Here is a 521,596-nt window from a genome sequence, read left to right on the forward strand (position 1 = left end):
AATCAATGGGCAAAGCCTAAACCCAGGGTTTAGCAAGAAGGCCCAGTAGGGGCACAGCTGATGGGAAGGGGATTCCTGGGATTCCAGGTCCAGAATGGGGTCAAAAGGGATCCACGTCTCTTTTGAAGATGCAGAACAAACACATCGGCCACTGGGCAGCAGTGGGTAGACAGAGAACCAGGGCATCCCCAGGGGATCCCAGAGCTGGGACTGACCTTCAGCAAGTAGAGGCCACCCAGGCCCAGGGTGAGGGCCCAGGCACCCCTCCCAGGAAACTGGACACAAGCCCTGTGTTCTCTGAGCCTGAGGGGTCCAGGTCTCTCTGCAGACATTGTGTCAGCTGGGCACACAGGAGATGTAGTGGGGAAGGGCCCTCGTCTCCTTGCAGCCAGCCAGGGCCCCTGGTGGCTGTGGCCAGTTGTCCCTGAGCCACGCAGCAGCTGGAAGCCCATGGAAACCCTTGGAAATGAGGACTTCCGTGGCTGTGACACCTAGAGATCCTCGTGTCTCCAGGGTCCCTATGTGTAGACGCCCACCCTCCAGCGGGTCCCAGCAACTCCTGGACTGGCCCCTCTGAGCCCCAGGATCCAGGGAGAAGAGCCAGCAGCCACCGAGGTCCCTCTGACCACATGCTCTGTCTGCACCTGCTCCCCTGCTGAAGGCAACACCCCAGGATCACAGCTCTCTCCCCCACAGCTGTTCCACAAACGGCTCGGTCCGGCCAGCCTGAGGGCAAGGGACCCCAGGACAAAGGGAGCCTCCCCCAGAGCTGGCCTCGTGATCAGCACCGACCACTACTTGAAGACTCAGAGAGCTGGAGAGCAGGCACTGAAACAAGCCTGTGTGAGTGTTCACGGCGGCCCATTGGAGCAGCCCAGGAGCGGAACAACCCAGACCTCCATGGGTGGACAAGCGAATGAAGAGAGTGTGGCGTACTCACACGACAGCATGTTCCCCAGCCATAAGGAGGGAGGAAATCCTAACACCTGCTGCAACACGGATGAGGCTTGCAAACGCTCTGCTCCATAAAATAAGCCGGTGAGAAAACATCCACATTCATTTATAGGAAAGACCCAGCAAAGGAAAACCCACAGTCAGGAAGCAGATGAGCAGTTACCAGGGTCTGGATGCGGGGAGACGCATGGGTGCAGGGTTTCCTTTGTGGGTGAGAAACATCCCCTGGAACTCGGGGCTATAAGACATTGGGAAGGTACTAAAGGCACTGAATGACACGCTTCCTAATGGACACTTCTACCTCATGCAGATTTCACCTCAATAACCAGGTGTGTGCCGAGGGGTGACAGGTGCTGACAGGAGAGAATACCAGGCCTGCCCAGGCACACTGCAAAGTCACCACCGCCTGCCCAGAGCCACTGTGCGAGGGTGGCCTGGCAGCCAAGTGTGCTCGGGGGCTGCAGTCAGCCCTGTCAAAGCCCAAGCCCAGGGCTGCAGGCCAGGTGGGGGGCACCTGGGGGGACCCAGGAGCTGCACACAGTTCCAGGGACTCTTGTCCTACATGGGAGCAATGAGGAGAACTGGGCAGCTGCTCGTGGTGCCCCCTTCCTGGAGCCTGTGAGGACACCCAGCCGTTGCCCGCCAGCCCTGGACTCTGCTAATGTAAGCAACCTGTGACTCGGCAAAGGGGGTCTTCCAAAACGTCCTGGGTAAGAGCACACGCCCCCAGCATCTCAGGGCCAGGATGCAAGATCCTGCCTGGGGGACCCCATCCCGGCCCTCCTCCCTGCCCATCTCCTCCCAAGCCCAGAAGACTTCCACCCCAAGACAACAGAGGATCTGGGGCTCCTAGAAGGCCGTTCATCTCCCTCCCTGGGCTGCAACCCAACAGCACTTCCAAGAGACGCTGGGGAGTGAGGGGCCAGCACGCCCTCCCACGTCTGAAGATGTGCTAATTGGGGCTGAATCAAGTTCCTAGAAATAATTACAGCCTGGGCCGGATGGGAGACTTAACGAGATGGCAGCGTCTTAAAATGGAAGACGTTGGAGGCAGCAGGGGGAATTGCCAGGCTGCCCGGAGACAGGCGTCCAAGGGAGAGGAATTACCCCGGGGTGCAGCAGCGCACAGGCCAGGCACTGGAGGCCTGGTGCCAGCAGCACCCACACAGGACAACCCAGGGCCGGGGAGGCTGACACTCGTCCTGCTCTTTGCCTGGCCTCCCTGTGCATTGCAGCAGACCCAGCCGAGAACCCACACTCCCGGTCCCCAGCCCAGGGGAGCAGGTGGATGCCCAGGGCTGGATGTGGCCCCAAAGGATCCACGCACATCTCAACCCCAAGCCTGTGACTGCTACCTTTTTTGGAAAAAAGGGCTTTTGCAGATGTTGTTTGAAGTCAAGGGTCTCAAGGTGAGATCATCCTGGATTATCCAGGTGATCCAGTAACAAGCATCCTTATAAAAATATAGAGAGGAGAGACACAGAGCTGAGGAGAGAGCAGGGAGCAGGGGAGGAGGAGGAGGAAGGCAACCGGAAGAGAAGAATTCCCACAAATGTATGGTTTGATTGAACCTGATCCCAAAGAAAGCTGAGCTATGCTTCTTTATCCCTTGAACACATCCTCTCACCAACAGATTCCAAGTTCCTGTGTCATAGTCACTGGGGAATTCACTCTTTGGGTCTCAGCTGAAATCCAGAAATCTCACCCCTTCCTCCACCCAGGAGTCACTCCTGTGCATCTTCATGGGTTGGATTCTCGCTGACCTCAGGACCAGGCAGATGCCCCAGACCTCACCCAGCCAGAGCCAGCCCCACCAGAAGGACACTCCACTTCACCCCCAACCCCCGTCAATTCACACGTGCATTCTCTCTCTCTCTCTCTCTCTCTCACACACACACACACGCACACACACACACACACACACGTACACTCGTCCCATCTGTCTGCCAAGACCCAGGAGTGATAAGGAATAATTAGGGCAATGACCTAAGAGACACTCTTCCCAAACCGCCTTAACGATCCACCCTCTCACCTGCTGCAGACATGCCGCCTACGTCTCCGCCCCTCCCCAGTAAGCCTCTGCCATCAGCGCTGTGCTTTTAGACATCTGCAGCACCATGTGATACTCCTGGAAATGTCAAGCCCATCAGCTCAGACAGAGCAATTTAGGAAAAGCTGAGAGTCTCATTCAGAAGCCTCTGTTCCCTGCTGGAGCCTCCAGTGAGCAGAGAAAGAAAATGACAGCCATCCATCCTTGGACAGAGGTCAGCCCTTATCAAGACATGTAGTGCTGAGCCTCCCCACCCCTCCAAGCACTTTATCAGAGCAAGAGTGACACTAAGGGACAGGCAGGAACCAGGAACCTCCAGAGCGTCTCCAGAGCCTCTCCAGAGCCTCTCCAGAGCCTGGGAGCATAATGTGGTTACTATAGAACCATGGAAAGAAGTTCCCAGAAAAGAAGCCATTCATTCAAATCACCCACCCATCCATCTACCTACCCATCCTTCCCGTCCATCCATCCATCCATCCATCCATCTATCCATCTAACCATCCATCCTTCCCATCCGTCCATCCATCCATCCATCTACTTACCCACCCTTCCTTTTCACCCATCCATCCACCATATGTCTACCTACCCATCCTTCCCATCCATCTACCCATCCATCCATCCATCCGTCCATCCATCTATCCATCTACCCACCATCCTTCCCATCCATTTGTCCACCCACTCACCATCCCGTCTATCCAGCCAGCCACCCACACACCCATCCTTCCTTCTCATCCATCCAGTCTTTATTTTCTCAGAAACGATTCTGTCCCTAAGGGCTTTGGACAGTCGGAAGCTCCCGTCGCACCCTGGCCCTGTCGAGAGAATCACCTAAACATGAGTGTAGCAATCTGTGTGGGCACTTTGGAACTCAAGCTACAAATCAGTGATTCCAGGAACCTGGGCGTGGTGGCACTCACCCCTGTAGTCCCAGTTACTCGAGAGGCTGAAGCAGAAGGAAAGCAAGTTCCAGGCTAACCAGGGACTCAGTGAGACTGTCTCAAGGTTAAAGAGCCTTGCCTGGCACGCAGGAGGCCCTGGGTTCCACCCCCAGGGGAAAAAGTGATTCCGGGGAGCTCTTTTTAAACAGTGGAGAAATGTTAAGGCTGGGCCCCGTGCTGTGTTTTCTTTTGTTTTCAGGAAAGAGGGAGATTTTTTACAAATCCCAACAAAGTGGCTGTGGGGAGTGTGCCCGCCTGGCTTCTCTTCAGCCCAGCTCTTACAAGAGGGTGGTATTTGGAGGAGCCAGATCTCCTGGGACAAATCATTACAAAATGCCAAGGTCTGCTCCCAATCCTTCTCCTGTGTCCAGGAGTGGACGTGCTGACCTCGCCTTCACTGGGGTCCCTTCCTGTCCCTCTATGCATGACCCCCGCCAAGGTCTGGGCTGCAGACCGTTCTGTGTCATTCCTTCAGATGGGACCCTCTGACCAGCGACCTCACAGGTCCCACCTGACAGCGACTCAGCAGTTGCTGAGTGGTGTTGAGGACACCAGGTCATGGGACACGGTGGTCATCCAAGCCCATTAGAGAGAGGGAGCAGGTGTTGTTCTGCACGGATTCTTTTCCCTCTCTCTATATATATTTAACTTTGAAGCCAGGTGACCAAACTTTTATACAGCTTTAATGAACACACGACAGGGGTGTCCCAAGTGGCCTCTTCACATTGGACAGGCTGAGACTCTGGGGGAGGACATCAACGAGGAGACCTTCCAAGATCCACCAGAAAAAGCGCGGCCCTGTCGAGGGGCCCAACCCTCCCAGCAGCCGCATTTTCCCCGAGCCCCACCCTCTCTGGAACACAGCAAATCACTGGCCTCCATGTCTCGATTCCTTCCCCTCTCTTTCTGCCACTCGGCTGGACTTCGAGAGCCTTCCAGAATTGATGGATGCTAGGCGGCTTGGCTTCATTATCGATTCCCGTTTCTGTGTAAAACCAGAAGTTTATGTCCACACTCAGAACAGCAGTGCTGCTGAGCTGTCTAAATATTATACCTCGCTGCACGGCAGGGCGAGGAGCGTGGCCTCCAGACACTCACCGTAACGTCATTCCCAGACAGGCCAGGATTGGACTCTCCTGTCCTCGTGGACGCTGTGGTCTCCAGCTACACAAATACGGCAAGATCATCTCCTCCATTCAAGAGCAAAGACACATGGAACCCTCCCTTGACCAGAGCCACGTCCACCACGTCACTCCAAGAAGCGTGGGGGACAGCAGAGTGTCCTCCTACCAGATGAAGCCCACGCGGGACGCTCCCCGCCTACCTTGAAATCCTGTTCTCTCTCTCTTGGAACGAACAAGGCTTTAACGAGTGACATCAAGCATGTCCAGTCCCGCACAGAGCGCTGGGCTCGCCGTCCATCAAGTCTGCTGAAGGGAGAAAACTGTCTGTCCATTTTCTTCCAGAAATAAAATTTAGAAAATAAAGAGGGGGAGTAAGTTGAGCCTGAATGAGATATTTGTTCATGCTCAAGGCTTTGGAACGGGAAGTCCTGTTTTTCAAGGACCAGATGTGTCTATTTTAGACTTTGCAGGCCCTACAGATCCTGTCAAAACTGCTCCCCTCTGCGGCAGGAGCCTCGGCTGGTGTGGAAATGACCGCTCTCTGTGTTGCAATAAAACTTTATTCACAAAAGCAGGCAGATGCCGGCCTCTGAGTACCAGCCCCTGCCTTGAAACAGTAGCGGAAGTGCCAAGACATGGGTAGGGTGCTGTCAGAGAGATGGGTGCTCCAGGGTGACTTCAGAAAGGCCCCACGGGGAACTTCCCTTCCACTAAGACGTCAGTCAGCTTTGTCTCTGCACAGACTCAGAAGGGCCCCTCGACAAGGACTTCTCCCTGCCCCCTGCAGTTTGACCCCCTCAAGCTTTTGGCTTTCAACCTCAGAGACTAGAATCAGGAACTGGACAAGGGCAGCCTCTGAGATCCAGTAAGCATCCCTCTAAAGGCCATGCGCAGAGATCCCCCGGGGAAGAGAGCGAGTCTGACTCTGTTCAGAGACAGGCCCCTGCAGGAGCAGCCAGGGCCGGTGCACGTCACCCGTGTCCCGCTCCCCTGGGAAGCAGCACAGGGCTAGACACAGGGAGACAGGCTCTCTGGAGGAGAACAAGAAGGAGCTGCAGACTGGCTGCCAAGCTCCTTGAGAAGGGCTCCACTTGATTGTAGATCTGAGTCCTTCTCCCGTAATTAAACACTTTTGCAGCTAATTGGCTTCGGCAATTTAAAAAAGACTAGATTCAGTTTCCACTCCCTTAAAATGCAATCTAGACAATTTATGAAAAGAAACTAAATATACTGCAGCGATGAACACACGTTCTCTGGCTGTGGCCCTCCTTAAAAGCACTTAGAGAGGTAAAAATATTCCTAAATCAAAAGGAATGCCATACTTAATAAGATGAAAGCCGGCATGATTGATTCAGCGGCGCCTCCAGTTAGCACCTGGGACAAATGAAGACGCAGCTCGACTGGTCGGGCCTCTTCCCGGTGAGTCCAACAAAATAAAGCAGAATCAAGCCCCTCAAGAGGACCTCAGGCCCACAACGGGGCCTCTGCTCTGGAGGAGGGACGAGGGACCTGGGCGAAACACAATCACGGGAAGAGGGAGAGGGAGAGTGGCCTCTGGTAGGAGCAAAGAGACCAGGACATGCAGATTCAGGTGCAGGGTCGAGGGAGAAACTTCCAGAAGAGGCATGAGGAATGTGAGAGAAGACCTAAGAAAACAGGAGAGGCAGAGCACGGGAGGGAGACAGTGTGAGTTCCTGGAAGGGAATCTTGGGACCCTGCTTCTCCTGTTTCTTGGCTTCTCAGCCCACAAGATGCATTTCCTCCACCAGACACCCGAACCTGGAGTCCTGGGGGCCTTGCTTCCAACACAGGAGCTTCTGGGGGACATTCCAGTTCCAAACCATAGGAGACATACCTCACAGACACGCATGCACACAGCCCGGCACAGACACACACAACAGGCAAACACACACTTTCAAAACCCACACATACACACCTTTACATGACAACACACGACACCCAGGGGACACTCAGCTGAAGACGTAAATTTGCCTCCAGGTGCAGGCCCAGCATCAAGGATGCATCCAGGAGATCGGGAAATGGCCAGGAAGTGACAGCTCCGTGCACATCCTGCTCAGACCTGTGCTCTGAGGCTGGGACTGCTTGTGCGTCCCCAGCGCTCAGCACACACCTGACACGGGGAGGTGCTCAATGTGTGTTGCACAACGGGCCAGCCGTCTGCAAGTCGGGGGCCTCAACTCAAGGAACCGGAAGCTCCTGGCTCCGTGCCCCTCCTGCCCCCACAAGGTCAGGGAACTTGGGGTGCCTCTCTGAGCGGAGCGCTCCTCACATACAACCTGGAGCAGGGTGAGCAGGCCCCTGGTTTCAGGTGTCACTCTGCAGAGCAGGCAAAGGAGGTGGCTCTGAGGTGGGCCCACCTGCCTCCAGTCTCATCTCCACCCCTCCAGCTGTAATTCAGGGAGCTGCTGCGGCTCTCGGCTCTGCCCTGGCCCCAGCAGCAAACTCCAACCCATCCACGGGGTGCCGTGTTCACGGTCATGCCCAGCACCCAGAGGGAACCCAGCACCCCTTCTCTGTCCCAGAGGCCTGCCCCGTCCACCTGCCACAATCCTCTGGTCTCACGCCAGCTGCTTGGGCCTCCTGCTGTTCCTCAAACCTGGCAGGAAGGTGCCCACGGGGTCATTGCCCCAGTGGCTCCCTCGGCATGGAATGCTGTTCCCCAAACGCCTGCAACGTGGTTCCCACATCACTTTCAGGTCCTGGCTCAGGTGCCATCTCCTCGTGGGCCCAGCACAGCCCCCCATGGTTTGCTGCCACCCCAGCACTGATGCCCCAGGCCCTGTGGCCATGCCCTCTCACTCTGTTGCGTAAGGTAGGTCAGCCAGTCCTTGGTCTCCTGCTCACAGATGCGTCCCGAGCACTCAGAACGGGCCTGGGGGAGGCCCGCGGCGAAGACTGCTGATGAGCGACTGAGCAGAGGTGGACGAGAGGCCCGCCCAGCGCTGGCCCTGCGCAGGCCCAGGAGATGAGGGACCAGACAGGAAGCCAGGGCTGGCCCGCGCTGCCCCAAAACACTGTCCCCAAGCCACCCCCAGGAGGTGGTTCTGCCCATTTTGCCGCCTGGACTGGGCCTGCTCAGCTGCCCAGGTCGCAGAACCAAGGGACAAAGCCAGGTCCGGCTCCGGGGGAGCTCCTTCCTGAAAGCCCTCAAGGAAGATCCAGGGCAGGAGCTGCGCGGCTGGTTCTCCGCAGGGTGAGCACCACCGTCCTCTCCAGGCGGCTGGCCAGGTGGCAAGCCGGGGACCAGAAGCGCAGTGAGGAGCCAGAGCTGTTGTGGGGGAGGGTTCAGCGCAGCAGCCCCGACACCGACACCGAGTGGGCGCTTCACCCCCGGTCCTCACGCTCCACTCAGCCTCCAGGTGTGACGTCCAACATCCATCAGCTCAAAGAACAGCACCCCAAACCACCCCAGATCCTGTATTTTGCTGTGAGCGTGGACTGATAGTTTTCCACACAGACAACCTGGGACCTGGAGGTGAGGGCGTCCTGGGCTCTGCAGGCAGTCGGGGCTGGTCACCTCTCCCGCTCAGGGAGCGCTGAGGCAGGGCGGGGCGCTTCCCTCCAAGAGAGGCATCTCCTCTGCTCCCGAAGCTCGAGGAAGATGCTACCAGGAAACTGGCTCAACGCTGAGGTCCTTCCTGGGACCTCGTGCCTCTTCATCTTACCAGATCCTCACTAACAGTTCTTGGCCCAAGGGACCCATGGATTCACCAGCTGGACACCTCCTCAGACAGCGTCTCCACTTAAACACCCTGGGGCCTGGATGCCTCGCCCAACCTCTCTGAGCCTCCAACTATTTCCTCAGCTTGTTCACAGGCTCTGGGGAGACTCACGTGGACACAGGGACCACCCCTCCGGCACCGCTAGGTTGCCCACGGGTGGACCAGCCCCGCACCCTGCCCGCAGCCTCTCCTTACAGAGCCCAGTTCCAGCCTCAGGCGGCTCTTCTGGAGTGGCCGGCACCGGGGTCCCCTGCTCCCCACACACGTGATGTAGTGGACGATGCACACTCTCCCACTCCTGCACGACACACTCACACACCCACGTGCACCTCCACCCACCCATATCTACACACCCACATGCTCACTGCCAGCTCACACACACTCTCACCGTCACACAGCGTCACACACGGTCACACACTGTCACACACCCACAGGCCTCCCAGGCAGCCCCTGTAACACACTCAGGCATATGCACCAGCCAGGTGGGGGATCCACCCCACACATGCCCACAAGGGGCTCTGCCTGAGTGTGCCATGTTGGCAAAGAATCCCCCCCACCTGGCACAACCTGGGCTTCTGGCCCAGCTGGCACGGGGGCACCGGGGCCAGCTAGATGCCCTGAGGATCACAGCTATGGCACGTCCAGTCCTGGGGAGGAAGGACGAACCCAGCTCCCTCCTGCCACCCAGAGCTGCTGCTCAGGCTCCAGACACACAGAGCAGGTGACAGGGCAGGGCGCCAGCCGGGCTGCCCTCCAGCAGGCTCGCGCACAGCAGTGCAGCAGGCCTGGGGCTAGGGCTCCACAACAGGGCCAGGCGTGTCAGAGCGGTGGCCACTTTCCAAACGCAAGACCGCCTTGCCCCCATGGACACCGTGGGACTCCCTACGTGGGACCCCTGGCAAGCAGCCAGAAGCGGGGTGTTGCTTACAGCGTCCCCCCTCTGCAATTGTCCAACACACTTCCACGGAGCTGCAGGGACCACAGGGCCCCTCCCATGCTCCATGAAGCAACTGAATTCGTGTGGCTCTGCTGAGTCCCAGGAATAAGGACATCGTCTGTGGTTTGAGTCTGGGGCGTGAATAAGTCAGGACAACCCAGAAGAGATGCTTGACCTGCACAGTTCTGAGCAGACCCCTCACCCCACGATGGGGCTGGACGGATGAACCCAGGCCTGACCAGGAGGGCGCCCACGGCAAACGCCCCCCAGAAACCAGCTTTAGATTGAGGCAGGGAGGGGGGCAGTGTGGACCCGATCAACCCCAGACTTGAAGCTTGGCCTCACTGACTCCAATGTGACAGGTTGGAAAGGAATCGAGGGAAGACGGTGGCTTTCAGAATGAGCTGAGGGCTGCCCTGGGCAAAGCCAAGCATGAGATTGGCCGAGAGGGGACCCCAACCCCAGAACGGCTGGCCCACGGGGGAGCTGTGTCCTGCCCCCACTGATGTAGTGGGCAATGCTTCCGACCCCCGAGGAGACACCAATCAAGGGCCTGGTTCGCCTGCATTGCCCTCCCACCCCAATCTTCACTAACCACGATGAGCAACGAGGGGTGTCTTCTGGTCAGTGGGATTATCTAGCTGCATGGACAAGTTAGGATAGTTAACTAACTTCTCAGACGATGAAGGTCCACACCTCAGTGGCTTCGCCTTGTGAACAGTTCACACCCCTCGCATTCCATCGCACAGAGAAAGGCAGGTGGCCCTTTTGGTCCTCCTCCAGCTTAGCTCAGGAGTCCGGGCTCCTTGTGCCATGGACTTCATGCCTGAACTTGGAGGTTGCCAGAGGAATGGGTGGCCCTGGGTGGCCCTGGGTGGCCGTCATGGCTGTGGCTGAGTTTGGAAGCAGTGCTTGGCGCCCGACATCCCGTTGGCCTAATCCAACCCCAGGGGCATCTGGGAATGCGACTCCTCCCAGCAGAGGACATGAAACCCACGGTCCTCTAACTGGGTCACCACAGAGGAGTCAGTAGAGAATCCCTTTCTGTTCAACCAACGTCTCCAAGTTTTATTTTCCTCCCTCCCTCCCCCCTTCCTCCCTTCCTTCCTCTGCATATGACCTTCCTTCGGCCTCAGTAGGTAAACTCTTCTGAATCCAGTCCAGTCTTTCTCCAGTGACTGTAGGTCACGGTTCAGAGCATCCAAGAAGATGAGTGAGACGGTGAGATCTGCTCTGTCGATATTAACATCAGCGTTTCCCACGGGGCTTGTTCTTAAAACTGGGATAGAAGCTTTGCTTATTTTCAAGAGGGAGAGGGCTGGTTCACCATGGGTTATTTTGTTCCAGTCAATTTCTTTGAGGAATTTCCTTAGAAACCAGCCTTACAGGCGCTCATTTTACTCAGAGAGCCAGCCAGGAGATAGACCGGTCGGGTCCAAGAGGCCCCCACGTGTGAGTCCTGGAGGAAGGAGCGTGGTCTAGCAGCAAGCACACTGGGGCCGGTGTCAGGACCCCGGTGCGGCTCGCTACAAGGTGATGTCTACCTCGTCTGGAGCCTGGAAATGGGACCAAGGTTACCACCGAGGGATGCACTCTACCAGCGACTACAGGACTCAAGAAGCCCGAGCATCCACAGATGCAGAAAGGAAACAGCCTTTGGAAACAAAGGCTGGTCTCAGGTAAGAGCCAGATTCGCTACAGTGAAAAACACTGCTTTATCTTTGTTAAGTTCCTTTTTACAGTCACCTGCTATTTCTGGAAAGGTTCTACTATTTCACTTACAGCAGTAACACACACACACACACACACACACACACACACACACGTGCAAGTGCCCCTTTGGAAATGAATTTACTTAGCTAGAACCTGGGTCTATTTAAAGAAGAGTAACAATAAGTGTTCAGGAATCAAGAGCTTAAGGCAGGGGCTGTGGTGGGAGCTCCGGGGTGGAGCGCGTGCCCGGCATGCTAGAGGACGTGCCCGGAGTCCACCTCCAGCTCCACCTCCAGGTCTGCGAAAAATAGGAACATAAATAAAATGCAAAATAGGATAAGACAGAAAGCTTAGGGAGGTAGGAAATGACGATTCGAACCAGGTTGCCCTCGGGGATGGGCATCTCCTCCGGGCTCACCCCTTCACCCTCTGGTTGAGGAGGGCAGAGTTGGTGAGAACCCGAACCTGGAGACCTCACCTTGACACCTTGGGGTAGAAATCCCTCTCGGAACGCAGCCCAACCTCCCCTGCCCCGACCCTGGCCTGCGTGGGCTGATGTGGCCTCGATCCCACACAAGTGCTAAGAGCTGGGACTCAGCTCTGGGGCTGGGGCTTCGGGGAGACCCCCTCGGGTCAGCCCAGCTAGCCAGAGACAGCAGGGTGTCAGTCACTGTGATGACGCGCCTCTGCTTCCCTCTGCCGGTCTTCCTGGGGGCTCTGCTGGGAGGAGCGGACCAGGCCAAAGCAGAGGAGATGTTCCGTGTCCCCCGACCAACACGTCTGAGAAGCGCCCCCACTTTCCACACTGTGTGACCCGCCCTGCGTTAAAGGATTTTGTGCACATTCAGGTAAACACGTCTAAGTCCTCCAGAACGTGTTCAGGGGGCCTTGGGGCTGCAGAGGCTCCACTTGGTTGGGAAATCAGGGAAGAAGAGAGTGGCACAGAACCCTCCGCCATCCGCTAGGACGTCTCTCAGCCACAGTGGGGCCAGCCCGGCTGCTCCCACTGCCCCGCTCCCTGACCACTCAGACCCAGGGCTTCAGCAGAACCAGAGCCTGCTGACTCTGCCAGGTGACCAGCTCCGGACACCCACGCTCCTCCCAGGAGCTTCTCCTTCTCTCCCAACTGCCTCATGGCACGACTCTCTTTAAAGGTAGCAAAATCCGCCGTCACCTCTGTCCTTATGAGAAGAAGGAACTTCATGTCTGTATCTTATTAATAACGTTGTGTCCCAGGTTTGGAGAGAGGAGCTGCAGAGGGCTCCTGCTTTGCAGCTGAGCCCACTTCCCCATGGCGTCCGCTGGAGAGGGTACCGACTTCCCCACGGGGCCAGTGGCCAAGGCCTCACACGTTCTGCAGGTGGCCAAGGCCTCACGCGTTCTGCAGGCAGCGAGGTGAGGGCTTTTCCCTTTAGCAACTGGTAAGGGGAATCCTGTTCTCCTGTGGAGAAGCTGGCCCCCAAGGTCACAGTATCGCCCTTTGGGCCATCAAGGGTTTCCCATCTCAGCAAGCTCCGGCCAGCCTGCCTCCCCCGACTGATAGGAGCTGCTTTTCACTTGATGCTAGTTAATTAACTCACTCACTAATGAATCCAATTGTCACATGATATGTTTGGATGCGAGGTGCCCCCAAAGCTGCTGTGCTAAGGCAGGAATGTTCAGAGGTGAGGGGACTGGGTCACGAGAGCCGTGACCTGACCGTCCGTCGTAGTCAGGAAGAGCTGCCTGGGTAGCAGCTGCAGGCAGGCGCGGTGTGGCAGGAGGAGGGCCCCTGGGGCGGCCCTGGAGGGGGCAGGCATCTTCCCTGCAGCCCTCCTCCCTCCCTACTCTGCTTCCCGGCCGCCATGAGCAGAGCAGCTTCCTTGACAGCACTGTGCCCCCGTGATGTGCTGCCTCACTTGGGCCCGAGCCGTGACGTCGCTCTGGTCCTCTGAAACCGTGAGCCCCAGATAAACTTTCCCTCCTCTAAATGGTTCTCGTCGGGTGTTTTGAGCACAGTGAGGCAAAGCTGGCTGACACGCTGTTCGTGAGATTTTTGGTTGAAGCGCCATGTTGATTATGTGCAGGACGAGCACCCGAAGGGTGACTGCAGCAACTAACAACAACAACCACCACCACGGTTAGGACACGCACGTTCTGAACAGGCAAGGACTGGAGGCCTCACGAGCATTGTGTGCTGCTTTCATCCTCCTGACAGCTCTGTCAAGGGTGGGACGTGATGAAGCCCGTTTTACAGATGAAAACCAAGGCCCCCAAATGAAGTCACTTGCCCACGGGGTGACAGACTGGAATTCAAATCAGGCAGCATGCCACCCTCTCCCTTCTTCTTCTTTTTTAGGGCCTCAGACATAGGCATAGGCAACATGATCCTCACAGCAGGCAGCTCTTCTCTGTGAGTGAGCGTTTAGCTCTGGGAAGTCACAGGAGGGGCACTCTCCAGGGAATCACTGGTTTGAGGACACAGGGAATCCCGGGCCCTCTGTTCCACCTGTCTAAGTGTCCTGTCCTGGATCATGGAAGCTAGAAAACTAAAAGCTAAATTTCCCAAAAGCTGTTGCAGCTGCGTTTCAAGGAATAATAGGACCCACCACCAGATGCCCTGGTGATGCCCAGCTGGACGGCAGGCCAGAGCACCTGGCTCTCCCTCCTGACCTTCACCAGGCAGCAGCCCCTCCCAATCCTGTGGAGTCACTTCAAAGTCTTTTCTGGAAACCCAGCCTTGAGTCTGTTTTCTCAGGCTTCCTGATGACCCCTGGGGCCACCCAGCACCCTACAATGAAGCCCTAACCCAGCGAGCCTGGGCTCGATTCTCTTCTACTGAAACCTGGAAGCAGGAGAGGCTTCAGCACTCTGGGGCAGTGAGACGGGGCTTGGTCTTCTGACCTGGTCCAGTGGGAGCAAAGGTCCCCTGCGTCCAAGGGCAGAGCCCAAGGGTTCACTCTTTACCAAGGAGCAAGGACCTGGGTTCCAGAGCAAGGCAGCCAGCCTGCCCGAGGCAGGTGGGACTGCTCGGCCTGAATGCTGATCCAAGTGGCTTAACTCCCTGGAATCTGCAGCATGGTCAGTAGCTCAAGGGACCTGGGACTGAAACAGGTAGACGGTCCTTGGTGGTCCTGTTTGATCTGTGTAACAAAATAGATAAGTAATAGATGGATGATGGTGGAGAGATGATAGATAGATTGATAGATAGATAGATAGATAGATATAGATAGATAGATAGATAGATGGATGATTGCTAGATAGACAGATAGATAGATAGATGATAGATAGATAGATGGATGATTGATAGATAGACAGATAGATAGGTGATAGATAGATAGATAGATAGATGATTGATAGATAGATAGATAGATAGATATAAATAGATAGATGATTGATAGATAGATAGATAGATAGATAGATAGATAGATAGATAGATAGATGATAGATAGATATAGATAGATAGAAGGATGATTGATAGATAGATAGATAGATAGATAGATAGATAGATAGATAGATAGATAGATGATTGATAGATGGACCAACTTTCTAGTCCTGGGGAGCAGAGGCCTGATTGGAGACACCACCTTGGCTGCTAGTCCACTACAATCCCTGCATAACAAACCACTCCAAAACTTAGTGGCTTCAAATCACAATCCTGTGTGGCTGTCAGACTTCTTCAGGGAAGCTGGTGGTTCTGCTCACCAGGCCAGCCTGGCCCGTCCTGGCTGGCCTCCCTGATGGTCCGGAGCCTCAGCTGGGCTGCTGGTCTCTGCTGCACCTGGTCTCATCCTGCGGCTTGCTGGCACCTGTTTGGAGGAGGCAGGGACTTGAGAGAAAGAGGGAAGGTAGGCAAGACGGCTTGAGGCTCAGGACCGGCACAATGTCACTTACAGTACAGTCTGTTGATCAAAGCAAATGACAAGGCCACCCCAGGTTCAAGGAGATGTAGACTCCTTCTGGGAAGTGGACACAGGGATGACAGCGGCTACTGTCGCATGACCCCCTGCAGCACTGCAGGTCCACGCTGCCAACTTCCTCCTCACCGTCCCCTAGGTCAGTGCACTGTCCCCGGGGGAGGAAATACCCAGACCTTTGTGGTATTCCAAAGCGGTGGCTCTACACTGAGGCTCATCCCTGAGACTGCAGGCCCCAGTCATGGCAAGGACACAGGGAGGTCAGGCGATGGGGGAGTCTGAGCCTGAGTCATCACCCCTGCGGCTCACGAACCTCACGTGGTTCTTCCCGCAGTTCCTCGCGTTCGGCTGCAAGACCCAAGCTCTGAGGCTGGCAGACTCCCCCACAGGCCCCAACCCAAGGACACCCCAGGGGCCAAGCAGGAGGAGGCTGCTGGCTTGTGGGGCTGCAGGAAAAGCAGCTTTGCCCCGGGCACCTATGACTCCTGGGATCTGGCGGGGCCCACAGTCCGTGGCCGCTGGGAGACGGAGAAGAGAGGCACTGCAGGGGACCACAGTGCCGTCCTGTCTCCTCAAGGGACACGGCTCAGCAGTTGCTCCCAGGCCCCACGGGGACCATGGGTCTAGGTAAGATCCTTCGGGGACCAGGTATAACCAGACGGGCCCAGTCTGCTGGGCCCAACCCAGGACCCTGCCAACAGCAGCCCCTGGAGACCAGGAGACTGCCCCAAGAGGGACTCACACTCCAGGGCACCCACTGCAACGCCCCTGCCAGCTCCCCTGCAGCCACCGGTGTCTCAGGGTGTCCCTCTGATCAGGTGGCTGAGGAAGGAGATGGAGCCTGGTTTCTGGGCTGTCTCCCCAGGGCAGGTCTGGGCCCACCCTGGCCACGGGCAGGAGACATTAACTGGGCTCACAAGCGCACACACCCTGGGAGAAGCAGGCTCTTCCCACCAGGCAGGGGGAAACCAGCCGTCTGCACAGGAACAGGGGTTTATTCCAAATACGGGTCTTGCCCGGTTACCACCAACCTGTGGAACTGCCAGCTGTCTCCATGGCATTGCCACAGTGCTGCTCCTGGCAAAGGGACTCATCACACAAAGAAGCCAGGTGACAGTGTGACATGTGGACTTCACACCCCTCACCCAGAGGCAGCCCGTCATCCAGAGCAGTGGAGCCTCAAAGCCGGCGGGGACTGGTTGGGTACCAAGGGAAGCCAGTGGCACACAAGGCTGAGGGCTGACCTGCTGGATGGGCCTCACACCCAGTCCTCCCGTAGGCAGGCACCCCAGCTCGTGCAAGGCTGCTGCACCCCAGGACACCTGAAAGCTTTTAAATTCTGGCTTTCCCTCCCATGACAGTAGGCTCTGCTGGCTGCGAGGTCTTTGTGCCCAAGAGAAAACACAACCATGGCACCATGTTGGCTGGGGTAGCTGATTCCGAATAAAAAGGGAAGTAGGGCTGAGGGAGTGCCCTGGGGCTCACAGGACTTGGGGCTGCTGCCTGTCATGCAGTGTCTTGTGATAGTGTTGATGAAAACCTACGCAACCCGAGTAAGGACCACACAGAGCTCAGACACACCAGCAGCAAAGGCCAAGTCAGTCCAGCAGGTCAAGAGCCCAGATTAGCACAGGGACCTTTTGGGACCCTGAATCTTCCTAAGAACCAGCAAGCCCACAGCAGCCTACAGGAGGATGGGACCCTGAATCTTCCTAAGAACCAGCAAACCCACAGCAGCCTACAGGAGGATGGGACCCTGAATCTTCCTAAGAACCAGCAAACCCACAGCAGCCTACAGGAGGATGGGACCCTGAATCTTCCTAAGAACCAGCAAACCCACAGCAGCCTACAGGAGGATGGGACCCTGAATCTTCCTAAGAACCAGCAAGCCCACAGCAGCCTACAGGAGGATGGGACCCTGAATCTTCCATAAGAACCAGCAAGCCCACAGCAGCCTACAGGAGGATGGGACCCTGAATCTTCCTAAGAACCAGCAAGCCCACAGCAGCCTACAGGAGGATGATGCTACATGGAACAGAGCCCAAAAGCCCAGCCAGGGCTCCAGACCATGAGACAGGCCAGACAGGATGGGCCACGCTGGCCCAGACAGCAGAGCCACCCGCTGGCCTAAAGGTACCTGGCGATCAGCAGTCTAAGTCCACAGCCCCAGGACAGGTATGCAAGGAGGGACGGTCGATGTACGTGGGTCTCCTCCTCCCTTCCTTTCCTGCTGCATTGTTAAACAGGGTGTGCAGTAGGAGGCTGGTTTTAGAATCTGGGCCACAGGGACAGACGGGGGTCTTCCCTTGCAGGGCAGGATGAGGATACCTGTGACTTCCTGTGGGCTGGTTGTACTGCACTAGGCAGGAGTAACTTGCTGCTAAAGCTGTTGTCTAGCTGTTGACATCCGGGGACAGGGTTTGTGGAGCAAAGGGCAGGCTGTGGGGTGCTGAGCACTGGGGCACCTGCACCTGACACCTGGGTCTTCTGCTCTTCTAGGGGGTGTACGGGCTGTCCCCAGGCGCCTGCATCCCAGGCCCCACAGTGCTCAGGGTCTAGCTCAGGGGACCGGAGGGAAGGCAGTGGGCACACACTGTGCTCAGAGCAGGGGCCTTTCTGGTTCTAGTTGCTGCCCCCTGAGAGGGGGCCCCTCTTTCAACAGAACACCCTCCTGGTCATTCCCAAGGCTCCCATCGGAGTCGCTTCCTCCGCCGTCAAATGGTCTTATAAGCCAGTTAATGCCATATGGTGCCTGAGCTCCTTCCTCAGCAACTCCCAAAGCCAACTCTGCCCTCTGTGAGTAGCCTGTCCCGTCTGTTGAGATCTTTCCACCTGAATTCACAGCTTGGAAATTTCTAGGTTGGGCTCAGTTTGGAGTGGTACTCAATGCAGAGGTCATGCCAGGGCAATAGAAAGGGACTTAGGTATCAGTTTGACTCCCAATTCCCTACTCAGGTTCCTTCTATTGGGTTCTCTAGAAATATCATCAGTTGTTTTGTTTTGTTTCTTTAGTGTGAGCTTTACAGAGGTCTCGGAGGGGCTAGCATGGTGGCACACACCTGCAATTCCAGTGACTCAGGAGGATTGTAAATTGGAGGCCAGCCTCAGCAATTTAGCAAGGCCCTGTCTCAAAATAAAAAGGACTAAGGACAAAGACGTCCATGGCTCAGCGGTAAAGCACCCCAGGTTCAATCCCTAGTACCAAAACCAAGAAATGAAAAACCCATGTGTTCTTTGGACATCAGACTCACAAGCCAGACCAGAGAGTCTCTTGGGAAGTAAATGGGGGTCTCCAGCAAGCGCCCACCTCCTGGCCCCTCTTGCAGGGCCACAGGCCTGCCCCCTGAACCAGGCTAGTCATCACCACGCTCCTCCAGTCCTGCCCAGAGAACAGCAGACTGGGCAGGAGCCAAGCCCCAGAGACGTGGGGAGGGACAGCAGCACTCCTGGTCCCTGACAGAAGCAGGTCTGACACCCCTGGAATGAAAGGGTGTTCCCTAGTGCCCGGAGCCCCTCCCTCCACCTGGCAGCTGGGGCTTCAGATGCAGGACTGGGATGCATCAGGGCTCTCCTTGGTGGCCTAGAAACCAGCTCCAGCCTGCTCAGGCCTCCTGGGGATTCTGGCTGATGTCACTGACCGTTCCTGGACAGGCCTAAAATGGCCAATCCTGCGCCCTGAAAGGATGGGACCACCAAGCCACATCCTTTGTGACTCAGTTTCCCCCTGTTGCTCAGCTCTGCCTGCCCCCCCCACTTCACCCTCCGGCAGGCTCACCCCCCGCTCCCCCATGCAGCAGTCCCAAGTTCTACCAGCTTTGAGGTGGGACCAGGAGACTTTCTCTGACCAAGCAAAGCTAGCAAGAGTCCAGGATGGGCGCTCCTTGGGCCAGCGTGGGCCATGCCTCCAGTCAGCGAGGAGAACCCAAAGGAGAACTGGTGGGCCAGTCCTGGGTACCATACCTACCCCTCCTGGAGCGAGTGGTGAGGCCAGAAGGGGCTGACCCACCCCTGATCCAGCTGAGATGGAGGAGGGGGCCCTCCCTGCTAATAGAAAACAGGAGCAGAGTGGCTCTGTCCAGAAGGCGGGTAGACCCAGGACAGGCAAGCCTGGGCTGGCCATCGTGCCCACGCTGCTGCAGAGGAGTGCCCAAAGCCAGATCGTGAAGCAGGGCAGAGCGGTGAGAGGAGAGGGGAGAGCCAGAGTCCTCAAGAGCAAGCCAGGCCAGGCCACAGAGTGCTCCTCAGAGCTCGGCCGCCACCTTCAGCAGTTGAGCTTTGGAGAAAACTGCTTCAAGACCAAGAAACTCCAGTGTTCAGTGGGCCCAACCATGCAGCACGGAGCCTGCTCACCTGTTAAAATGACCAACAAACGCTGCAGACGGGCACCAGGTCCACTCCTCCAGGAGGAGGAGAATCCCCGGTCCTTCCTCGCATCCTGTTTCCTTGGCTTCCTTTGCGCAGGGCTGAGCGCCGGGGCAGCCACGCTGTCCCCTCTGCCCCAGGGGAAGGCAGGGCCCCCCTCCCACCAAAGCACTCGGCCCTCCCACCAAAGCACTCGGCCCTTCCAGGACCTGGGGCTCCCAGGAGTGCAGGAGCCCCTGCCCGCGGCCCCCTGTGCAGCAGGCCCTGGAGGAGGGCGGCAGGGCTGGCCTTAGAGGTCAGTGGTTCTCACCGGGCTCCGGAACATGCGATGGAGCAACGGCGAGCAAGGCGGATCTAGAACCGCTCCCCCTGGACCCAGGCCTGTCCACACCAGCAGCCACGGTGGCTCCTGATTTCCCTGCTGGACAGATGAAGCCTGGGCTTCTGCCCAGGACCCCCCTTTCCCGGTGCTCACAGTCCTCATGACTCTGGTCAGCAGCTCCCTGCAGGACACTGGCTGAGCTGTGAGCAGCCCAAACGGACGTGCTCTGCAGGACCCTGGCACCCGGTGGCTCCCTGTTACCTCAAAGACCGGCTGGAACCAGGTGGCCAGGGTCCTTTTCCTCAGGAGATGTCAACCTTTGTCCCATCTCACAGCGGGCACTTGGCCATGACACAGCGGCTGCGGTGTCCAGAGCCCTGGGGGATAACTGGCCCAACACAGGGCAGCTGTCCGCCCCCATGAAGCCTCACGAAGCCTCACAAAGCCTCTTGCTACCGCCATGAACAGGGCTCGGTTTCCTCGATTCCAGGGAAGCAGCCTGGCAGGCACGCGGGCCACCGTGGACTCCACAGTGCTGGGAACGAGGTCTCAAAGTCCCTCCACCAGAGTCACCCAGGAGCATACCCAAAGGATGACCAAGGCTGGAAAGGAGGAGTGGCCCGGCTGGTCACCATGCAGACCCAGGTCCTGCATCTCCCCCAGTGTGGGGCCAGAGGCGTCCTCCTCATTCTGGAACCGCAAACACCAGCCCATCAGCTCCACACCCAGCTCCCAGCTGGGCTCCAGCGCCTTCACGTCCTGCAGTCAATTCCTCCCAACATGTCTTCAGGCAGAGCTGCAGCCCACTTTGGGGCTGGGGCATCTCCCCACAAGCCACCCTCAAAGCTCTCCTTTAGGTTGTACCAAAGCCCTCAGGCTCTGGAGACGATGGAGGTGTCCGGCGACTCCGCGAAGCCTCTTTCTGAGGGTCTGGTCCGCGCCCCCCACCTACCACTTAGAGAGAATCGCTAACCACCTCCCCCTGCCCGACCCACCCACTGAGGAGGAGGGGGGCTGCTGAGAGGAGGCACGATTGGCAGAGCCCACGGAGGATGCCCAGTGCCACGGGCACACCCACAGGCACATCCATGGCACACTCCAGGGCACACACATAAAGCCGTTTCTTAGAGGAAACAGAGCTTTGAGGACCAGGTGCACCCTGGCCAGGAACTTGGCCCCGGGGAGGCCGGGCTCCTCTCCCAGCCAGCACTCGACACCCCCCTTGTTTTCCCAGCGAGTGAGGCCTGCGGGGGGCCACAAGGCCCAGCCTGGCCCCACGCCTTTCCACCATGGCAGAAAAGGTAAAAACCACCAGAACATCCATTTGCTTTCTGAGCTGCAGAGGACAGCTCTGTCCCCCTGCACCCAGCACAGGTCCTGGGGGAAGCCACCACACAGCCCTCCGCCCTCCTCATCCTGCCACCGATATTTCAACCAGCAAGGCCAGGGCAGGGAGGACCCAAGGCCGGCTCAGCCTGGAGCCCTGCAAGGCTGGGAGCAGGAATATGGCTGGGCCCACAGCATCTCAGGCTCCATCCCCCAATTTCCTTCTAGAGCCTTCCAGGAACGTCCTGCCCAAGTGACAAGACAGAGACCTAGGGCAGGGGACCATTACCTGGGGAGAGCACCAGGGCCCATCACTAGTGAGGTCTCCACAGCCCCCCAAGAAACAGGGGGGGAGCTGTAGAGAGCGGCTTGTATCCTCCCACCCCCACCAGCGCTCCAGGCACAGCCTCACGCTCCCCGCTGACCTCGTCCTCCCCACGTCCGGGCCCTAAGTACTCCTTCTTTTACCATCTGGTGAGGCAGGGGTAGGTTAGGGCTAGAAGGGACTCTTTTAACATCTATCTCAGCAAATAAGACATTGGCAATTCCACACTGGTTCTCTGACTGCGGAAACCCACAGGTTACAGTTTCAGGGGTGAATCATCCCACCCAGGGGTGGCCCAGGAGGAGCTCCTACGTTGCCGGCCCACCCCTCTGCCTCATTAGCACACTTGATCACTGGTCAGTGTGGTGCACACCAGGACAGGACCAGGACAAGGCCAGTCCACGTGTACACAGGAAGCAGATGTCACTTCCATTTAAAATTTCCTTGTAATGAAAATAAGATTAGAATTCTCTTCCGAGGCAAGCAAGAATCAAAGTCACCATGATGTCCTATGAGGTTGGAGCCGTGTGCCCACGACCACTCTCCAGCCTGACATGGGGGAGATGGGGGCTGAGGGACCAAGAGGGGCACTGACAAGTGACGCCTATCCAGGGCTCTGAGCAATGGCTGAGACGCTCCAGGCTGTGTCCCTGCAAGAGGCATGAGAGCAGGCCACTCGGCCAGGCCCTCTGGGAGGGCGCTCGAGCCCCCCACCCTGAAGAGGCAAGGGGTGCACTTCCTACCTGTAGACTCATGGGCTCCTCCTGGACTCCAACTTTCCTCCTGGTGTGGAGGGAGTGAGTGGCCGGGAGGGGCTGAGCAGGCGCTGTCAGGGGCTCCACCGCGGGGGGCCAGCCTGAGCCTGTCTTCCCAGGCAGGCTGGACGCTCCCTGGACACTGCAGGTGGGGCATCTCCCTGCTCCAGCTTTGGCACCAGGGAGGTAGGAATGCTCCAGGACCCCAAGGTCACTGCCTTGAATCTCTTTCCCCAAATCCTCTCCAGGGGCAGGAGCCCAGCCAGGACACCGTCTGCCTTTCAGATCCTGCACTAGTCAGCTTCTCGTGGGTACAACAGAGTACCCGAGAAAGACGATTCGCAGGAGGAAGATGTATTATTTTGGCTCACTGGTTCAGAGGGTCAGTGCATGGTCAGCTGGCTCCATGCTGTGGCCAGAGGTAAAGCAGAACACCGTGGCAGAAGGGTGTGGTAGAGGAAAGCGTCCCGGCTCAGGGCAGTTTGGAAGAAGAGAGAGGAAGGGGTGGAGACGAGAGATCCTTCCAGATGACCCACTTCCTTCAACTCAGCCCAGCTCCTGCAGTGTCCACCACCTCCCAATAACACCATCAAATGTGTTAACCCACTGGTGGATTAATCCACTGATGAGGTCAGACCTTCCTGGTTCAATCACTTCCCCAGACTCCCCCTCTGTGTCAGCATGGCTGTGTCAGGCCAGGTTTCAGACACCGAGCCTTTGGGGACACTCCAGGCCTGACCCTAACAGACCCAGAGCTGCAAGGGCACCTGTCAGAGGGCATCGTACCAAAAAGCTTCCCCATGGCTGACCCAGGATGTGCTCTCCCAGACCTCAGCCTGCACCAAGTGTGGGGCTGTGGGTCTCCGGGCTTGGTAGGAGGGGTCTGGGCAGAGATGCCCAGGAGGGGAAGGGGTCTGCTGGCCATGCGGTGTCCTCGCCCCTGGACTGGTGAATTCAGCCTCACAGCCTCTACTGCTCCAGGCAAGGGGCAGCACAGCAGGGCCTCAGACGCAAGGGGACTCCATCCAGGCACACACAGGCTGGGGGAGGCCCGACAGGAGTAACAGGTGGCCCTGGAGACCCCTGAGGGAGGCTCTGAAAGGGGCAGGTGATGTGGGCCACCCTTCCCTGCATGCCCACTCGTCCATCCCCCTAGTCTCCGGAGCCCCCCAGGCTGGGGTTGGGTCTGTGCACCAGAGGGACGGGGGGGGGGCCTGGTCTTCTATTTACAGTGGCAGCCAGAATCAGGCCTCGGCAAAGGGTCCCCAAAGGCTGGACCCCAAAGTGTTTCTGCAGACCCCCGGGACACCCCAGTGATGAGACTGATGGCGTCGGGGAGCCGCGTGGCTCGGGAGCCGCGTGGCCTCCTGGGCAGAGGCCGGGCTAGCAGCAGCTCTAAATCCAGCCTCTGACCCTGTGGCTCTAACTGTCACGTGGACTGGTGGAGAAGAGCCCGTGACGGCGCACCTGCCACACACAGGCTCAGCACAGCCCAGGCCTTGGTGGCCTCTTAAGCGACACTTGCCTGGGCGCTGGGGGCACCGTCGAGCCTCCTCCAGCCACAGACTCCCGCTGCCCAGATTCAGCAGAGCCCAGTCCCCCAGGTGATGGCTCTCTACAGTCTTGATTGGAGGGGTCTTTACCAGCTGCCCCCTGCCTCCCTGGGCCTCAAATTCTCCAGGGCCACCCCTCCCTGGCCCAGGACACAGCCAGCTCCAGAGTGCTGGGCTCTGCTGGACAATGAGGGCCCCCATTCTGTCTTCTTCTCTGGCCTCCAGAGCCTCACAAGCCCCCAGGGCTAGGTTGAATGAATCTGCTCACCCAGCCTGGCTCCCTGGCCTGCCCCACTTCCCCGTCCTCACCACGGGAGACCAACTTGCTCTGTCCTTCAGGAGACCCTGCCTGAGACCAGCCTGCAGCCCTAGTGGGGTTCCACCGTCCCCTGTGCCCCTCTTGGGCATCCCAGGGACAGTGTCTGTTTAGTTGCATCTTTCACGTACTCATCAAGAGCAGCTTATTGCAGGGGTCCACCTTGACCCCTCTGACCCAAGCACAGAGCATCCTTGGGGACACTGGAAGCTTCCCTGGAGCAACACTGGCCAGACCATTGTGGCTGGCCCCATGATCCAAATCAAAGACTCCTGGCTTCCCCTCAGCAGCACCCAGGTGGCCCTCACGACTGACCCAAGTCCAAAGACCGCTCTGAAATGTTCTAGAAAGCCAGCCCTGACTGTGCTGGAGCTCGTCGAGCCGACAAGCTCTTGAGGTTCCTCAGTGGCTGTCCTGTAGGGCCGGGGCCTTCTCCCCGCACTTACTGTGCGCCATGCATTTGAGGGCTTCGGGCAAAGTAGAAATGCCGTGTCCTGGGTGGAGAGTGATGAAGGGTTCAATATGGCCGTGGCGGGTGTAAAGCTGAGGTTGGAGCCTCTCTGACACTGGCCTGTGACTTGCACAGGGCACATGCCCCTGAGGCCGGTGGCGCCCGGCCTTCACAGTGGGGACTTCCTTCCAAACAGAAGCGCTGGCCGGGACCACAGGCACTTGGAGGCCAGGGCTCCCGCCTCTCATGGACCGGGATTGAGGCTCCTGGGAGAGACGGGGCTGTTCCTGCCTCGGAAGCCAGGCACTGGGAGGTGAGGGTGCGGCCCCCCAGGACCTGGGCCAGGAAGCGCACACCCAGGCAAAGCCTGCCAGTGTCGAGCGCCTGCTTAGCTCCTCCTCTGCCTGGAAGAGAACAGGGGCCGGGGCCTTCTGGATCCAGCCCCCACTCACTGCAGAAAACCAGGTCACAATCCCACCAAGGACACCAGAAGCGCCCAGCAGGGCAGCCCCACCACGCAGCACCTGGCAGTGACGAATCCAAAGACCCGGTAGGACAAAGCTTTGCAGGCATCCTTCACCGTGGCACCGGACATGTGCCGCTTCCCAGCGGCTGTGCGTGGGAGATGTCCATCACCGACGAGGGAGGACTGGGATCTCTTCTGGCCCCTTCCCATCCCAAAGCGCCAGGCTCACTCTGACCGGGCCTTGGTGCCTGTTTCTCAAGAAACAGTTTGCTCTGCAGCCTCAAAAGGCGAGGCTGGTCACCTTCAGACGTTTCTGGACAATGGAGCCAAGGAGAGGCCCGGGATCACCCTAACCCTCAGGGTCGTCATACTAGGAGACAACCCGGCCAGCTGACTTTAGGAGCCTGTGAGGGGCCCTCTGTGTGCTGCGGCCGTCACAGCATTAATGCCAGAGGATTACTGTCCCTGTCCATCGACCGAGCAGAGGGCCACCTCACAGGAGCCCTGACCTACCAGAGGCATCGTCCCCTCAGGACAAGTGTCCGCCAGCCGAGGGTGAGGCAGGAGGGGCCTGGGCCTTCCCTCTCCGTGCCAGGGCAGGCCCCTTCCACCTGACTCCCAGGTCACCCGGGGCCCTCTTCACAAGCACACTGGTCCCAGGTGGCACCAGAGGGGCAGCCACCTGTGGTGGCTCGGGGCTGACACCCAGGACTGGTGGGGGTGTGCGGGTCCCATGGCAGGATGGAGATGGGGTGTGGCCCTGCACAGCCAAGAGCTTCACGGCAACTGCTGGACCCATGATGGAGCCAACCACTGGCCACCCAGCCTCCCAGATGCGCTGCACGTGCCTATTGCTGCCCACAGGGCTGCGTGCCTATGGCACTGGTCAGGTTTGGGGAGCCCAGCCTGCCCACAGCCATCATCTAAAAGCCTGAATTCAGTTCTCCCCCAAGGACCCAGCCTCAGCCAGCCCTCGCCCAAGCTCCTGCCCAACAGCCACCCAGCCTGAGGACCAGCTTCCCGGCAGGAGGCCAGGCCCCTGGGGCACGGCAGGGGCAGGCAGAGGGTCCAGGGTGGGTGGGCACAGCTCCGTCCTCCCTGCCCCGTGGCCCAGCCTCCCTTGGGGCCCTGAGCCAGGCCCGCAGGCCACCCTGCGGCTGGCAAGACGTCGTCTCCAGCAGCGTCTGCTTCCAGGAGCTCATTGATTCCCACCCTGTTTCCCGGCTTCCTGGCACAACAGGTCAGGGCTGGGGACGGGTGGGAATCCAGCCTGCTCTAACCCCCTCTTAGAAGCCCTCCGCACAGGACTGCGGTGGGGGTGTGCGGGTCCCATGGCTCAGGGAGGGCCGCAAGGGCCGGGGAGGTCTCTCCCTTCACTCTCCAAGGTGCAGGCGGGCTGTGGGCCAGCCCTCTCAGCTCAGGATCTGCCAATGTGGCCCAGCCTGCAGCAGGAAGGAGGGCAAGGAGGCCTCAGAGGGGAGGCTGGGGAGAGAAAGAGAATGTGGGCACCAGGGGAGAGGCCTGGAGGCAGGACGAGGGAGGCCAGGCCCACACAGCAGAAGCCCCGCTTGACAGTCCTAGCCCTTCTGCTGGTGGGAAGGGGACACTCCTCCCTCCTCACTGGGGCCGTTCCTTCCAGGTCCTCGGCACGCCGTGCAGGGCCCACTCACTGAGAAGGGCCAGGGTTTGGAGAGAGGTGACCTGAACTTCCTGCTGCACCCTGGGAGCAAGTGGCTCAGGCTCTGTGGGCCTCAGTTCCCCAGTCCATCGAGCAGGGCGCCAACAGGGCTGGTCAGCCCAGGCTCGGGGGAGGCCCACAGAGAGGGTGCAGAAGGAAGCAGGGCGGGCAGTTCCTGTGACTGCTGCAGGGAGCTTGGTTCTGCCTGCTCAGAAGGGGTGTGTGGAAAGGGGTCCCAGCCAGGCCGGGTCTGGTGGAAAGACACACAGGCTTCCCAGGGACAACCAAGGCTTCTCCAGAGAGTCCACCCCAGGCACACCATGGGGGCTGGCCCAAAGGGCTAAGCCCACAGCCTCAGCTGACCCCTTCAAGCGCTGCATCCTGAGCCTCTCCCTTACTCCAGCAAAGCAGGGGAGGCACCGCCCGTGTCTGCCCAGAGTCCTGAGCCCGGCTGCCACGTACAGCTGCCCTAGAGTGTGCAGCTGGGAAGAAGCCGGGCCAAGTAAACTCCGAGGAGCTCAGAGTCAGAAAGCTCCTGGAATGCATTCCCGGCTCCCCCCGGCTGTATGGTCCAGAGCCCTAACCCTGGCAGGACCCTGTCGGTTCCAGTCCCTGAAAGCAGCCCCGCACAGTGGCTGAGGAGCTAGCCCAAGCGACATCTGAACAGGACCTGGGATCACCCTGGCCCCAGCGGGAGTCCCTCTCCTCCTTGCTACAGCCCCAGGGTCCAGCCTCGAGAGAGCTGCCTGCGCCCTCCCCGACCCCCACGCAGCCGGGCCTCCCGCCTGGCCACCCTCAGCTCCTGAGTCGAGTCTAGGTCAGGCCAAGGTGGGGTTGAGTGCTGTGGCCCGAATACCTGTGTCCCCAGAACTCACAGGTGGACTCCTAACCACCCAGGCCATGGTAGGAGAGGGTGGGTTCCCTGGGGTTAGGTTGTGAGGAGGGTCGGTGACCTGCCTGCTTGTGGCTAGGTGAGGACACAGCAAGAAGCCACTAAGTGCGAGGAACAAGCCCTTGCCAGCCTCGGAGTCTGCTGGCACCTTGACCTTGGGCCTCTGGCCTCCAGAACTGTGAGTTCTAGAGACACACAGTCAACCAATGAGCCGTCTCCTGCATCCTGTCTTGGCAAACCAGCCACAGAAGATGGAGCCACAGAAGATGAGTGGGGTGGGGCTCCCTCCTGCACCACTACCCCCCAGCCCGCCCCAGGACACTAACGGAGACCTGCTGAGCCAGCACAGACCGCGGCTGCAGGGACACACCTGGCCCAGTGGCTGGTCAGAAAGGAGCTGGTATGTTGGGAGCCTTCACTGTAGCAAGAACCTGGCGGAGGTCAGCCTAAGTGTGCCCTCAGGGACCTGGACGTGGTGCCCATGAGCACAGTGACCCCCAGGCCACTTGGACATCAGCAGGCCTGGCCTGGGCTTCAGGATGACCCTCCTTCTGCCCCTGAGCTGTAAATGAAAAGGAACCAGAAGACCTGGGCGGAGGCGGACCAGAGAAAGGGGAGGGGAGAGCACGTCCAGGAACGGCCTCTGCTCCTTGCTCTCCCTGCCTCCTCCCTACTGTGCTTCGGGGGTCACCTGCTCCTGGGGACCCCAACCTGAAACAGATGGTCTCCTGACAGTGCAGCCCTCTCCTCCAGGATCCTTCTAAAAGGGACAGAGATGTGGCCACAGCAGTGAACCTGAGGTTTGTCATGCACACACTTGCCCAGAACAGCCCAGCCCCACAGAGCCCAAGGCCACAAAGACAGATGGACCCAGAACTTACTGGGGCAGCAAGACCAATCAGATCCCCACACACTGGGAACGCCCCTCATTTATCTCAGGATAAAATCAGTGCCAGGCACACCCCTGGCACCAGGGTCCAGGGGCAAAGCTGCATGTGCACACTAAGGCTCGCTGAGTGACAGCCGGAAACACGCAGGGGACCAGCGAGGTTGCTCTAGGGCCATCAGGTCACCATGATCAAGACTCTGCCCTCGTGTCAAGCTGAAACCCCACCCACCCACACATGTGGACAACAAGCCACCCTCGTGTTGCCCACTATTAAAAACGTCCATTAGGGGGGTTTTCTTCCTGCTCAGGAGGACGTGAGCCACCTAGGAAATTAAAGTCTAGAATAATTCGTGAAGAACAAAAGACAGAGTCAGAATTAGTTTTAAAGGATGGAGCATCTGATAGGTCAAGTCCACACAGAGCTCCCATGGTTTATTTAGGGGATTCATCAAAGGCAGGGATCAGGGGTCAGAGGTGGAGTCTTGCTCCGTGAGTCTTGCAGTCAGCAGGCTCATTGACATCTTGGCAGGTCACACCCGTCTCAGTGGCAGGTCACACCCGTCTCAGTACCCCTGTGTTCAATCCTCAGTACCAATAAATAAATAAATAAATAAATAGGGCTGGGGGTGTGGCTCGGTGGCCAAGTGCCCTTGGGTTCAATCCCTGGTACAAATAAGTAAATAAATAAAAGTGCAAAGACCTGGGGAGGGGGAAATGCACTTTAAAAGAACTTCATTTCTTCTTTTTAACAGAATCTGATCCATGGTCTGACTTATGCGGAATTAGTTGAGATGATAAGCTAAATGGATGATTTGCCAAAGTAAAACCGTCCCCAGATATGTGTTTAGAGTCATGGCCCAAACGAATCCTTCACCCAGGCTCAGAGCTAGGAGGATGTTTGGACAGGGTCCCCCCGGGGGCCGCACTGCCGCCCCCCACCAGCAGTGCGCAGAGGCAGCGACAGTGTGTGAGGCCTGGCTCTCTCTGGGATCGTCCACCCTGTCCACTTCCACGGCTGCTGTGGCCTCCTGGAGGCCAGTCCAGCAGAGCCTCCCTCATGGTGGTCTCTCTGGCCTCCTCCTTCCTTCTTCCCAACGACCACCTGGTGGTCCAAAGTGGCATGAGGACTGTTACCTGATGCCAGTTGAGGCCTCAGTGTCCAGCCCCTCAGAGGCCAGAAGTACCAGCACCCAGCAGCCAAGGCCAGAACCCAAGCTCCAAAGGGGAAGCCGGATGCACTGTTGTGCTGAGGTCAGAAAGAGCCAAAGATTTAAAACATTTCAATTGTTTCACTTAAAAATATTTAAGGCTGCCACAGGGTCAGAGTTCACCGCCTCTGCCCGCCGGGGGAACCTGGTGGCCCTTTCCCCGGCCACTTGGAATCAGAGCAACAGTTTCAAGTGCCTGGGTTTCTTTCTAAATACAGGCAAACAACATGGAACCTCCATCAGGCATGGGAAGCCAAAGCAGCTCCCTGGCTTCCGTTTGACTCCATTTAGTGGAACACGCTTTCGGCAGCGTGGGAGGAGGGAGGAGATAAGCTACTGCTACCAGAAACGTCCCCGAAACCTGACCCTGCTTTGAAAGAGGGCTGGGCAGGACGAGGCCAGCCTGCAGCTGGAGCCTCGTGGCCTGGCGAGGCCACCGGCTGGCTTTCTCCCGTACGTGAAGGGAGAAGTAAATGACAATGCCACTCGGAACATCCGCACACCCAGGCGCACAGTGGCCTTGACTGGGCTTGGTGCCTGCAGAGCCCTGTTCCCCGGATGCCCTAGCATGTGAGAGGGCAAAGGGACGCCCCACATCGCAGGCTACACACCAGAACTCTTCTGCATGCGGGTGGCAGCAGGAGGCCCCCCAGGAGAGGCAGGCCTCTCTGTGAGGTCTGGGCTCCAGGTTGACCAGGTGCTGGGGCTGGGGCCCAGCAGGGTCAAGCGGATGCCTGTGCACCTAACCACCAGCCCGGAAGCCCACCTACAGCCTGTCTCCTCTCTGCCTGCCCAAGTCCCTTTGCTCCTGGCTGCTCTCTGCCAGCGGGCCCCCTCTGCCCAAGTGTCCCCTGCTCAGAGAGGACTCGACCCCTTTTCTAAACCAATACCCCTTCCTCGCAGCTTCAATGTCCCACAGGGTACCACATGTCCACTGGCCACTGGGCCCCACCAAAGGCCACCTCTCAGGGCAGGGACAGTGTCTGTCTCAGGGAGGAGCCCTCTGCACACTAGGTGGATGGGATGAGGGTGTGAGCAGGTGCATGCTGGGGGGTCAGGCAGTGTGGCCAGGCCCCTTGCTCCTTGTGGGCCTCTGAGCTCAGGAGATGGTCACGCGTCCTCTAGCCCCAAAGGAGCTCACTGCTGTCAGGAGTCAGCCCCACCCACCCAGGAGGGGCACCTGCTGCCTGCTCCAGCTGGTCTTCCCGGGAGCTGCAGCGCCCTCCTCTGCACGGGAGGAAAACAGCACCACCAGGAAGCTGTGCACAGCAAGCCCAGGGAGGGGGCAGTGGCCGCGCAGGCACCCAGCACCCAGCTCTATTGGCACCCTATCTCGGGCAGAGCCCGGATCTCAGAGCTGAGCCGAGGGCCCAATGGCAGCCCATCTCAGTCCACGCTTTACAGACTGGACAAGGCCAGGAGCTCCCGAGACGCCACCATTTCCAAGGACAAGGAAAATCCGGTAGAGCCACCTCTAGCAAAGCAGCAGCCCTTGACTTTCCGCATGAAAATGCACCTGGGAAAAAGCGTCTGCAGGGCAGGTGGACCTCCAGCTCTGGAGCACCTAAGGGGCTGGCGGAGGACCCACTCCCTCTGCTCTGCCAGGAGGGGAGCAGCCGGGCTGCAGGACCACGGCTTCTTTAAAAGGTACAGGCTGCATGAGTCACCTTCCAAGGTGCTGTAGCCCCCGGGTTTTCCTGCCCAAGACGCAGGGCACTGTGGCGGGGCCTGCAGCCAGCGCAGGAAGCTGCTCGGCCATCAGATGAAATCAGCCCTCGGGGAGCAGAGGTGGCTCCCTCCGTCACCCAGCTCCCGGCCACCAGGGCCATCTCTATGAAGAACCACCCGCCTGGGCCTGAGGACCAGGAGCCTCACAGGACGGTGCCTTTGTCCACGCGTAAGGAGCCAGCCCGCCAGGGTCGCCCTCCACCCTCTCTGAGTCAGGAAGCAACTGGAGAAAGAGAACACCCAGGCACAGGGACAATGAGCGCTCGTCAGTCCTGGTCGCCTGCAGGAGTGTGGGCGTGAGAAATCAGCGTGCACCTTGCCTGAGACGGTGGTGCTGGGGTTTCTGTCATGCACAGCCCAGCCACACACAGCCACCCTCCCCACCCGACCGCCATCTCCCTGCTACAACAGCCTCTGCTGTGCCTGCGACTGGGCGGCTCCACGTGGCCCCCCACACCACTGCCCACCTTCTCCCAGAATTCCAACGTGACACTGCCCCTCACCTGCCCCTTGCTTTGAACCTCTGAGAAGCTTCCTGGTACTTCCTGATAAAGACAAAAGCCCCATCCTGGCCTGCAAGGATCTTGTTGTGCCCGGGTCAGCTTCTCAGGTGGGCCTGAGCCTCCCATAATGGCCCAGCGCGGTGACCTTGACACTATGCACCCCCCAGGGCCAAGGCTCTCCTCTGTTCTTTGTCTGGGAGGCCCTCCCGTGCCCTATGTGCCCACCTCATGCTCCAGGGCTGCGTATCCTCACAGGAGGCTGCAGCCGGCCCTGCCCCCAGGCCGTGCCTGCCCAGGGCCTCCAACAGCCTTCCCCATCTCCCCAAGCACTGAGGGCGAAGGCCATGGCAGCCCATGGTCCTGCAGTGGCTTCCGCTCCCTGTGGATGTGCTGAGAGCAGGAGCTCAACACCACGCCCCACCACAGGGCCTCCCGGCATCCGCATTGGCTTCTTGGGACTCCACGGGCCTCTTCCATGGAGACTGTGCAGCCTCAGCGTCCGCCCAAGCAGGACCTGGCAGTGGGCCCACCCAGAAGCAAACCACCCTCCAAAGGAGCCACGCCCACTGCTGCTTGTCAGGGCACTCGAGGGGCCAGAGGCCGACTCAGCCCCAGCAGAGTGCAGCACTGGGCACAAGGACCCTGTAGAGGGAGCAGGAAAAGGCCACAGCTCCCACCTTCAGGCCCCTGTAGAGCATGCAAGCCATTCCTGAAAGTCACTGACTCTAGGGACATTCGTCACTGCACGTCCCCACAGCACGTGTGTGCTCCATGAGGTCGCTGCAGGCACGCAGGCCACCTCCACTCTTGCACCCCTTGCACTCCCACCCCCAGCGCAGCGCTCTGGGGGCCCTCGCGGTCTCAGTGGTGTCCCTCAGCTCTGCCCTGGGGCCAGGCCCGAGGGGACTCTCAAGAGGGCACAGGGCTGGGCCCCCCTGGCAATCCAGGGCAGTCCAGGCTAACCTGCAGACGGGAAAACCCTCTGACAGCAGGTCCGCAGGGAAGAAGGAAAATAGGAACCACCAGAAGGGAACACAAGCCAGCGTTCAGATGGTCTGATCTTAAACACAAACACAACGTGATATCAGTATAAAACACTGTGTAGCAAATAAAGTTCATTTTGTTCATATAAAATCCAGTAAGAAAAACATAATTTTGCCATTTAGATGATTCATAAAATACATTTTGCTAAAAAAAAAAAAAAAAAATCGAAACTAAGTTACAAACAGTGACAACCTCCATGGGCTACAGAGGGACCAGTGGGCCTCATGCACACCTCAGATAGAATAAGGTGACTGGAGGCCACCAGATTCCTGTTCACGCTGAGAACTCACCCTGTGGCCTTGGTCAGTGTTGGCAGCCCTAGGCTGGACACAGGCATTTCAAAAATGACCAGGGTACACATGCTCCTCCCTAAGCCAGGCCCAGGCCACCAGGGCAAGGCCACATGCTGGGGAGAGGAGAGGCAGGGGAGGTCCGCAGGGCAGGCGTGTGTGGCAGATGCCGCCGGCCCCTCACTGGTAGATGACCTTCACACAGAAGGCCTCTTCGTTCTTGTCTTCGTGGTCATTGATGTAAATCAGGATCTCCTCCTGCCCCACTCTCCTGCCCGGCGCAAACCGCAGGCCGATGGTGTAGGTCTCGCCTCCTCCCACCTGGAAGAAGCATTGAGACCCCCGTGTCCACCCTGAGCTGCGCCCACCTTACCAGCAGCTTCTCAGGGCTAGGGATGGAACCCAGGCTCAGGGTGCCAGGCAGGCCTCCACACTGAGCTACACCAGCCTCACAGCAGCGTCCAGAGAGGTGACTCAGGGTGAGGTAGGCTCCCTACGGGCAGGCGGGACACATGGCTGACAAAGGACGTCCATGACCAGCCCGGACCCAGTGCCTGGAGGGACGGGCACCAGGCCTGCATGGGCAGCACTGCTGGGGCTGGAGCCGCTCCTCTCCTGAGCTCCCTCCCAACACTGCTGTGGAGACCCCAGCCACCAGCCTGCCCTCTCAGAAGCTGGCTGCCTGCGGACCCCTGAGGTACTACCACCGCAGGACGCGCCCTCAACCTTCCTGAAGGGGGACGGCCTCGGATCTGGGCACAACAGTGAGGAGCTGCAGAGGGGCAAAGCCACCAAGGCCCCTTGCAACAGTGCTCCCAGCCAGGGTCTCCAGCGAGAGGCGGTGGGCTCTCAGAGAGTCTCCTGCCTCCCGGCACCTCACCAGGGGGCTGGGGCACCTGCCATCATCCCCAGACTCACCCCTCCTGGACGCAGCACTGAGCACCCAGCGCCAGCCCTCCCACACACCTCCCAAGGCCCCCGTGCAGCCCTGCAGCACCTGAAAGGTGTCCTCCTTGAACTGCAGCAGGTCAGGGTGGTCGCTGTACAGGCGGTAGGTCCTCCGGGTGGGGTAGGGGTTGGTGTAGGTGATCCGCTTGTTGACGCCCTTCCCTTCACCCACCGCCATCGTGATCTCAAAGGCCTGGGGAGGGTGGGCCAGGTCCCAGTCACGGCCCAGGGCTCCTTCTCCAAGAACTTCCTGAGCCCAGCCCCAGACACCAGGACATCCACGTGGATGAGAGGGACAGACGGTGCAGGAGCAAGCACCCCCACCCCGCCCCACACAGCCCTGGATCGGGACAGCCCAGGGCACAGGGCAGGTGACACCCAGGTGACACCCTGTCACCTGAAGAGCACAGAGAAGTCCTGCAGTGCCTCCTCCCGCAGCCTCACACAGACCTTGGAGATGAGCGGCTGGTGGCAGGAGAGGCACAGGAGCCAGGAGGCCACCAGCTGGTGGTAGTCCACGTCCACCAGGTTGAGGTGGATGAAGCGGCTGCCGGCCCTCCTGGGCCTCACGGCCACATGCAGGTCTTGCACCCCATGAGGCGGCAGCACAAAGACACCTGCGGGGTCTGTCTTCAGGAGCAAGGGGAGAGTCAGATTGCAGCCTCTGGGTTCACAGACACAGAGTCTCCCAGGTACCCAATCCCACCAACCAGGGCAACTCAAAGTCACCAGGTTGTTCAGGTGACAGCTCAACAGGCTCAGGAGCCACCCGGGTCTAGAGCCTGGCCCCTGTTCCCGCACTTTGGGTCTGTGGTAGGCAAGGCCCACCCATGGTGACCCTTCCCTAAGCAACCTGGGTTCAGAACACAGGCCTGTGGGTGGGAATCTGCATGGCCCCATGCTGTGTCCCCGGGCATCTCCGATCCCAGAGTCCTTCCCAGACTCCAGATCCAGGCCTTCAGGTGCACCTGTCCCGTGGCCGCACCGGCATGCCTAGCAAAGCCAGCTTAGGGCTGGGAGGACCCTGCGGCACTTCGGCAGGGAGGAGGCTCACCTGCAGCTCCTGGGGGTGCGAGGCAAAAGCTCTCACTTTCCTCACTCTCTGTGTCCCCCGGAGGACAAGGGACAGGCGGCTCAGCTGGCCCGCAACACAGGAGACGTCGACGCGCTGCAGGGAGTGGAGGCAGACCTGCCACGTCTGCACAGGCACTGCCAGCCAGCGGTCCCTGCGAGGGACAGGGGCTGTCTGCAAGTGTCCTCAGAGAGACAGCAAAAGCCCCTGAGAGTGGGTGTGCTGGGGGGCAGGGGCGGGGGCAAGAGCCGAGGAGGCCAGGCTGGGCCAGCTGCCTCCGCCCTGGCCTCCACCTGCCCACCTACACGGAAGCCCTTGGCGGGGCTGAGACCCTGCCTGTCCCTGCACCTAGGACTGTGACATGGGATGAAGGAGAGCCTGAGCTGGCCCAAATGCCTCGGAACAGCTGTGAAGGGTGGTGGGCTATGCGTAGGGGACGAGGGGACGGAGGTCACAGGTCTGAACACAGGGCTGTGAAACTTCATGACTGCACGGCAAAGCAGGGCCAGTGACCCACCTCCAGGGTTGTTAGGAGGAGTCAGGGCTGAGGTGTTCTCATGGCAGGGGAGGCTGGTGCAGCCCCTCACCCTGGATACAGCTTACCCTTGCCCTGGCCTGCCTTGGAAGCCCTGCAGGAAATCTCCCAGCTCGAACCAGTTAGAGGGCTCCAAATGGCTGGGAGACAGGGCCCAGGAGGAGACAGCGAAGGGACTGCAGCTGTCTAACTGGGCAACTTGATCATGGTCTTGGGGTGGTGTCAGCTGAGCCCCTGGAGGTTCAGCCCATAAACTGGGGAGGAAACAGCTGCCAGGCTTCCTGGGCTGACCCTTCCCTAGGTGGGCACAGGGAGCCTCCGAGTCTCTCCAGTCACTTGTGCTGCTCCAGCAGAGGATGCCCTCTGCAGGGCCTACTGGCCCTAGAACTCAGCAGTCCTGCCTCTCAGGTGGGCACGGCCCCCCATCCACCAGCAGCCCCGACCTGCCCCTCCCAGCCCCGCCTGCCCTGTCCAGATCTGTTGTCTTGAGTACTCACGCATAAATGATGACAAAGAAGTCTTTCATCTCTGGGCTTGGACCACTGGCCACCTTCAGAAACACATCCCGGGGCTCCCCAGGGCCCTGCCAAGCAGACGTGGGGGACGTGGGGGCCAGCACCACCTGCCTCCCCCCTCCAACCTTAGTCTGGCCCCTAAAGTTGCCTGAGGCCTGTGCAGCTGGGGCAGGTGTGCACCCGGAGTAGGTGTGCAGCCGGGGCAGGTGTGTACCCAGGACAGGTGTGCACTGGGGGCAGGTGTGCAGCCGGGGCAGGTGGGAGCCCCTCCCCAGGTGCATCCTCCTAGCACTCGTCAGCATTCACCAGCCTGTTCAGTGAGGAGCAGTCGGCAGCTCCCTGGTTCTATGTTGATTTCAATAATTACATTGCACAGATTTTATCCAGGCTCCCAGCTAGTCATAGCACAGTTACTGCCGCCATCCCTTGACGACGGTAATTAATAAGTGCCTTAATTACCAGTCGTTTTATTCACTTTGCTTCGTGCCTTTTCTTAAAATTTAAATGCAGCTGATCAGAGGACTGATCTGCTAGCAGAGAAAATAAAGACCTGCTCGAGAAGCCCTCAAGGGTGTCCCCAGAGCCCTTCACTACCTTGAAAAGAAGCCACTCAGCTAAAACCCCAGCAGAAGCGACATGGGGCGAGGACAACGTCCCCATGACATACCACACTCTGGGCCTCACAGAGGACATTGGGGTCGCTGCATCGCACATGGATGGGGAGGTCCTCACCAGGCATTCCCACTGGGGCACCTGCAACAGGGAAGGGGACAATGTTGCTACTGGCCTAGCGCGGCCTGTGGGCCATGCAGGCTGCAGGTCGAGGGCACAGGAGCCGACAGCCTGACCTACAGCGTCCCCACAGGGGTGGGAGACGGACCCAGGAGGAAACAGCAGAGGGACCAGGGCCATTCAACTGGGTGAGGGCAGTACAGGGCAGCTCGATCATCACCTTGGGGTCCCTGGGATGACCTTCCAGCCCCTTCCATGGAAAGTCACCCAAAGGGAGTGACCTAGAGGTGAACAGGAGCCCCACCAAGCACAGAGGCCTCACCTGGCTGTGAAGGTACCTGCCAGAACGTTGGAGAGCCCCGGGGGGGAGCCATCTCCATGGCCCTCACTTCTTATGGGGACAGGCCCTGGCGCAGAGCTCTTAGGGCTGGAAGGGTGGCATCAGAGGAGGCAGAAGGGTGGTGGCAGGGTTTGCCACACAGCATGGGGGACTCCATGATGCCACTTGCCACCTGGGGCAGAGGCCTCTTCCAACCAGCTGAACCTGCCAGAGGCCACCCCAGGAACGGCAGGGACTTGCCGGGAAGCGTGTGCCAGGGAGGCAGGCGGATGGCCTTCTTCAGGAAGGTGAGTTCCGGGTGGTAGAAGCGGAAGATCTGGTCCACAACGTGGGGCTGGGGCTCCACGGTCAGCTGGAGCATAGCAAGGAGCTTCCCGCTGCTGGTCCGGAACAGCACCTGCAGGACAGCAGCAGCCAGGCCTCAGGACAGGAGCACAGACTGCGCAGCCTCACGTCCCTCCCAAGGCAGCACAGAGATCTCACTGCCCTCCTCCAGAGAGGCGAAAGACAGGCATGGTCAGAGATGCAGGGACAGCGTTCACAGTACAGGGCACTGGGGTCCGAGGTGGACAGTGAACGTGCCGCTGCCATCCTCTCAAGTAAGGCACGCCCCTTAAATGCTGTCCCCGCTGCAGTACCCCCTGAGTGTGTGGCAGTCACTCAGAAGGCCTCGCCATCACCCCCCACCAGGCCATGGTGTCAATGGGCAGCTGTGTTCAGGACTGAGCCCTCTGCTTGAGGGCTTTCCAGACAGAGTAGCAGGCTGTGCTGAAACCAAGATGGCTCAGAACGGGCCAGATGTGGTCATGCACACCTGTCATCCCAGCAGCTCTGGAGGCTGAGGCAGGAGGATCGTTAATTCAAAGCCAGCCTCAGCAAAAGTAAGGCACTAAGCGACTCAGTGAGACCCTGTCTCTAAATAAAACACAAAATACAGCTGGGGATGTGGTTCAGAGGTTGAGTGTCCCTGAATTCAACCCCTGGTACGAAAAAAAGAAGGCTCAAAACAGAAAGCCTCCTCTTCAAAAAGTTATTGCAAAAATTCAAGAGTGGCACTTATTTATCTGTATTTCATCCTCCACACAGGCAAGTGTGTGGACACAAAGGCATACATACACAAGCACACGCATGCACATGTGACCCCGGAGGCAGTGGCAAGCAGCACAGATTCAAGAGCTTTCTGTCTTGTTTGACAGTCTGTGAACTCCTTGGTTAATTTTTAGAACTAAAGAGGAAAGCTCTATTACGAAAACAAAGCAACAGAGCTTGCAGTACTCCAAGCTGGTGGCACCATCACAGAGGAGAATTCCTCCAGTAAGTCTAAAGTACAGGACAGGGACCCTAGGGCAAATGCACTGCTAGAAGCCCTAAGTTGCGGTACTCTTGTCCAGGACTCTGAAATACACAGATGGACACACACTTGCCAGCATGGCCGGTGGCTTCAGGGCCAAAGGGGTCTGACTAGGGTGGTCAAAGACTGGCTACATACAGGAAAACTAGCAAATAAGTAAATATGTCAAAGACAATGGGAGCCAGGTTCCTCACTATCAGACACTGGGGTTCAAACATGGAGAAAGACAACAGGAATAAACCCTGCAGTGCTGACCTGGTCTTGAAGCACAGTGTAAGTCTATGGTCTTCGACCCATACAGTTAGAACAAAGGTCTGTACACATGTGTGCACACACAGAGATATCTGCATGTCACATGCACAAGGACACAGGCATGTGTGGGTGTGCATGTCCATATAGGCATATGCCTCCTGGGCCCCTCTGCTGAGCAGTAGTGACACCCCAGCAGCAGTGAGCACTCCAAGGACCAACCTTGGTTTCTAACTACCGTCCTGCTCTGACTCTGAGATGGGCAGGGAGAGACGAGAGGAGCTTGCATTCCCTGCTATGCCAGGCAGAGAGAAGGGCTCAAAGGATGGCAGGGACGTGGAACAAGACAGGCGCCAGCTTGAAGGGGCTGCCACTTGTCAGACAGGGGCAATGCAAATGTCAGCAGCAAAATACACAATGGCCGTGACAAACCAATAAGACAGGAATGAATAGCCCATAAGATGCAAAACTGAGTGAGCAGGAGGGTGGGGTGAAGGCAAGGCTCTGTCTCAGAATGCAACCGCCAGAGCAGGAGGGTGGAACCGACAACCCCCTGATTCAGGCAAGATGTCAACTGCTACCTTGGGTGAACGTCTGTAAGAAACGGGATACTTCCATAGCCTCGGAATATCTTCTGACAAGAGACTTGAAAACTCATGACTTCCTAATTCTAAACACAAACTACTTCAGTAATTTTACAGGGACAAAGCATGGCCATGTCACCCGAAGTGAAAAAGTTAACACTGCCCCTGACAGGACGAGTCAACGCTGCCTCCTTCCACCGTGGTGTTCTGAGAACAAGCATATGCTGGGTGGTGGCACCCTGCCCCAGGTGCACAGGCGGACTCTAGTCACCAGCAGACTGCAGGCAAGCCCCACAGGACGCTCCGCAAGACGACCAGCCAAGAGCTCAGCATCACCAGGGCCACAGAGGAGAGCCCGGCAGCGGGGCAGCCAGGACCACCCGGCACCCGGGAGCCCGAGCAGGCAACCACGGAGCACCAGAGGGACACTGTGGAATGGGGATGGGGCCTGTGACAAGATCACGCCAATTCAGGATCCTCACAATTCTACGTTTTCAGGACAGACCAGCTCTAAGCTTCAGAGCACAATGGAGCATTTGGTCAATAATTTATTTTCAAAACTGTTCAAGAAGCCAGGCGTAATGGTGCACGCCTCTAATCCCAACAGCTCAGGAGGCTGAGGCAGGAGGATTCCAAGTTCAAAGTCAGCCTCACCTGCCGCAGTCTGGCTGGGCACAAATCACGAGCCACTGAAGCAGGAACAAACTTTATTTCTGAACTCCACCAGCACACTCCACACACGCTCCCGGGAACTCTCCCGAACGCCACACGGCTCCACCAGGCACCACCAACCGGAATCCCTCCTCCGGCACTTCCCCAACCAAAGCGAACTCTTCAGGAATCCCCACGAGAGCTCAACTGGAACTCAACGGGAACTCCGCGAGAACTCAAAAGCCATCATCTTCATGGCTCGCTGGCGTCACCTCTCAACCACTACTTCTGGCAAAAATGCCAAGCGTCATCCCAACTCGGCTGTGGCCCTCCACACTCACCAACTTGGTGAGGCTCTAAGCAACTTAGTGAGACCCTGTCTCAAAAATAAAAAGGACTAGGGATGTGGCTCAGTAGTAAAGCACCCCTGGGTTCAATCTCTGGTACCAAACAAACAAACAACAAAAAAGAAGCAGCTCTTCAAGAAAAAATATGCACACGTATGGGGAGAACGATAAGGAAATGTGGGCAGTGTTAGCAACCAGGAAATCCGGGCAAACACCGTGAAAACTCTGTGTATTTTTGCAACTTTTCTCTAAGTTTGAAATTATTTCAAAATAAATTTTTTAAGGCACAAGAGTTAATGTGAGAAGGACGGCAGTGGCCAAAGAGGGCAGTGTCAGCATCTAAGGAATAAAGTCTGAATAAAGACCCACCGTCCATGGCGAGCAGCTGCTGGTCACAGCTCATCGTTTTGATAACTGAAGGGAACGACCCTCACACGTGCCCCGACTTCACAGGACTCGTGTGCTTCAGGGGGGCCCAAGCGCTGCTGGGGGAGCTCCTGTTGACAGGAGACCACAGGAGAGTGGCGAACTGGGACGCCACCCATCTGTACCCAGGGAACAGCAGGCATGGTCGTGAGCCCTCAGGTGACAGTGGACAGGGAATTCACCACAGGTACGCCAGGGAATCAGCCCCCGAGCCCCCCAGGACCACCAGCCACAGGGGCCTCTGCAGGTGACACGTTCACCAACACCCAAGGCTCAGAGATGGGTAGTCGAAGGAAAGCAGGTCCCGACCCAAACTGTCCAGCTGTAAACACCATGAGCACCTGACATCAGACTCGGCTCGGGGTCCTTGTTAGTTCAGGGGCAGGGACCACGGCACATGGTCAGGATGAAAGTCCTTATCTATCAGAGGTCCACCCTGCAGCAATTATGGGTAAACTCATTAAAATTTCTGAGGCTTTTCTTAAAACTCCAAATTCATGCAAAAGGATCATCATTTTGCTAAAAATACTTGAAATATTATTTTAAGTTCCCTTATCTGATTCTTCCCAAATACAGTTGCCATTAACCCCTCCCCCTCCAAAGGAGGGTCTCAAAAATTCTAGGAAGGAGTCATTCTGTCTAATCCCTGGACACCAAACCCAACAGAACCCTCTGTGCTCTCCTTGAAGCCCACCTCGCCCTGGCCGTTACGCGCGGGCACAGTGAAACCCACCCTGCACACCACCAGCCTGCCGAGGGCTGACCCGCAGCCCTGACCCCCCAGACCCACAGCAGGGGAAGCAGCCCCAACAACCCCCTCCCCACAGTCGTGGCAGCGGGGTGGGGGCTGGGACTTCCCGCACGTGGGAGTCCCAGCCCCAACATCCTCTATAGCACCAACAAAGGGCAGACGCGTTCCATCAGCAAAGGCAAAAAAAATAAATAAAGCAGGCTTTCACCAGCTTTTGCCAGTGTCTGGACACAGCTGTGGCTGCCCTGCTGGATGTCCACCTCAACCCTTGCCCAGCCCAGCCCCGCCCCAAGTTGGCCCAGATCTCTTCCCTCCGGGAAGGTAGAGAAAGAGGGAGGGGTCAGGGCCAAACGGGGACCACAAAGACACAGCACACTTCACTCAGCCTCAGAGGACAGGAGGACGCACGGCACTGCAGGGCTGTGGGATGACTGAGACGTCGTCTTGGCCCCTACCTTGGCGTGCTTGGTGAAAGTGGCGCTGGACTTCCAAGGTGATCCGGCGTCTGTGCCCCTCTCGGAGCTCGGCTCAGCAGAGGCCTGTGAGGAACCCCGGACCAGGAGCAGGTCGCAGGCGCAGTCGGCAGCTCCTGAAGGCCACCCTGCGTGCCCCACGCCAGGCCTCCCGGCAGCTGCCAGCCAGCCTCCCCCAGGCACAGACTCCAGCATGTCTCCCCACTGTGCCTGGAGCAAAGGCCTGCTCAATCCCAGGCCCATGCACAGAGCCAGCTGGCCCAGCGCATCCTCAGAGGTCAGTCAGACACTGGGACACACACTCATGTCACCCAAGGCCTCCAGGTTGGTGTGTAAAGGCAAACCAGACAGAGCAGGGTGGGGCAGCCCACCCACTCTCGCCAGGTCTGCACACACGCCTGGCGGGAGGAGAGGAGGGCCTGGGCTGCCCGTGTGGCACAGGTACAGAGGAGGCGTGAGGGGCAAGGCGGGCAGACAAGGGTGGAGGGCAGAGCCCACCTGGCAGACACGGGCACACTGCAAGCACCAGACAGCACTCTCCCTTTCATGGCCGGGAAGGAACTTCCCTGTTGGCCTGGGCCACACCTGTATGGGGGCTGGCCGACCCAAAGAGAAGCTCTGGTACTTGAAGGGAACGTGGGTGGTCTCCCGGGGGCGCAGGTAGAGCTGGGGGGCCAGGCTGCCGCGCAAGTGGAACATGTCCTCCTCCAGGGGCGTGTGCAGGCCAGCGGCATCTTTGAAGTACCTCCACTCCTGGCTGTCCAGGATGACACTGGAGGGAGGCAGGGGATGGCCAGGGCTGTGGGCAAAAGCCGCCCTCCCCCAGAGCCGCCCCTGCGGGGGACAGGAATCAGCACAGCACAGAGCCAGCGAGGGGCCAGGCAGGAGTTGTCACCTTAGCTCAGGGTTGTCGATCTCGATGGTCACCGTGTGCTGGATGTTGTGGGGGTTCTTAAGCGCAAACTCGAAGAACTCAGCAGTGCCCAGGGTGGCGTAGAGCGTGTGCTGCGTGGTGACGGCCAGGCTCAGCACGCTGGCAATGCTCTCGGCCTTGGTGCGCTCCCGGTAGGCGTCAATGACCTGCAGGTCCCGCGAGTGCTGTGCCCGCACGCTCTGCTGGGCCTGTCAAACACAGGCCAGCTGGCTGGACAGGCCGGGTGTGTGCCCTCCGGGGCGGGGCCTATGTGCCGCCCCACTCCAGGGCATTAGACTTCTGGAAAAGAACAACTGACCCTGCCTTGGCCTGAGGCTCGGGGACCAGCCCACCCCCGGCCCAGAGAGCCTCACAGCATCAGAACAGGGAAGGGGCACGCCTTTCCCTCCATGGGGAGGCCCGCACGGCACCCCAGCTTCTCTGCCTCATGGCAGGGGCGCCCTGCCTGCTCCCGAGACCCCTACCAGGGGCAAGGCTGGCACCCAGGCTCAGCAGGGCAGCTGGACACTGTGGCTTCAAAGAGGAGAAAATGGCCTCAAACCTGAGCCTGGTGACAGAGCTGGCCCACAGGTCCCCACGTGGTGTTGAGAGCCCGGCCTGTGACCATGTCTGCAGGAGGCGTGTCCCCTGCACCCCATCCCAGTGTTCCCAGCAGCCTCACGCTGGGTCCAAGTCCATGAGGCTCAGCCCCGCCTGCTCACGCGCCCTGAGACGCAGAGCTACAGCCCGGCACGTTCCGTAGCTGGTTTACGTCTGGGCCTTACATTAAAAAGTGAGGCTGCTTCCAGGTCTAGACGGGGCCTTCCCCACACCAGGGTGTCCCAGGCGGCAGCTGCTCCAAGGTCCACTTGGCCAGGCACAGAGAACTCCTGCCAAGGCTGAAGGGCTGAGACGGCAGTGAGCAGGCTGCCTGTAGCTCCCACACACTTGACTGAAGCCAGCCAGGAAGTGACTCTGATACCAACTGGCCAGTGTCCAAAGCCCTGGCCTTTTCCTTGCCGGGATGGGAGCTGGAAGTAGAGGGTGTCCAACTCCCCCTGGAGGCCTCCTATGGGCATCTGGCCACGAGACCTGTCCAAGCAGTGAAGCCTCTGGATGGTGGTGCTGGGTCACAGAGCCAGACATGAGTTAGGATGAGGAGGGACCCGGAGTTGAACGGACACCTTTCTGACATGTGCCCAGTGGAGGGGCCTACACCTCCTCTGCCCACCAGTGAAGCAGTCTTTAAGAAGTGGCCCACTTGAAGACACGTGCAAGACTGCCTATTAGACCAGCTGTCCAGGGAGGGCATGGGGTGACCATACTTGGTAGAACGTGAACACAATGGACGCTGGGGGCTGCAGGGGGGCCTTCTGGCTCATTCCTGTCTCCTTCCATGCCACAAGGACCCTGTCAGCCTAACGCCCCACCCCTGTCCACCCACGGGAGACAGGGTGACTCCTGATTAGAAAGTCCCAGGACATCATCTGGCCAGACGGTGCTGCCCTGCCTCTGCTCCTCCCTCTGGTCCACCGGCCTGGAGACAGCACGGGTGCTCGCACTGCTCTTGGCCAGCACCCAATTAGGGGTTCACAGTCCTCCTGTGGAGAAGGCCGGGCAGTGCCCAGGTCAGGCGGGTCTGTCCTTAAATCCCAGGCTCCGTGTCAGGAAGCTGCCTGCTGCCAACACGAGCCAGCGCTCCAGATCAGTGTCACCAGCAGAGAGCCATCAGTAAGAGAGCAGTTAGCTGCTGCTCTCCCATCTCGTTCCTCCATCAATTCGAAGCCAAAGCAAAAAAAACAATGATGGTCCCCACTGGGTCCCTCGGTCCCCGGCTCTCATCGCTCCCAGTGTGGTCCTAGACACTGGCTCAGGCCCAGGCACATCACGTAGGCAGTGAGACAACGGGCCGTCTGCTCACTGTACCTCTGGGTACAAGCTTTCCCCTCCATGGCCCTCGGCCTGACATGACAGCATGGCTCTTGGGAGCACAACATCACTGTGCTGCTGAGGTGTCACGCCTGGGCTGTGGGGATGCCACCTAGGGAGGTGGAGGGTGAGGATGCTATACAGAGGGCAGTTGGGGGGACCTGACCCTGGTGACCAACACAGCTGGCCCTGCCTGGGGCTGTGCAGTTACTGCATCAAAGGACTCGTGTGGGGACAGCCACTGAGTAGAGCAGCAGGGCCAGAAACCAGGGTGAGGGCCTGGGACCTGTGCTACAGGCCACTGCATGCTGGATTCCTGTCACCTGCAACCCCACAGCATCCCTCACCCCTGCACAAGAGTGGCAGCCTCCCTCTCAACCCAGGGTCTCCCTGCAGGCCTCTGGCTGCACACATGTAGTGGCTACCTCTGATCTTGGCAGTCACTATGGGCACTGGACACACAGTAGGCTGTGACCCTCACAAGGAAGAGGAGGCACAGGGACAGAGTGTCCCCTGGCATTACAGGGTAGGGCATCGGGTTGCTGGAGCTTGCTCCCAGCCACAGGCCACAGGACCTTCTGTTGAGAAGCCCTGCGACACTTGGCCTCCTGCCTAGCTCTGCCTCCCTGGGGCTGTGCCACCTGCCACAAGATGACCGGGGTCCCCCGCTGCCTGCTGCACAGCCCTTGGGGCCAAGGCCATCCCAGGATGCAGCGAACTTGTCCCCCAGAGGACCAGGCGGGGCCCAGCAAGCCGGCCCAACAAGAACAGCCTGACTCCGCCGCAGCACCTCTGCTTCACAGGGCCCCGACTTGTGAAGGCTCTGGAAGTGACAGGAACCTCTGATATGTGATCCCTGAGTCACTTCACCAACCTCCTGCCGGCCGCCAGCTCAGGACCCCACGGGAAGCTGGGGGACAGCTGGTGGCTGGACTGCCTCCGCGCCGGCTGGCTCACTTCTCCTCACACCATGCGACGGCGAGCTGGCCAGGTTGCTAGGGACACCACCACACAGCCACCGCCACTGAGGACCGCTGTGTTCCACCCACCACTCCCTGAGGGAACCTCAGTGAGCCCACCGACCGCTGACGGAGCCTGCCTGGGGAGGACTTGTGGGCGTGGAGGCCAGGCAGAGGCCCCGGAGGACGAGCCCACCAAAGCCGGCTCACGTGCCCACCTCTCCCCCCGGCACGCTCCCATCTACACTGCCTCCTTCCCCCAGGCTGACAGGCTGGTTCTCTGCCTTCCCCAGGCTCCTGGCAGGGACCAAGGCTCCTCCCGCCCCCAGTGCACATGGCTCCCGCAGGGGCTAAGCAGGTGCATGCTGCCATGACCCGAGGTCCATGGGGGTGTTGGTGGCAGCATGGGTTCACATACCATGAGGTGTGGCCGTTCCTCCCCCATTTCTTCATTGCAAAACCTTACAGGTCTATTTAGACATTCAGCCAGAAAAGGAAATTCTTTTGGTCAAGTTGACTCAAGTGATAATCCCAGACATTTAAGCTCTTGGCCCTCAAATCTGGGGGACCTCAGAATCACCTACAGCTTTCTTAAAACCCCAGCTCCAAGGCATGGCCAAGCTAAATGGAAGCAACTTCCAAGAGTAAAGCCTAAGAATCAGCTTTACTTAAAAGAGTTCCAGAAAATTCCAACCTGAAAATTGCCCTTGTCTCTTATAACCAGGATTTGGAAGAAAGTTGACAGAGGACCAGAAGGAGGGAAGGACAGACATGGGTACACAGCCTGGACCCTCACCAGTATGTTTGTTCTGCGGCTGCCCGGCTCCCCTCCGGATTCCTGCAGGCGCACAGACCGCATCCTCTCCAGCTTGCGCCTGCGGACAGCATCAGCCTCATGGCCAGCACCCTGGAGCCCCTGGCCGCCCCTCACGTGGGTCAGCAGCATGGCGGCCAGGTCGCTGTCCACATCAGCCAGCTTCTGTGCTTGGACCACATTTTTTCCTGCTGAAGGGTCAGAAAAGGAGTCAGGGGGGGCTGTGTGCAGTCCATGCTCTCCAAGCAGACAGTGGTGGGCCACCCAGAACCACTTTATCCAGACAGGAAGCTCCAAGAGCGAATCTGATTCTTCTTTGTAGGTCCCGTCTATGAGTTCTAAGGTGCTGACAGATGGCAACTCCCAAGCCTGAGCCCCACAGCACCTCTTCTTTCACCAGCCTCTCAGATAAAAAGAATTTGGAGTCTGGTCCTTGGATACTCCATTAGGTGACTTTCTGGTGGGAGGCTCACGTGCTTGGATCTAAAGGGCACCAACACCAGCCAGGATGTGGCTGCAGCTCCGAGGCGGCCCCTCCAGGAAGCGTCCTGCAGGTGGGCACCATCCTGTGCTCTCAGGGCACCCTCACCCAAGCCCACGTGTGCCGTCACCAGTCAAGCTCAGCTCAGGAGCAGGGGGCTATGAGGGGCTGTGTCCCTTGGCTGGAAGCCTCCCAGTGTGTCAGAGGCAGATGGAGTTCAAGTCAAGCCTGGCTCCAAACGCCCCTGGACCACCTGAGCCCAAGAACAGCCTATGTCCTTGGAGGGTGGGCTACTCACACCCTGAGCACCAGGAAAGCCACCAGTAGGTGACAGAAGCAGAGTTGTGCTCACCCCACCCCACCCGCGACGGAGGTAGGGCTACAGGTGGTGGTGGGACTACCTTCAGGGACAAGGCCACATCAAGAACTGACACATGAGACTCCCTGACATCCAGCTGCCGGGCCAGGAAGGCCAGGTAAAGGGACACCCCAACCCAGGAGCCAGGTACTCCTGGCACACAGCCACCACCAGAAGTTTCCTTGAGCAAAGCAAGGCCTGCAGGGACCCTCCTGGCCAGGTCCACCTTCCATCAGACACAGAGGGCGTCCTCCCAAGCAGCTCTCCTCTCCCCTCACAAGTGCCACTGCCAGGTCCCTCACCATCATTCTATTTTAAAGACAAATAATTGCTTTTTAGATACCACAAGTTGGTTCCAATGTCTTACCATCCCTAAAGGACATTTCCACGTCTAAGGGCGCAGGCATATGGGAGGAAGCCCAGCCAAGAATCACGTCTGAGCTATCCAAAATTTAATATCCATATTAAAATGAGGAGCGGGCCCAAAACAGACTCATGGCTCCCCTGGGTCATGGGTCCCTCCGAGCTTCTGCTGAGCACACAGGCCTCTGTCCCTGGAAGAGCTCGGTTGTGCCTCAAGGTTCAGGGATTGGACAGCGGCGTCCTCAAGGTCTTGCAAGATGGAACCCAGAGCCCCACCCAGCTCCAACAAGCCATGGCTCTGCCTCCCTCCTGGAGCTCCAGTTCAAGGCCAATGAAGCCAGAGGACTACCCACACAGGACGGCTATCCACAACATGTGGGGAGAAGGCCACGTAAAAAGCATCACCCATTTTTACTTCAAGTGGCGTGTTTAGACCTAGGTCTGTGGGTTTCATTTCTAAGGGGACAGAAAACCCCAGCAGCTCACTGCCGTGGAAAGCACTTTTGCCAAACCCAGATCTTGCTCTCCAGACCCAGGTGTTTCTTTCCAAAGCTCTGTAAGTGGCTAGGAAACCAAAGGGGAGTTTCAAGTGTGCTTTGAAAATCAGCTGAGGTCCACCCTGTCCTTTCCCCTTCCCTGCGGTGAGTAGCTGGCCAGACCCGAACACTGCCACAGAACCACCATCTCCCCATGAAACCACACTGCTGGCCACAGGGCCCAGCCTGGGGGAGTGTGGTGGGGACAGTGGGTCCAAAGGAACCTCATCAAGGCCGGAAGCTGGTCACAGCAACCACTTGCCCCGGCCCCCGAGGGCCCCCAACACCACAAACACAACATGTACACCCTCTTGTCCTGCCCTGGCCCACAGCGCCGCTCACCACCACCCAGGGAGCCCCACAGCCTCGACTCACATCTTGGTCCTCCCCTTGGGAGGAGGCTGCCCCCAGAGAAGCGACTGGCTCCGTCACTGGAGATGACCCGAGACCTGGATGGTGGCAGCATGCTAGAACCCCTCACTGGCCGTTCACACGCGTGACCTGAATAAAAAGGATCCGGCATGAAACAGACACCAAGGGGGAGGCTGACGAACCAGCAGCCCTCGCCATGAGGGTTCCAGCCTTCAGCCAGCACCCCAGCACCCGCTCTGCTCGGAACGCACTCAGCAGGCAGGGCCCCTGGCTCTCTGTCTCTGAGGTGCACCCTCTCACCGTGAGGACTCACATTGTGTTTTTTTTTTTTTTTTGGACAAAGGGTCTCACTAGGTTTCCCAGGCTAGTCCCCAATTTTTGACCCTCCTGCCTCAGCCTCCTAAGTCACTGGGAGTACAGGTGTGCACCACCACACCTGCCAGTCAACACGGTTCTCATCCTTGGATTTCTGGAACATATCCTGCAACCTCAGCCTCTGGAAGTGGGCACTGCTGGAGGACAAGCCTTCATGCTACAAGTGCACCTGAAGGCCAGAGCCTTCCCAGCTGGGGCACTGGGACAATTCCAGATGGAGACCTGCAAGCACTGGCCACACCTCCCTGCAGCTGAACAGTGCAGTGCCCCAGGGCCTGGCAAGGACCCAGCCCCGAGGAAAGCAGGACCTCCCTGGGCCTCATGTCCACCCACCCTCTGGCTTCTCAACCGCCTGCATCTGATGGCCAGTGGGTCCCTGAACCACAGGTGAGGCCTCAGGTCCACCTGCATCCGACTGTGATGAGCTCTGGCCTGTTCCAAGCCTGGTGGCACGAGGCTCTTGGGAGACAGTGACCCAGGAAATTCTTTCAGGGTCGGGATCCAGTCCACATAGCTCACAGGTGGGCGACATCGTTCTTGGAGCATGGGCTCCAGGAGGGTGGGTGATGACAATCACCACAGCCATGAGACCAGCAGGACCACACGGACCCACAGAGGAGGCCCCAGCAGGCCACATCCCCGCCCCACCCAGGGCACTCGCACCCACAGCACTGACTGTTGGAAAGATGGGAAAATAGACCAGGTGAGCCGAGCCCACATCCGCATGCCTCCTCCAGAGGGGATGGGCACAGTGAGCCACCTTACACTGGTGAGACAGGGTGACGCCAGGGAACAAGGTGCCCACAGCAGGGGCCTCCACACACGCAGGCAGGGCTCATGCAGTGGCCTGTGGCTGAACACAGCACGCCACCACCAGCTGTCTGGCCCCACACCTCGGTCACTTGTCAAAGTCCACATCCTGGCTCTCCTTGAAGCATGCACTTGGCTGCCATACGTCCCCTGAGGACACAGACACTTGACCTACAGGGCCATCTGCCCTGACAGCTGCCTCCAGGAGGTTGCAGAAGTGAGAACCAATCTCCCAGCTGACCTGCTGGCCTATTTCACAACCAGATCACCAGGGGAAGAAAGCAACACAGTTCTGGCCATCCCTGGAGGACAGCGACCGAGGAATTTGTTTCAAGGTCAAGATCAGGCCACGGATCAGAACACAGTGTGGAAGAGACTGCTGAGGAGCCAGGGGGCCTGGGAGGAGAAGCACCAAGCCAGAGGACAGTCCTCTGCCCCCCACAAGAGCCAGGAGCCCTGAGTGGGGCTGGCGGATGGCTGCATCTCCACAGGCAACCCTGCGTCCTTGCTCGGCTTCCCGCTGGAACAAGCGCTGTGCAGCGCCCGCTTCTGCCTCCCGAAGGCTCCCACAGAGGTCTTCCTATGCAGTGGCAGCGCCTCTGTGCCACGCACAATAGCCAGTTTTATAAAGAAATAAAGGCCATACCACTTTATTCTTAAAAAAAAAAAAAAAAAAAAAAACACAAAGTTCACAAGCGCAGCTGCTGCAGGGGTGCGCAGTGCTGCGTGAGCGTGGTCCCCTGCGGCAGCTCCCCTCCAGTGCTCAGAGTCCCTCCTGCAGGCCGCAACTCTCCTTCCCCTGGGCTTATCTCTCTCTCGCAGGCAAAGTATGAAAATGACAATTTAAGATAACATATAATGGAGCCCATCTTTCTCCTCAAGATAAGATTAAGGCCTGGAGCCACTGCACACTTGTGGGCGGGTGAACTAAGTTAAGCGCAGCCAGGGGCTCAGCTCGGCGAGTGCTCAGACAGCGCCTGCCGCTCACAGTGGCTCATTCACTCCTCCAGAACCTAACTGAGCCTCGCTGGGTCCGCACTGTCTGCTTTCCAGACTGCCTCTCGTCTACACTTGTAAACAAGCAGCCAGAGCCTCCCAGAATTAATGGGCTGTGCGCTCCCCCCGCCCCCTGCTGCCACCGCAGCTCTGACACCCTGTGCTGTGCCTGCACGTGGTGGAGCAGCCCGTGGGTCACCAGGACACCAGGTCAGACCAGGTTTTGAGCAATGGAAAATTCCCTAATAAGATAATGGAGGCCTGTGTCCCAGCCTCATGGAGTGTTCCAGAACCTTCCAATAGCTTGTCTCACTGCACTTCCCATTTTGCCTAGAAAAGCCCGACTGTTTCAGAATATCCCCAAGGGAAGATCAGTGGGTGTGTCACAGGACCAGCAGGGTCCTTGTTGGCCCTCTGGGGTGGCCACAGGCAGGCACCTAGCCTCTGGAGATCTCCACCCACCAGCACTGAGCAGCCCCAACCCCATGGCTGCCCTCTGTTGGAAACGGGAAGCCCAGGTGGGACCATGCCGAGCCCCCGACCCCGGCCCAGACACAGAGGATGAGAACAGGGCTCTGCTCGGTCTCTGCCAGCAGCCGTGGGACTCCATCTGCTCAGTGCCCGAGAGAAACTCCCCTCTCACCCTCCCGGGCTGCTCGGAGGATGGGGAGCACCTCCTCTCCTCTGCGACGGGCAGTTATGTGGACTGCACGTCCAAACAGGAACACCCTCCCAGAATCCAGCCACTTGAGGACTGTCACGGAGTCGCTGGGATGACCCACGGAGAGCACCAAGAGACATCACGTGGGCCCGTCTGAGGTGGCAATGATCTCAGTCCTGGTCAGTAACTGAGAACGTCAAGAGGGGCTCGGGAGCTGAGGTGGACTCCTGAAGCCAAGCGGACCTGCCTCCTGCTGATTCCTACCAAGTACACAGTGCCCACGCTGCCGCTGGCCCTCACGCTCCGCAGAGACCAGCCGTCCCCGGAAGCAGCACAAACCCAGGCAGCACTGCCAGGACTCACCCACGTTGGCCAAGGTCAGGTGCAGCAGGCCCCTCACCACCGTGTGGACACCAATGGGCTTGACGCTGCCAAACCTGGTCGCCTCTCCACTCACCACAGACGCGTCCTGCTCATACTCGGTAGCCACGACCTCGAGCTCATGTGGCACCTGCACAGCCGGCCGCCCCTGGCGGAGGAGGTGCTGCGAAGGAGAGACAGGCGCTCAGGAGCTGGCTTCCACCACCCCTCCCCGGGATCCCTGCAGGTGCAACCACTCCAGAGCCCCGAGAAAGACCACTGAGCGTGGGGAAGGCCAGGAACCCGAGAGCCCTGACCACGTCCACGCTGCGGGGGAGACCTCCTTAAACCGCGAGTCCTCAACATCAGGGGCTTCTTCAGAGACTCTGGAAGTGGACCCAACCTGCCCCCTGAAAACACTGCCCCTGGGGATGCACAGTGGTCTGGCACCTGCCCTTCGCGGGGAGAAGGACCAGAGGTGGGCAGTAGAAAGAGATAAGGACCCTGCACTGAGCCGCACTCAGGAGTGACCTGGGCAGCAGTCTGAACTGATGAGCACAGGCACAGGGCAGCGGAGGCCAGCAGGGCAGGGGAGGCCAGCAGGGCAGGGGAGGCCAGCAGGGCAGCGGAGGCCAGCAGGGCAGGAGCGCACAACACAGCCTGCACGACTTCATTGTGGCTGGAGGTGCCCAGAGGGCCACAGCAGGGGCCACAGGGCACAAGGGCCAGCTGGAGCGCGGGGCTGAGGCACGTCGGGAAGTTAGGCAGAGAGAGCACAGGGATGCGCCAGAGCCAGGACGGTATGGGCAGGACCTTGCCGGCCAGGGTCTTCACATTCCACCCCCAGCCTCCGCCCGAGCCCAGGAGCTTGCTGGCGTGCAGGGGACTGTGCTGCCATCAAGGCTCCAGCTCGCTTGCACTTTCTCTACTGCGTGGCTCCCTGGACCAAAGCAGAGGTGTGGAATGTTTTCCAACTCTCACTGCAACCAAAGCACCTGCCTCTGGGAGTGGAGAGGCAGACCCGAGCCTGCCCTCGGCTCCATCATGCAGCACCTGCTGGCCTGGCGCTGCTGGTACCCACTGCCCGACTCACAGCACGCACGTCCCAGGCCAGGACCCTTGGAAGGTGAGGTCTGGGAAGACTCCTCTGGAGAAGGGGCAATGAATATCAGAAGTAACGTCAGCCTCACGAGGAGCCGTGAACAGACACAAAGCGGCACCCTGGCCCACCAAGCCACAGGGACTTAAAGAGGCCAACACCCTTAAAAAGGACACGTGTGCAGCAGCCCAGGCCCTCTCATCTGCAGGCCTTGCCAGCCTCTGGGCCGCACCCATCTGGCCCTGGGTACCTGCCACCCTCGCTCGGCAAGGAATTCTGCTGCCTAGAACCTGTCGTCTGGGGACAATGGAACAAGCACAGGTTTCGAGTCAAAATCCTGAGCTGGAATTGGGCTGAAAACCCACCCTGGCTGTCATCAAGCGTGACCCTGGGCTTCAGCCACACCAAAGGGAGCACGCAGCTGCTGGCAGCAGCTCTTCCGGTTGCCACAACAACATAAGAGTCACAGGAAATTCAGCTCCTTCAGTTACAGGGCAGTGTCCGGCACGCCCACCAGCAGGCAGAGGCGAGCCACAGCAGCCTTGGTGGGCAGAAAGCAGGACGACCAGGCGGGGCCGAGCGCGGCTCGGTGAGGGCACACATGCGCACACTCAGAAGAGAAAGGACAGCACAGCACTGACCACCCAGGACCACGCCACAGGAGGCCACCTCTCCCACCTTCACTTCCCACCTTTGCTCCTTCAGTTTTAAACCTAAAAGACTTTTTCACTCAAAGTTAAAAGGGTTTTATTTTTTTAGTTGTAGATGGACACCATACCTTCTATCTATCTATCTATCTATCTATCTATCTATCTATCTATTATGCGGTGCTGAGGATCAAACCCAGGGCCTCAGACGTGCTAGGCAAGCCCAGCCCCTGAAACTCAGTTTTCCTTGGTCCAACCCTGTCAATACACATCACGGCACGGCACTGGGCTAAGGGCTGCTCTTACGGGAGGGAATCAACGGCTTCTGTCTCCAGGTATGAAGGAGAACAAGGACACAGGGTTTGGCTGGGCCAGGCCCCAGGGGGGTGAGCCCCCCTGGGCAGTGTGCGTAGCCTGGCTGTGTACCCCACCCTGCTCTCGGGCAGTCAGGGCCAGGGTGGGAGGCACAAACAAGACTCCAAAGACCAGAAGGGTCGCAGCAACTGAGTCCTTACTGGCAGACCCTCCCCAGGCCCCGACACCCACAGCTCTACCATACCCCTAGGGAGCACATCCTCCTCACTAAAGACACTGAGGCGGGCTGAGTCACAGGGTGCACAGGGAGTCAGAATCAGAGGAGGGAGGGACAAGCTGAGCCCAGGAACAGCAGCCTGCTGTCAGGGACCCCTGGGGCTGCACATGGGAGGACAGAGAAAGCGAGCACATGGCGGAGGAGGGGCAGTGATGGCCAGGTCTGCGTCTCATGCTCAGCAGGCCACTAGAGGGCCATATCAATAGAGGGGCCCAGAGTGCAGGAGGGTGTGGTCACATGGGGTTGAGGCAGGAGAGACCCAGGAGCCATGGTTATGGTGTCTCCTCCCCCTACCCCCACAGGCCTTGAGAGTAAGGCCCAGGACATCCCGCAGAAGCACACAGCAGTTGTCATGGTGTCTGCCTCTGACCCACTGTGGTCCCCTGCACGCAGTAGGGAAGGTCTGAGGAGAAGCCGCAGAAAGCGCCAGGACAGGACAGAGCTGGGTGTCAGGATACGGACAGGCACGGTTGGGGGGTTTGATTCTAACTAGAATTCCTTCACTGATGACCATGCCATGTTTTCACACCTTGTCCCTTGTTCATTCCACCTTCAAGGCCACCCACCTGGCTCCTGCCCTCGGGAAACTTACATCATCACACCCAAGGAGCAGCAGACGACAGGACCTGGCAGGCCAGCTTGCAGGGGGCTCAGCACTGTTCTCAGTGAGCAAAAAGCAAACCACAGTCCAGTGCTGCATGGTGACCAGCACTCCAGTGGACTGCCCTGTGAGCCATGCCTGGCCTGAGCAAGGCCGTACCTTCATCTGGACGGCGGCAGATCCAATGAGGAGCAAGGAGTCCCCGTCCCAGACGTCCATCTGCAAGGTCTGCACGGCCAGGTAGTGGAGGAACCAGCGCTGCTCACCCGGCTTCAGGAAGCCAGGGCCCACCACGTACCTCAGCTGGAAGCCAGGAGACCCTGTGCGAGGAGGCCCCATGAGGGCCCAGAAGTAATTGGAGTCATTTATCATCTTTACTCTCTGAAGAGATCTCTGCTCTGGTCATGATTACTAATTTCTGCTTCCGTCATATTGATAGTTAAAAAACACATTAATCAAAAACATCATAAAAGGCCCCAATTAACAAAGCCAAGAGTCATGTTCAGAAGACTACACTTCTTTTCAATGTACACAGTAAACTCCCAAAATAAGATCTATGGCTTCCACCAAGTCCTTGTAAAACATCTATGATGGATGGGAACAAGCGCCCTGATGAGGCTCGCTGGGAAGCTCATTATTCTGGGCACGCAGAATTTAAGGAAAAACGCAGCCGACATCTGCTGTCAATATGGTGCACGCACGCACACACACATGCACATGCACACACACACATACACCTCTCAAGCGCAGCAGGTGCTTCAAGCTTGTTCAAGTGTGGGATCTCGGGACCTAGAACGGAGCTGCCCTAACACAGGCCGGGCAGCACCCCACGGGGTTTGCGGGCTCCTCTTGGAGGCAGTGCCTGGCTATGGGGCTGAGACATGAGCCGACTGCAGCCAGCCTTCGTCCTGAAGTGGCACGATCATTAATTCTAAATTGACACAAATGCCACTGAAACTTCCATTAGATGAGGTTCAGGGACAGCGATGCTGACAAGTTCAAATCAACACCCCTGGTCTACCCCCACGGATCAGCATTTGTGAAGCACCAAGGAGCAGAACCCTGGTCTCTAGGAAGAAGGGGCAGGAGTCTGTGAGGTCCTCCACTGGACTGAGGTTTATATATGGTTGGGCCACAGGTTCCCTCTGTGACTCCATCTCAGGCCACCTGTCCTCAAGACCAGGTGGCAGTGCAATTACTAGAGGGAGGGACACAGCCTAAGACCTTGAGCTTCAGCCCCAGGGTAGGTCCCAGGGAAACAGGGTGAGGAACAGCTGCTTAGGCCTGAAGGGGCATCTCACAGGGCCAAGGGCACGTAAGGACCCAGGACAAGAACAAGGAGGAGCTGGTCACCAAGGCCAGCGGCAGGCAGCATGCCCCAGCATGGCCTCTCAGAGGTGGCAAGACCCTCACCCCCAACTCAGCCTGGTCCTGCTCTGAGGACTCAGTGGCCTGCGATATCTGGCTGAGCTCAGGACACCCAGGTTCAGGTGGGATCCCCGTGTCGCACACCCCTAAGCACCAAAGCCCGGGCTCCTGGCACTAAGGGCACTTATCCCACTCACCACAGACCCAAGCTAAGGAAGGGGCAGTGTGGGCCCTCCCCACACTCAGGCCAGACCTGTGGGGTGACCTCCCCAGCAACACCCTGCGTGGGCACAGGCCCCAGCTGGACCCTCCCTTATCCCCAGCCAGCTCTTCCTGCCACCTGCTGGGGGCTCCACACCATAAGCCCGTCGTCACCAGCGCTTCCATACCACCATCACTTGGCTGCCTTAGCCAACAGTGGCCACGCCCCTTCCACACCAGGCCCTGCACCGAACATAGAACTCAAGGTCCCAGCCCATGTGGCGCTCAGGCTCTGGGGTTGGGGACTGGCCCTGAGCTGTGCGTGCTCCCGGGGGATGCACACAGGCGTGGCCGCCTTGCTCTGGCCATCACGGCCCCTCAGAACGGGCTTCCCAACTCTTCCCACCACGGGTGCAGGCGATGTGCTCCCTGCCCAGCTCCTCGGAAGCCACTCCTGAGGCTCTGGCTGCCCGAATTCCATCCAACAGCACTGCCGAAGGCCCCAGCAGAAAACCAACCAGTGTGTGTGTCAGCCCCACCCGTCAGCAGCTGTGATGGCGCCAACCAACAGCTGCACCGAGAACAGGCTCCAGGCGCAGGACATCTGCCTCCCTCACTCCCCAGGTGGGTCCCTGCCAGCTCCTTGACCCAGCCCGGGTGGCTGTTCTGCGCCCTGTTCCATCTCCACCTTCCCTTCAAGATCCCCAAGCACCTCCTTTGCACAGTACACGGAGTTCCCTCGGATCACGGGAACTTCCCAACACCACGCTCCACAATCACAACCTCTGAACAGCAGCCACGAGTATCCACGCAGCCAGCAAAGCAGAAATTCAGAGAGGCCACAGCGACGGAGACAGAGCCCTGCCCACTCGCAGGCAGACCTAGTGGAAAGTAAGTCAGGAAGGACACAGACGCAGCACAACAGATCCGTGGGACACCTGCAGACAGGCAGCAGCATGCACCCAACGCACAGCACTCCTTTTCAGGTGCACCTGAAACCTCAACAAAAAACAGCAACTTAAAGGCCCCAAAGAACACCTAGGTACACTCCGTAAAGCAGGAGCAGCCCAACGATACTCCCTGATCACAATGCAATAACTGGAGTTAGTAATAAAATGTCTGAAATTCATAACTTACTTGAAACTATGTCAAAGAGCACCCACAAGCAAGGAGGACCCTCCAGGACACAGCAACACTAAGAACACTCTCTGCAGAACCAGTAAACATGCAGCTGTCATCAGAGGAACAGTCCTGCCTGGCGACTGCACCCCACCGAGACCAAGGGTTAAGGTGAGTGAACCAACAACTCAGGAAAACTGGGGAGACAACCGTGAAGAGTACCAGAAAGGAGGAGGACAAAGGAAACAGTAGAGACCAACCAAACCCAATCAGTTAGAAAGGCGCACACCCACAGGAGGCAGACCTGGCAACTCTCTGGAGAGGTAGAAATGCAGGACGAAGGCGTCCTTGCTCTTGGGGAAGACACCTGCCATTGTTCATGGACTCCGCCAGAATCTGCCCATAAATCCAACAGTCTTCACACTGACACCAAGTGTCCACGGGAGACAGGCCACGCAAGAATGCCCAGGACACCCCGCAAGGAAGGGCAGCAGGGTGGGAGCTGAGCCCACTAGCACTGGGCAAGTGACGGAGAGGCACAGGCTAATGTGGGCTGAAGAAGGGCTTTCACAGTTTAACGGGTTGTTGAAAAATATACAGGGACAAAAACGTGACAGAGACCACATGTGAACTCTTTTGGAAAGTGGACTAGTCTGAAATGTCTGCTACCCACACCTTCACAGAAACAGTCTGCCAATCCCCTGGTCTAACGGAGCCAAGCAGAAAATCCAGAAATCCACCCAGGTACTCAGGGTGGTGCGTGGTAAGGGTGGCTCTTAGGACACTGGGGAAAATAGGGACATTTTAATAAATGGGTTGACCAGATAGTCATCTGGAAAATGAGAGCAGGATCCACAGCGGCCACCACAGGAGGACAAACTGCAGCAGATGAGAATCTAAGCTAGAAAGGGGCCGGCACGTGGTGGGAGGAAGCAGCCTCAGTCTCTCAGAGTGGGAGAGGAGAAGGCCCTCCCAGCAGACTCCAGAGTCCCCACAGAGGAAAGAGGAGAGGACACATGGACCCCCCAGCAGCAGGACTTCCACAGAGCAACACCCACCACCAGCAAAGGAAACGCAAATGACACAGCAGAGACCATTCCAACTGACACCAAAGACAAAGGCTGACCACGGCGACCGATGAAAAGCCCCTACACGGTGGCCCGACAGGAACCCGGGAAAGACAGGAGCAGAAGTCCGCAAAAAAGGACGAGCATAAGACACACTGAACTTCACTCATTAAAACTTCACCGAGGCTGGCAGTGGTGGCACAGCCCTGTCGTCCTGTGCCGTGGGAGGCTGAGGCAGGAGGACCACAAATTCAAGGACACCCTCAGCGACTAACGAGATGCTGTCTCAAAATAAAAAGGACTGGGGATGTATTTCAGTGGAAAAGCACCCGTGGTTCAATCCCCAGTACAAAAAATAATGATAAAATACAACAAACTTCATTGAGGCTGATGTTACTGTTTGCCTGTGAGGTATCCCCAAAACCTCCTGTGTTCAAGGGAGATAATCGGATTGTGAGAGCTGTCACCTAACCCATGGACTGATCCATTTGATGGATTCTTCATCTGGAAGCACTACTGCGTGGGTGTTGACCGTATGCAGGTGGCACGTGGCTGGGGGAAGTGGGTCACGAGGGATGTGCACTCGGGGGTTACCTCTTGTCCCTGTGGCTCCGTAAGTGCACACATCTTTGTGTGCGTGTGTCCGACTCCCCCCCCCCCTTTCCTGGTTTCCTCTGCCACACCCTTCTGTCATCATGGCCCAGAGCAACGGAGCAAGCCAGCTGTGGACAGACCTCCAAAACCACAAGCCAAAATGCACTGTCCTCCTCTAAGTGGTCATGTCAGCTTTTCATCACTGACCAAGATACCTGACACAGAAGCTGGTACTAAGAGTAGGGTCATGACTGTGACTAACCTGACCATGCGGCTCAGAAACCTCTGGAACTAGTTTGTAGGGGAATCTGAAAAGGCTTGGAGAAGCCAGCTGGTGAAGCCTTAGAATGTGTAAGCGGGAATCAACGGTGATTCTGGTTGGGTTTAGAAGACCACAGTGGCAACAGAAATGTGGACAGAAAAGACCATGCTCACGAGGTTTCAGAGAGAAATGAGGATTCTTTGGGAAACTGGACTAGAGGCCATTCATACTATATTCTGGCAAAAAAAAAAAAAAACTTATCTACATTTTCCCCATGTTCTGAGAGTTGGGGCTGAATTTAAAAGTGATGAATTAATTAACATGGCAGGTTGATTTCAAGTTCGCACAGCATTCAGGCAGTGACAACAGTGTTGCTGGCAACTTCCAGCCAGGTTTGCTTGTGAGAATCAGAAGCAAAAAGCAGAAAGGAGAGATTTTTAAAACTTGTCATTTGGCCAGAGAAGAAGCCCAGACAGCAGTGGGGCTGAGGAAGGTGTGACTGTCGAAGAGATCACCACCAATAAGGAGAAGCTAAGTACTTTGCAGAGTCCACAGGGAACATGCCTTCAGGATGGCAACTCAGCAATCAGCAAGACCACACCCACTGCAGGCTCAAGGGTGTAGAACTGGAAACTTCTTTAAGAGACCATGGGGGCAGCCTGCTCACACAGGGATGCTAGGAAATCGATTCTGTTTTACCAGGCTCAGCCATGATCCAGGGGGCCCAGCTACTGCTCAGGCTGGTGGAAGATCCTGGCAAGGTCCTGCAGGGGCCGGCTCTCCAGGAATGCAGGATTGAAGGGGTCCTGGAGGCTTCCACGGATATTTCAAAGGAAGGCCTGGGAGGCCAGGCAAAGAGCAGCAGGGTCAGAATCCCTGCAGGCAGTCCCTAGAGAGCCACGTATGGAGGTGTAAGAAGCCAAAGCTAGAGAGGAGACCCTCTAGGATTAAAGGCTGCCAAGGAAGTATGCTGGCTGCAAACAAAGTCAGCCTAACAGAGAGGTCACCTGGGCTGCACCTGGCAAGGCCACAGGGCAGCACTGCTCAAGCCCTTCCGAGGTCTCATCTCACCTGGTGCAAACTGGAGGGCTGGTCTGCTCAGCTGGCTGCCGTACTGTGGTCCATTCCTTCTTTCTACACCCTCTTCCTCCACTTTGGGATGGAAATGTTCACTCGGTGCCGTTTTATATTGGATTCATGCAACTTGCTTTTCGTCATTTCAGGGGCTAACAACCAAGAATCCGCCTTAAGTCTCAGAGGAGAATTTAGACTTAAACTTTTGGGCAATGGTGAAACTGTTAAAGGCTATGGGACGCTCAGAGATGGACTAAATGCATTTTGTATTTGAAATGGACATGAGCTTTTTGGGTGCCAGGGGCAGAATGTTACAGTTCGGATGTGAGGTATACCCCCAAATCTGTATTAATGCAGGAATTTCCAGAGGTAAAATGATAAGGTTGAGAGCTGTAACCTCATCTGTGGATTAACCCGTTTGATTAATTAGCAATTTTAAAGGACTACTGTTCTGGGTGGCAACTGCAGGCAGGTGGGGTGTGGCTGGAGGAGGTGGGTCACTGGGGGCGTGCCCTTGGGGATTCTCTTGTCCCCCTGGCTCCTCCTCCTCTCTGTTTCCTAGTTACCAGGAGTTAAACATCTTTCCTCCACTACGGTTCCACCTTAAGGTCCAGAGCGATGGAGTCAAGTACCATGGACAGAACCTCTGAAACCATGAGCCCAAATGAATCTCTCCTCTTACTTAAGTTGTTTTGGTAAGAAGTTTTGGTCACTGTGGTAAAAAGCTGCTAACACTGTAAGACCCCCAGCGTTGGACACCTCACCATGAGGGCAAGGTCATGGGGACAGGCCCAACAGGCCTGGCAAGTTCCAGAGAGGAAGCAGCTGACAGACACTGGCACAATGCCCGCCAACATCTCTGCGACGGCGGGGATGTGGGGGACTGCGTCTCAGGGGCTCATGTGCCTGGTCCCCAGTGTGCAGTGCTGAGGTGCCGGAGCCTTTGAAAGGTGGGGTGGCACCAGGTAATGGGGTCAGGGAGCAGCACTCTGAAAACGGACTGATTCCGATGAGTTCTCACAGCAGTGAGTTGTCATAAAGAAGCAGCCTGGAATCCCACTTCTAGAACCAGACGCACAGGCTACTCAATGGCTGCATTACTCGGGGTGGTGAAATACCAGGAAAAGCCCAAAGGCCCCCCAGTAGGAGACTGGTAGAACAAACCACAGAACATTCACCCCTAGCGTCCCACTCGGCCATAAAAAGGGATGCAGACCATGCCCACGTGGAGTGGAACGCAGGACAGTGTTCACTGAGAAGTGCAGGGTACAGAAGAGTGTGTGTGGTGTGCTTCCAACTGAAGAGAGAAAGGGGGGAATCACAAAGATATACACACACTTCCTTTTGAAGAATAAACAAACGAAAACACCAGAAGGATAAACAAGAAATTGAAATCCTCCAGGAGACAGGACAGAGAGGAGCAGGAGGGGACGGGATGGCTAGGAGTCTCCAGTGCACACTTGATGACAGTTGTGTATTTCAAGCTGTGTAAAGTTCTTAAAAATGGAATCAGAAAGGAAGAAAAGCAAATTTAAAACTGCAAATATAAAACAAATTGAAACAAATGAATCCTACCAAATATCAAACTGGCAATGTAACTCCACCAAGGAAAGAATTATTTCCAGGGCCCCGGGTCATGCATCACGTCTGCACCCAGTGGGACAGAGCCTCAGAGCAGAGCCACGAGGCCACTCAACTCTGTCGGGACAGGCTCTCCGTCAGCATCAACAATGCGGTTCTCAAAGCCTGTGATGTAGGCTGGAAGGCCAACAGGTGAGAAAAACTTACCAAGATCTTCGATTTTCTGTGTAACAGAAATATCAATAAAGTAAGGACCAGAAACCAACATGAACCATGCTTGAACAGGGGCTTCCCACCTCTTCCCAGTGAAAGGCTTCACAGTAATGAAACCCAGATCAAAGCAGCCAGGCCCTGGCTTCAGGGACAAGGCTCCCAGAACAGGGGCACAGCACCCCAGGACACTGGACAGCCCAGGAAGGGAGGCATGCCCCGAACCAATAGAGCAGGTGGAAGGGAGCTGCCCGGCCACCTGGAGGGCTCCCGCTGGCCAGTGTGGGGATGGGCACATTGGAACTGGCAGAAGTGGGCAGAACAGCAAGAGATGAAGTGACCCTCACGGACAGAAACCAGACGCCTGAGACCCCAATGCCCAGGGTAACCACCATTAACCACCACACCAACCTCCCACTCCAAAAGCGGACAATTAAAAGGGAAGTTCTGAACCTCTATTCAGAGTTCTGTGGAGGCTTTGGTGTGGTACATCCCTATTCCCAAGGAAAAGCATTTTATTTTTTTTTAATTTATTTTTTAGTTTGAGGACAACACAATATCTTTATTTTATATTTACGTGGTACTGAGAATCAAACCCAGTGCCTCACACATGACAAGCAAGCACTCTACCACTGAGCCCGAGCCCCAGCTCCAGCCCGGAAAAAGTACTTTTTGAATAGAAGAGTGCAGGTGATGAAGGATCCCAAGAGGACACCAGAAAAGCCCGACACAGGCAGCTCGGCCGAAGGCGGAGCCCAGGAGGGACGGCCACAGGACAGATGCTCACATGCAGCCACAGTGCCCTGAGAGTTCTTCCCCAAGAAACAGGGAGCCAGCCTGTCCACTGCAGACATGGGGTAACTTGGCCAGCTGAGACACCCGACACCTGTGCCTCCTGGCGGGGTGGGACCTGAAGCACAGAGCCATGACAACCGAGTGCTCACAACAAAATCCAGAATCGACCTGAGCCATTAGCCCTACTGCCCGCTGGCGAGACCTGCTGGGATGCACCAGCAGACTGCACAAAACGGCGGGGCGGCCGGACAGACCCACTCAGTCTCCCTGGAAGGCCTCCCGATGAGAAAGGCAGAGGCTACTTACTATTCCAGACGGAAGAGACTGAAAGCAGTACAAGTTCAAAACCCAGACTGATCAGAAGCCACCCAGGCTCACCGGGGCTGTCCTGGGAGGCCGCAGGGTGCCTGAAGTGGGACCACACAGCTGTGGGTATGTGAAAGGGCATCCTTGTTTTTAAGATGTGCACGCTGCAGATTGGGAGGTAAAGCTTACCTATCTGCAATTTGCTTTCAAATAGCTCCTTGGGGAGCTGGGGTGGGGCTCAGGGGCAGAGCGCTTGCCTAGCATGTGTGAGGCACTGGGTTTGACTCTCCTCACTGCGTATAAATAAATGAGTAAAATAAAGGTCCATCGAAATCTAAAAATAGGTGTTTTAATAAAAGGCTCTGTGGGGGAGATACACAGAGCTGACAGTACCCACAGGCCACGGGTGGCTCCTGGTGATGAGGACACAGGTGGGGCTCTGGAGAAGGCCCCGGAAGGGGGAGGCATGCTAAGGGGAGGGAGATGGAGGAGCAGGCTCCGAGCCCACCGGGCCAGCACTGGTCTGATGAGGAATGCTTCTCACTGGAGCCAGGGACCGGAAGATGGCTTTGGCAACCCAGGAGGCGAAGGCCTCATGAGGAACATGTTAGAAAAGCAGGAGTCCAGGCCAGAAGCGAAGGACACGTGGGAAGGACGGGGACCCATGTGAACAGACAGAAATAACCAGTGGAAGCTTCTGGAAGGAGTAGAGATGACAGCCAAGGGGATGCCAGAGGGACATCCCATTCTGAGGGAAAAGAGGTGACAAGAAAGAATGCTGCCCACACGCACACTCCCCTGACCACCACAGAAAGCACTGTCTGCGGGAGCCTGGCCACGGCAGAACACCGTGGAACCACCCACCGTGGAACCTCCCGCTGGGCCAAGGCGGCCAAGAACACAATGTCTCCAGGGCCACTTTCCACCCAGGGTTCCTGCCATTGAGGGGCATAGCCTGGGGAAGCCAAAACCCAGGCATTCTCCCCTCTACCCGCACTTGCTCAGATGCCAGAGTGTGGATTCTGGGAACAAACTTTCTTACAACAACTAACTGGGCCCGGGACTGGCCGGGGTCTACCCTGGTGGGTGTGCCCCATTAGCTTAGTGGGCTCTGCAAAGACTGTTCCCACACAGAAAATGAGCTCCACAGGAAGTCCTGGTCTGAATATAAAGGCGAAATATATAAATGAAACTTGTAAAAGACAACACAGGAGGGAATCCTCAACACTTGGCAGAGACAAACTCCTTGATGTCTAGTGAGGGAAATGTAGACTGAAGACTGACACACAGACTTAATCTGAATTGAAAATTAATGTTCAGCAAAAGACCATCAACAGAGCTGGAAGAGAAGCCAGGCCCAAGAGGGGTAAGACACCTGCGTGTCTGAAGAGGATCCCACCAAGGTGGACAGAGAAGGCCTACAAACAGAGCCCACACAGCTGGACGACAGAAGAGGGCAAGGACGGAGCATGTGCTCACGCGGGAGGAGACCCTCAGGCCCGTGAGCTTGGGGCACAGGGTCCCCAGCCGGGGGAGCACACCAGCAGGACTGTTAGAGAAACAGGCCAGCAGCCGCTCTGCAGCCGGAGAGGGTGGGCAGCGGCTCCAACCTCGATCCCCAGCTGGTGGATGTGCAGACTGAACAAGCCCTGCGAAGCGCCGGGCAAAGCTACCCAACCCGACCCACGCTAGCCCAGGACCAGCACTTGCTCTCCTGGGCACATCCCCAGCAGGAGCGCACACCCCACACACCAGAACAAAGTTCATGGCAGCGCCATCCAGAAGGGCCAGAAGCTGGAAACGACTCCAGCACCTATTTGCAAGGATGAACACCGTGGGTCCCTGTACAGCCACAAAAGTGGCACTGCCAGGGACAGCGCTGAGGGGTCTCTGGAGAGACAAGCTGCAATAAGCCCCCTGCCACATGCAAAAGGGATAATGCTTTGGACAGAAACAGAAGTAAGGAGAGCATTTCCTCAGGGAGGTTCAGGGTCAGGTGAGGGGATGGACAAGGGGCTTCTGCATAATGGCCAGACCCTGCACTGACATGATCGCTTTGTAAGGACCACACTTCTGTAGAGATAAACCCAGAAAGGATCACAGCCCAACCCAAGTGTAGAGCACAGAGCTGCAAAACTAGGAGACAAGGTGGGACCAAATCAGGTGACCTCGGTCAGGCTTGGAAGTGACATTTTACACAACACCAAGCACAATCCATGAAAGAAAGGACTGGTGGGCTGTACTACATCCAAATTAAAAACTTGTGCTCTGCAAAACACATCAGTAAGAGCTGAAAAGAGCCAGCCACAGACAGGGGAGAATATCTCCAGACACATATCAAACAGGAGACTGCATCCAAAGCAAAGATACACCTGTTCAGATGTCAGAACAGATGCCTCATGGAAGAAGATACAAAGGTGGCAAATAAGCTCATGGAAAGACGTTCAGCACCATGTCACTAGGGACCTGCAAATCAAACGAGAAACACCACACACCTGTGGGATGGCTCAGCCCCAAACACTGCCCAGACAGGATGTGGAACTGTCGCTGGTGGGAATGCAAAGTGGCAAGCTCTTCTTATCAGATGAACACACACTACCATACACAGCCCCACAGCACACACTTTGGCACTCACCCGGTGAGTTACAGATTTACTCCACTCACAATCCTAGTATAACAACTTGATTCACCATTGCCAAAACCTGGAAGCAACCAAGATGCCCTTCAGCAGGTGAGTGAATAAAAGAACTGGTGTATCCACACGATGGAGTACTTCCAACAAGGGGGATAAAAAGCCATCAACACACGGAGTGCAGAGGAACTGGGAGTGCCCACTGCCAAGTCAGAGGCCAGCCTGAAAAGGCTCCATCCAGGCTGAAGCCAGCTGCAGGAGATGCTGGAAAGGGCAGAACCTTAGAGATGGACAGAGACTAGTGGTCACCAGGGCAGAGTGGGAAGGGACAGAGAGCCACAAACAGGGGACATTAGGGCAGTGAATCATTCTGCACTCACCAAAATTCAGACCATATGATACACAGGGTGCCTTAACACTGACCATGAGCTTCAGAAAATAATAATTAATCCACCTGAGTTCCACAGGCGTGGCACACCAATGTTGAGACCTTAAAACAAGGAAGCAGGGGCTGGGGGTGAAGGGGCCTCTGCACCACCTACTCACCTCTATTAAACCCAAGACTGCTCTGGAAATAAAACCCTCCCATTCCCCCCCCCCCCCGCTTCTGGTACTGGAGATTGAACCAGAGGTACTTAACCACTCAGCAACATCCCCAGCCCTTTATTTTTTTATTTTGAGACAAGGTCTGAGTTGCCAAGGACAGCCTTGGACCTGTGATCCTCCTCACTCAGCCTCCCCGGCAGTGGGAATTACAGGCATGTGTCACCACGACCAGCTCGTCCCTTTGTTTTACCTTGTGGGACTGGAGCCCTGCAAGCTTCTCTGTGCCCATGTTGTATTTCAACAGCAGGAACTGGCTTGAGAGTGACCATGAAAGCCCCAACCCCAACCAGTCAGCTAGGGGTAGGGGCCGTCTGCACATAACTGCCCCAGACCTGTGCAGGCAGAAGCCACCTGTGGCTGAGATTCAATTATGGACTTAAACTTAAGAATTTTACACTTTTTTAAAATATTTTTTTGTTATACATGGGCACAATGTCTTTACTTTGTTTATTTTATTTTTCTGTGGTGCTGAGGATCGAACCCAGTGCCTCACAAATGCGAGGCAAGCGCTCTGCCACTGAGTCACAACCCCAGCCCTGTACTTTGAATTTTAGTTCATAATGACAAGAAAATTTGCTTTTGGACTTTAATTTCTTTAAACATAAACTTGCAAAGACATTTAACTTGGGGACTTTGATCGTTATCTAGGAAGTTCAGCCTGGAAATGCGTTCAAATCGGGAGCATCTCTACGTGGCTGGTCTTTTCATTGGGGGATCTCAATGCTGCCATTTACCCTCACTGCAGGGCCTCTGATACGCTGCAGGATTGAAAGGGGGGACGGATCTGGAGGGATGGACCAGGGACGAGGCTTCAGCAGCAGGCGGAGGAGCCCCGAAACCCACACACGGTTCTGAGCTGACACAAGCTGCGCCAAGTACCACAGGTCACTGAGATCGACCAGCAAAGGCGGACGACTGGGGGAAGTGGTCCCTGGAGGGTTGGAACCGCCCTGGGGGTGACTAGCCTCTCCCCCAGGATAACAGCCAACCAGAGACATGACTGTAAACTCATCGGTTAAGGACAGGGATCTGAGAACCAAATGTGGGAGAAGTGTTACCAGAGAGCCTCCCTCCCCTGACCCCATGCCTCCACGCAGGGCCTCCCGGGCCCCCTCTCAGCCCAGCCCAGGTTCAGGACAGGAAGAGCTCATCCACCTGGGAGGAGGGGGGTTCTCTGGTGAGGAACGGGGCCTGGGCTGCTCGGCCCCCCGCTGCCTCCTATCTTCAGGTCGGCAGCAGAGTGGAGTCGGAGGCACCGACAGGCAGGATGTGAACCCCCACCAGCATCAGAGTCGGCCCAGCTCAGGGACAGGCCCCAGCAGGGGCAGGGGGCTCTCGTGTTCCCACAGCTGCTTTATGAACGCCATATAAAGAACAGCGTGGCGTGATCTTCCCCGTCCCGCCCAGCTGAGGCTGACCTGGACAGGACCTGGACGGCACACCTGCTGCACCTGCCGCCCCCCGCCCCCCGCACCATGCCAACTGTCTGGCCGACTTCCTCCTGCTCGTTTTCTATTTACCTCATTTCCAAACTTATTTCCTTCTACTCGTATTGACTTTGTTTTCCTCCCCAAAACTCCCAGAGTTGAACATTAGTGCTGTCTCTTACTCTCCCCGGCACAGGCTTCCAAAATTGTGCCTTTCCAGCAAGGGCCACTTGCATCTCACAATATCAGCTTTTCATTTAGTCACTTCTATTCTGATTTCTTCGTTCACGTGTTTAAAAAGAAAAATTCTGAACTTTAGAGTTAGTAGTTCAGACTATTGCAGCGGGGGGCGGGGGGGGGGGGCCTGACCTTGGGGCACTTTGGTCAGAAGATGCTATAAAATGAGATTTGACAGTAATTCTCTTGGGGTAGGGTGATACCTGCTTGGTGGCCTAAACCATATATATCAGTGTTTGTAATTTTTAAGATTTGCTTCAGATAGTACCCACCCCCTGAACAGGATACGCACACTCTCTCAGATCATCTTCCAAACCACATTCTGGAGCACACCCATGACTGTGCTTCCGTTGATCCATCAGTTTACTGAGAGCTGGGCCAAATCACTACGATTGTGGGTTTGTCGGTCCCTCCACACACAGCCATCCATCTGCCTTTCCTGGAGCTGTGTGAGCAGCTCAGGGATCAAGCCGCTGTCCTACTACGCTGCCTGCCTGGTTACTGCCCAGCAGCCTCCTGGACCCTGGACCTGCATTCGCCCTTCATCTCCTGTTGACGCTCATGTCATTAAGCTACATTCTGTGGCGCCAGAATCTGAGCGAGACTTCCCACCTTCTACTGCCCACAGCAAGATGCAGTGGTGGTCAGAGCCCAGCTTGGTCCCTTAAGAGCCATGTCACCAACCAAAGATGGGACAGCCAACCATCAGTACACAACACGTCAGGCACGTTCCATCCCTGAGGTTTGAATCCACTCACCCAAAACGAAACAGAAGGGAAAAAGCCACTGGTGTCCCCCTTGGAGGACACAAGGGAACATGCCATCATTTCATCCTGCCTTTCCTGCGCGCACTACGCCTCAAGGTGACCAGCCGATGGGGGAAGCCTGAGTCACAGAAGCACTACAGTTGGGATCCGGAATGTCCTGTGTTGAAGGCTTGGTCCCCAGTGCAGCAACCTTCAGAGGTGGGGATCTGGAGAAGGGAGTGGTCACAATCTGACCACATCAGTGGACAGTGCCTTCCTGGTCATGACTGAACCCACTCCTGGAAGTCGCAGGCTGTGGGGCCCAGCTGGAGGAAGATTATGGTGGGCATGCTCTTAAAGGGCACCTCTCGTCCCCAGCCCCTTCCTGTTTCTCTCCCTGCTTCCTGGCTTCCAAGAGGCCAGCAGCTCTTCCCTGCCACACTCTTCTGCCATGAACTTTTGCCTCACCTCAGGCCCAAAGCAAGGGAGCAGCCAGCCATGCTCAGAAATCCCTGAAACCGTGAGCCAAAATAAACCTTCCCGCTTCTCAGCTGTTCTTCTCGGGTAGGTGTCACAGTGACGGAGGCTGACAGGAGGCACCCAGCCGGCACACAAAGGTGTTCCAAAGCAGGATGTGTCCTTGTGCACCCTCCAGCAATGACTGATAGCATGCAACAGTCATGATGGCTGCTGCTGTACCAGAGGAGGAAGCAGCCGGGTGTCACAGTGCTGCAGAGACAGAGTCCAAGTCAAAGAATCCTTGACCAAAACAAAACCATGCACCCGATCACACATGGATCCCTGACTCGGGAAAAGAGGGGACAGACAGACAGCCTTAACTTCAGAGCCTCAACCAAGTCCAGACTGGGGGATGGATGTTCTGCAGAACACCTCTTCCACAGAGAAAGGAAAGAGAGAGACAGGATGGTGGCAGCCACCGAAGACACAATCCCCAGGGCAGCACACAGGTGCACCCGTTGCAACACACAGACAGGAGTTTTGAACTAATTATTTTAAAAGTTATGAAATTATTGAGGAATTCTTAACATTAGCTAGATATTTCATGATATTAAGGAATTATTTTTAACTAAGACAGCATAAGTTTTCAAAAGACTCCATTATTTTGTGGAGGAACATAGGAAATATTTACAAATGACTTACAATGACTGGGTGGGGGAGGCCCAGGGTGGGTGCAGCTGATGGGTGTGGGTGCACTGGCTGTGCATGGGCTGTTTAATGATGACATGCACACAGGAAACTCGGTGCAGGCCTCAGCAGTCGCACTGCACAAGCACTTACCAGTGTCAAAGGAGCAGTCTTTACTAATGGGTACAAGGACGTGAGACAGGGAGCCGGAGCCCGTCTTCCCCATCCCAGCCAGCTCCACCAGCTGCAGCCGTGGCGTCGTGGCAGGTGGGAAGCGGTAGAACTGGAACGTGAAGTACACGGACTTTGGCCACGGAGCTCCTCGGTGATCCTGGGCCACTCTGCACCCAACAACAGCTCTGATTAATCAGGCAGCCACAGCAGAGCGCCTGGGTGGGATGTACGCTTGCCCAGGGACACAGTCACTAAAACAGCTTCACTGTGGCCTCAGGAGGGCCGCAGCCACGTCAGGCACAGTGAGTCTCCTGGCCTGAGGGTGCTGCCCCAGAGCTACTCTGACATCTGGGAATCAGGCAAACATCATGCATATTTTAATTAAGGAGAGAAGCCTGGGCAAAGCAGGCTCCCTGGCACTCAGAATGGTTCTGGGTGGGTCCTAGCCAAAGTAAAGTAGAATCAGATGGCAGTTCAAAGGTTCCCAGCACAAAAAGAGGAGACGGGAATGCTAATTACCTGATTTGATCATTACACATAGTATACATATATCCCACCATCACACTGCACTCCATAATACACACAATTAAGTGCTAATTATTTTTTTTTAACGAAGAACAAATTAATCAATTAATTTGAAAAACAGCGCTACTAGGCCCAACAAGATGTGAACACAGCATCTGCCAGGTCAGAGCCACGTCACAGCTACTCTTCAACACAAGGAAGCAGGGGCGTGGCAGACAGGAAACTCAGCCGCTACCTGCTGAAGGCAAGAAACTGCAGCACTATTTCATTGCTCTGTAGACAATCCGCTTCTTCCCTTTGAGGGTCGAAGTGCACGGGATCCGTGGGACTGACAGCTTCGGCAGGCCGCCTGCTGGCATCCAGAATCTCAGGAAAGCCGGAGGACTGCAGGAGAACCATGGTGGCTCTGGAGAGCTGGCTGCCAGAACTGAAACAGACACAGTCCTCAGCCAGCCCGCGGGACAGGGGCACAGGTGCTCTCCTCCTTCTCAGAGAGCTGCTAATCAAAGCAGGTGTGACAGGGGCCCTTGCCTGGCCCCACCCCTCCTGGTGCCCACCTTACCTCCTTTGCTGGGGTCCCACGACAATGGGGGCATGCAGAGGGGTGAAGGGCAGCTCCTGCAAAGGTTCAGCAACAGGGGCTTCCAGGACCAAGGGAGTCTGACTAAGGTCGGCTTCCAGATGAGAGATCCCGCCCTCCAAAGGAAACTCCTGCTAAACAAAATGGGATTCCAGGTGAGGCCACCAAGGATGCTCAGCTCTAAGGGGGCTGATGACCACTGCCTCTGTAGGGCTGTCAGCCTCCACCACCACAAGCACAGGAGGCTCAGTTATATTGTAACTGCAGGTGAACAATGAATGACTTTAGTATAAGTATGTTCCATCTAATACTTGGAATATGCTTATGCTAACACATTATTTGTTTTGCATCCAAAATCTTAACCGTGACTCCTTTATTTCTCATGATTATCTGTAAGTCAAGAGGGGCTGGGGTTGTGGCTCAAGTGGTAGAGCGCTCACCTAGCATGTGTGAGGCACTGGGTTTGATCCTCAGCGCCACATAAAAATAAAATAAAGATATTTAAAAAAAAAAAAAAAAGAAACAGCAAGAAAGGAACCACTAAGTTTATGAACAAGCCAATACCACTGGGAACATCTGATGCCTGAGATGGAATGTTAACGTCAAATCTCAGAGCTGGCCAGTGCGTCTGGATGCTGCTCTGGCCACGGCCAGTCCTGAATCTTCTAGTTATTCCCTCTGAGGCAGGTTATCTGGGTGGAGAGGACGGCGGGACTCCAAGCCCCCTCTCCACTGGATCACACTCTCAGCTTCTGCTGAGCATCAGCTCTCACATGATGTCTCAGGCAAAAATAAAAAGATCGCTTCACAAATAGGGGAGCTGCAGGCGTGTTTCAGAGCAGGGTGGCACGGACGCTCACATCAGGAGTGCCTGCTAATGCATGACCGGAAGGGACTGTTTTCCTCTGTGCTACCAGCGTGAGACCAGAGGTGCAGTCCGCAGGACCAGCTCTGCAGGGATCCCCACAGTCAGGGGCAGCAGAGGCTATTTCGGCTCCACCTGAACCCTCCCCTAGCAGCCAAGAAGGCCCAGCTCAGCCTCCTCCACCGCCCTCTGCCACCTTCCTTCTCCTTTCACCAGGCTCAGGGAAACCAAGCCTGAGTCAATCACCCACCGTGGCGAGAACCACATCTTTCCTCATTCTCCAGGACAGAATGTGCTTGTCCATGAGAAGCACAGAGGGACACAGTGGCCCACCCCACCCATCCCACAGCCCACGTCTCAGAGCCTACTAAGGTCCTTGTCACCTAACCAAGGACCAGCTCAGCTCAAAATCCCAAGGCTTGCCAGCAGTCGGGGGGATGTGAGGCAGGAAGCAGCATGGGGGGCACTTACTGCCTGGGGCTGGGAGCCCTCTGGTGACCGTGGAGTGGCTTTGGCTGAGCGGCACCGAGCCGGGGACTGCGGGGAAGTCACCAGCTGGGAAAGTGACAACTGGAAGGCAAGAGAACTCATATCAGCTAATGAAACCCCCTACACTCACACACAGGCATGCGCACACACACGACAGAAATCCAGGGGAACAGAGGACACTCATGGCCAGCTGCAGAGGGGAGCAACTCCACAGCCTCCTGGTCAGCAGCTGTGTGCAACCTAGCGCCTCTCCTAAACCCCCCTCAGCACACAGAGCCGGGACTGTGGTCTCCCAGACCACCACCTGAATAAGAACACATCAGTGAGGAAAAGCAAGCAGACGAGGGCAAGAGTAGACCCTTGGGCTTCACTTCCACCCCTGGACTGGATACTTCCAAGCTCCCGTCTGATCCAGTCACCTATGTCCCTGCCCTGTGAGCCTCCCACCAAGACAGTGACTGTATAGGCAGCCGCCACGGGCTCTGGAGACAGATTATCCCACCACCTCTTTATCATGTGACCTTGTGAAGGTCAGCCAGCCTCTTTGCCTCAGTCCCCTTACTTGTAAAAAAAGAAAAAAAGATGATCATGGCACCTGACCTGCAGGACTCCTGTGAGAATGAATGGGAATCCATGGCAAGGCCTGGCGTGGGGCCTGGCACATGGCAGGCCTCTAGAAAGGTCTATGTTTATATTTGGAAAATGAATGCCTGGAAAAAAGGCGGGGGGGGGGGGCTGCACTCTACTGGAGATGCTATTCCCAGCACACGCTGCTGTGGGATGCTCACTTTCAGCGGGGACAGCTGGCACCGAGGCCCAAAGGAGGTGCCAGCACAGAGAAGTCAGTGAGAGAAGAGCTGGAGAAGGGAGGGCGAGCAGGACGGCAGGGCATCCTGGCAGCATCTGCAGGGAGCCAGGAAGACCACTCGGTTCTGCTAAGCCCCCGAGACCAGGAGGCACTGTAAGCCCTCCCTGCCTGTGGCCCTGAACACTCAGGGCGACGTGGAAACCGCTGCAGGGAACATGCCAGATTAAGCCAGTGGGGGGGCCAGGAGGCAGTCCACAGCTGGGCATCTCCAGCACACAGATGCTCCCCTGGGGCCCAGCTCCCAAGCTGTGTGCCCCACACTAGAGCCACTTCCTGCAGACAGCCTGGGTCACTGAATCACTTGACTTTTCTAGAAGTCAACTTCCATGCAGCACTAGCAGACAAAGTCACCAGGAAGAACAAGCCAACTCTGACCTCAGTCAAAATCATGCCGCTAGAGCCACCCAGGGCCACGGGGAGCACCCTGCAGCTCAGTACACCACAGCCATATCAGCCACCGAGCATCAAGGCCAAGCCAGGAAGAGCCCTCCTCTGCACACAGGTGAGTCGGGCCCACATAGGTGCGTGCTGACACACCTGTGGCCCTGAGTGCACCAGCATGTGGCCTTGGCCCTCTCTCCTGGCCGAATAGGTCAGGGAGGGGTGAAGACCATACCTCAGTGTCTCCGAAAGAAACAAGAGGCCCTCAGTCCTAAGGGCATCTCCACCAGCAGACATGACTGCCAGGAGAGCACAGCATGTCCTGGAGAGAGACCTCTGATGGCAGAGGAAGCCACCACCCCAAGAGCCCCACGCTGAGTCAGCGTGTCAGGATCAGGCTACGTGACAAGTTGGGAAGGCACCAGACGCCCCCAGCCAGCGGGCCCCACCTCAGGGATGAGAAGGAGGCAAAGAGTGCTTTCAGGGGTCCACTGGGGCTTATTCTGGAATTCTGAAGTGGATCCCGTCAGGCCTGGACTTACCCCTGGTCCCACAGGCGAGTCCTGGGTGGCCGCAAGACCCTGGGGTGCTGGCACAGGCAGACCTGGGAAGAAGCACAGGAGCCGTCAGCCTCGGGGGTTCAGTGCAGCCGATCCTGACACCTCTCTCCACCCTGTGGACACTAGAGCCAGCAGCAGCTCCGGTGCCGTCCCGAGGCTCAGCGGTTTGCACAGAAGGTGGCAGACGCTCCGTGAGGCTCCGCTGGAGATCAGACTGGAGCGTGCCTGCCGTGCTCCGCCTCACAGGCTCTGCCTACCTCCTTCCTCCTGAGCTGTGCAGTCTAAGTGTGGCCCAGTGACACAGGACAGTTCTTGGACACTTGAGATCTCTTAACACATCTGCTCTGCTCCCCATCAGTGTTCAAGGTTCGCACACGTCGCTAACTTGGGAGAGTAGGGCTCCCGGCTCCCTGGTCCAACCCACAGAGACGACAGCCCAGACGGTGGCCCCGTTAGTACCCACTGGATACCTTCTGGTCCCTGAGTCCTGTTTACTCCAGGGAGCAGCAAGCTGGGCTTCCCAAGGCCTGCCAAGGAGGGTGGAGGCAGGCTATTCACACCGTCCCCCTGGAGCAGGGGGCGGACAACGTCTTTGACACTAGAGAGGCCAAGGCTGCTGCCCAAGAGCCTGGGGCCACCTGCACAGCGAGCGGCCTCCCGCAGAGCCCCCAGCGCCTGCCACCTGCCGCCTGCCACAGCAGGGGTGCTTCCAGGCAAACCCACCCATGGCCACTAACCCTGTAGGCTCATTCACGCACGCCTCTGCCTTCCCCCACTGTGGTCACCACCTCCCGTTGACAGTGGAGCCCAGCCTAACAAGGCACCTCTGTGCCCCGGCCCCAAAGGCCAGGTTGCAGCAAGCACAGGATGTGAGCCCTGGGCATTGGCCTACAGAGGCCCTGCTGCTAGCCCTCAAGGGACAGTTGTCTTCAGGCTGTGCCCTGCCAGCTCACTGCATTCATCTTCATGGGGACAGACTCTGCCCACCCCTTGAGCTTCCAGAATCACCCAAACCTCCTGAGAAATCAGGTCCTCTCCCCAGGGTCTGGCCCAGCCACATGTGGCCACCAGGCACGCCCCTGGCTCCCCTCCCTCCCCTGCGCCTTTGCTCCCCAGGTTCCCACAGGGCCTACATGTGCCATGAAAGGTCAGGCAAATGGCTCTTTCAGACGTTCCTGGAATCCTGTCCTCAAGGGCACGCAGCTCGGGGCGGGCACATGTTCACAGTGCAGATGCCATCCACACAGAGATGGCCAGCAACTTCCTGTCCCAGTCTGGACCACAGCAGAACAACACAGAGACTGCCTGCCTGAAGGACCAAACCCAAGAACAGCACCCAAAGGAGCACCGCCAGGCCCACTGGCCCACGAGCCGCTGGCCATCTGGGCTTCCACAGTCCCCAGGGAGGTGGCCAGCTCCCTGTAGGCTGAGGCCCTGCTGGAGGGGATGGCCAGAGGGAGCACTGCAGCCCAAGTGACCTGACCACCCAGCCCGCTGAGGCAGTGCCCGCTCAGGGGCCCCGTCCCCTGACAAGCCAGTTAAATGGGGTTCCCAGGAGCCCTCAAACAGTCTTGTCAGGAGAGCCTGCAGCTCCCGAGTGCACTCCCCGGCTTCTGAGGGAGCAGGCAGACCAGCCCGAGCCTGGCTCCCAGGAAGGCTCCTCACCAGGAGCAGCGGAGGGGTGCCGCCGACCCCACCAGCCCCCAGCTGCACCTCTCCACAGGGTCCTGGGCATCTGCTGCAGCAGAACCCCTCTACCTGCTAAGAGCCTGCAGTGAAACAGGACATCTGCCAGAGCACGTCGGCTTTGTTCCACCCAAAATGGGGTCTCAGAGAACTCCGCAGGCTGATTTTGGTAACGAGGAAAAATTGCAGGAAATGGCTCCATTATCTTCAGCTAAGAGAAGGCCGGCACTTAGGAGCCGTGCTCCGAGCATCCTGCAGGCGAGGAAAACCTGAGTGTTGAGAGGCTGTTCCACCGAAGCACGCCGAGCGCCCTGTGCCCTCCCCCAGTCTCAGATTCAGGCACGATGCGCTATGGATGTTCAGGTGGTTCTTTATATTGTGACTTATTATGCAATTGTACCTTCCAAGAGAGCAAAACAGCCTAAAAGAGGGTCCGGCAGTCTTTGGAAAAGACACCTGCTGCAAGCCCCAGGCTAGAGGGTCAAATCCACACCCCCCAGGAAAACGTGGGCTGAGAGGAATACACCAAGACCACAGAATAACTCGTTTTCAAATCTTTTCATCTTAACACTGTCAAAGTGGCCATTGGTTAAGCTGCTGCTTCCTTCCCAGAGAACACCGAGTGCTCAGGCAGTGCCCCCAGACCTCCCCCCAGACGGCAAGCCTGGTGGAGAAACCCAACTCCCCAGCACACCAGTGTACGCTGGGAAAGCAAACGGGACCCAAGGCAACATGTGTGGGCACAAGGACACACGAGCAGGTGCCTGTCTGTGCCCAGGGACACGTGTGCCCAGGGACACATGCAGAAACACCCAAGACAGAGCAAGAAGAGCAACACCTTGCAAGTACAGCAAGAGCCCCTGAAAACAGGTGCCTAAATAAAAGCTGGCACATGGCCATGCAGGACAGAGGAGGTCAGCTGGGCAGTCCAACACGTGAGGATAGCAGGACAGGTTTAAAGTGAAAAGAGCGAGAGGCTGACCACTCAGAGGGTGTGACCCCAACTACATTAAAGAAAGAGAGGGAGGAACCGTGTGGCAGGCTGCCGTGAGCCCACTGAAGCTGCGTGGCATGCCAGGGGCTCTCCCTGCACCTGTGCATCAGCGTGTCCTCATACAGTACCTGTAGGACGTCAGACGTCCTACAGAGCCGAGAGACACACCGGCTAAACCAATGACACCAATTAGCAAAAGAGTGCAGTGGAGGCCGGGCTCCAACCCCAGGGCCAGAGTCAGTGTCGGGTCCAGCACAGACTCCGTTCAGGTAAGTGAGCTGGACATGAAGAGGAGCACAGGGACCCAGAGACGCACTTTTCCGCAGTCACACTGAGCAGCTGGAGGCCACCAGCACCAAGAAGGGGCAAGAGGGACTAAATCAGTGGTTCATGACACTGTAGTAGACCGCTGGCCGGAGCAGCCCCTGTTAACTGCTGGAGACAAGGGGGGCCCCCGGCAGCAGGTCCTGCCTCCCATCTGAACACCAATTTTCCCTGACACTCCATTACTCTCCAATCAGTCTCCACACGCCACAAACCGCTGTCAACAAAATCTCGACAGTCCACTCCCGTTATGCCGGGTTAGCTCTGCGAAGCTCAGGCACCCACACTTGACTTAACACAGCCCTCAGGAGGCCAGACGACTCCAAGCCAGGCGGGCACATGTCCCACCGAGTCACACAAAGACCCAGGCTTAATGCAGCCTCTGCCTTCTGCTCCAGAAAGGAGCGCTCCTCGTCGGTGTTCTCCGACAGCACTGTGGATGAACAGAATGGCAAAGGCTACACCATGACACCATACTAAATTCCAGGCGGCGAGAACTCCCAAGGTACCTGAGCCCCTGTACCCTGGCCTGTCCTCAACAGAGGTGGTCCTGATGATGCATGTTGGACAGAGAACAGTAAAGAACTCTGCTGCTCAGTACAGCCACATGAGAAGCACAGCCAGAGGTCTCTCCAGCCATGCCCATCAGCCCCGCTCACCGCAGTCCCACAGGAAGCAAGCCGGTGCAGGGCTCCGCTCCTCCAGCAGGTGGCTCCACTAGCAGCACACAGGGACCAGGACTGGCGCACAAGGTGAGCCCCCGCAACCCCCTCATTCCCAGGTTAACCACAGGAGGGGGACCAGGGGAGAGGGGCTTGGTTTCTGTCTCCTGAACTAGGGAGCTACTGAGTGACCATCTGTCCTCTCTAGCTGGACCCTTCTTCGTATGCAAATTAACACACACCAAAAAAAAGTTAAAACAGAAATAAGGCAAAGGAAGGAGAGTGCTTTCCCACCTCTACCTCCTACGCTCACTGATCACCTGCCTGCCTTGCACAGCCACAGCAAGACACAAAGACCAACAGCTAAGAGGACCGGGGGGCAGCCTCTGGCGTCCCAGGAAACTGTGGAGGCAGAGGCGCCCGTTCTGGAGACGTGGGTATGGTCCCCTGGGCATCTTCCCAAGGGCCTCATTGGGTAGGGGGCCTCACTGGACTCTTTACCCACAAATCCAAGCTGCCTTCCTGAGACACCTGCAGCTGAGGGATAGAGACCGCAGCAGGCGGGCCAGGGACCTGACGGAGGAGAACATTCAGTTTGCAGAACAACTGCCCAGTACCCTCAGGTGACTAAAGGGCCAGGTACCCCAGGGGAGAGCAAGATCCTGAAGGAGGAGTGGGAAGGGGCAACCCCAGGAGGCTGCTGCCTAGCAGCTCACAGCAGCCCCTGCCAAGCCAAGGAAAGGCCACCTGGGCAGCAGAGGAGCCTATGGCCACACAGCAGGGTGTGGGGGAGGCACCACTGTCCCAGACCCATCTCTGGGATCTAGAGAAAGATGCCCAAGAGCAGTTTCCAGCCACCAGACTGTAAAAATAAGGATGGGGGCTCGGGATGTGGCTCAAGTGATAGCGTGCTCACCTGGCATGCGTGAGGCACTGGGTTCGATCCTCAGCACCACGTAAAAGAAAATAAAGATATTGTGTCCACCTAAAACTAAAAAATAATTTTTTTTAAAATAAGGATGAATCCATCTTTAGCAGTCCCCCAACTAAAGGGCTTTGCCCCTACTTCTAGATAAAAAGTCATTCTTCCTCAGACTCTGATCGCAGGAATGGGAAATGGGGAAAATCCAAGAAGAGATAAAGGGAGACGTGGCAATGGCGTGGGTCTCCCTGCTGAGCGCACACAGACCACAGGGAGCCAGGGGACAGCGTGCCCCATCTTGGTGGACTAGACCCAGGTGGACAGGGGATGTTCCACAGCCTGCCAGAGCCCTGCACCCAGGCCACCTTCGGGGTCAGTGTCAAAAACATCACGGCCCTCACCAAAGCCACACCCGCCCTGAACCACACCCTGCTGTTCTTCAGCAACCTCACGCACATGCCCAGTGACCAAGGGCGGCTGTCACTCTCCTGCCGCTGTGTGACTGACTGGACTCCCCTGAACTGGGGTCAGCGCTGCCTGTCGGAGAGGACATTCCACCAGGAACAGCACGGCAGGCAGGCTGGGGCACAAGGGCAATTCCACGTGTCCCAGGATACACGGCAGCTGCCCATGTCTAACAGCCCCTGCTACAGGGCTCTTTTCAAAGCTCTAAAGCAAATGATCCAAAATTCTGGTACCCCTGGAACATGCAAAAGCAAAATATGGGTCAAGGAAATTCTCAAGTTTATAAAACATAACGACGGAGTGCCCTCTAGTGGCTCTGTGCACACTCTCTCCCTGTAGGTGATGAATAGACCTCTGCTCCCTGGCAATTTTATAGGAAAAATAAAAAGGATTATTCATAACGGAAAGCCAAAGTACCTCACTTAAAGTGACAGCCACATATCGTTAAGACTTCCAGAGGAGCCGTACAAGTTGGTAAAATATTGAAGTAGGAAAGTTTCCATCATCAGTTAAGCACTCGTGGCTGTTTGAGCCTCTTAGATGGGTCTTGGGAGGCAATGTCTTCAAATGCCTGGAACCTGAGCTGGAGGCGATCATATTAACACAACACGAAGGCAGCAATAAATCCAAATTAAAGAAGCCAAATTAAATCAGGTTCCATCCGTGTGGATCAGCAAGTCCCACCGCAGCTGAAGCACACATGGTGCTACTGTGGTTCATCTGCACAGCGGCTCCATTTCTGACCCTTCCAGTAACCAAAGCCGACACCTCTCTGCAGAGGACGTGATGATAAATCTCTAGGTAAGGACCTAGAGGTGCGCACCCAGTGGCTCTGCATCTCAGGCAGTCTCACTGCTGCCCCACGTGCCCAGGAGAATAACTCTCCCCTCTGGCCACCAGCATGGGGATGAACTGCAAGCCGCTCTGTGGGGGCCACTCTGTGGGGGCCATCCTGAGGCCTCTCCCCTGGCCCCACAGCACTGCTTGAGCCCTGAGGCTACTCCCCGCCCAGGTCTAGAGGGCTGCTGGAGGACAGGCCGCTGCTCCCTGGCTCTGTGAAGGACAGAACAGCAGCATCGTCTCGGGGACAGCACGTGAGTGTGAGGATCCAGCCGTGCCTGACATCAGCTCTGCCTCTGAGCTTCCTGTCAAGGGATGGCCAAGGACGCCTCTCCTGTGGGAAGACAGGCAGAACTCGAGGACCCACTCATTTAACAACTTTGCATGCTGGGCAACCCAGCAGTGCAGCAATGTCGGGAAGGGCCCAGGATGGGGACATCTTCCACAGGGCCACCAGCCCCTGCCAGCTTTACTCTGCCCAAACCCATGCCCTCTCCTGATGGCTTTCCTTTGGGGAATCACCCTCCAGCCCTTGACCACACAATAAGGGACAGGCCCAACCTCCACACCACAAGCAACATGTGACACAGGACCTTCGTCCCCAGCCAGGTCTCCATTGGTCTTTACAGCGTGCAGGCAGGTGACACTGCAGAATGAGGGGCTCTGTCTCAGGACTCTACGGGAACAACTGGACAAAACAAGTGCTCTGCTGGAAGCCCTAAGCCCAGGGAGAGCCCTGGAGCTCCGGGGTCACCACGGAGAAAGAAGCCACGTCTAAGGAAGGAGAGCTGAAGGGCCGGAGGAGGACAGCACGTGACTGTGAGGACCCAGCCGTGCCTGACATCAGCTCTGCCTCTGAGCTTCCTGTCAAGGGATGGCCAAGGACGCCTCTCCTGTTCCTTCTGAGTTAAACTACCCTAGCACACACAGGAGTTCTGATCAGACGCCTCTCTCCATGCCGCACGGTGGCCAGGATTCCACTGGGTAATGCAAAGTAACAAGACAGCCCACGGGGAGATGCACCACGGCAGTCCAGGCTGCACAGACACCTGCCTCTCGTCTCCTCTGTGCATGAGAGAGGCTTCCCAGTCCCCTGAGCCTGGGTGGGCCTATGGCTACGTGCAGCCAACAAGGTGGGGGGAGAGCAAGTGTCACTTCTGGGCCACCATCCTCGCTGATGGAACAAGGTCCTTTCAAGGCCTCCCTTTCTGTCTGGCTGGTGAACAGCAATACTCAAGATGGCAACTGCCATGTAGGTCCATGACAAGCAGAGCCACCTCCAACTGCAACCAGCACATAGTAAAAGATAAAGCCTTTCGTTTTAAACCCCAGATTTGGGGATTATTTGTTACCAAGCAAACCTGACTAACGTAGTCCAAAAATAGCAGACAACATGCTATTATAAAAAATAAACAGTGGTATCTCCAAAGGCCATGGGATGCTAGAGAAAAAGCTCTGTCACAGACAAGACCCTCGAGCTGAGCTTCAAAGACCAGAAGTTTCCATAAGAAAAGGCAAGAAGGGTTTAATAGATACATATGTTTTTTAATGTGGGGATATTTAAAACACTCCCAAATTCTGAAAGCAAACAGGGCTGGCATGCAGCTCAGTGGTACAGCACATGCTTACCATGCATGAGGCCCTGGGCTCCAACCCCCGCACCAAAAAAAAAAAAATAGCAAAAAACAAAAAACAAAACTATAAAATGGGGGCCCAAACTCTACTTGGAAAGAAAGCTTAAAAGAACTTTTACTATTAAACATGATAGATGGGGGGATAGGGAAATCGCTCAATTGGTGGAGTGCTTGCCTCACCTGCACAAGGCCCTAGGTTCAATCCTCAGCACACACACACACAAAAAAAAAAGTGGATGGGAAGGATGAGAAATAATTAAGCTTTCAATTTTCTAAAAACTTGAAGAAACTGAAAGGATGGAATTAATATAGAGGCACATAAAATTAAAACTGAATTGATTAGAAATAAGGATAAAAACAGAAACTTAAAGGAACCAATCAGTAAAACCGAGTGCTAGTTCTTTAAGAAACTAATGACGTCTGGGAAGGGCCCAGTGTCAGGAGGACACCAGAAAGGAGTCTCGTCACAGTCTCAAGTCAGAATTCTAGAAGTGAGGGCAACTTTATCCCAGCAGCTCTATACCAGGTGAGATCAGCAATGGCTGCATTGCTCCAAGTCAGCTCCAGACAGGAGGAAACCAAAACAGATCAATACTCTTAAGAAGAAATGTAAATGGTCATCAAAAACCCTGCAAGGGCTGGGGTTGTGGCTCAGCAGTAGAGCACTCGCCCACCACATGCAAGGCCCTGGGTTCGATCCTCAGCACCACATTAAAACCAGTAAATAAAATAAAGGTATTGTGCCCAACTACAACTAAAAACCAAATTAAAAAAAAAAAAAAAAACCTTCAAAAGGCATCAGGTTCCGGGGGGCAGAGGCGTCTCCCCGACCTCCCAGCAGCAGGTCTGCCTCCTGTTGGAACTACTTTAAAGCAGGAAAAGATGGGAAGCTGCCTCCCGATGAAGAAAGAGGAAGGAAAGCTAAGACTCGCACCTGCAGGCCCAGGTCAGACTGGGAGTGAAAACGAAGTTCTGCTGGAACACAGCCATGCCCGTTGTCTTCTGTCATCTGATGGCTTTGGGGCACACCAGCAGAGTCCAGCAGCTGAGGAGAGACCGCCTGGCCCGCGAAGCCTAAAGTAGTTACTAGGTGGCCTCTACGGAAAACAAACCGCTGGCCTTGGCCACGGGTGAGCCTCAGTTCTAGAAGCAGAAATCCTGAACACACGTTAATCGAATTAAGGATGACAGACCAGTCACTCTCTACCCCTCCAGCCTTCCTCATCCTTTGTTTTTCTAATAGACTATTTTTTGAGCAGTTTTAAGTTCACAGCAAGACTCAGCAGAAGGTGCAACACCTCCATGTACTCCCTGACCCCACCCTGCACCCCCTCGCCCACGATCCCTGCACCTCCTAATACACGTGGTGGCTGGATGGCTTGCACACAGCCTCTCAGAGCACCTGAGCTCACAGACCGAGTCGGCACTCGCTGAGTGGACGGGGAGAGGGAGGGCGGCAGCCAGGGAGAACCGACCAGGTGAGGAGAAGCTCCTTGGAGAGGCGTCCTGCTGGCTGCCTGGCTTCCAGCAAGACTCAGTCTCTGTTTCAGCAAACCCTTGGTCAAAAGGGGTCCAGGCAGGTGGTCACTGCCCACTGATGGTGCCAACCAGAAGGCTGGCAACAGCAAGGGCATGGTGATACTAAGGACAGCCCCTGCCCCGCCAGGCCCGACCCTGTTTCCCGTGCTCTGGGCCCACTTCTGCTCCCTGTTGCTCACCCAGGCCTGGCTTAGAGAAGCACCTCCAGGGCTGAGTCGCGGACTAACTCAGTGGTGTATGCTTTGCAACCTCTTCCGGGCAGAGATCTGCCTTCTCACTTTCTTTGTGGAGTCTGCTCCGTAGGAAAGGGTTTTCCTATCTTGATGCTGTCACATTTCGATCCTCTCTGTGGCTGGTGGAAGCCTCCCACCCTGGAAGTCACTAAAGCATTCCCAATTCTGTCCTCAGAGTCTTCAAGCTTCGTTCTTCATATTTTTACCATTAACCCCTCCCATTTTACAGCTGAGGACTGAGGACAGAGTGGAGCATCAGGCAGGAGGCGAGTGGCATGCCTGACGGCCCAGCCTCTCCTTCCAGGACCTGCTGTTTGCGTCCAGCACAATGTGCTACAGGTTGACCGCGGTGTGAGAAGAGCTCCCTTCGCCTACCTGGAGTGCAGAGGCCATGGCCTGCTGCTCCCCAGCTGCGAAGCAGGCAGTGTTTTTGAATTCCTGACTACTAAAAAGTGTCACAAGCCTCCTTGACCCCGCTCCGTCCCACAGGAACTCTCTGTTCTAACAGACACCTGGGAAGGTGTCGTGGTTGTCAGCTCAACTTCCTGAAGCTGCTCCAGGAAGCAGCCTGTGCGCCTCATCCCCCTGGGTGGTGAGAGCCCCTCCTAACCACATCCCTGCTGACCTCACGCTATCAGACAGCTGGACTTTCCACAGAGGAGAAACGATTTCTTGTTTTACCTTGCATTCTCCAATCTCTAGTAAAACTGAGCATCTTCCAGACGTGTATCAGTCACCCTGATTTCTTCTCCAAGAATTTCCTCCTCATGTCTTCTATTTTATTTTTATTTATCTGTATCTTATTGATTTAGAGGAATTTTTTTTTTTTTTGGTGCCAGGGATTGTACCAGGGGTGCTTAACCACTGAGCCACATCCCCAGCCCTTTTTTACATTTTATTTAGAGACAGGGTCTTGCTAAGTTGCTGAGGCTGACTTTGAACTCACAATCCTCCTGCCCCAGCCTCCCAAGCCACTGGAATGACAGGCATATGCCACCACACCTGACATAGAGAAAAGCTTTTTAACGATCTTTCTTCTAATTTTGATTTTTAATTCTTTTAATTCTAATCTTCTAATTCTAACTTTTTCTGAAATTTCTAAAGTTCTGTTTTTTATTCCATCTGGAATTTATTTTTGTACTGTAATGAAGTTTGGATTGAATTTTGTTTTCCACATGGACAGCTAATCAAGCCGCACCATTTATTGGCTATTCCATCTGTCCTCCTTTTGGTGGGCAGAGTTAAGTGCTCCCCACGCCCAGGACGTCCACGTCTTAACACCCACGCCTACCACTGTGTCCTGTGCACTGTCAAGGGGAGTAAGGCTGCTGATCAGCCGACTGGGGTGGGGAGACTGTGCTGGATGGTGGGCAGGCCCAGTGCACCACAACTGTCCTTGTTAAGTAAAAGAAGGCCATAGGGTCAGAGTCAAGGGGGGCCTGAAGAGGCCAGCTGCCCCCCTGCAGATGGAGGAGGGCAGCGCGACACAGGCACCTCCAGCCTCTAGAGGGCGAGGAAAGGCTCCCCCCACCACCTCCAGGAGCCTGTCCTGCTGACGCCTGGATTTGAGCCCAAGACCCACTCTGGACTCTGTTCTAGAGCCACACAATGATAAGGCTGCACTGTTTCAAGTCACCTGTGGAAATCTGTCACAGCAGCAAAAGGACACTCACCCCCCATGTCTGTTCACCTCTCTCTGCATCCACGTCATACTGTCCACCAGCAAACCAAGGAGGACAAAGCCCCTCTTCTCCAAAACTGCCTTGGCTTTCTTCACCATGAGTTTTTAGTTTAAAACAGAACAGACTCAAAAGCAAATAAGTGTAGCACACGGGGGCAATCCACCGTGGGCAGGAAGCATAAACCTGGACTCGAGAGCCGTGGAAACACGCCTGGCCGTGACTCTGTGGCCTGGAATGTTCCAAAGCCGCTGGCCTCAGCCTGGATGCAAGTTCAGGGCCTGAGACTTCTGTTCCAGGCAGGTGGGGCAATGGTGACCAGACTCTCCCTATCTGAAACACATTTTTTTAAATATAGACAAAATATGTCAAACAATGGTCTTGCAGACCTGGACCTCAGGCGATAGAGGAAGAACAATCCTGAGGGCAGGAAACAAGGGAACCCTGTGACTACCCCTGCCTGGGCCTGGTCAGCTGGCAGGTCAGGGTGGGGGGCCCAGTCAAAGCACAGGGGGCCCTTGAGAAGAGAGAGCTCAGTCCTGAAGACCAAGGAGGCCCGCGGGTGGGTGTGCAGTGGGCTCTTGGATTTCCAGAGACACCTGCTCGCACTCAGAGCACGCTGGTCAGGACAAGAATGACCAGACAGGGGTACAGGGAGCAGCTCTGGGGTCCCCAGGGCCAAACAGGGCCGACAGTCCCCAGCCAGGGGTAGACCTTTCTTCTCAGGGGGAATGATCAGCCCTGGACTAATGCTGATCTGGTCCCAGCTAACAAATTTTAGGAGCAAAACCAGAAAAGAGCTATCCCTTCCCAAAGTTTAAGAATATTTATCAAATACAAAATATCCAACACCTAACAAGAGAAAATCTCCAATATCTGGACTCCACTCAGAAATTATCAAATGTGCACAGAGGCAGGAAAATACAACCCAAATCAGGACAAAAACCAACCCATCCAAACTGACCCAGGTTACAGAGGCTAGGGCAGGAGTCGGGTGACAGGAAGGAAGCCTCAGTGAGATAGGAGGCTGGGGTTCCAGTTCCCTCACACAGTAGGGCGACTCAGTTAACAGTGAGCACAGTAGGGCAGGCTCAGTAAAAAGAAGGCCATGTCGCAACAGCGAGAAGGAAGGTTTTCCATGTTCCAACCACAAGAATGCTAAGCTGGCCGTGACGGGCGTGCCCTCTGCCCCACCTGAACACTGACGCTGTGAGTGTGTTGCACCAGCACATGGAGCCCCACAGACCTGCAGCTGCCACACACCCATCAAAACAAATCACAGCGATCTGTCGAAGATTTTAGAATTAGCCAACAAAGACATTCAAAAAGCTAGAACCATCATTCAAATGAAACGGGAACTCATCCTGAGCGACTCCAATGGAACGCAGGACTGCCTCCGCCACAGCGGACACCACCGAGGCGAGGTGGGACCGCTCGTGAGCTCGTGGCCGTGAGCTGAATCCCGACAATAAGCTGCAGGGAACAAAACTCAAAAACAGGAAGAACAAAGCAAAGCTTCGAAAGCACTGCTTCTGTGGAAAGAGGGAAATGTGCACACTGCGGTCGGTCGCCAAGTGATCAACTTAAGTTTGGGGACCTGAATATTTATACGAGTCTCATAAAACCCAGAAGAAGACCATGAAATCAGAGGCCAGTACATCCAGGTCTAGGCCAAAGAAACAGCTGAGCTGCCCACCGAGCAGAAGACGAAATCCAGCAAGACCAGCTGCTGCCAGCCACCATCTCCACCCCTAAAGAAAACCCTTCCCAAGTGACAGAATCAAGAGCACCTGTGTGCCAAGACAGGAACCCAGGCCAAGAGACAGGGAGTGTCCTCCGGGCACTTGGGTGCCTGGGCCCCACTGGCTGCAGAGAGCCTGCAGGAGGATGGGGACGCATGCTCCACCGCGGGGGTTCACAAGCTGCTCTGTGTGATCTTTCCATCTGAAACCAGGAGAAGGAAAGAAAAGAGAGGCAAAGGCTCCTTCGGCCAGCAAGAGCTCCAAAGCCGGGCCAAGGTCCAGCACCCACTCCAGTGGCCTCTGAGACTCCCTCTCAACGCCACTGCGCTTCACCACAGGACAACTCTCAGCAGAGCTTATTTCAAATAAGAGGCCCAAGCACAGGGTCCCTGCCAAGCAGACGCTGAGCCAACCAAGGCTGAGCTGACGCCCTCACTACTCCTCCACCCACAACAAAGCCTCACCTCCGGGGGGGCCCTTGCTGCTCACGCCTCGCCGTGACTCCCCTCGTTACGCCCGTCCTGACAGCACCAATTCCCAAGTCCCAGACAGTGTTTCCAGAAGCAGAAGGACAGCTGCACTAACAGGGCAAAACAGAGCTGGTGGCCCCAAGCCTGCAGGACAGCCAGGGGAAGGTGTCACACAGACCACACTTCATCACACGGTCCCAGCTCCACCACCGTCTCAAGAAAAACCAACTGACCCAGATAAAGCCATCTCTAGCAATTATCCTGTAAACTGACCACGGCTATGTGGGACTAAGGACCTGCTTGGGAACTGAGGGCAGGACGCTGGGGCTTCAAGACCAGCTCTCCACACCTGCTCACCTGAAGGGGACGAGGGAGGCCTCTTGCAGGACCGCCGCGCTGCCTGGGGGCCGTTGGCATGCTCCGTGGGTGTGCCTAGAGGCTCTTCCCGGTTCAGTGAGAACTGGAACTGGACTGTCCCCGACTCCAGCTGCTTCACCTGGGTGGAGAGAGGTGCGGCCGCTTGGTCAGCACTCCTGTTGGAATGACCCCCAGGGGCAGCACACCACCCCAAAAGAAAGCCCCAGTAAGACCAAAGTTAGCCAAAGCCAGGCCTTCCTGGCCTATGTGAGGTGATGTCCAGGGCACAGAACCACCAGTGGCGGCACTGGAATCCTGGAAGGCCTCCTCACAGAACGCCATTTATCCAAGTAGAAGTCAGTTCAAAATACTTGATAAATGGGCTGGGGTTGTGGCTCAGCTGTAGAGCGCTCGCCTAGTACATGAGAGGCCCTGGGTTCCATCCTCAGCACCACATACGAACAAATAAAGGTATTAAAAAGTACACTTCATAAAGCACCATATTGTTATTTTTCTACAATGTGTACAAATGGCTTTATACCTTTTACCTCTAGGGATTTAACCCCTGCACAGGTTCACGCGGCCAGCGGCACAACTGGGATCCAGACCACTCCCCCTCGTGGGGCTGCTGCTGCTGCGGCGTGGTGGTCATGTGGGACCCGCCTCCCCCTGACCACCCCGCCAACTTCTCCAGCAGCCAGGCTCAGCTGTCTTGAGAAATTCGTGGGAACAAAACCACCCGGCAGCCCTTCCAAGACGGGCTGTCCCACTCAGCGCGGTGAAGCTCCGCAAGCTGCGCCTGGGCCCAACAGGCGCCACCCCTGTGCTGGGCGGAGGCGAAGCGTGAGGAGCCATGCTGGGACTGCCAGGTCTCCATGGGAAGTCAAGGAGGGCTGCAGGGAATGTGGCCCGGCCGCTCCACCCCGCCAGCTCCGATTTCCAGGGAGTCCTAAAATCCAGCAGCACAGCTGCCTCCCCCTGTATTGCCCATCTTCAAAACGGTTTGACTCTTCCAATTCGTCTGTCTTTTTGTATACGTTTCAGAATCAGCTTGTCTGTATCTACAAAAAAAGAGCCTGCTGGCACTCCGACTGCGCTCACCCCCCTGCAGGCTGGTTTGGGCATGGAGTCTCCCTGGTATGCAAGTCTCCTCAGACTTCACCCAGGTGGAACCAAAACGAGACTAATGGCATCTGCAAAAGGCACGAGTCCTGGGTCTTCAGCACACGAGGCGGCGAGCACCTTCTGCTGCGTTTACTTCGTGGAGAGGAGGGCTCCAGAAACGGCCTCTTCACACTTGGCCTTCCGCTGCCCCTTGCTCCTGTCCAGGAGAACAGGACGACTTTCCATGCTCACAACGTGCTCTCGGGGGCCACTCCAGGACACGGACAGACACTCTGTCCACACACAGGACGCTGTCTCCTCCCCGCTGGTGAACTGAACGCCTTCTTCCTTGACACCTGCGCTGGCTGGAACTCCCTGTGCAGGCTGGGCAGGAGTGGGTGTCCTTCCCTCGCTCCCAACTCTGGGGAACAGCGTGCAGCTTTTCACCACTACAAGGACGCCTCCTGCCCCTGCCAGCTGCTTGAGCATTCGTGACAAACAGGCACTGAGTCCTGTCCAGTGCTTCTTCTGCATCAATTGCAATGATCACACGGTTTCCTTCTTTAGACTGTTGGTACTATAGTGAACTACCTCTATTGACTTTCAAATAAAGAGATTCCATTTCTGGGTAAGCTCCACTCAGTAGCAGTGGCTCCTTTAAAGTCTGTCTGATGACTCCAACATCTGTGTCATCTCCGTGACCATGTCTATTAATGTCTTGTTCCCCAAGTGGAGCTTTTCCAGGCTCCCTGTGTGTCAATTAACTTTAGATTGTCCCGTGGACATTTAAAAGCTTACACCATCAGACTCTGACGTTGGTCCACATCCCATAAAAAAGGACTCTTGCGATTTTTGCTTGGCAGAAGCAAACCCATTCAGGCAAAGCACATTCAGGCCACAGTTTGTGACCAGCCTCCTGCGGGCCACAGTTCCCACATCAGCACAGCTCCCGAAGTCCCTAATCCTGCACCACACCCATCGGATCTGCATGTGCTCCTACCAGTGGGCAATGCTGGGCTGGATGGCAGTCCACCCCACAAGTCAGCTCTCAAACTACCCCAGGCTGTGTAGGGTCAAACCACCACATGCAGCTCAAGGCCAGCAACTTTGCAGTTGCTCCCCGAGCTCCCCACTCTGTGCTGTCCTAGTGATTCCCAGTTCCCAGCTGCTCTGGCTCTCTGACCAGCCATGCTGGGCTGTGCTGCACACTTCCTGAGACGGATGTGAATCCAAGGCCGAGCGGTGTTTCTTAAGAGGAACAGGAGTGGGGCTGGGGTTGTGGCTCAGCGGTACAGCGCTCACCTAGCACACGACACCCTAGGTTCGATTCTCAGCACCATATAAAAATAAATAAATAAAGATTTTTTTTTAAAAAAAAGGAACAGGAGTGTGTCCAATAGCTAGTGTCCCCATCCATCAGGACTGGACGTTGACATATAATGTCTAAAACAGACACACTGGGAACAGCAGCAACAGAACCACGTAATTAAAAAAACAAAGGTAAGTAGCATAAGTCCCGCTAAGAACTGAAGGTGGCAGGTTCTGGAGACATAAATATTCTTTTAAAAAGAATCTAAGTGTCCTTTTTAAACTGGAAAAACAGGAGTTACTGAAGGAAGGACATATCATCATGATGACATTTTGTTTCCTAATAAACAGTGAAGTGACCCCAGGAACATCACCCACAACCCACTCACCCAGACACCCTGGAACACTCACACGCTCCGTGTTTTTCCTGATGAACACCTGCCACCCCACTGAGCTGTAAATCCCATGAGGTCAGGGACATTTTTCTTGGTGTCTCCACAGTTGCTCAACACAAGTCCACTGAACGAAGCAACAGGACAAGGAGTCACCTGGCACAGGGCCAGAGTGGGCGTCCCTCGGTCCCTACCGGTCTGACCTGACCAGCGCCAGAGGCATCAGGAAGACGCAGAAGTGCAGCCCGAGGCACAGTGAGCACAGGTAGACACAGGAGTGGGACACCAGGAAAGCCCCAGCTGGCCACACTGAGTACACACCCGACTCTGGCTCACAATCATCTTTGTCTTTTCTTGTGGGGGGAACCCAGGGGCACCACCGAGCCACACCCCAGCCCTAGAGACAGGGCCTCACTGAGTGGTGAGGCTGGCTCTGAACTCACCATCCTCCTGCCGCAGCCTCCCGAGCCCCTGGGATCAGAGGTGCCATGGCCCTGGCTCTCTGTCTTTCTAAGGGTGCATCCATAATGTGAAAACATACTGTTCCTGAAACATCTGCAATGCTATTTGCCAACTTCTGGTTTTAAAAGTGAGAGAACTTGCTAGAAGCTCAATGGAGAAGAATCACACGTACAAACGACCTAGTGGCTTACCTCTTCAGAGCTCCTGCTGGCTGAGGGCACCTGATAGACCAGGCAGTGCAAGGGGTTGTGCAGGACCCCGCCCTGCAGAGGCAAAGTCACACTTCCGGCACGGACATCCAGCACTGGGCTCCATACAGCCCAGCGGACCGCACGCATGCACGCCAAGCTGGACAAGGAAGAGGCCACAGCTGCCTGGAGGGGAAAAGGGCCCACGACAGGGTTAGCGGAGCCTGGCGGGTCAGCCCCAGTGCTGCCACGCAGGGTCACTCCAAGCTGTGTGCAGCACGCAACGGGCCCACCCACGCCATTCTACACAGGAGGGACCGACACAGGCGGATGCAGCACCCACAGTACCAGCCCACCCAGGGGCCCGCCACCCACCCGAGCAGGACCTGCCCCCAGCCAGCCTCCTCCTTTGACTCGAGGCAACACCGACTTCCCTCTTGAAGATCCCATGAGGACCTGCCTGCAGGTTTGCGAACACTCAATACTTCTCCAGACTCTCTTCAAATCCAACAAACAAAAACAGCACTTGGTGTTAGAGATTAAAAAAACTCTCAAAAATACTCCAGGACGCACGTGCGTGCTCAAGCCACCGCCATCGCACACAGGTTCTTCAGCAAAGCTTTGGCTTAAAATGGCACATTTCATAGATGTGACTTGACATGAAACTGGGAAGTCAGTCAGGTCCAATTTTAGGAATTGACGCTTCTTTTACTTTCTCTGTCCTTTGTCAGATGAAAGAAATGAGGACCCTGAGGAAACTCCAGGGTTAGCAACCACATTTACAGAAAGTCACCTTCACAAAGATGGTTTCAGGGCTGGGTTCAGCAAAATGCTTTGAAGTTCCCACTTTTATGCATTTATTTTTTTAAAAAAATAAGAATACAGCTGAGCCCCAGGTCTTCACTGGGTGCTGGGACATGGCACAGCCCCAGCAATGAGCCTTGGAGTGCACCAGCTAGCAACTGAGGCTCTGACTGGGGGTGCGGCAGGCTCCCTTGGTAGATGGAGCATATCCAGATGCCTGGCCCAGAGCTCTGGGGTGTCCCCAGAGGAGCTTGACCACTGCCAGTGCAAGAACCCAACCAAGGCACGGCCACACATGGGGCAGCCTGGGACAGGGCTCCCCCTCTTGGTGGGGAAGGGAAGCTGGGGTGAGCAAAGCATCGGCCACTAGGTAAGCAGACGCACTCACTGCACTGGGGCCAACGGCAATCCCACACTCACGCCAAAAGTCCTGTGGCTGGATTCCTGGCATGGACAGAGGCCTGTATGGGTTAAACCACTGCCCGGCTCATGAACCAGCCAGTGTGAACACAGACAAGGAGATCAAGCAGTCTCTTCTAACTGTTCCTTGCCAAATGACATCCCGTCCTATTAAGTCCTTGCTATGGTTTGGACATGAGGTGTCCCCCAGAAATTCACAGGTGACACAATGCAAGAAAGTTTAGAGAAGAAATAACGGGGCTACATCCTTAACCTAATCAGTGAATTCATCCCTGATGTGATTAACTGAGTGGTAACTAGAGGCAGGTGGGGTGTGGCTAGAGAAAATGGTTCATTGGGGACGGGACTATGGGGTGTATATTTTGTATCTGGAGAGCGGAGTCTGTCTGCTTCCTGATCATGTGAGCTGCTTCCCTCTGCCACACTCTTCCACCATGATAGAATAGAACTGGCTGTATGGACTGAGACCACTAAAACCGTGAGCCCTTAAATAAACTTCTCCTCCTCGACAGGTGTTCTGGCCGGGTCCTCTTAGTCACAGCAACAAAAAAGCTAAAACAATCCTTTACATCCATGATAGAAAAAAATCCAGAACCAGCATCTTGTTTTATTACTCTTTCATCCCACACAGCCGGCCCTTGAACCGTCCACTCCAGCAAGACCCAGGCTGATCCTTCACCAGACCCACATTTTAGATTGCCAGGCAGAACACGGTCACATGCATGCCGCTATAATGTGGACAGGGGGACTTTAGTCCCTGGCGATAGAAGGAGTTAAAACCCACATCCTGGAATCACAGAGAGTCAGAAAACCAAGAAGCCAGTGCATGTGACCTTGCCACTCTCAACCTCTGTCAAGTTCAAACAGCATCTGTCTGGCCCTCTGGTGGAGTAGCAGATCACCAAAGGGTCCCGAGCAACCACAGGGTGTCAACAAAGCTAGTGTCAATCAACCGCCTTTTAAAACAAAATCACTATAAACTTATTAGGAAACCTGGTCACTACAACACTCTCAGGGTTCAATGATGTCCAAACTGCTCTGGTAAACGGTCACCTGAAAAACGGAAGTTTATGTCAGGATGAAAATGAACACACCAGGTTTCCATGGCGTCCACGCAACTCCTTCCATTTCCCTTCCTAAAACAGGCGATTCCCAGGTCTGATTTTACAATTTCATGGTTTTCTTGGGGTGGTTTTGTTTTTCTTTGTTTTCAACTGACACAAATCTCTACATGCGCGGTATCTATCAGCTATGTAAGAACCCATTTTTCTTCATTTTTACCTTAAATAGGTTTAACAAAAAGAGATGGCTGCTGTCACTCTCTAGGACCTCGAGGGGACACCTGGGCTGGATTAGCCAATGCACCTGCCAAGGATTAGCCTGAGGTGGCCCACAGAGGCACTGCAGCTGGGAGCCTCCCTGCCGCCCACTGGCCCCAGGTCCATCCAGCAGCAGGTACTCAACAGGCTCCTCTTCTCAGTGAGTTCTGGGGTCAGGATTAGGTCAGCGAGCCAGGCATGTGACACACAGGAGGCTGAGGAAGAAGGGTCATTTCAGCCCAGGGCCTCAGCCCAGCCTGAGCAACACAGCCCGCAGATGATTAAATCATTTCTTGTCCTGCCCAACTTAGATTTGAATCTATGCAAACTAAAAAGAAAAGTCCAAAACACATTGAATCATCCCCATTTGGACTTTAAACTGTGATAAACATGATGCAAAATGCCAAAGGCACACACTGTGTTATGAGCCAGGTCTTGCCAATGGAGCAGAAATACCAGCAAAGCCACAGACAGAACACAGACACTGGCCTTTGGGAGTCCCTGGGGTGGGCTGAGTAGTAGTTCCCAAAAAGACCTGTGTCCTCCCTAATCCCCAGAACCTGTGCCTGTGACTGTACTGGGAACAAGGGTCTCTGCAGATGCAGTTAATCATCACAAGATGAGATCACCCCTGAGTACCAAGGCTGGCCCTAAACCCAATGGCAAGTGTCCCAGTAAGAGCAGGGCAGAGAGGCTTGATCGGGAGCCAGAGGGAGGCATTGGGGAAGAGAGCCACACGCTGACAGCGAGGAGACGGTGGCACGGCAACAGGCCAAGCACCAACCTGCAAGAGCCAGGAGCCCCGGCCCAGAGCTCTGGAGGAAGTGACCTGTGGTACCTCAATTCTGGCCCAGGGGTCTGCTTTTAAGTCTGCAGCCTCCAGAACTGTGAGAATAAACTCTGTGGTTCTACACCAGCCATCAGTGGTACTGTGTAGGACAGCCCCAGGGAACTCATGGTCCCCTATGGTGACAGGCTAGAACTTCATGCCACTTCATGGGCTTTATTTCCTTTAGATTTCCAGCAAGGGCTGCCCAGGTCATCATACCACTGAGTCTGGGCACCATCCTGCTGGGCACACAGAGACTGCAGAGCAGAAGGGACATGGCATCCTGCCTGGGCAAAAGGGGAGGGCCTGCCCACCCAGCACTCAACTCACAGCTGCTGAGGCCACTTCCCGAGGCGGGGGGGACAGAGCCTTGACGACTGAGCACACAGGGCACCTGGCTGAACACAGGTTAAAAAGAAAAACTGCCGGGCAGAAGTGTCTCTGTGTTCCCAGCATCACAGACCACAGAAGGGGGACAAAACAAAGAGGAGAGAGCCACGTACAGGCTCCTAACAGACCAGGAGCAGACAGGCTGCGGCAGACCCCGGCTAACAATGGCTCCTGGTCTTGGTGGAAGAGGACAGGCGTCCAGGCTGACCATCAGCACCGCCCTCTGCACCCACAAGCCCATGTAACCCAAAGCTACCAACCGCACCCGGAGGATGGCTGAGACCCACCCAAGGACACAAACCAGGAGCAGAGGCAGGAGGTGGAGCCCAGAGCCCAGTACCGCGGGATGCTGGGCCTGCAGGAGCACAAAGGGCTGGAGGACCCAGCTCGCAGACAGAGGCCGAGTCCCAGCACCTCCTCAGGCAACTTGTTCTCTAGCATTCTCCAAAAGGGACACCGGGATTCTGGCCACTGAGGCGAAACCCGCCCAGGTGAAGTGTGCAGAGGGAGAGAGGTGGTGCGTGTGCACCTGGCCTCTGCTTTCCTGCCGGTCCTCCAGCAGAGGCCATGGGACAGGCACCAGCAGGTCAAGGGACAACCGCATCCAAGTCAGAGGTGCGTAAACGTGGCAGCTGCTTCTGGCTAAGGTCCTTCACGCCATCCTCCGCAGAAAAGGAGACCCGACAGCCCAGAGCTGATGTCACTTGGTCTCCTGTGTGGCACGGTACTTGCAGAGTTGTGTGAAGGCACAGCCATCACTTAACAGGCAACAGTTCCAGTTCTCTCAGCAGGGCACGGCAGCCTTTTTAGTTATGAACTTGCTCAAGGAAAGAAAGCTCTGCACCCTGGGGCGGCTCTTCATGCCAAAGGGTTGGCAAAACGTGGCCTCTTTTCAACACACTGTCACACCCACAATGACTGACAGAAGCTACACTGGCACTGAGTAGGGGACGCAGCCTGGGAGGTGAACGGGCCCACAGCCTCTGACACAGAGGGACAGAGTCAGCCAGAGGCCACAAAGGGACACCACGGGGCCTGTCTCTGCTTGCCCTGCAGAGTGCGCTCTGCCTGGTCCTGCTCACTCCCTCCCCACCCCAACCAGGTCCTACAAATCCCTGGCTGCTGGGCTCAGGCGTGAGGCCTGACGTCCACTCCTGTGGGCACTGCACCCTCTGGAGCCTGGCTTGGAGCAGCACTGCCTCCTGGGCCACACAGTAGGGCAACAGAACTCCATCCTCTGTGCCAGTGACTACTCCAGGAAAGGGACTCTCAGTGAGCTACCTCCAAAGACCTTAGGGGAAGTGGCCCTCTGTCTTAGGGTCACCAGCTGGGAAGGAGGTCAGCTGAGCAAGCAGAGCTGTCCACAGCCCCCACCCCTGCACCCAGCCAGGGCAGCAGAGGAGAGGCCCACACAGGCAGAGGGCCTGGCAGAGGCAGGGCAGAAGAATGTCCTGCGACAGGCAGAGTTCCTGGGGAGGGCGCAGAGGACACCAGCCAGGAAGGACCATGCTGACCAGCAGGACCTGAGACCAGAATATGCGCTCATCAAGGTCAGTACTAGCGCTGGGCCACCAGGACACAGGCCTGCTCTGCTTCATTGCTTACAACTGCATGTGCACCCTTAATACCTCAAAAGTCAAACTTCATCCAAAAAGTGGGTGCCGCGCAGTGAGAGTTCTGCATAGTGCTAGTCCGGTTTTAAAACACTGATGACCACCCACGAGGACAATGCCAACACGGCGGTGGGTCAGAGGGCAGAGGGAAAGGAACGCCCACTCCCTGCGGCTGCACAGGGACTCACTGTGGCGTGAAGCATGCCATCCACTTTCAAAACCAGAAGAAGCTCTTCAGAAGGCACCAGAACAGACGTGAATGCACCAAAGAGGTGCGTTCTTGGCCAAGACGGCCCAACATCCTTAAATGCAAACCCTCTCTAAGTTCCTCTGCAAATTCACGAGAGCCTCAGCAGAAGGTCAGCAGAAGGTCAGCATCATCGCGCCCCTGCTGCAAAAGCTCCTCTGGAGAAAGGAATATGCGAGAATCACCAGAGAACGAGGGACAGGCAGAGCCGCTAGGCCACACTCACTCAGCCAGGCCTGAGGATACAGCAGCCTCCAAACTAGAGCCCATGGCACCTGGAAATAGACAGGACCAAGGGGGACGACGACACACAGCTGAGCGTGTGACAAGGACCATCCCGAGTGTGGGGAGCCAGTGGTGCCACTGGAAGGGGGGGGGGGCGCCCAAGCCAGCTGCACCTGGGGAGCAAGGGGTGCGAGGGTCCTCCACCTGGGAATAAGGAGGGCTGCAAGACCGAAAGCTGACGTGGACAATGTCTTAGGGCCGGTGTGTCGCTCAGCGGCAGAGCACCTGCCTAACACGTGCACAAGGCCCTGGGTCCCATCCCCAGTACCACACATAAAAAAAAAATTTGATGTTTACATGGCAAGAAGTGGGGAAGGTCAACAAAACTGCAAGAAAACACCTTATCACAGGTAAAGAGCAGATACTCCTAATGCAGAGACCAAGAGACACTCTATAAAACAGCCAGGAGCAGGAACAGGCCACTCTCAACAGGTGGGAACACGTCCAGGCCACTCATCATTGGAGAGACACCAACTGTGGTTCCACCCCTCAGCAGAACTCAGAACCATGCTGCAGCGCTGACCGTGCTGTGGAGCACCCCGACCAGGGCATCACCCATGGTCATGGGAACTGAGCAGGACCCAGCCCTACAGAGGGGATCTCTGTGTGCAGCAAAACGTGCATCGCCTGAGCCTGGCGGGCTCTTTTCAGCCCCCAAGATGCACCTCTCTCGATGCAAAAGTGCTCCCCCTGCTGACACAGCTGCACACGGGGGCCCACCTGAACACCCAGGTGCAGCACCTGGGCCCAGGGCACAGCAGCCTGGACACAGGACAGAGTACTATGCAGCCAGAACAAGGACGCAGAAGCCCACTGCCACTCCCAGGAGTGCACCACAGCAACACAGACACACACAGGCAGCCTGCTGGCCCTTGCACGCCAGGGAGCCTGAGAAAACACAAGCCTCCAGTTACATCCACAAAAGGCAGCCCAGGAAAGAAGAGCCAGGAAACACCAAGTTGGCTGCCCCCGAGAGCTGGGGCCATAGGGTGGAAAAGACTCAAAAGAGTGAGATGCTGGCCCACGTGCCTTTTGGAGAATTCTGAACACATCAGTGCTCCGGACACTCAAAAGGCAGAACCCCATCAATGAGGAAGGGAAGGGGATATGACTAAACTGAAAGCCAACAACAGAAGGCCCAGTGCAACTCAGACGAGCAACTTCCCCACACCTGGGACAAACCCAGAGACGTGGGGACACGCCACGGGCCACACACATGGGCTCAGGACAGGGGATGGCTGCACAATCCTCCACTCTGGTGCTCCAGGACCAGGTAAAGGGCAGGTGCAGACAGCACTGGGCGCAGCAAGACAAAGGCCTAGAAGGGACCAGAGTCAACGGCCAGCAAGAACCTGTAAGTGTGTGTGGGGAAGTGTGTAAGAGTGCGTATGCTTCAGCATAGGGATGACCTGCTCACTCACACGCCTACGATGTGTGAGGAGGTGTCTGAGTTCACGTGTCAAATTTCCTAGCTCTGTCCACGGAACCGGCACCGAATCAAGATCTCTCACATGTTCCCCTTTAAAAAGAACCACAGAGCCAGGCACCGTGGCACACGCCGACAACTATAATCCCAGTGACGCAGGAGGCCAAAGCAGGAGGATCCCAAGTTCAAACACAGCCTCAGCAACTTAGCAAGGCCCTAAGCAAAGACCCTGTCTCAAAATAAAATACCAAAAAGCCTGGGGATGTGGCTCCGTGGTTAAGCACCCCTGGGTTCAATTCCCAATACCACAAAAATAAAAATAAAAACAAATAAATAGAACCAGGGCTCATCAAAGACAAGGAAGGTCTAAGAAACTCTGTCTCCTGGAGCTCAAGGAGACGTGACAGTTAGCTGCAGGGGACATCCTGGAGATCCCGGAAAAGGGCAGCAGGTAACAACGTACCCGTACTGGTCGGTGAGTCACGGCGAATGTCCCATGTGATAACACTGACAGCAGGGAAGCTGGGTGTGGGGCACGTGGGGACTCTCCACACTATCCTCACGTTGTTCTGTAAACCTAAAACTTATAAAAATGAGGTTCTTTTAAAATAGAGCACGGAAACCACGGCTCCTCACAGGAAAGCCAGGGCCAGGGCTGGAATAGGGAAGATGCCCGAAAGTGTCCAACTCACAGAGGCGGCCACACAGACACAGGCCAGCCTGAGGGACTCCATCCGGCCAAGCCTGGAACAACCTGAGCACCAGGATACCCAGGCACAGAACGTCCACACCCACAGCACCCAGTGGACCGGCGTCGGTCCATCAGCAGAGCCAGGGAGGCCCTGCTAGAAGAGGCCCATGTGCGCAGGCACGCAGGAGGTGCTCTGTCTGCACCAGGCATCAGGGAGGACCCGGGGGACACCCACATGAAGGCAGGCATCTTGGTCCCAGAGGTCACCAAGACCACTCACTAGGAGAAAAAGCAACAAGGCCCTGTGGGACCTCAGATGGACAGCAGGTGGACAGCGTGAGCCCCCAGGCATGGCCCTGAGAGGGACGACCTCACTCCACACTCTCCCAGAAAGCTATAGCTGACTCCACTGTGGGGAAGCAGTAGAGGCAAAATAGAACCATTCTCTGGAAGTTTCACAAGGAGGAAGACTGCACGTTAAAAATGCATCATAAAGGCAAGAAAATGGAAGAACTGCCCCAGATTAAAGGAGGCCAAGAGATAAGGACGCTGGACACAGCCCGTGACCCTAACCACTCCTGGAGGAGAGGGCTGTCAAGGGCTGACCAACGACCAGACGGACCAAAGCACCAGCTGGTGACAGCAGCACAGCGTCGAAAGGCCAGACCCCAGCCTCCAGGTGCAATCACTGGGCTCCCGGGGTCAGGGCCACGGCGTCCACAGCACGCCCTCGCGTGGGTCAGGAAAAGCATGTATGTAACACACGCACACACGTGCACACCACCTGCAGGAGGAGGGCCAGAGCACAGGAGCGAACACAGAAAGTCACACTACAGGGACAGGAGCTTCGAGGATGAACCAAAGCCCTCCGTGGTTTTGCAAATACCTGTAAGTTTGACATTATTTCCAAATAAAAGATCTTTAAAGAAATAAAGTCTTCCTTAGCCATTTTAAACAAGCACAATGTTAAGAAAACAATAAGGCCACAGACTGCAAAGACACTCACGAACACGCCTCTGATGAAGGGTGTGCACCCAAAGTGCACGGAAGTCGCCGCCTCCCTGCTCCATGGTAGGAGAGAGCAGCCCACACAGACGGGTGGACGGTGGGACCCTACAGAGGAAGGTGACCAGCGGCTACAAGCACACCAACAAGAACCAAAGCCCGATCTCTGGGGGATGTGAATCACAGCTGTCGGGAAGCACCACTTCCCACAGAGCAAACCACGACGGCAGGAAGGTGGGCGGTGGGATGCTCGCAGGCTCCACAGAGCCCACCCAGGGAAACAGACACATCTCCAGGGACTCCCGGGAAGGGCAGGAAGTACCACCTACAACACAGCAGCACAAGGTCACCCTCACAGGTGAGGGTCCACCCACCTGCCAGGGACGAGGCCAGACACCACCTCCCACAATAGGCCATGCAGATGAGTCACCAATGGGCAAGACCAACCTATGGCTCTCACAGGCCCCACAACAGCCCTTAAAGACGTGAGGGTCTTGTCCCTGGGACGGATAAATTGCAACTTCTAAGGAAAAAAGTCATTTCAGGTGTGACCAGGCCCTTGAGAAGGAGACATTATCCCAGGTCATCTGGAGACCTGGACATCACAACTGTCCTCCCAAGAGAAGCAAGAGAACGGAGGTAGAGGGGAAGGCAACGCAGAGATGAAGCGGGGAGTCCAGACAACAGCCCCCTGAAGACTGTCCTTCAGGTCCTTCCTGCACCAATGTAGCCACAAGCTGAGGGAGGCCAGCGACCACCACAAGCCAGAGGAGCCAGATGGATCCTCGCCAAGCTGGGCAGGAGGCTCAGCCCTGCCACACCTTGACTCCATCCCAGTGACCCAGCTTCTGCCCCCAAGACTGAGACAGCAGCTCCACCAGGTCTGTGGCAATTTGTCACAGCACCACCAGAAGCTGACAAAGTGCGGACAGATGCCAATCCAGCAACCGCTGAGGGGAGTGGGAGGGGACGTCAGGAAACAACGGAATGGTCAGGCCTGCAGGGCACACACCCACCCAAACTCACCAAGGCCACCCAGCTCCCCGCTCTGGGACGGGCATGTCACTGTAAGAGCAAAAGCTCATCCCGCGAGCCCCCGAGGCTCCTGAGGCCAGACCCAGCCTTGACTTGCCGAGTTCGAGAGCAGCAGATTCCCGCCTGCTGCCTAGGCAGGACCAAGCCGGCTGCCCATTGCTAGTGACCCTAACAGTCAGCTCACTCACCTGCTGCATCTGCACTCACACTCCCAGGACACTCGGCCTGACCGTCCTCTCCTGACTCTCCGAGGAGCAGCCTGGCTGGAGCGGGGAGAGCCCGCAGGGGCCAGGGGACGGCACCAGGTGGTTCCTGAGCCCATTAGGGTCTGGATCACCACAGGCCAGAGACCTTCAGCCCCCAAGGTGAAAACCAGCCCAGCCTCTGAGGGCGAGGGCCATCCCCCACTGCACACCTCGCCTCCAGAGGAAGTCAGGAGCCCACACAGAAAGCAGCATGGCGGGGCTCCACCGAGTGCGGCAGGCCACCACACTCTGCTCTCAGAGGAGACGCAGCCTGGTGGCCAGGTGGCTTCCACATTGCATCATGCTGTAACTCGACAAAAACGTGTTTAAAAGATAAGTCATTGTCGTCCTCAAAACTGTCAGAGAAGCCTGAGAAGATTCGGCACAGGTTCTCCGTGGCAATACCAGGTCCAGCTGCTCCCACTCGGCCAGCCCAGAGGCCCCAGCGGCCCTAAGGGGTCTGGAGACCAAGCCTCAAGCTCAGTGCCCGAGACACTGCCCCTACATAAGCCATGGCTCCCTATGCCGGGCTTCGTCCCCCAGGTCAGGCATCACCTCACCTAGGGGTCACCCCCACATGAGGCTCACCTCCACACAGGGATCCCCTCCACATGGGGATCACCTACACATTCAAATCACCCCCACATAAGGACCACGTGTACATAGGGATCCCCTCCACACAGGAATCACCTGTACATAAGGATCACCCAAGGATCACCTCCAAATAGGGATCACCTCTACAGAAGGATCCCCTCCACAGAAGGCATCCCCCCATGCTGAGCACCACCCCTGCATAAGGCATCGTTGCGTGGTGACCTCACCGGGGCATGCACTACAGGGACAGGGGTAGGATAATTTTTAAAGGTCTCAAGAAAATCCTATAACAGGTGTATTTTTCAGTTTGAAGAAATTCAGATTCAATGATTTCAGAATGAGCCCTTCACACCTGAGCCCCAACACGGAGTGTCCAAGGGCCACGCTGGCGCTGCCCAGGCACCCCCAGGCACCTGCATGTGGTAAGCCCCAAACTCAAGAGCCAATCCGTTCTGCTCAAAGAGCATGAACCAACACATAGATAGACCAGCGAGATCTTCACGGCCTAGTGATGGGGCAGGGCTGCTGCCCGGGGAGCCGTGGTCCTAGGACAAAGGTACAGCCCTCCACAACCCTGCTGGAGGGAGGTGGCACCACAGCCAGTCGCACACTCTGGAGTCCACCCTGCAGGGCTGGGCCTCCACCCGAGGCGGCACACGGGCTCCAGCCACCCTGGCAAGGATGTGGCTACATGGGGGGCTGCTTCTCCAACCGTCCACAGCTGACCCAAGACAAACCACAACGAAGAGGCCCCTGCTGCCGTGGCTAACCACAGGCCGCAACCGCTGGACAGCTAGTGTGACGCAGGGTTCTGGAGCTAGTCTGTGGTCATCATCGTCTTGCTGTCCTGGGGACGGAGCCGGGGCCCGGGGCAGCTGGTTTCTTTTTAGAGATAACAAAACATTCAGGGCCCAAACAAGTCACTCAGATTCAGGTGACTGGGCATGAACTGGACTCAATTTCCAGCCACTGTTCTCCTGGCCAGAAGGCCACCTGCCCAGATGTACCATTTAAAGATGAGGCATCCATCAAAGGCCTTGGGGTTTGTGGCTGCAGCACCTGGTAAACTGAAGCATCGCAGGAGTCTGCGCACTTGTTCTCCAAGGTTAGGAAGAGGAAAGCACTGGTGAGGAGGCAGCACCGTCCCTGGGAAGGGTCCGCCTGTGCAGGGAGCTGCTGCTCAGGACCAGTCCAGAGGAAAGCCTGCGGCCCCTCCGCTCCCAGGGAAGCAGAGGACCTGGAAACGTCCACCTAGGACAGCTGGACATCTGATGGCACTGAGAAACTCACTTCCCTTTGAGTGTGGCCACTTGCACCTCACTGCAGAGACCCACCCCCTCTGAAGATACCCAGTGGCCATCTACGGACGAGATGCCATAGGGCTATAGCAAGCTCTCAAACCACCTGGAGAAAGGGCCGAGAAGAGACTGGCCACCATCGGCGGACAAACCCCAGCCCAGTGACGGGACCTGGCGTCATCTAATGCTTCTCTCTACCTGTTTAACATTTTCCATAATAAAAAAACACTTATAAAAACATATTGGCAAAATCTTCACCAGTGAAATGACACTGTGCCCAGATCTGCCTCAGAGTGACTCAGCCTGGGAGGCCCAGCAAGGACCCGATCATGACCACCGTCCATTCACCCCCCACCCTGCTTTTGCTGGTGCTTGAAGTGTCCATTTTATAAAGACTTAAAAAAGCAAAGAAAAGGGGCCTGGGGTACAGGTCAGTGGTAGAGCACTTGCCTGGCGTATATGAGGGTTCAACCCCAGCACTGCTGAGAGAGAGAGAGAGAGAGAGAGAGAGAAAGAAGAAAAGGAAGAAGGAAACATGGGAATCTGCAGCCTGGATGCATAAATATTTGAAAAGGCCTCATCCCAGCTGGAGGCAGCGCTCCCTAAAGAACTCAGAGAAGCAGGAGTGGACTACAGCAGGACACGCCCCTCCAGGGCCATGGCCGAACCTGCAGAGCAGGCCACCTGGCTAGCCAATCGTGTTCCCACCCTTACACAGACGGAGGCTGAAAAGAAGGGATGAGCTACGACCACCCCAAGAGCCCTGCGGGCAGCAACGGAGCTGGCACCACGTGCCACTGGCTGAGCACTAGACCAGGCGTTGCATGAGACGCCTCAGTTCAGCATACAGACTGCCCCGGGGAGACTGCAGAGCGACAGGGGGCCCCACCAGGGTGACAGGCCCATATTGCTACCCTGCTGGCCCGCACCACTCCCACCTGGGCAGCAGCATCCAAGTCACCCACAGAGCCCAGGGTGCACCCTACGGCCCAGTCTCCCAGCTGGCTTTTCAGCCCTGAAGCCCCAGCCCTCGAGGAGCCAGGCCCACCGGAGAGGCCCACCCATGCCAGGGTATCTGCACATGGCTGAAACTGAGTAGCTGAGATTGCTGATAATTAATAAAACAGAACTGGGAACGACAGGTTCATCAAAGCAGCGGGGACCTCAGATTGGCTCCAACGCCTGGCGGGCTGGAATTTCCCCCTCACGGGGCTCTGAATCACAGGCTGGTGGGGGGGACGTGCAGCACCGCCGGTCCACGAGGCCCAGCCAGCACTGTCGCCAGGCCTCTTCAAGGAGAGCTGGACAGCAACACGTGAAAGCCACGGTGGGCGGGCCCAGCGACTTGCTAAAATGGCTTTCTCAAACAGAAAACTAAATCTACACCAGCGCTGAAGAGATGTCTGTGCACACAGTTCTTCACCTGCACCTGTGAACTCCGACTCCTGGTTGTGATGCAGATACACTCAAGTTTGACTGTAAGAACTTTATCACCTGTGCACATTCAAGCTGTACTATGTTTAAGATCCTATGAAAAGCACACCAAATGGCCTCGTCTTTCAAAATGATGATCACTTCTGTGATTGTGAATTAATGCTATCTCGACACATGAAGCATACTGAACTGGGCACCACTGTCCCCAATAGAACCTGCTCCTGCCAGGGACAGTTGGCTGGCACAGAAAGAGGCTCTCGAGACATGAGCCACACTTGCTGCCCTATTGCTGCTCACAGCCAGCTCTGATGGGGAAACACTGTGTCCTCGTCACCCAATGAGGCCTGAGCACAGAGGGCGATGCTCACGTTGCCGTCCGCCACCATGGGGCTGCTGAACACATACTCCAGCTGGAAGACCACGGCGAAGGCCGGGTGCTGCACCATCTCAGGCAGTCGCAGGCGGCTTCTCAAAACCAGGGCCTGGTTTCCAGAGCTGGGGCAAAAACAAAACACAGGGACACGTTAGAGTGTCTGTCTCTCACGCCCCACCTGTGCCTATCCCTACCCAGGGACCAGGGGCGCGGGAGCACTGCCGACATGGCCTGGGCACCTGTGCAGAGCTGTCCTGCATGTGCTTGGCCCCGGGCAGTCCCCAGCCAGTGCTTCCTTCTCCCAAGTGCCACAAGCAGCACCTCTCCAGACTGCCAGCGCACCCTGCAGCCAAGTCCCCAGAAGCACCACGTGGAGGAGGGTCCCATTCTCTGACACTGACTGCTGTGGAGGACGGCAGCCCCTGCTGCATCAGGAGATCCCTGTGGTGACAGAGGGACAGGGGTTTGGGAAGCAACTGCTGCATCACTTGGGAAACTAATCCCAGACACATCTGGATTCAGCATGCCAAGGGCTCCCCGGACTCTCAGCTGCCACAGCAGGAAGTGCCCAAAATGCAAACTCTAAAGTGTCAGAACACAAGAACAGGCTTTTTCCAAGTGCACTAATTTGCTCATAGGGGCATAACTGAGCAAGTGGAAGAAAGGTGACAGGGAAAAGCCCCAGTGGTGACTCCACAGCTTGCGTCCCCACGCACCTTGGGCCCCAGGGAGAATACCTGGTCCTGGAGGAGGAGCTCACTCTCCTGCTGAAGCTGGCCGAACGCGTCATGACCACATCCATCTCGGGCACCAGCACAACCACCTGTGGCCTCCGCACAAAGCCCAGGCCATTGTGCACACCCACATGCAGGCGCCGCTCCAGGACCTCCAGGGCCCCGCCATCCAGCAGGCCACCCCCCTGCAAGAGGCACAGGGACATGGAATGAGTCCCACACAGCCAGAAAGGGGGTGGCCAGAGGAGCCCCGGCAGGCAGGCAAGCAGATGAGTCCAAGCAAAGGTCAGGTACCTGGCCCCACCGTGACTGCTGGCCACAGCACCTCCTAGGTGAGGCTGGCCTCGCCACACCACGGTCCTTTCCAAGCAGCATGCCCTGCGGTGCCTGGTGGCCAGGCTACTCTAGCTTTCCAGAGCTCAGCTTTCCCAGATGGGCAGCCTCCTCCCCATGGAGGTCTGGAAGCTCACTCTCCTGAGACAAGGGGACACATGATAGAGAGGGCCCACAAGCAGAGCACACCCAGTTTCAATTCTGTGCCCCCAGAGACTTGAGGCTCTGGGAAGAAAGGGCAGGACGAGGACGACGTACACTCAGGCAGGAAGTCACGAACCAACAGCAATGGGTGGGCCCCAACGTGACCACCAGATATTAAAGTGCTTCATCTTAACAGAAAATGAACAGGCTCTCTGACCAGTGAACAGGGGTATTCCTCCAGGCCACTTGTACTTATTAAATTATGCAATCTTTGCAAAGCGACTGAATTTTCCAGTACCCATTAATCAAGTGAATGGACCTAAATTCAGCCTATTAGTCTTTGGATAATGGAAATTAAACCACAGAGACAACTGAGTATCTGCCAGTTGGATAGGAACAAAAACACAAACATAAGATAAACAAAATAAAAACACACAGTAAAGTTGTTTTTAGGAATAGGTAAAATTCAACCATGGCACTCTTAAAACATCTCTGCCTTCACACGACCCACTCTGAAAAATAAGAAAACAATGGATCTACCTAGGAAATGGTTGCCCGCAGCCTGCTTCTGCGCCATGCCTGCACGTGTGACCATGTTAGGCAGAACTAGTTTCTAAGAAGAAGCAAAAAAGCCAGCTGGCTCGCGGGGAACCAGTCACTTGCTCACTTCGTAGGCCACGAGAGTGGGAGCCGAGTGAGAGGACCACCTGTTCCCACAGGTGGAGACTCCAGCCCTGCCACTAGCGCCCTGGCAGAGCCTGGTGCACCCACAGCTCATCCTCCCTAGAGCAGAGGGAGGGCAACCCTGGGCAGAGAAGAAAACCAGGTGCTCCCCGAGGCATGGAGCACTGGAGAGGTGCGGGTCAGCTGAGGGGAAGGAGACCCATACAGGTTTGCACAGGGGCCAAGGAAGGCCTACAGAAGAATGCCCAGGAAATGAGCCTCATGTCCAAAGGCCCAGTGGCCAGCACGCGTCCACAGGTGAGTCCAGGGAGCAGCTCAGGCCAGGAAGCCGGCAGAGAAAGCCCATACTCTGCAGGTCCGGCATACAAGGCCAGGTGCCCAGCGTCAGCCTGAGGGCAGTAAGGAGCCGAAGCCAGCAGGAGGTCTGAGCAGGAGGAAAGGCACTGGCTGCCTGTGTTTCTAAAGACCACTGTGGCTCTGGGCAGAGCTCAGGGAGACACTGCAGCCAGCCTCCAGCTGACCTGCCAGCTACCTGCACACAACCAAGGATGAGTTGCCTCCCGCTCGAGATTCCACCAAGAGCCAGGATCCATGTACAAGAACACGCACAGCAGGGTCCTAACGGCCCCGCCTGGAAGCAGCTGAGGCCACCCTATTGATGGACAGACATGTGGCAGGGCACTCACAGGAACACCACACAGCAAAGACAGTGTGCAGGCTGCTCCGACAAACAGCCCTGCACAGTGCCCAGCAAAGACAGCACAAAGAAAAGGCGGCTTCGTGGAAATAAAGGTGAAACGAGACAAACCCACACTCGTCCAGGCACCTCGAGTGACAACCCAGGACAGGAAGCAAACACCGGGTAGCAGGAAGGCCTGGGAGCGGGAGGCTGGACCAGGAGCCTAGGCTCCTTTCTCCTCTCTTCCATTTGCCAAGCCCCTCGCCCTCTGTAGCCTGACTGATGCAAGGAGATGCCACTCGGTCTCCTGGCATCTGTGGCAAAGCTGCTTGTGGAAAAGCCAAGAGTTAGCACCCTCGGTGTCCCAGGAGGCCAAGCAGCTCCCTAGTCCAGTTCTGCTGCCCCTCCTCCCGTCCTTTAGAGCTGAGACCAGACAGGGCCACCCCTCCTCCCTGCTGGTGGCTTCAGCTCAGGAGCAGTCAGCACCAGGCCCGGGCAGCACGGAAGCCATGTGCAGCCCACCTCCTGTTCCTGGGCCGTCCAGAGGAAAACAGAGGCCAGGCCGGGCATCTGGGACAAAGAAAGAAATGAGGAGTCCCCCAAACCTGCAGAGGCTCTGAGGACCTTCGAGTGCACAAATGAGCTGCGTGAGAATACCCAGGGAAGCTGGTCAGGAGGGGGGCCAGAGCTTGAACTGTCCTCGCACTCAGGTCTTGCCGCCTGCAAGCTGTCATCACAGGACGGGAAGAGGGGCCCTCGGTATGGGGGTCCTGCTGCAGGGCAGCCTGAGCAGCACACGGGAGCAGACGTGCACGCTGGGGCACGTGTGCTGTGTCTCACTATGGCCACATGCACGTCCCTGCCTGATGGGTGGGCAGACCCCCCAACCAGGAGCATGAAGCACCCTGCCAGGGCATGCAGTGACAGAGAGGGACAGAGGAGTGCTCCCATGGGCTCCCAGGTTAAGGCTTCTAGGAATGTGTCCATGTGGATGGCAGAGTGCCCAGGGTCAGATAGGGTGAGACGTTTTCAGCTGCCTTTAGGGGTGAGCAACAACTCTCCAGTCACCTCCTGAAATGAGCCACAGTGCCTGGTCACCCATGCCCACTTGGGGTCATGATCTGCTATAACTGAGGAGTGTTTTGTCATCTACTGAGATGAGAGTCAGTGTCTCCAGCCAAAAGTACCTTTGTCACCTTCCAGGATGGGGGGCTGGAGGATCTCTGGGGTCTGAGGAGGAAATGGGTCCCAGGAAACCTGTTTTACACCAACTCAGAGACAGAAACAGCGTCCCTCTTCAGCCACAAAGTTGGGAGAGACAGGACCACATCCCCTGGGCACACCGTCCACCCAGCAGCACCAGACTCCAGCAGCTGGCCCAGCCCTCAGGATGCCCTCCTCGCAGCAGGTGAGACGTACCTCCTGGACGTGATCGCAGGCGAGGAGCTGCACCAGCTCCTCCTCGAACCTCCCGAGGGAAGGGCACAGGGTGAGGAACAGGTCGTCCAAGTGCCACGTGACGGGCTTCTGGAGCCGAGGCTTCCGGAGGGCGTCGCCTGCGGTGAGAGGCTCGTGTGAGATGGCCCGGGGTAGCAGGCAGAGGACCCCCAGGCCTCAGACCACAGGCAGTGGGACCTCGAGGCCAGGAGGAGGCAGGGGAGTCACCTGGACACAGCCCGCTGGGCCACCCACTGAGCCAAGGTGCACAAACTGCACTTGCCACTCAGATTCCAGCAAAACTCCTCCAGAGGCAAACTGCAAGTGGGCCACTCAAAGAACAAGGGCAGAGAGCAAAGCACGTCCACTGCCCTTCAGCTGGGTTCCCTCAGCACCGCCTCCTCAGCCACACCAACGCCACTGCATTTACCCGAACCAGCTGGAAATGGGACCACATACTGACATCTTGCAGCAAGCAGACACACAGACGGGCTGGCACCACAAGAACCAAGCCCTGGTTCTGACCCAGAAGCACCGCCTTCTCCCTGAGGTCACACCCAGTGCAGAGCGGGCACACAGCACAGCTGAGTGGGAGCTGGATCTGCTCCACGCTGCAGGACCAGGAGAAGCAGCCACTTCCCAACCCACACAGGGATCTGGGCTTCCTCTCCCGGCCGCTGCAATCTTCTCCTCCTACCTCCAACTCTTCCTCTGTTTTTGTGATTATTTGCATATTAGGTCTTAGGTTTTTAAAAGACAATTCCAAAGTTAAGTAAACACTTGGTGCTAAGGAAAACGTGGTCAGAAGGGAGGGTGGGAGAACAGGGAAGAAGGTTCATCTTTGCCTTTGTGTCCACAAGAACCCAGGGACAGACGGCGGAGAGGGCTGCACAACAATGTGAATGTGCTCAATGGCCCTCCACTGCCCACTGAGGGATGGGGAAGATGGCCTGAAGTCCACCATCTGCGCAGTGGCTGAGCGAGCATCCTAGACAACCTGAGCTGGGGACCACCCTGCACCCAGACAGACAGGAAGCAGTGGGGTGGGGGGAGCAAGGCAGCAGGGAGGTGGGAGGCCCCCGCAGCACCCAAGGCTCCTGTGCTACTTCTGGGAAGACAATGGCAAGGCCAGCAGGGGCCTGGGAAGGTGACCAGCGCTCAGGCCACTCCAGGTGAGCAGAGAGCATCCCAGCAAAGTAAGTCAGAGGAGAGGAGGAGAGGAGGGGGAAAGGAGGCCGAGGAGGCGAGCGGCCCAGGAGAAGAGCAAGAGAGAACCCACAGGCCACTGTGACCCGGTGGCTCCCGCAGACGCCCCCCACTAGGCAGCTGTGTCCTCCACCTCGATGCACACGTTCACCTCGACGGTGCTCGCGGGTGCCCTCTCAGCCCGCCCACACGAGGGCCTGCACCACACTGGCCAGCAGCACGGCGGCTTCACTCACGAGGGCATGACAGCGGCCACCCAGAACCTTCTGCTCTAGACCAGCAAGGCCACTGGCCACAGAGCAGGCTGGACCCGGGGTGAGGGGCCCTGTCAGCAGACGTGAGGGCTCCAGGTGGACGTCACTGACGGGACGCCACTGAAGGGAGGTGGTCACACCCATGTGCACCTGCAAGTCCTGCACCTCCTCCCACGCTGAGGCCCCTGCTCTCAGCCTTCACTGGTGGCACCGTCCACAGCGCCCCACCCAGGGACTTCTATCAGCCACCACAGAAAGCCGAGACTCCCGGGACACCCCTGCCCCACCTCAACTCCCGCAGCCCCCAGGGCACTGTCTGCTGGACTACCCCCAGCACACTCCAACTTGACATCCCTGTCACTGGGCAGCAAAGACGTTCCCACAAGGTGGCAAGGACACGCAGACGCCACCCTCTGGCAAGGACAGTGACGACATGCCCAGCTCGCACAGTGCTGACTTCTTAACTCCTACAGAAACAGAAGGGGAAACCCAGTGTCCTCCTCGCCCACACGAGGTGTGGCATGCTGCTCCTGGACACTGGTGCAGGACTCCAGGCCACAGGCATCTGAATGTTCAAAATGCAGGTGTGACAGTGAAGATGACCAGCTGCAGTGCACACAAGGGGAGCCCCGGGTCGAGGACCGAGCCCCTTAGGGGCTCTAGGGAGATGAGAAGCTAAGCATGGGCGGGGCTGCAGGAGAACAAAACAGGGACAGAGAAAAGGGGCCACCAAAGGCCACAACCCAGTTGCTGGCAGCACCGGTGACAGAACAGGGGACACACCAGCTATAGCAAGAGAGCTGAGTAGCCTGGAGCCAGGAGGGAGTCACATGGAGGGGCTGCAGCCACAGCAGGGCCAGCAGCCGCCCCTGCACCTCCTGCCCTGCACACAGCGGCTGGCCACAACTGCGGGGTGTGGCACAGCAGGACCTGTCCGAAGGAAGAAGTCAGGTCCGCCAAGAGTCGCCAAGGCACCGCCTCCTCAGGAGAGCTAAGGAGCTTCTCTGGAGGCAGGTGGGCCTGGGAGCCAGGCCTGGTGTGGACCCAGCTCTGCTCATGGCCCTGGGCCAGGCACTGCCCCTCTCAGTTTCCACAGCTGAGCAAGGGGGGAGACCGTGCCCCCCCCCAGCCTGTGGGTCTCGCTACCTGCAAAGTCGCTCTAGAGTCACCGTAAACCCTGACGAGGACGCAGGCCTCGCTTGGCTCCCAGGAGAGATGTGCGCACACATAGGCCACCAGAGCACAGTCCTAAATCCTGGGAACAGCCTGGCTGTGCATTCCACACGATACTTAGCAAAAGAACACCTGGGGCTCAGGGCCGCCCTACTCACAGCCACCATCCCCATCTGGTCACCATCTCTGCTGAGTGTCCCCTTGTCCCACACCAGCCAGGACGTGTGCCGCAGACTTGTTAGCTTCCCATGGCTCCGCAAACTCCCACCAGTGGCGGGGAAGAGCCGAGTCTTGATTTGGGGATGGAAACCAGGTGAGTCCCTGAGCACAGGATCCACCGTGAGGACCGAGAAGCCACTGAGGGAGGGAAGCGTGGGCTTCAGCTGAACGTGAGACAGAGGTCCCGAGGCAGGAGCAGAGCTCCCGGGCTGGTACTTTGCTAGTCCATCTCACTTTCTCCCCCAAACAGTCCTGTCCCATTTTACAGAGGAAAAACAGAAAACAAGGCCTGGGGAGGGCAGGCGGGGCCGCAGGGATCTGAGGTCTCCAGCCACAGAGGCTCGCTCCACCCCCCCGAAACCATCAGGCCCCAACGAACACCAAGCCCCAGCCACACAGCGACCCGGCCCCCACAACTCCACCCACGCAGTGCTCACTCTCCACCCTCGCTGTCCTCAGGCACTTTGGGGATCACAGGCCCCTCCCTGCCAAGGGGCGCACTCTTTCCTCCAGAGCTAAGGGCACCGTGAAAACTGGACCACCCCTCCCTGAGCACCCCACCTGGCCTTGGGTTCTAGTTCTGGAAAGCCCAGCTGGACTTCCGTGAGCGGGCGTCCTCACTCAGGGAGCCTGAGCCACCCTGGCTTAACCTCACCAGCATCCCGGCTGTGACACCGCCCCACACACACACACACACACACACACACACACACACACACGGGAATCACGACCTTGTGTGGCCTGTCAATGACACAACAGAAACTTCACCTCAGTCCTCCCACTGCTGCATGTCACAAATGAACCTAAAATCCACCCCTGCAAGTGAGCAACGAAGACCGCCACTAAGAAAGCCCAGTCAGACGGCCCTCCCCGCTGCAGACCATCATCTGGCGGAAACCCTTTCCACGGGACAGTCACGAGGGTGCAGAAGCTCCTGGGCAGAACTCGGGGCAGAGCCAACACCTGGGTGAGCACTCTCAGCACTTTGACCTGGCACCCTGCATACCAGCTGAGGCTGCGCACCCAGGCTTCTCTTCCAAAACTGTCCCTGGGGAGCCAGCAAGAGTCACATCCCATGGCTCGGCTCGGGAGCTCCTGCGTGGAGTCAGCACTCTCTACCCACCCACCCCAGGGCTGCACTCGCTCCTCTTGCAGGGTCCCTGCTCATTAGACTCAATAATGACACATGAAGTGCCCTTCATTTCTGCAGCTCCTCAGGCACCACCCGCAGGTGACCAGTGCCTCAGTGCCAGACTGGCTGCTCCGCACAGGAGAGCGAAGCCAGGCCGGGCTGAACACCCGGGCTTCGGGACAGCCCTGAGGGGACTTCTCAGCTACCTCCTGCTTCTTCATCCAGAAGCCCGATTTTGGCCACCAGCTCCCTTTGTACCCCGGCTCCCCACGAGATACTGAGAACAAAACAGGTGTTTCCGGGCACCTAAGTTTCTGTCACCACCCCACCCACAAGAAGCAGCAACTCCACAGGGACCTGCAGATGCTTCCTGTCCTAGCTCAATCCCACAGACACCTGTGTGCAGTCACAGAGGGATGGATACACCTCCGGCCCCCAGAGTACAGGTCAAGACGCCCGCCACAGTGACCCTAAAATCCACACGCAACAAGGTCCTCAGCATTGGCGCAGAGCAGGACAACACACCACAGCGGAGCTCAGGGCCCCCTGCCCAGGGCCCAGGACATGCCCGGGCAGCGAGACGGGCCACAGCCCAACAGGCAGGGCCAGGCACTGGTTTTCACCCTTCACTCGAAGCAAGGGCAACAAGGCCCACTTGTCTGGCCTCCCATTTGGGGAGGTCACAGGTAGGACTCACACCAGGGGCTGAGGAGGACACTGTAAGCTCAGGGCTGGGAGGCGGAGTGGGCAGCTCGGGGTTAGGGGCTCGAACTTCAGCTGGAGGAGATGAGAACTTTCTGGAATGGCGGAGGCAGCAGCTGCACAGTGGTGTGAAGGTGCTCACCCCTGACAGTCCCCCGAAAGACAGCTCAGGTGGCAAGCTGCACGTCATATATATTTTACCACAGCTGAGAAGTTATGATGACAATGAGTTCCTAAAACTAGGGCACAGCAAGGGTGGGATACAGCGATAGTGGCTTTGCTGGCCACCGTCATAGGGAGATGGACGATGTATTTTATAAGAGTATTTACCAGAAAAGAAGACACAGGTGACACAAGGATGGCAGCTCACTCCCCAGAAGGGACAGGGACGGATGGCCTTGCTGCCTGCTCCCCAGGCTGGGTGCTGAACTAGAGTGGGACTGGGGCCAGTCACCCACCTGGAGGAGGCCGGTCCTCTGAGGTTCAGCCTTGAAACACAGACCCACAGAGAGAGAACCAAAGGAGCCTCACCGGTTTCGCTGTGAGCGGGGAGGAGGCCAGGGATCCGCTGCAGCCCCGACACCAGCAGGTTCTGGGGCACCAGGTGGAAAGCAGGCTCCAGTGGCGGGTGGAGCCGCAGGGTGTACAGCAGGCTGCAGCTCTCGATGAGGGTCATGTGCTGGTTTTCTGGGGGAAGAGAAAACGTGGGGCTGAAGCCAGGGCACTTCTGTCAATCAGCAAGAAACAGACTCAGGGTGCCCACCACTCAGGGAGGAGACAGGAGTCCTTCTGCCCCGTTGGCCTAGAGATGGAAAGCACAAGGGCCATTTGTTTGGCTTGTTTGCATGTGTGTTTGGGATCTTGTGGACTTTGTCTGTTTTTGCAGTGCTGGGATCCAGCCCAGGGCCTCCGGCGTGCTAGGCAAGCACTCAGCCTCGGTCCAGCCTTCCTCTCCCTCAGCCCAGCTCCCCGTGGCAAGGCTCGGCCAGCACACAGAGCTGCCCAAGTGTCCACACAGGAGCAGATTCAATCACAGAACATTAATTTAAGGAAATGCCTCGCAGCCAGGAGGATGAGGAGCTTTCTAGGAACTGATACGAAAACCCTCCAAATGAATGTTACGAAGAAAGCAAGGCTTAGAACAAACATTTGCTCAGTGTCATAAAAAGAGCCACCAGGATCCTGACCAGCTCCAAGAGGGAGGCTAGCAGCAGCAGCGGGGCAGCTGGCGGAGGAGAGTTCACTCTCAATCTCCATACTTTTTCAGACCTTTGGAACTCTGAACCATGTGAACCACCAGGGAAATGCCAACGCAGTGGCTGGACGGACTGCTGGCTGGAGGCTGGTCCCCTGCAACCACTCCCACTCAGAACTGAGCTTGCACACAGAACTGTGGGGGTAGAACCCTGGCAGCCCTGGATACTTCAGGAGAGAAAAATCTTAGCAAAAAGTAATTAAAGTCAATGAAAAATAACCTAAAAGCAATCTTTATAAACAAAATTAACTGTCCAACTGATTGCTTCCCATCTCAAGATTTTCACCAAATTTGGGAGGCAGGGGGTGCCACTGAACATTCTAGCACAGGCCAAAGTGTGCACACACAACTGCTTTCAGGGCATCGGGGCCACATCTCCAATGGACAAGAGGCATGCTCCCCAGCAGACCCACCTCCTGCCACTCTCCCCTCCACCCTCCCTGTGGCCTGGCTCAGCATCTGCTCTGGGCCTCCAGGATGTCCTTCCAAACAGCCCCCACTGCAGGCAGGAGCCTCCCTGCTCATCCTCCAGGTGGGCAGCATCACAGGGGGCCACACCTCCCAACAGAAGCCCAGCAGGAAACTCCCCTGCTGTGGGGCAGCAGTCTGCAGACATCCCCATCAGGTGGGCACAGCTGGGAAGGCCTCACTGTTAGTGATAACCAATGACTTCAGTCAGAGGTCTTGCTGCTCAGCTGCTTCATCTGGTAGGCAAGGTGTCATCAGAGGCCAGGAGGCCTCCCCCTTTCAGGTGGCTGACAAAGGCCACACCCCCAGCTTGCTTAGCAAAGCAGGGTGGGTGCATTTCAGTTTTTTAAATTATGCAAAAAACCAAGTCCATGACACATTTGCCAGAAACTATTAGATAACTGTGCTAAGCCAAGGGCAGCTGACATTCAGGCACATGGCGGCACACGCTGAGGCAGGAACATGCTCAGGAAAGTTGCAGTCTCTGCCCATGTGGCCAAGGACAGGCTGGTTCTTACGCTCCACAGGGTCTTGCAGAAACGGGTGCAGGAGGGCTCTGGGGGTGCCATGGTACAGCCTCAACCTGGAAAACAGGACCAGGGAACCTCGTCAACCATCCAGCTTGCACCAGGCACCAAAGGCCAGATCTGCTTCTTCCACCCCTCTAGAGCCTTCTAATGCTGCCAGCCCCGACCTCTGCAGGGAACAAGCAGCTGAGAACAATGGCGGTGGCCATGCCCAGAGCTCCACGACATGCCGAGCATGTCAGGTACACCTCAGCCCAAGACCCAAAGAGCAAGAAAGCACAAGGGAAAATCACCAAACTCCAGCGTCCCAAGAAAGACAAGGTTTAAGGGACTGCTGTGGCCTATTGCCAGAGCAGCATCCTCCATGATGACTTCACTCCAGGAACATTTGTTAAGTGTCTGGGGAGGCTTTGAGCTATCCTAACTGGGTGCTGGCATCTAGCAGAGGGAGGCCAAGGATGCTGCCAAGCATCCAGAATTCACCGGTGGCTCCCTAACCCTAACCCTAGCCCCTAGCCCTCACCACCCACCACAGAACAAGGAGGACCTGCCTGGATGTCAGGTGGTCTACACCACAGGAACACACCCTGCTGAGACGCTATGTGTGACCTTGTCCGTGTCTGCACACCCAGCTCCTAAACACAGCCTGCAGGCAGAGGCGTTTCTGCTGCTGACCACAGACCACTTCCTGGGGCCTGGGTGTGAAATGCACATGCTTCATGCTCAAGCAGCAAGAGACACACTATCCTCTCTTGGCCACAGAGGAGTGGACTTGGGACCTGAGAGTGTGAATAACGTGCCTGGACCCCACAGGGGACAAGCAACAGGGCAGGGCTGGCCCACGTGCATGCTATTGCAGACCAACACTCACAGTCAAAGCACCACTCCTCAGCTTGCTTAGAAATAACAAAACAAAACAAAAGAAAAAAGGTAAAATAAGCAAAAATCTCTTACAGTACACTATTATGAACACATAACAAACTTAAAACTCTCTGATCACCAACAGTAAGCTGTTAAGCCACAGTGAATGAGGCTGGGGACCACAGAAGTAGAAAAACAAAGCAGATACCGTTTGTCCTGGGAAGCAGAAGTCGGAGAGTCAGGTTTATTGCTGAAGATCCGAAGAATTCCAAACCCACAGGACAGTGACTGGAGGGTCCCATCCTGCTTCCTGCCTTCAGTGACCACTTCCACTACGGCCACGATATTTGGGTGGTTTAAGGACGTATGGAAGTAGAAAGGCTGCAAAACAGATCAGAGGCCGCTAGGCAGAGCCAGTGGTGGGCTATGTCCCCAGCCTGCGGGGCGGGGGGGGGGGGGGCGGGGGGTGCAGCCAGGGAGTAGGTGCCAGACGCGCTTCAGGAGCACACCACAAGCACCAGGGACTATGCATGAGCCACCCCTGGGACTATGTGCAGTGCCACCCCTGATGGGGAAAGAACAGCGCAGGAGGCCACCCCCCAGAGTCTAGCCGGTGTCAGGGCTTCTCCCGCCAGGGGCCACGCCCAGGCTTCAGCCACTTTGCCTCTGCTCAGGACCTTTCAACCCTGGGAATTCCACCTTGCAGATGCCAGCAGGCCTCGGGCCTCCTGGGGAAGAAAGGCTGACCAGCTGTGTACCTGCGGCAGGGTGGTGACTCCAGGCAGGACCGGTGGCCTCAGCCCAGGACAGAACAGGCCCTCTACAGATGTACAGGTCTGCTGACCCTCCCCTGCCCCAAGCCCAGCCGACACTCAGGACAGAACTCTCATCCCGACTGCCACCCTCCCCTCCACACTCCCTGGGGCCAAGCTCAGCCTGTCTCACAGGAGGTTCGTGACAGTCCACCTGAACTCACTGTGTGCACACCAGAAGGACCCCTGGATTTCTCTAGGTGCTAAGTCTCCCCAGCTCAGAGCCTGACCAAGGTCTTCTATGATGACCCAGAGATCTTGCTAAAAGATGTGGGGGCCTAGGCCAAGTAGAGGCCATTCAAACTGATCTCAGCAGATGTTCCCTTTGTAACCTCTTCATCCCCAACATGCAAGTGGGGGCCTCTGACTCCTGCGTCCCCAGGGCCTGAGGGGACCTGGAGAGAAGCGAGAGGTGAGGCAAATCATCTCCCTGTTCAACACACCCGCTCCCTTCACTCTCTCTGTCTTCCTGCGTCAAGTCAATGAAGTGAAGTTACCTGCAGTTCAAACTGACGGAGGCGCAGGCTCAGAAGGTGGAGCAGAGCTGCTGGTGGCATCTGCCAACCCACGGCGTCCGGTATCTGTGTGCACAGCACCCACAGGTGGCACTGAGCTGGCTTCCAGACTGAGCGGGTGTAAGGCTGGGTGAGAGCCACCCCCCAGAGGCAGGGCAGAGGCTGGCCTGCACCCGACTCCCCTATTAACAGGTCATTACCACGGTGTCACCGGGAGAACGTTTACTGTAATCACTGACCGTCAGCCCAGGATAACAGAGAGACACATTCAGACATCCGCCATGAGATATAAATCGCCATTCCATTATCTTTTATTGCAAAAACGATGAAATGATGACCACTCACAGCTGACAGGTGGTTGGACTGGGAGAGTCATGTTTCTGCTTCAAAGACTCAGCAGGGTTTATGAAGCCCCACCACCGCACAGCCAAGTCTGCACTACCTCACCTGTATATTTACACCTGTGCACTTCGGTTTTATGAACACTGCACGGCTTCTGTTTTGGCAGTAAAACGAACGTTTTAAACTCCAATATGAAGCAACAATCATCTCCTAGCATAGAGGTCACCTTGCAATTAAGTGCTCCACCTGAAGCAGTGGAGGGCTCAGATAGTGGCTGCTCGCTCACCTCCAGCAACCATCACTGGGAGGCTGAAACAGCCCGGAGCACAGGCTCTCAGCCCAGTGGCCAGCCTGGGACCTAAGAGCACATCTTTCTTGAGAAGAGGCAGCCGTCCCTGGCAGCCAGCAGGCTGAAAGGCAGGTCAAGTTCAGACAGTCCTGTCAGTTCCACTGCTGACTGACAAGGACACACTCTTCCAAAAATCCTTTACTGACCATCAGTGTAGGAACAGCTCCATGCTAAAGAACTCATGAGGAACCTGGAAAACACAAGCCAGCCTGAGCCAAGTTCAAGGTTCGCTGGCTTTATAAATGGCGGACCGCACAGCTACCGACTGCAAACACTGCTCAGGATCCAGCAGTTCTGAGACTCAGGCAGGAGCCTCCCAAGAGGGAAACCTCTGCACAGCTTGAAACACCACCCCACGCCATCATCCCCACGTAGTCACGAAGCCACTCTGACTGCTTCACCTGCACCTTAGAGCCCTGCCTTCTTGGGAAACAGGCTCAGCCAGAATCCCAACAGCACCCCACTGAGACACACCTGGGCCCGTTAGTCTAGGGGAATTTAATTAACACCAACGCCACAAGTTTTGAGAGAACAGTTCTATGCATCCACTGAAACTGCATGATTAAGCGTTCAAGTCAAGCCCATCCAATTACCCACGGGAGAAGGCCACTCAAGACAGGAGAGACGGCTCCGGTTCACCCTGCATCACCTCCCACTCATCTGCACTGACAAGCTTCCTCCCTGACAGGATAAACAGATTCATAAATCATTTAAATGTTCCTGTCCTAATGCCTACATCTTCAAAAACATGGACACCACTCGCCTCAGGCCAGTTCTCCATCTCTCACCCACGACAAGACTGGAACTGGGCTCTGCACCAGGCAAGCGACCAGCCCCTGCTGACATGTGCCCTGAAGGCCAGGGAAGAACTGAGCAGAAATCAAACTAGCACCTTCCCAAGAACTCACTTAAAGAGGCACCAGGAGCAGAGCACCTTCAGGAGGACCAACTCCCCACCAACACCTCCCCGCTTCCACCTGCAGCTCGGCCTCACACGGGGGCTGTTTCCCTGTCCCAGAGCCCACAGCTGACCACCCAGCGCCACTGACACAGCTGAACAGCTCTCCTCCAGGACACACAACCTCAAGTTCAAAAGCCAGAAGCTTCCACAGCAAAGGGTCCCAATGATGGCTCCGGCCCTCACCACCCACTACAGAACAGAGGACCCACCTGGATGGTGCCGCGGTGAGAAACCCTGGTCTACACACACGGGAACTCTGACCCTGCTGAGAGCTACCTGGGACCTCATCCGCATCTGCACACTGGCTCCTGAACACGGCCTGCAGGCAGAGTGGTCCACCAACCTCTGCTGCGGACCACGGACCACTTCCTGGGGCCTGGGTGTGAAATGCACATGCTTCATGCTCAAGCAGCCCCTGCAAGACACACACTGTCCTCTCTCAACCACAGAGGAGTGGACTCGGGACCTGGGAGTGTGAATAACATGCCTGGACCCCACAGGGGACAAGCAATAGGGCAGGCTGGCCCACGTGCATGAGCCAATGCTCAGCAAAGCACAACTCCTCTGCTCACTTAGAACAGCAGGGGAGGAGACACAAACCAAGGATGCTCCCAGAGCCTGCTACCACGAGCACACAGGACAAAACCCACCACTGACAGTGCTCCAGGTCCTCAAACAAGTGTCAGTGCCATCACCATCCAGCCAGACCCAGCACTGGAACACCTCTGGAAATCACCTGTGCGGGCCCCGCTGGAGGGTCAGAGCCCCCGGGAGCGTTCCCGCTGAGCCAGAGAGGAAGGTGGCCCTGGCGGAGGGGAGCGCTGCCGGCCAGCGGGCAAGCCGGGGAGGCTCCTACAAGGACACGGCTTCCTCAGAAGCCAATCCACAGCCGCTGTGCTATGACCACTCACACGAGGATGCAGGAAGAAAGCTGAGAGGCAGCACCTCCCACTTCTGAAGGGCACCTACATGGCCTCACTACCTGACCCGCAGGGGCAGCCCAGTCCTGCTGTCCCCTCACTGTCATGGGTGGGCAGACAACCATCCCCTGAGGGACCGACAGCCCACCTCTGAAGGGGTCCTGGGCCAGTGCACACTGGACTGAGAAGCCCCAGAGTCCCCCCGCTGTGACATTCCTCAAATCAACGGGGGAAACAGGCCTGCCACAGGAGGGGGACCGCGGTCAGCTGCAGCATGAACTGGGGGAGAGCTCTGTCATCTCCAAGAGCAGACGTGGAACGCAGGCCCTGGCCGGGTGGGTTGGAAGGCACGTCTTCAGAGGCTAAAGGAGTTCCTGATCGTCTCAGAGGAGGCAGCTCTCCCCCAGGGAAGGTCGGAGGAGAGCAGAGCTCCAGCTAGAGCTGACAGGGCTGGCTGCTCACCGGGCCCCCCAGCAGGGCCTGGGAAGAGAACCGGGTACCGAGCAGAGAGTCCGCCTTACAGAAAAGACACTCCCCTAGGCTCCAGGCCAGAGGTCTTTGCTCAAAGTCCTTTTGAGGGGACAGTGTTGTCACGAGAGCCTCTTCTCTCAGGGCTGCATCACAGTGATGGCTCAGTGAGCCCAGAGCACGCCAGGTGGGTCCATCCACCCACACGTAAGCTGGACAACCAGGGTAGCCCCACACGAGACACCCTCCTGCTGGCAGCTCACTAGCTTCACACCAGGTCACCTGGGCCACTGCACATGGAGGAACCAGGAAGACCTGGTCAGACCTCAGAACCACCTTTCTCGAAGCCAACAGGACTTCCGCAGCTGCACCCCCCAGGCCGAGGCCACAGCACACACTCAGGCGGTGGAGGGCAGTCCCCTGAGTTACCTAAACTGAGCAGGCCTGCTCTCTGCGCCCTGCATGAAAAGGAAGTCAGAGGAACACAGGCAAAACACCCTGCCAAGCGGCTGTCAGGCGGGATGCTTCCTGGGCCACCACTGGCCTCTGCTGCCCACAGTGGGCACAGCAGCTGGGGATGAGTCAGGGACGCCGGCGCCCGCTTCTGCCTAAGCACACCCTGCCCGCCCTGCTGACCTGCGGCCTTCTCCACTCAGGGACACCTCGTCACTGTGGCTCCCTGCGCGTCCCCGCCTCCGTCCTGTCCCTGACAGTGCTCCCCACTGGTGACCGTGACCCAACAAGCAGGCTCCTCAGACTCCCCACTTCAGGTGAGAAGCAGCAGCCTGGAGGGAAAGGGTCGGTCACGTGCTGCTTTCTGAGAAAAACCCCAGTGAAGGACCTGCAAGAAGGACTGCAGGACCCTGCCAAGGAGGTCACCTAACCAGGGCCCCCCGCCACACTGGCCTGGCCTGCTCGCCCCTGTCTGTCTCGCCCTGCAGGCCCCAGCCGCAGCAGCTCTTCCCCATCGAGACCCATGGTGGCTTCAATCACTGTGCTTCCTGCCCTGGGGGTGGCCCGACAGACTGCATGACAGACTGCAGGACCCCTCACCCAGCACCTGGGGAGCCAGGACCAGAGCCTGGGCAGACAGCCAGGCTCAGAGCCAGTTGGGGACCAGGGGACTCAACGAGTGTCCATTCCAGCACAGTCTGGAGCCAGGAGCACAGGTCTGGGCCACACTCTGCCACCCTCGACCAGGCACGTCACTTCACTAAGTCTCAATCTCACCACCTTAAAGGACAGCAGGAGGCAGCAGTGGCAGATGAGACCACCCATTTCCTGACTTTGTTCCAAGAACCCTGAGATTGCTCACAGGTGATGGGACCCCCGTCCCCCTGCAAGCTGCTTCCACACCAGAGGGCTTGGAGACAAAGCGCCGCGCCATGCGCTTCCCACCCCTGAACCCGCTGCCCCACGCCCTTCCCACCCCTGAACCCGCTGCCCCACGCCCTTCCCACCCCCTGGACCCGCTGCCCCGCGCCCTTCCCACCCCCTGGACCCGCTGCCCCGCGCCCTTCCCACCCCTGGCCCCGCTGCCCCGCGCCCTTCCCACCCCCTGGCCCCGCTGCCCCGCGCCCTTCCCACCTCTGAACCCGCTGCCCCGCGCCCTTCCCACCCCCTGGACCCGCTGCCCCGCGCCCTTCCCACCCCTGAACCCGCTGCCCCACGCCCTTCCCACCCCTGGCCCCGCTGCCCCGCGCCCTTCCTTCAGGTGGGCCTGAGATGCACTGGCCCCTTCTGGGCTGGCCCCATTCAGATGCCCTCGGAGCAGCCCGCCCACGGTCCCAGGCCCACCTCGTCAAAGACGATCCTGGACGGCTGCCTCGAGAGCTGCTGGACCGGCCTCGCTGAGGTTCTCCATGTCTTCCCAAAGAAGTATCGGTAGGTGATGTCAAAGAGGGACACGCGCAGGTGGCATTCAGGCTCGGACAGCACCTCCAGCACAGCCTAGGAGACGGCAGGGAGGAGCCTGAGGAGCCCTGCCAGCCCAGAGCCACCCTCGCCCACGGCGGACACTCTGGATGGCACTGAGCACTCAGCCTCTACCCCGCCTGCTGAGCCACAAGCGCCCAATTTCCTTTCGGGAGCCGCCCCTCTCCCACAGCCACTGGTCTTGGTGGGACTGCAAATCCAGCACTCAGCCCTCCGCCCAGCCAATAGGGCACTCAAGTCCCCGAAACAGAGCCAAGAGCACAGGAGCCAGGGCTGCAGATGCAGACAAGTCTGCCAGGATGCAGGCATGGAGCTGCTGGCAGCCACTCTGCCACAAGGGGGAGCCAAGGGATAAGAGAGAACAAGTCCAGATGACTTTATATGAGAACCTAGATCAAACCACACCTGAAGCTTATAGAACTGGATAGTCTGTGATGAGAGGTAGTAAACCACTTCTCTCTAACTTAAGCTTAACATTTCAATTGATTTGGTTAGTCATTTGCAGCCAACTGAGTCTGTCCTCACAGGGCCAGAAGCTCTAGATTCTCAACTTATCAGAATTATTCTGGGGTAGTATTAGTATTAGATCTTCCATGAGTAAGAAATCATAGCTAAATTGCTTGGGGGGAGCTTGATTCTTTTTCTCTTATGAAAGATTAACTTAAAAGTATCTTTGGCTTTGTATGACTCATTTTCACTCATTGATAACAATCTGAAATAAAACCAAGGAGATGAAATCTTTGGATTTTGTGACAGTGTGACTCCACAGTCTCAGATGACCTAGGAGATTGATGAGGTGAAGAAGAAACTATGAAGAATGCTCATACTGTGATTCAGAACCACTTTCCATCGTGGCATATAGGCCACTCAGAGTGTGGCTCTTTTGGTAGGATTTGTTGTGTCTTGTGAGCAGATCATGTGTCCAGTGTTGGAAGGCAACGGTCACTGCCGTATCACCAGTGGATATTTTGACTCTGAGGTTCCCTCGGCATTACAGCCCAACCTGTAATCAATAATGAATATTTCTTGATATTTACTGCACAGGACATTTATTTATACTCAATAAATAGTCTTCACAAGAAATCAGAGCTACAAAGACAGAACAAAGCAACCAGGAGACCAGCACTTGCACAGCTCGGCTCAGCCTCAGCACCCTGCTCCTGGGAGGCCGGCACGTGGTTCCACTCCTGCCTGGGAGGGTCTCTCTTTCCCTTCACTCACGGCCATTCATCAGTCATCTAGTCTGTGCCAAGAACAGGGACACAAGGGACAACCAGGCAGGCAAAGCTGCTGTCCTCACAGGTCCACTGGAGAAAAGACTTCTCTGGCCGGTCAGGAGAACACCCCTGAGCCAAGCCTGGGGCACCTGGGGAGGACGGACCAGGTCAAGGGACAGCGACACCAGTGCCCTTCAGGGAGAACTGGGGCCTCTCTTTGGCTCTGTGATCCCTAGTTTTCTACCGTCTACATTCTGCTCTGGCTTCTGCGGCCTCCCTCCCAGGGCGATCCCAGAGCTGGCAAACAGGCTGCCCGGGAAAACATCTCTGAAGGCAAGCCACCATGCAGTCCTGCCTGCCCCTCAGCCCGCCCGGCTCTCACACCCCAGGAGACTGCGCCTCTGTCCTCCTGGTCCCAGGACCAGGGACCAGGCAGCTGGGGCAGCCCTATTCTAAGGCCACTGAATCGTTCCAGCTGGCCAGTCCTAGGCCTGCCTACTCTGCCTCACACACACCTTCCTGCAGGAACCCCAGGACCGGCTCCCCCTAAGCCGACCAGAACCTCTCACCTCCTGATGGACCCTGTGCACACGGTCACCTTCCTGCCCTCGGGGAACCCTCACAAGCCCTCTATCAATGACTGTTGTCTCCTGATCCCAGCCTGAGAAGAAATAAAAGCCCAGGGACATTCTCCAATGGTGCCTGCAGACTGCAGCAGATGGAGAGAGGAGGAGGCGGGCAGCTGGGAGGCCACAGGAGTGGGCCTCATGGAGCCCACTCAGAAACTGGCCTTGCCTCCCAGAGAGGCCAGAAGACACAAAAAGACCCCAAGCAGAAACGGCCCGTTCTGATTCAGGATCTAGGAAAACAGCGGCTGCTGCCGTGGGGAGAGGTGGAGGCCACAGCCGACTGCGGACAGGAGGCAGCAGGAAGGGCACTGGCTAGCAGCAAGTGGCCCTCAGGCTGTGTCCTGAAGGAGCAGGGGCAGGCTGGACGCAGAACAGGAGTGGGAGACAGGAGGGAGAGGGCGGCCAGCTGCCTCAGATGGCCCTGCATTCCCGGGTCCAGTTTGGAGTCCCATGTTCCTAGTGAAGGACAATAGCACACCTTCTGTCTGGGACAGACAGGAAGGAAGGAGGTGGCATCGATTCCAGGGATGGCAAAGACAGGATGAAGTCTGTGGAAGATGCCAGCTCAATGCTGTCCTCCCGCTGTGCAGGGCCACTGTTCCACAGGGGCCTCAACTGCTGCCCCTGCACCGCCCTCCTCCCCTCCACACCCGCCTCCCCTGACCAGGCCACCCAGCCTCTCCAGGCCCTGCCCTGCCTTTCCCCAGGGGCTGCCAGCTCTCACAGGCTGAATGACCCCATCCCCAAGTGGACAGCAGGCTGTGAGGAGGCGGAAGGCCGGCTCAGGGCCCAGGCCAGGCCACAGGAGCAGGGCTGGGCCCCTGCACCTCCCAGTGGGAGGTCTCCAGTCTCTCCTGCTCCCTCGCCCTCCTGCCACCTTCCGGGAAGGCCATTGCTGCCATTGCTGGCTTTAGGACCAGAGCATCATCTCTGTGTCCCAGCACCGCTCCAAACAGGTGTCCAATAAACACCAAACTGAACTAAATAGCCATCCCAAGCAATGAAATGACGTCATGGAGTGGGAAAGCGAGAAAAAGACACTAAGAGCATCAACAAAGTGCCTGAGCTCGAGGCCAACCCAGCTCCATCCCGAGGCAGGGCTGCTGCCACCCAAAGCCACCAGACTCAGAAGAACTGCAACTGTGCACCTGGTGAGGCCCTCTGAGTCACGTCTGCCCCAGTCCTGCCTTCCTGTGACTGCTGTTGGACTCTTAATGTAGAACTGGCTTGGCATTCCTGCAGGGACTCCACGGGACATGATGTCCGTCCGTCTGTCTGTCTCTCACACGGGGTCTGACACCCCAACTCAGGACCATGATGTCCGTCTGTCTCTCTGTCACACGGGGTCTGACACCCCAACTCAGGACCATGGTGTCCGTCCGTCTGTCTCTCTCTCACACGGGGTCTGACACCCCGACTCAGGACCATGATGTCCGTCCGTCTGTCTCTCTCACACGGGGTCTGACACCCCAACTCAGGACCATGGTGTCCGTCTGTCTGTCTCACTCTCTCACACGGGGTCTGACACCCCAACTCAGGACCATGGTGTCCATCCGTCTGTCTCTCACACGGGGTCTGACACCCCAACTCAGGACCATGGTGTCCATCCGTCTGTCTGTCTCTCTCTCTCACACGGGGTCTGACACCCCGACTCAGGACCATGATGTCTGTCCGTCTGTCTCTCTCTCTCACACGGGGTTGGACACCCCGACTCAGGACCATGGTGTCCGTCTGTCTGTCTCTCTCTCTCACACAGGGTCTGACACCCCGACTCAGGACCATGGTGTCCATCCGTCCATCTGTCTCTCACACGGGGTCTGACACCCCGACACAGGACCATGATGTCAGTCCGTCTGTCTGTCTCACACACGGGGTCTGACACCCCAACTCAGGACCATGATGTCAGTCCGTCTGTCTCTCTCTCTCACACGGGGTCTGACACCCCAACTCAGGACCATGATGTCCGTCTGTCTGTCTCTCTCTCTCACACGGGGTCTGACACCCTGACACAGGACCATGATGTCCGTCTGTCTGTCTCTCTCTCTCACACGGGGTCTGACACCCCGACTCAGGACCATGATGTCCGTCCGTCTGTCTCTCTCACACGGGGTCTGACACCCCAACTCAGGACCATGGTGTCCGTCTGTCTGTCTCACTCTCTCACACGGGGTCTGACACCCCAACTCAGGACCATGATGTCAGTCCGTCTGTCTCTCTCTCTCACACGGGGTCTGACACCCCTACACAGGACCATGATGTCCGTCTGTCTGTCTCTCTCTCTCGCACGGGGTCTGACACCCCGACTCAGGACCATGGTGTCTGTCTGTCTGTCTCTCACACGGGGTCTGACACCCCGACTCAGGACCATGATGTCCGTCCGTCTGTCTGTCTCTCTCACACGGGGTCTGACACCCCGACACAGGACCATGATGTCCGTCTGTCTGTCTCTCTCTCTCACACGGGGTCTGGCACCCCGACTCAGGACCATGATGTCTGTCCGTCTGTCTGTCTCTCACACGGGGTCTGACACCCCGACACAGGACCATGGTGTCCATCCGTCTGTCTGTCTCTCACAAGGGGTCTGACACCCCGACACAGGACCATGATGTCCGTCTGTCTGTCTCTCACACACGGGGTCTGACACCCCGACACAGGACCATGGTGTCCGTCCGTCTGTCTGTCTCTCACACGGGGTCAGACACCCCAACACAGGACCATGATGTCCGTCCGTCTGTCTGTCTCTCACACGGGGTCTGACACCCCGACTCAGGACCATGATGTCTGTCCGTCTGTCTGTCTCTCACACGGGGTCTGACACCCCAATTCAGGACCATGATGTCTGTCCGTCTGTCTGTCTCTCACACGGGGTCTGACACCCCAACTCAGGACCATGATGTCTGTCCGTCTGTCTGTCTCTCACACGGGGTCTGACACCCCGACACAGGACCATGATGTCCGTCTGTCTGTCTCTCTCTCTCACAAGGCGTCTGACACCCCGGCTCAGGACCATGATGTCCGTCCGTCTGTCTCTCTCACACACGGGGTCTGACACCCCGACACAGGACCATGGTGTCCATCCGTCTGTCTGTCTCTCACACGGGGTCTGACACCCCGACACAGGACCATGATGTCCGTCTGTCTGTCTCTCACACGGGGTCTGACACCCCGACACAGGACCATGGTGTCCGTCCGTCTGTCTCTCTCACACGGGGTCTGACACCCCAACTCAGGACCATGATGTCCGTCCGTCTGTCTGTCTCTCACATGGGGTCTGACACCCCGACTCAGGACCATGATGTCCGTCCGTCTGTCTCTCACATGGGGTCTGACACCCTTACACAGGACCATGATGTCCGTCTGTCTGTCTCTCACACGGGGTCTGACACCCCGACTCAGGACCATGATGTCCGTCCGTCTGTGTGTCTCTCACACGGGGTCTGACACCCCAACTCAGGACCATGATGTCCGTCCGTCTGTCTGTCTCTCACACGGGGTCTGACACCCCGACACAGGACCATGGTGTCCGTCCGTCTGTCTCTCTCACACGGCGTCTGACACCCCAACTCAGGACCATGATGTCCGTCCGTCTGTCTCTCTCTCTCACACGGCGTCTGACACCCCTACACAGGACCATGATGTCCATCCGTCTGTCTGTCTCTCACACGGGGTCTGACACCCTTACACAGGACCATGATGTCCGTCTGTCTGTCTCTCACACGGGGTCTGACACCCCGACTCAGGACCATGGTGTCCGTCCGTCTGTCTGTCTCTCACACAGGGTCTGTCACCCCAACTCAGGACCATGATGTCCGTCTGTCTGTCTCTCTCTCTCACACGGGGTCTGACACCCCAACTCAGGACCATGATGTCCATCCGTCTGTCTCTCTCTCTCACATGGGGTCTGACACCCCAACTCAGGACCATGATGTCCGTCCGTCTGTCTGTCTCTCACACGGGGTCTGACACCCCTACACAGGACCATGATGTCCGTCCGTCTGTCTCTCTCACACACGGGGTCTGACACCCCAACTCAGGACCATGGTGTCCGTCCGTCTGTCTGTCTGTCACACGGGGTCGGACACCCCAACTCAGGACCATGATGTCCGTCTGTCTGTCTCTCTCACACGGGGTCTGACACCCCGACACAGGACCATGATGTCCGTCCGTCTGTCTCTCTCTCACACGGGGTCTGACACCCCGACACAGGACCATGATGTCCGTCCGTCTGTCTCTCTCACACGGGGTCTGACACCCCGACACAGGACCATGATGTCCGTCCATCTGTCTCTCTCACACGGGGTCGGACACCCCGACACAGGCGGTGTGTGCTACTGTTCCTGAGCACACTGGTCTGTATTTTCCCGGGAGTTTCTTGGCTGATCCGGGCATCACTGGCCGTGCCCTTAGAAAGGCGGTGGGAAGCAGCCCTTGACCCCCTTTTCCCTCGGAGAACCTGTCTGCAATCACCATCCCTCCTCCCTCTGCGGAACAGACTCTGAGGTGACACGTGACGGCCGCTCCCTCACTCCTAGCACTAGGAATCTGTGTTTTCTTTTGTCACACCTTTGGAGCAGTCTTTCTTTTTTTTTTTTTTGAGAGAGAATTTTTAATATTTATTTTTTAGTTCTCGGCGGACACAACATCTTTGTTGGTATGTGGTGCTGAGGGTCGAACCCGGGCCGCATGCATGCCAGGCGAGCACGCCACCGCTTGAGCCACATCCCCAGCCCCTTTTGAGCAGTCTGTGTTTCTACAGAGTTATCAATTTTACGAACCATCTCAAAGGACCAACTTCTTCCTCTCCTGCTCATTTTGTCTATTCTTGGTCCCTGAAATGATTTCTGCTCAAATGTTTACTATTGCCTTATTTCTACTCACGTTATCTTTGATTTGATCTTTTCATCTAGGTTCTTAAAAAGGAAACCCTGATCTCATACCTTTCTTTTCTAAGACAGCAGTACAGAGCTATGAATTTCCCTCAAACGACTGATATAAGCAACACCTCACAAATTGTCACATACTCTCTGATTATTCAGTTCAGATAATTTTCTAACATCCCTATGATTCCGTTTTTGTTTATGTGCTCATTCCTTTATCTTTGTAATGTCCTGCACTCCTCCAGGGTGACTGCGCACACAGCCTTTCGCCTCCAGTGCGACGCGGGCATGACCTCTGCTCTTCTGGAGCGACTGAGCACCTGACACGCTGCCCCTTTACTGCTACCACGCCAACTTCGGCCTGTGTGAGCCATGTGGCAGGTGCCACGCAGGAGAGCTGTCCCGGCCAGCCCAGCAGCATGCGTTGAAAGGCCAGCCTGCCGTGCTGAGCTTGGCTGGGCCCGCGGAGGTGAAACGGAGAGCTCCCACCAGCTGCCTGATGAGTTGGCCACGGCGCCTCCGAGGTGAAACCCTGGTTTACGCTGAACACTGGCTTCCTGCCCCGGACCGGCATTATGGTCCGTGCCAGGCAACATTCCCGTCTGTGGCCACCTCTCACTGCACCCTGCTGAAGTCACCGGGCACCTTGGTGTCCCTGTGTCCTCTACTGTAAGGAGACTTGGCTGTGCTCCTCGGGTGTTCCGAGACCCCAGCTCAGGTGCAGACACACCTAGGGCTGCTGCCTCTTCTGGACATGAGTATCTGATGAAATGCCCCTTTTTATGGGTTGAGTTGGGCTCTCTAGAAAAGCACTTGCCTGGTGGACATGAGGCCCTGGGTTCCACCCAAGAACTGGGGGGAAAAAAGCGTCTTCATCTCTGGCCACAGCTCTTCACCTGGACATCTGGGACCAGACGTCAGCACGGTCACCAGTATCCTCACGCTCAGTATTTGCATGGCTTATGCTGTTATACTCCCAGCTTGTCTCTTCTTGGTGTTTAAATACACTTGTCAAAACACATAATGTGGTCTCAAATCACATCTTTGACATACGACTTAGGATCAGTTATCCCACTTATAGAAATTATTCTACAAATATATGCATACGCTTAAAAAACGACAAAACCAAACTTATTCACTGAAGCATTATCTGTAACAGAAAATGACGGGGAAAGTTCGGAAGTTCGTGAGTTAGAGCCTTGCTGTATAAACAACAGTTCACCATCAAAGAAATACTATGCAGTTTTACAACAGAATCAGAAAATTTTCATGTAATAGCATGAACAATCTATAAAACATGGATACTTTTTAAAATAGCAAGGTGCTAAGCAGAACACAGTAAGTTATCATTTAGATTTTAAAATGAAAAAAATACATATTTCCATAAATATATTTTATGGAATAAAATATTTATAAAAGATTTATTGTATTGGCTTAGAATTTCTGGAAAGCTATACCAAAAACAGGTACCCCTGGCCACCTTCCTGGGTGGGGACGCCATGGGTGATTCACTTTCCCTGCCTATCCCCGTGAATTTTTGAACTTTTGAAAAATACAGTGAAGAAATAAAATTTCCTTCAAAAAAAATTCCCAGGAGGAGAAAAGCAAGGCTTTCCTGTGAGGCAGAGCAGCGGAGCCCCCAGCCGGGTGGAGGCCAGGGTGGCCATCAGGGCAGCTGACCGGCTGCTCTGGGTTCTGCTCCTCTCTGAGATCCAGCAATTGCTGGCACCGGCTTCCCAGGGCCACGAGGGTGGAGCAAATCCACCCAAGAAAAACCCAAAGAAAGAAGCCGTGAGCACAGCAGCCATCCCAGTACTGGACAGCAGACGGCAGACTCCACAAGGGCTTGGAATGAGCGACGAGGACACTGGTGACTTAAGCAGGGTCCACAGGCCCATACTCAATACTCTGTACTAATGTCACTCCACCAGCTACAAAAGACGACACCTTGGCAGGCCAAACTCAGAAAGCACGCGCTCGCACTATAGGCTGGATCCTTCTCATGCCACCCGCAGGTCACCGCTTGGGCTCACCAAGACGTCCACCGCATAAGGGTCCTGCAGATGGCAGCACAGGAGCACTGACCCACCCAGCAGGTTCCTCGGCAACTGGGGCACAGACTGGCTGTGGAGCCCACAGGACAGGGCCTGAGAGTGCAACTGCTACCATACTCCACACATTGTGCTCAGACAGGCCACAGCCACCAGGTACCAGGCTCAGCCCCCTGTGCCCTGATTGCCAGGCTGAAACAGGACACAAGGAAGAACGCACAAGGCCACACACAGAAACAAGTTCACTCAGAAATATCCCAGGAAGTCAGACTACCTGGGCTTTCAACCGTTCCACTGTGGGCAGAAAGAAACCCCCACCCTGTGTCAAAGGCACCGAGTCACTGACTGTATGTGCTCCGTGCTGATGGGCCACTTCACTTCCCAACACTGTCAAGGCCAGGGTCAGGGGTGTGGAGATCAACACGTCACCTGGAAACCTCACCTCAGCCGAGAACACCGGGCGACACAGAGCCGACGGCATTACCTGCTTGACCAGTGGACCCTCGAGCCACTTCAGGACACACTGAAAGGCTGTCGACTCCTTCAACAGCTGCCGTGCTCTCTGGGGGTGAGGAGGGACGAGCGTGCTCTGGGCAAAGACCCTGTGCCAGTCGTTCATTCTGCCCGCCAGACCCTTGCTTGGGCCTCCAGCATGACCTGCTCCATTCGTGGAAGAAGAGAGTCACCAGGCCAAAGGGCCTACACAGTGAAAGGAACCTCCACCCCGAAGCCTGCCACAGCCGGTCAGCAGCCTCCACTGCCAGCCTGCACCATGCTGCCCCCAAGAAATGTGCCCATCTTGACCCAGAGGCCCTCCACCCGCACCAGGGACACATCAAAGCACAGACTCCCTGGCCTCAGTGACGACTTAGGGACGCCACAGGCAAGGCTGCTCTGCAGCTGCGAAAGCTGAGCAAAACAAAAGAGCTCAAGCCCTGCCCTAGTGTGGACTGTCTTAAAGGGAGCCCAGGCAGCATGACCCAATCAGAGCAGAGGGTGCCAGTCTCAAGTTGCCAGGGCCCAACTGGGAGCAGCTACCTGAAGACATAGGTCAAAAGCAAGAAAGGCTGGGCACAGTGGCACATACCTGAAATGCCAGCAATCAGGAGGCTGAGGCAGAAGGACAGCACGCTTCAGGACACGCTGGGCAATGTAGAAACACCCTGTCTTAAAAAAAGAAAATTAAAATTAATAAGAGGTGGGCGCAGTGGCGCACACCTGTGATCCCAGTGGCTCAGGAGGCTGAGGCAGGAGGATCCCAAGTCCAAAGCCAGCCTCATCAAAAGCAAGGTGCTAAGCAACTCAGTGAGACCCTGTCTCTAAATAAAATACAAAAAAGGGATGGGGATCTGGCTCAGTGGTCAAGTGCCCCGAGTTCAATACCTGGTACCAAAAAAAAAAAAAAAAAGAACAAAGTAGGAGCGCCTGATGTCATCGGAGCCCTGGCTTAACAGCTCCCTAAAACCAGTCACCCCAGGACAGTGGAGCTATGAACAAAGTCTCTTGCTACCAAAGCCAGTCTGGGATGGGTTTCAAGTGTTGCCAGCTTCTGAGGGGCCTGGCTGGTGCTCCCCAGCCAGGTGCTCCCCGGCCCTTCCAGCCAGGCAGGATCCCACCTTCTCCTGATGTCCTTCAGCTGACCCAGAATCAAGAGTCGCGCCTTGGCAAGAGGCTGGATTCCAACACTGAAGACGCCAAGCAGAAGGAAAAGCAGTGGGCTGAGCCTTCTGAGAACGCAGCCCCCCAAGTGTGGGGCACAAGGTCACAGGATCTTCCTAACACCCAGCTGTCCCTGGTCACTTTCCCCAGGCTGACATCTGTGTTGACGGAGCCAAGGCAACTAGGATTCAGCTGCAAGGCCCAGTATCACCGGCACATGGCACCAGACTCTGTCCTCATGGAGTCTGTCCCCACACAGGAAAACACCAGCTTCACTAGAGAACGTTCCTGCAGGAGCTGGGAGGTTATTAATGTGTCACACCTTGACAGTTGGCGTATACATCAAGATTCAACGGCAAAATGAGAAATCCACGGGAAGTGTTTCTGCTGCAGACTAAGGCCCTGGTCATCCCAGGGGAGGCCCTGCAGGGTTGGGCAGCCAGCCCGACTTGCCTTTTCTATTCATTGACACATTTTACTGAAAACAATGAGAGTAGAGCTAAGGTTATTCAGACTTGGATACCTGCAGACACTTTTCTCTAAAGAAGTGAGCCTGACACTTCAGGGAAAATAGTGGCAATAAAAATGGAATTTTCAAGCAAAACAGAACTGGGCACATCTGTACCCTGCACCACAAGCCTGAAAGCTTCACACTTTAAGACTTTCCTGAAGAGGAGAGAATAGGAACAAATGTGACCTTCAGAAACTGTACAGTTCCACCTGGCAGTATTTGGAAGGTCTGCAACACTTAGCCAACCAGTATCCTCTAAGCGAACGATGTATCATGGTGGAAGCAGGATAAGATCTGAGGAGGGCAGGGCCAGAAGCCAAGAAATGCAGTGGCCTCAGGAGCTGGTAAAGGCCAGGCTCTTCCCCACTCTGAGCCTCAGAAGGGATCAGCCCAGGGACGCCTTACCTTAGCTAGTGAGGCTGATTTTGGGCTGCTAACTTCCAGAACTGGAGAATAAATGTTGTTTCAAGCCTCTGAATTTGTGGTACTGTGTGACAGCAGCCACAAGAGATTCACACAAAAGCCCACAACCAAAAGCAAAAGAGGCCACCAACACCAACTCAAGAGCCACCTGCTTTGCCAGGACCTCCTGGATGCTCCCTGGCTGGCCCTCGGCTCATATGGCCCCTGCGCGTCACCTGTCTTGCACTGACTGCTCCCAGGCCAGCTCCTGGCAGGAGGAAGCCTGTTCCTCCCACATCCTTGGCACCCCAGCAGAGCACAGTTAACACTCACAACCAAAATCAAACAGCTTCAGGGAAGGTGACCTTTGTGGGGTTTTTTTTTTTTTTTTTTTTTCTGGAAAAATGCTGTTTTCTGGTTGCCTTCTTTCCTGAAATGGAGGTGGGCACTCGTTCACATGCATGCCTGATGGAGAGGAAGGCACTCTTGACGCAGGCTCCAGAGGGCCCAGTCACCTCACTTGCATCTCCTCTCTTCCTTGGTGACAGCAGGGACAGTGCCACACTTGGTAGCCACTATTAAAGAGCATGCAAAGTGCCAGCCACCCACCCGGGAGACTGCCTTACCCTCGCTGCCCCTACTGCCCCACACCCAGGCTGGGAGAGGGAGTGCACCCTGAGAGGACTTGTGCCCACCTGGCTAAAGCTGGGTGGGGGAGGCAGGACAGCAACAGTCTAAGGAACATGTGCTACACGGGACCCCCGAGAGGAGGAACCTAGGCAGCTCTCACTTCCCCTCCCCCACTTGGCCACCTCCTCAGAGAACACCCTGTCTTCACTTCCACCTGCTCCCAACAGACCTCTACAGGAGAGTCACTGCACACATCAGAGCCACACACAAGACTGGGAGGTCAGCACTGGGTCCCCAGCAAGGATCTTTTAGAAATGCCCTGGGAAAAGGCAGAGGGCCACTGGGGCCAGATGAACATGAGAAAGAGAAAACTGGGAGGGTTCCATCCTGAATCCAAGTGCCCCGCGAACATTTCCACATCTATTATTCCAACTGTGAGATAAGTACTCCCGTTATCCCGAGTATAAAAATGAAGAGGTTGAGACTGCAGAGGTTAAATGGCCAGCCTAAAGCCACACGACTAGTGATGCCCACCCCAAAGTCATTATAGCCAGGCCACCCCTCCCTGCCCGTCAGGAAGTCAGGAGAAGCCAAGGGGCCCAGGGTGCAGAGACCAGTCTTTCCAACATCAGGAAAGACCCCCACCCACCTGGCCTGTTTCCAATCTACAAAACTGAGGCCGTGGAGTCTTCTGAAGTTTGTGGCTGTTCAATGAGTATTTACCAAGCACCTACTGTGTTCCAGACCAAGAACAGTCAAAGGTCCTGCTAAGGCTTAGATATGAGGTGTCCCCAAGAGCTTACAAGAAAGTTCAGAGGTGAAGTGATTGGTTGTGAGAGCCTTAACCTATCTGCATTCATCCAAGTGAGTGGATTAACTGGCTGGATGGAAACCACAGGCAGGCAGGGTGTGACTGGAGGAGGTGGGTTACTGGGGGCATGCTTTTGGGGTGCCTGTTTTGTTCCTGGTGAGAGCTCTGCTTCCTTGTTGCCATGTCCTGAGCTGCTTTCCTCCTCCACATCCTTCCCTCATGATGTTCTGCCTCACCTCCGACCCAGAGCTATGGAGTTGGCCATCTATTGACTGAGACCTAGGACACGAAAGTGCCAAATAAACTTTTCCTTCTCTAAAATTGTTCTTGTCGGGTGTTTTGGTCACAGTGGCGAAAAAGCTGACTAAAACCGGTGCTGTTTCAGAGAATCTCAAATCCTGTGGGGGAGAATGACAAGCAGTCAGAGGCGTGAGGCGCGCATCCCAGGAGAGTGACCAGAACCAGGCAGGCTAGGCTCCAGTTCCTCCAGCAGCAGTCCCAGGGGCAGGGAGGGGCCCAGGCTCCGAGCAGAGACCCGAAGGCCAGAGATGCAGGCAGGCGCCCTGGAGGCTCTGGGGAGGACAGGTCTGACCCGGGGCTGCTGGCGGTCCCCCTTCACACGGTCCTCAGCACCGCGGATCGTCCCCACGGGACGCGCAGCAGAGCAAGGCGAGACAGGTCGCCGCGGAGCGCGCAGGACCGAGAGGGCCCCGAGAGGGCCCCGAGAAGCCGCCCAGGCCGACCGCGTCGGAACCGGGGTTGGAACAGAGACCCCCCCTGCCGCACTGCACGGGCGGGAGTCCCACTTTCTCCGCAGACTTCCACGTGAGCCTCGCGCATCACCCGGGCGGACACCCTCCGGCGGCGGCGGACAGGCGGCAGGTCTGAACCGGTAGGCGGGGCCCCGGCGGCGCGCGCTCGGGGCGGGGCAGGGCCAGGGCCTGGCGGGCGCAACGCGGGCTGCAGGGGCCAGGCCCAGGGATGGACGCGCGCGGGCTAGGCCGAGGGACACAGAGGCGGACTGCGGTGCGCACCGGGCCGAGGAAGGGCAGGGCCGGAGAGCCAGCCCCGAGCAGCCCCGAGGAGCCGGGAGGAGCCCTCGGCGCCTAACGGCGCCCGGGCCGCACCAACTGTCAAGGCCAGGGAGAGGGTGCGACCGACGCGGGCTGGGCCCCGCCAGGAGCTCCGCCTCCGCGCCCCGCCAGCACCAGGCCTCCACGCCGGGGCCGGGCTTAACCCCTCACCGCGAGGCGCGGAGGCCTGGCCGGCTCTGCGGCCACCCGTGACTCCAGGCCTCGTCCAGCCTCCCCCGCGGCGCCAGCCCACTTGGTTCCGCCCGCCTCGGGCAGCGTTACCTAGGAGACGGGCCAGCCACAGCCACGCCGAGGGCCACTGGGCCCACGCTTTCAGGAAATTCCCGCACCACGGACCAGGAGGTCCGGTGGCCGGTGCCCAGCGAAACCGCAGGCCTCGCAAGTCCATGCACCGGCCGAGGGACGCGCCCGACCCCGCGGCCACCCGCAAGGAGCCCAAGTCTGCAACGCGCCGCGTACTCAGAACCCGCCTCGCGTCACTTTTGTCGTCAGGACCGCGGAGCCAATCAGAACCCAAATTGCGCGCTCCGCTCTGCAGACACTAGCCAGTTAGCGTGGGGATGGGCCCGTCCTGATTTGCATGGACGACGATCCTCAGCGAATGGGAATGTGACTGGCGTGAACAACAACCAATGAGATTCTGTCAGGGGCGTGGCCGCGGGCGTCCCACGAGGTGAAGATGCTGCGGGCGGAACCTGCCGAAGCGAGCGGGATTCGGGGGAGCTAAAGTCGCAGGGGCAGGGCGGGAAGGAAGATCCGGAGCGGGGCACGGGATCTGGAGCTGGAGCCCCCAGGTGAGTGCAGGGGGAGACCCCAGCCGGCCGAGCTTTTCAAGGATTTGCGCCAGGAGGGTGGCGGCGAGCACCGTGGTCCCTCTCCATCTCCTCTTTCCCGGCCCTACGTCCCTGCCCCCGCGTCGTTCTCACCTCCTTTCCAGCCTCCTCACCTCCTTCCCCATCATCTCCCTTCCCCCATTCCATCCTCTCTGCTTCCCTGTTATCCGCCTGACCTTTCAGCTGGCATCCCCGACCCCAGCCCCAAACTTCATCCCTCTTCTGCATCCCGGTCTCAGCTCAGCCCCTTCCCGTTCCGCAGCCTCACCTCCCGCTACGTTCCATCCTTCCTATCCCTTCTCTCGGCCTCTGCGCAGCCCGATGAGAGCCTTCCCAGTTCCGAACCTCCCCATCTCTATCCTTGTTGCTCTTCAGGGCAAATCCTTCGTCCTCGCTGCCTGCCACTGTCTCTCCTGTCCCTTGACCCCATCCTTTCACCTCTTGTGCTCCCAGCCCATTCAATCTCTTCTCTCTCGCACGCGCACTCTCTCTCCACTTGCCCTGGTCCGCAGGACCTTGACACTCCCTTTCTGCACCAGTTCCTTTGGCTATGTGACTCTGCACTCCTCCACTTCATCCTTAGGTCCCTACTCTCATTAGCAGCTTTTTCCCCCTGTCCAGGCCCTTCCAGGAGAAGGCACCAAGCACTTTTCCATCTCCCTACCTGCTGCTGCCCCTGCAGGATGCAGAGCCTCCACTGCTGCACAGCTTCCTACTGCAGTATCAGCAGCCTGTGTACCTGCCCACCTGCCCACCCTCCCTTCTAGGCACCTCCTGCTCACTCTTCCTGGCATTTGTCTTGGGGGGCTGCTGCCAAAGGGCTACACTTTGCCTAAAGCATCCTGGGGTGGCTCCAGGCGGGGAGTCCCCATGCACCCTTTCCTATCTTCCTGGCCACCATCTCTCTCCCCACCCCACCCCCACTTTCCTGCTCAGGCTCACTTTGTGATTCAGCATTTTTGGGATTGGTAACTTTCTTTGCTTCCTGGAATGATGGGGACCCGGTTGAAGGCAGGTGGTCTGGACTCTGAGGTTTAACAGGGCCAACTTAGAAAACAGATTCAATCTGCCTGGTTGAGAGAGAGACCGGAGATGGGACCCACCAGCGGGGGTTGCCTTTTCCTCCCCTTGCATTTGTCTGCCCTGTGTGTTGAACTGGATCCAAGGGGAGATGACATAAGTAATAGCTCCTGGGGAAATGGGCTGTGAGCATTTATGGAAATTAATACATCCACATCCCAGGAGCAAGAACACCAAGTTCAGGCCACAGCTGTCCCACTGTCTGTCGCTTCAGGATTTCTTCCTTCTCTGCAACTTCTCCTCCCCCTCAAAAAATGCCAGCCCCCCTTCTAATGCCAAGAGCAGCTCCCACTCTGCTCATGAAGCTGCAGTCAGGCCCTGCTGTGCAGGCTTTAGGGAATTGTGTGTGGAGAGTCGCATCTGTCCACCTGATTCGCACTTGGCAGACTTGTCTGCTGCAGAGCCCAGGCTCATGGGCAGCTCCTGGGATCATGGCCCTGCGCTTTCACAAAGTGGGCTCCTCAGAGTGCACCGACTCCCCAGGTCCTGTCCATCAGGCCCAAGGTGCAGCCTTGCCAAGGAACACTGTCCAGGTACATGCTGGCCCCATGGCACTGACTGGGCTTGCTCTGCTGCACATCCTTGCCTCAAAAGCAGCCTGGGGGAGACTTTCCTTATAAAACAGATGCATCTTATTCTCTTTGCTACACCAGTCAACAAATAAATGCCTTATGGGCACTGATCAGGACCCAGGGACTGTGCCAAACAATGGGGTAGAGGAGTGTCGTGGAAAAGCCTGAAACCTTTTTCATGCGTAAGTGTTCAAAACCCTTGCAGGTCTGAATATGGAGCCTAGACTGCAGGAAGCATGCACAGCACTGGCTGCCCACAGGAGATGGGCAGGTGGGACACAGGCATGGTGCTGGTGAGCCGGAGGGCAGAGAGCTCTGAGGGCTTGCCAGCTCAGGAGGGCTTCCATACACTGGGCTGGCTCCTCTTTCTGTCCTTTCCTTTTTCAATCTTCTAAACCCAAGTGATTCAGGAGGAAATGAGTGGCAGAGTTTGATTGGCAGTTTCTAGTGAGGGTGTGGAGGCAGGGGCTCCTGGTGTTTGTTGGTGCTCTTCATGGCAACTGGGCAAACAGAGTCTGCGTCAAGGGAAGGAGTACTCCTAGAAGCTTGGGGACCATGTTTCCGTTTCTGGGGACCCTGGCCAGAAGCAGTGTATGTTTGATCCTTGGCTAAATTCTCAGTGATCTTTACATCGCCAAAGGCCCCAAAGTAAAAGCCTTTTCCCACAATCCCTGAATAAGGAGGCAAAACAGCAGGCAGCACTGGGGAAGGGCTGACTCTGAAGGTGTCCAGGGCCAGAGACCTCACTCCTTCCTTCAACCCCTCTCCTAAGCAGCCAGGAGGTCCCACCCTTAGGGGTGAAGACCCTAAAGCTGCAAGGGTCTTGGCCAACCAACAGCCAATCAGCTCGTCTCGGAGGAGTAAGTGGAAACCTGGAGAGCAGCTGCTTCCCCAAGGTCACACAGAGGCCACAGTGGAGTTGGGTTAAACTCTGTGCTTCCCACTTATTTAGGCCCAATTCACTGCCATGGATGCCCAAGCTGGAGGAAGCCAACACCCCAAGAGATGATCAGCTTTGGGAAGGCCTCTGTCAAGGTGTTGCTGACACTCATGGAAAAGTCAGTGTCCTCTGGTGTGTCCATGTCCCTAGAGGGACTGTTAGGAGCAGGGGAGGTGCCACTCACCCCAGGGAGTTCTCAGGGACTCCAGTCCTGCTGACCTGGGAGGTCACCTCACAAGTACACTGTCTGTTGTTCATGACTGTCAAAGAGATGGCCATGTGGTTAGAGAGGAGGTGGGAAGCCAAGGCTGGAGGGGAGAGGGGACTCCCCACAGTGGAATTGTACTTCCCCTCTGGGCCTGGTGTAACCCTGCCTAGGGCAACTGAGGCACCGGGTAGCCACAGGCCACCTTGAACCTTTCCTTCCAGGCCAGGACTCTGTAGCAACGATCCCTCTGCCTTCCAGCACGTGTAGCAAATGGCAAAAGTCCTCACCTCTGTGTGGGTGAGTCTCCCTGGGTGCTCAGGAGTCAGGATGCAGTCCCAGGCCTCAAGGGATATGGAAACTCCTTCCTCGTGAAATGGAAGGTTCAGAAATGTTCTCCCCTCAGTGACCCGCCACGCTCCTCTGCCCATCTTCAGAGTGCATCTGTTAAGAGATGGGTCCTTGGTGCCACTGAGAGAGGCTCTCTGACTCAGCAGGTGCTGAGGAGGAAAAGAGGAGACACCCTTGAAGGGCACATCACACCCTGGTCTTCCTCCGGCCACTCTGTGTTGGCTTGAGGCTTTCCATCTGGTCAGGGATTGGCAGATGGGAGTTCCTGCCCAGGTGGACCTGAGCTACTGCAGGTCTTCACGCCCTTCACCGTATCTTGGGAAGCTCAGACAGTGGCACTTCTGTTCCTCTTCCCACACAGCACGTGAACAGCTCTGAGCCAGCCCAGCCTGGGTCCTGCCGCCAGCATTCACCTGGTTCCTCATCCCCATCCCACCCTGCTACTCAGGATCTCGGGAGCAGCCTCTGCCAATGACCTTGTGGTCAGCCCCAAGGCCTGGGGATGCAAAATGTGTGGTTGGGTGTGTCACGTGTCCCAGAGCCAGCCCCCGTCCCTGTCTCACCTGCTTCTCTGGCACTTGCCCTGGTGTGCTGCACACACCAGCACCTGCAGGTGGGCTGACTTGAGGCCATGCCCTTTGCAGACCAAGTAGAATTGGGAAAAGGAGAAAATATGGAGAAAGGGTGGGGACCACCTCCTACACTTCCCACTTGATCTCCAGACCAGTTGAAAGGACCTTCCTCACTGATCTTGCCGAGTGGCCGAAATCCATCACCCACCTCAGCAGCTAAAAGCCGGGTGTCTCGGTCTATGTTCTGTGGCTATAACAAGACACCTGAGGCCAGGTGATTTTAAAAACTCACAGTTCTGGAGGCTAGGGAGGCCAAGAGCACGGTGCCAGCACCTGGCGAGGACCTTCCTGCTGCACTGCAACATGGTGGCAGGCATCAGATGACGGCATGACAAGCCTATGTCAGCTTAGTCCTCTCTGCTTTATAACCCGCCAGCCCTGCCATGGGGCCCCCACCCTCACAACCCCATCTAATCCTAATTACCTCCCAAGGCCCCACCTGTAAAACCCGTCAACATATGAATTGGGGAATTAAGTTTCCAGTGCATGAAACTTGGGGGACATATTGAAACCCTGGCACCAGGCTCATGTTCCTTACCAGGTCCCTGCACCAGATTCAAGGCAAACCAGCAGGCCACCCATCACACAGGTGACCTCCCCACTAAGTGAGCCACTTCCTGGCTCCTGTACACTCAGGAGTCTTGTCCATGGGGTCCTCTGCCACCAGCCTTGGGCCTTTGTCCCAGGGGAGAGTTCGTCCTTGTTATCAGGGCAGACTCACCACTGTGTCCTCTCAGCCACTTGGTTTCCTTCTCCTGCCTCCCTTTATCTGCATTGGAGACCCCCGACACAGAGCAGGATGGTAAATGTCAGCTGCTCCACTTCCAGGAAGAGACTAAGCCCCAACCACAGCCCTACCTGGAGCCCAACCGAGCCCCAGGAAACCCAGAGCACAGGGCTTGGGTTTCCTGCTGAGTCAGTTCATGAACCCGCTCCAGACCTCTCAGAGCGGCTACCTGGTCCTGGGAGGAACCCTGGACACTCCAGCCCAGCTGCCTGCACCCAGGGTAGAAAGGAGGGGTGAAGGGGAGAAGAAAGTAGGCAAGAGCCCATCCCTGGACAGAGGGTCATGCCTTGCCCTGGCCTCAGGCCTGGAGGGCCCACGAGGCTGCTGGCTTCAGTGTGCACACTGGGCTGTCTGATCCCAGCAGCTCACGGGCACAAGGGGGCCCCTAGCCCATGGCTCTCCCTCTCATAGATGTATTGTCATCTTCCGTCCCTGGGCAGCTTCATGATCTTTCAGAGCAAGCTCAGACCCTGATGTCCACGAGCTGTCGGTCCCAGCCGCGGGTGGAAGGTCTAGCGCCCGCCCTGGAGCTCAGCCATTCTGAGCTCTCATGGTAGCAGGGGCTCTGGAAGTGGGGTCTGGGCCACCCCTCACAGATGTAGGAGAGTCAGGAGTAACTAGGATGCGTGGACACGGATATTCTAATGAGTGCATTCATTATAAAATAAATTTAAAACCTATAAACCTCATGGTGACAGGTAAAGGCCTACAGGAGACATGTGAGGGCTGACGGTGAGCCAGACCCCAGCTCTAGCCTCTGGGGGCAAGAGCCAGGAAAGGCCAGCAGTAACCGCATGTCCCAATCTGAGAAACCCCTGTTAATGGGGAAGGAGAGGTAGGTGGCGGCCATTTGATGTACACCCTATGATGGGCAGAGCTGGGAGGGGTCCCTGCAGGAACCCCCAGCTGGGCCCTGGCCAGAGGCCCACTAAGGGCAGAACATGACGGTGTGGAGGCCAGAGCCCCCGTGGAGCAGGACAGTGATGGGACGGGGAGGGAGAGGGAGCCCCAGAGGCTCCCAGGCTGTTCTCAGGGGGTCCAGTGGGTGGCACAGATGGAAAAAAGCAGGGCAGGCGGAAAGGGGGACCCCCAGATGGCAAGCACCATGCTGGGTCCTGCGCTTGCCGACGTGCCCATCGGCATCGAGAAGGGAGGGCTAGGGCTCTCAGGAAAGGTGGGACCTGGGTGACTGCCAGTCATCCCTGGGTCACAACCCTGACAGTGGACAGGGTCACCTGGGGCTCAGTGTCCAGAGAGAAGAGTGTGCAAGACAGTGCAGGGAGTGGGTGTGGGTGCCGAATCCGAAGGGGAAGTAAAGGTCAAGGAGGAGGAACACGGGCTTATTCTGGAGCCCAGGAGGAGGGAGACCCTGGGGCTGGGACAGGGTCTGCCGTGGAGGAGGCAGTCTGCACTGAGTCGGGAGCAAAGCCAGCCTCCAGGAGTGACGACTGAAGGTCCTGGTCCCTGTATGTCCCATTCAGAGACAGGCCCTGACAGGCAACATGACCTTCCAGAGCTGGTACTCAGGGAGACAGAGCCAAAGCCAGAGGTCACTCTGCTGCCTGAACGGCCTTGAGAAAAGTGCCAGGGGAGGAAAGATGAGGAAGGGAAGGAAACCACTGTTCTGCCCCCAGGCCCAGCCCCCAACACCCTCCCGCCTGCCCTCTGTCGCTTCTCTCTTCCATGCATGATTCTGTTTCCTGCCCTTACGGAGGACACTTCTGGGGACATTCATGAACTGTCGGGCCCAGCTCAGCCCCCAGTGCTCTGCAGAGTGCATCCTCAGAGCAGTGAGAACAGGCCGAGTCATCGTGCCCATCAGCCCCTCGGAGCCCAGCATGGACAGCCCCCGGAAGGTCCTGGGCAGCTGGGCAGGCTCATCATTCACAGTTCCTTGTGACCCAGATTCAGGGGTTCCAAGACTACACTTTGAGAACACTTCCTGGCTATTTTGGTCTGTGGGTGAACTTTCCCGCCTCTGCTTCTTAAAGCAGCGCACGGAAAACGCTCTTTGATGGTTGAAAGCTCCGGCAAGAAGAGCTTGGGATTTCTTTAATTCTGAGGAACATGTGAAGCCCACGTTCCACTGGAATGACCTGCTAGCTTTTGTCAGCCTTAAATCTAAAATTGTGCGTTTATCCCAGTGTGTGCTCAGGGAGAGGCTATTGTTAGCTCCCCAGGCCCCTTGGAATGAGGTTTATTCAGGGATGCAGACACCCGAAGGCTTGTCTGCTGTGAGAAGCCAGAGCTGTGTGCAAGAGCAGACCCTTGTCACTGCGTGCATACCCAGACCCTGTCTGCACTCTGTGTGTTCTCTTGGCCCTCACTGAGTGCCCCCCGCTGCACCCCACCTGCGCCACATGTTCTGTGAAGACACCTCCTGTGGCACCCCTCCCTGCTCCCTGCTCTGCCACCTCTGATCCTGCTCCTCACCCCCAGGGGGTATTGTCTTTCCCTGGCAATAAACACATGGTATTTTTAGTCACCCGGGCCAGGAGGTATTCAGGTGTCACGGACAGGAGGCCCAGAGCCATCCTTCCCCTCTGCCCCGCAGAGGACACTGGGCGCCTGGAGCAGGATGCGCAGAGCCCAGCTCAGACTCAACGTCGCCCTTTCCTCGGGCGCACAGCTGGGCTTCGCTCCTCACCAGAGGACCGCAGGCCTCCTTGTTGACATCCCGCTCATTGGCCAGGCAGCGGTGCTCAGGGGACATCAGCTGTCCTGTGTTGGGCACCTTGGGGACTCGGGTGCTGCTGTGCTTTCTCCTCATGCTGAAAGATAGGTTTGGGAAAAGCCACTGGGAGCCTGTGGGCCAGCTTCGGGGGCATGGACCCCCACCCTCCTGGTGCATACAACAGTTGTCAAGAAGGGCCTGGAAAAACAGCAAGGCTCCCCACAGAACGGCCTGTTCAGAGGAGGCCGAGGCTGGCCACAGGCAGGCTGTCGTCTTCCGCCCCCTCCTCGTGGACCACAGACAGGTGCGGGTGAACTTGCTGCGCCAGGCCGTGGCGGTGGAGAAGGGGACTATGGTCCACAGCACAGAGGTGCCCCGGGCCACCACAGAAGCGTCTGCACTCTGGTGGGCATGACACAACAGCGTCCACACAGCATGGTCAGGAAACGGGGAGTGAGAGGGAGCCAGGCCTGAAACCAGGAGCTGGGAGGTGGCCTTGAGGCAAGGAGAGCTGGGCACTAAGGGGAGAGGAGGAGCGTGTGGTGTCGGCACTGTGGAGGAAAGGTCTTGGGGCCTGGGCATCTCTGGAAGATGGGCAGCCTCCCTGTGGCTGTACTGGGTCACTCACCTGCATGGGTGGGGTGGGGGGAGTTGACCAGGTCCCCTCCTCAAGGCCCCAAGTCTCCCTGTGCCACCCTCAGGGAACTCTGGCTGCCCATGATGCCCATCATCTCCTAAACATGCACACAGAGCCCTGGGCCCCACTGGGCACTCACCCCTGCCCCACCCATGGCCAGAAGGTTTGGCAAAGTCCCCTGGGTGCTGCTGGAAGATGCTGAGGAGAGGGTTTCTCCCCACCCTTCAGCAGCTGGTAGCCATGGCAACCATGGAGAGCCGCCGCCGTGGCCCAGCCACCTGCTGGGCCGTGTGGGTGCCGAGGCCTGGCTGGGCCCCAGGGTATCTCACATGGTTCCCTGGGGAGCAGCAAGTAGGGGGAGCCCTGGGCCAGGGGTCCTTCCCTCCAGCCCCTGGAAGGGACAAGAGGGCACCTGTCCCCAGGCTCAGAATCTCTGGTCCCTAATGCAGCCCATATCCAGCTTATTCTGTTGGGTGCTGCAGGGCTGGGTCCTGAGCTCCTGCAGCCAGCACCCCCAGGAAGGTCCCTTCAGGCTCTTCACATCTGCGAAGCTTGCAACCCAGTCCCTTTGTTTCAGGGAGGTGGAAACTGAGGCTGGGGAAACCCATACTTGCTCTCGGCATCCCAGAGGTCTCAAGAAGCTTTCCCCTTAGCAGTGACTTCTGCGGATGTTCAGCCCCTCCCAGATGGGGAATTCCATGAGGATGGGTCATGCCTGTCCCTGTCCCAAGGATCAGGGCAGAAATCAGTCCCATACCAGATCCCCCCAGACCCTGCTCCATGCCCCACCCCTCAACCCCAGCTCCCCATTTCAAACCAGGTGGTCTGGGGTGCATCCTCAAGGGGACCCTCATACTGATGATGATTTTTATCAGCAAAAGGCAGCCTGCCGTGAATGCATGCAAATCCACACTCTCCCCACCCCTCCCCCATCAAGCCGAGTGAACACTCACTGGACCCAGGCTGATTCCACAGACTTAAAAGTGCCCAGGCCCTTTGAGCCATTGCACTCACCTCCTAGGACTACTCTTGGTGCCCATGTGTGGTTGGTTGGTTGCTTGCTTGCTTAATCAGTAGGTTGGCTGGCTGATTTCGTGGTGCCTAGGATCAAACCCAGGACTCATGCATGCTAGGCAAGTGCTCTTCCTCAGAGCTTTATTTGGGGTGCTGGGATTGGACCCAGAGCCTTGTGCCTGCTGGGCAAGCACTCTACCACTAAGCTATAGCCACAGCCCTCTGTGCCCATGTGTCAAGGTCCAGGGCTCCAAGCTGCAGAGAGCTGAAGACCACAGTTCCTACTGTGTGCTCAGGGAACAAGGAAAGCCGCAGCTGCCCCTGCCCTCTCGCCTCCCCTCTGATTGCTCCACCCCCAGGAGCTGGCTTGTCATGCATCCGCTGCCTCAGGCACAGGCTTCCTCGGACCAGGGAGAAGCCTTCAGAATCCTCAGAAGTACTAGGTGGTCCTGGCCTGCCTGAGGTGGACCACACCACTGAGGGACCCTCCCCAAGGTACCTCCCCAACCCAGCGCCCAAATACCAGGCAATGCCCAAGGCAGGACAGAGGTAGCCACAGACATGGCAGGAGGCAGGATATGCCTCTAGGCTGAAGGTGACCAAAGCCAAGTGTGGGACCTGCATGCCGAGGCAGCCACAGTCCTGCAGCTGGCCTCCTACCCTGAGGGACACAGGCTGCCTGCCTACTGGAGTCTGGATGGATGAGCTCCTCCTCCTGGCCTCTTGGCGTTTCCACACAACAGGTTCAGCCCTGGGTGCTGCCCGGCCAGAAAGGAGGACGCTGCTCTGAATTACAACTGAGGCACTTAGTTATGTGCAGCCGATTCCTTTGAACTGCAGAAGCCTTCCCAAGGGGTCCAGATCTGGGGTTCCCAAGAGCAAAGAAGGTTGAGGTCCTAAGAGCAGAAGTCCAGGCCTCCAGGCCTGGATGGGACGCTGGACTGCTGACAGCACTTGCCCTCGCTGCAGGAAGTGAGTCGGGTGTCATCTGACTCTGGGAGGTGCTCAGGACAAGATGGCAATAATGATCGCTGTCCATGGTTACTTTCGTTGACAATGGGCCCTTGTTGCGGGTTAACTCTCCGTGGGGTACCCCACTTCATATCTTATGTTCCTTTCCTCTAAATTCTCCAGCTGCCTCATACAGCTGCCTCTTCACAGGTGAGAACAGGTCCTAGACCTGGCCTGAGGTCCCGCAGCTAGCCATGGGCAGAGCTAGAATGGGACCCGTCCTAAACCACCGAGTCCTAGCCCACCCTGTTAAGGAGGCAAGTGCTCCCCTGACCTTGCTCCTGGGCCAGGTCACCAAGAAGCCAGCCAGGGGGAGCCCAGGAAGGTGTGGCCCGGCCCCCAGCTGGCCCTGCTTGCGGTAGAGCGCTCGCCTAGCATGCGTGAGGCGCTGGGTTCAATCCTCAGCACCACATACAAATAAATAAACTAAAGATAGGGTGTCCCACTACAATTAAAAACAAAAATTAAAAAAAAAAAGGCAGAGATCATGGGAGAGGCCCCTCCCCTCCCCTGTCCGCCTCAGAGACACCTGGGAGTCCTCCACTACCGTAGCAGCCCAAGGACTTTCCCAAGCAGGGAGACCATGGGAGGGCTGCGTGCTTTCCTGCTTTCCCAACACATGCTAAACACTTTTTCATCTTTTCACTCTTCCAAGCGAGGCTGCCGAGAACGCTCCCGAGCGTCTCACCTCACTTCCTCGCTTGACCTGGTGTAAGTCGGGTTCCCTGTGCCCCAGAACCCGCCCCTCCGTGGAGCAGCCTCAGTGCGGCCCCGCCAGCACTGAAAAACGCATTTCCCTGTAGTTGGTGGTGGCGAAGGCGCAGGGCCTGATGGTTTTCTTTTGCGGATCTTTTTACTCAGCGGAGGCTTTAATGGATGTGGTGGGTAAAGCTGGCTTTCAGATTGCTGGTGTGCCGCATGGGCACGATATTAATCTTTCATGCCTCTGTCCTGTCACGTGGTGATGGGCCAGTAATCCTCTTTGAAGCCCTTTGTTATCTATTCTTACCCTTCCCCCCAAGTGAGGCCGGGAGCAGAGGGCGGGAGCAGAGCCCCACACAGGGTGACTTGCCCGTGAGAAGGTGCCTTCTGTGCTTCCTTCCATCGTGCTAGGGCCAGAGGGCTGGCGAGGCGAGGTGGGTACACGGCAGCACCCCGTTACCCGTGGTCCCCTTCCTGAGGTTGCAGACACCCTCAATCAAACTTGGTCTGAAAATATCAAATGCAAGTTGCCAGAAATGAACAATTCATAAGGTTGAAGTGGCTTCTATGACATTGCATTGTAATTGTTTTATTTTACCATTAGTTACTGTGGTCATCTCTTCCTGTGCCCGGTTTGTAAATTAAACCTTATTATAGGCAGGAGTACAGGAGAAAGCGTGGCTTGCACAAGGTTCAGTCCTATCAGGCTTCCAGGCATCCCCTGGCGGCCTTGGAATGCATGCCCTGTGGACCAGAGGGCACTGCCCTCTCCGTTTCCTGGTACCACAAACGGCCAAGCTCAAAATAGCCCCATTCACTCTCTGGCAGTTCAGGAGGACAGAAGTGCAACATCGCCATGTGGGCAGGGCAGGGACCTTCGGGAGGCTGCCACAGCCCTTGGTGCCCCTCATCCACCTCAGGCTCCACTTCCATTGTCACATGCATCCTGTCTGTCACTGCCTCTTGTAAGCACCTTGTTGTTGGACATGGAGCCACCATAGAGCAGGATGATCTCATCACAGGATTCTCACCTGAAACATCTGCAAAAGCCCTTTTGCCAAATAAGGTCACCTTCACAGGCACCAGGGCTTGGATGTACCCAAGGACACATTTCAACCTACTCCAGCAGGTTTCTGATTCCTACCCCCACCCAGTGCTCCCTCCGGAAGTTTCCCTGGCTCTTTCTAAGGTGGTGGCTCTTCCTCCTTGGCAGGGATTGGATACCAGGTGTCGCTGGCCAAAGAGTGAGGGTGGAGCGGCAGGACATGGGCATCCAGCAGGCTCGTGCTGGGTCACGACCCGTACAAAGCCATCCATGGGGCCTGGAGCTGGGACTAAGCACCAGGAGTTGGATCCAGGGTGGGTCCCCTGCCTCCTCTGGCTGGCAGGTTTGGAAGGCAGGACTCCCTTCTGGTTCAGAGAGCTCAGCAGCCCCGGGAGGCAACAAGAAGACTAGGCCTGCCCCTCGTAGGGGGCAGTGGTGGGGGTCACACGGACATAGCACCCCACTAGGAACAGGTGGGGCTCTCAACCTGTGGCCCTGTTTCCAGGATGCCGGCCTGTGCTGCCCCCTAGAGGGGACAGATGGGTGCCCTAAACTTGGGGAAGGCCTCTATCTTGGCATTACCTAGTAGATAGAGTGGCACGATGCACCAGAGGCAGAGTCTTGAGACGTGCTACTAGGCCACACCTTTCTTCTAAGCTTCCAACTCCCCCCTGAGAAGGGAGTCAAGGCCTTTGCCCCCCTTTTCTTCCAGAGGCTGTGACTGAGGTCCCCCTACTGCACCTGCCCAGTAACGAGAGCTCTTGAGTGAACACGGTCCTCACGGGTGAGCTCAGGCTGGCATGAGACGCGGGTGGGCCGAGAGCAGCCAGCCCCGTTCTCTACCAGGACAGTGCTAAGCCCAGCCAGGTGCCTGGACACACTGACCAGTGTCCTGCACACAGCACCTAGAGGTAGGCGCCATCACCACAGCCAATGCAGCAGACCCCCTGGTGCTGCCAGAAGCTCAGGTCATCTGGGTGCAATGGCAGCAGCTGCCACTTCGCCTGCAGGACCCCCTGCCCCATTGCTACATATGGGTTCTCTCCTCAGGTGTGGGTTTGTCCAGAGCTTCAGAGGGGGAGAGGCCCCAAGCCTTCAAGGGGGCAGGGGGACAAGGCCACATGGCCATCCATGTAAAGTGACTCTCCCTCCAAAAGTGCCCATCTCAGAAATACCAGGATGCCAGCTTCTCCCTCCTGCCCCCACCCTAGAGCACAAGCAGTTAAGACCCACCACGTCTGCCCGTGAAGACAGGCAGCAGCTGACAGCGGTTCCACCCATCCTCCATCCCTTGGTCTGCGGGGGCTGGACATCCCCCAGCCTCCCTTCCCTGCTGAGTCAGGCACTGGGGCTCAGCACTGCCTGGGACGGTTCTTATTTCCTCCCCACCCCCATCTGGGTTTTTCCTGCTTTGGCTCACTTAGGCTCTCCATCTGGCCAGAGGAGGAGGCTCAGCATTTTCTTTATCCCCGCTATGGTGGATGCACCAGAAGGAGGGGAGGACCCAGGCTCTGCAGCCATTGCCTGGGCACCCTGCTGCTCTCACCCTTGCAAGGGGCACAGCATGTCCTCTGGGCCCCCCAGCCCCACGACCTTCCCTCCCTCATCGATTATCTGGCGAGATATGGAGGTTCCGTCTCTGATGCTGCAGCCAGGTAGACACCAACCACTGTGAAGTGGGGCAGGAGGTGCTGCAGCGGTGGCAGCAGGGTCCCCTCCATCCAGGGAGGCTGCAGGTGCCAGCAGAGTCTTCTGGGTTTGCTTATCCCCCCACAAGTGAGCTGGCAAGTGGGGGGCAGGGGTGCTGCCTCACAAGAAACCCCGCTGTGGCACCAGGGGCAAGGGAGTCCTGGAGGTGGCCGTCCACCCTGCAGGGGACTCTTACCTGATGTGAAGGGCAGGGCTTGGATTTCACACTCCTTGCACTGTGTCCCCCTCACCCTGCTAGTGGCCTGTTTGCTCCCAAGGACAGGACACCCTGGACCCTCTACTCACCCTCTCTGAGAATCTTTCAGGACAAGACCTGCTGCCCCCCACCTCAGAGGGGCTGAGAACTGCTCTTGGTGTCCCCGGGACCTCGAGGGCTGTGCCAAGGAAGTGGCAGCCTGAGGAGTGGCTCTCACTGTCCTGAGCGCTGTCCCTGCCCGCCAGCCCCAGGCATCTCACTGGGCCAGGCAGAGGGGCTGCCCCTCTGCAGGAGAGTCAGGCATGGGGCCACCTGGAGAAGGTGTCCTGTGATGGTGGCCTGGGCCCCAGAAGGAGGCCCTGGGCAGCCCTGCCCCATTCCTCAGAGAGTGGCCACAGCGAGAGCCACGAAGGCAAGACACAGGCACGCCAAGGGGACAAAAGCTAGAGCATCCGTGGTGAGCTCCACCCTGGCCAGCATGTGGAGATGGGCCTTGCCTAGACATGCGTGAGACGAGTCTGAGGCCCACCAGATGGCCTTGCGGGGCCGGGCACCCCACCCTCCGTGGAGTCCTGGGCCTCGATCGTCACCCGTCCTTTGGAGCATCTGCTTTTCCGAGTAGCAGGTGGCTGCCCAGGGCCCACTATGCCTTGAGGTTCAGCCCCTTCCCTAGGCAGGAAGCACAGAGTTGGCACTGGCCTGAGGTGAAGGGCTGGGTAGGCAGGGAGAGCCCCTCCACGGCACCTCTGGTAGATGATCAGGCACCCAGCTTGGCTGGTGGGCTGAGTGGACGTGCATCTGCACATGCGTGTGTTCGTGTGTGTGCAGATGCCCATCTGTGGTCAGATGCAGCCCCCAACTTGGAACCCCCATTCCCACCAGGCTTCGAGGCAGGGCTGCCCCAGAACATGCTGTCCTGCCTGGGTTCTGGTCTCTCCCTTGATTCTCTTGGTCAGCTTCCTATAATGGAGGAACTCTGGCACACCTTCACAGAAAAGGGACGTAAGTTTAGTTTTAAGAAAAACAATGGCGTATGACCTGGAATCTACTCTCTGCCCCGCGGTCCCACAGTGCAGGCTCCATGCCTTCGGGGAGGGCTGGGAATGGGGTCACGAGGGCCATGGGAGATCATGGAGCCTGCTCTGGCACCCGGTTGCTCTCCCTCTCTCTGTCGCTCTGTCTCTGATCCTCTTCCTCCATCTCTCTGTCTCCATCTGCCTTTGGCAAGTATTTCTTACACTTCAATCATTGGCCTTTCCTCTTGTGATTTGGGTCATAGGTACACACCACCAATCCTATTTCTTAGTTTATATTTTCCTTTTAGTCATTGATACTTCTTTTTTGTTTTAACCCAGGGATGCTTAACCGCTGAGCCACATCCCCAGCTCTTTGTATTTTAAACAAGCCTCAGTAAGCTGCCGAGTCTGGCTTTGAACTTGCAATTCTCCTACCTCAGCCTCCCCAGTCCCTGGGATTACAGGCATGTGCCACCATGCCTGGCTACACTTAAATCATTATTTTGAAATGAAATTTTCAGTGCCTGCAATAGAGGAGAAACCCAGCATTACTAATCATCCTTAAAAGGTTAACTGGAAAAGTAGGTGATACTGCCTGCCAGGCCTGTCTCAGTGGGACCCGGGGTGCACCAGGCATGCTCAGAGAACCCCTGCCTGGGGAGTGCCATAAGTCACCAGCCATTCTCCAGGAATTCAGTTGTAGGCTACCTGCTAATCACCTCCAGTCAGCCCCAGTTCCCTTAGTCCACAGGTGGAATACCTTGGCTAAGGTCAGGTGCAGGTCAAGGGCAAGCTGGGGAAGAGGTACTTGCCAGAGATGGGGCAGCCCATGATGGGAAGGTTAGCCCCATACCCCCCCCTAGTTGGGGAGAGGTTTTCCTGGGAATCCAGGTGCCAGGGGCTAAGCTAGCATTCTAGTGTCCAAGACTGAAACCCAAGAGACATAGAGAGAGTTCTCCAGAGATGGCCATGGAAGTCCAGGGGAAATGGCGGGTGGTTCATTGAGAGTGTTGGTTTGCAGTCGGGCAGAGGACTTTCCCGGCCCTTTGCTCCTCAGGATTGCCAGTCTTTGGCAAGTCTTCCAGAAGATGCAGGTAGATGAGGTGTAGGAGGTAGAAAACTCCTCCCTGCTGATGCCCACCCTAGGGACCACTTTGAGTAGTATGGGGTGACCCATTCAGACCTGGGTGTGGCCACTGCAGCAGACTCTGGGCTGGTTAGAGGTAGAGGTGCAGGTGGTAGAGAAGGAGGTATGGGGTGGGGATGGTAGTGTAGGAGGTGGAGATGGTGGAGGTGGTGATGGTGGAGATGGAGATGGAGATGGTGGAGGTGGTGATGGTGGAGATGGAGATGGTGGAGGTGGTGATGATGGAGGTGAAGATGGTGGAGGTGGTGATGGTAGAGGTGGTGATGATGGAGGTGAAGATGGTGGAGGTGGTGATGATGGAGATGGTGGAGGTGGTGATGGTGGAGATGGAGATGGTGGAGGTGGTGATGATGGAGATGGTGGAGGTGGTGATGATGGAGGTGAAGATGGTGGAGGTGGTGATAGTGGAGGTGGTGATGGTGGAGGTGGTGATGGTGGAGATGGAGATGGTGGAGGTGGTGATGGTGGAGGTGGTGATGGTGGAGATGGTGATGGTGGAGATGGAGATGGTGGAGGTGGTGATGGTGGAGATGGAGATGGTGGAGGTGGTGATGGTGGAGATGGAGATGGTGGAGGTGGTGATGGTGGAGATGGAGATGGTGGAGGTGGTGATGGTGGAGATGGAGATGGTGGAAATGGTGATGATGGAGGTGAAGATGGTGGAGGTGGTGATAGTGGAGGTGGTGATGGTGGAGATGGAGATGGTAGAGGTGGTGATGATGGAGGTGAAGATGGTGGAGGTGGTGATGGTGGAGATGGAGATGGTGGAGGTGGTGATGATGGAGGTGAAGATGGTGGAGGTGGTGATGGTGGAGATGGAGATGGTGGAGGTGGTGATGATGGAGGTGAAGATGGTGGAGGTGGTGATGGTGGAGGTGAAGATGGTGGAGGAGGTGATGGAGGAGGTGGTAGGGTGGAGGCGGAGATGGTGGAGGTAGTGATAGTGGAGGTGGAAATGGTGGAGGTGGAGATGGTGGAAGTGGTGATGGTGGAGGAGGGGAAATAGTGGAGGTGGAAATGGTGGAGGCGGAGATGGTGGAGGCAGAGATGGTAGAAGCAGAGATGGTGGAGGTGGAGATGGTGGAGGCGGAGATGGTGGAGGTGGAGATGGTGGAGGCGGTGATGGTGGAGGTAGAGACGGTGGAGGTGGAGATGGTGGTAGTGGAAATGGTGGTGGTAGAGGTGTGTCTGCATGTATTTACGTGTGTACATATGTCCATGCACATGCCATGAGATGCCCGGCTCTTCACACGTGCTTCCTGCACCAGCATCATGCTGAGGTGGGGGAGGAGGGCTGCACACCTGACAGAGACTGTCGAGTTGAATCTTAGCCTGAGAACCCAGGAGCCTGTGTGGCCACAGCCTTGCCAAGAAAGCCCTTAGAGGGTTCTGCAGGACGCCCTCGGCCTCCCTAGGAGGAGCAGCCGGAACACGACCTCCCACCGCTCCACTTCCCTCCACTCTGCGCTTCGGCCTCACTGGAGTCTGTTACCTGTAAGCCAAAAGCTGCTCGTCCAGAGCAGGCTGGCACACCTGTGCGCCTTCAGCAAAGACACTCTGGGCACCAACAAGCTGTCAGGCCCTGTCCTGGGCACAAGGGGCTCAGCAGGAAATGGGACAGACCCTGGTGCCACCATCCTCTGGGGCTCACATCTGGTGAGGGACAGTCACGTGAGCAGCCTTCACAGACAGGTATGACTTTGGCAGAAAACATACAATGTCGTAATGGATGGAGCTCTCCAGGTTGGCCTCTTCGGAGAGGTGACAAGGAAGAACATCCAGACCGAAGGGGCTGCACCTGCAAAGGCCCTGTGGCACAGGAGCCCCAGAGGATCCCGAGGACACCCGCAGCCTACGCACCCAGGACTTGTCCAACAAGCACCTCAGGCTACACACCGCCACTGCGAGCTTCGTCTGGGAAGCTGACAGTTCAACCTGGGGCCACCCTGTACTCCTGTCTTCTCGCATATGCTGCATGGACCCACCAGCCACCTCTGAGGCCCCAGCATCTCAAATCCATCAGCCCCTGGTCACCTCCACCTCCTCCAGCTGACCCAGGCAGCCCTAGCTCAAGGCGGATTGCACTGGTCTCCCCACGAGGACCGCCCCCTGGTTTGTCCCTGGACTTCTCTGCTGGTGAGAGCACAGGACGTTTAGAAGATAGACCCCCAGAACTGCCACTCACAGGTGACAGGGCAGGCTCCCCACCCTCTCCAAGCTCAGCTTCCACAGTTGTCCTCTGTGGCTAAGGATGACAAAGCCTTGCAAGATTGGGGAGCAAGACTTAAGGCGTGAGTGCATATGAAGCCCTTACCCAAGGTCTCCCTGGGGCCACCAGGTCACCAAAGCTCTGACACTGATCCCTGCATAGTGACACTGCCCAGGTTGCGTCAGGGGCTGTTCTTTAGCTCCCCTACCATGGCACTAGGCACTTGGAACTCAGAGGGCCCTTCCCGGATGTCCTGGACCCCAGCCATTCAGTATGGGGTCCAATATGGGGTGTGGTCCCTGAAGCCCAGCCTTTACCCCAGGACCAGACTAATCACCACACCCAAAAGAGCGAGGCCCGCATCTCTGTCCTGCAGAGGGCAGGCCAGTGTCACACAGAGCTGAGGACTGGAGCAGAGGCCAGGTGGCCCCTCCTCAGCCGAGCTCTCCAGGTGCTCATCTGCACTCACATAGGAGGTAACCCAGGCGGGGTTTAAAACGCTGTGTTCATTTAATTCAGCACGGGAGAGAGAAAGGGAGCACGCAGTCTGCGTGAGCAACTCCAAACAGAAATAAACGAGGCACAAGCAGTCTCCAAAAATAGTGCTGCGTTAGAGGCAGCAGCCCGGGCCACGCAGCAGCTGTCCCCAGCTCTGCCTCTCTGCTGATGAGCAGCATCGTGGAGAGGGCTGGCAAGACGGCTTTATAGTGTTTACTCCGGAAGAGATTAATCAGGCCTGCAATCCCAAGATGAATTGTGAGAAAGCAAGAACAGCCTGAGGATGCTCAGGGTGCCCGGGGGGCCCTCTCACGGCCAGCATGGGGGTGGCTTGGCCAGGGAGGTTCCCCTCCATACTCAGAATGACCCCCAGAGGACGAGGCTGTGGCTGGGCACCCATGAGGCCAGCTTCTGGAGGAACAGAGCAGCAGATGCCAAGGGCATCGTGAGGATTTGCACTTGGGTCTTCACTTCATTAGGATGGACATCACCTTTTTTTAAACTGTGATGAGAGGTGGGCAGATCACACCTGAGGGCACCTCAGCCCACACCTCCAGCCCACTGCTGGTTTTTGTGAATAAAGCTTTATTGGAACGCAGCGGTCATCTCTGGCTGCTTTTGCACCCTGCTGTTGAGCAGTTGCAACAGGGACTGACCAGCCACAAAGCCTGAAACATCTCTGGTTTCTTTATCATATGCTTAAGCATCCCAGGGAAGCATCTGTCCAGGAACAAGGGCAACTGATGCTGGGTTTGGGTCTGGTGTGGTTTCAGTTTACTGATGTTTATTTGTGGCTTTAGAGGCATCCTTTAAAAAAAAAATCTGCAATACTTTGGTTTGTCTTGTATAAAGTAGAGGTGTTGGCCAGGATGTTTAGTCACGTGATCAGCCTCCAGCCCCACCCTACATGCTTCTCAGTCAGGAATGCCCACCGGCTGCCTGCAGGCCCTTGGGCTGTCAGTGAAGGGTCCTCCCACAGTCACATGGGCCACCCGCCAGGCCCCCCTGCTGTTCCATTCCCCATCCATCTGGCAGGGGAGAGCAGGCCGACTCCACTGAGCTGGGCGGGAGAGACACCTGCTCCTGGGGGTCCTTCTCCTTGGGGTGCACTGACGTTGCCCCGTGTCCCTCGGCTCCCATGAATCATGGAGAGCTATTTCAAACCTCAGACCATGGCAACGCCTCTACCCCCGGGACAACGGCGCTCTCAAGGGAGGGGATCCTTTCCACGGACCACAGAGCCAAGCACAGAATTAGCTTTGGCCTTTCTACTTGGCCCGTCTTGAGCATTTGAAATTTCATATGATGTGTCACTGGGCACGTGTCTCCCACAGAATGACACAAGGAGCTTTTTAAACCAAAGATCTGCGTTTGCATGAAGGCTTTGGGGACCGCTGGCGCCCACCTCCACTCAGGTTGGGGCAGGAGGACAGAGATGTCACTGCTGAGCACACACCAGGCTCTGCCACGGGACGCCCCCGCCCTAGGAAGAGGCCACCCAGTGTCCAGTGGATCTATTGCATTCCCCTTCCTCCCCCAGAGCCAGGTTTTGATTGGGGACAGACCAAATGCTACCAATCACAATCACCCTGCTGCCGAATGGGTCTGCCTTCTGGGTATCAGTTATTAGAGTGGATTAGCGTGTCAAATCCCCAGGAGAGGAGGTTATGATCCCGTCAAAGAAAAACTCAGCAGAATCCTGGAGCTGCCTGGGAAGTCAACCACACAGGCAAACCAGACCCCAGTAACCAGGAGTGCGCCCAGGACAGCAGCAGGAGCTCCCGGCAGGTCGTCTTGCTTCATCAAAACAGTACACAGACCCAGGAGAAGTCCTAGAGTCGGCACGGGAAGCAAGGATGGTAGGTGGGGCTGGGGCCTGGGGCCTGGGGTGCAGCAGAGGAGGGTGTGTCATGGGAAGGGTGTGTGTAAAGCAGGGTGGAGGCGCTGTCCTGGACCGAGATCTGAGGTCTTCTCTACAGAACGCATCTTGGACTTGCACCTTCAAGCTGCCCTGCCTCGCGGAGTTTCAACAAACGACTTTTCAGCTTTATCATGGGCTTATCACAGTGTTGGGTGCCTTTTCAACATAGGACACTTTCGAGTTAGGAGGGGCTCATCAGACTGCAACCCTGTCGTCGGCTGAGGTGCATCTGAACCCAGCCGTGCCGTCGTGGTGTGAGAGGCCAGCAGCCAGGGACCGTGCAAGTAGGTGCTAGGTGCTGAGCGCCCATGCCCCACACCGAGCCTTGAGCCCCAGCTCCCCATGGGTGGCCCTAAGAGGCGCGGCTTGGGGGGGTAACCAGGGCCATGAAGTGAAGCCCCACATGGGAGGCTTGAGCTGCTCTCTGCCTTGGGCCCTCGGCAGGCGGGAAGAGGGCAGGGACATAGGTGACGGGGACAGAGCTGAGAGCACCTCCATCTCCATCTTGCATTTCCAGCCTCCAGAACTGTGAGACGTGTGTCTGTTGTGAGCCACCTCATCTCTGATATTTTGTCACGGCAGCCGGAGCCGAGACAGGCGAGCGTGGCTCTGGGCCAACAGAACGTCTCCGCGGACACTGGGATTCGAAGTTCGTATCACTTTTACGAATCATGAAATAGTACCTTCCTTTGGTTTTTTCCTCCCATTTTAAAATGTGAAACCTCTCCTAGCTGGGGCTGTGCAGAAACAGGCGATGGGCTGGATTTGGCCGTCGGGCTGCAACAGTTTGCCGGCCCCAGCCCAGGGCACGGACAGAGGCCTCCTCCCTCCACTCACCACCGACCTGACAACGGGTCGGGATCCTGGTGCCTCAGTCATTTTAGGAAGGATGTGGACGAATGAAAACACCCTTGAGAGAGCACGGCCTCCGGGTCAGTGTTCCACAGAGAGGCCACTGAAGGCCAGCTGAGCCCGTGGGGCTCTGGACTCTCACTGGAGCGTTGGATCCCTGCTTCCCGGTCACTGGCTAACAACTCACTGACCCCTTCTCAGCTCCCATGTGCCATGGGCACAGTCACCAAGCCAGCCTGCAGGGTTTCATAAGGCTTGGGTGTGACGGCCACGCATCCAAGGCATGGGCCAAAGAGAACTGTGTGGGCTTAAGGCAGAAGCCTGGGGCCAAAGGATGAAAAGAAGACCCTGGAGGACAGTGTCCAGCTGAAGAGCGAGGCCAAGAGTCCTCCGACACTTGAAGGCCTGTCACACCACAGAGGGACTTGATTTGTTATTGTCCCTACCAAGCAAAAGTGGGGAAGCCCATCTCAGATCACACAGGGACCTTATTGTCATCCCAGTTGTCCCCGCTGGGACATCTGCTTAGAGTTCCCGAGGCCGGAGGCATCGAGACCCACGCGCATGGGACCTTGCCAAGGAATGTGCATCCTCTCGAGCCCCCTGGGAAACGTGCCTGCCCATTTGTGAGTCCCATCAAAGTGGACTTGTTCAGTCCTGTTCCTTGAGGGAAATACCTCGATGCCGGGAGAACTGCTGTGCAGTCCCCACTCAGCAGGAGATTTTTGATGGTCCCAAGACCAGCCTTGCTCTGGGGTAGGCTTGAGAGGACAGGATACAGCAGCACCCAAGGTTGATCCAAGAGGCGTGTGTCACCTCGGCCTGTATGTGGCCCCCATCCAGCAGAGATGTCCGCCACCTACTGGAAATGGAAGCAGAACTTGGTGCCTAGCCTTGTCTGTAACAGGCACATGCCAGGACAGACAGTCTCCTACATCAGGAGCATAGAACTTTCCGGAAGCCCCATCTTCCCTGTGTCTCAGGCCACCCCAGCTAGGAGATAATTTGGGAAGTGGGGTCAGAGGTGACAGCTGGGCCTGCCAGCAAACGTCTCTGCCAAGTTGGCTTCCTAGCTTAAATAGGTCTCCACGAGGGCAGGGGTAGAGCGGCCTGTTGACTGCACGAAGTACTTCCTCTTCTTGTCCAATTTTCTTCTTTTTACCGTGGGAGAAGACACATTGTAAGTCTGACTGCTTTAACTGTTTTAAGGACAGTTGAATGGTATAAAGTACATTCATGGTGTGCAGACATCTCCACGGCCCGTCTCCAAACCTCCCGTCACCTTGTAGACCTGAAACTCTGTCCCATGAAACAGCGCCTCCCACTTCCCCAGCCCACCCTGGCCACCCTGCTCCATGGGTGTCTCTCCTTCAGTGTTTGTCTCTGGGGTGGCTTCCTTAGCTAATGTCCTCAAGGGCCCTCCACCTGATAGTCTGTGTCACAGCTCCCTGCCTCTCTGAAGGGTGAGTCATGTCCCTTTGGATGGACGTGCCACATCCAGCTTATCCACTGACTGTACATCACTGGTGGACACTCAGCTTGTCCTGTTGGGCTCTTCTGAATGACGCTGCCAGGAACCGGCTACCTCCTTAAGGTACTGCTCCCAGTTCTTCAGGGTGAGATCCCAGAAGTGGAATTCTGGGTCAGGTGCTGGTTCTCTTTTCACATTCCCGAGGAACCGCCCGCCGTTGCCACAGCAGCTGCGCCATCTTTGGTTCCAACCCACAGCACACAGGGGTTCCGACTCTCCACATCTCGCCAGCACTTTCTATCTTCTGGGGTTTTTGACAGTAGCCGCCTGGTGGGCGTGAGGCAGTATCTCATCGTGGTTGGATCTGCAGTTCCCTCGTGACCAGTGACGTTGAGCATCTTCCCGTGCGCTTACTGATTAGCACGTTGGCTTTGGGGGAAATGTGTTCTAGTCCTTCGCCCATTTTCCAACCAAGTTGCTTGGTCTTCTCCTGCGAGCCCCAGGACTTCTCTGTGTAGTCTGGGTATCAATCTCTTATCAGGCATAGGATGTCTAAGTATCTTCTCCTTTTTTACTGTTTTGTTTGTGTGTTTGTTGCTTTGTTTTTCAGTATCAGGGCTTGAATCCAGGGGCAATTAACCACTGAGCCACATCCCCAGCCCTTTTTATTTATTTTATTTATGCATTTATATATTTATCTATCCATTTATTTTTGGTACCAGGGATTTGACCCAGGGGCTTTTTGCCACTAAGCTACATCCCCAGTCATTTTTTTTTTTTTTTTTTTTGGAGACAGGGTTTCCCTGAGTTGTTCAGATCCTGGCTAAATTGCTGACGCTGGCCTTGAACTTACAATCCTCCTGCCTCAGCCTCCTAAGCTGCTGGGATTACCAGCAGGCACCAACATGCCCAGCACCTTTCTTACTGTTAACAGTGTCTTTTAAATTAAGTATTTCTTTTTTTTTTAAAGTTGTAGATGGACTCAATGCCTTTATTTGTTTTTTTTTTTTTTTTTTTTAATGTGGTGCTAGGATTGAACTCAGTGCCTCACACTTGCAAGGCAATGGGCTACAACTCCAGCCAAGTATTTCTTTTTTTTTTAATACTTATTTTTTAGTTGTAGTTGGACACAATATCTTCATTCCACTCATTCATTTTTATGTGGTGCTGAGGATCGAACCCAAGACCCTGCACATGCTAGGCAAGCGCTCTACCACTGAGCCACCACCCCAGCCCCTAAATTAGATATTTCTGACTTTGTCACCCGGTATTGGACAGTCACTTCCCTCCCTGGCCTAAAGTAACTTTAATTAAAAAGAGTTGGCAGGTGTCTGAAGAATCACAATTTAGTTTTAAGGGCTGCAGCTGAGGTTCAGGGCTGATCTGTGTGTCTGAAACGGCAGAGCAGCTGCTGAGCCCGAGGTCTGCTTGGCGGGCTTGGGCTTTCTCCCACCCTGAGGTTCCGTAGTCGCTGCGTGGGCTGTGATGACGGCGTGGATGAAGTCTGTGTTCACAGACGTGTTCTGAGCTGGGACCAGAGTATAACTGTGGCCCCGTTCCCTGCGGATCTGGGGTCACCTGTCCAGGGTCAGAGGTTCAGGGGGCAGTGATGCTAGATGTGCATGAGGACAGAGCCCCAGTCTGAAGCAGAACATCCTTGGCTCTGGTGCCCGCCTGGCCACTGGTGGCCGGGTGGCCTTGGGGGCTATCTGATATTTGTGGACCTTTATTTCTTCTAAAGTGCATTTCACGGTGAGGGCTGGCGGCACACCCCAACGGGGCTCAACACGGGCCCTGCCTCCTGCACCTCCCTCTGGTGTCTCCCTGTCTCTCTTCCGTTCCCACTTTCTCCTTCACTCTTCCTCTTGCTCATCTCCCAGGCTTCTGCTTTCTTACTCAGTGCCCAGCTCAGGGGGTGAGGAAAGCCCCCCACAGTCAGTCTGCACCATCCCCTGACCGGGTAGGGGATGGTGCGGGAGGCAGCCACGTTGTAGGCATTCACAGGTCAGAGCAGAGCCATGGAGTCAGCCAGGCCTGGGTTCAAATCCCAGCCTGCAGCTGGGTCCCCGACTCTCGGTGTGGTCATCTGCAGCATAAGGTGGCTGCAGTGCCCCTTCCCAGGGCTGCTGGTAGCTGCTTGCTGTCCCTTCCTCCCTGCCCTGAGACAGGGGCTCCCAGACTGACGGGGCAGGTCTGCCTCTCTTCTGGAGGGGTCACCATGAGCAGGAGGGTGGGGACAGGGCGTGCCCTCTCCTGCCCCTCCTCCTCCTCCCCTGCTACTAGGAGGGTCGGTGGTGCCCAGGGCCCTCCCGCCTGGATCAGGGGGCTGGAACCCGAGGCCACACCCTGGCACCTCACGGGCCCTGGTTTGCTAGGCGCCTCCGCTGTGCAGAGGCAGCCCCACGGGGCCCTGGCATGGGCCACACCAACTTCCTGTTGGGCCTGTGGTCCCAGGCGGTTTGCCGTGCAGCAGAGCAGTGACTTCACCTTCCGCCACAGACACACAGAACATGGTCCCGACTGGCATTCCGGTTCAGGAGCAGGTACCAGGGTGCTTTGGGGATTGTGCCTCCCAGGACGGGTTTGTGTCTGCTCCCTGGCAAGGCTTGGGTGCCCCCCGCGTGTCCGAGACCTGTGCCCATCCCCCATAGGATGGACACAGCCCAGAGGGAAGCTGCTCCTGCAGACGCCCTGCCCGACCCAGGCCTCTTGTGGCCCTGTGTGGCTTCCTGCCCAACCTACTAGGACCGCAGCAGACACATACACACACACACACACCAAGCCACTGCTCAGGTGCCAGGCACAGTGGCACTGCGCCACAGAGGTGTCTGCCTGTGACAGTTCTCCATGGATCTGCTTTCAACCCTGGGCCAAGAGGGAGAGACACAGGGTGATCAAGACCCCTGCAGGGCCGCCCCTGTCCCTCCATGGGAGAGAGGGTGGCAGGCAGATGGCAGAGAGCTGCTGAGCAGTCCCCGGTGGCTCCCGGAGTGGCCTGCCCATCTGTCCGCTCCCAGGAAGCCCTGGCCGGGGACCTCCAGTCTCTGAATGGAGAGAGCAAGGGCCTCTCTTGACAGCAAACATTTCCCATCCCGGGTCTCCCCTCTGCCCCTGGGGCTGAGCGCGGGGCAGGGGCAGAGGGTGGAGGGCCCCTCAGACGTCCTCCACTGCAGCTCCACCCTGAAGGACAGACAGCCGCAGCGCCCGGCGCCACGGTGTGTCAGCCCCGCCATCGCTCTGCGAGGAGAGGGCCGGGATCTCCTGGTGGACATGGCTTCCTCCCTCCCTGCCTTGCTCTCTCCCTCACTTCCCCCCAGCAGGATATGGGTGTGGGGTGTGGGTGTGGTGGGGGAAGCAGGGAGCAGGCTGCTCATCCGCCATCCACGTGGGGAGGCGCGGTGCCACGTGTGCATTGAGCAATGATAGAAGCGGGGGCCGTGTGGCCTGAGCATGTGGTCATGGGGGTCCCAGAGCTGGGGAGCACCTGCTACCTCCAGCCCAGAGGGGGCTGTGGGCAAGAACCCCGCAGCTCACCCAAGTTGCCACAGTACACAGACTGCGGCACAGTGCTGGGGTCCCTCTGCCGGGTGCCGGGTGACCCCACATTGCCACCTGTGGTGGCCAGGGGCCGGGAGCCCTGCACCTGGATGCCCAGGGACCCAGCTCCTCAGACAATGTCCTGGACCTTCTCTGAGTTCCGAGAACAATCTTGGGAGGACAAACATGGGGGCCGGAACCTGCCGAGCTGTTAGTCCCTTCCTCCAGGACAGGATGCTGAGACAGCTGGGGTCTGAGCCCCCGTTCCCTCTCAGGGAGGAAGGAGGGGGCTCCTAAGCCTGGGGCCTTGGCCCCTGACCCAGCCAATAAGCCCAGGCCAAGAGCAGCAGGGCTCCCGCTCCAGCGGGCAGGTGTGCGAGTCAGGTGCGGGTCTGGGGGGCTCTTGTTGTGTAGGAAAGGCATGTGAACATTGTGCTGGGAAAGCTGGCGGCAATTAATGTGGCATTAATTAGATGTGAATGTGAACTGTCCTTGCAACAGGCTGGACGTGGGGCTAGACCTGGGGTTCTGTGCGGGGTGGCTGTGTAGGTTGTTAACAGGAAACCGGCATCTGGATGTTGCTTTGACAAGGTTAGGTTGAGGATTTTAGTTGAAGGTCTTTCTAAACGTTTTTTATGAGGCACCGATGAGATGTGTTATCAAATGCTCCCTCCAGTGGTCTTGATGCTGAGCTCTGTGGTTGGGTCCAGATGCTTCTTCCGTTGCCTGCATCATGTGACATCCATGCTGTTTAGTGTCAGATTAGCAGGACCCAGGCTCAGGCCTCAGGAGTTTTGAGGTTTTTCCAGGACAAGAACAGGGGCCTGGACATGACCTAGGGCCCTGATTACCTCTCCACTCTTCTGCTTCCCCACCCTCCAGCCTGCACCCGGGCAAGCTCTGGGAGGTGCTGACGGGGACTGGGCTGAGCGGACCTCCAGCTCCCCCAGGCGCCCTTCTAGCAACCCTCTGCTCGTTGCCGTGAGCAGAACTGACCCAGTGCACCCAGCTCCAGCAAGAGCCCAGCTCACAGGCGGAGTGGGCTCCGTCAGAGGGGCCCCTGACCTCCCCAGGGAGGAAGGGTGTGTCGCACAAGCGCCATTCCGTGACTTGTGGTTTCCAGCGGTTACACCTCTTCCTGTCCCTCCATGAGGCCTGCTGTCAGCACGGTGGTTCCTCCAGCCTTGGCCATGCGACTGTCACAGCAGACACTTCAGGGGCCTGGCAGGGTGGTTTCCCAGCATTGAGAGGCACCGTGTTCACTGAGGACCTCAGCTCCACCAGCGCAAGAGGGAGTCCCCACCCCGAGCCCTGAGGCTTTCCAAGAGCCAGCTGGAGGCCTGCCCAGAAGTTAGGAGCCTCTTCCTCCTGGTCCCTCGATCCTCATCACTAAGTGTCACCTTGCACTGGGGCTTCTCTGGGACACACATCAGCGAACAGAGACAAGGCTCCGTGCCAAGCAGAGCAGACGCCCCAGTGCTCACAGGAAAGGTGACAGGGGTCAACGTGGGGAACTGTCCATCACTGATGCTGCAGAGGCCACCCTTCAAGATGGCCTCCTGGTGCCCGCCTCCCAGGGACCCCTCCCTCTTGGTCCTAGGGCTGGCCTGTTTTCAGCCATGGGTCCTGGCCACATGGCAATCGATAGTGCATACAAGGTCCTTGCTCTGAAGTCCTCCGTGGCCTAGGGATTGGCCTTTGGTGATTTTGAGCTTCCAGGACAATTCAGAATTGGGATGCAGCCACAGAGAGCCCAAAACCCAGAGAGGCCACCGTGACACCAGAGCAGGGTGGTCATTCCTGTGTGTGGCCGGTCACGTTTACAAAAGATTAGCCTTTTTCTGGGAAAGCGGAAGGGAGAGCAAGTTTTCTGACAGGAAGCCAAGAGCAGGGAGAGCAGATGTCAGAGCAAATATAAGGACCCAAAGAGAGACAGCGCTGTGAGGCACCTGTGCCTTCTGAGAGGCACACGGTCCAGGAAGGAGGCACGCCCAGGCCTGGGCCAGAGCCCCCGTCCAGCTCCTGTGGCCCCTGCTGCGCGCTCTCCCCACCCGTCAGCACACGGAGCCCTTTTCCTGCATGAAGAATCTGCACTGGGAGGTTGAGACATCTGCCAGTCCCCACACAGCGGCTGGCAGAGTCAGGACTCAAGCCCAGGTCTGACCCCCTGGCAGCCCTGCCTCCCTCCCCAGCACCTGGAGTGGTCCTCCTGGGTCACCCAAAGAGAATGGGACCCTGTCACCAGCCGTAGAAGAGGACAGAAGTGTGTGATGCCTCAGGCAGGGTTTTGAAAAGAGTCTGTCTCCAGTGCTCAGAGGACTGACCCTGGGCCAAGAGCCCGTGCTCCAGGAGGGGGCCAGCCTCATTCTCTCCTTCTCTGAGTTTACCACAGCGAGGCAGACATGTGGCCTTCTGTAGGACCCAGAGCCAGCTCCCTGTCAGCAGGCTGAGCCAGCAGCACCGGCTCCCTGGAGTGCCAGGGGAAGCTCTGGGACTTGCTCCACGTGACCCCTTCTCAGAGAGCCTTTGTCCACCACACCTCTGGGGGTGAGAGGGGGCTGGCTCTGGGTCACAGGGGACCCAGTCAGGCCAAATGGCAGGTGTTCTGCAGCATGTGTGTCCCACGATGATGTCAGGGAGTCAAGAACTCGTCTCCAACCAGGGCGAACCGCTGAGCTGTCCTCTCTGTTCTTGGCCAAGTGAGTCACAGGGCCACAGCAGGCAGGGCCTGGAGTGTGCTCTACCAACTGTATGTGTGTCACACAGCCAAGAGCACGGGTCCCAGGAGAAGGACTGGGTCAATGACTCGACCTCATCAGCCAGGACATCAGGGTGTCAGAGGACCTCAGATGCCAGGACAGCCGGGACGTCAGAGCAGCTTAGCCACCATCCAGGCCACCCCGGAAGGGTCTGGTTCATCTTGAATCTCTGCCTTGATTCCTGGGCCCAGCCTGACCTCCCTGTGGTTTCCTGGCTGGCACAGATCCCATCTCCAATGCTGAGCGGAAGGCGTCAGAGAGCGAGCCTCTCACAGCTCCTGCTGTGACACTGGGGCATTTGTCCCCAGAGTGATGCCGTCATTAGTCCACTAGAGAAACTGGGGTCCTGTAGGCTAGGCCCCTGTTCTGTGGGTGAGGAAACGGAGGCTCAGAGAGAGTGAGAGAGCCCACACTTCCCGGTCAGGCTCCTTCTGGGTCTTCTGTGACCCTGGGTCTTTCGCGCTGTCCTGTGCAGTCTGCTGCCCTCCCTCCTTGAGTATGTCAGGTTCTTGTCCTTACCCAAGGTCATGTGGCAGGTCCATTCCCAGAACACTGCTAATCCCAATCTCGCAGCCAATCGCAGGCTGGCCCCAGGGGCCCAGGGACCAGAGCAACACAGCTAGGAGGGATCGGGGCCCTCAGTCAGGCCCTGGAGTCTAAACAGTGGGGTCTTCCTGGAGCTGGGCTTTGACAACAGTCAGAGGCCTCCAGGAATCCATCTTGGTGTTTTCTTTCCATTTGAACTAGACTTCCTCTCCTCCCACCAACTCTGCACTCGGGGCCCAAACCAGCAACACATTTGGCCTTTCAAGAAAAGCAGCAGTTGAGAAAATAGGACCCAGACATTCGCACACCTAAGAGAACCCTCCTTGATTCCCGGGTAATGACAAAGAAGGGCACGAGCTGTGTCCTGGTGAATGCCCCCTGACAGTGATCAGACCTGGCCTCGCCCACGAGAGCCAACTCGTGTGCACGCCTCCTGCTTGGATGCATGAGACACCACCTTGCTAAAAAGGGTTGCTAAACCCAATCCTCATGCAGCAATGCGACAGATCAGAACTGAGGGGCAGAACCTTTCAAAAAGTCTCAGTGTCACGGGAAATATGAATGAAGAGGTGGTAATGTGGGAAGGGTGCTTCATGTGGGTCAGGAGGGGCTGGAGAAGCAGCAGGGCCAGGTGGGATTCCTGATGGATCCTGCATTTTTTTTTTAAGTCTAAAACAAGATGGAATGATTGGGAAATTGGAATAGAACTCATCTATTGGGTGATAGTGAATTAGTTATCTTAAGTATGATGATGATGATGATGATGTGGTTGTGGAAGACAAAGTTCTCAGAAGATGTGTGCTGAGGTCACAGATGAAGTTCTGGATATGGCTGCTTATTTTCAAATGGTTGAGAAAGTGTGTGTGGGTGGGTGTGAGTGTGTGGGTGTGTGGGTATGTGGGTGGGTGGCTGGGTGTGCACAGGCGGACATGGAGGGTGGGGAAAGCAGAGGGAGGAGAGAGAGTGCATGCAGGTAGCAAAAATGTAAACCTTTGGTGCTTAGGGTGAAGAGTGTGAGGGTGTTTATTGCTATTCTGGTTGTTTTCAACTTTTCTGAAGTTTGAAAGTTCCCAAAATAAGATGGAGAGGGGCTTGGCTTGTGGCTGAGTGGTAGAGCACTGGCCCAGAACACGTGAGGCATTGGGTTCAATCCTCAGCATCACATAAAAATGAAATAAAGATCTTGTGTCTACCTACAACCAAAATAAATTTAAAAAATAAGATGGAGAGAAGGAAGAAATGCCTTAGCTGGAGCCCCCTGGCCATCCTCCCTCACCTGCTGTCCCTGCTGTCCCTGCCAGTGGACCGTGCACAGGGCAAGAGCAGGCATTGGTTTAACATCTTTCCTCCTGGGCTCAAAGCATTTTCTCATGCTGCTTCTCTTTGATTCTGTGCAAAAAGTTTGAGCAGACCTTTGCAAAGCTCCAAGCTTTGGTTCCTCCAAATATAAACCAGGGAGAGCTGCTCAAGGTCACACCGAGACCAAGTAGAACCGCAGGGGATGGGCGAAGCCCAGACTTTTACCTCCAACCTAGATCCCAAACCCAGCTCCCCTCCATTCACTCCTGGGCTGGTGGGTTGGGAGACAGTTTCTAAAGCCTGTCCTCCTGATCCCTAAGGGTGAGGGACCCAGGGACACCCAGCTTAGCTCTGCATGCCTCCCTCTGGTGCAGGAGCCACTGTGCCAAGCTGGTGTTCTCAGCCTCCCCACTAGGATGTCAGCTTCATGGGGATTGGATACTTGGTGGGTGCAGTCGTTCCTGATTGGAGGGTGGCAGCTGCAGAGCCAGGAGGTGGGCTCTGGGCAGATTGGCTCCATCCATGCATCCTGCATCCTGAATGCAAAGCAGAAGCTGTGGGAATCTCATCAGCCCCTCCCTTCCCCTGTGAAGTGGCAGAGGGGGTGGGCTGTGCTGTGCCCCAACCCCGAATGGACAAGACAGGCAGTTCCTCATGAAGTCGTTTTCAGAATGAGTCCAACCCCCCCCACCCCGTGGCTGTGGACCGGGGGCTGGCTGCTGGCTCAGAGGGAGCCTGACCTCAGGGTCAGCACTTCTGGGAGTCCAGGCCAGGGGTTGGGGTGGGACAGGTGTCTTCCAGGAGAACTTGCTAAGTGGCAGCGATTATCCCTCCACCTGCGGCCGCACTGAGCAGTGCCACTGGACAGAGCTGGCATTGAACTCTCCCGAGGAAGCTGGCTGATCCCCAGGCATGTGGAGCATCCCCACACTGGAGCAAGGGTGCCGCCTGCAGGAACACAGACCGCCCAGCCCGAGATCCTCTTCTGCACGCTGTCCATGGGCCTTCAGCAGGCTGAGCCGTGGTCATTCACTCATTCATCCAGCAAACTCCTCTGAGTGTCTACCATGGAAACACCTCAGACAAAACCCCTGCCTTGCCCCTTCCAGCACCTGGGTGGGGAGAGAGATCGTCCACGGGACAAGTGAGTGAGCCCTAAGGAATAGAGCAGGTGATAATCTTGAGGGAGAAAAATAACCCAAGAAGACAGGGCTGGCCATGTAAGACACCGAGTCCATGGGGGCCTCCTTGGAAAGGTGACCCTGGTTTACAGAGGCAAAGGCAGGGCCATGGTAGGCCTCAGGGGTCAGAGGCCAAGTCAGGTGGGAGGAAGAGGAGTGGGGGATGCCTGAGGAGGGACACTGGGCTGGAGGATCCCCAGGGAGTGTGGCTGAGCAGAAGGAGCGAGGCCACAGCTCCAAGGGGTGGAGCTGGAGGGCTCTGGGGAGGGGCTGCCCCAGAGGCCAGGGCTGAGATTTGGGGTTTACTTTGGATAGAATGAAAGCCATCGGAAGTTGTGCACAAAGTGACGCCCTGATCCGAAAGGGTCAGTCTTGCCCCTGTGGCACAGAGGAGACCAGGCAGGAAGCTGTGAGGCCTGAGCTGGGGAGGAGGGACCTGCGGGGAGAAGCTTGGGGCTTGGTCCAGGGGTGGAGGAGGCAGGTGTGTAAGGGGAGAGGGAGTCTGGGAGACTCCAGGAACGGACTCCCAGGAGGAGGGTGCTCTGACCCAGTTGTTCTGTGGTCATGGGAAGAGCAGGGCGGCAGGTAGGGTCCATCAAGAGCTGAATCTAAGGATCTCTTTCCTCATCCTCACGGAGGGAGCTCAGGGAGCCGAATAAACAACCCTGGGTGCAGGGGTTGACGGGCTGGAGACAGACGTGGGGTCTGCAGTGCAGAAACAGAATTCAGAAAAGGAAACAGATTCACCGCCAGACCCTGGGCAGCCACCAAAGTCAGAGGTCAGAGAGGTGAACAGGAAGCAGCTCGTGGACAGAAGGAGTGGACGAAGAGCACAGAGAAGCCGCAGAGGAGGGAGAGCCGAGGACTGCTTGGTCTGCCAGAGCCAGAGGGAGGAGAGGAATTGCAGACCAGTGAAGATGTGCTTTGGAGGAAATCCCCTGTGAATAGGTGGAGAAGACAGTGGTCCGAGAGACTGCTTTTCAGATGGGAGGAATTCATCACGTGCAGATGGCCGCACTCCGTGAGAAGGAAGACCCTGCTCAGGACGCCCTCCAGTGGGCTGGCTGCGTGGATCAATGGTGGTCCCCTTGGGTGGGGGAGACAGCAGCCCAGCGCAGGGTCCCCACACGGTGGCATCTCTAAAGGCTGGAGGGTGAGTGTTGTGGACTCTGCTGTGACAGTCCCTGCTGCAGCTGCTCAGCCCTGCTCAGAACAGCACAGTCCCTCAACAAATGGGCACAGAGACGTGCCAATAAAACTATCTGCCAAAGTAGGCAGCAGGCTGGACTTGACCCCCAGGCACCGGGTGTAGGACCTCGTCTCCAGGCCAGTGGCTCTCAAGCATGGTCTCTGGGTCGCAGCATCTCTGCTGCCTGGGAACTCAGTGGAAATTCCAAACTCCTGGTCCCACCCACATCCGTGGAATCAGCACCAGTTCAAATGCAGCTGGGTTTGTGATTCTAGAATTCTGGAAGTTAGCCAACCTTGAGTGCCACACTGGGCAGCCAGGGAGAATGGAGTGTGGGGCAGGCCATGCACCTTGATAAGGGCTCTGGTATCCAGGCCTCCGTCCTGCCCCCTGTGCTCTCCCCTTTGGCTGTCTTCCACGGGGCCCCTGGGGACAACTGCTGTGGCTGGCCCTTTGCAGCACCCTCTGCTCTGTGGCCATGGTTTCCTGGCCATGACCCTCACCCACTGGGTGTGCTTCAGGGCCTGGGATGCCGTGGCTCGCCTGGCAGCCCCCAGCCCCTGCACTCAGCGGGGCTGGGCAGCATTTTGTGCATTAAGGGACTCTGACTTAAAGCTCAGCACCATCGGGAGTTTAGCGACAGCTTTTAAATGACCGCAGTGAGATAATGTGATTTCACGCTTTTGAGTCATCTAAGGGAGTGAGGTGTGTGAGCCGCTAATGGGCTCAGAGAGAGACTGCCCTTGAGGCCTGTGGCCCCCGTCCACAGGAACTCAACTGCCCCAAGGCCAGGGGAGCAGCCACTGTCCAAGGACGAAGTTCTAGCCAGTTCTTGGGCCCAAGGAGCAGCACCTCGGCAGGCCTGGGCACTGTGTCACACCCTGCTCACGAGCCAGTGAGCAGCTTCCTGCATAGACCTGGGCAGATGGGCAGATGGCTGGTGCCTCTGAGTGCTGGTGGCCCTGAAGGGCCCTCAGACTAAAAGAGAGAGGTGACGGGGAGGCCTCTGGTGTCCACTGGCCAGGCGGTGTCAAAGTGCACATAGAGGGGCCGCCCGGGGAGAGGTTTACCCAGGATCCTGTGTGGCACCTTCGTGGGCTCTGATTTTAAAGATTTAAGTGCATTTTTATTTCATTTCATCATTGAATTCCAAATGAGGTCCCTTAAAAACAATCTCGGGGAACCATCACCAACCCCATCTCTCTTCCTGTGTGCGTCTTCCTTGTGTCGCCGTGTTTCGAGCAGGAGCATATGCCCCTCACTCAGAGCAGACCTCGATTACGAGTGGGACCTAAACCCGAGCCGTGTTGACCAGTGGGTGGAGAATATTCCAAGGAGGACACCTCCTGGGGACAGGAGGTCTCTGCTCTGAGAAAGGAAGATGGGAGCTGGGGATGTAGCTCAAGCGGTCACGCGCTGGCCTGGCATTCGCGGGGCGCTGGGTTCGATCCTCAGCACCACATAAAATAAAATAAAGATGTTGTGTCCACCGAAAAACTGAAAAATAAACATTAAAAAATTCTCTCTCTCTTTCTCTTTAAAAAAAAAAAGGAAGATGGACAGGGATGGACAAAGTCCCCCCCATGGGCTGCCTGACACTGCCAATTTCAGGGGTCTATTGGAGTGGACAGGGCTGTGTGTTGGTCCCTTTGCCCATGGGAAAGGGACCACATGAATTTGGGTTAGGGACCTTCACCCTTTCAGAAGGCAGGGTCTATGGTAGACACAGGGACGCAGCAGTGAGAGGGACTTCCGCTGTCCAGAGAGGGCCAGAGCACCAGGGAGCTGGAAGGGGACCTAGGGCAGGACAGCCAGCTGCCAGTGCAAAGGCCCCGGGGGGCATGGGCGTGGCCTTGGGGAAGGCCCCATCATTGCCTGCCTTCCGGCGCTGTAACACATGACCTCACGCTGGACAGTCCTGGGAAGGCTCAGCTGAGGAAGGATTCCCTGATCTGTGGGCTGTGGGGCTAGGCCTCGGCTCCTCTAGCTGCAGGCCAGAGGTCACCCTCAGTTCCTGCCACATGGGCCTCTCCCACATGGCTGCTTGCTCATCAGAGCCATCGAGGGAGAGTCAGCTAGCAAGGTAGAAGTCACAGTCACAGAAGTGTCAGCCCCATATGGCTGTAGCCCCCGTGTGCTGGTGAGAAGCAAGTCACCAGGCCCAGCCACCCTCGGGGGCTAGGGGGCTGCACAGAGAGGGAGTCCCGGGCCCAGCTCGCTGGGGGCCTCTGACAGTCTTCTTACAAGCTCGGGGCAGCACCGGAGGCTGTCATGGACAGGAGGCAGGACCAAGGGAACCCCAGGGGTGACTCCGGGTGGCAGCAGTGCCCTTCCTGGGAGAGGAGCCTGGCTGGGACGCACAGACTCTCCAGTTTCTGCAGGGTGGCAGAACTTGTCATCTCAGAGAAGCCGGGCCCCTGTGACAGGTCAGGGGGCAATGGTGGAGTGGAGTCCCAGAGTCCTGGCCCCTTGTCATCAGCCCAGACAGCCTCTGGCCTCTGGGATCATAGGAGCTCCTGGCCAAATGTGACCACCCCTCCCCACTCTGCTTTTCTTCTAGAACTTCCCCTCCCTGAAGAAGCAAGCAGGTCTGGACCACTGAGGCCAGCTCCATGTATCCAGAATCGACCACGGTCTCCCCGGCTCGGCACTCCCTGCGGCAGACGGGCTCCCCCGGGATGGTCTACAGGTGACTCCCACCCCACCCCCCTGCAGGGGTCCCCGAGGCCAAGACCTTCCCGGGGGGGGGGGGGGACTGAGCAGGGCCCACAGGGCTGAGAGGCACACGCTGCTCATTCTCCCAGGAAAGAAGGCAGGCTCTTGAAGACCAAAATGGGAAAGAAAAAGCAAAGGTTTTGCAGGTGGCGCCGAGCCGGGACACATTCCTTCCTGGTCCCCAACTTCCAAAGTGCTCCCCTGGAGGATAACAGAGGCCTGGCGGTGAGCCAAGGCCCTTGCGGGCTCCCATTTCTCACAAGTCACGGCTCGTGCGTCCTCCGTGGTCCCACACGTCCCCCTGCGCTCACACCCTCACAAGCCTTTGGGGAGCCACGGTCGCCTGTTTACCTACCCTGGAGAGACTGGGCAGCCGGATGCTCCCAGGGCAGCTTGGCCTCCTCCATAAAGGCCACTTCCAAACCCTGCCCTGGGTGTGATCTGCGCGACAGGCAGCCCTGAACAGCAGGGGGCGCTGGGCGAGAGCTGCCGACCTGGGTGGGGGCAGGGAGCCCCAGTGGCAGTGGCCCTGTGGGCACTGGGCAGTCAGACCTCCCTAGACAGCTGTTAGGGCCTGAGGCCGTGCCGGGTCCACGGGAGCCCAGGGCAAGTGATGCCTGTCCTGAAAGGACTCAGGAGCCCCAGGCAGCAGGCTGACCTCTTGACTGCAGAGTTTTTAATATTCTTTTAAAGCACACTGAAATCCAGACAGACCCTCTCCCAGAGACTTACCATGGGAAATAAGGGCCGGTGCGGGACCCCTTGCATGTCCAGACAGATGGGCTCAGGCCCTGCCTCTGTGGCCACTGGGTGGCGCTGCTGCAGAGCATTTGGTACCCAGGCGCCTCCGGAGCAGGCGGAGGGGGCGGGCCAGGCCTGCGGGGTGTTGGTGATGCGTTCTGTGCTGGCACTTGACTGTGGTTGATGCCAACTCTGCACTATCTTCTCTCCTCTCTCTTTTTTTTTCTCTTTTCTCCATTGCCGTCCGAAGTACTAGGTATGGGAGCCCCAAAAGACAGCTCCAGTTTTACAGGTAATGAGTTCTTCGTTTTCTCTTGAATACAGCGAGCTGAAGGCCGGGGAGTGGGCGGGAGGACTGTGCCCACACACAGGTGACACCAGGGCCCTGCCTCTCTCAGTGCCCACCCACAGAGCATATGTAATGCCTGACACAAAGTGTGCGGTAGCCTTAGTCGTGCGTGTGAGTCTCCTAGAGGTTGGCTGTTGGTTTGAGCAAATGGTCTTCTGGGCTCGTCACTCTCAGCAGACCTCCTGTTAGCCCTGCACTCACCAGCAGCAGATGGCCGCCTTGCCACAATCGTGGTCTTGCGCTTCTGTCACCAGGCCACAGGCTCCCTGGAGAGCGCCGTTCTCCCTTCTGCCTGAGGATCTGGGCTGACCCCTACAGAGCTCTTGGGTCCATTGAGCTGGAGGCCTTCTTGGGGTGTGCGGCACCCATGTGGCTTGGATCGTGTCGGGATGGACAGTGTCATTCTCCTGCTGTGCTTCCCCACTGGCAAATTAGAAACCCGATGTTTGCCTGGCAAGAAACTGTGCTCAGAGGGATGTGTGGCATCAAGAGGTCCAGGCATGGGCCCAGCAGGGTCCTGTCTGTCCCTCCCTCTGGTCTGCCTCCCTCACCAGTAAGCAGGGCACACACCAAAAAATTCATACTACTTCCTGGAGGGTTTCCAAGTTTAGGAAGCAAGATCTCGGGGTTGTGCTGAAGCCGGGGGTCAGCGGGGTCTGCCAGCCTCGGCACCGTGGAGGGGTGGGGTCTTGGTGACAGTTCCCTGTGTTGCCGCTTCCCTGTGTTGCAGACCTGGGAAGCCTCTCTGTCCAAAACCAGCTCCAAGTGTTGTGCACACACCCACCAGACGTGGAGCTGAGGAGTGTGTCTTGATGGTGTACAGGATCTGGGGCTGTGGGTGCCACAGGGTCTGTGCTGGGTTTCCATGCGACTTTCCTCCCTACCCCAGTGGTCTCAGTGCCTCTGAGCATGACCGTGGACCTGGGCACACAGGGCTCCTGTGAGGTCTCCTTCCTTACAGGGAGCTCCAAAGAGATGGCTGACTCTTTGAATCTACTGAAATTTTGGTTAAATAAGATTTTTGCCTGAATTTGGGCTTTTTTTTTTTTTTTGATAAATGCTTTTTTTTTTTTTTTTTTGATAAATGCTTATATCGTCACGTACATCTGTATTGCGTAATACCTTAATGGATGTATGGGGTTGGCCCCGGAAAGACTGGACCAAGGAAGCCACATTCACACCTGACCCGCACCCCCAGGGAGCTTCACACCTGACCCGCACCCCCAGGGAGCTTCACACCTGACCCGCACCCCCAGGGAGCTTCACACCTGACCCGCACCCCCAGGGAGCTTCACACCTGACCCGCACCCCCAGGGAGCGCTCTCAGCCCAGAAGCGGCAGGAGACACAGCAACAGGCGGAAAAATCCCAGCTGCACACTGGCCAGCCCAGAGAGCGCTCCATGATGGGGCCTCAGGGCACAGAGACTGTCCGCATGATGGACTCCTGTGCGCCACTAACTGGTCCTCAGAACAAGGGTCACAGGACGGGTCCCGTCATCCAGCCCCGGGAGCACCCTGGTCCTCTGGAGGCCTTCCCTCCCTGAGGGAGAGCTCTGAAGACCTCCTCACAGCCTCTCGTCCACGTTCCATGCCCACAGGTCCTGGCCACCCTGTCCTTTGGGTCTCTGAGGCTGTTGTTCACGTGCACCCTCAGGTGACCTCAAAGGGGAGGGGTCTTTATTTAACAGGCTAGATGCCACTCCAAGTAGGGCACCCCTTACACGGCACTAAGCGTGACTTTCGGGGAGCCACTGGAGTAACTTAAGACTGGCCCTCTGATGAGCAAAGGTGTTCAAGGCAGGTGCCCACCCTTGAGCAGCGCCCAGACTGGTAAGGGAGTAAGACCCTGTATCAGTCAGCGCTCACAGACTGTTCCATAACAAACGTCCCCAAAACAGTACCTGGCGGGAGTTTTCATTTCTTTCTTGCTTGTATATCTGTCCAATTAGACTTTTTAGTTTTTAATTTATTTTCAGTATTGGGATGAAACCCAGGATGCTCTACTACTGGATTACATGCCCCAGCCCTTGCTATTTTTTGATGGTCTGTTTGTTTTAGTTTTGAGACAGGATCTCACTAACTGGTCCAGGGTGATCTCAAACAAGCAATCCTCCTGCCTGGGCCTCCTGAGTTGGGATCACAGAGTGTGTTACCGTGCCCGACTCTGTTGCTGGTCCATCTGTGGGTTGACTGCAGTCAGCTGCTCTCGGCTGGACTGGGTTTGTCTCCAAGGTGCAGGTGGACCCAGCGTCCTCTCCTCTTGTCCTTCTTAACCAGGCCTGGCCTGGCCCAGTATCCCCATGGCGGGGGTGCCAGAGGAGAAACAGAGTGTGCCCTGTCTCTCAGAGACGGGGAACAGAGCACGGGCAGTTCTGCTCCTAGCGAGACTCGTGACCGTCACCCCTCCCAGAGTCAAAGGGCAGGAAAATATCTTCCTCCACCTGTGGGAGGAACTAGGAGTCACATGGCAAAGGACACGGATACTGAGGGGCAAAGGAGTGGGGACAATGACCCAGTCTGCCCCAGAACTCTACCCCAGAACTCCAGCACTGTCCAGAGGGCCACAGAGCTGCAGCGTCCCCAGGAGGGTGACTGGTAGTGCCCCAGGGGTCACACCCCGGGCCGGGGGCCAGGATGCGTGCTGTCAAGAAGGGCTGCCCTGCCTGCCTGGAGGCCATGGCAGTGGGGTGTCCAAATGCCCGACCTCCAGGGCCTGGCCGCTGAGAGCGCTGGCAGCGTAGGACACATCACGTGTGGCTCAGCCTGCCAGGGGCTTCCTCAGGTGCTGAGGGGAGGCCTGGCCACCCAGCCCTTTGCTGTGGGTGGTGGTCACATGCCATGGGGACCTAGCTCCCCTGCTGCAAGCACACTTTCGAGTTCGGTAGTGAGCTGCATCGTGCTGAAATAACAAGTAGACAGCCTGACCCCCCACCCCCAGCGGCTCCGAGAGCCCTTGCCTCTGGCACACCAGTGGTGGGGCAGCGAGGGGCCAAGGGAAGGGTCCGAGGGTCGGACCCCCACGTTGGGCTGCACCCGACCCCGTCTACCAGGAGCCGGCCATGCCAGGCTGCATCGCGGAAACTCACTTCCCGAGCTTTCGGGGGAAGCAGCGATCGTGAATAATTCAGCTGCTTCCACGGAGACGAAAATGCCCTAATAGAACTAATGCACTCGCTGCCTCCAGCCGCCCCGGGGGACTGCCTCATTCACCGCTTGCTTCTGACGTTCGCAGTGACACTCCCTAATGAAAACCCTGCGCCAGATCCTTAGATCCCTAAAAACTAGCCTGTGGCCCTTTTAACAAGCAGCCGCCCACGGAGGCAGGTGAGTCGGCCCTTCAGCCCCAGGAACGAACCTGTGGCCACCTGCTTGCGGGGATGCCGCCCGGGGCAGGAACTGGGATAACAGGGGTGGTATTTCAGGAAGCTTTGGGCTGATCTGCAATTAGACCCTCGACATTTTCTCAGCAGAGAATCTCAAGGAAGGGATGGCCCCGGGCAGATGACCAGCGCTGGATGGAGGAGGGTGGCCAGGCTCCCTCCTGCAGCGCCCGCCGCCCGGGTGTTCCCGCGCTTGAGCCTGCTTTGCCCGCCCTGCCCAGCGCCGCCTGGCCTTCCCGTCCACCGGAGGCGCGGTGGGAGCTCCTGCCTCGCTGGGCTCGCCGCGGACCAGTCAGCACTTTTGCACTTGGCTGTGAACGCTGCCGGAGGTTTGGGGCCGTCTGAAGAGTCTGCTTAGGGAGCCCGTGCCTGAGGGACCTGGGGCTGCTTGTCGGGGCCTCTGTTTGCTGATGGTTCTTGAGCGAAAATGATTTTGCTTCTGTGCTGATGTGGTGCCCCGCGTGCGCTGCCGAGCCGAGCCGCGAATGCTGCCGCTTCCCTCCGTCCCCACTCTCCAGACCTGTGGCGGTGCCTCTGGTTTCCAGACAGATGTCATCATTGCACAGGGACACCCAGGCCTCCTCCTCCGCCTCACGTCTTGCTGCGGTGGCTGTCCGTGAGCAGACCCCAGTTCAGACTCCAGGTGGAAGGAGGCTTGGCGGGAGGCAGCGGCTCTGGTGGCTTAACGAGGTTAACAGCGCCGTTTCATTTTTCCATGTCACGGTGTTGATTCGCGTGAATTCCCTGGAGCCCCCCAGCTGACAAGAATAGATTTGCAGAAGGCAGGAAAGAACTTGTGATCAGCAGTGGCTATTGAGGAGGGGGCTAATTTTTCCGGACAGCAGGGTGAGGGGTAGCCTCAGAGCTTGGAGAACCTGACCCTGGAAAGCAGCTGGGGTGTTGTGGATCGGAGGTCCAGGGTCAAGGAACATTTGATCTCAGGAGGTGGGGGGCCTGAGGCTGAAGCCCCTCTGTCCTCCCTGGCAACGTCTCACCTGGGCCCTATATACAGGCACCCTACTCTGCTAGAATCACCCCCAGAAAAAGCCCAGAGAAAAGCCCCCACATGAGGGTCCAGGAGATGAACTCTGCCCTCCACATGCAGTCCCAGGCAGCGGGGTGACCACCAGCCCTGCTGTGCCATCTGCACACAGTGTCCTTCCTTCCCCAGGAAGACCCTCCCAGCTGCTCCCCAGAGCTCCTCAAGGGCCTCTCCCTGCATGGACCACCTCATGGGCACAGGCCTCTGCTCTCACCGCCTCCCACCTCACACCAAGGGCCCCCACGCCCACCCACTTCTCTGCCCACAAGTCCCTGCACCACATTTGTGGCAGGAAGCTCCAGGCTTCCCCATGTTGCAGGGCCTGCACCCACAGGCCTGCTCCCAGGACGGGGAGACTTGCCACAGGGATAATCACGAGCAAGGAGTCCATGGCCCCACAGAGGGGTCCCCGCGGGACCTGGCGGCGTGGCTGTCCAAGGCCGTGGCTGAGGCTCATTCTCTCTTGCCCTCTCTCCCTTCCGACCCACTCCACAATCCCCTGCACCATCTGCCCAGGGACACGCATGCCTGTGACAGGGGCCTCGTTAGCTTCTGGACACTTCCCAGCCACGGCTGGTGTCTGCCCGGGTCTTGAGACTCGTTGCAGCCTCTGGTTACCTGCCCCCTCTCAGAGAGACCCACCCACCTGCCAGCTGAATCGTAGCTCATCTCCCCTGCTGCCAGTTGTCACCAGAGGTGGGGGCCCCTCCCCATCAGGTGTGCCCTGCTGCGCCCCAGCTCCTGCCCAGCTGTCCAGCCTCTCATCACACAGCCCGAGGCAGACTGAAGAGGCCTTGGCTCCTCCCATGTCAGACACTGGAGATATCGAGGCGCCTGCCTGGGTGGCAGAGTGAGTGACAGCCCAGGCGGCCCCGGTCCTGGACCTGGTAGCCCAGCCACGCTGTCAAGTAAGCCTGGGCCTGCTTCCAGGACCCAGCCAGGCCCGGGCTGCTTTTTGTGGTTAATGTCTTGAAAGCTAATGGCTATTGATCGGGGTTTGGCTGGGCTTGGCTGGGAAAGTGTGCGTCTGAGATGGCCCTGCCTTTCGGGAAGCGTTGGTCCCTGCAGCCTGCCCGTCTGGCCTTCTCTCCTGACGGGGACTCAGGGAGGTGAGGAGTGGCCTCCATTTGTCCACACAGGGCTGGCAGCGAGCCACAAGGCCACCTCAGAAGCAGCTGCCTGGTGCCACCCCGCATGTGCCATAGGGAGGAGAAGCTGGCACAGGCAGGAAGAGGGGCCCGTGCTGCTGCCTGTGGGTTTCCAAGCCCCACTTCCTGGGATCAACCTGTCCCTGAGGCTGGGCCCCCTGCCTGCCTCCAGACTGATTCTTCTGGAAGGGGGCTTTCATGCCAGAGGCGGCTCTGCCTGCTGTAGCATCAGGTCTGCAGGCCCCTCCCCCAAGGATACCAACCGTGAGCACAAGTCCCGGCACAGGAAACACGCCCCTACCTGAGAGGACAGCACAGTGCCACAGCTAGAGCCCGAAAGGAGGCCAGGTTGGCCTTTCAGAGCCCAGAGTCCCTACGTGCTCACTAAGGGCACTGCTGGGGACAGGGCATGCTGGGGACAGGACACTGCTGGGGGCAGCAGTAAAAGCAGACAGAAGAGTCCCTGCCTCCAGACCTGACCTTCAGGGGTAGGAATGAAACAGGCAGGAGTCTGTGCAGCAGCTCCCGACAGTGCAGGGTGTGACAGGGTCGGGTATGCCAAGGGTCTGCTGGAGACGCAGGGCACATAGGGGGCCCAGCCAGGCAAGGGGCTGCCCGTGAGCAGCTGTACAGCAGCCCACCCTGGGGGAGGCACTACCCAGACCTATCCTGGGCAGTGGGGTCCAAGACCTGCTTAGATGCTGCTCCCCTGACTCCCTGCAGGGCCCCCCAACCCCTTGCCCATCCTTCTCTCCAGCTCCTCTCCAAGCCCCTTCCCTGCTCAGCTGCACATTTAATAAGCATCTCTGGCCACCTGTTCTGAGCCGGGACCGTGGTGGGGGAGAAGAGCAGTCATGGCAGTGCCCCAAGTGAGTGAGACGCAGACAGATTCTTGCAGGGAAACCTCTGTGAGAGGGGCAGCTGCAGGGCTCCTGGAAGTGGCCCTTCCCTGTGTGCATACTCAGGTCAGGCCTAGTGGTTAGAGGTCAGCCAGGCTGGCCACCTCCTGGAAGGACCCACCACTCAAAACTCATCTCAAACTCCTGCCCTTTCCTCCGGCACCTGGAGAAACTGAGCAGGCTGACCCCTTGAGCTCACCCAAGGGAGAGGCCAGCCCAGGGCCACTTCACCTGCCCCCGAGGTCCACACCAGGACAGCCCTCCCAGCTCCTTCCCAGGGGTCATCACACTTGTCCTCTCCAGGAGCAGAAGATGGGTCAGTGCTAGTTCCCTTTGAGCTCCCAAGGCCAGGCTCCAGGATCCTCTGGGCAGCTGAGCCAGCTGGCACAGGGTCTTCCTGTGGGTACCTTCTGGGGACTGTGCCAGGCCCCTATGCACATGTCAGACATGTGAGGACACCTCAGTCTTGATGGCTGGACAAACTTTTACTCTATGGACGGGCTGCCAATCATGTGGCCATCCGTCCCCTACTGATGGACACTCATGCTGCCTGTGTTTTTTTCTGAGGGTGAACGTTCATCTTCAGGAAGAGAATCTAGCAATGGTCCTTAACGTGTAAGGACCTCCTACCCCAACCTGTGTCCCCAGGTCACCCACCTCCTTCCTCTTTCTATTGCAAAACTGTGGATGGTGACATCCTTAATGTCAGGGAGCATGAAGCCCAAAGAGCTTTGCTGGCAACAGGTGCTTTTGACAGGCAAGAATGTGCTGTGTGGATGGCATTGCCCTTCACAAGTCCCGCAAACAGAGCCTCCCTGGGTGGGCCCCTGGCATGTGGAGTTGTGGTCCCAACTGGCAGGTGTGCCCTGTGCTGCTTCTCCAGGGACAGCCTCGGCCTGGTTTTGCCCCAGGAGCCAGGAGGGCACTGTGATGCAGCACCCAGTGACCGTCAGGTGGGGACACTGGTCCTCAGTACTGGGCTCAGGCTCTGCATGCTCCTGCACCTCAGTTTCCACGGGGACATTTGGAGTGCCGCACTGCCACCTGGAATGCAGCTTGGCCTGTGCTTGTCTCGTGGATGCAGGGACAGAGGGGGCAGCTCGGCTCCTGGAAAGTACCAACTTGAGGACAGAGACTCCTTGCCAAAGGGTGTTTTCATCCGGGGTCCCAACCCCATCCCCAGGCACCAAGGCCTCATGGCAGCAGCTCCGGTTGGAGCCTGTCTCGCTGAGGCTGTCTCCTCCCCTGCGGCAGGCCAGCCAGCCTGGGGCACCAGGGGCATCGGCACAACCTCTAACCCTCCCCACTCGGCATTTCCCGTCTGGACAGTGGCAGCTCCTGGGTCAGGCGGCACCATGTTGTCCATGACATACAGCGAGAGTCTGCGGAGCGTGAACAGCAGGTACCACTCGGACTGGGCCCTGCACCCCGTCCGCCAGACAGACACACTGGAGCTGCAACGGCTGCGGGAGGTGCGGGCGGCTGCCCAGGCCAGGAACATGGAGAGCTTCCTCCGCATGCACGGCCTGTCCCTGGACGGCTGCACCGCCCAGCGCACGGGCATGAAATATCGGTAAGGGCCGGGCAGGGGCCAAGGGCAGGGAATCCTGGGGACATCAGAGGAGGCCTGTGGGCCAGCACTGCAGGAGCAAGGGGCGCAGCCCAGGAAATGCTAACAACATTTTTATTGTGTAGTGGGGTAAATATATCCTGTTTTCACATTTCAACCATGTGGAAAAACCCAACAAACCGTTTTATTTCACAGAATGAATCATCCCCAAAAGACTTTAGAGAAAGATTAGAAAATGGGTAGGTTTGGGAGTAATTACTCATCTGAACTGATGAGTAATTCGAAGAAGAAACCGAAAGCCTGCCATAGTCCTAGCTATTCGAAGATGAGCACAGTTAAGATCTTGGTGTGTTCTCCGGGGAAAAGAGTGTCGTTTCGGAGGGTGGGCTTTGCAGAAGGTGCACTGTTTCAGGTGTCTTTTGCAACTCCGTCGGGACAAACTCGTCATTGGGCATTGACTAAACATGAGTTAGTGAAAACACATCGATTCACCATCTCTAACGGCAAATCCGTTCTGGCAACAGAGACCTGGGTTGGATTCTGGAGACAAAGTGTTCTTTTCCTTTATTTCCTTAAACAGGGCTGTACCTATGGGAAGTGGTTTTTCTAGCAGGTGATCTCTGAATTGGTTGCATCAAACTGTAGCCATAAAAGGAAAGACTGTGAATTAAATATCCTACCTGTATGATTGACAGGCATAAATGACAGGTATAAATTTCCTCGGAACCGCAAAAAGACATTCTGTTGAACTCATTCATCCTTGAATTCAGCACCTGGGACAGCTCTCCAGCCAATGACTCCTGGCCAAAGAACCTGCGAGCTGCCTGGTTTTTGTTTATCAATCCTTGTGGGTCACCCATATGCAGCTCTGTTTGCTGTGCCTCCAGGGGCGAGCCCTTATCATCTGGGTATAGAGGGCCCTCCCCTCCCAGGCCTGGCAGGGTTGCCAGATGTAGCAAATGAAACAGAATGACCAGTAAACTGGAATTTCAGGTAAATGACTTTTTTTTTTTTTTTAGTATAAATATGCCCCATGCAATATTGAGAACATGTTTATATAGGAAAGTTGCTCATTATTTATCTGAAGTTCTGAACTGGGGTCCTGAAATTTATCCAGCAGCCCTAAAGCTTTGGCTCCCGTAGAACAGAAGCCCCGGGGCTTTTCTGGCTGCTTTTTGGAGAGCAAACTGAGGCCTGGACTTTTATCCTGTGCCCCTTTGGGCAATGGGTTTGGTCCTTCGGCCCATTATCTGAACATGTGGCTGTATTTAAAGAAACAAAGCACTTCTTCTGGGATTCCATTAGATGGCAGAATTTTAAGGCCTTATATTCTAAAGGCGGCTGTAAGGAGAGCACAGATGGACACTGGCTTGGCCACCGCTGAGCTCCTAATTCTGACGGATTCCTCCAGAGGGCGGCTGTGCCTTGTGCTGTTCTGTCCTGGATGCTCACTGATACTTTCACGTGTTCAGCAAATGTGTATCGAGAAGCTCTTTGGGACCAGGCAGTGGGCTAGAGCCTGGAGGAACTGCGTGAGCAAGACCAACCAGGTCCCCACCCACAGGCACTAGCCGTCCCAAGGCTGCAATACAGATAACACACAGGCCCTGGTGGCAGGGAGACTGATGTGAGGAAGTGACATGAGCCATCTGAGGCAGGCGATGTGGGGAGAACATTGTGGCAGGCGATGTGGGGAGAACATTCTGGACACACTGGCGGAGATGGGAAGGCGCCCAGGTGCTGGGCCAGAGAGACCAAGACAGACAGCTCAGGAGCTGAGCAGGAAGGACCTGACCACAGGTGTTGGCCGATGTGATGGGTAAAACTACCTCCACCCGCTTTGTGTGCTTTGCCCTGGAGACCCAGGAAGCCAACACAGGATGGAGAAACCTATCTTTCTGTCCCATGTCCCAAGGAAAATGTCCATGTGACATCTGAGTCCATGGCACTTCTGGACCAATTGTGGGGCCGAAATGCCCAAGGAAACGCCCCTCCCAAGGGGCCGAGGAGTCTAGAAAGCAGCTCACACCTTCGGTCATTGGTGTCCAGGGCTATCCCACTCCGGGGGCCCCTGCCCTGTCTGGTGAATTCCATTTTGCTGCCGCTACACTGGGTGACTGACCCGTGCCATCAGTTTTTAAAGATCCTAAAGCTGACTGCTGTTCTGGGGTGAAGTCTTCCCAATTGGTGACTGGACAAGGACTCGGTCAAACTTGATCTTAAATATTAATATAAAAAAGGTAACATCTCACCAAGCGCCTGTCATCCCAGCAGCACCGGGGCCCGAGGCAGGAGGATGGTGACTCCAAAGCCAGCCTCAGCAACAGTGAGGCCCTAAGCGGCTCAGTGAGACCCTGTCTCTAAATAAAATACAAAATCAGGCTGGAGAAGGGGCTCAGTGGTCCAGTGCCCCTGAGTTCAATCCCTGGTACCCCCTACCCCCCCCCCAAAGAAAGGTGACATCTCAAAGAGCTGTGGTGCAGCTCAGTGGTAGAGGACTTGCCTAGCATGCACAAGCCCCCGAGTTCAGTCCCCAGTGCTGCCGAAATAATGGTGGCATCTGAAGACAAGGCTGCTCAGCGCAGCCCAGAGGCAGCTCCCAGCCTGGGTGTTGGGTTGGCTGAACTGAGCCGGCAGCTGAAGCCAGGAGCTCTCTTATCAGCTTCCCATTTACTTAAGACCGTCCTCAACTCTTGTCATTTAAGCAAACTGCCTCCATGCTCTGAAGGGACTGTCCCCGTGGCTGCCTCCGGCCCACAGCTCACACCTGAGCACCCTTTCTGAACTAGCTCCTGTCGGGCCTTGCCGTCCTCCTGCCGCTGTCTTTCTCGCCCTGCCCTGGGCTGGCCTGTTCCGGCCCATCTGGGCCCCTCTGAGGGCCGAGCCTTTGTCCGTTCCCAGGACGTTCCGAGCCTCTCTGAGCTGTGTGGCCATGGCCTGATCCAGGACGTTCCGAGCCTCTCTGAGCTGTGTGGCCATGGCCTGATCCATGCCCACAAGAGCCCTGCCGCGGCGTCTGGGTCCTGCTGCCTCCTGAGGTGGGCAGGCAGGACAGGAAGCGGGGTTGGAGCCTCTCTCGGCAGCCCAGGTGACCCTGGGCAGTAACCCTTGACTTCCTGGGAGGGCAGGAGTCCTGAGTCCAGCATTCACCAACTCCAGATCCCTGGCAGTGGCCACCAGCCAGGAAGACTGCCCAAGACGTTCTCGGCTGTTTGCTGAGTTAATAGACTGGAACTAAGTTGACCCCCCAGCCCCAGGCCCCAGCCCCAGGGAAGGCTTCCTGGGGGAGCTGGGGACCAGCTGTGTCTTAGAGGACAGGTGGGAAGGGGGGCATCATGGGAAAGAGGGGCCCAGGGCTAGAAGGGGACAGCCACCTTGCGGACGGCCTGGTCTGACTCTCCTAAGGTTGCCTAACAACCTGCTTTAAAACCACAGCAGCTTAGGTGTCTACAATCCAGATGTCTCCCGGCTTCTGGTGGCTGCCGGCAGTCCCTGGCCATCCCTGGCTCGTAGATGTGTGACTCTGATCCCTGCCTCCATTTTCCTGTGGCCAAATGTCCCCCTCTGTAGAAGGTCACCGGTCATTGGCTGTAGGGCCCACTGTAATCTAGAATGATCTCCTCTTAACCTGATTCCACCTGCAAAGATCCGATTTCCAAATAAGATCCCAGTCACAAGTGCCAGGATGTAGGACCTAAGTGTGTCTTCTGGGGGTCACATTTCAACCAGCCACAGGTCCCAGTGGCTAACTGGGCACCCTGAGCCTGTGGAGACATCACTGACTGTCCAGGGAGGAGCCTGGCTTCCCCGCCGGCTACCTGTGTGACCTCAGACAGGTCACCTGGCCCTCCATGTCTCAGCTGCCTCCTCTGGAAAGGGAGGAACAGAGTCACCGCCTCTCGGAATTGTCCTGAGAACTCAGTAAGGCAGGGGCCTGACTCAAGCCTCCAGGACCGGCTCCTGTGAGAGAGAAATGAGCCTGTCCCTCCTGGGAGGGGACCTTCCTGCCCTCCAGGGGTTGAACCCAGGAACCTGAGCCAGCCTGGAGCCTCGTGGGTGGAACAGTCGCGCTGGAAGATGCAGGTCCGTGCCCTGTGGACAAGAAGCCCATGCCAAAGGAAGAGGCGGGGGAGGGTGCCGCGAGGCCAGCCAGGCAGGGCCACCAAGACAGGATCCGGCGGGAGTGGACCAGCTGGCAGGCTCGGGGCCTCAGTGGAGGGCCTGCCCAGGACCAAGCCTGGAGGCTGTGTGGCCTATGTCTGCCGGGGCCACCTCTGCTGCCAGTGACCACCGGACAAGCCTCAGTGGCCATCCCAGACCCGGGATGACTGTTCCTGGACCCAGCAGGGCTGTCAGACAGAAGTGGAGGAAGTGCCAAGAGCCTGACATGCACGTCGGGTCAGTGCCTTGTAACTGACCCACCTGGCCCAGCCACGGGATCCCGAGGATGGGACAGCAGCCCCACGCTGGCACCATGGTGGTCACTGTTGGCCTTGTTACACCTCAAAGGGTGCCCCTGAGGGTGGAAGAGGAACAGAAAGCGGCCGTCAGGGCGTCACAACGTTGCCTGGTCAGTGCACCAATGAGGAAGCGGATCAGCCTGCTGGCCGCTGATTTGCCTTTTCCCTTTGGGGACTGCTCCTAGCTGGGAGCCAGCAGGACCATGGGCTCCTGGTGAGCAGGAGGAGCAGAAGGAGGTGGACAGGGAAAGCAGCCTCCTGGGAACCCACACGCAACCAGGAGGGTCCTGTCCAAGTGCCACCTGCAGCTTGCCAGTGTGACCGGCACCATCTACGGAGCCCAGCCATAAAACAGGCCCTGGACGAGTCCCCCAGGGGGCGACATCTGACCACAGTTCCTCCAGCCTCCCTGCTCCCTGTCTCCCCACCTTCCTACCACACCAAGCCTCGACAACCTTCCACTCCTGACAGGCTGGCCAGCTCTGGCCCCACATTCCAGATCCAGCCCTCTCCCTGCCCAGAGCTTTCCCCTGCTCCCTGGTGCTGCCAACTCCCCTTTCCTGGGAAGACGGCCGAGCTCGAGCCCTCAGGCACGCTCGGCTCAGGATGCCCCAGGGAGGCCTGTTCAGCACCTGACACCCAGGACTTCAGCTCCTACCTACTGGTCCATCCTCCCCAGGGAAGGCCACCCGTCCTGCGGTCCTCTGTCCTGAGAAACTGCTCCCCTGGGTTGGCCCCCAGCTCCTCAGCATCTGCCTCCCTCCCAGCAGGAAGTCACCTTTGGTGCCGCCTGCGCTTCGTTCAGCAGGAACGGCCTTACTCAGCGGTGCAGGGAGGCAGGAGAGCCTGTCAGTCACAGCCCTGCTCCCCCCGGAGGAGTGGCTGGACTCGGGCTTCTGGAGGCCGTCCCTGTCTACTCCGGGCCTTGAGCCTCACAGGCTTCACTCTCCGCAGGGCAGGCCTCTGCCCCTTCCGCTGGGAGCCGTCTGCCTCTAGGGGAGGCCCTGGCTCAGCCCCGACATCCCGTCTCTCCAGACCCTCCTGAGGCGGAGACCTGGACCCCAGTGGCTGAGCAGGCAGCTGGGCACCAGGGATGCTGTCTGGGAGCGTGGCATGGACAGAGCAGAGCTTGATGTGGGGCAGCCGCACCTCAGGGTGATCACAGCTGGACTGTCTGCTTCACTGAGATGTCAGCAGGTACAAGAGGCGGAAGGAGCCCAGCAGCCTCTCCTGGACCCAAGCCAACTGTCCACACATGGAACTTCTGCCCAAGCCAACTTAAAGGGGACCAGGACGTGCCTGGGACCCACCCCTTCCCCTCTTGGACACATCTGAAAGGGGGGCCCTTGTAGGGTGGCGTTTAACTGTGGCCAGCCCAGGTTCAGGGTCCAGCATTCACGTTCCACCTGCTGGTCCTTGGGACTTTCGAAGAACATGGTGCATCTTGACCCTGTTTGGGACAAATGGAAGTCGCGGATGCCACGTGGGCCACCTTCTCTGCTCAGCAGTTTTCTGCCCCACGGCACAGTGCTGACCTTGGAGGGGCAGTCCCCCCACCCCTGCCCTCCTGCTCGGGGTTCTCACTGGTCTGAACTGTGGCCTGGGGTCAGGCTGGAGCCCTTGCTGCTGCCACTGCTGCCTCTGGAGGGTCTCCGTGGAGAAGCCGCTCGTCTGAGAAGGGTTCAGGGCTGTGGCTGCTTCCCAGACAGCTGGTAGCACGGGGACCAGCGGGCAGTGCTGATGTGTGCCGGAGCATGGTGACTGCGGAGGTCCTCTACACGCTGGGCCCCAGCAGGCCCTGAAGAGCCCCTGAGGACCTGGCCCCAGCCCAGGTGGCCACAGCCCACAGCACATCCTCTTCTGCATCGGGAATCCTTGTCGGGCTCAATTTCCAGGACACACAGGACCCACTGGAGCCAAAGGCGCCCTGAGGGGGCCACGCGGGAGTTCAGCCATAAAGACCGGTGGCCTGTGTGCTGCTACCACCTTCAGACTGTCGGGAGCTACGTGCTGTGTGTTCAGGGCGTCACCCCCACAGAGCTGGCGCCGTTAGGTGGACGTGGCCGGCTGTGGCTCCCAGCACGTCACCTGGGCAGCTCCAAGTGTGTTTACACACCTTTCCTGAGGTCCCACCACACCGGGTTTCACCTGCCACCCCCAACCCAGAGCAGGTTTGGGGGGGGGACCCTGCTCATTCCAGTAAAAATATCTGGGCCTTCCAGAATCTTCCTTGTCGGGTGCACACCTCAGTGAGCAAGAGGCTGGCACCTGGGGTCCCACATGGGAGAGAGAACCCCCTCTCCAGGTGAAGTTGTCCCCGCATCCTGAGTGACATGGACCCGGGGCCCTGAACAGGGAGCTCAGTGCCGGAGCCCAGAGGCGCCCCACCCCAGGAGCTGAGGGCCGGGGCCGATGAAGCGCTCCGCTCATCCTGCCCCGGTGGGGCTGTGACCTGGAGGCTGGGCACGCACGAGGCCACATCCCTTCCTTACTTGCTTTGTTTGCCTTGACTTTGGCTTCAAAACTGAGAAAAGTCAAAGCCATGGAAATCTCCCCACCACCCTGCTCCAGGGCTCTTCCCTTCACCTCTGTCCTGTGCAGGGATCCACTTTCTGGGCTTTTGGCTTTTGTCTGGAAGGTAGCCCCTGGCCTCCCAGCACCTGTCCCCTGCACATGGTCGTCCCAAGCGCCTCCCGCCCAGAATGATGTGGTCACTGAGAGACAACACAGGACCGGTTAGTCCAGGCTCTCTCGGCGTCAGCACTGTGGACACTTGGGCTGGCTAGTGTTCTGTTGGGGTCAGCACCCCAGCCACTTATTCTCAACAGCCAACCCCACCTAGCTGTGGCATGCCGAAATACCTCCCTTGTCACCCAGTGACCTGGGAAACGAAACCACTCCCAGTGTCACCACCGACACCCAGCTATCGACCTGCCTTCAATTCTCAGGGATCGTAATACACTACAATGTTAATATCAGGCGCGTGGAAACCAGATTGAATCATTTTGAAATCACTTTTCCCCACACCCACCCAATTCCAAAAGGGATCGTGGGTGGCTTCCTTAAATGAATCTGCTACGGTGGAATCTTTCAAATAGCAAACGTGGGGAGAGGGCGAGTGGGAAGCAGGGCGGGTTGGCTTTTGTACTCCAAGTCACCGCTGGAGGCCCTCCGGAGACTGTGTCCAGCTCAGGGAAGCCGCTGGCCGCTCGGAGGAGCCCGGTGCCCAGGAGACGCCTTCTCGAGATTCCCGCACAAGAACCCCAGCGTGCACTAGCAAACCGCTTCCTCCACGAGAGGCCATGGTCCAACAGCTGCTCATGGCCCCTGGGTGGCCAGAAATAGCACTGGGCTTTTCCTCGGGTCACTGGCCGATATGTCTCGAGAGGCTCTGGGCCCACGACTCCGTTGGGCAGGAGAGATGCCACACTGACCGCGGGTCATTACTCCCAACCTCCCAATGCCCTGGGGGAGCCGGGGTCAGTGGCTCTTGGAGAAGGGAGGAGTTACCTGTGCTGCACCCCAAACGCTTTTGAGCTGGAGTTGACAGGCAGAGAGGCAGGAAGGGCACGGCCACAGGGAATGTCAGGAACGAAGCCCAGAGGCTTTGGGGTCCCATGGGGGCCACAGCTTTATTGAGATGTCCTTCCCACACCACACAATTCACTTCAGGCATACAGTCCAATGGTTTCTATGATCTAACTTGTGCAAAAATTATAACTTCAGAACTTTTTCATCACCCCCCCCCCCACCAAAAAAGAAATCCCGTTCTCCCACCTCCACCCAGCAACCATTCATCTACTTTCTACTGTCTCTATGGATCTACCTATTCTCAGTACTTTGTACACAGGACATCGTACGTTGGGGTCATTTGTAACTGGCTTCTTTTGCCCAGCATGTTTTCCAGGTCCCTCCATGATGGAGCATGTGTTTGAACTTCATTTTTATGGCTGAATAATATTCCACTGGATAGACCACATTTTTTTTTTTTTTTACCCATCTGTCAGCTGTTGGGCATACGGGTTGTTTCTACGTGGGGGCTATTGTCAACCATGCTGTCATGGGACGTTTGTGTTTGTGATTTTGTGTAGGCCTATGTTTTCAGCTCCCTGGTGCAGACCCAGGGCGGGGACTGCTGCTTGTGTGGTGAGGCAGATGGAATGTGGGTTCCCAGGACCACACTTGGCTGCTTGCTGATTCCAAGCAGCCCTCCAGGACAGAGAGACCCCGGCCCCCATGAGATATCCCACAGGTTGCCAGTGCTCCGAGAGCTGTGCAGGGGAGTGAAGTGGGGGTGTCCACATCTCACAGGCCAGCGAGCACCACAGCACTCGGAGCTCCTGGTAAAACCCCAGTCTGCAGGGCCAGAGCTGCTACTGTGAGAGGCCTGGGGGGCTCCCGGACTCTGCACTCCTAATGTCCTCGTCAGGCAGTGAGCAGCCCAGCCCTGGAGGGTGACCGCCAAAGGGCCCCGGGCAGAGGCAGGCACTCAAGTGCCCTGGGAGTGAGTACCTGTGGTTCTTTTTATACAAGGGACTGGGAAGGTGTTGAAAGAGCCATGATATTAGCTGGAACGAGTCCCATTTGGGCTCAGGGTTTGCATAATTAGGGGAAGCTGGGATCTGCCCCTGTTCACAAGGGACTAAGAGTCCAAAGGAGGGGCAGCCTGAGCCTGGGAAGGGCACAGGCAGGATCCTTTCCAAATGTGGCCTCCGTGGCAGGCCTGTGGCACCCAGAAGGCCAGGGCCCACTGTCTTTGGGTCCTGGAGCCCAGCCTAGAGAAGAGGCTCCGCTGCACCTGGGGTCAGCACTGCCCTTCTCCCTGCACCCTGTCCCTCCCTACCCAAAGGGCTTGGAAAGGGCTCTAGCCCACCCAGAACCCAGGGCCCAGGCCAGCCTAATCCTGTGACCACCAGCAGGAGGGAGGCAGAGCTGGGCCTGCAAGTTGTCCCAAGAGGCCACTGCTGGCCTCTGCAGGTGTCACCCATGACCTACCAGGGCACCCCTGGCCAAGGTGGAAGCTTCTCCCTCCCAGACCCCTGTTCCTGGGTCCAGGACCCCTTGGGCTGGCTGCTGCCTGCTCATGGGGAGGACCCGAGGGCTGCGCCCACCCATGGGGGAGCTGTGGGGGAGGGGACAACGTCACTCTTAGGCCGTGGCTGACACTTGCGGTCGGAGGCTGTTCCTTGGTGTTGTGGGTCAGCAGAGTGCATGGGGGCACTCACCCAAGACCAGACTCCTGTCTGGGCACTGCCCTGCTCTTTCTTAACCACACCTGGCAAGGCAAGAGGGCAAAAAGGGCAGCTTTGGCTAGGGCCCGTCCTGCCAGGTGAGAGGGGCTGCTCGGGACCAGAGGGCAAGGCCAGCCCCTCCTGGTGCTGAGGATGGGCGCAGCAGGGGGGCGGGGGGCTCGTTCACTTAGTCCCTATTCTTTCTAGAAGTACTTGCTGGTGTCTGCAGTAAGACAAGCGCCGTGCAAGTGCTGGAACTCCTCTGTCCCTTTGTTCCTTTGACCCCAGTTTCTTTCCTTGGTCATCTGTGTCACTGTCATCAAGACATCAGGTTCTTCATGGTTCTGGTGATTTGGCTTCTCCCTGCACTCAGCCTGGGCACGCACGCGCGCGCACACACACACACACACACACACACACACCCGCCATCCTCCCCAGGCGATTGCCTGGAGCACGTGGAGCTGGGTGCTCCATCCGGAGGCTCCACCGGAACCGGCATCTCCTGCCCCAGCCTCGGCTGGCGGGTCAGCCAGTGCTGGCCTCCGGGGACCAGCAGGGCAGGCGGCTGTGCATCCTACGTCATTAATAATGAATCTCCAGCGGCTGCCTGCACCTCTCGCTGGCCACCTCGTTGACACAGTGAGAGCCTCAGCAGCCCCGTGCGCGGAGCCAGCGCCGCGAGCCAGGACGCCAGGGAAGCAGCTGCTCCCGAGACCCCCTGAGCCTCTGCCCCCACAGAGTCACAGTGGGCAGTCACAGTGGCCCAGCTCAGCCCCGTGGCCACCACTCAGGGCTCAGTCGGCATCAAGGACAAGGACGCAGGGAGGGGGCTTCCTCCTCCTGTCAGAGGCAGGCGACTGCTCGCCCAGCCAGAGTTCCTCAGCCCAGCCCACCAGGCACCGGGCAGGAGGGCAGGAGAGCCCCGCAGGACCAGGAGAACCTGGCGGGGAGGGGGGGACCTGAGAGGGCCAGGGAAAGGGCGCCTCCCACCGCCGTCTCCACGGCTCTCGGGAGAGGTCTTTTCTCGCACCGTCTGGAAATCGGATGCCCTTCCCGGAGCCTGCGTGGGCATTGCCTCCACCCCTCGCTGCCTTCAGAAACCCTCGCTCCTGAACGGACACCTCGACGCTCCCTCACCTTCTGGGACCAGGTCCTGTCCCAGGCAGAGGAGGACTCCTAAGGACGATGCCTTCTAAGCCCAGCAGGAGGGGACAGGCAGCCAGGAGCTGAGCCCAGCAGGAGGGGACAGGCAGCCGGGAGCTGAGCGTGGCCTCAACATGCAGGTGTCCTTCGTGTGCTCCGAGCACAGCCTCAAGGCCCGGGTTCCCGAGGAGCGGCTGGGACGGCCGCTGACTGGCAGCCCCAGCCCGGGCACCCACGGAAGATTCCGTGCTGTGGCCATGGTGGCCCGGAGCCTGGGACAGCTGTCGGTGCAGAGTGTGCCGAGCGCTGGTGACAGCAGCGTGAAGCAGCCGGGGATGAAATATAGGTAGGAGGGGTGGGTGGCTCTGCAGGCCGGGGCTCCCCTCCCTGCCTCCCCGCTGCATGAGCCTCATAGTCGGCAAAACTCCGTGGTCAGTCCGGGGCCATGGGCGCTGAGGCCAGGAGGGCTGCTTAAGCACTTGCTGGGCTGATCAGAGGTGAAGCCAGGCTCCACTCAGCGCCATGGTTCCCCTTCAAGGCTGCAGAGGCAGCTGGCCCACGGTCACCCCTCTCCTTCCTCCTGCCTTCGTTTCCTTCCTGGGGGTCATTTACAATAGCAGTGCCACCTGCTTCCCCAGGGGACCCCAGGCTGGCCCCCTGCACCCTCCTGAGCTCTCCTGGGCATGCAGGCTGGGTAGTCCGGGCTGCCATGACCAGCCTGGGTCTGAGGAAGGGGCTCTCGGGAGCACCCTGCAGGGGAAGGACTCTCCCCTCCCTGGCTCCAACCAGACTCAGGCTGGCTTCCTCTAGTGGGGACTCGAGTGGGCACAGGGTAGCCAGGCAGCACCCAGGCTTGCCCGTGATAGCCCAGGCTGCCTTGTTTCTCTCCATGGGGACTCCGTGCCCCCCCCCCTGCCTCCAGGCCTGAGACTTGTATGTGGAGAGGGCCCAAATATCCAGGAGAGGGCCTCCCTCCCTTCCCTGAATTCCTCCTTGCTCCTAGGGTAGAAAGAGGGGCCGGCTTGGTAAGAAGAGCCCCTGGGGGCAAGGGCAGGGGCACCCTTCTGAGGTCTGGCTCTTCTCACTTCCTCTGGGAGACTCGCCCAGGGTCCTCAGTGCCTGGAGGGGTCTGTGGCACTTGATCTGCACAGACTAGAGAGGCCAAGTAAGGGCTCTGGTCCCTGGGTTTCCTGGAGAACATTTTCTAAAACAGGAGCCAGGGTCAAGTCCACTTCTCAGTAACAGAAAGTCTGACTCGGACCAGTCTAGCTGTCCCGGAGGACAATAATCTGGACTTGTAGCTGGTATCGGTAACAACTTGGAAATTTCGAGAGTCCCTCCCAATAGCTGAGATGTGCAGTTCAGTCCTCCCCAGAACCAGAGGCTGGCAGGGGGACTGGACGTTCCAGAACAGTGTCGTCTGAGCAGAGACCCTTCAGGATGAGTCCGGGGTGACAGAGCCTGTGCTCTGGTCCCAGCCACCTTGGGTCCTGGGAAGGGTGAAGGATCTTTAGTGGACCTGATGGGTAATTGAGAACAATCCAGAATGGAATTCTCTATTCTAGAAGCTCTAGGGTTTGTATCTTCTGTTAAGTGGGGATCAAAATCTAGTTGTAAGTAGAACACATATATTTTAGTGAAGATGCCTCTTACTTGATGTGACTTTTAAGTTAATCGGAGATCTCCAAGAGCCCGAGTGACTGTGTGTGCATGTGTGACTCTGTGTGTGTGTGTGTGTGTGTGTCTGCGGATGTGTGTTCCTATATATATGCACTTGCTGGAATCAGGGAGAGTAAGACCGGGCTGTGCAGGATTTGCAGCCTGGGGATCTGGCCTCAAATCCCAGCCCCAGCATTTCCTAGCTTCTAGATCCTGCTTCTCCTATGGAGGAGCAAACAGCCTTCCATACAGCAGAGCCTGGTGAGCTTTGCCTGGGGGCATTGGTGGAGGGAGGTGGATTCAGGTCTGTAGGATCAGGAGGCTTCCTAGCTGCTGAAATGGGAGTGGGAATCCAAACCATGCCCCCTAAGGCCTCTGCTGAGCCCCTTTTCTACGCAGCCTACGTAGCCTCATGAGTTACCCCACCAGGCCACAGCCTGGGTGCAGGTGGGGGCAACAGGGACCAGGTACTGGTCCCAGCCCCAGTACCCCTCACCACCTCCCTGGGAGGCTGGGCCTCCCCCATGGCTACTCCAGGCACAGCCCACAGGTGTTAAGGGACCTAGAGGTGACCAGCACCAGGTGCCGTTCTCACCAGAGGCCCAGAGGTACTCAGCGCGGCCGTGAGAGCCAACCCTGGAGTGAGGAGAGGAGCAGCACTGTGTCCCGAGGGGCTGAGCCGGGGCCTGGGCTGCTCACCCCGCATCACACCAACATCCTCTGCACCACCCTCCCTGGAACCTGCCGCTGCCCACTCCAAGTGGAGGGTAAAGGCCCTGAGGCCCAGGCCCAGTCACAGGGAGCTGGAGTCTGGGGGCTAAGCAGACCTGTAAGCAGACAGCGCCTCACCATGGGCAGGAGACCGGCAGGCCAGCGAGACGCCATTGGGAAACACTGTCTGCCTCACTCCTCAAACCAGCTAACCCAGGCCCGAGGCCCCCCTTCCACCTGACCCCATCTGGCCCCCACACAGAGACTGAAGTGGCAGGTCCTGAGCTCCTCTTTTTAAAAGATCTGTGATCCCCTGGTTCATTCCAGCTCTGGTCCTGCGGGGGCCAGGGGTGCAGTGTCAGGGTGAGGCCCCGGGGAGACACCCTGCGCTTTCCCTGGGGAAGTCCTCTTGGGCCTCTTTTCCAGGCCTTTTGAGCCTAATTAATGAGAACCAATAGTATCGTGTTTAGAGGTTTTGACCAACTATTTTATCATATGTCGAGCGTTAATTAGGAAAAGAAATCTGTAACAAATGACGTTCATGTCTCCAGTTTGGAGTGGCAGCGACCCAGCGGCCCCCCGGCCAGGCTGGGCGGTGACTGTAGGCTCTGCCCCCGCTGAGCAGCTGCGCGCGGATCCTTCTGCCCGAGGCACCCATTCCCTCTCCTTCCTCTCTGGAGGCCTGGCAGCGGATGGCAGAACTAATACCATCACGTTAACGGGAAACGAGTGGAGCGGGGGACAGCGGCCTTCCGCAACGTCCTAGTTGTGTTCAGTTATTCCTGAGGGCAGAGAGGCCACTGGGTCCCCACAGGCCACAGAGGAAACTCTTGCCCCTTCAGGGAAGCTGGTCCCTTTCACGCCAAACAAACTGGAATCGATGAGGCACGGGGAGCAGGGGCTCACCTCCCGAAGCTGGGGCGACGGTGCCTCTGCTCTCCACCACAGGCCCAGGGGGGTGGGCCTCGTGATTATTGTCCCCACCTGTCGTGGTGAACCCAGTGTGTCCCGGCATCGGAGGACCTGGATTTGGATCCCAGCGCTATGCCGGGAGGGAAGTTGGCCAAAGAAGGTGCCTAAATCCTGGTCTCCAACCCAGCCCAGCCAGAAATTGTCCCCCAGGGTCACCTGGGCAGGAGGTTTTGAAAGGTGGGGACCCCACCTCCCTCTACATCCCTAGATTGATCTAGGCTGGGCACCCAGTGGTGTCCAGAGCTCTGGGACACCCAATCGCTGTGAGTACCTGGGCCTAGTCCCAAGGAAAATGTCTGGGGTCTGTGATCCCCAGACAGTGAGGAACCTTTCACCTGGTCATCATGCCCCTCCCAGCAACCTCACTGTGCCCACCACTGTGAGGTTAGAGTGGACGTGACTCCGTAGGCCTGGCTCCTGCCGAATGCGTGATAAACTCTCGCCTCTTGGCAGCGGCCCCAGACACGTGGCTGTAGGTTGGCTCATGCGCCCAGCACGGAGGGCACTGTTAGACAATGCGCCGGTTCATAGGGGGAACCCGAAAACTTGGTCTCCCTTTTCAACACGGTTGAACACTTAGCTACTCATCTTATTTGACTTTTCCACTGGGGGTTTTGTTCAGGGAAAATGCCGCCCTCCTCCCGCCCGCCGTGCCGTCCCTCTTGGGTATCTGCCCCTCTGGGAAGGGAGACGCGCTGGTCAGATGTGGGACAGAGTCCTGTGACCCTGCCCCAGCCACACACGAGGCCTCCTTCATCCTCTCAGCAGCATCTGCGCCCAGATTGCAGGGGAAACACCAGGCCCTGGCTGTCACCTGGCCAGGAATCGGGGAGCAGGCGTTCCTACCCAGCCAGTCTTCTCTGAGCTCCCGCTGCCCCCCAGGCTCCCCCATAGACAGGTGGGGGGCGGCCAGGTATGGGCGTGATCTGTACTGAGGGGATCATAATGCCTCACAAGTAAGGCAGCTGCCAACGTAGAGTCAGGGCCACCCACACTGCCCCTGGGCTCCCGACTGCCGGGGCAGACACGTGCCAGTCCTCAGCAGAGGGCTGCCACCTCACAGCCTCCTGTGGGTGCTAACGACAGCCTGGATATTAATGTCCACCATTCCCATAGGATCTTGGTGGACCCCAATAGGCAAGTGCCTTAGTGGGCCCATGGCTGAGCCCAGGGCCATGCCTGGGTGGGACGTGTGTGACAGGAGCAGCCAGGACCTGGCTGTGATGGGGACAAAGCTAGAACCTGCCCTGCTAGGGAAGCCCACTCTCCCCCAAACCACTGGCCTCAAGGAAACAGGGGGACAGAGCCACATGGCCCAGGTGAGGAGGGACTAACATCTCTTATCCTGTCCCTGGAGAAAGGAAGTAAGGGCCCACAAAGCCACAGATATGGCCAGCTTCTCAGCAGGGAACCCCAAGAATTCACCAGATCCCACGGGGATCCTGTGGGTGTCCAGGTCACATCACACTCTGTGAAACCCAGCAAGACATGGCGTCGTCATCTGCTCCTGGGACAGCATTGCAGCCTGTCCCCTGGCCTCCAGCACTGCCACCCCAGCAGTGTGTCAGAGCCCACGGTGGGCCCAGGGCACAGCGGGCACTCACCTGTCCTGGGGTGGGTGATCAGAGACCTCCCGGGGTTAGACATGTGTCAGCTGGGCTGGGAGTGCACAGGGGTGGGCGCTGGCCAGTGGGCCTGGCTGGTGGCACCCTGCTCTGCACCCAGGGCTCACACGCTGCTTGTTTTTTAGGAACCTGGGCAAGTCCGGCCTGCGGGTCTCCTGCCTGGGGCTCGGTGAGTACGGGGGACCCTTTACCACCAAGGAACAGGGCTGCGGGAGGGCCGGCCCTGCCCTATCAGGGGAGCTACACACAGGACCAAGGACTAGGCAGTGGGGCTCAGTTGCCCCACCAACCAGGAGGAAAGGGGACCGAGAGGCAGCCGTAGCACAGAAGGCCAGGGGAACCAAGGCCCTTGGCACCCACATTCCACCCCGCACCAGAGGATCAGAGCCACCCCTGGCCCCAGGCACCCTTCCTTCTGGACCCACTCACTGTGGCTCCCCCACGAGGGGCTGCCCATTTGCCCTGTTTCCAAATAAGAACCCTGTCATGAATGGGCAGGGTACACATAGTATGCCCCCTTCTGCCCTAACCCCACTTTCCCAGCAAGAGCAGGGACCCACCCGTTGTCGGGAGACCCTGCATTCAGCTCCCGCAGGAGCAGGTCCCCGGCAAGGGAATGTTTCGAAGGCCCAGGTCTCCTGGGCTCGAAGCTGCTGTCCACCTGGAGGCTGTTGACCCACAGTTTGAATGCTTGCCCAGAAGACCAGGTGTCCACACACACAGGGGACAGGCTCACCCAGAGCAGCGTGGCTGCCTGTGCTGCCCCCGACCCCAGCCCTGCAGTCTCAGGTCTGAGCGATCCCTGGAGGGTGTGCGGCTCCCTGGAAGCTGGTCTAACCTAAGCCTCTGCGTTTCCTTCCAGGAACATGGGTGACCTTTGGAGGCCAGATCACTGATGAGGTAAGATGGACTCCCCTGACCCCCAGTGCCCAGCAAGGCCTCGCCCCAGGCCTGCTGCCAGGTCCCCTGCATGCACATGAGCATTGTCATGCAGCTGCCACAGCAGCCTCCCTGTGTCTGCGGTGGAGAGGCCCTACCTCGTGAGACGGTGAAAAGTTGAGCCAGGTGGCAGGGGCCAGGGAAGATGCCACCTCTGGTGCCACCGCCTGCAGCCAGGAGCCTGGGGACCTTCAGCCAGCCCCCAGCCCCCAGGAACTCAGGGATCTCAAATGCATGACACGCTCCCCAGAGTCAACCCTGAGAATCCGGAGATAGCACATATTCAGAATTACAAAGTCGGGTGCGGGTCTGAGCTGCCTCGGCAGAGTGCACCTGCCTGGGTTTGAAATGTTAGAACGTGTTCTTCGCAGTCATTTAAAAACCATCTTCTGCAAGTTCCTGTACTACATTTCCCGTAGCTGCTTGTCACATTCAAACCCACGTGCTGGGGCTTGTGTCTCCACCTCTGGGGCCCACGGGGGATGCTCAGGAAGGGCTCTCCCAAGAGCATCATGAGGTCCCTTGGAAGGAGAAGGATGTGTTCCCAGAGGGGTGCACTTCTGGGTGGTAGCATACATGGAAAGACAGTGGCGCTTGCTCAAGGTGCTCTGGGCATCTGCACCAGGTGCATCTGTCCCCTTCGCCCTTCTTACCAGTATGAAGGCCACCTTTAAAAATTAGTTTATTCGAGACCCCATTCACTGTGATTTCAAAGGGAAAGCTTTGCTTCCATCAGATCCAAGTGCACGGTTTGTTTGGTTCATATTCATTTTTGTGACAGTAGCAGGTTATGAAACGATTGGCCTGCTCTGAGATTGATGGGTTCAGGCCTTCGGGGCCAAGTCAGGAGTTTCTAAGGCGAAGGGCCTGGCCTGAGCTTGTCAGATTGAGCAAAAATTGGAGTCGTGAGGCCATGTGTGGTCTGCTTGAAATAAGTTCTGCCTGATCCGCCTTGGGTCCCTTTTGATGTGGTAAGTGAAATAGTGGGTGGAAGAGTCCTGTAGAGGGGTGTGATTTGTCCCCAGACAGGGCCACCTACCTGCATGTGGACAGACATGAACACGCACTGGGTGACTTCTTACCAAGCGGTCAGTTGCACTGAGGAACGTTGATGAATCATCTGATGGCAGCTGGCTCTGTCAGGGACACAGCAACATGGATGAAGACATTGCAGGTCATCCAGAGATGACCATGCTGGGAGGACAGGGGGCATAATAGATGATGGACTCAGGGACCTGGAACGTTGTGGCAGGTGAAAATGACAGAGTAAAGAATAAGAAGAATTTTGTACTAAATCCTACAGTTAGTGTCCAAAACGAAATCAGTACGTCAGGTGCGGAAGGCCCCTTGGCCGCAGTCCTGATGGGGAAGGCAGGTCCTGATGCTCCAGGCTGCTGCCTGGCGGGTGGAGCCAGCCAGGGGGTGAGGACCATCCTGGGCTGGGGATTATTTTTGTAGGTGTGTGTCATTTTTAATTAAATAGGTGAAACATAAGTTTACCACTTAACCCTTTCCAAGGATGCAGGACCGTGTCTGTAAGTGCCTTCACATTGCTGTGCAGACCTCACCACTATTTCCAATTTTGTTTTCATGACCCCAGGCAGAAGCTCTGTACCTTTAAGCTGCTACACCCAGACCCTGTCAATCTCTTGATCTACATCCTGTCTCTGGAGACTCAGCCATTTCTTTTTTTTAATTCCAGTGTTGAGGGTTGAACCCAGGTTCTTGCACAGGCTAGGCAAGTGCTCTGTCACTGAGCCACATCCCCGGCCCCTCAGCCTATTTTTTAAATAAAGTTTTATTGGCACATAGCCAGGCACGTTTGTTTACCAGTTGCCTGGCCTACTTCTCACCACAAGAGCAGAGCCGAGTACCTGCCACAGAGCAAGTTTCATGTCCCTTGTTGGGTGAGGTCACAGCAGCTGTCTGCTAGCACCTCCAGGGCTGTTAGGCAGACAGAAGCTCAGAGCTGTTCCGTGCCCCACCAGGGAGGAGTGCAAACTTTGTCCCTCTCCGCCAAGGAGGAGTGACAACAACCCACAGTTTACAGGACTCAGGCTGCTCTCATAGATTCTCACCAGAAGCCAGCAAAGGAAGCAGACGGCGCTAGCGAGTCTGACATCATGTGTCACGCGTGAAGCCACAAGGGTGGTGCCAGGGTCCCTGTCCTCCCACTTGATGCCCTTTCTGCCACCCTGCTCTGCCCCTCAGGGGCCACAGCATGCTGTGAGGAGCAGGTGTGCCGGACAGACTGGGCAGCAAGGACCTAATGAGAGCCGAGGCTGGACCTTCACGTTTATGACCCCACTCGCGGCCTGGTGGCCCAGGGAGGCCACGTCAGTACTCCCTTCTTACGGAAGCCTGATGTGCGCCAGTGCCAGAAGTCACATGTGGGCCCTCAGCCTTGGCACCTGTGCCCAGCCCTGATGTGACTGTCCTGGGGCTGGGATGAGTCCTGTGGGATGACAACTCCCTGGGGGAGGGTGGCAGGGAGGTGGCCTATATGTCATCCTGACTTCAATTTCTTGTACTTTGACCCTGGAAAGAACTAAAAGGTCACAAAGCAGAGGCTCGGTTTCCTACAGTGGGATGCAGGACCCGCCAGAGCAAAGGACTCGGTGCCTGCTACCCGCTACGTTAGCACTGTGATTCTGTAGGGGAAAGTAGAGCCGCGTGCGAGCCGGGGAAGAGGGGAGCCCAGACCACAGCACAGCCCTAGAGAGCCCGGGTTTCCTCATCCTCTTGTCACCCAAGGGGCCATCCTCGGCCTTAGGATCGGGGTTTGGTCTCTCCTTTTGCTGGGAAGGGTGAAGTTGGGATTGGTGCCCCTTTGCCCAGGGCTCTGCCTACTGCTTGGAGCCCTTGCCCAGTGCCAGGGGCAGCAGCTGGGCTAGGATTCCTCCTCTGTGGAGGGGACTAGGCATGTTCGTGGTTCGCTGTCTGAAGTCTGGACCTTCTGGCCTCTGTTCTTGGTCCAGGAGGGAGAGGAGGAGGCTGTCCTGCACTGGGCAGAGCAGAGCCAGGAGCAGCCAGGGCAGTGAGGAGGTGGGGGGAGTGACCACTCTGAAAGCCACCCGAGGCAGCTGGAGAACGGTGCCCCTCAGCTCACGATCACTGAGCACCTGCCAAGAGTCAGGTGCCACCCTCAGGTGGCTCTCTAGCAAAGGGACAGACGCCATAAGGAAATAAGCACATCTCTGTCTCTGAGGGTGAAAGGTGCTCTATGGAGAATGCATGAGTCCCTGGTGGCTGCTGTGATGAAAGACCCCCGGCTGGGCAGCTTAAAGCAACAGAAATCGATTCTCTCAGAGTTCTAGAGGTCAGAGTGCAAAATCAGTGCTGCTGAGCTAAAACCAGGAGCCAGCAGAGCTGTGCTCCTTCTGGGGATTCCCTGGGGGGAGAGCCCCTCCCACCTCCAGCTCTGCTGGGCACAGGTGTTCCTTGGCTTTCAGCCACACCACTCCCGCCTCTGCCCCCATGGCCACCTCACCTCCTCCTGGGGCATGTCAAACATCCCTCTCCTCCCTCACACAGGCACCTGTGATGGCCTTTAGAGTACAGATAACCCAGGTCAATGCCCCACCTCAAAGTCTAACGTGATCCCCTTGAGAAGTCCCCTTTCCACATAAACCCACAGGTTGCTGGACCTGACGCCACTGGGGAGCCACTGTGTAGTAGACCCCAAAGGAGGGGAAACACACAGAGAGGGCCAGGTGGGGGCTCCTGCAGGAAGCAAGAGTGGGCATGAGATGATGGGAAGAGCACTCCAGAGGACGGTGGGCGGCCAGGGCAGCCCCGAGGTCGGCCTGAGGGCGGTGCCGGCAGGTAGGCGCAGGGACTTTGGCTTTGATCACCTGTGAGACAGAAGCCACTGGAGGGTCTTGGCAGCAAGGAAATGTGACCTGACCTGGGTCTGAAAGCCCACTCTGGCTGCTGCCCAGGGAGTGGCCAGCCGGCGGGACTTCTTAAGTTGTAACCTGCCCCCGAGTGCCCTGGGGATCCACTTATGGAAGACCCTGACAGGGCAGGTTGGAGGCAGAGCCAGGGCTGCTGTATCCATGAGGCATCTGATACACAGATGCCCTTGAGCCACAGCAGAGGAGAGAAAAAATAACCCAGCAAGCAGGACACCCGTCGATAACTCCACTGATGGCCACGTGGCCAGTGGGCTTCCTGACCACCCCCAGCAGCTGGCTGACGGGCTCTGCTTTGGGCCGCACACACCTGAAATGTTTTGGGCTCACTGCTGCTTTGGAAAAACAGTAGATTTGACCCATCCTCCAAATACCCTGGATTTTTGGCATCCCTTGAAAAATCAAGGCACCTGGTAGTGCCAGGCCCACCTTCCCAAGGGCAGCACTAGCCATGGGCCCTGCCCCTAAGTTCCTTCAAGTGGTGTCCCACCCAGCAGTCACCAGCCCTCTGTCCTTGCTCCCCACACCTGCCTGGCTGCTGTGACTCTGAGCTCAGTATTGAGAGGCCCCATGTCCCCACCCTTGGCTGACTCCCCATCCTACAGGGGTTGAGGGCCAATGGGAATAACCTACCTCATCATGGGCTGCCCGGTGCCCCGAACTGAGCTTGGGGAAGTGAGACACTTGGAGGGACAGCAGAGTCCAGGGGACACTTCTCTCCTGAACCTTGGAGGGGCTGGCTGTCCTTTGCAGATGGGCTCCCAACCGCGCCACTGCCGCCGGTTAGTCTTTGCCAGTGGCCTGAGCAGCAAAGCTCTGGTCTGCAGGTTGGATTGGGCCGCCATTTGTCAATCCTGCCCCAGAGAGGGCTGGGGGTGTGCTGCATTGGAGAAACACCAGCCAAGGCCACTCTGGCTCTCAGCTCGGCCACACGGTAGCCGGGCTTGTGTCTCTCCACCTGCAGTACACAGCAGCACGGTCGTGGGCGGAAGGTTCCCCGAGACAGCTGAACACACGGCCGGAGCTGTAACAGAGACGTTCATCCCACCAAGACCCGCGGGGCTCCTGTCGGCTCCTGGGGCCACCACAGCCGAGGGGCTTAGAATAGCAGAAACTTACTCTCCCGCAGTCTGGAGGCCAGAAGCCTGAATCAAGGTGTCAGCAGAGCCCTGGTCCCTCCAGAGGCACTGAGCGGGAATCTGTCCTGTGCCTCTTCCAGCTTCTGTAGGTTGCTTGCCACCATTGGTGTTCCCTGGCTTGTAGACACACGGAGCCAATCTCTGCTCCGTCATCATGTGACCTTCTCGGGGCTTCACTTCCTGTGAGGATATCAGGCGTACTGAATTCAGGGCCCGCCTTGGAGCAGCATGAAGTCATCATAACTAATTGCATTCACAAGACCCAATTTCCAAATAAGGTCACCTTCTGAGGTTCTGGGCACCTACTGAACCCAGCCCACACCCTGGGACATCCCCAATAGGTAGTGTCCCTGCTCTCAGGAAATTCACGGCCCATATGCTGCTTCTTTGTCCACTTCACTTCATCTTGAAGGGTCTGTAACTGAGAGCTGCCTCCCCATCCTGCTGCAGGGGAGGACAGGGAGAGTGGGGAGGACAGGGAGAGAGGGGAGGACAGGGAGAGAGGGGAGGACAGGGAGAGAGGGGAGGACAGGGAGAGTGGGGAGGACAGGGAGAGTGGGGAGGACAGGAGAGAGGGGAGGACAGGGAGAGAGGGGAGGACAGGGAGAGTGGGGAGGACAGGGAGAGTGGGGAGGACAGGAGAGAGGGGAGGACAGGGAGAGAGGGGAGGACAGGGAGAGTGGGGAGGACAGGAGAGAGGGGAGGACAGGGAGAGAGGGGAGGACAGGGAGAGAGGGGAGGACAGGGAGAGTGGGGAGGACAGGAGAGAGGGGAGGACAGGGAGAGTGGGGAGGACAGGAGAGAGGGGAGGACAGGGAGAGAGGGGAGGACAGGAGAGAGGGGAGGACAGGAGAGAGGGGAGGACAGGAGAGAGGGGAGGACAGGGAGAGTGGGGAGGACAGGAGAGAGGGGAGGACAGGGAGAGAGGGGAGGACAGGGAGAGAGGGGAGGACAGGGAGAGTGGGGAGGACAGGGAGAGAGGGGAGGACAGGGAGAGTGGGGAGGACAGGGAGAGTGGGAATGGGAGGTGGGGGAGGAGGCCATGTAGATCCCAGGCACCAGGGCCGAGGCACCAGGGAGGCCAGCCTCCCAGGCCACAGGGGTCCCGCTCTGGAGCCTCTGAGCCTTCCCCTGAGCTGGCAGGACAGTGCTGGACCTGAGCAACTCGGTTTCTCTTTTCAGATGGCAGAGCAGCTGATGACCTTGGCCTATGACAACGGCATCAACCTCTTCGATACCGCTGAAGTCTACGCAGCTGGCAAGTAGGTGTCTTTTCTTCTGAAGAAGGTGGCCCAGGGTGGGGGGGGGCAGCTCTGGTACCCCTCTCACCCTCACTGTGCCTTCCACCTCACTTCCTTTCTAAGCTCCCAGTGACCTTGGGGGCTACTTCTGTGGGCCCAGAATCACAGAGCACTTGGGCACCGTTCGCTTGCTGAGCTCCCTGGTGCATGAGCACTGAGGTGACCGAAGTCCTTCTGGGGCCAAAGACACTGTGCGGGCCAGAGCTATGATTAAGTTGTCCTGGGCTCTGGACGTGCTGGTGACCTGCAGCCAGCCCCACATGCCTGACATTTTCATGTCTTAATGATGCAATTAGGGCGCCGGCCTCTCGGGAGCGGGAGAGAGCAGAGCTGGTCCGTGCTGTGGGAAGCGCTGCCCGTCTTGGCAGGGAACTTTCCTACTCAATTATGTAAAAGCTCAGCCCTCTTCAGCCAGAGCTTTTGGCTTCAATTTTAAAGACTGGCTGTAATCAAATCATCCATTCCCCTGCATCGGGTTTCCAAAAGTCAGCTTTTGTTTGTGAAATCATTTGTTGGCTCCCTACTCCCTGGTTGTCCTCCCCAGTCCTCCCCACGGTCGCTCCTGCCTGGGGCTGTTGGCTGTGCTGACTGCAGCCCTGACCCGCTGTGCGCTATGGCCAGGGGGCCAGAACCTGCCTCACGGGGCTCAGATTGCTTCGCGCTACCTGCAGTGGGGCCCCTGGCACCAAGCGTCAGGGAGCACAGCTGGGCCTTTGCTGGAGTCCTGACCCAGGACTGGGGAGCTGACAGCTGGGACCCCCACGCCTCCTGCAGCCCCTATCAGCAGCCCCTCCTGTGCCACGGCCCTGCCATAAGGCGGCAGCAGCCCCCATCAAAGGGAAATGCTTCCCAGACAGAAGATGAGCTAAGCTGAGGGTCAAGGTGCCAGATGCAGATGCCCAGCCCTGGGGCATCCAATCCTGAGCCTCTTCCTTGGCCCAGCTCCTGCCTGGGCTTCTGCCCACAAGGGTGTATGGGAGGCAGAAGCTCCCTGCAGCCTCCTCTAGTTCCAGATGGCCCGGTCCCTGTGCTCCACCTCCCAGCAGCCACCCTGCTGAGGGCTGTCTTCAGTCTCTGTTTAACTGGACACCAAGGGCAGCATGCTGGGGCAAGCACGTGGGGGCCTATGCAGCCTCAGGCCTCTTGGAAGCCCTTTGCTAGAAACTGAGGATTCCAGGAGCACCTTCCTCTCAGGGTGCCATTGCTCTGGAGACCCACCTCTGCCAGCCACTGCAGCTCCTGCTCTGTCTAGCCCAGAGAAGACCCTGCCTGTCTGCACCCATCAGTGCCTCGGTGTGAGCAGCCACCCTCAATGCACAACACTGAATTCCAGGGACAGACCCAGAGGAGTCCCTCTGGGCAAGGGGCTAGGGACAGCTCCTGCGGGTGGTGGGCCAGAGCTGCCCCTCCTGCAGACCAGGGTGGACATGCACCTACCTATCTTGCTTCTCATGCTGACACTAATTTGGGTGTTTCCCCGAGAGCCGAAGGATTTCCACGCCCCCGCCCCCCAACAGACACATACAGATTCAAGGGTCACCAGATTGTTAGCTTTCAGGCAGGACACAAACAACAGGCCTTGGTTAGCCCGCTGTCCACAACACAGCTCTGTAACCATGTCCACCCTTCCTAGTCCTTTGTCTGACAATCAGGGACCGAGGAATAAAAGGAGCAGGCCCAGGGATGAGTGAATTTTCCGTGCATCCTGACCATAAATGAAGAGCATGCAGAATGTACACTAAACAGCTTGCAAATTAGGGCCCATTGTCTCTGAGTGGATGACTCAGGCGCTTTGATAATTGGAATGTAGCACTGGGCATGGATCGTTCTCCGTCTGTTGCTTTTGCTCAGAAACATTTTGCTACAAGCAGAAAGTTCTTAAAAGTTAATCCAGCACTGATGTGCCAAGTGAGGCTGGAACAGCCCGCTCCTGACCCCAGCTGGCCCGAGTTTGGTGCAGGACCAGGAGTGACGCCAAGCAGAACAGAGTGCTTGCCTTGCCATGTCCCTGTTGTTCGGAATCAGAAAACAAGAGACATGCAAACACACACGTGTTTCACACTCGCACGCCCACAATCTGTTAGAAATACCACCACCACCAAAGACATGTTGATTGTCTCTGAATGCAGAGGATGCATCTGGTGAAAAATTCACCTTTTAAGCATATATCCGTCTGCGCATTTCACCCATGTACCGTGGCCAGGTGTTTTTCCCAGTGAATTCCAGCCAACCAGGGAAATGGGATGCTGACTATGATAAGCCGGACATCGGCTCCTTCCTTCTCTGCAAGGTCTGGGGCTACTGCTACTTGGATGTGCGCCTGAGGGAGGGAGAAGAGCTACTCCCAGCCAGCCCCGGGCAGCGCCAGACCCTGCTTGTGTCTGGACTGAGCTGCCAAGCCAAGGTTGCTTTTATAGCCTGGCTCTCTAGGCCTTGTGGCAGTTTCACAGAGGGGATCCGGGGCTATTGTCCCAGCAGGGCTGGGTTTGATTTCCCATTCTGCAGTGATGAAATCCCCTGGTCTGTCTCTTGCTTTGCAGGGCTGAAGTGGTATTAGGAAACATCATCAAGAAGAAGGGATGGAGGTAATTCCTCTCTGCACACACAGGGAAGGAGGGGGGAGGGGCAGTGCCTGGGGGAGCAGATGTGCTCCCAGGTGCCTGGCTGGGTGGATGGGCCACTGCATTGCCGTGGGGAGGACAGGAGAGGGGGTCCGTTCTTTCCTGCTGACCAATGTATTGCCCCAGGGCAGTCTTACTAAGGCCTGGAAGTCCCCCAGTTTTTCTTGCTGGGAAGGGAAAAACGTCTCAGAAGGGAGCAGCCCAGGCTCCTCCAGGGGAAGCAAGTGTTCATACCCTGAACGTCCAGGGCCAGGGCCAGGGCCAGGGCCAGGGCCAGGGAGGGTCTTGCGGGTCACTAGGTGAGTGTGAAATTCAGTTCTCTGAGGGGTGGAGGCAACGCTACTGGAGAACAGTGGAGTGGAGGCCGGCTGTGTTGGCCACCTGCCCTAGTGCCACTCTCCACTTTAGTCCTACCCCACCCGCCGGGGTTGAGAGGGTAGGGCCCAGATGCAAAGCTATGAGAGCTGCCCTGGTGGCCAGGGTGCCAGAGTGAGCAGCTGCGGAGGGTCTGGGTGCAAAGCCTCCCTCCTCTTCAGAGGAGCCTGGAGGAGAGATTGGCCCCACCCTGTCTGCCCCACCCAGGACAGCCAATGCCTCCTCCAGTTCGCTTCTCAGCCTCCACCTGGGGACCTGGCCACCCTGGGGCCCCGCTGCCTGGCCCCCGCTGCCTGAATACAGTTCTGGGTGGTTATTTGCAGCAGGGCTGCCTCCTGGCTCTGGGGGTGCCCTGAGACCCCAAGTCAGCCATGGAGAAATGCCATGTCGCACCAGGCACCAGGCACCCAGGTGGGAAGGCTTTTGAGGATCCCACGTGGCAGCTGAGAGCTGCTGGGGTGAGGGAGGACGGGGTCCAGTAACACCTTCTCCTCTCTCCTGTCCTGCAGGCGGTCCAGCCTCGTCATCACCACCAAGATCTTCTGGGGCGGAAAGTAGGTGCAGCGCACAGGAGGCTTCCTGCCGGGGTCCTGCAGCTGCAGCCCCGTCTCGTGCAGAAACCCGACTTGGGAGGCTCTAGGGGCAGGACAGACAGTCCGCCTTGAGGAGGGAGGGTGTGTGGGCCCAGTGCAGTGTCCCATGCCCCATGCCCCACACAGCCCCGTGCAACTGGCACCCCACCTGCCTCGGGACATCCAGCCCAGAAAAGCAGCTTTGGCTGTTTGTCTTTTGCTCAAACCTTCTTTAATTTCTATTTATACTTCCATGTGGTTTTGGTTTTATTTTATCCTTTCTGATTATAAAGGTAATATCATAAAAATTCTGGAAAACAGAAAATTTGTGAAATGTCCCATCCATCCCAAAGTCCCTGGGCCACCCGTCACCCCCACCATGCTCTGGGCATCTGGCTCTCTGTCCTCTCTGGGGCTGGACAAATTCCATCTCATAGGAGTTAGGGATGAAACTCATTCTTAATTTTTAAAGATCAAAGCCAAACTCTGGAGGCCAGGACACCTCTCCCCCAGCCCAGCCCCCAGGCTTCCACCTGAGCCCATGGGAACTCTGCCCGTGGCTTTGGACTGCCCCAAGGGCCTAGGCTCGCAGCATTTGCTGACCTGCTTTCTCTGCCTGATACTGCATCCTAAACTTCTTCCCCAAACGGCTGTGACCTCACATCTACTATTACTTGTTTTTCAGAGCAGAGACTGAGAGAGGCCTTTCCAGGAAACACATCATAGAAGGTGAGGAGGGGCTCTGCCATGGGCCCCCAGGCCCATGTGACCCTCCCCTGGAGGAGGAGCAAAGACACACAGTGCCGTGGCCCCAGCTGTCTGTCCTGCAAGGGGCTCAGCCCAGGGCGCCCAGAGCTCTGGTCTGACCCTCTCCTTCCACCCCAGGCAGGCACAGGTGGACCTTGCATTAAATGATGGCAGCCCTAGGGTTGGGCACAGACGGGCCAGGGTTTCAATCCAATGGCCTCAAGCAGGGGCCATTGCTTCCCCAAGCCCCTGTCACAGTGTCTGCGAAGCCAGGCCAGTGCTGCTGGGAGTGCTCGGCATCCTTGGGAATCCAGAAGGACCCAGGGGTTGCACAGAGACTCGCAGCCAGGGCTCAGCTCACAGGCACCAGAGCAAGGGGCCGGGGCAGGGGCTCAGCCTGCTTGTTGGTGTCTTCAGGCCATTCCCAGTCACTCAGATTTCCATGGAGCCTACACTCCCCCTCCTCTAACACCACAACCAGGCCCTGGTGCCGAGGCGTGCCGCAGCTGGCACGTGCACGTCCAGCTCAGTGTTCCGAGCCTCCTGGTAGGGCTAGCTGGTGCTCCGCCCAAGTCCGACCCCCGGGCCTCTTGTGGGGAAGACGGCAGATGCCCTCCCTCCTCAGCTCTGCCTGTCATCCCCAGGACCCCCACCGCAGAGGAGCGGGGCCCCAGGGGCAGGTCTTCCTTCAGCCAAGGCATGCTGGGCCTGTGGTTCCTCTGCCCCACCTTCTCCTGAGTGGCAGGACCCCCATTCCCTTTGGGCTGTGCCCCCACTTCCTCCTTTCCTCCCCCAGGTCTGAAGGCCTCTCTGGAGCGGCTGCAGCTGGAGTACGTGGATGTGGTGTTCGCCAACCGCCCAGACCCCAACACGCCCATGGAAGGTACGTGCTCCCCGGGGCGCCGGCCAGCGGGCGCGGACCACAGAGCCGCGTGGGCGAGGGTCTGAACTGAGGCTCTGCAGGCCACCGCTTGGCCCCACGGGGCTCCCGCCAGGCCTGGTGGGGGGCGGACAGGCCTTCCCAGCCACCAGGCGCACACTGGAACCTCCAGGCCGAGTCCACCCGTGCTGGGTCCGTGCCAACCCACGCCTGGCTGCATTAGAACCGTGCGGAATGTTCTCTCCTCTCTGCTGTGGGCATTTTGTGGCAGTGAAGCGGCAGCATGAGGTCTCTGGCAGCGGCCGCCTTCTTTCAATCTGGTTCTGCTGGGAGGTTGTAGGGTCTTCTCCTCGGGGGATGGAATTCTTCCCCCGAGGAGAAAGTACATTCAGTGCTTTGGAAGCATCTTGGTTTCTTTGCGTTTTTATCCCTGGACTCCACACCCTCGCCCCTTCCCGCTCCCACCTCTACCCCGGGCATCTTCTCGTTTGTGCTCTGCCGCTTTGGGGACTTGGAAATTCAGTTGTGCTGGGACTATTTCTCTTCCTTTGTGTGTATACAGCATGCACTGGTGTGTGTATCTAATTTTTTTCTTTTAACAGAAGGATTCTGCACAAAGTGATTTGTGGTCCCCTCCTTGTGCCCTTTGTCACGCCACGCCTCCCGTGTTCCCACAGCTGTAAACTCGGTCTCTTTAAATCTTTCTTTTATCACCAGGGGACCCATTTAGTTCCTCCAAGTCAAGGACATTCATCATAGAAGGTACACAGTGCCCTCAGCCGGCCATTGACTCCTGTGTCCGAGCTGCATTTTATGAGACAGTGTTTTTATTTACACAGCTCTCTGTCCCCCATGACAAACTTCTCCATAAAATGCACCGGGGGAGGGGGAGCGCCCTATGAGGACATCTCGCAAGTGAAGGCAAAGCAAAGCAGTGTCGGAGCCCCTCGCCCCCACCCACACTGTCACTTCACCCTTTCCCTCCGTGCATGTCCCCCACCCCGCAGCCCTGCTCGCACTGCTGTGGTCTGCGGTGGCCAGCTGCCTCTGCCGGGGCCCCCTCTTGAGCTGAGAATGTGCACTCCCCACCTGGAAACCTGACTTTGGATGGTGCTGTGGGGAGGGTTGGGGACACCAGGCTTCCACAGAAGCAAACCCATCGGAGACCCCAGAACATGAGGCCCCAAGAAGTCCTGTCTCAGAGCTCTGCAGCACCCTGGCTCCTTGTGAGCATGCTGGCTGCCTGTGACCACCAGAGGCCCCTTGACCGGCTAAGCCAGTTGTCCTCTCACCTTCTGGCCAGATGTCTCCATGGAGATGGAGCCATTTTCTTCCTCGAAGTACACCCACATGAACCAGCGGGACTCTGAGGCCCAGGGCGGCCTCCAGCATGCTTGGTCTCTGCCCCACCTCAGCTAAGGGCCCCGGGCCCGGCCCTGAGCACAGGTCTTGGCCTCCCTGGGGACTGGGCAGTATTCCACACTGGAAGGCTCCTGCCTGCCACCTGGTGTGCCACCTGACCCCTCCCATGTATTATTTGTGATGCAGCAGCGATGCCCTGGGTTCTGGCAGCAGCTGGAAGGGTCTGGAGCCTGCTTCTGTCTATTAGCATTAAAAATGGAGGAGAAGGAAATCTTCCCCAATCGCCCATTTCTGGGCCGCTGACCTCACACCTGTGCCCGTGCTCCTGAATGTGGGTTCCACACCAGCCGGCCTCTGCCCAGATCCTCTGGGGAGCCCAGGGGCCTGTGCCCAGGATCCCTGCCTCTGGAGACAGCCAGTCTCACACAGACTCCCCCCAGGCGAACCGGCATGGAAAGGGCCTCACTGGGCCCCACCTGGCCTCGCTGGCTGGGATCGTCGTGATCAGAGAGAGCTGTAGGGGAGGGAAGGCGAGGGGCCAGGCTGGCCTTGGGGGTCCTTTGGCTTCCCTCCCTCTGGCATGTGGCCCCAGCCTTGGCTGAAGAGTCAGGAGTGCTGCTGCATGGTCACAGGTACCCCGAGCCTGGGCTAGATGGAAAGGTCCCCTGGGAGCAGCTGGACCTCCTCCAGGCTCTCCAACCAGGCATACCCTCCTGGGTCTGACATGTAGGTGGCCCCCAGGAGAGCCCCAAGAGGGTTCCAAGAGGGCCCCAGAGAGGTTCAGACTCCCCTCCCAGCTCCCACCCTCCAGGATGGGCCGAGAGGATTCCCAGGAGCCACAGTCCCTGACTTGGAAGGAAAGAGAGGTCAGGGCTGGGCCTACCTGGCTAGAGGTGACCCTGCTGAGACCCCAACCCCAGAGCGACTTTAGCACCAGCACTGAGGACGCCCTGGGTCCCCCCCTGGAGCAGATCCCGGCCAAAGGAGTACTTAGGGACCCAGGGTGGACAGGAAGTGACACCAACTCAGGATAGGCAGGAAGCAACACTGCCACCCTGCGCCAGGGAGGATGCCTGTGGGCCTGTGGCCACTCCGAGGCGGAGCTGTCTGAGCTACCTGGAGTCCCCTGTCCTCCCTTCCCTCCTCTCTTCCCCCTTCCCTCCCTTCCTCCTCTGGTACCTCTGGCCATCCCCAGGGACCTGGGCTTTCCCCTCACAGTGGGTGCTGAGGAGCAAGCCGCTCCGGAGATGGGCTTTCCAGGGCGGATGTTGTGGCTGTGTGTTTAGAAACACTTGTCCCCCCACTCCCCACGCTGCCTCTGGTGGTCGAACTTGCAAGCACTGTATGGGACCTGTGAGAAGCCAGGAGCGGCCGGGCTGGGGGCGCCTAGAAACTCTGAAAACTTTAGGCCTGGCTCTGTCGCAAAGACTGCGACATCCCCAGGAGGCCAGAATGCAGAGGGGGCCCTAGGACCAGCAGATTCTCACGTCTCAAAGACTTTTTTGAATCGTGGGCAGAATCTCACGCTGTCGGGAGACCCTTCCCCTCCCTCACTGAGAAGGGTGGCCCCGGGGCCTCGGCAGCTCGCTCCTTAGGACTGATTTTGGCTATCCAGGACTCATGGTCCCCAGAACTCCTGGAGCTGCCTAACTGCTCCCCTCCAGGCCTGGGCCCCTCACAGGAGGGGCACTCAGACCCCTGTTGCCCTGGCACCGTCCAGCGGAGGGTGTCTATGCTGTTGGGGGCCTGGGGCTGGTCCAGGCAAGGCTCTGCACCTGCCCTGGTTCCCCAAAGCCTAGGAGGAGCTCAACCCTGCACCCCACCTCGTGGAACCCTGCAGGGTCCCAAACTCTGTCCCTGTGCCTGCAGACACCATCATTTCCTCTCCACAGAACCCTCTAGATTCCCGTAAGACTGCAGTGTCCCGCAGGAGGCCATAAACAGGCAGGACGTGCTCACTCCCTGTGCCTTTGGCCAGTCTCATCATTCGCTAAGCCATTCACCTGGCCCTTCCTGAGCAGCTGGGGTCTCCAGCTCTTCCCCAGACTGGAGCTCCTCCCCTCTCCCGCTCCTCTCCATAGCACATCACATTCCACCCATGACCCTTGTTTCAAAGAAACCGGAAGGCCTGTGACCAGAGGGAGAGATTGTTTTCAACTTCTCGGATGGTGACTCACTTTTTATCCCTCCTGGACCCCCAACCCCAGCCTCGGAGCCAGGAAGTACACTGCTTGCAAGACGTCTCTGCAGCCCACCCCCCAGCTCCCTGCCTGTATTTGCAGAATGTCCCCAGGCTGGGCTGAGCCCCCAGCTGCCCCCACCTCTGTTCTCCCTCTCTCATGACAGAGACCGTGCGGGCCATGACCCACGTCATCAACCAGGGGATGGCCATGTACTGGGGCACGTCGCGCTGGAGCTCCATGGAGATCATGGTACGGTGACACTCGGGGTGTGCCGTGGGGCGGGGCTCTTCCTATGCTATAGAAAAGGATCTGGAGGCTCCGACACATTCTGTGCCTTGGGTCCCTGAGGAGGGGGACATATGGAAGAGTGTGGGGGTGATGCCCACAGCCCTCCTCCACAGGGCCTCAGCTGGAACCTCAGCGTTATGTGATGACAGATGCTGAGCCCCTGACCTCAGTCCCCACCTGTTGATCAAGCCTGGTGGCATGGCCTCTCCCTCATGCACCTGTTTTGAGGACTCCCAGAGAAGGTGTATGATACTCTTAGCAGAGGTCCTGGATCCCAGCAAGTCCTCAATGATGGCATCACTGGCCACTGCCTTGGGCTCTGACACGATTCTGGGTGCTCTTAGATTTAAGAATTTTCTGGAAGTTAAATCCCCTTTAATCCTTATAAGACCATATGAAGTAAGTGCTACTGTCATCCCATTTCCCAAATGTGAAGATCAAGGCACAGAAAGATTAAGTAACATGCTCCAGGCCACACAGCTCAGGTGGAGATGGGTGCTCAGGCCATCAGGCACAGCCTGGGCTGCCTTAGAATGTGATTTGGCTGTCAGGGCCCTGGGCTTCCATCTCTTAATCCACGCTGTTTCCCCCTCACTCACACTTTCAGGAAAGAATTTCCCTAGCTGTCATTTCCCTCCATGGGAACCATCAGAGGCGGAAGGTAGCAGAGGTTTCTTGGTATTTCTGCAAATACCAAGAAAGTCAGCAGGGTAACCTCTTCTCAGAGCTTGCAGGGAGAGTGAGGGCAGGGGCCCTGGGGTCTGCATCTTCCTGGGCTGACTTGCCCCAGCCCCCAGCCCCACTTCCGGCCGGCCTCAGCCCATTCAGGCTGGCCTCCCGGAACTCCCCGTATCCAGCCTCCCACTCTGAGTCCCCGGGGCCTGCTTCACGGGACAAATCCAGCAGAGTTTCCATCCCTAACTGAACATAGCTCGTCCTCTGTGGTGTGCCATCCACGAGCAGGCCCTGGACACTTTCCCAGCTAGCGCTGGGCTCCAGGAGGTGTGTCATCAACCCATCCTGCAGATGAGCAGGTTCGATGAGCCTCAAGCCCCAGGAGACAGGGCCTCTCAGGGTGGCAGCCAGGGCTCCCTTGCCAACCTGTCTAGAGGCCTTGGCTAGGGCTCACCCCATTGGAGAGGGGGCCTGCAGGGACAGGCCTGGAGCCTGGTCCTGGAAGTGGGCTGCTGTAGCTGCTGCCCCTCCTAGGGGTGTGTTTGCTGTCACCGCTGTCACCCTGGGCCCAGGCCCAGGGCAGCACGCACGGTGGTAAGAACAGCACAGCAGCAGGCACCACTGAGGGCCACAGACACCTTGGCTCATAGGACCCTCAGGACAGATGGGGAAACTGAGGCACGGGGCCAGCAAGTGCCAGAAGCCCACGCGGGCACTGCAGTTTCCCCAGACATTTTCAACCTGGGGACCCCACAGTCGCCCCCTTTTCCTGGCTCACGGGGAGCTCACAGGGAGCTGAGGGGCATGGTGGGGGGAGCAGGCAGGGCCAGGCATCTCCAGGGATGCCTCGTGTCCTCTCCCTGCTGTCCCAGGCCTGTTGACGTGGGGGCTGCCGGGGCCCCTCTGTATCCGCAGGAGGCCTACTCCGTGGCCCGGCAGTTCAACCTGATCCCGCCCATCTGCGAGCAGGCAGAGTACCACATGTTCCAGCGCGAGAAGGTGGAGGTGCAGCTGCCGGAGCTGTTCCACAAGATAGGTGGGCGCCCACCCCGCCACCTGCCAGCCGGCAGGCCCCAGGCTCCGTCTCACCTGCTTTTCCTCCCTCAGGAGTGGGCGCCATGACCTGGTCCCCTCTGGCCTGCGGCATCGTTTCTGGAAAGTACGACAGTGGCATCCCACCCTACTCGAGAGCCTCCCTGAAGGTGAAGGGGTGGCCCAGGGTGGGGAGGGGCGCCGTGGGCAGGTGAGGCCTGGGGCGACCTCAGGGGCACAGCTGTCCCAGCCACCGTCACCAGGATGGGTTTCCTGGCATGAGAACCTGGGCGGAGCCCCTTCCTCCTGACCCCACGTGTAGAGGGACCACCCACCCTGACACAGGCCCCAGGTGAGGGGGCAGGGTCCACTCAGGCCCTTTGAGGCAGCCTCCCTTCCAGAACACCCCACTCTCCACCGCCACTGAGACCTCTGGGGTTAAGAGCAGGGCTGGGGGCTGGCCTGTGAGGTCACCCCAACCTCTCTGGTCTCCCTGGGTCCCCCAGGGGCCCTGACCTCAGAGACAGGTCCGACCTCACCCTGCCACAGTCTGGCCCACGGCCGGCGATGCTGGAAGGCCTGGGCCTGGGGCGGGGCTGCTGTAAGGGAGAGGACTGAAAGGAGCACAGGTCATCAGCCATCTGCGGTGGGAGGCCCAGGTGACCCCTCACTCGTAGCTGTGTCCACCCCCAGGGCTACCAGTGGCTGAAAGACAAGATCCTGAGTGAGGAGGGCCGGCGCCAGCAGGCCAAGCTGAAGGAGCTGCAGGCCATCGCCGAGCGCCTGGGGTGCACCCTCCCCCAGCTGGCCATAGGTAACAGGGACCTGGGCACAGGGACGGGGTCCCTGAGGGCCTAGACTGTGGGGTCTCGCAGCTGGCCATAGGCGATGGGGCTCAGAACCCAGGGGCCAGTGTCCCTGGGAGGAGGTGAGGAACGCCTGTGTGACATGGCCATAGCTGTCAGGGCTGCAAGGGACAGGGTTAGGTCCATGTCCCTGGGGAGAGGGCATGGGTCCTTGAGAGCCTGGGCCACCCCCTCCATCCACCAGCCATGTGGCACGGGGAACAGGGGGGTCCCTGAGCCCTTGGGCCTGATTTCCACAGGGGCAGTGGGGCCAGAGCTCTCCGGCACCTTCTCCACCGGGCTTTGGGCAGAGTCCCCTTTGGCACTGCTGAGCTTCCTGGCACGCTCAGCCCCCAGACCAAAAAGCAGGGTCTCTCTGGCCCAGGCAGGGGCAAGGCAGAGCCAGAGGCCACAGTGGGAAGACTGCCTCCCTCACCTCCTGTCTTGCTCCCCCAGCCTGGTGCCTGAGGAATGAGGGGGTCAGCTCTGTGCTCCTCGGTGCTTCCAACTCGGAACAGCTCATGGAGAACATTGGAGCAATACAGGTGAGTGGGGGCTGAGGTGGAGCTCAGGGCCCAGCGAGCCCTGCACCCAAGCACAGGGCCACTCAGCACCCGCAGTGCCCGGAAAAGTGCAGGGGCTGCATCTGGCATGCATGAGCCTGCTCTGAACTGCGTCCTGATAACAGGAGCAGGTATGAACACTAAATGCAAGAAGTCAGTGGCAAATGCCAGAGGTGACCAGCGCCTTAGGAAGCACGGCAGGCAGGACAGGAGAGCCACAGTGCCAGGCTTCAGGGGTCAGCTGGGCCAGGGGAGAAAGGGGCTTTGCAGCAAGTCTTGAAGAAGTGCCAGAGACTCGTGCATAGAAGCTTCCGGGGGAGGAGCAGTCCTGGCAGGTTGAGGAGGCACCAGGCAGAGCTGAGGTCCCCGGGGTGCTACATGCCTCTAAGGACTGGGCTGAGCTGGGAACGGAGCCCGCATGCTCCCATGAGCTGTTGAAAGGGTCTGGCTTTCTGGCAGCTCGTGGGGGCACTTCAAGGTCAAGGCCAAGGCCGAGATGGCTGGTGGGAGGTAGCAGCAGTCTCTGAGGTCAGGTGTGGGAGCTGTGGTTGGAGCCTGGGTGCTGATGAGATTGGCCGAGAAACTGGATATGGGGCGGGAGAGCAGAGTCAGTCCTGGGGAATTTTGTCACCCAGAAGGCTGGTATTGCTGTCACCTAAGGCAGGGCAGCTGGGAGAGCAGTTAGGGGGCACAGAAGGCAGGCACTTGGGGCCTCGACCCTGCCACCACCACCTGCCAGTCCGTGGAACGTGGAGCTCTGACTAGTTCTTGTCCCCGCACGCAGGTCCTTCCAAAACTGTCATCGTCCATTATCCACGAGATCGATAGCATTCTGGGCAATAAACCCTACAGCAAAAAGGACTACAGATCCTAAGCTGCCCACTACCTGCTCGGACAGTTTCCGGTTCCCTCCTGTCTGTTCGCTCGCTTATGCTGTTTTGACGCCAAGTACAGCGTGGGGTTTGTCTCCAAGAGAAAACCCCACGCCCAGACGTCATCGGGAAATGATCTCCAGTCGCTGCCAGATGCCACCCGCTGCTTCCCCAGACCATGTCCAGCGTGAGCCCGGGAGATGGCGTGGGTTAGGAAGGACCTTCGAGCAGTCCCACCCCAGCCTGTCGCCTCGGCTCATCCTTGGAGAGGAAGCCAAGTTCCTCCCAGCCGTGACCCTTCGTGGCAGTTCCCAAGTCACAGCCAGGCAGAGACTTGGTTGGGTCCTCGGGGCAGGCAGAGTGGGCCTCTCCTCTACCAAGAACCGCCCCTGGGAAGGAGTCAGCACTTCCTGGAGCCCCCTGGCCAAGGCCCCGGTAGCTGGGGTCGGGCTCCCTATCAGAGGCTTCTTCAGCCTCCTTTCCATAGGCTCCAGGTATTCTGTGCTGGGCCCAACCTCAGATCCCTTCCACCACTTCTCTCGACCCCACCCTGCCCGGGCCATGTCCACCCAGCTAGCCCTTGGCCCCCACCCCACCCTTGCCGGCAGGGGCAGGGACCCCAGGGAGATTGGCTCTGTGGTTTGGGACCCATAAAAGTTTGTGGATCTGACTTTTAGATAACTGTCCCACCGTCTCCAACTCTGCCCACAGTTGAGAGGCCCCATGCCACAGAGGCCCAGAGCACATGGGAAGGGTCCCAGTGGAATGGGCCCTGTCCATGCCACAGAAGGCCCTGGGAAGCACAGTTAGTCACACCGTGGCTGCTGACCACCTGGGGGCAGGCGACAGTAGGCAGGGGCCATATGCCCCAGGCTGATTCCTTAGGCCCAAGACCCTTCTCTGTCCTGTGGCGGAGCAGTGGCCCTGGGTTCTGCCCGGAGAACACGCTTTGGCTTAGTGAGGGAGAGCCTCTGGGGTTCCGTGCTGCAGGCCCAATGACCAAGGGCCGTGCCACAGCCACAGTCCCCACAACATAGGAAAAGACCCCAGGGACCCTCTCCCTGGAGAGACGCATCCCCACCCAGGTCCAGGACAGGCTGGGGGAAGGGAGGGGGACAGGCGGAGCGTCAGCCCCTTTGCAGGGGGAGGCTGGAGGGATGGCCAGGAAGCCCACAGGCTCGAGGGGCCCAGTCCTGGGGTCCCACGGCCCTAGTGGCACCTAGCCTTTGCTGGCTCTGTGGGAGTGGGGCTCTATGAAACCTGGCCCTGCCCTGTCCAGCCAGCAGGCTCCACCAGGCCCCGGGCAGGCGGTGGCTGCCCGCACCCCCCAGCGCAGGCACATCTGTTCCTGCTCTGCCCTTCAGCGCGGCTGTTATTCTGGGAAGGCTCCTCCCTGCCACTCCAAGGGCCTGCTGTCCAGGCCTGGCTGAGTGAAGGCCTGGGAAACAGCTGTAGGAAAACCACAAAGGACGGGGAGGAGGCGGGCAGGGGAGAGAGGAGGGAGGAGGCGGGCAGGGGAGAGAGGAGGCCAGGCACACGGTGCCCTCCATTCCCCATCCGCCTTCCTGATGGCCCTGTAGGCTACCGCCCTCACCCTGCCCAGACAGACCCTGGGGTCCTCCACCAAGACCTGCTGCACCAGAAGCAGCCTGTGGGTTCCCAAGAGGGTGCTGTCCTTTTCCAGCGGAGGCCACTGGGCTGAGGCCACTCCCCTCCATGCTGCTCCAAGAACAGTGTCCTGCAGTGGGCAGAGGGTGGTACTGAGGGCCAGGTGGCCCACCTCACTGGCAGGGAGCCCCGTTGGGAGGTGGTCTGCAGTGTGCAGTGGGGTCTGCGGCAGAGCTGCTGCGGGGAAAGCGGTGCCAGCTGGCCGTGTTACCAAGGCAAGGGAGGCAAGGGCCTGGGCCACACGTGCACACCCTGCCCAGAGCCCAGGCAGCCCCGGGTGGCACTTCCAGCAACATGGCTCTGAAGCATCTGTTCCTCTGGCATCCACTTGCAGGGAGGATGGGGCTCTGCTTCCTGGGGGTGGTCCCCCGTGGGAAGGAGGTTGGAGGGAGTTGGGCAGGACCTCTGGAGAAGGAGCAGAGGGCCGAGGGCAGACTGAGCCTGGAAGGGGAGAGCCGCCCAGCCTCAGGGGCACCAGCACAGGTCTAGGACCAGCAGCTCTCCCTGGGTGCCAGGCCTACCTCCTGGGCCCCAGCTGCCGGCTGGCCCTGCCTGGCCACCCTCCAGCAGCCCCCACCCTCTTCTGGAAGCAGTTTGCCAAGCAGGGGCCCACTGGGCGGGCCCGACATAGGAGAGGGCCCAGGGTGGGGGGGCAGCAGAGCCCCACTACTGCTCATCCCAAACACATGGTCAGATCTGGGGTCCCGAGGAAGGCGCCCGGCCACCCTCTTCTCAGCCAGTCTGTAAATCAAGCGCCCTCCCTCCCCCTTTCTCACGACCGTGGTTCCCCAGCTACCGCGTTCCCCACGGCAGACTGCCGCGTCTGCCTCCAGCTTCCCCACCAGACAGACCAGGACCCAGCCGCCTGTCCGTGGAATGACTAATAAACCCAAGCCTGCGGGTCCCCTGCCTCTTGTTCTCGTTTCCTTAGGGTCTGGGCTAGGCCAGGGCTGCCAGCTGTAGACACCCAAAGACTGGGGCTCCCGAACCGGACCCTAGGGCCAAAAGGTGGGTCGGGGCGAAGGACCTTGCAGGAGGCAAAGGCCAGGGTCAGACGTGGGGCCGGGGTGCCCCCCCTGCACCCGACACACACACATGGTCTGTGGCCCTGTCCCACGGCCCGGGGATGGTTGCTGGGAGGCTGTCGTAGCTTGAGGGACCGGCTGGCTGTGGTCCTCATGATGAGGGGTCGGGGCCTGGGGAAGCCCACAAGATGGGGGTGCAGGTAGAAGGGCATCTCCCCAGCACATGGCTACTCACTGCCCATCCCTCCCAGTGCGACCAAGCCCTAGAAGCGTGACTTCTCAGGTGGGACATGGCTTGGAGCAGGGTCCCCCACTCCACCCTCCCCAGCCCTTTTGTAAATGAGAATCTGACTCAGTCCCTTCCCAAAGGGTTTATTAAAACACAGAAACCAAAACATACACGCAGAGTACAAAGAAAAGGTGACTGTGTTGGCTGTGGTCTCTGCCAGCCTCCTGCAGGAGACGGTGAGCCACAACCCCCGGGGAACTTGGTGTCCAAGGTTCAACCCCTGCCCCACTAGGGACCCCGCAGCAGGAGAGACCCTCTTAGCTGGCCCAGAGTGCCAGGCCCTCCCTTGGCCAGCCTGAGGATGTGCCTGGGCCAGGGGCCTGGGCAGGCAGGTCCCTCCTCCGCGGCCCAGGCGGGCCTTCCCTCCTCTCCAGGCCAAGCCAGCAGGAGCTGCAAGGCGGGGGCGCCAACCTCCGTGCGAGGAGTCGGGACACACACACACACGCACACCCAACGGGCCCTTTCTGGGTATCGCACCTAAAAAAATACTTTGTTTAAAAAAAAAATCTGAAACTTAAGGGGAAAAAAATCCATAAACACAACCACCCCCACGCCTTGGGCTGACGGCCACAACCTGTAAACTCGGGGACCAGCAGGAGCAGCGGCTCCCCTAGGTGCCAAGGCTGTGCAGAAGGGCTGGGGCACCGTCCACCTGAAGCTACCACCAGGCCACCGGGACGGCGAGGGCAGAGGGCTGGGTCGGCCTCGCCCTCCCAGGCCCCCATGCACACTAGAGGCCACAGGTCCCCAAGCCCACCCCTCAGTCCCTCAGTGGCCCTGGGATCTGCAGGCCGAGTCCTGGTCAACCCTGGGCCTGGGTGGACTCTGGGAAGGAAGCCCAGCCACAGGAGGACCTGGCTGTGGGACAAGGGATGGGGCCTGCCTCTGGGAGAAGCCAAAGCTGCAGGAGACAGGAGCCTCCGGCTGCCCTTCAGGGAGGCTCCTCCCGCCTGGCCCCAGGGGGACAGAGCAGCCTGGAGGCAGGTGTGTGGGAAGGCGCCCTCAGAAGTGGCCACGCCAACCCAAGGCCAGGGCCACCTGGCAGACCGCTGAGCCCTTTGGCCCAAAGGCAGCTCAACAAACCCCCACACTGGACAACAAGAGGGCTGGGGACCAGGAAGGCAGGCTGCCCTGGGGCGCAAGGGCGGCCATCTCCAGGGCAAATCCCACGGCCTGACGAGGCCAAGGCAGGCCTCCCCGGGGCCCCCCGCTCCCCACCACAGCTCTGGCAGGAAGTTACTGAGGAACCAGGATGAGGACAATCTGGAAAACCTTTCCTTTCAGGAACCTGCCCCACTTTCGGCAGCCCACCCTCCCGGGTGTCTTGGGTGCTGGTCATGGAGAACACGCTCTTCCCAGGGCCAGGCTGGCTGTGGGTGCCACCTCTAGCCTAGCAGGGAAGGGGGACGAGGGCCCCCTGGACAGGCCTGGGAAGAAGCAGAGAGAGGGACCGAGCAGGGTTTCCAGAGAGGAGTCACAACCAGGGAGACCACCAGCCCTTGGGAGGGGCAAGGGAGAGGGTCATCAGCTGGCCTCAGGACCCTGCACTGGGGCGAGGCCGGGGCTGTCCCAGAGGCCACCCAGGGGCTGACTGCCCACCCACTGAGGATGACATCACAGTGGCCCTGGGTTGGGGAGTGAGCTCGCGGCAGGTCTTCTCATCTGGCCTGAGCCAGGCGGCTGTAGGGGCGCTGACCAGAGGATGGTGGTGCTAGATGACCACAGGGGCTTGTGAGGACAAGGGCCACCCTCCTGGGAGGCGGGGCAGCCACCCCGGGAACTCTGCCTGCTCAAGCCTGCCGACCACCCAACCCTCTCCGCCTCCGGGGCTCTCCTCCCCCTGCCCACCCCCGCTCTCAGAGTTGGGCCAGACTTGGATCAAGACGGGAACAAGGGGCCTTGGGGTCTGGTCCAGGGGTTCAGAGAAAAAGCCATGTTACAGATGAGCAACCTGGAGCTCAGGGAGGGCCGGGCATTTGCCCAAGTGTCCAAGAGATGAGGCTGAGACTGACTACTGCCCCTGGCCTCGCTTCTGTCCCCGACAGGCCCAGAGACACCAGGTCCCTCATGCCTCTCCCAGGGAGTGGAGTCTGAGCCCCTCTTGCCCCCAAGCCCAGCCAGTTCCTCAGTGAGTTTCCTTCTGCACTAAAGGACCCCCACCCTGGGAGGCTCCAGCTCAAGGCGGCACAGCCCTGTCCATGCTACGCTGGGCCAGTGGGAGGGTTAGACAACAGGCACAAGGCCTGGCCAGCTCCCACTGACCCCCATCCTGCGTTGGGGCATTATGAGGTCTTGAGGGCGGGGAAGGAGCCAGGGTGGAGCTGGATTCCAACCAGGCACAGTTGGGAAGAAGGGCAGGGGCTCCATGGCCTTCCCACAGAGGAGGCAGAAGCAGGAAGGCTCCTGCTAAGAAGGGTCTAGTCCCCTGCCTCCCCGAAGAGCTCTCCCCACACCCTCCAAGAACTCATCAAGGGCAGCTGGGGCCCCTGCCTCCTGCAGCAAGAGCCCAGATGGAGGACCCCCCAGGGACAGAGAAGGGGACAGTCCAGGCCTCAGGGGTCTGCCTGATTCCTCCACATCTGTGGCCCAGAACAGAAAAGTCTCTACCCAAAGGTGGGTGGACAGGCCTCGCAGGACACAGGACAAGGCAGGGTCTCCTGGGCCATCAAAGACCAGGTCCCTCCTTACCAGGACACAAGCTCTCACCTGCCCATAACCACCCCCAGCAGATGGCAAACCTCCATCCCTTCCTACAGTGGCTCCAGCAGACTCATGCCCCTCCTCCCCGGCCGTACACGCTGAAGCCTGCCATGTACCTCGGGGCCTCTCTGCTGGCAGCAAGAGCCCAACCTTCAGGACATGCTGGGCCAGGGACAGACATGTATCCCCCAGAAGACAGCCTCTACCTGGTGGTCTCCATCCCGGGCAGGAAGGAGACAGGAAAACCCTGTCTGATCCAGCATCAGCAGCACCTCCTCCGTCAGAGCCAGGTGGTCCCTCTCCCACCTGGCCCACCTGGTTCTGGGGGTACCAGGCGGGCAGGGGCTGCAGCAGGAGGGCAGGCGGGACGGGGCAGGAAACACTGAGTTCTCCCCAGCTGGGCTGAGCCTGCAGGGTGGCGCCAGGGCCTCCAGGGAGCTTCCCCTTAGGTCTGGAGCCTGGTGACGGGACGTGAGTGCTGTGCTCAGAATCTTCCATACGTCATCCAACTTTTATCAAGACAAATTCATCCGAATCTTCAATAGGAAAGTGCAAAAGATGTACAGATAAATGAAATCTCTCTAGGAAGTCGTCTGGAAAAGGTGGCGAGAGGGCATGTCCAGCATGGCAGTGGGTGTGACGCTGTGTGGAAGAACTCAATTACGACGAGGTGGCACTCTGGGCTCTGGCCAGCCAGGCTAGGCCTCGTTCTCTGTGAGATGATGGCACTTCTCCATTTCCCTTTTGTCCCAAGGTGGCACAGTTCTAAAAAGGCAGCAGCTTTTCTCTCCCGTGGGGGTCAGGCAGGTGGCCCGGTAAGTGTGGCTGCAAAAAGCAGGTCAGTGGGTTATGTGTCTAGGTGGTCAGGTGGCCAGAGATACCCCAGAGCCTACGGCACCACTGGCCAGGCCGTGAGCTGTACCCAGAGTGCTGGACAGCTCTCCCCAGTCTCCAGTGAGGCGACCAGCCTGGAAGTCCATCACCTTCACCCTCAAACTGTCCTGTCTGCTCTTATGGGGACAGAACTCAGGGGAAGCTGGTGGTCCCAGTGAAGGAGGTGGCAAGAGCTGGTCCTCTGTGTCCTGCCACCCAGCCTCCCATGGCAGACAGCCTGGCCCAAGGTGGTCCCAGGGCAAAGGGGGGCTGGGTGGAGGGGTCCAGGCCAGTGGGTGACTCCCAAAGCCCGGGGCAGTGAAGACCCGAGGCTTAGGGACCAGAATCAAGCACATGGACAGGCTAGCTCTAGCCAGGCCTGACTTGCCAAACTGGCCGGGTGGGCGCAGGACAGGGGAGCAGCCAGGAGGGACCTCACCTCAGCTGGAAATGAGCGCTGCAACAGGGGGAAGTCACAGGGACGGCTAGATATCTGCCAAAGAGAGAGAACACGGCGGCTTGCTGGGCATCCGCAGCAGGCGGCAGGCTGGGCCCTGGCAGGGCACCGTGTGCATGCTGCCCGGAAGCGGAGGGGCACCTACCGGTCACATAGGGCCCTAGGGGCATCTGGTTGTAGTTGACAATCCCTCCCGGTCCAGGGCCCCGGAAGTTGGGCCCAAAGTTGTTGTTGTACATCTGGGAGGAGCCAAAAGCGCCCTGGAGGCAAGGATTCAGCTTTACAGGTGCCGCTCAGCACCCACCCAGCCCCAGCTGGGGCAGCGGGCTCCCGAGGGGCTGGCCCCACGGCATGCAGTCTGAACCTGACCTGCTGGATGGTGGGGTCCCCGGCACGGTTGGTCAGGCGGCTCAAGATGCTGCGCTCCGACATCTGCAAGCGGGCAGCCACCGGGGGGATGCGTGACAACATGGAGGGCAGGCGCGTCACATCTGCCTTCATGTCACTCAGCAGCTCCTCCAGCTGGTTCAGGACTGCAGGGCAGGAGGGCCCAGGAATGGAGGGGCTGGCCGGTGCCGCCCACGCCGCAGCCAGGCCAGCCCTCCCCTCATTTACAAGGGTGTGTTACGGCACCCCAGCATCGGACACCAGGGGGCGCCCTCGCCAGGCGCAGGAAGCCCTTTGGCCAACTGGGGGATCAGTGGGCTTTCCAAATAACTCCAGGGGCCCCTGCTCTGGCAGAGGCAAAGCAGAAACACGGGGTTTCCCCCCACACAAAGAGCCTCCCCAGGAGGCCACAGCCCTGGTCCAACCCCAGGGACAGGATGCAGGGCTCACAGGACCAGGCTCACTAGCACACAGAGGACACACGGCTTCACCGGGTTGGTGAGAACTGAAGGGAGGTGCCCATCAGGCTCCACAACCACGAGGCTTTAAATCCTGTGGCCTGTCACCTACCCAGCCCAGGGCCTGCTCACAGGTCCAAGAAAGGAGCCTCAGTTTCCCCTCAGTGAGGGACAGCCCCAGGCTGACCCAGGAGGCCAGGCCCTGGGCTGGACCTTCTGCCCCTGCCCCTCCCCCAGGGTGCCCTGGCCCAGGGCGGCTCACCCTTGTGCAGGACAGCGTTGGCAGGCTTGTTCCCGGCAAGGGACTCCTTGGACAGGTGCTGGTGGCTCTCGGCAAGGCACTCCACCTCGGCCAGACGGGCGTTGAGGGCCATGGCCGGGTGGTTGGGGTCCTGGGTCATGTTGAGGTACGCGGCCCTCCGGAGCTGCTCCTCGATGACCAGCGCCTGCTCCAGCAGCTGGGGGGTGAGAGCTTGGCTGGCCCCTCCGCCTGGACGGCCACCTCCTCCACCAGCGCCCAGCCAGGCCCAGGCAGGAAGGAGGAAGACGTCCTCCACCTAGGCCTTCGCCTCAGCCAGTCTCCATGCCCCCCCCACCTCTGGCCCTGCTGAGGACTGACCTTGAACCTTCGGGCCAGGAACTTGTTCTTCATCTCCAGGTAGTTGCCCTTGTGGATCTCAGACTTGAAGGGCTCGTTGAGGATCATGTACCTCGGGTCATTCTGGATGTCCTGCCAGCGGGCATAGCCATGCCTGCAGACACCGTTAAGGACAAAGCTGGCCACAGGGAGGGGTGGGGCTGGCAGCTGGGGTGGAGGGAGCAGCCTGAGGCTCGGCACCCCGCTCTTGCCCTCAGGCACGTCACAGTCTCAGCTAAAGATGAGATGTTGATGGGGGGCAATGGGGACAATCTCTTCAGGCAGTGACAGGGGTCCTCAGTGTGCCAGACATGGCACAGGGACCCCATCATGGCCACTTCCTCCACCCCAATAACCAGGGTGGGGAGGCCCAAGTGCCAACACCCAGGGCCTGTGCGTGGGGCCCGAGCTGGAAGCAGCCTCAGAGGCGTGATGGAGAAGAGGCCGCGTAGACCAGGTCCAGGTAAGAGGAGGGAAGTCTGGACCGGACCACAGAGCCCGCGTGTGAGTGCCAGGGCGTCCCTGGAAGCTAGGAGAAGGCGCTACAGGGTCCCCACAGAGCCTTCAGAGGGCTCCTGCTGAGGTTCCCAGAGCCAGGGGCCAGCACCCGCCCGGCCTGGTCTGCCCAAGGATACGTCACGATGCCCGCCAGCAGCCAGTAGTCATGGCGCCGGTGCCAGATGTCATAGATCTTTCCCGAGGACACGGCGGCACGTTCCTCATTCTGCCACAAGGTATGCAGCTCTGGGAAGACCGCCAACAAACAGAATGAGAGGAGCCCCACTCTGCTGTCTCCGAGGTGGGCTGGAAGCGCTCCCCTAACACTGGCCCTTCACACCCCCCGAGGGTTCAGGGCTCTGATGTACCAGGACAGGACCTGAGACAGACTTTCCTCAACCATTCACACCCTAGCACAAAGTAACACCGGCCCAGCTCCCGGGGCCCACAGTCAGGGACCGCAACAGCCCCAGCTCTCTGCCCCCACATACCCGTGAAGCCCCCGTCGGCAATGTTGAACATGAACTTGAACTTCCCGTTCTTCTCTTCCTTCTTCCCCTCATCGTCCTCCTCTCTGTCACCGTTTTGCTGAGTCTCAGCGGGCTCCTTCTCCTCAGCTTTGGGGTCATCTGTGAGTGGAAAGATCTCGTTAACTGAGCTGAGGTTGTGGCTCAGCGGCAGAGCACTTGCCCAGCACACTTGAGACACTGGGTTCGATCCTCAGAATCACATAAAAATTAAATTACGGTTATTGTGTTCACCTACAACTAAAACAAATATTAAAAAAAAAAAAGGTCTTGAGATCATGTTAACTGTCCATCCAAGGCACACTGGCCAGGGTCCAAGGGCAAGCAGGGGTCCAGAGGAACAATGTTCTAGGATTTACAGCACCTACCATATGCAAAGCTGAACCTCAAATCCTCCAAACCAAGATCTATGACCAGGTCTCTCCCTCCCTAGGGGCCATGGAAGGGCCAGGAGAGAGCAGGGAGTCCATTTCCAGGGAGCAGACCACTGTGCTACCAGGGACTGATGAGTCCAGGCTCCCATGCCCAGCTCCAATAAGATGATTGACCAGGGCCCAGGAGGACCATCAGGGACCAAAGGACACAAGGCAGAAGGCAGAAAAGCCCCAAACCTGGCCTGCAGTCGCTGCCGTCCCCTCTGCTGTGACTCAAGCCTAGCTCCAGCTTATCCAGAGCTCTCTCCTTCTCAGGAGGCACTTCCTCTGCAAGACAAAGAGGGTTCACGGGTGGAGGCTCAGGAGGTCAAAGAACCCCATGCCTCTACCTGAAGTCCAACAGGTGCATCCATGAGCTCTGGGAGTCCAGGCCTGGACACCCACTCCAGAGGCTTGCCCTGGCCCCATCTATAAGCCATAATCTGGAATCGCCCTCCTGCACCAAAAACCAAAGGATGTGAAGTCCAGCCACTGGGCAGGCCACAGCCCTGTGGAACTCCTCTTCAAACATCCACAAGTTCCAGGCAGAATAGATGGCATTCGTGGGGCTGGGGACAGCTTAGCAGCAGAGGGCCAGGGCTCAGACCCCCAGCACCACAGACAGATGATACACACACACACACACACACACACACACACACACAATCACATCACTAAAAGAGCCATCAACACAGGAGATCTGAGTGGGGGTGGTCCAGGGAGGCTCACTGAGCCCAGGAATTCAAGGCCAGTCTGGACAACACAGCAAGACCCTGTCTCCTCAAAAGAAAAGTGAGTTCAGTAAAATTAAAGAAAGTCATCAGGAGCCAGAAATAAAGAAGAAATTAAAGCCAGGGATACATGAGCTGGCATTTGGTGGCCCCAGCAGGGAGTCATCACCTCCGGGAATGGGGGTGCTGGGGCTGGGTCTCAACACCTCAGCAGGACAGATGGGTCAGCCCAAAGGACGCAGAGCACTGGAGCTGGGCCAGCGCCCTGCGACCAGTCTGCTCTGTGAGTGGAAGTTCCATCCGACAGGCACAACCAGAAGCCCATCTCCAGCAGAGCCCCGGGGGAAGAAGGTCCTCCTGAGGGGCCCAAACCCAAAGTCTAGGACCCCTAGGCTGCAGGGTCACAACCGTCGAGCCCCAGCAAAGACCAGCAAATCTACTAGTGGGACCACTGGGCCCCAAGCACTTGGAAATAAAGGGGCCAGGTGACATCCAGAACCTGGAAAAGCACCATCCATCCACCTGGGCAACCCAGCAGGGAGTCAGCGAGCAGCCGTGTCACCGGGAGGTGATAAAACCAGGAGACAGGCACTAAAGCCAGAGTGTCTGGAATGGTTAAAGGGAAGGGAAATCGACAGAAAGAACAGAGCCCACAGGGGAAGAATAAGACCAAAAACAAGCTGGGAGCCAGATGCAGTGCAGCATGCCTGTAATCCCTCAGCTCAGGAGACTGAGGCAGGAGGATCCCAAGTTCAAAGCCGGCTTCAGCCACTTAGTGAGGCCCTAAGCAACTCAGGAAGACCCTTCTCTAAATAAAATATTAAAAAGAGCCAAGGATGTGACTCAATGATAAAGTGCCCCTGGGTTCAATCCCCACACCAAAAAAAAAAAAACAATCAGGGAGCCAGGGATAGTGGCGTACACCTATAATCCAGAGACTCAGGAGGCTGAGGCAGGAAGATTGCAAGATCAAGGCCAGCCTCAGCAACTTATTGAGGCCCTAAACAACTAAGCAAGACCCAGACTCAAAATAAAAAATAAAAAGGGTTAGGGATGTGGCTCAGTGGTCGAGCACCCCGGATTCAATTCCCTGTACCAAAAACAAACAAAACAAACTGGAAAAGCCAGACAATTTGTAGAGTTGAAATTCACAATTGGGAACAGAATTCTCAGGTGCCCTCAAAGTCCCCAGGATGGAATATGATGGATTCTACTCCCATGAGTGGCACAGTGACCTTAAAACAGGGGGTTACCTGCGTGGGCCTGACCCCATCACAAAGCTCTTTAAAAGCAGGGAGCCCTCTCAGGCCAGCCACGGGAAAGGCAGGCAGAGGCCAATGCAGGAGAGGCCCTGTGGCCCCTTGCTGGCCTGAGGGTGGAGCTGGCTTGACACATCAAGAAACGCAGGTGGGGGCTGGGGATGTGGCTCAAGCGGTAGCGCGCTCGCCTGGCATGCGTGCGGCCCAGGTTCGATCCTCAGCACCACATACCAACAAAGATGTTGTGCCTGCCGAGAACTAAAAAATAAACATTAAAATTAAAAAAAAAAAAAAAAAAGAATCGCAGGTGGCAGCTGGCGGCATGTGGCCCCCAGGTGGTGCCAGCGAGGAAATGGGTCCTCAGTCCTCCAAGTCCTCCAACCTCAAGAGACCAATGTCAGTAAACAAGAATGAGTTTGGAAGTGCTTTCTCCCCAGAACCCTCAGTGGGGAACCTGGCCCAGCCAAAACTTTGATCTCCGTCTCCAAGACTTCGGGAAGAGGACTCGGCCGCGCCCTCGCCTGACTTCTGACCCGAGAGCCGGGAGCTAACACACGCACTGTTCTGAGCCCTCGGGTGTGCAATCATGCATGCCTACGCAGCCACGGAGCGGACCAAATGGGAAGCCGGAGACACAGCCAGGTCAAGCCAGGATAACCGAAGCTGGGTCGGAGGAGAACCCAGAAACCGCGCAGAGAAAGGCTAGAAGGCAGCAAGATGTGAAGGGCTGCTCGCACCCCTGCCGCTGCCTGTCCTGGTCCCCTGCTTTCTTCAGAGCATCCGAAGTCTCTTCTACTTATTGGTGTTGCCCACGTCTCACACCAGGGCAGCTCTGGTTCACGGGTTGTGTCCCAGCACCTGGAACAGTGACTGACAGTCAGCTCGCTCTACATCTTGTTGGAAAGTGAATGGATCCATGAGTTGTAGGAATTCCAGGAGGAAAGAACTGTGATGGAGCAGACAGTTTGCAAAGAGGGAATGACAGGGAGTTTCCCCACACTTGATCCAGGACCTACAAGCTTTGCTTTGAGAATCAGGGACTCTCAAGCAGGGCAGGAATTTCCCTATATTGAAACCACACATTGCCAAAGACAGAAAATCTTAAAAGCAGCCTTCCGGCTGGGGATGTGGCTCAGTGGTACAGTGCTTGCCTCGCACGCACAAGGCCCTGGGTTCAACCCCCACCGCCACACATTCAAAAAAAGTCTTTTAACGGTAGAAAATAAGAGTAAAGACTGATCCACAATTCACTGGTAGCATCCTTCCCAGCAGCACAATGAAAGCCAGAATAAAAAGGAGATATCTTCAAAGGGCTAAGGGGAAATTCCCGGCCCACCTCAGCCTTACCATCATTCAAGGGGAAAGGGAAACGATCCACAGGAATTTTCAGGAAGCACCATTAAAGGGTGTGTTGGAAAGGGGACTTCAGTGAAGCAGTAGGGGACAGGTGAGCACACACAAAAGCAAAGAGACTGTGAAGGACCTAAACAAGGATCAGAGCGTCAGAGGGACATCAGCAAACGTGGGGACGTCAAAGCAAACTGAAACTAAAAATTCAAGGCCAAAGCAACAGAGCAGATGGGAGGGAAGTGAACTACAGCTAACGGTCCACGGTCTCGATGCGATGCAGGAGGGCTGTGTGGTAAAAATCAACACTGCAAAACAAAATCAACCATAAACATTCCAAATGAGTCGGGAGGAAAGAGAACTATGAAGAAATGTGATCATTTCAAAATGCGGCAAGAGGGGAGAAAAAAGAAAAAAAGGCAAGAGTCGTATAAAAACAAGATACAAATTCATCCAACTATCTAATTCCTGCAATAAATGTAAAGAAATCAAACTTCCCTGCCAAAAGACAGAGATTTAAACTAGAGAGTCCTCTACAGGGTTTATAAGAGATGCCTAAAACACAAATGCATAGAGATTAAAAGTAAAGCAACCAAGGAAAACATCTGCAAATCATGAGGCTGGTAAGGAAACACAAATCTATAAAGAACTCCTGCTGGGCACAGAGGTGCAGCCTAGCATTCCAACAACTCAGGAAGCCGAGGCAGGAGGATCGCAGGTTCAAGGCCAATCTCCACAACAAAGCAAGGCCCTGTCTCAAAATTAAAAAAAAAATAAAAAGGGCTTGGGGGTACTCTCAATGCTAGAGCACCCTGGGTTCAATCTCCAGCACCTGGGGTGGGAGGGGGGAGAACCCTTATAAGTCAATAAGAAGAAGTCAAATCACAAAATCTTAGAATGGGCAAAGAATCCGAAAAGACATTTCTCAAACATATTTACCCATGGGCCATAAGCACCTGAAAAAGTACATCTTCAGGCACAAACGGAGTACAAACAGGAACCCCAATAGGAGACCGTTTCTCACCCCTAGGATGGCTATAACCAAGACAGATAAGAACAAAGGTTGACTAGCACACGGGGCAACCCTCACGCCTTGCTGGTGGGCATGTAAACTGGTCAGCACGTGTGAGAACAATTCACCATTCCTCAAAATATGAAGCAGCTGCTGTACGATCCAACAAGGCTCCTCCCGGGTGGACACCCGAGAGAAACAAAAACCCACGTTCACACAAAAACGTGGGCACATATGTTCACACTAGAATCCTTCACAATAGCTGAAGGTAGGCACAACCCCAAATCCATCAGCTATGAACGGATAAACAAACCCACCAACCCAGTCAATGGGAAATCACTTGGCTACAGAAAGGAAACCAGCCTTCCATGACACGGGTGAGCTTTAAAAACACCGTGCTAAACGAGGGAAGCCAGACACAGAAGACCAGCGTGTTTTATGATTCTGTTTACGGGAAACATTCCAAGGAGGCGAATCCACGGAGACGGAAAATAGAGTAGCAATTGCCAGGAACTGGGGAGAGGAAGAAATGGGGAGGGACTGGGAATGGGTACGCAGCTTCTCTCCAGCGTGATGGAATGTTGTGGAATTAGACAGCGGTGATGGTCACACAAGTCTGTGAATGTCCTCAAGACCCGTGGGCAGGAGGTACACTTGAAATGCATGGACTCCTGCAGGTGAATCACACCCCAACCAGAATGGTTTAAAAAAAAAAAAACGGAGATAGAAAAAGGCATATAGTATACATTCAACAGATGGTCAATAGAAATCAGCCATAATAAACTTCAAAGCAAAATGGATCAGGAGAGATGATCACGACCACAGGAGAATTAGAAGCCCGCGTCACCAGAAAAATAAGAAACCCCCAAACAGATGAACACCTGACACCCAGCCTCAAATCACGGGAAGCAGAATCCAGAATTGGGCACTGCAAGGACAGAGGTGGACCCCTCATCCCAGGAACAGGGTCAACAGAGTCTCTCAGAAAGCAGCCAGTCAACTGCATCCCAGTAAGGATACATCCCGTGGGGTCCTGAGCAATGCTAATGCCCATACTCAGAAATGGACACTCTTTTCCAGCACACACAAAACATTCACCAGAGGTTGACCCGTAAAGCCAGAAGGCAGGTTTCAACAGTATCCACAGGCTCATGTTTCCAAACCAGCATGCACCCGAGTCAGAAGTCACCGATCCTTACGCCCCTGTCTGGCAGGAAAGATGAGAGTCCACGTGCAGAGACCTGAGCCCCTGCCCTGCCCTCATGCAGCCTGCCAGACCTACCCTCAGCAGAGAGAAAGGGAGAGCAGCACAGTCCACCCACCGGCCTGCCCTGCTTAGGCCAGAGACCACACCGACCGCTGGGAGGGCACCTGGAAGGCCCTACCTTTGGGCAGCTGCTCCGGGGAGGGCTGGGCCTTCTCCACCTCCTCTGGCCGCTCCTCTCGGGCTCTCTCCTTGTTGTCTGAGCTCTCGTGCTTGTCCTCGCCCTCCCCTCGGTCCAGGGCAGTTGACAGGGCCTGGAGAGGACAGGCTAGGGGCCTCAGCGGGAAAGGAGGGCGGGGCCCATGATCCTGCCTCCCATCCCTTGCTCCCAGCCTGCTCCCCGCTCCCATCCAGAGGCCTCAAACTGGGAGCAAGGATGCCTGGGTCCTCATGGCTGGGCAAGGCCCGAGAGGGTCCCTAGCCCCCCACCTCGCCCAACGCCTGCTTCAGGCCCAGACCCCAGCAGCCTGTGTACCTGGACGTCCAAGGGCTTCTTTGGCTTCTGCACCATCGGCTCCTTCTCATCCACGAAGCCCAGCTGGGTTTCCATTTTGTCTGAAAGATGAAAGTGAAGCAGTGAGCAGGCGCGGTGGCGCATACCCGCGATCCCAGCGACTCTGGAGGCTGAGGCAGGACCATCGTAAGCTCAAGACCCACCCCAGGAACCTAGTGAGCCACCACCTCAAAAAAATAAAAAGGGCTGAGGATGTAGCTCAGCAGCAAAGCACCCCTGGGTTCCATCCCCAGTTTAAAAAAAAAGAAGAAGAAGAAGAGAGAAAAGTTCCGAGACAGAGGGGCTCAGGTGGAAAAGTAGAAGGGTAGGGAGTGGGACTGCAGGCCAGACAGATGGGGCCTGGTCCTCAGGAGGCTCCACGAGGACCAGAACTTTCAGGAGAAGTGGGCAGGATTCCCAGGTATACCAGAGAGCACAGGCCTGGCCTCTAGTCAGAGACCCACGTAGGACGTTGGGCCCGGTGAGGCCAAAGTCAGGGGCTGTCGGGACAGGGCTGCATATAGCAGTGGCTGCCCCCTGGCAGGAGGAGGGTGAGGAGGATGGAAGCCGGTTTTGATCCCTCTTGGGTACACCACTAGGCGTGAGGTGCTGGTTCACATGGTGACTGTCCAGCCTCCCAGCCAGGAGCCAGGAAGCCTGGGTTTGGTCCACACTGGCCGTGTGCCGTTAGACAAGTGAGTCCCCTCCCCACTGTCGGGTCCCCATTACACACAGGAAAACTGAGGCTCAGGGTGGGTGACCTGCCCTAGGTCGCACGGAGTTCAGGGCAGAGCCAGAGGCAAGCCCCGACACATCCACCTCCTAAGAGCGTGCCTGCGTCCAGGAGCCTGGGGACAGGTGTCTGCCCCAGGCCTGTCAGGCCCAACGGAGGAAGGCACTTGCTGAAGAAGCACACGGATCACCAAAAGGACATCTGGAGACCAACAGCCCAATGAAAAATGGGTGAAGAATCTGAAAATACTTTTCTTTTTTCCTGGTACTGGGGATTGAACCCAGGGGCACTTCACCACTGAGCTACATCCCAGTCCTTTTCAGTTTTTACTTTGAGGCAGGGTCTTGCTAAGTTGCTGGGGCTGGTCTTCAACTTTTGATCCTCCTGCCTCAGCCTCCTGAGGTACTAGAGGTGTGCACCACTGAGTTCAGCTTGAAAAGACATTTCTTCCAAAATAGACATAAAACATAGCCAATAAGCACACGAAAAGATGCTCAACTCGCTCAGCCACCAGGAAAACGCAAATCAAACCACCATGAGCCGGCACTTCACCACCAGGGAGCTGGAATCCTGTCGGACAACCAGTTTCCTGAGTTTGGTGAGAACACAGAGAATCGGGAACCCTCACACATCACCGGCAGGAATAAAATGGTGTGGCCACTCCGGAAAACAGGCTGGCAGCTCCCACATGACCCAGCAACCCACTCCCAGGTGTCTGCCCAAGAGTGGATGAAAAGAGAACAGAGAGAAATGAGAGCCTGCGTCCACACACAGACACGGGTGCAGACGCTCGCACCATCCACGCCAGCCTGGACGCGGAAGTCACCCAGCTGCCCATCAACGGACGAACGGACACGGGGTGGTGGATCCCTACGGGGAAGGCCACTGGGCCCCAGGAGGACTGGAGAACCCTCCGTGCCGCAGTGTGGACAGCCCTTGGAACACAATGCTCCATGAGAGGAGCCAGCCAGCAAAGGCCACAGAGTGTGAGACGGGTTCATGTGAGACATCCAGAAGAGGCAAATCCAGACAGAAGCACACCAGCAGCTGCCCGGGGCTGGGGAGGGGAGACCGGCAGGGACTGCTGGTGAGTACGGGCTTCTTTTGGGTGGATGAGAGTGTTCTGGCAATGGAAGCAGTGACCACTGCACAGGACCCTGCAAGTACAGCAGAGCCACCGGCCAGCATGCTTCAGAGGGCGCCGTGTGGTACGCGGGCAGATTAGATCTAGTAAGAAAAACCCTGGGCTGGGCGTGGTGCCTCAGGCCCATCATCCCAGCTACCGTGTCTCAAAAAGTGAACAGGGCTGGGGGGTAGCCCAACGGTAAGAGGCCCCGGGGTTCAATCCCACTACTGCACAGAAACAAGAGAAAAAGACACACTCGTAGAGATAACTTCTGCAGGTACGTCCTTCATGGACTGCATGACGGACTCAAGGCTACTGTGGCCTTGCCACTTCCGGTGACCCACATGCCCGCCCCTGCTCACCCAGACTCGGACCTGGCAAGCCCAGTGGGGCTGGGGGGAGATGGGCAGGGCTGGCAGGCACCGGCGTGTTGGGGTCCGAGGAGATGACCTCTCCAGGCTTCTTGCCCTCTGGTCCCTCGGGGACCAGGTCCGGCGTGCTGTACTTCCCATTGACGTGCTCAAACTCCTGGACCTGGGGCCATGGGGGGAAGCAGGGAGGGTGGTGGTCGAAGCTCGGCCCAAAAGCCCAGGGGCAGTCACAGGACTGGACTGTCACAGGCTCAGTGAGTGCTCCCTGCGCCAAGGCAGACACACTCCTGAGCACAAACGCCCCGGCCAGCGCCCCCGGCACCCCGGGACCCTGTGTGTCCTCGACCCTGGGACCCACCATCCTTGTCTCCGCCACCTGGGCCCCTCACCCAGAAAGGCTTCTGGGATTCCTCTGGGCTGGCTTAGACCCTGGGCAGCCAGGTGGCCTGTGCCGGGCACTTGCCTTGCCCTCTGACTGCTGACCCCCAGGGACAATGCCAGGAACCCAGGAAGGCACCAGGAAGGGCGCTGCGGAGGCTTACTCACCCACCTTCTTCCTAACCAGTGACATGACCCCGATGCGCGTGAGCACGTGCTGCCTGGAGAGGCCCTCGCGGGGCACGCCGTCCGCAAAGGTCTCCGCGCCGTCCGCCCCCGGCTCACACAGGTGCCGCATGAAGAGGGACACATAGGCTCTGGGGTGGTGGGGGGACTGGGGCTCAGGGAGTGGGGGGCCATCAGGACCCTCTGAGGAGGCTGGCAGGACCCCAGGGGACCACTTGGCTAGAAATGTCAACCACAGCTCACCTCCCAACCTGGCCTGCTGGGCCAGGCTCTGGGAGAGGACAGAGGGAGCCCTCCTGGCAGGGGACCCTCCTGGGATGGCCCCACCCTGGAAGACCCAGATGTTCCCCACTGTAGTGTGGCCAGCCGGGCCAGGCAGACAGGCCAGTCACCCCACCAGCACCCCTCCGAGGCCACACGACAGTGAACCTTCCAGACGCCCTGAGCCTGGCAGCAGCAGACTGCACACTGGGAGGGCCTATGCACTGGGCGGCCACACCTGGGCCACCACCTGGGTCCCTTTACCTAAACTCCTTCTCACTCTTCCCGCGGAGGTCTCGCACCAGCCAGTGGGAGTTGAAGGCGTCCTGGGGCGGCATGCCCCAACGCATGATGGCATTCAGAAAGGCCTTCCGCTGTCGGGCATTGAAGCCCAGGACCTGGGCAGGGCAGAGAGCAGGTTGGGTCAGGTCAGAGACAGTGGGTGCAGAGAACTCAGAGATGGGGGAGAAAGGAGGTCGGGGGAGCCTGCCCCGGGGGTCCATCCCTGCCTCACCTCCACCTGGCATATGACCCTGGACCAGCCCACAGCCCCTCCTCCATACCCCAGGGGTGGCAGGATCGGGGAACTGGGAGAGACGGGGAACAGGCAGGCCCCACCTCAATGTTGCCACCAACTCGAGCAAGAAGAGGGGGCAGAGGCTTGTCCCTGTCACTTTTCAGCTGCCTCCTGGACTGCCGCCGGCCACCTGGGGAGAAGCCGCCACAAACCCTCAGGTAGGGCCAAGGGGGTCCTCCCCACCCCACTCAGCAGCCCACCTCAGGAACCCTCCTGCTACTACCTCCAGCAGGACCCCAGCCACGCCCCACGGCAGACCAGGGGCCCACGGCAGACCAGGGGCCCACAGCAGACCAGGTCACCAGCACGGATACTCACTCTGCCCTTCTGGTCTTTCCTCAAAGTCCTCGTCCTCATCCTCGGAGCCGATGGAATACTCAGACTGGTTGTCTGAGAGCTCATCCTGCCATTCTGCAGGGAGGCAGGCAGAGCGCTTGTGTGCCAACAGAAGCCCACCTCCAACCCTCGCACCCCCAGGGCCAGGCCAAGCCCTATACCCCAGCCCAGCAAAGACAGTGACACTGACAGCAGCCACCAGGTACTTCCTGTGAGCTCACTTAATAGCTCAACTCCACTATTTAGGAATCACCCCATCCCATCCTATTTTACAGACAGGGAAACGGACCTAGGAAGGCTTGCCCAACCTCATACCACCTGCAAGAAGTCACTGGACAGATTCCCGCCTTGTCCCCCTCCTAACACCCCCAACCCACCCAGCCCCCTTCTCCCCAACCACCTCCCTGCCTGCAGAACTGCCCCAGAGGGGGGCTCCTGCAGAGACGGCCCTCTGACATTCCAGAACCCCCAGGGTCTCCCAGCCGCAGCACACACCCTGGTCCTCTTGGGACGCGTCATTGTAGTTGACCTGCTTGCGGATGCGCTTGCCCTTGCCCAGGTTGCGGGCCAGGTCCTCCTGCTGCTGCTCATAGTGGTGCCGCAGCAGCTTCTCCCAGTAGTCGGGGTCCACATTCTCCTCCTGCTTGATCACCTCCCGCTCCACCTCCTCCTGGGGACACAGGCACAGGGGCTAGCAGGACAGCTGGCTGGACAGGCATCCCTGGCCTATCTGGGGAGCCTCGCCATCAACCTTACCTCACCACCGTCTTGGGGCTCAAGGAGCAACTGAGAGTCCTGCCTATTCCAGGAAGCCTTCCCTGCCACCCAGCCCCAAAGGTCTTCTCTCCCTGCCCTTCCTGCAGTCATTCAGTCACTACACAGTATTTCCTGGTCTTGTGCGAGCACAGTTACAGGGCTGACCAGGCCCAGCCCCTGCCCTCAGGAGGCTCCTGGTTTTCAGGGGAAGGACAATTAATTAGCACGCGGTGCCTGGGGAGTTCCGGAAGAAGTAAAGGTTCTTGTGGGAGAAGGGGTTTTACAGGGTGGGGAAGGCAGAAGATTCCAGGCAGCAGTGCAGGAGTGTTCCAGACAGGAGTGGTCCAGCCAGGCCAGATGCAGCCCCAGGCAAGGCTGGGAGGGGCCCAGTGGACAGACCCCTGAACAGGCCTCTCTAAAGGAGATGGCCGTTCCATGTGTACATCCCAAATGTCGGTGCTGGGAGGTGGAGGAAAACATCAGCAAGGATGCAGCTGTGTGGTTCTTCCCTCTGCACCGCCTCAGCCTGTAGTGGGGGGCAACCCCAAACTAAGACCACAGGGGGGTGCATGGCAGGGCCGGACCTGAAGAGCAGAACACTAAAGAGGGAAGGTCCTTGTGGGTGGAGCAAGGCCGCAGGGCGGGGCCTGATAAGGGGGGGCTGGGGCTGGAGGGAGGAGCTTGATGGGCAGAGCACAGGCTAGGGGCGGGGCCTGATGGGTGGAACAAGGCCACAGGGCAGGGTAGGACAGGCTAGAGGGCGGGGCGGGGCAGGGGCAGAGTCACAGCCGAGGATCACAGACCTACTGGCAGAGGCAGTCCAGGGACCTTACCACGCCATCCTCTTCGCGCACCACGTACTGCGCCACCTTGAAGGAGCTGAGGTACTCATTCATGTTCTGTAGCTCCGTGTCGTCGGTGGCATCCTGGTTCCGGTCCAGCAGCTTGGAGATGGCCGCATCATCATAGTGGATCACACTGCTGTCCTCCACGTCCTTGTTGTCACCTGAGCAGCAGACACAGTGCATTATGGGGACCTAGGGAGTGTTCAAGCCCAACCTCTGGTCTCTTCCAGACTGGGCCAAGGAGTAGAGCAACCCGTTGGGAGAAAACCTGGCTGTGACCTGCACAGGTGCCACAGCCCCACTCCCTGGGGGGGGCAGCTCTGGGCTGGACTCAAGTGGGCCTCCCTACCTGGCGGGGTGCTGCCGTGTTTTTTCTTTGCGCTGGCAGCCAGGGCTCCCCCTTTGGAGGGCTGCACGTCAGGGATGGGCGTTACAGGCCTCTGGCCCTGCGACATCATACCTGGAGGGCAGAGGAAGGGCGCTGGTGTGGTGGCACAGAGGGGCTGCAGGGTTGGTGGGCAGTGGACAGATGCCACCCTGGCCCGCTGAGGAAGGAGACAGGGGCAGGAGCTGAGGAGAGTGAGGCTGTGTGTGGTGGGACTGGCAGGGATCCTGGACCGGGGCTCCTCACGCAGGTTCACCCTTGAACCCCCACCAGACTCCTGTGGAAGGGAGGCCCACCCTCCACGTCGTCCTTGAAGAGCTCCTCGGTGCCGAACTTGAGGATGTCATCCAGCTCCTGCTTGGTCATGGACCCCGACTTGGAGCCCAGGCCCGGACGCACCACCAGGTGGGTGAGCATCATCTTGCGCTTGGCCACCTGCGTGATGCGCTCCTCCACAGAGGCCCGGGTCACGAAGCGGTAGATCATGACCTTCTTGTTCTGGCCAATGCGGTGGGCACGGCTGAAGGCCTGGGGAGACCTGGAGCTCAGTACCAGGACCTGACCGAGGACGCTGGGTATGGGGTGGGGTGCCGTGGGCTGGGGAGCTTCCCATGAGTTCATAACCATGAGAGAGTCACCCGAATGCCCAGCCTTGTGTGGATGTGGCAGCCAGGCTGGGACTGGATGAAAATGTGACCGCAGGTGCGTGCAGGGGAGAGTGGTCTGTGTGCTGCCTGGAAAGGGAGCCACATGGTGGTGGGCCATGGGGAGACGGGGCTGCAAATGGGACCACAGAGCACAAGTTACAAACAGCCAGCCACCTTTCAAGGGCAGCCAGGGCTGGTCCTGAGGGTGACAGGACAAACCAGGGTTAGCAGCCAGCTTGTTCTGTGCCTTGCACACCCCCGGCCTTCTTGGGTCTGTTTCCTCCTCTGTGCAATGAGGGAGGAGTGGGGGCAAAGCCTCCACCGCGGGGGGAGGCCTAGGGAACTAGGGAGGAGTCAGGAGCATGGTCAGGGCGGGTACAAAGGATGGGGGTGGCAGGGGGGCCATAGACCTGGATGTCATTGTGCGGGTTCCAGTCTGAGTCGTAGATGATGACCGTGTCTGCCGTGGCCAGGTTGATGCCCAGGCCACCCGCCCGGGTCGAGAGGAGGAAGCAGAACTGCTGGGCCCCAGGGGCTGAGAAAGAGAGGCCAACAGGTGAGGGTGGGTTCATGGTGCCACCTGAGCAGGATGGATGGCAGGCAGAGGGTGGGAGGAGATATCATGGGCAGAAACCCCAGCAACAGGTCCCTGGCAAAGAAGCAGGACAAGACAGTGACCCCGGCACAGACGGGCAGCCATACCTGCACTCAGGGAGGCGGGAGGAGCCCACCTGGGGCCACTTAGGCCCAGACAATGAGCGCTCCGAGCTCTGGTCCAAAGGAAGGAAGCCAGAATGAGAAGGAAGCCAATTTCTAAAGCCCAGATGGGCAAAAACCAAACCAGCAGCCGACAAATATCGGCAGAGCCCTCGAGAGGCCAGCAGCCAGGCCCTCCGTGTGCGTCAGTGGCAGGCTCTGCTAATAGCTGGGCTTTATCTGGTGTGCACAGTAGAGGCCCAGCGTGCCAGTCAGACCCTCCGTACCAGCTTCATTTGATGACAAAGGTGAAATTTCCCTCCCCCATCTGCCTTTCATCTTGTGCTTTTCTAATTCTGTTCAAAGTAAGTGTTATCAGGTGGATTCCTAAAACCCCAACAGACCCCAGAAGGCCCGTTAGGACAAATCCTTTTAGCATTGAAAACTAAGAAGCCAGGCATGGCGGTGCACACCTATAATCCCAGCTACTCGGGAGACTAAGAGAATCACAAGTTCAAAGTCAGCCTGGGCACACCCATCAAAACCCTGTCTCAAAATTGAAAAATAATAATAAGTAAAAAGGTCGGGTTGCAGCTCAGTGGTAGAGGTCTTGCCTATCGTGTGCTGGCATGGGGTTCAATCCCCAGGGACCCTGAGAGAACACAGTCATGACCTAAGGACTAGTCAGCTTTCATCAGGCATTGCGGAGTCCACCCAACATCAGCTGGGTTCCAGCTAAGAACCTGGCCTGGAGCGGAGGCTGAAGTGGGGTCCTAGTCAGAACCCTCGGGTGGGGTGGGTACCGTTGAATCTGTCGATGGCTTCTTGCCGGAGGCCCCCGGTGATGCCACCATCAATCCGCTCATATTTGTAGCCCTCGTATTCCAGGAAATCTTCTAGAAGGTCCAGCATCTTGGTCATCTACAGGGAGAGAGGTGCGTGAGGAGTGGCCAAGGAGCCAGGAGCCCACAGGACCACGGCTGGGGGAGGAGAGGGCAGCCCACTGAGTAGGGAGACCAAAAGGACCCAGGCAGACCCAAGACAGGATTCTGGAGAACGTGGCTGCCAACCATCCAGCAGCCAACCCACCCTCCACACCAGCCCCCAAACATGACCCTGAGCAGCAGCCTCCCCTGCTCATGCCCCTCAGAATGGAGTCGCGGCTCCTCAGCCAGCAGTCAAGGCTCTGAGGCCCAACACTCACTCCCCCCACAGACGTGCCCCACTAGACTCTTCCCACAATATCAACCCACCCCCCTTTCTGCCTGGGGAACTCAAATATCACCTCCTGTGATATCCTCCCTGATGTCACTCTGCCCCATAACCCTGCTGGCTGCCCAGCCGTCTTGAGATAGTTCAGCTGGATATGAAACTACCAGCAGGCACTCCCTCGGTACATGGAGATTTTGCCATCCTCTCTTCTCTGTCACCTGCTCCTGATGGACAGTCCCGGTCCTCTCCTTTGTAAGCTTCGGGTGTGAAGTGCTAGTTTCCCTACCAGGTGCCGAGGGCTTGGTTTACTGACATGGATCTTGCCGGAGCTCTAGAGCACACTGTAGATCCGAGACCTCATGTCTTTCTCCAAGTCCATAAACTCATCGAGTCTTGCTTTCCATGGTTCCCTGGTTTTTCTTCTCCAACTCCTATCAGATGATTGCTGGGGCCTCACAGGCTACCACCATGCTCTTTTTCTCGTCTCTGTCTAGCTACATCCTAGGAAGTTCCTCGGTACTGGGTTCTAATTCATCAGTGTTCTCTTTGTTGGTGTAAAAAATTTACCCAGCCTGGTGAAGTGTTTTATTTCAGTGACTAAATTCCTCTGCAGAATTATCTGTGTGCTCTTGTTTTCTTACCTCCTGCTTTTACCTAAATGAATTCTTCTTTGTTTATAGGTGTTGGTTAATCCATGATTTTTTTGAGGACCCTAAACATGTTTCTGGAAAGTCTTTTTCAGGCAATTCTATCGTTGTTTTGATGTGGATTCTAATCATGGTTTTGTGGGATGCCGTAGCAGCCAGTTCCACTGTGAGTTTGGGAGTCTGGGTTGGCTGGCTCACTTGGACAGGAGGAGGCCGCCTCTGTCGTGCTCCCTCTGCACACATTTCTGGCGCTCTGACAGTCCACTCTACGTGGTCCCAGGCGGACTCTGCCAGATGAGGTCTCATGTGGGCAGTGGTGTTGGGGGAATGTGGATCCGAGTTCAGACACAGGTTGCCTGCTTCCTTGGGACTCCAGCCCACTGCCCGCCTGGGGTGTGGTCAGGGCTGCAGACAGCAACAGTTGTGTTTGCTTGACCTCTGTGCAGAGGAGCTGGATTCCACACTCTGGCTGTGAGCAGTGGCCTGGCTGGGCCTGACCTCCAGGGGAGGTCAAACCGTAGGATCCTGCAGGCCCATCACTCCGGCCTCCAACACAGAGCCGACTAGACTCAGGCAACCGTCTCAAAAACTCTTCCTCTCTCAAGTAGGCAGATTGAGAGGAGGAGCCAGATCATTGTTCGCTATACCCATGGGCCTAGGACCGAGCCTGACAGACAGTGGCCGCAAATGAAGGAATGGAGGAAAAAGTGAGCCGACCTGAGGCTGAACAGCCCTGCCTCTCTGTGCCAACAGGAATGCTGCCAGTGAACCTCAGGCTCACGCTGGAGAGAGGGGCGCCTGGAGCTGCCCCACTGTTCTCCCAAACCAACCCCAGGGCCCCCTCATGACAGGCCTGGCTGCAGGGGTGAGAGAAGAGCAGAGGAGGCGGGACAGGGCAGAGGGTGGGGCTGATCTTGACAGCAGATGTCATCTACAGGGAGAGGGGCTCCTGAACTCTGCCCTCAGCCAGCCACTGGCTGCTTCCCGCCAGGGCACACAAGGGAATGATCCTCAATACCCAAGCCACAGGGACCAGCATCAGTGCCTGAGGGCACAGGCAAGGCAGGCACTCAGCCACCGAGGCAGGGTGCTCTCTGCAGGGTGTCAGCTGGGGCTCCTGGGTGGCCCACCTGAGAGAAGATCAGCACACGGTGCCCCTCATCACGCAACTTCTTGAGCATCTTCTGCAGCAGCATGAGCTTCCCCGAAGACTTCACCAGGGAGCTGCCATCATAGGAGCCATTGGGCAACACAGGGGCCTCCTGGGGACACAGCAGAAGAGGGCCATGGTGAGCATCCCTCCCTGGCTTGGCACCCAGGAGGCTGCAGGGGACAGATAAGGGTCTAGCCATGGGCCAACTCCCTGTCTGCCCTGCTGAGCACAAAGCCCAAACCAGAGCTGGATCAACAGCACGGGATGGGCTGCGGATCACGTGGGCGCTGGCTCCGGGCACCGTGTTCCCAGGTGGGGCACAGACCTGCCAGCCCTGTCCTTGGTCTTGCTCCCTAGTTGGCACCTGAGACCTGAGATGTCAGGAAGCCAAGAGAGGGTGAAGCCACGCCAGCCTTCCTCTAGCAGGAACTTGGCCTGGTCCCTGCATTCACTGGGTACATCCAGCAGAGTGACCCTCTGACCCCAGCTGGGCAGGTTAATCAGAAAGTTAAGTCCCACAAAATACTCTGCCACCTGAGTCTCACAACAAGGACCTCAGGCTGCCCTAGGCTGGGACACCCAGGACAGACATCCCTGTCCAGCTCAGCAGAGTTGGACAAGGAGGAGGAACTGCAGAGGGTTCAAACTAGAACCCAATGGCAGGGATACTGGGGTGGTGAAGGCTGACGTTCACCGGGATCGCCAGGCGCCGAGCTCTCTGCAAGGGTGTGCCACCTGCACGTGCTCCTCCGACCCTAGCAGATCTCTTCCAGGTAGACACTGCTCCTGTCCCTATTTTACAGAGGAAGATGTCGGGGCTCAGAGAGGAGCTTTAACTTTCCTGAGGACATAGTGCTGGGGTTGAAATACATGGTTCCAGGGATGAGCATCTCACCCACGGCTGCTGGACTCCCCCTGGGAGCCGGTGGCAAACTCCCTTAGGGACTGGGCATGGCCCTCGAATCCTGCCCTGGAGCCCTGGCACTAGGAATGGAGGGGTCTTTGGGGTGACCTGGTGGCCCCTTGACTCTATGCATCATGGGGAGGGCCCGAGGGAAGGAGAAGACTGAGCCAGGCAGTGGACAAAGGCAGGTTTCAGAACTTCTGGCATGAAGGGGACCCAGGCCACCTCCAGGTCCTTGGGGGAGCTGAGGGCCCAAGGGCCCAAGGCCCGGGCGCAGGCACCTACCACTGCAGCCACAGGGAAGAGGTAGGGGTGGTTGCAGCACTTCTTCAGGTCCATCATGATGTTGAGCAGGGACACCTGGTTCCCGCCCCCCTTGGAGTTCAGCGCCTCGAAGTTCCGCGTGAGGATGAACTTGTAGTACTTCCTGCAATGGACACAGGCAAGGCGCTCTGAGAAGAGCCCCAAGAAGGAAGGGCCGGCGAAGGTGAGCCCAGGCCTCCACCATCCCAGGGAGGGGCCCAGGAAGGCCAGCTTGGGGCCTTCGGGCGGGGCAGAGGCAGGTGACTCCCAGGTGGCTGAGCCCGGCCACGCACTTCTGCATCTGGCTCAGCTCCACGCGGACAATCAGCTCCGTCTTGGCCGGCATGTTCTTGAAAACGTCGGCCTTGAGCCGCCGGAGCATGTGGGGCCCCAGCAGGTCGTGCAGCTTCTTGATCTGGTCCTCCTTGGAGATGTCGGCAAACTCCTCCAGGAAACCCTCCAGGTTGCTGCAACACAGACAGGGCTGAGGGCCAGCAGCAGAGGCCCAGGACACACGGGCCTCTGCAGAGGAACTCGGGGTTAGGGTAAAGGGGCCGGGGCAGAGAGCCCAGGCAGCACAGGGCGGAGGACAGGGGGCCCAGGCACTGCCCTAAGAAGCCATCAGCCTAAGCCTGTGTCACCCCACACACCACAGCCCTCTCTTTCTGCCACACAGGATCTTTCCATCCTTGAGGCATCCTGGGTGGGAGCTCTCCAGGTCTGTCAACCAGACGACAAACCAGCGACTGAGGCCAAAACCTGCTCCTGGCTCAACCCCTCCTAATTCCAAAGTCAGCCCTCCTCACCCTGAGCCCCTCATTCTGAGCAGGAAAGTGGGGTGGGTAACAAGGAGACTGGGGAAGCAGGTTCCATCTCCACCCTCCCCCACCCTGGCCTCTGCCTCCCATCACTGTTGCTCACGTGGGTCACCTGAAGGTGGGGAAGAGGGCAGGGGACACAGACAGGAGCCCAGAAGGTGCCCTGGGGAGGGCCTTCCAGGGCAGAGCTGGGAGGAGATCGCAGGCTTAGCAGCAGTTGGGATCCACCAAGCACGGCAGAGCCCGTGCCACGCCCCTCCTGCCCCAGGACGTTGATCACGTCCTCACTGTGCCCCAAGCACCTCCACCCCACCGGCCAGGCGCAGGGGACGCACTTGAACCTCTCTGGAGTCAGGAAGTTGAGGAGATGGAAGAGCTCCTCCAGGTTGTTCTGAAGGGGCGTCCCCGTCAGCAGCAGCTTGTAATCGATCTTGTAGCTGTTCAAGACCCTGAAAAACTGCGGGGAGCAGAGGGGCGGTCATGGGAGCACAAGGTGACCCCCATCTGAGTGGCCCCCAGCCGCATGGCCAGCACTGCCTACCTTGGACTGGTTGTTCTTGAGCCGGTGGGCCTCGTCCACCACGAGGCAGGCCCACTCGATGGAGCCCAGGATGGCCTGGTCGATGGTGATGAGCTCGTAGGAGGTGAGGAGGACGTGGAACTTGATCTGCACTTCCTTCTGCAGGGAAGAGGAACATTGGGGAGGAGGCAGCTGGGGGCTGAGCCGACCGATCTGCAAGGCAGAGTCAGGGGGATGGAATCCTGGAGCTCCGGAGCCTGGCCAGCCCAGGACAGGAGGGGAGACAGAGGGAGGCAGCTGAGGCCCAGAGGACAGAGCCCAGAAGAGGGGAGTGCGGCAGACAAAGAAAACTCAACCCAGTTTCCCCTCCGTACCGGCGTTTCACACAGACAGATGCAGCCAACCTTGGGTGGAAAGTATTTAGGAGAAATCCCGCACCTGCCATTATCCTTGCTGTTATGCCCTGAACAATCCAAACGCCACTCACCCGTAAGCAAAAGTCATAAGTGTCTTGTAAGTTAGCACCATAAGAAGCCAGAGGGGACAGCGTGTATGGGAGGGTGGGCATACGTCATATTTTATACAAGGGACTTGAGCATCTGGGGATTCTGGTGACCTGTGGGTCCCAGAACAGTCCAGGGACCCCGTGGATGTTGGTGCGGGGATGACTGTTACTGAAACAGGAGAGCTGCTGCTCACTGCTCGGGTGGTGTGCGGCCAGCCCTGCGCCACTTCCTCGCTCTCATCTTACCCTCAGTACTCTATGAGCTGAACTGTCATTGTCCCTACTTAAAGTTCACGGGACCTCGGGCTGGAGAACTCTCCCAGGTAACAAATGGCAGAGTCAGGGCTCAAACAGAAGAAAGAGACTCCACACTGGGGGTTTCCTGCCTTGTATTTGCTGATGTGAAATTCTGAATCGTTTTAATATTGAGTTTGTAACTTGTAAAAAAAAAAAAAAAAAAAAAGTCCTGTGGGATGGTGGGACATGGGCTGGAGCCGGAATGTGGGATCTCTCATTTGAGATCCCACATTTGTGGGACAGGTCTCTGCTCCCCTGCCTCTGCTCGGTGACCACTGTCACACTTTGCTTGGGCCTAAATGCTGGTGGGGAGGGGGCTAGGTGCACATTCTATGCCCCAAGTTACAGGGCGGACCCCGGTGCCTTGAGCCTCTCTATCTCCAGACCCAGGGAAGGGGACATGAAATGCCTAAAACACAGAACGGCGGGTCAGACAAGCCATGAAGAAAGGAAGAAGCAGCTCTCCTGCATTTGAACAGAGCGCCCTGCCCTCTCCCCCTGCACCAGGCCCCACACCCGTCTCTCCCAGTGACAAGCGCCCGTGTGAGGGGATCAGAGAGGGGCAGAGGGAAAGCTGGCCACAGGCTTGGTACCAGCCCCAGCCCCCTCACTCAGGTCAGTGAGGACAGCCACAAGGACTGGGAGAGCTCACTCTGTTCCTCACAAAGTCAAAAACAGAATGACCCCGTGGTCCTGCAACCCTGCCCTGAGCGCACCCCCAAGGGAGGCGTGGACGGAGACGGAGAGACGGCGGCACAACCCACGTCCTCAGCACTGTTCCCGACGGCCAGGCGGAGAAGCAGCCCAAGGGCCCGTCCGCAGATGAAATAAAACACAGTCCATCCACCCGGTGGGGAGCACTCAGCCTGAAAGCAGGTGGCCACTCTGACCCAGGCCTCACGGTGGATGAACCCTGAAGGCCTTCTGCTAAGGAGTCACACTGTGCGACTGCACCGGCCCCACGCTCCTGGAGGAGCCAGAGTCTCAGACACAGAACACAGGAGGTGGCTGCCGGGGGCTGGCAGGTGTCGGATGGGGCGTCGGTGTTCAATGGAGACAGCTTCCCTTCTGCCAGGTGGAAAGGGCTCTGGAGATGGGTTTCAGGATGACGTGAACATCCTTAACCCTCCTGAGTATGTCCTCTTAAATGGTTAAAATGGTAAATGTATGTGCATTTTACCACGATTTTTTAATAGAATAAGGGAGGAGCTGAGGGCAGTGGCCATGCCTGCAATCCCAGCGGCTCAGGAGGCTGAGGCAGGAGAATCACATGTTTAAGGCCAGCCTCAGCAACTTAGTAAGGCCCTAGACAACTTATTGAGAACCTGTTTCAAAATAAAAAATAAAATGGGCTGGAGATGTGGCTCAGGGGTTAAGCGCCCCTGGGTTCAATCTCTGGTTGAAAAATATATAAAATCATAAGTACAGAAAATAAAAAAATATATAAAATGATAAATAAGGGAGTGAAGATTTTGAAGTGCTCAGCCAGAGCCAGACCCCAGTGGGAGCTAAGGGGGGGATTCTTTGTGACCCCCCCCCCCAGGCTCATAGGCTCATCTGTCTAAAAAGCCACCTTGGGATCACTGATCCAGTTGTTGTTCCTTCAGCAGACAGTTTCTGAGCCTCTCCTAGGAAACTGAACGGCTGCTCAGAGACTGTCCATGAAGCCAAGACAGCACTTTCTGGAGGGGGACACTGCCGGCCCCCAACACAGGAGCTAACGTGAGTGCTGATGTTCAGCTGGGGCCTGCTGAGACACCACCTTCTCTGCTCCATGTGTGGCCAAGGTACCAGAAGCTGGGGTGTCCGTGTCAGCTGTGACTTTGTTTCAAATGCAGAATCTCACTGGGGATTTAGCTCAGCGGTATAGCACTTGCCTAGCAAGGGCCAGGCCCTGGGTTCGATCCCCTGGGTTCAATCCCCAGCACTGCAAAATAAATAAATAAAAGTCCTAGTAAATCGAATGCAGAATCTAGGCCCCCTCCTCCTAACAGGAGCTGTTGGCTCAGCGCCTGCCCTAAGACCAACCCCCTGGGGGTGAGCAGTATGAAGTCAGGAGGCCCTGCCCAGCTTTTCCTAACCATGACCCTCCCAACAGCTGTGTAAAGGGGTCTGTTAGCCCCATTTTTCTGAGAAGACTCTAAGACACAGAGAGACCCAGTGACTTGCCAGAGGCACACCGATGGTGTACAGGGGTGAACAACGTCTTCCCTAAACTCCAGTCCACCTAGAAGCTTTCTTGCAAACGGGTCTTTGCAGATACAGTTAGTTGAGGTCATGCTGGATCGGGTGGCTGTGTGAGCACTGTGATTGGTGTCTTTGTAAGAAAACAGAAGTCAGACACCAAGGGGAGAAAACCAGGTGACCCGACCAAGACGAGGGACGAGGGATGCAGCCCTAAGCCAGGGATGCCACCAGAGGCAGGAAGCAGCAGGAAGGCGGATCCTCCCCTAGAGTCTTCCCAGGGAGGCCAGCACCTCTGTTTAGGAGGCTGGTGCCAGCCTGAAGTCTCCTCTGCAGCAGCCCTGTGCCAGCCTGCACCTCACCTCCACGGGGCAGGGAAGGGGCACTGCACACTGCAGGGCGTCTGGGCCCCTGGGAGACCAGGCACCTTCCGGGGACAGGGACGCTCACCTTCATGCGGAACACTTTCTTCCCACTCCGAATGGCATTATCCTCAAAGGAAAACTCGTTCTCGCGGATCACAGAGCGGCTCTCCTTGTCCCCCGTGTAGGTGACCACGTAGAAGTCGGGTGCCCACATCTCGAACTCACGTTCCCAGTTGATGATGGTCGACAGGGGCGCACTGACCAGGTAGGGCCCCTTGGAGTGGCCCTGCCAAGAGAGACCGAGGCAGTGAATCTGTCTGCCCAGAGCTGGCGCCAGCCTCTGCCCACCCACCTGCCAGCATGCCCACCTCTTTGTACAAGGAGTACAGGAACACGATGGTCTGCACTGTCTTGCCCAGGCCCATCTCGTCGGCCAGGATGGTGTCAGTGCCCTGTGCCCAGGAGAAGCGCAGCCAGTTGAGGCCCTCCAGCTGGTAGGGGTGCAGCGTGCCACCTGTGGAGTCGATGTACCACGGCTGCTTGTCGAACTTGACCGTGGGCTGTGGGGAAGGGAGACACGCTGAGTCCTGGGCCACAGGGTCCACCCTCCAGGCTCTGCACGGGCAGCTGCTCCTCCCTGGAACCCTCCTGCTCCTCCCTGCCGCCCCAGCCCTTCCTCAGGCCTCAGCTGGAAGGCCGACTCCCTCCCTGGCCTATCTGCTGCCACAGGTCCTCCCCAGCTGGCCCTGTACTTCTCCTTCCAGGGGCATCTGATTGTTGCATTCTCTATCTGTGACCCAGGTTGTCATGACCCCCCCCCCAAATCCTGCTCCCTGCTTCCCAGATGCCCCACACAGTGCCTCTGACGCTGGGGCACTTGTCCCTACTGTTGGGTGAGTGACAGAATGAACGTGGATCTGGGGACTCTCAACGGCTGCCAGAACCACCACCTCCACTTGGCCCAGGACATCACCTGGGCCCTTCATGCTGTGGCTGCAGGCGCCTCTCTGATGAAAGTTCTCCTGAGGGACTAGACCCACTGCCTCTCCCACACAGCTGACACCCTGCTGTGTGTCCCTGCCCAGGGCCCTGGGAGAAGATGCTTCTGGAACAGGGCTCAGGGCTCATTAACCCCCCAGTGCCACCCAAGGGCCAGGCACTGTTAGACACCCCAGGGAGCTCTGCTGAATGCACTGGCCAGCATGCCTCGCAGGTAGGAATGGTGTGTAACTGGCACGCCAGCTGCCAGGCTGTGGGCATGTGGGTGAGTCCCAGCACATGAGGGTCCCGAGAACGCGCCCTCCTCCACAGACAAGCCTGGGCCAGGGAGCCCTGGCCATCCTACCCTGCTGCCCAAGTCTCAACTCACGTCCACAATGGGCGTGTCTGGCGGCTTCTCCTGCTTATCATCCTTCAGCTTCTTGCCCTTCTTGATCAGCCGCTTGGGCAGTCTGGCGTCCTCTCCCAGCATCAGCTCCCTGGGAAAGAGCGTGGGTGCAGGAGAGCTGAGTTCAAGTCAGGAGGGGGACCCAGGGGCCCGCACCTGGTGGCTGGATCCCGCAGCCCACCTGTGGCCCCAGTAGGCCTGCTTCAGGTTGTCATAGTAGGGGATGTCGATGTCATCAATCTCCCAGGTGCACTGGTCATAGGGCAGGTCTTTCCACTTGATCAGGTAGTGGACATCCCCCTTTTTGTCAAAGCTGCAACACAGCAAATAGGTGGTGAGGGAGGGGCAGCCACTCCAGGCAGTGGCCACTGTGGGGGCCTCACGTGATGCACAACCACTTGTGCTAGTGGTCCCCTGAGATTCTGGGCCCACCCAGGAGGAGGGTGCCAGGGCAGTGGCTCCAGAGAGGTACAGCAGCTTGCCCAAGGACACACAATAGAAGAGGGTCTCTGATAAGTGACAGACTGGAAGAGAAAGGGTCACTGAGGGGTCAGGACCAGCATCCAGAGTCCTTTCCAGCCTCTGCTGCAGGGATGAGTCACATCCAGTCACAGGCTGGACACAGGAACTCAGAATCTCTGTTACAGAAAGTTCTCTCCTCTGTCTTGTCCCTTTTCTAACTTTAAAAACCCAAAGGACTGGAAAATGCAATGTCTTAAATAAAACTGTATTTAAAATTGGGGGGAAAAATAAAAGGACAGTATCCATCCCAGGTGAGGGGCCTTTCTCTAAAAAGCAGGCAAAGATGCAATTCCCACAGGTGGGATGGCCTCTTCCAAAGAGCCCCAGGGGCACTGGACCTGATGCACAAGCCCAGAAGCACACAGATTGTTTCTGGCCAACAGGAGGATCCTCAGGAACTTCCACCCGAGTAGAGCAGGTGACCAGGCCAAGGAAACACAGCTGGGCTGGGGGGCCATGCACCCCTAAAGGGCAGTGGCCAGGCCAACAGGTGGATGAGCAGTGCTGCAGCTGGCCTGGACACCATCAAGAAGCCAGACCAATCCCAGTCACCATGGAAACCAGTGGATTCTTTTTCAGCAAATAATTGGTTGGTACATGGACTCCAGGGAATAAGTCCAGGGGAGAGTTACCTGTTCCACGTTAGAAGCACAGAGGAAAACTGCTTTTAACATGCAATTTAACAAAGGTAGACGCTGTGGGGCTCAGGCTTCTCTAGATACTGACCCTCAGAAAGGGCCACTCTCAGTGAAGTCTGGGGACGGGCGGGGGCACTTCACAGTCAAAGGGAGGAGCCTTTTCAAGTTGCACAGCCCCTCCGCCCTGAAGGCCACCCCAGCAAGGCCTCTGCAAGCTCCTTCAGCCTGACAGCAGCCCACTTCATAAGACAGACAGGCACAGGGAGCCCACAACCATGAATCCCAGAAAAATGGGGAGCTGGGGTGGAAATGGAGCACGGAGCACCCAGCAACTGACGATCAAGACACTCCCCAAGGCACGCAGGGCAGGAACAGCCACCAGATCCTGAGCCCCTCAAGGGCAGAGCCACAAGTTCAGGGCGCAAGCAGGGAGTACAGTACTCCAAGCTGGGTCCCCCTCCAAGGCCCCCTGGTGGCCACCACCTGCTTCCTAGCACCTGAGCTAGAGAATCAGCAGGTGCTGCCACTGCCCACCACATGGAAGTCAAATGTTCTCTCAGAACCCTCGGCCTCCTCGTCCTGGCCTCCTGCAGCCTACGGTCACCAAGTCACCTGGAGAATTCCCAGACGGCTCAACTAAGCTGCCACAGGGGCACGAAGGTTAGCACAGTGGCTAAGAGAGTAATCCTACCCCCAGATGCACCTGTTCCCTCTGCTCTGCCACCTGTTGTGAGGCTTGGGACACTGACTTATCCTTGCTGGTCCCCCACACTGCCCGATGTTGGCTGCTGTGATAAACGTGGAGAATGCTAAACCCCTGCACCCCAGCCTTTCTGGTCCTCAAAACCCTCCTGTGGGCATCCAGCTGACTCAGCAGGATCCTGGGAATGCGAGGCTCCCCGACCCCGTTTCCGCTCTGTGTAAGGTTTACAGGCTGGTTGTCAAGTTCCTCTTTTCTCCATATGACTCTGCCACTGTCCTCTATAAGCACATACAAGTGTGTCCTGGGCAGAGGGCCCTTCTAGCTGGACAGTCAGATCACCAGCAGCGGGGAGCCCGTGGCCTCTTCCTCCTGCCCCGCTGCACCCATACGTGGCTCTGAGCAGCAGCCCCAAAGGCTCCAGGCTCCCAGCCCTGTGCCCATCTTACAGAGTGAATGGACCACTGGTCCCGGCTCCACAGGTGTCCGCCTCCAGTGAGGCTCAGGGCTGTCACCACCCGGGGCACACACCTGTGGTTCAGGATGCGATGGATCATCATCCACTCGGGCTTGATGCCGTAGCGGTAAAAGCGTTCCTCCATCTTGGCGTACAGAGGGTCCTTGTTCTTCCTCTTCTCGCTCTTGCCGTCCTCATCCCCAGAGCCATAGTCAAAGGGTGGCGGCTCATCCATGTCATTCTTTCTTTGGTAGTTGCGATACATCACCGTGTGGTAGAGCTCCAGCTGCTCACAGAGCCCGGCAGTCACCAGAGGTAGGTGGGCTGTGTCTCTGTGTCCCTCACCCAGCTCCCTACCCCCAGCCCTGATCCAGGCAGGACGACCCTCCCCCTCAGCTGCCCACTCCCAGCAATGCCCTTCCCCCAGTGGGTGGGCACTGTGTGTCAGCCCCTTCCTCATCATCCAGAAGGGCCAAGAGTCTCACACCAGGCCATGCCTAGCACAGCCACACCTGCCCACGAGCCTCACCTGTAGCTCCTTCACCCAGGAGCAGTGCCAGTAGGAGAGCCCAGCCCACTTGACAAAGAACTCTCTCTCGGGGATACCCTCCAGGGGCTTGGGTGGGGGCATTCCCGGCTCCACATCGGGTCCTGGCAGCCCCACCGTGAAGGGAGCCGGGGGCTCTGTCCACCTCCAGTGTAGGATCCGCTGGACTTTGCCCTTCAGTGGGGGACACTGTGGACACAAGAGGGTCCCCAAGTTCAGGGCTTAGGCACAGGGCTACACCCCAGGGCTCCCACAACATCAGCTGTCACACAGGCTCCCTCCAACCAGATGCAGAGTCCCCAAGTCAGAGGAATACCACAGTGACTCCACGGCACCCACCCCTGTCCACAGGAACCAGCACATGCTGTGCCTGCAGGAGATGGGCAACACTGAGTCCATGTGCGTCCTTTGCACTTGACTGTGAGCTTCCTCACACCTGGAAAACCTGAGCCAGGTGAGGAGATGGCCATACACACAGGACAGATGGAGAAAACGTGGCCCACTCAGCCAGGAACAGCGGAGCGGGGAGCAGAGCCCAAGACTCAGCGTTCCCCCACTTATGGGTCCTCCCACTGCCCATTCCCTGCCTAAACCCACCTGAAAACATGCCACATCATATCCTGACCACAAGCACCTGTGGGGCACAAGCTCCTGCCTGGCACTGAAGGACAGTGCAGCTCTGTCCCCTGCCTCACCCCAGGCGGGGCTGCAACCATCCAGGCACTGTGTATCTGAGCTGGCTGGCTCAGAAACCCAGTCTCCATCAGCCCAGAAACCTACTGGGGTCCTGATGGACCCTGGGCTCCAGGGAATTGCTGACTGGCAGAAGTGATAAATGCAGGGGCCGCAGATCCACCACCTGTGCACTGAGCATGCTACCCTGACAGGGCTCTGAGCAGCCCTGGCCCTTGCAGGAGGCGGTTCTGAGCCACAGCTGGGCTGGGGCAGAGATTGTGCATGTCAAGAGACAGCTCTGCTGGAGGGGGCAGGTCCCACCCCTGCCACCACCTGTCCACATATCTTTGTCAAGCCACCTGGGGTTAGGTACAGCCCTGAGTCTGTTTTCTCATCTTCAAAATAGGGCCTCACCTTCCTCCACATCTAGGACTACTGTGGTGCCAAACCACACAGGAAGGCTTTCAGGTATACACTGCATGCCACAAAGCCCCACAGGCGGCCTTGCTTTAGCCTAGTGAGAGCAAACGCCAAGGAGCAGAGGAGGAGAGGAGACGGGGAGTCAGGTAGGACCAGCCTCCTCCACTGGCTCTGGTCAGTAGATGGGACACCTCCTTGCCCCACCCTGACCCACCTCCATCCCTACCCTACAGGGAAGGACCTGGACAGAACTAAGCTCCTGTCACCTCTCATCACAGGGGGTTTTGCAGAACAGCTAAGAAGGCTGCACCTGTCCAACAGGGCTCCCAGGCTCCTATGCAACACAGACACACATGCACAGACACAACACCAGCCCAGGTACACAGTGGCCAGGGCTAGCCACAGCACAGGCAGGACCACAGGGCACGGGGGTCCATCACTTGGGTGGCAGGGTAGTGGGGGCCAACTCAGAGCACAAGGCCTTCACAAGCCTATAGTCACTGAGGGGCACCTCCCTGCAGAAACAGGGATTCAAGCGTCCCATTACCCCAGTCTTGGGACAGAGCCAGGGCCAGGGTGGCTCCAAAGATCTGGGTCTAAGTGGACAGTTCTGCAGCTGTGTGGCCCTAAGTCACTTCACTTCCTTTCCTGAGCCTCAATTTTCTCATCTAAAAATGGGAATAACAAAAGCCTGGCTCTTGAACGCTCAGTAAGGCTAAGGGAATGAGGTCTGTGCCAAACTTGGGGCAGAGTAAACGCTTGCTGACGGGTAGCTGCTAAGAAAGGGCATTCAGAAGCCACACAGGCCCGGGGGCGGGGCCTCGAGCACGGTGGGCGGGGCCTAGAGCAGGGTGGGCGGGGCGGGCGGGGCGGCGTAACACTCACAGTACAGCGCGGGCAGAGCCATTCACCGTTTGGGATCTCCGGCAGCGGCGGGTTGAGGCAGTGCAGGTGGTAGGAGGAGGGGCAGGCGTCGCAGCACAGCAGCTCGCCGCCGTCCTTGCACACCCGGCAGAACTCCATGTGGTCGTCCTCCTCCTCCTCACAGCCGCCCTCCTCCTCCTCCTCGTCGTCATCCTTCGGCTCCCACTGGATGCCCTCCTTCTCCTGGAGGGGTGTCCAGGTGGAGGCACCTTGGGACGGGTCCCCCAACTCCCGGCCCGACTCCCCACCACGGGTGCGGGTGATGGCACCGGGTCCAGGGAGCCAGGTGCCGTCCCTGCCCTCCCCTGTGGCCGCCTCCACCGGGGCTTACGCAGTGCGGGCAGCTCCACTTGCCCTCGGGAGCCTTCTCCAGCTCGGGGTCGAGGCAGACGAGGTGGTAGGCCCGCGGGCAGGTGTCACACAGGATGATCTCCCCCCCCTGCTGGCACACCTCGCAGTAGTCCTGGTGGTCCGTCTCATAGCCATCACCATCGTCAACTGGAGAGGGGGAAAAGGCAGCAGTGGAGGGGCCGTCCCCCTAGTGATGCATAACCATCTCCATCACCCTTGCCTGACAGATATTCAGTAGGTGCTTAATAGATGCTGGGTGGATGACTGGTCAGTGTGTGGACAGGATGGACAGGTGGGGGGGTGGGGGGATGGGGGGGTTGGGGGACCTATGGGGTGAACAAATGCTGGGGGTGGCTTAAGTAGGAAAAGAGAGGAGATGGATGGAAGATAGATATAAGGAAAAGGAGGGAAAGGTGGATGGAGGAACAGAAAAATGGATGGACAGAAAGATAAAAGAGAGGGAGGAAAGGGGACAGAGGGATGAAACTAGGGGGTGAGAGGATGAAGGGGTGTTGGTGGGTGGGGAAAGGGGTGGGTGACAGGGTGGCCAGTGGATGAGTTTCTCCAGCCCTACCTGCCAGCGCAGACCCTTGGTGGCTCACACCCAGGGTCCTACTTCTTCCTCAGGACACCCCTCTCTTGTGATAGAAGAGACCAGGGCAGTTGAGGAACAACAGAGCACCTTCCTGGCCAAGACCAGGGGAGGCTGAGGCCTGAGGATGCCTCCCCACGTCCCCAGGGACTGTCTGCACGCTCTCTCCCTAGATCTGCTGCTGGACACAGCAGGTGCTCATCAAGTGTTGGCAATGCCCCCATATCTACCAGGAGGGCCTGGCAGCCCTGCAACAGGAAGCCCCACTCACTCCTCCTCTTCTTGCGCCGCCTTTTGCTCTTCTTGCCCAGAGCTGCAGAGCACTCAGAGCGCACGGAGGAGCTGTGGATGCTGGCACTATCCAAGTCCGACTCCTCCCGCTCATCTTCCTCACTCTGCAGAGGAAGGGAGGGGGCCTCTGAGCCAGGGATACCCAGGGCTCATCCAAGGTCTTTGCTTGCCTGGATGGGTGGGGTGAGGCCATGCAGGGCCAGGGGAGGCTTTGGAGACTGCTCCCTGGGGTTCACTTCCCCCACATCCAGAGAGAAGCCTCATGCCATAGCCCAGCCCACTGGCCCAGCCTGAGGTCCCCCCACCCACTGAGCCCTGCTCTCCAGCCCCCAGGCACTTCCACATCTGCACCTCCACACCACTCCCCAGGCCCTGCCCTCCATCCTGCCAAACTGCCTGCAAGGGGCAGACCTAAGGAACCCCCACCCAAGGAGTCTCCCCAGGCCTCTCCTTGGCCGAACCCACAGGCCAGTGCTGAGCCAGGTGTGGCGTGGCCTGTCTGCACGCTCTCTCCCTAGATGTGCTGCTGGACACAGCAGGTGCTCATCAAGTGTTGGCTAAGCTGACCTGGACCACCAGGTCTGGGGTGGGCCATCCCTTCTGCTCCATATTCCCCTTCAGAGCAGCTAAACTCAACAGCTTCCAACTTCCTCTCACCTTGCAGGGCTGAGGGGAGGGGAAAAACCCTCCACACACAGAGAAGGGTCAGAGCTGGGCCTGGGGGTGGAGGGATAACCAGGGCTCCAACTAGCCTGGTCCTACATACCACCTCCCCGGGCCCCACCCTCCCAGTGTACCCTGCTACCTGGATGGAGCCGCAGCTGTGGCAGCAGGAGCCAGAGAATGTGGGCTGGGGAAAGTTCCTGCCCAGAGCCCAAGCTAGAGGGGCCTTGGAAAGATCCAGCCTCTACCCCACCAGAGCCACAGGGAAAGCCCAGCAGGCATGCAGGGAGAATGAAGGGGAGGGGGCCCAGCCCCCAGCCCCCAGCCAGCTTAGGAGAATGAAAGGAAAGCCCACTGTCCTCGGTCCCCCGGGCCCTCCCCAGCACACATGCACATACACACATTCACACATCTGCATGCACACGCACACACGCACACACTTAGTATGCATGCTCACATACACACTCACCGAAGAGCCCCTCTTCCTCTTGCCACCAATCCCCCCAAAGCGGAACTTGAGCCCAGCCACCTTCTTCCCCTTGCCCTTCTTCTTCCCGTCTTTGGAGCCTTTAATCTTCTTCCTCACTCCAGGCCCTGAGAACAAGGGTCATGATCACCAACTGCCACTTCATGAGGGGACCCAATGAGGTTTTACCATCTCCCTTTTCAGATGAGGCATGAGGGCTGGGGACACAGGGAGTCCCTGCTTGAGTCACACAGCAGGGAAAGGGAAAGCCAGAGACTGACCTGACCCACGTTTGTCTGCCAGGCCAAAGCACTGGCCCTCTGCCAAGGGCACCTGCCCCTACACTGTCCCCACCCCAGCCAAGGAAGCCCCCATCCGCCTCAGCAGAGCCACCAAAGGCACACCCACCCGCCTGTGGTCCATGCTTGGGCCCCCAGAGCTGCGTCCTGAGGCCAAAAGCCCTTCCTACAAGCAGGCAGGGCAGGCCCCTCCCACAGCTGCCCCCCAGGGAAAGGCCGGCAAGTTGAAGCTAGCCACGGGGCAGTGAGCCACCCCCAGTGGCCCAACCCACTGCCAGGAGAAGCAGAGGAGGAGAGGTCCAGCGGCGGGATTCACACCCAGGTGGCTTTCGCCGAGGCCCTCTTCTGGCCACACTGGGGACAGGACTGGGAGTCCCACTGCTCCCTCTGTGATGCTACAAAGAATCTACTTCAACAGCTCAGCTGGGAAGCAGCGGCTCAAGAATCAATAGCTGGGCAGCTGGAGCCCAGAGGAAATAAGTGGATGGGCAGGTGGTGGATAGGCCAGGCCCTTCCTGAGGTCCTGGTGACAAGGGTCAGGCAGGATAAGGTGCAGGGTCAGACTTGCCTAGCAGGCCCCCTCCAAGACCCAGCAAAGGGGTGCCAGGCACGGCACCACGGCCTTGTCCCAGAAACCAATGCGGCTTTTTTAATATATCCCTTGGATTTAACCCAGGGGTGCTTTACCACAGAGCCAGCCCTTTTTATTCACTTATTTATTTAATTTTGTGACAGAGTCTTCTCTAAGTTGCTGGGAGCCTTGTTAACTTGCTGAGGCTGACCTCAAACTTGTGATCCTCCTGTCTCAGCCTCTCAAGTCACTGAGATGACAGGAGTACACCACCTCACCCAGCTACCAATCTCCTTGGGGCTGAAAACCAGGGTCCTCAGATCTCCTCAACCCCCACCCCCATCAAAAACCAAAGCAGCATCCAGGAAGGCTGAGTTACTGGAGATGGCACTAGGGAGCACCCTGGGAGACCCATGTCCCCAAACCCAGGAAGCCAGAAACCTCCACCCAGAATGCTCCCTGGGGCACTTCAAGTCTCACAGGGCCCTGCTGCCCTCTTCTGTCCACAACCCCTAGCCCTGAGTCAGACTGGATCTGGACCTCCTTCCTGGACTCCAGTCTGACCATACCAGCCCCTTACTCCCAACTCCTGCACCTCCCTGGATCCTAAAGCCAGAAGGGGCAGGGAAATGATCCTCTAGCTACCCCGCAGGCCTGGACAAGGACTATGCCACAGTGGCGCCCAGAGGAGAGGTCAACAGGCTAACCCTGGCCACCTCCAACTCCAGCCTGCCAACTCCCAGAAGCCCAGGACACTCGGGCCTCCCTCCTTCCCACCATCCCAGGTAGAGGGGCCTGCTGGATGGCCAGGCACTACCTCCAAAGCTCTGTGCCCATCATTCCCGTTCCTCCCTACCCCACAGGTAGACAGGACCAAGCTCGATGCCACATGGCCACAGAGAAAGGGCGGGTCAGCCCAAACCCCCTGGTAAGGAGTGCCCAGGTGCCCAGCAGGGCGTGAGTCCCCCCACCTGCAGTCTTACCCTTGCCCTCTTTGGTCTTAGCCTTGCGGATGGGCACTGGCTGGGGCACCTGCTGGGGGCTGATGGCCAGTGGCGGGGCGATGGTAACCGTCTCTACGGCTGCGGCCACAGCCGCCGCAGCTGCTGCCGCAGAGCTGCCCTTGAAAGGGTTATTGGCACTGAATTCCCGCCACTTGGCACCTAGGACCGTCATCATTTTGGACATGGGGATCTTCGGGTTCCTCTTGGCAATGAGCGGCCTGTGTTGGGAGAAACAGCCAGGACATGAGGGCAGAGCCGTCCCTTCTCCCAGCCCCGCAGCCTCCAGCAGCAGCCCCATGTTCCCTGGCTAGCGAAACCAGGTAGAAAGGAGGACAGGGAAGCGCAAAGCCAAGACAAGAGTCCACCCCAGACACTCCTGTTCCCTCCTTCACAGCGGGTGAGTGGCTAACCAGTGTGTAGACCCCGCAAGATCTGAGAGGACAGAGGGCGCTGCAGCAGGTGGCACCCAAGAGGAAGAGACAGGAGGACCCAGGGCAGGCCAGCCAGGGGAGGCCTGACCACCTGTTAAAATGAAGGGGAGGGACAGGACCCTCCCCTGCCAGCCCTGCAGGTCAGTGGTTAGCCTGACAGCCCTCATCCTGGGCTCTGCCTCTCTGTCCCAACCTCTGACTTGGTTGCCCCCCAGGGGACAGACCCACAGATGCCCAGCTGCAGCATCCTGGACCCCAACCCACCGGAGGAACTGGCTGAAGGCCTTGTAGTTGGTTAGGGTGTGGTAGTCCTCCTCCGAGAACAGGTAGTCCACATCGTCCAGGCCCCACTCAGCCATGAGCTGCCCCGAGGACTTGGGCTCCTAGGGAGACAGAGGCCAAAAGTGGAATCAGAGGTGAGGTGGGGGTCCCCCAATCTGCAACCCAGATTCCCCCAGTGCAGTCCTGTTTGGCCCCTGAAAGGACAGGTCAGGTTCTAAGGACAGGAAGGCAAGTCCTGGCCCGGGTAGGGCATGGGTCAACGGCCTGTCCAGGGCAGAGCTGAGAGGGTCCTTTAGCCAATGCTTCACTTTCTGGATAGGACACGGAGACCAGGGAGGTGTGGAGACACCCCAGCCAGCTCTCAAAGAGACCCATCCCAGGGGTCAGATGACCAGATGGCCACGCTGTCCCATGCAGGCTGTGACTGGATGGGGAGTCCTGCAGAATGGGGCTGAGGAACCCTAAGCTCTGCACCTGCCCTTAGCCCTGAGGACACCTAGCCTGAGCTCTGCTGACCCCACAGAGGCAGAGAGGGGTGCACAGAAACAGCCTCCACCGGGGCCCACACCCTGGAATCCCCCACCTCTCCGTCTCAGGGCCCTGACTCCGTATACCCCTGTGCTGCCTTCACCGGGGAGCTGGGCTTTCTGCTCCTGCAGTAGAAAGTCCCCTGGTGGTACATGGCCTCCCTGGCCCCCTGGAGCTGAGGACCAGGCCTGCCTGACCAGCACTGGAGAGCAGCTTGGGAACCTGGCTCCAAGAGAGCTGGACACCCTCCCGTGACCAACCTGTCCCTACCATCCCTGCAGGCAGCTGGGCCCTTCAGCCCACCCCAGGAGAGCAGAGCGGGCATGGAAGCTAGGCAGTGGATGACACTGTTGGGGGACCCTGAACTGCTCCCTGAAGTCAGAACTGTCAGCCCCTCAGCTATCACCAGTCGCAGATGACTCACAACACACCCACTGATTCATGAGAGCACTCAGTGTGGGGACACCCCCGAGAGAGCTGCCCCCCTCGGCACCTCCTAGCTTCAGTCATTCCCACCGGTGTTTCCGCCCAGCAGCGGCTGAGCTATTATCTATGGAGCATTCATCTTTATGCTGTGGGGCTCGAGGAGCAAAGCCCTCCTGGTGACTCAGGGTCATCCTCCAACACCGAGAGTGGAGGTCCTGAGTCCCAGGGGGTGTGAGGCTGAGCCTAAAGCGTGGCTTTTTCCCATGTTTCCGCACATTCATGGGAAGCCACTCGTCCCCCAGGAAAGCAAGACCATTCTCTGCAGCTGCTCTGCTCCAAGTCCAGCAGGAGACTTGGGGAATGCCCACTGGCTCGGGCAGACTTGCAGAGCAAGCTAGGAACGAGGTTCCATTCCCACCCTAAGCGGGGCTGGCCAGCTATTGCTGGCAGAGAAGACTCTACTTTGTCCTGCTCCAAGCAAAGGTTCCTGACACTTGACCCAAGCTCATGCTGTCACTCTCCCCAGAAACAGGGGCAGGCGCACGCAGGCAAACCACTGCCAAGAGCAGCCAACACATCAGCAAGACACGCAATTTCCTCCACCAGCTCCCCAATCTGCCCCTCGTTATCTCAACACGTCTCCAGGAGGCCTGGCCATTGCACATCTCAGACATGGTGTCCAATGTCCACGGTGCACGCTGGTTGGGAAAACCCGGGATGGACTCTCAGGCTGGAGGGTAGAGAACTGGAGCTCCTCCAGCCCAGGCCACAGCGGTCACCTTTAAGCACCCGTCGTCATTGTCATCCTCGTCCTCGTCCTTCTTCTTCCGCTTGGCTTTTTTCTCCTTCTTGTCCTTGAGTTTCTTCTTCTTCTTTTTGTTAGGGGAGTAGTCACTGCCTTCGCTCTCTGACTTCTCTTCCAGATCCTCCTCATTCTCTGAAAGCTCATCGTTGCTCCCCTGGAAAAGAAAGGGGCACAGTGAGGGCCTCAGAGGTCCCAAGAGAATTGAGGGTCCCGGGCAGAAGTGTGGCTCTGCGAGCAGCCTGGCCAGGTTAGTCAGCCCACCCGTCCCTCATCCGTGTCCAATACTCACAGCTCTGAGCCAGCACAAGTCAAGGGTCTCACTGCCCGCTGAATGAGAAGTGCCAGTCAGGCAAGGCCTCCCGCAAACCAGACCCTCTCCCAAGCGAGACGCAGCCTGCCTGGCCCACCCTCGAGCAGCTCCGGTTCCACGTCCTCTTGCTTTTCTGGTCAAAGCCAGGCTTCTGAGGACTCTGGGATTGTGACTAGTCTTGCACAATGGTACTGGAACCCAGGAGCTGATGGTAGAGGTCACCACAGCCAGAGTCCAATACCAAGGTATACAGAAAAAGCCCCACGCAGGAAACAATGTCCCTACTGGTGCCCACCCAGGCTCCAGCCCTGAAGCCCTGCTACTGCTGCGCCCCAGGAACCACACCTATCAAGCCACACCTCAATTAACATGGGGCACACCCCAGGTTTCTCTGCAGCCGGCTCTCCAGAGGCTGCCAGGGCACAAGCCCACCTTCCCCACCACCCCACACTGGCCACTTCTCTCAATATGAGACAAGGTAATTTAGGCAGCTCTTAAGCCTGGCTTCCCTGATTTAGTCTCCTGTCTGAACAGGCAGAAAATGGCCCATTTATATGGAGATAAGGGTGTTTATAGCCAGAGCATCCCCACCAGAAAGGTACTGCCCCAGCAGAAAGCAGTCTCCTCCTGGCCCTGAAGAAAGCAAGTGGGGCAGAGCCTTCCCAGTCCCCTTGGGCTGGGGTCTGGGGGGAGAGGCTGGCACTGTGGCTACAGACAGAGCACTCGGCCTGTCACTCTCATGACTACAATGAACTGTTTTCAAGGTGAGCGACGAGAGGCATGGGGCTGGGCATGGTGGAGCACGCCTGTAATCCCATCAGCTCGGGAGGCCGAGACAGGAAGACGGCAAGTTCAAAGCCAGCCTCAGCAACTTAGTGAGGCCCTAAGCAACTTAGCAAGACCCTGCCACAAAATTAAAAATAAAAAGGGCTGGGGATGTGGCTCAGTGGTTAGGCCCCTCTGGGTCCAATCCCCAGTCCCAAAAAACAAGGCAGGTGGGGTGGCATAGGAAGAGATGGAGAGAGAACTCGGGAGATGAAATGTGAGCTCAGGGACCGGCAGTGGGACAGAGGGGAGCATCAGAGAGTGGGGCAGGAAGAGAGTGCAGAAGACGGGGAGGACGGGAGGGGCAGCGGGGTCCGCCTGGAGAAGCCATGAGGGCCCCAGCACAACTCTCCCTTTCAGGTCGCGCTGTAAAGAGCTATAGCCGGGGAGGCTGGGGCTGGGGCTCAGTGGTAGAGCACTTTCCTGGCATCTGTGGTCACTGGGTTCCACTCTCAATGCCATATACAAATAAAATAAAGGTCATCAGCAACAAAAGGAGTTATGACCTAACCTTTTCCCAGGAGAGAGGCTCTGAACAGGCACATCCCCAATGGCTAGGTGAGAATGGAGGCCACTGAGGGGCTCTCCCTGAGATCAGGCCAGGAAGGACCCCGCCAGGCGCTGCCTACACTTCCCAGCTCTCCACCAGGCTCCCGCTCTCAAACCTCTTACGTCCACTAATCCCCAAGCCAACAACGCCAGCAGGTAGCAGAAACAGGGCCTCCTTGCTTTTCTGGAACTGCGGTGTTTCTCAGAACACTGACTTGACCACACCCGGAGCAGGGCAGCTCCCAGCCCTGGCTGCTGCCTGAGCCTGGCTCTTAGGCTCTTCCACAGTCCTCTGAAGAGCTGGGCATCAGACAAGAACATCCGTTTTCCCCAGTCAAGAAATACAGGCTTCACCCCAGCAAAGGTAAGGAGGAGGGTGAGAGCCTCGGGGAGCTTCAGCACCATGGACAGCAGCTGAGGCAGCCCAAGGGAGGGAATCCAAGCAGCCCTCAGCTGCCTCAGGGCGGACCCCACAAACTGGCCAGGGATGAAGCCAGAGGACCCGGGGTCCTGCCCGTGGGTCCTGGGGATCCCTGGGAGGCTTTGCCCCTTGCTATCCAGGGCCTTGGGCAAGTCTGCAGCAGAGCTGAACCTCAGCCTCCTCATCTGTGCAAAGGCAGTGCCACAAAGGATGGTAGGCGGAACCAAGGGGGGCCTGAAGTAAGCCCTTGGGTGTTTCTGACACAGAGGCCAGCCAGGCAGGGAAGCCATGCTCAGAAGACAGTGGCAGAGGAGGGCAGGTCCCGCAGGCAGAGCGACACTTTCAACACCATCCACACCCAGGCGCCAGGACCACGTCCTCCCCTGGTAATGCCCAGATGACCCAAGACCACCCCAACTCTACTTGGAAGGCAGCAGGAGGAAACGAACCAGCCTCATCTCCCTCATCTGTCCATCAGACTGGGCTGGAGCCACTGCACAGGGCGAGCCTGCAGCTGGGCAGCAGTGTGGACGGACAACGTGACTCAGACAAGACGGGGCTGTGTAGCAACAGCTCCAGAGAAGCTGGCCCAGGCATCTGCTGGGAAGCATCAGGGTGAGAGAGGCAAGGAGTGGCCAGCACAGCTCGGCATGCAAGGCCCAGGGGGGGCGGAAAGATGGGGGGAGGGCAGCAGGGAGCCAGGAGGAGCCGCCTGCAGACTGTGCTGTCTGGCGGCAGCACGTGTGCACAGCTCAGGGGGAGCAGGCCTGGCAGAAGGCCAAAGCCTGGTCCTGACAGACTGGGCCAGAGTCCACCCCAGAGCCGAGCAGGAGACCCCTTCCCTGCAGCCAACCACCTGAGGCTCAGGCAAGATGTCAGCCTCTCATTTCACAGAGGAGGAAGAAGCCGCCAAAGAGAAGGCTCTGAGGCCCAGGGGCCCCTGGCCACCTCCCTTCCTTGGGCCTCCCCCAAAGGGAGCCCACACAGCTTGGGCCACACCCACCTACACCCAGCACTCCCCCGAGCTCCGCTCCCCAGCCAGGACGAGTCACAGAACACGTCTATCCCAGCAGAACTCAGCACCAGCTGTTCTGACACTTCTACAACTGGGCCTCCTTTTGTTCCCCCTGCCCCCCAAAAAATCTTGACTTGCAGAGAAAGGGTGTGGGGGATGCTGAATTGACTCTGAAACAACTTGCAGAGAAGAGACCCAGGAACTGGGAGGACCTCCGTGGCAGAAGGAAGACCAAGAAGCAGAGGGGGACACCAGAGAATAGCTGGGCCCTACAAGGGGGCCGTGGACCATAGCCTGCTCAGGGGAGGAGACCAGGCACAGACCAGTAATTCCCTAGCAGAGCTCCACTCTGAGCTCTGTGAGCAACCGAGACACACAGTGGGATGTGAAAATCAGGATGACGGTCGGGACTTTGACCTTGGCACTGTCCTTTCGCGGCAGCAGCCCCAGACGTGACTGTGGGAGCCGCTCCGCTGGCTGGAAGAACAATCTTAGAGGACTCGGAAGCCACCTGCAGAGCACCTTGGACAGTGCGCCCCAGCTGTGCCTGTGGCGGGTGGAAGAGCCCCTGCTCTACACCCCATTTCCCACGGAGGGCATAGCACACCAACCTCGGTTCTGGGGACCCCAAGTGGGCAGTCCCCACTGCCCCCCTCCTTCCCAGCTCCGCAGCTGTTTCTGGATGGAAGCCTCTCATCTCCCCGGCCCCTCCCTGTACACCCAGCGCACACACCGCGTCTCCCGAGAAAGGATGCATTTAAACTCAAAGGAAGGGCTGAGAGAGCTGGTCATTCTCAATTTGGGGTCCTTCAAGATTGAGAGGGAAAAAGAAAGAATGAAATATGAGCCTTCCCATTCACGACTGTTATAAACAGTTATAATTTAGCACTGAATAATTGGTTGCTATGGTAACCGCTGCAGTACAGGTTGAAATCATTTCTCCCTCCTGCGCTCCGGTCTGACAAGGAGCTTCATCTACATATGCTCAGGTTCCGGCTGCAGCCTGGTTATTTTATGTAAATCAGAATCCATGACTTGCTGCCTGCCCCCACCCAAACTGCTGCCTGGGGCCCACCAGCCCTGGCACCTCCTCTTGGGGTCACCTGGGTGGAGACAGAGAGGGGCAAAGGGATACAATCCCCCTGCCTGGCCACACATCTCCCCCAGGTCTGTGGGGCAGGCAGGCAGCTGGGACCCTCCTCTCTGGACACAGCATGCTCCAGACCCCCTAGGATCCACAGCAGGTCAGAGCCAGGCTCTCAGGAAGGCAGGGAAGGGGGCAGCCCTGAACCAAAGGTCACCTCGAGGGACCTGTCCCCTAGGGTCCTCCAGTCCACCCCAGCCCTCCATCCTTTCCAGGAAGCACCACAGCACCTCAGTAGAGAGGAGTGGGGAGAATGAGGGAGAGCAGGGAGGGAAACGAGGCAGGAGGGGGGGAAATGGAGAGATGAGAGAGAGCAAGAGGCCAGGGGACAGATGCATAAGGCAAAGAAAAAGCATGAGCCAGAGGGAGACTCCGCAGGACCCAGCCAGAGACAGCAAACGAGAGCCAGAGAGCTGGGCTGGACACAAAACCAAACCAGGCCTCGGAGAAAGGAGGGAGCCCATCAGCTCGAAAAAGGAGGGAGGCTGAGACCAGGGCCCTGAGAAGAGAGGCAGCGACCAGCCCTGGCAGGCTCTGGAGGCTGCGGGGCCGCCAGCACCCTCCCACTCCTGGCCTCTGTCCAGACACTGCCTCCTTCCTGGCCAGGGCCAACATGTCCAGGAGGGAGGGGGCAAAAACCCAGCCCTGCCTGGGGTGGTGGCTCTCACAGGCACCTGCTGCTCCCCTGCTGGGACCCAAATGGGGGCCTGGGCAGAGCCAGCCCAAGGCTGAGACCCAGGGCCAGGTGGTAGTGCCTCCGGTCCTAGCCTCCTACCCCATCCCCAGAAATCTGTTAGAGAGGAAACAGGCACTGGGCCGGGGCCACATGTAGGAATTCCCTGCCCTCGGCTGCGAGGCCCAGGATGGAGACCCACGGAGCCTGGGGCTCAGAGGGGAAGGCAGTGGGGCAGCAGAACAGGTTTCACAGCCTCCACCAGTAAGTCACCCGAGGGCATCGCCGTCCAGCCCATCCACTGCCCAGCACAAGGACAGACCTGCAGGGCTGCGGTGGGGACCCCGCAGTGCAGAGGGAACTACAGCAAGGAATTTAGGGACCTTCCCCATCAAAAAGGCTGGTCTCAGCTTCTCCTTCAGTGGGGGAGCCTCCAGGGACAGGGTCCCCGTCTCCCTCCACATGTCCATTTAGATACTGGGAACAGGAAGCTCACCCCCTTCGTGACCCCTCAGAAGACTCAGCATACAGGCCTACACATCTCAGGAGCCTCGGCCACCCCCCTACCCCCAGGGACAACCCTGACCTGGGCCCTACCCTGCAGGTTGGCCCAGGGGTAAAGAGTAGAGTGTCCTCAGAGGGGGCAGACACATCAGTCCTGGACATCACACCAGAATGAAGACAGAGCCGAGGGCAGCAGGTGTGGGCAAAGTCAAGCAGGAGGACCCAGGATCCCCCGCGTGCACACACACAGTGGAGCAACAGAGGCAAGGGCCGGCCTGGGGGGCACAGCACGGGAGCTGGGAAAGGGGCTGTGGGCGTGGCCAGGTGCACCCTTCAGGAAGCTCCCCCAGAAGGGTCGGGGCCTGCCACTGAGAAAGGCTGACCACCAACCTCAGCCAAGAGCCCCAAGCAAAGAAAACCAAGCTGCCTCGGCCTCTCCCCAGAGGGGCCCTGGATAAAGACCACAGCGCAAGATCACAGACAGCCCAGGGAAACGGGCCACAAGCAGAGGTCGGGGCCGCTCCATGGCCACCTCACATGGGAAGGCACTGAATGTGTCACCAAAACAAATGGGAGGTGGAAAGGGGACACAGAATCAAGCGGCACAGGCAGCCGCTCTCACGCCCACCACTGTCCTCTCTCCCTCTGCTGGGCCTCCTTGCCTCTGCCTCTGGCCCTCACCCTGGGGCCTCCCTAGGAGCCAGAGCTGAGATACATCCTGTGCCCAGCCGCTCAAAGCCCTCTGCTGACCCCGCCTCACTTGAGAGGCGGGCAAGAGGCCACAGTGGCCCCAGGGCGCCACTGCCTTAGGTGGACTCCCAAGCACTCAGCAGGCACGTGGGCCCTCGGCTGGGTCCTCTGCAGCCCTTCTCCCTACCAGGCTCTGCCCAGGGCTCCTCACTAGCCACCTTCCTGGGCCTTTCGTTTGCAATTCTGGACCAAAAAGGGGCAGAGCACTGGCCACACAGGCAGGCTAGGAGAGGGCCGTGCCTGGCAGGGGGAAAGCTGGACCCTGCTGAGAGTCCCAGGTAAGGACCTCGGCATGACCACACGTGACATGGCATGGCCGTCCCTGAGCCACTTCTCCCTTGCCTGTGAAGCTAGATGCAGGCTACCACCCTCTCCCCGGGGCTGCCTGGAGGACTGGAGACGAGGCCCAAAGCCTCCCAGTCGGCATGCAGTAAGATAACAGGGCACCCGGGGTCCCAGTCCAAGTCGGGGACCCTTCAGCTGCTTCTCTGCCTCAGTTTCCCATGTGACAAGGACGAATCCCCATCCCCATCCCACCAATTTCTTTGTTTCTCTGCAGAGGTTTGGTTAAGAGAGCCCCATCCCACCGATTCCCAGGGTGGATCCTGGGGTCCAAGCGAGTCCCTGAAGCACGTGGAAGGATTCTGAGCGCGTGGGCTCCGTCCATCCGCACCTCCCTCTCCTTTCCTGAACTGCTGGGAACCAGGATGAAAGAGGCAGGAGCCCAGCTCCAGGGGCAGGCTCGGCCCTCCAGGGGCTCTCAGGACTGCGGGCCTCGCCTCTGCACTTCCAGTGCATCTGCTTAGAGGGACAGAGGCGGCTACAGAGAGCCAGGAGCAGTGACCACCGGCTGTGAGGGAGGGCATTCCACCACCGTCCCCACACAGGGCAGCCAGCACAGGAGAAAGGAGAGACACCCCCCAACGTTCTCTCAGGAAGCAGGATGTCATGAGCCCCCCGGAAAGGCTGGCGCACACCAGGCTTCCGGCACAAACTGGTCTGGGTGTTTCTCGGGGAAGCTGGGACTCCTCGTGAGGCCAGGGTCTCCCGGCGCCCCTCCCGCCGCCCCTCCCGCCCGCGCTTCTCACCTCTTTCTTCTTCCGCTTCCCTTTGGACTTGCTCTCCTTGAGCTTCTTGGATTTCTTTTTCTTGGGAAGGCTCACGGGCTCCGCAGGGAAGAAGCCGTGGAAGCCTTCAAGGCCACCATCTTCTTCTTCTGCAAGAGGCAAAGTGGGGAGGGATTACCCTCTGCTCCCCCAGCCAGAGTCCAGGGACCCGCCCGCCACGCCAGGCGACCACTCCGGACCCTCCCCAGACCCCACCAGGGCCAGGCAGGAATGCCAGCCGTGGTGGACAATGTCAGGTCCCCTCCCTGGGCCTTTCCTTCCCTCCTCTAAAATGGAACAATAACCACCAACCCCTGGTAAGACAGGGACATGGAAGCTGATCGCCAGGAACAAAAGTGAGCGATTAACCAGCTGGCACTGGGCCTGGGGCGCAGGGAGGAAGCAGCCCCAAGGAACCACCCGGGGAGGGTCAGGGCCGGACACAGGCGCCAACCTGGGTGAGGCCCATCCGGTGAAAACAGGACACTTGGGACACTCAGGTCCCATCACCTGAGGACCACATAAAACCAGCACAGCAAGAGCCGGGGTGCTGGAGGAGGGGCCCACCCAGGAGCATCCAAGATGGCACTGCACCCCTTGCCCTGATCCTGCAGCCACATGCACAGGTGCACACACCTCACCCTACACACACATACACTGGACAGTATGCCAAGAACACGCCAGCTGGGCACCCAGGAAGATGTGGCACCCCACAGAGAACTGTCACGTTCACCAGGCCTGGACTTCCCGGAAGCCACCAGAATCCTGAACCCCTCGCTTGTTTCAGCACCTTACAGGCTGCGAGGAGAGCAGAGTGGACTTGGGTGGAGAATCTTTGAAGAAGAAACTGGCTACAGCTGGGTGTGGTGGCCACACCTGTAATCCTCAGCTTAGAGAGGCTGAGGCAGGAGGATCACAGTTTCAAGGCCACCCTGGGGAACTTAGTGAGACCCTGTCTTCAAATAAAAAATAAAAAGGGCCTAGGGTATGGTCAGTGGTAGTGTGTGCGTGTGTTTGTGTGTGTGCGAGAGCGCGCATGCCCAGGGCCCTAGGTCAAAAAAAGTCAGGTGCTGGCTCTGAGCTCCACATCCATCTCTTGAAGGGCACAAGGTGGGACTGCCCCTCCCCCACTTCCAACCTACAGGAGGGGTTCCCACATGTACTGGGGGCATGATGTGTGACCTTTCCATGGGGACGCGGTGGGCTGAGGCCGGACTCCCACCCAAGAAACCACACTTGAGACCAAGTTCCAAGACTCCAGGCATGGGCTATGAAGGGGAAGGGAGGAGGGTCCCCCAGGGGACACAGCACCAAGAAATAAGCCACCCAGAGTAGAACTGTGGCCACACATGGGGCAAAGGGCCATGCGGAAAGAAAACCTCCAGGAGACCAGGGAAGGCCCCACTCTGGTCAGTTCCCCTTGCCAGGCGGTGGCCCATGCACCCCTGGCCAGCTCATCCTGCCCCACCCCCATGTGCCACAAGTGGCGGGGGAGCAAAAGGCAGAGCCGGCTGGGCCCACAAGGTGGGAGACACAGCAGAGTGAACAGCTCAGAGTCCAGTGGCCACCTTGCAGGAGGGTGAGGTTGCCCAGGGGAACCTCAGAACCAGGAGAGGGTGACCTCAGAAGTCCTTGTTACTATCCTGTATGTTCAACCTGCCAGCCAGCTGTGTGCAGGCCCCATGCAGCAGACAGAAAAGCCACATACGTGTGCATGGACACACGTGTGCACACACAGGACTCAACCAACAAACATCCCCTCCCATGCTCCACACAGTCGCCACCCCCAGCCTGGGACCCCTGCCCACTCCCTGTCCCAAGGGAGGATGAGGAGGCTTCCTCCACACACACCCAGCCCTCAGAGGGCCCTGGTGACTCTGGTGGCTGGGCAGACACCCTTCCTACCATTCACCCTGCAGGGCCAGACTGCACCGGGTGGGGGCTACACCACTGCCTGGCACCCTCTGCACCAGGGTCCCAACTGGGGAGCAAGTTCTGCTCTGCCAGCCCCCAGGAGTCCCTGGGCAGAGGCAGGACACGCCTGAGTCCAAACCTTCCCCATGCAGAGGCGGTGGGAACACCGAGGACCAGCGGAGCACACAGACATGGAGGGGGAGGCTCCGGAAGGGGCCACAGGGAGCTGGTCTTAGCAGGTAGCCTGAGTCTGTCCTGAGACACCAGCACAGTGTGTCCTGACCCACTCAGGAGCACTGCTGAGGACATACCCAGGTGGAGGCGCAGATGCGGTGGCCTTAGATGAGCTCCAACTCACAGAGGCATGGACAGTGGGGGCCAGGCCCTGGGTACAGCCAGGATGAGGCCAGGGGCTGCTAGAGCTGACCCCATCTGTCCCTCTAAGTCCCTGAAAACATGCATGGGGACCCCCAGAGTCATCCTGGAGTGGAGAAGATTGGCCAGCAGTACCCGGGGTTGGCATGGAGCTAGGCTAAGGTGGCCAACAGGATGCCCACCCCTAATCTGCCCACTCCCCTGGCCCCATAGAGACAGCCTAGGCAGAGGCACCCCACCCCCTAGCAGTGCTCAACATGGTTATGTAACCCACTTGAGGCTGATGCAATCTCGGGAGTGGGGGCTCTCCCTGCTCTGGGCTGTCCCCTGTCCCTTCCCAGAAGAGCAGTCCCCAGATTTAGGAAGGTCAGATCAGTACATGGTCCCTGACTGACCAGACTGGACCGAGGATGAACAGGTGACTGGGGAAGTTCTGGAAGGAAGTTCGTGGTCTGCTTTGTAGTGGGAAGAAGGCAAGAGGCGCCTCACAGGTCACCCTGACCACACCCAGAACGCACCTTGGAGAATCGGTCCTAGATCCTGTCCATCACAGACCCCTCCTCCCCTCCCAGAAGACCTCCCAGCCCAGGGCCATCTGCCTAATAAAATCCTCCTCCAGGAAGGTTCCGAGTTGGTAGGGGAGATGGGGACCCAGCCCTGCCCACCCCCTTCTCTGACAGCCCCTTCCTGTTCCTACAGGCTGCTGGTACCCTGGGGACACCTCAAGTCCATGCACCCTGTCTTTAATATGAGAGCCCGGCCCCTCCTCTCACACGGCCCCTCTCCCTCTTCTGCAACAGGCCGTGAGTGTTCTTGGGCTCTTAGGCCTAGGAATCACTCTTCAAGCAACCCCACCATCAGCCATGCCCTGAGCCCTGAGCCCTGTGCCCGGGGACCCCCGCCCCTTCTCCCTGCGGCCCCAGCTGTCAAGGACAGAGCCGAGATGCGGAGGGTACTGAGACGCAGGACATGCAGCCAGTGGTGGTGGGCTCCTGGGCCCTGGGGTCAGGGGCTCCAGGACTCCTTGTCCTGCCAGCTCTTGGCCTTCATAGCGGCCCACACCTCTGGCCCGCCTGGCTGGGCCCTCCCACACCAGCCCTGCCCCTCCAGGGCCTGAGGTGCCATCGATCCAAGCCAGCTATAATTAGGACCATTAGCCTGGTTATCGCTCACCTCCAGAGCCGCCCAGGCAGAGCAGGCCTGGGGAGGGGCAGGGGAGGATGCTTCAGAGGGAAGGAGCAGATGGACAGACAGGGAGGGACAGAGCCTGGCAGGGTGAAGAGAAGGACGTTCTTTAGCTTTTTCCTGAGCTCAGTCCAGCCCCTTATTAGCTCCCCGTGCACACTCTGGCTCAGCCCCAAGGGACCCCAAGCTGACACAGCTGGGTGGCCCATCCCAGGCCTACACATTACCTAATGCCTACACATCACCTGCCCTAGGCTCAGAGCACCCACAGTGTCATATCCATTGGGACACCACACAGCAACCCCGGAGATAAGAACTACCAATCTCACTGCAGATTGGAAACTCAAGCTCAGACACCACACAGCAACCCCGGAGGTAAGAACTACCAATCTCACAGCAGATGTGGAAACTCAAACTCAGAGGGCCCGTCAGCTGCCCACATCTCAGTTCCACGCCAGCAGGGAACCCACAGGCACCGATCCTCCCGGAATTCAGCATTTCAACAGCATGTCTGGTGTGCCAAGTGGGTCTTCACCCTGGGGACCACGAGGTGACTGAAGCCAAGGCAGGCGGGTCTGGAAGGTCACAGGGGCCCCTGGGGGAGGTCGGGGCTGGTCCAGGCCCACACCCAGGGCAAGCCCCGCCCCTTCTGGGAGCAGCCTCAGAGCCAGAAGCGGGCTGCAGGGAGCTTTGGAAGGGCCAGCTGCTCAGAGTAAAGAAAACCACGTGACTGCGGAGGGCAGTTAGGCCCCAGATTCTGGGTGGTCGAAGGGTGGGAAGAACAGAGGCAGGAGCTAGACAAGACCTTCACTGCCAAGGTCCGGGCCACCAAATGTGTCAATGATAGGGACCCAGCTCAGCATCCACCATCCTTCCCAAGGTCTGGAGCCAGGAGCTCCTTCTGTTCCCCACCCTGTAACCCAGGTCCAAGCAGGGAACAAGGCCACCTGGCGGTCAGGAGGAGGCAGGGACAGGACAGTGCAATGGCTTCAAACCAGCACCCCTCCTTGGGGTGGCCCAAGTCCCTGCCTGGCTGACTCTAGCTTCTTCTGTAAGTTGGCCTGTCCCTGCACCCTTCCTCCAGGTAACCAAGGGTTAGAAACTGTGAGTGAAAAGTGGGGATGGGACACCCAGGCGGAGCTAAGCAATGCAGGCAGCGCCCGGGAGGGTGGCCCCAGGGTGAGGGCTGTCAGGTCCATTTTGGGTGCTAAGGGACCAGGAGTTCTGGCCAAGGTGGAGCCCAGACAAAAATTCCCATTAGTCCTCGGCCCTCCCCACATGACACAGAACCCAGGCTGATGTGGGGGGCAGAACTCCCGCCCAAGAAGTGATTAATAATTTATTTATGACATTTAACAAAACCCAGACATCACCTCATTGGCGTCTCATCAAAAGAAAGCGCCAGTCCTGAGAGGGAGGGGACTAGAGGGGAGGTGGCAAGGCTTCTACCAAGGAGTGACTGAGGTCTGGGGAGAGTGAGGGGCACAAGGCAGGCAGGAAGGGGCCTCCTGGCCCAAGGAATGGATGGGGGCAGGAAAAAGAGAGGAGACTCCTGTCTCATGCCTACCTCACTGCATGGGGAGACAACCCTGGAGGCAGAGGGAGAGACAGGGAGACAAGACAGAGAAGCAGAGGCAAGACTGACAGACATAGAGACAGAAGAGGGACAGAGGGACAGAGCCAGGGAGGGGGAGATATAGACAAAGACACAGAGATGAGACAGAAAATCTCAGGGTTTCACTGCAAGAGCCCAGAAAGACATCATGCTCTGTGTTCAAAACTGCTCAGGGAAGATACTCCAAAAATGTGTGTTGTGTGGATAGGTAAATGGGTGGATGGCGGATAGATGGATAGATGGATGGGGAGGGATGGAGGAATGGCAGGCAGGCAGGCAGGTAGGCATATGGACAGACAGATGATGGTAGATGGATGGATGGATGGATGGATGGATGGATGGATGGAGAATGGGTGGGTGGGTGGGTGGTGACTATGGATAGATGAATGGCTAGATAAGTAGCAGACAGATTCTGGATGGGTAGATGGATGTGTATGTATAGATAAGTGGATGATTGATGGATGGATTCTGGATGGACTGATGGATGGTAAATGTATAGATGGCTAGATGGATGAATGCATAGTGATGTATGACATGAACGGTGAGTAGATAGGTGAAAGGATGATGGTGGGTGTATGTATGGATATATGAATGGATGGAAGGTAGATGACTGAATGGTAGTGGATGAGTGCTGGATGGATAACAAAGATGAATGGTAGATAAATGGAGGGATGGTGAGTAAATGGCTAGTTGGTTGGGTTTATGGGTGAATAGGTAGATGTCTGGGTGGAATAACTGGTGGAATGACACATGAATCTTAATCCTTCATCAACTTGGAAGTCACTGCCAAGTCACTGGGAAAACTGTGCTCCCTTTGCCTCCCTTCTCCCAGAAAGAATATTAAATATAACAATATAACCAGGATGCCTGTAACCCCACCCCTACACACATTCCTCAAGAATGCCAGCAAGCTAAGAAAGCCTGGGCCTTTAGAAGTCATGACAGCCACTCAGAAAGCCAGAGATGCTCATGCAGACGGGGCCAGTCCTGTAGGCGTGGAGAGCACAGGTCAGCCGCGTGTCCTTGGGGCTGGAGTGATCACGCTGCCTGGCCAGGGAAAAACCTGGGCCCACCAACTTGGCTGTGGCTAGGCCAACCAGGCAGGGAACGTGCCAGCCCACCAGTGGCCCCAAGAGGAATTAGTGCTCTATCTAAGGAAAAGCTTTGAGGTGCTATGTCCCTGTCCTCCATCCCTCCAGCCCCACCTTGGGCCTCACGCCCAGCCCTCCTCCTGCCCAGCTTACTGGATGAAAGTGCAAGTCTCAAAAGCATTTCCCTGGGGAGGCAGGATAGCTTCCCCGCTTGGATGGTGCTAATTATACCAGCCATGGATTCCTGGGTACCCATTATATGCAGGGCACTATGACCTAAATGTTCTACATGCACCATCTCATTAGGCCTCATAATAACCCTCTATGAGGTAGTGAGTGCTATGTCCCATTCTAGAAGCGGGGACACTGAGGCAGAAGGCTGGTGAGCTTGCCCAAGGCCACTCAGCTAACAAAAGCCGAGCTGAGATCGGAGGCCTCCTCCAGCCAACTCCCAAGCCCTCACTGACCAGTCCTCCCGGCTCCCAGGAGAATTTGGCAGCTGCTAGTCCCTGAGCCAGAAGAGGTGGGCACCCACCCCATCTTCCTCCTGGAAGCAGACTCACCCAGCTGACACAAAGCCAGAGAGTTAGCAAGGGTTGGTAGGAAGCAAGAATACCGTTGAGGAAGCAAGGGCCACTCTGAGGGTGAGACAGGAGGGGGAGCCGAGCCAAAAAAAAAAAAAAAAAAATGACAAAGAGTGCAACTGCTTGATTAGAAAAAAGAAAAAACAGTTTGACAGCCCCCAAAATACTAACTCCTCCAGCCTCAAACTGCAATGTTTCAGAACCAGCTGACTCCAGGTCGCTGCCATTGACCTGGGCCCCGGGCTGCTAGTGGGCAGGTCAGTCAGCACTGAAGGAGGGACAGAAGGCTGGAGCTGAGGCCACCATCACATCCAGGGGCCCAGGAGTGATCTAGGTTCCCCTCCACCCTCAGACACTGAGACCATAATGATCTCTTGGCACCGTTAGTGCTGGGGGGGGGGGCTGAGCACAGCAGGTGGTCAAGGGAAGTCCACTTGAAGGGGAACCCACTGGCCCAGCAGATGGACAATAACACATCCAGAGAGCAAGAAGTGCTGCCCAGACAATAAACCATTAAAATAAGTCTGTAATGGGACCACACTGGAGCCAGAGGATCAAAGAGGGTCTTCCATGGTAGCACTGGAGCTGGGACCCAAATGGCCAAGAGAAATCTCTGAGCAGAGGAAAGAGGAATTCAAGCAGAGGTCACAGTCAAGGCCCAAGGACAAGACAGATCGAGGATAAAGGGGCATGGAGTAGAAAAGGATGGACCCAGGTTCCAAGCTCTGATTTGTGTTCAGAGGTGACCCCAGCTCCAAGCGGGGGGGGAGGTCAGTGAGAATAGGCGGGAGGTTCTGGAAGGGTTCAGGGACAAGGGAAAGGAGCTTGAACCTCGGAGGCAGAGCGGCTCATCTGGTAGGTGGATGGGGCTGGAATCCCCAGGCAAGAAGGGCAGGAGCAGGACATCTTCTCTGCCAGGCTTTGGGGACCACTCCTGGAGGCCCTGGGGACAACATCCCCCCTGCCCTGGAGAAAAAGGGAGAATGAGGGGCAGAAGGGAGATTATGACCAAGACCCAATTCTCCGGCCCTAAGAATGAGTTGGGTGTCACCAGCCTGGCATTATGCCCCTCCCCCCATCTCCTTCCTTCCCCAAACTCAGTACCCCAATACAACCAGAGAGAGCAGAGTAAGGCAGGAAAGGACAGGGGACTCCATCAAGAGGTCTGCAGTCCCAGAAATGGGGCTGTCCATGCCTGCTCAGCTGTCCACCACCCCATCAGTGCCACAAAGGGCCACACCCCAAACACCACAGGTCGTCTCACTGAGGAAAACAGTGAGCTAGCTTACTGAGAAGCCAGCCTCCAAGCTGGAAAGCAAACACAGGTACTTCCCATGTGCTGGGCCTCTGTATTCCCCTCCCAGGAATGGGTCTGATCCCACCAGCCTGGGAAGGTCACAGCTACTGTCCAGACAACCCTACCCCATGTGGGGACACCCCAGCAGCCTCTTTGCTAACTTGGCCTTACTGCAAGGTGAGAAACAGCCTCCTACAGAGGCCCCAGAGTCAAAGCCATTAGGCAAACAGAAATGGGGAGAGGGGCGGGGGCGTGGCCACCTGGGGGACTCCCCACAGCAGCGAGAAAGTGCCAAGGAGCCTCGGGGCTGCTGCACCCCAACAGAAGTGAAGAGGTGCCACTGTGGCATGTTCTCATGCCCTGAGAAGACATGAAACATCCCTGAGGGCCAGATGCACATTCTGGGACGGGAAGATCCTCGGACCTCACAGCTGAGGAGTCCAGGAGGGCGCTGAGCAGCGGAGGAGGGCTGCTGGCCAGGCCCTGCCCAGGCGGGCCAGGTGGGAAAACGTCGGAACAAATGACGGGCAGCTAACTGAATGGTTACCCTGTAAGGCAACCCCTCTGCACCAAATCCATTCACGCTGAAATCCTGAATTCTGAGAGAGAAAAGGAGAGAGCCGGCCAGGGCAGGGGCGGCGGCTCTGGGGCGCCAGGCCCCAAGCCACAGCAGCAGGGTGGGCTGGAACGCCGCTGCGCTGGGCGACAGGGGGCCGGAGACGGCGCGGGCGCTAGGGTGCGCCAGGAGGACGCCGGCAGCCCTGGCAAAGTGCAGGGAGCGGCGGTCGCAGCGCCCAGCGGCCGGGAAAAGGGAGCGGGAGTCCCATCCCGCGCGCCCCAGCTCGCAGCCCTCGCGGGCCCGAAGGAAGCCTCCCATGCCGGACGCCTTCAGATCCCCAAACACAGCCTGTCCTCGCCCCGATGCCGGCCCCACCCAGGCCGCCCTAGCGCCGAGACGCGCGGGGCCGGGTCCCGCCTGCCCGCGGCGAGGCCAGGGGCGCGCGGCAGCCAGGCGAGAGGCGGGTGCGCCGCGCCAGCAGCGCGCGATTCCCGCCCCCTTCAAGGGCACGCGGGCTGACCCTGGCGGCGCCGCGCCCCCTCCCCGCCCGGGCGCCCGGCGCAGGCCCCTGCCCACGGTCCTCCGGCCCGCGCCGCAGCCGGGGTCCGGGTCGCACCCCGCCCTGGGTCGCCCGCGCGCTGCGCTCCAGCGCTCGCCCTGCCCTGCGCCCTTGGCCGCGCGGCGCCAGCAGGGCGGGAGCACAGCCCGCAGCCCGGGCGCTCCTCCCGCGCCGCGCCAGCCCCGCCGCGCCGCCCCCGCCGCCCGCTCCGGCCCGGGTCCCGCGGGTCCCGGGGCCCCCACTGCCCTGGCCCCGGGGCGCCCCCGCGCCCCCTCACCTGACATCTCGTCCTCGTTCTCCATCTCCTCGGCGAACAGCCGCGGCAGCTCCTCCTCGGTGCCCAGCGGGCCCCGCATGCCCGGCGCGGGGGGGAGGGGAGGTGGGCGCCCCCCTCCCGCCGGGCGCGGTGCCAGCCTTAACCCGTGCGCTGCCGGACGGGCGCGCGCGGCGGGCGAGGCGGCCTCGGCGAGAAGATGGCGGACGCCGGCCCCCCCACCCCCTAAACCTCCACCCCCCCGTCTCGACCCCCCTTCCTCCGGCCGCCTTAGCCCGCACCCGCACAGCCCGGGCCGCTCCGCCCACCGCGCCCGGCAGCCCCAGTCCCGCAGCCGGCCGAGGGTGGCGGCGGCAGCGCCGGCGGCACGGCGGCAGGCGGGGGGGCGGCACACATGCCCGGATTGTGACGTCCAGTCTGGTTGCTGTGGCAACCCCATCCCATCGTTCCGGCAGCGGTACTAGTTAACAGCACAGAACAAGTTGGGGGGACTAGTCCTGTGCCGCCGGGTGAGCGTGGGAGACAGGGGCGCTCCGACAGGGGGAGCCGTCGAGGCGCCCGCGCGCCCAGGGACCCGACGGCCAAGCGGGCTGCGAGGACTTGGCGGCCCTAGCGCAGGAGCAGGCGGGGAAACGCCGCCCCCGCGCGCCCAGAGCAGAGCCAGCCACAGCCGCCCCGCCCACGGAGGCGCCGGCCTGGGTCCCCAAGGGCGCGGAGGCGGGGTCTCCGGGGCTGCGAGGAGGAAGAGCCCCACTAGGCTGACACGCGCCAAGACCCGCCCCGCACCCGGTTCCGGCCTTGACATGCTTCTAATCTCCTCTCTCAACCCATTTCGAATGAAGACTAGAAGAAAAATGTGGTCTGCATTTGGAGAAGGGACGTTCTGGAGACAGTGGGGCTGATTCCGTGAGGATGCTTGTGCCCACCCCCCACGTGTCTTCTTCCAAAACAACCCTCCTGGACTGATTCCAATTCCTACACATCCAGATCCCTGGGGGTTGTGTGGCCCTGCGTGGTCTGCGCCCCAAACTCCCACTCAGAAGCAACACCTGTGGCGAAACGCGAAGGAGCCTCCGCTGCCAAAGGTAAGAAAGGAGGCCTAAGCCCTGCAGGAGCAAGACGAATTTTAAGTGAGTGCATTCAGTCTCGCTGCAGCAAGTCTTAAAGCTACTTTAAAAACGCACGGAAGTTTCAGTGACCCGCAGGATCACCAACTCTTATCCCCGAAGGACCAGTAAGAAGGGCAAATTCATCTCACTACCTGCAGCCAGACACGTGAGAGGTCCACTGGAAACCCGCTGCAGCCACGGAAGCCAGGCTCTGCCTGACTTGGGAACCTCAAGGTGGTGGAAGAGGAATATAGCGCAAACCCTCTGGTCTTGGCTGAGCACCTGTCCCACCCAGGCATCCATCACCAGGAGGGTTTTCCCTGCCCTGGCACTTTTGGAGAGTCATGAAAATTGTGTCCACTTGGCTGAAGGACCCCAGAGGGAGACCTCTTTGGGGAGGTTGCTACAACCCATGCTGCTGGACAGGAAAAGCTGTATCTAAGGCCCAGGGAGGGTTGTAAAGGTTTTTGGCAAAGCTTTATCCTGGTGCAACCCAAGTTAATTGCCATTGAGCCCCAAAATCTCTTTTTTCATCCTAAAAAGGCAGAGGCAGGTCTGTCCAGCCTTCCAGGATCAAAGTGCAAGGTACTGAGAATCCACTTCATCTCTCAGGTCTTTCTTTTTTTCTTGGCAATGGGGATTGAACCCATAAGCGCTTTACTACTCAACTACATCCCCAGTCCTTTTTTGAGACCGGGGCTTGCTAAATTGCTGAGGCTGGCCATGAACTTATGATCCTCCTACCTCAGCCTCCCAAGTCACTGGGATTACAGGTGTGTGCCACCATGCCTATTTTAAAGCACACTGTACATAAAGATGCTGGATCAGAATACTGCAGGCCACCTCTCAGAGGAAAGGGGCAGTCAGCAGCAAGCAGGCTAAGGAACCAAAGGACCTCCCTCCGCAAAACTGTCCTCACCACTGAGCAGCTAGCCAAGGGGAGCCCCAGATCACTAGGCTGGAGCCAGGCCTGCGTGTTCCCTGAAAGGCTTCTGGCTCTTTCAAGTCCACCTGTTTCCCTGACTCATAACTTCCCAGGAAAAAAACCCTAAGCTTCACCAAACACACCCACCCTCCATCACCAGCACCCTGGTACAGCTAGTGGTGATCCCCCAACCCACTGCAGGGAATTTTGACTTAATATTTCTTAATACCAGAAAGCCCCCACCACGTGTGTGTGAGTGCATACACACACACACACACACACACATACACCATTAACCTTGGCTCCAATTCCCAAAGCAAGGCTGAGAAAGTCAAGATATCATTCACCATGGAAAAGCTCCAACTGCTTAATTTGCAACAAATTAGAGCCAAGATGCTCATCACTCAGGATGCTCTCCCCTCCCTAGCCTGCTCTTCCCCGTGACTGCTGCTGGGTAACATTAGCTAATACCCAAAAGGAAAGAAAGACAAAAACTGGGATAGTGGAAATAAATGGGTTTTTTACTACAAATCTTCAGTAATTTTAAAAGGAGAGTTCTTATTATTGTTAAAACTATTAAATGTGTGTCTTCAATGACAATGGTCCCAAAATGCTAGATGTTAAAAGCAATCCCTAAAAAGGTGAACATTCAATAAACCGCAGTCACAAGAATAAGCCTATCATTAAGGTTATAGTTTCAGTAGACAAGACACTCATGTTTGCTAATCACAGAACTTGTAATTACACCTCAGTGGCAATTCAAAAATCACAATATTTAAAAAATATATTAGTTACAAAAGCATCAAGGAAAGTTTTTTTCCCTTAGAGTTGAAAGAGATAATCACCTTCTGCACATAATGGTACTCATCCATGTGAATTTCTCATGGATAACCCAAGTCATACCTGGGGACAGTTCCTTCAAAACCTGTCTCCTTACCAAGACCACCTTGTTGGATACTTCACTGATTTCAGGCTTCTGGAGGACAGTGACGTGCTTGTACCTAGAAAGATCAAGCCTCTGCTGGACACCTTCTGCTCAGCAGTGAGGAATTTCATCAGCTGGAATTTGGAAGTGTCCTCTGGTTGGAGGAACCAGTGTCCCTCTGCAGACCAAGACCTGGCTTCTAATTGAGGCCTTTTCCTCCACATAGGGACCTTGCACAAACCACCTGGGGTCGTGGGGGAGGCAGGCAGAAGCTTCTCAGAAAGGGAGCCCCGGGCCACAGTAGGCTTAAGCTTACTGATGGTGCAGCCTGGAATCCAGCTAAGGTCAGCGGTGAAGTCCCTCAGCAGGACAGTCCAGACTTGGAATGCAAAGGTCCTGCCTGGTCTAAAACAGCCCGAAGAAAACCAATGTGATTCTCAAATCCATCCCCAGAGCAGGAAAATGGCTGGATTAGAAATTACTGGGTTTTGTTCCCAGAAATAAGCACCATCACGGTACCTGTGTCCTTCAGCACCAACTTCTTGCTGAGACTGGAGAGCCTCCAACTGCAAGCCTCCTTCCTACCTTCCTCTCCTCAGAGAAGCCCCCTCAAAGGCTTATTCCCCCAAGTACAAACCCATTACCATGATTCAGCCAAAGGACTTCCCTCCAATGGCTACCCAGGGCTTCTGGCCCAGCAGCAGCACTCATCCAAGAGTGCACCCTTGGTACTGCCAGACCTGCAGCTGCTCCTTGTAAATGGTCCACATCCTAGGTTCCTCTCTCCTCCCCACTCACACTTGATGAGTTTGGGGTCAAGCCCTGAGCACAAGAAAGCAGCTTCCAGGATCTCCTGAAGTTACCAAGAGGGACCACTGCCCCTTCAAGGGGATCCTTTTCACCTTCCAACCAACCAAGTGTCCCCTAAAAAGAATGAGGTTAAACATCCCCAGACAGCAACTGCCTTAAAGGCATCTGGTGAGAGTGCACTCCCCTACCCCCTCGTGGCTCAACACTGCTCAAGGCACCAACAAGCAAGCTTGGGACTCTTGTGCCTCAACACCCGGCTATTCCTGAGGACCATGACACTATTCTCCAGTCACAGAAGAGGGGGCTAAAAATCTTCAGTAATTTTAACAGGAGAACTCTTATTATTGTTAAAGGGTCTCACTTTTAACAATAATTGAGCTCTTATTATTGTTAAAGGGTCTCACCTTCAGAAATGGTGAGACCCTGGCATACAGTGATACCACAGTCCTTCAGCTGCACTTGGGAGGAGGGCATTTGTGACAACCACAGTTGCCAACATTCTATTTTGTGACTTAACGTGAACTTACATAACAGTTTAAAACTCAGTGATCCCAAGGTTTCTGAGCCCTGGCATTTCCAATCAGGCAGTTGAGGAACAGTACCAGACGGACACAGAGGGAAATGGACCAAGAGGTGCCCTGGGTGGAGTTGCTGTGGCAGGAGCAATGTGACTCAAGCCTACACTATATATTTCCCACCAGAAAAAGGTATGGTTTGCAAAGCTCTTCTCCAGACTATGAAGCTCAGCCAACTCCAGAATCTCATGGAAGCAAACAGCAGAGTAAAAAATGAAGATTAAGGACATATTTTACTCCACACCTCATCAGCACTCAGAGAATAAAGGTTAACAGGTTAACAGATCAGTCCTTTAAAAAAAAAAAAAAAGGCTTGCACAATAATAGTAGTCATGTGTTAGCCTCTTTAATATAAAACGTGATCAAACTCAATTACAAGAGTTCAAAAAGGCATAGAAAAACCAGTGAATTTCAATTTTATTACACTTCTTAAAATTGCAGAGGACCATTTAAAAAAAATCGCTAATCTTAGTCCAGGGTTAATTTTTTTAACAGCCAAACTAAGAATTACTACATGGAAACGCTATGCAACAAATTTGCAAACCCAAGTCACAAACATATAAAGTTAATAATCATGGTAAGGGACACAGCCAAAGAGCAACTGATGCCTCCGTTAGGTTTGAAGGAAATGCTGCCTTCTGTGAGGGCAGAGGAGAAATGTGCAAACAATTCTGCCTCAAGAAATTTGCATAGAAATAGAAAATGCAAGAGCCTTTGCCACAAGTGAAATTGCAAAACCTCAACACGTTAAGCTCAATCCAAGAAGCACCAAATGTTAAACAGGAGCCATGGTGGGACCTGGACATTTAATTTCCAGCTGTGCAGCTCAGAGAGCTGTCATCTCAGGTATGGAAATCAGGTGGAGGTCAGCTCTTTAAAACATGAATTTTTATACAGCATAATTACAAAACAAGGCAGACACTTCTGCAGAATTGTTTGGATTTCAGAAGGTTGCATTGTTATCAGGCTCTTTCAATGATGTGGCCACTGAAGCCCTTCCCATTATCAAGTCCCCTAGCCTCTGCATACATTTGACACAAAATCCCAAGCAGACATACCATTTCACAGGAGTTTTTGTGTGATATTGGGGATGGAACCCAGGGCTTTATTCATGTTAATCAACTCTTCTACCACTGGGGACTTTAGACATGAAGTCCAGTCATGGTCTTATGTGGTGTAGAAACAACTATTTCCTGGGCAATTCCCAAATCCTCAGCAAGAAACATTCCCCAATGGCCTCTCAAGCCCCACTCCAGGCAATCCTCTGGAGCCCTGGGCATCAAATGGCTCCCCTCTAGGGAACTCACAGATTGCCACTCTATTGATGTCTCCAGCTCCCTCTGCTGGAGGCCAGAGTGACAGTCTGTTGCAAAGACTTGTAGAAATATTTACAAATTCATTTTTATACAATTGCTCTCGAAACCCTTTTGTGAAGGGTAGAACACAGCAAAGCTAAAGGATCACATTTTATTGGCATAGAAAGAAAAAGGAATAGCGTACATAGTTGTGAGCATTAAAAGTAATCTGTAATTTAAAATGAAGACAGAAGTCTAGAAACCCGCATGTCATTGACACTGCCATTTCCCACAAGGCGATCTTAGAACAATATCACTAGTTTTGTCTTTAATGCCTGAGAAACCGCACATTGAGTCCCTCAATCTTCCTTTGAGAAAATAACCAAACACAATTGTACTTTTAAAAATAAAATAGAGACCAAGTGAAGCTTGCATCTCCACACCCTCAATCTACTGCTCAGTGCTGGACACTCCTTAGTGCCCTTCCAACAGCCTTCTCCTCCTACTTTGGTTACTACTGTGAGAAATGAAATTTCCAAGCAGAAAAGAAAAGGTAATCACAAGTAAGCGAGTGGAAGCCCATAAAACCCATCTGCCATAGTTCCCATTCTCTGTTCGAGTCACACTGCAGAGATAAAAGGATAAACCACTGTTTTGGTTCCCAAGTTTTATTCAAGAACTCATACAAAATATTCCAGATAAAAGAGTTTTAATCCTCATCTTCCTCCTCCTCTTCATCCTGGTTAATCTGGAAGTAACGTAATTCATAACTCTCTTTGCTGTTAGCGACTACACGCAACCAGTCGCGTAGATTATTCTTCTTCAAATACTTTTTGGTGAGATATTTCAAATACCTGCAGAGAAAGGACACTTAAGAACTATGCCAGACAGATGGCCTTCTTGCATTCTGAGACATTTTAACTTTTACACAAACCATACATTCAAAACCATTACACTGGGGCTGAGGATGTGGCTCAAGTGGTAGTGTGCTTGCCTAGCATACGTGAGGCACTGGGTTCGATTCTCAGCACCACATAAAAACAAAGTAAAGATATTGTGTCCACCTAAAAATAAAAAAATAAATATTACAAAAAAAACCACATTACACTAAAGATGTTTTCCCAACCTTTCAAAAAAAAAAAAAAAAAGATAGCAAACATACCCAGCCAGTGCTCTAACAAGAATGACTTGACAGTAAAAAGGAAAACAGATTAGCAAATATAATAGTTGTCTGTTAAACAGCAGCAAACAACTGCCAAATGGTTTGTAAGTGACCACTGCAGAAAAAGATGCCAAAGTAAACTGACAGGCAAAAAATCTTAACACCTGCACTGAGAAAACACTGCGCATCCTAGGAGCTCTAAGGACTCCACACCCCTCACAGACCAGAACTCCTGTGGTGTAGGTTGCCTATTTCTCAGGTGCAATGATCACTGCCCAATGCAGGGGTCAGAGTGCACCCTGCTACTATCCTCCCTCCAGCAGAGTGGTCAGATATTTTTGAGACAGGTCTTACTGTGTTGCCCAGGCTGGCTCTGAACTCCTGGGCTAATGAATCCTCCCTCCTATTTCAGCCTCTTGAGTAGTGGTACTATGGGTGTGTGGCATAGCACAAGGCATAAAGGTATGGTTTGGAGGGTGCTTTTGTGTGTATGTACAGTCCTGGTGATGAACCCAGGCCAGACAAGCACTCTACACTGGGCTCCACCCCAGCTGTGCTCAGATTTTTTTCAATTCATCTACCCAACTACAGCATGAGCAAAAGCGGGAGCTTCTCAATCACTAGAAAATGGAAGGCAGTGGCCAGCTTCTGTGGCCAGTATCCTCGTGACATGGAGATGACCCAACCTGCAAGTGTTTGTTCCCTGATCTGTTTGCTTGTGAAGCCCTGAGGTTCCACATCCTCATGAAGTCACAAAAGGAAAAGGGACCACAATGCAGCACAAACCACCTCCCAGGCAAATTATCCTCTCCATGCCTCAGTTTCTCCTACTACAATATTGAACACAAAATACTCACCAGCTCTTCAGACTACCACAAGGACTACATGAAATGTATAGGTAAATCTTGACTAATTAGCAAGAACCCAAATGCTAGTGACCCAAGAAATGAACCAAGAAAGGAGCACTGGTTAGCAGACAAAAGCAATCTGCAGGGCTGAAGATTCAGACCAAACATACCCACTCTTTCCATTTAAGAAGGATTCTCTTGTCATTTATTATTTGTACCATACTATATTCAAATGACATGTTTAAAATCTCATAAAAAAAAAAAAAAACTCTTTAGAAGTCAGTATAGTGGCCCACACCTGAAATCCCTATAATCCCAGCAACTCCAGAGGCTGAGGCTCTACTTGGCAAGACCATCTCAAAATTTAAAAATGAAAAATAAAAAGGACGGGGATGTAGCACTCCTGGGTTCAATTCCCAGAACAAAATAGATAAATAAATAATAGAGAGATAGAAAGTCCAGAGATAAGCAGGTGGGGGGGGGAATCTAGATTAAGAGACACCCTTAAATGTTTCAGGAAAACTATCAGCAAGAAGGGAAAGCCATAGCAGATTAAAGTTCCTTCCCTCCACGGGGGAAAGATGAGAAAATCTGTGAACACTAAAGAAAAATGTGTCAGGGGACATCCTCATAACAGATGCTAACGAGGTCTCAGGAATGGCTGAGGCTGTAGCTTAGGGGTAAAGTGCTTGCCTCGCATATGTTAGGCATGGGTTCAACCCTCATCACCACATAAAAATAAATATTGTGTTAATCTACAACTAAAAAATATATATATTAAAAAAAAGGTGGGGGGATGTGTCTCAGAAGATAGTGAAATCTTCCAAAGGCCGCTACTGCCAGAACCTCACAGGTTGAATGTCTGTGCACCATGCAGGCCCCACAGCTGTCCTGTCTCTTCCTCTATCAAATCTCCTTTCCAGCAACTAGAGGAACTCAGCCAGAAAGGCCTCCATACCTCACTGAAAGGCTTAACTACAACCAGTGTATGCTGGTACACCCTAAAATTTCCCTCTACCTAATATGAGGAAAGCTCCTTGGGGCTGGGGTTGTGGCTCAGTGGCAGAGCGCTTGCCTTGCATGCATGAGGCCCTGGGTTCAATTCTCAGCACCACATAAAAATAAATAAATAAAAGTGAAGATATTGTGTTTATCTACAACTAAAAAAAATTTTAAAATATTAAAAAAAAAAGAAAGCTCCTGAGAATATGCCAGGCCTTTGCTAAGAAGTGGGTATAAACAAGCCCAACTCTGTAAAATGACATGTAGTCTCTCAACCTCATCCTCCTGTAAGTAGGGTAGTAGAGACAAAAGAACACCTCCGGCCCTCTTGAAAAGGCCCACAGCAATGAACTGCAATGGCTTCAGTCCCAGCTGAGCTCCAGATTCCTTATCCAATGCCACATAACACAGGGAATAAAGATGGAATTAAAGGTGAAAGTTGGGCTGGGGATGTGGCTCAAGCGGTAGCGCGCTCGCCTGGCATGCGTGCGGCCCGGGTTCGATCCTCAGCACCGCATACAAAGATGTTGTATCCGCCGAAATCCAAAAAATAAATATTAAAAAAATTCTCTCTCCCTCTAAAAAAAAAAGGTGAAAGTTGCTCACTGTGATCTAAAAGCAGAAGGAGCAAGATCTTCATTTTTAATGCAGTCTAAGCAAGTCTGAGCACCTTTTTTTAAAAAATATTTATTAGTTATTGGCGGACACAACATCTTTGTTTGTATGTGGTGCTGAGGATCGAACCCGGGCCGCACGCATGCCAGGTGGGCGCGCTACCGCTTGAGCCACATCCCCAGCCCTGAGCACCTTTACTATCTGCAATACTTTAGCCTGTGAAAGACAAACTTTAAATGGCCAAAGTTGAGTACTGAGAACTACTGTGCTGACACATGCTGTCTGTCTTCTTGCACTAAGCACTGTTCCAGTGATTAGCAGATGCAACCACCAAACAAACCGCTGGTGGCCTCATTCCCATGCACTGGGGCGGGCCAGAGCAGTGACACCCGCCTTCCATACCTTTTGGAAAAAGGCACCTCAGATGTTACAGTGATCTTGCTTTTGCTCCTTTCAATGGTCACAACCCCTCCACCAAGATTTCCAGCTTTTCCGTTCACTTTGATTCTCTCTTGGAGAAACTGCTCCTGTAGAAATGAAATTATCGAATTGACCAATTAAAGGACAGGTTCACCTATGTCAACAGCATATTTTGCTTGTTCTCCCAATACTAAACCACATAGTTGCCTTGCCTCTTTATTTATTCCTTTTTGTTGTTGTTGTTGTGGAGATTGAACCTAGGACCTCGTTTAAGCTAGGCAAGTACTCTACCACTGAGCTACATTCTCAGTTGCTTTTTAAATTAGATTTGAATGACAACAAATTTTCAGCTACTCTGAACCTTATTTACATGCACTATGACCATACTGTCCACTCACGAACATATATGACTGCCTCCAAGGAAGATCAAATTCGCCTCCACATGGAAGTCTTGGCCAGCAACTTACTCTTGGGTCACATTATAAAAAATAGAGGGGAAATCCAAGTACTTCAGAATCCAAGGAGCATGCAGCACCGTTCTCAACACTTCCAGAGAAGATGAGCACCAACATATAGTAGCCAAAACCATTCCATGCCTAGGGCCATGTGGATGGTACAGCAGAAGGGGCAGTAGGCCCAGGGATACACTCTGCACATCACCTAGTACAAGCATGGGCAAGCCACATCTCTGGCTTTAGGAATCTTGATCCAAAAAGGACTTTTCTGGTTTTTTGGCTATAGCAACAAGATAAAGTCTCTTTCAGCCTAAAACTTCAAAATTTTCAGGGCTAAAGATGTAAGTCAGTAGAAGAATGCTTGCCTAGCAGTAACAGAGGCCCTGAGTCTCCCCCCAGGACCATGATTTTTTAAAAAGGGGTAGGGGGGCTAGGGATATAGCTCAGGGATAGAATGCTTACTTGGCATATGTGAGGCCTGGGTTCAACCCCCAGCACATTAAGGAAAAAAAAAAGGCTATGCATTCTCTTTTTAAAAACTCCAACTCAAAAGGTTAACTGCAGATGGGGCCAACTGATTAGGTCAGAAATCTTGCATTGTGCATCCTAAGTTCATAAATGACCTAAGTTTTCCACCCTGAGGAGGTTTCTAGAAGGAAAGACATTCATACAGATGAGTTGCTAAGGAATCAGCTGGCCTGGCCTGGCCTGGCCTGCAAAGAGGAGGCAGGGGAGGCCTGGGATACCACTGAGATACCCAACAAGAAAACAACACCAGTGTTAGGAGGGAACAAAGGCCACAGTGAAAAGTAAGAAGTCATGAGACAGAAGAAATAAGTCACCTGAGGGACTTCTTGAAGAATAAGGACACAGCGGGCACCCTTGTAAAGGGAATAAGCAATGAGTGATTGTAAGCCAAGTTTTTAACTTTTTTTTTTTTTGAAAATTATTTTTGTAGGGGCTGGGGATGTGGCTCAAGCCGTAGCGCGCTCGTCTGGCATGCGTGCGGCCCGGGTTCGATCCTCAGCACCACATACAAACAACGATGTTGTGTCCGCCAATAACTAAAAAATAAATATTAAAAAAAAATTCTCTCTCTCTCCCTCTATCATTCTCTCTTTAAAAAAAAAATTATTTTTGTAATAATCTTGGCAACAGAAGTGTCAAGAGTTTGAAGAGCAAATGTAAATTCAGGAGACTCCTGCACATAAATACTAAGTCCAAATTCCCCAAGAGCAGCTGTGAGAGCCAAAACCATGTGACAGTCAAAATGCACCACTGAGATTATTTCATAATTCTAGATTGAAGTGGAATACAAGAAGGTTGGGGAATGGCAACAAATATAGAGGCAAAAATCCATACAAGGTTTGGGGGGAAAAAAATGTCAATGACAATTCAGCAAGCAGGACATTTTAAAGTTAACACTGAAGCTCAGGAGCGCTGCCATCTGTCTGAAGAGCCACAGTGAGATGCAAGATGAGGCTGCCCATAGTACAGTCCAGAGCCCATCACTTAATGCTTCAACTTACCAAAGTGCAAGGGCAGTACTGGTCCCAATGGAGCTCCAGTGGTAACTTTTAAGTAAAAGCATCTGTGGTAACTAACAGGGAGGAGGGAAATAAAATCATACTCCACCTGTGTGCTGGAACCACCTTACTTATGTTAAACCTTTCTCATTTATTCCTCATAATTGATGCACAGAGAAAGTGGAACTTGAAAGAAGTAATTTGCCTGTGCTCCTCAGAGGTTAAGTGCGGAGTACCTACATGCCTAAACACAAAAATGTACCCCAGTAGGCTTTTTCAACAGCATCTCAAAAGGCTCATCACCTCCCAAGTCCACAGTGGCAAGCAGGATGGAACTTACGAAATTGGCAGCATCCATGATTCCATCTTCTACAGGGTGAGTGCAATCAAGGGTGAATTTCAGAACCTGCTTCTTTTTTTTGCCCCCCTTCGCCACAAGCTTTTTCTGAGAAAGTACACAAATAACACAGATGAAGCTCCAACCAGTTAAAAAAACAAAAAAGCCCATGCAAATACAAAACCCATGGAAATGGGTTCCCTTGCAAGAGCACCAAGAGTCATGCTTTACCCAAGAGCAGCAAAGGGCTAACAGAAGGTGCTATTCTACAAGCTTAGGGGACTTGGGGTGGGGGGCGATATTTAAAATGAGGAAATGAAGTCTTGTTCCATTTAACCTTTCCAGTCTCCCCCTTAAAAGCAGGAATCCTACAATTAAACATTTCCCTTTTCTTGCTATAAAATTTCCAAATACAATTTCAAGACTTGTTCCTTTATTTTACTTCAGGATCAGACCACAAGCAGCAAATGTCTTGCATACCCAAAACAATGCTAAAGAGAAATCAACCCTTGGTCCATGTTCCACACATAGCTCTCACTCATTTTAGCTCTTCTCCCTTAAACCTGTCTCTCCTGCACACTCAGGATAGCAAAGGAAACGGCACAGAATCCTGACCACTGGTGCACTCCAGCTTGGACAACCGGTTAAAGCTAAAACTTAGGATCTTAGTATAACAATATTGTCAACAAGTGCAGGTCTTTGACTAATGGTTTAAACTATCAATCAGTATTTCCAAGTCATGAGGCAAAGGAAAGTTCCTTTACTTTCAAAAACAAGCTTCATCTTCTCCCTCTACAACCTCCTGATGCCACTAAGTTACCTGTATTTCTACCTTAAAAAGCTTTGCAGAATCTAAACTGACCGCTTCAAGAACACATCTAACATCCCTCCCTTTACATTTAAAAGGCCTAAAGCTTGTATTAATTAGGCAATTTTCCAAACAGTTACTGTAAAACTTACTTAAAAGCAAGGGGGATGGGAGGCTTTAAAATCTAACCCCGGAAACACACCGATCAGCAGGCACACCTACCCTCCATGGGCCTCAGCGCCCACACAGGTTTTAGCCCAAACGCACACAAATGCACAGAAACGTTTAAAAGCCCACCAGGCAGAAAGACCTAGAGATCCGGAAGTGAGAAGCAGGGAAAAACAGCTTTCCATACGTAACCCCGGAGGAGGGCGAGCGACCGGCTGAGCCGAGACGCCGCACAGCGGAGCTGGGCCTGGCTACGGGACCCGACCTGCGGCCTTCGCCCGACACCACCGGGGCCCGCACAGCTGCGCCCGGCAAGCTCGTCTTCCCCAGGCCAGGCCGGCGCTGCGCGGACCACGTCCGCCGGCCTCCAAGCCGGGCTGCCCAACGCCCCGCTCCCCGTCCCCGTCCCCGCCCAGGCAGCCAGGCTCAGGCCCAGGACCGAGGCCCGCCAGCCCGCGACCTCCAGGCCCCAGCCGCCGCCGGACCCACACGGGGTCCCCGGCCGAGCCGTGGCCCCGAAGCTCCCGGCTCTCCCGCACGGCCTCGAGCAGCGGCCTCCTCCGCCCACAACGTGCCGGGCCCAGCGACTGCCCCGGCCCACTCCGACCGGCTGCCGGGCCGCTCGGGCCAGACGCTGCAGAGCGCCGTCCCCCGCGAGCCTGGGCGGGAGCCAGCCCGGCGGGGCCCACGTGCCGCGCCCGGGGCCGAGGCCTCACGCGGAGCCATACTAACCACGGGCGCCATGGCGGCAGCGGAGGCAGAAAGGGAGGTGGGCGCACTACGCAGACGCAAAGAGCCCGCGGCGCGCAGGGCACGCAGGGCACAGGCAGCACGCATCAACTCCGCCCCGCCCCCCGATCGCTTCGGCTCGGCCCGGCTGAGCACGATCGGGGAGCGATTGGTTTTCCCTGAGTGCAAAGTTTTATGCTCACCCCGGGTTGCGGGGAGAGGAAGGGAGCCGGGCGGTCTGTTCCACTGCGAAGGATCGGAGGGGGGGAGCCTGGCTGGACGAGCCCAAAGAGAAACAAGGGGGCTGGCTCTGCTTTTGAAAACCTTGGGAAGAAAAAAAAAAATTAATAAGGAAATTCACTAAACCGAAAATAGCCAGATAGTGGGATGGGAATCGAACCAACCAACTTGGGAATGTAAGGAATCCCTTTTGGCCACGGGGAAAACGGGATCAGAAGTCCTAATGCCCGGGACACTATTTCTTCGTCCTGTCTAAAAAGCCCAGCTTGGAAGCTCGTGCCAGGGGACCGTCCCTCCCGCGCTGGCCCACCTTGTGTAGCCAGTGCTCGTCTCCAGTGTGATCCCTCCATGGTCTCAAATTCGAGCCTGCATCCTCCAGTCACCCACCACTCCTAGCCATCTAGTTTCCCAGTTGCGAAGTCTTCTGACAAACGACCACCCAGGGCTGAAGTTCCAATTCGGTGGGTTTCTGGGGTCTGAGATCTGCATATCTGGAACTTCCAGAGGATGCTGGTGCTGCCGGTCCACTGATCACACGTGGAAAAGCAGGGCCTTCATCCACTTTTCACCCTTTGTGTCCTTGTAGAGTTACATTCCAGGATCCTGGATTGTGATCATTGGGTTGCATACCCTGTCCACTCCTGTCACCTGGCTTGTGTACTCACCCATCAAAACCCCAATCCTGGCTTATTGGAAGAAACCCACTCCATACTGACTGGTCTAGGTCAACTGACTTCTGGTGCCAGTAGACGGGGCTCCAAAGCCACCTGCTATTCTTGACTTTGCAGTGCTGAGGCTGGGTTCTGCAAACACTTCTGCTTTGGCAGCTCTCCCCAGTCAGGCTCTATAATAGGGGATTTGCTTCCTGCTTATTCTATTGGTGTCTCCCACTCTTGTCTCTCGGCAGTGGTCGTTGGAACATTCCAGAAGCATCAGTGGAATACAATTTGCAGTTATTTCAGCACGTGGAGAACCAGTTTCATTTTTTTTCTCAGAGTCCCAGCAGTGTAGCACCTGCTCCTCAGATGTCTGAGGTTCAGCTCCCCAGAGCTGCAACATCATTCCAGGAAGAAGTGATAGCACCTTTCTTCAGTTGCTACTTTTCTTATTTTACCCCTTCAATCATCCAGGCAGTAAGTCTTCAGACCTAGTTAACATCCTTGGGTTGAGGTGTAGCTCAGTGGTAGAGTGCTTACCTAGCATTCTTAAGGTCCTGGGTTCCATCCCCAGCATTACCAAAAAGAAAAACAATTCTTTGATTATGTTAAAAACTACAGACAAACCAAGTTAAGATGGTTCTACTTAGATTTTTTGAGTTTATAGATGGTGGGAAAGCAATATGCTTTCAGTAGAAACTGTACTTTTGACTTTCCATAGTTCCCTGGGCTAGTGAGATACCATCTCTAACAATGCTGGGTGGCGTCAGTTGGAAGGGTGGGTAACCAATACTCTATGTGCTGTGTTGCAAGCTGGGGTCCTCAGTAGGTTAATGTATTACATGCATCTTAGACTTATGATATTTTCAGTTTATAGATTTATTGGGACCTGACCCCAATGCAAGTGTCATGTCGGGGAGCATTGGTAGCACAGTGTCTCCTGATTAAACCTTGACTGGTATACTCCTGAACCTAAAATGCTCTCCTAAGTGACTATTTAACACCTCTGGTCAGAGTGCCAGCCCCTCCTCCCCAAACCTCCCTCACAACTATTGATTCCATTGCTCTTTCTCTGAGAGCAGACACTCCTGTGTCACATCTGACCACCCAGCAACAGCTACATCCCCATATTGTCTCTCCTGCTGCTTTTGAAAAAGTGCCCTTACTTGGGCTGGGGTTGTGGCTCAGTGTTGGACTGCTTGTCTAGCATGTGTGAAGCACTGGGTTCGATTCTCAGCACCACATATAAATAAATAAAATATAGGTCCATCAGAAGCTAAAAAATTTATTTTTTAATGTTCTACCCATCTGGTGCCAACCCCTACCCTTGGGCATCATGCACTACTGCCTGTAAGAGGGTATCATTCCAACACCTCTCACCCCTCAAAAGAATCATTCCTTTAGCCTTCCTTTTAGATCATTCCTGTCACCATCTAACCAGTCTTCAATATCTCTCACCTTAAAAAAGCAAAAGCAATCCCTGGACCTCAACCTTCCCCTTCTGTTATCACCCCTTTTCTCTCCCTCTACACAAAGCTTCTTGGGAGAGGTCAACAACATGAGCATCGGGAACATTGGGTTGAGGGGATAATTCTGTAACTGGGTCTACTGCACTGACGCCCACATGATTTCTTTTTAAAAAGCACTTTGCTGCTGATGCAGTGGCACACACCTGCAATCCCAATGACTCAGGCAGTTGAGGCAGAAAGGTCTCAAGTTCGAGGCCAGTCTCAGAAATTTAGCAAAGCCCTAAGCAACTTATTGAGACTCTGTCTCAAAATAAAAAGGGCCACAATATGGCTCAGGGGTCACCTCTGCTTCAATTCCCAGTATCAAAAAAAAAGCAATTTGCCTGCAGCCCTACCTGGCTGAAGTTTATAGGACATGTTACATTCCTCAGCAACCTGTTATCTGCAGAGGGAACTCAGGTCTCAAATACTGATAAGAATAGAAGCTACCCTGCCAGCTGGGGAGACTTTTGTGACCCTCAAACAATCCAGTTCCCAGAACTCAGGGAGATAAGGATAATTCCCCCTGGTCATAAAATCTGTAAGAACAGGTTCCAATTAGAATCTGTCAGCATGGGCCAAAGTGACCCCAGCTGCTCTAGACCTTTACCATATGGACTTGAAAGTCTGATGCAGCCAGGCATAGTGGCACATACCTGTAATCCCAAGGACTCAGGAAGCTGAGGCAGGAGAATCACAAGTTCAAGCCCAGCCTGGGCAACTTAGTGAGACCCTGTCTCAAAGTAAATAAAAAAAAAGACCTAGGGGCCATGTGCAGTGGTACAAGCTTGTGATCTCAGCGGCTCAGGAGGCTGAGGCAGGAGGATCACAGGTTCAAAGCCAGCTTCAGCAATGGTAAGGCACTAAGCAACTCAGTGAGACTCTGTCTCTAAATAAAATACAAAAATAGGGCTGGGGATGAGGCTCAGTGGTTGAGTGTCCCTGAGTTCAATCCATGGTAACCCCCACCAAAAAAAAAAAAAAAAAAAAAAAGAAAGGCCTGGGGATGTAGCTCAGGAAGGGGTCTCATGTTCAGTGCCCAGCACTGCCTATGGTTCTCTAGTGTGGCCCTCAGCTCTACCCCCTGCCCCCTGTCACACATCCTTATTATTTTCTTCAGGGTATTTAACACAGTCTGTCAATATTGGAGAGAGAGAGAGAGAGAGAGAGAGAGAACTTGTATTTGTGTGTTTGGCTAACCACGGCTGGTATGTTCCCTTCTATGTCCTGCTGCCTGCTACAAATCTGGTCCATGATAGATATTCAATAAATACTAGACAAATAGACGAAAACATAAATGGATGGACTAAATAAAGAAACCTGAGTTTCAAGAACATCATTTCCACCAGGTGCTGTGACATACACCTCTGATCCCAGCAACTCAAGAGGCTGAGGCAGGAGGATTGCATGTTCAAGGCCCAACCTCTACAATTCAGTGAGCCTCTATATCAAAATCAAAAATAAGTCAGGAGGGCTGGGGATGTGGCTCAAGTGGTAGCGCGCTAGCCTGGCATGCGAGCGGCCCAGGTTCGATCCTCAGCACCACATACAAACGAAGATGTTGTGTCTGCCGTAAACTAAAATAAATAAATAAATATTAAAAAATTTTCTCTCTCTCTCTTTAAAAAAAAATAATAATAATAAGCCAGGAGTGGTAGCGCACACCTGTGATCCCAGCAACTCAGGAGGCTAAGGCAGGAGGATCACAAGTGCAAAGCCAGCCTCAGCAACTTAGAAAGCCCCTGTCTCAAAATAAAAAATAAAGGGCTGGTGGGGTAGTAGCTCAGTGGCAGAGTATTTGCCTAGCAGGTGTGAGGACTGGGTTAGATCCTTAGCACCACATAAAAATAAAAAAGTAAAGGCATGCTGTCCATCTACAACTACACAAAAATTAAATAAAAATTAAAAAATAAAAGAAGAAGAGCAGGGATGTAGCTCAGTGGTTAAGCACCCCTGGGTTCAATCTCCAGTAAACCCACGCAGCTACCCCGCCACCCCCACCCTGCCAAAGAAAAACAACACCACTTCCTACTGGGAAACTGATGTGTCATTTATTTACAAAGCACATACCTAGTTTGTATATCAGCTCCACCACCTACTAGAGCTAACATTTTCTACTCTTTAAAGTTATCAGGATTAAATCAGTTAATACCACTGAAAATACCTGGGCCAGCAAACATTAGCCATTGTTACTATTGTTATGACTGCAAGCATAAATCCAGCCTGGGTTAGGGAAGGACCTTAAAAGAACAGGTGGTTTCAGCCTAGCACTTACTTTCATCTGCTGGCAAACGCATCCTTCAAAACCCAGCTGGAATATTAGCTCATATTTTTTCCCTCTAACTATTTATTAAACTTTTATTGAGCACCTTTCTGTGGTCAGGCTGGTTGCAAGAGGTGCAGAAACAGGGGCGGCTTTCAGGGATAACACAAGATAACTGAGAATGAGGAAAGGAGGTAATGGGGTGAACAAGCATTGGCCATGCCATCAGAGCAGAGGGCGCTCTACTGAAAAGACAGGAAGTTCCCTTCCCCACCTCCCACCCAAATAAACCCAGCCTTCTTCTGGGAACCTGGCTGACAATGGGGATAAGGCCTTAATCATTCGTTAGCTCGGTGGGGGCCAGCCTTTTTTTTTTGGGGGGGGGGTACTAGGGATTAAATCCAAGGGAGCTTTACCACTGAGCTACAAACCCAACCCTTTTTGTTTTGAGACTAGTTCTTCCTAAATTACTGAGGGTCTAAATTGCTGAGGCTGGCCTGGAATTTAGGATCCTCCTGCCTCAGCCTTCCCAGTCTCTGGGATTACAGACGTGCCTCACCACGCAGAGCTAACGGGACCAGCCCCTCTTTTGTGCAGCTCTTGAAGGTCGCTAACTTGACCAAGGTGGGGCTGGGATTCCAAAGCCTCTGGCTCCGCCTCCCAAGCACTTGAACGCCAGTGGAGAAATGTTTGCTGCTCTCTGGCGCCCCCACTTGGCGATCAAGGAAATGGACCTGCAAGAACCCACTCTACTGGCACCTAGGCAGGGGGCCCCCTGCACCCCTGAAGACCCCGCCAAGGTGTCCTCTCGCTGGCTCTGCGCCGCACTCCTGCCGCACTGAGTTCTGTCATTTCACGCCGGGTCTAGTAGACCGGACCCTGGCCTGTCACAGTCCTTTCCAGCCTTTGCGTCCTCCCCTCTCCTCCAGGCGGAGTGGCCCCGGGTCAGAGCTGCGGACCCGCCGGCGAGGTTTAGGCTCCTGCTGCGCCGGAGGCAGCACCACCCTGATGGAGGTGGGCCGGAGCACTGCGCCGGAGCGACGCTCAGTGCGCTGCGCCGAAGGGGCGTCGCCAGCAGGTCACCAGAAGGACAACGAGTGTGGAATTCCAGGGGTGGGAGTGAGGGAAGAGGGAGAAGTGAAGAGAGGCGACAGGGGAGAGTGCAGAGGAAGCAAAACCCAGTCGGGCTGCCTGTCCTTCCAGGGTCAGCGACTCCTAGGGAGGGCCACAGCTGCGAGCAGCGCTCCAAGCGCTGGGCAGCAGGGGGTGAGGCTGCCGGCTGCCGGCGCGTAGCTGGACTCCTTGCCAGCCCTCCCGGTTGGTTCTCCCCGCGCTGGGCACTCAAGACCCTCCCCGGGCCCTAGCAGCTCCCCGTTCCAAAACCACTGGACGTCTGGTAGGGTCCGCGGTAGGAGGATGGAGGGACCTCCAGGGACCGGCCCCGCAACCGTGAGGGCCGCAGCTGCGGACTTGCGCTGTCCTTGCAGATGTCGGGAGCTATCTTCACGCCCCTAGAGGGCCTAGGCGACCTGGACACCGCGAGCGGCCACCCGCTCGTGTGCCCTCTGTGCCACGCGCAGTACGAGCGCCCGTGCCTGCTGGAATGCTTCCACGACTTCTGTGCCGGCTGCCTTCGTGGTCGGGCTGTGGACGGCCGCCTGGCCTGCCCGCTGTGTCAGTGAGTGCCCCAAATCATCCGCGAAGGGAAAGGTTGGCTCTTCCTGGAGGGGAAACCCAAGTGAAGGAGGGCAAGGCTAGAAGTGGCTGGGAGAGGTTGCACACTGCCCTGGCCGCCTTTGGGCCAGAACTTGCAGACTCCCCCTCCCCACATTTTAGAAATCAGAATAACTGAGGCAGGGACAGAATCATTTCTGAGCCCAGAGTTTCCACAGAAAGTCAGGAAGCAAGGTCAGGGCTGGAGGAGGGGTCAGGACATTTCCAGTAACTATCTTTATGGTCCCACAAGTCTTAGGTCAACATAACCCTCAAGTTGGCTCAAGTTACTGAGCTGTGCCCTAAATTTGCCCAGTGCCTTCAGAGGGTCCTCCTGGCCTGAAGTGGCTTTTTATGGTGGTGGGGACCCCATGGTATTTGCAGGATGGCCCAAGGGTGGGGGCTGGGTTAGGGTAAGAGCTACCTGCTGTATTTACAGCAGACTTCAGGCCGAAGTACACCCCACCCCACCTCCTGCTGCAGCTGTTTTTAGCTCTATCCTGGAACGTGAGGGGGGAGGGGGAGAGCATCCTGGAAGGGGTGCTGGGTCTTGGCTGCAGCCTCTCCACAGACACCAGACCCCGGTGAAGGGTCCCAATTGGCTCCCACCAGTGGACCGGCTGCTACAGTTCCTCGTGGACAGCTCCAGGGATGGCGTGGAGGCTGTGCATTGTGCCAACTGTGACCTGGAGTGCAGCAAGCAGGCAGGGGCCACAGGGGTGGGGGGTGGGGGAGCAGTGGGTGCCCGGGTGCTTGGTCCTTGAAACATACACCCAGCACATTCTCAGAGGACAGACCACCAGTAGGTGCTCCAACCCCCCCCCCTCACCTTGGACCTGGAATAGGGTCCATTTACAATAGGGAGACTGAGTTCACAACAAGGGAGCTGAATGAATACCCATAGTGGCAAAGGTTGAGGTCATTCAGTTTGAGGAGAGCTTACAGGTCCCCAACTCAGTGGAGTTGTGAACTGGTACAGAAGGGTGGTCCAGTTCACAGGCCTGTGGTACCCTGAGGACAGTAAGCAGTTTGGAAGGGATAGTTGGCAAGGGACGTTTCTGCCCTACCCCAACCGGCAGAGCAGGAGGCCAGGCTTCTAGCCAAACTGAAAAGGATCCTGAGAGTCTGGCCTGTGGAGGCTGGAGAGCCCTGAAGGGGAGCAAGCTCAGCCTTCTAGGAGTGAAATCCCAGGGCATGCTGGGCAAGTGCTGCGATCTGTGTGACCCAGAAGTGCAGGTGATGGGAGGGAGGTGAGGGAATGGGGACAGGCAGAGCCTGGGAGGATATGGCCTTGAATGCCAAGGTAGGAGTGGGGATTTGTTCTGTCATAGCCGTCCCTGAGTCCACTGCCAGGACTGCAACCCAAACCCTGGACACAGCCCTGGGCTGGGGGTGGGGGCTGGGGGTGGGGTCCCTGCCCTCCCCTCCCCCACTAACTGTAACTCCAGAAGGCCAAGGTGTGTTCTACCACTTCACCCTATTGAGGGAGTCAAGGGGGGCTTGTAAGGTCAAAGCTCCCCCCCCATCTTCCTTGTAAAATATTTTACAATGCAGTTTCTGCCCTCCCCCACCCACCCTGCCATGGAACTACCTCTGGAAGCCTCTTCTACCTGCTCCTTCTTGCACCTACCTGCTTACTTAGCCTCTGAGCCTCAGTGTCCTCATCTGGGACCTGGGTGTATTAGGTAGACTGCTGTGTGGGAATCACAAGAAAGGGCTGCATTTAGCCACGCATCTGCCCCAGGCTGGGACCGATGCTAGCGGTATCTCTCTGCGGCTGTGGTTCCCTCGCTGGCCACAGTCCGCAGTCGGCTAGAGCGCTCCGTCTGAACCAGCGCTGGCCCCCAGGACGCCGAGACCACGTACTTCTGCAACACTTGCGAGCAACCCCTGTGTGCGCGCTGCCGCGACGAGACGCACCGGGCACGCATGTTCGCGCGCCACGACATTGTGGCCCTAGGCCAGCGCAGCCGCGACGTGATCCAGAAGTGCAGTAAGCGAGGCACGACCTGGGGACCCCGAGAAGGGGTGGGGTGGGAGGCGGGCACCTCCCAGAGCGCTCGCCTTTGCCCCGCCCCCGCAGCGCTGCACGCGGAGCCCTACATCATGTTCTCCACCGACAAGAAGTCGCTGCTGTGCATCCGCTGTTTCCGGGATATGCAGGGGTGGGTAGCGGGCGGGGGGCTTCCCTCCTGGGCCGGGGTGGCCAGAGCAGGTGTGATTCGCTGCCTCCCGCAGGGAGAGTCGAGCCCACTGCGTGGACCTGGAGTCGGCTTACGTGCAGGGCTGCGAGCGGCTGGAGCAGGCCGTGCTGGTGAGCGGGGCTCAGTGGCCCGCCCGAGGGGGGAGCGTGCGAACGTGGGGGTGTTAAGAGGCTGAGGCCCCCTCTCCCCAGGCCGTGAAGGCCCTGCAGACAGCCACCCGGGAGGCCATTGCGCTGCTGCAGGTCATGGTGGAGGAGGTGCGGCGCAGCGCAGCTGAGGAAGATGCCGCCATCCACACCCTCTTTGGCAGCATGCAGGTGAGGGATGGAGGAGGACTGGCCGGTGGCTGCCACCGCCTTATAGCCCCATCAGCCCCAAGCAGTTGCCCACAACACGGAGAGGCCCTGGATTCGCTTGTAGAGTTGTCATCGAAGCAGGGCAGCAGGGCTTGAACTTCTTTTCTAGGAGCTAATCCCAGTTGCCTGGAAAGTTCCAGAGGGACACCAGGGTTTGCCCTAGGCTGGTGGTAATGGTGGGGGGTGGTCTAGGAAGGTTGCACCCAGGAGGTGACATTTAAGGTGAGGGTACTCGGGCTCTCAGCCAATGGGTGGAGAGATAACCAGTCTTCACTATCCAGACCACAGGGCAGGGAGGGGGTGGATCAGCCAGGTGAGTGGTGGGCTGTCTCCCCCAGGACAAACTGGCAGAGAGGAAAGCACTGCTGCTGCAGGCTGTGCAGAGGTGAGTGGTGGCAGTCCCCTCACACCCTGCCTCCATACACCCAGCTCCAAGCCTGGGCCTTTGCAGGCTTTACCCTACCTGGGGAGCAAAACATCCAGGTGTCCACCAGCAAAGGAGAGTGGGTGCTCAGGACACAGGGAAGGACCTACAGAGCTGGAGGGGTGATGACACTGCAGATTTGGGGACCTTTGAGGTGGGGTGGTCAGCTGTCCTGTCGGAGACTAGGCAGGTGTGCCCTTCCCCAGCCAATACGATGAGAAAGACAAGGCCTTCAAGGAGCAGCTCTCCCACTTGGCTGCTCTGCTGCCCACTCTACAGGTAAGGGAAGGGCTGCGGGGTCAGGCGCTGGGGCATAGAGGGCCCCTCCTCCCTTGGCCAGCCACCAGGCATCTTCCCCTTTGGCAGGTTCACCTGGTCATCTGCTCTTCCTTCCTCAGCTTGGCCAACAAGGCTGAGTTCCTGGACCTGGGCTATGTGAGTCTCCCAGTTCCCCAGTCTCCCCTTCCCCACCAGAGCCAGTCCTGCCACCTGCAGGCTGGGCTTGCCTCTCCCTCCTCCACTCTGTCATCCACCAACCCTTTAGGGGCCAGGCGAGTCTCTTTTAATAGGACAATGATGCTGGACACGTGGTGCATACCTGTAATCCCAACAACTCAGGAGGCTGAGGCAGGAGGACTGTAAATTCCAGGCCATCCTATGCAGTTCAATGAAACCCTCTAAGAAGAAGACGACTAGACTGGAGGTGTAGCTCCCTGGTGGAGTACCCTGAGTTCAATCTCCAGCATCCCCAATAAATAAATAAATATCTGCTGGAGCCCTGCTACCTTCTTTCCTATGGATTTGGTGGAAGAGTTGTCTGAGCCAGTCCCATAATAGGGTTGGGGTCTCATAGGACATCAGGCAATATGCTAAAGATAGTCCCTCCACCTCCCCTCTTCCTGCCGGCTGGCGGCCCCCTCCCTGCCACACCGGCTCAGCCTGAGCCCCCTCCCGGCTCCCGCCATAGGAGCTGATGGAGAGGCTGCAGAGCATAGTCACAGGGCCACATTGCCTAAGACCAGCGCAGAGCAGCAAGGTGGGCACGTGGTCCTACTGGGCCTGGGCGGGAGTGGGTATCCCTCAGGGAAGGGGAGGTCACCTCATGACAGTTCCGCCACCCAGATCGCCAGCGACCACCATGCAGAATTCGCACGCTGCCTGGAGCCACTGCTGCTGCTGGGGCCACGCCGGGCTGCGTCTGCCGCCAATACGTGAGCATGACCTAGGGAGCTGGTGCCTGGTCTCCAGCACCAGCGCCCAGGGACTAGATTGTCAGTGAAAGGCTTTGCACCCTCCTTGCCTCCTCAGTCCTCTCAGTTAGGTCGGCTCTCCGCTGGGTGTCTGGGTGCCATGGACCCTCCACGCAGGAGGGCTATTAGAATAGATGGGAACGAGGTGGGACTTCCCCTCTGCCTCCTGTAGGCAGCTTCCCCCCCCCCCCGCCCCCCAGGCTGGAGCCACTGGGGCTGGGTTGGATATTGCATGGGGATGGGGGTGGGGGCTTGGAGCCAAGGAAGAGTCAGAGATCACAGAGGAGAGAAGATAAATGTCGGAACTGGTGTGTGTGGCCTAAAAGCCCCAGAGAGCGGGAGAACCTGGTGTGGGCTCAGACTTTCTCTGCCCAGCTTGGCAGTGAGCACACTGGTACCCCATGCCCCTGGGAATGCAGTGGGACTTGCCCTCCTCCCACACTAACACCGCATCTGAGAGGACCTTTAAAACCTACCAGCAGGGGCTGGGGGTGTGGCTCAGGGGTGGCCTGCTCGCCTAGCCCGGGAGAGGCCCTGGGTTCAATTCTCAACACCACATATAAAATAAGTAAACAAAAATAAAGGTATTGTGTCCAACTACAACTAAAATGTAAATAGAAAATATAAATTTAGCAAGGTACTGTCTCAAAATAAAACATAAAAAGGGCTGGGGATGTGGCTCAGTGATAAGCACCTCTGGTCCAATTCCCTGGTACCAGGGGAAAAAAATCATGGATGTCAGTGTCACTGGGTATGGCTTTGCAGAATGTCTTTCCAGAGCTGAGTGGTTGTGCCCTGCGTGGGGTTGACAGGGTAGTGGAGCACTGGCACCCTGGAGGCAGGGGAAGGGAAGACCGGCACTGCCTGTCTTGCATCCACACTGGCTCTTCCCCCAGGCTGGCAGGGGGTGCAGGACCCAAGGTGCTGATGGGGCCCAGATGCCCCTCCCCAGTGAGAAAGACGCCAGGGTCCCCAGTCCAGAAGCCCACGCTGCACCGCTCCATCAGCACCAAGGTGCTCCTGGCTGAGGGCGAGGACACTCCCTTCACAGAGCACTGCCGCCACTATGAGGACTCGTACCGGGTGAGGGGGCTGGGGCCCTGCAGGGCCCTGCTTGTAGTGACCCCTCCAGAGGGGCTCCTGCAGTGACCCCAGCCCTCCTGGCCTCTGCATGCAGGGGCTGCAGGCGGAGGTGCAGAACCTGAAGGACCAGGTGCAGGAATTGCACCGTGACCTCACGAGGCACCACTCCCTCATCAAGGCCGAGATCATGGGGGACATCCTGAACAGGTCCCTGCGGCTGGACGCACGGATCGCCTCTGAGTACAGCTCTGCGGAGGGCATGAGAGCCATCTTCCAAGAGGTAGCTCTCCCTAGGAACAGGGCTCCGGCCCTGCCTGTCAAAAGAACATGGGCTACCCAAGGTGGGGCAGGGAGGCGGGTGAAAGAGAGCCTGGCCTGCTGCTCCTCCAGACTCCCACGTAGCAGGTTCTGGAACCTGGAGTCTTGGCCACAGGAATGACATGGGCCCTGCTGGGGAAACTGTATGGCTCTGAATGGCTGAAGTAGAAATGCCACCAATGCCACATCTAGCATCTCACTTCTCTCTTTCAGATTTGGGAGGAATCCTACCAGCGAGTAGCCAATGAGCAGGAGGTTTATGAAGGTCCGGGAGGCTGGCCACTAGTGAAGCCCTGTGCTGCGGCTGACCCACCTGCTAGCGGGGAGCTAGTCAGACACTAACCAGACTTACACACATGCTTCTCCCCTTGGGGCTTGGCTTGGCCTCACACCTGCTAATAGGCCCACATGTGCATGTAAGGTCAGGAGGCGGTGAGTAGGATGTCCCACCAAATGCCCCACCCATTCGTTAGAGATGACCATTCAAACAGTTGGGGTCTTTAGATGGTGCTGGGCTTGAGTTTTAGAGTCTAATGCCAGCAAGACCAACACTCTGGCCTTGGGCTCCACAGCCCAGCTCCATGACCTTCTCCAGCTGAAGCAGGAGAATGCCCGCCTGATCACCATCACCAAGCAGATCACACCCTACGTCTGCTCCATTGCCAAGGTGAAGGAACGGCTGGAGCCCAGGTAAGACCAGAGGGTGTTACCAGGGCACTTCAGCATGGATGTGGATAAGGTGACACACATCAGAAGGGCCCCTTTCAGGAAAGTCAGCAGGCAGGTGATCAGGGTTCTGGACAAACAAACCAGGTGTTAGATAGCTGCAAAAATGTGGTCATAGTAAGTGGTCTGCTCAGCAGGCACAGGATGGCTCCCGGCAGCCCTCAGAAGTAGGTGGAAGGGCTAGCTAGCATTGTGGCTCAGTGGTAGAGCACTCACCTAGCGTGCATGAGGCACTGGGTTCAATCCTCAGCACCACATCAAAATAAAATAAAGATATTGTGTCCACCTAAAATTAAAAAAAAAAAAAGTAGTAGTAGATAGAAGCAGAAGGAACAGCCAGGTGCAATGGCACATACCTGTGATCCCAGTGACTTGGGAGGCTGAGGCAGGAGGATTGCATGTTTGAGGCTATACCTAGCAAAATTAGGCCCTCAGCAACTTAGTGAGACCCTACTTAAAAAATATAGGCAGACAGAACATCTTGAGAGTGTCATATCCAAGCAGCAGACATGAAGGAGGGAACAGGAACTTCATCAGCACATGTCAAGACAAGCCAGGTCTGGAGCAGGCCCCTCTCAGCACTGTAGGCAGGCATCAAAATGTGTGCCAGGGGGCTGGGGTGGTGGCTCAGTGGTAGAGTGCTTGCCTAGCATGTGTGAGGCACTGGGTTAGTTCTCAGCACTGCATATAAATAAATAAAAATTAAGTTCCATTGACAAAAAAAAAAAAAAAAAACATCCTGTGCCGGGATCGATAACACATGCCTGTAATCCCAGTGATTTGGGAGGCAGAGGCAGTAGGATAGCAAGTTTGAACCAGCCTGGGCAATTTAGTAAGACCCTGTCTTAAAGTAAAAACTAAAAGGGCCAGGGACGCAGCTCAGTGATAGAGTTCCCTGGATTTAATCCCCAGGACTGGGATTGAGGAGTGGCACAGAGATCTTCCATGTGCCCGTCTCTCCTTCACACAGCCCCAGGTGCACAGGTGCACAGCTGGGGCCTGGACTCTCTGCACCACCCTCCTGGATCCCGTCTGCCCTGCCCTTGTCTCATGTGCCCATTTCCTTGGTCATGTTTGGTGGAGCCCTTCCCCCAGCAGCTTCTGGAGAATGGAGGTTCAGGAAGCACATTTTGGACAGCACAGGTCTTAAAATGTCTCTTTTCTTTTTTTTTTTTTTTTCAAAGAGAGAGTGAGGGGGGGGAGAGAGAGAGAGAGAGAGAATTTTTAATATTCATTTTCTAGTAGTTCTCGGCGGACACAACATCTTTGTTGGTATGTGGTGCTGAGGATTGAACCCGGGCCGCATGCATGCCAGACGAGTGCGCTACCGCTTGAGCCACATCCCCAGCCCTAAGATGTCTTTTTTCCACCTCACACTTGACTGATGGTTTCACTGAGTCTTGAATTCTAGATTGGAAATTCTAGACTGGGAAGGACTTTCCTTTGAAAGCATTGCTTGATTATCTTTTAGTTTCAAAGGATGTTTTTGAAAAGTCTGAAGGCATTGATTCCTAATCCTTGTAGGGTGACCTACTTATTCTCTGTGGAAGCTTGTAGAATCTTCTCTCGTTCCTGTGGCCTAAATTTCACATTGCCAAGAGTCTATTTCCATCCATTGGTTTACATGTTGGTATATTTGGTGTATGTACTTGGTGTCCTTGGGTACTCATTCTTGAAATTCATGTCCTGTTTTCACTTTTTTCTTCCTTCCTTCCTTCCTTGTGGTACTGGGGATTGAATCCAGGGGCACTCTATCACTGAGCTACATGCCCAGCCTTTTCATTTTTTGAGATAGGTTATCACTAAATAGCTGAGGCTGGCCTCAAACTTGAGATCCTCCCACCTCAGCCTCCCGAGTCATTGAGATTAGAGGTGTGCACCACTGTACCCTGCCATATTTCATTTTTAATTAGTTGATTTCTCCCCTTTTTCTCTTTTTGGAATTCCTGTTGTTGGATGTCAGCCCTTCATTTTACATTCTCTGTCTTATACTTTCAGTGGGATTTCCCTTCTGTCAAGCTGATTGTTTCTAGCTTGGTTTTAATTCTAAGAGGATTTTTCCTACTCTAATTCTTTCTCCATTGTATTCTTTTTTTTTTTTTTTTCTGGAGACACTCTCTTAGTCCTCTGAAACCGATAGGTAGTTGTGTTTTTTTTTCTTTTGGAAGTTTTATCCCTAATGTCTTCTCCATGTTACTTTTTGTTTGTTTCGTCCCTGACTCCCATGGTCAAGGCTCTCCTGGGATGTCGGATGTCAGGTGATCCTTGATTGTCCGCTCGGTTCAGGGGTGAGTGGGGCTGGAGGCACAGCGACAGATAGAAGCTCTGGGCACACTGTGGCTGGTGCTTCACTGGAAGTGGTCTGCAGGGTGGCTCAGGGGACGTGGGGTGTGTCCTTGTGTTTTTGGAACGCCCAATGTCAGGTTCTTTTCCAGTCGCCTTCCTGGAGGGCCTCTCTGTGGAGTTTTGTATACATTCCATTTAGTCCTGGCTTTCTGTTTACTTCTCAGCTGTGGCTTGTGCCCTCTAAGAATTAACTTTCAGACATCTGCACAGTGAGAAAGAGCTCAACTGTCACCAGCACATCCTATCTGGGTCCCACCCTTGCTGTCGAGAGGTCCTGAGGCTACCAGTTCCCTGCCTCCTGAGGGTTCTAGTGGTGGGCCGTCAGTGCACAGCTGGTCCTGGGTCTGATCGCCGGCTTCTGCCATGTTGGTGTCCTCTCCTGATTGAACCCAGGCTCTCGAGTAAGCTGAGCACATGCTGTAGTGCTGAGCTACACCGCCAGCCCAGCATCCCTGGCTGTAAAGCCCCATCGCCAGGCAGATGACATCCCACCCCCACAATCCCTCCCCAGCACCGTGCTCTCCTACTCCACACTCACCTCCAACTGCCTCCTCCCTGGAGTCTCGGCCTGGATGTCTAAGAGGCACCTCAGCTCAGAAGAGTGGCCAGCAGGACTCTTGGTGTCCTCCCCGCACACACCATGCCTGTCTCCTTATCTCCGTCAACAGTATCGCACACACTCAAGGGATGGCAGGAACTCCAACAAGGCAGCCAGGAGATTTCCTGACTCCTTCCAACCAGTCTCCAAGTTTTGTGGACTAAACTCTCCAGTGCAGTCTTCCCACTTTGGTCTCTTCTGACCAAATACCAAGCCCCACAGCCAGGCATCCCTTCAGCATGCCGTTCAGCCAGTGATCTTTTGGGTTTTTGTTTGTTTTTTGGTGGTGGTGGGGTACTCAGAATTAAATCCAGGAACACTTTACCACTGTGCCACACCCCCAGCCCTATTTTGTATTTATAGACGGGGTCTGAGTTGCTTAGCACCTTGCTGTTGCTGAGGTGGGCTTTGAACTCGAGATTCTCCCCACTTGCCTCAGCCTCCTAAGCCACTGGGATTACAGGAATGCGCCACTGCATTTAAAAAAAAAAAAAATTTAAATTTTATGATAGGGTCTTGTTAAATTGTTGAGGCTGGTCTCAAACTTGCAATCCTCCTGTCTCAGCCTCCCGAGTAGCTGGGATTATAGGTGTACACCATTGTGCCCAGCCAATGATCTTTTGAGTCTATTATTCCTACCACCACAAGGCCTGATAGCTCTCCCAGGGGCCCTTTCCTGTCCACCTCTGACCATGTTGGCCCCTCACAACACTGTGGTCACAATGGCCTTTCAGTTCCCCCAAAGCTAGACTAGCTCTCGCTTCTTGGCCCCTGATGAAAGGTTCTTACTTAGGTTGTCCTGAGGTTCTCCTCACTCAGGTCTCAGATGGAACGTCAGCAGAGGCCTCCCAAACCACATGATTAGAGCAGGAATTGCTCATTGTCACTACACTGCCTGGCCACACCCTGCTTCTGTTCCACCCTGAGGTGCCTCCCTAAACAGCAAGTAGCTTCACAAGAGCCAGGCCTGACTTCCCCTGTCTTCTACTGTCACCTGTGACTTACTGGGCCCTGGAAAACCACTGGGCCTTGGTAACTGTTCCAGGGCTACAAGAGGGAAGCTCAGGTGGGCCCTGGAGCCACGCAGTGGGCTGCCTCTGTCGCCTCCCAGTCTTGGTGCCCGTGTCTCTCACCCAGGTTTCAGCTGCCTGTGGATGAACAGTCAGAGACTCTGCAAAGCACGTATGACGGCAGCAGGAGTATCGAGACCCTGGCCAGGTAATGCAAATCTTTCCAGCCCAACAGTGGCAAGGAATTTGATGTCAGAGGCAAATGCAAGGAAAGTGGATGGGCTTCATCGCCCTGTGGGCCCAGCTCGCCACCCATCAGCTCTGTGGCCTCAGCCAGATTACGGTTTGTAAAATAAGTCAGGGAGGCTTTTAACTTGGATGGGTGCTTAAACCAGTGACTTCCTAGATGATACATGGGACTTTGATAGGACGTAACACAATGATAAATGGCCTAGGGGGCTGCCTGCATTCCCTTACACCACCAAGGGCTGCAAGCTTTACAAGCAACTCAAATTCCCTTGACTGAGGAATGGCTGAGGAGGATTGGGTGGTGTCACTCTCCTCGGAGTCAGTGTTTGCCTAAATGCTTGCGAGGCAGAGACAGAGTGCAGAAAGATAGGTCACAGGCTGGTTTTAGTCACAGGACAGGGGAAGTCTAGCAATTAGCTGAAGTGTCTAGAATTCTAGTGTGCTTGGGGACAATGCAGAGAGGAGTCCCACCCTCCCCTGCAAGGCTTCAGGGGACCTTGGATCCAGAGTTCACTGCCCGAAGCTGCTGAAACCACCCGAATATGCTCATGTTTGGGCAGCTAACCACCTTGTCCTGGGGAATGGCTTTCACTCTGAGAATCCTTGATAAGTCACAGGCACTTCTGGGTGTGAAGACGCAGTCACCTACTGGGGACTTCCAAAAAAGTTTTCCATTGTGAAATCTTTGGACAGACTGGACACCAGTGAAGTAAGGGGAGCAGAATAGATGAGCTTATGTTAAATTGTTCCTTTAGGAATGATCCAGGAAGTGCCGTGGAGAAGGGAGAGAAGACCTCAGAGTCCAAAGGAAACAGCAGGGCTCTGAGTGGCGTCTCAGAAGATCCTCCACAGAAGAACCGAGACCATCTCAGATCCAAGCAGAAAAATGGGGATGACCTCCCCACATGCAGAGAGCAGCCAACTTAGCCCCATGCAACCAGCTGGACTCACAACGAACACATCGAGACTGGGATACTTAAGAAAAGGTTGTTCTCATTCCGGTCACTTCTTTCAAAGGTGACACTTGATTAAAAAGTAAAGCCAGGCTGCTGCATTCCTCCGTGTTCCCAGGGCACAAGCTCACATGGGGATGACTTCCCACTCCTGGGGGGACACGTCCAACCAGCAAACACGCTGACTGCGACGCACCTTGCTCAGCACTGCTCATGGTGCTGGGGCTGAGCCCTGTACTCTGATGCCATCAGGTCCTGCTGCCCCGTGTTTTAGATAACAAGACTCTACCACGGCACAGCACCCACTCTGCTGCCAAGGAATCCAGTTTCTCCTGCCACACAGCCCACTGTAGACCTGGTACAACCAGAAAGTTCCACCCAGTAATCTGAGCAGTGACTCACAACATGGCAAGGGCAGAGGTTGTGAAGCCGGGACGGCCTCTGGCCAGCCCTGTGCAGATCTCCACTTTACACCTGGGGCTTTCCCCAGCCACCTTCACTGTCCTTTGTGCCCCTAGTGGCAAGGAAAGCCCAGTGCAGCAGGCTGTCTCCCAGCAGTCTCTCCCAGCCAGCTTCCATTAAGCACCCTTCTTAACGAGTGCTTAACAAAACCATCTGTGAGACCCAACATTTAAGTTTGATGCCCAGATAGTCACATTTTAGGCAAACATCCAAGTCGATTCCGTGGTCTCAACTGGAGGCCTGCACATCCATACAGAAATACTGAAGTCCACATCCCAAAGTAGCACAAACCTGCGTGACAGCCTAAGGCAAGAGGAACCCATCCTTAGGAACTGGGCAGAGGCAGGACCTCGGGGCAGGCCAAGGAGGCACAGCTGGCCTGACCTGACCTGATGCGGGCAGCTCCGGACCTCCCTTAACAAGGTCATCAGAGGTGTGTGATCACCTCCTGCTTTCACATCCCACACAATCACACTGTCATCTGTAGTGAAATCAAGTACAGTTTTATTTATTTAAGAATTGGAAAGAATAATCAGTATCTGTGAAAGAAAATCCAATTGAAAATATTTAAATAAACATTTCTGCATGTAAAAAGAGTAGAATAATTACTCTGTAAGTCCCTCTCCTTGTGACGGGATGGGCTGCCTCCCTCAGGCTGGCGGGATCTTCCAGGCCCAGGACAAGCAGCCACAGAGCAAGTGCTTCCCACCACTCAGAGAGGCTGAGGTCTCTAGCCCTGCTGAGCCACTAGGAAAGCAAACTAGGGTGGGTGCAACTACCTAAGGCAGTGAGAAAGTGCAGAGGGAACAGGGGCTCACTGTGCCTGTCGCAGGATGTGAACAAGGAGCTCTAGCTGAGACCTCACCAAGTGTGACACGGACACAGCTCAGTGGTCTAAGAACGTTTTCCTGTCATACCAATCCCCAGTTGGTAAGTAAGTGAGCCATCAATAAAGCATACTTTCTAGGCTTAAGAAGCAGCTCGTGCCAAGGAGGGACACCAGGGACACGCCTCAGGGGCTCACCTTCCACCTCTTCACCAACTTCGAAACTCTCCTCTGCTCAGCAGCAGCCTGCAGATCTCATTTTATGCTGTTTCAAAGAAGCTTTCTTTCTGTGCAGTACCCATTCTTCATTTAAGAATATCCACTTTCAACCTTGCAAAGAAATCTGACAGTTTCTCAATGTGAGGAAACTGGTAACATGGCCTTTACGGCAAGTACCTGAAAAGCCTTTGCTCATTGACCTGATTCTCTGCCACAGGCCTGTCACTGCTACGTTTGTAAATTAAAAATAATCTCCAGATCACAGCAGCAGGCAAGGTCAACCCACAGTTCACCTTTCATCCCTAAGCAATGGCCATCTCCTGCCTGGGATTACAGTGAGGGTAGGAGTGCTCTCACTACCCACACCACAGGAATTACTCTTTAAAATAGGACGTAAAGTCAGCCTCCAGTGGTGTGAGGCAGCATCACTGTGGAACCTCAAGACCTAGGATCCTTTGCTCCAGGGCCTGGCAAGGAGGCAGGCTTCCTGCCCTCCAGCAGATGGATGCTGACATCAAATGCCAACACCCAGCCTTACCACCTGTACACCAGGGGCCATCATTAGCTGCTCTCCATCCATCAGAAATAACCTCACGGCCCCTAAGGGGAATGGAGGCTGGGTCCAGTCTTGCTTAAATGCAGTAAGAAATAACTTTCCCTTGAAAAGCTGGGGATGGCTGCCAAAAACCCAACCACACAGTCTGTAGTCCTGGTAAGTGTGGTCTGCAAAAGCTGACGGCCTGACTCAGGTCCCAGAATTGAGTGCATGCGTACCGTGCACTGACAGGCATGGTTCCCACCACAGGAACTGTGCTGCTGCAGCCATGGACTTGCCAGACGCCCTGCCTCACACCCTGCCGTGAGGGCCGCGGTTCTCAGACCAGCAAGCATCATGCTGGTAATCGACAAACCCATAAGCCTCTTTGGTATACCTAACATCAAAAAAATTAAGCCATGAGATCTAGAAATAAGTAACATTTCTGAGCTGGGAAAATGCTCTTTTGAACACACACTTTAGGTTATGTGCACAGCTAACCAAGTCCATCTCCACGTAGCTCACACTGTATAATTTCATTATGTCATCCCTCTAAGTATTAAAATTGTTCAACACTGTTCTTCTAAGTCCTCACAACACCCCTGTGAGGTAGGTGGTATTGACCCCATTCTGCAGATGGGGAAGTCTGAGCATGGGTTCAGTGGCTCCTCAAAAGCCATGCGGCATAGTGGTGACCGAGCAGCGCTCTGGGCACACACCAATGCCACCTTCACATTCGTGCTTCATTAGCGCCACTACAAACTGCCAGGAAGGATTTCACAAGGAGACCAAGTTCCTGTCCAGTCCAGGACTAGACAAAGGTCTCACCTCTTAAGGCTTTGAGGCTTGACTCAGAGAGCCAACTGCTCTCCCCAGACTTGCAAAACAAAAACGCTGACTGAACCTCACTTGTGAGGATCTGCTTTGCAGAGGATTTTTGAGTTGCTTTGCCTGAATTTGCAGTTGTAGGTGCTGCTAAAACCTTTTAGAAAAGATTGCCTGACACAGCACAGGGAAGAATGTAATTTTGAGAGGAAAAAAAAAAAGTTTCACAGATTTACACTGAAACACAAAAATACAAGTTATTAAAATGAGAATAAAAGCACAAATAAAACAGCAATATTTCTCAGTGTTTCACGATGCCTTGCACAGAGCAGACATTCAGTAAGCACTTCTTGGAGAAGGGAAAAATAAACACATCTTTGACTTGCCTGTCACAATAGCAGGAGAGCAGGAACCAAAACTCCAGGAAAGCCCAAGGGCCCACAGTCCCTTGGCCTGGGGTGCCCAAGGTCACACAGTGCTACACAGCCAAATCAGAGAGGGCTGTGCCTACTTGCTGCCAGATCAAAGCTAGAACTAGAAATACCAAGTAAGCTCCTTTGAATTTATGCTGCTATTTATAAAAAATAGCTGTGTAAATACGATTAAATGTATGAAGAGCCAAAGTGTCATATAAGGAAGTATCATTAGAATTATATAGATGTTCATGCATAAGGACAGAATAAAGAGGTTAAAGCTGTGCTGTTGTTTGTGTTAAATTAAAGGTTTTCAACACATTTTTTAATGCTGATAAGCAGCGACACACCCACCACTGTTTCTGCAGCAGAAGCTCTGCAGCAGCAGCATCCGCCTCTCCTGGGGAGACCTGGGACAACGCAAATAGCAAATACACTCTGGCCTCAGGGCACTGGACTGTGGCCTGGATTCTCACCAGGGCACTTGAGAAGGGGCACGGATGAATATTGCTGTAGTTTGTTTCTTGTTCATTATTAATCTATGTCCTGCCTTGATTCAGCAAAAGAACGGATTGCTCCAGGGGGTCCTTTGGTCCTAAGGCCTTCTGACCATTTGGTCTTGGGGTGACATCCAGAACAGTAATTAGTGACATACAAAATAATTAAGAAAATTCATTCCTCAGGGGCCAATGAAAGCAGTTTTGTCCTGGGCTACATGGGGCCAGTGGCCCGTGGTCCCTCGAGGCCCCCGCCCATCATAGCTCCACCTTGACTCCCTTTATGAAAGGCAGACCTGTGGGCACCCTCTTTTTATACTCCAGGTACTCCTCTCCAAAGAAGTGAATCAGTGATATTTCTTCTTCCTCTGTCCGGTCACGGAAGAATCGCCATACTGTCAGGGCATAAACGACACCGCAGATGGGGTTACACAGCATCACCTGGCAGAGGAAACACCGATGTGACCAGGGTTAGAGAGGTTCTACACCCCAGACAATACCCTAAGAATTTCTCTGAGGACTGAACCCAGGGCCTGGCAAGTGCTAGGCAAGTGTTGTACCACTTAGCTCTATCCCAAGTCTTATTATTTTGGGGGGTGTGGGTACCGGGGATTGAACTCAGGGGCACTCAACCACTGAGCCACATTCCCAGCCCAGCCCTATTTTGTATTTTATTTAGAGACAGGGTGTCACTGAGTTGCTTAGCACCTTGCTTTTACTGAGGCTGACTTTGAACTCGTGATCCTCCTGCCTTGGCCTCCCAAATCTCAGCTGAGACTACAGGCGTGCACCACTGCACCTGTCCACCATTATTATTTTTTGAGAAAGGATCTAAACTTCCCAGGTTGGCTTCAAGTTTGTGATCCTCCTGTGTGAGCCTCCTGAGTAGCTGGAATTACAGGAGCCACCTCCTGGCTAGGCTTGTTAAGTAACTCCCTGCTAACAAAACTCTGTTGTTACAGAACAAAGGTAAAGAAATGAACCCTTTTGCAGTAGTGACATTACCTATTACCTATTGAACTGATTTAGTTATTACTTATAATAAGCCAGGGAGCACATGTTAAAGGTTCCAGCTTCCAAACTTTCCACTCTCATCCCAGAGACTCTTTAAATAATAATGTTAGGGTCTCAGGGAGCCAGGGTATCATTAACAGAAATTAAACTACTTTCACATTAGAACTGACACTCATCAGGTGAACATGGTGACACAGGTCTGTCATCTCAACTACTCAGGAGGCCGAGGAAGGAGGATTGCAAGTTTGAGTCCAGCCTGGACAACTTAGCAAGGACTATTTCAAAATAAAATAAAAAGGGCTGAGAATGTACTTCAGTTGTAGAGTGCCCCGAGTTCAATCCCCACACCACACACAAACACACAAAATAAACCTGACACTCTTCACTGCAGCATTCTGCACACACTTTTCTGTAACTCCTCTTAGGTGAGAAATCTAAAAGTTACAAAGAAAGATCAACCTCTTGGATTTTGATACTCAGGCCAGGGTGATGGACATCATCCCACACCTGGCCAGAAATACAAATTTTTAAAAGAAATGCTACAAGGCTACCTGCCCCTACTATACCCTGGGAATCACCTGTATGGTTGCCAAAGAGATTCCTGGGGGCCCTGACTGCACTTCCCCAGACAGAGTGATATTCCAAACACTATTGTCTTCATCTTCATTTCTAGAACCAAAAGTGCAGATCAAGAGAAAGCCTGAGGGGCTGGGGATGTGGCTCAAGCGGTAGCGCGCTCGCCTGGCATGCGTGCGGCCCGGGTTCGATCCCCAGCACCACATACCAAACAAAGATGTTGTGTCCACCGAAAACTAAAAAAAATTAATAAATAAAAAATATTAAAAAAAAAAAAAAAAGAGAAAGCCTGAGATGGACTAATCCTCCCTGGCTCTCATTAGCCTAACACAGGACCTTGGCCTCATTAAGACCCACTTCTGGTGAAACCCACTGAGCTGCCACGAATGGCCAAGTGCACTCACTCCCTCCACAAAACCCACTTCTCCTCACCTCTGGCACACTCCAGATCTAGGTTAGAGAGAGAGGCTATGGTGGTGGTGATGGTGGATCAAGAGTCAGGAAAGGTTTATAATGCTCAAATTTTAGTACATGATTAAGACCCCTAAGGATGGGGCTGGGGATGTGGCTCAAGCGGTAGCACGCTCGCCTGGCATGCGTGCGGCCCCGGTTCGATCCTCAGCACCACATACAAACAAAGATGTTGTGTCTGCCGATAACTAAAATAAATAAATAAATATTAAAAAAAAGACCCCTAAGGACTATAGTTCTCTTGATTTTTATTTAGTTATTACTTATAATAAGCCAGGGAGCACATGTTAAAGGAGACAAACCACCTTACAAATACACTAAAGAGAGTGAATTATATGCTTTTGAATGATGAACTTTATAGTATATAAATCATATTTTAATATTTAAAATGTAAAAAAGTAATTAAAGGCGGAGTATGCTGGCCCACACCTGTAATTCCAGCAACTTGGGAGGCCAAGGCAGGAGGACTACAAAGCCAGCCTCAGCAACTTAGCAAGGCCCAAGAAACTTAGTGAGATCCTGTCTCAAAAATACACAAACAAAAAAAAAATTCACAAACAAAAATGGGCTAGAGACGTAATTCAGCCATAAAGTACTCTTGGTTCAATTCCCAGTACCAAAATGAAAAAAAAAAAAAAAAAAAAAAGTAAATTAAAGGAAGTCAGTCTCATATCTGATATCATACCTACCTGAGTCCCAATACTCCAGTAAAACCACCCCACGTAGGAAGGGTGCCGGAACCATGCGTATACTCCGCTTGTCACCAGAGTGTGGGTGTCTGACTTTTCATTCTGCACCACGTGGTTGAAGTTGGAGCCAGCTGTGAACATGGCAGCCTTCCTCAGGCACTCTCCAAAGACCACCATCAGCAGCCCCATGGTGCTGAGCCAGGTGATCTGCTTCAGTTCTACAGAGAGGCATGGGGTACAAACAGGGAGTGAGGACAGTGGGCCACTGAGCTGTCTCTTCACTGATTAAATTCACCAATTTCCCCAAGGACAGACCACTGGAAAACACACCTTGGGCAACTAGCACTTGTCATCACATTAACAGCAAGTGAGGGGCTGAGGTTGTGGCTTGGTGGTGGAGCACTCGTCTAGCACGTGTGAGGCACTGGGTTCAATCCTCAGCACCACATAAAAAAACAAATAAATAAAATAAAGATATTGTGTCCATCTACAACTACAAAAATGTTAAAAAAAAAAATAGTGAATGAAGGTCTAGGGAAACAGCTCAGTGGCAAAGCACTTGCCTAGCATTTCTGAGGCCCTGGGTTTAATCCCTAGAGCACGAAAAGCAAACAAAATAAAAGGAGAATTATTGGGGCGGGGGGGGGGCAGGAGTGAATGAGGCCAGGCATGGTGGCACACATCTATAGTCCAGCTACTTGAGAGGCTGAGGCAGTAGGATCACAAGTTCAAGGCCAGCCTCATTAACTCACAAAACCATATCTCAATATATATAAAAAAGAAAAATTTTTTAAAGGGGCTGTAAATGTAGCTCAATAATAGCACACCCCTGGGTTCAATCCACAGTACTACAAAAAATGAATGAATGAAAAAGTGAGTGAGTGATAAGAAAACACGCTCCCCTAAACTACTATTCATCTGTTTCAAGGGCCAACAAACCAACTGTGAGGCAGTTCTCCCCTCCTAGTTAAGAAGTTATGGGGGCTCTCACCCCCTGGCCACTTGCTCTTGTCCTCTCTTGGGGACAAGTACAGCTGGGAGAAGCAGAGAAGGGTCCAGTCCGCAGCCTGACTCCGAGAGCCGTATACACTTTCCTCCATCAGCTATGGGATTTCAGATTCCGAGGAGGCTTTGGATGTGGAGGTTTTGCTAACAAATCTCCATGTGAAATTTCTTGAGCCACAGACAATGAACAGATCCAAATTTCACCTGACTGCAAAGTTAGGATTAAATCATCAAGGTGGGGATGTCATTTTAGATGTTGAACTACATTATGCAGGGTTTAAAGCAAAAGGTCAACACAGCCTCAATTTGAAATCCAGAAGCCCATTTCTCAAGTACAGCTTGTCCTTATAAATAGCTTAGTGAGGACAGAGGGCTGGGGAGAATCGCTCAGGGGAGATTAGATCTAAAAGGTGAACCAATGTCACTGTCCTTGGCCCACAGGGAAGCCATCCTTCTCCCCTCCAGCAGGAAAAGTAGGGCACACTAACCTGGCCAAAAGATATTTTCAAGTGTGAATTCTATCCAAGAAGAAAGAGCAGCCACTGTGTACTCCAGACTGTGATTCAGGAGAAAGGAATCCAATGACAGGCTTTTGGGATTATTGACAGCTGTCACTAAGTATTCAGAATAGTGGAATAATGACAGTGAGCACACATACCTATTAAAAAAAAAAAAAAAAAGAGTAAATTGGGGTGAGAGAAACAAGTTAGCATTCAGTAAAAGTACAGATCTGGTTCTGCTACACTGTCCCTAATTCTACCACTGTGCTACATCTGTGTCCCTCCTCTCCTTTTTAGTTTCATTTTTTGGGACAGGGTCTGGCTCAATTGCCTAGGGCCTCACTAAGTAGCTGAGGCTGGCCTTGAACTTGTGATCCCTCTGCCTCAGCCTCCTGAGTTACTGGGATTACAGTTTGGCCACTATACCTGGCTGCTCTTTTTGACTATCAAACAAGAAATCCATAGGCGAAGGAGGCATTATGGGCCCTTCTGTTCTTTTAAAATGACAATACCCATTTTAAAATGAAAAAGGGAAATATCAACAAAAAGTAGTGATTTATGTTGGAAATTAAATTCAAGAAAACTAAATTAGTTCCAGCAAAGAAGGATTAGATGGATCAGTATAGTGATAAAAGGAGATAAAGCTTTTTACCTTGAAGCTAGGGTTCATATCCAGGTCAGAGACTAGAAGGCTCAAGGGACTGAGAGTGTAGGGGAGACACAACACTGGCCATAGGATGCATTCGATGTGACCTAACAGCCACCGGAGCTGGAAAAGGCTTAGGAAGTCCAGCTGGAGCCCTGCCCCTTCCCTTCACCAAGGACCTACCCCTCATCCAGGAAGGGCCTGTTGCCTTACTCAATGTTGTCCCAATAGTAGCAAGTGTGGGTGAAGGCAGCTCTGGGGAGGGTGGCGGGTACCTGTTTCTGCAACAGAATCAACCAATGGGTGAAGTTTACAAGGTCTGAAACCTGGGGATCTAGGTGGAAGCCAGAAGGCTTCATTTCCACAGAAACCTAAACAGCCTTCTGCCAGTGGAGACCAGACATGACTGAGGAAAGGCCACTACTGACCCTGTACTCTACCGTTGCCTCAACACCATCATTCCCAAGTACTTCTTACCAGCCAAAGTGATTCCAGGAAGACTGGCTAAAACTTAGCAGCACACCGCAGCCAAACACAAAGCCAAGGAAACAAGCTCGGATGGCTATCTGAAATGGACCCAAAAGAAGCTCAGTCACTGGCTGTCTCAGAGCCCAGACCCAGGCTGCCACTCTTCCTGAGATAAGCAGGCCACCAGTGAGGCAGACAGCCCACTCACTCAGAGGTTAAGGGGGTGAAGCAGGGCCACCTGGATTCAAATCCTGCACCTGCCCCCTCTGGCTGTGGCCTCGAGCAACCAATGTGGTCTCTGGACCTCAGTTTTCTCCTTTACACCAAAGGGACGACACTAGGACCTGCCATGTAGGACTGCAGTGAGATTATCCACCTAAGAGTAACTGGCACACACATTTTGGCTCTAGTCACTATTACTATCACCGCTACTATTATTCCGGACTCCTGGGAAAGAGCTTAAACCCAGCTGAGACCCGCGCGGGTGGCCGGGCGCGGAGGTAGGTCTTGGACGCCCCACTCCGGAAACTCTCTGGGCCCAGTCCCTTCAGGGGCCAGTGCCCCCGACCTGGCAGCAGGAAGACTCCCCACCTCGCATTACATAAAAGAGCCCGTGGGCTCGCTCCCTGCGGCAGGTGTGAATGGCAGGAGCTGCAGTAGGACACCCACGGCCGGCGAGGAGGGGCCCTCGGGCGACCTGAACGCGCCGCCGAGGAAATCGTCCGTGGGAGGCAGGCCTGGCCCCCGGGCCCCACCCAGACCACCGCCCCGCCGGCCCGGCCCGGCCCCCGCCCGGCCGCACCTGGTAGCGCGGCGGCCGGTAGAGCAGCAGCAGCAGCGCGTTGAGCCCGGCCACGTAGAGCGCCAGCCCGGTGCGGCCCTGCAGGCCGGCGCGCGTGAGCAGCGGCAGCGCGAGCACCGAGGCGCCCAGCAGGAAGGTGGCGAGGCTGAGGCGCGCCTCGGAGCCCGGCGGAGCCCGCGCCGCGCAGCCCGCCATGGCTCAGGGCGGCGGACGAGCCGGCGGCAGTCGAGCGGGAGGCGGCGCCGACAGTAGCCGGGGAAACCCGCCGGCCGCGCCTGCGCACTGCGCCGCCGACGCCGGCCCGGGAAGGGCACTGCCCGGAGCTGCGCGCCGCCCGCGAGTTCTCGCGAGAACAGCTCCCAGAGCGGCCGGTGGCCCGAATTTGGCGGGAGCGCCCCGCCCCTCCGGCCCCGCCGGCCCCGCCCCGCCGGCCCCGCCGGCCCCGCCCCGCCGGCCCCTCAAGGACTTCCTGGCCCCGTCCGAGCTGCTGCGAGCTGATCGGGAAATGCCGCGGCGTCGGTTAGAAGGTGGCCCGCCCCCAAAATTCTTGAAATTAGAAGGCCGGCCCCGCATGGTCCCTAGACCTACCTCCGCGTGCGGCGATCGGCGCGGGTCCCTCGGCGGCGCGCCGCTCGGGCAGGTCTGGCGAAGCGCCCGGCGGCCCCCGCGGGGCCCGCCCCCTCCGCCCCCCGGTGGCGGGAGTGCACTGGGTGGGCTGCAGCGTCTGGAAAGCACCGAGCAAAACTTGACCGTGGGATCCTGACTCGCCGGGGGGAGCCGCGCGCGGAGCCTGGGAAATGATGGAATGGAGGCTAACGTTATGTAACTGCAAACACCTTGAGGTGCCCCCGCTCTGGGCCGTTTCTCTTGCCCTTGTAGGTTTTTGTAGTTTCCACCCCGTCAACGATGACCATATATTACTGTTGAAATAAGAAATTACCCTTCTCGTTTTATTGTTTTTGATTGACACATCATACTTGCCCATATGTGAGGTTCCATGCAGTTTTTGTTCCTATCTACCTTGGGTAGGGATCAACTCAAGGTGATTAGCATATCCCTCCCTAAACTTTTATCAATTCCATTCCTCTCTTCTATTTTAAGGTTTGTGGTGTGTTATTTATTGTTCAGTACCTTCACCCTGCTATGCCCCAGAACACAAGAATTACTCCCATCCCACGGTAGCAATACCCACTGGTGGACCTCTCTTGTCCCTGGCCTTCGTGTATGTGTGTGTGTGTGTGTGGTGGGGATGAAGCCAGGGTCTCAGGTGTGCTAAGCAAGCACTCTACCACTGAGTCCCTTTTATTTTCACAAAGTCTCCCTGAGTTGCCCAGCTAGCCTTAAATTTTTCATCCTCCTGCTTCAGCCTCCAAGGTAGCTGGAATTACAGAAAGGCACCATTTTGGCCTGGCTTGCACTTCATTTTTAAAAAGACTAAATGCTTTTGTCCCTGGGGAGCTCAGAGAGTGGCAATGAAGGGAAAAGGCAAGCAAGTAAATGGTTAGGATAAACAGTGCAGAGGTGGACATGAGAAAGAATCAAAGTAAGGATGGGGTGAAAGACCGCCCTGGGGAGGCCTGTGGGTGAGAGAGCTGCAGGATGGGGAAGCTTTGAGGAAAAGATGCTGGGGTTAAGCCTTGGGGCCCTCAGGAACTGGATGTGCCTGCCTGCTGCTGAAAATGAGAGCAGCCAGCCAGGCAGAGAGGGAGGGAGGAATGGCACTGGATTTGAAAGGCAAAAGCAAGAGATAGTCTGAGACAGGATGGGGACAGGCTCTGGGGGAGGCTAGAGCCCAGGGTGGTGGTAAGAAAGCATCAAGGTCAGTGATCAGTGAACCCTGCATCTGAGCCACCCATCTCTCCTCTGTCCCTGCAGATCCTGGCAAGAGCACTGATGTCTGAGCATGTGGATGGAGAGCCTGGGCCAGCATCCCAGGCCCCAATACTCTGACCTTGTGCAGGACAATCCTATGAATTCAATTTCCTGTAAAATGGAGATCCTGATTCCACTGTCATGGAATTGATACTAATTCTATTAAAGCTCAGTAGTATCAAGTTGAAATAATGCTCAGGAGCCATTTGCTGGTTGATGGGAATTGGAAAGAGATACAGTGTTTTAAAACTAAAGTCATGGAGTTGCTGTGTCATATGGGAAGTAGGCCTGCATGCTACAGTTACTGGGGGCTGAGTGGGAACTGCCACCATTTCTCCTGGCCTCCTCCAGACCAGAACCTCCCCTCTGTGCCAGGACACCTAGGAGCCACTAGAGGGTGCTCAATGTACCTTCCCTTTAGGGAGGGAACTTGGTCCCCTGGGAAAAAAATCACTCAGGCTGGGGATGCACCTCCTCTGGCTCTAGGCATTTGCTCTCCACTCTGGTCTTAGGGGGCTGATTTATCCCCAAGGACTCACTGTTGTCACTCTGGGTGCTTAGAACAACTTGCAACTCAAAAACCTCAGCCACATTGCCCATCACCTCCCCTGACACTGAATCTTGGAGATGAGAGGAAGGGAGGCAGCCCCCTGCCAGGTAGGAAGAGGGAAAGGGAATTTTTTCCCTGGTATTGGAGCTTGAACCCAGGGGTGCTGTACTACTCAGCTTTTTCTTTTTTCTTCCTTCCTTTTTTTGGGGTACAGTCTCACTAAATTGCGGAGACTGGCCTCAAACTTGAGAACTTCTTGCCTCAGCCTCCTGAGTAGCTAGGATTAGAGGCATGTACCACCATACCCAGCAGGAAGAAAATTTTTAGAAGTTGCTGAATCTATCAGGACACCCCCCCCCACCCCCCCCCCCCACCCCCCCCCCCCCCCCCCCCCGCTCATGGGGCAGGGATGAGGGAGGGCGCAAGTAAACAAATCTACACAAGTATGCAAACACACACTACTTCAGAGAAAAGCAATCTGATCAAACCCACCATGCATGGACCCTCCAGACAAACCTACAAAAATATAAGATTATAAATGCTAACTAACACACAAAAATAAAGAAAGGGAAGGCTACGCCCCTCCGGGATGCATTGCTGGCATTTTTTTTCTTGTAGTTAAGCATTTGAATGTGTTTTGTTCTACCCTTAGGCAAGCACAAAGGGAGTTCTTTCTCATTCAATAGGAGGGTTTCTTTGCAGCCCCCCACTTTTCCCCAATCCTGCCATCCCACCACAGGTTAAAGTGGCTTTATTTCCTGGGTCCAATTTGGGATTCCTCTTGATTTAGACAACCCTAAGAATGACCTTGACATTTCCAAGTTAAACCACAGACTGAGATAAAATCAGGTTTCTGTTTTTCTTTCTTTCTTCCTTTCTTTCTTTTTTCAGTAAGAGAGAGGAAGAGGGGAGAGAAAGAGAGAAGAAAGAAGAGAGAGAGGAGAGAGGGAGAACGGAGGGGAGGAGAGAGGAGAGGGAGAGTGGCTTCTGTTTGTTAAGACAGGGTTGCTTTAATGAGCAAGAGAGAATATAGGAAGGGAGGATGGTCCAGAGCAAGCAAGAGACAGAACATGGATGGGGCAAAGCGTTTTGGCCTCTGAGAGGTGGACAACATGCACCTCATACAAACTTCCCAGGATGAAAGGTCACTCTGCCCTAAGGGTCATGGAGCTTGGGGGGGGGGGGCGGTCCAGGAAGCTCTCTCCTTCCTCCTTGCAGATGGGTGCCAGGGCAGTCATTTTTAGAGAGCAGGCCTCCTGCAGCTCCTAGTCATTCATAGGCCTCTGGTCTGTCCAGTGTCCACGTGGAGGCCAGAAGGGCATCTGGGAGGGGCCCATCCAGTGTTGCTGTAGCTCTCTCCAGGAGACAGCCCTGGTCTTCCAAAAGTTTTCTCTCCCCTCTGGCCATTCCCAGCAGGAGGAATGAAAATCCCTTCTCTCTAGTCTCTGAAAATGGGTAAATGATGCGTAATTTATGAGCACATCAGCCACATCAGCCCAAAGTGCATAAGCCATAGGTGCACAAAGGGATCGGGTAAATATTTAAAGATTAGAGCCAGCTGGGAGAAAACATAAAAGACTGGGACAATGGAGGTCTCTCTGAATTCACTCTTCCTGAGCTGGGCCAGCCCGGTCAGCGCTGATGTACTCACTGGAGTCCCAGCCTTTGTCTCCTGAAGGGCCTTTGACTGCTGAGTTCCAATACAGCTAAAGAGAGTTAAACAATCACAGCCTCTCCAACCCCATCTGGAGACAATTGGCTGCATCATTTCAGGGTTTTGCTATGTCCCAATAGTTAATTATATGGAGCAATCAGTTTATTCTATTTTGAAATGCATCTGCAGAGGAGAAGAACACATTTTTCGCTCCAGTTTCCTGCATCCATGGTGCCTGCACAGGGCTCACCAGTTAGTTAATATTGGTTTAAATACCTGGAAGTGCAAAAAGGAAGGGGTTCCCACCCAGGTTCAGAGGCTACATGGGGCTGTCGCTGGGTTGGGCAGTGGGATGTCTGCTAGAGCTCTTGTCCTGTAGTCTGTAAACCCCCTTCCCACTGGGTTTCCAGACTTGCCAAACTCAAGAAAACCAGGCTAGTCATGGTGGTGCATGCCTGTAATCCCAGTGGCTGGGAAGGCTTGAGGCAGGAGGATGGTGAGTTCAAAGCCAGCCTCAGCAAAATCAAGGCCCTAAGCAACTTGGTAAGACCCTGTCTCTTTAGAGACAAAACAGGGTGGGAACTGAGTTAAATCCCTGGTACCAAAACAAAACAAACAAACAAACAAAACCCAAGTGTGGGAAAGCATAGGCTACTTTTTGCCTAAAACTTCCCAGCTTGAGAAAAGAGGGACCCCCTAGAATCCACTGAGGCCTTGAGAACCATCAGTTGTTATAGAAGGAGCTTTTCTCCTTGGTTGAGCAGGGGGACCTGGGTTTACCCCAAGCTCCTCTTGGATCTGTGCTCTTTTCCAGGCACCTTGGGGACACTGGGTGCTAAAGATGGAAAGGCAGTTGGTGGCCTACATCCTGGTTTGCGTAAGTCTGGTTTCTAAGTTGGTCCATGACCTTCCATGCAGCCCGAGAGAGCGATTTGTCCTGCTTGCTCTGAGAAGACAGGGTGAACCACTGCCTCATTCCCCATCTCTGAAAATGCCTTTTCTGTCTCCACATGCATTGGGAGCAGGGCCTGCCTGAGGATGTAGGTAGGATGCCCAGAGGCAGGACTTGCAAACAGAGTGGGGAGGTGGAAAGGCGTCCTCAACCTGGGTCTCCGGGAAGGGACTTTTCCAGTGATCTTGCCTCATGCAGAGATCTGGCTTTAACTTATTGGGAGCAGCAGCTACCTGGAAGGAGGATTGGAACTGGGGTTAAAGTGGAGGTGGTGGGAAAGAAGCTGTCTCAGAGCTCAAGGAAAAACAAGGATAAAATTTACATGGAGGGGTCTTTCTGGCCTCCCTCCTGCACAACCTGAAGCCCTCTCCGAGTGGAGGAGTGGGCCAGCCGAGTTGCTTAAGGTGAGAGGGAGAGGTAGAGGTTCCTGTAGTAGAGGACATTGGCCCAGGTGGGGAGACTCTTGCCCAAAGGACATACTACAGGGGAGAGGGCTCAGCGGGAGGTGCGGGGTGGAGGTGGGGCTGCAGAGGTGAAGGCCCATTAAGTGGAGCGTGACCGCTGAAAATCCCGCCCAGCCCTCACCGCGTGCCTGGCCTCCCGCAGCCAAAGCAGAACATTGCGAATTAGCGCATTTTGCGGTCAATTTTCCACTGCCTAAGAGACACTAAGCCGCCCACGTGAACGACTCCACCCAGCGTTGCTGGGATCCCTGAGCACCCGCTTGGGAGGCGTGGTGGCCCCCAGAGCCGCGGGGGCCGGGGTGCGGAGGAGGGCCTGGCAGCTTTATGGTGGCCCTAACTTTGGAGAGGGGGCGGGCCTGGCGCCCCGCTGAGGGCCTGGAGAGCTGGGCACAGGACCATTGGTTTGCTAATGCGACGGATTGAAAGGTTGGGCCTGAGAAGGACTGTAATTAGAAGACAAATTGCCCCCGCTACCCCGGCTGCTGGAGGACTGGGCGTGTCTAGGGGGCTGGAGATCCGCTGGGGTGAGGCGCGCGCCGAGTCTCTGTGCAGATGTGCAGCAGCTGGAAGCCAGAGCGCGGCGGGGCGCCCGGAGTTTGGCCCCGAGGGGGCGGGCGCGGGCGCCTCTTTGTGGGGCCTGCACAATGCCTTTAACACTCGGCTGCCCCCTTTGTGCCCGGCTGCGCAGCCCGACCGCCCCGCGGCGCCTTTGTACCAGCCGCCACCTCCCCAAGCCCGGAGTGAGTTGCACGAAGGCGTCCGGGCCAGGCTGGCCCAGGCGCTTCAAAGCTGCCCGGCGCGTGCCAGCGCCCGCGGCAGGGCCTCGGCCCCGCCGCCCTCCCGGGGCCCAGATGGGCCCGGATCTGGCCCGGGGTGCTATGGCCCAGGCAGAAGAGTGCTCCAAAACTGCGGTGGCCGCTGCCTCAGCCTGAAAGGGGGAGGGCGGGGCGCGATTCTCCACGCTGCTTGGCGCCTGGGAACGCTGCTGCCCAGGCGAAGCCCATCAATACCCAGGGCGCAGACCAGTTGGAGCGGAAGATGCCCCGGCTTGATGGAGCTGGGGGGGGCACTCCCCACCCAGCAATTTTCCCTCCTCAACACTGAGGCCCCACAGAGGCAAGTTTGTCCATTTCCCAACCACAGGGCTTAACCCCTTAACCGCCGCGACTCGGTTCTCAGCCTCACAAGCAGCCATGATGGATGCCTTGTCCCGAACTTCACTGAACAAACCCCAAAACTTAAGGCCAGAGGAGCCCAATAAAAGGCAATGTCTAGGTTTGGACCCAGGAACTTCTCCTGAGATCAGCCTTACTGTGGATCACACAGTTACAAGAATTCAGCTTCCATGGACCAACCAGGCCACCTGCAACAGAGTCCTGCTGTAGGGCTTAGCTTCCCAGGTCCCTCCACTGGGCTCCCCGGATCCCCAACAACCTGAATAATGGAAAGGAGTGCAGGGACATGGACCTGCTAAAGTGCAGGCTCAAACTCTCATTGAATATCAGTGATCTTCCTTACCCCCTCTGCCCATTCTTGGAACTTTGAGAAGGCCCACCTGGGAAGGAAGGAAGGAAGACTCCCAGGCCTTCCCTGTTGAGGGAATGGTCCTCCACCTGAGTTGCCCCGCCTGGAAGCCCAAGGCTGGGGGAGGGTGGCAGTCTGGCTCACCCTGTCTGTCTCCCAGCAGGAAAGATGGAGGTTGGGTCCTAACAGTGTTGGACCCCATCAAGGAGGAGGCCTGCTATGGCCCTGCAGGCGGGCTGCACGCTTTAATGGGACACATGTTGCTGCATGGCCCCAGCGGGCCCTGCCTGCAAGTGGCTTTGAGCAGCCACAGGCAGAAAATTGCTGCATTGTCCCAACATTAGGGTGACTAATGTGGCATCGCCATGTGGCCAGAGCGTGAAGTGAGCAGAAAGGCATCAGTGGCCTGTGTTCTATGGCTCAGTGTGTTCATCAGGCCAAAGGAAGCCTAGGGCTCTCTTACCCAGGAACTTCTCCCGAGATCAGCCTTACTGTGGATCACACAGTTACAAGAATTAGGGTGGCCTACAGACCACAGACCTCCCTTTCCTATAAGCAGTACCCAGAATGCTTGGGAATACAAGGCAGTGAGAACTTGGCAGACTGACCCAGTGGTGAAATCTAGAACCTATGGGACCAACCTATGGGACTAACATGGCATGGACAGAATGGGCCTGGGAGGGTTGCCCAGAGTTGGGAAGTGGTAAAGGATAGGAGAGATTAAGAAAAGACAAGCCAGGTTCAGTGCTTGCATGCCTGTAATCCCAGCTACTCTGAAGGCTGAGGCAGGAGGATTCCAAATTTCCAAATCCAAGACCAGCCTGGACAACTTGGCCAGACCCTGTCTCAAAATTAAAAAAAAAAAAAGTGTGGGGGGGTGGCTGGGGATGTGGCTCAAGTGGTAGTGCGCTTGCCTGGTGTGCATGCAGCCCGGATTCGATCCTCAGCACCACATACAAACAAAGATGTAGTGTCCGCTGATAACTAACTAACTAAATATTAAAATTCTCTCTCTCTAAAAAAAAAAAAAAAAAAAGAAAAGAAAGAAAGAAAAAAACAGGGCTGGGATGTTTCGCTCAGTGGTAGAACGCTTGCCTAACTAGCATGCCTGAAGTCCTGGGTTCAATCAGCAGAGAGAGAGAGAGGAAGGAAGGAAGGAAGGAAGGAAGGAAGGAAGGAAGAAAGGAAGGAAGAAAGGAAGGAAGGAAGGAAGGAAGGAGATCCTCAGGGAGGGAGGAGGAGTACTGAAGGAGAGAGGCAGCCTGGGCCATTGGAAGGGGCTCCAGGAAGTGAGGTGGGGGCCTACCCTTCTGCAGCCCCTTCTGTCCCCTCCCCCTTGGGGTTTCTTGACTTCTGAGGATTTCATTGACATGTAAACGAGGGTCCCCTATAAAAGCCAAGCCTTGCTTTGCTGGAGCAGATACCACAACATGGGCACAGAACCCGCAACCCGGGGCAACTCCGGAGTCTCTGCTAACAGCTTCCGAAAGGTCTGGGGTTCTGAGGGGTGCGGGGTGGGGGCCCTTCCCCCAGCCAGTGGGAGCAGAGGGCGGGAAGGCCAAGCCCTGCTCTCTAAAGATTGCTGGTCCGCAGATATCCAAACCGCTGATGGAGAAAAAGCGCCGTGCACGCATCAACGTGTCCTTGGAGCAGCTCAAGTCGCTGCTGGAGAAACACTACTCACACCAGGTGAGACTCGGGGAGGAGGAGGAGAAGGGCCGCCCCGCCTTCCCCGCCTGGCTTAGAGCACTTCCTACTGATCTGCAGATCCGGAAACGCAAGCTGGAAAAGGCCGACATTCTGGAGTTGAGCGTCAAGTACATGAAAAGCCTTCAGAACTCCTTGCAAGGTAGAAGGGAGGCTTTGAAGGGGCTGGAGTGGGAAGATGGGACAGGGACGTGTGGAATCCGAGCCGTGGATACGACAAAGCCAGAAACAGAAGGGATGGTTGGAGAGCAGAGCTCAGGGAAAGGTGGGCAGTAGGTGGGCTGCTTAGGGGACGATGTTCCCCCAGTTCGGTTTGGGTGCTGGGGAGGGACGGGCAATAAAGATGTGGCTGGTTGTGGGGTTCTAATCTGTGTGCAGAGGTCTGCGCCCAGGGTAGACGTTCGGGTCGTCTCACTTTCCTACCTCCTCCTTTCTCCTCCACACTTCTCCCCTCCCTTTCTCTCCCACTCCACACCTCTCCTCTCCATCTCTCCCTCTTTTACTCCCATCTGTTTAGGGCTGTGGTCGGTGGGCAGCGGAGCCGAGTACCCGACGAGCTTCCGTGGCTGTCTACCCGGCGTGAGCCAACTCCTACGACGCGGAGAGGAAGGCGGAGGCGGCCTGCGCTGCCCCCTGGTGCGGGACCTCGCAGGTAGCAGCACCATGGACAGCGCCAGCACGGGCCCGGAGGCGCCCGCTCTAGGCCACCCCAGTGGTTCTGGTGTCTGGGGTCCTGCTCCAACTGCCGGCGGCTCGCGGTCCCCACCACCCAGGCTCCTCTTTCCCGGAGGTCTCCCTGGCTCCTCCACCAGCGTCCCGGAGCCTCCGCCAGCGTCATGCCGCCGAGCCGAGAGCCCAGAGCCTGGGATGCGCGTGTGGCGGCCCTGGTGAGGCCTTGGACTCAAGGGGGCCCCCATCTGGTCTGGGGACGCAGAGACGATATTTTGGATGCACCCATGGTGACTTAAGGGACACCTCAGACGCCCGTTCTGCTCCTGGGGTGGGGGTGACCTAGTGAGCGCCGTGCACCCGTGGACGCGGGAAAATACAAAGTCACGTGCGGACCGGGTCTGCGCATCTAGGCATAATCCAACCCCACTCCAGCTCCACCTACTTAGGTCGGACCCGCTCTCTCCCCCCACCCTCTAGAGGGGCTGCGCCCCTTTCCCAGGGACCTCGGACAGGAAGGCCACCCCCGCCCCCTCCACGGCCGCGCCGCGGTGGGAAGGTCGCAGTCCGCAGCGGCACAGAGCGGACCCCTCGCAGCGAGGAGAATCGCTGCCCCGCCCCGGCCCATTCAGCCTGCTGCAGGCGCCAGGTTCCCACCGGCACAAAGCGCGCTGAGCCCCGCCCCGCCAGCGAAGGGCTCCCTACCTACCCCCACCCGGGACTTTCAACGCTATCACCGATCCCCACCCCCTCCGCACACGGCACTGCCCACCGGGCAGGCGCGCGCTTTCCAAGGCCCGCACATCTCAGAATCCCCCCTACTGCCCCGCCCACAACAGACACTGAACTCCAGCACGCCCACCCGGACGCCCCGCCCTGCTCAAGTCTTGGGAGGGATCCATTGCTTGATCTGGCCGGCGTGATGGCGGGCAAGAGCTAACCCCAGCCCTTCTCGTGGGAGCGGTGCACTGGACAAAGACCCCTGGGCAGTATTCTGGACCCAGATCCTGCAAAACCCGGGCCTCCCGACCTCCCTGACCCTCACCGAACCCACCACCCTCGGAGCATTCTGCGCCTGTTGCTGGTCCATAATGAGGTTATTGCTGCGCTGGGACTTGGGTGGTGAGAGACTCCCAAGTCAGTTTTTCTTCCCCAGGGCTTCTAGCAAGGGACCTCCTGGGGGTGGGGTCAGGTCTCTGACCCCACCTTCTCCTACCAGGTTGTAATTCGTAATAAAGACAGGGCGAACCCGTGTAATGGGTATAAAGAGGCCAAGATTCCAACGTCTTCCACGATGCCTACTTAGGTGCACTTTCTGAACGGCAAATATTAGCTTTCTATAGGATCATTTCTTCGGGGTGCTACTCCTGCCCTGTCTGTGCTCCAGCCCCATCTTGGTCCGATCTCAGGGAGAACGACTCACGGTGCCAGGGCGGACGGGCTCTCCCTACGCCTCCAGCGAGCTCCCAGGACGAGGGCGGAGGTAGGATCCTCCTCTTCAGCCTCAGCTTCCTGCTGGTGGGTGGGAGAGGTGGGGACAAATCCCTTTGTTGGCCACCAGGCGGCGGCCTCTCACCACCGACCTAAAGGGGTGACCCCAAATTTCAGCAGGGGGGTTCTACCGCAGCAAAACCGGGCAGAACAGGTCTGAAAAGGCCTAAGCTAAGCTTCAACGGCCCAGTCCTGCTGGCTCTCTTGAATCACGCTCACAGTGACTGGCGGGCTTTGGTGCCCACCCAGTGTTTCATGCTGTTGGCTCCAAGTCCCTCTCCCATGATGGGCAGGACCAGAGAGCTCTTAAAGGAACAAGTCCAACCCCAAGAAATGGCACATTGGTGAAGAAATTCAAGTTTCAGAGGGAAAGACATTTGGGTGCTGCTGGCCAGCCCTGCCGTTAGATTCTGAAAGGGTGTTAAGGAGACTTGGACGGCCAGGTGCAAATTCTAAGGAAGTTTGTATTGGGTCCTGTACAGGAAAGAAATGCTCAGTTGTCCAAAACGAAACAACAAAAAACCAACAACTACAAACAGACCCCTGGCTCTGGGATGGATGGTGGTATGTAGACAGAGCTCCCTCCCCAGCTAAGTCCAGGGTCAATGTCTTTATAAACACAGCAAACAAGCCTGGAAGCTAGACAAAGTGTGGGAGAGAGTCCCAGGGTCCTCCACGTGGGGTCCTCCCCTAAAATTTCCTATCAACCAGGACTGGAGTGATTTGGGAGGACTATGCCCCCACTGCAAGTATTGCCATTGGATATGAAATTATTCAGTGAAAACCCAAGGTGACAAATAGTTTTTTTTGGGGGGAGGGGAGGAACAGTGGCTAGCTGGTGGCCTCTGTCCCCCCATGTGATACATCTGTTCTTGAAGGCACAGCAGCATTGGCCAGGATGACCCTTCTTGTGGCTGGGGCTGGACTGCAGTCCCCCGAGCCCCTTGCTCACCTGTGGCTGGCCCATCCCCATTATCCTACAGCTAGGGACCAGAGAGGCCTCTGAAGCCAAGTTGGGCAGTCATCTGCCTCTGCCCTCAGTGGCCCCTCTGGGGCTAGAACCCTGTCTGGAAGGTGAGGAAATGAGGCAGAGGGAACGAGACACAGCTGGCTCTGTGCTGGCCTTGAAACAGGTATCCACTTTGAGGGGCCACTGCATGGTGGCAGTGCTATCCCTTCAAAAGGTCACAGCTATTCCTGAGCCTCTCCTTCACCAGGAAGATGTGGGCCCTGGCAGAGCCCGGGCCTGCAAGAAGGAGAGCAAAGAGAATCCCTGTCCCAGTGTGGGGGAGGGCCCTTGCCAGGGGCCCAGCCTTCCGGTAGGTAGGGGTGAGGCCAGGGATGGGCAAGCCCACATCCCGACTTTGCTTTAGTCCTTTGAACCATGAGTCCACATCTTTCATGGTGGGAGTCACAGAGGTGGCCGACGTGGTAGGGGACAGGCAACTATGTCGGAGTAATGAGCATGGGGGCATGAACGGTGGTCACGGTGGGTGTGGTGCCAGTGGTGAGGGTGCAGAAGTGTTGTGCTTAGCTAGGGTAGAGTGTGAGTCCCCAAGGAGGCAAGGGGCACTGAGAGGGAGGCCTCAGGCCTAGGGGCCACATGCTGAAGCCTGACCCTCACAAAGGACCCCTAGAGGGCCCTATCTCTTACACCTGGTCCACTCAGTGGCCAGGGCACATGGACCAGACTTCAAAGAGCCCTGAGAACACGGCCACCTGTTCATCACAGATAGGAAAACTGAGGCAGAACAGGTCCCAGGCTAAGAGACCTGCTCAGAGAGCTTGTTTGGGCCATGAAGACCCCTGTGCTTAAAGAGACCCTCTGCAATCCACGCCCCTGAGGTGTGGCAGTTGCAGTGCAGATTGGAGGGTGGTTTCTGTTCCAGCTTTTCCAAGGCTGGGCTTTGTTCTGATGGTGACCCCGTCTCAGGGGTCTCTGCACCTGGTCCAGCTAAGGAAGGCTGGTGCAGCCCATGTGTTAGACGGCTCATTACCCACGCCCTGCCACGCTGGTCCCAGGAGATGCTGTGCCCAGCACAGGCGTCCAGGGCAGCCATTGTGCCCCAGTGTAATACCGGCAGGGAGAAGCCAGAAGAGAGGCGCTCTGCCGCTGTTCTTTTACCCCTGAGAGGGGTGACACATGTCTGCGCGGGACACAAGTGGCATCTTTGGTGCTGTGGTCTTCGCAGGCGGCCCTGCCTGCCTGGTGTTTTGGGAGGCTCCGGTGGGCCCTAGGACGCTGAGCCCATCGAGTCCGAGTGCAGTGTGACGTAGCCCGAGGACTCAGAGGGCGAACTCAGGAAGCTGCTGGTACTGCCGCCGCCGCCCGCCACGTGCAGGCCGCCGGGCTCGCCCCACGACGCGCTCAGGCCGGTGTGCAGGGGCCCGGCGCGCGCACGCGCGGCCCGGCGCGGCCCTGGGCTCCGCCGCGCACCGCCAGGGGGCGTCGGGGACTCGCCGGGCTCCGAGCCGTCGAGGGCGGTGCGCAAGGCGGGGAAGGGCCGGGCTGGGACCAGCGGGCGGCGCAGGGCCTGCGGCTCGCGCTCGAAGGCGGTCAGGGCGAAGGCGTCCGGCAACAGCGAGGCCGAGGCAGAGCGGGCGCCAGGCCCAGGCCGGCGGCGCGGGCTGCCTGGGGGAGAGTCGTGGGCGCGGCGCGGGCCGCCCTCCAGGGCCGGGAGGCGCAGCGACAGCAAGCTCTCTGCCGAGCGGCGGCGCGAACGGAACGGGGGCGCGTCCTCAGCGAAGGCCAGCAAGCTGCCGCGGCGCCGGTCGGGCCCCGAGGGCAGAACGAGGTGTGCCAGGGCGGCCAGGTCCTCGCCGGAGCCCCAGCGCGGCAGGAAGGTGGGCAGCGGGACGGCGGCCCACACGTCCTCGTCGTCGTGGGACAGGCGCCGCGTGGGTGGTACCTGAAGACCGGGCGGGATTTAGCCAGGAATTGCCCTTCTGGAAAACCGGCATTGACACCTCCCCGTACTCAAGCAGGGTAGCCAGTGGGTCGGGAGGGGGCTGCCTGGTTTGGAGCTGTGAGCTTTGGAGCAAATGACAGCCTCTCTGAGCCTCAGTGTTGTCGCCTGTAGCTCCGGAACCGAGCAGTGCGCCAGAAGGAAACAGCAGACATCAGGTGGACCACTCCTCCAGAGCACAGGAAACATGGGGGAGGGGGCAGGGGGCCCCTCCTGAGCCCTTGCACACAGGCTCTGTTACCTGTGACCTCAGGCCAGCCCAGAGGGTGATGCCATTCCCCGGAAGGTACCAGGAGCCTGAGATGAGCTCAGAGAAAAGGGCGGGGCGTCAGACTAGCCCGCCTTCCACCCCCCTCCCTCCTCCCCACCCCCCTTACCTGGAGGTACTGCATCTTGTCCTCCTGCAAGGGCCGCAGTGGGTAGAGCTGAGGCAGTCCCTCCTCCAGGGCAGAGAGCTCATACTTGGCCATCCTGTCCAGGGCCACAAAGTCACCTCCATAGCTGTAGTCAAGGGAGCGCTCCAGCACCAGGTCTGGAGGGACGCTGCCCTCCAGGCTGCTCTCTACAGGGAGGACAGAGGCAGAGGACCGTAGGAACTTTGGGGCCTATGGGAGGGAGTCCAGGGGACCCCCATCTCACACACACACACAAGGAAGGGGACTGGTTAGCTGAAAAGAGCAAGGCTGAGGTCCTGGACCAAATCCTAGCTACTTCCACCTTTAGTTGAACCTGGGAGGTCAGATACTGAGCAAGTTTCCTCATCTAGAATATGGGGTGGGACCTGAGGTTACCTGGGAACTTCCTGGGACTTAATATGCACAGGGATGAGAGTGCCTACACAAAACCAGCCTCAGGTGACACTGTGACTGCTGCAGGGGCCCCTGCGGCAGTTCACTGTAAGGTTGGGGTGGGGTGAGGCTGGGAGCTCAGGGGAACCCATCCAGTCTGGTGTCTACACTGCTCTGTTAACCAGAGTGTTGGGTTAACTGGAACCCAGTGCAGCAGGGCATGGCGGGAACAATGCAGGGGGATGTTCAGCTGGGCGCCGATACAGGGACCACTCACAGGTCATCCTTACCATCGTCTGAGTCCACATCGTTGGCCATGAGGGCCATGCACTTCTCCCAAACAGCCTTGAGGTCTGCCCGGTATCGGTCACAGGCCCAGAGGAACACAGGCAGCAGCAGGGCCTGGGCCACAGAGCACCACAGCACACAGAGCACCATCCAGGGTGCCGAGGCATCGGCCCGCAGGCTGCTGAAGCTCACCACCTGTGGGCACAGGGCTAGGCCTGACGGCTGAACCCCCAGCCTCCCTCCCAGCCTCCGCCACCCCCTCCATACAGCAGGTCCAATAACCCACTGGCCAGAGAAGGAGGTGGCAGTCACAAATAGAATTCTAGGCCCTTGGAGGAAAGGGCAAAGGTGTCTTGCCCACCTATTCCTGTGTGCCCAGCCCTTCACAGTGTGGCTGGCAGCACTGGGGAGAATGGCAGTTTGCCTTGCTGTGCCCTTTGCAGGTGAGGAGCAGTCCTGGGAACAGGTCTCCAGCAGGCACTTTGAAAAGCCAGCCCCCATCCCCTGCTCCTCCTTGGCCAGTGGCCTCCTCAGCGCCGTCCTTGTGCCAGGCATCTAGGGCTCACACTCCCAGTGGTTTCTGGGTCAGTTCCCAGGGCCCCTTCATCTCTCCTGTCCCAGGAGAGCCCTCATGGCTCTCCCCACCTGGAAAGAGCGGCATTTAACAACTCCTACGACAGAATGGAAGTATGCCTACTGCAGACATCGTGAGAGTTTTGCCATTTATGAGCTGTGTGACCCTCAGGAAACCACTAAACCTCTCTAGAGCTTATTTTCTTCATAAGTAAAATGGGCTAAGAGCACCCCACACTAGGGAGGATGAGATATAGATTTCAGATACTGTTTATAACGCGTCCGTAAATGGCACTTCCCTGCTCTGAAGAGAAGCCAGACAGACCCTTTACCTCTTCCCAGCGCCCGCTCTGTTCCTATGTTGCTGTGGTTTCTCAGCTCCTTCCTGCCATCAGCACAGGGACAGGATGCCAGGCCCCACTGTACACCTAAGGACTCAGTAGCTGGTGGATGGGGAGCAGGTGAGCAGGGGCTGCATTCAAGGGAGCCCCTAACCCTGAAGCTGCCACCCCTAGCTGCCTTTCTGGAGCTGTGCCCTACAATGACTCCAGGGACATGGCCCTCCCTGCTGCTTGGATGAAGCTCCCGAGGGGCCCTGGCTGAGATTCCCTTCTTGTCCCATTCCAGACATTCAGGCTAGAGCCCCATGGCCAGAGGGTGTGGCTACTAGGTGTCCAGAGTTCATTCTTGGGCCAGCTAGGTACCAGCTGCAGAGAGGGCCCCAGGCAGTCCCACTAGACCTTGGACCTTCATTATCAAGGCCTTCCATAGACCAGGCCTCACCTTGACCTTCCTGAGCCCTTAGGATCAAGCATAACTTCCCAGAACATTCAGGGCCTGCCCTGACCTTGCCCTGTCCAATCTAACTCCTGGCTACTGACCTGCCACATCTGGGCCCTGGGCCTACTGGAAACCTGAGGACATATCACCTCACCTCCCATACCCTCTTCATCTAAGTGGCCTCTGGTGACAGGGGGAATTTCCTTCGAAGTGTGACAGAAGAGACTGTAGTCACCTGATGTGGCTTTAAGTCCCACCAAAGCTGCCCTGACTTTTGAAAGAGTCATATACTTCCCTGAACCTTGCTTTTCAAACCTGTAAAATAGGTATGAAAATGTGCAGCTCAAAGGGGTCCGAGGCTTCAACCACCCAATGCCCAGCCTCTGACTGCCCCAAGCCCATGGCCCCTGACAGGCTCCCACCCACACCCTCACCCACCAGTACGGGGAAGCCCATGAGGCAGTCATAGATGACCACGATGGTGGCCACCAGGCCTGTGATCTGCAGCGAGGTTCTGGCAGGCTCTGAGCCATCGATGGAAGAGCGGCGCTTGCCCTGTGCATCCTCCACCACGATGGTGGGCACAGTGAAGGTCTGACGGTCAGCCTGGCGTCCCACCTGCACCACCAGCGTCTGGAACAGGGCAATGGCTGTGCAGACCACTCCCATGGCCACGCTGCTGCCTACTAGCAGCAAGAAGCAGACACCGAAGCCCAGGCCAATCTCAGCCACAATGAAGCGGCAGCCGTGGGTATAGAAGCGTTCACTTGTGTCGTGCCAGCCGACAGCAGGCAGAGCCGACAGGATGAAGGACACCATCCAGATGCCCATGACTGTGTGCACCGCCTGCTTCTTGGCATTGCTCAGCCTGGTGTGGGGCAGGACAGAGGAAACCAGTGTCACACACAGGACCTGCAGAGGGTCATGACTGTGCCTAGCTGCCCCCCATACATCACAGTCGTGGCTCAATCAGCGTGGGGGGGCCCTGTGTCTCCCAGGAGATGCCTGTGCACACTGCCCACATCCCTCTTGCCAGGTATTCCTCCACTGGGCACCGGTGTACTCACACCCATATGTGCATGTCCCCGGCAGCCCAGAGCCACCCTCCTGACCGCCCTGCCCACTCCAGCACAACACAGGTGTGGCACAATCACACAGGGCCCTTGCAGGTGCGCAAGGCAAGACACTGGGCACGTCTCTTCATGCACGGTCCTCATAAGGGCACCAAATCTCACATGCTCACCGGTAGTTGACGGGCCAGCGGACCATCCACATGCGGTGATAGGAGAGGGAGGTGACGGAGAAGCAGGTGGCCAGGGTGAGGGTGTAGAAGGTGGACACGAAGACCTTGCAGAGGCCCTCATTCCACTCATAGTCAGGACGCTGCCGTCGCAGCTGCACCACGGCGTAGGTGGCGATGGGCACGGCCACGTTGAGCATGTGGGTGGCTGCGAGCGTGCACAGCAGGAACTCCAGTGGCTTCCACTTCTTCTGTTTGGCACCCACACTGAGGATGCCCCAGGCGTTCGCCAGCAGGGAGAGGCCCCCACACGCCAACCAGCCCACCGCGCTGCCAGGCAGTCGCCGCTCATCACTCATGGTGCAAACAGGAGCTGGCAAGCGGCCGAGGCATCCTCCTTGGAGTCAGACCTTGGCGTGAGCAGCAGCCCTCACACACGGTGGCTCAGGGACACCAGGAACCACGAGCAGCTGGGGGCAGGGGAGCACTCAGTGACTCCCCTCTGACCACAGTACGGGAGCTCTGGGCTGTGGGAATGGGGGAGTCCCCGCCTGTCTGGTCCTGTCTCACACCAGGCCTCCTGCCCGGGAGCCAGCACCCCATAACTGCATGTCCCCTCACTTCTGCCCACTCCTGATCAAGGCTTAGAATCTGGGCTTTCTTTCAGGTCATCTGCATCCACAGGCCAATGGACACTCTTGCCTCAAGTGTGTCCTGGTCCTGTCCCACAACAAGCCCTCTTCCCATCAGACATTCCAAGGTCCTCACACTGCCCACCCCAGGCCTCCCCAGCAGGGCTTTCCCCTTAATTCATCCCACCTCATTGGGCCCAGGAGGATGAAGCTCTCTGAAACTCCCTCCTCTTCCTGATTCACCGAGAGACCTGTGAGGCAGGGGTGAGTGTGACCACTTTCATGCCCACCCTGGAGAGGGCCACCTGCTTCAGCCAGTCACACCCCAGTTGGCCTTCCTCAGGTGGGCCCCCATGACAGGCTCCAGTCCAACTGCAGGCTGGGGATAAAGCTCCAGCCCCCTGTCCTCCTCTGACCAGCCCTGCCCTGTTTCTTCCACGGGGGCTGGGGTGAACAGGCACCATGTCTCTAAAGCCCTAGGTCTGGGTCTTGCATACAGTGGGAGCTATATGGTGGCGGTCAGTATTATGTGCTGATGACATGGGCAGCATTGGCCTGGGGACAGCGCAGAGCCTGCACCTTGACTCTGCAGGGGAATTGCCAACAGCCTTTGGATGTGAGCTAGGGATACAGGATGTTGGACATGAGGTATGTATCAGGGAGGTGCCCCATCCTGCCAGAAGGCTGGGTGACAAGTCCCTCCCCTGCTTCCCAGCCTGGCAGCCTGAACCACCTCCCTGAGCAGAGTACTGACTAGAAGGCAACCACTAGATACAAGACCCCCCAGGAATGGTGTGTCTCTAGCTGGGGATGGAGAGGCCACTGAAGCCTTAGCCAGATTACCCGGCTCTCAGGCAGGGAAAGCAATGTCCCGGTAGGCTTTTTTTTTTTTTCCTTTCCTCTACTAGGGACTGAACCCAGAGGCACCCTACCGCTGAGCCCTTATTATTATTACTTTTATTTATTTATTTATTTACGGCCATGCTGGGGACTGAACCCAGGGCCTTGTGCATGAGCTATATCCCCAGCCCCAACTATTATTTATTTTTAAGTTTTAAAAAAATATTTTTTAGTTGTTAATAGACCTTTATTATTTTTTATTTAATTATATGGGGTGCTGAGAATCGAAACCAGAACCTCACACATGCCAGGCAAGTGTGCCACCCCTGAGCCCCAGCCCCAGCCCCGTACTACTTTTTTTAATTTGAGACGGTCACACTTAGTCACCCAGGCTGGCCTCCGCCTCCCGAGTGCTGGGACCACAGGCGTGTGCCACAGCACTCAGCAGCTGCCTGGTGTTCTTTTGGTATGTCTGCTGCCCACTCCCTGGGGCGCTCAAGCAATGTGTCTTATTCATTTCCGGGTCCCTGCCCCAGACCTGCTGGGACCCTTGGCCCAGGGGAGGAGCACAGTCTGGACACAAGTGCTTTTTAACAGCTCGAGGCCAGGGGAGGGGACAGCTATGGCCAGGAAATTTCTTCCCAAACAGAGCAGCCTCCCTTCCAGTACCCAGAGCCAGTGTGGGAGGAAGGGTGAGAAGCAGGTGGCCAGGGTGAGGGTGTAGAAGGTGGACACGAAGACCTTGGGAGGTAGGGTGACCCTCCAGCAGCCATCCTTGTGTCCAGCGGCGCTCTCTGGCCATGGTGCAGAGGCCACAAGGTGAGGGAGAAAGGGCATAGGCTTGACAGGCTGCTCCCTGCTTCTTAGCTGATGCCTGTGTGTCCCCCTTTATCATCAGACATGGCAGTGCCTACCTTGAAGGATTAGGGTTGGTAGGTAATGAGCTATGCCAGTGGTGCCAAGGGTGGATCTGGGCATGGAGCAAGTGCTTACTAAATGCTTGCCAAGGCCAAGACACTGAGGTTGGTGCAAGTGAACCTCAGACCAGCTTTGGGGTGAGGAGGTCACAGGTCTGCATCTGGCCTTTGGTTTGCCTGGCAACCTGTGGAGGGTGGATGACTGCCGTGGGCCAGAGGCTGCAGGCACCAGCAACCTCTACCGCTTCAAATAGGTAACCGGGCTCAGCATGAACCTGGTGGCCAGGATCTATTTCTACCTGCATTGGACTGCCTCAGCTGTCAGATGCCCAAGCATACTCTGTCTGACCCTTGTGACTTTGGCCCTGTCTGGTTCACTCTGACCTGTGTTGATTCCTGGTACAGGGTGGTGAGGAGGACACCAGACTACCAGCAGCACAACACTTCACAGTGCCAGTTCTTTCCCTTGTCTAGCTTAACAGTGCCTTGCTGAAGGGAAAGCTCTAGGTCTCTGGGCAGGGAAACATGCCCCCTGGGTAAGGGAGGAAGCATCCTCCTGCAAACAGGTACACGCCTACCACTTAGTATCTCCAGAAACTTTGTGTGATGAACAATGTTGCCATCCCCATTTTAAAGATGACCGTAGAGGCAGAGAGAGGTAAAACCATTTGCTCATGCCATTATATGCCTGAGCCAGGACCCAAACTCCAAAGTCTCGACCTCTCAAACCCTGAAATGCCTGGGAACGAGGCATTGGTGTTGCTGTTGCCCGAGGGTGAGGTGGTTCTGGGCCTCCTGTCCTCATAGGGCAGATCCTACTGCCTGGGAACAGCACTGCTTCAAGCTGAGTGCAACAGAGAGGAACCCTGGACACTAGGGTCTGGGGTGGGGGATGTCCTGGGATGGTGATGGGGGTAGACACAGGTCTTCAGGTGAACAGTGGCAGGGTTCTGGCTGTGAGAACATCACGCCCCTCTCCTCCGTGTTGATGATGGGAGATCCACTGAGCACAGACCCACAATTCTTGCTTCACAGGGAGCAGCAGCCACGGGGGTCCAAACCCCAGGCCCAGGTCCGGGGCCTGCCACTACCCTGCTAGCAAAGCTCCTCCCGCAGTGCACTCAAGGCCTCCCCAAACGTTTCCAGGATGGGGCTTCCCACTCCCCGCCAGGATACATGCCCTCCCCAACTCAAGGAAGACTGCAGGTGCCTCCTTTCGGTCCTGGTACCCACCCAGACCCTGAAGCCTCCCGCCGCAGGGTCTGCGGGCGGGGCCCGGGGTGACGTCACGGACCCGGGCCAATGAGGCCGCGCGGCCGCAGGGTTCTATTGCGCAACAAAGAGAACCCAGAACTTGAAAGGATTCCCCGGGCTCTGGCTGCGCCCGCCCGCCTCCAGCGGGTCTGCTCTCCGGGCTCCTGCCCCCATGCTGGTTTCCGCGGGTGCTGCGCCAAGGGTCCTGCAGAGTCCGGCCCAGCAGCCGCTCAGGGGCGGGGCACGCAGCTCACACCCCCAGAATCTCCAACCCCTGCGATGCCAGCCCCCTGGGGCTCGGATCACCCTCCACGTCTCCAACAGACGTTCCCCTGCCTGCCAGTTCCCAGTAGAAACCCCTAGTCCTGCCCAGCCCCGAGGGCGCGACCGAGTGACCGCCCGGGGAGTCGGAAGCCGGTGGGACCTTGGTTCCCACGCACTCTGAGGGTTGCGCGGGGAAGGGGAGGGACCAGGACCCCCAGAGTGGCCACCCTTGACCTCCGTGGGCCTCTGGGGGCGGAGTTGCCAGGCCTGAGGATGAGGGAACCGAGGGAGGGGCTGACACCGGGGAAGTTACCCTTAAGGTTCCCAAGTTGGATAGGTTCCAGCCCCAGGCGGTGCCCACGGCCCCTCGGACAGACCAGGCGACCGACAGAGCGCCGACAGTCCCCTCCCCTCCGAATCCTCCCGCGGGAATTTCCCGCCCGGCCACCCCCGGGCCAGGGCGGCGACGCTCACCCTGTTTGGGGGCTCCCGGGGCTCCTGCTCGCCGTTCCCGCCTCTGGCTCCGGCTGCGGTGCCCGCGCCCCGGGACCGAGCGCGGGCCGCCGGGGACTGCTGGCGGCGGAGCGGCCCGCGGGCCGGGGCATCCTGGCGGCTGACACCGATGGCCGGAGCGATGCGCTCGGCCCGCCGCCCTTCCCTCCCTCCCTCCCTGGGCGCCGCCTCCGCCGCGGTCGCGCTGTGCTCCCGCCGCTCGCCTGGCTGCGCTGGGCCCGGGGGCGGGGGGCGGACCAGGGCGCATGCCTCCGCCGGGGCCTCCGCGCGCCGCCCCTCGGCCCGCCCCGCCCCGCCTGCTCTCAGGCGCGGTCCGCAGCGCAGTCCGTCTGTCCGTCCGCGGTCTGCCCCTCCCCCGCAGCTGGGGCTTCAGTCCCGCGCGGCGATCGACGCCTCCCGCCCGCACCGCAGCCTCGCGCTAGGTCTTGGGTCCTCCTGCCGTGGCCGCCTGGAGAGACCCAGGCCCAGGGCTGGCGGGGCTGGCGGGCCCGAGGGAGCTGGGTCAGGAGTGGGGTAGGAGGCAGTGGGAGGCTCAAGGAGACCTTCTGGGTGGAAGCCACGTCTAAGGTGAGCAGCCGTGGCGGGGTGTGGACAGGACCTGCCCTCCTGAGGACTGGCGGTTTCTAGGAACCCTGAGTTGCTTGGTCCAGAGCCAGAGCAGCGAAAGGCGAAAGGGGAGGTTAAGCCTGCTGAGGATTCCAACTTATCCCTGGGCCTTGGGGCCTATTAAAGGAATAGTCATTAGAGGTGCGGCTACCCTGTGACCACTCCTCCCCATATGGGCTCAGAGATGACCTCTCAAGCCCTGCCCCCCACCTTGCAGCTGGGATAGGCCCCAGTCAGCAGCCTGATCCCCACCTCTTCTTCCTCCCTCCCTCTGATGTCCTCCTCCCTTTAGCCTGGTAGGGTACAGGCCGTCACCCATAGACTGACGGCTGAGGCTTATCCCATCTGGGGGAAAACATCCTGGTCCTCAATGGGGGTCTCTGGAAGACCCTCCAAAGAGTAGAGCTGATATCTTAACCTCCTGTGTAGGTGAGCATCTCCTGCTGGGGGTGGTGTGGCTGGCTCTGGTTCACAAAGCACGGCTTAGCTGGCCTCATCTAGCTTTCTGCTTGCCCTCAGCGGCTTCGTGAGCTCAGGGCTTCCCTGTGGCATGGGTTGAGGGTGGAGCTGGGGATAATCAACGCTGCCAGAGCCAGCCTCCAGTGGCTGAGCGGTAGGAGGGCAGAGTTGCTGGGGCTTTGTGAAGTTTGAGCTGGTTCTCTCCCCTTGCTCCCAGGCAGGAAATAACCCCATCAGCTAGGACTGGGGCCCGAGACAGATTCCAAAGCTCTTGGTGGGCGTTTCTACATCTGGAGCTGAGTTCTCTCTCTAGGAGCCTGAGGGAGCCTGTGCAAGGCGGCAGCTGTTGGCGGGCCAGTCTCTTCTCCAGGCAGTGGGACAGATGTTTGGACTTCAGGGACAAGCCTGGGCACCTCCTCCATGGGTATATTTGGTGGACTGGGGTGGAGGGTGGAGTTCTGGCCCCTGCAGAGGCCTTAGTGGTTTATGTACCCCCTGGGGCTGCTGGAGACACACACACCCAGACACACGCAGTTGCCCTCAACCCACACAGGAACACAGCAACATGGAGGATGTGGCCCTAAGTCTACTCCCTTCCAGGTTCCTGCCAGGGTGGGACCTCTGGAGCCAGGCTGCAAATCTACAGATGCACTCTCTACAGCCAGACAGGAACGGGGGCTGCTACGCCTGAGATTCTGGGGCACACACAGGTGCTGGGGCTCAGTGGGTGGGGCCTAGGATGAAGGCGCAAACTCACAGAATGGAAGACTGAGGCTGCACACGAGAGCCCCCACACCCTGTGTCCAGTGGGAGAGCAGACGCCCAACAAAAGACCACCAGGCTTCACAGGTCCAGCCAAACAGCAGCTTTATTAGGGCGCTGGATTCTTCACATACCTTAACGAGCTCGGAAGCAATCCCTAGGGTGCCTGTGGATGCCTCCAGCATTTGGGACAATACTGTGTAGCATTTATACTGGAAGGATATAAATAAAGCTTCGGTGCACAGGCTCTCAGGACAGGGCGCAGGTTAACACTGCCACGTGGATACGTCACACAGCACCAGCTCTCAACGGGAGTGGGGGGGGGGTTTGGCCAAGGGGATAACTTCTAAGTGACTGAAACCGGGGCTGTCACCGCAGATGCTCAGGCCCCGATGGTGGAGGAGGGTCTAGGGCTGTGGCTCTGTATGGCCCTGTCGCTTTGCCTTCATCTGCAGGTACCGTCCTTTGCCTTCTTCAAAGCGCTTTTTCTCATCCTCGGTCTCGGGCTGTGGGCCACAGAGAAGCAGCACAGGTTAGACAGGATGCTGAACCCGAGGCAGGCTGTGTGACCTGGTCCCTCCTGAGCCCTGTCCTTCCTAGAATCAGGTTCTCCCACCTGTGTGTCTGCACCTTCCCAGGAGGGTTTGGACCCAACTTGGCCCTGATGGCCTCCTGGGGCTGCTGGATGCCAGGCACAGGCCTCCTGCTGCATCCTCCTAACCTGGCAGAGTCTGCTAAGTCCTACGGACATGCCCACTTTACCTTTCACAGTGGTTGGGATTCCAAGCCCAGTGTCCCTTTGGTAATGCACTTCAGTTGAAAACGCACTTGATAATGAAAGGTGGGAAGGCTGGCGCTAGAGCTGGGTGTGAGCAGAGAGCAAGGAAAAGAGGAACCTTGCATTTGTTCTGCTGCCAGGGGAAGCCAGATGCCTATGGCATGTGATCCTAGGGAAGGCAGGAATACTGATCCGGCTGTGACCTTGAGAAAGCCACTGGCCTGCCTCAGGTGCAACAGGGCCTGCTTTGTGGGGAGGTGGCCCTGCCAACCTGCTCTGGCCATGCAGGTGCTCAGAAAGTGGCCTCTTGGACCTAATGCACCTCGCTACTGTTCCTTTGAACAACTTGCGAGGCTGCACCGCATCCTTAGTGGGTGGAGCAGGCTGGCTGGTGGACTTTTTGGTTATGGCTGGATTCTGCCCTGGATGGTCCTGGGTTCATGCCTGCTGGCGGGCTGGCACTGTGAAGGGCAGTACCCCTTACACTCTCAGGAGGAGCCTGCCATGAACCCTGGGCAGATGCCAAAGCAGGAGCATTAGGTGGTCACTTCTGAGGCCCCATCTGTGCCACTACCAAGTTCTGCCTCGAATTGCCCTGGCCAGGATTCAGGTTTAATGAGCTGTACTAATTCCCCTGGGATGCCATTTCACTTCGACGTTTTGAGGGTGTCTGTAAGCCAAAGAAACGGGGCTGCTGCCCTTCATCCACTATGACTCCAAGCCCCAGCAGCTATTTTTAGGCCTACGTGTTCTACAGACAAATGGTGAATTGGCAGAAGAGAGAACGGCAGGCAGAGGATGTAACGTCAAGTCACACCAATACCTCCTCTCCTCAGCCTTGTCCAGAATTGCTCCCTAAATGTCACCAGGTGTACACTGTCCAGGCTTTTGCCAGCTTGGTGTCAGTCAGACACAAGGGTATTGAAAGACACAGGGCTAGGCCCCCACAGGGGCTGTGAGTCCTGTTCTAAGACACTTTATGGAAGGAATCCCTCCTGCTGCTCTGGTCTGACCTCTGGCTGACTTAAGAGAGTAAAACTCCAGGCTGTTGACTTGGAACAGCCCAGGAAGAGAAAAGGTTCTTTCTCTGCATTAGCGTAAGTTCTAAGAGGGCAAGACTCCTGAGCTTTCTGGGGGCTGGTGGGCTTGAGGCCCAGAATGGGGGCCCAGCAGAGGGCGCCCGTGCACAGTTGGGCAGATGTGCTAGGGCAGGGCTTCTCATGCATGCAGGGTCTGATCCAGTGGGCCTGGGACTGGGCTGAGACTCAGTTCTTAGAAGCTCCCAAGTGACGTGATGCTGCTGGGCATGGACCTCACTTGGTGTGGTCCATCCATCTTCATCCAGTCCTGCCAAGTGGGAGACAATGTGAAGTGGCCAAGGATGCAAGGTCAAAGTCACCAGGCTAGAGTAGTGGGGGTCTTTCTCTCCCTCATGGAGTCTGTTGGTGTGGCTGAGGCCTGCTTCCTGCCTACCTCTCAGGGGACCTCACCTGGGTAGAGCAAGCACTACAGAGCTTGTGGGTGTTTTGGAGATGGGGCCTGGTGGGCTGGGCACTGGGTTTTGCTGGCTTTGGCAGGCATGGGAGGACAGCTAGAGGGTCAGGGTGCACTGGACCACAAGCTCCTTCTAGCATAAAAGCCCAGCTCTTTGCTGGTGGCCCTCCCTCTACCTGGGGGAACACTTGTCCCCCAGAGAGAGGAAAGGAGGCAAGAGGCTTGGACATGAGGAAACTCCAAAGAACGTATGCTGGGCCTGTGAAAGGCAGCTGGACCGAGGGGACGTTTACCTGGGCCCTCTGCCGAGACTCAGCCTTCCTGATGTGGGAAGAGACTTCCCGATTCTTCCCTAGCACTCCTGGGAACATGTAGTATGGGATACTGGCCAGGTACCTGGTCCCCAAGATGTCCCTAATGGTCCCAGCCAAGTGCTCTCAGAGGCTCAAGGGAGCCAAGAAGGAGCAAATGGCTCTGCAGAATGGAGAACATGAGCTCAGGAGCCACCACGGGTGCCCTTGAAGGCCACCAGGAATAGCCCACCCAAGGCCAGGACCTGTGGTAGGGCTGAGGGAGGCTGCTGGGCCCAGGAGATGCCTGTCTGTGGAATCCTCTAGGCTGTGCACCCTGGTCCTCTCTTTGATGATGTCCGTTCCTGCTCTATTTGATCTGGGGCCAAATGGATCTGGGAGCCCGCACACTAGGTGGCTGCTCACGAGGAACAATGCACACTGGCACCAAGGGTCTGAAATTGCAAAGTAAGATCAGTTTGTTGGGCTGGAACTGTAGCTCAGTGGTAGAGCGCTTGCCTAGCACATGTGAGGCACTGGATTCAATCCTCAGCACCACATAAAACTAAATAAAATAAAGGTGTTGTGACCATCTACAACTAAAAAAAAAAAAAAAAAAGATCATTTTGTTTTTCCCAGCTCGTTTGGCCAGGCCTCTTGCCAAGGATCACCAGCAACCTGGGTGTGGCTGAATGGTAGCTGCTTGGCCCGTGTACCCTCAAAGCTGGCCTTGACAGCCTGGAGTCCACAGGCCTGCCACCTCAGGGCCCCACCTTGCTGCACGCCCTTTCTGGGAGGCCTCTCATTCCGCCCAGGACCCAGCATCACCTCCCCTCCAGACCAGGGAGAGCGGCTGGCCTGCTCCAATTCCAGCCTCAGCACTCACTATCCCCGCCCGAGGCCCTCCCTACCTGCTCTACCATGATGTGGGCCAAGCTCAGGGCCCTCACAGTCCATGTTGGACACCACCATGCAAAACCAACACAGAGGGGCCCGTCACGAGGGGCCATTACTGAGACCATTTGCATGAAACACTCACAGTGAGCAAATACAAAGACAAAGTGGTTAGTGGCTGCCCGGGGACTGGGGGTATCCCAAAGTGGACAGTGGCGAAGATGTGCGAGCTGGGTGCGTGGAAACCTGGGGCCACCTGCGCGTGAGCCGGCTGTGCTGCGTGTGGTTATGCCTCAGCGAAGCCCTTACACCCCAGGCCAGCACAGGGGTCATAGGTCAGTGTGGCAGGCACCCCCACCAAATCCTGGCACATGAGGGACGGCGAGTGGAAGAAACACTTGCCAAGTTCAAACTAAACACCTTCTCTGCACCAGCAACGAAGTCTCCATTCATTCAGTCCCCCCAAGTGCTGTTCTGTGCTGGGAGCTGGGGGACCCCATCCTCAGGGACTGATAATACATAGAAAAATAGGAAAATTGGGGCTGGGGATGTGGCTCAAGCAGCGCGCTCTCCTGGCATGCATGCGGCCCGGGTTCGATCCTCAGCACCACATACACATAAAGATGTTGTGTCCACTGAAAACTGAAAAATAAATATTAAAAAAAAATAGGAAAATAATGTAGTACCTAGACTAGTGACAAGGGCATGGCAAAGGAATGGCAGAGCAGGGAGAGGGCACTGCCAGGTGCTGGGAGGGGCAGGCTGCACCCTGGAGATAAAGCAGGCCTCACAGGGACAAGAGAGCAGCTAATGGCACTGAGCAGGGGCAGGGGATTCAGGGAGGCCAGCTGTGGTGGAAGGAGGCCTGATGTGGACCCTCCCAACCCACAAGGCACCCAGACCATCTGCCCATAGCTGCCACTCACCACCACCTGGGCAGACCCACCAAATGGCAGAGATAGGCATTGACACTGGGATGGTCATCCTGGCGGACTGCAGGGCACCAGGCAACAGAGAGCAGCTGGGTCGGCCACAGAGGGAGCCAGTTGGGGGACCTCAGGCAAGCTCCTCCTCCCCCACACTTCAGTCTCCTCATCTGATGGGGAGCAGCCATCCCCCCACACTGGTGCAGATGTGAGGCACAGGCGAGTGCAGGGCCTGCCAGAGGGGTCACCCGGATGACCTGGGTCTTGATGCTCTGGTCTGGGGTTCAGGAGGAGCATTCGTAGGGGAGCACCGCGTGCACCGGGAACCAGCATGTGGCAGCACCAGGTGGGGTCCTTATCGGGACAGATGGGGAGGTGAGCGAGGTGTCCTGATGCACATCCGAAGGGGACACACTAGGGTCCTGTGCATGGGAATAGGCTTTGCTCACCTTCCCTGGTCCCTCCCCGCCTCATGTGCAGCTGTGACAGTGGAGTTTTCCCAAGCTTGTCCCCTGCCAGACCTATGGACACCTTCCACCATATTACTCCAAACAGTGGCAGACGCTTATGATCTTGGCAGCCATCAGCTCATTAGGTGTTCCAGAAGGCGTGCATCTAAGGCTCTGGACGCTTAACTCATGGGGTCCTCCAGTGTGGGTGCTGAGAGGGCACAGGCCGAGGGCAGGAATTCTAGCAGCCAACCAGGGTGCAGGGTGCAGCCTCCAGGCTGCTCCAAGGTCTCTTCCATGAATAATCCTCACAGTGAACTCATCACAGGACCTGCTCTCGGTCAGAACTGACGCTATCTGACGATGGACGTGCAGGAGGCTGCCAGGGAAGGTGGCCAAGCCTTCACGAGAGCCTGGGAGGAAGAGTCCAGGGGACGGCCTCAGCGCTCTAGGGACAGTGGCAAGTGCTGAATGTTTCCAGTTCTACAACAGTCCAGGGACAGGCCTAAGAGCCGAACTCTGCTTCGTCAGCCTCAACCTCTCTGCACCGAGCAGTCACCCGTAAGCACTGTCACACCGACAACCTAGGTCCCTGGAGGGGTGTTCTGACAGGGCAGAGATCAGTAGTCGAAGGCAGTGAGGTCCCAGGCACCCACCCAGCATCTGCTCCATGTGGGAGCAGGGTTCCTGGCCCCAGCGACAGGCATTCAGTCTCCCAGCCATGAGCCTCATCAACAGCTCTCCCACACAAGTGACTAAGGGGCCGCCATGTCCCCGCTAGGTGTGGGGCTGGCACAGAGACAGATGGCTCCCGGCACACAGCCCCCACCTCCTCACAGTGGGTCCTTTCCACAAACAAAGCAAATAAACACAGAGCCCTGCTGTCCCTGGAAGGGGGGGGAGCTGCTTCACAGGGAGACCAAGCATCTCCTCGCTGAGTCTGAGGCTGTGACCTCGGGCCACAGCACCTACCTGCAACCTCCCTCCAGGCCTCTGTGCACATGCCACAGAGAAAAGGTGGGAGCAGAGGGGACAGCAGGCAACTTGGGACCCAGTGACCCTGTGAATCGAGGGCCTGGCAGGTGCCAGGGACAGAGAGCATGACTCTGGGTCATGTGGACCTGGCTGGAGGCATCAGAGGCTCTGTGCACCTTCCCAGGGCCAGGTCCCCTCACCTGTGGAGCAGGGAAGCACTCAAGGAGGGGACATGGAGACATGCTTTCTGGGGCCAGGCACAGGACCTTGGAGACCATTTTGTAAGGAGGCTGGCACCAGCTCCGAGGACATGCCCTGCTAATGTACATCTGCTCACTCCAGACACTGACCTGGGAGGACAGTCAGATGGCCCGGGGGACAACTCACAGCAGCAAGGCCTTTAGGGCACCGTGCCCACCTATGGAAACGGGGTCTGAGGGAAGGTCCCTCTGCCCAGGTCAAAGGCACACTGCCTCCTCCATGCCCAGGGCTCTGCCCAGCCCTGGTGCCAGGCTCCAGCTGTGCCTGCCCGATGACTCCTGGGCCAGGGTCTGCATCTCTTCCCCTCTCCTCAGTGTCTCCTGCCAAGTGCCACCTTCTGGGCTCCTTTCCACTGCAGGGGAAGCCTGTGGCTTTTCAGCCCAGCACTGCAAACCAAATGCTTTCCACCTTGCATTTTCTGTGCTTCAAGAACACACATTTGGAACGTGGCACAGAGGTCGGGTGACTAAGTCCCATCCTCAGTACAATCAATAGCTTGTCCTTTCTGTAATTAGTGAGAGTCTGGTGCGATGAGGGCTCTGGTGGCGACAGAACGGTTTCCTGCCAGCCTGAGGGACACAGACCTCCTCAATTAGACAGCCACATGGCACGCCCTCTCCCGTGATCTAATGGAGACAAGAAGGATCTTGGGACACTTACAAAAGCAACTAAAACATCTTCTGACTATAGGGGACACGGGACACTCAGCACAGCCTGCTGAGGGCCACTGTTGGGCCAGGAAAGGGCAAGCTCAGCACTCTCGGTCCTCCCAAGCCCCGGCTCCCAGGATGCAGCTCCGCAGGAGGATCCCACCTGGGCAGGGCAGAGCCAGGCACGGGCTCAGGACACACCCACTGCCCCTGCACACCTGGGCCGACTCCTCTGCCGCTGCACCTAGCTGGGGTCTCTGGATGGTGGCCTGCAGCAGCAGACAATAATGAGACCACTAGGGAGAGCCACCTGGCAGCACAGACACAAACTCCAAAGTAATGCTCCTGTGTGTGCCCGAGACACCCCCACACAGAGGCTAATGGGAGGTCGCAAGCAGAGGTGGGGTGACGAAGGGTGAAGAGGAGTCTGCTTGTCCCCATGGTGGAGGCTCGGCAGCCCTGCAGCCGGGCTTGTGACACCACTGTCCTCACCATCAGCAACAGACTGCAGCTGTCATCTGCCAAGCACTGGTCACCCGTGAGGCCCCGCCAGGCTGTGTCATCCCTGCAGCCCTGCCCTGCTGCACACTCTGTGCCCTGCAGCACAGGGTCTGGGGACACAGAGGGGCTCCTCTGTTGAACGAATGACCAAATGATCAAAACAAGGAAGTCTTAGCTCTACACGCCAAAGATTCAAAACTGGTGATTTCACTCAACAAACACTGCGCCGTCCACTCCAACCACCACCAGAAGGCTCAGGACTGAGGGCTCAGCTCAGCAGGGCTGGCAGTGGACACAGAGGCGTAACTGGCAGGCCTGTGCAATGACTTAGGCTTCCCTACCTGCCCTCCAGCGCCAACTCTGCCTGCCTGGGAACATACGGGTCTGCACATGCACACACGGGCGGGGGGCCTTCTGAGTCCTATTCTCCACAGAGGGGTGCCAGGGCCCTCGGTGCCCCTTGAGGACAGAGCAGCAGGCCGTCAAGAAACGGTGTGGCTCTCCACACTTGGGGTGGGTGGTCCCTTCCCCCACCCCAGGCCACACCAGAAGTGAGACTGCTAGGAAACCTCCGTGCTGGTGGCCTGGTCTCATCTGAGCCCAGTGACCTCTCCTGCCCTCCACAGCAGCCTTGGTGGAGTCTGGGACAGACTGGCCATCCCCTGTGCCCTCCCAGCCCATCACAGCTTGGCCTCTTTGTGCCCCAGTATTGGTGGCCAGTGCCTCTTGTGGACTGTGAGTGGAGCAGGCAGGCAGACACCCCCACTCTGCTGTGTGCCCCGCAGGCCTGTGGCCAGTGCTGCTGGCAAAGAGGCAGGAACACACGTCCATGCCGGGACACGTGGGCATGGACGGCCTGGCAGAGTGCAGAATCCAAGGTGTCGGGAAAAGAGCCAGGCTCAAAGTGGGGCTGGGGACATGCGCCCTCCTCTCCCCTGCTGACCATGTGTGTGGCCCTAGTGCTGGTTCTGGGGAGAGGCTCCCAGCTACTCCAAGCGCCTGAGCACTGGCCAGTCAGGCACTGGAGTGGCTTCATGACCCGACACTTCCCTGACACCTGACAGGAAGTTGGCGAGCACGCCACGGCTCCGAGGACTTTGTGGGTCCGTCTGTGACTCGCACCTGTGGGCTGGCAGCCGGCTGGGAACAGGATCCCTCAGAGGCAAACTGCGCCTGCTCTTGCTGAGACGGACACCACCTGCTACACCCCCGCCTAGCCAACAACTAAAGGCACCCGAGCTTACGCTGCTCAACAGGCAAGGACGACGCAAGAGGCTGGGACAGCCAGTGACCAGTGGGAAAACATCTTGTCCCCGGCAGGATCAAAGGGAAGACAGAGGGCCAGAGTGCTGGAGGCTCTTCTGGCTGTGAAATCCCCTAAAAGTGGTTACGGAGCCTCAGCATGCAGGAGCTTGGGGCCCAGTGGTCTCCAGGACACCAAAGTATCTCACCAAACTGCAGCCCCCGGGCCCCTCAGTCCTGCAGTCTGGGCCTCCCTCCTGCCACGCCAGGCCACGGAGGGCAGTTTCCCTGTTCGTCCTAGCCAGAAAGGTGATGGCCTCCTGTGCTGCTGCCGTATCCTCAGGGGAAGGGCCACGGGAGCACGGAAAGTCCCACCTCCTCAGTGCAAAGGCACAAGGGCCTTCCAGAAAGACCTCACGGAGCAACGGCTGGCCTGTGATGGCTCAAGCCAGGAAGCAAGCCTCCAAGGAGGGGTAGCCACAGCTGGGACCACCAAGGGCCTCCCTAGCCGACCTCAGGCAGGCATCCTGCGCTCATGCTGGGGCAGCAGGTCAGATGGTGCCCAGGGCCAGGTGCTCCTGCCCCCACTGTGCCATCTTCCTGACCAGCTGTGGTGGACCGAGTGGCCTTGGGGCTCTGCACTGGCTGCACAGGTGAGTCCACTAGGTGGGAAGTGAAGGGGCAGGTTGAGTCATGGGGCAGTGACAGAGGTGAGGCCAGCGGAAGCCCCATCTGTGCTGAGGCCCCAACAAGACTCAACTACAGGGCAGAAAAGCACTTGATCTCTGTGGAGAGTCGAGGAGGCCCATGGGGCAAACACCTGCCCAGCAAGCACCTGGCCAGGCCCAGCAGCTGCCTCAAAACAGCCACGTACATTCCTTGATGATGCAGGGCCCTGCACTGAGCAGGTGTGGCGCAGCGTAAGGCCACATCTCAGACCCTCCTCCCAGGCCCAGGCTGAGAAGGGCCACTCCCAGAGCCACATCAGCAAGGGTCCTGGCAGTCCCAGGGCAGTCCCCCCCATGTTCCTCATGGTTCTCCTGTCATGAGGGGAAGATCTGCCCTGACTCCAGATGTGCCACATGGATAGGATGCAACCGGCAACATGGAGCAGCTGGCCCTCGGTGTAGGCCCCAGCTCTCCATGACCGCCTCCTCCATTGCCACCTTCCCCAGAGGCAGGGAATGGCCACAGCATCATGCTGGCTGAGTGGGAACCACCTTGATAAGAAGACAGCTGCCACATTAAGAACAGTCTCCCCAGTCTTGTGGTGGACACTCCATAAATCCATCGCTGCCCTCAGTGCTGCCCCAGGAAACTGAGGCGCTGCTGGGTGGGGCGCGAGACAGTGGAGAGCATGTGCAGGTATAGCAGGCTGCAAGTGTGGTGGGGCTGGCCCAGAGCCCTGCTCCAGGGAGGACAGCCGCATCCCAGGTCTCCTAACCCCATCCTAACCTCCAGACACCTTCCTGTCAACTCAAGGTTGACCACTGAGCCAAGTCTGGGTCCTGCCTGCCTCTGCCCCCAGCTCACAGGTGTGTGAGGCTGGAGGTGAGTATCCACCAGCGCTGACTGACAGCCTCCTGTTTTGGGCTCTCTGGGAACAAGCTCACCAGATCTACTTTGCAAGGACTCTGCCTCCTGAGGTTGGGATGCTCAAGTTCTCTGGAAGACACGGGTACACGGGAACAAAGAACTGGGGGCAAGTGCTGCCCACACACAAGGAATCAGGAGCCTCCTCTGGCCCCAACACAGAATTTGGTCCTCTCCCCTGAAGACTCAATATGCTTCTTACACTCTGCACAGAAAAAACCCACCCATCGGAGGCACCAGGCCACCTTAGTGCTGGGTGCAGGAGGTGGTTTCCCTGCTGTCCCTTCCACAGGCCATTTTCCCACTTCTGGTCCATGGGTCTGGGTGGTCACAGCTGTAGCTGCCCTTCCATGGAGCCCTGCTTCCTGGCTTGAGCCACTGCAGGTCAGTCGTTGCTCCAAGGTCAGAGGGCACTGGCATCCAGACCAGCAGCCCGATCCCCAGCACGAGTGACAGCTGCTGAGGCGCAGCACACAGGCCCCCAACAAACACCCATCCAGAAACAACTGCGCTGCGCCTGTGTCAGCAGGGCCCTGGGGAAGGGAGCTAAAAATAGACAGGAGGCTGAAGGAGCCAGCGTGGGGGCAGGGAGGCGCCGGGAGGGGAGGGGACCAGCTCGCACACGCCTGGAGCCCTGGGCAGCACACGAGTGCAGAGGTCCTGGGCGTCGGAGGTCCCCAGGTGAGCATCAGTGAGGCCTGGCAGAAGTGCCAAGTCCCCCTCTGGAGGGTCTGCCCTGCCGTCCCCTCCAGATTGTCTTTATCAGCACTGTTGAAGCCACCTGCACTGAGCAGGACATCAGCCACGTGCAGCCTCCAGAGTTAGGGACGATGCCACCACGCCCGTCTTAGTACAAACACCTTGCCAGCCCAGCGCCTCCTCTCTGGGACCTGCCGCCTCCTACGCCCTGACCCGCAGACAGGTTTCTGGAAAAGGACACTCAGGTCTGATTCTGAAGGTCACAGGTTCGTCCCCAAAGGCCTCCCCGACTACAGACCTGGCTCCATGTGAGACCCCACTCAGGGTGGACTCCACAGCAGGTGGGGAACCCGGGGCTCCAAGGTCCTTCTCCCAGAGCCCCTCCTGGCCACATTGCTGGTCTCCACAAGAACCAGAGAAGAGGGGCCATGGGGGGCACTCGACTGGTGGCTGGGAAGGAGAATGCATGCCTCAAGGGGCAGGCACCACCCATGCCGAAGCAGTCCTGGCCCCCAGGTCGGGGTCCCTTACCACCTGCAGATGGCTGGCACAGCAGGCCTGGCCAGAGCACCCTGCCAACTTGCACCAAAGCCTTTTCAAGGTGCAAACTGTAGTGCCTCATTGGTGCCCCCAGGGCACATGCCCATTTGGGTAAGTTCTGCAGAACCCCATCACCATCAGGCCCAGATATTCCAAGGCTAGACCCCTTCAAGTGGGTGAGCGCTGGTGAGGAGGGCTCCTTGGAGGAGCAGGTGAGCAGCAGCAGGCAACCAGGGTCGGTGGGGTCCTCGCCCACCTTTCTTGGCCCATACAATGGTGAAACTGAGGTGCACAGGAAGCACATGCTTGAGGCTGCGCACTTGGTCATTCTTGAGGCCCTGACTAGGCTCTAGGTAGCAGGCACTGCTCCCCACCCACACGAGCCCCAACATGGGAAGCTGAGGCAGGAGGATCACAAGTTCACAGCCACGCTCAGGAATGTATACCCTCAGTAAATCAGTGAGACCCTGTCTCAAAAAGAGCTGGGGATGTGGGCTGGAGATGTGGCTCAGCGGTAGCGCGCTCCCCTGGCATGCGTGCGGCCCGGGTTCGATCCTCAGCACCACATACCAACAAAGATGTTGTGTCCGCCAAGAACTAAAAAATAAATATTAAAAAAAAGATTCTCTCTCTCTCTCTCTCCTCTCTCACTCTCTCTTTAAAAAAAAAAAAAAAAAAAAGAGCTGGGGATGTAACTCAGGGGTAGAGAACCTGGGGTCAATGCCTAGCATGGTGGGGGAGAACCAGATATGGGTTCTGGAGCTGGGTTCCTGGGTAGAGAGAAGGGCAGGGATGCCCCTCCCCCCGTCTTAGTACAAACACAAGGAGAACAGCTCTGGCAAGATGGCCCTGGGGAGATCCAGCAGCCCCTGGCAGAAGTGCCATGGGGTGTGGGTGGCGGCTCTGCCTGGAGAGGGGGCAGGGAGCGGAGGACTTCCCAGCTGACAGGAGACCTGCCTCACAAGCTCCACGGAGGGCACATGGTGCCCCAACTGGCCTGGTCACAGGTCAATACTGCTACATGGGGGCCTCCTGCCTAGGAGGGCTCTGGCCTCCCTCTTGCTTTCCTTCCTTTCAACTCACTGAGTCCTCATCCTTCACGTTCAGGTTCACCATCACCACCCACCCCACCCCTACTCTGCCCACAGCACCTCGGGGAGATCACATGGCTCAGAGTGACCTGCCTGACTCTCCAGAGCCCCTGAGACCCAACCTCAGGCGAGAGAGGTTGGGAGGTGGGGGACCTGTGGGCAGGTGAGGCCCTGGCCATTCCGGAAGGAGGTGGGTGGAGGGGACGCAGCCTCAACCAAGACATGAGCTACCCCAGGGCAAGGCCCACCAGCCAAGACGCCCTCCTGTCACAGGAAGAAGCAACCAGCCTCCTCATGGCCCCTGGGAGAGAACGGGACCCCAAGTGCCCCATGTCTACCCAGCCCACACCCTCCTCCCAGGGGAGCATCAAGCACCTGCAGGACACTGGGAGCAGAGGGGGGTGCAGGGCAAGCAGGGCTCAGACTGGCAGGGCCATGTTGCCTGGAGGCCTGCCCTGCCCAGGTCTTCCCAAGGCCCTGCCCTGTGGGGGGGCAGGAAACACCAACTGGTTTCCTCTTGGTTGCAGATCAGTCCACTTAGTGACAGGCCTGAGACCTAATTCACAGGAGTCAGGACTGGCCTGAAGGCTGCCCTGGGTGTGGGCAGGGCATCTCCAGTCCCACAGCAGAAGCTGCCTCTGGGCCACGCTAAACCTGCTGTGCCTGGGGCCTCTGGACGTGTCGGGGGCTGAGCTGTAGGTGAGGCCAGGGGGATGTGTGCAGGTGCACACAATCCTGCTGGCCTTGCACCCACCTCTGAGTGCCAAGGCAGAACCCAGTCTGAGGGCCAGAGGCAGGGGAAGGCCTGGGTGTCTAGACTCTCACTCTGCCGGCCAGGGGTCTGGTTGGATCTGTATCAGGCAGGATATGCAGGCAGAACCACCCTGGGAGAGCCCTCATCCTCACTCCAGCACAGGTAACACAACGCCAGGGCCCCTTGGGCTCTGTGCTCCCAGGTGACCTGCATCTCCAAACTGCCAGCTTGCTCCAGGGGTATGTGTGTCTGCCCAGGCCATCCCCACAGCCTGCGGGGCAGGGCCCGAAGGACTTCCTGCAGCTTATAAGGCCTTCCTTCCCACAACCTGATGTGTGACGTGGCAGCCCCCAGGGACACACACTCACCACAAGCTGCGGTACAGGCAGTGACTTGCCCTCCTGGCTCAGGGACACGTAGGTGAAGAAGGCACTGGCTGCCCGGTAGCGTTTCTGGGAGTTGTCCACCACGGGGTCGGCGTCCACCAGCACCTCAATTTCCATGGACTTATTGCTCGTAAAGGTCATGCGCCCGGAGATGGTGATGACGCAGCCTGTGGAGCGCGGACAGAGTCAGGGAGGCGGACAGCGTGGCCTCCTCTGGGGGAGGTGGCAGGGGCGGGCAGGGCAGGGTCAGGAGAAACCATGTTACTAAAACAGTTAAAAGACAGGGTTAGGCGACAGGGGTGGCAACAACTACGAGAGAGGGAAGTGACAACTATTAGGACGCGCCATTAGTAGCCCACGTTTGTCATCTGTCTCTGGCGCAGGCCTCACTGCTGTGCTTGGGGGTCTTGGTGGCCGCCCAATCGGCCCCCAGCCGGAGGGGAAGAGCTGGAGCTGCCTGCACGCTCCTCGGCCACGCTGCCCTGGGCTCCCCGTGTGGGCGGCTCCATTCTGGGTGAGATCAAGCCAGCCTGCGCGTGCCCCGTCTATACTGAGTGCCCATGGCCACACTGTTGCCCCGCCATCTGGCTCTGAGCACCGGGAGAACCTTCCAGAGCCTGGTTTCTTTGTTCTGGACTGCCTCAGGCCACTGTGGTCCTAGGTAGGCCCCTCTTGAGCCACCTCTGTGCTCCAGCTCGGCCCCCCAGGCCAGTGGCCCCATGACGGCAGGCAGCCTTCCTCGGTAGCCCTGAGCTGCCTGCCAGGCCCCTCCCTAGGCTCCAGCAGTGTCTGTGACAGGACCAAGTCCAGAGTCAACGTTCCTGTAACATTATCCCTGGGGTCCCCTCACCCGGCTAACCCAGGCCAACTCCTCTGCACTTCCCATTCCCTGGGGTTCATGGGACTGGGATCTTCTCTTGTGTCCCCTGCTCTCCTGGGCGCAGCCCTTCCACCTGACCCTGAGTCTCACAGAGCCCAGCTCTCCAGTTACGGATGGGTCCAAGAGAACCTGTCTGTCAGGGTACCTATGGGAGGAAAAGAAAGAAGCCCGGGGCTGGGCCTGGGGCCTGGCCTGTGGTCACTGTGGCCACAGGATGCACTGACCTGTGGGGGCTTCAAGGGGAGGGGCTACATCTGGCTGCTGCTGCTTCTCCGATGTGGCCACGCTGCACACCCCAGCACGGCCTCCTTCTGGGCCAGATCCAGGAAGTCCCTGACCACGTGGACTACTGGGTCCTGCTCCACAGGAACCAGTTCTGGCCATGGAGCCCAGTGTTCTGGCTCCTTTGAGACAGGCCCACAAGAAGTGTTTAGAGACCAAGAGAGAGACAGCGGGGGCAGCATGGGCTATCTATGTTAAAGTCCCAGGCTACTTCATGCCACGTTCAACTCCATACTTACAGGGGGTGCTTCATGCTGGATGTGGCCGATTCTGGGAGAGAGGGAAGGAGCCACAAGGTCAGCAACAGGGGGCAGGATGTGGCTGTAAAGTATGCAGTCCCAGGCAAGCACCCCACAGCGGTCACCCCACACACATCCCGGGGGATGGCCCTATCTGTTTCTCAGAGAGGGGGCTGGGAAGTTAAATGGGTCATCCAGGAGTCCAGGTGGCCTCTCTGCCATCTCCCCAAGTGCCAGCCAACATCCCTCACACCAATGACCACAGGTAAGATGAGAGGGTGGGGCCAAAAAGCAGGGACACGACTCCAGGAGATGAAGCCAGCACGGACTCCACCCAAGGCCCAAGCATCCCACAACAGACCGCTGTGGCAGGGGCCACTTCCCAGGGCCTCAGCGCTGGCTGTGGACTCTGCCCATGAAAGCCCCTCCCACCAGCTCCTGCGGCAGCACAGTCCCACTGCCCAGTTCATTTCAGTCTGAAGAGACTTTTAACGTCAGTCCGTGTCCAAAAACGCGCAGCGGGCTTTGTCTAGGCACACTGGGCCAGACCAGGAAAGGCAGAGAACAGCGTCCAGAGAGAGGACCCATGGCGCCCCATGGTCCCACCGGGAGAGAGCAACGTCACCACGCTGCACAGGCCTGAGGCTTGACCCTGGAAGGCTGGACATGGCAGGACTTTGGAGCTAGACCTGATCTGGTCACCACCAACAGGCTGAGAAAACTTGAAACACAGGTTGACAGATGAACCCTGAGACCCAGCTGCCAGCAGAGGACGCAGTGCTTCTGGGCCCTGCAGGGTCAAGACCTCCCTAGAGACCCAGGTGCATCGCAGTGGGTGGGGTCACCCAGGATGGGGCTCAACTCCAGATACCCCACCCCGATCCCCGCTTCCTACACTCTGGCCACTGGGGCTTCCCTGTGGCCCTGGACATGCCCTCCCCACCCCACCCTCGCCTGGCTCAGCCTTTGTGCCTCAGCACAAGCACCCCTTCTCTAAGACTTTTTAGAACAGTCTTTCTGTTCTGTCTGGACCCATATGTTGGCTGGCTTGTCCATTTGACTGATGTCCATGTCCCTCCCAGCCTGGAAGCCCCATGAGGCAGTGTGGGTGTCCCACGGGTGTGCTGAACCAATACATGACTCACAAGGCCTTGGGAAAGAAGGCACCTCACGTGTGGACATGCCCAGTCCACAGGACCCAGCACCCTGCTGGCTTTCCTGGGCCTTCCAAGTCCCCAGCCTGGACACACTCAGGAGCACAAAGCCTCGCTAGCTGTCACTTCCTTACAGGCTCAATCTAAATGCTGGAGCCCTGCCACCCCTCACCTGTCTACCCACCAGCCTCTCCCAGGAGGAGGAAAGGGCACCAGAACCAGGCCTCCCTTTGCTCCACACCACGCCCAAGTGCCCAGAATGGGTGAACAGGAGTGGGTGAGTCTGGGTTCAGAGTGGCCCACATTGTTGTGGGAAGCTGGAGTTCAAGGAAAGCGTTTCTGGCAACACCATGAAGGCATCCTGAAGAGGGGAGCCAGGCGACCCCAGTGTTGATAGTGGTGTAAGCAGTGTGGCCTGTGCAGGCCCCACTGTGGCTGCCTGGCTACCCCACATCCTCCCAGGGCCTCAGGCCAGCTGCTCCTTACGGAGGAACCTAAAGTCCTGCAGTACCACGGCAAGCCAGGGAGGAAAAGGAAGAGCTCAGCTCAGGGTCAGGGGTGCACCCTGGGCCTGGGCTGGGGACCGCAGGCACAGCAGGAGGGCCATGGGGTCAAAGGCCAGCCTCCATGCCCACCTGCCCAAGGAGAAGTGCTCCAGGCTCTCTGGTCTGCCTGAGGGGCCACCGAGCTCTGGTGGCCACCACCTGAAGGGGGTCTGGATGGTGATGAGCAGGTGGCTCCACCCCTGCCACCCCCCACTGCTCTACCACAAGCCATCATGCCTCTTGGGGGTCAGAGCCTTGACTGTCCAGCCTGCCGGCTGTATCATGACCAGGTGTCCACAGACCCCATCACTATGTATGGAGGCCAGGGAGATCAGCTAGGAGTCATGGCAAGCTGAAGGCTACCATGTCCATATGGCTTGCACGCTGGCCTACTAAGAGGGCCAGGGCACAATCCAGTAAGCACAGCCTGCAGACCTGGTCACCCTGCAAGAAGGCCAGGATGTGCAAGGCTCTCCCAAAGGGGTCAGCTTCCTCCCTCAAGGCCCAGGCAGGAACAAGGGTAGTTCATATGCCACTTTCAGTCCCAGTGGTGTCTACGTCTTGCTGTGACCTTGGTGTCAGGAGGCCGCTCTGAGAAAGCAAGAACTTGAGTCCATTTCAATGGGCCTGTCTCAGAATCACAAAGCAAAACCCCAGACAAAGCCAGGCCCTGCCGGGAAGAGACAGCCAAAAGCATTCCAGGCCCCGGGGATAGCAGGTGGGCACCGGGTCCTGATGCCCAGAGCAGAGGCACTGCCAGGACGTTCCCACCAGGCCACCATCCAATACACCAAGGACGAGCACCCGTTTATTTAGAAGAGCAGACAGAAGGGTAGTGGGGAGACAGCTCCACAGAGAACATCATTCCCACTGCACTGGGCATGGGGCCCACCAGAGATGGACGCAGGGATTGGGGGGCACTCTTTGAAGCTGGCATTGCAGCATTTCCCAGGGAAGGGCGGCTGGAGAAGGGTGCCCGGTGCTCTCTGAGCCTCTAAAGTGGAACTAGAACAAAGAAACTGCCACAAGAGGCCAGCAGGCAGGCTCCTGGGCACCTCTGCAGAGAGCCCTTAGTTCCAATCCAAGCCTGTCCACTGCCAGGGACTGTGCCTATGCTTCCTGTGTGCAAATGGGCATAAGGATGGCATCCTTGGAGGGAGGTCACATCTGCCTCTCATGTGCAAGGGACATGAGTGACAACAATCTTCATCAAGGGCTCCCCAATTGCCCCTAGCACGGTGGGGGTGACTTCCTCCACAGTTTTAAAGGAGACACTGTCACCCCATGTGGTTCTATCCTTGCTCTGAGGCCACCCTCATGCCATACGGCCCAAAAGAGTGACTTTTAGGTAGGGCCCAAAAGCCCCTCTGCAAAGCAGGCCCCCTGGGGAGACTGTGCCCCAGAGCCCTGCGCAGGGCCTGCAGGTGCAGAGCCAGAAGCAAGGTGGCACCAAGGGACATTCAACACTCCCTCCCTGAGTTCTTTCTGTGGTAGACACACACTGGCAGGAGGAGGCTCCCAGCACCCTCCAAATGAACACCAGGGCTGTCACATCTGCAGGGGAGTCTGTGAACAACATGTGATGACAAAGACCCGGACTTTCTCCCTGGGCCCCAGGAGATCAGCAGCCACACCAGACGGACACTGGGGCCCGGCTGCATCTGTGGGGGCCTCCAGGGGAAGTCTCAAGCTGGGCCACAGCTCAGCATGCAGGGCACAGGAGCCTGGACCAACGGGGGAGGTTGGCTCTGCTCACAGGGTCCCCGATCCCTAGAGCACTCTCCAGGCCCAAGTTCCAGCGAGCACTAGGGGGAGGCTGGGATAAACCAGGAACGTCTGTGGCCTCTACTCCAGTGTTGCTGATCCCACACCTCACAAAACCTAAATCCACAGCTGAAGAGGCCCAGGACAGAGCCAGGGAAGCCACCAAGGGCTAAGGGGCCATTCTCGCTCCTGAGCTCTCTGCCAGCATCTGGCGGACACGCTCGCTGGAGAGGGAAAGCTAGGAAAGACTGGTCAGCACAGCAATGGCCCCCAAAGACGCCCACCTCAGCCCTCAACCCCAGGAAATGTGGCCCTACATGGCAGAATTTGATTAAGCAACATGCCCCCAGATGGGAGCTGCGCCTGGCATCTCCAGGCTGGCCTGACCTAGCCGGAAGGGTGTGCAAGCAGAACACAGTGAGGGAGAGGGCAAGGACGACCAGAGATGCTGGACAGGCCACCAGCCAAGGGACACTGGTGCCTCTAAAAACTGGAAACACTAGGGGAACAGATTCTCCCCCTGGAGCCCACAGAGGGACCTGCCCTGCCACACCCCGACTCCAGCCTGTGGGACCCACGTTAGACTTCTGACCTCCAGAACTGTAGTAAATCTTTGTTCTTTCAAGCCACCAAGATTTTGGTCACCTGTTACAGCAGCCCCAGGGAACAAACACAAACATCTGGGTGGAAGCTCAAGGGGCAAGCTCCATCTTGTTCATTGTTTTTCCACTTATTATAACTATAATTAAGTGGAAATAATTTCATGAAGGTCCTGGAGTAACATTTGCTGTTGGGTTCTGAGAACGGGGTCTTGCCGGTTGCCAGGCTGGCCTCAACCTCCAGAGCTCATTGATCCTGCTGGCTCAGGGGCCCCAGTAACTGGAACTAAAGCCACATGCTGCTGGCCTGGCCTCTCCACAGTGTAGCACAGGCGTCGGGGACAGGGTGTCTCATCACCTGTGCAGCCCTGATGCCTGGGGGTGGCCAGGTCTCAGGTGACACCAAGCACCAGGGAGCTCTGTGGCCTGGGTAGTTTCTTTGACCCCTTGAGAAGAACAGCACGTTGGGTAGTAGGAGGTGCCAGCACTCGATAGAGAGTACCATGGGCAGACCTGGGTGTGTCCTCGGGCCATCTGTGAAACGCAGCTCCCGTTTTAAATGACTGCCAGCCCGCCTGGGGAGGCACAGCCCCTGAGGCTGGCAGGTGCCCCAGTCCGACTCCCCCACAGACGGTGTCTCTCTCGGGATGGCAGCAGCCAGATTTCAGCAGATGCCAGGATTTGGAAAAGAAAGAAAGCAAAATAATGAAAAAGAGCTGCTATGGAGCCCGAGAGGTTGCCAAGTGTTTCAAAGTTTACGAGCAGCTCAGTGTTTGCACCCTGAAGAGCTTTTTCAAGAAAAGCAATGGAAATGGTAAACTAATATTGGTATTTCTCATACAGCACCTGAGCGCTCTTCCAGCAGCCTCCTGCTTCCGTCCTAATGTCTGGGAGACCATTTCTCCACCAGAAAACGTTAGCTTGACGTTTTCCTGCCTAATGTTTCCAAACCACCACTCAAGGTGACCCCTTATCCCCTTTACCTTCAGTCATAGGGCACTGCAATGTCTCAAGTGACCAGGAGAGAGTAAGCTCAGGGGCTTTGGGCGCGTGGTGTTCCTGGGCTGGCAGCTCCCCAGGCCTTCTGTGCTGTCCCATGAGCCTCGGGAGAGGTGCCCCAACTGCTGGCCATGCAGGCGGCAGCCTGCCCTAGTGGGCTTGGAAGGCCTGGCTGAGGGGCTCAGGCTGCATGTGTGTGTCACAGGTGGCCACAGAGGCTGTGAGCCGAGAAGCAGCAGGTCACTGGCGTCTAGTGACCATGATGGCAGTGCGGAGGTGGGCTGGCAGGTCGAAGGTGTAACAGGGGTGGCCCTCTGTGGTCTAGACAAGAGTGAGGGGTATAGACAGTCAGTGCTACCCTGCGAGAGTGCCAGGGTGACCAGCAGACGCATGGCCATGGAAGGGCCGTCCTGGCTCGTGGGGTAAGCTGGGTGCAGCGAGCCCTTGCTCAGCACACGGCCCTTCCAACTGATACTCCAGGACTTCCGGCCTCCTGGGGCAGCTGTGAGGATTTCTAAGGTCAAATTGGGCATCACAGTCTGCTAAGGCAGAATAATGGCCCCCCGGGAGGTGACCCACCCTCTATTCCCTGGACCCTGTGCATGTGTGACCTCACGTTGCAAAAGGGACTTTGAGGATGGGAGCAAAGGACCTAGAGGTGGGAGTGCCTGGATCATGATAGCCTAACCCAGGGTCCTTATAAGATGGACACGGGATGGGCAGAGCGAGGAGGAGCTGGATGACGGGAAGAGGTGGGAAGAAGGGCTGTTTTGAAGATGGAGAATGGACAGAGCCAGAGGCTGAGGCCCCGGGGCCACCTCCTGAGGCTGGCAAAAGAGGGGCCTCCAGTGAGAACCAGCCCCATGGACCTTCGCAAAGGGAAGAGGACAAACCCGTTCCTGAAGCAAGCAGGCGGCCTGCAGCAGGTCAGCCTCCAGGGGGCTCCCTTCCCAGCTGGGGTGAGGGGTAGGATATGGCCGGGGACACATTCGAGGTGGCGTGCACATCACCCACTGTGACGGGCACTGGCCGTGGACAGCAGCCACAGTCCCATGGCACCGCAGGTCCCATCTGCCTGGATGTTCCCCACCCCCCTCCCCATGAAAAACGATCCTTTTGCTGATTAACCTCTACTCTCAGGAATGACCACCATGCCCAGCAAGAATGTGCTTCTCCGTCCACAGGATCGAGTCCTGACACTGCAAACCCTTGCTTCCTGGGGGCCATTGTCCATCTCCTCTCTGATGTTGACCAGTTCTCTCTGCCACTCAGAGGAGAGCCCTGGCCCTCTACCAGCACTTCAGGCCCCAAGGCGTGAGGCCTCCGTGGGGCCAGTCACCAGGGCTGGTTCCCCCACAGTGCTGAGGACCTCACTTCTCAAAACGGGAGCCCCTCAGAGCAGCTCCTTCTCCAGGCTGGACGTCTACCCCGTGTGGACAGAGCGCGTGGGAGAAGGCCCGGCGCAGAAGGTCCTAACCACCTGGTGGTTTCATGAAGTTGGAAGGAGCCGAGGTCTGTGAGGAGGGGACCTGACAGTGGGTCGGCAGCCCCGCGTCGACCCAGAACTCAGAGCCTTACTGTCTGACTTGAATGAGACCCTCCTGGATTCTCTGGGGGTGGGTCCCACATCCTACGAGTGTCCTTACAAGAGATACTCCTTGTGAGAAGCCGTGACTGGGAAGGCAGGGGTTGAGACGATGCGGCCACAGGCCACGCAACACCCGGGGCTCCGGGGCTCCGGGGCTCTGGGGCTCTGGGGCCCTGGAGCCCTGGGGCCCTGCGAGCTGATGCGGCAGGTGGGAACCCTCCCCACAGCCTTTGGAGGGAAGGTGGCCCGAAGTCTCCTGGGTTTGTCATTCTGTTGCAAAGCCCCAGAAACCAAGCCACTCTGTGGTACAAAACCCACCAGGTGCCCTGCACACCTCCCAGGCAAGTTCCGGAGCCACCAGTGGCTGCTGACACTGCCTCATCTGTGCAGTGACATGTGTGTCAACTCTGCCGGGGAGGTGGCCCTGGGGCCTCCTCCATGTTAGAGCCAAAGCCATGGCAAGAGGGAGGCCCTGGGCAGGGCCAGCAGCTCCTGGGAGGTGCAAAAACAGTCTCCAGGACTTAAGGGGGCCCTGACAGAGCTACATCAGAGAAAAGCTGATGGCACATCACCCTCCCGCCCCACAGCGTCTGACACACTGTGACTGTGTCCTCAGGAACCCAGAGGCAGCAGGGACTCACCAGGCCCACTCCACATGGCCCAGCAAAGGAGCAGAACGAGGGGGGAGACGCTGGCCTTGAGTGGCAGTGCCCCATGCCACCTGCCTGCAGGTGCCTTGGCTCCCCAGAAACGCCCCGGGTCCTTGCAGAAGGAAGTGCGCCCACGACCTCACGGGGGACGCTCCTCTGGAACACGACAGACTGGATGTGACAGTGTCTGATGGCCTTGAGGACACTGGCTGGGAAGTAGGCCAGACTCCATAACCACTGTTTCAGCCGGCCCCAACCCTTCACAATCAAAACAGGACATCCCCCCAGAAGAAGCAACTTTGCCACCCCCAGGAGCCAGTGTTTCTCTCAGGGGTCCCCAGGCCAGAAGGCCACATGGCCCAAGTCCAAGGCTGAGGCAGCATGCAGGACAGGCTGGGCAGGGAGCAAGCGCTGTACAGCCAGTGGGCGTGGCTCCTCCTGAGTGCAACCAGACCAGCCACCACTGCCGAATACCACGGCCCCCTCGTCCCTCGCAGCTTCTCTGGGTTCCAGCTGAAGGCAACTTTTGGAAAGGAGTCTGCCCAGGCTGCCCGACTCCTACCAGAAGTGACCCCGAGACGGCCTGCTCCAGTTGCAGGGCAAGTCCTCCTGGCCAGGAACCTGCACAGCTCCTGTCCAGCCACTCCTGGCTGTGAGCAGCCAAGCAGCAGCCTGGGGCCTTTCCAATGGCTCCCTCGACCCTCAGAGGCTGACTGTCCATCCCGGGGGCTGAAGCTGCACGGCTCACCCGTCCCTCGAGCAGATGCTCACCAAACAAAACCCACCAGGCTGCTGGTTGGGAGAATCCTGGTGGTTCTCCAAGACACTCGGGGACCAGTGAACACAGCGAGTCCCAAAGGACGTAAGCACATTCTCCTCTGTGCATTTTGAGACTGGTTCAACAATGTGGCCCTCATCATAGCAATTCGCCCAGGCAGGAGTTCTAGGAAGAGTGTGGCGTGATGTCACACTGCGGTGGGATTCTTGCTTTCCCTTGGTTCATGCCACCACTGGGCACAACGCTGCCAGCATGAGACATGCACAGCCCTGGAGGACGAGCTGAAGCAGACGAGACCCACTTGTTTGGGCCAATTCTAAAAATGACACTTGTGGCAAATACCTATCTGCTCTGAAGAGAATCTGCCAGACCCAGGGGCGCTAGGCCAGAGACCGTCTGTCCTCCATGCTCATGATTATGGCAGGGGGCAGCCCTGCACCCTCCAAATCTCAGGGTGCTCCTGACAGCACGCTGCCTGCAGAACTAACTCCAGGCTCTAGAGACGGATCCGGCCACCACAGCTGGCACAGCAGGGCTGCTTTCCCGCTGCAGCTCATCTCAGGCCACAGGTCACAGGTCACAGACAGAAACTGTCGGGTGCTGTGTCCACAAAGGATCAATAACCTGAGGCAGGCTCTGTGCTCTACAGCTGCAGAGGTCTGGCCTCCTATACAGGCGACAGGCCCCACTCCCGGTGGGAGACACGTCACTGGGACTGGACTTCTGGCCAAGGCAGCGACACCTGTGGGCCCCTGAAGTAACCCTGCTGCTGCCTGCATCACAGAGGACTCACTCCTCTCACAGTGCAACACACCTGCCACAAGGTCTGGTGGCAACAGTCAGGGCCACGGTGCTCTGTTGGAGGGGCACTGGAAGAAGATGTGTTCATGCTGGTCTCTGGGAGGATAAAGGCCTCCACCATACCTGAATTTTAGATTTTACCAGGTTGAAATATCAAATGGGTCGACACTAGCCTCACAGATGCATCCCCAAGGCCAGAGCATGGAGCATGGCCCTCCTGTTTCTGGTGGCACATGGACAGACATCAGGTGTAAACACTAAGCTAGCCCCAAGGGCTGCTCCCCCTACCCCAGCTTCATCAGAAGAGCTCTGTTACCTTTCCGGATCTTGTCGTGAAAATTGATGGCGTCCACGGAGGCAGTGACTATGTTGGTCTTGCAGTGGCGTGCAGCAACAATCCCAGCCACCTCGTCCATGAGCTTCATGGTGACTCCTGCGAGGGAGAAAGGGCACATGGCAGATGAGGCGCGGAGAGAGGACCATTGCACATGGTGTCTGACCCCTCCCACCACCCCCCAGCAGGGGCCGGAGCAGCAGGAGGCGCAGGGACGGTTGCAGGTGGCCTGCTACTGCTCTGTTTTAAACCTGCTTCTCCAGGTGCTGCTGTTTTGTTTTTGGTTTTGTTTTTTAAAAAAACACTGGTGATTGAGCTCAGGAGCATTCTGCCACTGGGCTACCTCTCCAGTATTTTTTTTTTTAAATTTTGAACCAGGGCCTTACTACTTTGCTGAGGCTGGCCTTCAACTTGCAATCTTTCTGCCTCAGCCTCCTGAGTCACTGGGATCAGAGGCATGCACCTGATCGGATTTCAAGAGCTTTTGAAAATGACCCCAGCTGCCACTCTAGGCCACTGACAGAATGACAGCCCTCTCCCTCTCCTCCAGACATATCTCATCCTGCCAGGAAAGCTTCATTACACTATCCAGAGTCAGGTAAGAACAAGCTGGCAGAGATGCAGAGACCTCAGTGGGAAGTGAAGTGCGGCTGCTGGAACTCCTTAAAGGAAACAGGGACCTAGCAACTCCCCACCAAGTGTAGAAGCACCCAAGAGAACAGAAACCTGCATGGATTTCACAAAGCATCTAACCTCACAGCCAAAAGTTGGAAACCACTGTGTGTCCATGTCCACCACCTGATGAATGCGTTAACAAGGGCGGCTTGTCACCCACCCGACAGGTCCAGGCCACAAGGTGGACACACCATCAAACCTCACCGAGTGACAGCGCTGGGCACGGATGACCACATCCATGTGAACTTTCCAGAAGAGGAAAACATGGAGAGGCAGGCAGACTGGTGGGTCCCCAGGAGGGGTCCGGGAGGTGGGGTGCACCCTGAAGGTAGAGAGTTTCTTTTCTGGGGTGATGAAAATGTTTCAAAACAGACCGAACAGGTTGAGCAGGTTTCCTAATCCAAAAACCTAAAATCTGACAGGCTCCAAAACCCAAAACTTCGAGCATTGATGAGGAAAATTTTACACCATGAAACTTTTGTTTCATGCACAAAATTACTCAAAATGTTACAAGATGAGATGTCAATTAGTTCCATCCACCGTGGAACAAGGTACGCAAACCAAACCAGACCAAACCACCACCTGTGAAACCACCCCCCCCACTGGGTGGGTATCCAAAGGGACCAGTCAGCCCACCAGACCCTGCATCCCTGGGCTTAATGCAGCGCTATCTGAAGAGCCATGCGGGGGAATCAAGTGAGACATCGGACAGAGGACAGAGGACTTTGGCATCCACACAACAGAATAACATCCAGCCGCCAAGAACAAAATCCTGCCTTGTGCAGCAACTTGGAGGCCAATGGCCGGGCACAAAGACAAACAGCACTCGTTCTCACACGTGAAAGCTGAAATGTTAGTTCATAGCAGCAGAGAACAGAGAATCTGCCATGAGGGGCTGGGTGGGGTGGGGGCAGAGGGAGTCGGTGCCAGTGCACGGCTCCCAGGGAGGAAGTCCTGGGCTGCCCAGTGCAGCAGTGACTGGAGCCCACGGAAACCTAGGGTATATTCCAAGCAGAACTTGGGAGGAGTTCGAAGGTTTGCAGCACAAAGATGGACGTTAAGGAGGCGGGGTGCTAATTACCCTGATCACTACCATGGTACACCTCATAAACTCGCACGATTACTTCATGTTTACACAAAGACACTTCTTGACAAAACCCTGTTTGAAGTTACCTTCTGGCCCTGTGTGTAAACTGCGTAAGAAACAAGTGAATCTCCTCTGAGTTTTGGGTCCTATCCCCAAGATGCCTCATTATGCAGAGACAAATATCCCAAACCCAGAGAACGTCTGAAATGTCCACCACCAGCATTCTGGATGGGGGGTGCTCCAGCCAGGGTTGCAGAAGCACACCTCTGGGAACATCGTGGAAACAACAGCTTGCTCACGCTGAGGGCTGGACTGTACAGGATCAAGTTCTGTCTTGATAGAGCTGCCGTATAAAATGAGGCAGGCCCGCGGGCAGAACTCGGCGAGGGCACAGTGCCTTTGAACCTCAGGCTGCAGATGCTGGCTGGGGTTGCACCCCCTTCATTGACAGGTCACTACATACCAGCCCTTCCACCCAGTTCTTACTCCCTAGCACGACCCCCATACCACACACGTTTCACTTATAAAAATCAAACCACGCCTTTCAGTCGAACAAGGTGGAGCTGCCTATGTTCAGCCATTCTGACCTACAAAAGCATCAAAGTGACACTGGTCAATGCAGCAGCTAACAGGAATTTGAGGAAGCCCTGTGCACATCTGCTTTAGGATACAGACTGATTTCTAAAAACCCACAGACAAAACCCAGACTCCATCCCACCCCGGGAAGCCAGGCTCCCATTTACGGTACACGCTGCAGACTCAGATGCCTGTATGGCCAGCAGGTGATGCTGGAAAGTGGGCAAGAGGTGGGGGACGTGGGCAAGTGGCTGGCCAAGGCTCCCAGGGCTTGGCTCCTGCTACTGGTCCCCTGTGACATGATGAGGGTCCCCCTCTTCTTTAGGAGGCATAGCAGTCAATGCAGTGCCCTGTCTGGTCTGGTCTCTGACTCTGGGCAACCAAGAAGAGAAAATATATATATATACACACATACATACACACATACCTGAGCAACACGGAGTGGCCACTGGATGCTAGGGACTTGAGAACTTATCTGGGAGGGTGTGATGATAATATTGTGGGTGGCTCTGAAATGCTCCAGAGGGAATGGGACTCCTCACGGAAGCCACGGAGCCACAGAATGAGCGAGGCAGCGGCGGGTGGAGCAGGCCGGTGTACCTCTTCAGATGGACAGCGAAGCTCTGCTCACCTGCATGGACAGGGTCAGGAGCCCCATGTCCCAAACCAACAGTGAGGTCCAAGGCCACATGCAGGTCCAGGTCTGAAATCAGGGATCAGGTCTGAGAACTGCCCGTCCCTCACCGGGCCTGTGAGGAGCAGCTCTGGGTTGTTGCCATGGTAACAGACATTCATTGCCCTGTCTGATCCACTGGGAGACTCTCCTGATTTTTCTTCCCCTGGCAAGGGACCTGAGAAGGTGGCACCAGCCCAGGCTTGGAGAAGGCCTGTCTAGCCAAGACCCTGCTCCAGGACTTGCTGGAATCCAAGACAAACCCATGCCCTGGGCTCATGTGGGCCCGGAGGTCCATAGGTCTGTCACCTCCCTGGCCAGCTGCCCAACAGGGCATGAGGCAGCCCCCGGACCACACTGCCACCTCTGGGCTGTGGCTTGAGTGTGTGCACTCACGCGTGTGCTCACACACACTTCTTTACACAGTTTGGGGTGGGGGAGCCCACAGGACGAGTGGCCCTGCTGCAGGGGCTCACGGCAGGGTGGGGCGCGGAGGCGTTCCTGCACAGGCCGCACCACAGGCAAGGTCCTTGGCAGCCATCAGCCACATCCAGCAAGTGCCCTTCAGGCACCCAAAACACGGTAAGAAGCGCAGACAGCCAGCACAGGGTGACGGTGACAGGACCAGGGGCTGAGGGCGGGCAGCCAGGGCAGTGTGGCTGGTGTGGTGGGCGAGAGGCAGAGGGTCAGCCTAAGGAGCCAGAAGGTGGCGGTGCCCACTGACGGTCTAGACCCCATGGGTCTGGTCCCCTGCAGGCTCCTCTCAGCAAACTTGCTGGAAGCCACGTCCCACAAGCCAGCATCTTCTCCATATCACAGACAGGATGTAAAGACGCAGGGAATCTCGTGGCCAGTCTTATGGCTGGGGGCGGGTCCAGGGCCTCCCAAGGGCACAGGAGGAATGGCTACACTGCCGTAAGACTCAGCCTGGGCCATAAGACTCAGTCCAGAGTAGAGTTTTCAGAAAAGTATGGAAAGGAGAACCCAAGATCATGGCGAGGGGTGGGGAGACGGCAAGATCAGGATGTGTACTTGGGTGGCGGGTGGTGGCCCACGGCACTCATGCTGGGCACTGGGTATGCTCACCGAATCAGAAGGGCTTAGTGGAAAACCAAGAAGGAAAGGGAGCGTGTGGGGATCGAACTCAGAGAGCACCTACGGCCGCCCCTGGCTTGTGCGTCTGGGAAAGCAGAACTAACAACGGAAGAATAAAACGCAAAGTGCTGACATCCGCTCCCTCCGGTGGCTTTACCCGACTGTCCGAAATGCCACCTTGCTGGTACAGGTCCCACAGGGCTCTGCTTTCACCGAAGACCACAGGCTCCGAGGCACGAGCAGCCAAGGTGGCTTGGAAGGGAGGCAGCGCACTGCGTCAAGAACGGGCACAGAGACGACCACTCAGCCAGCCCAGCCAGGCCCTTCGGGAGCCAGGCAGGGACTCCAGACCTGGTACCAGCTTGGTCCAACAAGCAGTCACAGGTAGGCCAACAGGGCACTCATCCAAACCACAGAAACCTGAAGCAGTGGGGCTAGGATGGGTGTCAGAGACCCACGGCGCCTGTGTGTCGGACATTCAGAGACAGCCCCTCCCGACCCTAACAGCCAGCACATGCATCTGAGCTGGGACGGGTGGAGAGAACCGAGGTTAGCGGGACACCCGAGACAACCGTCAAACTGAAGATGGGAAAGGTTAAGACGGGGGCTGAGGTCACGGAATCCTACGGCCCAGCTCTGGGGCCCTGGGCACACTCCCGCTGTGTACGTCTATCATCAGGTTACACCCCAAACCTGGGGCTTGACTCCAGGAACCAGGTGGGTGACCAGGACAGTGAGATGTCCCCATTCTGCCAGATGAGGAGTCTTCAAATTGGGTCTGCCTCACAGGCAACAGGCTGGGCAGCAGGCTGAGAGCTCTGGGCTTCCAGGGACTCTTGGATGGACAAAATCTGTCCACTTCAGCTAATGGGCACTCCCCAGGAGGCCAAGGTAGGCTCAATGGGCAGAAGTGATGGCAGGTAAATTCTAGGGTTCACTAGGTAGAAAGACGACCTGGGAAAGAGACCACCTAAGAAACACACTCGGCTTTACACAGGCGGGGTGCTGGCCCTGCAGAGTCAGGCACAAGTAGCGAGACCAGAGCGAAAAGCAGAACCTGCCTGAGCAGAGACCTCCCCAGAACCTGCCTGGGCTCCTGCCGAGCCCCCGAGTCTGTGAGAAAAAGGAAGGACAGGTGTGGTGCTCTGGAGCCCTGGGCAGCAGCTGAGGACAATCACATACTGAGCACACGCCCCTCTTCCCTCTGCACAACGGCCAACAACGCTGGCGCCCTGCACCTGGGCCCAACTGTCTGCCGCCCATCACCGAGAGGATGATGAGGTCAAGGGCCGCGCAGGGAGGAGGTCCTCACAGAGCCACCATCTTGTCCCCTCAGGACACGTCTGTAAGGGAACACCTCTTACTTGATGTGACCCACAGGTTATGCTAACGGCTTGTCCCCTGGAGACAGAGCAGGCACCGCCCCACTAACGCCAGCGCAGAGAGCCGCTCCCCCCAGTGCTCCTTCCCAGGGCCGCTGAGGGCCTCGCCGCTTTGCTCCCACTCAGGCACGACTGCTTTCAACACTGAGAAGTAACTCTGGCAAATCACAGTTTGTGGTGGCTGTCCTTATTTCCCACGATTTGTAATTTAAAAGACGACGACAAAATTGTAGACCTGCTGTCCTTGGAGACTGCATCGCTTCAGGAACTCGGGGGAACGAACAAGCCAGACGTGCTTGGCCGCCACAGGCACATGAACGCTGGGCACCAGAGATATTTTTGCATCTAACATTTAGCTGCTTACAGGTTTTTGTTTTGTTTTAAGTATTGACAACATGCTGACTGGCTTAAAAATAGAGTTTTCACTTTATCTCCCCGAGGCCTGCTGGCTGGCTGGGCCAGGCTGCTTACAACCCCAGCAGCAGCCAGCAGCCCGGAGCCCGGAGCTGGCGCCTGCTCAGTGGGCGGGGATTGAGATGCCCCCATTTCTATATTTAATCCCGACTGGCGGAGCGTGGGGCCGGCCTCCTATATTAAGAAACGATAGTAACTTCATCTTACTGACACATCCCACCCTGTGGTGATGACAAGGGTTATTAAAAGACCCAGGTGAGCGAGCACTCCCAGACAGCCCTGCTTCCCCCGGGTCCTACCACCGGCGTGTCAGAACTGGGACCAAGTAAGTCCTGGCACAAGAATCTTAATTAAGTTCATTAATAAAAATTACTTTGGGCAATTAATGCCAGCATAGTAAAGATGAAGAGTTCGTCAAGACAGTACCAGAATGTCAGAGGTGGGGACGCTGGCAAAGTCCTCAGTGGAGGTGAACAGTGTTCCCATCCGCCCAGGGGTCACAGGGCCAAGGGCTGCCAGGTGCTCTGCACCCCTGGCCTGCCACCGTGCTGCATCAGGGAGCCCAAGGAGGTCACGGCAAGGCAGCAGAGAGCAGCTGGAGGCCCGGGAGACAGGTGGGGGAGGTTATGCCGAGTCACACACCCAGCCCTGGGAAGGACTGGCCAGCAGAAGGCCCCAGCCTCAGCCTAGAGTCAGCAAGGGCACTTCTCCAAAGGCCAGGAACCATTTGGGTGGGGTGCCAATTTCCTTCCAGGAGCCCGGACCGGGTGGGGCAAAGCTAATGTTTCAGAATAATGTGCTGGCCATGCTGTACAGGACATATTATTAGAGGACACTTGCCACAGTCCCTAAGGAACATGGCCAAGGAGTGGACGATGGCCAATGAACAGCACTGGAAGGCCCTGCTGGCTGCAGGCCTGGCCTGGACCCTGGCTCTGCCTCTCGGGAGGCAGGTCTGTGCCACAACTGCACAGGATGACATGCTTGCTGGCCGCAGGGAGCTGCAGGGAGGGAGCCTCAGGCCCAGGTCTGGTGGGTCACACCTCCGTCCTTTCTGGATGGCCCAGAAGCTGCTCTTTGGAGCTCCAGTGAGAGGAGGATGTTTTCAAAAGCCAAGGCTCCGTGGGAACCTGGAGCAGCGCTGTCAGTCGCCTCTGGACTTCCCAGACCAGAAGACCCAGAGCCGACAGCAGGCCAGCACCACCTCCTGCCTTCTCCCCAGCAAGGCCTGCACATCGTCGTCCATGCAGGGCCTCCAGGTCAAGGAGGGCACAAAACTGGAAGTGTTGGTGCCCATCCTCATTTCCAGGAAAGGCACTTCCTGTCCAGGCAATTGCCCCTCAGTCCGAGTCCTGGGCACAGCAGTTTCTCAGCAGGAGGCTTATCCTGCATGCGTCTGCCATCTCTGCCTGGGCCACCAGGCTCCTGTACCTGGCACTACCAGCTGCCCTCTTTCTTGGGGCTGGCTGCTCCTTGCCTCAGGTTCCAGGGCTGGGAACTCCTGCCTCAGGACCCCAGGCACCTTCTGTCTCTGGACACTAGCTGGATGGTTTGTTGAGGGAGAGCCTCCTCCTGCCACACTGGGCTGTCTGCACCTTCTCCACTGAGACTCTGGGCTGCACCAGGCTGGGCACAGTGGGCACACTCCTCTGGGGGGCTGACCGGCAGGGCTGTCACAGGCTATAGTCCTCTCCCGTCCTAGTTCAGTCATTGGGTCCACACCAGGTCCTGCTCTAAGTGGGACACAGCAGTGAAAGGGACAGAAGCCCCATCCATGTGGGCGTCCCTTCTGCGCTGAATGCTGGGGCGTGGGGAGGGTCAGTCTATCTAGAGCATCAGGAGATTCCAGACCCCTTCTCTTCTTCAATTCTGAAGGAAATGAGACCATTATGTAGAGGTTGCACCAGGGGCAGAGGTCGCAGGCAGACAAAGTCCACAGGTCTCTGTGCCCAGGCATGTGACGGGGTGAACCCAGGAATGGTGGAGGGTTATCCCAGGCAGGCTCACGAGGGTGTGAGAGCAAAAATGGCCCAAACGAAGGGCTTGTGGCTCTGGCTGCAGGGTCTGGAGCTGAGTGTGGCTCCTTCCACGTGAAAGGTAGTGCAGGCCACCCTGTTGAGACTTCCAAACAGGGGAGAGGCGGTGGCCAGCAAGAGCACAGTGCAGGTTGTGGTCTGGACCAGGAGGCACCGGGGCGTGAGGTAAGAGCTCAGATTCCAGCCTGTCGTAAAGTGGGGCCAAAGCAGATGGAGAGGCGAGAAGGAGAGTCTCACGTCAGAGTCAAGCCAGGGACGTCTGCAGGAGCACTGTCCACATGCCAACGGGGACTGCGACTATCACGGCTGGGGGCAAGGACCGGGGCCCTAGGAGCTCCGTGTCCATCATCACATCAGATAGGCCCTGAGGAGGCCACTGGAGTCCGAGAAGAGGCTAGGGCTGGAGCATGTGGCCAGGGAGGAGGGGAGGGTGGGGGAGGATGGTGCCCTGCAGCCTGAAGCAGGTGGGAAGTGGAGGGAAGGTGCTGCGCCCCTCCCCTGACTCAGGCAATGGCAAGGCCCTACTGAGGTGGATGGCGCAAGGCGTCCATCCTCTGGAGGAGCGCAGTATGTTTCTGGGAATGGGCTGATTTGTTTTTGTATTCCTTTAATAAGTATAGTTGCGACTTCTCATATGACCATTAAGTATGAAGGAAAAAACATGACTTTCCCAATTAATGCAACTCCTTCTAAAGCATAGATCTGTTTGCTCTAAATGCAATGATTCAGCTGTGGAGCGTAAACTGTTAATGTCTAATGAAAAACTCCCTGTATTCCTGTCAAGGAAGTTTTTGAGAAATTAAATTAAAATCTAGAGAAGAAAAATTAATGTTAAGAAGACAGATTAGTGCTTAGTACTGGGCGACTTGTTCCTGTGCACAATGGTTTGTGCTCTTACTCTTGTTTGATTAAAATTAATAACAAGTTAACCACTTGCTGTAACCATGGCACCGGTTCCAGTCAGTAAGTCAAGAAAGAATTGGGCTGGGGATGTGGCTCAAGCGGTAGCGCGCTCGCCTGGCATGCGTGCAGCCCGGGTTCGATCCTCAGCACCACATACAAACAAAGATGTTGTGTCCGCCAAAAACTAAAAAATAAATATTAAAATTCTCTCTCTCTCTCTCTCTCCCTCTCTCTCTCTCACTCTATCTTTAAAAAAAAAAAAAAAAAAAACATTTAAAAAAAAAAAAAAAACATTTAAAAAAAAAAAAAAAAGAAAGAATAGTTAAGGTATAGGCCAATAGTTGGGACATTTCTAACTATTAAAAGTTAACTAAACAGAACCAGCTCAAAGCAAAACTCGAACTGAAAGGAAAAATGCTTGCTTATGCATAAGCCAAGATACATTCTTCTATTCTAATTGTAGCTACGTAATATTATGTTTCTTTGAATAATGATTCCTGTTTTGTAACCACAAAGTACTGTGAGCCTGCCAAAATGAAAAGTATATATGATCAACTTCACAAGTAAAGATTGGGTTTTGGCACCTTCACTTTGGTGTCTGTGTTGTTTCTCCACCTGCCTTTCACCGACTCCTCACCATCCGTTCGTCTCCTGAGACCCCCTGTTGGAGCTGGACTCCGACAGGAAGGGTAGGGGACTGAAGTGCCACAGTGGGCAAAAGGGGAGGCGGGGAGGTCTGGAGGTGGGGGGGACTGTGAACACAGGCTCTGCATCTGCCCCTGGCTCTGGCTGTTGGAGGTGTTCAGAAGTGACCCTGAAAGGAAGCATCTGACCCATCCTACCAGGGAAAAGCAGACTGACCTCCCGCTGCTGCCCTTCAGGGGCTGTGTCCACCTGGGCAGGGGCCCTGCTGGTCAGTGTAGATCAAGGACAGTTCCATAAATGGAGCTCCACAGGCCTGGATGACGAAAAGCTTTGTGACAGTCACTGTCCCGTCACTCTTGTAAAAGCAAGTTAGCTGCAGAGCCAGGAGCCCCGTGAGTCAGCAAGACCACCTGGGAATGCAGGATCCCAGGACATGGGTACTGCCGACCAGCAGAGCTGGGGTGTCTTCTACCCATAAATGCTGTGGCCTTAAGCCACCACCACATTCTGCAATGACCCAGGGGCTGGTCGGAGATTCCTCTTACACTGGGAGTGTCCTCATCTACTCTCCCGATCCAGGGCCCACTGGGTAGCTCTCGGCTGGAGACACAGGCGTGATCTAAATGGCCTGGGTCCTGAGCTCAGAAATGCAGGCAGAATCCCTTTTCGGAGTCAGAGACCTCACACCCACCTTCTGCACTGGATACCAGCAGGGCTGCTGCAGGGAGGGGAGCCCCAGGGGTGGCTTCATGGCCGGCAGGGTGCACACCCCCAGCCAAGGCGGCGTGGAAGAGGTGGGCACCCAGCACAGGCCAGGGCGCTGGGACAGCGGGGACCTGGACTGGCAAGACGAGGTGGAAAGGCAGCCTCTCAGGCCCCGTCCTCCCTCGTCCCTTCTGTGGGTGGATTTTTTTTTTTATCTTTTCCCAGTTCCAACTTGGGTATTTTTAATTTTTCCTTTTAAGTAACACAGGCTCAAAGCCTCCCACTTTTCCTCTGGGAACATCTCAGCCATCTTCCCAGATGTCCTTGTTTTCAGGACGCTCTAAGTCCAGCTCTTACTTCCTCGTGGACCAGTGCCTGGAAGAGGGCCTCCCAGTTTCTAGGTGCTGCTTCTCGTTGCTGCTCAGGCCTCGCAGGTCCCACCTTGGGAATCGGCAACCCGAGGCGCTCTGTGGCTCTAGGCGGTGCCTGCCCACAGTTCCTGGCACTCGGGCCTAGGGTTAGAGCTTAGCAATGCAGCGAGACCCCGTCTCCACCCTCTTCCCCACCCCAGAGCTCCCTCACAGAAAGGAACCAGGCCCAGGTGGGTAAGTCTGACTGCGGCAGACGGCGATTCCAGGACAGGCCTCCGCACAAAGCTTCAGAGGTCAGGAGAGGAATGGGCAGGCGAGGAGATGGAGAGAGGCCAAGGGGCCCGTGGGCTGCAGAGCAGGGGCCAGACGTCCCCGCTGAAAGACAACATCAGCTGCCACTGGGAGGAAGTGACTGAGGGGGGCAAAGAGGGCTGAGGACAGACCTGGGGCAGCCACACTGGGGTAAGATCCCCAGCACCACACACCACGCAGGTGCCCAACATCTCCCCGCTGAGCTACGCAATGCCCACCATGTGGGGGCAGTGGATCTGCAGTGTGGTGACAGAAAACTGTGGGACGGACTCCAGGAGGGCTTCCAGATCTCCCGAGAGGCCAGGGCAGCATTGTCTAGCTGTGGGCTCTGAGGCCTCGAGTCGTCAGGGCCAGCCAGGGCACTCCTGACTAGAAGCACAGGCCTGGCCCTGCAGGAGCCGGCCCTCCAGGAGAAGGGCTGGGAACCTGTTCTCTTGAAGCAGAAAAGATTCCTGAGGGTCAGAAGGGCTGTAAACTGCTGCAAGAGCCCCCCTCCATGCTTCCCAGCACTCAGGGGTGGAGCAAACCCCTCCCAGGAGACTCCGGCTGGATGTGCATCTGAGTGGAGCCAGCTTTACCCAAGACCCAATGTGACGGGTGAAACTGAGGCTCCTTCCCGAGACCAGAGATGACCCCTCTCCACTGCTCTCCTGCTGTAAGACCCAGTTCCAGAGCCAGATGTCCCTGGGATGAGGATCAACTTTGTCCTCGTCCTGGCTGAAATGACAGGAGCCCCCACAGGCATGCAGTGACTGGGCCCAGGCCCTCACCAGGGTGGTCCAGGGGGCAGTGGCGCCCACCATGAGGAACAGAGCTGCCGTGCCCAGTTCATTCCTAACCAGAACTCTAACCTCGTCTCCTGTCCTAGTTTTAAGGGCCCTTCCCAGTCATTAGGGAGGTCACAATGGGCAACTGTAGGGAAAAGGTTCCCTTCCTTCCAGCCCTTTTCAAATAGCTCCCAGGAGAAGGGCACCACACTCTTCCTTAGGTGTCCAGGATGAGTGTCCAGAATTAGGAGACAGCTCTGACCAGCAGAAGGAGCCCTCGCCCGCCGCTCCCTCCTCTCCAGGGCTGAGGTCTCCAGGAGCTCCCCTACGACCAGCACCCCAGCATCCGGGCCACGTGCCCCAGGCCTAGAGTTCCTCAGCAGGCCTGGGCCTGGGGGGCTGTGGGGATGAGGCTGCAGACCCCCAACTTCCAGGGAGAGACCACAACCTCCACTCATGTCAACAGAGAGGTGACCAGATCTGAGGGGCTGGAGGAAACACAAACACAAGGGGCCAGGAGGGCCGAGGCCAGAGGAAGAGCCAGCTCCACACAGAGGAGACACCTGAGGTAGAGGGGGGCCGTCTCAGCTGACTGCAGGCGGGACAAGAATTTCCTCACGATGGACTGGGTGAGCCCAGCCACGCACACCTGCTGAACTTCAGAGACTGGCCACAGTGCTGGGGGACTGTCCACCAGGGCAGCAGTTCCCCAGAGGGTCTCTAGTCAACAGCAGCAGCTCTGCACAGTTCTGGGGCCCTCAGCCATACCGACCACCGGTGAGGCCCGGTGAGCAGCTGTGGCTGTCCCGTGAGCACCTCAGGCCGCAGCAGTGTGCCCAGGGCACCAGTGTCCCATAGAGTATCAGTGCTGGCTGAAGACCAGGGATGGGGTGGAAGGTGCGAGTGAGAAAAGCCCAGGCTGGCAGGCAGCTGAGGGGTGGCCAGAGAGCTCAGGGCAGAATCCAGTCCCCGGACTTCCCAGCAGAAACCGTGGAATCCACAAGACGTGGAGCAGTGCCTGGCAGCCCCATGGGGAGGTCGACTCCCCACATGCCACACTTGGGGCTGGGGTTGTAGCTCAGCGGAGGAGCGTTCACCTAGCACGTGCAAGGCCCTGGGCTCGATCATCGGCACCATGTCAAAATAAATAAAATAAAGGTATTGTGTCCAACTACAACTAAAAAATAAAATAAACAAAATGTCACTTAGCCAGGACACGGCCAGACATGCAAAACTCAGGAGGGGCCCCGCAGCCTATAACCAAAGGACGTCCCCAGATGAGTGCTCCCTGTGGTGGTGACGATGTGGCCCTAAGCCCCAGCCCACCAGCCTGCCCCATCGGCCACGGAAGGTCAGCAGTGCTGTGGACATGTGAGGCTCAGGACGCACGCCCTCCACTTGGCAGCGACGGCGGAAGGCACCCTTGGTGAGAGCGCCACCACCGCACGTGGCAAGCCAACGTCCTGGCAGAAGGCTCACGGACCTCAGGTGAGCCACAGGAAGCCGAGGACAATTCCTGCCAATTCCAGCAGCTGGGGCCTGGGGTGGCTGGCTTGGAAGACGGGGCTGCTGCCCACCAGAAGGGGCTGGGAATGCTCAGGGCCACGGGGCCTCTCAAGGCAGAGCTACGCAGGGCCTGGAGCGCTCCTGTTGGAACAGCTGCCCTGTGAGAGACTAGTTAATCAACCCACCGACAGCCACCCCGGAGGGGTGCAAAGACAAAAGCATCATGAAACCGAGGAAAGGAAACACAAAAGAGTCAGATTAGTTTAAAAGAAAAAAACATCCCTCGAATCCAGGCCCAGCCTCCCACAGGCCTAGGACCATCAGTCCTAAAGCTGAAAGGAACCTATGTCGCTTGTTCACGGGATGAGGACCCGCCAAGTGCCTCCAGGCCTCAGAGTGAAGCACTGGAGCCAACACAAAGCCTGCTCCTGGGAATTCTTGGCACAAATATCAGTGTAAACCTGCACAGAGAGGAGCCACAGGGCTGGGATTTGAAGGATGAGCAGGAGTTCTCTGAGCAAAGAAAGGAGAACTTGGTGCTCCAGGTACCAGGAAATGAGAAAGCAAATGCACAGCACTGAGAGCGCCTACTGCACCTGAGGAGCCAGGAGGAATGAGGAGGAATGAGGAGGAATGAGGAGGAATGAGGAGGAATGAGGAGGAACGAGGGCCTCGGCACACCCAGGACGGCAGCGCCGGCGGGATCCCACACCTCTCCTCCAACTGGTTGCCGCTGCCCGCACCACTGACTACTTCCTCCAAATCAACTTGCTTTTTTTAAAGTTCACTTTAGTCCCAACCAAAATGTCAACATCCGTTTCTGAGTTCAGTCACACACATAAAAATATTACCCACTGTTAAGATAAAAATGCCCCTCCTTGAACCTGGAGCCCAGCTGCTTGGGTGGCGGCAGCATCCCCCACACCCGGGGAATCCGGGGCAAGGACTTCAGTCCTGCAGTGTCAGAGGCAGAATCTGTGCTTACTTGAAACAAACGTAAGCATGTTTAACTACCTGCTTGTCATAGCACTCTTCTCTGGGGACACTGCACCCCTGCAAGACCCTGCCCCTGGCCGACAGGCCATTATTAAAACTCACCTTGCAACTCTGAGGACCCAGGGTCACGTGTGACCATGCCCCGGGCTCTAATCAACCATCCTTTACTTCCAGTGTTAAAATGGGCACCCACAGTAGTTCAGCAATTTCTTACGCAACCTCCTAAAAGTGTAAATTCATAGTTCACTAAACACAAGAGCCTCAACTGGGTCAGACAGCAGCCCGGCTGCCCAGGGGACGCATGGGGGCAGCGACAGGGAAAAGGGGTGCAACCGGAGTGACCTCACCCTACCTCCATGCACGAAGCCGTGCAGGGTGCAATCCGAAGGCCCCACCAAGTGAATCAGGCTGGACTGGCTGTAGCTCACGGTGTTGGGCTCTGGAACAGCAAAGACAGAGAGGAACTGTAGGTGGACCAACCCCCGCGGCCCAGGACGGTGATTCTGCAGCTGCCCAATGACATCTGTGGGTCACTAAAGGTGTCCAACTGTGTCAACCTAAATAGGATTTCTCCAAAGGGAACTGTGGTCCCCAACAGGCCACATCTGCTGAAGGGAAGGCTCTCCAGGACCAGTGGCTCACAAAATATTCTCTGGGGATGTCAACGCCCCACATGGCCCTGCCCATGGGCAGCCAGCCAACGCCTCTTGGCTGTAAGGTGCCTGGATTGCACGTGGCCCTCCACTGGGATGTAATCAGTCATACTTCATTTCCAATTTTATAAAAAGCACCAAGCGTATCATCCGTAATCTACTTTGCCAGCCCCAGTCCCTGGACTGGCCCAGGAAGACGCAGTCCCATCTGCCAGGCCAGCCCTCCCACCCTCCTGTCCTCTACCATGCATGGCTGTCACCAAAACAACTCCAAGAGTGGCAAGTGCCTTGACGAAGCTTCAGTCACTCAATGCTGCTACTGAAATATCTGTAAGGGGCTCTACTAGCAGAAAAAAACGTCAAAAGGGACCATGAACTAAAATCAGTTTCCAAGCATGTATGAGTTTGGGGGATGAACCCAGCTGCTATGTATAACCATAGCCACAGTTTAAAAAAAATAGTCAAAATACAGTCCTATCAAGGTAGACGTCACTCCTCCGTGCTCTTTCCTCAGGAGGGGTACAGAAAACCAGCACAGAACCTGGGCGACCCTCTAGGCAAGGAAGAGCCTCCTCGGTCCAGTGTGGGTAAGGGGCTCAGAATGCTCCCTTTGACTAATACAGCGGGAGAAGGATAGAGCTCTCAGGCCACAGCCTGTCTTCTCTTCTTTTTAGTTCCGGGGACTGAATCCAGGGGCACTCTACCAAGGCACTGCATCCCCAGCCCTGTTTTGTTTTGTTTGTAATTTGAGACTCGGTCTTGCTAAGCTGCTGAGGCTGGCCTCAAACCTGCGATCCTGCCTCAGCCTCTGGAGTGGCTAGAATTACAGGCCTGGGCCACCAGGGCCCGCCACTGTCTCCTCTCCTGTGGTGAGACTTAGGGCCCACCTGGGTAACTCAGAATGTCCTCCTCCTGACTGTGACTTGACCCCACTGGCCAAGGCCCTTCCCCCACGTGGGGTCCTGTGCTCGGGACCCAGGGGTCTGGGTGTGCTCTCATCTTCTGGGGACACCATCCGAGCCTTGCCAGCTTCCCTCTCCCAGGAACATCCTGCACGCCAGGCCGCCTTTTAGGCCTCAGGGTCCGTCTGGTCTGCCAGCTGGTCTCCCTCCCAGGAGCAGAGCCGGAGCACAGGGTCACTGCTGGCAGTGTGTGCCCCAGGGCCTTGCAAGTGACAGGGACCTGACACTCTCAAGTGACCACAGACGGCCAGGCTCGTCTTGGCTATCACTGCTATGGAGCCACTCATTGTCCATCATGCCTAATTTTCCAAAGATACCACCCCTCCCCCAGTCCCACCTGGGTTCTGGACGGGCTGGACGATGTCCCCATTCCTCCACTTGGTCTCCATGCGCTCCAGCTTCTGGGCTTCATACCGCTTCCGGCCTTCCTCCTCCTGCTCCTGCCGGGAATACTGGGGAAACAAGGGGAGGGTCAGGCCTTAGGTGGGGACAATGGCCTTCCTCGAGCCTCAGGGACAGGGGTGTGAGGATTATCTGGCTTTTTGTAACTGGATCTACTGTATTTCCCGATGACATATTTGATAAGGAACAAATACAGAGTAGGTAAAAATCTGCAGTCCCAATCCCAGAGAGAAGCAGGGCTGCATGTGTGGCTCAGGTCCTTCCTGGAATCTCCCGTGAATACGTAAGAAGCTGTCATGCTACACACGGAGGCTAAACGTCGCTCCACCGTGACGTGGTTCTGTAACTGGCCTACTGTATCTGGCCACCCAGCCTGCTCCCCATCCTTCACCGCTGAGATAACACCACGCTGAGCACCCTCATCGCTCCTCATCTGTCGGCACCTGCTGCATTCCTGGAACTAAAACAGCCAAGTCTCAGGGCCTGTGTGTCCTGACCCTGGGCAGCTCTCCCCTGACAGGCCGCACTCTGCAGGGCACCCAGGGCTGACACAGACACGAAGCTCTTAATGGACCATAGGGGTTCTGACCCAAGAAGTTAAAAATTTAAGTGTGGCCACGCCTGTAGTCCCAGCAATTCAGGAGACTGAGGCAGGAGGACCACTAGCCAGGCCACCCTGGGCAACATAGCAAGACCCTGTCTCAAACTATAAAAAATAAAAGGGGTGTGGACGTAGCTCAGTGGTAGAACACCCTAGGGTCCAGTCCCCAGTACTGCAAGAGAAAAAAGTGTGACAGTGAATATAAAGTCTGTCACGCAGACCAAGGCTGCTCTGTGCTAGGCACCAGGACACTGGGTTTCTGTCCTGTGTTCACTTGCTGCATCCAGAGCCACCGCGCTCCCACCAGTGGAGGGGACATGCCACAGTCTCCCTGTGCTCTCCCCAGGACCCTCAGAAGGGCCTGGGTCCTGTGTGCTGGCTGCAGGCAATCTCAGCCCTTCATGCACCTCGCCCAGTGCCTTCTGCCTCTGGGCTGTGAGCCTGGCCCTTCCCTTGAGCCTTGGGCCAGCCTCCCCACTGACTACCACCCCGCCGACCACCTCCCTGCCTTCTCCTCCTCCTTTACTCACGCAGCCAGCATTTCCAGCTGAGCCGTGGGGGCCTCTGTCCCTGCTGAAGCCCCTATGACCTCTAAGCAAGTTCATCTCAGTTGCACCGAGACCTTTCTGAGGCCAGGTGTGAGCAGCTCCATGTTCCTGCTAATGGCCCAGATCCAACACTGAGAGGGTCCCAACGTCACCCAGGCTTGGTTACCATCCCCTTCTCCACAGAGGGAGTGCAGGGGGTTTGTTTGAAGGAAATGAGCCGTGGGGAACCCAACCTGTCCCGTGAGAACGCTTCCTGAAGTCTGTCATCCCAGGTAGCGACTGCAGGAGCAGAGTCTGTGCCATGTCTACCCAGTAAAATCGCAGGCTGAACACCCGTCCTCAGAAATGCCTTTCAAAGAGGTGGGAGGCGTGCAGCTCAGTGACAGAGCACCTGCCTAGCGTGCTCAAGGCCCTGGGTGCAATCCCTAGGCCCATCAAAAAAAGAAAGAAAAAAAAAAACTAGCTTTTTTTTTGTTTTTAAAGAGCCAACTGACATCTAAGCAACCCTCTCTGTGTCCAGCACACACCAGCGCTCTGTGGGCACGTGGGGAAACTGACAGGGCCAGACCTGGGCCTGATCCACAGGAAGAGGCCCAGGCTCTTCACACACACGGCCTTTAAATCTGGGAACCACTGGAACATTATTTTTAATACATATATTATTTTAGTTGCCGTAGGACATAATAACTTTATTTTATTTACTTTTACGTGATGCTGAGGATCAAATCCAGCACCTTACATGCATTAGGAGAGTGCTCCACCGCTGAGCCCCAGCCCAGTGCCCCCACGGAACATTTTAATGAAGGGCTGCCTGTGCTCACCCCGGGCGGCGGGGGGCTCATCAGGCCAAGCCGGCAGGAAGCAGCAGGCAGCCCGGCCAGAACTCTCAGACCAGGCTCCCAACACAAGGCAGTCTGACCTTTGGGAAAATCATGTCCAGCCCCCAAGGCCACTGAGGACTCTCAGGTCTGTGGTTCCTTAATCATCACAGCGCCACTGAGTGTTCCAATCACTGGGAAGGTACCACCACTGCCAGGCAAGCGCAGGAGGTACAGCATGGAGACACAGTTGTACCCTAAACGGCACTGCCCTCAGCCAGGAGCCAGGCCCGTGCGCGCTCAAGACGTCCACATGTGCACGTGGGTGTGAGCATGTCACACGTACGTCTGTTTAGATACGGAGATGGAGGCTTCTCTCATGAGCCGAGGTCGAGGTTACCTGTGAGGGGTGGTGGCAGGGTCCTGGCAGGGCACTCCGAGGCCAAGCTCCCAGCACACACGTTCCTAGAACCAGAGAACACGCAGCCCTGTGCTCCGGATCAGCGGCAGCCCCAACTGCGGGCTGGGCCACAGGTCAACAGCTCTGGGGCCTCATTACGCTGCAGCAGCCCCACCTGCAGGCCCTCCGCACCCCTCCGCCAGGGCCAGGGTGGCATTTGTGCTTCATCAGCCACACCAAAGGAGCTACGGGGCTCCTCAGGGTGTGGGGGGCACCCTGACTGGGCAAGGGACGCAGGCCAAGTGTGTGCTAAGGCCCTGGCAGTGTGTAGAGGGAACGGGAGCCACAGGCCCCTTGCCAGCAGCATGTGGCCCTAATGAGCAAAAAGGCAGCAACCTGGCCTCGCTCAGGCCAGGAGTCCCCTGCAGGTGAGCTGAGGCCTACGTGTGGCCTGTCGGCATCTTAAAGTTAAACCAGGTGAGCAACTGCCCGTGATCATGTGTGTATGTACCTGGGGGACCGAGGAACTGACCTGCCAGCGAGCACTTGGGAGCAGAGAGAAGGGCTTGGCCACTTCCTGGGGAGCTGCCTGTGGGCCCACGCCAGCCAGCCTCCCAGTCTTCGCCCCCAGGGCACACGCGTGTAACCGGGGCCACGTGAGACCCAGCCTAGAGCAGGGGGAGGAGAGCCACCAGGGAGGGTGGGGGAGGGCAGCACACTGGGCTGAACAGTGTCCCTCACATGTGACCTACAGCCTCAAAAAACGTGCACATTTTGGGAAAAGGGTTTCAGTAGAGGTAATTAAGAAGCCACACGCAGAGGGACAGGCCCTAAGTTCCACAACTGGTGTCCTAGGAAAGCCACGAGAAGACACATGGGGGGGGCAGGTGGAGGCAGGAGCCCTGCAGCCGCCAGAGGATGGAGGCGGCAGGACATGGAGGGAGGCCGCCCTGGCTGCACCTGGACTTGGGGCTCTCGGTCTTTGGAACTGTGAGGGAATAATAAATTTCTTTCTTCTAATCTATACTTTGGGGTTTTGTTGTTTCCGCAGCCCTGGGGATTGAACCCAGGCCCGGACACGTGCCCAGCAAGCAATGTGAGTACTGAGCAGCATCCCAGTCTACTTCCTTGAAGTCATTCGGCCCCTGGCACTTGGTCACAGCAGCCCCAGGACACTCACACACACAGGGAGGCTGCAAGGGGCTGCCTGCCTCCACAGCTCACAGGGACCCGTGGTCACTCTGCTCACATGGTATTTGGCGGGGGATGGGTGGGATGGAGGGTCACTACAGCCAGAACCTGGAGGTGCTGTCTCTGTTGTCACCACGTAAGTGCCAACTGACCCAGGCAAGGCCTACCTGGCCTTCCCAGGAAACACGAATGGGGTCTTCTGTTGTTAAGCTGGTTTATTGTTGTTATTTATTATTTTTAAATTTTTGGTACCAGGGATTGGACCAAAGGGTACTTAACCAGTGAGCCACATGCCAGACCTTTCTATCTTTTGAGACAGGGTCTCACTAAGTTGCTTAGAACCTAGTTAAATTGTTGAAGCTGTCCTTGAACTTGGGATCCTCCTGCCTCAGCCTCCCAAGCTGATGGCAGGTGTGGCCACCGCGCCCAGCAGGCGTTTTTGAGAAATGTCGCCTAACATGAAGCTGGACCCAGCGGCTGGCTACCCTCACTGGAAAATGCCACACCCAGGCCTTGACCAGCTTCACAGGGGCCCAGTCAGATAGAGCAGGGGCAGCAAGAGGTGTCAGGAGCCAGGCTCAGGGTGTCCCCACGGCCTTCCATCCACAGTGGCCACAGGGAGCTATCCCTCTCAGCTCTGGGGACCCAGGGCCAGACTGGGAGCTGGGGAAGACCCCACCTGTGGGACCCACAGAGCAGAGGGCACCGAGAAAGGAACGGGGGGTGGCGTCAGGGTCTGTGGGCAAAGGAGCAGGCGCAACTACAGACAGTCTGGCTCTCAGCTGGCCGCTCTGTCGGTCTGCAGCACTGGGGAGGCCCAGGGCCTGGTGTGTGCTGGGCAAGGGCTCCACCACTGAGCTACACCCCCAGCCCTCTTCACTGAATCCTGAGATAGCGTCTTGCTAAGCTGTTGAGGCTGACCTCCAATTTGCCATCCCCCTGCCTCAGCCTCCTGGGTCACTGCGATTACAGATATACACCATCATGTCCCCCCACTCAGTTTACCATTTCTTTTTTTTTTTTAATTTATTTTTTTTAAATATTTATTTTTTAGGTGTAGATGGACACAACACAATGCCCCCATTTTTATGTGGTGCTGAGGATCGAACCCGGGTCCCGCCCATGCGAGGAGCGCTCTACCACTGAGCCACGGCCCCAGCCCTCAATTTATCATTTCTGAAAGTGGATTCCATATAAATCTCCACTGCAGAACGAAGTCTGGGGCTGGGGCTATAGCTCAGTTGGTAGAGTGCTTGCCTTGCATGCACAAGGCCCTGGGTTCAATCCCTAGCACCACAAAAAAAATAAAATAAAAAATAAAAAAAAAGAAAGAAGTTTGCAGCCGAGCAGACACTGATGAGCCTGAGGGTCTTGGCCTCTTCCTGAGGGCAGCAAACAGGCCTAAGACCTTCATAGGTCAAGCCTCAGAGTTCTTAGTTACAGGTGACCACAGTTCTAACAGATTCAGAGTCCAGGAGATGGTGAGGGGGGACAGCGAGGGAGTGGGTGAAAAATCCCTTCCCTTCCCGAGTGTCTGTCTCCCACGGTTCTGCGTGGTGAGGTGCACGGGCCTGCCCGCCAGCCTCCTGGGTGGCTCAGGAATGCACACGGATGGCCGAGCTGCTCCGGAGCTTCCCTGCCCAGCAGAACCACAGGGGAGGCCAACACCGAAGTGGCAGAGGGGAGAGACAGGGCTCCCAAGAGGGATTTGAGTCGTGGTGCCCTCTGCACGAGGAACCAAGAGGAAAACCAGCTCTGCGGGTCCTGAAACGCAGCCCACAGGTCCTGGCTCTTGGCGGGACACACAGCTCCTCGGGTCCCTGTTGTCAGCCTCCTCCCTGGTAGCAAGTGTGGCACAAAGGTCCTACGGGGGAGGACGTCCGTCCACGGGTTCTGGGCAACCGGCACTCACGTTCCCAGCATGAGGGGAAACACACCAACACCCGCACCCTGGCCTCCTCCCAACCACTGCCTCAGGGTAAGAGCCTGGGACCCCCAGGCCCAGGGCCTGGGTGCTACTCCCCCACGCCTCTCAGCTGAAGGGGCCTCCCACCATCACACAAGGGCCTCGCCTCTGCACACCTCCTGAGACAAGTGAGGGGCCACCTACCACGACAGGAGGCACCTCCAGGACCTTGTCCACATTCTTCAGCGACAGGGGCACGTACCACAGCGTAGCCTTATTGGTCAGCTTTTTGGTACCTTAAGAGAAGAAAATAATCTCTGAGAAGTGGGATGCATGGGCAGGGGCTGCCACCAGCCCTGGGCACCACAGAGCCACAGTGCCATCTCCTCTGGCCCCAGCCCACAAGGTCTTTCTCTGCCTCCTGGCCTGGGTCATGCCATCATGCAGCATGGTCCAGAGACCCACGAGCCATGCACAGAGGCTGCACAGGGCACAGCACTGCTGCTAGAAGCCCAGAGCCGCAGCCCCTCCCCAGGCTGCCCACCACGGGAGTCTCCCTCTCCAGAGGCTGCTTTCTAACACAGAGTCACACTGGTGTTTTGACAGAGGGACCGTCTGATTACAAACTTGTCAGAAGCCTCCAGGAGCCTCCCAGGCGCAGGAAGGACTGCCGGGTGCAGGTGGACCCTACTCCAGCAGGGTGGCGGAGGAGCCAGGCTGGGCCGACTCACCTGCTGGCTCTCATCCCCACCAGGACACACTGCTGACATGAGGTGTCAAAGTCCACTGAGGAGCTCAAAGTCCCAATGCCTGAATAAGCTGCATCTTCTGAACACTGTCCACCTATCCCAACATGCAGAGACTCCTGCCAGCCAAGGAACCCAGAAAGTCAGGCGGCCCACACAGACATGATGCAAAGCTTAGAAGACACACTGTACCCAGGCCAAGCGCCCCAGGGAGGGGCAGGCAGCTCACCTTGACGCTACCCCCAGGACTCCCTCAACCTTCTCTTGCACACAGACCCTGGCACTTGCTGCTGGCCAACCCAAAGCTCCAATCCAGAGCTCCCCAGTGCCTCCACATGGCTGTGGGCTGTGCACTCCCTTGGGGCACTGAGGCCAGCCATGGGCCCCCAGGGCAGGCAGCCTGGCTGAGCTGAGCACCATGGCTCCTGGCCCGCTGGTGCCAAGAGTTCAGAGACCACTGTCCACATCCCTCATTTATACAAGAAACCCCAGGCTGTTAAGCAGTTTAACCAGGGTCACATGGCAACTTGGTGACTGAGTGCAATGCAAACCCAGGCTTCCCAGGTCCCAGTTAATCACGTGATTTGTAAGGATGCCTTTAAAAAAGAGGCCCCTGGGGTGGGAACTGTGGCTCAGTGGTGGGGCACTTCAAACTCAGCGTGAGGCCGTGGGTTGGATCCTTACCACCACATAAAAATAAATACATAAATAAACAAAGATACTGTGTCCATCTACAACTAAAATATATATATAACTTTAAAAAAACACCCAGGGTAGCTAGCTCCTGGCTGGAGCGTGGCTCAGCGGGAAAGCCTGCCTGGCGTGCCTGCAGCCCTGGGTCCAACCCCCAGCGCCACAAAACAAAGAGTAAAAAGGAGGTGCTGCAACACTGAGAGGCAAGGTCTGGCGCAGGACTCCAGAGCGAGGGCCGGCAGCAGGGCCGGGGAGAAGCGCAGCCTGCCCCTGCCCTCTGAGGGGCCTCCCCAGCAGGAACCTGGGCTTCCAACACTCCAGCGAGGCCCAAGCCTAGCCCCAGGGCTCTCAACGAAAGAGGCCAGCCCGGTTCCAAACTCCGCCATCGCCATCGCCATCGCCAGCGCACCCTGCACACCCACACCACAGGGACAACCGCTTCCCAGGCTGGGAACCACAGCCAATGCTGAGGGAAAATATTTCCACCACGCTTTGACTGAGAGTGAATCTGACAACCTGCTTTTGGGAATAAAGATTTCCTGTTGGACGTGCCAGAGCCAGCCTGCTGAGCTGGTTGCCATGGAAACCCGAGTGGCCTGATAAACCTAAATGAACACCACAGAAAATACATTAATTGTACGTTTGCCACCATATCACAGAGCCACGGCCAGACCCAGAGCGTTGAAAACATGTCTTCCTGAGCCTTAAGAGCCCCCCGCCACTCTCTGGAGCAACCTGCAGCCATCAAGTCCCTGTATTTGGACAGGTGCTGGAGTGAGCGGGGTCTCAAGGCCGAGGTCTGGGGGCTGTGCCTGGCCTGCGAGGGGGAGCATGGGGTCCTGCCTCCTGGGTGAGGAGAGGGCCACAGAAGGTCAGGCCAGCAGCGCGTCAGCCTTTCCAGGTACCCACGTGCGTCCCCATCCCTCAGGGTCACTTGCCCATTCAGCCAGGAGTACCACCATGTGCCACGTGTGTACAACAGAGTCCTCACGGGCTTACCTTCCGGTGGACATGTGGGCAAAAAAAGACACGTAAGGACGGAGAGAAAGGCCTGGAGGAACAAGAGAGACCCCCTTGGGGTCCACAGGTGGAGAGACCTGGAGATGAAGGGAGGGCCCCGTGGTCACAGAACAGGGGGGGCGTCCAGTACTGCCGCGGGGCCCTGGAGCAGGATGGCCAAGATGTGGAGAGAAGCCAAGCCCCTCTGGGCTCCCAGGCCACACTGCCCCAGTCCTGTGCCCCAGGGAAGGGGGGAGCCTGGGAGGGAGAACCCAAGGTCATGGCCCCATCCAGAAAGCTGCCAAGTGAGGCTGGCTTCCTCCAAGCCCCTTTTTGTGTCTGAAGAAAACTCTCCAGCAGTGCCCCTGCCTCAGAGCAGGAGAAGCCCAGGGGCAGGATGCTGGGGACACCAGGGAAGGGACCCCGTGGGCTCTTGGCAGAGCCTCCTGCCCCTCTGTCCACTCTCACCCTGAAGCACGAGGGATCCTTAAGGACACGCCCATTGGGTGCTGTGTCCTGAGCCAGCAGAGCTGCTGGGAGTTGTGACCCAGGGCAGAGCTGCAGCCTCAGCACCACTGATCTGGAGCAGGACCATTCTCGGCTGCGGAGAGTCCTAACCTGCCTCTCCCCGTCCCAAATAGGTACCGTCCTGTTCACCGGGCCCAGGGCTGTGCTTCTGAGGCTTCCGAGACAGCCCGGCCCTGCCCTGCCCTCCATTTCTGAAGCCAGAGAGGGCCACAACCACCCACGAGGAGTAGGAGGACCAGGAGGCAAAGGTGAGGGTGGTCGTCTCCCCCTCTGCAGGACAGGCCCAGGAGAGGAAGGGCTGGCCGCCCGCGAGGCAGAGGGGCCCCACCCTGCGCCTGGCCTGGCCCTGTGCCACAGCCTGAAACTAGCACCCCAGGGTCCCTCTGAGGCCAGCATGCTGGGCTCTATTTGGGGTGTAGGACAGAATGAGGATGGTCCTCCTCCCCAGGCCTGGCTCTGCTGAGCCCTTCCCTGTGGTCCCTGGGTTGATGCACCCTGTTCCGATCACTAGCGCTGCTGAGGTCATTGCTCCTGGACCTCTTTCTTTTTTTGGTACGGGGGACTGAACTCAGGGGCACTCGACCGCTAAGCCACATCCCAGCCCTATTTTGCATTTATCTAGAGACAGGGTCTCACTGAGTTGCTTAGGACCTCACTGTTGCGTAGGCTGGCTTTGAACTCGCGATCCTCGTGCCTCAGCTTCCCAAGCCACTGGGCTTACAGGAGGATGGCACTCCTGGACCTTAAAGGAAGGAGACTGGAGCCGAGACAACCCTGCAGCAGCATTCTGCAGGGCCTCCGCTGCCAAGTAATGGGGGAAGGGCCTCCCACCCTCAGGGCCCTCGAGGTGGCCACAGAACACGCAGGGCTAGCACGCAGGCTAGCGGGGATGCAAAGGCGCCCTCTCCACCACTAACTGGTTAGAAGAAGCGTGAGAGCGTGTGAGGAGCCTTGCTCTCCTGAGGGCAAGAGGAAGAGGAAAGGGGTTTCCATGGTTACCAAGGCCACAGAGAAGGCTCTGCTGAACCTGAGGCAAAGAAAGGTTCAACCCACGGGCTCCTCACTAGGCCAGATTTCCACCCAGGCTGGCCTGACCCTCCCAGGGGCAGGCAGCGTCCTCCATCCAGAAGGGCAAGTAGGACACAGAGCAGGTAATGCCCCCAGACCACTCCCGTGCCCAGTCCAGACAAGCTGGCCACAGGAAGGCAGGGGACCAGGGTTGCATCTTGCTCTGGCTGCGTGGTCTGGCCCCCATCTGTATGACAGGACATGGGACCTGGGGGTCATGAGGGAAAGCAGCCGGCCTCCTGAGCCATCGTGGCCACTGCTGAGGCGTCTACATTCCCACCCGAGGTGGCACGGCGAGGAGCGCTGCGAGTTACCTGTGAGGATGTTCTCAGACATCACATTGACCTGGACCTCCACCGAGTGCTTGGAGGTGTAGGTGATCTCCGCGCTGACGTGCGCCACCTCCCCAATGCACATGGGAGACAGGAAGTCAGTGCGCTCCACACGGGCCAGGGCAGCCACACAGCGCTCCTGCAGAGACAGAGACAGCCCATCAGCCAGCCCGCCCGACTGTAAAGCAGCTCAAGGTGCTAGACGCACAGGACCCGGGAAAGCCACCCAGAGCAGCCGCTGGCCACATCTCGGGTCAGGCGATCGCCAGTGACATCTAAACTTTCTATCCTAAAGGCACATCACTGGGTAACACAACGCAGACATGCTCCTGGGAGACCTGGAATCTTCCTGAGAACAGGGCCTCGCTGGCTGTGCCGGCTCCCGTTCCACGCCTTCTGTCTAAGCCTCTGGGGGCAACTAGATGTCTGCTTTCACACTCCATCTGTCCCTGTGGTGGCAGCTCTTGGCAGTGACTACTTTTATCTCATTTAGATTCTATTTTTTCAAAGAGGCAGCCCATTCTCATAATTCAGATTCAGAAGGAATGAAAGGGTGCGCATTGCCACCTGTCCCCAGCCACCTAGGAGTCCTGAGGAGCCTACACTGACAGATGCACCTCTACACCACAAGATGGGTCTCTGAGCCCATGCGCCTCTTTCTTCATCTGCCTTGAGGGTGGTCCCATGGGTACACGTCACGGTCTATTCAGGCAGTTTTATTCCAAGGACACTGACCTCATTCACGAGAGCTTTGGGGGACACAAACCTTCAGCCCACAGCAGAACCCAACAGGCTCCCTAACCCTGTCCATGGTACCCCGCTGCAAAACTTTCTGTAATGGCCAAACAGAGCGGGATCTCTGCTGCCAGAGTTCAGGGACGGCCTGAGTCGCTCCCCAGGGTAAACAATGCCATGGCGGCTCCTTTCACCTAAAGATTTTCTGTGCTGCCATTATCTTCTGGGTCCAGTGGACCAAGATTTGGACAGACATTCCCAAAGTCTTTTTCAAAAGGCCAGCAGTGATCCCCCAGCCTCCGGTGCCACACACTTCCTCACTGGAACTAAGGGCCGACTCATGTTCACCAATGCTGGTGGAAGGAGAGTCTGTGTGGGAGCTGGCATCGTGGGCCTCATCTTCCTGGGGTTCCTCAGCACTGCAGGACTTTCTGCTGGAAACTGCCGTCTTCCTCAGGATGCTACTGGCAGGAGGGGGAGGGACAACGGCGCTCGCCACTGCACCCTTTTCCAAGGCTGAGACCTCAGGCAAGCTGCTGGTGGTCATAGGTGAGCAGGTGCAGGCAGTCCAAGCCCTGCTGTGTGGGCCACAACCTAGTCACCAGCTGCCTGCCCCCACCCGTGGCACGATGCGCGGCTGAGAACCACGGTTCCAGGGCCCACCACCAGTCAGAACATGCCTCCCTGGAAGCAGTCAGGGAACCCTGAATATAACCCTCTCCCAGGCGACTCTGTGTTGCTGAACCATAAACCTGGCGGGACAGCTCTCAGCAGGCAACTGGGGCTGTGCAGAAAACAGGGGCACCTGGATGAAGTCCTAAAGCCAAGCTGGCCAGGCAGAGCGCTTCCCCACTGACTGCAGGCGCCTGCCCCACCCAGAGCCCCACATGCTTCAGTGGAGGCAGGAATCAGACTTGGCCTGGAACATCCGCGTGGATGTGGCACCACCCTCTGGCAGGAAGCTGGAAGGACAAGGGCTGCACGGAGCCGCACAGGTCGGCACCACCTCTGGGTCTGGGAGCACTACTAACAGCCCAAGCTCTGCTGGCAGACCAGAAAACTGGCGCAGCAAGCGGCCGTTACCGGGAGTGCTCAAGTGAAGTCATGGTACAGACTTGCTCACACGCGCGAGACATGCACACATGCACATCTTGGGGACGGGGGCCTGGCACCTCCCACTCTGCACTTGTGGCTGACCGGCAGACACTGCAGCCTTCTGCACTCCAGAACATGGGTGGGCTGCAGACTCCATCAGTGATGGGTACAGAGCCAGCCACTGCCCTCTGCAGGCCTGCAGGGGCGAGTCGGAGCATCTGGCCTCCAGGGCAGGGTGGTCATCAAGTCAACACCACGTAAGTCCTGTCGGGTAGAGGCTCAGGAGACCCCACGGGGATGTAGTGGGGAGAAAACATCAGACCAGGAGGAGATGCTGAGACCCAAATGACCAGGGGTCGGCAGGGAGATGGGGGGACTCCAGGGAGCAGGGCCAGGGCTCCCGAGAGGGGCGGAGGAGGAGCAAAGGCTGCCGCTCTGCTCAGGTTGGTCCTCCAGGCAGAGCTGCAAGATGGAGTGACTTGTGGCAGGAGGAAAATCCAGAGTTCCTCTGCGCTGTCCCCAGGGTTGGACCCCCATGAGCCTTCCACACAGCTACACCAGGCCGGTGTGGGGACACCTGGTGCCTGCCCTTCCTTCCCTGTTGGGAGACCACCCATGAACCTTGAGTTTTGCTCTCTGGACTTAAAACACTGAAGAAGGGCAGGGGGCTGCTCCACAGCCGCGGGAACGAGAGTCTGTGTGTGTGGGGGGGGAGGCAGCTGTGCTATTCAGCACTTGGGCTGCTACGACTGCATCTGATGGGTGCAGGTGGCAGAAGTCGTACCCAGGGCAGCTCTGATGTGACTGAGCGGCTGTCTCCAGGACCTAGCAGGGCGCTGGACCCAGGCCAGACTGCCACCGACCGGTAGACCCAGAAATCAACATGTGGCCTGGGAACATTCACACTCAGCACGGTGTCAGGAGTGCCCTGCACCTCCCTGCTCCAGAACCTGCAGGCGAGGGCAGTGGCAGCTCGGGGAGGACCATGAGCAGTCTGATCAGCATCTGCCCCGTAAGTGCCCTCTGCTGTACCCCAGAAGCCAATCAGTGTCATTCTGTCACTGGGGAGCTGTGGACAGGATTCCCGATCTGTCCCAGGGCTTCAGCAGGACAGTAGCTTCAGAGACTGAGCTGGGTTCAAGGGCCAGCTCTGCTGCCTACTAGCTCGGGGATGTCGGGCAGTCTCGGCCTCTTCACAGGCACAGTTACTAAACGGTACCACCGGGCTGCTGCACAAGTTCTGAGTGGGGAAACGCAGTGCTTATGAAAGGCCCGGGAGGGACAGCGGCCACCCTGGCTGCACGGTACCAGGTCCGCCCCCAGGGCTGGCTCCTGCACCACCTCCATTTGCCTTACCTGCCCCCACCCCTGTGGCTGAGGGCAGCTCAGAAGGGCGGTTCTGTGCCCTCTGGAAAGGCACAGGACTTCTCTAGGCCTCAGTGTCCTCACAGGAAAACAGGATTAAGAACAAAGCCTTTCAGCTGACGGCAGGAACAGTCACGCAGGGTGGGAAAGGTCAGGCACAGGTGGGCAGAGGCACACGCTCTCTGCAGACACCTTCCAGAAGCCCACAGCATCCAGCGCCAGCCTCAGCCCTCTGGGCCAAGCACCCTGTGGGAACCAGGACACACACCACTGCCCTCGCAGGGGGCCAGGTCCTGGGGAGGCAAGGCTGCGTGCTGGGTTGCACAGAGACCGCAGACAGCAGAGGGAAGGGCCTGGGAGTACCTGGGGAAGAGGGCCTCAGGCGGAGAGAAGAGCCTGAGCAAAGGCCCTGAGGCAGGGAGAGCCGCAGAGATGAGGTCCCAGAGCTGGGGCGAGACAGGGACTCGGGCTTGACTCTGAGAGAAGGGAGCTGCCCTGCAGTGGTGTCCACTGATCCCACACGTGAAGGACTCTGGCGACTGCTGGAGCACAGATGAGGTGGGAGGTGGGCAGACTGCTGGGGTGACCTATCAGGAGGCTCACACCAGGTGGACCAGGCAAGGGAGGCTCAGAGAGGAGGTGACCTGGAGCTGGCCAGTGCTCAAACCAGGCTGCACCCGGAAGATAAGCAACATCAGAGGGTCACAGCGTGAGAAGAGGTGTCAAGGGAGACCCCAGGTTTGACCTGAGTCAGGAGGGTTTGCAGAGGTCACTCACCAGGAGAGGACACTGCAGGAGAAGTGAGCCTGGGGTCCACTGAGGTCGAGACTGGCACTGTGGTAGGAGTTGCAGGCTGGAGGCCACCACCAGGGCCTAGTGAAGTTCCCCAGTTGTCAGCCTGCAGCCACCTGCAACTAGAGGTGCTGGGCTGCCTGGAAGTGAAACCCCTCCTGAGCCTGGAACCTCTAAACCGTTATTCTGGGGTCCACCTGCCCAGAGGCTTCGCCCAGCCCAGTTGTCTGGACTGTCCCTCCCCTCTGCAGGCCTAGAGGAACAGGGGCTCCACGCAGAGCTCCAGGCCTGGACTCATGGCCCAGACCTATCCGACCCCTTGGGTGGCCTCCACCTCTCCCAAGGCTCAGTTTCCTCATCTGTGCAACAGGGATGACAAGAACAGCAAGGCCACCACATCTCCAGCCGTCCTGGGGATCACTGAGCTGAAGCTCTCCGAGCTCTGCCAACACTGCTGACCACGTGGTTTCTACAGCCTCAACTGCATGGGTGCCCCTTGTCTCCTGAGCCCCGCCATGCCCCAGTCCTGGGGGCTCTTCCTTCCTCATGTCACCTGCTCTTGCCAGGCCTGCCTGGGACCGTCTTTCTCTTGAAGGTCTACCAGGGCCTTGGCCCACTCCTTCCTGGCCTCCTGCAGGCCCATCCTCCTGCAGCCACCAGAGGGTGCTCTGATGTGGCCTGGTGACAGCCCAGCTTCTCCTGACCCCCCTGGATAGCACAAAGCCAACTGATCAGGTGGGCCAGCCTCCTCCACCAGGCCAGGCCCCCACGTCCACCTGTCCACAGCGCTCTGGCCTGGCACGTTCTGTGCACGCGGGCTTTGGCTTCTCCACTGGAAAACAGGGCCCACCACTGAGGGCTGAATGTGCGTACTACAGTCACAATGTCCGTGTTCCCCAAAATTCATGTGTTGAAACTCATGTTTTAGGAAGTGGGGCTTTGGGGAAGGGAATAGGTCATGTGGGGGGAGCCCTCGTGAATGAGGTTAGTGGCCTTCAAAAGGGACCGCAGAGAGGTTCTTCACAGCTTCCACCAGGAGAGGCAGTGGAGAGGCGGGAGAGCAGACTTCCAGGCCTGCCCATCCAGGCACAGGTGGAGGAGAGGCGAGGACGGCCCCAGAGCACTGCCTGAGGAAATCAAGCAAGCGAGACAAGAAGCTACTTGCCCTACGTTGTACCTATCAAGGTGTGACAGCATCGAGTCTTCACAGCAACGTACACACCTTACTGAAAGTTACTTTATCGTGGGGCTGGGGGCTGCAGCTCAGGGGTAGAGCACCTGCCCAGCACGCGTGCGGCCCAGGGTTCCATCCCCAGCACCACAAACAAACTTCAATGCTCCAAAGTGCTAATGATCACCTGCGTCTGGAGCAAGCCAGAATCTCTGCTGGTGGAGGCTCTTGCCTGTCATTTCTGACTCAGACTGGTCAGTGGCTGGAGAGGCTGCGGTGGTTTCTTTCTTTGTTTTTTGGGTGGTCCTGGGGATGGAACCCCAGTTCCCGCCCACAATGTGCATGTGCTCTCCCACTGGGCTGCAGCCCCAGCCCACCAGTTTCTTAAAACAAGACAGAAGTTCACCACATCAACTGACTTCGCTCCAAGGTCTCTGCAGGGGACAGGGGACGCTGCTGACAGCACCATACCCACAGTCACAGTCAATCCTCTGAATCCCTGCGGCCACTCCTCAACTTAGTTTATGTGACATTCTCAAGCCTCTGTCGTCATTTCAGCAGCGTTCCCTGCACCCTCAGTGGATTCCATCTCCAGACAGCGCTCTCGTAGCTCATCAGTAAGAGGCAGCTCCTTGTCCCTTGAGATGGCAGCAGTCAGGCCCCACTTCCAGTCCCCCTGCTGTTCCCACCGCACCTGCAGCTCCTCCTCCACTGGAATCCGGAAGCGCTGGATCAAGCCTGTCCAGACTCTGGTGAAGTGCTGGTGTTCTGACCTCCTCCCTGAGTACCAGATGCTCTTAATGTCATCTTGAATGGCGGGTCCTTTCGGGAGGCGTCCTGTTGACTTTGCCCAGATCCATCAGAGGGACACTGTTTAGTGTACTTTGCTGTGTGCAGTGCTGGGCCTCACGCAGGCTGGGCAAGCGCTCTGCGCTACTGATGGCAGCCACGGCCTTAGGAAATGTGTCTCTGTGATAATCAGACTTAGGAGCTGCACAGTGAGGCTGTTGGCAGGCATGAATGGACATCAGTCTCGCGGAGCATCTCCCCAGAGCCCCTGGGAGACCAGCGCGCTGTCGGCGAGCGCTTGGGAAGGACTCTCTTCTCACGCAGCGGGTTCCACGGTGGACGCGCTCAGCAAGCCACATGACAACAGGGACGTCACAGCCTTGGCCATTCCCTTTACGGAGCACAGGCAGCAGAGCTGTGTCACTCGGAAGGCCCCAACGGGCTTCACCTTCCCCTTGAAGTCACCAGCTGCCTTCGCCCTTAACAAGGAGTCACTGTCCTTTGACGACCTACTCAGGCGCTGACTTCTCCGCAGCCATCAGAGTCCTGGGCAGCACCTGCTTCCACAGAAGCTGCTCCGTCTACACTGGAAATCTGCTGCTGGTGCAGCGGCTCCATCAGCCGTCCCAGGGGACGATCCTGGGGACAACTCTGAGCTGCTTCACCGCCCTTGCTGCGTCACCTGCACCGGGACTGGTGGAGCCTCAGGAGCGACCTCTGCAGCCTCACCTCTCGGTCCCCCAAGAGGGAGAGTGGGGGCCTGGCTCTGGCTACACCTGGCTCAAGGGAACGCTGTGGCTGGTTTGATCTTCTGTCCAGACCAGCAATCAGGCTTGTGAAGGTTTGGATCTAAGAGGTGCCAGAGGCCATGAGTCAACAGCTGGGCCTACAGCCAGTGCTGCTGCTGGGAGGTGACAGAAACTTCAGGAGGGGAAGCCTGGTTGGAAGAGGTGGGGACGTGCCTCTGAGGGCTGTGTCTTGTCCTGGGATCCTCCCTGGCTGCCTTGGGCTTGGCAGTCCCCCATGCCACACCCTCCAGGCCCAAAGCAACTGAGCCAGTCTCCAGAGCCAAGACAAACCTGTCCTCCTCTAAGATGTTCTTCTCAGGTGTCTGCCCCGTGACAGCCAACACCTGACAAGTGGCTCTCAGCACCCCTCCCAGAGCGTCCTCCACCTGCAGAGCTCCCCAGCCCTGGGCTGTCTGGGCAGCTCCCCACGCCGTCCACTCCCACCATAGAGGCCACTGCGGAGTTACAGCTGCTCTGATTTCAGTATCGTTATGTTTCAAGGAGCAGGAAAGCCCAAGAACAGGGAGACCGCTGGTGGAACAGCAGCACACGCACATTCACGATGAAGTTTACCCACTTACACCACTTAGAGAGGTGCAGCTCATGGCACCCCAAACAACTGGACAGTGACACCAAAGTTCACTGAGCAGGCCAGGCGTGGTGGTGCCTGCCTGTAATCTCCGTGCCTTGGGAGGCTGAGGCAGGAGGATCACAAATTCAAGGCTAGCCTCAGCAATTTAGTGAGGTTGAAAGCCTGTCTCACCAAGGGATGTAAAATATATGAAAAGCCTAAAAAAGGACTGGGGATGTGGCTCAGTGGTTAAGTGTTGAGAGCCACAGTTTAGTTGGAATGACACCTGGCATTTTGCTAGAGGGAATGGTTGAAAGATGACCCTGTTCCGGGATTCGGGCGGCTCCAGGAGTTGGGGCTCCAGGAGTTGGGGCTCCGGGAATTGGGTGGATCCTGCTGGGAATAGGGTTGCTCCAGGATTAGGGCTGATCCTGCTGCCTCCGGCGCCAGCTACTTTGAAGTTCCCATTGAGTTCTCGCGGGGTTCTGAGAGAATTGGCGCGCGGAGCCCAGTGGAAGCAGTGTGTTCCTGGGAAGTGTGTGTAGAGGGCCGGTAGCGCCCCCCCCACCGCGCGCGCTGGGCCGGGTCTTCTCAGAGTCGGGTTGCTTGGGAATGCAGCCCAAAGCGGGTGGTAAACTCCATCTAAGGCTAAATACCGGCACAAGACCATAGTCAACAAGTACCCTAAGGGAAAGTTGAAAAGAACTTTGAAGAGAGAGTTCAAGAGAGGCGCCCATGGACGGTGCAGCAGCTAAGCACTCCTGGATTCAATCCCCAGTGCTAAAAAAAAAAAAAAAAAAAGATCAGGATCAGGACTAGGGTGTGGCTCAACGGTGGAGCACTTGCCTGGCATGAGTGAGCCTCGGGTTCCATCCCCAGCACCGCTCCCACTCAAAAGAAAAAAAAAAAGACCACTGACCACAGATCACCAGAACAGATAAAATAATGAAAACCTTGAAATATTCAAGAATCCCCAAATCGTGACACAAAGTGTACACATTCCCTCAAAACAAGGGCACCACAGGCCTGCTCAACGCAAAGACGCCCCAGCCAACGCCAAAGACACCCCAGCCAACGCCAAAGACGCCCCAGCCAACCCCAAAGACGCCCCAGCCAACCCCAAAGACGCCCCAGCCAACCCCAAAGACGCCCCAGCCAACGCCAAAGACACCCCAGCCAACTCATACAGAGAATGCCACCTGCAGAAGGCAGGTGATGGCTCAGCCCACATGTCCCTCTTCCACTGTGCCCACCTGTTCCCAGAGAACTAGTGGCACCCCCATGGGTCCCCAGCCTCTGACCTCACTTCCTCTCAGCCCCCTGGTGGAGCAGACTGACCTCGTGCCCACTGCAGCACCTGGAGGGGTCCTGTGGTTTCTCCCCCTCTGCCCGGGAAGCCCAGCAGGGGGCTCACAGGGCCCAGAGCACACAGCCATGGGTCCCCCGTGGTGCCACCTCTCTGCCTGGCCCCAAGATGCAGCAGCTGCAGCAGGACAGTGTGTCCTCCCTTGCTCTCTGTCTCTCCAGGCATGGCTACAGACCCTGCCCACCCCGCCCTGGCCACACACTGCCTCTCACTGTGCAGCTGCAGGGGTAGGCAGAGGGTGGGCCCATCAGGCCCCGCTGTGTACACCTGTTGGGCTTCAGAACAACAGGAAGTGACTGAGGCCCAGAGAGCCACAGCATTGGTCACCAGCTGAGGTGGGCCCCAGGATCGGGCTGTGTGTCCCAGTCGTCTCGGCTCTCGGCCATCGGGACAGACCACACCCCACAGAGGCCTGCTCTGCTTCAGACCAGAAGTGAGCCAATGGGACCCGTAACAGGGCAGGATGGTGAGAGGGCCTGCCGTCCCCCGGAGCTCCTCCCGGAACGTTCAGAGGTGAAGTGGCCGGAGTACGAGGGACCCCACCAGGCCGTCCTGACCAGGCCTGCCTGGAGCTCCCTGCAGGCAGGTGGGGCGGGCTAGGGGAGGAGGGTCACAGGCTGCCCTGGACCCCGGCCGCCCCTCCCCCACCCTTCTCCCTCCCAGTCTCTCTCTCTTTGTGCTTCCTGCTGCCAGGAGGGGAACAGCGTCCCTCTGGGGGCCCTGCGGCCATGACGTGTGCCTCACAGTGGGCCCAGGGTAGTGGAGCCGGCCGCCCATGGACTGAGGCCCCTGAAACCAGGAGTCCCCAAAAAACTTCCTCCTCTAAGTTGCACTTATCAGGTGTTTTGCTCATAGTGAGTGACAAAGAAGTGTGACTGGAAACAGCCTCTGGGCGCCTGCCAGCTCCGCTCAGCCTTTCCACCACCAAACACCATTCCAAGGGCCTGCCCAGGGCTGATGGCGCTGCAGCCCCCAGGACCACCAGGCCTGCGGGGCCAGGAAAGGAAGGCTTCAGACCCGGGTCCCCTGCAAACGCCCTCCCTGACCCTCACTGGCGCCCTCCCTGACCCTCCCTGGTGTGGCTTCTAGGTGCAGAAGCTCCTGCCTGACCAGGCTGGCCAGGTCCGGCCGTGCCTACCCCGTTCTGGCTGTTGCAGTGCCGGGTGCTGATGATGGCGCCCGCCTCCTCGATCATCTTCAGGACGGTCCCGCCGTGGACATTGCCAGCCACATTGGCATCATCTGGCCGCATGATCCTGGGACGGGAGAGAAGAAACGGAGTGAGTGGAGGAGGCCCCCACAGGGCTCAACGGCTCCCCAAGGAAGGAGAACGCTGCAGGGAGGGTCTCCCCATGTGCTGTGCTCGTCAGAGCCGAGTGCCAACCTGACAGGCCACGGAAGGGGCTCCACAGTCCTCTCCCTTCTAGAGCCATGGCACCAGCCTGTGAGGAGAACCCCGCCCTGCAATCTGGGCATCACAGAAGCCCTGCCCACCGACTGTGGAAGAGGAACCACAGGAGACAACGAGGGCAGCGCCACTGCTGAGGGGGGCAGCACACAGGTGGGGCTGTAAACGCAGCATCAGCAAAGCCACGAAGCAGGCAACAGCTCAACTGCTGGCAGCCCCAGAGTGCCAGGCGTCCAGGACACAGACGGTGACCCCAAAAGCTAATAAGGGACCACCGCTTCAGTCAGGAGTCCCAGAGCCTCTGGGCAGCCATGACTGACCTGAGAACTGGACACAAGTCATAGCTTCAAGCCCCCTGGGACCCGTCAACAGGAGACCGCTGGCCCTCTCTGTCCACGTGGTAGGAAGCCCTCCCAGTCCTCGTGGGGTCCAGGCCAGCTCAGAGCTGCAGCTTCCACTATCCTCGCTGTGTACACTCTCAGCATAGAAGTGCCACTAAATGTCCAGAATCCCAACGAGCCAGTGTGACAGTCCTACCACAGGCAACCCTAGCAGGGCCTGGCGCGTTCCCAGGAAACTGCAGGGCTAACGAATCCATCTTCAAGCCCAGAGTCAGGTGACGAGCAGAGGGCACGTACCTGGGGGTCCAGCACCCCCACCCTCAGACCAGCACACTGGGGCCTCAGACCAATGCACCTGGAGCAACTCCAGCCCGGCCCCAGCAGCTGGGAAGCTGATCAAGAGGCTGAGCAAGTCTGACTCGGGACAGCAGGCCTGGCTCCAGCTCCTGCCAGCTGGGTGTCCTGGGCCAGCTGCCAAAGTGCATCCCTCCATTTCCTCACTGTGAACCGGACATCGCTACAGCTGGCCTCACCTGGCCATGGGCAGGCAAACCACACCCTCAGCGGTGGCCTGCACATAGGAAGCGCTCAGAGAACAGGATCCAGCAGCACATCCTCTCTTCTTTGAGGGTCTAGCCAACCTGGCTGGGCTCCCAGAGCCAACAGGTGACACTTTCTAAAGCAAGTGAATGTGGATCCCCTCAAATGACTGACAGTTGTGTACTGGGTGAAGTGTGGCTTCTGGACTTGGCACCAGGTAGGACCCAAGGGCCCCTGGGGGCCAGGGTAGCCCATGGAGACCAGGAGCAGTGCCATGTGTGATGGGTACCAGGGAACCCCAGAGCACAGAGGAACTTCACCTGCTTCTAACGTGCACCTAAAAGTATTTCAGTATTTTTAAAAATTGAGTTTCTGCTAATAAGGGGTTTTTGAGTTTTTTAAAACACCTTTTTGTAATATATGTATATATTTTAGATGTTGATGGACCTTTGTTTTGTTTATTTATTTGTAAGCAGTGCTGAGAATCAAACCCAGTGCCTCACACATGCCAGGCAAGCACTCTACCCCTAAGCTACAGCCCCAGCCTCGGTTTTTGAGCTTTTTAAAGTCTGAGTTAAGAAGCGGCCAGCAGCCGATGTCCTTTGATTCTGTTTCCACGACAGCAGGAGGGGCCTCCTGCATCTGGCTGCACCGGGCCGGGGGTCCCTTTTCCATGTGCCAGCTTGCCTTGCTTTGGGCACAGGACAAACTGCAGCCTGCTGGGGAGACAGGGCCCTGCCGAGTTCCAGGGCAGGGAGGAAACTCAGCTTTCCACAGGAGCACTGGAGCCTGGAGGGGCACCCGGTCCACCTCTGCAAGCCAAGCTTGGCCTGCCTGTACAGGGGGCCGCAGACGGCAGGCTGACCAAGGGTGATGCTGCAGGCCGGAGAGAGGAAGGATAGGCCAAGGGCCACAGAGCCTCAGAGGAAAGGACTCCAGCCAGTACCCAGGAAGGAAGCAGCCAGAGACAGCGCAGGGGGTGAAGGAAGGACCTGGGGCCACTTCGAAGAACCGGAGGCTCAAAGTGAGGGACGCTGAGCCACCAACACCCTGTTGCCGACCCCAGGGACTCTGGCCCTTGGTGATAACCCATGGGAATAAGCACCAGGGATGCCAAATGTCACCCCCAGCCTGACCACCTTCCCTCTGGCCCTGGGTCCTGCACCAAGGCTGTCCTAACTCTCTAGACCAACTGGTCTCCCAGGAACGGGCCTCGCCTAGGTCAGTCTAGGCACAAAGGACCTCATTCCTGACTGAGGACCTGCTGTCGCCTCCTACAAGAGGCCCAAAACCCAGCTCGTGCCCCTGCTCCACAACAGGACGATCCCCAGACAGCCCAGCCTAGATTCCTCGCCTTCCTCCACCCTCTCCAGCCCTGCCCCAGCATCTGCCTCCCCGCCCTCCTACCCCCACCCCACCCCCGCTAGCCAAGAAGTGCCCCCTCCAGCAGGCAGGTGCAGGGGGCTCGAGGGGAGCCCGGAGGACACAGGGCCCCCCCCGGAGCTCTCGGTTCCTCAGTTTTAACAACATGGGCATGAGAAGGGTCCCGAGTTCCTCCACAGTCTTAAGAGGAGGAGAGGAGACGTCCTGGCAGAGCGGTGCCAGCGCTGGGAGGGGACGTGGACCGCATACAGTGTGGGACGGCCGCAGGAACGTCCAGGAGGCTAAGCTCCCAGGTGTTCCAAAGCCTGATGTCCCAAGCTCACCATCTAACTGACAGGCCTGACCCGGTCCTGAGACCCACCCCCCCCCATGCCAACCCTGCACTCCCTGCCCCTACACAGAGCTCAGAAACCCAGGGACAGGCCACTGGTCAGCCCAGTGACAGGCTCCTGCACAACCGCCTCCCCTCGGCGGGGCCTGGCCGCTCAGTCCTCACCAGAAGCCCTGGAAGCCAGCAGAGCTGGGGCTGCTGACTCACTCCTACCCCCGCCTCTGTCCCAGCTGCTCCCATCCAGGTCAGAACATCTGTCCCATCAGCGTGGGGCGAACAGACCAGGCAGGGGCCCAAGGCCACCCCCAGGGCCACCTCCCTCAGCAGCAACCTCTCTGGCGTGGGCAGCAAGTCGATGACAAGGGCCCTCGGGAAGCTGAGCAAACACAGGTCAAGAAGCCACCCCAGGCTCTGGGAAAACTTCCTAGAGGAAGTGACACTTTGGCCATGTCCTGGAGGGTGAGCCAGGGATCACGGAACATTCCAGGGAGAAAGGGGGCTTCAAAGGGGGTCCTACCCCAAAGCCAGCAGTGAGTTTCAGAAACAAAGCCACCCCAGGAAGCTGGCATGAGGCCCACACAGGGGTGAGGACAAGATGGGTGCAATCAGAGACCCGTGCTTGCCACACGAGGCTGGGGACAGCCTGGATTCCACTTTGGAAGGAGGGACCCTCGGGGGGACACTCAAGCAGGGGCCACACTCAGATGGGTGTTTGGGGAGATCGGCCGGCTTCTGCCCAGGTACTGACTCACCGCTCACCTGGCCGCCCCCAGGGAGATTTGTGAGGTTGGCTGAGACTCCAGGGCTCTTCCTGTCTGCAGAACAGTCAGGCACACGAAGCCCTGAGACATCCAGATCTTTCCTCATCTCACCTGCACCTGCCTGCGGGGCTTCCAAGCCACAGCTGCCCTTCCCCACGTCCCGCCTGTGCTCAGCTGTCCAGAAACACCTGAAGAAAAATGGCCACCTGAGAATGGAGCAGTTCTGATGAGCCTCACGGAAGGAGGCTGGCATCAGCCATCAAAACCCCACATGCTCAGCGCGCCCAGGCTAGCAGTTCCACCTGCAGGCAGCTGCCCCTCAGGTACCTCTGCCCCCATAAACCAAGTGTGGTCCCAGCTGCTTGTGCAAAGACTGCTGTGACACGGAGGCTGGGCACCTGCCCCTGTCAGCACAGAGAACCTCAGCAATCTTCACACCATGGATCACACTCTGCTTGAGCAAGAGGCAGGAAGGTCTGAGACGCAAGGTCAGGTAAAACACAGCCAGGCACAGGCCAGTGGGGACAAGGGGACCTGAGCATGCCTCTGAAAGCCCTCGGTGCTCCTAGGAAAGGAAGAGCAACTAGACAAGGGCTCAGTGGGCTTCCAGATTTCAAACCACCTCAACCAGAAATTGTTTAAGGCACAGCTCAAGACACTCATCCTTCGCATGGCCTTGGCCACCTCGACATCACACATGGACTGGCCAGGACCCGTCCCAGGAGTGCCTTGCAGCAGTGGTTCTGCCATGCCAGCCTCAGGGGAGGTACCCAAGAGGCTGGCCGCACCCCCTGCTCTTCCAGATCCCCCTGGGTGGAGCCCAGCCTGGAGCCTGGGATGAAAAGCCACGTTCAAGTCCTAAACCCTGTGACTACAACTGATCTTGTTCTGAATCATCCTTGCAGATGTGGCTCAGGTAAGAGGAGGCCACTCTGCACCAGGGTGACCCCAGGCAGTGACTGACTGACCTGAGACACAGGGAGGAGGCCGTGCAAAGACAGAGGCTCAAGTGGCACAGCCATCAGTCAAGGACCACCAGGGACAGCCCAAAGTCACCAGAAGCTGAGACAGACACCTCCCCTAGAGCCCCCAGTGGGAACACGGCCCTGCAGATACCTGGACTTCAGACTTCGGCCTCCAGATTTAACCCCTAGGAGAGAAGACAGGTCCCTGCTGTTTTAAGCCACCTGCTCTGTGGTCATGTCTCATGGCAGCCCTGACGGAGGTCCCTGCTCCTCCTACAGAGGCAGCAACAAGTGGCAGAGATGGGCCCACACAGCCACAGGGTGGCCACAACAGCCAAGCCAGTTCAGCCCCTGCAGCCAAGGCCCTGCTCAGCCATCTTGGCAGCAGCCCCGAGGTGCTGACCCCTGTCCACCCCTCCCACAGCATGCTGGGAGTGCGGCCAGGGTCTCTGACTCTGCCTCCAAAATGTCAGCGCTAAAATTACAACTCTGCTGCCTGAAAACCATGGCAACGAGGCGGCTTCCTCTGCTCCTCGGTGAGGGCTGCAATCCTCTCTGAAGCCGGAGGGGCGGCGCGAGGCGCAGGCAGGTTCCTGAGGCTGACAACATCCGCTTGAGGTCTCTGTGGCACCCAGACAGCCAGGACTCTGGCTGCTGCCCTGTGCTGGAGGGTGACCAGCTGCAAGGACACCCATAGACCATCCTAGCAAGTGGCCTAAGCACAAACACCTGCCAGAAGTTTCTGGACAAATCTTGGACAACTGTCCTTCCTCATAGAGCTGCAGGCGGCCGTCAGGTTGATGGCAGCAAAGGCCGCGCTCGTGCCCTGGGGGCTGCAGAACTTGTGGTTCCAAGGCAGCTGCCCTGGCCCAGGGTACGGGAGGACAGGGTGGCCACTCCTGGAAGGAGAAGGGCTGGCGCTTCACCACAGGAGGGACAAAGCAGCATGTGGCCAAGCCCTGGACCTCCAAGGCCAATGCCAACACAAGTGAACCCCTCATGGAAGCCCAAGTGACAGTTTATGTTCTTCAACAGGCTGTCCAAGAAGGTTCCGGCAACGTTCCTCCAACCCTTCGAGACTCACATATGCCCCAGAATAGGATGGGGCGAAAGAAACAGCGGGGTCAAGGGACAGTTTCCGGGCACTCCAGGGCTCAGAGCAGGAAGGAAAGGGGTGGATAAGTCACCACTATTATTTTTCCAGCCTCATACTTTGGTCAGGCCAGGGGAGGGACCAGCACCCACCAACCCCAGGACCCAGAGCTCTTGGGGACAGGGGCCTCCCAGGCCTCGGGACACAGCACAGCCAGCAGGGAAAAGAGCAGAGAGGCGCAAGGACAGCAGGCACCACATACCAGGCTTGAGCTCACCAGGCCCCGGGGCTAGACTTTCTGTCCCCGCTTTGGGTGATCATCTATATGTCCAGGATCCACAAGCACAGGGCCAGCTGGGTGCGCTGCTGACCCCTGGCCACATGAAGCCAGCCGGCCTGCCAGGCACAGGGGGTCCCATCCCTTCTACCCAGGGTCTCCCAGACACGATCTCCCAGCCATGGTCCCCACACAGCAGAGGTACCTGCTCAGCTGGGAAGCCATGGCAGTGGACAGCCGGGGCTCAGGTCCAGAGCAAGGTGAGACAGCAGCGGCAGCCAGCGTCACATGGCCACTCAGCCTTCCCCACCACGCAGGGCGAGGTCAGCTGTGCCTGGCCTAGAACCCTACGGGCTCCGCAGCCGGGGCCAGCGTGGTGGGAGTACCGGCTGGCTTCCTGGACCGCCCAATCTAAACAGGAAGAGGCTGCGTCCCCAAAGCCAGTCGTCATAGAAACTTGCTGTACAGTCACTACAGCTGAAGTAATTCTGCCAGCCCTTCCGCCTGCTGTGCCAGGAGGGTGGGAAGGCAAAGGTGCAGCCTCAGGGACAACCTCTGCAGGGTCTGTGGTCCCCCCGGGGCACACTGCCAGCCCCCGGTCGGTCCCACGGCCAGCCTTCTGGAGCTCCTGGAGAGCCGACAGGAGGGGAGGGTCACAGGCTGCTGAGGGCCCTGCCAGACCTGGGCCTGCATCCTGCTGGATCCAAACCCGTCCCCAGGGCCACCACCCCGTGTGCCAGGGCCTGGAACTGGCTGCAGAAGAGGTCCCGGTTCAGCAATCCCACACCTTTCCTCCACCCCGGGTCCTCGTGCTGCCACATGTCCCTGAGAGCCGCTGTGCCCCCATCCTGGCCTGGCATCGTCCCCTCACTCCACCTCCCGGGTTCCACTGGGTGTCAGGAAGGAAGGAGTCAGTCACAGCCGCCCATGGGCAGGTGCTGCGGCTGGGGCTCAAGGGAGGGCCCAATGTGTCATCGCCATGACCTCGCCCCGAGACCTTGCCCCCAACCACCCTGGGCAGGGCAGCTTTCCCAGGAATCCTGCAACCAGCAACTGAAACGGAAACTGCCAGACAGAGGGGCACTGGCAGAGAGGAGGCTGCACAGGACAGGGACAAATCCAGTGGTAACTTGGGGGCGTCCCTCCAGAGCAGGCCTCCTGCTTGGCCCCTGACACATCTGGGCCAGTCTCACAGGCCTGGCTGTCAAATGGGAACGGCAGGTCAGACACGCTGGCCACCTCTTATCAAAGGCACGGCTTCCGCTGCCACTCAGCGCCACTGGCCGTGGAGGACTTCCTAATTGGGGCCATGCCGGTAAAAGCAGTGCAGATAAATCATCCTAGAAGCTGGGTGTCACTGCCAGCAGTGCCTCTCACCTGCTCACAAAACAAGGAAGGAGGAAGTTGCAGGCGCGAACATCATGAGAACATCATGAGAACTGGGTCCTACAGGGAGAGGGCAGCCCCAGCCCCCTGGCCCTGCTTGGTCACAGTGGAGAGTGCCAGGCTGCCCTCGGCTCTGCCCTCAGCCCACCAGCCCAGGGAGGCTGCACGCCTGGAACTGGGCAGAGGGGATTCTAAGGGACCCCCAACCATACCGAAAATGTCTCCCTGGGGAGGAGGTCGAGGGCGCCTGACCTTCCTTCCCAAAGAGCCCAGCCACACATCCCAATAGGGGTCACTGCCCTCAGCTGCCCACCTGGGCACTCTGTTATTTTGTTTTTTGGCGTGGTGAATCCAGAGGTGCTGTACCGCTGAGCCATACCCCGGTCCTTTTATTTTTCATTTTGAGACAGGGTCTCACTAAATTACTGAGGCTGTCCTCAAACTCACCATCCTCCTGCCTCGGCTTCTAGCTGTGGTCTCTGGGAACAGAGGCATGTGCCACTACTCCCTTCCTTGGTCCAGAGCCCTGGGGTACCAAGTCCATGACTCTGGGTGCCCCAGGCCCCCTGTTGGGTCCAGCCAGTCTACCTCCTACCTTCAAAACAGAGAGAAGGTCCCCAAGGCCAAGGGTGCCATTTTAGTGACAGAGTCCCCCCAGGTCCCAGTGCCTAGAGGCCACAGCTGTGCCTGCCTGATGCACAAGCCACGTATCATCCAAACACACCCCCACCACCCCCAACACCCCGTAGCCCCTCGGCATCCGACTCACTGCTTGACCTTCTCCCTGGGACAGGCCCCACTGGCTCCCTTCCTGAGGACTAGAAGGACCAAGCCTCGGCACCGCGTGAGCATGGTCCTCCCCAGCCTCTGCTGCTCCTTCCCAAGCTGAGGCCCCCAGTGCTGCGCCCTTTGGACTTGGCCCCATCCCTGCAGGCAGGCATTGCCACCTCCCTAAGCAACCCTGGCTTCCCTCCCCGCTAGCCCTAGCCCACCCCAAACGGGGCCACCGTGGTAACAGAGGCAGAGGCTCAAGCCATCAACAGATCACAACCACCAGGTACTGCTTCCCATCTAAGGTAAACAAAAGCCACTGTAAGTGACAAACCAAGAGGAGGAAGCAGCCCACCCGTCATCACTGACAGGTGAAGAAGCAGGTCCACACGATGGCACGGCGCTCAGCCATGGGAAGGACTGAAGTACCTGCCAACGCCCTGGACCTCGGGCGAACCCTGAAAACACGCATCACACTGTGTGACCCCGCACATGAACACCCAGAAGAGGCCAACCTGCAGAGACAGAAGCAGGCGGAGTGGGCAGGGGCCGGGCAGGGGCCGGGCATGCCAGCAACTGCTAAGGCGGCAGGTTTGTGGTGGGGGGTGATGAGAATGTTCTGGAATTCATGGTGGTGGAATCTATTAGCACCCACTGAGTCCTAGAGCCCAAAGGGTGCCTGCTGTCTATGAGTGTGGCCAACACGGCTGCCCCACTCAGCGAGCGAATGGACGCAGGAAGCCGGGGGCAACAGGCAGGCTCCTCCCGCTCCAGAATATGCTGCGTGGGTGCCACCTGGCAGGAGCCCACAAAACACCTTGCCCCTGCCCCAGAAAGGCACTCGACTCCATCTAAAGACCACACAGCTGGGCACACAGGCTCCCCGACCCTACACAATCCAGCCAGCCTGTAAGCAGAGGCAGCTCAGGGCCTCGGCCGCACTCTCATACCCCCAGCCTGTGAGGGTGCTTTTCTGGGGAAACTGGCCACCAGTCGCTTTCAACACCTCAAGAGGTGGCAGCAGCTCTTCCCTCCCCCAACACCTAAACAAAGAGCAGGGGCCCTCACCTGAGTACCAGGGATTAGAGCCAAAGGAGAGGCAGGAAATAAGACAGGCAGCTCAACTCCAGAGACCAGGAGCCAGGCTGACAGAGGGCCCTCAGGGGATTCCAGGGCAATTCTGCAACAATGTCCCTTGAAAGTGGAGGCCATGTTCCTCCCCCCAAAATGCCCCCTCATCCCAGAGGAAGCTGTTAAGACTGTAACTTAGATCCAGGCTCCATAAAGATCTCTCAGAGCTCAAGAAGGAAACAAATGATGGCCAAGCACCATGGTACACACCTGTAATCCCAGTGGCTTGGGAGGCTGAGGCAGGAGGATCGCGAGTTCAAAGCCAGACTAAGCAACTTAGTACAACTGTGTCTCAGAATAAAAATAAAAGGGGCTGTGGATGTGGCTCAGTGGTTAAGTGCCCCTGAGTTCAATCTCTGGTACCAAACAAAAAAAGAACAAATGACACAAAACAGTGTCATTTTTTCTAAAACAGTCAAGACTTCAACACTCAAACAGGAAAATGCAGTCAGCAAATATACACTGGGGGTATATTTGGTAGAACGCTTGCCTCTGTGAGGCCCTGGGTTCGATCCTCAGCATCACATAAAAATAAGTAAACAAAATAAAGCTCCTCCCCCACCCCGTCCGGATCCCTGCCCAAGGACCACCTGGCATCACTGGGAGGTAAGCTGGCCAGCTCATGTTGTGTTTGTCGTGTTGTCTGGTGTCGCTTCTTTATTTGTAACCTTTGACTGGTACTTGGTTTCTATGCGCTGCATTTGTACGATTACGCGTAGTTACTTTGTATTTTGGGCAGCTTGAGAAGGAGTTGACGAACTCGGACTTCTCCCCTGCCACCCCGGGAGACGTCCCGGGGATCACTTTGTAGGCAACGGTGGAGCTCCTGCTCCGCCTAAGCCATTTGGTTCTGTAGGCAGCGGCGGGGCTTCTGCTCTGCCTAAGCCATTTGTTTTGAACTTGCGCAGCGCTCTTTCTCTTTGGTCTGATTTCAGTGTTATTGTGGTTACTGTGTTATTGTTTCTGTCTCTGTATTCAATCCCTTCATCTGAAACTAACATGGGGCAATCAATTACGATCCCTTTGAGTCTCACCCTCGACCATTGACAAGAGAACTAATCTCCCAATCTGGTGTTGTCAGACCCAATTTGAGGGGGATGCTCCCCCAATTCGCTTGTCTGAAGGGAAGGCCCCAGTGGGCTTGGGGCCAGCACCCACTTTCATTTTTTTGACAATCTGAAAAGGGAATCTATGTCTTTGTGTGTGTGTCTGTGTGTCTTTTTGTCTGTGTCTCTGTTAAGTGTGATGACATTGTTTTAGTTTGACCGATGCAGAGTCCCAAATTCCAATCTGCCTTAGAGGTGTGGAAATAACTTTAGCTAGATTTTAACCTAAATTGTGAGCAAGATTAGGGAAGCAGTGTTTTCTTTTCTTCCTGTAGTTGGCCTGAGTGCACCCGCTGCGATTAAGAAATGCCTGCTGGGGATCTAAGAACTTTGATATCTCGCTTTAACTTTTCTCAAAACCTTGTCCTCATTATTAAATTGGCATTAATTGGCTTCGGGGATGGGACCCAAACTTTCAGTCATAAATTCTGTCCCAGACTGAGATTCTACTCCGAGGTAAGTGCATGCACCCCATGTCTGTTTGAGGTGCATCTTTCTCTCTCTTTCTCTCTGGAGGATAAGGTGGGCACCCGACGGCTACTTAAACGCAATTAGTGCAGCCGCCACTCTTCAATACTCGGGTGAAAGGTTTCTCGGCCTAAGCAGCTCTCAATCACCTGTTCGGTACAGAGCAGGCATGTTGGGTTCTGTCAAAGCCGCTTCCAACTTTTCTGTCTGAGGCCCGGAGAGCAATTGGTGTGAGTACACAGTGTCCGGAATCCCGATCTGCCTCGGATGCGTGGAGGTGGAGGAAGGAGTTTGGAACAACTGAGGAATTCCAGTCTGGGCTACTCTCAGACGAATTCTTAAGGTTCCTTTCTCTTGAGCCCCCTTCCGACAGCCCCCAGGGGTATCTAGGGTGATCGGTAGATGAATGGCACTGAGGGAAAGCCCCAATCACATTTGCCTCCGTATGGGCTATGCAACACTCCCAACCCCGCATCCATTCCTCCTGGATGCTTCCCTTCCTTCGCAGGTCAGAAATGTTAGCAATTCAGGTTGCAGGACTAAGAAAGACATGAGATAATTAGTAAAATCTGCCCAGGTTCTCTAAGGTACATAGGTAACTTTCAATAGTCTGTTTTAGCCACTGATAAGAGTCATGATTAAATGGAAGTTCAAAACCTGGAGAGATTTTTTTTTTCCTTATCTGGTCTATTTTAAGGTTATTATAGATTGTTTCTTGGGGATAATCTAAGTTAAATGTGTGTCTAACAAAATTAATTTTTTTATTGTAACAATCTGATATCTGAATGGGTTTCTAAAGCATTGCACTATCTTGCAGTTAAAAGTTGGGTTTAAGTAATTGTTTAGTTTAAGATTTCAGATAGTTCATACCAGAGAACTTAAATACTTAGGATAAAAAAATTAAAAGAACTCTACTTCCAAGTTGGCAAGTAACTCCCAATCATTCAGTTTTATTTTTTATCAGTTTTTGAATTGGGTAGCCTAAGGAGATTTCACTAGGTATACAGTGCATTGATTTGGGTAAAGATAGTAAATTATGATTTGGTATCTGTTTCTCTCTCTGTGTAAAATTTTAAAAAGTGTTAAATTAAAACGTTGGTCTGGCTTATTGAAGTGACATTAATTAGCAACAGTCTTGAAAATTTTCAAAGCTTAATTTTGATATACGTGGTGGTGTGTGGTTCTCTTTTAAAATTTTTCAGGTGATTTAATGTAACTTAATATTACTTTAGAAACTTCAGAACAAAGAAAGTAGCTTAATGATCCTGAAAAAATTTCTTCTGTGGTAGCCTCTATATTATCAAGAAAGATCCTATTTTCAGTTTTGTGGGAGCAAACTTTTCTAGTGTAGAAAGATAAATTGTGACTTATGGTTAAAATGCCTTAGGCATAAAGTTTCTGCTCAAGAATTCCGGTTTTCCCAGTTCCCTCCAGACCTCAGCCAGGGCTTAAGCTGATATGCAAACAGAAGCAGCTTGGAGCTCAGGCCCGAAGAAAAAAAAAAAAGTAAAAGTGTCCTTTTACCCGAACTCAAACTAGATTAAATCAAAGAGTAAATTGTATGGCATTTACTAATTACTGGCCGGTCAATTTTTCTAGGACTTTTGCCTTTTCTTAGATTCTATATGTTTTTGAGCTCATGATTTTGTTCCTACAGACAAGTTAATGTTTTTCTGATAAGTTCTATTTTTGATCAACTGGAGTTTTTTGAAACATTGCAATGGAGATTTCATCTGCGAAAAGCTACAAGGCCGTCACTATTATGTGTGCACACTCTTGTTATGTGTTGTATGTCGGTATGTCTGTATGTGTGTATGTCCATATATCCTGCAGTGATATGACAAATTGACAAATGAGGAGCGCTCATAAAAAATTTAAAAATGGATCCAAATATCTTTGATTCACGTGATTCAAATGGTTCAATTTAAATTGGGTAAACAAACGAAAGTAAAGATGTTTTTAAAATTAAGCTTATAAGTTTTTCTAGGTGTTCAAAAAGGTTCTAATAAAATGTTGATGTCTATGAAATAATCTGCTTAAATTTAAAAATTTATAGGTATTGTTTCAAAATGTGAACAAAAGGAGGATAACAGATGGAAAAGAAAAACTGAAAAACTGAAAGGTTCTAAAAATTGTGTTTCTAGATAGGAAAGTCTATGTGACTAAGTAATCAAAAAGGTTTAAGTGAAAAAAAATAAAGGAGGTTTATGTAAATTTAAGTTACACAACTATGGTTAAACAACAACTGTTATTTTTCAATACTTTTCTTGTACTCTTTTGCTCTGCATAATGAAGTTCCTTCAAATCCGATTGCAGAAAGTCTCAAATTAAACTTCCAACCAGCTTCTGCTTAGGCACTACCAGCCTCTGATGACCGATGGACCCCCAACATCTTCAAGAGAACAGTTCACTCAGTGCTGAAGCTCACTACCAGGCATGAACTTCTGCCAGAAATTGATTTTTGCTCTAATTTTTATCTTTATTCTGTTTTTATTCGCTCTGATCTTCTTCAGGTGCTGGTGATGATATCTGAAAGAACTTGCCAATAGACAGGTTGCCTGCCATTTATCTAAGCCCTGCCATATCCCCCTTAGTCATTTCTTTAAAAGCCAAACATGGTTAACATAAAATCATCAACGTAATTATGGTAATTTTAATGTGTTCATGTCTTCCAGGTACACAAGTTTGTGAGGTAAAAGCTTTATTATTTGTGTTCTATAACTGGACTTGGTATCAGTAAAATATGTAAAGTTCTATGTTACTTTTTACACTGAGATACAGTTTAAATGTATTTTTAAGTTAATGAGAGCTTAATCTATGTAAAGGTTTTATTGCAAAACACAAAAGTACTTTGCTACTTCTCAACAAAAAGTTAAAAGCTTTCAGCCTTTCTTTAATTCATGTTTTAGATGTGATACTATGTTGTGTTAGCTAATGTTCATGTAAATTTGAGCAACAATTTATGTAGGCTTTATAAAATGATGTCTATAATATTTAAGACTTATGATGAGCCCCGCCTTACCTGAGATAAGGCTCTATGTCCCATCTCATGTGAAAGTGACTATGAAAGAAGTAGGCCAGATTTCAGTGCATTTAAGGTTGTGTCCAAAAGTTGGTTTTTGTCACAATTGCCAGGATATCAAACAGGGGATTATAATGTATAACTCTGCCAAAATTCTAGGTAGCTATTATATAAACTAAATATGTTTTTACCCTAGTTAGTTGTGTTTTGTAGTTTGCTTTTAGATGGCCTAAGGATTGCCTGTTAATGTTTTAAAGAGGTACTACTTTAAGAACTCACAACTTGGGTTAATTTAAGATAAGGAGTTATCACCTACAGGATAGAGAGATAGGTACTAAAGCCCAGTACCCTTAATATAAGACTGTTGGCTTATTTGCTAGATGTTTAAGATTAAGTTTTAAAATTAAAAATTTGGCTCTTGCCCTCTGAGTCAGTCTGAATCAAGGGATAGGGGACTTCTCCAAAGAGCTCTGCAACTCTAGGCCACATGACCTCCTGATCAGGGAGATTAATGAGACCAGTGGAGGACAGAAGGCCAATCAGTGCATTTGCTGTAAAGAGGAGGGTCATCAGAGAAGGGAGACATCCCTGATGCTTCCGAGGGAAGCCACGTGGTCAAGCAAGGCCTGGACCCATCCTTGCGCAAATGGCACTAGCAGAACTGAGAAGCTGCTGTAAAGTTCCCGAGGACTCCCAGGAGACTCAGCTGACTGTTATAGAAACAGAAGTCAGTTTGACTTGCTTCATCTTAAACACTTAGCAAAGACAGTCAAAGCCAAAACACAGCTATTCCTGGGCATTTTAAATGATAATAATAGCTAAATGTAACCTCCAACAATAAGTAAACTGGAGGCTGCAAAAGAGATTCTTAGGTAAGAATGCCTGATAACTATCAAAAGAAACTGCCAGAGTAGTTTTTAAGTTTAAGGCCCACAGATATTCCTAACCTATACAGGTAGGCTTGGTGTTTGCTAGTATGAGTATCCAGCCCTAAGTAACAGAATTAGATTTCTCTATTAGACACAGGTCATACTAGTAAAAGGATTTTGCAAGATCAGATGACATTAAATTATTAAACTATATCTTAAGGGAAGGATAACTGTAACCCTAAAAGTTAAATGTTGTGTTTACATCCCTGACAATTCTGGCAATGTGACAAATATCCTTAAAGATTTACATGCTCAGATGGAAGCCATGTCCTCAGCAACTTTATCATGGAAACAATATCTTAGCTTTTGGTTCTTGGTACTTCCTGGCGGAAAACATTGTTAGTCTTTGTCTTTGCCATCATACTCATTGGCATATTCCTGTGCTATGGCATTTATTGCTGCATCAATATGGTTCCAGTACTAATAAATTCTTGTTTCTCTTATAGACCACCCATCACTCAAATGGCCCTCCAGCCTATCATGGACCACTCGATTGACCCGATTTTTAAAAAGGGGGGACTCCAAACTGCTTGCCCCAACATCGCCCCTTTTGTCAGCCTGAAGAAGTCAGAAAGATCTTCGCCCTCTTTCCTTACAGCAGTAAGGAGTTCCCAAATTAGAGGGGGAAATAAAGCCAGATTTAAAGGTAGGCAGTCAGTGTAGTTAGGTAAATCAGGTCTAATATCGAGTGAAATCTAAAATGGAGGCCATGCTGGGAATGACTCAGGGAAAACACAGGACAATGGATATAAGATTCTATCCATGATCAAGAAAAAGGGGGGAATGAAAGACCCCAGCCCAACAACCTCAGGCCTAGTTGCAAAACCACCGAGGCATGTCACAAACCTACGCAGGCACCAGAGGTGTTTTTCAGACAATCAGTTAGGTGTAACCGGTTGAGAAAGCACAAAGGACCAGGTCCTAAGGCATGCCTGAATGAGCAGCAACAGGAGGACCAGAGTGCTGACATGTAACTTTTATGTGGCTTTTCCAGTAACATAAAGTGAAAAACAACTTTGCCCTTTAGGTAGCCTATATGCTGGGTTTAAAATTAACTAATAAGAAACCTATTGTTTACCGTGCTCGAAAACTGCCCCTTTACCCTATAAAAATCTCTGTATCCCCAAGCCCGGTGTGCCAGCTCACCAAAGCTCCGGCTGAGGTTCTGCTGGGCACCCGCAGGCGCCTGTGTCCCAATAAATCACCTCTTGCTTATTGCAGCCAGTGTTTCGTGTGATTCTCCTTGGACAGGGAATCGGGGGTCTTTTCAGTATAACTAAAAAATAATTTTAAAAAAAAGACCCAATATCATCAGACGTTAGGAAAACACAGAAACTTCAGTGAGGCCCCACTAAACCCCTCTCTGAATGGCTGATCCCTAAGACTGTACCAAGTCCTTGGAATTCTCCTGCCTGGAGGCCGGAAACACAGAGTGACAAGCACTTTAGAAACAGTTTCTCAAATGGCTCAACACACACCTGCCACAACTACACCCACCGTCCTCCTGGTGTTTTCCCATATGCACCCATGAAAGCAGCTGTCTCTACCAGGGCTTGCAGGCAAATACCCAGGGGGTTTCCATGGGACGGCCACACGGGCGCAGCCTGCATGTCCACCCACAGAACACACGGGAACAGGCAGAGGAGACGACAAAGCAAGAAACCGGGAGCACAGGGGACACACCCAACCACCTGGACCCTCCTCAAAAAGCCCCTCTCAGAGCAAGTGGCTAGAGTGCAAGAGGCTGGGCAAAACCAGTGCCCACCCCACGACTCCACTTTTACAAAACCAGACAACAGTGCCTGTGGGCGGAAGGAAGGCGGGAGGGACAGAGGACAGGAAGGAGCCCTCCAGGGTGCCAGGCCAGTTGCTTATCTTGATTGCAGTGATGCCTTCACATTCACACACACACACACACACACACACACACACACACAGGACAAAGTTGACCAAGCTGCACTTTATCTCTGTGTACTTAAATAAATTATACCCCAATAAAGCAGCCTGAACAAAGTCCTCCCCCCCACACTGCCCGGAGAGACTCAGTTCCTGGCAAGCCCCTCGGCTTCCGGGGCGAGCCTCCAGAACACAGCCCACTTCTCCAAGTGGGCTGAGGCCCGGTCCCCGGGCAGGAAGCAGGGTGCTCCAAGCATTCTGGCCACTACTCTGTGCCCATGCGACCCAGAACCTGAGGAGGCACCATGCTGGTTGGCACTGGTCAAAGCCCTCTTGTGGCCCACAGGGACTGGCAGGGATGCCCCCTGGGGCAGACCAGCAGGCCCCGAGTAATTCTCCAGAAGAACTCCAGAGGACTCGGCCTAGGGTCACCATAGTACCCAGGATCTCACTTGCTGAGGGAGGAAGAGAGCCCCTGAAGAAAACGGGCACAGTGGCCTGGAGAGAGGCCAGCCCCGTCAGAGGCCCCCATAGGAGGCAGGCTAGACCAGGAGCAGCCTGGCCCCACAGCCAGGTCTGGCCCCAGAGGACCTGCCACACCCTGCCCCAGCCCCGGGGCAGTGCAGCACTCCAGGCTGGAGGCAGACACACCCCACCACCTCTCAAGGTGCCCCTGACCTGGAAGGCCAGCTCACAGCCTGTCCAGGGAAACAACCAAGGGAATGTCCAGAGGAGGAAAGCCGAGTTTGACTCTGGCCAGAACAACGGCTTCTCCTCACTGGTCAGTCACAAGGCTCGAGTGTCCATGTTACTGAAATTAAAACTTCAGTTCTCAGAAGGACACTGTTAAGAGAATGAAGAGATAAGCTGGAAGAAAACCCTTACAAAACACAAACCTGATGTAGGCTGTGTATCCAAGACACATAAAGCGCATGCATGCGCGCTCGCGCGTTTCCCCCCCCACCCCTTTGTTAGTACTAGGGAATGAACCCAGGATGCTTTACCACTGAGCCACATTATTTTGACACAGGGTCTGGCTAAGTTGCTTGGGGCCTTGCTAAGTTGCTGAGGCTGGCCTCAAACTTGCAATCCTTCTGCCTCAGCCTCTTATGTTGCTGGGATCACAAGTGTGTGCCACTGCGCCCTGCTACAAAGCACTCTCAAAACTGAACAATAAGCTGGGCAAGGTGGCGCAGGCCTGTGATCCCAGTATCTCAGGAGGATCATGAATTCAAAGCCAGCCTCAGCAATGGCAAAGTGCTAAGCAACTCAGTGAGGCCCTGTCTCTAAATAAAATACAAAATATGGGTCAAGTGCCCCTGAGTTCAATCCCGGACAAGCCAGGGTTGGGGATGTAGCGCAGAAGCAGAGCACCTGCCTAGTATGCTCAGGGCCCGGGACCATCTCCAAAACTGCAAAAAAAGGAAAGGGAAACCAGAAGCCAGCTAAAATCTGGCCAAAGAGTCGGGCACAGGTGCACATGTGTTATCCCAGCGACTTGGGAGGCTGAGGCAGATCAAGTTTAAGGCCAGCCTCAGCAACTTAGCAAGACCCTGTCTGCAAAAATAAAGGGGGGGGGGGTGGTTTACTAGGGACATGGCTCAGTGGTAAAGGACCTCTGGGCTCAATCCCTAGTACCAAAAAATAAAATAAAATAATATTCAGCCGAAGACCTGAAGGAACACCTCAGGGAAAAAGCATACAGGTGGCAAAAAAAAGCACATAAAACAGAGATGCTCCATGTCCTATGTCATTTGAGACACAAACCAGAAGAGCCCCGAGCTGTCACAGCACCCCTGCCAGACAGGCCTAGGGCCAACACTGCCGGCACCAGATGCTGGCGGGACATGGAGCAGGGGACTCCCCATCACTGCTGGTGGGAACACAAAATAGCACAGCAGAGAGCAGGCACTGTCCACAAAACTGCACACGCTTTCGTGAGTTCTATTCTACATTCTATCAGATACAGAAGAACTTACGTCCAAACTCAGTGGGCACATGGAAGCCACTAACGCCCAACCTAGCCAGACACGATGGGCAGGTGTGCTGAATCGGACGGCAGAACCAGCTCCCGGCCCAGCTCTGCCTGGCCGTGGCTTACGAGTGTCGCCACTTCTAAGTGCCTGCCTTTTATAAGGACATGAGACTCGCGCGGCCTGCCGTCACCCAAGCCCAGAGCATCAGTCTCCAGGACCTGGCTTCTGGGGGTGCCGGGCATCAAGAGCAATGTAGCACTGAGTTCCAAAGAGAGCACAACGGACGAGCACGGCAGCAGCCACAGGGGAACAGGCCAGCTGGCGCCTACTGGGGCAGCGGCCACCAGCTACAGCGCTCCCTCCTCTCCGAGGCCCAGAGTGTGTGCCCGCGCAGCACGTGGATGCCCGAGAGGCAATGAGATCTTCAGCTGGTTCAATCAGGGCTACCATCAGAAGCCTGGGGACAGGTTGGGCACGATGGCATGTATCTAGAGTCCCAGCCTTAGAAGACGAGGCAAAAGACTCACTTGTGCCAGGAGTTCAAGGTCAACCTGGGCAAAACAGGGAGACCCCGTGTTGTGTGCGTTTAAAAAAAAAGAAGACGGGCTGGGGATGTGGCTCAGTTGGCAGAGTGCTTGCCTCCCGCGCACAAGGCCCTTCCCCGTGATGAGTGCACAGGCCCAGCCCTTTTCCTTGGTGACAGCAGGGCACACAGCATGCAGCTTCCCAGGCTCAGGAGACCAGTTATGAGGACCAGAGGCGGTGTCCAGTCTCCTCCCAGGGCCAGAACACCCTCCCCACTGCACTGGGGGGCCAGCGCTTCCCTATCGCCTGGGTTTTTTCCCCTAGTTCTTTTTCTTTCCACATCTTCATTGGTGCATGGCAGTTGTACATCATGACATTGCAAGCTCAGCCCCAGCAATTTAGTGAGGGTCTACTGTCACACACCCGTACCCGCACACCACTCAACATGTCATCTGGCCAGGACCACTCCTCGGCGCTCCCTTCCCTCCCCGCCTCCCAACCTCTCCTCTACTGAGCTCCCTTTGATTTTCATGAGCTCACCCCACCTTTCTTTTCCTTTTTCTTTTCTAGCTTCCATATTTGAGAGAAAACATACAACCTTTGACCTTCTGAGTCTGACTCATTACACTTAACATGATGGTCTCTAGTTCTATCCATTTACTTACAAATGACAATTTCTATTTTTTTTTTTTAAGGGGGGTGCTGGGAATTGAACTCAGGGCCCTCAGCCACTGAGCCACATCCCCAGGCCTATTTTGCATTTTATTTAGAGACAAGGTCTCACCAAATTGCTTAGCACTTCACTTTTGCTGAGGCTGGCTTTGAACTCGCAATGCTCCTGCCTCAGCCTCCCAAATTGCTGGGATTTCAGGCATGCGCCACTGTGCCCAGCAACAATTTTATTTTTATGACTGAATAAAACTCCACTGTGTATATACACCTGGGCTGCACCTCCCTCCTCCCCACCAGGCCCCCAGCGCGCAGTGAGGCACAGAGAACTCAGTTCCAGAAGCCTGGGCTCTAGTCATCCTACTGACCCTGGGCTGGCTACTTCTGCTTCAGTTTCCCCGTCTATAAAACGTGGACAACTGTGCACACCTGTAATCCCAGTGGCTCAGGAGGCTGAAGCAGGAGGACTGCAAGTTCAGCCCCAGCAATTTAGTGAGGCTCTCAGCAACTTGGTGATACTGTCTCAAAATAAAAAAGGGCTGGGGATGTGGCTCAGTGGTTAAGCACTGATAGGTTCAAACCAACGTGAACAACTGCTGTGCTTTCTGGAACTGAGCACCATGGGAAGGTGACCCTGGCTGCAGCCCCCCAGGAAACCAGGCTTCCCCGACACACTGTCAGATGCTCAGACCCACAGCCCGCAGAGAGGGTGGGGAGATTTGTTTTGCAAACACCAAACCCTAACCCTAACCCTAAGGTTAGGCAAGTACGGTTGCAGGGAGAATCAGGACGCTGAGGTAGGAGGATGGCAAAGTCAAGTCCAACCTCTGCAACTTAGCAAGACTCTGTCTCAAAATAAAAAATAAAAAGGGACAAGTATAGCTCAGAGGTAGAGCCCCTGCCTAGCAAAAATTCCGTCTCCTGAGTAGTTAACTCCCCTCTGACAGCTACCTCCCCAGCTGGGTTTAAAACTGATTTGCCTAAGTCTCTGATGCCCAACCAGATGGCAGCCCTGGGGCAAGCTCAAGTGCAGTGCTCCACGCAGACTCCCAACTGCAGAGGTTTTCAATACACTTTGGCCCTGGCCTGCTGCATGCCTGTGCGTCTGGCCCAAGGGAGCTGGCCCCGGCGGGATAGGCTAAGGCCACAGAAAAAGACCTGGGGGAGGGGGAGAAGAGGTGGCAGGAGGGCCAGCAGGGGACAAAGGCTGGTATTCAGGGTGGGAGGGGAAGGAAAGACCTGGAGGACAAAGCTGGACCCCACCTCACCCCCATGCCAGGAACTCATAGCAGGCCATCACCTGAATGCAAGGAGCACACAAGTAAATCTTTATCTCCTTGGATCTTGTGACAAAGTTTTCTTAGACATGACAACGAAAGCACAAGCAACCAAAAATAAGGGGCTGGGGACGTAGCTCAGCTGGTAGAGTGCTTGCCTCCCAAGCACAAGCCCTGCATTCAATCCCCAGCACCAAAAAACCAAAACAAACAAAAATAAAAAACAAGAATCAACTGGACTTTATCAAAATTAAAACCTGTGTGTTTCCAAAGATATCCCTGAAATGATAAGGTGGCCAGGTGCAGTGGCCACACCTGTAATGCCAGCTACGGGGGGTGGGGCTGAGGCAGGACAACCCTGAGTTCAAGGCCAGCCTCAGCAACTTAGCAAGACCCTGTCTCAAAATTAAAAGAGAGTGCGGCCCAGTGGTAGAGCATTTGCCCTCCTGTGTGAAGACCTGGGTTCAAGCCCCACCAAGAAGAAAATAAAAAAGAATGAAGTTTGACCCTTACCTAACAAAATCTGTAAGAGTTAACTCAAAACGATCATAAGGCCTAAATGTAAGCCATAAAGCACCCAGAAGAAAACAAAACAAAGCTTCACAACATTGAATTTGGCTCTAATTTTTTGGTCATGACACCAAAGGCACAGACAACAAAAGAAAAATTAGATAAACTGGATTTCATGACATTTTTTTTAAATTGTGCATTAAAAGAATATCCAACACTTGAGGCCCTGGGATCAATCCCCTGCATCACAAAAAAAAAAGAAAAAAAAACAGACAGAGGGCTGGGATAGTGGCTCAGTAGTAGATCGCTTGCCTAGCACCATGAGAGGCATTGGGTTCAATTCTCTGCACCACATTAAAAAAAAAATTGATGGAAAAAATAAATTAAACAAAAGTATTGGGGCTGGGGATGTGGCTCAAGTGGTAACGCGCTTGCCTGGTATGTGCGGGGTGCTGGGTTCGATCCTCAGCACCACATAAAAATAAAATAAAGTTGTTGTATCCACCGAAAGCTAAAAAATAAATATTAAAAAATTCTCTCTCTCTCTTTAAAAAAAAAAATTATCAAGAGAGTATAAAGGTGCAGGGCACAGAGGCCACACAAAGGCTGAGACAGGAAGATCGCAAGTTCAAAGCTATCCTCAGCAACTTGGTGAGAGGCTATTCCAAAATAAAAATAAATAAATAAATAAGTCTGCGATGGTGGTTTAGCTGTGAGCATAGCTGGCTGCCTTCCAAAATAAGAAATAAGGGCTGGGGCTATAGCTCAGCTGGTAGAGTGCTTGCCTCGCAGGCACAAGGCCCTGGGTTCAATCCCCAGCACCATAAAAAAATAAATTAAAAATAAAATAAATAAGACATAAAAAGGGCTGGGTGGTAAAGCACTCAGGGTTGGGGCCCGGCGGTAGAGCTGCTCGCTTAGCATGTGCGGGGCACTAGGTTTGATCCTCAGCATCACATAAAAATAAATAAATAAAATAAAGGTATTGTGTCCAACTAAAACTGAAAAATAAATATAAAAAAATAGTATAAAGACAAGCCACAAAAATAGAAAAAAAATTTGCAGATCATATAAATGATAAAAAATTAATATTCAAAATATATGGAAAACTTTTAGAACAACATACCCAATTCAAAAATGGGCAAAGCGGGCTGGGGTTGTGGCTCAGTGGTACAGTGCTTGCCTAGCATGCGTGAGGCACTGGGTTCGATCCCCGGAACCACGTAAAAATAGAAAATAAAGGTATTATGTTCATCTACAACTAAAAAATTTTTTAAAAAATGGGCAAAGAACTTGAGTAGACACTTACCCACAGACGATATACACACTACCCATAAACACTTGAAAGGTGCCCACATCACTAATCATTATGCAAATACAACGGAAAACAGGAGCCGCACCTCACACCCAGGAGGACATTAATCAAAAAAAAAAAAAAAAAGCAGAAAATGGACTCCCCGAATGGCTCCATGGGGGACAGTTTGTTCATCACTGAAAAGACTCAGGTTCATTTTGCAGTAACACCCCCCAACCCATCCAAAACAACAAAAACAAAAACAAGCGTCGGTGAGGATGTGGACAACCTGGCCTCGCTGCACCCGCGGAGCCACGTCAAGGGTGGCGTCTGTGGAAAACACTGTGGGGTTCCTCAAACACCCCGAAACCGAATCGCCACTAGATCCCATTTCTGGATATACACCCAAAAGAACGGAAAACAGCATCTCAGAGGAGAGACCTCAATGGGCACTCAAGTTCACAGTGGCTAAAACTGGGGGCAAGGCAGTGTCCAGCCACAGGAGCGTATGAGCAAAATGTCATCCATGCCACAGGCTATCCAGCCTTCCGAGGCAAAGCCACTAGACACACCTGAGGACATCACGCTAAGCGAAAGGAGCCCTCACAGCAGACAGGTACTGCATGATTCCACCACATGAAACCCCCAGGGCCCAGGGGAGCCGAGCATCCCCCTACAAGGGGAAGAGGGCTAGAGATGGAGGGCGGTGTGCGCAAGTTCCATTTGTTGCATTTTGTGTTTGCTTGTTGTGGTGTTGGGGATGGAACCCAGCGTCACCTGCCCATTTGGCCGGGCAGGTGCTCGAACGTAGGGCCCAATGCAATTTTTAAAAACTGGAAAAAATTAATTTAAAAATATTGTTATTTGAGAGGAGGACTTTTACCTGGAATATGTAACAAATTCTTATAGCTCATTAACAGAAAGACAAATCAGCCAGTTGCAAAGTAGGCAAAGGGCCTGACTAGACAATCCTCCAAAGATAAGCAAATGACCATAAGCACAAGCAAAGATGTCCCATGCATTATTCATTGAGGAAGTGCAAATCAAAACCACACTCAGATAGCACTTCACACCCTGGAAGATGACGACAATCAGGTCAACAGCAAGTGCTGGCAAGAGTGCAGACAGGAATGGCTCTGACGAGTGGAGGGAGTGTGCTAAGGTGCTCCCCTTCCAGACAGCTGGCATCACCTGGGCAGGTCCTCTCCCAGGAGAGCTGTTCCTACTCACCACACTTCTGATAATAAATACAACTCCAGGGTTCTGCAATTTAGTTCAATGCTGACACTGAGTCCCAGGTCAGTGCAGAGCCCAAGTCCCAGGGTGACAAACCATCTGTTAACCAGGGGTTCCCAGGAGCACTTCCTCAAGTTCGATCATTGCTAGAACAGCTCACAGATGGGGAGGGACTTCACTATCTCAGGTTTATTATAAAGGACAAAACCCAAGAACAGAGGGAGAGACTCGAAGAGCAAGGTAAGGGCGCAGAGCTTCCTGCCTCTCTGGGCCTGCCAGCCCCCAGCCCTAGTTTAGGAATTCTTAGGGAGATTTCATGACCAAATCACTGACCAGGTGATTAACTCAACCCTAGGCCTGACCCCCTGTGGGCGTTTCCAACCTTCTGATCCTGCCTAGGGCCCCAGCCACCAGTCATCTCATTAGCAAACAAAGACTCTCTGGTCACTCTGGAGCCTGGAGGGTGGGGTCACAGGAACTCCAAGCCAGAGAACAAGACTACCACCCCCTGCAAACTTGAGTGAAGGCAGGGTCACACAGGAAAACCACCTGAGCTGCACAGCAGGGGTGAACCACAATCCAACAAAGCTGGCCCAGACACACATGCCCACTGGGCTAAGTTTTGCAAAACTTAAAAGAAATAAAAGATGCAAAAGCCCTTTGTAAGCTGCTGGCCACCTCCCCTTGCCCTGCACAACCTCTGGGGGAACCCAGCTGGGAGCAGAGGGAGCAGACACCAGTGGCCCAGCTGCTGGAAGAGTGCAGGTCAGAGGTTGGCCCAGGGGGAAGAACAAGTCAGGTCTCCACTAAGACGGACAGACTCAGACACAAAACAGACAACTCACCAAGACCCCACCCCCACTGTTCCTTCCCAGGGATTCCCATCAGATCCTCCAAATCACGGGGGGATGGGGGGTTGGGGGTACACGACACTTCTGGGCACGGAATACTGCCAGTCATCCTACCTTCTCGTTCTGGTGATGCAAGGGCGGGACTGCAGAAAATCAGTCCTGGTTCCAAAAGCCTTCGGGACAGAAGCCCAGCATCTTCCCCCAGGCCACACACATCTCTGGCCAGTCACCAGTCTCCAGGAAGCAGCCTGTCTCCCAAGCTCCCAGAGGCAAAGGGCCCTCGACAGCGGCTTCATTCTGCAGTGAATAGGCTCAAGGGTTTACCCAGCTTCCTCCAGGCAGGCGCTTAGCTCCAGTGTCCACTGGCCAGCTTGGCAGTGAGCGTCCTGATCCCACAGGGCTCCCAGAGGGAGTGCGTCTGGGCTCCCTCTTCCTCTCCTACCAACTGGCGAATGAGCTTCTGGAGCCAGAGCCGGTGATGTAAGAAATTCATGACTGGGCTTGAAGCCACACAGCCCAGGCTCTGTCCTGAGCAAATCAGAGGAGGAGACAGGGACAGGACACCGCCCATCTGTGGGACAGGAGGATCACCCTCCAAAGCCCTGTCTATCAGACCTTCATGCCTCTACACCACTCAGCCTGGCCTGCCTCTGCCAAGTAGAAGCACAGGTTCCACCTGGGCCAAAAGCTCTCAGTGCATGGGTACCACAGGTGCCAACAGGGCTGGCAGGCTGCCAAGTGGTGCAGAGGTCCTGGTCTGGCAGGGAGGCTAAGAAGCGTGGCAATTCCTGGAAGGTAGAGAAAATGCAACTTCCTGCCCTCCATCCCCATTCTGGGTCTGGGGTAGGGGGCTCAGAAGCCTGGTTTTTTTTACTCCTTATTGTAGAAGGAATCAAAGGTTATAAGAGTGGAGAGACAGAGGGAACGAGCCATATCCCCCATCCTGCCGTTCCTAAAAAAATCAGCTGGACCCCTCTGGTTTCCTCTCTGCTCCTCTCACTCTCCCATGCCAGATGATTGCGCAGAAGATCCCAGACCTCAGAGCACAGCATCTGTGAACATCTCAGCATTCCCTATAAAAGATAACACTGAACCCAGGGGGGTCCACCACCAAACTATACCCCCAGCCCTTTCCATTTTTATTTTAAGATGGGGTCTTATGGGCTGGGGTTGTGGCTCAGCATGGAGCACTCACCTAGCTAGTGTGAGGCACTGGGTTCAATCCTCAGTACCACATAAAAATAAATAAATAAAATAAAAGTATTGTGTCCAACTACAACTAAAAAAAAAAGTGGGGGGGCTGGAGTTGTGGCTCAGTGGTAAAGCACTCACCTAGCATGTGCAAGGCCCTGGGTTCGATCCTCAACACCACATAAAAATAAGTAAACAAAATAAAGGTATTGTGTCTAATCAAAAAATAAAGAAAAAAAAAAGATGGGGTCTTGTTCAGTTGCTCAGGCTGACCTCAAACTTGTGATCCTCCTGCCTCAGCCTGCCGAGTAGCTGGGATTAGGCACGCTACAGTGGTGCATACTTCTGAGGAGGCTGAGGCAGGAAAGTCTCTTGAGCTCAGGCTTTAGAGGCAAACCTGGTCAACACAGCAAGACCATATCTTAAACATTCACATACACATACACACACACACACATACAAGCTCAAAACAATGATCCCACCTAAAATATGTAATGCAAAGTCCTTGACATCATTGACTATCAAGGGACAGTTTGAATTTGTTCCATTAAGTCCTAAGCTTTCTGAAGTCTGCATTTGAGGACCTTATTCGCAATTGCTGAAAGTTAGGAAGAGCCCAGCTGCTCCTGGACTGGTGAGGAAAGCAATCAGTTTCGATGTCCAGGGAACGGAAGATTACCAGGCGACACAGAGAAAGAGGCACACACACACCAGCCAGGTCACAGACACGGTGCTGCGGAGTCCGCCAGTATGAAACTCTACAAAAGGCAAAACTGGAGGGAGAGAAAACAGATCTGTTTGCAGTGATGAGGAAGGGAAATGACTGCCAACGGACAGATGGGGACTTTCCAGGGAGATGGAAATATTGTTATGACAAGGTGGCCATCATACAGGTGTACACATGTCACAACTCAGCGAACTGCAAGTTTAACATAGGTATGTTTAGTGTCAGTACATCCCACCTCACAGGTGGTGGTGCTGGTGGTATTCCTGCAGTGTGGGGACTGAACTCAAGGCTCAGGCATGCTAGATGATCACTGAGCTACATAAGCCTTTTTTTTTTTTTTTTTAATTTTGAGACAGGGTCTTGCTAAGTTGCTCAGGCTGGCCTCCCTGCCATCCTCCTGCCTGGGCCTCCAGAGCCCTGGGATCACAGGCAAAGACTGCATCTTCACTAGGGTCCCCACATCCCAACAGGAAGGGAGCCAGCTCTGTACATTACTTCCTGGACTCTTCAGAATATTAGCTGAGTGATTTCTGTAAATCAGATTCTGTTTTCACTAATTCCATTGTAAAGCCAAAGATGGGGCCCCAAGGGAAAATGTTCCAACCCCACAACACATTACCACTCAACCAGCGTCCACTGGCACGTCTAGGAGACCCAGGCTCCAGGGCAGGCATTCTCGGTCACACACACAGAGCAGCCCCTGCTCTCGGGCGCGGCTGCAGATCTGCATCTGAGAGCAGGACAAGCAAAACGACCCCCCCCCCCCCGCACACCTCATACACCTCCCCACAAGCAGGCTCTGAGGTTATGTGCCTGCTAGGCCCCTTATACCAAGTCTCCCTCCTCTGGCACAGCTGTGGGAGGGCTGGCTGTCTCTCTCTAGGCTGGCTCAAAATGAGGAGGGCACGACATCCACAGCCCACACGGGCCTGGCTGCCCAAGCTGTGGCTCTCATCCTTTGTCTTTGTGTGTGTGTGTGTGTGTGTGTGTGTGTGTGTTGCTGGAGACCAAACCCAGGGCCTCGTGCATACACACAGCAAGCACTCTACCAACTGAGCTATATCCCCAGCCCGGCTCTCTCTTTCGTGAGCTCATGTTTGTAAGTGTCAGATATCACCCCTCACAATACTCACAAGACAGGCACTGTGCATTTCAATTTATAAACACAGACACCGAGGTCTGGGGAGATTAAGGGATGTGCCTGAAGCAAGAGGCAGAGCAGGGCCTGGAACTCAGGCCACCGGCCTCCTGGGCCAGTGCCCCACCTGTCACATAGAGCTTCCACTGACTTGCAAGGCGCCAAGCAGTGGGCACTCAGAGCTACCGATGAGCAGCAGGGGCTTGAAGGTGAAGCAGCGTGCTCAGGTCACTCTGTGTCCACAGGGCAGAGGCTAAACCCATCCCTCCCTCAGGCCTAGGATACAGAGTGCCTACACCCCTGCCCACACTTGCTTTGAAGCTACATTCCTTCAATAGCTTCTGAACTGAGACAGGTGATTACCCTAGTTTCTAGGAGGGTGAGGACTCTGGCACCCTTGCCCTGCTAGGCTGTGACCACCCTCAAGACAGGCAGACTAAATTTTCCACTCCTCAGCTTCCCTCCCAGGGCTCTGCTCCTGCTGGTGTCCAGTGAAGAGTGAAGTCTTGTTAAAATTCATGGCTTGGATGAGCTAGGCCAGGTGGCTCCTCTTTCAACTCAGGTGCTGGCTCAGATGTCCTTAAAGGGCTCCCTACCCTGCTATACCCACTCTCCGGTGTCCAGGGTTTCCAAGGGGCAAGCCAGAGTGACCACCACCCTTTCCACTCCCTTCCCTTGGCATTCATGTTCTTTGCCTGAGGCCCACCTCAGCCAGGATCCTGCTCTGGCATCCCTCAGCCAAGGCTGCCACTTAGGGACAATATGCATCTGTCATTCTGGGGTAGCAAAAGGCAATCTTGTAGAAGCAATAGGTAAGAAAAAGTACACACATGTGCTTGTCAGTTTATGCAAGTGTCTAATGCTGGAGAAAAACTATTTGAAGCTAGTAGAAAAAAAGTATTATTGACTGATAATCATCACCCTGATAAGAAGTAAATAAGAGCCCAGCCCTTCTAGGGTAGATTCAGACCAGTATTTTCTTTATTTGCCAGAGGAGTGGAAGAACTGTAATCAGAAGACCAGGGCGGGACCTGCCTCCAGAGCTCTGGAGCTGGATGAGTTTATTGAGTTACTCAATTTCCTCCTCTACACAGCAGGAGGGGTGGAGATACCCACCACCCGACCTCCAAGGGAAGCTGGGCAAATTGTGAGATGAGACAGCTAAAAACCCTCTTGTAAACAATGAAGCCCAAGATACCCCTAAATCAGCCAGATAAGAAGACCTGATTCCAGGCCCATCCACATCCAAATATCAGTAATTGCTATCACCTTTGCCCCTGAAGGGCTGGAGTGAGTGGGGCCAGGAGAGCCACCTAACAAAGAAAATTAATCAGGGCTTCCCCAAAGACTTCCCTCTAGGAAAATCAAAACTGACCTTGAAGTGGGAAAAGGACCTCAGCCAAGACAGAAGGCTAACTGAGCTCCACTTAATAGCACTTATCAATACACCCAGCCTTTTACGGAGACTGTAACATCCACAGGAAAAGTAACCTGTCCCATGGGGGTAAGGTTTGGGCCCAAGGTCAGCGGGATACCCAACTTCTGCATTTGAGGCACCCACCCCCAAAACTCTCACTAGGGGTCCATGGCAGGTGGCCACAGTGGCCAGACTCCTGATCCTTACTTAGCTCATGCACAAATGCCAGCTTTCCCCGGCTTCCATTCTGCCAGACGCAGAGTAACCTTGAGGCTGCCCTCCCCGCTCCTATGAGAAACCAATTCGCTCATGATCTCCAGCTTCCTCTGGGGGTTCCGGTTTTATCTAAGCTGGACCCATGGAGGAAGGATGGGGGAATGGAGCATTTTTACAACAATACTTGCCCCTATTGTGTAAGATGCTTCCAGGCGGATGCACCACTCATTCCCTTTGCTGAGCAGTGAACCGCTAGAGAAGAAGAGCAGTATCTGTTCCTCGTTTTAACACCTGCTCTCCCCTCCACCAAAGCAGAGCACTTCAGAGATGGTAGATCTGCAGCCCCCTCCCACAGGGGTACACACCCACGAGCTCGAACGAGGGCATCTACGTGCATCTCTGGGTGCTCAGGTTCGCTCAGGCACCGCGGCCGAGGTAACCTCCCGAATCCTGCAGGAGCCGGGGCTGGGGCGCGGGGCCCGGGGCGCGGCGAGCTGGGCACGCCACCAGGGCTGTGCGCCGCCCCCGCCCGTCGCCGGCCCGGTCCGGTCCCGCTTCCTCCACCGTAAGCCGGGTGACGGCGGCCGCCGCCCTTGGGATGCGGCCGGGAGGCCGGTGGGAGGAGCCGACGGGGCCGCCCGGTTCCGCAGCATCGCGAGGCGCATCCCTGCCAGGGAGGGGGTTCCGGGCATCGGATCGCAGCGGATGCCGGTGGGGGCGGCATCCGCGGGCGAGGCCGGCGGGGAAGGGGAGGCGCGGGCGGCGGGGTCCGGGCCGGGCCGGGGGCGCCGCGGGCGCGCGCCGCCGTCTTACCGGCAGATCTGGATGGCGGACGGCGTCTCGGCGACGGGGCCCGACATGGTGGCGGCGGCGGCGGCGGCGGCGGTGGCGGCCGGGGGCGGAGGGAGCAGAGCGCAGGTGTCCGGCGGGCCCGGCGCGGAATGAATGAGCCCGGGCGGCGCCATGGAGGGGGAGGGCGGAGGCGGAGCCATCGCGCCGGCGAGGCGGGCCCTGCGCGCCGGGGGCGAATCGCGCGCGGGCGCCCCGCGCTGGCCCCGCCCCCTCTCTGGCCCCGCCCCGCGGGCCGCCAAGGCCGCTGGCGCCGGCGCAGGCCGCGCGCTCCGACGACGGCGGGGGCGGCTGTGGGGGCGCCGCTTCCAGAAAGTTCGGGGGCGGTTGCGCGGCACCGCTGCGGGGCGGGCACGCGAGCCGCAGCCGTCCCGAGCGCGCCGACCGGTAGCCAGGTCGCAGAGCTCGGCGGGCGCGGGCGCTGCCTGCCTGCGCCGCGGCCGAGTGAGTGCGGGGCGTTCCCTGCGCCCGCGCGGCGATTCGCTGCCGGCGCCGGGCCGGGCTCCGGGTGAGGTCAGCGGGGAGGGCCCCGAGTGCCGGCACACAGCCGAGAGCTGCCCGCCCTGCCCCCGCGCCCCAGCGGTGCCCCCAGGGGAGCCACGAGGTCGCGAAAAGCCTCTTCCTCTGGGGGACTCGGGGCTGCTACTGCGGAGCGCGTGGCCAGAGCAGGGACCGGACTTTGCCGCAGCGGCGCTGAGTGCCCCGGTGGGCCACGGACCCCAGGGCGCACTGGACCGCGCCGCCCGGCCGGACTCCAGAAACACATCCTGGAGGCACCCAGCGCCAGCTTGGGGTGCACGTGCTGCGCGGAGCAGCCTGAAGCCTGTCGCCCTGCTACCGAAGGAGGAAGAGGCGGTCACCCCTACATGCTAGCACCACAGCCGTTTACCTGCTAAGCAGTTGCCTTATTACGTTTTCTACATTGAACGTGGATTTGTACTCAGATTTAAGAAAATAGAGCTCACAAAACGGAAGCTCCCCAGGACGGTTTCAGCGATCCATTTATGCTCTACCAGGAGCGAGGAAAGAGCTGTGCCTCATCCTGGGTGCTTCTGCAGAACCAGAGAGTGAAAGCAGCCCTTAGGCACGATCTGCATCTCCCAGGGCAGAGCACAGCCCCTAAGAGTACGCTTCAGGGCTGGAAGTGTAGCTCAGTGGTCGAAGCCTCGCCTGGCATGCCGGAAGCCCTCAGTTTGGTCCCCACCGCTGGGCCTTTGAATCTGTTTTCTAGGGTGAGTTAAGGTGACTCAACATCAAAGGCCATCAAATCAACCTATTAAATACCACTTCCCCATAAGCGTCCTGAGTCAGAAGGCACTTTCCATATCTGATAAATGGGAGTAATTCTGCCACGCGACCAGCGCTGCGCTGGCTTCATGAAGGAAGGTGCGATTCATGAGTAATTGCTGGGGAGTTTTAAATTAAAGAATCAAGACTCATTACCTTTAATACCAGCTCCTGAAAGGCTTCTCCTAGCTCCTGCCTCCAGCCACCTAAAACGATAGTCTCTTTTGTAAACCTCCCTATCGACAGAGAGAGAAAACGCCAGGGAGTGGACTTTTATTGGGGAACAAAAAATTCCAGGGGAAAATCCCATGCAATGAAGGTTAAGGGGGGCAGCATCCCAAGGTCAGGGGCGACGATTGGGTCTTCAGGGCAGTGGACGGGCTCGCCTCTGCACGGACAAGCCCTCCCTCGGACCTGGGAAAGGGTGGGGAAAGCTCTAATACAGCTGTGTCTAAGCACCTCTCACCTAGCCAGGGAGGTAACTCAAATCACGTTCGAGGATAGCCTCCCACAAGTAATAACATATGCCTCTCTGACTTTTATGAGCATTAAACATCATGCATGCACTGGGCATAGCAGGTGAAACTAGGACTTCCCCTTGGTTCTCTTCCCATCTCTAACTTCCCTAACTCTGCCACCCTTCCCAGGTAGTAAATGCAAAGTAGCAAGCAAGCCCTACCCTGTTTACGTGAGTGAGCTCAGACCAGAGATAATTCCTCAAAAAGTTCCAACACTTTAATGAGAGAGAAATCAGGGCCCCCAAAGCCTGACTTGACCCCCACCCTGGAGTAGAACAATTCCTAGACCAGAAGTATGGGTTGAGTGGGTCAGGATTAAATAGCCTGGCCCCCTCCAGAAGGCGAAAAAGATCTCAAACAACCCCTGTAATATTAGGGAAGGGTGTGGCTATCCTTTGGCCCATGATAGTATCTGTCTACCCAATTCATTTTATAGATGCCAGATAGGCATGGGAAAGAAAAGAGCCCAGCCCCAGGAATTGTGTCCTGATTCCATAGAAAACAGTGCTCCAGATGATTATTTTGAGGCTGCCCTGTCTTGAGGATAGTCTGGGGGGCCATCCCTAAACTGAAACTGAATTATTATTTTTAGAGAATTTTAATATTTATCTTTAAGTTTTCGGCGGACACAACATCTTTGTTTGTATGTGGTACTGAGGATGGAACCCGGGCCGCACGCATGCCAGGTGAGCTCACTACTGCTTGAGCCACATCCCCAGCCCCCAAAACTGAATTATTTTAGCCACAGTGCTAATGGGTTTGCACTGAGCTCTCCTTCCACAGTCTCTCACATTGTTTTCTGCTTTCTCCTTAAGCTCCTGGGCCTTTAAATTCCTGACTTTGAGCAACACTTCTTAAAAGAGCTGCTTGTGCCCACAGCTGCTGTCCTCCCCTCCTCCCAGTCCCCTTTGAACCCATGCCATCTTGATTTCTGTCTCTACTGCTCCACTTAGCAGAGTTTCTTAATTCCTTCCCAGCTGCTAAACCCAATAATCCCTTGTCAGACAGAAGTCACCTTCCTTGGGGCTCAGTTGGAACAGTGCTTTCCTCACATGCGCACGGCCATGGGTTCAATCCCCAGCACCACAAAAAAAAAAAAAAAAAGTCATCTTCATGGTTGCAGCCTTGAGTGACATTGTCCCTCTTCTGGAAGCCCTTCTCCTTTGCTTCCAGTACCCCCACATTGCTTTTCCTCCCTTTTGCTGACCATGCTACTTAGTCTGCTCTGCATGGTTGCCTCGCTCCCCTGCCCTCTTCTCCTCTCAGGACTTTGGAAAGGCCTAGCAGTGCCTGTACTGTCCAGGTCCCACTGTGTCTTGAGAGTTAATTCCCATCTACACAATAATTAGCTCTGGCCAGCCCAGCCTCTCCCCTGAATTCCAGATTGACATATCCACTGCCTGAAGCTGTTCACCTCCTGCTCTTCTGTTCCTCACCTCCCAGAGCTTGCCCCCTCAGGTCTTCCCCCAGCTCTGTGCCTTGCAACACAGAACTTCCGCGTACTTCCTTCCACATGCTCAGGCCAAGAGCCAGGAGTCATCCTGCACTCCTCTCATGTCCTTCTTGCAAACCATCAGTAAATCCTGCAAACTCTATATTCAAAATAAATCTAGAACTGATGGCTTCTTCTCATTGTGGGGTTCAAGACTGCCGCCGCCCACTTCATCTCCTGCTCCAGCCACTCTGCCCTCCCTTGATCATGCCAGGCATGCTCAGAACCTTGGCTTCTGCCCCTCCAGGCTCCTGGAAGAGTGCCTAGCACGTAGTGGATGCTCCATAAAAATGTCATCAACAACTCAATCTGGAGAGATGCTCCTTGACTTATGGGGTCACGTCCCAAAAACCCACAGTGAATTGAAAAATATCTTCAGTCAAAATCCATTCAACACATCTAACCTCCTGATCACAGCCTCGCCTACATCAGTGTTGGGACACTCACATCCACCTGCAGTTAGTCAAATCATCCATCACAAACTGTTTTATAATCTGTTGAATCATGCAATTACTGAGTGACTGTAATCTCCCAAAATGCTGGCAACATGGTCCACTGTAGGGTACCTCAGGATCATCTTCCCTTGGGATCTTGGCTGCCTGGGAGCTGTGGCTCACTGCCACCACCCAGCCTCACAACAGAGGATGGTACCCTCTATTGCCAGCCTGGGAAAGAATCACAGTTCAAAATAAAAAGTACGGTCAAGTGCATACTGCTTTAACACCATTGTAAATTGATAAATCATGTCAAATCATCATCAGAGGTCATCTGTAAATTGTAAATCTGTAAATTGATCTGTCCATGGCAGATGTATCCATGGTCATTTAAAAAAAAGAAAAAGAAAGAAAAAAGCACAGCAGAGCACACCTGAAGCCCGGGACTCAGGAAGCTGAGATAGGAGGATCAAGTTCCAGGCCAGCCTAGGCAACTTAGTGAGGCCCTGTCTCACAACAAATAAAAGGGGGTCTGGGGTGTAGCTCAGTGGTAGAGCACCCCTGGGTTTACTCTCCAGTACACAGAAAAAAATACCTGTGAGCCAGGCATGGTGGACACCTGTAGTCCCAGCTACTCAGGAGGCTGATGCAAGAGAATCTCAAGCCCATGAGTTTGAGACCAGCCTGGACAACACAGCAAGATCCCATCTCAAAACAATTATATAAATAAAACTCAATTTAAGTTTAAGAAATATTTTAAAGGGGCTGGGGTTATGGCTCAGCGGTAGAGTGCTTGCCTTGCATGTGCAAGGCCCTGGGTTCAGTCCTCAGCACCACATAAAAATAAACTGAGTCCAACTACAACTAAAAAATAAATACTAAAAAAAACCACTTGAAATGTATGGTTTAAATAACATTCCAATTTTTATGGAATGATACTTATAAAATTGCTGATAGTGGAAAACTTTGGGAAAAAGGTTTTTACTTTCACTTTATATATTTTTGTACCATTATCACCTGGTCATTTATTTTAGTATTTTTTCATGTCAATGTTGAGTATAGAATATGAAACAATGGGAACTCATGCACAGATGGTGGGAATAAAGTCAGTATATCCACAATGGAGTTTTATTAAGCCACAAAGAAAAATGAAATTATGACATTTGCAGGAAAATTGATGGAACTAGAAACCATCATGTTAAGCAAAATGAGTCAAACTCAGAAGGTTAAGGGTTGTATTGTTTTCTGTCATATGCAGAAGCTAGAAAGGAAAAAAGAAAAGTGGGGAGGATCTCCTAAAAATCACAGGGGATCAGTAGAAAAAAGGGACCAGGGGTGGGATATAGGGCAGGAGGGGACTGTTGGGGCGTGAGATAGCCAGTGTGTCGTTCTACCATGTGCATGGACAACTATGTGACAGCAAACCCCATCAATATGTACAGCTACAATGCATCAATAGAAACGTGGAGGGGAAATCAAAGAGATAAAATGCATAAGTTCATAATTCTGCATGTTAATTGACCAATGCTTAAAAATATGTACTTTTATCTTGAACATAATAAAACATCATGAGGAGATTCTCAAAGTCAGTATATCCTCTTTGCAAAGCAGTTGAAAATAAATTACTAAAGTTAATAATAGCCACCCCTTTTGATCTGCAATTCCACAATTAGGCATATGTACTATATATTTAATTTTGATGCACCCAGATATGCTTTAAAAAGTGTTTCATAAAACACTGTAATAAGCCAGGCATAGTGACACAAGCCTATAATACCAGTGATTCTGGAGGCTGAGGCAGAAGGATCATAAGGTCAAGGCCAGCCTCAGCAACGTAGCAAGGCCTTAAGGAACTTAAAGAGACCATGTCTCAAAATAAAAAAAAGGGTTGGGGTTGTGGCTCAGTGGTCAAGTACCCAAATAAAATACAAGCATCTGACAAATAGGTCTAAATGGGTCTATGGACCATTTTTTCCTTCATATTTTTAGGAAAACATGTAGTGATGCCTATGGTTAAGGGTCTTGGACAGGCCAAATCCTGCATTCCCATTCTGGATTCACCACCTGTGTGGACAGGTCACCTACCCATTCTGTGTCCATGTGCTTCCTCAGTGGGAGGGTACACTGTTGGGGTAACTCAACAGATAAGGAGTGAGATGAAGTGAGGCTCTCTTAATGCCTCAGCGATTAGCATAACCCATTGAGACCTCACATGTGCCCGGAGAGTGCGCCACCACTGAGCTGCACCCCAGCTCAAGAAACGTCATGTTTTAGGGCTGGGGGGTAGCGTGCTCGCCTGGCATGCGTGCGGCCCAGGTTCGATCCTCAGCACCACATACAAACAAAGATGTTGTGTCCGCTGAGAACTAAAAAATAAATATTAAAAATTCTCTCTCTCTCCTCTCTCACTCTCTCTTTAAAAAAAAAAAAAGAAAGGTCATGTTTTAAACTGAAGACATGGTTCTTTTTTTTTTTTTTTTTTTTTTGGAGGGGGTTAATAGGGATAGAACTCAGGAGCACTCGACCACTGAGCCTTGTCCCCAGCCCTATTTTGTATTTTATCTAGGGTCTCACTGAGTGCTTAGTGCCTCTCTTGCTGAGGCTGGCTTTGAACTCCCAATTCTCCTACCTCAGCCTCCCAAGCCATGGGATTATAGGCGTGTGCCACAGGAGCTAAGGCAGGAGGATCACAAGTTTAAAGCCAGCCTCAGCAATTTAGCAAGGCCCTAAGCAACTTAGCAAGACTCTTTTAAATTTAAAAAAATATATTTTTTTTTTACTTAGGGGGATGTGGCTCAGTGGTTAAGCTCCCCCGAGTACAAGCACAGTTAGTAGGGGGCAGTAGGGAAAAGTCCTGATGAATATGGGGCACGTGACCCAAGAATGATCAGCCTGGAGTTGAGCACTGTCGGGGTGACCCTCTCCTGGATGTGGGGTGAGGCAGAAGGCCTGTACTGAACAGGAAAACTCCAGGTCCTGAGAAGGGCTTCTGAGAGGGCAGAGGCCATCTCCAGCTTGCTGCTGCCCTGGTGTGGAGAGCAGGGCCTTTGAGCACAGAGAGGGACATCCAGCCACCTGGGTCCATGTCCCATCAAGGTTACTTCTTGGGCAGCCTCAGCCAACAGGTGGGGTCAGGAGCCCTTCTGGACTAGTACCAACCAGAGAGGAGTGGCCCGGTGCAGGACCAGAGCCACATGGGGGACCATGTGGCCTTAGGTGAGCACTCAGCTGTCTGTACATTGGTTCCCTTGCTGGAAAAAAAAATGGGGAGCCCCTATTACCTGCCCATGGCTTATCACAAGGAGTACATAAGTTGATGTTCTAAAGTGCTTGGAGGGTGGACTGTATGGGATGTGAATTCGATCTCACGAAAATCTTGCCCCCAAAATTATATATCATACAAAAGAACGAGCCTGGAATAAGGCTTGGCACAGAGAAAAGACTTTGTGACCCCACTGGTGAATCCTGGCTGCCCTGAGGTCTGGAGGCTGCAGGGAGGGGTTGACCAAAGAATTCGGATGGCCTCAGTCCTGGAAGAAGACTGAGGCATTCAAGCTGAGACACGGGAGAGAAGGACACTGCAGGGTTTCACAGGGTCTCTCTGTGTTCCCGGGGGGAGTCAGGCAGAGGATGCAGCCAGCAGAGAGGGGCCTGGCCCCTCCGTCCACACAACTCGTCTGGGGTTTCCAATGTAGTATCCAACTACTGTGCTCCACCCCAGAGTTGACGGATGGTGGAGATGCTGCCCCCGAACTGAAAGGAAGGACTCTGGGCATGTTACCTGCAGGGAACCTATGTGAATGCTGCAAGGTAGCCCTCTGTTCCCACAGGGACGACGGACACCTCGGGGCCCACACAAGCACTGCTGGGAGAACAGACCCCAGACCTCCTGCTACCCGGCTGGTTCCTATCTTAACATTCAGAGTCACGTGCTCTGCCCCCAGCACAAACCACTTCAAAGACACCTAAAACTAATAAAAGATCCACTTGCAAGCAGCACCTATAATCCAAGAGGAAAGGCCAAGAGTAAATAGGTCATTACACGGAGGAGAAAAACGTCCACTAGTGTAGAGCAAGCATAGAGACCCTTTCCATTTCCCAGAAGAGGCATTTAGAAATCGTTTCATTGGCTTTAAGTAGGTCAGACTTTCAATCTGGAATCACAGCCATGCCCTGGCACCTGCCAATTAATAGGGTTGGTGAGAGGAGAGCTTCAGAAGGCCTCTTGCCCTTGACACTGGGCTTCTGTGAACTGCAGGGCCCTGGGTATGTCTGTGGCCCTGTGGCGCCACCTAGGGGCAAAGTAAATTTCCACCTGCTCCATGCAGCTCCATGAAGCCTGTTCCTCCTTGGGAGCTCTTGCTGCTAAGCAGAAGAAACCTTCCCCTACTCACCTTCATGTGTTTGTTTGTTGTTTTTTTTTTTTTTGGGGGGGGGGCAGAACTGTTGGTCAACCCCAGGGTCTCACGCATGCTGGACACTAGCTACACTCCCATCTGCCTTACTCGAATTTTTAGCAGGAACTCCACAATTCTGACATAAACCACAGAGACTAGGGCAACTCTACATTCCCCCCACATAAAATGATAAAAAGCGGGAGTCTGATTATGTTTTTCTTAAGGGACTTGCAGAACCGTGGCTCCATGCAGCACCTGATTACGGGCCCGGGTTGCTAGAGGCGCTTCACTTGAGCTCCGGCCAAGGTGCTGAGAGCAAGCAGGGTGTGAAGAGCAAGCCCCGCCTGGAGGCGACTGATACTCCCAACCAAGGAAACCAGCTGGCTTCTGCTGTCCAGGGAGCCAGCCTGGTGACACCCTGCAGGAGCTGTGTCTCCCACAGTCAAGCCCCAGTGAAAGCCCCGCCTGCGTGTTCACATGCCCGACTTACCGTTTCCATGGTCATCGTCATCAGAAGATCCCATGTCCAGCATCATCTTGACTCTGTCATTTCCATAACTGCAACCTCTCCAAAGTCTTAGTGGCTGAGGTGGCTGTCTTGACCACACCCACCACTCCCTCGGTGCCCTAGCTGCAGACCCCCTGGACTCTACCAAACCTCTCCACTGCCCAACCATCTCTCCTCCCCTCCACCCCTTTGTGCTCTCTTCTCACCTGCAGACTCCATAGCAGTCCCTGCATCATTTCTGGACATGCACCCCCGAGTCCCTGGGCCCACTCCCTGTTGGCACTATTGGGACAGTGAAACACAGCCTCCCCTCAATCATCCAACTGAGCACTTATTCCATGCCTGCAGCCAACTGTGCAGCTGCAACTCAGCTGGAGAGAAGCACAAAGACTGCCTGGGCTGGGGCTGCAGCTCCAGGGTAGAGCGCTTGCCCAGCAGACACGAGGCCCAGGGTTCCATCCACAGAACGGGGCCAGAAGCTGGGAACGGGAAAGATCTGCTCAGGCTAGACTCATATTTTAAACCCTTTTACCAAAGTACATCATACCCCAGAAAAGTGCACGCCTTACAGGCACTTTTGAAAGATTTTCATAAAGTGAACAGACACATGTAACTAGCTCCCAGTTTCTTAAACAGAACAGGTCCCCGGGGTGCAGCTCAGTGGTAGGGCGCTTGCCTAGCTTGTGCAAATTTCTGAAAAAAAATTCAGAACCTTGGCAGCGCCACTTGTCTTCATGCCTATCTCCCTGACCAAGCGGCTGCCCTCAGGCTGCCAGTGCTAGATTCATGTTGTCTGCTTTTAAAAACTTTTAGTAAATGGAATCATATTATATGTACTTTTTTGTGTGTGCACACGGTACTGGGAATGAAACCCAGGGTGCTCTATCACTGAGCTCCACCCGCAGCCCTTTTTATTTCAAGACAAGGCTGGCCTCCAACTTGAGACCCTCCTCCCTCAGCCCCCACCCCCAGTCACTGGGATCACAGGTGAGTGTCACTGCATCCTGCTCCATCCTCTGTTCCCTCTTCCTCTTCTGCTCCCTTTCGGGTTGTGCGTACATTCTGGCACCTTAGCTATACCTTACCACGTCGGCAGTTCCCATCGTGTCCTCCATGGACCCATGGAGTCCCAGAGACCCTTCCAGGGGATCAAAATCATTTCATAATTACACTAAAATGCTCTTGGCCTTTTTGATTCCTGTTCAGTGTGGTGACTTTCCAGCTGCAGGCTGATGTGTGGCAAAAAATGTATAAAAGGAAAGAAAAATGCTCAGAAGATCTGTATGATATAAAATACCGGGAGCCAGTCTTTCCCAGATGATTGCTGCAAGATGCTACACTGTAGTCATGCATGGGTTAAATAACCATTCAAATGCCAGGTAGGGATTGGGGGAGAGAGCACTTGCCTAGGGTGCAAGAGGCCCTGGGTTCTGGGCCCTAGATTTGATCCCCAACACCCCAAAGGAAAAAAAAAAAAGGCAAGGTAGATCAATGGAGTTTAATGTAATAGAGCATAAAATACAACAATACAGTTTCATATTCTGCTCTGTAACTAACCTTTGAGAAACTAGGACTTTCGAGGAACTGTGGCACACACCTGTAATCCCAGAGAGTCAGGGGGCCAGTAAGGAGGATCACAAGTTCAAGGTCAGCTGCAGCAACTTGCAAGACCCTGTCTCAAAATAAAAAATTTAAAAAATAAAATAAAGGGCTGGGGACATAGCTCAGTGGTAGGGTATTTACCTATCATGGCTGAGGCCCTGGGATCAAGCTCCAGTACTGCAGAAATCAAAAACAAGAAACTAGTACTAATTGAGCTCAGATGTAGTATCAAAGAAAAATATCTGAAATTTACTGAAAATATTATTAAAATATTCTTTCCTTTCCCAATTTTATTAGGCCATTTTTCTTCATCTCTTTTACCAAAACAACCTGCCATAACACATATAGGGCAGAAGCAGATGTGAGAGCCAGCTGTCTCTCATCACTCCACGTGGTAGAGATTTGCAAAACAATGCCATTCTTCCCAATATTTTTGTTTTACTTTTTAAAAATATTTATTTCTCTCTCTTTTTTTTAGTTGTAGTTGGACACAATACCTTTACTTTATTTATTTTTATGTGGTGCTGAAGATTGAACCCAGGGCCTTGCATGTGCTAGGTGAGCACTCTAACGCTGAGCCACGGCCCCAGCCCCTATTTTTGTTTTATTAAATGTAATATAATAACAATTAGTACTATTAGCTTTGGTGCTAGGAATTGAACTCAGAAGTGCTTTACCGCTGAGCTATGTCCCCATAGCAAGACAGGGTCTTGCTAAGTTCATTAGCGCCTCACCAAGTTGCTGAAGTTGGCTTTGAACTTGTGATCCTCCTGCCTCAGCCTCTAAGTCATGGAATTACAGGTGTGCACCAGTATACATGACTGTAATTATTTTTAAAGTGAAAATGTTATTTATGCTGACATATAATTATTGTAGTTCATGAGTCAGTATATTCAAAATGTATGTCTTGATTGTTAATCCAGTAAACAGAAATGGATACATCCCACCACAGGGGTCAGAAAGTGTTTCCAGGGCAGGGATGTAGCTCAGTGGCAGAGTGCTTACCCAGGGTATGGTTGGATCTGGAGGGTCCCCCAAAGGCTCACGTGTTAAAGGCTTGGCCCCCAATGCAGTGACATTCAGAGGTGGGGTTTGGGGGAAGTCACTGGATCATGAGGTCCTTATCAGTGGACTGTTGGAGGTGGTGGAAACTGGGAGATGGGTCCTTGAGGTCCTGGGAGCACTATATCTTGTCCTTGGCGTCCCTCTTTCCCCACTTCCCGTCCCAGTCCCCCATTCCTTTCCCTCGCCCTCTCCCTGTCTCTAGCAGCCATGGAGCCAGCTGACCCTGGGTGCAAACCTCTTAACTATGAGCTAAAATACATCTTTTCTCCTTTGATTTGGTTTGCTCAGATATTTTGTCATAGTGACAAAAATCTGACTAGTGCATCCAGCCTGTGTGAGGCCCTGAGTCTACCCCCAGTATCACATAGAAAGAGAGAAAGAAATGTTCTCCAGCAGTGACTGGCTGGTACTAAGCACTCATTCCTTGTGGTGCTCGTAACAAATGACCATGGAACTTGGGGACCCTCTTGCTTTGTGTGCCTCTTGTCTTCTGTGTCCTCTCCTCTCTGGTAAGGTCAACAGCCGTTGGACTGAGGGCCCACCTAATCCGGTACGACTGCATTTAATCATACATGCAAGGACTCTATTTCACAATAGGATCACACCCTGAGGTTCCAGTGGGTGTGAATCTGGGGATCACTATTCAACCCTTATGCCTGGTGCACTAGTAGACAGGGACGTCCTAAAGAGTGTGACGATCTGTCAGGAAGCACAAGAGGATGGGGAGGGAAACAGGATGGAAGGGGTAACACTGGAAGACCAATCACCAGAGGTCAGGTGCTCCACAGCGGAGTCAGGGCACGCTGGGCCCTGTGACAAACGGCAGGGCCATGTCCCCTGAGGAGCCGCAGGTTCTCTAGAACACCAGCGGGGCTAGATTCCGAGGTGCTGAGTCGAAGGGAGTGGGAATGCATTTGGATAGGGGCGAGTGCTCTGCTTTGGCACTGCCCTCCTGGGAGACTGGCTCCTGCCCTCACTAAGTGAGGCCACCGGTAGGAGGAGGGCTGCAGGGCTCAGAGAGGGACCTCGCTGCCGAGGATGTGCTGTATGAACCTGGAAACCCCCTGTTGGGACTAGGTCCTGCGCAGGGCTGAAGGGCACCATTTGCCAAATTAGTAAGGATGGCATGGCAAAGGCTTGTGGCATCACCAAGAAGCAGGGCAGCAGCAGACAGTAGGAGATGCCGCTCTAGAATCAGGCTCTGTCGTGCTGCCTGGTGGACTCCAGAACTGCAGAGGCCCACGGCATGCCCAGCTGTCAGAGCCAGGGGTCAGAATTATTGCCAAGACAGAGTGGCAGAGGGTGAGGGAGACATCAGAGAGGGCCCAGCACTTTTAAGGGCAAAATGGATGCACAGCCATGGGGGCACTCACTTCCTGGTCTGTGCAATTAAAAGACACAAAGAATGGAGGCTCCGGGGCCGGCCACAATTGTGAAAAGCACTGACTGCTTCTCCAGGTTCCACACTCAAGACCGGTTTCAGACCCAGAAACCACCGATGGAAGGAAAGCTGGGTCCCCAAAAAGTCCTTGCAACCTGTAGCAAATGGGTACAGTAATCATTTCCAGGATCCCAGGATCTAGGCTCTGAGCTCATGTTGATCCTGAGAAACCCCAGAGTCTCATACTTAGACCGGAGGCGTGTGGAGGCTGGGTAATAGCTGCAGTCCTCACCCTGGCTGACTCACAGGGCCACTCACTGGGTTCTAGCCACTGTGGTTGACTGTCTGGTCCCTGGCTGTGGAGCTGCCAGTCGTCTTGATACTGGCCCAGCCCCACATCCGTTCTCTGACTTGTGGGATGATAATAGTAGAGATCAAGTGTAAATTCTAAATGTCCCACCGAGATAATCAATAGTAAATCAAAACAATCTATGATTCCAGGAGGGCCAGGCTTGGTGGCACTTCCTGTGATCCCAGTGACTTGGGAGGCTGAGGCAGGAGGATCACAAGTTTGAAGCCAGCCTGGGTAATACAATGAGTCCCTGTCTCAAAATAAAAATGAAAAATCGCTGGGGGTACAGCTTAGTGGCAGCATACCAGGGTTAAACCTCCAGGACCACAGGAAAAATAAAATCAAATCCCAGGGGATGGAAAAATTAATACCATCTTAAAAGACCTAAAAGATGCATTATATTGTCATTGAATTGACCAATCAGATCCTACAATAGCCAGATAACTCCAGGAGGGCTTCAGCAGACTCAATCAAGTCAGAAGCCCATGGCAGGGAGGGGCTTTTATTTTTGGTGGCAAAATAAACGTAAATCTTTGCTAGGCAGGTTTGTCTGGCCTCAGGTGTGGTGTGTAGTCACTATTGACTCAGACACAGGACCAGAGAACCTCTGGAGTAGGGTGTGGAAATATGAATTTATCAAGCTTACCAGATAGATAGGAAGGACAGGGAATAAGAGAAGCCAACACATCACCTCGATGATGTGTGTGTGAATGCATGTCAGAGCCTGTGGGGGCGAAGCCACAGGAAGGCAATTACCCTGGTACTGCTGTCTGAGAAGTCCAGTCAATGTTGGGCAGAGGTGGGTTCACCCCAGAGCTGCTGAGGCTCAAACCTGGGGCCCCTCAGGGGCACAGACATGGAATAACAGATGTTCCGGGGCAGAGGGGAGACCAGGCACGACACCAGGAAGAATTCCTATGGAATTTTGGTTGTCTGGTAAATTGCTCAAAGAGAAACCAAACGCATGGGGACGTGCAACTCCAAGTACCACACCCATTTTATATGACCTGTTTCTTTCATTCTGAATATTCATCTTCACCCTTAGGAGTTTATAGCCATCAAAAGTCAGTCCCCTGGATCTGCCTTTGAGTTTTGAGGTCTGGGGTGGTTCTTGATTTTTTTCTTTTTTTAAGTCTGGCCTCGAACTCCTGGGCTCATGAGAGCCTCCTGCTTCAGCCTCCCGACTGCTCAGGACTGCAGGTGCGCGCAGTCCTATGTTCCCTGAGATTTATTAAAAATCCTAATATGCCGAACACCAAGATGACCGGCTCTGCTCTGGGCTCACTCTCCACAACCGGAGCAGCAGCGAGCTCGTATCCTGTTTGGAATTTTCTTGCTTTACCGCCGGACTCCTGGGCCAGGGAACCCCTCATTCACGCAACCAGGTTCTGGGATGGGCGGTCCGGCCCCTGCTCCCTGCTGCCCCCCAGTGGAACTCGGGCGGCAGCACCGCGCGCGCAGGGCGTGTCCTCCGGCGCCTTTCTCACGCTCCTGAAACCATTCTTCATTCTATTGGAGCTGCTCTAAGCGCCTGGGGCCTTGCCAGGGCCTCCGAGAACCCAGAGTGAAACTTGTTACTCACTGGGAACCCCCGGTGGGTGGCTGCCTTCTCCCCCACATCACATGCCCAGGCAGCTCTCCGAAAGGGCGGTTCAGCCTCAGGGACACGCTCCCTGAGGCACACTCTGCTCCCCAGACACAGCCACCTTCTAGGGACCCACATAAGAACTAAAGCGGGGCGCGGGGTGCAGCTCAGCGGCAGAACGCTGGCTTTGCCTGCACCAGGCCCAGGACTCCTTCCCCAGCTCCAGGGGAAATAAGCCCGTGGCTGGATCTGTTCTCCAGGACAGCTCTGCCAACCTGGTACATTTCTGAAAAGTAAATTTGCAAAATAAATAACTAAATAAAAAGTGAAAAGTCAATACGGGCCTGATGTAGTGGGCTGTGCCTGGGCAGAGGCTTCCAGACCCCTGAGGAGGGCAAGACCACCCCTGGACCCTGGCCAAGACCACTGACCTTTTCCACTCTGCCAATCTAGCTGTGGCCATTAACTGATATAGGTGTTGTGCATGAGATGAGAAGGCCCTCTTTGCCACTGTCACCTCCAGAGGGGAGATCCCAAAGGGAGGGCTTAGGGGATGCCACAAGGCCTTGGGTTCTCCCGACTTTCCAGCAGACTAGGTTCATTCTGCTCCTGTCCCAGGTGAACCAGCAGGAGACTGACCTGCAGGAGCCTCCATGCACAGGTTGGCAGCAAAACCTGTAAATGCCTGTGGGAGGATTTCTCCTTAGCAACCCACTCTTTAGCCTCACACCCATAGAGATGGGACTTGACCTCTCCCAACTACCTGGTGCCAGAGGAGCAGGTGGGGACCTGTCTCCTCAGGAGTACATGTTTCAGCAAGATGAGTTCCCAGACACCTCGGTTGTTGGGTCACAGAATCATTTCTCCCACTGGTTTTATGAGAGAGAGAGAGAGAGAGAGAGAGAGAGAGAGAGAGAGAGAGGGGGGGGGGGGGGAGGGAGAGATAGATAGATATAGGGGCCGTTCCTTCAGATGAGATGTGGGGATCTTAAAATGCCCTGTGAGCTCCATGCTCCTCTGTGGGCAGTGGAGATAGATCCCAGTGATAAAGCCCCTGCTTAGCATGCACAAGGCACTGGGGGCGGGGGGAAGCCACAGAAAGAGCCACTGCCTGCACACTTTTGGCCATCAGAGGGGTCCTGCAGCTAGAGAGTTGCCAGGAAGAGGTGGCTGACTGCCTTATGGAGGAGGCTGTGGGGTCCCTGTGCACAAGCCCAGCTGAGAGTTCCAGCCCAGGCCTCCCTGACAGCTCCTGCTCATCCCTGCTAAGAACCTCTGGCTTCTGCCTCCGGCCCAGAACTTTTCGTGCCTTGGCATGCCAGTGCCCAGCTGACTGCCCAACTCAGGTCCCCCAGAGCACCTGACCCTGTGCGTCACTGGTCTATCCACTCTCACCCCCCTCCCCAACTGCTTGTCCTGTCACCAGAGGGGACCAATCCAGTGCAGGTCATAGAATTGGGAGCCAAGATAGGTGTTCAGATGCAAGAAGTGGCAACAGAGAGACTTCTGCCATTTCCCACCTGGTTTAAACCCATACTGAAAGTTTTTATTTCTGGAGACAAGAACCCTGTCCTCTGCGAGCCTGAAGCAAAGCTCTGCAGCCAAGGAGGAACCTGGAGCTCACAGGGTGGGCATGGGCCAGGGGTAACCTGCCCCTTATGCTTAAATGAACTCTGGAAAGTGGGCCGCATTTGTCCTTCCAAGAAGCACTGGCCTTCATGGAATAAATATTTAAAAGTGAACCCAGGGATAAGCAACTCAGTGAAACCCTGTCTCTAAATAAAAATACAAAATAGGGCTGGGAATGAGGCTCAGTGGCTACATTCAATCCCCATATCCACCCCCCCCCTCCAAAAAAAAAAAAAAAAGAGTGAGCCCAGGGGCCCAGGGTGGAAGTTAAGCAAAAACGCAGGCTGGGCAAGCTTTAGCACCCTGCACCCAATCACAACTCTGTTCACTAGTCCACCATGTTTATTGAGCACCACTCTACACCCAGTGCCCTGGACACTCGGCCCCAGCCCTGCCCTCTGGGAGTTTATAGTCTAGTCATGGCCCATTGAAGCCTTTGGGGGCACCTCACCCTGTTGTCTTGATGTTCATTTCTTTTTCCAGTAATGCCCACAGCTTTCCCCACATCCTGTCACCCAAACCAGTGCCCAGATCCTCATGGGCTGTGTGGCCTAGGCTGACTTAGTGACTGCCCTTTCCCCATCAGTTTTGCCTTCTTCCTCTTGTGCCTAGGTCCCTAGCACAGGCTGTTGGTCTGGGGGCTGGGGGAGAACTCCCTATCTTCCAGCAATGCTCAGCAAGTCCCTCAGGAAATGATGACAGTGACTGACAGTGGGCAGCAAGTCCTCCAACCCCCTCTGGGGCACCATTACCAGGATCCACAGGTCCCCCCTGGGGTCCTCCCAGCGAGCCTCCTGCCTTTCATAGGGAAGAAAGAAACTTGTTCTTAAGAACAATTTGAGGGGCTGGGGATGTGGCTCAAGTGGTAGCGCGCTCGCCCGGCCATGCGTGCGGCCCGGGTTCGATCCTCAGCACCACATACCAACAAAGATGTTGTGTCTGCCGAGAACTAAAATAAATAAATAAATAAATATTAAAAAAAAAAAAAAAAAAAAAAAAAAAAAAAAAGAACAATTTGATTCCAGTAACCAGTTCCCAGGAACTGTAGAGAAAGCAGGAAGGGGTCTCCTGTTCCCTAACACATGCCATCTCTTGAATTTCTGTCACCCTGTGGCATGGACCCTGTTCTACTCACACTGCACCACAGCTGTGCTGGGCTCAGGCCCTCCAGAGACAAACTTCCTTCTCATCGCACCCCTCTGTACACCCCAAAACCACCTTATGCTTGGGGAAATAAATCCTTCCAAGACCACCTTAGGAAGCCCTCACCCGCAGCCACATAAGTAACTGGGGAGGACAGCCTAGGAGTGGAGGTGACGGCTCTCCAGCCCTACATTTCCTTTACCTTTTTCTGATGCTCTGCGGAGCCATGGCAGTGACCAAAACCCCAAAGGCCATCGCCTTAGATTTCCAAGCCCATCTGGGCAGGAAGTAGGCCCAAGCAGGACTGGGTAGGCAGTGCTCAGTCTGAGCAGACGGCTGCACCTGGCCAGGTGAGCTCCTGGCCCAGGCCTTGGTCTGGTGCCAGCCCTATGGCAGGTGCATCACTGCCCAGGCAGTTTGTGGCTAGCGCAGTTCCAGAGCCAGCTGGGACGGGGAGGGCTTGTTCCTCACCCTACAGCCACTTGCCCCTTCTCCTATCTAGACACGTCTAACCTGGGGGTGAAGCAGGGCAGCTCCCCTTATTTGTTCCGGCTGAATCCTTGAGGGCTGCGGTCTTCCACACGGGTCACAAACATCCCATTCCAGCCTTCATCCCATTCCAGCTGGTCCCTCTTTATGGGAACAGTGGCCACCACCAAGAGCTTCGTTGCCCTGCCTGGGGCCTTCCAGTTCCCTTGCAGTCACCAGGGCCTGTGGACTGGCCAAGGGACTACCACGGCCGCCAGAGCCCAGGGCCACCGGGAGGTGCAGGTGGAGAGGGCGCAGGAGCCTGCGCAGGTGGTGGCGCTGGCGAGGGGGGCCCATCAGAGTCTCCAGCCCGCCAGCCATCAGGGGTAACGCTTGATGCCCTTCGACGAAGGTGCTCCAGCAGGCGCGCGCTTACGGTGGGCTCCAGGACGCGGCAGGACGGCAGCACACGAGTCAGGCGCGCCAGACAGGCACTGTAGCCTTCTTGGTAGCTGTCGCGTGGCGCTGCGGAGGGAGAGAGGCGTGAGACACCCAGGGTGAAAGGTGAGGAGCGCAGGGGTCTGGGCAAAGGGTGTGGTAGGCGGGGAGTGGGAGCAGGGTCACTCACGTGGCACTTCCGGGGAGTAGGGGGACGCAGGCTGCTCCTGCAGGAAGCGCACGGTCATTTCCAGAATGTCGGCCTTCTCCAACTTTGAGAAGCGCGAGTTCTGCCCCAGGCCGCGATGGAGAGGAACAGAGACCAACAAACAAAACAGATCTCTGACAGCAGCCACCAACAGCACTGCGCTCCAGGCGCGCGTGTGGTCCTCTGTGGGTCGGCTCCTCAGTGCCTGTCCAGCCCAGGCTTGGCCTTGGGATCCCTCTAGCCTGTTCCTCAGGCAGGAGCACTGCCCGCCCTTGGCGCCCCGGCGCCCTCCACCTCCGCTTCCCGGTTCACTGAACCGCGACGAACCCCAGGGAACTCACCTCCCTGCCCAGCAGAGGCAGGATGAGCCCCTTGAGCTGGCTCAGGCTCTCATTGATGCGTGCGCGCCTGCGCTTCTCCAGCAGCGGCTTCAGGGTCTGTGGGCGCGAGGTTGAGCGCAGCGGCTGCGGTTAGGTGGGTGGCGGTGCCGGATCCCTCCCGCCTCCAGTCCCCAATTCCTACCTTGCGCAGCTCTGCCGCATCCCCTGCCCGGCGAGGCAGTCCCATGCTCGGAGGAAAGTGGCGGTGGCTGCGGGTCCCGCGCGGGGGGGGGGAGACTTGGGTAGGCAGGAAGAGCCGAGACAGAGACCAAGACCGAAGTCCGGGGCGCGGCCCGGGCCCGCGCCAAAGAAGTGTGCTGCGCCTGCAGCCGGGTTTAAGTTGGCGGTGTCACCGCCCCGCCCCGCCACTCCCACCTCTCGCCTTTGTTCCTACTAAGGATAAGGTTAAAGGGGAACACAATGGTGCCCCCAGGGATGCCGCTCCCGGCCTTCCAACCCAGCTGCGGCAGGGGTCACGGAATCCGTGGGCGTTATTGGGCTCATAACAGCGCTGACCCGGTGGGCAGAAAGGGCGGGTGAAGCCAGGCTTGCCCTGGCTCTGGCTGTGGGCCCTCTCCAACGCCGCCCTTCTTCATTCACGCCCCGCAGGAGGACTCAGAGAGTTCTAGGAGCCGGGGCAGGGACCCAGAGGCTGCAGGCGTGCCAAGGTCAGGGTCTCAGGGAGAGCCCACGAAGATTACTAGGAGACACTCCTGCCACCAGCTGCTCTGAGCTGGGCGGGGAAACTGAGGCTCCGAGAGAGGTCGCGTCTTGTCGTGGCCCTAGGTGTTGGGAACGACCAAGTCAGGACTAGCGCGCGGGAGGTTAAACTCCTATAAACTCCTCCGCGGCTCGCGGATCAGCTCAGGGATCAGCTGGTTCCCCACCCTCGGTTTTGGATAGGGAATTTAAGCCTCAAAGGAGGCAACCCAGAAGCCCCTTGGAGCTCATTTTTATTTCACCAGGGCTCCAGATTCCCCACCCGCAGGAGCTCACGTGACTAGCAGGCGGAGCGTCCTAGGTGCCGGTTCTCGGCCGCCCTCCTCTGGGAGTGGGGGGGGCCAGCGGCGCGCCAGGGCACGCCTCCGCGACGCGTGGCCGTTGCTGCTGCAAACTGGCAGGCGTCCCCCGCCCATCTGCTACGGGCTCCCTTCCCCCATGGGCTGGCGGGGCAACGGCCACCCCTGCGGACCACAATGCAAACTGCGGGGCAGATTGTTGAATGCGCAGTTGGCAGAACCCACCAAGCCAAATCCAGGAGGAAGTGCGATGGGGCTAAGCCAAGGCAGGCTCTGTCCAGGGTGCTGGATGGACCCCTTCTTTCTCCAGCATAGCCCAACCCCCACTTCTAGCCCAGGTCCCTTTCCATAGTGTTCCTCCAACAGGGCAAAAGAAGACCAGCTACCCATCAGGAAGGGGACCCGAAGCAGCCTGGCCAAAAGGAGCCAGGGCCACCCACTCCTGTGTGTACCAAGCAGAGGACCTCTGGTCACAATCCAGGAGTACTTTCTGTGTGCTAAGCTCAGGGCCAAACTCTTTTTTCCCCTAACTTCCATGAATCCTCATAACAGTTCCAATTATGAGAATAAAGCATTCAATACATGTGTCCTAGCAAGGCTTGGGGGTGCCCTGTCCCTCACTCATGGTTGTTTAGATGCCTATGAGCCAGCCTCCTCTAAGGGAATTATTATTTAAGAGCTTTGCAGATCACTCCACTTACGCACCCCAGGCCATACACACTGATGGCCCACCCTGCACCAAAACCTGCATCGTTGAGGAGAGACCGATACTGAGGAGAAGGCAGTTCGTCCTGAGACACCCCCCTTCAGGCCTAGGAACACTATTTGAGGACAGGGGGCAGAGGAACACACTCTTTTGCAATGCCAGTTACTCCTGAATTTAAGTCTCTCCCTCACCACTCCCCCATGACTATAAAGGACTTTGGCCAGGTCACTCACAGTTTGCTTCAACCACAGGATTGTGGGGTCTTGTTGCTTATTGGAAGGAGTCCTTTAGAACTGGAGCAACTTAGGTGCGACAGCTGGGTGGACAGGATATAGGGTGCAGGCTTTAGGTGAGCTAGGGCCTCCTACAGGGCCATGGGGACAGAATCCATCCTGGTCTCCACTCCTGGGAAGTACATTGACCCGTGGGTGGGAGAGAGGCCTGAACTTAGCCTGAACAGTTTTTTCCCACCCACCAGCTGGGCCCTGTCACTCTCTGGATGGGGCCTGTGGTCACTGGGATCTGGGATCTCTTCCCAGCAGTTTCTGGATACCTGACAGCCTCACTACTGTCTGTCACGGTATGGCAGACATGGCATGTCTGTCTCAGATTCCATCAGAGAGATGAAAGGAGAGAGTCCTCAAGTTGACACTTAGAAGGTGGGAGGCAATGGGGTGCTCTGGCCAGAGAACTTCAAGTACCAAGGGAAGAAGAGCACAGCCAGGTCAGTGGAGAGTGTGCTTTGCCATTTCCCAGATTTTTGCAGGGGGGGGGATTGAACTCAGGGAACCTTGACCACTGAGCCATATCCCCAGCCCTATTTTGTATTTTATTTAGAGACACAGCCTCACAGAGTTGCTTAGTGCCTCGCCATTGCTGAGGCTGGCTTTTTAAAAAAATATTTATTTATTTATGTATTTTCTTTTTTAGTTTTAGGTGGACACATTATTTTTTTTTTTTAATGTGGTGCTGAGGATCGTACCCAGCGCCCTATGCATGCTAGGCAAGCGCTTCACCACTGAGCCACAACTCCAGCCCCCTGAGGCTGGCTTTGAACTTATATCCTCCTGTCTCAGCCTCCAGAGCCACTGGGATTACAGGTGTGTGCCACTGTGCCTGGCCTCCCAGATGCATCATCTTAGGAGAGATGACTTAAAACAAAACAAGCTCCTGGTGCCTCATTTTCCTCTGCTCTGAGATCAGGATAACAGCTATACTTCCTTCAGCCTCCCTGTGTGAATTAATATCCAGGTGAAGCTTGGAACAAACCTGATAAGTGGCAAGAGTTCCATGCATGTGTCATGTCTTGAGGGGCCTCTTTGGTGTTGCTAGAAAGGACCCAGCAGGCTCAGTGGATGTGGGGGCCCCAGAGAGGACAAAAAGGCCTGGCAGAAAGGGCCAGGCTCCCAGTCTGAGTGTATGCTGTGTCCTCAGGGAATCTGAGAAACAGGTTAACGGGGGTGGGTGCTCATGCCTGGCATTTGTATAGATGTCACTATCAGAGTGGGAGGGGCCAAGGGGATCTGCCCTATTCAGAGGGATGGTAGCAGTGCATGTAAGAGATGAGGTGTCCATGGCTGGAGGAGGGCACCTTGGGGGTGGAGGACATGAATTGCAGGGATTTGTACTCATCAAGGAGTCACAGCGGAACATAACTCAAGAAAGGCAATTTAGTCCCTCGCTCGGGCTACTTGCTGGCTGAGGGGCACTGCCTCTCTGGGCATGCTGGAGGAGGGCAGTCCGAAGGCAGCGAGTGCATTGCTCTCGCCATAACAGACATAGTAGTGAGGCTGTCAGGAATCCGCTGGGAAGAGGTCCCAGATCCCAAGGACCACAGGCCCCATCCAGAGAGTGAGAGGGTCCAGCTGGGTTGAAGTCGTTGGAAACCCACCTGGCCAGGGCACAGTGGCTCTGGTTTTAGGTCACCAGCGAGCTGCTGAAAGCCACCACGCCTGGCGCCATCAGGTGGCGGCCCCAGAGAATGGTATTGGAGGCAGCCGCAGAGATCAGAACGAAGACTTCAAGTGTTCCTGGAAGCAGCTTCATTCTACAGCTTATCCAGAGCCGCCTTGTGCCGGCAGGTGCCAGGCGCTGGGTGAAAGTCAGCAGCGGACAGGGGCTGGGCTCTCATGGGTCTCCGATGGGGGTGAGGTGAGGTGGGATGAGAAAGGAAGGGCACAGGCTGTATCAAGGTCGCTCGATATGCTTATTGCGCTTCTTACAGCTACGCAGCCCCCACTTTCTGGCATTTCTGCTCGGGTCCAGAGGTCCTTGCCTCCTCCAGCTCCCACAACCGGTTTCTAGCCACGCCCGCAGGGTTTGGTGCACATGCGCTCCGCCGCCCGCCCTCGGGCGCCTTCCTGCGTCCTAGCGCGGGGTCACGGCATCTTCCTTCTGGATGACGGCGCTGGTGCGTCTCCCGCTGGCCCCAGCCCTCACGCCCCCACTTTCTCTTCTAGCTTGGCAGCCCCAGGCCTTCAAGCCCAGGGTCGACAGCGGCCCTGGGAGATCTGAATCTGCGGTGTCCAGACCCACAGTTCTGAGCTCACTGGCCCCGCCTGTCCTTTCCTCCTTCTCTCCCTCCCAGAGGACCTGAGGGCAGTGCGTAGGTCTGAAGGCAGAGCCCTCGAGGGCTTGGTGGGCCTGTTCCTACTTCAGGGCCTTTGTCCTTTCAGACCTCTCCCCTCCACCGGGAATGGATGTCCCTTTTCATCCCCCTAAACCTAGACACCTCCTTCAGATGGATCTTTCTCTGGCCGCTCAAGTCGCCCCGACAAATCACTTCCTATTACCCCCTTTTGCCTGTTCTAATGACACGTGTCATCCCCTGGAACTGCAATCGTCGCTGGCTTGTGTCTCCAGAGCCCACATAGTGGCCAAGTGGGCAGATGAATGACTTCCTCTGTGCCTGGACGGCTCTCGAATTCTAGCCCAGTTTTGCGGTCTTTTGGGGCCTCAGTTTTTACGTGAGGCAAATTAGGAAAGAAGCCCTGAATGCACCTGTCCCTGTCACCGGAGTGGTCCCCGCGGGCGGGGGACTCTGGGCAGCGGAGGCGGGGCGAAAAGGGGGCGGGGCGGGGGCGGGCCCGTGGCTTAAGCTGGGCGCCCGCGGGGTCCCCGCCCCAGAGTCAGCCGAGGCGGAGCGGAGCATTAAGCGGTGCAGATCCAGGGCCAAGCAGACAGCCGCTCCGCCTTCCGGGTCCGCACAGCCCCGACGGCCCAGCCACGCGCATGGCACCCCGGGAAACGCACTGAGTGCGGGGTCGCGGCGCCGCGGGTGGCACAATGGCCCTGGAGCAGGCACTGCAGGCGGCGCGGCAGGGAGATTTGGATGTGCTGAGGTCCCTGCATGCAGCCAACCTGCTGGGGCCCTCCCTGCGCGACCCCCTGGACGCCCTGCCTGTGCACCACGCGGCCCGCGCGGGCAAGCTGCACTGTCTGCGCTTCTTGGTGGAGGAGGCAGCCCTGCCCGCTGCGGCCCGCGCACGAAACGGCGCCACACCGGCCCACGACGCCGCAGCTACCGGCCACCTCGCCTGCCTGCAGTGGCTGCTCTCGCAGGGCGGCTGCAGGGTGCAGGTGGGTCCGCTGCTCCCCAAGCGGCTTGGGGATTCCTCCCCAGAGAGGGTTTCCTCCCAGCCCCGCTGGCGAGAGGGTAGGTGGGATTGGGTCCTCCTGGCTTAGCTGAACTCTCCTTCCAAAGAGCTGTGGATGGGGTGGTCTTCAGGGATTGAGTCCCTGGGCAGATGCCCTAGCAAGCCCTGGCCCCCTCCCTGGAGGAGCAGTGGGTAGTATTGGAGAAACCGAGGAGAATTGGGCTCAGTGGGCCGGCGTTGCATGGGAGAGACACAGCACTGATCCTGGAGTCCTGGGGGTGGGGCAAAGGGCTTGGATGGCAGAACCAGAAGCCCATGCCCTCCAGGATCCGATCTGGAGGTGGGGATGGGCAAACTCCCACAGCTCACTTGACGCTGAGATGCAGAAGTCCCTAAGCCAGGGTGTGGGGCTAGGGTGATGGGACATGAGAATGGGGTCTCCACAGGACATCAGCACTTTCAGGCCTTCCAGCTCTAAGTTACTTCTCAGCTCCCTCTGGGTCTTCGTGTCCCTAGGCCCCAACTGGTCACTTTGAGGAGTGACCTCCCAGGGGAGTCCTGGCTGATGAGAAGAAGCTAGCCAGGTGAGGATCAGGGAGTTGTGAGCATAGGGACAGGAAGTACCAAGCTCTCAGGTGGACACGTCCTTCTGCTGGAGAACAGCAAGGAGGGAGCGTGTGGAGTGGGCTGCAGAGGGGACAGGCCACCAGGGCCAGGCCAGAGGGTCTCTGGGCTGAGGTGAAGAATTTGGATGATGTTCTGGTTGTGGGGGCAGCCAGTGGTGGGAGGGGCAGAATTGATTTTCCACTTATGAAGAACACTGGCTTAACTTCGGAGAGAAGGGAGGAGGTGGGGCCTCCTCTAAGCTGGTTTGTTGTGCCCTAAGGAAGGCCAAACCCAGCCTAGTCTCACGTCCTCAGAGGGCAAGGCCCCCCATCCCATCCTTCCTGGGAGGTGGAGCAGCCCCTTATCTCCTGGCTGGCCCTGCTATCGAGGGTTCCTGGCCATGTGGCCTATGCCCACTCTTTTGGGAGGTGCCTGCCTCCCTGATCCTGGTGTGCAGGCTTGGCTGGAAGCCTTCCTCTCCTCCCTGATCCCAGTGTCCAGCTTGGCCGGAAGCCTCCCTTACCACTGCAGAGGAGGTGGAAGGAGTGAGTGGCCTTGTGCCCAGTTTATCAAGTCTCCTGCCCTCCATCCCCAACACACTTGAGTGCTAGGGGTGGAAGTGGGAGGAGGGGATGACCTCGATCCCTGGTTCTGCCCATCCCACAAGATAAGCAGCTTAGGGTGTGGGCCACAGCACAGGAGAGGCCTGAGGCCTGAGGCCTGGACAGCTCGTGGCACTCTCTGTACTGAGTCTGTACTGCCATTGCCACCCGGAAACCCTGAGCCATCAGGACCCCCTGGAGCGCCAGACCTTTAGTTCCCAGGGCCAGTGAAGAGGGCCAGCCCTTCTCAAGATCTGATATCAGGACGTCTTTCACCATGGTCCTACTTGGGCCACCTCTAGCCAGCCCTGTCCTGTGAACTCAGGGGACAGACTGAACAGTCTCCTCACACCCACAGCATACGAGAGGGGCCTCAGCATCTTCCTCAGCTTCCTGTGGGCCATTTATTCTCTGCCCCCACAATCCTCGTCACCTCCTTAATGGGACAGCCAATCTGTTCCTCTCGTCCCATGACTTGGCAGTGCCCAGTGCTCCCCAGTCCCCTTGTCCTCCTTTCCTTTCAGGAGCCTCAGAGGTCCTCTTCCCATCGAGATTTACCTTCACCAAGGTCTCTGGCCAATTCCTCCTACCTTAGCCACATCTGTCCTTGCCCTTGTCATGGGCAAGGAGGGATGAGAGGCCTCACTTTCCTGATCCTAGTGGACTGCATCCACTAGGATATCTCACTGCTGCCCCAACCCTTCCCTGCCCTGCCTGTTGTCCCAGGTGCCTGGTGTGTTGATTCTAGAGTGGTGCCCAGTTTTTCACATGTGTCAGCCTCTGAGTCCAGACGCTCGAGTTCTTGCCTGGGTGCTGTGAGCAGCCCCTTCCCCCAACAGACACACAGTGGATGTGTAGTATGGATGTTCTCGGCCCAGAGGTTCTGGGGCTCCTGTGGGGGTCTTGCCCAGCCCCTCCTAGGGACCACCATAGCCCACATATACACTGCTGGCTGACTGCTCCATGGGACCAAGAACACAGCCTGTTCCCATGGCCCAGCCCAGAAGAGTCTGGGGTCAGTTCCTGTACTGAGGTTGGGCCGTCAGAGGTATGCCAAAGTGGAGGCATCCATCCTGTGAAAGATTTGGGAAGCAGGGAGAAGGAGAGGGCGAGAGGGGATGCAGCGTGCTCCCCCCAATCCCAGTGCCATCCTGACACAGCCCAACATCCCCCCCTTCCTGGCCCTGCCTCAGCCAAGCAACACACTTGCTCATTCAGGCGTTCGGTTGTGTCAGGGCTTTGGCCTGGGCCTGAAGCCAGGACTCCTGCTGTCACTCCCTCCCGGGTGCCGTGTCCCGGGAGCTGTGTGGGGGTGTCACCGTGGCATCCTGCAGGCCTCTGAAGACCACAGTGCTATGGTCAAAGCAGGCCACTCAGTTTCCCAAAGACAGAAGCAGGATTCCAACTTTTGGGATCAGCTCTATCCCAAAAAACCTGTTGAGGGAGGCCTGACCACAGCGCAAGGGAGGACAGAGAGGACAGGACTGCCCCCCAGGCCAGGGGGAGGCTGGCAGTGGCCCAAGCCCGTGGCAGGGGCAGATCCAGGCCAGAGAACTTGAACCACCTCTCCTCCCACAGGACAAAGACAATTCTGGTGCCACGGTCCTGCATCTGGCTGCCCGCTTCGGCCACCCTGAGGTGGTGAACTGGCTGCTGCGTTACGGCGGTGGGGAACCCACCATGGCCACAGACACGGGCGCCTTGCCTGTCCACTATGCCGCCGCCAAAGGAGACTTCCCCTCCCTGAGGCTTCTTGTCGGGCACTACCCTGAGTAAGGACCCCAACCCTTTTTAATTTTTTTGGTGCTGGGGATGGAACCCAGGGCCTTGCACATGCCAGGCAAGTGCTCTGCCACGGAGCTGCATCCCCAGGCCAGGTCCTCCCTCTGCCACGCCGCTCATCTTCTCTGGGTGTGATGGCTTCCTTGGCCATCTCATCTGCAAAGCCTGTCCCCCTTAGCCGCAGCAGCAACTGGGCTTGGGAAGCTGGACGTGCAACCCGTGGTCACCTGCCTGTGTTCATTTAGCGGTTGGAAAGGGGGAGGGGAAGGCAGGAGCACCTCCTGGACCCTCATCAGTCAGGCGGAGGGGCCTGGCCAGTACTCAGGCAGTTAGGGAAGCCGCCCTCCTGGCCCCGGAGCCCAGGCCAAGTTATCCAGAGAGCACGTGCATTCCTGTGGCCCCTCACCCGTTCCCACTGCCAGGGGGGACAAGGCTCCCAAACTCCCAGGGTCCCTGTCTGAGAAAGCAGCTGGGTGGTAAGCCGGGGAGCCCCGGGGTGGGGTGGGGTGGGGGCATGTGGAAGAAAGGGGGGCCCTGCAGAGCCAGAGTCACATGAGGAGCTGGGTGAGGGCAGGAACCAGTTCTCAGGTGCGCCCGAAGGTAGGGGTCCTGGGGAAAGCCACAGGCCCTTCTGGGGGAGCAGGACACCAATGGGATGGCGCCAGAGTGGTGATTCTGGCCAGTGACTTTTCTCTCCTGGTGGGTGCCTGCTCCAGGAGCCAAAAAGTGGCCCCAACCTCAGGAGGGGAACACCTATGAGGTAAAAGGGTCTGGCCCATTCATGAGGGTGACTTCAGGGCCACTGGCCACCAGGGAGCAGGCCAGAGGCCAGCTTAGCCATGTGACAACACAACAAGGTATCTGTAGCTGGCAGCCTGTTGGGCCCAGGCATACTGACATGGATGTAGTCCCCCCACCCAGGACAGGAAGGCTGAGCCTGGTTTCATCGTCCTAGGCGAGGACTTCTTGTCTGGTGAGTGGGAGACCCAGCAGGATCTGCCTGGGATGGGCGTTCTCCTCACAGTCATTTGGTGGCCACTCTGTGTCAGGTTCGGGTCAGGTCAAAGTCCGTGGAATTTAGAGTAAGAGGGCCCCCGAGACCCTTGAGTGCAGGGTATCCCTGTGTCATTCACAGGTTTTGGCCCAGACTCCGGTTAGACACTCCAGGTTGGGGCTCTGGGGAGCCACACCTGTGACATGATGCCCCCACCTCCACAGTTACGGTTCTGATGCTTCAAGCAGATGACACTAAGGTCCCAAGGAGGAAGGTCACGCAGCAAGGAAGTGCTTCTGCCCCTGCCAGCCTGCCCAGTACACCTGAGGTGCCCAGAGGGCCAGGCTGATCCTGGGGCCACCAGAACCTAGCAGTGTGAATTGAGAGGGCTCCAAGCCTGTCTGCAAGTACTGATGAGACCTGCTGTCCCCAGGCCCTCTGGGGGCTGGATCCCAGGCGCTGGGGAGACTGGCTGAGCCATGGAATACTCTTGTGGGCTTCAGGTCTTGAGGACCCTGATCCCCTCCCAAACCATGCCAGATCTGGGCATGACCGGGCTGTGGTGCCCAGCTCTGTAGCCAGATGCCTTGGGCTGATGAGCTGCCAGCACCCCCAGGAGTCACCATGAATCTCAGGGAGGTGGACAGAGGGCTTGGGCTCTGTTCCCTGCAGTGGTGTGTGACCTGGCTGATAAGGAGGTGCTTTTGTGTGGTTGCCAGGCTGGGCTCAGGCCGGAGGGGATGGCTGGCGATTGGGACTGGGGGTTGGTATACCCACGTAGGCTCCCGTCTTGGGGCTGGAGACTCTTGCTCCCCAGGGCTGTGCATACGAGGGCTGGGGAAGGCAGAAGCTGGGTGACCCTGACCACAGGCCCAGTTGAGGAGCCAGGCAGCCCGGATCTGAAGGCTGTGACTCTCTGCTCTCGTGAGCCTCCTGGGCCTGCTGTGAAGGCCTTTGAATTATTCACGAGGGCTCAGCTCTCTTCCTGGGCCCATGAGCCTGTGAGGGAGGAAGGACACCCCGAACTAGCAGTGGAAATTTGATACTACGCAGGGAGGCCGTGGGCAGCTCTGGGCTGCGATGGTGACAAGGTGCAGGGGAGGGCTGGACAGCCTGTGGGAGGCCTGCTAACGCCTGAGATGGCAGAAAGGGCTTGAGTCTCTGGGAACATCCTGCACCGACCACTCTTCCTCTAATCTATCCCAGTTCATTGAGCCGGATCTTACCAGAGGCAGAGAGCTGGCCATGGTGACCTCAGGGGTGGGCTGCTGAGCTCCCGCTGAAAAGGAGCCCTGAACCGGGGCCGGGCAGAGCTGACTAGAGCTGTCCCAGGCCCTGGGTCTCAGCTGGAGAGGGCTACTGACCCTCCTGGACAGGAACATGAGTGGCCAGTGAGGGGATGAGGTGTCTCGATCCCCAGCTGGGGCTGCCTGGGAAGGGCAGGGAGCAGGTAGACCCCTGACCCCCAGGAACCACCCACTGTGCCTCCACCATGTCTGCTTCTGACATCCCTGGGGACCGACCAGTCAGAGAGAGGCTCCGGGCTCAGCCCAGAGCTTTGGAGAGAGGAGGGGGCTCCAGGTTCTCCCCATGGGGGCCCCTACCTGTCATGGTAAACTGAAGATCACTGGCCCACAGACTCTCTACTCCAGCTCCTTCCCTCAGCCCTCCCCCAGACCTGAAGCTGCACAGGGATTAAAAAGTGTTTCAGGGTAAACCGGAAACTGCTCCTGCCTGCCCAGTGCCTCCCGGGGCCTGGCACCAGGTGGTGTTCTCTGAGCCTCTCACCCACTCTAGACAGTAGCTCCGTCATCAGTTCATTTTATAGACTCACTCACTCAAACTCATTCAAATAATATTCATTTATTTATTTTGGATACTGAGGATTGAACCCAAGGGTGTTCTCCTCCTGAGCTACATCCCCAGCCCTTTTCTATTTTTTGTTTTATTTTATTTTTATTTTGTGAACCTCCTATCTCAGATTACCAAGTTTCTGGGATTATAGGCATGTGCCATCACACCCAGTTTTGACTAATGTTTATTGAGCATCTGCTATGTGCTGGGCAATATTCTAAGTGCCAGAGATACATTAGTGAACCAGGCAGATGTCTCTGCTTCGTGGAGCTGGTCGACATAGACATGGTGCCTCCAAGAGGCTTATTGACCAACTGCAGGCACCACTGGTTTGCTGTGTGACCTTGGGCAAACTGCATCCCCCACTCCTGGTCCAGGTCCTAATCTCTCAGTGTTCCAAGTTTGCCAAGTACTTCCCTTGGTTCCTTCTTTAGTAAAATACCTCAGGGAGGGCTGGGGTTGTGGCTCAGTGGCAGAGCACTTGCCTCGCACATGTGAGGCACTGTGTTCGATCCTCAGCAGCACATAAAAATAAATAAAATAAATACATGTATCCATCTCTAACTAAAAAAATATTAAAAAACAAAATGAGAAAAAAAAAAAAAAAAACCTCATGGAGCCTGGCTGCTCACAGAGCTTCAGGCAGCCCCTGACGGGATGGGTAGAAAGGGGCTTCATGAAAGGGGCTTCCCCAGGGACTCACCTCTTAGGGAGCCCCAGGGCCTGTGGCTCAGCCCTCCCTTTGTGAAGCCCGGAGCTTTTGCCTGGGCTGGGGTAGCCCCTTACCTGCTGGGCACCTGTTTCTGCCTCAGGCAGCAAGGACTCACTCATTCTTAATTACCACTCCCAGGCCTACTCTTGGTATTTGTGGAGGTCACCTGGGCAGCAGGGCCTGGGGCAGGGCTTGTGCTACCTGGTCCCAACTGGGAAAGGCAGCAGCCAGCCTTGCCCCTGACCCAGGTGGAGGCTCTGAGAAAGGAGGGCCAGGTGGGATCTGAGAAGCCCCCGAAGTGAGGCTTCTGTCTCCACCCACAGCTCCTGGTCCTGGCCTGTCACCTAACTGTGGTCCACCAGCCGCCCTCTGACTGGTCTCCCCACCTTGATCCTGGCCCTGCCAGCCCAGCTCCATCTGTAGCCTTTGACGGTGCGGAGAGGCCACTAGGCAATGGACAGGCTCCTGGCTCGCCGACGGTGAAGGCCACCCCTTACAGTGGCCCCGGGGGCCCTCCCACCTGGCCCTGCTCCCTCTCACCTCAACCCTCCTCTCCATAACTCACCCGTGCTCCTCCCCAGCCACACTGCCCCTCCTGGGGGCTGGCACCCTGCAGCTGCGTGGGTGGGGCCCTCTCCTGAACCTCTCCAGAGAGCCCCTGCCTGCTGGGTCCCCCTTCAGGTCTTCACTGGGTGGCCACCTTCTCAGCCAGGCCAGCCCTGGGCCTGCTCACAGGGTAACCCGCCCCCACAACACGCTCGTGGCCTGGCTCTTTTCCCCTGCGGCCCTGATCAGGAGCTGGCATTGTGTGCCACCTGCTCTGTGTGTTCCTCTGTTTGTCCCCTTAACAGGCAGTGAGCGCTTGTTGGATGGAGGAGTCTGGGGCCATCAGAGTAAGGTCGCCCCTCTGACCTTAGATGAAACTCCCTTTCTGAGCCTCCACGTGCCCATCTGGCCAGGCACTGTCTGTCCTACCAGGCTGAGCCCTAGTGAGCGGGCATCATGCAGCTCCTTCCTGCTCGAAGACACACTTATTTTTTCAACAACTAGCCTGAGCCCTCTAACCTTCCAGCCCGCCTGCACCGGTGGCTTTTGAGAAGCAGAGGACAGAGTCGGGAGCAGGCAGCCCGTTTGGATGTGCGTTCTGGCTGCTCCTGGGTGCTGGTCTGCCAGCCACTGCCCCAGGAGGACAGAGCTCCAAGAGGCCAAGGGCTCTGCCGCTTTCACGGCTCTGCCTGTCCAGCAGGTAGAGCCCTGGAATCTGCGTCTACAGAAAGAACACGATAAAGTAAAGAAATTGGGAGGAAATTCTCTAGGTTGAGGGGGTTGGGAAGGCCTTTCCGAGGAGCTGGGAGTGGACACTGAGTTGGAAGCAGTCAGCCATGCCAAGCTCTGCCCTGAGGGTGTAGCCACAGCCCTGGCACAGAGGGCGGAGGCAGGGTCTGGCTAAATGGCAGGTCAGAAGGAAGGTCTGGAAGGCTGGAAGAGTTGCAGGGATGTGCTGGCCTCTGGAACTATTCCAAGCTTGTCGGGGATTAGGGTGTCAATGGACTGTTCTAGAACCTTCCTCAAAACAGGGCTGTGCTTCTTCCCTGAACCGAGCCTGATTTAGGCTCTTTTGCTCTAAGCAGGGGGTGTGATGCAATGTAGAGCCCAGAAGGCTGCCTGACTCTTCAGATCAGCTCAAGCCACAACAAGATCCGGTCCTTGGGGTGCCAGCCGCTTTCTGACCTCTCTCAGGGCAGGAGTCTTAAGCAGCTGGGAGGGCCACTGGACATTTTGCTCTTTGACCTGAGTCTGAATCCGTGGGGGGACTGATCACTCCTTGTTCCCTGGGCCAGCATAAACAGTAAGCTGGCACAAATTTGGACAGAGAATTCCAACAGACCCTTACAAGCATTCTACATTTCTTTTGTGCAGTCAGAGGGTGGCTTGCTTAATAGTTACAGTTTGTCCAGATCATCTTTTTCCCCTAAGCGAAAAGAAAAGCATGGTTTATGTGATCACGACCAGGACGCTTCCAACCTATGAAAAGGGTTTGGCTCAGGGTCTTTGAAGACTCCAGAGTTGGAGATCAAGAAGGAGGGTGGAGCCTGATGTGATGGCCATGCCTATAATCCCAGTGACTTGGGAGGCTGAGGCAGAAGGATTGCAAGTTCAAGGCCAACCTCAGAGATTTAGCAAGATGCTGTTTCAAATATTTAAAAAAGGTTGGGTGAGACTGGGAACAGTTCAATTCCCTGAGTTCGATTCCCAGTAGGAGAAGGAGAAAGAGGAGGAGGAGGGAGAAGAAGGAGAAAATGAAGAGAAAAAAGAAATGATGTCTAACCTAAGCTGTGCTTGGCCTGGACACCCCATGACAGCTGTGAGTGCCCTTGGTGGCTGGTCCTCCTGGTATGAGGAGGCACATAGTGGCTACCACTTCACGGATGGGGTTTGGAAGGCAAAAGAAGGGATACTGTGGCACAGCTTGTGGGGGATAGGACTCACACTAGGCCCTGGGCCTTCCTGTGGAGTCCCCCTCATGTCCAGTCCCACTCAGAGCTGAGCTCACTGGCAGGGAGGCTCCTGAATGCCCAGCAGTGAGCTCTGCAGAGAAGGACAGTTGTTTATGCACAAAGAGGGAGACAGACAGAGAGGACGGCTGTGGACACTGCACAGCTGGAGTCCCCCCCTCCAGCTCTCTGACCTCGTGGGCCAGGCTCACAAGGCTGGCTCTGCCTGCTCCACCTCAAGTGATGGTAGCTCTCTAGGGCTCCTTTCCTGGTCCTGGTCGGTAGAAGGAGACTGATGCTCCCGGCCATGAACGCATGGGGAGGACTAGATAAGAGAATGGGCGCATCTCAGTGCTCGGAACAAGTGATCATTCAATAAATAGTAGCTGCTGTCACTATTATTAACCATTTTTTTATTACTACTGGTATTCATGATTCTTTCCAAGTGGGAGTTCTCTTTTGTTCCTTATGCTTACCCATATTTTTGTAATTCTCCCCAGTGAGTGGGAGGGAGCCCATATTTCTCTTGCCTCCAGGTCAAGCAGGAAGAGAACTAGGCTAGTCCTCTAGGCACCCCTGTGGCCCATCAAGCATATGTGCCCTATGTCCCGGGGTCTCCTGGGCAGGAGGTTCTGACTGCACCATAGAGATCATGGCTGAAATACTACTAATAATGGGGGCAGCCTCCAGTCTTTATTAGACTGTCAGGACTCTGTTGGGAGTGGCAACTAGTAGGCACCACTGCCCCCTGCTGTCCATCTCCCTCTCAGACTGGCTGGGCCCCCTGGCGTGATGGCTACCTGCCACAGGGGGTGTTGGGAGGGCAGAGCTCAACACAGATCTGGTCCCCTTTGTCATTTACACTGCCTTGTGCTGCCCCCTGTCCCAGAGAGGGCCCCAGGCCCCGAGACCCCAGCACTTGCCATGCCTTGGTTACAGGGTGAATAATTCAGGCTGCTGAGTGTCAGTCATGAAATATTCAACAGGCTGTTCCTGGCACACCAGCATGCGTATGTGTGGGGGCAATGCCGGCACTGGGGCGTGGAGGCCAGGGCAGCGGGCCAGCATGTTTCTGAGGAGAGGTGCAAGGCTGGGCCTCTGGCTTGCCCTGTGCTGATTGGCAGGACCCTCTCTGATCTCGACAGGGGGCGGGGTACAGAAGGACAGCCAGGCACAGCGCCTCCTCCCCTCAACTTATAAAGCACCAGGCTCTGCTTTGGCCCCAGTATTAGCAGATCTGTGTCAGGGAAGCGGGGTTCCCAGGCCAGAGAGTGGTGCCCAGTGCAGGCTGCAGATGACCTGGGGACTCCAGGGACAGAGAACAAGAAGTCTACTGGGAGGCATGTGTGAGAGACAGCAGAGTGCACACATGGCTCGGTCACGCTGAGGTGACAGGAAGGTGGGTGAATGAGCAGATAGAGGAGGAGGGAATGGCTTAGGGCATGAGCTGATGGACAGATGGACAGGCGACTGGATGAGAGGCTTGGGGGGTGTGGGTTGTGCATGTGATCGCCACTGTGGGTGTGTAGATACGGAGGGCAGTTGAGGGTAAGGATGTGAAGAAATGTGTTCCTAGGGCGCCAAGGTCTAATCAGAGACCGGCAGGATATAGCCCCTATCTTGAGCTTCTAGACTTGTAGAGAACCAGGGGGATCTGGGAGTAGATTGTGGCTCCACCTAGTGTCCCATTGCGGTAACTGCACTCTGAACTGACTTCACCCATCCATCAGCCTAGTGGCCAGGCCAGCTTCTGTGTTCCCTAGCAGCACCTCACCAGTGGGGCTGGCTCACTGTTCCCCAGTTAGGACAATGAGCTAGGTGGAGAAGCAAGGATGAAGGGCAGTGACAGCTGAAAAGTAAGCTGTAGTGGAAGCACCTGGGACATAGGGCCCCTCCCCCACTCTGTCTTTTCAGTACCTGCAAACTTACTGCAGGGGAGGCCCTGCATCCCAGACAGATATGTGTTCCCATGCCACTTACCAGCTGAGTGGCCTGTGGCAACACATGGACCAAGCCTCAGTTGCCTTTCTGCAAAATGGGAATGACAGTGGGACTTAAGATGAACCTTCCTAGCTAAGCATGGTGGTGCACAACTGTAATCCCAGTTACTTGGGAGCATCAGACAAAGGGATTCCAAGTTCAAGGCCATCTTGGGCAATTTGATTAGCCCCTGTCTCAAAATTTGTAATAATAATAATAATAATGACTGGGAATGTAACTCAGTAGTAGAGCACTCCTGGGCTTAATCCTCAGTACTGAAAAAAAAAAACAGAAAGAAAGAAAGAAAGAAAGGAAGGAAGGAAGGAAGGAAGGAAGGAAGGAGAACCACCACCACCACCTTGGTGCAACTCAAAACCCAGGATGTCAATGAACTTCAAATTTGAGATAAATATTTTTTGGTATAAGTATGTTCCATGCAATATCTGGGATATGCTAACACATTATTGATATTTATCTGAAATTCAGATTTAAGTGGCATCCTGTGTTTCATCTGGCAACGCTAACCCTCCCTGACCTCCAGGAACTCCCTCCTCTGGGTTAGAACTAGGCCAGAAGCCGTTATGGCTAACCAAGCATGACAGGCCATCCACGGAGCTGCCCCAGGGTAGGAGGGGTCCAGAGCAATGTAGGACATTGGTAAAGGTGGGACTGTTCCCTAAGAGCAAGATGTGCTGTCAGATACTTTATAAAAACCAGGCTGCTGTGGGTGGGACCACAGCCAAGGGGACCGGGAGGCTGCTGAGGGACCTAGTCCAACCCACTCTCCCGGTCCTCCGGGGCTCCCAGGATTGAGGCAAGGACGACCGCAGGCACTGAGAGACCATGGTGGGTGTTGCATATTCGCAGGGGAGTGAATGCCCAAACCAAGAATGGTGCCACGCCCCTGTACCTGGCGTGCCAGGAGGGCCACCTGGAGGTGACGCAGTACCTGGTGCAGGAGTGCGGCGCGGACCCGCACGCGCGCGCCCACGATGGCATGACCCCACTGCACGCAGCAGCACAGATGGGCCACAGCTCGGTCATCGTGTGGCTGGTGAGCTGGTCACAGGAAGGGAGGGGGCCTGGGAATGGGCACGGGGCGGTGGCCCAGCCAGGAGGGGCCTGGTGCCCAGTCCCCGCCCTTTTCTCCGCCCCTCTCTCCAGGTGAGCTGCACCGACGTGAGCCTGTCGGAGCAGGACAAAGACGGCGCCACAGCCATGCACTTCGCCGCAAGCCGCGGCCACGCCAAAGTGCTCAGCTGGCTCCTGCTGCACGGCGGCGAGATCTCGGCCGACCTGTGGGGCGGGACCCCGCTGCACGACGCCGCAGAGAACGGCGAGCTGGAGGTCAGGGCGGCCCGAGAGGGGCGGGGCCTAGGGGCGGGCGGGGCCCGGGGCGGGGCCCGGGCGGGGCGCGCGCCCTCTGCTGGCGCCGCGCTCTCAGCACAGCCCCGCCCGGGCGCGGGGCGCCCGTCGCCGCCAGGTGCTCACCCCATGCCCCCGCAGTGCTGCCAGATCCTGGTAGTGAACGGCGCGGAGCTGGACGTCCGCGACCGTGACGGGTACACGGCCGCCGACCTGTCGGACTACAATGGCCACAGCCACTGCACCCGCTACCTGCGCACCGTGGAGAACCTGGTATGACCCGGGTACAGCCTTCGTTGTCATCTCATCCCGCCTCCCACCCCAGGGGTAGAAGTCTTACCCCTTCTACCAAGGAGGGAGCTGAAGTTCAGGGACGTGCATCCCCTTGCCCAAGGTGACACAAGGAGTACATGTCCTTGACCACTGTCAGACCTACCTCTCAGCCCAGATCCACTGCCCACTGGGGAGCAAGGCACAGTGAGGTGCAAGAGGACAAAAGGTCAAGGGAAGGGAGACAGGGAGGACCAGAGTCATTCTGACAAGAGATAAGGCTAGGAGAGATCAGAAGACTCCAACCAGGGGCCAGCCAAGTTCATTCACCCACCCACATTATCAGCTCATTTAACTGACAGCCACCCTCTGAGGTAGGTAATGCTAGTGAATCCATGTCACAGGTGAGTAAACTGAATCTCCTGGAGACCCAAGGTCATGCAGACAGTAAGTGGTGGAGGACCACTCTTTCTTGACCACAATACCACATGCTGGTGCATTCCTAGTTAATTCATAACCGGACACTTATGTGACTCTTGTAAATTATTTTATTATGGTTGCTCAGCCATGAAATAACCCACTGGGGCCTGGACTCAGGTGTGGATGTCACCAAGTCTAGGGCCCTGCCCATCTGCTTTCTTGGAGAAATGAGGTAGGAAGAGGGTGGACCTCACTGACATCTGCAGAAATAAGCTGATAGTTCCAGAAGACAGCCAGGCCATGATTGGGGCTTTCAAAAGAAGCCCAGAGGAGAGACAGTGGATGGTCCCTGGACTGACTACCCCAGTCCTGGGGTCTGCAAAGAGTAGCAAGGCCCAGGATCAGAGACTGCAGGTAGACTAGAGGATGAATTCCCCCCTGGAAAGGAACTTGCAAAGAGTGTGGGTGGCCCTGCAGCTAGTGAGTACCCTGTCACTGGGGCCTACAAGCAGGGGTAGACACTGTCATGGGCCATTCTGCCCCAAAGGTGAGTTCCTTCCAGCTGAGAGAATCTGTCTCTGTTGTGGGGCTGTGGGCGCAGCAGCAGAGCCCAGGACCTTCCAGGACCCTCCAGTACCTCCTGAGAGTTTGCTCCACTGCTAGCAATAATTTATTGAATTTATTGAATTTTGACTCTGGCGGGCTGAGTGCTTGGCAGGTGTCAAGTTCATCTTATAGTAACTGTTGGCACATAAGACATTCTCTAGATATCATGCCATGCATGGCACTTAACTTTTAAAGTCTTTTTTGGCCACCCACTGGGCAAGGAACATTGTACTTACCCATTTACAGATGAAGAAACAGGCACAGAAAAGACAAGTGAGTGTCCAAGGTTGCGAGGCTAATAAGTGGAGGGGGGTAATTTAAAGCCATTTTCTCAGGCTGCAAAGCCTGAGTCCCAGCCTTTTGTGTCTGTAGCCCATGGGGGTCAGGACCAGGTGCCCTTGGTGCCCACTAGTGTCAGCCAAGAAAAGGGTACCTTCAGGCCGTCCCCCAAAGCCATTATCCTGGGCTCCCCTTTGGCTCTTAGGATAGTGAGCAGAGGCTGAACCTCCTGAATGTGCGTGGGTGGGCAGGAGGGCCTGACACTCTCACCGAGGCAGGTCCAGCTACAGCAGTGACAGATACAAGCCACCAAGGATGCTGGCCCAGAAAAGGCAAACACTCCCAAAGAGCCCCTAATTACAGGGCCAATGAGCGTGGCTGCAGAGCTGTTACCTGGTACCAGGCTGCCTCCCTTTCCCAGGGGGCCTGTGACACTTCTCAGGCAGGGAGGGGGCATGGGGCAGGGAGGAGTAGGTCTGGGCAGGAGACAGCAGAGAGAGCAGGCTTGCCGGCAGCAGGACAGCATGGGCAATGTAAGCAGGGCCCCCAGCCTGATCCCAGCCTGTGGTCAGAGGCACAGAGAGGGAGGGGGACAGGCTTGGGAGCCTGAGCAGGGGCTGCCCATCCCAGCCCAGCTGGGCCACCAGGCCCCACCCTTCCCCCCCCCCCAGCCCCATCAGGAGACTGGCTGGGTTGGTGCTGGGAGCTGACAGGTTGGGAAAGGAGAAACGGGGGTTTTTCAGCAGGTAAGAGGGGACGGCTCTCCCTGTACCCCACCCCAAACCCCCTCCTGAAGAAACACAGAGCCCAGGCCCTCTGCTGGTTGATAAGGGAAGGCTGGTGCATGACCGTCTCCCTGGGGTGCAGCCCAGGGCCCCTTCCCTTTGTGGCTTCTAGCCTCCTGAGCAGGGAGGGGCCAGGATGGGAGTATCTCTGGAACCCGAGGTCCTGCTAGGGGGCTGGACTTGAATCTTAGCCTCAGAAGAACCCAAGACCCTTTTGCAATGGGGAAAGGATCTCAGAGAGGGAAGTGACTTGACTGAAGTCACACAGCAAGGGCATGCCTGAATGGGACCTGGCCCAGAAAGCGCAGGTCTGTGGAGGAGGCTTGCCCTCACAGCCCTCCTGCCTTCTCCTCAGAGTGTGGAGCATCGAGTACTGTCCCAGGATTCGTCCACTGAGCTGGAGGCAAAGCAGCCTGACTCGGGCATGTCCTCACCCAACACCACCATGTCAGTCCAGCCACAGAACTTTGACCTCAGCTCGCCTGCCAGCACCCTCTCCAACTATGACTCCTGCTCTTCCAGCCACTCCAGCATCAAGGGCCAGCGCCCTCCTCCTCGTGGTGAGTGGGCTGGAGGGAGAGGGAGGAGGGAAAGCACACTGCCTAGGGCATCCTGCCCGTGGTCCACCACAAGCGGCCCTTCCCCTAGAGGGGACGCCCAGGGTCCTGTGTGCCCACCACACAACCACATGTACATCCACATGTATTCCCCCCAAAATTCACATGCGCCTCTCCCATGGTTCATTGTTCTTGCCTACCCACACTCAAAAGTCACATCTGTATGTCTGTAAACACAGTATACACATACATAGGAATGCTCAGGCACACAAGCAGAGTCGTGTGCACCTTACAGGTCTGCGTGCACTTACACAAGGACTCACACCTGGGTTTTCACTGGAGAGACACACGCACACAGTGTCTACAGACCAACACAGACACATTCACAAATGCAAAGAGTTGTGTGCACAAATGTGAAAGGCTCAAACATACACAATTGCACAAACCCTGGGCAAAGCCAGACATGGGTCTACACACTGACCACACCCTGAGTGTGAACGTGGTCCACCTACAGTGCCTGTTGCCTGTCGCCAGGTGGTGGACTGCAGAGCTGACTAGGTGCCCCTAAGGTTGGGTGTGGCCATTCAGACTCCTGCCACCTGCTCTGCCAGGTCTTCCCTGAAGAGCTGCCTCTCCCCTGTCCAGGTGGCCCTGTCCTGCAGGCACACCTGGAGCCCAAAGCCCCCTGCTGCTTCCCCTCCAAACCTGAGCACATTGTCCTCCAACCTTAGTGCAGGGCTGGGGAGCAGGAACCATCCAGCACTGCCAGAGGCCACAGTGAGCCTCATCGAATAGCACCCAGAGACTGCTTTGGTGCTAGAAACTAGTGGTTTCTAGGTGGTGGGGAGTCTGGCAAGTTCTGGGGGACAGCCTCTCTGCAAACTCCCATACCCGGCCTTCCCTGCTGCCTCCACAGGACTTTCCAGCGCAAGAGCCGCAGACATACAGAACTATATGGATATGCTGAACCCAGAGCTGGGCCTGTCTCAGGGCAAGATGGGGAGATCTGTACCCCCGCCACCGCCCCCCAGCTTCCCTCCACCGCCCCCACCCCCAGGCACCCAGCTGCCCCCACCTCCACCGGGCTACCCAGCCCCCAACCCCCCTGTGGGGCTCCATGCCGCTGACATCTACATGCAGACCAAGAACAAGCTCCGCCACGTGGAGACAGAGCCACTCAAGAAGGAGGTAGTGAGCCCTCCCCCTGCCTGCCTCCCAGGAGTGGGACTGGCCTGGCTAGTAGACACAGGTGGGGTCCCTGGGTCCAGGGCATGTTCAAGAGTCAAAGCTCCTGATCAGTTCCATGAGGGCTCAGGGCTGCACTGGGCACAGGGAGGTGAATTAGACAAACACATCGCCCTCCATGCCAAGTTGGGGTGAAAACATCTGGCCCCAGATGGCTGTGCCTCACCAGGAGCTGGGTCTATGCTGCCTCTTGCATGGAGTGGCAGGTTTTCCCTGAGTTGACAGAGAACGTGTGCAGATTGCCCTCCACTAACATGCCCATGCCCACAGCCATGGGCTCAGGTGAAGAATGGAACCCTAGATGTCTTCCAGGTGGGAGATGCCATGTCGTAGCTTGAGGGTGAGGGCCAGGAGGAAGGAGTGTCAGGTGAGTGAACACCAGCAGGAACCAGCACCCGCTGTCCGATGTCCGAGTGGCCAAGAAGCTGAGGTTGGCTCCTGCTGAGGTTTGAGCTTCTGTACTTTGGAGGAGCCAGTGCTGAGGTGGGCACCCTGGGGGGAGAAGCAAGCACCGTGATCTTAGGAGGGTGGTGTGAGGGAGGACACAGTGATTGTGAGTGGTCCAGGTCACCAGGGACTACAGGGAAGCGGTCAGAGGTCCTGTCTGGGCAGCTCTGGGACTTGGGCAGAGAGGTTGAGGGGGCCCAGCTGGTCTGAGAGGTGGAAAAACAAAAACAAAAACATGAGACCACAGGTGGCCAGGTGTATGGTGGCAGCCCCCCAGGGTCCTGTCAGAGCCTAGACTTTGCAGTTCCCTCCCCAGCCTAAGGCAGGCCACTCCAGGATGAAGCTGAATAATCAGTTTGCACTGGTGGAACAGGTCACAAGGCCACTGTCACAGAAGCATGGGAGGGACATTGAGCTCCACAAGAACTCCAACTGCCACCCCCTTCATGCCACCCCAGACCAAGCTCTAAAATCAGATTCCCCTTTCATCTCTGGAGGGAGCTCTAGTAGGCTCTGCTGGGGCTGCAAGTGGCCTGGGCCCAGTCAACTTTCACAGCCTGGGCTGGCATGTGAGCCCTGCCCAAAGCCTGGGACAGGTGGTCTGACCAGCACCCAGTCCCCATGCCTGAGCCAAGGGCCAGGACTGTGCCTTCCCACACCCCTCTGGGGTGTGTGCGTGCTGAGCTGCAGGAGTTGGGTCTGCTCCACAAAGAGACCTTTGTGTGCCTGCTGCGCCCTGCACGGGTGCCTGAGCTGCGGGAGAGAGCAGGGTCGTGCCTCTGGGGCTGCAGGGGGTGTGGAGGGGGCTGGCTGGCCCAGAAAACAAATCTAGCGTGTCGCGTTTCCTGCAACGTGAGCCTGGACGGGCGGGGTGCAGAGGGTCCGAGGCCACCTCGAGGACGCACAGGGAGGATAGGGCCCAGGGCAGCCCCCACCACCTCGGGTCCTTCTCCCGGAGCTGGGCTTAGCTGGGGGCATCCGCAATGGGGCGGCAGGCTGAGTTGTCACCTGAGCCCGCCTTGCTGCCCCTGAAACCCGAGACTTGTGCGTGGGTGTTGGTGTAGTTTACGAGGATGTCGATGGTTTCCAGATGCAGGAGGGAAAGGAGGGGACGCGACCCGGAACCCAGGAGCCAAATGAGACCGCCAGCGGTCAGACCCTCATCCTGTCTCTGGCAAATGAGAGGGGCCTGAAGGTCGGGGTGCCAGGCCCATGTTCAGGGAGAAAGGTCCAGGGGGCGGGGCCACACCTGGCCGGTGAGACCGGTGCAGCATACCCGCCAGGTGTGGAGGAGCAGTTGGGCTTCGGTGGCATCCCTGACTGCTGGGGGGGTTCGGCCTGGGATTGGCGGGTCCTAGGTGATGTCAGGCCGACAGAGCCCATAGGCCAGCCGCGACCGGGCTGGCGCGGGCCGGGCTGTAACCTGAGAGGAAGGATCAGGTAACGCAGGTGTCGGATCCTTGCTGCCCCCGCCGCCAGGTGCACAGCGGGGGCCACCGGCACAGTCGCAGGTAGGAACAAACTCGGAGCCTGTCGGCCGGGAACCCTGGGCAAGCAGGAATCTAACAGGGCACCGGCTCTGGGCAGGGCTCCCTAGGGGCCGAAACCCCCCTAGGACGCGCGGTTGGCTGTAGGGTGCGGCCCGGGCCTCAGGGCCACTAAGCTGAGAGCTGCTATCCCTTCTCCGGCTCCCCCTGGCGTCAGGGCTGGGCCACCCCGCCCCTGGACCCGCCCCTTCTGGCCTCAGTGGGGGCCTCTGTGCGGTTGGCCTCCGCCCAGAACCCCTCCCTGTAGGGCCGGTCCAGGCTTCCCTTCCACCGAGGCCCCCTTGACCCTAGCCCCATGTTGCCCTGAGAACAGGGGGATCTCGGGACTAGGCGGCTGCACCACTCGACGGCTGCTGGCCCTGAGCCCGGGAGAGAAGAGCTGGGGAAGGGGGCGTTGCGGGGTGTTGGGGACAAGTGGTCAAAGCCCATCGGTCTTCCCGCAGCCGAGCTCCCGCGACCACCACAACGGGCTGCGGAGGCAGGACTCCGGCCGCAAGTCCCGGACCTTCATCAAGCAGCCCAGCACGGGGGACTACTACCGCCAGCTGGGCCGCTGCACCGGGGAGCCGCTGGCAGCACGCCCGGGCATGGCGCACAGCGAGGAGGTGCGTGCCCTCCAGCCCGCACCCGCCGGCCGCCCCGGATCCGGCCCTGCAGCCCGCTCCTCACTAGCCAGCCCCTCCGCTCCCCCGCAGGCGGCTCTGCTCCCGGGGAACCACGTGCAAAACGGCTGCACCGCGGACTCTAAGCCGTCCAGGGAGCTGCCGCCACCGCCGCCGCCACCGCCGCCGCCCCTGCCTGAGGCCCAGAGCTCGCTGCCGCCTGCCCCACCTCTGCCCTTGGAGGGCGCGGGCTCCGGCTGCGGGCAGCGCCGCTCCTCGTCGTCCACCGGCAGTGAGTCGGGGAGGGTTGCGGGTGGGGGCGGCGCCAGCCCCAGAGGGGGAGGGAGATCTAGACACCGCCCCCTCCCCAGTGCGCCCGCGGGTCCGCCCTCGGTCCTCCCGCTTCTTCCCGAGGGCCCCCACCCCACTGAAGATCTGACCCAAAGCAAGGGCTCTGAGTCACCTTCCCTCCTGCCAGAGCGGGGCTGGGGGTGTGGCCTCAGGCGGGTCCCCTCTCCTCTCCAGACCTCCTCCCTTCCTCCAAGGAAGTCTCTCAGCCCTGTGGCTGGTGTTTCTGATGAACCCGTTTTACGGGTAGCGAGGAGTGGACTAGTTTCAGGAGGCAGGACTGCTCACAGGCGTTCTTCCTGCCCCTGTCCCTCCTCAGTTCCCCTCCACCTCTCCTCTGGTTCTTCCAAACTAGCGCAGACTTGAGTCCTGTCACCTACCCCAGGAATTCTTCCTGGTCAGATTCCTCCGCGGCCCTGGCCCCTCATGTTTTCCCCTTCTCCCTCTGGCTCTCCCCCTGGGCAGCGTGTGTGGGTAAGCACACGCTCTACCACGAGCTACAAGGGCTCCTGGGCATCCTTTATTAAGAACTACTGGTGACCAGGATTCCTATCCTCTCTTCTGTAGGATGGGGCACTGCTCTGCCTGACAGGCTTCCTGGAAGGTGCCCCCAACCCAGACCAGCAGGTTGGCTTCCTCACCCAGTTACTCACTCAGTGCAGGGACCACGTTCAGTGGCCCCATCCTAAGCTTCATCTCTGACTAGGAGTGTGGTTCATATGGAGCCCCAGTCCACACAGCGTGGGCCATGGGAGCATGTCACTACTGGCTGAGCCTCCAGAATGTCCCCAGCCCACCCTACTTCTGCAATCAGCTCCTCCGTTCTTCTGCATCCTGCAGCAAGGACAAGGAGAAATGGGGACAGGGGTGTAGCTCAGCGGTAGAGCTCTTGCCTGGCATGTGTGAGGCACTGGGTTTGACTCTGCACCACATATAAATAAATAAATATTTTTAAAAAAGAAGAAGAAATAGACTTTGGGCTGCCCCCGACACCCCTCCTATCAGAGCCTGGGCTGGGTGCCCTAACCCAAGCGAATGCCAAGGCGGAGGCCTTGTGAACAGACCAGGGCCAGTGGTGACCCTGTGCAGCACTCAGGGAACTGGACATACCACCCTTATGGGGCCCCAGAGTGGACTGAGCCAGGGTCACAGGACAGGAAAGCTCCTCCTCTCTTCTCGTCCCTCCTGCCCTCCCTGGTCCTCTTGCTGTCCCCATCTTACCCTGGCCCCCTCTCCCTCCTAACTTTGCTGTCACTTCTCTTCTCTCGGTTCCTAGAAGTGAGAGTCCTGAGGCACAGGAAGAGTGAGTAGCTGCGCGCGGTTCCTGGCTGAGGCTGAGGCAAGGGTGGGGAGAAGGCTCACCAAGGAGAAACCAGACAGAACGGGCTGGGACTTGAGGAAAGGGCAGACCAGGGGCCAGTAGGCAAGGGGGGACCTCAATGTCACAGAGGGGCTCTTGCACCCCACACCAACCCTCATACCCCCACCACACCCACATATGTGCCCAATCATTCTGTGCCTGGCTGACAGTTTTGCAAAAAAAGAAAAAAAAAAAAAGCAGACTGTATGCTCGTCTCTCTTTTCCTCTCCTTGTGATGCACTCTGGGATCCCCATCCCAGGCAGCCGAGAGCTTCTGGCCTGTTTTGTTCACCTCCACCCCTAGATCTGACCCCTTCCTCAGGGTTCCAAAATCCCCGCTCACCTCCACCAGCCACTCACTGTTGAATGCAAACTCTGCCCGAGCATTTGCATGCCATCTGCCTGGCCCTTCTTCCTCAGTGCCCTCTCCCATGTCCTTAGTAAGCACTCCCTTCCAGGGTCCCCGGGAGCTGAGTAGTGTATTGCCATAAGTGTGCTTCCCGCTTGAGTCAGTGTATCTGCTCATCTGTGGGTGTGGGGACAGGGAGGGTGATCTGGCTAGGTGCCAGTACTCCAGGGTCCTGAGTCCTTAAGGCTGTGGAAGCCCCAGCTGACTCAGTCCAAAGGTCACTGGGCTTTGCTGATGCAGGGAGAGGGCTGGAGAGAGACTCCGCCCTGGTGGGGCTGAGCCAGGGAGCCTGGGACAAAGGTCGGGTGGCCGGCCCCAGGTAGTGTTTTGGAGCTGACCGGCAGTGGCTGGGCCCCAGGGCCAGTCCAACAGCCACCATGAACTCCCAGGGGCCTCCAGGCGGGGCCTCTACGCCCCGTGAGTAGGGCCTGGAGAATGGTGGGGCCACCATGGGCTGGGAGCTGAGGGCCCACTTCTGGGTGCCCTGAAAGCTGCTTGAGGTACCCTGGGATCTAGAGGGCTACCTCTGGCCCCAGGGAGGGCCCCACCTGTCCTGGTTTGGGATGGGGGCTGCAGAGAGAAAGGTGGAGGATGGTGGGGTCACAATCCTGCCCCCAATCAGTGATTCTCCTCCTGTGGGCAGGCACCAAGTCTTTCAACATGATGTCCCCAACGGGTGACAACTCAGAGCTACTGGCTGAGATCAAGGCAGGCAAGAGCCTGAAGCCAACACCGCAGAGCAAGGGGCTGACCACAGTGTTCTCAGGCAGCCGGCAGCCAGCAACCCAGGTAGGAGACTGACAGGTGCCCCTGCCCTGGCTCCCCTTGCCTGCCCAACACTCAGCCCCACTGCTTCTTCTTGCAGCCTGACACACAGGTGCCACCTGTGTCACCTGCCCCATCTCGGGCCCGGAGCCCCACTCCACCAGCCGTGGGGCCTCAGCCACTGCTCAATGGCAGCATAGTGCCCGCACCACCCGCCACCCCTGCGCCAGGTGTGCAGCTCAATGTGGAAACGCTCGTCCCCATACACGACGAGCAGGGCCGGCCCATCCCTGAGTGGAAGCGCCAAGTGATGGTGCGCAAGCTGATGGTGAAGATGCAGGAGGAGGAGGAGCAGAAGCGGAAGGTGGGTGGGGCAGGGTTCCCCAGAAAGCCTTGGGGTCTGCGTTCAGCCTACAGTCCATCCCCTGTGCCACCTCTCCACCTGAAGGGGCCCTTCAGCCTCAGACAGTGCCCAATGCCTTTAGAGGAAAATGAGGTTGCAGAACCCCCCAGAACTGGTCCCAGTCTCTCTGCCCCAGCAGCTTGTTCTTAGAAGAAAGATGGCAATGTTTACCAAGCTCTTCTGTGCCCTCCAATCACCTGGGACCTTGATATTCTGTTTCAGGTCATCTTGGGGGTGCTGAGATTCTGCATTTGTAACAAGCAACTAGGTATGGCTGATGATGACACTGTCCAAGGACCACACTGTGTGGTCTAGAGGGCTTTGGTCCCAGCCAAACTGACTTGGGCTCTGCTCAGCCCTGCCACTGTCCAGCTGCTGGCACTTAGTTTTGTCCAGTCTCAGTATGACATCTGTGAGATGGGCTAATTAACACTAGCTGATGATTACCATCATTCATGAAGCAAATGTTCCCTGAGTGCCATCTACATGGCACACACACATGAAATCTGGGAATTTGTGGTGAATATACCAAGGCCTGCTTCCAAGGGAAGTGTGTGTGTGTGTGTGTGTGTGTGTGCATAACAACAAGCAAATAAATGTCCCCAAGGAGACAAAACAGATGATGTGATAGAGTAACAACTGGGGATACAAAGCAGTGATCACATCTGGCACTGTGAGGCCTGGCCAGCTACCTGGAAGAGAATAGGCATTTTCCTGGAGCAGTGGGGAGCCTGGGGCTGGTGAGGCTGGCAGCTGCATCGTCATCCTTGTATGTGGGAAACTACAGTGGGTCAGGACGGATCAGGAGGCCTGTGGGGAGGTAAGGTCAGCCCCCAGCATGGAAAAGCTGGCCACAGAGAGCTGATCAAGAGGTAGAGGAAAGTGAGGGATAAATGAGAAGCATCCCAAATATTGTGTTAGTCCAGTGGGGTGCAGGAGCTACAAGGGCTCACAGTGGGAGTCACAGTGGGAGCTGCAGTAGAATGGTGTGGTCTCTCATTCAGCATGTAAAACTTTTCTACCCGGATAGAGAGAGCATGGGACACAGGAGAGCCTGAGAAGCATCAGTGGGCTAGCATGAGAGGCTTCTCTGGAATCTGGCTTGAAACTAGGGTTTGGATGGGGTTGTGAAGGGCCTCCTTGCCTCTCAGCTTCAAGGCCTTTCGCATGTTCCTTGAGTGGTGTAATGAGCAGCCAAGCCAGGCATGGAGATCCTCTCTGGCGGCCTGCCCTCCCTGCCTTGCAACAGCGACCAGCGACCAGGTGTGCCCCCACCATCAACCAAAGTGGACACTGTCCAGAGCCAGGAGCCGAAGCCTTTACGCAGTGTAATAGCCTGCCAGCTAGGCGTGGCCCATCCCTGCAAATGCAACCCGGCGAAGCCATTACACCACCCAGGACAGGCAAAAGGTTCCAGCTGCGGGAGCTGGGCCAGAGGGAGACGCGCCTCCCTCCCCTCTCTTGTCTTCCCCGCCTTAGCTGACTTCTGCCAGCTCCTGCTGCTACCCCCCGGAGGGCTGGAGGTACTCCCAGGAGCACAACGCCATCCTTGGGCCCTTCGGAGAGCTCATGACTGAGGACGACATCCTCCGCATTGAGCAGCAAATCGAGAACCTGCAGGTACTACACAAGGCTCAGAAGCTGGAAGCCCGCCTAGAACAGCTGGAGCTGGAGCTGGAGCAACTGCTGCCCATCTCAGCCGCCCTCTCGGCTCCACGCTTCACCATTGACCCCCGTCGCATGCACGGCCGCGCCGCCAGCCTGCCTGCTTGGTGCAGCAAGATCTCCACGCTGCTCAAGAGCATGGCCACGCTACTGGCTGCACTGGGCGGAAGGCCCGCACACCTGGCGGAGCTGCTGACAGCCGAGACTGGCCAGCCCCTGGAGCCGCTGCCTGATGCACCCTCAGGACCAGGGCCGCTTTGCTTGGGCCGCTCGCATTCTCTCAGCTGGTGCCGGGAGGCCGTGGCGCGCGAGATCCTCGAGTGCGGCGTTTCGGTGCAGCAACTCCGAGCCACCTATGAGCTGCGTGCCCAGGGCGCGGCGTCCACCAGCTGCCAGCACCACAAGTTCCCGCAGCCGGCCAGCACCCCAGACCGTGAGCCCATCCTAGAGGAGGACTACGTGGCTGCCGGCTCCAAAGAGCAGAGCGCTGCGGTGGCAAACGGACTACTGGACTCTGAAGAGCCCTTGGGTACCTTGGGCCTGCCTGAGGTGCAGGACCCTCAGGTGGCACTGCCAGAGCCCGAGCAGATGGCGCACAGGCCTCCACTCTCCGCTGAGCTGCCCGGCGTCCAGGACTACATCGACATGCGCAAAGAGCGCATCGTCTACCTTTTCCTGGAGCATTGGCGCAAGTGGACCTTCCGGGGCCCTGGGCGCCACACCCAGGTGCGTCTGCGCAAACTTCTGCCTCGCATTGTGGCAGCAGGCGCCGGTACTGTCCCAGATGAAGAGGGAGCCTCCCCGCCCCCGGAGGGCGACAATGAGGCCTACGGTCAGGATAAGCGGTTGCGGCACTTGCTGAAGCAGAGGCAAGTGGTGGGCAAGTTGCTGGGTCACTGGCGGAGTCTGCTACAGCAAGTACCCGCACGGCAACCACGTGGCCCAGGCCTGGCGCATGGCCTGTACTGGCCCCAGCACTTCCTGCCACCCCTGGACGGTGGCGCCCCTCGACACTACGACAGCCTCACGCTGGACCTCTTCATGCTTGGCTACTTCCAGCTGCTAGAGATGGGCCTCAGCCGCGAGGAGCGCAAGTTCCGCCACTTGCTGTGTTATGAGATGTTCGACCGGCTGGGCAGCCACCCGTGGGAGCTCATCCGCCTCTTCCACCGCGTTGTGATTGAGGAGGTGGAGGCCGGCAGGCGCAGCTGGAGCGACGGCTTCGAGGACCTCAGGTGCCAGTTCTTTGGAGACAGCCCAGAGGCTGAGCCGGCCAGGGAAGAAGAGAAGGGAAAAGAGGAAGAGAAAGAAAAAGAGGAGGAGAAGGAGCCCCCCGAAGAGGCTGTGCCAGCTGACATGGAGGACCTGACAGAGGAGCAGCCAGAGGCCCCTGCCTCAGCACCACAGCCCCTTCCTGCCACCCATCCCCCCAACTCAGACCCATCTTGTCTCCCAGCCCCTGCTGAGGACCCTTTGGAGTTGGTGTCTGAGATGGGCGAGTTCAGCAATGAGGACATCTGTCGCTACATAGACCGTAGCTTCTCTTTCTGGAAAGAGAAGGAGGCAGAGATGTTTGACATCTGAGCAGTGAGTTCAGAATTTACTCTTGAGCGTCTTAACATGGGTCTGGATACCTGCATGATGCCCTCCAGAAGCCAGAAGCCAGCAGGGGCTGGAAGAATCCAGGACCAGTGAAAAGCTGCTTGCTCAGGACCAGGCTGCCTCAGCCTTCAAGGTCCCCTCCGGACAGGATATGGGGCATTTGCCTGTATATGCAAGGCATGGCACTTGGCAAAGCTGGGTGTTCCCTCTAGCCCCATTGCTGAGCTCTGTGGGGAGCCAGGTAGCAGAATCAGTCCCTCAGAGAGTGAGGGATCATGGCCCTATCTTGGGGCACTGTGGCTGTGTCTCTGGCTTTTCAATGGGTTTGCAGCTACCTCCTTGGCCACCTGTGGCGTTCTGTGTGATGTGTGATGTGTACAGACTCTCCTCTGTGACATCCAAGGAATAAAGCCCTTTGCTGTAAGCTGCCTGTGTTGGATGCCCCTCACATACAGTGTCATTGCAGCCCCACAATTGTGGAGCAGGTGTCCACTCCTTTGGGAAAAGGGCAAGCATGAGCCATAAGGTACCTCACAGGGGAACCAGGGACACTCTGAGTCCCTGAGCTAGCCAGGTGGTAGTGGTTGGTGGGGGGGAGTCTTCTGTACAGAGATTCTGGATGATGGACCTGGTACAATGCATCTACCTGCCCCCATGGTAAATCAGGCTCAGGCCTCTGGGGCCCAGCTATCCGTTCTCCATCTCAACTCTGATCTCTCTGGCACCACCTTTAGTTCTCTGGCCTGGGTTGTGGTGGGGGGTGGAGGGCATGTGGAGAATGGGGCAAGAGGCACCCTCTGAGGAGACTATCAGGCACCTTCATTCATTTATCTCTTAGATGGGCATCAAAAGCATCTCTTCCTGTGACCACATCTGTGTTCTGTTGTCCCTGGATCCCTTCAGGTGCCCTGGGTTGGGGGTGCACCCCGCACCCTGTCTTTCCCAGCCACACTGATCCTGAAGCTTTATGGTTGTTTCAGGAGGAGGAGGAGGAGGCCCGGCTGGCCAGCCTGCCTGCCTGGAGGCGAGACCTCCTTCGGAAGAAGATGGAAGAGGAGAGGTGAGCTGGGGGTCAGGAGGAGGCTGACCTGGCTGTATGTCTTGACTGTCCTCTTCAGGTGGCAGAATCAACTAACAGTGTCTCTTTCTCCTTCCAGGGCGCAGAAGCGGTAAGTGCAGGGCTGGCCTGGACCTGACACCCTTTCCACCCAATTACAGTAACTTAGTCTTTTGCCCCTTCATCCAACACATATGCTGTCACTCAGTTCTTGTAGCATGACTACTCTGCTTCTAATAACGCCACTGGACCCCTTTCTCCCAGTAACTGCTCACCTGTCCCCCAAAGTCTAGCTCTCATGCTCTGATAACCTTGTTCCGAAATGAGCCAGTGCCCATCTTCCACTAACCCAGCCTTTCTACCCTACAGTTAGCCCAACCCCATGATCAATACCTTGATCATCTGCCCCAAGTAATCTAGCCCAGTGCTCCATTAGACATACAATTTGAACTCTACATGTAATTAAAATATTTCTAGTGCCCACATTGAGAAAATAAAAAGGCACAGGTGAAATTCATTTTAATAAAATTTAACCCAAAACATCAAAAAATATGTCAACATACAATCAATATGTCATTAATGAAGCGTTTTACACTCCCACTCATGCTTAGGGCCTAGCCTGTCAACAGAACAGATTACCCTTATGTTCTGTGTGTCTGTGGTACTGGAGAAGCACTACCACTGAGCCACTGAGCTACATCCCCAGTCCCCTACCCCCCGTGCTCTAATAACCTATTCCTAATTCCCCAGCCTCTGCCTCTCAGGAATGGGGTGTCTAGATGCCCAGCCCCAACCTGCAATGATTCACATTGACAGCTCTGGACAGCCGAGGTCCTGGCCCCAGTCCTCTCCCCTTTAAACCCTGTAACTCCCCTCTTCACACAGTGCCACTCCTGACCCATCACCTTCCTTTTCAGTAACACCGCAGCCCATACTAACCCAACCACAGCCTCCCACTCATCCAGCTTCTCTGTGGCCCAATTACCCCATCTGCCCCCAGTCCAGTCCCTGTCCTTCATAGCCCACTCTTCCCACGCCCATCCTGGTGCCTGGTTCGCCCTAGTTTCTGGCCCCAGGCTTCACTGCGTTCTGCCCTCACCCCATCTGCAGAAAAGAGGAGGAACGGCAAAAGCAGGAGGAGATTCAGCGGGAGAAAGAGCAGTCGGAGAAGCTGCGGACGCTGGGCTACGATGAGAGCAAGCTGGCGCCCTGGCAGCGACAGGTCATCCTGAAGAAGGGGGACATCCCTAAGTAATACTTTGCGGCCCCTTGCCCACAGCCTCCAGAGCTCCAAGAGGTGGGGGTCCCCCAGTCCCCGCCCTACTTGGCCTGACGGTGCGGAAGGTCTGGGAGCCGCGCGGCCCTCCTCTTCCGCGCCAGAATCCTCCCTAACCCCCTTCCCTGGTCCCGCATCCCCAGCCCCGCCAACGCTGGAGCGCGCGCCGCCACAGTCGCCGGGAAAAAGTGCCCAAGCTGCTGACGCAAAAAGATGCTGCTTCTTTGCATGCCGACTTACATATATTTGCATGTTCGTTGAATGTCAACGTGTGCAGAGCTCTCCCCAGCCCCGTGGGTGGCGACTGTTTTCCTGCGGGGCGCGCGCTCAGATGCAGCCCCCTCCCCCGCACCCCGGAACCTGGGTCGCTGGCGCATCCTGGGCGGAGGCAGGCCCCGAGCTCGGGGAAGGGGTTTTCCTCCCTCCTCGACCCAGATCTGCACCCGGCCCAGGCCGCATTTCTCATCACCCCCGAGGGTTTCCTCTCAGTCATTTGTTTACCAGAAACCGGTGAAAACTGCCTGTTGGGGCAGAGCTGGGGGCGGAGTTGCTGCTTCCCGGGGCCCCACCTCCCTCTAGTTAAGTCTGCGCCCCGTCCCCAGCCAGGCCCCTCGCTTCCCAGACCTTTTGGTGGAGTGAGTGGAGGGCGAGGAGCCCTGCACTTATGGCTCCAACTGCTCCCCGCCCCATCCTGCCACCTCGCTCGCCCATTAAAGCTCTCTCCACCGCCTGGGGCTCACGTTTACTCTCACTCGCCGAAGCCACGACTTTCTCTCCTTCACCGAGTCAATGGGCCTGGGCGGACGTGGGAGGGGCAGGCTTGGGAGCGGAGAGCTGCACTGGTCTCCACCACGGGTCCCTGCACTTCGGACCCTGCTGACAAGACTCCCAGCGCCTTTACACCCCGCGGAAACGGAGCCCAAGCCACACTTAACATTCCCAGCCCCAGAGAATTATCCAGAAGCTGCTTTTCTTCAGGGATTTAATACCAAGGCCCCAGCGAAACTCAGACCAAGTCTCTCCCGACAGTCATTCATCCTTCTTCGCCTTAACCCGAGCTCTGCAGGTGAGCAGGGAGGAGGCTGGCTGGCGCTGCTTGCTACACAGGGCCGTGCCACCAGCTTAATAAGTGACATAAAATGTCTACACGCATAAGTAACTGTACTTAAGGCTTCTGCAAGGGTCACCAGAATGTCAAAGTAGCCGGTGGGCCCTGTGTCACGCTCCGCGCTGCAGGCGGCTACGGAGGTCCTCGGCGCAGCCATCCAGCCCCATGCGCTCTAGGGCCGCGAAGACTGCGCCCAGACCCGCGGGCTGCTGCTGGCGCCAGCGCTTGAGCATCTCATACTGCTGGTCCCGGAAGCGGCCAATTTCTACCTCCACCGCCTCAATCTCTGCCTCACGCAGGCCCAGAGTGCGCACAAACTCCTTCCAGCGCCGCGCTGGGACAGCGTCCATCACGTCATATAGTTGCGGGCCAGGCTGGAGCACTGCAGCCGGCGAGCCTGCAGAGGGTGCTGGCGAGAGCGGGGGTGCCAGAGGAGGGCCTGGGATGGAGCCAGAGAGAGCCAATGTGGAATAAAGGCTGTGGCCACGATGGGATCAGGTGCTTTCAGGCCTCTGCAGGAGGCTTGCTGGATCTCCCCCACCCATCCCAGTCAGGGAACTGGAAGAGGTCAAGTCGTGAAACCCTAAATTCCCATCTTAGACTTAAGAAAATGGACTCAAGCCTAAGGCCACTGAGGTCTCTTACCAAGATCTCTGCTGGGCAGCTGGTCCCAGGACTGTGGCACCTGCTGGCAGGGCACTTCCTGGATCTGAGGGCAGTCAGGGGTCCAGCTGTTGTCTACCAACTGGACGGTGCAGACCTTCCCACTGCTGCCAGGGGGCACCAGAAGGGTGTGGGCACTTTCAGAGGCTGAGAGTTGGGTGGCCTGGAAACCAAGAGAGAACCTACGTCAGTCCTGTCTGCCTGGAAATGCCCCATTACTGCAGTCTCTAGCCAGTAGTGGACATTCCTTGCCATAAGCAATGCTGCTTGCCCCAGAGCCTCTGACCTCTTGGTATGGCCCAGCAGAAGAGCTATTACCTCTGCCTGGAATACCCTGCCCTGCTGCCATCTTCTTGTTCCCCCAACTCCTTGCCCAGGTGTACTCCTCCAGACCCAGTAGATAGCCACTTGAGGGCCTCACCCACTGAAAACAGCTCTCAGCACTTTTTCTTTGTGTGTGTGTGTGTGTGTATGTGTGTGTGTGTGGTATCAAGGATTGAACCCAAGGACGCTTAGCCACTGAGCCACATCCCCAGCCCTTTTTATATTTTATTTAGACACAGGGTCACTAAGTTGCTTAGGGCCTAAGTTGCTAGACTGGCTTTGAACTTGTGATCCTCCTGCCTCAGCCTCCCTAGCCACTGGGATTATAGGCGTGTGCCACTGTGCCCCACTCCCTCAGCATATTTGCCTATTAGTTCCATCTTGTGCTGGATGCTGTGCCCCTGATGCCTAATGCCAGAGATCAGGACATATCCTCCCAGTTCCAGAAAGCAAACTTCTTCCCAGTGTATACTGGGATGTGAAGCTTACCTGCAGTGGGGTCGGGGCCTCAGTCCCAGCTTTTTCTGCCGACAGAGATACAGAAGATCTGGTCAGCAATCAGACAAGGTCCCTGGACCTGGGTGCTGGTCCAGCTCCTCTTGAGTTCCTCCCCTCCCCGTACATATTCCCTGCCTTAGTTTCTCTACAGGGTTGAGTTGCCTCGAGAACAACCATCCTGACCCCAGGCCCCTGGAAATTGTATTTGGGTGTGTGTGCTTTGTATGTGTGGACTTACCAGGAACCACTGGTTTGTGAGGCTGGCAGCGGTGGTAAGTATAGATCAGGGTGCCCCCAAGCAGGAACAGGACCACCAGGCCAGCCACAAGCACCTGTGCCCAGAACACTGAAAGAACAGCTGGTGGGTGCTGGGTGGTAGCCCCTTCCCAGCCACCCCTTGGCCCATCCCAGTTCTCCCACTTGCATACTCTGCCTCCAGCCACAAACAGCAGCACAGGGCTCAGGACAGCTCCCCAGGATGCTGCTCCTGTAAAGAGGGACTAGATGAGGAGGTACACACCAGCAGGGGCTACCAGGAGTGCCCTACAGCTTCCCAACCTGGAGACCTTGCCTTCCCCAGCTTCTCTCCTGTGAGCCTCACTCTGCTCGAGAATTTCCCCAAGGTACTGCTGAAATGTCACTTGTGTCCTTAAAGCAATAACAATCACTACTGTTTTTTAAAACTCTAGACTAGATTAAGGGTCACTAGAATGTCAATTGCATAAGAACAGGGATTTTTGCCTCTTTGGTTCCCTGTGTAGTCCTGACACCTAGAATAATATCTGGGAACTAATAGATGCTCAGTAAAAAGACTCGCTGGATAAATGAAGGTGGCTTTCCCCTGATCACAGCCCTGAGAAGAATCTACTGGCACCCCCTGATTAGATGGAAAACCTCAGATCAAAGAGGCTATTTCTGTGAATTTGCCCAAGAACTAGCAGCAAATCCTGAATTAAAGCCCAAGTTTTTGTTTTTGGGTACCAGGGATTGAACTCAGGGGCATTCAACCACTGGGCCTAGACCAGTTTTGTATTTTATTAGAGACAGGGTCTCACTGAGTTGCTTAGCACCTTGCTAAATTGCTGAGGCTGGCTTTGAACTCGAAATCCTTCTGCCTCCATCTCCCAAGCTGAACAGATCCATTCTTAATACTTGAATGGAAGAATTACTAAGAAAAATTCTGGCAGAAAGTGAAGTTGTACCCCCTTATTTACCTGGCATAAGGTGAACTTAGACTCATGTACTGTCCTGTTTGTCTAAAGTGGGAGCCAAGCTCCCCCCTCCCTGTCCCTTCCTATCTCTAAACTAGCAGCACCTGTCCCCAAAAGTCTCCACCCCACTACCAGTCTCCCTCCCCTCTGGCTCAGGACAGCTAGGAAGTTACGTGGGGCAGGACACGCAGTCATTGCCATATTCATAGAAGCCAGGCAGGCAGGGCCCACAGTCAGCGTCTCTGCTGGAACCTGCAGTCCAAGAGATGGCATGGGTCAGCATGGGAGAGGAGGGGGCTAGAAGAAGGGGACATGAGGAAGAGAGCCCAGGAGGGGTACTCACAGGGCAGCTCTGTGTACAGGGCCTCACAGTCTGGGCAGTGGCGGCAGAGGAAGGGTGAATTTTCCCTACAAGGCTTGACGGAGCAGTCAATCAGCCAGCCAGGCTCACAGCCGCAGCGGGTGTCTGCCACTGCTGAACAGTTCTCCAAGGCCACCTGGAAGGCTGGCAGAGTGTAGGGAGATAGTGCAGGGATGGTCAGGGGCTCCTACAGAGAAGCCAGAGACCCCCAGAAAAAAGACAGGGCTAGGCCAAAGAGAAGGGTGTGGGCTATCCCCAAAGGGAGAGAATTTTGCCCAACACAGCAGAACAGAGGCCAAAGCACATGGAGACAAGGTGACCAGGAAAAGAAAGGAGCAGAGGCATCCTGAGGGGGGATCAGGTTGGAGGGGTGTGGGGAGGGTGGGCACAGGGTCCTCACACCCAAAGGTTGGGTCCAAGCCAGCCACTTCCTTCAAAGACTACCCCCCACACACTGAGCACCAGACACCCCTCACCCTCCTCATCACAGGCCTGGCAGCGGGTACACTGATCCTTAAAGTGGTTATCCCTGGCCAAGAAGGTGCCCTGGGGACAGGGAAGGCAGGTGGAGTTCCCACAGGACTCTGTGCAGGGGGCCTTCATGTAGTGCCCTGTGGGACCCAGAGAGGGGTCAGTCAAGGCACGGTCAGCACCTCCCAGCTTGCTCCAGTCCCTCCCTCCCTCCCTGCTGTCTCCCTACTTCCCTCCCAGCCCACCCCCAGCTGCGGCCCAGCCCCCCACCTCATCCCAACCCCGCCAGACCCTCACCTGCCCCCAGAATACCCTCCTTTCCACTGCTGCCACTTACCCACAGGACAGCCCCTGCAACAGAGGGGACCATTCCTCTTCTGGAAGTCACCTGTGCAGTCACACCTGGGGCCAGGAAAGCTGCCCTGGACACCCAGCAGCAGCAGGAGGACAGCCTGGAGGATACGTGCTACTGACCCCCGTGTGGCTGCACCATGAGGGGGCCCCTCCTTGCCCAGACTCCTCCATGTCAGAGGTCCCAGCATTTGCCCTCGGAGCGGCCCACCTCTCAGGCGCCTGGGCAGAAGGGGTGCCCATGGGTGGCGGTGGGACCAGCTTCCTTCCCCCCCCCTCCGGTGCAGGGCCAAGTTCGGGAAGGACAAGCCCGGGCCCTGCCTCACACCCTTCCCTCCACCAGGGCGGGAAGAGGCCGCCCCACCGCCCCACAGCCCCACCGGTGCTGAGGGTCGCCCGCGGGCCCCCAGACCCCTGCCGCCCCGGGCGCGGTGCTTCCTCCCAGCGGAAGGGCCCCGCCCCGCCCCGCCCGAGCGGCTAACTAGGTCAGAGAGGGGCCGACGGCGCGGCCCCGCGCTCGAGGCGCCGGGGCTGGAGGGAGGCTCTCGGCTGACCCGGCCTGGCGTCCCCACTCACCGCAGCCACGGCTGCCGCGCAGCCCCCGGGCCGCGGCTCCATGGCGGTCGCGCCGCGCTCGGCCCTCCGACGGGCGTGCGCGCCCAGGGGCTTCCCCGCTCCGCCCGCGCCAGCTGGGCCCGCCCCGCGCCCCGAGAGGAGCCCGCGGGGCGGGGCCGCAGTTCCCGGGAAGCGCCGGGGGACGCGTGCCGCCCGCCCCAGCCGCCCGCGCCCCCGGCTCACCTGAGCTGCCCGCCTCGACAGGCCGCACCCGCCGCCCCCAGAACCGGCGCTAGGAGGTGGAGCCCCGGCAACTGTCTGCCGTCTCTGGGCCTCTGGGCCGTGGAAGGGGTTGGGCCAAAAACACCAGAGACCCAGGTGGGAGACCCACCTTTCCCAGAAGACCTGGGTGTGGGTCTAGGTGATGACTCAGTCCTGCGTCCTAGGGAGCAGAGTCAGAGGTGGGCCACTTGCCCTGATTTAAGCTCACAGGCAGGGCCCAGGGCCAGGCCCTGGGACATCTCGGGAGGACTCTCATGGGAGGCTTCCTCCCTGGCTGTGGCAGGGAAGAGGCCTGGACTCCAGGTGCTGCCGCTTGACACCCCACCCCAGTACTGCAAGGCTGCTTCCCACTGTGTCTTCCACAGGGCCCCCCCTGCGGCTGGAGGGGCACAGAGCACAGAGAGGAACCACCGGGAGCTCAAGTGTGCTCCAGGCAGGAAGGGGTGGGCTCCAGAAGCACAGGACTCTTTCCAGGGGAGTATATACAAGTCTTTATAAAAGAACAAAGCTCAATAAATATGCAGCTTTACACAGAGCCAACCCAAGCCTGAGGTGGCCAGCAGGACTGGGAAGGAGAGAAAGAGGGGATTGGGGGCTAGGGTGCATCCCATTTGAGGACAGATGAGGGTGGCCATGGGAAGAGGAGTCTGGGAGCCCAGCCCAGAGGATTAGAGCTGGTAACTTCAGGAGTAAGGGACAAGGGACTTCCTGGGCAGGTGTGTGGAGAGGGTTCTATTGCCCAGGCCTGAGGCTCTGCTGAGCCCTCCTCCACTTCATCCAGTCCGACAAAGTGCAAATTGGCCCTGGGGTGGTAGCTGGGGTCCTGACTGACACTCCGGCTCATGCACACATGAGGCAGCAGGTGAAGCAGGTGCTGCACCCCCAGAAGCATGCTGTCTGCTGTCCCTTGGTCAGTGGCACCTTGGAAGCCTCCATCTGCTCAGACTTCCCTGCAAGGGTGGGGAGACAATTTCCTTGGCTGCTGCTATTTGGAGTGGCTCTAGTCACCCTCTCCCCCCACCACGATCCTTAATTCCCTTCACTGCTGCCTGCCGGAGACACCTACAGGCAGTGGGATTACGTGGCTTGCCCAGGCTCCTCCATGTCTGAGGCCCCAGCATTTGCCCTCGGAGCGGCCCACTTCAGTGGGACCAGCTCCTCCAGTGGAGGAGAGAGGCAGTGGGATTAAGTCCAAGGCTCCTCTCCGTCCCATCCCCAAATGCTGATGTTCCCAGTTATCATCACCATGCCCCTACCCACTACCAGAACTTAGTACAACAACAGCACACTAAGCCACCTGTCCCATACGCCAGCCAGGCCACTCACGAGGCAGTGAGCGTGGAATTAAGCAGCAGGGTGGTCCTGATTCGGTAGAGCTGGGCCAGGGTCAACTTCCTGTGCTGGACAGAGATCCCTGGTGGGGGCTCAGGTTGGACCCTGGGAGAGGGTGGCTCTCTGTACCTCCTCCTGGCAGGGCCTGCAGGCTCCCCAGGCAGACAACTGGTTCTGTCCCCAGGCTCTGGAGGCTCAGGGCTGCTGCCAGGTATGCATGCTGCCTGGCAATCCCAGCCAGGTCCAGCTTTCTGAGCAGAGCCCTGAGTCCTGGTGCCAGGAGCTACAGTGGCCAGGCAGAGCTCTGACAAGCTGCGGCTGGGAGCTGGGGGTCCTCCACAGGTGGCAGCCCCAGACAGCAGCTGGAGGAGGCTGGCCTCAGATTTAGACTTGAGCAGGCGAGGCAGGCTGGGCAGCAGCTGGACAGGGGTGCGGCGGCGGAGGCGGGGCGAGGGTGGGGGTGAAGGAGTTTGTGATAACTCTGTGGGCTGGGGCACTGGCTCCACCGCAGGGGCTGGAGCTGAAAAATCTTGCAGGGAGGTGGGGGACAGGGTGCCATAGGCAGAGTCCATGGAGCAAGAGCGGCCATCCACTGGGCCCAGCGGCAGCAGTTCGCTGGTGGGTGTGATCGATGAAGCAGTGGAGCTAAGAGAGGGCTCATCCGACTGGGAGCTTAAGGGGCCACCATCAAACTCGGAGGACAGCATCTCCCCAGGTTCCACCACAACCATGGCCAGGGTCTCAGTGGAGCCATCTGAAGCACTGTGGGGCCAGGAGGAAGGTCAGCCCAACCAGAGGAAGCCTAGAAGGCCTGGAACAGATCTCAAGGCTCAGAGCTCCTCAAGCTCCTGGGTCCACAACAGACAATAATGGATTCCAACACTCTTTTCTGGTCTAAGAATCTTCAGCACAGGGCTCCAGGCAGCCACCACTAATAGATCAAAGCTGACACTCAAATTAGAAACTGTTCTCCCTGCCTGGACCCTGGTGGGGACTGAGCTGCCTCCGACATCCCCTTCCTTGTTTACCACATGCGGCTCTTCAGAAGGGGCCATGGCTGGGTGTCAATGGCTAAGAGCATGAGTCCTTGGCGGAGGCACATGGCCTGCTGTGTGGTCTTGGGCAAACTTACCAGTGCTGGGAGTTGAGGCTGTTGCTGCTCCTGCGCAGGATGGTCGGGGAGCTGGCAGCCGAAGTGCTGCTCTCACCTTCCTCCTCCTCTTCTTCTTCCTCCTCTTCCAGTCTCTGTAGAGGTTGCTGATTGCCTGGGTGCTCCTGTGCGCGCAGCTGTTGCAGCTGGTTCTGTAGGTAGGAGAGAGTGGGCACAGGAGTAGAATGGACGGGGACCAGCAGTCTCGAGTCTGGCCTGCCTACCCTCACACCACTCTGCTCTCACCTGAGCATTGTAAATGGCATCCACCCAGCCTCGGCACAGGGCCTGGCCACTGGCCTGGAATGTGTAGGCCCCCACGGCACTGTGGAACTCGTTCAGGTAGATGAGGAGGAAGGAGCCTGGTCAGGAAAGACCCACATCAATGTTGGTGGAGATCAGAGCCCCTCCCACTGCAGCCCCAGCCCAGGAGCCAGTGCTCCTCACCGGGGTCCCGCAGCTCCCGGCACACAATCTTGTCCACCAGCAGTGGTGGCCTGATGACCTTGGTCCTCTCAGCCTTTTTCACTGCCTTGGTCACTAAGAGCAGATCAGTGAAGAGGAAGCAGTACACATCCATCTGGGGTGGGGGAGCAGGAGAGGGTCAGAGTCCCGGGCTTGCTGCAGTGTGCTGGGAGCACTAGGAGCACTGAGAACACTGCCGTATGCAAGGAGTGCTGGGAGTGCTGAGAGCACTAGGAACACTATGCTGGGAGCACTGGGAAACTGCAGGATGCTGAGAGCATTGGAGTTCACCGGGAGCACTAGGTTTTTGTCAGATACCTCTGCACCGCCCCCCGCCCCTGTGAATCTTTAAAATTCAGAGAAAGATGATTTTCTCTGAGACACACATTTCTGAATTATTTCAACCAGTTTACATTAAAGAGAAGAAAAGGAAGGTGATTTTTAAATCACAACGTGTAGACTCTCAGCTACCCAGTGCCTAAAGCCTGAGCAGCACAGTAAGCAAGGCCCTGGGCAGTTCCTGGCCTTTATAGACCATGCCCCTCCTGCCCACCTCTATGGCTATGACCCTGCTGTTTATGTGTAAAGAGTAAATTGCTTGCAGACCATCATCCATCACCATAGCTACAAAAATTGCTAGTTCTTGGGTCACCACTGAACTGACTATGCAGCTGAGAACCACTAGCTGCGGCCCACGAGGTCCCCAAGAAAGGTGGTCCACACCAAAGGGGCAAGGAGGGTGGGGCAGAGCAGGGGGTTGTGGCCCCTAAGTCACCTTGCTGTCCTTCCCCTCCTTCATCTTTAGGCTCCCCTCCAGCAGCAGCTGCCGTGTCTCCTCTGGGGAGGCACCAGGGATGGGTGCTGTCAGGTCCAGATGCAGAAATTCCTTCAGGAGCTGGGGATGGGGGCGTGGGTGTAGGGAAGGTTAGGATCTGAGTGCCCACCTCAGCTAGGAGGCCAGCATCACCCCCGGCTGCCATTTGGCCCTTCCTCCTTCCCAGCAGGACGCAGGCCCTTTCCCAAAGACACACGTGCCCACCTTGTCCACCTCGTCGTTGCTGCCCTCCACCACCTCATAGGCATCGATGCGGCTCACCACGGCTGCCAGCCGCTGCCGCTCCTGTCGCTGCCTCATGCATGTGTTCACGTGGTGGATGAAGCGCTCCACGGAGCTGATCTGGGGACAGGCAGTGTGGCTTCAGGCCCGGGGACAGGGAGGGACAGACAGCTGGAGGAGACCCCACCCACTGTTCGGGTTACCATGGTGGCGATGGCCTCCCTGTCTCGGGTCTCATCAGTCTTCCGCAGCACCGACTTGAGCAGCAGAGGGTATTTGGTGAGCCGTTGGTGGGGCTTGGCCAGCATGTCACTCAGCTTCAGCCGCTGGCACTGCTGGTGCTTCTCAGCCCACTGCAGCCAGAGGGGGCGGGACTCAAATCGGGCCCCGCCCAGCCAGCGGGAGCCCTCGGCCCAGCCTCAGCACCCACAGCGCCCCGCCAGCTCTCACCGTGATGTAGGCGCGGAACAGGTCGTTGTCCCGCAGCAGACCGCGCATGTACTCCATGCAGCCCTCCTCCTCCATGCAGTATCGGACGTACGGCTTGAACAGCGACCCGAACTGACCCAGGGGAGAACAACCACAGCACCTGTGACCCCGCGCTCCCTGTGGACAGGCCCAGGCCTCACAGTGCTTTCGGGACCACCCAGGGGGTGACAAGCTTATTATTCCAGGTGAGATGGACTACTGAGTGGATGGCCAAGGGGGGGTTCAAATTCAAACGCCAGACACATGCTTCCCACAGGGGTCACCCGGGGTCACTGGTCAGAGGGAATTGAGGGCAACAAGTACACGGGATTAGGCCATGGAGTCTTGGATGCCCCAACCCTGCCTCAGTGGCCTCGCCTGCGTCCGACCCTGCGCGTCCGACCCTGCGCGTACCATCTTGAAGCCTTTGAGGAAGTCCCCAGGCTGCAGCAGGGCCCGCGTGCGCCGCGCCTTCTCCAGCACCGGAGCCATCACACCGCCCCAAAATGCGCGGTGCAGCCGAGCGATCTCTGGGATGTTGCTGAACAGACGCTCCGCCTCCACCTGCGCAGGGCGGAAGGTGGGTCGGCCCCGCCCCACAATCCTGGCCCCGCCCCCTTCCCAGTACCTCCCCCGCCCCCGTTCCCAGGCCAGGCCATACCTCGCACAGCAGCCCAGACTCTTGCAGGTTCAGAAGGCAACACAGGAACAACTGTGGGGACAGAGGACACTGCAGCGGACCTGAAGCCCCACCCAGACTCAGGCTCCCTTCCACGAAGGCCAGAATCAGGGATAAGGAGGGAGCAGGAGCACCATTTGGTCTTCTCATTTGGGAGCTCCAAGGCCCCCGTGGCCCACCTGGGGGTCAACCTGCCCTCGCCCCACCTGGAGGAGAGCAGGGGGAGACTGGCCCTGCAGCATCCCCTGGATCCTCTCCTCTACCCTGGCCCAGCCGCAGGTTTTGCCTTAGAGGGTGAATCCTCTTTCCAGGAAGACTTCTTGAACCCCCAGGCACAGGGCAGGCGCTCCCCTCCCTGAGCTGGACCCCCACAGTGCCTATACATCCTGCCTCCTGTAGGGTGTGGGCCCTGGCACCTGGCACACACCAGTGTTCAGAAGCAGCCTTGAAGGAGAGAATGAGGCCTCACCTGTGTTCACTCAGCTTAACCTGCCCAATCTGCCTGAAGCCCCCTCCCAGGTGCCTGTGGAATCATCTGTTCTTGGGGGGGGCAGCCCTTCTCTGATTTTCCTGTGCCCCCTTTGTTGTTGGGTACCTGCTCTTTCTGCAAAACCCCAGATTCAGCTGAGAGTCCACCTAGAAAGAGACCAGGGCGGCAGGTAGGTGAGGTGGACGCTAGGATGGAGGCCCCCACTTACGTTGGTGATCACTCGAAGTTTCCTGATGTAGGAGGCCTCCGTGTGCAAGAGCTCCCACACTGCCTCCTGCTGGTGGCACTGCCGCCGGGTCAGCTTCTAAAGGGAGGGCAGGGCAAGTCAACTAGGAGCCCAGGGCTAGGCAGGGCAAGGTGGGGTGGGCAACCCTGCATGGAAGTCCTCGATTTCCTGATAGGGACACAGAGGTCCTGGAGGAGGCAGGCCACTCTCACCATCACATGGATCTTCACAATCAAGACACCCACGACTGGGTCTTCCTCTGCCACCAAAACAGCCAAGCCACGTGCCATTTTCACACAGCTTATTTCCCCCAAAGTGGGGACAGCCTCTTGGGGCCATTTTATGGAAGATCCTGTCACTGGGTCCTCATAAGGGCTATCCCCCTTTCATACGCTAGGAGGGATGGGAAGGCTGCAGCTGCACCCACCTCATGCCCATCAATGAGCTCCCTCCAGCTGTCCTCCAGCCGGAGGCACGGGGTATCCTCATCCTCATCCTCATCGACCTCTTCCTCCTCCCAGGAGTCGTGGTCAAAGCGCAGCCTCCGGGGCAGCCGCGGCAGCCCAAAAAGGCCATAGGCATGCAGCTTGCCCTCCAGCTGCTCCATCTTGTCCACCTCCTAGGAGGAGACCCACGGTCAGGGTCAGGGCCAGCAGCTGCCCTGCCCCTGGAGCCCACAGGGCCACATACCCTGCCAAAGGCACTGGTGCTGGGACTTGAGCTGAAGAAGCCACTGAAGCGACTGGCTGCCCGGTTCTTCCAGCTGTCACTGCCCCCACTGCTAGTGCCACTGCTGTTGCTACTGGGTAGAGAGCAGCTGGAGGGCATGGGGGGCTCTTGCCCCGGGATGCTGGACTCCCCCAGGAACTCTGACATGTTCTTGCGACGGCGGCCAGGTGCCTAGGGAGAGCACGGAGGTCAAGGCCAGCCTGACCCGCCTCTGTGACCCCACCTCACAGGGATTCCCAGGACCTCAGGCCAGCTTGGGATGTGGGAGGGTCTCTACACCTGGCCCTGGGTGTCAGTTCTCCTGAAACCTGGACTTCTCAGGGCTGAAAGGTGCAGACAGATTCGCCCAACTGTCTTCCCCCAGCCACAAGCACAGAGCAGGTGGGAGGAAGAGTTATACACACACTCAAAGGCACCAACAAGTACTGCTCCAAATGGGGCCCGTGCCATGTGAGGTCTCACTCCCGAGCACAGATGGGCTCATGAACACACACTCTCCGACTCACTGGGCAGCAGAAGACTCAGAGACAAGACCTGTCGCTAAATTCAGAGGAGCCCTAGGCTCACAGCCGGCTCCATCTTCCAGAAGGGGAAGTTAAACCCCAAGAGTGGACAGTGAGGGACCCAGAGTGACTTCCCTCTAAGCTGTGCTGCTCCCAGCGCCGACAGCCCCTCCTCACCAAAATGTCGAGGCTCTCCCGGCGGCTCTGGGGATCCACACGCTCCAGTGCGGGGGACCAGGCCCCGGCCGACCGCAGGATTGGCAGGCTCAGGGACTTGGAGTCCTTCACACCCTGCTCCACTTTGCCCTCATCCCCTGGCTTGGCTGGGGTGGTGTGGGGGCAAAAAGAGGTCTTCAGTGCCTGGGTCTGAGGGAGGTGAGGCCCCAGTCCTCTCTCCCCAGAGGATCTGAGCCCAGGCCCAGCTGCCCTCCTCCCACAGCCCCACCCTGACAGCACCCGGCAGAGACACCTGTATGGTAATGAGCCTGCTCAGGGCCACAGCCAATGGGAAGCTGAGCCTGGAAAGGGCTCCCATCTCCGGGAGGAGGCACCACCAGGTCCTAGCAACCCGGCTACCTGTGAAGCCTGCTGCTCACCTTTGACCCGCAGGTAGTGTCCACCAAACCTGTAGGCCTCGAAGGTGAGGGACAGGGGCGTGTTGGACTGGTCGAGGTAGATATCCACTTTGCCCAGTGCAATGCCCTTTCTTTCAAACACGGGCAGCAGCACCTCCCTATCCCCAAGAGGGAAATGTGTGTGTTGGGACAATTTATGCAATACCCCTCTCCATCCACCTCCCCATCAGAAAAGGGAGGCATGGGCAGAATCCTGTCCCCAGGGAGCACACAGGCCAGCACACGCACGCCTTCACAGGTACGCTGGGACCAGGCCCTGCACACAGGATTGGAACGCAGATGCACAGACCCTGTCCTGGTCTCTTGCACAGGTATGTACATCCACACAGGACTGCCCAGAGGTGGAGACTCACAGCCACCTCTCTCTCCCCCTGTCTGTCTGTCTGTCTCTCTCTCTCTCTCTCACACACACACACACACATACACACAGACCTGGAGCCTCCAGCTAGGGAGGCCTCACTGGCCCCAGCCCCACTTCCTCCCCCAGCAACACGGAGCCCTACCCCAGCGACTTCTTCTTTAGAGCCGGCACGATCTCTGTCTCTATATCCACGTTCAGGTCAAATTTCAAGGTGAAGCACTCCTTGCTTGGGTCCTGTGATGACAGGGGTCTGTCAGCTTCTCCACTGCCAGCCCTCATCTCCTACCAGTCCCAAACCAGGAGGGAAACCCCAGCAGGCAGGTGAAGGCCAGGGGTCTCCCAGCCCTCCTCTGTCCCTGGGAGGCCACAAGGGCTCTCCTGCCCAAGGAGCTCCTGGAGAAACCTCAGCCAGAGCTAGGGCAGTGCTGGCTGCAGGGTACAGTGGCAAGGAAGGGACACGCTCACTCCAGACCCCATCCCGCATCCTAGAGTTCAGAGTGGGGAGGCCCCCGCCGAGGGGAAAGGAAAGGGCCTGGGAGGGGCAGGCACTGACTGGGCACCCCCTCTGCCAGCCCTGGGGCTCCTCACATCTGTGTGTCTCCTCCTTGCTTTCTTCTTGGAGAGTCTCAGTCCTGTACTCTTCCGGTCCCTTCAGGGAAAAAGTGAAGGCAGATCTGGGAGGTGGGGGTGGGCCCTCACCAGGAGAGGATGTGAGTGGGGCCCTGGCAGGTCCCACATGGGACTGTGCGCCCTCTGGTGGCCAACACAGGCTCACACAATGCTACCCAGTCAGGCAGGGGAGTAGGCTCCCAGACACCTTGCAGGCTGGCCCAGGCTGGGACAGCCTCCTCCAGGAACCAGGGTATCCACAGGGGTGGGAGGAGTTTGCCACTCGGCTTTTCTGAGAAAGGTGCCAAAGCAGCTGGTGCCTGGGGCTCTCCCCCAGGGTCTCTGCTCTGCCCACCCCCCCTCACCTACCCCTTGCCATCTACAGAGCTTTCCTCCTCCTCCTCATCCAGGTCCACCGCAGGGCTGGTACGTGGGGGGCATGACCGGGTGGACACATTCCGGGCTAGGACAGAGCCTTTGAAGAAAAGGGGTAGAGGGTTGCACCTTCTCCCTCCCTGACCCCTCCTTAGTCCTTGAACATGGCTACCTCCAGAGGGGCAGTCTGTGACCCCTGGAATCCCTCACCAAGTTGCTAGGGTCCTTCAGGTCTTCAAGGAGATGGAGGGTTTGTGTGTGTGTGTGTGTGTGTGTGTGTGTGTGTGTGTGTGTGCGCGCCAGGGATTGAACTCAGGGACACTCGACCACATCTCCAGCCCTATTTTGTATTTTATTTGGAGACAGGGTCTCACTGAGTTGCTTAGTGCCTTGCCCTTGCTGAGGCTGGCTTTGAACTCGACATCCTCCTGCCTCAGCCTCCTGAGCTGCTGGGATGACAGGTGTGTACCTCCGTGCCTGGCAGAGATGGATTGTTCATTACCATCTATCCCTCAGACACAAAGAGGTACCCCAGGAGGACACCCCAGGTGCTGGGATCATTGCAGGCAGGGAACAAAGTCCATGGATCTTCCTTTCAGGCATCCCCTCACCACGCTGCATGGACAACACCTGTGGTCATGTGGGAGGGAGAGCAGGGCCAGCACTGCTGCACAGGCCTGGACGGCTTTCAGTGGCGGGGCGGGCAGGCCCTCTCAGCCAGAGGGTTCCTTGTTTCCTACCACAGGTCCTCCGACCTGCCTCCACCCCACCTGCCTCTGCCTGGAGGGTCTGCCCGGAAGTCCCTGCCCTGGGGACCACAGAAGGAGAAGAAAGGGGACTTTCTCCAGCTGGTCTGGGCCACACAGCACTGGGAGACACAGGCCTGCCCTCGAGATGGGCACTGGCCCTGGAGGGTCTGTCTGGCTAAAACAAAAGAACTGCCACATATTTGGATTACAGATGACTCTCTTCCTCCTGATGACCCTGTCAAGGTTCCAAGGGTTACCAAAACACTGTCCCCACCCCAGAGCTGCCCAGGAACTCTTGGGGCCAGCAGGGGCCCTCTCCTGCTGACCTTGGGGGGGCAGGTCGAAGCGGACATGCCCATCGTAGCGCACGGCGCTGTGGAATTTGCTGTCACAGGCCTCGCAGAGGTTGAGCGGCCCCCGGCGGTGCAGCTGCTGGCAGTCTGCGTGATGGCACACCTGCAGGTGGAGAAGGGGAGGGTGGATCAGGGCTCCACGGGCAGGTGCCGCCCAGACCGTGGCAGTGCCCAGCTGTGGCTGGCCCTCTCACCCAGCCAGCCATTCCCACGGGCACCTGATGCTTTGCCCACGTTGATTCATTTGGCAAACCTTCCCCAAGCACCCGCCATGTGCCCATTCCTAGGAAGGCAGAGAGAAGCAAGGCCTGCCCTGGAGGAGACCTCGAGCAACAAGCATGAGGCTGGGCAACCAGGGCCTCTCCCTGGGGCCCGGGCAGGAAGACCCCCAAGATGGAGCTTGGGAATGCTCTTTGGTTTGGCCAGTTTGGTGTTGGCGAAGCCCTCCACCCATCCTGCCTTCTGTCGTTAATTCTGAGGCCCTAATGGCACGGGGTAGAGCTGTAGAGCAGTCACCTGGAGGTGCTGTGGGCGTCACCTGGGGTCCACACACCACTGCTGCTGACTGGCACCTACATTTACTGGGCCTGCCTCCTCCATCCTCCAGGGTGACTGTCATGTCTTCTAACCTCCAATGGCCCAGCCTAACCTACTGTGGTCACTCTGCTTCCTGCTACTCCAGAAAAACAGAAGCCAGCAGCAGGAGACCCGCGTGTCCGGTCGCGGCGTGACGGTCCCACTCCAGTCTCAGGCAGCCTTCCTCCAGGCCCTCCCCCAGGGACGCAGGGATGCTGCTCAGATTCCCCTTCCCCTGCACGGCCAAGTGTCCCTCCACAACACAGGATCACAGTCCAGCACCGGGAGCCCTCCACCTCAGGAGCACTGCTGACCCGGCCAGCCGCACTTCCCTGCCAGCCCCTGCTCCTTCCCTCCACAGCGCAACTGCACACCACACCGGGTGTCTGTGTCCACACTCACCACAATCGCCACTTCCCAGTCCTTGCCTCCCATTCTGTTTCCTAGTTTTCATTTTTAAATATTTCAAACCTCATTGGGCACAGTGGCACATGCCTGTAATCCCAGTGACAAGGGACTCCGGGGCAGGAGGATCACAGTTCACTGCCAGCCTTAGCAACTTAGCAAGGCTCTAGCAACATGGGGAGACCCTGTGTCAAAATAAAAAATTAAAGGGCTGGGATGTGGCTCAGTGGTTAAGCACCCCTGGGTTCAATCCCTGGTACCATTTTTTTAAAGAGAAAGAGAGATAGAGAGAATTTTATATATATAAAATAGACACAACATCTTTGTTTGTATGCGGTGCTGAGGATCGAACCCAGGCCGCACGCATGCCAGGCGAGCGGGCTACCGCTTGAGCCACATCCCTAGCTCCCCCCAAAAAATTTTTTCAAGCCCTCTGAAAGTTATAATAATAATAGCACAATGACATCCACACAAGTGTCAATCACTGTCACATCTGACTTCACGCTCATCACTCCTTGCTGTGATGCAGAAATAGGGCATGGCCTGAGAATAAGAATTTTTCTTTTAAACAGGCTCTCACCATGCTGCCCCTGATGGTCTTCAACTTCTGCACTCAAGCAATTCTCCGGCCTGAGCTCCCCCAGTAGCTGGGGCTACAGCTGTACGCCACCCGGCAGCTCAGGGATGTTTCCCGCAAAACCCCACACAGTGGACACCCTTGAGAACCAGGCCCTGTACGGATACTCCTTCTGATTCCCTCAGGCTCTCGGCTGTCTAAGGTCGCTCCTTTGTGGGGCTTTCCTCACCCAGAGTCCAGATGAGGTCTGCTCAGGGCCACGCTGTCTCTTCACTCCTTTACCAGTGAAGGCTCCAAGGGCTTTTGTTTGTTTTGTTTTGTTTGGCAGGGAGGAGAAGGGGGTCTTTCATAACCTGACATTTGTAAGTGTCCAGCCAGTAGCCTGGCAGGAAGCCCCATGTGGATTGGCCTGGCTGTACCTAGATGGTGTCAGGCTGAGTGTCTGGATTGGGACTCTACTGACTCCGTGCTCCCTGACAACTGATCATTTGGGGATTTTTGTTGTTGTTGTTGTTGTTGTTGTTTTGGTACTGGGGGTTGAACTCTGGGGCACTTGTCAAGCAATAGCCTCGACCCTATTTTGTCTTTTATTTAGAGACAGGGTCTCACCGAGTTGCTTACTGCCTCACTTCCGCTGAAGCTGGCTTTGAACTCACAACCCTCCTGCCTCAACCTCCCGAGCTGCTGAGATTACAGGCCACTGGGGATCTTACTGCATCCTCTAAAGTCCCTTTTCCTACCTGGCATGTTGACACATACCTACTACCCTAGCTACTTAGGAGGCCAAGGCAGGATCATCATAAGTTCAAGGCCAGCCTGGGTGACAAAGCCAGATCCTGTCTCATAAAACAGAAATAACTCAATAAATTTCTCGTGTTTTTTAAAAATATTTATTCTTAAGTTTTAGGTGAACACAATATCTTTATTTTACATTTAAGTGGTGCTGAAAATGGAACCCAGTGCCTCGGGCATGCTAGGCGAGCGCTCTACCACTGAGTCACAACCCCAGCCCCAAACTTCTCTTGTTCTAAAGCCAGATGTGCTAAGTTGTTACAGCAGCTCCAGGAAACTAATACATTGGGCGAAAAATCTTGGGGTTACTCTGGACCTCCACCGAGTCAGTCTGAAAACTCTGTTGGCTGTATCTTTAGTTTCTATAACCTCAACACCCACCGATGCCCCTGTCACTTAGCCAGATGGCATCAGTGGCCTCCCAACTCTTCTCCCTGGCCCTGCCCACCACTTCTCCATGGAGAGCCAGAGTGAACATGTGCGAAGAGGAGTCACATTCCATCCACTCTAAACCTTCCAATGGCTCCCATCTCACACCCACAAAAGCCAGACGTGCCCTGTCCTACACATCTGTCCTGGCTTGCTCTGCCCCACCTGCTGGCCTCCTGTCTGTGCTCTGACCTGGCATTGCTGGTCCCCCAGACGGCAAAGCGCGTACCCCTGCCTCCTCTCCTGCAGATCTTCACTTGCAAAGCCACCTCCTGTCCTTCTGCCCCTGACCTTGCTCCGGTTCTCTCCTGACCATCTCCTTACTCTACTCTGTTGCCTCCACACCTGCGCAACTGCACGTCTTCACCCGTCTGACTCACAGCCCTCAACTACACTTGATTAATTTATTAATTGGGAAAGTGGAGAGGCACTGAAGAGTTTTTGGCTGTGGAGAGCCAGATCAGAGATTTCCAAGATAACAGACAGGGCAAAGGTGGCCTGGACAGCAGAGAAGCTGACCCCAGGAAGGAGATGGGAGGTTAAGAGGAGGTGGGAAAGGTTGAGGTCCACTGGTGATTCCATCCTCATGTATCTGGGGCTACCCTGAGGGTCTTACATGTGTCACCCTCTCCTCCTGGGAGAGGGGGTTCTTATTGGACCTATTTTATCTAAGAGAAGAGTAAGGCTCAGAGAGGTTAAGTCATTTACCTACAGTCACATAGCCAATGGAGTCAGGACTTGAAGCCAATGTATGTGACTCTAGATCCCAGATTTTAATCACACTCATACCATTTCAGGCATCTGAGAAGAGAGAATGAGTGGAGGAGACAGGACACATGTCAGTCCTGGGGCCTTGCGGACAGGAGAAATTAATCTTCATCTGATGCTCATTGTTTTGGCCCTATGTTCCTCGCTCCTCCATTACACAGAAAAGGGTACAGGGCATGGAAACGGTGACCACTGGGTGATCCTGCTTAAGGGGTCTACCTTTTGTGGAGCTGGGTCCTGGGCGGCAGCAATGGACACTCTAACTCAGACTGCTGCTGGCAGCGCAAGTGCCAGATGACCCCACTCCTGTGCCCCACACAAGTGGCTGTCAGGGCCTGAGGCAGGGGTGTGGGTCTCAGCCACTACAGCTGTTCCTGGCTCCTGCCTTAACTTACTGCCTCACTCACCCCCCCACCCCACCCCAGGCACTGCTGCCAAAGCCTGGCTCTGCAGACTCGGGGCCCCAGGCTCCCAGCGTCTCCTCTTGATAAAGACACTACTCAGCCCCTCTTCCCAGGAGGTCCCCAGTCTCCCAGCTCAGCAGTCCCTGCACTGCACCCAGCCTGGGCAGCTAGCCTGGCACAGGCTCCCCCTCTAACCTCTTCCTAACCCTAGCAGCTTAGGTGCCAGTGTGGGTGGCACTGCAGGCCAACCAGGCCGCAGCCCCATGGTGGGTGTGTGGGGGCAGGAGATGGCTGGCAAGTGCCTTGCTAGGTTGTAGGGTCCTGAGGAGGGTCCCTGGGATCCTTTCAGCCCAAGTCTCTGACTCTGTGCCACAATCATGTTTTTAAACCAGTCCAATAAACAGCAGATTTCACACAAAGATCCACTCCTTACAGCAGATTCAGTGTTCAACAAATATTTATTGAGCACCTACTATAAAGCACTAGGCTCCCTTGAGGGCCTGGAGAGTCACTCCCCAGCCCTGCAATGAGCTTTGGTGAACACCACCACCATGGCTGCAGCTACAATGCACCAAAACCTCACCCCTCCAGTCTTGTGGGCACCCCCAGGGTAATAAACACCAGCTACACCATGAAGCTCAGGACCAGGACCTGAACCAGGTGTTTCCAGACTTAACCATGCAGATCTGGCTGAGGACCAAGCTGCAAGTTGCAGGAACACACACACAACCCTGCCAGGGAGAACCAGGAGCCCACTGAGGGGCTGAGGCTGGGGTGGGCAGAGCTCCTTTGGATCATTTCCCCTCCCCACTTCCTCACAGCCCATGTCCAAACCACAGGCCTCCCCAGCTCCAAAAAGGGCCAGGAGTCTCCCCAACATTTAAGCTGAGTTGCCTTGTCCCCCAAACCAGGTTCTTGGACCCTTCTCTCAGACATGGGTGCCCCTCCCCACCCTTCCTGCCTGCCCACCAACACCCCTGATGTAGGCACCTCTGACAGCCCAGGAAGAGCCCCAGGTGGGGTGCAATAAGTTCCCAGGGGAGACCCCACCCCCTGCAAACCACGGAACGGGCAGGTCCCACACCTCCAAAGGTGACGGCCTTCCTAATAGCAAGGGAGGTGGGAGGGTGGCGGGGCCTGGGAGCACAGCCAAGGCCGCCCAGGGGCACCGGGAGCCAGGCTCCCCCTCACCTAGGACTGGCCAGAGGCAGAAGGGAGGCCTGTGTGCCCAGGAGGGCGCGGGGCTGGGACCCGTCCAGGGCCGGGGACGCAGGTGTGTCCGCACACAGGACGGGCACAAGGGGCCCGCTGGGCGGGGGGCGCCCTTCTGCTTGGGGACCGCCCCGCCCCCGCCCTACCTGGCCGACGCTGGCGCGGGCGCGACCCCCGACGCACAGGGACTCGGGCTCCCGGGAAGGCGGCGCGGGGCCGGGCCTGGAGGCCGCTCGGCGCCCGGAGACGCCGGGGCCTGTCCCCATGGCGGCCGGAGGAAGCGGCGGTCTGTGCCGGACGACGCGTGGAGCCCGGCTTCCTGCCATTGTGCGGCCGCGCCCGCCCCGAGCGCGGGACGCAGGGCCGGGCCCGGGCCACCCCGCGGAGCTCGCGCACGGCCCCCCGCGCCCCCCGCCCTTGTCCCGGAGACGCCGCCCCCCGCCCAGCCAGGGCTCCCGGAGGGTCCGTGTCCGCGCGCAGCCGGGGACGCCCCTCCGCTCGGACCCCTGCCTCCCGCCGCCACATCCTGCGCCCAGAGGCCTTCCCGGGGGTCATCCCAGCCCCGCGCGCAGCGCTGGCCGAGCGCGGGGGCCCCGGACCCCGGGGGGTGGCGCGGAGAGGTGGGCCGGGAGTAGGGGCTGCGGGCCCGCGGTCAGGAAAGCCCACAGCCCAGCTCGGCTTCGCCAGAGGTCCCTCTGCTCCAGGAGGGGTCCCCACCGCCAGGGGGCGCGAACAGAGCCTGGATGGGGTGCGGGGTTCCCACTAGGTGCCCATTGAGCGCTTTCACACTCAGTCCCAGGAAGCGGGTGGGCACTATTATCCCCACTCATCACATGGGGATGAAGTGACACAGAGACCTAAAAGGGTACCGGCAGGGCCGAAAACCAGACCTCAACTCCAGGCCTCAAATGGCCTCCTCGGGATACTCCTCAGTACCCAGTCAGGACCACCCAGCCCACCCACTCCTAGACAGCTCCTCCTCCACCTGGATACATGCAGAAAGTGAGGAGCAAGGGTCTGTGAGATGGTTTGGAGGGGGCAGGGGTTTATCAGGGGCCAGGAGGCTTCAAGAGCCACCCCCACTCCCAAAGGCCAAGTCATCCTTTGTCCACACCACAGGCAGATCTGTGTGTGTGTGTGTGTGTGTGTGTGTGTGTGTGTGTGTGTGTGTGTACCTTCTTGGGGATTGAACCTACGGCCTTGCACGCGCCAGGCAAGCGGTCTACCTCTGAGCTACATCCTCAGCCTTTAAAAAAAATTTTTTTTTTTCCCCATGGCTAGCTGGCTCACTGCTAAATTGTCCAGGCTGGCCTGGACCTTACAACCTTTCTGCCTCAGCTTCCCGACTAGCTTGGATTACAGCCACTGTGCCCAGCCAGGCAGGTCATTTGAAAATTGCTTAGAATAAAATCCCACCATGGCTTGGCTCCCACTTTGCCTCCTAGGTGGGCCCAGAGGATGGTCACCGTGGCTGGCCTTCCTGCTGGTGGTCCCTAACAATTCACCTAACTCGGGGCCTTCACCCTGCACGCTCCATCTAGAACTCCATGCACCCCTGATGTTCAAATGGCTGGCGGCGGGCTTCAACTTAATGCTACCTCCCCAAGCCCCCACCCCGCGCCAAAAAAAAAAAAAAAACTGGGGCAGTGGCTCAGTAGTAGTGTACTTGCCTGGCATGAATGAGGCACTGGGTTCGATTCTTAACACCACATGTAAATAAATAAAGTTCTATCAACAACTAAAAAAAATTTTTTTTAAAGCAAAACTGTCACTTTCCTTTTCCCAGTCACCTGAAGTTGAATTCATTCCTTCCTAGCCTCTTTTTTTTCCCTGTGTACCAGGGATTGAACCCAAAGGTGCTTAACTACTGAGCAACATCCACAGCCTTTTTTTTCCTTTCTTTTAAATATTCTTTAATTGTCAATGCACCTTTATTTCATTTATTTATATGCGGTGCTGAGAATTGAACCCAGTGCCTCACACATGCTAGGCAAGCGCTCTACCACCGAGCCAAACCCCAGCCCCAATTCCTCACCCTTTTTATTTTTGACACAGGGTTTCCCTAAATTGCTTAGGGCCTTGCTAAATTGTTGAGGCTGACCTCAAACTTGCAATCCTCCTATCTTCAGCCTCCTGAGTCACTGGGATCACAGGCATGTGCTACTGCACACTAGGATGTCCTTGACAGAGGCCAGGATCCTGGCTAGCTGGCTCACTGTGTCCTCAGGTCTTCCCATGGTACTGGCCCACAGGGGTGTTCTCCATGTAAATGAGATCAAAGAATGGATGAATGAAGGCAAAAGAAGGTTCTTCAGCCACAGCAGAACTTAGGGATAGGGTCATCTCGACCAGGATATCACTTTCTTTTAGTTCTCAGCGGACACAACATCTTTGTTGGTATGTGGTGCTGAGGATCGAACCCGGGCCGCACGCATGCCAGGCGAGCGCGCTACCGCTGAGCCACATCTCCAGCCCCCAGGATATCACTTTCTGACCATCAGTCAACACAGCGTCCCCCCTGCTAGACCAAAGGGTCTCTCCCTCCTCTTAGGATCTGTGACCTCTGGCCTGCTGGGCCTGGACAGGTAAATTTCCATTTCAAATCCTGGTGATCTTGCCCCAGCCCCTGGCCCCTGCCTCACAGGCAGACAGCTACCTTCCACTGAGCACTGCCAAGTGCCACCATTTCCAGGAGTTTGTGCAAAGCCCACTCCTCCTCTCAGGGACTCCAGGAAGAAGACACGTTACTACCCCAACTTGACAGAGGAATAAGCTAGGGAGAGGGTGTGGGACTTGCCCCAAGGTCAGCCGCACTTAAGTGGGGAAATGGGTACCTGAGCAGGCCCAAGAAGTCCTGGCCCCTGACTCCCTGGGGAGGGAGCCTCTCCCCAGCCCAGCCCAGGCCAGCCAGGGCTGGCTTGCTGAAACTGATACTCAGAAACCAGATGCTAAGGCTGAGGAATCCTGCTCTCCAAGGCATCCCCCACCCCAGGCCATTCTCCCCTAGCACCAGCTCCTTGGCCCCCAAAAAGCAAAGGGCAACCCAGAGCATCCTGCCCCATGATGGTTGGGATCCAGCTGGTCAGGGGTGGGGACAAACAGCAGCTCCTCATTCCACCCACAGCAAACTGGCCTACAACCAAGAGCCAGGGCTCCCTGGTGGAGGGGTACCCCTGTCCAGGGGTTCTCCAGCAGCAATCAACTACCCTGGGAGCCTGCTGGCCCCAAGGCGCACCCACCACCTCAGAAATCCAAGGGTGGAGCCCGCATGCACGGGCAGGCTGGCCAGGCGGGGCATCTGTCTTCACTGCACAAGGCCCACGGGCTCCTCCCTCCCTCAGCCTGGGCCTCACTCTTTGTCCTCTGGGTCCCAACACCCATTCAGAGGCAGAGCATTTACTAAGGCAGAAGGTGGGCCCAGAAGACCTCTCGGCAGGCTAGGCCACCCCACAGGCCCGGTCCTCTGGGGAGGTCCCGGCACAGAATGGAGGCTAAGGGAAGAGGAAGGGGCTGTGAACTCTTCTGCTGAACCCTGTGGAATGTGCCAGACTCCTGAGGGCAGCAAGCGAGCACCTGGTACCCACTTCCCCAGGGCCACCCAGAAGGCTTCTTGAGAGGGAACTGAAAAAAGGATCTGGGGCCCACCTACCCTTCCCTTCCCACACTGGGCAGCAATCTCCATGTGACCAGAACACAGGCCGTTTTTCCAGAATTTACTACATAAGGGTGGCTGGTAGATCCTGGGGTGTCCCTGGCCAAGGGACAGGGACTAGGAATACACACCAGGGAACTGCCACACCAAGCCTGAGAAAGGTTATTGGGACCCTTTTGGCCCCCATTTTCCGGTCTTCCACAGGCCAAGGTCTCCCTTGGGTTCATGGATGCCCCTCCCATCTCCCCAAACTATTCCAGGCGCAGCCTCTTGCGCCCCCTGCTGGCTTCTAGAGGACTGACGGGGGTCTTCCTGATGGAGCTGGGTAAGTGGCACTGGACTCAACCACCAGACAAGACTAGGTGGCCCCAAGATCCCCCGCTGGGCCAACAAGGCCACAGTCCCACAGACTCCTCATGTCCACACCACTGGGCCGACTACTGGAGTCGGTGGGGCAGGAGTGAGACCCTTCCGAACTCAAGTAAATGGAAACGGAGCCAGCGGGGACCCTATTAGAACCTGGTGGGGCCCTAGACTTGGGATTCTGACCATTAACTCAGGGGATCATGGTGCCAGACCCTCCCCCACCATCCAGGGAGATTCACCTAGAGACACAGGTCACCTGCCTGTGGTTGGGGCTGGGCGAGGGTACCGGAGTGGCCACAGGACTAGGGACACAGACCCAGAGAAATCACAGTAGGCCACAGGTAACGTCGGGGTGCACAGGGGCCCCAGGAAGGGGCAGGCGCCTGAACCCTGCCAGATGGTGGCAGGAGGCCGGCTTGGGGGAGTGGGTTGGAGGCACCGCTGTCCCAGAGGGGCCCAGCCCTTTACAGATCTCCGGAAAGTTAAGTCCCTGGTCATTAACCTGGACTTGAAGACAGATGCTCACCCGTGCAGGGGCGAGGGCTGGCGAAGGCAGCTGCCCTGACCAGCCAGAGGACTCCCCAGGGGCCCAGGCGAAGGGACCCACAGGCCAAGCCAGGCTCCTTCTGCTCCATCAATGGCTGTTCTCTGAACTGTCCCTCCGCAGTGCCCCAGAAACGCAGTCCTTCTCGGGGTCCCTTCCTTTTTAACTGGCCCTCGCCTGGCATGGCTGGCAAGGGGGCCGTCAGTCCTTTGAAGTTCCGCTCTCCCTGCAGCCAGAGTTTAGAAAAACCAGGCTCAGGCCTGGGGGAAGGGCCCTCTCCCCGCACTGCTCCTGGCTGAGGGGGCGGGGCGGGGGCGGGGCTCAGTCCCCAGCGTTTTCCTGCACTTTGAAGCCTCTGCCTCCCCTCTGGCCCCTTCCCAGTTCAGGACCTCAGACTGCCAGGGCCCTCCTAGCACACGCCGACTCTTTGGGGCTGGACCCCAAAAGGGCAGCGGTCTCCTCTGTCCCTGCTTGATGAGCCAGGTGCCCCAGGCCTTCCTTTGTTCCCGGTCCCCAAAATTACCTAGGCAAAGCCCAGCCCCTTCAGAGGTAGATAAGACCACAGCCTGGCTACAGCTGACGGGCATCTAGAGGGACCAGCCACTCCCAAAGTTCCCCAAACCTGGCTATTCCCAGGGGCAACTGGTCTTCTGTCTTTTCCTGGCAAAGCACTGTCGGGACAATAGGCCCAACCTGTGCGGCTTCTCTCGATGACCAGCCCACTCCTCCCCTCTGCCCAGAGCCCACTGGCCTTCATCTGACACCCCGAGGACCCCTCTCATCCCTGCCCTTGCCCTATTGTGCTGGAAGGGAACTCCCAGGCCTCTGGGTGCCACCTGCTTGAATGTGCCCAGGGGCAGCCGCAGGCGATGCTGGAAACTCCTCCCCATATCAACCAGAACTAGTGCCCCACTACCACCCCCTTGGGAGCCAAGGAGGAAAAGTCACCTCCCTTGCCCCCTGACTACTCCCTGGGAATGGGAACGCTGAGGGCCGGCAGACCAGGTAGAGCCTGGTAGTCGGACACTCCATCCAGCTGTTGGGGTCCTCCATTATAACGTGGTGGAGGCGTGGTCCCTCCTGCCTGGGTGGGAGGAGGCCTGGAGGTGCTCCTCTGGTGCCTCGTGGTGGGCACTGAACAACCATGGCTGCTAGGATCTTACCTTTGTGGGAGCACTATGCCCGACAGGGCCAACACCCTCAAGTCTTTTGTCCCTTCAAATGTGGTGACCCCAAAGTCTAGGGGTGACTCTCTCCCATGCTGAGGATGAGCTCTGTGCTCACAATTGGTGCTCCGTGAATATCTATGGCATGCTCTATGCAAAGCCCTCTCTATGGGTCTCTCTTAATCCTCAACACCAAAGTTTGATGCCTGTTTCCAGATGAAACTGAGGCTCAGAGAGGTATAATGAAGTGCCCAGGGCCACACAGCTGCAAGGTGTAGGGCTGATCCTGGAGCTCACAGGTGTGACTTGCTGTACGTATCTTCATCCTGGAGACGGGCAGGGACACCACTTTTCTCCAGGGGTCTCTGGAGCATGCAGTTCAGACCTCTCACCTGGACAGGGTGCTCCTGGTCCAGCCTGCCTCCCTCTCCTCAAGTCCGTCCCCGTGGCCCCTGGCTTCACCTGCTATTTATGGCCCCCGGTCCCCATCCCCTACTCTTCCCGCTTTCCTTCACCTCTTTACATCCTTTTCCCAGGAATCCAGTTGCTTCCCCCAGGAATCCCATCCTGGTTGGCCATCCCACCCCACTGTGAACTCCAGGGGCAGGAGGTGGGGGTGGGGCAGCTAATTCATCTGAGAAGTCCAGGCACGATGGAGAGTCCAACAGAACCTCCCGAGTCCCACCGTGTTTGCAGACGGCCCTTCCTGTGAGCCATTCCTTGAGTGGCTGGAGAGCGTTAAGAATGGTTCAAGTCTCCCTGTAGGTGAACTTGCTGGTCATGCTGTGTGGGTGGGCAGGTTCCTTCCCCTCTCTGGGCCCTGGTTTCCTCACAGGTACAAGGTAATAAGGGTGATGCTTCTTCCCTGAGTCTTTCATGAGATTCATGCAACCAGTTCAAAGGCCTAACACCCTGCCTGGCTATAAATGTGCTCGGGCAGTAACAGGTTCTATCGTCAATGGTATTGATGTATATATTTATCTCTTGTACTGGGCATTGAACCCAGGGGTGTTCCACCACTGAGCGACATCCCCAGTCCTTTTTATTTTTTCATTTGAGACAGGGTCTCACCAAGTTGCTGAGGCTGGCCTTGAACTTTCAATCCTCCTACCTCAGCCTCCCAAGTAGCTGGGATTACAGGGGTGCACCACTGCACCCAAAATTATTCTTTGCTCTTCACAAAACCCCAGTGTCCCTGGCCTCCTTTCATCCTTCACCTGTGCATTTGTGGCAGCTCCCCCACCCCCTGTCCCCCCCTTCCACTCTGCCTATCCCTGTTCCTACTACCACCAGAGGCCCCCTCCTCCAAGATGTCCTCCCAGACTGGCCCCCTGACTATGATCACTCAGGTATCTCTCTTCTTGAAATCAGTCTGTACCAATTGGCTCACGGGGGACGCAGAAGTGACAGGGCTCAGACTCCCCCTTTGCAGACTGGACGACCCTGTGGCTGCTGCTGCTGGGATCTAGAGGCTGCTGAGCCCCGGGCCCCTCCAATCATCTCTCTTCTCAGAGGCCTCATCTCTTCAGAGCCTGGGTCCTCCCATCCTTATCCCTGTCCACAGCCGCTTGGGGACCTGCCTTGGAAGCAGGGCCCAGGGGAGGAACTGGAACATTGTGCCTCTGCCCTATTGTCACCCCTGAGGTCAGGCAGAGGCCTCAGGGCTTTGGAGCCCTGGCAGGAGGTCTGCTGTGGGGAGCAGAGCCAGTGTGTTGCCAGGAGCCCCCATCTGGGGGAGAGGCAACCAGCCAGCCCCAGAGCCCAGTGCCAGGCACCATCCCAGCCAGCAGATTGTATCTGACATCACAGCCGCCCCCGTGCCCGGTGACCACGGCAACTGGAGGCAACCCCCTCCTCTCCCCGCCCCCAGAACAGTCCTCCATGTTCCTTCTAACCGTGGTCCTCCTGTACAAGATGAATGTGCATGTGTCTGGTGGGGGGTGGGGAGGGGGGGGGTGGCAGGGGTGGCATTTCAAATTTCCTGCAGCTGGCAGGGCTAAGCTGCAGAGTAGTTAGGCACATGGGCTCTGGCATTACAGACCTAGGCACTGGGTTCAAGTCCCACTTTCCTGCTTGCCGACCATCTGTCCTTGGGTAGCCACTTCACCTCCCTGAGCCTCAGTCTCCCCATCTCTATGTGGGAATATGGTTAGAACCCATCTCAGAAGAGAAAATTCAGTGCGTCCTTAGAGTCTGGGCCCAACACAGTGGGTTGCAGCAATTATTACTACTGTCATCAAAATGTGGGAGGAGGGTGCCTAAAACATGGTTCAATGGCTGGCTCCATCTCTCATGAGCTATGAGGCTTGAGCCAATCCACAGGACCTCTCTGAACCTTGGTATCTTCATCTGCAAAACAGGGTTACAATACCTTCCTGCAGAGCTGCCACAGCAGTGCATAGGCACAGAAAGCATGTGGCGCAGAGCCCAGTGTGGGTAAGCAGAAGCGCCCAGGCACTATGTTTGCTCTTACCCCTCTTCCTGGCCCCCTTTTCCCAGATTCACATTCTGCACCATCCTGAGCCCTCAAACTCCAAGACCAGTTGTCCCCCTCTTCCCTTTAGCATCCCCACGGCCATAGTCATGCTCATCAAGTCCCTTAGTGGTCACTGGAATAAAACCTTGGGGACCACTTCTGTGACACAGGGCTGCAGCCCCTCAGGTCGGCTGCAGGAACCCCAGTGCAGCCAAAGGCTGCTCTCTGTTCTTCAGAAGTGCCCCGACTCTGCTTTTCCTCAGCCAGGAGCAGCCCCTCTGCCCTATTAGCAGCCCTTGTGGCCCTACCACCTCTGAATCCAGAGGACAGTGCTGCCCAGCTGCCGTGCCCTTGCCAGGGCTCCATGGACATCCGGGGCTTGGATGAAAAGGGCAGTGTGAGCCCCGTCCCCTCTGCCCCAGTACCCCGGCTGTCCAGCCTCCCTACCTTGGCGGCCCGCCCCTTGTCCATGCAGGCCGGGTGCTGGCAGCGCAGTCCCTTCTCCTCGGCTGGGCTCTGGTCGTCTGGGGAGGAGGAGCAGAGGGCATCCGTCAGGCAGGGACACCCAGGCTCTCCTGGGCTTCTGTGGCCTCCCAACCAGGGGACTGGTGGGGCGGTCTCCTCTCTCCTCCCTTCAAAGGAGGTCAGTGTCCTTTTCTCTTTTAAATGCCAACTTATCTGCCTGGAATCTGTTTGCAGAGACCTTCTCTTGCTGCAGCTCCCCAGGGAAATTGTCCAGATTCCATGGGGAGAAATGTCTTTGGAAATCGGCTACTCCCTCCCTCTGTCCCACGAGTGGAGGGAGGGGGCAGCTCGGTGACCTCCGGGGCCCCAGTACCACCGGATCCCAGCAGCGCTGGGGGGAGGGGCACTCCAGGGGTCCGAGATGCCCTCTCGCCCCGCCCTCCACATCACTCTCTCCAGGGATGGGCACCCCGCAGAGTCCTGGGGTGACCCCCTTTCCCTGCTGCCATCTCTGACCCTGAACTTGGCCCCTCCAAGCCGCCTCCCCTCCCGGGGGCCGGGGCGTCGCGGCGGAGGGGGCAGGGCCCGGCGGCAGGACGCAGGGGGAGGGGAGGCCCGCGCCACCCGCCGCCGCCGGCCGCCACCCGCCCGCGCCCCTGGCCCCTCGCCGGCCTGCGCGCGGGCCCCGGGCCTCCGCCCCGCACTCACCCATGGAGCCGGCGCCGGGCCGGGGCGCCGGGAGCGGGAGCCGAGCGGGACGAGCCGGAGGCCGAGCGCCTCGGCGGCGCTGGCGGGAGGCGGGGCGGGGCAGGTGGCGGCGGGAGGAGCCGCGGGGACCCGCACCGCGCCTCCCCGGAACCGCGGGGTGTGTCCAGGTGCCGTCCCGCCCACCCCGCTCCCGGCCGCTTCTCCAGGCCCGGAAGGGCCTGCGGGGGCGAGGAGGTGCACCCCGCGCTGCGGGCTGGACCCGCCCGCCCGGCCGCCCCCCGCGCCGCGGCCCAGGGAGAGGTGGGGTCGGCGCCCCGAGCAGCCGCTGCGGCCCCGCGCCCGTCCTGGGGTCTGCATCGTTAGAACTTTATTGGAGGGCAAATGCCAGGAGACCACAGCTCAGCTCGTCCCCACAAAACTAACTTTCACAAAATAACCAGCACCCGGCCAAGCAGCGGAGCATCCCCGAGTCCCGGGAGGCCCCCACGTGCCAGCTGCTTCCCCAGGGGCGCCTCTAATTGCCGGGCTTAGTTTTGTCTGGTCTCCGACTTAAAGTGGAATCGCCAATCCTTGGAACCCTTTGCAGTACAGAAACAGCCTAGGAGAGGTGGCCAGGACTCCCAAAGGACACAGCCAGTGGTCCCGAGCCTGCCTGCCGCTAGCCCACCCCACCCTGTGCTTTGGTGCCAGGAGGCTCCAGGAAACAGACCTCAGAATAGAACGCCTGCTTCCACTGGGCCACCTCCAGCATCCAAAGCCCAGCATGGGGTGGGCTTCCAGGCCCTCTCCCCTGGAGACCTCTCATGTGCAGCAGGATGCTGCACAGATTCGCTAGGTGGGCTGAGCCCTCAGGGATGACCAGGAGGACTCTTGGCAGAGGGAACTGTGGTGGGTCCTGGACCTTGAGGGCTCTCTGGAGGATCCCCCGAAAGGCTCCCTTGTGCCAAGCCCTG

The 521,596-nt window shown here is 56.7% G+C and overlaps 13 protein-coding genes across 29 annotated transcripts; 4 read left to right on the plus strand and 9 right to left on the minus strand.

Moving 5' to 3' along the window:
- Positions 1-33,344: 33,344 nt before the first annotated feature.
- Nphp4 (nephrocystin 4) lies at positions 33,345-134,154 on the minus strand. The gene is made up of 30 exons (XM_026386062.2): positions 134,097-134,154; positions 133,494-133,666; positions 124,098-124,250; positions 118,142-118,314; positions 117,064-117,128; positions 115,354-115,509; positions 110,119-110,255; positions 106,863-107,044; positions 106,121-106,247; positions 92,121-92,303; positions 88,664-88,802; positions 75,099-75,160; positions 73,290-73,388; positions 71,936-72,084; positions 71,609-71,800; positions 70,828-71,015; positions 55,463-55,623; positions 52,368-52,548; positions 49,166-49,291; positions 47,035-47,243; positions 43,333-43,559; positions 43,023-43,209; positions 42,420-42,503; positions 37,846-38,002; positions 37,201-37,286; positions 36,516-36,601; positions 35,466-35,637; positions 34,862-35,041; positions 34,461-34,604; positions 33,345-33,784 (listed from the first exon to the last, which is right to left on the minus strand). The coding sequence occupies exons 2-30, from the start codon at positions 133,626-133,628 to the stop codon at positions 33,644-33,646; spliced, it is 4,281 nt and encodes a 1,426-aa protein (XP_026241847.2). The 5' UTR covers positions 133,629-133,666; positions 134,097-134,154; the 3' UTR covers positions 33,345-33,643.
- Positions 134,155-138,831: 4,677 nt separating this feature from the next.
- On the plus strand, positions 138,832-222,622 carry Kcnab2 (potassium voltage-gated channel subfamily A regulatory beta subunit 2). Of its 5 annotated transcripts, none has more exons than XM_026386104.2 (16): positions 138,832-138,910; positions 174,691-174,819; positions 175,837-175,878; positions 199,902-199,945; positions 200,639-200,676; positions 206,951-207,030; positions 209,610-209,654; positions 210,575-210,619; positions 211,323-211,366; positions 212,181-212,267; positions 215,973-216,058; positions 217,688-217,808; positions 217,880-217,974; positions 218,498-218,618; positions 219,106-219,194; positions 219,997-222,622. In XM_026386104.2, the coding sequence occupies exons 2-16, from the start codon at positions 174,743-174,745 to the stop codon at positions 220,084-220,086; spliced, it is 1,104 nt and encodes a 367-aa protein (XP_026241889.1). In that variant the 5' UTR covers positions 138,832-138,910; positions 174,691-174,742; the 3' UTR covers positions 220,087-222,622. The 5 variants fall into 5 exon arrangements, with proteins under 5 accessions (XP_026241889.1, XP_026241891.1, XP_026241890.1 ...); XM_026386106.2 differs by lacking the exon at positions 138,832-138,910 and adding an exon at positions 159,116-159,234; XM_026386105.2 differs by lacking the exon at positions 138,832-138,910 and adding an exon at positions 164,034-164,162.
- Positions 222,623-226,531: 3,909 nt separating this feature from the next.
- On the minus strand, positions 226,532-282,138 carry Chd5 (chromodomain helicase DNA binding protein 5). Its single transcript, XM_077791096.1, has 41 exons — positions 282,060-282,138; positions 272,586-272,713; positions 265,281-265,460; positions 263,530-263,648; positions 262,814-263,052; positions 260,964-261,088; positions 259,812-259,935; positions 258,929-259,095; positions 258,559-258,780; positions 256,561-256,767; positions 256,106-256,317; positions 253,896-254,027; positions 253,697-253,805; positions 252,696-252,887; positions 252,413-252,613; positions 248,998-249,135; positions 248,792-248,913; positions 247,932-248,105; positions 247,621-247,762; positions 246,409-246,540; positions 244,223-244,340; positions 243,134-243,258; positions 242,373-242,604; positions 242,041-242,151; positions 241,680-241,852; positions 240,586-240,760; positions 240,073-240,165; positions 239,796-239,884; positions 239,442-239,575; positions 238,903-239,047; positions 238,356-238,515; positions 236,105-236,184; positions 235,751-235,883; positions 230,215-230,304; positions 229,568-229,705; positions 229,214-229,322; positions 228,561-228,693; positions 228,204-228,399; positions 227,466-227,629; positions 227,079-227,132; positions 226,532-226,591 (listed from the first exon to the last, which is right to left on the minus strand). Exons 1-41 carry the CDS (start codon positions 282,136-282,138, stop codon positions 226,532-226,534), a joined length of 5,856 nt encoding a protein of 1,951 aa, XP_077647222.1.
- Positions 282,139-288,347: 6,209 nt separating this feature from the next.
- Positions 288,348-295,840, minus strand: Rpl22 (ribosomal protein L22). Its single transcript, XM_026386071.1, has 4 exons — positions 295,769-295,840; positions 294,064-294,168; positions 291,725-291,849; positions 288,348-288,549 (listed from the first exon to the last, which is right to left on the minus strand). Exons 1-4 carry the CDS (start codon positions 295,778-295,780, stop codon positions 288,405-288,407), a joined length of 387 nt encoding a protein of 128 aa, XP_026241856.1. The 5' UTR covers positions 295,781-295,840; the 3' UTR covers positions 288,348-288,404.
- A 5,327-nt stretch (positions 295,841-301,167) lies between these two features.
- On the plus strand, positions 301,168-314,617 carry Rnf207 (ring finger protein 207). The gene is made up of 19 exons (XM_026386116.2): positions 301,168-301,232; positions 301,362-301,446; positions 301,920-302,110; positions 302,717-302,849; positions 303,994-304,138; positions 304,229-304,310; positions 304,384-304,459; positions 304,541-304,666; positions 305,044-305,090; positions 305,336-305,408; positions 305,496-305,564; positions 306,097-306,165; positions 306,252-306,340; positions 307,276-307,462; positions 307,557-307,742; positions 307,994-308,045; positions 308,353-308,470; positions 312,588-312,668; positions 313,465-314,617. Exons 2-19 carry the CDS (start codon positions 301,441-301,443, stop codon positions 313,634-313,636), a joined length of 1,902 nt encoding a protein of 633 aa, XP_026241901.2. The 5' UTR covers positions 301,168-301,232; positions 301,362-301,440; the 3' UTR covers positions 313,637-314,617.
- Positions 314,618-314,648: 31 nt separating this feature from the next.
- On the minus strand, positions 314,649-323,838 carry Icmt (isoprenylcysteine carboxyl methyltransferase). Its single transcript, XM_077803719.1, has 5 exons — positions 323,611-323,838; positions 322,818-322,906; positions 321,683-321,852; positions 320,190-320,407; positions 314,649-317,880 (listed from the first exon to the last, which is right to left on the minus strand). The coding sequence occupies exons 1-5, from the start codon at positions 323,803-323,805 to the stop codon at positions 317,698-317,700; spliced, it is 855 nt and encodes a 284-aa protein (XP_077659845.1). The 5' UTR covers positions 323,806-323,838; the 3' UTR covers positions 314,649-317,697.
- An 8,396-nt stretch (positions 323,839-332,234) lies between these two features.
- On the plus strand, positions 332,235-333,224 carry Hes3 (hes family bHLH transcription factor 3). Its single transcript, XM_026385978.2, has 3 exons — positions 332,235-332,315; positions 332,394-332,475; positions 332,851-333,224. Exons 1-3 carry the CDS (start codon positions 332,235-332,237, stop codon positions 333,222-333,224), a joined length of 537 nt encoding a protein of 178 aa, XP_026241763.2.
- A 3,503-nt stretch (positions 333,225-336,727) lies between these two features.
- Gpr153 (G protein-coupled receptor 153) lies at positions 336,728-345,576 on the minus strand. Its single transcript, XM_026386109.2, has 6 exons — positions 345,510-345,576; positions 341,132-341,598; positions 340,327-340,756; positions 338,538-338,730; positions 337,837-338,021; positions 336,728-337,402 (listed from the first exon to the last, which is right to left on the minus strand). The coding sequence occupies exons 2-6, from the start codon at positions 341,485-341,487 to the stop codon at positions 336,728-336,730; spliced, it is 1,839 nt and encodes a 612-aa protein (XP_026241894.2). The 5' UTR covers positions 341,488-341,598; positions 345,510-345,576.
- A 1,887-nt stretch (positions 345,577-347,463) lies between these two features.
- Acot7 (acyl-CoA thioesterase 7) lies at positions 347,464-438,011 on the minus strand. 5 transcript variants are annotated; one of them, XM_026386095.2, is made up of 9 exons: positions 437,822-438,011; positions 407,312-407,429; positions 397,484-397,640; positions 393,340-393,431; positions 387,607-387,721; positions 386,007-386,093; positions 371,494-371,610; positions 360,881-361,065; positions 347,464-347,881 (listed from the first exon to the last, which is right to left on the minus strand). In XM_026386095.2, exons 1-9 carry the CDS (start codon positions 437,998-438,000, stop codon positions 347,783-347,785), a joined length of 1,149 nt encoding a protein of 382 aa, XP_026241880.1. In that variant the 5' UTR covers positions 438,001-438,011; the 3' UTR covers positions 347,464-347,782. The 5 variants fall into 5 exon arrangements, with proteins under 5 accessions (XP_026241880.1, XP_026241882.1, XP_026241881.1 ...); XM_026386097.2 differs by lacking the exon at positions 437,822-438,011 and adding an exon at positions 432,434-432,486; XM_026386096.2 differs by lacking the exon at positions 437,822-438,011 and adding an exon at positions 413,478-413,620.
- A 17,969-nt stretch (positions 438,012-455,980) lies between these two features.
- Hes2 (hes family bHLH transcription factor 2) lies at positions 455,981-456,931 on the minus strand. The gene is made up of 4 exons (XM_026385977.1): positions 456,887-456,931; positions 456,706-456,801; positions 456,347-456,446; positions 455,981-456,243 (listed from the first exon to the last, which is right to left on the minus strand). Exons 1-4 carry the CDS (start codon positions 456,929-456,931, stop codon positions 455,981-455,983), a joined length of 504 nt encoding a protein of 167 aa, XP_026241762.1.
- Positions 456,932-461,754: 4,823 nt separating this feature from the next.
- Espn (espin) lies at positions 461,755-490,763 on the plus strand. Of its 8 annotated transcripts, XM_026386072.2 has the most exons (16): positions 461,755-462,048; positions 464,852-465,045; positions 473,958-474,144; positions 474,255-474,437; positions 474,597-474,728; positions 477,171-477,375; positions 478,289-478,560; positions 479,381-479,428; positions 480,986-481,216; positions 481,307-481,505; positions 482,838-482,864; positions 483,974-484,119; positions 484,196-484,459; positions 488,746-488,825; positions 488,923-488,934; positions 489,933-490,763. In XM_026386072.2, the coding sequence occupies exons 1-16, from the start codon at positions 461,755-461,757 to the stop codon at positions 490,075-490,077; spliced, it is 2,619 nt and encodes an 872-aa protein (XP_026241857.1). In that variant the 3' UTR covers positions 490,078-490,763. The 8 variants fall into 8 exon arrangements, with proteins under 8 accessions (XP_026241857.1, XP_077647431.1, XP_077647432.1 ...); XM_077791305.1 differs by lacking the exon at positions 479,381-479,428 and having other exon boundaries at positions 477,171-477,372; positions 481,055-481,216; XM_077791306.1 differs by lacking the exons at positions 479,381-479,428; positions 482,838-482,864 and having other exon boundaries at positions 477,171-477,372; positions 481,055-481,216.
- Positions 490,764-491,145: 382 nt separating this feature from the next.
- Positions 491,146-495,720, minus strand: Tnfrsf25 (TNF receptor superfamily member 25). Its single transcript, XM_026386082.2, has 10 exons — positions 495,662-495,720; positions 495,072-495,186; positions 494,740-494,874; positions 494,246-494,407; positions 494,076-494,154; positions 493,120-493,178; positions 492,930-493,037; positions 492,683-492,717; positions 491,852-492,032; positions 491,146-491,645 (listed from the first exon to the last, which is right to left on the minus strand). Exons 1-10 carry the CDS (start codon positions 495,701-495,703, stop codon positions 491,317-491,319), a joined length of 1,245 nt encoding a protein of 414 aa, XP_026241867.2. The 5' UTR covers positions 495,704-495,720; the 3' UTR covers positions 491,146-491,316.
- A 1,524-nt stretch (positions 495,721-497,244) lies between these two features.
- Plekhg5 (pleckstrin homology and RhoGEF domain containing G5) lies at positions 497,245-511,532 on the minus strand. Of its 2 annotated transcripts, XM_026386056.2 has the most exons (21): positions 511,413-511,532; positions 506,077-506,206; positions 504,996-505,101; positions 504,606-504,666; positions 504,160-504,251; positions 503,618-503,754; positions 503,199-503,344; positions 502,480-502,689; positions 502,217-502,408; positions 501,772-501,867; positions 501,056-501,106; positions 500,809-500,958; positions 500,377-500,487; positions 500,130-500,279; positions 499,909-500,046; positions 499,645-499,764; positions 498,852-498,984; positions 498,651-498,766; positions 498,387-498,556; positions 497,532-498,016; positions 497,267-497,322 (listed from the first exon to the last, which is right to left on the minus strand). In XM_026386056.2, the coding sequence occupies exons 1-21, from the start codon at positions 511,530-511,532 to the stop codon at positions 497,267-497,269; spliced, it is 2,970 nt and encodes a 989-aa protein (XP_026241841.2). The 2 variants fall into 2 exon arrangements, with proteins under 2 accessions (XP_026241839.2, XP_026241841.2); XM_026386054.2 differs by having other exon boundaries at positions 497,245-498,016.
- Positions 511,533-521,596: the final 10,064 nt, after the last annotated feature.

The sequence above is a fragment of the Urocitellus parryii genome, chromosome 11 (assembly GCF_045843805.1).
Source record: "Urocitellus parryii isolate mUroPar1 chromosome 11, mUroPar1.hap1, whole genome shotgun sequence".
In the NCBI taxonomy this organism is placed as follows: Eukaryota; Metazoa; Chordata; class Mammalia; order Rodentia; family Sciuridae; genus Urocitellus; species Urocitellus parryii.

Excerpts from the sequence above, each read along its gene's own strand:
- Rpl22 (XM_026386071.1), bottom strand. Across the intron at positions 291,850-294,063 it reads TCATGGATGCTGCCAATTTC|GAGCAGTTTCTCCAAGAGAG; the intron begins GTAAGTTCCATC and ends TCATTTCTACAG. Across the intron at positions 288,550-291,724 it reads GAGGTGCCTTTTTCCAAAAG|GTATTTGAAATATCTCACCA; the intron begins GTATGGAAGGCG and ends CTTTCTCTGCAG.
- Icmt (XM_077803719.1), bottom strand. The coding sequence starts at position 323,805 with ATGGCGGGCTGCGCGGCGCGGGCTCCGCCGGGCTCCGAGGCGCGCCTC. Across the intron at positions 322,907-323,610 it reads ACCGGCCGCCGCGCTACCAG|ATAGCCATCCGAGCTTGTTT; the intron begins GTGCGGCCGGGC and ends GGTCCATTTCAG. Across the intron at positions 321,853-322,817 it reads TCCTGGAATCACTTTGGCTG|GTATGTGTGCTCACTGTCAT; the intron begins GTAAGAAGTACT and ends TTTTTTTAATAG.
- Nphp4 (XM_026386062.2), bottom strand. The coding sequence starts at position 133,628 with ATGAACGACTGGCACAGGGTCTTTGCCCAGAGCACGCTCGTCCCTCCT. Across the intron at positions 52,549-55,462 it reads CTGCCGCCGTCCAGATGAAG|CACCTCCTCCGCCAGGGGCG; the intron begins GTACGGCCTTGC and ends TCTCCTTCGCAG. Across the intron at positions 43,210-43,332 it reads ATCGACAACCCTGAGCTAAG|TGTCATCCTGGACAGCCAGG; the intron begins GTGACAACTCCT and ends GCCTCCCTCCAG.
- Chd5 (XM_077791096.1), bottom strand. The coding sequence starts at position 282,138 with ATGCGGGGCCCGCTGGGCACCGAGGAGGAGCTGCCGCGGCTGTTCGCC. Across the intron at positions 272,714-282,059 it reads GAACGAGGACGAGATGTCAG|AAGAAGAAGATGGTGGCCTT; the intron begins GTGAGGGGGCGC and ends TGCCTCTTGCAG. Across the intron at positions 243,259-244,222 it reads AGCCATCGACAGATTCAACG|CCCCTGGGGCCCAGCAGTTC; the intron begins GTACCCACCCCA and ends TCTCTTTCTCAG.
- Acot7 (XM_026386095.2), bottom strand. The coding sequence starts at position 438,000 with ATGGCTCCGCCTCCGCCCTCCCCCTCCATGGCGCCGCCCGGGCTCATT. Across the intron at positions 397,641-407,311 it reads ACTGCAACAGCCAGAACGGG|GAGCGCTGTGTGGCTGCCCT; the intron begins GTAGGCACGGCC and ends CTGTCTCTGCAG. Across the intron at positions 361,066-371,493 it reads TCACGACAAGATCCGGAAAG|GCTGCGTCATCACCATCTCC; the intron begins GTAACAGAGCTC and ends CGCGCTCCACAG.
- Hes3 (XM_026385978.2), top strand. The coding sequence starts at position 332,235 with ATGGAGAAAAAGCGCCGTGCACGCATCAACGTGTCCTTGGAGCAGCTC. Across the intron at positions 332,316-332,393 it reads AGAAACACTACTCACACCAG|ATCCGGAAACGCAAGCTGGA; the intron begins GTGAGACTCGGG and ends ACTGATCTGCAG. Across the intron at positions 332,476-332,850 it reads CCTTCAGAACTCCTTGCAAG|GGCTGTGGTCGGTGGGCAGC; the intron begins GTAGAAGGGAGG and ends CCATCTGTTTAG.
- Hes2 (XM_026385977.1), bottom strand. The coding sequence starts at position 456,931 with ATGGGACTGCCTCGCCGGGCAGGGGATGCGGCAGAGCTGCGCAAG. Across the intron at positions 456,802-456,886 it reads ATGCGGCAGAGCTGCGCAAG|ACCCTGAAGCCGCTGCTGGA; the intron begins GTAGGAATTGGG and ends TCGCGCCCACAG. Across the intron at positions 456,244-456,346 it reads CTACTCCCCGGAAGTGCCAC|CGCCACGCGACAGCTACCAA; the intron begins GTGAGTGACCCT and ends CTCCCTCCGCAG.
- Plekhg5 (XM_026386054.2), bottom strand. The coding sequence starts at position 511,532 with ATGGGGACAGGCCCCGGCGTCTCCGGGCGCCGAGCGGCCTCCAGGCCC. Across the intron at positions 503,755-504,159 it reads CTAAAGAAGAAGTCGCTGGG|GGAGGTGCTGCTGCCCGTGT; the intron begins GTAGGGCTCCGT and ends TCTTGGGGATAG. Across the intron at positions 498,017-498,386 it reads AGCCTCAACTCCCAGCACTG|TGCTTCAGATGGCTCCACTG; the intron begins GTAAGTTTGCCC and ends CTGGCCCCACAG.
- Kcnab2 (XM_026386104.2), top strand. The coding sequence starts at position 174,743 with ATGTATCCAGAATCGACCACGGTCTCCCCGGCTCGGCACTCCCTGCGG. Across the intron at positions 212,268-215,972 it reads CCCCAACACGCCCATGGAAG|AGACCGTGCGGGCCATGACC; the intron begins GTACGTGCTCCC and ends CTCTCATGACAG. Across the intron at positions 216,059-217,687 it reads GGAGCTCCATGGAGATCATG|GAGGCCTACTCCGTGGCCCG; the intron begins GTACGGTGACAC and ends CTGTATCCGCAG.
- Rnf207 (XM_026386116.2), top strand. Across the intron at positions 302,850-303,993 it reads ACCTGGAGTGCAGCAAGCAG|GACGCCGAGACCACGTACTT; the intron begins GCAGGGGCCACA and ends GCTGGCCCCCAG. Across the intron at positions 308,471-312,587 it reads AAGGAACGGCTGGAGCCCAG|GTTTCAGCTGCCTGTGGATG; the intron begins GTAAGACCAGAG and ends TCTCTCACCCAG.
- Tnfrsf25 (XM_026386082.2), bottom strand. The coding sequence starts at position 495,703 with ATGGAGCCGCGGCCCGGGGGCTGCGCGGCAGCCGTGGCTGCG. Across the intron at positions 495,187-495,661 it reads GCGCGGCAGCCGTGGCTGCG|GCTGTCCTCCTGCTGCTGCT; the intron begins GTGAGTGGGGAC and ends CGTATCCTCCAG. Across the intron at positions 491,646-491,851 it reads GCTGCCCAGCAGAGATCTTG|GCCCTCCTCTGGCACCCCCG; the intron begins GTAAGAGACCTC and ends GCTCCATCCCAG.
- Espn (XM_026386072.2), top strand. The coding sequence starts at position 461,755 with ATGGCCCTGGAGCAGGCACTGCAGGCGGCGCGGCAGGGAGATTTGGAT. Across the intron at positions 474,145-474,254 it reads GCTCGGTCATCGTGTGGCTG|GTGAGCTGCACCGACGTGAG; the intron begins GTGAGCTGGTCA and ends CCCTCTCTCCAG. Across the intron at positions 484,120-484,195 it reads GCCGGCAGCCAGCAACCCAG|CCTGACACACAGGTGCCACC; the intron begins GTAGGAGACTGA and ends TTCTTCTTGCAG.
- Gpr153 (XM_026386109.2), bottom strand. The coding sequence starts at position 341,487 with ATGAGTGATGAGCGGCGACTGCCTGGCAGCGCGGTGGGCTGGTTGGCG. Across the intron at positions 338,022-338,537 it reads CGATGTGGACTCAGACGATG|AGAGCAGCCTGGAGGGCAGC; the intron begins GTAAGGATGACC and ends TCCTCCCTGTAG. Across the intron at positions 337,403-337,836 it reads ACAAGATGCAGTACCTCCAG|GTACCACCCACGCGGCGCCT; the intron begins GTAAGGGGGGTG and ends CCCGGTCTTCAG.